The sequence below is a fragment of the Kogia breviceps genome, chromosome X (genome assembly GCF_026419965.1).
Source record: "Kogia breviceps isolate mKogBre1 chromosome X, mKogBre1 haplotype 1, whole genome shotgun sequence".
Taxonomy (NCBI): domain Eukaryota; kingdom Metazoa; phylum Chordata; class Mammalia; order Artiodactyla; family Physeteridae; genus Kogia; species Kogia breviceps.
Window position 1 is genome coordinate 88,237,507 of NC_081330.1, and position 472,888 is coordinate 88,710,394.

Below are 472,888 nucleotides of genomic sequence, written 5' to 3' on the forward strand. Positions count from 1 at the left end.
CTCAGCGACTACTCCCGCCTCCCCACCCCCCTTCCCCGGGCTCCTTCCCGCCCGCCGCCGCGGAGACCCAGGCCGAGGCTGGGGAGGACGGCGGAGCCGGGCCCAGGCTGTTCCCCTGGCCCCGCCGCTGGAGCATCGTCCGGAGGCATTGGCTGAGGGGGAAACCCCCAGCCCGAGCGCGCGGCGCACACGCGCGCCCCCCTCCACCGCCATCCTCTCCTCCCTCCTTCCCTCCCCTTCCCTCTCCTCTCCTCCCCTCCGCCCCCCAGCCTCCGCTGCGGCGGGAGGAAGAACGTTTTCCGACCAGCCAGGAGAGCCCAGATCGATTCCCATCTGGGGAGAAAGAAGAGAACACGCACTCGGAACAGACCGGCCGCTCGCCCCGGGGCCACGGAAGTGGCTCGCCGCTCACGAGAGAGCCCGCGCCGAGCGCTACCCCCCGACCCTCACCCAGCCGCTGCCGCATAGACAGCGCTCCCCAGCGGGCCCCCGGCCCCGCCGAGCCCACTCCCCGCGCGGGGCCCGGGCCGGCGATGCCTGGCACCGCAGCGGCGGTGGCCGCGGCTGCTGCTGGTACTGCCACCGCTGCCACGGCTGCTGGCCCGGGCCCGGGCCGGGGGCTCGAGTCTCCGCAGTGGGGCTGAGCCCGCAGCCCCGCCCCCCGAGCCTGAGGCCGCTGCTCCGCCGGGCGCCGGGCCTCCTCCGCCCGCGCCTACGCCCCAGGAGCTGGAGCCAAGCGGGGAGCCCGGGCCCCGCGCCCAGGCCCGGACCATGCACGGCCACCGAGCCCCGGGGGGCGCCGGGCCTTCCGAGCCCGAACACCCAACCGCGAACTCCCCCAGCGCCGCCCCACCGGCCTATGCCGACTCGGACCCTGGAGCCTCAGAGCCTGGACTGCCGGTGCCCAGGGGATCAGGCTCGGCTCTCGGAAGCCTCTTGGATCCCCAGTTTGCTGGACCCTCGGACGCCAGTCTGGGCGTCGCTCCAGGCCCCCGGGTCTTGCCCTGCGGCCCCAGTCCACAGCACCACCGGGCCCTGCGCTTCTCCTACCACCTGGAGGGCTCGCAACCCCGGCCTGGTGAGTGATCAAGAAAGCATGGGAGCCTGAGCCATGGGCCTGGGAGCGGGTTCTTGTTCTCGGGCCCTTTAAGCCCCACCTCTGGGCCGGCCCGCTTACCCCAGCCCTTCGTCTCTTCTCAACCCGCAACCCCTTCCCTCGTTCCTCGGCCTTCGTCTAATTCTTTCAACCCCTGTCCCCCCCCACCTCCCTCCTCCTCTCTGTCCCCTGTGCCCCCTCAACCCTTCCGACCCTCTTCTCTTCTATCTGCTGAGGCTAATGGGAGAGGGAGCACTCTAAGAAAAAGGGGCTGGATTGCAAGGCAATAAGGGGGGTTTGTTTGGGGAATGGGAGGAAAGAAGGAGTCTCCCATTTGCCAAGCGCCTACATTGTGCCAGGCACTGGGTGCTTTACATGGGTTTTCATTTCATCTTCAGGAACCTCCTGTGAAGTAAGTATCATTAGATCCATTTTGTACTGGAGGAAACTGAGGCTCAAAGAAATTAAGTAACTTGCCCAAGGTCACACAGCTAGTATAGAGACAGGATTCCAAACCAGATCTATTTGAGTCCAAAGTCTATGGTCTTTCTGCTTCCCAAACTGAGGTTGGAGACCATGAAAGTAAAGCCAAGCCTTCTGCTTATGTGATTTTCTCCTGTACTGTTCAGCAGCTCTGGAGTATGAGTGGAAAAAAAAAAGAGGGATGGTGGATTGATCCAAGGTTGGGGTTTTGCCAGGTGTATGTGGCAGGAGGACAAGGGAAGGAGGGAGTAGAAGGTGCTGATGAGAGAGAAAGGTGGAAGAGGTGGGCCTTGGGGGTCAAGTTGGAGGGAAGGGCTGGAGGGGCTGGTAGGTAAGGAGACAGCAAAAAGGTGGTGATGGGGGGAGGCAGAAGCCAGTTGTAGCAGAGCTGCAGAGGTGCAGGGCTATAAGGTTGTTTGTGAGGCGAAGTCAGGATCCTTGAACTTGGATTTGCAGAGGTCGAGCAGCTCTATGTCAGGCTGGGGCCACAGACCACTGCCTGGAGAGACCTTTGCACTTCACAGAAGTGAGTGTCTGAGGAGTCCAGCAGGGCATCCCTGTCTGGGGACTTCCCATGTGGACCTGAGCCCGGGAGCCATGGAGGAAGAGCAGTACCTTCCACTGGGCAACACTTGAATTAGCTGTTGAGCCTTTGGGACCTCCCAGGGCCCACATCCCAGGCTTCTCAGGTTTGGGGGGACTGTGGCCCAGTACCAGGTAGCATTAGTAAAGCATAAAAGTATGGGCAACATGTGCCACTTGCTGCTCTTGTGACCTTGGGCTAGTTGTGGAACCTCTGGGAGTTCTCAGGGGCTCCCTCGGTGTGGGCTGGAGATAACCAGCTGACAACAGGCCTTTAACGCCCTGCCCTGCATGTTGCTCCTGCTGACTTTCCAAACTCCCCTTGACAGACACTATGTGGAGCAGTTACTCACCCACTTTAGTGCAGCACCTTCTTTCAGATCCCAAAACATGCCACAAGCACTCCCACCTCAGGGCTTTTGCATCTGCTTTTCCCTCTGCCTGGCAGCTCTTCCCCCTGCTCTCTACCTGGCTTGTTTCTTATCTTTCAGGTCTCAGATCAGATGTCACCTCCTCTGAGAGACCTTCCCTGATCACTTTAGGTAGGGACCCTTGTGGGTCTCCATCAAAATTGCCACCACACTTCCATCCTTGTGCTTAGTACATATGCAGTTATCTTATTCTATGTGTCTACTTATTTATTGCCTGTCTTCCTCAACTAGAATGTGAGCTCCGTGAGGGCAAGGGGATTATATCTGTTTTGTTCACCGTTGTATCCCCAGCAACTAGCATAGTGCCTAGCACACAGTAGGTGCTCAATAAATCCTTGAACAAATGCCTGAACAGATACGAAGGGACCACATAGTAGGCCCTCAGTAACCATTGTCTAAGAGAAGGACAACTGAGCTCCTGCCCTCCAGATACTCTTGGTATGGGAATCAGTAGCTGGGCAGCATCTAGGCCCCTGGTCTCTGGCCTCTGATCAATACACAGCAGTGATTCTTCCCACTCCATCAGTCCTTCCAAATTACAATCAAAATACCCATCCTGAACCACTCCCCTCCTCCCCCCCAAAAGCAGCACAAAGTTCCTACAATCCTTTTTCCCAATGAAGTCCCTGCCTCTCTAATTGGCGGGTGTCTTTTTCTTTCTTTCACTTCAAGTTAAGGAGTGGGAATAAGGGTGTCAGGGAAGGACCTGGCCTCCCATCCATCCATTCCTAACTGACTCACTGTGGAACGCTGGGGGAGTGACTTCCCTTCTCTGAGCCTCAATTTCCTCATCTAGAGAATGCCATGAGAAGTCTATGAGATACTGGTTGCAAAGCCTGCAGAATGAAATAAAATTTAAAAATAAAATAAGAGAAAAAGCTTCTGAAGAAGAGGCGGAGGAATTACTCAGGCCCTGGCAAGACAAGTGCTGGGCCATGTGATTCACAGCAGCATGGGGTGTGAGAGCCCGCCTCCCCCACTGCCCAGCCAGCCCAGGGGTAGGCACAAGTGACTTGCTTCTCTCTCCACAAGACTTGCCTATAATTGGCCCAAAGAGGGCAGGGTTGGTAGTTGTAGGGTGTGTGTGTGTGTGTGTGTGTGTGTGTGTGTGTGTGTGTGTGTGAGAGAGAGAGAGAGAGAGAGAGAGAGAGAGAGAGTCAATTAAAGGGTTGAAACATTTTAGTCCACATGTTAAGATTTCCGTGTGCCTCCCCGCTTCCTCCCTCAGACAGCTGAGGCCTTTACAGAATCACCATCCTTAGGGGCAGTGGCCCATCCTGGTGGGGGGGATGGTTTTTAAAATAATATATCTTATCCATGTGAAAGCTTTGAATTGCTTCAAAGTGCTTTCTCTTTTAGTTACCCTGATTCCTAGTGGGGGGTTGGTTGATTGTTTTTATGCCCATTTCCCGGTTTGATAAAACCTAAGGCCTTATTGGGTTACTGAGATAACTAAACTTCTCTGAGATACCAGAGAGGGCTTTGAGAGAGTCAGAAAGGAGTTCCCAAGCGTAGGTTTGCTCACAGAGATTTGGGGGGAGCCCTGCCCTCTTCCTCAGCTTTGGGAATATCTTTCCAGATGCTGATTGGGGGATAGCTTGGGGCTTGACCCTAGCTCAGTCAAAGGAGTTGCACCTGCTGTTAAAGCCTTTTCATGGGTAGTGGAAGGACTCAGCCTGTTGAGGGGGGCAGCAAGAGGGGCTGGCTCCTTCTGATTTGGAGCCTGGGCCATCATCTGACACTCTGAGAGTAAGAATTGGAGCTGGAAAGGCCCCTAGTCACCGTCTGGTCCTGGGTTTCCTATACTGGATGAACATCAGAATCCCCCTTGTCGACTTTGAAAAAATAAATGTGATTCCCAGACTCTACCTCAAAGCTCCAGGATCTTAGGGTTGCAACCTGGGAATCTATTTTGAAAGCTCCTCAGGTCATTCTGATGTATAGCCTAGAGTGGGAACCATCCTTGAGCTGGAACAGTGGAGTCTCTGAGAGGCAGTTTAGCTGCGGTCCTACAGTGAGTCAGCATCATTAGGATACCACATCAGCCTCCACTCTGAGGCCTTCTCCCCGGGGCCTTGTGTGGGCCTCCCACCATAACTCCCAAAACCTGAAGGGAGGCATGGGATCTAAGCTAAAGGAGTGAGTCAATCTCTCACCCACATACACACAAACACTGGCAGCCTCAGTTTACCCTTTATGCCTAACTCTTATGTATGGCTGCCACTTGGCAATTTAAGCTAGAAGGCAGTTACAGTTCTGGGACTCTAGGCAGAGGAAATGCTGGCATCAGTAGCACCCAGCACAGGGCCTGGCCCAAAGGAAGGGCTCTAGAGGGGTGCCAGCAAGGTTTGCAGAGCCAGGAGGAACATAGAGAGCAGTTCAGGTAGGAAGTTCAGTGGGAGCAAAGGCACTGAGACATGAGGCATCCTCGGACAGGGGCTGGTATTGGGAGAAGTAGAGAGATAAGGCTGGCGAAGGGACTTTATCCTGAGGGCAAAGGGGAACCTTTGAAGGGGAATGATGTGCTCAGATATGGGTGTTTGAGAAATCCTCACGGCTGTATGTGGAGAGTGGATGGTAGGGGCACAAGAGTGGAGTCAGAGACCGACAGGTAGGGGTCGCAGTCATCCCAGCAAGAGGTGATAGTAGCTTGGGTTAGAGTGATGGCAGGTGAGGAAGGTAAGATCTGAGAGATATTTTGGTGCTAACATGGACAGATCTTGGTGGTGTCTTGGACGTAGAGGCTGAGGAAGAAGGAAAAGTCCAGGATGAGTCTGGGTTGTTTTCTGAAACCAACTACGGTGACCTGGTGGATGGTGGTGTGGCCACCTACTTCAAGAGAAGGAGCAGGTTTGGGGGGAGACACTGATGTACGTTTGAAACCTGTTGCATTTGAGAGGCCTGGGAGGACATCTGGGTGGCGAGCGGGGGCTATTCTTCGTTGTGGTGCGCAGGCTTCTCATTGCTCTGTCTTCTCTTGTTGCAGAGCACAGGCTCTAGGGCGCATGGGCTTCAGTAATTGTGGCTCGCTGGCTCAGTAGTTGTGGCTCGCGGGCTCTAGAGTACAGGCTCAGTAGTTGTGGCTCACGGGCTCAGTTGCTCTGAGGCATGTGGGATCTTCCTGGGCCAGGGCTCGAACCTGTGTCCCTTGCATTGGCAGGTGGATTCTTAACCACTGCACCACCAGGGAAGCCCCAATCCCATCCTTGAAGACATAGATAGTGAGGTCAGCAGAGTCACCCAAACTTTGCCTTAGAAATGTCATTTGGGGGTGGTGTAGGGGGAGGAGCCGTTTTTAAAGTATATTTGCATAAAGCTGAGACCCATTTCACATATACCCAGGGTAGTGGCTGCTGCAAAGAACAGAGGGAGTACTCCTGAAAAGCAAATCAAACATTGGTGAAGTAAATTCCTGTGGCTCCTTCCGTGTTTTCCCTGTTGAGGGCATCCTGAGAGGCCATAGAGGGAGGTTGCTCATGGAAAGGAGAAGAGGGGACTCATGACAGGAGGGGGTGGTGGGCTCTGCTGGTGATTTTTGGAGAGCAGCAGTTTGAGATTCCAGGGGAGTGTCTGGGAAAAGACCCAGATTTGGTTTCTAGTCAGCTGGGGCTTCCCAAACAAACACAACAAAGTGTAAAGACTGGGTAGCTGCAAAAAGGACTTCTCCAGACAGGACTAAAAGAATTGAAGTTTTCAGTTGCAGATGGTTGGCACCCCCGTTCCTCGGGCGCTTTCACGTGCCTCTGCCCCTAGGGGACAGCCTGGGTGGGGCTACTTGCTTCTTCAAGGGTGAGCGGCAGCTACCAGTGCCCCAGACAGATGCCAACCATGGCATTCTGGGGACCAGTTAGCTAAATGCCTTAGGCAGATGTGGAGCTGGCCAGACACTGGCTGGGTGGGGCTAGGACCTGTCTGGAATGAGGACAGGAAGTGCACTCTGCCGTTGCCCAGCCCGGAAGTGTTAAGTGCCCTCATGTGGAGAGAGCAGATATCCTTGGAGCAGTGAGTCCAGCCTCTCCAGGCTCCAGTACCCAGTTCCTTGGACCTGGAAGGCATCATACCTCCAAAAGGTACCTCAAAACACAGAGGGCTGGAGACAAGGATGAGGGCAATAGCAGAAGGCACCTCTGCACTCCTGACTCAGCCCTTGGTTCACTGTGCCCTCAGGCTTCCCTTCCCACCTCAAGGCCTTCGTTTCCCCATTTGTAACATCAAGGACCTGTTCATCGCATTTGTCTGGCATATAGTAGGGCATCCATAAGTATTTGGTGAGCAGATAAGGGAGAGTGAAAGAGGGGAAGAAGGAGGACATTTCTTCATTTTACAAATGTTTATTGAGTACCTACTTTGTGCTTGGCCATGTGTGAATTGCTGGGTGGGCAACAAAAGGCAGGCTCAGTCCCTGTCCTCGTGAAGCTCCTTTCTAGCAGGGAAGACATACATGACAGGTAATTCTAAGCACAGATGCTGAAGGAACAGATGAGGAGGGGGCAGGCAGGGAAAAGAGGACACTTGAGCTGAGATCCGACGGATAAATAGTCCAGAGGTAAGGAGAAGCAGAAAAGCTGTTCAGGCCCATGAGAATGACATGTGCCAAAGCCCCAGGCAGAGGAGAACACTTTCGAGGAACAGACAAGAGGCCTTTGTGGCTGGAGGGTGGGGGTGGGGGTGGGGGTGGGGAAGTGTTTTCAAGCTGGGCTTTACTTGTCCCTGTGCTCAGGAGTTTGGAGTTCACCCCGGAGGCAAGGGGAGCCCTTCACCGGGCTACAGAAATTGAAGGGGATTGTGTTTTCATAACCTGGTTGTGGTGTGGAGAATACCTTGTAGAGGGCCCTGAGGATGGGAGGGAGACCAGTTAGGAGGCTGGAGTGGGAAAAATAGTCTATGGATTCCTGCCTTCCTAAGAATTTGAGTCTGTAGGACTTGGGGTCTGGCTGGACGTGTGAGTTAAGGGAACAGGGGGAGTCCTGGAGAAAGCCCAGCCTCTGGCTTAGGGAACTGGGTGGCTGGAGGTGCCATTCCTGGGGAGGGGAAACAGGAGGAAGAGCCACTAGGGGCTGGGATAGAGCTGGGTTTTAAGATGCACTGAGTCTGAGGAGCCTGAAAAAGGGGTAGTGCCCAGTAGTTGTCAAGTGTGTCCATCTGGGCCCCAGACTAAGGACAGGAGGGTGAGGGGCACAGGTGTGTGGCTGAGGCCCAGAGAGGGAACTGAAGGCTTTTCCTGTTGCTGGAGGCTTTCAGCCCTCCGCAGCACCTCCCCGTGGCCCATGCAGAGAAGGGGTTAAGTCAGGGAGGGAAGGCGCCTGTAGAAAGCGGGAAAGGCAGGACTGGCAGTGCTGGCCCCAAGGAGCTCAAGCTGGCATAGAAGCCCTTCTGCCTGGGCCTGCTAGGCCCTCACCGCCGCCCACGCCGCTGCCTTCAACTTCACCTTCACCTTCTCTGCACCCCTTCCAGCTTCTTCCCTGCTCCCCAGGCGGGGCCTCCCTGCCTAATGCATTCCAGGTGTAGCTGCGGGCCCCCTCCCCCACCGGGGCGCAGGGGAGGGGGCAGGGAAGGTGCTGGGCTCTTTCACTCTGCATCTCTTAGGGGCTCCAAGTCTCCAGATACCTCCGACAGCTTCTGTCTCCGGAGAATTCCTTCAGGGATCTCTGTTTGGGCCCCATGTCCCTGTCAGGGGCAGGCAGTGGTGAGAGCCCCCCAGACCCAGCTCTGCCACTTTCTAGTTTCATGTGATCCTGAGCGAATCACCTCACCCCTCTGAGCCTCGGTTTTCTCATCTACAAAATGGGGTTAGCATCCCCACCTCCTAGGGTTGTGAGGATTAAATGCCACAGGTAGAGCAGAACACTCGGCGTGGCACATTGTAGCCATGTTCAACAAGTGGCCCTGGTCTGCTCTTTTTGTCCCCTTTGCCTCTCTGGGCCTGCATCCCTCACTGTCTCTGTCTCCCTTCTGACTCACCCCCGCCCATTTTTTCCTGTCTCCCTCTCTAGCTGTCCGATTTTCTGGGTCTCTGTAGTTTTCCTGTCTTCTTCCTCCTTGTTTTTGTCCCAGTCTCTCTCTGTCCTTTTCCTTCATGATCTTTCTATGTTGCCAACTCTCAGTTTTGACCAGGCCTCGGTGGGGGTGGGGATGGGTGGGTGTTGGGGGCTCTGGAGTCACACACAGCAGGGGTCAGAGGGGCCATCCCCTAGCGGCTTTGTCCTCAAGGGGAGGGAAATCACAGCCAGCGTGGCAGCCCCAGCACTGGGTAATTACTGCCCCCAGTGCTCCCAGCTGCAGCTCCACTCCCTTCCCTTCCTGTCCTCTGAAGTCTCCAGCCCCTCCCTGGGGGTGGAGCTACCACCCCCAGCCTTCTCTGGCCTCAGGTCCAGAGATGCTGGGAGGAGGTGGCCAGGCCCTCACAGCAATCAAGCAACTGGAAGAGAGATGGGCTGTCTATGCTCCCATGTGGCTGTGGGGTGTGTGTGTGTGTGTGTGTGTGTGTGTGCGCGCGCATGCATGCACATGTGCCTGGCTGCCTCGCTGTCTTTGTCCCCATGGGTCTGTTTTGTGTATATCTTAATGTTCTTGTTTCTGTATATCCATGTGTATGTTTGAGTGTGTGTCATTATATATCCATGTGTGTCTATGTGTGTCTTTGGGTCTGTATATGTTATGTGTTCCTGTGTTATGACACCTTGGCTTTAAGCCCCTGGGGCATTTCCAGATGTTTCTGCGTGTGGGTCTCTGTATGTAGACTCTGTGTGTGTTTGTGTTTCTGTGCCAGTGCCTGCCTCTGCATGGCCCCTATGGGTCTGTATCTTGGTGGTAGTGGTTGATGGAGAAGGAGGGTGCCTGCCTGTCTTTTGGCTTTTACTGCCCCTTCCTCTTGTTCTTACAAACCCAAGACTCTGGTCACTGTGCCCTTCAAACACACTCTTCACCTCCCCACCCCTAGTATCCACACCTTTGCTCACTTTTCTTCCCTTGCCTGCAGGACTGTGCCCAGTCTATCTGCACCTGAAAAAACACAACCTGGATGGCCAAACTCAAAAACCATTTCCTTTAGAAAGTTCTCTGACCTCCCCCCAACCACCCCCAATGTGATTTCTTTCGCAATTCAGCAAACATTGACTGAGGATGTGCTCTGTGACTCTGGACACAGACACACTTGGGATCCAGTCTCAGTTCAACCACTTCTAGCCGTGTATCCTCAGGCAAGTTATTTTGTTTCTCTGTGCCTCCATTTCCTCATCTGTAAAATGGAGCTAATAGCATACAGGGTTATTAGGAGGATGCCCTGCAGGAAAGCATCAACAAAATGCCTCGTGCAGAGTAGGAGCTCAACAAAGAGTTGACACCTCATAACTTATATCCTCCACAAAAAACTGAACACCTTGAGTTCCAGAGAGTTCTAAAAGTTCTTGCAGTCTCCTGCTTTTTTCAACAGGCATCCTGCACAAAGCAGAAGGCCAGACAGAACGAAAGGCAGATTCCAGTTCAGGGAACTGCTGACAATTATTGCACGCGCCAGCTCCCTGAGTGTCTTCAGGCCCAGAAGAGACTGGGCCCTTCCAGGGGGTAGAGGAGGGACTCGAAAGCTGCTGCCCTAGGGCCAGAGCATATCAGATAGAGCAGGAGGTAAATGGCAGAGGTGGAAGTGACCTTAAGGACCATCTAACTCAGGTATTGCAAACTGGTGGCCCAAAAGTTTAATTTGACTCACAAGTTTCATTTGGCCTACTCACTGTTTTTAAAATTAGGGGATTTCACATAAAACCTGGATTTCTGATTCTCTTGAAATATTGGAAGACCTGAAAATGCAGGGCCCCCATTACTGCAAGGTGACAATTAGATAGAGGGGAGAAGCTGCCATCCCTACTTTAAGTGAGGCATGTGCTCTCCAGTTTACCCCCGTCATCACCATCCCCTAATTGCATTGTATTGTCCCATTTTACAAAAAGGTCCTCACTTTACACAAGGGTCCACACTTCACAAAAACGTTCTTCACTTTACACAAGGGTCCACACTTAACAAAAACGTTCTTCACTTTACAGAGGAGCCTCATTTTACAAGAGTTCCTCCGTTTTACAGAACAGTCTTGTATTTTGTCAGAGTCCTTCATTTACAGACATCATCCATTTTACAAAAGGGTCTTTATAGAACTCTCCTCACTTTACAGAATGTCCCTCCACTTTGAAGAAAGCACCTCCATATTGCAGAAACTTCTTCCCTTTGCAGAAGGAGCCTTCTTTTTATCAAAAAGACCTTCATTTTACAGAAAGTTTCTCCAGTTTTCAAGAGGGAACACTCTAGGAAGCTCCTTACTTGCCAGAATGGCTCCCACTTTCCAAAAATGCCTTCACTCTGCAAAAGGTGCCTCCATTTTTCTGCAGAGTCCTTATGTTCACAAGACCAGTCCACTTCAAGGAAGGGATCTTCGGGCTAGCCACAGGGTTCCTATAGACAGCTCCCCCTGCACTTCTCATACTTGACAGAGCTTTGTGTTTAAATATTCAGAAAGAACATCTGCCAGGCCAAGCAAGTTTGGCTGCAAAGGTGGAGCAGGGCAGCTGGGCTGGACCTCACATTCAAGGGGCAGGTGGGAAGAGGTGGGGCAACTACTCCACCTTTATCCTCTGTTTTTTTCTCAAGCTAAGGGATTCCCCTTCCCCCCGCCCCCCCACGGAGCTGGCTGCCCAAAGGACACTTTCTTATTTGCTCTTCTTTCTTCTCCACCCCCTCTGCTCCCTTTCCCCACCCCACCCCACCCCCAGGAATTCAGTTGTCCCTGGGGCCTACCTCTCAGCCTGGAAGCTGAGGGCTGCTGGGAGAACCATGCACTGGGGGTCAGGAGGCCTGAGTGCTAGTGCTGGCTTCTGCCCACAATAGCATCTCACCAGTCCTCACAATGAGAAGCACACACATATTCTCCCCATTTTGCAGATGGGGGAAATCCAGAGTTGTGAAGCGATTCCCCACATCACCAGGGCATTAGTGGCTGAGGTCCAGTCTGGGGTCCTATTAGCTGTCTTGAGATTAAGCAAAGACTAAAGCTGGGAGAAGGGAGAGGGGGTGCTGCTGGCCAGGGGTGGGGAGAGCTGGGAGCTGAAATTCCCAGAAAGAGGTAAGGGCCCAGTTCCAGTGGTAAAGTCATTGTCCTCAAACTCAGGTAGACGGTAGACCTACTCTGCCAGTAAGCCCAGAAGCACATGCTCAGGGCACCTGCCAAGCAGGGGCATGAAGCTACCAGAAACAATTTTTGGAATGAGTTTGCTATTTCACTAACAGTAAGTTGTCATGGGAAAATTCCAAACTCTGTTATACTTCTTGACACTTATGGTTTTGTTTGGTTTCTATATTTGAACTGAATTTGAATGGGGGATGGGGTACCATTGTCTTTTCTCTGCCATTCTGCCTCTAGGAGGAATCCCGCCCTGATTTGAGAAGCTGCCAAGGAGAGTGGGGCTGGATTCTGTGTCCATCTCTGGCTGGGTTTGCACACGTTTCTCAGTGTGTTGATAGCTTTGTGTTGGGTTGCAGCCTGTGGTCTGTGGGTTTATGTATCTGTGTGTGTAGTTTTGTGTCTTTGTGGATGTGCGGTTCTGTTGGCTTTCAAGTTCAAGCCACATTGCTCTGTGGGTGGGGGAGCACTATGCTCTTTCCCTTCTTTGTCTCATGGACTCCTCAAAACCAGGGAGCTGTGATTATTACCCTATTTTCCACACAAGGAAACTGAGGCTCAGATAGATGGAGAGGCTTGCCCAGGGTCACACAGCTAGTAAGTGAGGGTGTTGGGATTTAACTGAGGTCTGTGTTACTCCTGAGCCAGATGTTCCTGGTGAAGGAAGGCTTCACACCCTTAACCCATGCAATCTGGTCAGCAAGTGTGATCATGCCACCCTTCTTTGGAATGCTCAAGTACCACAGGTTTTTCATTATTGACTTTGTTTTTTTTAATAAATAAGACCAGATTCAAGGTAATCCCTGAAATAATGTCACTGTCATAAGCATTAAGGTGCCCATTGCAGGAAATTGGGTAGAGCCCACAGCTTGCCTGGTGCCACCTCGGAGGCCTGGCTCCACCTCATTCACTAGAATCCCTTCTTGACTAGGACTTCTGGAGTTCACCCCCAAAAAAGTACGGTTAAATTTTGTTTGTTTGTTTGTTTGTTTGTTTGCGGTACGCGGGCCTCCCACTGCTGTGGCCCCTCCCATTGCGGAGCACAGGCTCCGGACATGCAGGCTCAGCGGCCATGGCTCACAGGCCCAGCCGCTCTGCGGCACGTGGGATCTTCCCGGACAGGGGCAAGAACCCGTGTCCCCCACATCGGCAGGCGGACTCCCAACCACTGCGCCACCAGGGAAGCCCAGATTTTAATTTCAGATGAACAACAAAAAAATTTTAGTATAGCATAATACATTTTTAGTATGCATGAGGCATGCTTATACTAAGAAATTATTCATTGCTTATCTGAAAGTCAAACATAACTGAGCATCCTGTATTTTATCTGGCCATCCTGTCCCTGGACTGTCCCTCCCCTGAGCTTCCCCAGTCCCGACAGGCTGACCCCCTTGCACTTCCTGAGCCGCACTTAGCTTTTCCTGAATGAGAGTTTCTTGTCTTTGAGATTGGGAGCTCCCTCAGGGTCAGGATCAAGATTGCCCTTCAGCCTGCTGAGGGGCCTGTGGGAGGGCGCACCCCATGCCCACAGCAGAGCCAGGGCCACACCCAGGCATCCTGGGGTGCCCAGGGCGTGTTTCCCATCAGTGACAAGAGACGCCTGAGTATGGCTGTGTAGGCACACCCTGTGCCAAGCGTGTTGCATGTGGACATGTGAGCAGCTTTGTGGTTCTCACCAGGTCTTTGTGGTTTTCTCCACCTCCCCCCGCACACCAGGGATCAAACCCGTGCCCCCTGCATTGGAAGCATTTGGTGGTGTGACTTTCGTGGCGGAGGATGGGGATGCCCTTTGTGGCCTCTGTTCTAATGCCAGTGGTCAAGGGGGCAGTGCTGGTGGAGGACCTTGTCAGGTGTGTGGGTATGAGTGTGGATGTGCGTGCATGTGTAAGAGAGAATGTTGTGGATTATCAACCATAAAAAATGGACTGGAGGACTTCCCTGGTGGTCCAGTGGTTAAGACTCCACACTTCCACTGCCGGGGGCACAGGTTCCATCCCTGGTCAGGGAACTAAGATCCCACATGCTTGGCCAAAAAAATTAAATTAAATGTAAAAGAATGGACTGGAGAAAATCAGTGCAGGACTTAAGGGGGGTGGGGATGGGATGGGCAAGTGGGAAGCACTGTGATATCTAGGGGAGGGGAAGGACCTCCCTTCGGATCTCCCTGAGGGCAGAGATAGGAGTTGAAAATCCTATCAGGCTCAGAGCAGAGCTCAGAAGTATTGGGGTGACTAAACTAAGCTGAGGGAAGCCAGGGAGTTCAGCAGGGTCTTGAGGGGCCATAGAGAACTAGCTGGGAAGCTTCTATTTTCCCCATGGGCAATGGGGAGTCATGGAAGGTTCTTGCACAGATAAGTGGCATGACCTGAGCTGGAGGTCCATCTAGCCACCTGAAGGGAGCAAGACCTGGGGCCAAGGGGGCCACTAAGGGGAAACATAGGAGGAAACAGGGAAATGTAGGCAGAGGGACAGGGAGGGGCAGCATTGCAATAGGAGAGAGATGGATCTTGAATCTTCTTTCCTCAGTGGAGCCCTGCCTGGTTCTTGGCCAGGCCTAGGCTCCTGAACTGAAGCCCTGTTGTCATAATCTGTGGGCAGGCTTGGGAGTGTTGCTCTTACTAGCCGCACTAGCTCATGACTTTCGGAAGCACTGATGCGCCCCTCTGCCCCTCTAGATTTCCCTCTTTCCGAGCTTCCTCTTGGAGAACAGGGTTAAGAAGTCCAGTCTCAGATCAGTCTGCTACAAGTCTGTCACTGACTTGCTGTGTGACCTTGGGCAAGTCACTGCCCCTCTCACTGCCTTCATCTCTTCATTAGAAACTGGGCTGACAGTCCCTGCCCCTCTCACCTGGGAATCCAGGGTGTCCCCGAATATTTGAATCCCATTCTGCATGGCTGCCTGCAAGGAGGCAGAGAGAAAGGAGGGGCAGGCCCATCTGTGTGCTCCCAGGTGAGGTGGGTGAAGAGGGAGCAGAGAGTGGGCCAGAGCAAGGCCACAGAGGATGGCATGGTCACCCTATCCCTGTGACAAGCAGTGGAGAGAGGGAGAGGCCCCAACTAGGAGCCCCACTGCCCTGTACTGACTGGATGGGAGGGCTTGCCCAGTTAGGCCTGCCTGCTTTGAGGTGTGGAGACAGGGCCAGGTGGGTACCGCCAGGTCCAAGGAGGCAGACAAGGGGCACCTGGGACCCTGGCATCTATGTGTGTAACTCTGAGAGGGGGTCTCTGCATGGTGGGGTGCCTGGCTTTGCTCTCTACATCTCTGGTCCTTTCAGCTGTTCTCTGTGTCTCTCACTTTCTCTAGCCATATTGTCTCTTGATCTATGTCTCTGCATGTGCTGCCCTCCAGGTGATTCATCCCCCTCAACCCCAAGCCCAGGGCGGGGGCAGGGCAGGACCAGGCCAGGATGTGCTGAGCAAGGAAGGCAGGGTAAGCAGCCCAGCTGAGCTGAGAGGAGCACCTTCTCCCTCCTAGCCAGGGCCCTGCCTGCTCAGGTGGGAAAGGAAGTAAGGAAACTGCACCCAAAGCCAGGTACAGAATGGGGGTGGGGGCCTCAGCCTGTGGCCTGGGGCACCTTGTTCCTTCAGGGCTGGGAGGGGACCATGGCCTGAGGCCCCTGGGGCCTTTGCGACTAGATTGTGGCCTGGATGGAGTCAGAGACCCTGGGAAGCTGCTGTAACCCTGTGGGTTGGGCTACTCCCTTCCCTCCAGGACTGGGAGAGCTAAAATTCCCTGCTGCTCTTTCTGCCTGTGACCTGGTAGGGTATCTCTGTGTTGTAGCTGCATGTTTTTGCAACAGAGGCCACATGTGAAACCATGATTATTTAGACCACAAGGCAAGTGTCATGTGGGTGTCTATACCTGAGCCCCTAAGACCCAGGGACTCCATGGACATGTTTGTTTCATGAGTATGACATAGTAAATTATGCTATGTGTCTGTGATTGTGTGTCTGTGTTTCTGAGTGGGTACATGGTGGCATGTGACTTTGTGCTGTTTTGCCACTGTGCACGGTTGTGTCTAACATGGTATAATGACCCTGTGTGGCTGTAGTCTTGTCACTGTGTGAACCGTTTGCAGGTGTGTGAACCTGCAACACCATATCCTAGTGTTTATGATACCCTGTGGCCCTGCAATTGTGAGGTACAGCATAAATGGCACTGTATATCTTTGTGACTCAGTGGAACCAAATTTGAAGAGTATGTAAGTGGGTATATGATGGTAAGTGGTTGGGTGATTGTTGTATGAGGCTATGTGTGAAATTGTAGATTTGCCACTGTGTGACTTGCATCTTTGTGACTGTGCATGGCCACGTTTGCCGGTGCATGTGATACCATGAGGCTGTGTGATAATATGTGAAGTTGTGACTGTGGGTCTTTGTGACTATGTGTGACCAGGCTTTCAGAAGCGTGATGGCACGTGATTGGATGTTTGACTTTGTGCGGCCCCAAAGTTAAGTGAAACACTGTAAATAACCCCATGTGTCTCTGTGACTGAGTGGGCCCACTTGTGACTGGTCATGTATGACACTGTGTGACACAGGTTAACAGACGCTCTGTGGCTATGAGAGGCCACGTGGCTGTGGCACAGCAAAACTGGCACCATATGTGGGTGGGAGCTCTGGGGGCTCTTGGCTGCCACTCACCCTCTCGTCCTCACACCTGTTTGCCTGCATCCTTCCCTACAACAGCTTTTCATGGCTCCCTTCTGTCCACAGGATGGTCACCCAGCTCCTCAGACTGCCATCCAGGGCTTGCCCTCTCTACTCTTCTGCCTCCCCTTCTTCTCTATCATCTGAGACCCACCACAGCTCCCTGCCCATCCAGGCCACACTCCTTCCCTTAGGACATGCCATCCCTTGGTGGGGGGGGTGTCCCTCACACCTCCCAGACTGAATCTTCTCTCCCCAGTGTGACCATCATCTCCCCCAGGCCCAAAGACAAAGGTAGGTAGGGAGCCCACAGTGAAAGAAGAGAGACAGTGCAAAAAGGCCTCCCTTTTCTGAATTTTTTTGCCTGTTTAAAGCTGTTCCCGTGACCTGAACTCTGGGTGCTGGCTGTGTGTTTGTGTGTGTAGGTGTGGAAATAGAGGATAGTACAGATTAGTGAGAAGCTGGCATTTTAAGAAGCAAAACTTTTGTTCATGAAATATAATTTCATCATTTTCAGCTATATAAAACCATAGAAAAGGAAGTCCAGAGATCCTCAGGACCTTAAGAAAAAAGGTGAAGAATGGTTTAGGCTCAACATCTCACTGTGGCTAAATAAACAAGAGTGCAAAGCATGTACACAAACCATAGGCTGCTCGTGCTCCCCCCAGCCTGGTTAAACTCCTTAATAATACCTGCTGACATACAAGAAATCAGTGTACTAATCACAAAGAACTCTCGTCTCTTACTGAAAACAGCCAGCCACAACCCTGGGCCTGGCTCCCCGTCTGACAGCTGAGGTAAAGGCTTCCCAGAAAGGCAGTGTGGCCAGGAAAGGGGCTCAGGAAAACCCAATACCACAGGTACCTGCTAAGACGTACAACTTCCCAGTCTCCTTTGGGGTAATCAGTTGCTTCACACCCAGTTTCTCCCTTTCTGCAGGGCTGCACCAGGGAAACCGTATCCTGGTTAAAAGTTTGTCCCTTGACCCTGGCCAGAGCCTTGAGCCTCATCCAGAAGGTCCACAGCGACTTCGCTCAGACCCAGGCCCCCCCACTGAAACCCCTAGCCAGCGTCCTTCACCACTGAAGCGGGCACCGGGCCCAAAGCCACAGGGTAAGTGGGTCCAGAGAGGGGCAGAGGCATGGCCCATGAGAGGGGACAGAGGAGGGAAAAGGTTGGCCAGTGGGAGAGGAGAGGGCTTGTTAGAAGGACAGGAAGCACTGTGGTCTAGGGGCAAAGGGCTGTGACCTGGGGCTAACATGTGCATACTGGCATCTCACCTCAGGCCTGCTCTGTGCCTACCTCAGGCAAAGGTACAGACTGGGGGTTTGTGGAGGGGCCTGTGGTCTGGCTATGACAGCCAACTCCAAACTCAGCCCATTGGGATCTCCCCTCTTTTTCCCATCCATCTCTTTAGTCCCCCCAAAGCCCAGCTACCTGCAGATGCCCCGGATGCCCCCACCACCTGAGCCCATCCCACCACCGCCATCACGCCCACTGCCTGCAGACCCCCGAGTAGCCAAGGGCCTGGCCTCCAGGGCAGAGGCCAGCCTCAGTTCTGCAGCAGTATCCTCACTGATTGAGAAGTTTGAAAGGTGAGTCTGGTCCCCGGGGGACCCTGTGGGGGTAGGGTGGGCCTGGGATAGAAAGGACAGTTGTAAGACAGGCCTCTCAGTCAAGCTCATACCCTGCCTTCATGTGTGTCCACCACCCACCTCAGAGAGCCTGTGATTGTCGCCTCGGATAGGCCAGCCCCTGGCCCCAGCCCAGGTCCCGCAGAGCCAGCCATGTTGCCACAGCCACCCCTGCAGCCACCAGTGCCCCAGCTCCCCGAGGGCGAGGCCTCCCGCTGCCTGTTCCTGCTGGCTCCTGGGCCCCGGGACGGTGAGAAGGTGCCCAATCGGGACAGCGGTATTGACAGCATCAGCTCACCATCCAACAGCGAGGAGACCTGCTTCATCAGTGATGATGGGCCCCCCAGCCACAGCCTCTGTCCCGGGCTCCCTGCCCTGGCCAGTGTCCCTGTTGCTTTGGCCGACCCCCACCGACCGAGCTCCCAGGAGGTTGATAGTGACCTGGAGGAGGAGGATGACGAGGAGGAAGATGAGAAGGACAGAGAAATCCCAGTGCCCCCGATGGAGAGACAAGAGTCTGTGGAGGTACTGACCCACGTTCACCGAGAGGCAGGACTGTGTGGAGAAATCAGGAGCCTGGCTTTTACACTTGATTCTTCCCCCAGCTAAGTATTTCTTGAAACAGGGCATTGTTTCCACTTGGAATGTTTGGCTTCCCTGGTCTCCTGGTACTAAATATCAGTAGCAGACCTGTATGCTGTCCCCCATCACTGTAAATACAAAAATGACCATGAACAGTTCCAAATGCCCACTAGGAAAATTGTTCTACCCTCATCCAAGAACTACTAGCTGGACCTCAGTTTTTCCATCTTAAAGATTGGCATCATGGTTGGGGATCTTTAAAGTCCTATTCCAACTGGAAAATCCCCAGATTCAGTAGCTGTGTGACGTTGGGCAAGTCTCTGCTGCCCCACCACAGCCTCAGTTTCCTTATTTGTAAAATGGAAAGTCTCACATCCAGAGAGACTTCCAGACAGCTGGCCTCTGGAGGGCCACAAGAGCTTAGAGCCCCCTAGGAACCTGAGGCTGTGGGACAAAGGCTCTCGGCAGCAGGAATCCCTTTCTGTGCCCCAGCAGCCTAACACTGCTTCCAAAGGCATCCTTGCACTTAATTAGGTCGCAGCCAGAATACCTGCTCCACCAGAACCTGGCTCAAATGTGAGGGCCGAGATCTGGGATTCAGCAAATATGTGTCCAGTGAACAGGCAAGTGGGCCAACAGGCAATGAGTTTTATACATTTTTATACTTTTGGGTTTTCCTCACACCCCAGGTACTCAGTAAGCCTTTGCTGACAGTGAACTGAGTGGGTGAATAAATAACATGTATAGTCTACTTAATCCATAGTCTAATATGTTTTATTTATATTAAATCATTTTGTTGTCTCAATTACAAATGGACTTAGGTCCTATGATTATCTGTATATGTAGATGAAGAGACTTAAATACAGAGCATTTATACAACTTATGCAGGCTAGTATATGTCAGAGCTAGGATTTGAACCCAGGAAGTCTGACTTCCCAGCCCACACCTTAACCACTACACTATACTGAGTGAATAGAGGGAGCACATGGCTGAGTGAATTAGTGACCGAATGAGGAGTGCATGGCATCAGAATTGAGGGGTGACCTTTACGAAACACGGGGGAGTTAGGGGTGAACCTGTGGGGCTTATGGGTTCAGGGATGGGAGGTAGGGTTATCTCGGGGTGGCATTAGGCTTAGAGTAGCATTTGCACTATCTGAGAATTCTGGGGGTTTGGTGAAGATTAGGGTACAGGATGATGGACCAGCAGTTGCCTCTTCTCTCTCCAGTTGACTGTGCAGCAGAAGGTGTTCCACATTGCCAATGAGCTCCTGCAAACCGAGAAAGCCTATGTTTCCAGGCTCCACCTCCTGGATCAGGTGAATGGTCCCTCAGGGGTGCCAGGGCACCAGGACCTGGTAGGTGGGTGCCAAGGAGGAAGTGATAGGACCTGAGCCCAACCCTACCATTGGGGCCAGAATCTAGAGTTTGGTAAGGCTCCCCTCTGACCTTGACCCCCATCCTATCCCAGAAGCCAACTCTGATTCATGACCCCAAGCTTGATCTTTGTATCAGCCCTCATTCCTAAACCTGGGTAGGTATACCAGCCCTGACTGCAACTCTGACCCAGATCCTGAATTAACCCCTGGCTGTGAACCACACTCTGAACCTCATTCTAACCCTGGACCTATTCCTGACCCCCAAACCCACTAGAATCCCTAAGGGTAGGAATTTTTATCTGCTTTGTTCACTGCCTGGCACACAGTAGACACTCAAAAATATTTGTTAAATGAATGGATCTAATTACAAACTTCTCTCTGACCCTGACCCTTATCCTGACTTCTCATTGTTCTAATGCCTACCTTCAGATCCTAACCTTGACAACCTGAAATCCAACCCCACATTATAAGCCTAACTCCATTCCCTCACTCCTCAGTCTCAAGATCAGTGCTGATCCCAAAACTCCACAGAGCTGCCCACAAACACTGCCCTCACCTGCCAGTTGCCCCTTCACCAGCCAAGCCCCAGGCCCCACTGGGCTGATCTCTCCTGCCCTGCCCCATAGGTGTTCTGCGCCCGGCTGCTGGAAGAAGCTCGGAACCGCAGTTCCTTCCCGGCTGACGTCGTCCATGGCATCTTCTCTAACATCTGCTCCATCTATTGCTTCCACCAGCAGTTCCTGCTGCCTGAGCTAGAGAAGCGCATGGAGGAATGGTGAGGGGCCCCACACCTAGGCTGCCCGCCTTCCTGTCCACTTGCCTGCCGAGCCCAGGCCAGATGTGTGCACGAGAGTTCGTTCCTGCCTGCCCTCTCCCCTCACCACCTATCACAGAAAGAATCAGGCCTAAGCTCTGCTTTCTAGGCCCTCCCAATCTATAATGAAAGACACATCAGGACTCAGAAAATTACAACAGAATAATAGCAAAGCTCTAAAGAGTATGAGGTTAGGAGCCAAATTGGCTGGGGTCAAATTCCAGTTCTGCCTCTTGCTAGCTTTATGATGTTAAGCGAGTTTCTTAAATTACTCTGCTTCAGTTTCCTCAGCTGTGAAATGAGGGTAATAGTAATAGCCTACCTTATAGGGTTACTTTAAGGATTAAATGAGTTGATACATGTAGAGAGCTTAAAACAGTACCTGGTATGTAATAAGTGCTAAATGAATGTGAGCTATTGTTTTTTTGTTGTTGTTTTGTTTGTTTTTATCAGTGCTATGATAGAGCTGAGAATGGGAGGCTGTGGGAATCCAGATAAAGGGACCAAAACTAGCCTGGGGGTTAAAGAAGGATTCTGGGAGGAGGTGAGATCTGAGCTGAGTCCTGAGGTAGAAGGGCAAGGTTCATAGGCAGTCTCCTGGCTTCCAAGCTCTCCTCTTCCAGTTCATCCTTTTGCATCTATACCACCTGCCATAATGGTCTTTCTGAACAATAATCAGACCATGTCACTTCCTGATTAAATCATCTCCATGCTCCCCACACCCACAGGATAAAGCGTGTCTGTGTGACCACAGACGGCTGGCATGAAGTCACTTCCTACATCTCCCCAACTACTATAACCCCTGAGGGCTGAAGCAGGGCTGGTTCTTGTGTCTCCCCCAGCAGACTGTGACTGGGACCAGGCTGGGAATGAAGACTGGGACCTTCACAGAGGACCAGGTTTGGTCCTCTGTGTCCTTCAGTAGACTGTGATTCCTGAGGAGTGCAACCAGGCCTGGTTACTTTGTCCTCCCCTACCTGACAGTGACCCTCTCAGGGCTCAGCTAAGTGTGACTCATTTGTGTCCCCAGAATCACCCAGCACAAGGCTGGACACAGAATCAAAAAGCAGTGTATGAAGTGGCCCTTGCAGTAAGGTCAGAGCGGGTATTCCAGGACATGTCATCCCTTGTGCTCAAGGCAGGGCAGAGTTGGGGTGGGTGGCAGCCCAGGCCGTGGTCTCAGGCCAAACTGAGCCTTTTGGCCTACTTTGTGTATAATATAAGCAGCATTTCCAAAGGAGCAGACTGGCTGAGAGGTAGATTTCCAGGACTGAGATAAGACCAGCCTACAGAGTGGGGGCATTGTGGGGGCCAAGGATCAGCAGGACCACATCAGCCCCTGTTTCCCCCTAGGGACCGCTACCCACGCATTGGAGACATCCTGCAGAAGCTGGCACCCTTCCTCAAGATGTATGGCGAGTATGTGAAGAACTTCGACCGGGCCGTGGAGCTGGTCAACACCTGGACAGAGCGCTCTACCCAGTTTAAAGTGATCATCCATGAGGTGCAGGTAAGCAGTGAAGCTGGATGGGGCTGACTGGGGTGGACAGGTCTGCAGGGACCCAGTCAGGGGTCTTTGGCCAGACCTGAACCCTCCTGCTTCTGCCTGTCACAGAAGGAGGAAGCCTGTGGCAACCTGACCTTGCAGCACCACATGTTGGAGCCTGTGCAGCGCATCCCCCGTTATGAGCTGCTTCTCAAGGACTATCTGTTAAAGCTGCCCCATGGCTCCCCGGACAGCAAGGATGCCCAAAGTGAGTGCACACAACGGGCCCTGCCCCCCGACCCCAAGACTTAACTCACAGGGTCAGCCTTCCATTGCCACTTAATTGAGATCTCAGAACAGGACCGCCAAACTGAAAGGCCCACCTTGAGGGTCTGGAATGAGACCCCAGGATGAACCTCAGGTTGAGATCTCTACCTGAGCACCCAGACAGAACATTCAGGAGTCCCCGCCAGTCTGAATTTCCCAACTGGAACTCCAGAGTTTGAGGAGCATACCCAGAAAGATCCCCTAAAGGGAGCCATCTGTTTCCTAGGTTGAGACCCCAAGGCTGACCCCTTGACTTATCCTCAAATGAAGTTGTCCCAAGTCCAAAATGAAACTGAGTCTAAACCCCCAGGGACTGAGCCACCAGGCTAAGAGCTCAGACTGACCCTCTCAGGCCAAGTCCTCTTTACTGAATCTCCACAGCTGAACTCCCCAGAAAGAGGCTTGTTTCATCAAGCCCCTGACTTTCCATCCTCCACATTAGAGCTTCACTCCGTATCCACCAGCCACTACCCAGAATGACCCTCCCAAAAGAACCCCCATGTCTGATCAGAGCCCCACAGAATCACCTTTCCAGAACTGAGAACCTCAGACTGGACTCCATATTTTCTGCCTCCCAGATTTGGATCTCTAGGCTGAGATACCACCTCCTTAGACAAGCACTCACACATTGAACCACTAGAAACGTGTTTCATTCTTATTTCTTCAGTATGAGACCCACTCCTCAGGGTCACAACCCAAAGAGTGCTGCCCAGAGTCTCCCCAACTTTCTCTCCCCAGACTGTTACTTCCATTCATTCCTTCATTAATATAACAGCTATTTACTGAGCACCTCGGTGTTCTGTGCATTGTCCTAGGCACAGGGGACATGGAGGTGAACAAGACAGACAAGGTCCTTGATCTCAGGGAGTGTGTATTATACTCGAGGAGATAGACAGTAGACAAAAGTCATAAATACGCTGGAGAACATTAGATAGGTGCTATGTGTGATTCAGAGAATAAGAGGGTAATGTGACAGTGACTGGGGGGTCAACTTTAGATTGGGTGGCCTCTCAAAATAGAGGATATTTGAGTCAAATCTGAATAAGAAGAAGGGAGACACGTGCTGAGTAGGGAGGAGCACGTTCCAGGCAGAGGCAACAGCAGGTGCAGAGTTCCTAAGGCGGAGGGGGGGCAGCTTGCATATCTCTGGACCAACAAGAGGACCAGTGTGACCTGAGCATGACCAGTGAAGGTAGAATGGTGGAAGAAATAGGGCTGGAGACAGGAGCAAGACTTTGAAGGCCAAGATGAGGAGATGGATTTTATTCTGAGTGCAGTGGGTAGCCATGGCAAGGTTTTGATTAGGATCACTTGAGAAGCTAGAAAGGGAGCCGAGAGACAAGTTAGAAGCCTTTTGCAATAATCTAAGTGGGAAAGGTTGGCTTGATGAGAATGTTAGCAGTGGAAGTAGTGAGAAATGGTTGGATTCAGAATATATTATATTTGAAAGTAGCACTGAAAGAACTAGGGTGAATGGGTGTGGGGCTTGGGAGAAAGAGTCAAGAATGACTTGCATGCATATTTTTGGCTGGTGGTGATGGTTCCTGAGATGAGTTTAGGACTTTGATTTGGAGTTAGATGAGCCTAGAATCCCAGGGAGAGAGATTTGGATGTCACTAACACAGGGATAGTATGCAAAGCCATGAGGCTGGCCATAGTCACCAAGGGATTGAGTGTAAATGCAGAAGAAAAGGGGGCCAAGGACAAAGCTGAGGGAGGTGGAATCAGCAAAGGAGACTTAGAAGGAATAGCCCTAAAGGTAGGAGGAAAACCAAGAAAATGTGGGGTCCTAGAAGCCACAAGGGTCGGGAGCAGACAGTTGTGTCCACTGCTGTGTCCACTTCCTAAACTGAGCCCCTTCCACCCCACCAGATGGGGCACTTTGCTACCGAGCCTGGACTTCTAGAAAGAGCTAGAATACTAGAAAATTTGATAGCTGAACTCTACAAACAGACCTCTGCAGACTAAGTGCCTTAGTCCTTTCCCCGAATGAGAATCCCCACTGAGGTATCAGGTTGAACTATAAAACCTAAACCTCTAGAAAAAGCCTTCCAGACTGACTACCTGGGATGAGCCCCATAGACTGACATCTCCAACCTGAGCCCTCAGGCTGAACCCAGTTTGAGGTCCCAGTTATAGATCCCCCACACTGGTTTCCCCAAACTAACATCCTCAGACTAAGTGTCCAAAATGCTCTCCCCACCCGGGGTGCTGAGAGTGGGTTCCCAGTCACAGCCCTCAGCCTGAGGTCCCAGAGGGAGATTCCCCCAAAAGAGCTTCCCAGTCTCATCTCCTTAGCCACCATTTTATAGACAGGTATTGCCAAACTGAGCACCTTAGATTACCCCCCCATTTACTGTCGCTCAGACTGAGACTTCTAGCTTGACCCCAAAAGAATGACTCTCCAGATGATGATGATACCTACCTCATAGAATTGTTTTGAGGATAAATGAGATGATCCAGGTGAAGCTATTAGCACAGTACCTGGCACATGGTAAAGACTCAATAAATGTTAAGTTGTTTTTATTACTGAATGCCCTGACTGATGCCCTCCATACTGAACGCCCCTAAAATCAGCCCCCAGATTGAGTTCACCTAACTTAGGTTCCTGTTTTATACCAATCTCAGCCCTATCTGAGTCCCTAGAATGAACCTCAGAGCTTGAGCTTGGCCAGCTGAGCTCCCCACATTGAGCCCAAAGATGAACCCCCCAGAAAGAACTTCCCAGTCCATTTTTCTGAGCTGCTCAAAATGAAAATCTCTGCATGAGAGCCAGCCTGAGATGTGCTCACTAAGCTCCCCAGCCCAAGATCTTAAGCTGACCTCCCTATTTTTTTTTACCCCTCAAGACTAAAATCCCCAGGTGGAGCCCCAGAAAGTACCTCCAGGTCTGAGCCCCCACTGAATCCTGGTTCCCCAGACTGACTCCTCCACTTTCTACTTCCCAGACTGAACTCTGGAGCCTGGACCCTAGACTCCCCAAACCAGGCCAGCTGGAACTCCTGGCCTGAGCAGCCTACCCTGAGCCCAAGACTGAACTCAAACCAAGATCCCAGACTGCCAAGCCCAGACCAGGCCCACCAGAGCTTCCAGACCAAGCTCCTACACAAAGCTCCCCAAAGCACACGCCCTAGCCTGAACCCCCAAATGAAATCCTCGACTGAAGTCCTCACACTGAATCCCCAGACAGAGCCTACATACACTGGACCCCTGGAAATGCCAGTCTGTACCTCACACAATACACTCTGATAGCAAAGCGATCTGAGCCCAGCAGCCTCCACAGGCCTGAACTTATATGCCCACAGTTTGCCAGAGTCTTCTTCCTGTCCCCTTTCCTGGGCACTGCCTACCTCCACGACCCAGCATGCCTCTTGTCCTGGGGTGGGGGAGATGCAGAATGTGTGAGAGAAAGGGCAGCTCTGATGTCAGCTCTGCTGCCTCCCAGGCAGATAGCCTAGGGCCAGCACCTCTTTTCTCTGAGTCTCAATTTCCTCATTGAACAAACAGGGCACATAGGGTTGTTGTGACAATTAAATGATGGCATGCATAGCATCTGTTCAGGAGCCCAGGAGAGGACGGTAGGACCTTGGCCCCATCCTAGGGAGCTCCTAGTCTGCTGAGGGATGCAGATATATAAATACACAATGAATACGTAGTGTGACTGGTGGGACAGAGAGGAGCAAAGGGGAAGATGGAAACCCAGACAGTATCCTAATCCAGCCTGGGAACTCAGGGCAGGCTTATTGGAGGAGGTGAGCTGAATTCAGAAGACTGGGTTGGCCAGGTGAAGCAAGACAGGACATGTTTAGAGAGGTGCAAGTGGAGAAAGCTGGAGAGGTCAACAGAAGCCAGATCACCAAGGGCCTTGAATGCCAGGCTAAAGGACTGGGTCTTTACCCTGCAGGCAAAGGGAAACCACCAACAGATTTGAACAGAGGAGTGACAGCAAGCTGTGTGTGAGAACGCTCCCTCTGGCAGCTAGGATGGAAAAGGGATGGGAGCTTGGAGACTGGCACCTGAAAGGCCTGAACTGGGTTAGGGGCCACAGATCTTGAACACCAAGACTTGGTCATGGAGGTCATTTTCCATGGTCATTTTCCTTGGTCATTTTCCCCTAGGAAAATAACACTTGGTTTGCCAACCATGTGGACCCTCTTCAGAAGCACCTGTGCTCCTCCATTACAGGCATATTTTCTGAGTGGGAAAATACAGCACCATGCAGACAAGAGAGGGGTGCAGTGCAGCTGGGCCTCAAGCATGGGCAAGATTTGTTAGTGTGTGGAGATGCATAGGGACTTATTTCGTTTTTTTTCTGATACCTGGTCACAATAGGAAATATGGAAATACAGGAAAGCTGAAAGAGGCAGGGAAGAAAATCACCTATGATACGAGACTCCAGAGAATAAGCGTGAGGAACATTTTGACATATTTTCTTCCTGGTGTTTTTTTATACACGTATATTTGTGAAATTGAGATCATTCGGTATATACAAGTTTGTATCCTTTCCTTTTCTTAAAATATCCTGAGCATTTCACAGATTATGAAAAACCCTACCAAAGCATCATTTGCAAAGGCTGTTTAGTATTGCATTATATGAATGCACATTTATTTAACTGGGTTGTTTCTGGTTTGACACTGTTGTAAACACCACTGCAATGAAAGTGTATTTGTACATAAAACGTGTATTTTCTTAGTATAGATTCCTATATTCAGAATTATTGAGACAAAGAATAGGATCATCTCTTTGCTTCTTTATCTGACTTTTTTCTGATTATAAAAGTAATACATGTTCTCTGTCAAAAATATGGAAAAAGAAGACAATAAAAATCACTCATAGTCCCATCATCCAGAGACAACTTGTTAAACATGGGTATATTTCCTTCCAGTTACATGTGTAACTATTGTTGCTTTTTTAATGGTAATAATAATCTTAAGCTTGCATTTTATTGGCTGCCAGCTATTTCATGTCCTATGATTCTATTGTGGCATTAGTTTCTGATTTTAAGTGATGTTGCTATGGACATCGTTGAGGCTGGCACTTTCTGGAATGGGGAGGGTGTGGTCAGGCCAGGAGGAGGTATTCAGGGAGCAAAGAAGCTCCCAAGAGCCTTTTCTCTGCTAGCCCCCCCATCTGACCTCCCACTCTGCCCACAGAGTCTCTGGAGCTGATAGCCACAGCAGCAGAGCACTCTAATGCTGCCATCCGCAAAATGGTGAGTGGTCCTTCTAACCCCTGCCCTTCCTTGGTCTTGATCTCCGTTCTGGGGTGGGGGTCTTGCAACTTGTGGACATCTGAGGGGAGGCCAGTACCCCAAACCCTGCCTTTTATTCACTGTCTCCTGCCAGGAGCGAATGCACAAGCTGCTGAAGGTATATGAGCTGCTAGGGGGTGAGGAAGACATTGTCAGCCCCACTAAAGAGCTCATAAAAGAAGGCCACATCCTTAAGCTGTCAGCAAAGAACGGGACCACTCAAGACCGATACCTCATACTAGTAAGTGCCACGGGTAGGGGTGCATGCCCCCACCCCCGCCCACCACATTGACCTGGTACTCACTCAAAGCTATACTTCCTGCTCTCCATTCTTTCCTCTACTAACTCATTGTATTTTCACTGCCTTTACTGGGAATTTTTTCTCTCTACTTTACAGATAATGTAACTAAGACTTAGAGAGAAGTGACTTGCCCAAGGCCACCCAACTAGGAAGGGACTCCCATGCCTAGGCTCTTTCCTTGCAACCTTTGTGCCCAGTCTGGACTGTGTTTTCTCCACCTGTTGCCTTGAGTCCCTAGCAGTAAAGCTTCGGGAGTAATAACGGAAGGGAGCTGGGCCACACCCCTTGTGGGTCCTTCACACATACATCTGAAACCTTTTCCTTCCTAGTTCAACGACCGCCTCCTTTACTGTGTGCCCAGGCTGCGGCTCCTTGGCCAGAAGTTTAGCGTGCGGGCACGCATCGATGTAGATGGCATGGAGGTGAGCACCAGGAGGTGGGAAATGGGGACCTGGAGTGGGGCCTTGGTGCTGGGAGGAACAAAGACATTCTGACTTTGACCCCAAGTGTGTGCATATGTGCAGAGGTCAAGGGCCCTGTAGAGCTCAGTAGGCCTCACCAAGCCCCTTTCTCTTTCCATTCAGCTAAAGGAAAGCTCCAACCTCAATCTGCCTCGGACCTTCCTGGTGTCAGGAAAGCAGCGCTCCCTGGAGCTCCAGGCCAGGTATTTGCCCTTGCCTGTATCTTCCCTCCAGCCCCCTCTTCCCTTCAGATATGCTGAGGCATTCTAGGCCTAGTGCCAGGGCAGAGGCTACCTCCCTAGAGGAGAGATTGTTCCAGAGAAAGGGTGGGTACCTTTCCCCAAAGATGCTTGCTCTTCTGATGGGTTTTGTTAGAGGAGAGGGAAGAATGAGATAGTAAACCAAACATAAATAACAACAGCACAAATAGTTTATTGTAGATTCAGAGATGTAAGAGAAATAACAACCAATGCTTGGTCCATGATAGGAGTCTGGTTTGAGAAAAACAGCCCTAAAAGATATTTTCAAGACAATAGGGAAAATCCTAACTGTGAACTGGGCATCAGCTATCAGGTCATTATTGCTAACTTTCTCAGGTGTGATAATGGTATAGGAGGATATAGGAGAATGGCCTTGTTTTTTGGTGATGCATGCTGATGATTTAGTATCATGATATCTGTAACTTATTTTTATTTTTTTTTAATTTATTTGTTTTGTTTGTTTTTGTGGTGCACGGGCCTCTCACTGTTGTGGCCTCTCCCTTTGCGGAGCACAGGCTCCGGATGCACAGGCTCAGCGGCCATGGCTCATGGGCCCAGCCGCTCTGCAGCATGTGGGATCTTCCTGGACCAGGGCACGAACCCGTGTCCCCTGCTTCGGCAGGCGGATTCTCAACCACTGCGCCACCAGGGAAGCCCTGTAACTTATTTTTAAATGATTTATCAACCAAAAAATATATACATATACATACATATTATATCTACATATATAAATATATATTAATATATATATGAAATAAATATAGCAAAATACTTTCAAAATTTGCATCTATTTAGTGGATATATATTTATATATTTAATGTACTTGTGTTATCCTATTTACTTTTCTGTATGCTTGAAACTTTTCATAATAAAAAAAATTTTAATAACAAATTTTAAAATAATGCCTAGCTATTTAACAAAGGGGGCTTCATATCCATTCTCTACTTGAATGATTATAATAATAGTTCACATTTAATGAAGACTTGCTCTTATGCCAGGCACAGTTTTTGTTTTGTTTTAAGTTTTATTTATTTATGTCTGTGTTGGGTCTTTGTTGCAGTGCACGGGCTTCTCATTGCTGTGGCTTCTCTTGTTGCAGAGCACGGGCTCTAGGTGCACGGGCTTCAGTAGTTGTGGCACACGGGCTCAGTAGTTGTGGCTCACAGGCTGTAGAGAGCAGGCTCAGTAGTTGTGGCACACGGGCTTAGTTGCTCCGTGGCATGTGGGATCTTCCCGGACCAGGGCTTGAACCCGTGTCCTCTGCATTGGCAGGCAGATTCTTAACCACTGCGCCCCAGGGAAATCCCTGCCAGGCACAGTTTTAAGTTAATTTTAACTTAAACAATTTAAGTTTAAATTGACTAGTCAAATTCTTAAAACAACCCTTGAAGTAGCCACTGTTACCATCAACCTCACTTTACAGATGGGGAAACTGAGGCACAGAAGAGTTATGCACCTTGCCCAAGATCCCACAGCTAAAAAGAAGCAGAGCAGGAATTGGAGCTCATGCTGCCTTCTGAGGGCCCAGGTGATAGGGTATCGAGGCCACAGTCAGGGCCAGCAAGTGGATGCACATGGGTAGATGATCTGCTTCTGACAGGCTGTAAGGAATTAAGAAATGAGAGTCAGAACCCTCATTGCTGGAACTGTGTGGAGGCAGGAGAGAGAGATGAACGTAGGCTACAGGGTGTCCTCCTGGAAGATGAGAGAAGGGAGTTAGGTTTGATGCTCTGAGAGTCTGAGAGAGCATCTCAGAGGCCTGTGGCCAGGAAAGTGAGAACAAAGGCGACAACAGGCACTTCCAGGGGAGGGCAGGTGTGGGGCCCAGTCAGGCCTCAGCAGAGCCTAAGTGATAAGCCACGTGACTGGGATGAGTCCTCTGCTGGGAGGCTGGGAAAAGGAGGGGGCTGCAGAGTGATGCTGGGCCCAGAAGGGTGCACCGAGCAGTGTAGGGTTTCCTCCTAGTGGCAGAGGGAAGGCATGGAGCATTTGCTTTGCAGTTGCTTTTACTGCCCTTTAAAACGTTGTTTTTAATGAAAAATTTCAAATATCCAGAAAAGTAGAAATACAACAAATACCCATATGCCCACCATTTAGACAACTGATTCTCAACTTTGGTGACATAGGAATCAGCTGAGGAGCTTTTAAAAAATACTGATGTCTGGGACCCACCCCTGGAGACTGGTTTAATATGTCTGGGGTGTAGCCTGAACATGGGGAGTTTTAAAAGCTCCCCAGATGATTTTAATGTGTACACCAGGGTTTAGAACCACTGACTTAGGAATCAGTATATATTTTTGCCTTCCTTCCCCAACTCTCTGGTCTGCCCTGCAGTCTCCAAGGCCTCTACCCTGGTGCAGGCCCATCAACTGCTCACTAGGAGTAGGACCAGCTTCTTGGCTGACTCCTGCCTGGCCTCTTCTAATTTTTAGTTGCTCCGTGGCATGTAGGAGCCTGCCTTCTTTATTTTTTAAACCCAAACAAATTTATTAAGTACCATATCTAATGACTTTACCAAGATCACCAGATATATGGTTGATATAAAAAGTTATATTTCTACATACTAGCAACAACTAGAAAATAAAATTAGAAAAATGTTCTTTACAATCATATCAAAAGTATCAAATACCTAGAAACAAATTTAATGAAATAGTTTCAAGACCTCTACCCTGAAAGCCATAAAATTTTGCTGAGAGATATTTAAAAGGAAGTAAATAAATGAGAGATTTATCATTTCATGTACTGAAATATTCAATATTGCTAGGACTATGATGATCTCAAATTGATCTACAGATTCAGTTCCAATCAAAATCTCAGTAGATTTTTTTTGTGTAAAAGTTGACATACTGATTCTAAATATATATGGAAATGCAACGAACCTAGCACAGCCGGACCAATCTTGATGACAAAGTTTGAAGATTTACATTACCAGATTTCAAGACTTAGCAAAAAACTACTAAAAAGTGTTTTATGGCAGAAAGGTATAAATTAGACAGACTGAACAGAATAGAGTCCAAAAATAGATGCATACATATATGGACACTTTAAGACAAAAGCAGTAAATACAGTTCATGAGGGAAATTATGTAGAGAAATTAGATATCTCTATGGAACAATATGAAGCAGCCATATAAACTTTGATGGATAATAACATACTATTTAAAGCTTAAACAAAAAGCAACTCACACTGATGGAGCACCTAGTGTATCAAGGATTGTGCTGGGCACTTTACAGATCACCTCAGTTACTTCCTAGAACAACCCAGACTGATAATTATCATATCCATTTTACAGGTGAAGAAAAATAAACTGCCCTGCTTTCTCAAACTTGACATTCCAGCAAAAATAGGGAACTATTTATGGTTTCTCGTATGTTCCATACTCTCACTCACACACTTCACCCTTACCCCTGTACTTGAGGGCTAGCACCTCTTTGAGGAAACCTTCTTTAGCAGCCCCCACCCAAACTCTAGGATGGGACAGGTCTTCTGGGCTCCTCAGCCCCATTTTCCTTCTGTCAGAGCACTGATCCCCCTGTATTGTCCCTTTCTCCCCCTCTAGACTGTGAGCTCCTTCCTTGATGGTAGGGTCCTCTCTGAGGCCCAAGTTCCTAGCACAGGGTCTGGAGAGTATTAATAACTGTTGAATAAATAAACTCAGATAGGTTATATGACTTGCCTAAGGTCACATAAGTGATAAGTGAAGGAGCAGAGGGTCAAACTCAGGTCTTTCCAACTCCAAAACACCTGCTCTTTACCAGTACAGTTGCTTTTGGTTGGCCTGCCTAACCAAACATCTTTCTTTCCCCCTGCCCCCACCACCTTCCCTACCCAAGGACTGAGGAGGAGAAGAAAGACTGGGTCCAGGTAACTTCCAAGAAGGCTTTGTGGTAGGGGGCTGGAAGAGTATTAACAGGTCTTCAAGGGGGTGGTGGGCTCTCCCCTAAAATTCACATCTGACCAGAATGGGCCTGGACACCTGCCTTCCAATAAACTTTACCATCCCCATTTTACAGATACGCAAACTGAGGTCCAGAGGTTAAGCAGAAAGTAACCAGTTCTTCCTTTAGAAAGCTGGCTCCTCTGAGGGTGTAACCCCAGTGAGTTAAGCCCTGTAAAACCTTAATCCCAGATAGTAATAGCCAGGAAGGCCTTCTGTGGTTTTTCAGCCACTGATCCCCCTCCCTCACTTCACAAATATAAGAACTGAGACCTGGATTTGGGAAGGGACTTGCCCAAGGTCATATACCTAGCAAGGGGTAGAGCTGGGCCTAGAACCCAACTTTTCTGACTCCAAGCTAGGTTATAGGAAGGTAAGGTAAGGGTGGAAATGGGTGGGTTTTGAGGTGTTCTGACCTCTTATTTCTTACACCTCCTCCCAGGCCATCAACTCTACCCTCCTGAAGCATGAACAGACGCTGGAGACCTTCAAACTGTTGAACTCCACAAACAGGGAAGATGAAGACACACCCCCCAACTCTCCGGTAAGAGTCCCCACCCCCCCCTCCTGCACCGGGACCCCCTCCGGGCCTCCAGGTGCCCACCTTACCTTGTGATGCTCCTCTTCCCTTCCCAGAGGGTAAAGACCAGAGAGGCAGTACATGACCTCAGAAGCACAGTCTTCTTTTGGTAGGCCACAGAGAAATCATTGGGCAAACAATGCTCAGAAAGTAGACGTGACTGGTCATGAGTTGCACAGTGAGGTAGAGCAGAGCCAGGACTCAAAGGCAGGTCTTCTGAATGTATCTGCTGCCTCCCAGTGATGATCCAAGCCTTGGGGCAGGGGCAAGGGCTGGATGGACTGGACTGGGGAGTAGCTGTCTCTGACCTGAGACCTGGCCCTCTCTCCAGAATGTGGATCTTGGGAAGCGGGCGCCTACGCCCATCCGGGAAAAGGAAGTCACCATGTGCATGCGCTGCCAGGAGCCCTTCAATTCCATCACCAAACGCAGGCACCACTGCAAGGCCTGCGGGCATGTGAGTGTTGGGAGGCAAGGGCAGAGCTAGGGAGGAGACAGGCTGGCAGCCCAAAGGCCCACTTCTAAATGGGCACTAAGTGGGGGAAGGCTGTGAGTCTGCTGTGGGAGTTGGTACACTGAAGGGGAAGGCCCGCTGGAATCAGGCTGTTCTTACCCACTTGCCACCCCAGGTGGTTTGTGGGAAGTGCTCCGAGTTCCGGGCCCGCCTTGTCTATGACAACAACCGCTCCAACCGTGTGTGCACTGACTGCTACGTGGCCTTGCATGGGGTGCCTGGGAGCAGCCCAGCCTGCAGCCAGCATACACCCCAGCGCCGGAGGTCCATCCTGGAGGTAAGAGCCAAGCCCCCCAAGTAACCCACCCTGACCACATGGGCCCCAGCCACCCACGCAGTGGTGGCTGAGGCCTGGGCATCTCTGAAATCATAGTACCATGTGTATCCACTGAACAAGTGACCCAGGCTTGGAGTGAGTAAAATGAGTATGAGTGAATTAAAGAGTAATTTTTATTTAAGTGCATTATTCTTCACAGTAACTTAACCTATCAATGCTATTCCTATTCCTGTTTTACAACTGAGGAGACTGAGGCCCTGGGAGGTTATTTGCCCATGTTACATAGTGAGTGACAGCTTTCTTATTACAAAGTAGGATATATACACTGAATGAAGAAAGTTAGACAATATAAACAAAAATAACAAAAAAACCGTATTCCTTTGACCCAGAGATTACCACCATTAACGCTTATGCTTCCTATCTTTCTAGATGTGTGCACATACACACACTTTTGCTTGTTTTTTAAATTGAGGTATTTATTTTATTTAACGTTTAAAGAAAGCTAACTCTGTGCCAGGCACTCTTCTAAGTGCTTTGCATGTATTAATTCATTTAATCCTTACAACAGCCCTATATGCTCTCCTTCCAAGTCAATATATTTCCATCTAGGGCTGGGATTCTGGGACTGACTGCCTTACCCACCCACCCAACCCCTTAACCACAATGCTAGGTTGCTTCTCGCTGAGTGTAGGGAATGCATGTGATGAAAGATGAAAAAAAAAAGATGAAGTGTAAATGCATAAATGACTTGAGGAATAAATGGACTAATGGAAGAATGCCTGACTGGCATTAAGGTGCCCCCACTGAGAGCTACACACCCCTCCCACCAACTCTTAGAGGCGGCAGCCATGGCCCAAATCTGGCAGACAAGCCTGGCTTTGAATCGTGATTCTGACTCACTGAGTGACAACGGGCAAATCACTCCCACCACCTGAGCTTCAGCATCCTCCTCTGAGACATGGAAATAGCAATCCCTATGCTGAGGGGATGTTGAAGCCAAGAGGAGCCAGGCTAGGCCTCCTATCAACATTGATACCCCCCATGTCTCTGGCCACAGAAACAGGCCTCAGTGGCTGCGGAGAACAGCGTCATCTGCAGCTTCCTGCACTACATGGAGAAGGGCGGGAAAGGCTGGCACAAGGCATGGTTTGTGGTCCCTGAGAACGAACCCTTGGTGCTGTACATCTACGGAGCCCCTCAGGTGTGCATCCTACTCCTTTGGGTCCTTTCAGCCACCTGGCAAAACCAGGCTGCCCTCCTTTCACCTGAGTCCTTCACCTCTCCTTGACCTTGGAGGATAGGGTGACCCTAAGGAGAAATCAGAAGCCCCCACCCTTGTGAGACAAAGACTGGCTAGAGACAAGGAGTAACTGTGGGTCAACTTATGTAGAGAAAAGTCGGTGACTTGTTGGGGGGCTAGCTTCTTGGAGGAAGCTGTAGTGGAGACAAGGCACTGCTTAATCCAATTTGGAGTGGGGAAGATGCAGATGGGGGGCAACAGCCCAAAGCCCGGAAAACATATGCTAGAGAGACTAGCCCACCTGGTTTGGGGTGTGGAAGGAAAGAGGTATTTGAACCAGCCTGTGTTCTAACCCCAGTTCAGACATTTTCCTGTTGCTCAGTGAAGCCATGTAAGGTTCTTGAGCAGGGGAAGGAAAAGAGGGGTTTAGCAGATACAAAACCAGTGAGAAGCCCAGCCCCTAGGTGACCCCTGGCTTTGTCCCTGTTCCCCAGGATGTGAAAGCCCAGCGCAGCCTGCCCCTCATTGGCTTTGAGGTGGGGCCTCCTGAGGCTGGTGAACGGCCTGACAGACGGCATGTCTTCAAGATCACCCAGAGCCACCTGAGCTGGTACTTCAGTCCTGAGACAGAGGAGCTGCAGCGGCGCTGGATGGCTGTGCTCGGCCGGGCAGGCCGTGGGGACACGTTCTGCCCAGGGCCCACACTGTCTGAGGACAGAGAGATGGAGGAGGCACCAGTGGCAGCTTCAGGAGCCACAGCGGAACCCTCCGAAGCCCCCCAGACCCGAGACAAGACCTAGAGGGTTTGTGGGTAACTGGGGCCCCCTGCCCCACACTTTAGCTGCCCATGTCCAATTGAGGGCCCCAGCCTGCTCTCTCCCAGCTCAGTCAATACTTGAACTCCCATCATGGGCACTTTCAATCCTGAATGCTGGGTCTTGGGTTTTTTAATTCATCTTTTCACAAAACCTGGGCTTTTAAAAAATATTCCTACAGTGATGTTAATTTTTTTTAAACCCTGTCCTCCAGGGAGGGTGGGAGCTGTTGCTAGACCTGCCTGAATTAGGCCATTTCCCCCCAACCCCTCAATACCCTAGAGATCCTGCCTCCACCCAATTCCCCCCAAAACACCAGAGGCAGGAGATCTGGATTCAAGTGCCAGCTCTGCCACTGATCCCATGGTCCTGGCCCACCCCTGCCCCCTCAACCAGTGTCTTCACATGTATGATGCTACATGGGGTGGTGACCTCCTGCCTCCCCCACAGCTTACAGCTTCTACCTGGCCCCAGGCTACCCAGTATTTTATCGTCCAGACCCATGGCAGGGCCACCGGGCAGGACAGGGGAACAGTGGGGGAGGACAATGAATACTCTTTGTTTTGTTTTTTAAAGAAAAATACAGTTTATTTCAGGCTTACGGAAATGTTCAGAGCGCTGCTGTGCTCCATTCGTCCATCTGTTTGTTTGTCCAAAGTACCAGGCTGCTGGGGTGGGCCCAGAAACTGCTCTCTTGCTGAACTCTGAAGCTCAGCTCCCAGAAGGCTGATTCCAAGACTACTCACAGGTCAAGCCACAAATTAAACAATAAGGTATTATTTATTGAGGTCTTAAGCCTCATCCCCAGACTTCAATGGGATGAAGAGTTTGAAAAGAGGTTGAAGGAGACAGAAAATAAAGCCCAGGTCTCCCGAGCTCACTGCCTAGACAAGGTCTTAGACATCCTGAAGGAACCCAGAGCTGGACACTAGGCTGCAGGAAGGAAGCATTCCTGGGAGGTTCCAATTTCTGGGCAGGGGCATAGAGCTGCTCTGTGTGGGGGCAGGGGGAAGCGAGGGAGAGGAACCACAGCTACTTCCGTTCACATCATCAACTAACCTCTCTTCCATTAGCAAGCTCATCTCAACATTCCTTACCCAGCAGGAATACTGGTTCTCCTGTTGGTCCTCTCCCTTCACACATGCACCTGCCTACTACCAGCCAGCGTTTAGATTTTCCTCTAGTCACTCCCATACCCACTCATCCCTCCCTCTTCACATTGACTGCACCCAAGTGGCACTTCGCTGGGAAACCAGGCCTCATCATTCAGACTACCCCAAGACCAAAGACCCTTGGGCTCTTCTTCCCCTGGAAGGAGCTGGACAGGGGAATGGGAGAGGGTGGAGATGGGGTAACCAGTCCAGAGGTCCATGACCCTCCAAAAAATCCCCTACAAACAAGCCCCCAACAACTAGCAAACAAGGACCCAGACTATTTCCAGCCCCACTCATTTCTTTCTCCGGACAATGGTCCAGCCATCCTCCACTATATCCTCTTCCTTAATAGTCTGGGAGTCTGGACCAGGCTGGGGGCAGACCCCATCTGTAGCTGCCTCATCATTCGTAGCTGCGACCTGGAGGAGAAATACAAGAGAGAGCTAAATACAACATCTCCCAACTGTGGCCAATGGAGACCCAGCCTCTCCCAGCTTTGCCAGGACTGGCTGTGTGACCTCAGGAAAGTTTCCTGCCCTCTCTGGATAATACAGCCACCACCACCATCACCACCACCCCCATCACTTCCTTGTGAAACTAGCTGATCTTCCAGAAGATTGAAAATATCTGCATCTCCACACCCAAGAGGCACCCCCTTCACCTCCATTTCCTCCACGCTGTTTGCATCATCATCCTCATCAGTCTCTTTGGCTGTCGTCAGTGCGGTGGCTCTGACCTTGCACTTTCTTTGGGTGATGAGAGAGGCCATCTCCTTCAGGGCAGCCCTATCACCCCTCTGGAAGTGGTGGAACATGGTCTGTAGCTGCTGGCTCACCTACCAAGAAAACATTCAACCAGCTTGGATTTTCTAGAGAACCTACAATACAACCAGCCCGTGTTTGCAGCAAGAGTGGGGAGGGGTCTGGAATTTTCCAGAAGAGAATGGGGCTCTTTCCTCCCCAAGGAGTTCACTAATGAAGCAACTACATATGAAGGGCTCAGTAAGGGTCTGAAGCATTGAAGGAGGGCCCTTCCTAGCAGGGAAGGCACTAGAACTGGGTTTGAAAAATGTAAAAAGGGAAGGCAATCCCAGCGGGGGCAGTAATGTTAACCAGAGCAGGGGTGGAAATGTACCTGGCCTGATGTGCCCTTGAGATGGGGGTGACGAACAGACCTAGCTGAGAATGATGTATAGAGAGAAATAAAAGAGGCAAGATTTGAAAAGCCTGAGAAGACTAGACTCAGGCAATAGGGAGTCATAGAAAGTTCTTGCACAGGACTCAAGAAAAGAAAGGTTACAGCCAAGAGTATTTGTCTAAAACAGACAGGGAGAAGAAAGGCTGCAGGCAGGGAGACAACAGTTGTTTCCACAATATGCTCACCTGGGGCAGACTCCCATCCTCCACAACCGTATCAAACTCGTTTGTCATTAGCTCCCCGAGGAAGTCCTCCACCTCATCTAGCTCCAAGTCAGCTGAGTAGGAAAGGATAGGGTCCTCTGATCAAAGACCAGCCAACTTCATCACCCCTGCCCACTACTCTTCAATACCTACTTAGTGGATCCACATCTGGTTGGTGGGTAAAGGTTCAGTGAGCCTTTTATTTGCTAAAGTGCTCTACTTTCTAGGTTTTAACATGATTTTTAAAAAGAAAAAACCAAACACTAAATAAAATACCGAATTTCCAATCTCCTGCATTCTACTAAGCCCTCTATTCCTGCAGCATTCCATCCACACTTGCCCTCTTTCATCTGGCCTATTTTAACCGGCCTCCTCTTTGTGTGACCTTGAGCATGTAACTTACTCATCTCCAAGCCTCAGTCTTCTCATCTGCAAAGTGATGTTAATAGTAACCTCCTTGAAGGTCTGTTATGAGAAGGCACCCAAACAATGCCTACCACAGGGGAGACCCATAATCCATGTTCACTTCCATCACTCAAGGGCTGAAGTTTTTGAAATGTAGAGACTCTTCCCAACTGTGGTTCCACCGACACAGGAGGCCACAGACCAATGGCATAGGTAAGAAGAAATGGATGTAAGTGCTTGCCACGATGAAATCATCACAGCCTTGACCTAACATCCTATTGTGTTACTTTGGCTAGGACTCAGGGCTTCAGTTACCTTATAGGTCCATGCTCTACTTTTTCTGAATTAGAGAATAACTCAAGAAAGTCTTCCACAAAGCTCCTTGCTCTCTCTTCCCTCTGGGAGAGCTCATTCACCCCCTCGGCTTTCCCTAACACTCTAATATCCCCCAAATCTGTCTCCAACCCAGACTACTCTCCACCCGTTTCACAGGTGCCTCAGACCTTCCATATCCAAAGCCAGATTCATCCCCTTACCCTGCAAACCTACTTCTCATTCCCCAGCGTTCTTCTATTCCATGAAAGGCACCTAAGCCACCCAGCGACTCAAACCTGAAACCTGCCTCCCTTCCCCTCCCCCTACAGCCAAACAATTTCCTTAGGGCCACCCCTTCTTTTCCATGACTATTGCCACTGCCCTAGTTCAGACCTCATCATTTTCTAGACAGAAACAGCTTTCTCATCAGTCTTTCCCTCTCCAGTCCATGCTCCACACTGACTACTTTCTAGCCAGAAAACCCCATCGTTTTAGATCCTGCTCATGAATTTTTAATCACCTACTGCAGTGTTTTATGTTCTGCTTCTGAGAAATAACTGTCCTGCTGTGTTTTAAGGGAAGCTATTCACAGAAAACTAATGGGAACCAAAGGTAAACAGGTTTCTTTTTGGTGATTCTTAACCTTATCCAAGCCTTTAATATGTTAATGATTACTGTGACTCTCAAGTAAGAACTGAAGAAAAGAGCTTTTCTTATATAATTTGACTAGAGAAGCTTTTTCTTTGCCGAACATCTAACAGAACTAGTCTTCCAAAGCATGCATTTTGGCAAACACACTTAAAGGACAAAAATCAAAGGCCCATAAGGCCTTCCATGTCTGACCCCTTTCCAGGGTCCTCTCCAACCCCCATTCTCCACCACTCCTCCCTTCCACACACCCACAAGCACACACACACTGTTATTCTAACACTGAGATCCCCACCACTTTCCAAATATAACACATAATCTCCTCATACCACAGGACTTATTTTTGAGTGCTGCTCTCTCTGCCTCCCCCACCTAGTTAACTCCTTCTCATCCCTTAAGATTCAGCACAGGGCTTCCCTGGTGGCGCAGTGGTTGACAGTCTGCCTGCCAATGCAGGGGACGCGGGTTCGTGCCCCGGTCCGGGAAGATCCCACATGCCACGGAGCGGCTGGGCCCGTGAGCCTTGGCCGCTGAGCCTGTGCGTCCGGAGCGTGCGCTCCGCAACGGGAGAGGCCACAACAGTGAGAAGCCCGCGTACTGCAAAAAACAAAAACAAAAACAAAAACAAACAAAAAAAGATTCAGCTCAATCACCACCACCCCCTAAAGATCTCCAAAAGACGCTTCCTTCCCAGTCTCACATTACCCAAGCACCGAGCTCCTGTTTACTAGAACACCTATCACCCTATGTGTAAACGCCTATTTACTTATCTGGATCCCTCACTAGATGATAAACTTGCTTAAGAGAAAGAACACTGCCTAATGTCATCTCCAAGACTAAAAAACTATATGAAAATTTTGTAAAAATCATACTTCGCAAAAGACTCCCTGCAGGGCCCCTTATTCTTAACGACCCTCAAGACGCACCAAAGATGTAGGTCGCTGCTGTCCAAATAGTCAAATGTGATTACTGAGCACTTAAAGTGGCTAGGCCAAATAAATGAGATGTGCTAAATAAAACACATTTTTCAAATACCCACCAGATTTTGAAAACATAATGCTAAAAAATGTAAAACATCTCATTAATAGTGTTTTATACTGACTACATGTTGATGTACTTTAGATATGTTGAGTTGAATAATATTAATTTCATCTTCTTTTTACTTTATTAAAGTGGCTGCTGAAAAATTTTAAATTACGTGATGCGACTAGCATTGTATTTCTATTGGACTGCGCTGGTGGATACTTTTATATCCATTTTACAAATTATGAAACTGAGTCTCAGGGGTGTAAACCAACTTGTCCAGCCTGATACCCTGAGTCAATGGCACGGCCCGTAAGGCATTCGAACTCAGGATTCTGACTCCAAAGCCTGCATTCATTCCATCTCGCCCTCAGGTACCAACCGACAATTGCTCAAGAGAAAGTGCGGACTCACTAGGATCAGCTTCCTCCTTCCCCCGCCCCCACAGAGACACGTCCTAGCGCCTCACATTCACTCACCATTGCGGAAGAAGTACTCCTCCACTGCACCCCCCAGCCACTGAGCCTTCTCCTGGCTGTGCACACCCCCGAAGCCGTTCTCCACAGCGATCTGCGAACACAGGCCCAAGCCCAGCACGTCAACCCGGGAGCCGGCCTACGGGGGCGCAGGAGGCCGCTGCTTACACCGCCCAACCAAGCCTCGGGCGGCTTGCCGGGCCAACTCCTCTTCTGCCCCGCTCTTTAACCTTTGTCCCAGCCGTGGCCCCGCTCACCTGCAAGGCGGGCCAGGCCTCCAGCGCCGCGCGGACAGCAACCCCAAAGAGCGTTCCCGAATCTTCAGCAGCGCCCGCCATCATCCGGCCGCGGAGCATGTGATGTCCAGGCGGGCCAATACCTGTGCAGCACCGCCCAGGCAGAAGGAGTCGGAAGCCGAGCCTGAGAATGCCGATTCGCCTTTCCGCAGACCTGGCAGCAAGACTAGAGCAATAGCAAAGTCTGTCGAGCAATCGATGACACCACCGCAGTCACTCACATGTAATAATTAAATCTAAGGAAGCCAGGAGGGGAGGGCGGCTGAGGCCATGAGTTCCGGACCCATGGGTACTGCGCAGAAAAGATGTGGGGAACTTATTAAAGATGCACATTTCAGGCCCTAGGACAGAAGAAACAACCTCACATAGCATTGCCTAAAAATCTGCATTTAATAATGCATCCTGACATCTATAGAACACTCCACCCAATAACAGCAGAATACACATTTTTCTAAAGTGCACGTGGAGCATTTTCCAGGACAGACCATATGTTAAGTCTAAAGCAGGCCTCAATAGATTTAAAAAAATTGAAATCATACAAAGTACATTCTCTGACCACAATGGAGGAAAATTAGAAGTCAATAATGGAAAGACATTTGTGAAATTCACAAATATGTGGATATTAACACACTTCTAAATAACAAACGGGTCAAAGAAAAAAATCACAAGAGAAATAAGAAGACATCTTGAAATGACTTGAAAGCTAAAGCAGAGCACACCAAAATTTATGAGGTGCAGCCAAAGCAATGCTTAAATGGAATTTTATAGCTGTAAATGTCCCTATTAAAAAAGAAGAAAGATCTCAAATGAATAACCTGACCTTCCCCCTTAGGAAACTAGAAAAAGAAGAACAGAGTAACCCCAAAGCAAGCAGAAGGAAGGAAATGATAAAAATTGGAGAGGAAATAAATGTAACAGGAAATAGAAAAACAACAGAGAAAATCAGTAAAACCAAAACTCAGTCTTTTTAAGAAAGATCAACAAAATTGACAAACTTTTTGCTACATTAACTAAGTAAAAAATAGAGAAGATCCAAATAACTGAAATCAGGAAAGAAAGAGGTGACATCACTACCAAATAGTCAAAAAAGCCCATATATTGCATGGTGTCGTTTATATGAAATGTACAGAACACGCAAATCTATGGAGACAGAAAATAGGTTAATGGTTGCCTAGGATAGAGGAAGGGGGAAAATGTGGCCTGACTCCTAATGAGTATAGGGTTTCTTTTAGGGGCAATGAAAATGTTCGAAAATTAGATGTGGTGACACCTGCTGTTAGGGCCGGAGTTGTGTCCCGCCCCCAACCCCCATTCATACGCTGAAGCCCAAACCCCCAGAATGTGGTTGTATTTGGAGGCAGAGCCTTTAAAGAGGTAATTAAGGTAAAATGAGGCCATGTGGGTGCACCCTAGTCCGATATGATTGGTGTCCTTACAAGAAGAGGAGATTACAGCCCAGCGGTTAGGACTCCGTGCTTCCACACAGGAGACACAGGGGGTTCAATCCCTGGTCGTGGAACTAAGATCCCACAAGACGCGTGGCGTGGCCAAGAAAAAAGAGGAGATTAGGACAGAGAAACCAGACGCATGCACAGAGAGATGACCATGTGAACACACATCTGCAAGACGAGGAAAAAGGCCTCAGAAGAAAGCAAACCTGCCAACACCTTGATCTCAAACTTCTAGCTTCTAGAGCGTTGAGAAAATAAAGTTTTGTTGTTAAAGCCACCAGTCTGTAGTATTTTGTTATGGCAGCCCTAGCAAACTAATATAGTTGCACAACTCTGAAAATATACTAAAAACCATTTAATTGTACATTTTAAATGGGTGAAGCTTATGGTATATAAATAATATCTCAATAAAGCTGTTTTTAGAAAAGTATTATAGGTGATTCCCTCTCACAGCGAAGGTTGCAAAGTTTGGACAAGTCCATGTTAACAAACAGTACTGATACTTCTGTGTCTGGCCCTGTGCTTAGTACTGCTGGGTCATGGGGTTTGGTCAGATGCTCAAGGAGCTTACAGTCTGGCATGCAAGATTTTCCAAGGACCATAGAGTATGATCAGTGCTCAGGGTGAATGCAGATTTTTGAAAGGCCTGAGGCAGATAGAATTTTGCAAGCTGTTTTTAAGAAAAACAGTACAAATTTAGGAATGAAAGTGAGTATTGCTTTAGATTCATAAAATAAATTTTAAAATTTTCAAATTCCAATTTTTAAAAAAACTGACAAATGCCACAAACATCCTCAAAACTAGAGAAAAAAAATATTTTTATTAATTGCCTGACTCTACTAATTTTTCCCCTTTTTTTGGCTGCAAACACTTTGATATCCTCCTGTAAGTAAATGACAATTATTTTATAACAACATTTTCAAGAGAGAATAAAAAGAATTCAATTGAATTCAACTCCATTCGGTTGATCAAAATATTTTGTTATTGGTAGTTTAGAAAAATGTCAACTTCACAGCTTGTTATTAGTAACACAAAATTTAAGATTGTTGTTAAATTTGGGAAAACTTCTATTTAGTTTCTTTTACGTGTGAGCTGTAAAATTTCATGGTATTTTGACTGTTCTTGTGCAGTGACAAATCTTAAGTACTTCTCAAATTGACAATGCTCAACACCCAGAGTCTTGGAAGTGGTCTGTGTAAGTGTGAGGTGTGAAGGCTTAAACTTTATTAGTTCTATGATAAATCCATCTCTGTGCAATGCTAGAGGAGAAAGGACCACAGGAGCCCATGGGAGTCCAGCAGAGGGTGTTCCTGATCCAGCCTTGGGGATTATGGCAAACCTCTGAGAGATAATGCCTCAGACTTAAAGTTTGAGAGGAATTTTGCCAGGTGATGGGGAGTTTGTGTAGATTAGGGTGAGGGTGTGTTTCTAAAGAAAGAAAGAGACTTTCATGCTGAGGAAACAATTTATACAAAGAAACAGAAGCAGGGAACAACATGATGTGTGATGACAATCATGAGCATTCCCAGACTGATAATCTCAGGAGGCATTAACTCCTATGGGGCTCTAGAGACTCATTCCTGCAGACTTAGCAATTTAAATTGAGTTCAAAGAAGCCCAGCCGAAGAAACTGAGATTAAGCACTTCTGCGTGAGTTCCCAGGGCCTCAAAGTTACGTACGTACGTGGAGAGAGTAGGTAAGATTCCGGTTACCAGTTGCAGTGTGTGTGGCTTGAGTTTTCCCACACCACCAAGCAATTCTTCAATATCAGCTGGATGTCCTACAATTCAACTCAGTTCTGATACTGTCTACCTGGAGATAGTGTCAGATTCCACAGGTTAAGGGCTCAGTCACACAAGACTGCCCGTCACCTGTGCTTCTGACCCACAGGCCCACAGGTCAGAGTTCCAACTTACCCCCTGTCGCTAGAGAGGCTCACAGAGCTCAAAGAAATTTTACTTACTAGATTATCAGTTTATTATAAAAGGATATAACACAGCAACAGCCAGATGGAAGAGATTCATAGGACAAGCTATGTGGGAAGGGTCAATGAGCTTCCAAGCTCTCTGAGCCTGCCACTCTCCTGGCATCTCGGCGTGTTCATCAACTCTGAAGCTCCCAGAATCTGTTCTTTTGGGGTTTTATGGAGGCTTCAGTACAGAGGCACGATTGACTAGATTATTGCTCGTTGATGACTGAACTCAAACTCCAGCACCTCTCCATTCCTAGAGGTGGAGGGGAAGGACTGAAAGTGCCAACCCTCTAACCCTGTGGTTGGCGCCACAGAGAACCAGCCTTCATCCTTAGTTACCTAGGGGCTTTCCAAATGTCTCTTCATTAATGTAACAAAAGACACTTTTTATCACTCTCATCTCAGAGGAAATTCCAAAGGTTGTAGGAGCTCTGTGTCAGGAATGGGTTGAAGACCCAATTTGTATTTCTTATTATAAATCACAATATCACAGTAGACCTGCTGGAAATTCCCACACAAGGAGCCCAATTCTGGGCTCCAACAAACCAAGGCCACTGAATGAACCCTGAGATTTCGTCTTGAGACTGAAGTGCAAAGCTGAGTATACTAAGATTTCACCTTTTCTGTGACTTGAACCCATCTAGCAATCTGGTGAAGACAATATACCTCTTGCCAGAATAATGTTTTTAAGTGCATAAACTAAAATATAGAATTACAAAGGAAACCAATTATATTAAAATAGCAAAATAATATAAAAATTAATCGTAATATACATTTTTGGGGGCCATGCTGTGCATCTTGTGGGATCCTAGTTCCCCAACCAGGGATTGAACCCAGGACCTGGCATTGAAAGCACTGAGTCCTAACCACTGGACTGCCACGGAATTCCCAGTATACATATTTCTTTATTAATGCATTAAATACCATGATCTACTAATGAAACAGGAGGGAAGAGGGAAGGGCACAACCTTTAAAAGAATGACAGCAGTTGAGGACATAACATAAACTGGTTAGAACCAATTAGGTCCAAGATGGCAGAATAGTCAACTTCCAGTAGACCTTGAGTCTCATTATACACTCATTGTAATACAGTGCCATGACAGTTCTGAGGCCAACACTAAAAGGCCAAAAAGTGGGCGGTGACCCAATTCCTGGAAATCTCCGCCCCCCCTTCCCCCCAAAATAGTTAGAATAATCCTCCTGCTCATTAGCCTATGAAATTACCCAGCCCATAAAAACTAACCACGCGGGGGACTTCCCCGGTGGTCCAGTGGGTAAGATTCCGTGCTCCCTGTGCAGGGGGCCTGGGTTTGACCCCTGGTCATGGAACTAGATCCCATACACGTGCTGCAGCTAAGAGCCTGCATGCCACAGCGAAGATCCCACGTGCCGCAACTAAGACCCAAAACAAAACAAAATAAATAAATAGATAAATATTTTTTTAAAAAACTAACCACCCCATATTTCAGGGCCTCTCGCCTTCTGAAATGGCCTACACTCTGTCTGTGGAGTGTGTTTCTCCCAAGGCCATTCCCCCTTTTGAGACAGACTGCATTCTGTCTATGGAATGTGTACCTCTAAATAAATCTACTTCTTACCTATCACTTTGTCTCTCACTGAATTCTTTCTGCGATGAGACATAAAGAACCTGAGCTTCAATAAGTCCTGAGACCAGGTGTGTGATCTCAATTAAAAGACTGTAGGTTTTGTCTGGGTTCAAGTCCTGGCACGAGGGTTCAAGTCCCAACCTGAGTTGCACAGTTTCACTAACAGGTTAAATGACTACTGTGATTTCAAATTAATGATGAATGTAAACAATATTTTAAGAGATCTGCTATGAGAAATATCTGTGTATTGGTGACAAAGTCATATGTACTGCTAATACTACAGTGGTTGGTTGCCTACTTTCATTATTGAAAGAAATGTCAAGTTTCAGCGGAGGTTGGTGAAAATAAGATGTATTTTTCTAGCATCCAAATACACAGACACTCCAAATTCTATGCATGACACTTTATAAATCCATGAATCCCAGGTTACATACTCCTAGACCCTACTCTAGAGGGAATATTTCAGGCTAGCTTAGACCTTCAGATGAAGATGATCAGATTGATGTGTCAAAGACTGAACTCCCAAAACCTAAACCAAAATCCAATCCCCAGCATGAGACCTCAGGCAGAGCTCCAAGATTGAAATGCAGGTTGAACTGCCAAACTGAACTGCTAGGGTGTAAATGGAGAAGGTGCTTCCAGATGAAACTTTTCAGACTAGGACCCCTCTTAGGATTCCAAGACAGAGCCCACCAGACAGAAATCCCCAGGTAAGGTCATCACATTGAGATACCCTAGGCATGACTCCTCAGGCTAAAATACCCTAGACTGAGCCCCCAGTATCTGAGCCTCCCAAAGTTGGCCAGACCTGCCACCCAGATGGAGCCTTGAGCCTAGCAGTCGCTTGGTGAGAGACTCAGTCATATCTTAGACCAAAAATCAGGCTCCCATATTGAATCCTCAGGTGTCTCAAGAGTGAACTGTCAACATTTAAACACTCAAAGTCAGGTTCCCCATAATGAACCTCTAGGCAGAGCCATAGGACTAAGACCTCAAGCTTAACTCCTTGAAGGAGAATGGGGGTGGTATCTTGGAAGTGAGCCCAAACTGAGTTCCCAGAAGGACCCCTCACACACTGAGGCCACAGATATGCCCCCACTGAAAATACAGCCTGAGCCCACGTTCTGAAACAGATTCCCTCAGACTGAAAACCTACTGTCTGAGGTCCCAAATAACACGCCCAGAATGAGCCCTAGAGGGAATTCCCAGAGAGAACAACCAGTATGTATCCCATGGTAACCATGAGAATGCATCTCATAGACTTTAAACTTCAGGATACATTATTGATCAAGAGTCCCAGCTGTTGTGTTCTGAATTCCCCTCATTTGTGCAGAGACCATACTTCCCACCAGCTACTCCCAGCCAATGACTGAGTGTGGCAGGGATACTTGGGTGACTTTGGTTCAAGGAATCCCACACAGCCTTGCCAAACCTCCCTTGTACTGCACAGCAGTCTAGGACACTTTCACTCAACCTTCCCTCTTTCTCTCCTTAGTCTGGGTCAGACTGCATTATGTTCCAATGGCTCTCCCAGCCTTCCATGGCACCCACCCCATTTTCTCTCATTGGCATTTCCCCTGATAAAATTGTTGCTCACTTTTGTGACACTAATCCTATCGTAGTGTCTGCTTCTCAGAACTAACACAAGCTCCCAGGCATGAGACTGTGAGGTTAATTGCTCCAGACTGAGCTGCCAATGTCTGAGACCCACAACTCCCATTTTCAGAATAAGTCTACAGATTGAGATCAGAAGCCAGCATGCTCCCAGATGAGCTTCCAAGGTCTCAGCCTCAAAATAATAACCCAGTCTGAGTCCTCAGGTTTGGATGGAAGAGGGAGCAACCCAGGTGGACCCCAAAGGCTGCCAGATGGAACTCCCACTCTGAAAACTTTAGGCTTATGTTCACAGAATTAGCTGCCAAGACGGAGCGCCCAGTCTAAGTGCCCCAGAATGAGCTCCTCTTAACTGACCCCCAGAGAAAACTCCCCCACAGCCCCCAGACTGAGCTACCAATGTCTGAGCTTTCAAGACATATGCCAAAAAATGAATCCTCAGACAAGTATCCAGAGAGGGGGTCCTAACAATCCAGAGTGAGGACCCTACCCTGAATCTGAAAAGTGATGACTGAAGGCTAATCCCCAAAACTGAGCTGGTTTCCTTAGATTGAACCTCCAACCTCTGGGCCCACAAAACAAACCCAAAGCCCAGAATGAAGCACCAGACTGGTGATACAGAAGCTCAGACAGACCCTGGACTGAGTCCCCAGGTAGAACCCCAAGAATCAGACTCCTAGACTGAACTTTATTTTTTCTTTTTTTTTGGCCATACAGCGTGGCATGCCAGATCTTAGTTCCCCAACCAGGGATCAAACCCACGCCCACTGCAGTGGAAGTATGGAATCTTAACCACTGGACCACCAGGGAAGACCCTGAGCTCTCATATTGAAATACTAGAATGACCCCCAGTCTGAGCACCCCCAGACTAAGCCCCTTATAAAATGAAAACCAAGAATGGGATTCTATAGACTGAATCTATCATATTGTCTACAGACTCAGAAATTGAACGGAAGCCTTTAGAGTAAGTTTCTAGACCAAGGTCCCCCAACTGTGATCATGAAACTGATTCACCAGAATGAACTTCCAATCGCTTAGACTCTAAATTCATACCCCCAGAATTTGTACCCAAAACTGTATCCACAGAACCAGGGGCTCAGACTGAGAAACCCAGGATGAGACACCTGTGTAGCAAGACTGCTAGCTTAACACTCCAATTTACATTCTCCCTTTCCTCCTTTGGAACAGAATCCATGTTTTTAGCTGAGTGGGCAAAAGTCCAGATAAAAGACTACATTTCCTAGTCTTCCTTGCAACTGGGTACAGCCATGTGATACACGCTTTGGCCAATGAGATTTAAATGGAATAGAGGAGCAGGTCCTTGGGACTGTTTTTACCTGAGAGAAATAAAGGCTTTTGTCTTGTTCAAGCCATCCTTATATGGTGGTTTTCTGTTGCTTGCAATCACATCTTTGATGAGATGCTGAGCCCTCCTGGGCGGGGGTGGAGGGGTGATGTCTGAGCCACAGTGAGTCAGCACTCTAAACCCAAATCCTCATGCTGATCACCCAACAGTGAATGATCCAGATAGAGCTCCTGAGTGACCAGTACCGTGAGACTGATCCCTGATACTAAGTTAGCAGTGCCTGAGCCCCTAGACAGGCAACCATAAGGTAGGTGACCAAACAGTTTCTAGGTCAAACCCCCAAAATGATGTCCCCAGAACAAATATCCTGCCTGAGCTCCCTGAAGAAGTTCCCCAGGTTGTGTACAAGAGATTTAGTTTGAAGAATGAAGTTTCAGATCCCCATACTGAGGCCACACTGACCCCCCCCCACCAAAATGAATCTCAGAATACATCAGAGTAACATCAGAATAAACTGCTAGATGGGGCACCCGTCTCTCACACCAGTCTCTCACCATCACTCTCACAGAGTGAGCCCCTTGACTGTGCCTGGTAGCCAGAGTACCCCAGTTGATGAGTCCAAATTGAGTTCTCCAGAGCATAATTCCCAGATAGAGCTCCCTGAAACTGATCTGCCAAACTGAGGTCCCAACTTTGAGTCCCTCAGGCTAAGACTCCAGATTGACTTATATGCAATGATAGCCCTAGGTGGTCCACTCGGATTGTTCAGATTGAACCCAAATATAGGTGTGCAGAGTGACTGCCTGGACTAGACCCCTGAACTGAGTTTTTCAGATTGAAATCTTCAGACTAAACCCCTATACTAAAACTGAGACAACCAGTGACAATATTGAAACTTACCTGAGCCCTATGTTCCTGTAAAGCAACATGACCCCAAAATTCTCCCTCTCTTTTGTGCTCTGAGAAAGGGCAAAGGACTTCCCTGCTCCAGTGTAGTCCAAGATAAAGCTCAGCTCTACCTTTCTTCAGTGACTCAGATAAGACCTGTCTCTCTCATTCCTCATCGCTCCATAAGGCTCCCAGACCATCTACCCTTGTCTACTTGCCTCCATAGAATCCCAGTCTCCCTTCATATTCTTTGAGACATTTCTCCATAGTGTACAGTTTCTCTATTGTACTATCCTGCATAAAATCATCTCCTTAATTGTCCAGTGCATTTTGTCCTTCACACCAATCTCAGTCCCCACACTGAGGTACTCAGATCCTCAGAGAAACTGCCTTCATTCATTAACCAAATATTGATTGAGTGCTGAATGTATCCCAGGCACTGCACGAAGCACTGGTGAGCTAACATGACAGACAAAGGTTCTGCTTTCACAGGGCTTACAATGTGAATGAGGATAACGGGAGAGGGAGGAAGAGTTTTTAATAGGATGGTCATGGAAAGCACCTCTGTGGATATAACATTTAAGCTGTGCTCTTAAGGAGGAGATGGAGGACAAGGAAAATGGTTCCAAGAAAAGGAACAACAGGCACAAAGGCCAGGGAAACAGAACTTAGTATGAGATGGAGAGAGCTACAGGAGACGAGGTGGGTAACACCAGCAAGGGCCTTGTTAGTCATGGCAAGAAGTTTGAATTTTATTTGAAATGCAGTGGAAAATGTTCTATGCAGGGTGATAAAATGATGTGATTTACTTTTTTTGAAAGATGACTCTACCTACTTCTGTGGAGAAGGAATTATAAAGGGGCAAAAGTGGAAGCAGAGAGACGATTGGGAAACTATTATAATAATTCAGACAAGACACAATGGTGGTTTGGCGTAGGTTAGTGATAGTGGAGACAGAGAGATGTGGACAAATTCAAGATAAATTTAGAGATAAAACCAATAGTACTCCATAATAAGTACTATTGAGTGTGGAGGAGGTGAGGGAAAGGGATGATTCTCAGCTTTTTTGTTTTTGGCTGCGCCCTGCAGCTTGCAGGATTTTGAACCCACGCACTCAGCAGTGAAAGCACGGACTTTCCACTGGACCACCAGGGAATTCCTGATTCTCAGCTTTCTGAGTAGCTGGTAATTGTGTTGTAGGGAAAATGGGGCACAAGAGGACGGTCATGTCCCAGGTCTCTGGTGAGTCCCTGGGATGGGCTGCCAAGTGAGGGTCCTTGGCTTCGTGTAGGAAAGAATACAAGAGCAAGCCATAGCAAAGTGAAAGCAGGTTTATTTAGAGAGATGCACACTCCACAGACAGAGTGTGGGCCATCTGAGAAGCCAAGAGCGACCTGAAGTGTGGGGGGTGGTTAGTTTTTATGGTCTGGGTAATTTCATAGGCTAACAAGTGGGAGGAATATTCTAACTAACTTGGAGAAGGGGTGAGGATTTCCAGGAGTTAGGGTACCACCCACTTTTTGGCCTTTTATGGTTGGCCTCATAACTGTCATGGCACCAGTGGGTGTGTCATTTAACATATGCTGATGTATTACAATGAGAATACAGTGAGGCTCAAGGTCCACTGGAAGTCAAATCTTCCACCATCTTGAGCCTAGTTAGTTCTAACCAGTTTATATCATATCCTCAACGGCTATGTCGTTCCTTTAAAAGTTGTGTTCTGCCCCCATTCTCTCTTGTCTCAGTTGTACTGAGATAGGGAAAGGAAGCAGGAAGAACAGACTTGGGGGAAATATCAAGATTTCTGTTTTAGACACGGTCAATTTGAGGTGCCTGTGAGATATTCAAGTGCAGATGATAAGGGGGCAATTGGGTCTACAAGCTCAGAGAATGTCAACATTTAGAAGTCAGCAAAGGAGAATGAGAAGAAATAGACATGTTTCAAGAAGGAGGAATTGGTTGACAGTGTCAGATGCCACTGGAAGACAAGTAGTATGAGAAAAGGAAAGTATCTGTCAGATTTGATGACACAAAGTCTTTCATGACTTTGACAAGAGCAGATTTCACGGAGTGGTACACAACTAGACTGGAGTTGGTTGAAGAGTGAAAGGGAGGTGAAGTGGAGAAATCAGTGTGTAATGCATGTCTTGGGAAGTTTTGCTGTGAAAGAAACAGAGAACTATGCATAACAGGAAGAGCTTGTGGAATTCAAGGGGGACTCTTAAAATGGTAGATGATAGAGCACGTGCATGCACTGATGGGAATAGCCCAAAAGAGGAGAAACTGGTGATGCAAGAGAGATGGGAGTGACTGAAAGAGTGAAGTCCTTGAGAGGGTGGGCGGAGTCTAAAGCAGAGGTAGAAGGACCAGTCTTTGACTTGAGGAGGGACAGTTTCTCCATGTGACAAGACAGAAGAGGAAGTTGTGTATCCAGAGGATTGTAGATCTGGTGGTGAGATAAGGAAATTCCCATTTGAATACATCTGTCTTCTTAATAAAGGGTGATGTGAGGCCATCAGCTAAAGGTGAGGACAGAGGCTGGCATGTGGGAGGTTTGGGAGGAGAGGATAAAGTATGAACTAGTTCTGAGAGTGGGAAAGTGAGCAGAGCAGGATTGCTATGCTATTAATGCCCATTTGAGGTCCACAACCAATAATTTAGGACTTCCCTGGTGGCACAGTTGTTAAGAATCTGCCTGCCAATGCAGGGTACATGGGTTCAAGCCCTGGTCTGGGAAGATCCCACACACCACAGAAGATCCCACATGCCGCGGAGCAACTAAGCCCGTGAACCACAACTACTTAGCCTGCACTCTAGAGCCCGTGAGCCACAACTACTGAGCCCGTGCACCACAACTACTGAAGCCTGCGTGCCTAGAGCCTGAGCTCCGCAACAAGAGAAGCCACTGCAATGAGAAGCCCATGCACAGCAATGAAGAGTAGCCCCCGCTGTCTGCAACTAAGAAAGCCCACACGCAGCAAGAAGACCCAACACAGCCAAAAATAAATAAATTAAAATAAATAATTTTTTTAAAAACACAGTAATTTAGAGTGAAATCAATTGACTTGTGTGGTTTTTGTTTTTCTCTAATAACATTCAGCTGCTCTGATACAGATGCAGAGTAGGTGGGGCATTGTGACTAACCTGGGTTACGTGTGCCCAAGTCAGTATAAAGATGGGATAGGGGAGCTGTATTAGTTTTCTTCACTGCATAACAAATTACCACAAACTTAGAGGCTTAAAACAACATGCATTTATCATCTCACAGTTTCTATGTGTCAGGAGTCTGGGAATAAATTAGCTGGGTCTTCTCCTTCAGGGTCTCATTAGGCTCCAGTACAGTCAACTGGAGCTGCAGTCCCATCAGAGGCTTGCTAGGTAAAATATCCACTTCCATGCTCCCTCAGGTTGTTGGAAGAATTCATCTCCTTGAAGCTCTAGGACTGAAGTCTTCATTTTCTTTTTCTTTTTTTTTTTTGTTTGTTTTTTTGTTGTTCTTTTTAATTTCTTTTTAATTTTTTCTATTTTTTCTGTTTTTAATTTCTCTTTTCCTTTTTTGTTTCTAGTTTGTTTTATTTTTATTATTTTTTGTTTGTTTTTTGTCTTTTGAAGTCCTCATTTTCTTGTTAGCTTTCAGACAGTGATGGCTCTCTCAGCTACTAGAAGCCAAGTTCCTCGCCATTTGGTCCTTTCCATTGGCCCTCTCACAACATGACAGCTTACTCCTGCAAAGCTAGCAAGAGAGAGTCTCTCTAACTCCCGTCTGACAAGATGGAGTCTTAGGGGAGTGACATCCTATCACTTTTGTCATACTCTATTGGCTAGAAGCAAGTCACAGGTTCTGTTCAACTCACAGGTTCTGCTCAAAGGGAAGGAATTGCACACAGCATGAACACCAGGTGGTGAGGATTACTAGGGGTCACTTTAGGGTCTGTCAGCCACAAGGGCTAGCATAGTAAGGATGTTTGCAAGGGAGTGATTATAATGATGGATAATGAAACCTAAGCTGGGTGTATTAGTTTTCTATTGCTACAGAACATATTGCCACAAACTTAGCAACTTAAAACAACACATGTTTATTATCTCACAGTTTCCCTGTGTTAGAAGTCCAGACACAGCTTATCGGGATTCTTTGTTCAGGGTCTCACAAGCTGCACTCAAGATATTGGCCAAGGCCATGGTCTCATATGAGGCCACGTATTATTTCATATTCTCTTCCAAGCTCACATGGTTGTTGTTAGAATTTAGTTTTTTTGTGGTTGTAAAACCGAGGACCTCAGATCCTCGGGTCTGCCTGAAATTACCTGCCATAAAGTCCTCTCAACAGGAAGTTCACAGCTTAGCAACTTATCTCTTCAAGGCCAGCAGCTGAGTTCCTTGCACGGTAACAAGATGAAGCCATAATATGCATACAGATAGATAGATAGATAGATAGATATTCTCCCACCACATTTGCCATACTCTATTGGTTAGAAGCAAGTCACAAGTCCTGCTCATACTTTAGGGAGGGGATTATATAGGGCAAGATACCAGGGGGTAGAGATCATGGGGGTCATCTCAAAATTCTGCCTATCACACTAGTTAAGGAAGTAAGCGAGGACGTGAGAAGAGTGAGGGGCAGTGAAAAGGTGATGGAGTGAAAGAATCAGAGGTTGAAATGAGATTGAAGAATTTTTATGCAGGGCAAGTACGAGAGTAAATCAGCTAGAGGACCAGGAAATGATGATTAGAGTGGTATGTTTGAAAATGAGATTTGGGGAGGAGTTTCCTTTTTTGCTGAGGACAAGGGCTAGGCTGTGACCATGGAAGTATGAGGCTGAGGTGGCTGAAGGACAAGGTTAGAAATGAGGTCAGAACACTGAGAGGCCAGGATGCTGGATGGGTCATCTACATCTAAGACCTAGCCTGCCATAAGAGCCTTATAAACTGAGCCCTGCCCCCCAAATGGAGCCCTCAAACTGAGATCCTAGAGTCCCACAGATTCCATGCCCCTCAGATAAAGCCCCCAGATTATACTGAGAAGCTCACATAGGCCTGAGTAAATTCCCATGGAGAGGCAATGCCCTTTGTTTGTCCTTTTCCCTACGTAAAAGCTCCTGCCCTGAGTACCCACCTGGGTTTCACACAATGTTTTATCTGTTTCCCTCCACCTCTGTCAAGCTAACAGCCTCTCATCCTATGCTGTCTCATCCTTATCCAGCCATCCCTACTCACCCCCTCCGCAAACCTACTCCAGGGAGATGCAGCAGATAAGGCTGCTACTAGCCCATACAGTGCTGTTCTCTGAATAGAGTGAAAAAGACACTCCCCTGGGTGGACAAATTAGAAACATGAGCCCCTTCTTCCAGATAGGCACAGGTTTACAAAGGGGCAGTAGGCCTTGTTGAGTGGATCACAGGCTAGATTTCAGCTCAGCCCCAATCCTCTGGACTGGGCACCTTTGTACAATGCATAAAATGCACAACAATATACAGCAGCCAAGGCAGCATGTGTAGGGAAAAAGACCAGTGTAAGGTCAACCTCAGCTCTGCCACCTCCTAGCTAGGCAACCTAGGTCCAGCCACCTCCATTGTCTGAGCATGTTTCCTTGTTGGACAAATGGGACATAATCATACCTATTCTACAGGGTTGTTGTGAGGACTAAAGGAGCTAATTTATGCAAAGCATCTGATGAGGAGTCCTGGAGAGGGCTGTGGGACCTGGGCCCTGCCCTAGGGAGCACTCAGTTTAATAGTGTATGTGACCCCTTGTGGGCAGGGACCACTTCTGTTCATATAGTCTAACACTCATTCCTCCACTGTACTTCCTTTTCTGCAAATGATCTGTTCATATCCCTTGCTTATTCTTCTACTGGAATGTCAGGGTTTTGTACCCAGGGATGCAAAGATAGAAGAAATGATTGGTGCTTACTCATTCACTCTAGGAATGGTATCTGGGGGAAACTGTTAATATTTTTTTGCTATTATCAGGTTCCCTTGGTAGCTGAATGGCTTCTGTCTGTGTAGGCTTGCTTTCAATCCAGTGAGTTCTCCCCCAGCCTTGAAATAATTCCCTTTTTGCTTAAGGTAGCCAGGGCCACTTTCTGTTACTTGCAAGCAAAGACTTCTGATCAAAACTCACAGTTATAAGAGAGGAGATGAGGTTGGGCTGGACTTCTGCCAACCTTAAAAGAATGATTTTGAGAGGAAACCCTTACATATACCATTCTGATACTAATGAATGAAGTCTTACAGATTCAAGTTTTGCTCCCTATGAGTGAACTCTAATAAATTACTATGTGATATGGGATAATAAGCTTATTATAAACAAAAGTTCAAGTGGACATAATACCTCATATTATTTGCTCTCAGAACATTTCTGGAGCCTTGGAAACAGAGTCATTTCGGCAAAATGTTGCGCAGGCAGGAACCACTGATTGTGAAAACAGTGTGGAGAAGCAAAACTCATCCGCTTTTTTTGCTTCATCCACTATGGAATCTGCTCTATTCCAAATATGGCCCTAGATGGAAATCCCATAAGAGTATTCCATTACTTGCCTGGGAGAAACCAGAGCTGAACAGTTCCTGGAATTCCCAGCTGCTGGGCCTCATCCACAATAATGCTTATGTTCTCAGACATTCATTCCATCTCTGGGAACCAGGGCTTTCATATGAGGGCTTTACTCAAAGATTAACCCTCACAGAGATGTTAAGTCTGGTTTTATTTTTATTTTTATTTTAAGGAGGAACTTTCTGAATTGTTCTTATCAGCTGGCAACAATCTCTCAGGTACACGCTGAGAAACTCATATTTTGTCTTGCAGCTTTGTACCTGAGTTGTGAGAACAGTGAGTTTGGGATATCAAGCTCAGATCACCCCTTAACCATGTCTCCTTCCCACCACATAGCCTTCAATAAGCTATAGCATTTGTAATGCCAATTCCTTCAAACATGACCTTCCAGCAACTTGATGAACCAGAACAATTATTAATGGAGATTTTGATGTCGATGCAAAGAATCACAGTGATGTGCAGACCTTTTTTCTTTATCAAAGCAGGAAAACTAGATGAACAGTCAAGCATCTCTGCACATAGTTCCCCAAAGTTTTCCTCCAGTTGCTACTGGACAAAGAAACTTTCTACTACTTTGAAGATGCCCAAGAGCCTTAATAGTCTCCCAAAGGGGTTCACAAAATAGAATGTCTTTGATGACATCAGCAGAACATAAAGGCTGAAAACTAGGTGCTGGCTGTACAGAGAGACAATGGTACTTTGACCCAGTTACATGCTGGAGGGAAATTGCTCTCTCTCACCCTCCCTCCCTCGCTCTCCTCCTTCCTTCCTCTGGCTGCAAATATCAGAAATAAATTCTGTCACCTTGAATATGAAATATAATTTATTGTAAGGATATAGGGAGCTTGTAGAAATGGAAGGAAAGGCTGAAGATTCAGGTCAGAGGGGACAGGATCTGGATCCAGTCTAGCAACTCTATAGACTGATGATCTTTCAAGGTTGCTCCATCTGGGTGAAGCTATTCCACCCAGTTCTGGATGAAAGTACTGTTTGCTCACTCCACTCCCTTTCTACTCAAAAGGTGGTCTGTGGACCAACAGCACTGGCATCATCTGGGAGTTTTTTAGAAATTCAGGATTTCAGGCCCCACTGACCCAGAATCTGCATTGTAACAAGGCTCTCAGGTGATTCATATGCACGTTATAGTTCAGAGAAGCGCTGATCTCTTCAAGATCCAGCTGGTCTGGTTCAGGTCACATGCCACTCCCTTGACTAGAGGAAAGCATGATATTGTGGTTCACAGTCCTGCCAGACTATATCCAATAGAAGAGTAATCATTCAAATCTCCCAAATAAGGGTGCTGTTACCAAAGTAGTGGGGAATGAACGCTGGGTGGCTAAGAACCAATTAAATATCCATTTCACCCTTGTTCTTGGGGAGGGTGAGGTTTGGAAGGTGTTTTCTCCTAGGAAGGGTTAACAAAACTTTGTGTATTCATTAGATCTGGGCCCTCCTTGGAGGCAATGAAGTTATTTTGCCCAAGAAAGGGAATTTCAGGGGCTTAAAAAGGAAAGCCTCTCAGCTCCAGGGATTAATCCCTAGAGAATGGAAAGTAGGAGGGTCTGTGATGGGAAGTCCCACGGCAGCTCCAGCAGGAGGTAAGCGCCCGGAGGGGCGGGGGCAAAGTTGCCGCGAGTGCGGGGCGGCTGGGGGTCCTGCCTGACCCAGAAGACTCGCTCCACATCTGCCGGGATGCGAAGCGGGGGCGGTTGCCCAAATTCGGGACTAGGAACCGCGTCCCCTTGGCCCGGGCTGATGGAAGTATGGAGGCGGGGATGTGTCTGAAGGACTCGGGCGCTTTCCTGTTTCGGCTGCGGGCTCGCTTTCTGCCTTCCCGGCTGTGGGGCTGACTCCCCTGTTCAGCCCCAGAGAATCTCCTTGGAGTGGGGTCGCCTCCAAACTCCAGATTGCCGGAGCTCTCTGCAACCGCACCCGGGGCTGGGTGCCAGATAATTCTCACCCTTTCGGGGAGAGGACGAGAAGGGGGGCAGCTGACCGCCATGCAACTGAGGACTAGATTCAAACTGTGCGTCTCGGGGTCCTTACAGTGCCGCGCTCTCTCACTCTAGGACCCCTTGCTTCCTTTTGGTTCAAGCTGCCCCGAGGGACCGGGTCCCTGGACCGATCCCAACCAAGTGTCTGGAAGCCGAACTTGAGTGGCCTTCGCCTGGAGGCTGGTGGAGGGGGCCCCGGGGTCTCAAAACTTAGCGGGGGAGGTAGAGGAGATCTTAGGTCACAGGCGGGAACCTGAGCGAACTCCCCCCTTTTTTCTTAGTTCCCTGACCAGGGATCAAACTCCTGCCGCCTGCAGTGGAAGCGCAGAGTCCTAACCACTGGACTGACAGGAAATTCCCCCAGAGATGAAGAGTCTTGAGTGATTATTTGTCCGATGAAAGAAAATGAAATAGAGAGCACCTCTTAGTGACTAGTATATTCCTGTCTCTGACCCTCCCTGCATCTCCCTTAAGGTTGTTGGTTGTGAACAACAGAAATCAACTCTGTGCTTGTAGAATCTATGCATGACTGGAGGACCAGGTTGAGAAAAGGGCAGGAAATAAGAGAGCTGTAGGAGGGCTCTGGAGAGTGAACAACTTCATCCTCTTCCCTCCATCCTTGTATTCTTTGCTCATAATTCTAAAAGAGCATCTAGCTGACTAAGCTTAGGTTATAAGCCCACTTCCCTCAACACACTAGGGAGCAAAGAGGTAATATCTAGCCTATTCAGGTTTTCACAGTGGATTTTACTATCCCACCAAGACTACATACAATGGGTATATCAATTAATTAATTAAGATGCAAGTAACTTCAAACCCTACTCGACTGGGTTAAAAAAAAAAAGTGTATTATTTCACAAAAAGGAAGTCCTCAGGTAGGGAGGCTTCTGGGTTGGTTACTTCCGTAACTCTAGCACCCAGTCCTTCCTACCTGGCCATTCTGTGAAACTCAGTGCATTGACTTTGTCTTTTCGTTTTGTTTTGGTTTTTAAGCTTTTTTTTTTTTTTTTAAATTGGGGTACAGTTGTTTTACAATGTTGTGTTAGTTTCTACTGTACAGCGAAGTGAATCAGCCATATGTATACATATATCCCCTCTTTTTTGGATTTCCTTCAGTGCATTGACTTTGTTCTTAGGCTACCTTGCATTGCTGGCTGCTGAGTCTCTGCATCACTTCCAGACTGGACAATATCAAAAGACAAGCCAAGGAATGGTTGCTTCTTTGTGTGTTTCCCTTTCAGGTCAAGAAAACCTTTTTCACAGTTCTACCCCACAGCAGACCTCCTTTTCTGTTTCATGAGTCAGGACAGTGACACATTCTCCTTCTTTAACCAATTGCTGGAAAAAGGAATGGGACCGCTTATGATTGGCTTCAGCCAATCATAAGTTCTCAAACTTCTTGGCCTCAGGACATCTTTACACTCTTAAAAATTATTGAGGATCTCAAAGAATGTTTGTTTATATGAGTGATAGCTGCCAGTTTATATAATATTAGAAATTAAGACTGAGAAATTTTAAAAACATGATTGTAAGACAAAACAACAAAATACAACAAAACACACTTCTTGTGTGTTTCCATGTAGATGCAAGGAAAACTTTGTGATTTAAAAGTAATAATATATTGAAAGATAATATGGTTACAGAGATTATAGCAGGTACCACAGAAAATAGTTAATAACAGCACATTGAGATTAAACTAAGTTAATCTGTAAAAACACATATATTTATATGCTAAACCTTAGAAAATTCTAAGAAATACAAGAATACACAAACACACATTCTATTAACTGTCAGGGTGATGACATCATGATGTCATGTAATCTCTGGAAAACTCCATCGTATACCTGTGAAATAATGAGGGTGAAAAAGGAAAATAACATCACAAAAAGAGTTTTGATCTTGTAGTCTGAAGGGGTCTTGGGGACCCCCTGAGAATCTTAGACCACACTTTGAGAACCACTGGCTCAAATCAGTCAGGACTTTAGTCCTGAATCATATAGGAGAAGAGTGGGCCCTGGAACCAAGGCAGGACCCTGACAGCCTGGAAGAAGGGGGCAACTGACAGTTCCTGTTACAATGGATCAGAGAGAATTCTCCACAGACAACAAAGGAAGGGGGAGAAGTGGGTCTGGGCAACCATAAATCAACAAGCAATATCCCCAAATCTCTCTCCCCTGGACAGGACTAGCCACACTCTTCCAATTCTGCATCTCTCCTTTATAAGGCTGGGCACACTTGTTTGTGGAACCGTTCTTTCTTCAGATGTGGTCATAGCCCTGATTAATTTGTGTAGGCATTTGGCCGCCTCCCATTATATATTGATTTCATTAGATCATTGTTTCCTAAACAACAGCCACTGCAGAACCACCTCAGAAAGTTTGCCAAGACCAAGTACCATCTTGTCTATTATTTACTTAATCTTCATCTTTAAATCAACTCAATTTATTTCAAAAAGAACATTTTATTCACTATCCACTCCATTGATTGAAAGGCTCTTTAAGCTTCTCCAAGGAATCGCAGGAAAAATGATCCACCAGACTATTGATCCTTCATTAGAATTACATTTTTGTGTGGATTAAATTGGTTTTAAAAGCCTTTTCTGTTTTCATTGTCTTATCAGATGCCATGGTCCAGGCAAACCTAGTGTTTAAACAGTGTGGTTTCTTAGAGGAGTTTTCTTTCCTAGAAAGTCAAACCTAGCTCTTAGGGCATCATTGATTGAATCTGGAGCAAGATAAAAGAGGAAGTTTTAAATTCCTCATTTGTTTCATTTTTCCCCTCCAAAATGAATGGCAAAAAAAGGAGACTACAAGTGTAACAACACCCTTTTTTCCTGTTACCGTTTCCCCTCTGCCCCTCCTGAGGGTCAGCCTTATTCAGGTCTGGAAGGTGAGAGGCCCCAGTGGCTCAGAACAGCTGCAGTAGCTCCAGACTCTCAGACATTACTCATCCTTAAACCTGGGAGGAGGGAGGAAGGGTAGGGTGGGGGCTGGGCGGACACAAGAGACAGAGAGAGCTGGGGTAAGTGGTGAAGGGGGCGTGGAGACCATTGAAGGGAAGGAGAAGAGTGAGACAGAAAAACAGAAAAGCAGAATTTGAATCACAGAAAAGAGAAAGGGGCAGCACAGAGGGAGGACAGGAAGCAGAAAATTTCTCAGAAAGACAAAGGGAAAGAAAGACAGAAATACAGGAAGACCAGAAAGCATAAAGAAAAGTGGTGGACCGGCTCCTCTAAGCCCCTCTGGAGGATTTATCACCATTTTCTGGGTACCATTCTACTAAGCTTTCTTAGGGAAATCTCATTTCTGTCATGTTCACATTCAGGGTTTCAGTCTATCTGCTCCATCAACCTTTTCTTTGCGGGAATATCATATCCATTGTAAAAATGAAGAGCTAAGCCTCAGAAAGGAAAAGCAACTTGTCTAAGATCCCTCAGCGAGTCTTCGGAGGAACCAGGACTAGGGCCAAGGTCTTCGGAATGCCTCCTAAGTGCCAGGCCCAGTCTAGTTGCTTTGAACGTATATTTGATCCTCACAAAGACCTTGTAACATTAAATAGGGATTAATATCCTTATTTCTCACAATTTGCATAAATATACAACTGCTCCTGGACTCCCTTGGGAGGGCAGCCTATTGGCTGTCATCCTTCTTGGGAGGCCAAAGCTTTCTGGGGACTATGGATTCTCTCCAGGGGAAGAGAAACCTACCCCCCACTACTTCTACCTCCCTTGTAACCATCCCCCACTTCTCCCTTGAGGGAATTGTTTAGGGCTGGAATGAGTCTGAGCTGACAGGTTTGGTGGACATTAGAGCTGCTCTTAGAGAAGCAATAACAATCCATTCTTCTCAGCGCTAGGGCTGGACCCAGGACAAAGGACTTCCTTGGCATATGCCTTGTGCATTTTCCTCCCTCCACCCTGTTGCCACCTAGATCCAAGCCATCATCATCTCTCTTCTGGATTATTGCAACAGGCTCCACCAGTCTCTTTGAGCAGGGCTATAGACAGTTGTGTGGTTTGTGCACTGCACAAGGATATCTGGCTAGGGGCCCAGTAGGGGCTCAAGTCCAGTTTGAATTCTGGTGCTAAGTCTTGCACCCGGGTGTGGGGCTGCACCTGCAGGAAGAGGCATATTTCTCTTTAGATAAAGGCCCTTTTCTCCAAGCCAGGTGCCATGGGGCTATGTCCACCTGGAGGAGGCACTTCTTTTGAAGTCACACAATGATAGGCAAATAGCACCTAAACAGCAACCTTGTTCTTGTTTCCATCCTTGCCTCCATCTCCATATCCTTGCAGCAGCCAAAGGGTCCTGTGAAAACCTAAGTCAATGACATCCCTCCTCTGTTCAAAATCCTCCTATGGCTCTCACTTCACTCAGAGTGAAAACCAAAGTCCTTGTAGTAGCCTACAAGGCCCTGCATGATCTGGCTTCTCGATACCCCTATAATCTTAACTCCTACCTCTCTCCCCATCAACCACTCTATCCTAGCCACACTAGATGTCTTTTTGTTTCTTAAACATACCAAACCCATCTCATCTCAGGGTCTTTGTACTTGCTTTTCCCTCTGCCTGGAATTCTTTTCGTCCAGCTATCTATATCATTGACTTCCCATCCTTCAGGTCTCAGTTCAAATGTCATATCCTTAAAGAGGCTTTCCCTGACGAGCTTATCTGACAAAGACCTCTCCACTCCAACCCCAGGTCCCACTTGATTACATTTTCCTGTTTTATTTTCTTCATATAACTTTTACTATCTGAATTTACCTTGTTTATTTATGATTTGCTTATGAGAGCCAAGCCCATGTCTGCCTTGTACTTCATTGTATCGCCAGCATTTAGAGCAGTGCTGGCCCAAAGCAGATGCTGAAGAAATTTTTGTTGCATGAGTTAATTTATGACTTTTCTCTGATAACCAGAAGTACAGCCTTAGGTAGAGGGTCTCATATAATATACTCACCCTCATGACGGAACAAAACTGATATCTAGGGAACCCTCAGTTCTATAAGTCCCACATTAGTGCACAGAGCACAAGTTTTTTTGATTATTGATCCTGAGGAGTAGGAAGAAAAAAAGGTTCGTGACATCATTGGAATTGCAGCTAACATTCTCATTTCCTAAGTTTCCTCCATCATTGCATCATTCATTCAGGATTCAAAGTCCTAAAAGAGACCCAAATTTGGGTCAAATGCCCACACAGTGCCTATACCAGAGGAGAGGTAAAAAAAGGATCTGGTCCCATTGGCTTTTGTAATAAGAGCCAGCAGTGGGAAGCAGGTGTTGGGAATTCCCCTCCTGCCTAGACTATACACAGTGGAAAGAATGAAACTGGATAGCCCAAAAAACAACAACTGTCAGGTTTTTGGGCAATGAAGTAGGAGCCTCAGTCTGAAACAATCTCTTAACAATTGCCAGGAATAAGTGGAATGGAGGTCGTGAAGTCCTTAAAGGACTACCTGGTATGGTCATCTTGGGAGGAAATGCAAAGCCAAAGCCAGAGCAAGTGTCAAAACTAGTTAAGGAAGCAAGAGGCCTACAGAGTCCTCCAGCCACCAAGTTGAAGATGGATCTCTTCTGGGGAATTTTTCTTTTCTTTAAAAATATTCAATTTTTAAAATCCTTTAAAATTGTTTTAAATTCTGGCTCTCTGGGTCCCAGAGTTGGATTGATTTGCTCAACCATTGTGGCAGATAAGACCCTAGGATGACCCCCAAAGAATCCCACTTCCTGATGTCCGTGCATGCATGCAGACAGAACTTGTAACTTGCTTCTTACCAATAGGACATGGCAAAGGGGATGGGTTGTCACTCCTGTGTTGACATTACATTATACATGACACCGTCTTAGAAGACTGGAGTCAGAGAGACTGCCCTTGCTGGGTCTGAAGAAGCCAGCACCTGTAGTGCAGACTGGCGAGACTCTGAAGCACAGAACCCAGCTTATCTGTGCCAAGACTCTCGACACACAGCAATTGGTAGATAATAAATGTGTGTGTTGTTTTAAGCTACTAAATTTGTGGTAGTTTGTTACACAGCAATAGAAAAGTAATGCACTCATACTCCTTAGTGGTATCATCAATCCAAACATGGTACCACATAGAGTTAATAATAACACCTTCCTCATAAGGTTGTTATAAGGATACCATGAGTTTAATATTGTAAAGGGCTTAAAACAGTTCCTGGCACATATATGAGTGCTTTTAGTTATTTTTTTAAGGGGGAGTGGTCTCATCTTCATCTCAATAACTTCCACATTTACACTATTGAGATTTGTTTATGCTGGTAATTTTACCATCTCTGCAGAGATCTCACAGGTTTCTGGACCATTCCTTAATCTATTTGGTATGTCATGGAGCATCTTGTATCATAGCTTGGAGGACAATGATATTTAATTTGGCTGTTTTGGTAAGATCTCTTTATTTTTTCTTTCCTTTTTTTTCCATTTTGTATTGTGGTAAAATATACAAACATGAAACCTACCATTTTAACCATTTAAAAGTGTATGATACAGGGACATTAAGTACAACCATCACCACTATCTATTTCTAGAACATTTTCATTATTCCAAATGGAAACCCCATGTCCATTAATCAGTGACTCCCAGTTTTCCCCTCCCCCAATCTGCTGAAACCACAAACATGTTTTCTGTCTCTATGAATTTACCTATTCTGGATATTATCCAGAATATGAGTCACATATGGAGTCACACAATATGTGGCCTTTTGTGTCTGGTTTCTTTTGCTTAGCATCTTTTCAAAGTTCATCCATGTTGTAGCATGTATCAGTACTTCATTCCTTTTTAATGGCTGAATAACATTCTATTGTATGGATACTACATTTGTTTATCTACTTATCAGTTTGTGGACATTTGGAATGTTTCCACCATTTGGCTTCTGTGAATAGTGTTGCTCTAAATATATATATATATAAGATTTTGTTTGAAAACCTGTTTTCAATTCTTTTGGGTATATAAAGGGTGGAATTTCTGGATCATGTGGTAATTCTGTGTTTAACTTGTTGATGAGCCACCGAACTGTTTTCCACAGTGGCTGCACCATTTTACATTGCCACCAGAAATGTATGACAGTGGGACTTCCCTGACGGTCCAGTGGTTAAGGCTCCACACTCCCAATGCAGGGGGCACAGGTTCGATCCCTGGTCGGGGAACTAAGATTCCACATGCTGCACAACGCAGCCTAAAAAAAAAAAAGAAAGAAAAAAAAGAAATGTATGATGGTTCCAATTTCTCCATATCCTTAACACGTTAATTTCTGTTAATTTTTTTTTTATTAAGGCCATCCCAGTAGGTGTGAAGTGGTATATCACTGTGGTTTTGATTTGCATTTGTATATCTTCTTTGGATATGTGTCTATTCAAGTCCTTTGCCCATTTTGTGGTTTTTTTGGCCGCACCATGTGGCACGTGGGATCTTAGTCCCCTGACCAGGGATCAAATCCGTGCCCCCTGTAGTGGAAGCACAGAATCTTAACCACTGGACCACCAGGGAAGCCCCCCTTTGCCCATTTTAAATTGAGTTGTCTTTTTGTTTTTGAGCTATAGGAGTTTGTTATATAACCTAGATACTAGTCCTTTATCAAATGTATGTTTTGCAAATACATTCTCTTTTAAATTTTGATGAAGTCTGATCTATCAATTTTTTCTTTAGTTGCTTATGCTTTTGGTGTCATATCTAAGAAACCGTTGTTGTATCCAAGGTTATGATGATTTACTCCTATGTTTTCTTCAAAGTGTATTATAGTTTTAATTCTTATATTGGTTCTTACTTAGGCCTTTGATCCATTTTGAGTTCATTTTTGCATATGGTGTGAGGTAATAGTGCAACTTCATCCTTTTGCATGTAAATATCCAGTTTTCTCAGCACTATTTGTTGAAAAGACTGTTTTTTCCCCATTGCATGGTCTTGGCAGCCTTGTTGAAAATCAAGTGACCATAAATGTATGGGCTTATTTCTGGATTCTCAATTCTATTCCATTAATCTCAATATCTATCCTTATGTCATTACCATACTTTTGATTACTGTAGTTTTGTAGTAAGATTTGAAATCAGGAAGTGTGAGTCCTTTGTTCTTTTTCAAGATTGTTTGAACTTTTCGTAAGACCCTTTTAATCTTTAATATCCATTACCTACATCACTTTCTGTAGCCTACATTTAGTTTGGGCTTTCAAGAAGAACCACACCGCTCCCTTAGTTGTAAAGTAGATTGAAATATATAATCCCACTAACTTTCTAGTGCTGATGAGTATTTATAAACCGGAATTAAAAGTAACAATGTCCTGTTGATTTCTCTGAGCACAAAAATCTACAGTTAACCGGAAATGCTACATAAATGTTTTTGAAGGTTACTTCTTCCAGATAGCCTGAACAATTGAAACATGGAGTTGCAATCATTTTGTTGCTGATGTAAGCAGGATCAGGGATTCAGCCTTCATTTACTTGAACAAGACAGGAGGTGATGCAACCTGAATTCAACCCCAGGGGATTGAAGAAAACTGCTTTCTCTTTATATATATATATATAAAATTTATGTTAACCCTCTTATTCATTTATTTATTTTTTTTGGCTGTGTTGGGTCTTCGTTGCTGTGCACGGGCTTTCTTTAGTTGCTGCGAGCAGGGGCTACTCTTCGTTGTGGTGCGCGGGCATCTCATTGCGGTGGCTTCTCTTGTTGAGGAGCATGGGCTCTAGGTGCGCGGGCTTCAGTAGTTGTGGCACGCAGCTCAGTAGTTGTGGCTCGCGGGCTCTAGAGTGCAGGCTCCGAAGCTGTGATGCACGGGCTTAGTTCCTCCGCGGCATATGGGATCTTCCCAGACCAGGGCTCGAACCCATGTCCCCTGCGTTGGCAGGCGGATTCTTAACCACTGCACCACCAGGGAAGCCCCGAAACTGCTTTCTCTTGACATAGGATTCTCATCTAGCAAAGTGAGCTGTGGGAGCTCTAATCTGTTTGTTACATATGCAGCTAGGCTTATATTTTTCTTCTCGTTTTCATGAAAAAAAATGTTGGAATTGATTGCCATGTTGAAGGTCACTCCATAATTCATGGCAAACAACAACAGTAGCATTCTTATTAAATTTAAACATTTTTTAATTGAGAAATGTTTTTATGTAACTGTGATTCACATGCAGTTGTAAGAAGTAATATAGAGAGATCCCTTGTACACTTTACCTAGTCTCCCCCAATGGTAGCATTCTGCAAAACTATAGCATAATATCACATTTAGGATATTGAGAATGATACAAGCCACCGATCTTATTCAGATTTTCTCAGTTTTGTGAATACTCATTTTCGTGTGTGTGCGTGTGTGTTTGTAACAAATTCTGTACAATCTTATTACCTATGTAGGTTTGTGTGTCCGTCACCATAGTCAAGATACAGAACAGTTCCATCATCACAGGATCCCTCATATTCCTCTTTTATAACCACCCCCGCCACCTCCCTCCTGTGCCCCCTCTCTACCAACAGCCTACCACTACCAACACCCTAGCAACCACTAATCTGTCTTCCAATTATAAAATGTTGTCATTTCAAAAATGTTATACTGATCAAATCATACAATATGTAACCTTTGGAGATTTGCCTTTTTCCACTCACCATAATTCCCTGGAGATTCACCTAAGTTATCAATAGTTCATTCCTTTTTATTGCTCAGTAACATTCAAGGATATAGATGTCCCACAGATAGTGTAACCATTGTCCTATTGAAAGGCATCCAGACTGGTTCTAGTTTTTGGCTATTACAAATAAAGTTACTATGAACATTCATGTACAGGTTTTAGTGTGAACATAAACTGTCAGTTCTCTGGGATAAATGCCCAGAAGCGCAATCGCCAGGTCATATGGTAATTGCATATTTAGGTTTTTGTTGTTGTTGGTTTTGATTTTTTTAATTGAGGTATAGTTGATATGTAATATTATAATATTTTCAGGTATACAAATACTGGTTCAAAGTTTTTATAAATTATACCCCCCCTTTTTTTGTGGTATGTGGGCCTCTAACTGTTGTGGCCTCTCCCGTTGCGGAGCACAGGCTCCAGACACACAGGCTCAGCAGCCATGGCTCATGGGCCCAGCCGCTCCGCAGCATGTGGGATCTTCCCAGACCGGGGCACGAACCCATGTCCCCTGCATCGGCAGGCGGATTCTCAACCACTGTGCCACCAAGGAAGCCCATACCCCATTTTAAGTTATAAAATATTGGCTATATTCCCTGTGCTGTACAATATATTCTTTTGTTTTTTGGCCACACAGCATGTGGGATCTTCCCCGACCAGGGATCAAACCCATGTCCCCTGCATTGGGAGCACAGAGTCTTAACCACTGGACCACCAGTGAAGTCTGTACAATATATTCTTGTAGCTTATTTATTTTATAATGTAGTTTGTACCTCTTAATTCGCTAATCTTTCCCCTCCCTCTGCCTCCTCATTGGTAACCACTAGTTTGCTCTCTATATCTGTGAATCTGTTACTGTTTTGTTATATTCACTAGTTTGTTTTATTTTTTAGATTTCACATATAAGTGATAACATACAGTGTTTGTCTATCTCATCTTACTTATTTCACTAAGCATAATACTCTCCAGGTCCAGCCATGTAGTTGCAAACAGCAAAATTTCATTCTTTTTTATGGCTTCGTAGTACTCCATTGTATATGGGATGTAACCATATCTTCCTTATCCATTCATCTGTTAATGGACACATAGGTTGCATTCACATATAGGTTATTGTAACTAATGCTGATATAAATATCAAGGTGCCTGTATCTTTTCAAAAGAGAGTTTTTGTTTTCTTCAGACATATAGCCAAGAGTGGAATTGCTGAATCATATGGTAGTTTTATTTTTAGTTTTTTGAGGAACCTCTATACCGTTTTCACAGTGGCTGCACCAATTTATATTCCCACCAACAGTGTACAAGGGTTTTCCACATCCTCACCATTTGTGGTCTCTTGATGATAGCCATTCTGACAGGTGTGAGGTGATATTTCATTGTGGTTTTGATTTGCATTTCTCTGATGATTAGCAATGTTGAGCATCCTTTCATGTGCCTGTTGGCCATCTGTAAGTTTTCTTTGGAAAAATGTCTATTCAGGTCTTCTGCCCATTTTTTTTTTTTTTTTCGCTGTATGCAGGCCTCTCACTGGTGTGGCCTCTCCCGTTGCGGAGCACAGGCTCCAGACACGCAGGCTCAGCAGCCATGGCTCACGGGCCCAGCTGCTCTGCGGCATCTGGGATCTTCCTGGACTGGAGCACAAACCCGTGTCCCCTGCGGACTCTCAACCACTGCACCACCAGGGAAGCCCTGCCCATTTCTTTTTAATCATTATTATCCTCATTTAAATTTTTTAACATCTTTATTGGAGAATAATTGCTTTACAATACTGTGTCAGTTTCTGCTGCATAACAAAGTGAATCAACTATACGTATACATACATCTCCATACCCCCTGCCTCTTGCGCCTCACTCCCACCATCCCTATCTCACCCCCTAGGTGGTCATAAAGCACGGAGCTGATCTCCCTGTGCTATGCAGCATCTTCCCACTAGCTATTTTACATTTGGTAGTGTTTATATGTCAATGCTACTCTTTCACTTTGCCCCAGCTTGCCCTTCCCCCTCCCCATGTCCTCAATTCCATTCTCTATGTCTGTGTCTTTATTCCTGTCATGCCCCTAGGTCCTTCAGAACCATTTTTTGTTGTTGTTTTAGATTCCATGTACATGTGTTAGCATACAGTATTTGTCTCGCTCTTTCTGACTTACTTCACTCTGTATGACAGACTCTAGATCAATCCACCTCACTACAAATAACTCAATTTCATTACTTTTTATGGCCAAGTAATATTCCATTGTATATATGTGCCACATCTTCTTTATCGATTCATCTGTTGATGGACACTTAGGTTGCTTCCATGTCCTGGCTATTGTAAATAGAGCTGCGATGAACATTTTGGTACATGACTCTTATTGAATTATGGTTTTCTCAGGGTATATGCCTGGTAGTGGGATTGCTGGGTCGTATGGTAGTTCTATTTGTAGTTTTTTAAGGAACCTCCATACTGTTTTCCATAGTGGTTGTATCAATTTACATTCCCACCAGCAGTGCAAGAGTGTTCCCTTTTTCTCCACATCCTCTCCAGCATTTATTGTTTCTAGATATTTTGATGATGGCCATTCTGATTGGTGTGAGGTGATACCACATTTGATTTGCATTTCTCTAATGATTAGTGGTGTTGAGTATCCTTTCATGTGTTTGTTGGCAATCTGTATATCTTTTTTGGAGAAATTTCTACTTAAGTCTTTCACCCATTTTTGGATTGGGTTGTTCGTTTTTTGATATTGAGCTGCATGTGATGCTTGTATATTTTTCAGATTAATCCTTTGTCAGTTACTTCATTTGCAAATATTTTCCCCCATTCAGAGGGTTGTCTCTTCATCTTGTTTATGTTTTCCTTTGCTGTGTAAAAGCTTTTAAGTTTCATTAGGTCCCATTTGTTTATTTTTGTTTTTATTTCCGTTTCTCTAGGAAGTGGATCAAAAAGGATCTTACTGTGATTTATCTCATAGAGTGTTCTGCCTATGTTTTCCTCTAAGAGTTTTATAGTGTCTGGCTTTACATTTAGATCTTTAATCCACTTTGAGTTTATTTTTGTGTATGGTGTTAGGAAGTGTTCTAATTTCATTCTTTTCCATATAGCTGTCCAGTTTTCCCAGCACCACGTATTGAAGAGGCTGTCTTTTGTCCATTGTATATTCTTGCCTCCTTTGTCAAAGATAAGCTGACCATATGTGTGGGGGTTTATCTCTGGGGTTTCTATCCTGTTCCATTGATTTATATTTCTGTTTTTGTGCCAGTATAATACTGTCTTGATTAATGTAGTAGTATAGGAGTATAGTGTGAAGTCAGGGAGCCTGATTCCTCCAGCTCCTTTTTTCTTTCTCAAAATTGTTTGCCTATTCAGGGTCTTTGTGTTTCCATACAAATTGTAATTTTTTTTTGCTCTAGTTCTGTGAAAAATACCTTTGATAGCTTGATAGGAATTCCATTGAATCTGTAGATTGCTTTGGGTAGTATAGTCATTTTCACAATGTTGATTCTCCAATCCAAGAACCTGGTATATCTCGCCATCTGTTTGTATCATTTTTAATTTCTTTCATCAGTGTCTTATAGTTTGCTGCATACACATCTTTTGTACCCTTAGGAAGGTTTATTCCTAGGTATTTTGTTCTTTTTGTTGCAATGGTAAATGGGATTGTTTCCTTAATTTCTCTTTCAGATTTTTCATCATTTGTGTAGAGGAAAACAAGAGTTTTCTGTGCATTCATTTTGTATCCTGCTACTTTCCCAAATTCATTGATTAGTTCTAGTACTTTTCTGGTAGCGTCTTTAGGATTCTCTATGTATAGTATCATGTCATCTGCAAACAGTGACAGTTTTATTCTATCTTTTCCAATTTGGATTCCTTTTATTTACTATTCTTCTCTGACTGCTGGGGCTAAAACTTCCAAAACTATGTTGAATAATGGCCGTGAGAGTGGGTAACCTTCTCTTGTTCCTGATCTTATAGGAAATTCTTTCAGTTTTTCAACATTGAGAATGATGTTGGCTGTGGGTTTGTCATATATACCCTTTATTATGTTGAGGTATGTTCCCTCTATGCCTACTTTCTGGAGAGCTTTTATCATAAATGAGTGTTGAATATGTTGAAAGCTTTTTCTGAATCTGTTGAGATGATCATATGGTTTTTCTGCTTCAGTTTGTTAATATGGTGTATCACATTGACTGGTTTGCATATATTGAAGAATCCTTGCATTCCCGGAATAAACCCCACTTGATCATGGTATATAATCCTTTTAAGGTGCTGTTGGATTCTGTTTCCTAGTAGTTTGTTGAGGATTTTTGCATCTATGTTCATCAGTGATATTGGCCTGTAGTTTTCTTTCTTTGTGACATCTTTGCTGGTTTTTGTATCAGGGTGATAGTGGCCTTGTAGAATGAGTTTGGGAGTGTTCCTCCCTCTGTTATATTTTGGAGGCATTTGAGAAGGATAGGTGTTAGCTCTTCTCTAAATGTTTGATAGAATTCGCCTGTGAAGCCATCTGGTCCCGGGCTTTTGTTTGTTGGGATATTTTAAATCACAGTTTCAATTTCAGTGCTTGTGATTTTTCTGTTCATATTTTCTATTTCATCCTAGTTCAGTCTTGGAACGTTGTACTTTTCTAAGAATTTGTCCATTTCTTCCAGGTTGCCCATTTCATTGGCATAGAGTTGCTTGTAGTAATCTCTCATGATCCTTTGTATTTCTCAGTGTTAGTTATTACGTCTTCTTTTCATTTCTAATTCTGTTGATTTGAGTCTCCTCCCTATTTTCCTTGATAAGTCTGGCTAATGGTTTAACCATTTTATTTATATTCTCACAGTACCCGTTTTTCAATTTATTGATCTTTGCTATTATGTCCTTCCTTTCTTTTTCATTTCTTTCTCATCTAATCTTTATGATTTCTTTCCTTCTGCTAAATTTGGATTTTTTTGTTCTTCTTTCTGTAATTGCTTTAGGTGTAAGGTTAAGTTGTTTATTTGAGTTTTTTTGTCTCTTGAGGTAGGATTGTATTGCTGTAAACTTCCCTCTTAGAACTGCTTTTGCTGCATCCCATAAGTTTTGGGTCATCGTATTTTGGGTTGTCGTGTTTTCATTGTCATTTGTTTCTAGGTAGTTTTTGATTTCCTTTTTGATTTCTTCAGTGATCTCTTGGTTATTTAGTAATGTATTGTTTAGCCTATATGTGTTTGTATTATTTACAGATTTCTTCCTGTAATTGATATCTGGTCTCATAGCGTTGTGGTCGGAAAACATACTTGAAACGATTTCAATTTTCTTAAATTTACCAAGGCTTGATTTGTGACCCAAGGTATGATCTATCCTGGAGAATGTTCCATGAGCACTTGAGAAGAAAGTGTATTCTGTTGTTTGTGAATGGAAAGTCCTGTAAATATCAATTAAGTCCATCTTGTTTAATGTATCATTTAAAGCTTGTGTTTCCTTATTGATTTTCATTTTGGATGATCTGTCCATTGGTGAAGGTGGGGTGTTAAAGTCCCCTACTATGATTGTGTTACTGTAAATTTCCCCTTTTATGGCTGTTAGCAGTTGCCTTATATATTGAGGTGCTCCTATGTTGGATGCATAAATATTTACAACTGTTATATCTTCTTCTTGGATTGATCCTTTGATCATTATGTAGTGTCCTTCTTTGTCTCTTGTAATAGTCTTTATTTTAAAGTCTATTTTGTCTGATATGAGAATTGCTACTCCAGCTTTCTTTTAATTTCCATTTGCATGGAATATCTTTTTCCATCCCCTTACTTTCAGTCTGTATGTGTCCCTAGGTCTGAAGTTGGTCTCTTGTAGACAGCATATATATGGGTATTGTTTTTGTAACCATTCAGCCAGTCTATATCTTTTGGTTGGAGCATTTAATCCATTTACATTTAAGGTAGTTATCAATATGTATGCTCCTATTACCATTTTCTTCATTGTTTTTGGTTTGTTATTGTAGGTCTTTTTTCCATCTCTTGTGTTTCCTGCCTAGAGAAGTTCCTTTAACATTTCTTCTAGAGCTCATTTGGTGGTGCTGAATTCTCTTAGCTTTTGCTTGTCTGTGAAGTTTTTAATTTCTCCGTCGAACCTGAATGAGATACTTGCTGGGTAAGGTAATCTTGGCTGTAGGTTTTTCTCCCTCATCACTTTAACTATGTGCCACTCCCTTCTGGCTTACAGAGTTTCTGCTGAAAGATCAGCTGTTAACTTTATGGCGATTCCCTTGTGTGTTATTTGTTGTTTTTCCCTTGCTGCTTTTAATATGGTTTTTTTGTAGTTTATTTCTGATAGTTTGATTAATATGTGTTTTGGCATGTTTCTCCTTGGATTTATCATGTATTGGACTCTCTGTGCTTCCTGGACTTGATTGACTATTTCCTTTCCCATGTTAAGGATGTTTTCAACTATAATAGCTTCAAATATTTTCTCAGTCACTTTCTTTTTCTCTTCTTCTTCTGGGACCCCTTTAATTCGAATGTTGGTGCATTTAATGCTGTCCCAGAGGTCTCTGAGACTGTCCTCAATTCTTTTCATTCTTTTTTCTTTATTCTGCTCTGAGGCAGTTATTTCCACTATTTTATCTTCCACGTCAATTATCCTTTCTTCTTTCTCAGTTATTCTGCTCCTGATTCCTTCTAGAGAATTTTTAATTTCATTTATTGTGTTGTTCATCATTGTTTGTTTGTTCTTTACTTCTTCTTGGTCCTTGTTAAATGTTTCTTGTATTTTCTCCATTCAATTTCCAAGATTTTGGATCACCTTTAGTATCATTACTCTGAATTCTTTTTTGGGTAGACTGCCTATTTCCTGTTCATTTGTTAGGTCTGGTGGGTTTTTACCTTGCTCTTTCAACTGCTGTGTGTCTCTCTGTCTTCTCATTTTGGTTAACTTACTGTTTTGGGGGTCTCCTTTATGCAGGCTGTAGGTTCATAGTTCCCGTTGTTTTTGGTGACTGCCCCCAGTGGCTAAGGTTGGGTCATTGGGTTGTGTAGGCTTCCTGGTGGAGGGGCCTGGTGCCTGTGTTCTGGTGGATGAGGCTGGATCTTGTCTTTCTGGTGGGCAGATCCACGTGTGGTGGTGTGTTTTGGGATGTGTGTGACCTTATTATGATTTTAGGCAGCCTCTCTGCTAATGGGTGGGGTTATGTTCCTGTCTTGCTAGTTGTTTGGCATGGTGTGTCCAGCACTGCAGCTTGCTGGTCATCAAGTGGAACTGGGTCTTAGCATTGAGATGGAGATCTCTGGAAGAGCTTTCACTATTTGATATTACATGGAGCAGGGAGGTCTCTGGTGTACCAATGTACTGAACTCGGCTCTCCAACCTCAGAGGCACAAGCCTGACACCTGGCCTGAGCATGAATACCCTGTCAGCCATGAGGCTAAGAAGAAAATGGAGAAAAGAAAGAAAGAAAGAAAGAAAGAAAGAAAGAAAGAAAGAAAGAAAGAAAGAAAGAAAGAAAGAAAGAAAGAAAGAAAGAAAGAAAGAAAGGAAGGAAGGAAGGAAGGAAGGAAGGAAGGAAGGAAGGAAGGAAGGGAGGAAGGAAGGAAGGGAGGAAGAAAGAAAGAAAGAAAGAAAGAAAGAAAGAAAGAAAGAAAGAAAGAAAGAAAGAAAGAAAGAAAGAAAGAAAGAAAGAAAGAAAGAAAGAAAAGAAATGAACACACAGAAACCTAGGAAAAATGGTAAAAAGCAAACCTATCCAGGCAAAACCACACAAAGAACCATACACATACACACTCGCAAAAAGAGAAAAAGGAAATATATATATATATATACAGAGAGAAATGCAAAACAAAATTACAATGAGATATCATCTCACACCAGTCAGAATGGCCATCATCAAAAAATCTAGAAACAATAAATGCTGGAGAGGATGTGGAGAAAAGGGAACACTATTGCACTGTTGGTGGGAATGTAAATTAATACATCCACTATGGAGAAAAGTATTGAGATTCCTTAAAAAACTAAAAATAGAACTACTATACAACCCAGCAATCCCACTACTGGGCATATACCCTGAGAAAACCATAATTCAAAAAGAGTCATGTACCAAAATGTTCATTGAAGCTCTACTTACAATAGCCAGGACATGAAAGCAACCTAAGTGCCCATCAACAGATGAATGGGTAAAGAAGATGTGGCACATACAGGGAGCTGGGATTCCACATACCTCGCAGCCAAAAAAACCAAAACATTAAAAAAAAGAAAAACAGAAGCACTATTGTCGCAAGTTCAATAAAGCCTTTAAAAACTGGTCCACATCAAAAAAAATCCTTGAAAAATAATCTATGATCCATTTTTATTTAATTTTCATATAAGGTGTGATGTTTAAGTCAAGATTCATATTTTTGTGTATGGATGACTAATTGCTCCAGCACCACTTGTTGAAAGAGTGTCCTTCCTCCACTGAATTTCTTTTGCTCCATTTTCAAAAATCAGTTTGGCATATTTATGTGGGTCTATTTCTGGGTTCTCTATTCTGTTTCTTGATTCATGTCCCTATCCCTTTACTAATACCACAGAGTCTTGATTACATAGCTATATAATAAGTCTTGAGATTGAGTAGACTGGTTCTTCTCACTTTATTATTCATTTTCCAGATTGCTTAACTATTCTAGGTCTTGCACCTTTTCATATACATTTTATTGATTTATTTATTCATTTTGTTTTTTAAATTGAAGTATAGTTGATTTACAGTATTGTGTTAGTTTCTGGTGTACAGCAAATTTATTCAGTTATACATATATATTCTTTTCATATTCCTTTTCATTATAGGTTATTACAAGATATTGAATATAATTTCCTGTGCACTACAGTAGATCCTTGTTGTTTATCTATTTTATTTTATTTTAACATCTTTATTGGAGTATAATTGCTTTACAATGGTGTGTTAGTTTCTGCTTTACAACAAAGTGAATCAGTTATACATATACATATGTTCCCATATCTCTTCCCTCTTGCATATCCCTCCCCCCCAAACCCCTGTCCCACCCCTCTGGTGGTCACAAACCACCTAGCTGATCTCCCCGTGCCATGCAGCTGCTTCCCACTAGCTATACACCCTACGTTTGGTAGTACATATATGTCCATGCCACTCTCTCACTTCGTCACTGCTTACCCTTCCCCATCCCCATATCCTCAAGTCCATACTCTAGTAGGTCTGTGTTTTATTCCAGTCCTACCCCTAGTCTCTTCATGGCATTTTTTTTCTTAGATTCCATATATATGTGTTAGCATACGGTATTTGTTTTTCTCCTTCTGACTTACTTCACTCTGTATGACAGACTCCAGGTCTATCCACCTCATTACAAATAACTCAGTTTCATTTCTTTTTATGGCTGAGTAATATTCAAATGTATGTATGTGCCACATCTTCTTTATCCATTCATCTGTTGATGGACACTTAGGTTGCTTTCATGTCCTGGCTATTGTAAATAGAGCTGCGATGAACATTTTGGTACATGACTCTTTTTGAATTATGGTTTTCTCAGGGTATATGCCCAGTAGTGGGATTGCGGGGTCGTATGGTAGTTCTATTTGTAATTTGTTAAGGAACATCATACTGTTCTCCATACTGGCTGTATCAATTTACATTCCTACCAGCAGTGAAAGAGTGTTCCCTTTTCTCCACACCCTCTCCAGCATTTATTGTTTCTAGAGTTTTTGATCATGGCCATTCTGACAGGTGTGAGATGATATCTCATTGTAGTTTTGATTCGCATTTCTCTAATGATTAATGATGTTGAACATTCTTTCGTGTGTTTGTTGCCAATCTGTATATCTTTTTTGGTGAAATGTCTATTTAGGTCTTCTGCCCAGTTTTGGATTGGGTTTTTCATTTTTTTATTACTGAGCTTCATGAGTTGCTTATAAATTTTAGAAATTAATCCTTTGTCAGTTGCTTCATTTGCAACTATTTTCTCCCATTCTGAGGGTTGTCTTTTTTTTTTTTTTTTTTTTTTTTTTTTGCGGTATGCAGGCCTCTCACTGTTGTGGCCTCTCCCATTGCGGAGCACAGGCTCCGGATGCGCAGGCTCAGCGGCCATGGCTCATGGGCCCAGCTGCTCCGCGGCATGTGGGATCCTCCCGGACCAGGGCACGAACCCGTGTCTCCTGCATCGGCAGGCGGATTCCCAACCACTGCGCCACCAGGGAAGCCCATGAGGGTTGTCTTTTGGTCTCGTTTATGGTATCCTTTGCTGTGCAAAAGCTTTTAAGTTTCATTAGATCCCATTTGTTTATTTTTGTTTTTATTTCCATTTCTCTAGGAGGTGGATCCAAAAGAATCTTTCTGTGATTTATGTCATAGAGTGTTCTGCCTATGTTTTCCTCTAAGAGTTTGATAGTGCCTGGCCTTACATTTAGGTCTTTAACCCATTTTGAGTTTATTTTTGTGTATGGTGTTAGGGAGTGTTCTAATTTCATACTTTTACATGTAGCTGTCCAGTTTTCCCAGCACCACTTATTGAAGAGGCTGTCTTTTCTCCACTGTATATTCTTGCCTCCTTTATCAAAGATAAGGTGACCATATGTGTGGGGGTTTATCTCTGGGCTTTCTATCCTGTTCCATTGATCTATATTTCTGTTTTTGTGCCAGTACCATACTGTCTTGATTACTGGAGCTTTGTAGTATAGTCTGAAGTCAGGGAGCCTGATTCCTCCAGCTCCATTTTTCATTCTCCAGATTGCTTTGGCTATTCGGGGTCTTTTGTGTTTCCATACAAATTGTGAAAATTTTTGTTCTAGTTCTGTAAAAAATGCCAGTGGTAGTTTGATAGGGATTGCATTGAATCTGTAGATTGCTTTCGGTAGTGTAGTCATTTTCACAGTATTAATTCTTCCAATCCAAGAACATGGTATATCTCACCATCTGTTGGTATCATCTTTAATTTCTTTCATCAGTGTCTTATAGTTTTCTGCATACAGGTCTTTGTTATCCTTAGGTAGGTTTACTCCTAGGTATTTTATTCTTTTTGTTGCAATGGTAAATGGGAGTGTTTCCTTAATTTCTCTTTCAGATTTTTCATTATTAGTGTATAGGAATGCAAGAGATTTCTGTGCATTAATTTTGTATCCTGCTACTTTCCCAAATTCATTGATTAGCTCTAGTAGTTTTCTGGTAGCATCCTTAGGATTCTCTATGTATAGTATAATGTCATCTGCAAACAGTGACAACTTTACTTCTTCTTTTCCCATTTGGATTCCTTTTATTTTTTTCTTCTCTGATTGCTGTGGCTAGAACTTGCAAAACGATGTTGAATAAGAGTGGTGAGAGTGGGCATCCTTGTCTTGTTCCTGATCTTAGTGGAAATGGTTCCATTTTTTCACCATTGAGAACTATGCTGGCTGTGGGTTTGTCATATATGGCCTTTATTTTGTTGAGGAAAGTTCCCTCTATGCCTACTTTCTGCAGGGTTTTTATCATAAATGGGTGTTGAATTTTGTCAAAAGCTTTCTCTGCATCTACTGAGATGTACATATGGTTTTTCTCCTTCAGTTTGTTGATATGATGTATCACGTTGATTGATTTGCCTATATTGAAGAATCCTTGCATTCCTGAAATAAACCCCACTTGATCATGGTGTATGATCCTTTTAATGTGCTGTTGGATTCTGTTTGTTTGTATTTTGTTGAGGATTTTTGCATCTATGTTCATCAGTGATATTGGCCTGTAGTTTTCTTTCTTTGTGATGTCTTTGTCTGTTCTTGGTATCAGGGTTATGGTGGCCTCATAGAATGAGTTTGGGAGTGTTCCTCCCTCTGCTATCTTTTGGAAGAGTTTGAGAAGTATCGGTGTTAGCTCTTCTCTAAATGTTTGATAGAATTCGCCTGTGAAGCCATCTGGTCCTGGGCTTTTGTTTGTTGGAAGATTTTTAATCACAGTTTCAATTTCAGTGCTTGTGATTGGTCTGTTCATATGTTCTATTTCTTCATGGTTCAGTCTAGGCAGGTTGTGCATTTCTTTTTTTTTTTTTTTTTTGCGGTATGCGGGCCTCTCACTGTCGTGGCCTTTCCCATTGCGGAGCACAGGCTCCGGACGCGCAGGCCCAGCGGCCATGGCTCACGGGCCCAGCCGCTCCGCGGCACGTGGGATCCTCCCGGACCAGGGCACGAACCCGCGTCCCCCGCATCGGCAGGCGGACTCTCAACCGCTGCGCCACCAGGGAAGCCCAGGTTGTGCATTTCTAAGAATTTGTCCATTTCTTCCAGGTTGTCCATTTTATTGGCATACAGTTGCTTGTAGTAATCTCTAATAATCTTTTCTATTTCTGCAGTGTCAGTTGTTACATCTCCTTTTTCATTTCTACTTCTATTGATTTGAGTCTTCTCCCTTTTTTTTCTTGATGAGTCTGGCTAATGGTTTTATCATTTTTTTTATCTTCTCAAAGAACCAACCTTTAGTGTTATTGATCTTTGCTATTGTATATATAGTAATGTGTATCTGTTCATCCTAAACTCCTAATTTATCCTTCCTCCTCCCTCTTCACCTTTCCCCTTTGGTAACCATACGTTTGTTTTCTATGTCTATGATTCTGTTTCTGTTTTGTAAATAATTTCATTTTTATATTTTAGATTCCACATGTAAGCAATATCATATATTTTTCTGTCTTATTTCACCATTATGATAATATCTAGGGCCATCCACGTTGCTGCAAATGACATTATTTCATTCCTTTTTATGGCTAAGTAATATTCCATTGTGTATATATATACCACATCTTCTTTATCCATTCATCTGTCAGTGTACTTTTAGGTTGCTTCCATGTCTTGGCTACTGTAAATAGTGATGCTATGAGCAGTGGGGTGCATATATCTTTTCTAACTAGAGTTTTTCTGAATATATGCTCAGGAGTGGGATTGCTGGATCATATGGTAACTCTATTTTTAGTTTTTTAAGGAATAAAACTCCATACTGTTTTCCATAGTAGCTGCACCAATTTACATTCTCACCAACAGTATAGGAGGGTTCCCTTTTCTCCATACCCTCTCCAGCATTTATTGTTTCTAGAGTTTTTGATCATGGCCATTCTGACTGGTGTGAGGTGATACCTCATTTTGGTTTTGATTTTCATTTCTTTGATAATTGGCAATGTTGAGCATCCTTTAATGTGCTTTTTGGCCATCTGGATGTCTTCTTTGGAAAAATGTCTATTTAGGTCTTCTGCCCACTTTTTGACTGGGTTTTTTGTTTTTGTGTTATTGAGTTGTATGAGCTGTTTGTATATTTTGGAAATTAATCCCTTGCTGGTCACATTGTTTGCATATATTTTCTGCCAGTCTGTAGGTTGTCATTTTTAGTATGCATTTTAAAGTAAGCTCGTTATATCTACAAAACTGTTGCTGGGGACTTCCCTGGGTGGCGCAGTGGTTAAGAATCTGCCTGCCAATGCAGGGGACATGAGTTCGAGCCCTGGTCTGGGAATATCCAGATCAGCAGCACCAGTATCACCCTAACGGTAGACCAAACTTTCACAGGGCGTCACAGCAAATACACAGGGGCTCCAGTATGTGACATTTGTCAGGCTCTAGGCAAATGACAAGCTTGATGCAGTTCAGTTTCAACAGGACTTCTCTACATTCTTTTAATGACATCATATCTTTGCAAAGCTGAGTTCTGGGGTAGTTGCATGATAAAAAGCAAGTACCATGTTAAAATGAATGTGAAAATGAGGGTAATAGTGTCCAACAGGAGTCAAAGGTTTGAGGAGTTACATGAAGCCAGAAAAACTATCCTGAGCCACACTTCTTTCTAAAAACTTAGAAAAACCTTCACATGAAGTGAATAAGGAACAGATTAATGTCTGTTCAGACAATAAAAGTGTGCCAGAAAGATATGGTGAGAAAGCCAGTCAAAATTATATCCTATTGCAAAATGAGCTAAAAGATAAGACAATGACAGAATAGCCTAAATTAGAAAACTCAGAAGTGAAGCAACACAAAGAATTAGTAACAAAAATATAACAAAAAGAAATGAGGAGCTAAAGCATTTAAGAGACAGTGGCAAACATTATGTACTAATTTTAAGCAAAGATGCAACATATGGATAAACAGGGGTTCTTGTAACAGGAAAACCAATGCCAGGAAATGAAACAAATACTAAAATGTATAAATCGAGAAAACTTTTAGGAGTACAAAGTTTCAATCATGCAGGATGAATTAAGTTCTGGAGGTTTAATGTACAGCATGGTGACTACAGTTAACAACAGTGTATTCCATACTTGAAATCCTCTAAGAGAGGAAATCTAAAGTGATCTCACATCCCCACTTCCTCACACAGGGTAACTATGTGAGTGAGATATGTTAATTAGCTTGACTGAGGTAATTATTTCACAATGTATACAAATATCAAAATATCATGTCGTATACCTTAAACACATACATATGTGTTCTCAAGTCCATTCTCTAGTAGGTCTGTGTCTTTAATCCCATCTTGCCCCTAGGTTCTGCATTACCTTTTTTTTCTTAGATTCCATATATATGTGTTAGCATATGGTATTTGTTTTTCTCTTTCTGACTTACTTCACTCTGTATGACAGACTCTAGGTCCATCCATCTCACTACAAATAACTCAATTTCATTTCTTTTTATGGCTGAGTAATATTCCATTGTACATATGTGCCACATGCTGTGGAGCAACTAAGCCCATGTGCCACAACTACTGAGCCTGTGCTCTAGACCCCGTGAGCCACAACTACTGAAGCCCGTGCACCTAGAGTCCATGCTCTGCAACAAGAGAAGTCACCACAGTAAGAAGCCCGTGCACCATAATGAAGAGTAGCCCCCACTCGCCACAATTGGAGGAAGTCTGCACACAGCAGCGAAGACCCAACGCAGCCAAAATGAATAAATAAATTTTACAAAATGTTGCTGGGAGTTTGATAGCAATTGCATTAATCCTATAGATTAATTTAGGGAGAAATTTACATCTGTATTATGTTGAGTCTTCCACTCCATGAGCATGGTATGTCTTTCCTTTTTTATTTAGGTCTTCTTTGACTTCTTTCATAAGCATTTTACAATTTCCCATGTACAAATCTTGTACATCTTATTAAGTGTATCCCTATTTCATTTTCTTAGAAGTTACTATAAATGAGTTTTTTTCTTTTAAATATTGGTTTCTGCACGGTCATTGTTAGTGTATAGAAATTATTGATTTCTGTTGATGTTATATCCTGCAACCTTCCTGAACTCACCTATTAGTTCTAGGGTTTTTAAAAAATATTTCTTGTGATTTTCTACATAGGCAATTATGTCATCCATAAAATAGGTTTTTTTTGGTAGGCACTCTTTATCAAGTAGAGACAATTCCCCTCTATTCCTAAGTTACTGAGGGTTTTTTCATGAATACATGCTGGATTTTGTCAAATGCTTTTTCTGTGCCAATAGCTATGATCATTTGAGTTTTCTTCTTTAGTTTGTTGATATGATGGATAATACTGATTGATTTCCTTATATTTAACCAGTCTTGCATAACTGGAATAAATTCCACTGGGTCATGGTTATAATTCTTTTTATACATCATTAGTTTAAACTTACCTTTGAGCAGAATTGGAGGATTTTGGTATCTGTTTTAATTTCACAATTTTGATATTTTCTTTTTACTTTACATCCCCCTCCCCCCCAAGGATACTGGCCCTTATATTTTGCATAACAAATGAGAGTGACAGAGATATGTATTTGAAATGATTAATTTTATTTGCTATTCTCAGTGCAATTAAATACATAAAAAAAATAGGGTTAATGTGCATTTTCCTATGGTCCAGAGCTGGCATGAGATTCTTAAAGAAGTCAATGAACCAAACAAAGGCAATGGGTCATGGCTGTTCATGTGGATGATGCCCAGTCTTTATTCCCAGCCCAGGTTTCTTCCCTGAGCTCTAGACCCATATCTCCAATGGCTTACTGGACATATCCCTGTGATGTTCCATAAATACTGCAAATTCAACAAGTCTCACTGAACTCACAATATTCTTACACAAACTTGTTTCTTCTACTATGTTTCCTACATTAACTGGTGGCATTACCATGCACACAATGACCTAAGCCAAGAACTTTGCAATTGTCTCTGTTGCTCCCTGCCCAACTCCACCAATTAAAGCCTGCTGACCCTGCTACTAAAGGTCTGTCAAATCAGTCCCCTTTTCTGCATTCCCATAGCCTCCTCCCTACCTTTGGTCACAACACCTCTCTTCTTGATTATTGCATTTGCTCCTCTCACTCAAATTTTCTTCCTCCAGTCCACTTGCTGCAATGGCCACTGCCAATTGTGCCCTGGTAAATATTTAACAAGAGGCTCTCTTAAAAAAAGCTCTGATTTGTAACGTTTTCTGATTTCTATGATGTAAACATGACTGAGCTCAAGCTACTAACATGTTGGTTGGCTTGCAAAATTCCTGAAATTTTAAGAGTTGTCTCTCATCGGAGCTGGTAGGAGCCAGTTCCAGAAAAACCACTAGTACAACCGAATCTTTGTAAAATGGAAATCTAACCACGTCACTGCCTTGGTTAAAACTTTAATGACTCTCCCTTACCCACAGGATAAAACTCAGGTTCTTCAGCTTAGCTTTCACATTTCTTCATGATTTAGCCACTGCAGACCTCACCAGATTCATCTGTCAGACCACCCAAATTGCCACCCTAATGTCCTAATTCGGAATGGCTTGACATTCTTGAATTCACCAAACTGTTACACACCTTTGTATCTTTTCTCTTGCTTCTCTCTGTACCTGATGAGCACCTATTTATTTTTCCAGATGTAGCTGATGCCTTCAGGTAGAACTGGACATGCCCGTATTGAAATCCATTCAGATGTCTGTCATAGCACCTACTGAAATCCATTCAGATGTCTTGTTGTTCCTGTTTCTTTATGTTTCTTTCTCTGATACCAACGTGTGACGCTACTTGAAAATGCAGAGTTTCATTTATCTTTATCTTTCTAACACCTAAGGCCATAGCCTGGTCTATCGATACCATTTAATTAATAGTTATAAGCAGAAAAATATGTTTGGACTGACTTGAAGGAGGAGTTAAGAGTCAGCTAGACAGATAAGTATGAAGAGGAAATTGCAGGTGAGAGAACACTCTTCAACTCCTTAGAGAACAAGATGTGATGCGCCTAAGGAGTTTTAAAAAATATTCCTTTGAATAAATGGATAAAGAGCCTAATAGTGATCCTATCTCACTATGGACTTCAATTATGATTAATGACAGCAAGGCACTATGATGCTCTTCACTCCTCACCCTCGGCTTATTTGTCATGGGTACAAAAAATGTGCATTCTCTGATTAGAGAAGGTACAAATGCTCCTTCTCTTACTTTTTAAAAACAGTGATTCCCAAGATTTCTCAGTGTAGATGGTGAGAAGTGGACAGATATATTTTGGAGATGGGACTAAGAGGACTTGATGATGGATTTGATGTAAAGTGTGAAGGGAAGGGAGTTATCAAGAATGACCCTTAGGTTTTTAGTCTAAGCAAATGGAAAGATGTAGTTGTCATTAACCAAGATGGGGAAGATTGCAGGAGAAGCAGGTTTGTGCTGGTGGGAAGATCAAGATTTTATTTTGGACATGCCTATGACATATCCAAGTGGAAAGTTCAAATAGGCAGTTGAATATACAAGTGCGGAGTTCAGGATATAAGTCAAAACTAGGGATGTCTATTTGGGAGTAATTAGTATATAAATGGTAGTTAAATTGTGAGGACTGGATGATATTATCTGGAGAAATGTCTGAAGATTGAGCCCTAAACATTGCAGAGTTTGGAGTCTGGAAGAAAAAAAAAAACTGGAGACAGCATAAGGACAGTGAAGGAGCAGTCAGTAGATAAGAACACTATGAGGTTTCTGTGTCATGAAGACTAAGAGAAGAAAGTATTATAAGAATGGAATGATTAACTCTGTTGAATGCTGGTGTCTTAGTCAGTTCAGGCTGCTATAATAGAATATCATAGGACTTCCCTGGCAGTCCAGTTGTTAAGACTCCATGTTTCCACTGAAGGGGGTGTGGGTTTGATCCCTGTTCGGGGAATTAAGAGCCTGCATGGTTACATAGAGTAACGAAGCATTTCACAGCAACCTACTATGGTCAAGTACGATACCCATTTCACAGGTGAGAAAACGGAGGCTCAGAGAGGGTAAGTAATTAGACCATGGTGGTACACTAACTATGTAAAATTATCAGAATTTCAACTCTGCTATTCTGACTCAGAAGTATCTGCTTTTTCTACCACTAAGGTAGCCACAGTGCTCCATGATCTATAGTATAGGTTTTGGAGGGAGAATGCCTAGATTTGATTGTGACTTTTGCCATTTACCAGCTGTGTGACCCTGGGCAAGCCACTCCATCTCTCTGAGCTTGTCTTTCTCCATTAATATAACAGTGATAATAATAGTATCTAATTTTCACAGGGCTGTTGTGAGGATTATACACAGTAATATGTGAAGCACTTAGCACATAGCAAGTGGTACATAAATGGTAGCTCATAATAATGCCATATTATACTACTCAAGGTCTAGATTCAGTTTCAGCAACCAATGTTCCCAGATAAGTTACTTTACCTCCCTGAGTTCCATTTTTTACCTCATCTCTAAGGTCTCTTTATGTTCATTAAAAACAACAACCAATCTGTATTGAGCTCTTGGCTTTCTCCAGTATTAATTTTAAGCATTTTATGTGAACACTGACTACTTCCCATGCGATTGAGATCACAGAGGTTTTCCTTATATTTGACGTATTTCTGTCTGGAACTGTTCTTATTATAACCCTTTTTGTGATGTTCTGTCCCTATTTAGTCCTTCATTAGTTAAAAGTACTACATAAATATCTATTATGGAACCAAATATCTACAGAATACAACTATTCTCCTGTTGCTTTCATTTCTCCTTATTAAACACCTTCCAGTTGACTAACCTCAGTAGATTCTTGCAGTTATTTCTTCCAGAGATCCTCTCTAAGGAAAACTCAAAGGTATGAGGAGTTTATATCAATAGAGTTCCTCAAAGAATCAAATAAAGCCTTTTCTTCTCTGAGAAACACCACATCAGCCCACAAAAATTTGTTTAAAGAGAAAGAGAAAGGGTAAATACACACCACACTGAATATATCCTTAACATATCACACTCTCAAGTATTAGTAGAATAATAAACTCATAACAACATTTACTAAAAGCTCTCAAAACAGGAAGTTAAAGATCAGAGATCTGGCGGCAAATGATAGTAAAACAATTGATTATATATAAGAAAAAAATGAAATTAGAGCCTTATACTATACCATCTACGAAATCCAACTTCAGGCTTATTAGTCACACTTAGAAATAAAGGCAAAACTTTGAGAAAGAAAAAAATAAGAGTAGCCCCTGACATTCAGAAGCTGGCTTGGTGCTCATAGCTAGGCCATGTTATTCTCCTATTTAGACACAAACACAGAATATCAACCTCAGACAAGGTTACTCTAAGACCATAATAAATTGAGACAAAGCAAGGTCACTTCATAATTTTGTCTAAGCACTGCCACTCACAAAGTACCAAACACCCCCCTCTCTTCGCCAAAATGAGTGACTTCTACTTCTTTATCAATTATAGCTTTAGCCTTATGCTATTCTCCCCTTCCCGTAGTTAAAATGTATTGACATACCCAATCATAGAATCACACCTCACCACTTTCTGATGGCATCCAATCTAGACCAAACTCCCACTTTCTTAGATTCAACTCCAATAAAAGTTTTTTTTCTAATAAAATCTTACTGAGACACCCCTTGATCCCTCATGGTGTGTGTTCTCCCTCACTTCAATGAGTAATAAACCCAACTTGTTCAATTAAAAGTGTATTGCTGGGGGTCTTTGGCTGGAGGGCATTGACAACTTAAAAACCTTTAGAAGAAAATATTGGAGAATATATTTTTGCTTTGTGGTAGGGAAGTATTTCTTAAACAAGACGCAAAAGCACTAACAATATAAGAAAAAATTGATAAATTTGAGTGTGTGGTAGCAGCCTCTGAGATGGTCCCAGTGATCCCTTCCTGGTTTTCACACTCGTATAATCCCCATCCTTGTGGGTGTAATGACTTACTTTTAACAAATACAATAGTGATGGGATGTCACTTCCAAGATTAGGTCATAAAAACACTGTTGCTTCTGTCTTGGATTGTCTCTCACACTCACTCTCTCTCGGATTGCTTGCCCTGAGAGAAGCCAGGTGCTATTTCTTGAGAAAGCTTTGTGGAGAGGCACCCACAGTAAGGCACCGAGGTCCATTAAGCACCACATAAGTGAGTTTGGAAGTGGGTCCTCCCTCAGTCAAGACTTCCAATGAAACCATAGCCCCAACTGACAGACTGACTGCAACCTCATGATAGAACTTGAGCTAGAGGCTAAACAGTGTTTGGATTCCTGACCCACAGAAAATGTGAGATAAAATTTGTTAATTTAAGATGCTGAGTTTTGAGGTAATTTATGACATTGATAAATAGCTAATATAGACCACATTGAAATTAAGAAACTGGTTCATCAAAAGACATGTAATTAAAGTGAAATCCCAAAGCTGTAAATTGTGAAGACAATGTTTGCAAAACATACGCTTGACAAAGGACTGGTATCCAGAATATAAATCAAAAACTCACACATATCAAAATGAAAAAAAAAAAAACTCAATGAAAAATGGGCAAAAGACACAGACAAGCATTTCACAGAGTGGGAAACAGGAATGTCAAATAAACATATGAAAGGACACACAACCTCATTGGTAATCAGAACAAGGCAAATGAAGATCTCAATGAGGTACTATTTTTACTCATTAGATTGCCAAAAGTTAAGAAATCCACCAATGTAAAGTGATAGGAAGGGGAATGCTTATACACTGCTGATGGGAATGTAAATTGGGACAACAACTTCAGAAGCATTTTGGTATTACCTAACTAATAATGTTGAGAATACCCATATTTTACAACCTGGACATTCAAATCTTAGGTATATGCTGTGGAAAAAGTTTTTCATGTGTGTACTATGAGACATGTTCATATTGGTAATAGCAAAAACATGGAAACAGCTCAAATGTTCATTGAGAAAAAAATTAATTGTGATATGTGCACACAATGGGATATTATATAGCTTTGGGAATTAATGAACTACAGCTATGTTTAATAAAATGGATAAATGTTAGACACATAATGTTGAGTGGAAACAGCAAGATGCAGAAGACTACATAGAGCATAATATTATATATATATATTTTAACATCTTTATTGGCATATAATTGCTTAACAATGGTGTGTTAGTTTATAATATTATATCTATAAAGTTAAAAATAAGGAAAAATTAAGCAATATACTGTTTATGAACACAGGCAATAAAACTTTTAAAAAACAAATATAAAATTTAAATATAGTGGGTAGCTATGTGGAGAGGTAGGGAATAGGATAGCGAGAAACATTCAGACAAATGCAAGTTATTGGTAATGTTCTAGTTTTTCACTTGGATGGTAGCTTCATGGGTGTTTATTTTATTTTTATTTATTTATTTTTTAAAATTTAATTTTGGCTGCATTGGGTCTTCGTCTCTGCATGCAGGCTTTCTCTAGTTGTGTCGATGGGCTTCTCATTGTGGTGGCTTCTTTTGTTGCGGAGCACGGGCTCTAGGCATGCAGGCTTCAATAGTTGTGGCACGTGGGCTCAGTAGCTGTGGCTCCGGGTCTCTAGAGCACAGGCTCAGTAGTTGTGGCTCACAGGCTTAGTTGCTCTGCAGCATGTGGGATCTTCCCAGACCAGGGCTCAAACCTGTGTCCCCTGCATTGGTAGGCAGATTCTTAACCACTGTGCACCAGGGAAGCCCATGGGTGTTTATTTTATTTTTAAGCTTTATAACTTAAACATAACTTGCAAATATTATTTTGTATGTATCAAATATTACTTTATATATTTTAAAATAAATTAGGAGTATTTTTATTTTTTATTATGGAAAATTAAAAGCTTTTTTTTACATGTAAAAAAGTAGCAAAGTTCATTTTTTAAATGGAAAGGAAAAATACAGGAGGAAGAAAAGTTTGGTGAGCTCCTAAGAGGATAAAGAAAAGGAATACAATTCAGGGAAAAGAAAAAAAACTTCCATTTTAAACCATGTTATTATTTTAATCCTAGATCATTCAGGAAGCTATGCTGGCTGAAACTGGAATTTATTAAGAAGATTATACTTTTACCTGCAGTTCACATCAAGTAATTTTCATCCACGTTCTGTTTCTACATCTTTAAATAGTTTTAAATGCTCTCCTTTCTCAAATCAACCTCAAGCTTCAGAAACTACCACATAAAGAAGTAGATAGGGGCTTCCTTGGTGGTGATAGTGGTTAAGAATCCAGCTGCCAATGCAGGGGACATGGGTTTGAGTCCTGACCCAGGAAGATCCCACATGCCACAGAGCAACTAAGCCCGTGTGCCACAACTACTGAGCCTGTGCTCTAGAGCCCACAAGCCACAACTACTGAACCTATGTGCCACAACTAGTGAAACCTGTGCGCCTAGAGCTCATGCTCCGCAACAAGAGAAGCCACGACAATGAGAAGCCCACGCACCATAATGAAGAGTAGCCCCTGCTCGCCAAAACTAGAGAAAGCCAGTGCACAACAATGAAGACCCAACACAGCCAAAAATTTTAAAAAACAAATTTAAAAAAAAAGAATAAAAAATTTTTTTTCTAAAAAAAAATGTAGAATGAACTACTTCTGTTGGGGCTAGAAGGGGGTCAGTCTCAGTTATACTCTTGGGGCTTCCCTAACTGGTTCTGGGGTTTTATGCAATGCCAAACCTTGGGTAGGTATTGAGGAGGATCATTTGTCCTAACAGGTTATTGTGACATTGTCCACTTGGCATCTTTAGATTGGCAGTATCTCTGTGGCTTCTTGTGCCAGCCTTGGGACACAGAAATCTTTTTTAATATTTATAACCCCAGGCCTTGCATTCCTGTCCCTCAAGTTCATTAAAGCAGCCATTCTTCTCTGAGGCTTCTCCAAGAGGCCACCAGAAGCAGGGCCCAGGTTCTTCCTGACTTCTCCCACCTTCTCTAACCTCAGCCCAAGGGGTACTCCTTGTGAATCTGATGGAAGTCCCATTCTCCCTCAAACCCAATTCTCCTTAATGTGCTTGAGTTTTTAGAAAAGAAAGCTCAAATATCTTGCAAGCTAATCTGCTTTCAGCTTGGCCACATACTTTCTGTAAGGCAATGAACCAGAGTCTGCTATCTGCAAGAAAGGGAGAAAAGGAAAGGGTGAAATACAGGGAGAAAATAACTCTAGTATTTCAAAATATCTGGAGATAGATAGGCAAAGGTTTTTAAAATAGGGTTCAAAGGGTACTAACCATAGAGGGAAAAAATTGAATTTCTTAAAATAAAGAACTGTTGTTTATCAAAAGACACTGTTAACAGAGTGAAAAGGCAAGACAAAAACAGGAAGAAGATATTTGAAATATATATATCCACAAAGGATTCATGTTAATAGTACATAACAGGGACTTCCCTGGTAGCCCAGCAGCTAAGACTCTGCACTCCCAACACAGGAGACCCGGGTTTGATCCCTGGTTAGGGAACTAGATCCCACATGCCGCAGCTAAGAGTTATCATGCTGCAACTAAAGATCCTTCATGCTTCAACTAAAAGATCCCGCATGCCCGCCCCAACTATTGGGTTGGCCAAAAAGTGCCTTCGGTTTTTAAGTAAAAATAAAAGACACATTTTTCATTTTCACCAAGAACTTTGTTGAACAACATATTCATCCATTTGTTCCACTACCTTCTGCCATTTTTCAGGCAACTTCATAATTCCATCTTCCCAAAACTTTTTATCTTTTTGAGCAAAGAACTCTTCCAGGTGCCTTTTACAGTCTTCCAGGGAATGGAAATTTTTTCCATTAAGACAATTTTGTAAAGACCGAAATAAATGGAAATCCGAGGGTGCAATGTCTGGTGAATATGGCGGATGAATCAGAACTTCCCAGCCAAGCTGTAACAGTTTTTGCCTGGTCATCAAAGAAACATGTGGTCTCGTGTTATCCTGATGGAAGATTATGCGTTTTCTGTTGACTAATTCCAGACGCTTTTCGTCTAGTGCTGCTTTCAGTTGGTCTAATTGGGAGCAGTACTTGTTGGAATTAATCATTTGGTTTCACAGGAGGAGCTCATAATAGAGGACTCCCTTCCAATCCTACCATATACACAACATCACCTTCTTTGGATGAAGACCAGCCTTAGATGTGGTTGGTGGTGGTTCATTTCTCTTGCCCCACGATCTCTTCCACTCCACATTATTGTACAGTATCCACTTTTCATCGCCCATCACACTTTGTTTTAAAAACGGAACGCTTTCATTACGTTTCAGTAGAGAATCTAAAGTGGAAATACGGTCAAGAAGGTTTTTTCGCTTAACTTATGTAGAACCCAAACATCAAAGAGGTGAACATAACCAAGCTGGTGCAAATGATTTTCAACGCTTGATTTGGATATTTTGAGTATGTCGGCTGTCTCCCGTGTGATATAACGTTGATTGTTCTCAATGAATGTCTCGATTTGATCGCTATCAACTTCAACTGGTTTACCCAACTGTGGAGCATGGTCCAGAGAGAAATTTCCAGCACGAAACTTCGCAAACCACTTTTGACATGTTCCATCAGTCACAGCACCTTCTCCATACACTGCACAAATCTTTTTTTGTGTTTCAGTTGCGTTTTTACCTTTTTTGAAATAATAAAGCATAATATGCCAAAAATGTTGCTTTTTTTCTTCCATCTTCAATATTAAAATGGCTACACAAAAATTCGCCAATTTTGGTAAGTCTCTTTTTAATGCATGCTGATATAACGGCTGTCACATACAATCTAACAAAATTGTTTCAAATGACGTTAAAGACAACTAAGTGCTACCAGAGCCATCTTACTGGGAAAACCAAATGAACCTTTTTGGCCAACCCAATAAAAAAAAAAAAAAAAAAAGATTCTGCATGCCACAACGAAGATCCTGCATGCAACAACTATGACCCAGTGCAGCCTAAATTAATTTGAATATATATATATATATATATATATATATATAAGTTCTACAAATCTACAATAAGAAAAATGCAGACAGGGCTTCCCTGGTGGCGCAGTGGTTGAGAATCCGCCTGCCGATGCAGGGGACACGGGTTCGTGCCCCGGTCCGGGAAGATCCCATATGCCGCGGAGCGGCTAGGCCCGTGAGCCATGGCCACTGAGCCTGTGCGTCCGGAGCCTGTGCTCCGCAATGGGAGAGGCCACAACAGTGAGAGGCCCGCGTACCGAAAAATTTAAAAAAAGAAAGAAAAAAAAAGAAAAATGCAGACAATCCAATTGAAAACTGACTTAAAACCACATTTCACAAAAGAGGACATCCAAATGGCCAATAAACATATGAACAAATGTTCAACTTCATAAGTCATCATGAAAATGCAAATTAAAATCATAATGTAACACCACTACACACCTACTAGTATGGTTAAAATGGAAAAGACTAACAATACCACATGTTGGCAAAGATGTGGAACATCTTGATGGGAAACATAAAATGGTACAACCACTTTGGAAAACTGGCAATAACTGCTAAAGCTAAACATACACATACCCAATGGCCCGGCAATTCTACTTCTTGATATATACCCAGGAGAAATACATACACATGTTCACCAATAGACATATATAAGAATATTTGTGGCAGCACTACTTATTTTTTAACAACTTTATTGGAGTATAATTGCTTTACAATGATGTGTTAGTTTCTGCTTTATAACGAAGTGAATCAGTTATACATATACATATGTTCCCATATCTCTTCCCTCTTGCATCTCCCTCCCTCCCTCCCACCCTCCCTATCCCACCCCTCTAGGTGGTCACAGAGCACCGAGCTGATCTCCCAGTGCTATGCAGCTGCTTCCCCCTAGCTATCTATTTTACGTTTGGTAGTGTATATATGTCCATGCCACTCTCTCACTTTGTCACAGTTTACCCTTCCCCCTCTCCATATCCTCAAGTCCATTCTTTAGTAGGTCTGTGTCTTTATTCCTGTCTTATCCCTAGGTTCTTCATGACCATTTTTTCTTTTCTTAGATTCCATATATATGTGTTAGCATACGGTATTTGTTTTTCTCTTTCTGACTTACTTCACTCTGTATGACAGACTCTAGGTCCATCCAACTCACTACAAATAACTCAATTTCGTTTCTTTTTATGGCTGAGTAATATTCCATTGTATATATGTGTGGTAGCACTACTTATAATAGACCCAAATGGAAATGACCCAAATTCTCATCAACAGTAAAATGGATAAACTGTAGTGTATTAATACAGTGGAATAACATACAGAAATGAGAATGAATATAAACTATTCCTACATGAAACATGGAAGACTCTCACCCATACAACATTAAGTGAAATAAGCCAGACATTAGAGTATATACAGTATGATTCAATTTATATAAAGCTCTAAAAGAGGCAAAATTAATCTTTGATCTTAGAAATCAGAAAAGTGGTTATCTTTGAGATGAGTAGTGACTGGGAAGGCATATGAGGAGGGTTTCTGGGGGACTGGGAATATTTTGGGATCTGGACGGTGGCTACACAGCTGTGTTCTCTTTATGAAAATTCACTGAACTCTACTCTTAAGATCTGGGTACTTTTCTATATGTATGTAATACTTCAATAAAACGTCTACCTAAAACACTTTTACCTAAAATACATCCAGCTACATTGAACCTGTAAGTCTGAGGGCAAGACTCTGAAATTTGATTCACCAAGGTAACCAATGCCACCCTGAAGCTTCTTTAAATACTGCCCTTCCACTTTTCCTGGTGATATCCTTATACAGCTTTTCTTGGAAAAGAGAAGACTCAGCAAAATTTCTTCTATAGGTCCTCTTACTGGAATTTTGAACAAAGTAATCTGAGTATATATGTAGGCTTTCATTAAATATGGTGGGCAGTCACCCATTGGGAAACTTACTCCACATTTACCTCAGCTGGAAGTGAGGGACATCAATTCATTTGACATTACTTGCCCAACTTCACTTGATGTCAAGCCTCACCCCCCAAGCAAATTACAAATATCTTTCTTCTTTTTCTTCTTTTTCCGTCTCCAGATTCTCATCTCACACCTTCAACTAAACAGGAGATGCAAAATTTATTGCTTTTATAAATATCACATATGCTTTTTATGTTAAGCAATAGAGAAAAGAACAAAGAAGGCAACAAGTACCCCCCAACTCCCACCACCCAGGAATAGCTAGAGTTAACAATTGGCGAGGTCTCTCTGTAGAATGTATTCAAACAGGAAGAAGGATACATAGATGAGTAGAGGGATGGTGGATGTATAGAGACATAATTTTATGAAAATTTAAGCCACAAATTGGGAGAAAATAAATTGCCATAAATATTGCAGCAAAGGATTAATATCTAGTATATATAAAGAACTCCTATAAATAAAAAAAGATTAAAAAATCAGTTAAAAAGTGGGAAAATCATATGAAGACCATTCACAGAAAATGAACTACAAAAGAGCCAATAAAAATATGAAAACATGGGGCTTCCCTGGTGGCGCAGTGGTTGAGAATCCGCCTGCCGATGCAGGGGACGCGGGTTTGTGCCCCGGTCTGGGAAGATCCCACATGCCGCAGAGTAGCTGGGCCCGTGAGCCATGGCTGCTGAGCCTGCGCGTCCGGAGCCTGTGCTTCGCAACGGGAGAGGCCACAACAGTGAGAGGCCCGCATATCACACACACACAAAAAAATATGAAAAGATGGTAAATCTTAATAGTAGTCAGGAAAATTAAAAGTAGAATGACATAGAGTGAAAGAGATGGGACTTATTCCCACATCTATGCAATCTGATTGGTAATATTTCACATCCATCTGATTGGCAACATTTAATTAAATTTAAAAAATTAATTAGGTCTGGTAATATCAAGTATTGGTAAGAATGTGAAGAAAAAGGATCTCAGACATTAATGGTTGGAATATAAATCAGTACAGATACTTTGGAGATTAATTCAGAAATACCTAGTAAAATTAGATATTAAGGTCTGAGAGAAATGAAAACACATGTTTGCAAAAAGACTTTTGCAAGAATGTTCACAGCCACTGTATTAGTTATCTATTGCCACATAAAAAATTAACTCAAAATTTAATGTCTTAAAACAACAAATATTTATTTTCTCAGTTTCTGTGGATCCAGGCATGGCTTAGTTGAATGCTTCTGCCTCAAGGTCTCTCAGAGGGCTGCAGTCGAGGCAAATTTGGGGCTGTGGTCTTATCTGAAGGCTGAACTGAAGGAGGCAGATTACACAAGGTCATGCGTACCAGGAGGCAGGGATCATTGGGGGGCCATTTTAGAGGTTGCCTACCACAGCAGCTTTATTCATAACAGCCTCAAATTGGAAACAGCTTGGATGTTCATTGATAGGAAAATGGATAAACAAAGTGTGGTGCATTCTATTGTACGAATGATGCATTCATACAATAGAATACTATTCAGTAATAAAAAGGCTGAGTGAAAGAAGACTTACACAAAATAATACATAGTGCATGATTCAATTTATATGAATTTCTATAACAGACAGAACTGCTAATCTATGGCAGAGAAGCAGTGATTGCCTGGGGTGGAGGTAATTGATTGGGAAGAGGTGTGAAGGAACGTTCTGGGTTGATGCTAATTTTCTGTGTCTTGAAAGGCATTTCAACAATACAAGTACATGCATTCGTCAAAACTCATTGAATCACCACTTAAGATTTGTGTACTTTATTACATACAAATTTTACCTCAAAAGAAAAAAAGAACCATAAACAAATATTGACTTCTATTTATTGATGTGTGTGCTGAAGTATTTAGGAGTGAAGTTACTGATGTTTGCAATTTTGAAAAGCATCAAAAAGTAAGATTGATGGATTAATAGAGGAATGGGTAGATGGATAGTTATGTATCATAAAACAAGTATAGCAAAATGTTAATTGTAGGGACTTCCCTGGTGTGCAGTGGTTAAGACTCCACGCTCCCAATGCAGGGGGCCCAGGTTCAATTCCCTGCTCAGGGAACTAAATCTCACATGCATGCTGCAACAAAGAGTTTGCACACCACAACTAAAGAGCCCACAAGCCACAACTAAAGAGCCCTCCTGCCACAACTAAGAGCTGGCACAACCAAATAAATAAATAAAATATTTTTAAAATGTTAATTGTAGAATCTAGGTGGTGAGTACATGTGAACTCTGTATAATTCTTTCAATTTTTATGTATGTTTGAAAATTTTCATAATAAAATGTTGGAGAAAAATTAAAGATGAATATTCCCTATTACCCAGTAATCCAATTCTAGGCATTTATCCTAGAAAAAAATATCAAACATGAATATAGGTAGACATGTACAAGGATGTTTACTGCAGCACTGTACGTAATAGTAAAAAAGTGGAACCAACTCAACCGTCCTTCAGTAAAGGAATGGATAAATCAACTGTGATTTAGTCATATAATGGAATATAATATATAATGAATCAACTTGGAAAAACCTGGAAAACAATGTTAAGTTTAAAAGGCAAGCTGCAAAATCATACATACACTATGAGCCCATTTGTGCAAAAGCAATGGTAAATATTGTTTATGGCTACTGACATATGAAGTAAAAGTGTAAGAACATTTATTGAAATAATATATATCCTCTTCAGGATGATGGCTACCTCTGAGGAGGACAAAGGGGAAAGGGATGTGGGGTGGGGCTCGAGAAGTATCTATAATGTTTTATTTCTTTCAAAAGTAAAAATATCTCGGGACTTCCTTGGTGATCCAGTGGTTGAGACTCCATGCTTCCACTCCAGGGGGCACGGGTTTGATCACTGGTTGGGGAACTAAGATCCTGCATGCTGCATGGCATGGCCAGTAAATAAATAAATTAAGAAAATAAAATAAAATCAGCCATGGAAAGAATTGGCATTAAAAAATCTGTAGCAATTGTGAAATATATTAATATGTTTAATCTTAGTGGTAGGTTCATTCTCATTTAAACAATTACCATGTGCCAGGAACTTTGCTAAATGTTTTATATATATGTCTGATATCTCATTTAATCCTCAAATGAGGTAGATCATCATTCATACCCACTCTCCAAATTAGGAGCCTAAGGCTTAAGGAGATTAAATAATTTAACCAATATCACACATACTAGTAGATCCAGAAAGTCTAACTGCAGAGCCCACATGCTTGATCACTCTGCTACATATATTGTCTGCCTCCTGACTAACACTGTGGGCTGGTTTCTGAATGCTGTGTAGAAAGAGATTTTGGGCAGAATACAAGGAGTTGATTTTACAGGGGTTCCCATGAGACACAGGGATAAAAGGTGACACAGAGTGGAGAAGATGGAACTTATCCCTACTGTTATGCAGAACACAGCATATCTCTAGCACCTCAAAGATTGGAAGCAGCAAGGGACTTCCCTGGTGGCACAGTGGTTAAGAATCTGCCTGCCAATGCAGGGGACACGGGTTCGAGCCCTGGTCCGGGAAGATCCCACATGCCTCAGAGCAACTAAGCCCGTAAGCCACAACTACTGAGCCTGCGCTCTAGAGCCCGGGAGCCAAAACTACTGAAGCCCACGTGCTTAGAGCCCATGCTCCACAACAAGAGAAGCCACCACAATGAGAAGCCCGCGCACTGCAAGGAAGAGTAGCCCCCGCTCACCACAACTAGAGAAAGCCCACACACAGCAACGAAGACCCAACGCAGCCATAATATATATATATATATATATATATATATATATATATATATATATATATATATATATATATATATATATATATAAAGATTGGAAGCAGCAAGAGACACAACTCTTAACAGATTGGAAGCAGCAAGAGACACAACTCTTAACAGAGATGTTGGTGTCCTCATGGGGGGTATTAGCCTCTCTTGTGAGCTGAATTGTGCTCTCCTTAAAGATGTTTAAGTCCCAATTCCCAGTACCTGTAAATGTGACCTTATTTGGAAATAGGGTCTTTGCAGATGTAAACAAGTTGAGATGACGTAATACTGGATACTCCACTCTCTTGCCCTTGCATGTTGTTAGGTACTTCAGAGGACAGTCAAAACTGTAATGACCCAATCCTTGGTCTACTACCTCTACATATTCCTGAAAGTTATGCTGAAAGCACATTCCAAGTAACTGCATGTTTGTTTGTTATTTTATAGCTAGGTACCTAGTAAAGTGGAATTAAAAAAAATTATCCCACTCTCTTTGATGTCATGAAGACTGTGACTCACTCTGGGCAGATATTTTATTATAGAAAAAAAAAGATTTGCCTAGTACCCTAAGTCATGTAAATGGAAGGGAGAAAAGCACTCTTAACCAAGAAATAACAAGACCTTTTCTCATGTGTTTTAGCAATGTTATTCAGAGTTCTGGAGAGTCTTGGGGGAAGGAGTAGACCAATTTGCATAAGAAGGCAAGGGGCTTTCTGAGAGGCAAAGGGCCAAGAATCCAAATCCTTCTTCCCTAGATTTAAAGTTTTAGAGATCTGTTGGATTGGCAAGAAAGGATGCCAGTGGTCCCAAAGGAGAAATTACCTTGAAGGCAGCAATAATCTGGGCTGCATATCTGGGATCAACACCAGAGCCTAAGGGTTCTTGGGGGTTGGGCTGGTTCTAAGATTTAAAGCCCGAGGACTGAATCTAGAAAATGCAGTGATATGCTTTGAGGGTCAACAGCTGAACATGAAGAATTAACTCAAAGACCTGTGACCTTGGCACTCTAAACTCTTACACTGTGCAGGACCAGGGCAGATGGCAAGAGAAATAATGGTGCTAGTGCACTGACTAGGCTTTTTAGTTCTTTCTCCCTCTGCCTAGAATTTAGAAACAGGACTCATCATCTTGAATTGCATAGGTACTTAGTTTCTTTACCAAGTTAGGGGGGCCAGAGGTCTCAAAAGGGAGATGGTGACTTCCTACAAAAGGCAGACGAATGCTTAAACAGTTAATCAGAGAAAGAAGACAAATAGCCATTATTTATACTCTTAAGTGGTAAAGCTGATCATAACTTCATTCAATGAACATTTATTGTGTCTATTATGCATCAGGCACTGTACCAGACTTTGGGAATACTATGGTGTGCAAAAGAGACATGGTTCCAGTGCTCTTTGACCTTATAACCTTTCAGGGGAGACAGAAAATAAACATACTGAATGAAGACTCAATTCTCTGCCAGCTCATCAGTTCTTGTAGCCCAGACATGGCCTCCAGAACTCCAAATTTATTTCTGTGTCATTCCAGCACCTGCAGCTAGCTAACTGGAGTGACTGAGTCCCCTTCCAAATTCTTAGGGATCAGCTTAGGTTAAGTGTTTACCCTGTTCCAATCAGCTGCAGCCCAGGAATGAGGTGACAGTGGCCCATTGCCCACTCAGTGAGGCTGTGGGAAGGCTCTGTGAGAAGTGAGTTTGTGCGGGGGTGGGGGGGAATTTAGAACAATGTACCTGCTATGCAACCCAGCTCTACATATTGAATTTCACAGTGTGTATCGGGTAACTATAATGACTTATATAATGCCAATAAAATTTAATAATATCAAGTCCTTTCTGTGAGCAAATGAATCTTTTCTTCCTAAGGAAAAATTAAAGCCCCCAATATATCCAAAGCACCGTACCTGTCATTTTTTTCAGTTAGAGGTATCTCACATGGGTGCTTGGTGGAGGCCTGAATTCCTAATTTATAAGGCTTAGAGCAGTGGTTCTCAACCATGGGTGACTTTGTCCCCTCCTCCCCATGCCCAGAAGACATTTGGCAATGCCTGGAGACATTTTTTGGTTGTCACAACTGTGTGTGGAGGAGGTGCTACAGGCATCTACTTGGGACTCTGCTAAACATCCTACAATGCACATAACAGCCCCCACAACAAAGAATATCAACAGTACTAAAGCTGAGAAACCCTGGCTTGGAGGGCTTAGAATAGAACATGCCTCACTCCCACCCCCCATTTCCAGACTCCATCCGAGTTCCCATTTAGCCTGCTCAGTAAAGGATGGTGGTCTAGGAATGGACATTTCTATTCTGCCACCTGCACTGGAGAAAAGACACAATCCAACAGGTTAACTAGAGAGATAAAGATATCCAAGCAAGGGGAAGGTCAAGATAGAGATATGCCAAAGTAGAGATCCCATAGCAATAGCTTTTTAAAATTAATTAATTAATTAATTTTGGCTGTGCCCTGTCTTAGTTGAGGCACACGGGATCTTCGTTGCGGCATGTTTAGTTGCGGCATGCGGGCTTCTTAGTTGCGGCATGCAAACTCTTAGTTGCAGCATGCATGTGGGATCTAGTTCCCTGACCAGGGATCGAACCCAGGCCCCCTGCATTGGGAGTGTGAAGTGTTACCCACTGGACCACCAGAGAAGTCCCAGCAATAGCTTTTAACCTCTCAGTTCTTACCTCATAAAGTTCCACTCCTGAGAGAGTGATTCAATTATGTGTTCCTAAACCTTATCACAAGACCTCCATTTGGGGAGTAGGTAGGAATAAGGGAAGCTTGAACTCTTCCCACCAACCCAAGGAAGTTGCAAACTTCAAAGATGCAAGCGAGCCTTTGCTTCCACCTAGAATGTCCTTTCCCATCATCTTGTCCTGTCTAGATCTTACCAGTCTTTCAAGGCCCACATCAGTGTTGCTTCTACCTGATCTCCCATAACTCCTCATAGCTCTTTCTAAGTTGGATATCTGTTTATAGCACACATAACTTTCTACTTTGTATTAGGGTTATTTGGTTTCACAGGAGGTTTTCAGCTTTTACACATTTGACTTTCATAAAATCTGCAGTCATATATAACATACATAAACCATCTTCTTTGGGCTGAATTTGGACTTGAATACATCAGAAAAACATTTCAAGCTATTGCCTGCCAGCCAACCCTCCAGTTCTGACAATGAAGCCATCATGGTAGAGCAGAGTTTGCACAGTGATTCAAATATTTTATTACATTTTCTCTTATTATTTTATATAAAATACAAATGGAAAGCCAAAAAAGTAAAAAAGCTAATACCACAATTTATACAAAGACTAATAACACTAAACACATCAAAAGCAATGACTCCTGAGATAAGTATATTAGAGCAGTTGGTCAACAGGGGATTCAATTGTGAAGGAAAAGAACAAGATAAAAGATATATGTACAGATGACTGAAAATACATCATTGAAAATTGAGTCCAAAAGGTACAATGTAATGAAGAAGGAAAAGGAGAAAATTTTTAGGTTTTGGACTGAGAATCAGTATAGATTACTACTGATGTATACGGGCTTCCAGAATAAGAGAAGTTCACAGCTCCACAGAGCTATCGATCAGGATACAACTTATCAATACTATATACAGTGCTATCAGATGAAAAAAGAAGGCTGGTTTTCCAATTCCATTGGATTTTTCAAGAGGGTTGAAAAGACACCTCAAGATCCACATGAAAATTCCCTGCTCAATCGTTTGAAAGCCGTTATCAACAAGTCATTCTTCCCAACATTAAAACCAAAAATGTTTAAAGAACTAATGGCCAAATATTTAAAAAACGAATGGATAAAAAAGATGTGGTACATATATACAATGGAGTATTACTCAGCCATAAAAAGGAACGAAATTGGGTCATTTGTAGAGACATGGATGGATCTAGAGACTGTCATACACAGTGAAGTAAGTCAGAAGGAGAAAAACAAATATCATATATTAACGCATATATGTGGAACCTAGAAAAATGGTACAGATTAACCAGTTTGCGGGGCAGAAATAGAGACACAGATGTAGAGAACAAATGTATGGACACCAAGGGGGGAAAGTGGTGGGTGGGGGGTGGTGGTGGTGGTGAAAAAAAAATTTGTTGGAGATTATAAAACCACAGATCTTTCTTGGGGCCTCTGACTAAACTGTAAGTTCAAATGCTGGGACTTGGCCTTCTGTCCTGGGTTCTTACCTTAAGATGAGCACAGAGTGTATTAAACTAATGTATGTAATAAATAAATGAGCCTCATTATTTTCCAACAAATATTTGCTGGGGTCCATAGAAGAGATAACACAGTTCTTGAAAGCAGAATGCTTTCAAATGTAAGGCTTACTTGTGAAGGGAGCTTCTGTTCCCAATAGGTTATATTGTTTCCAACAGGAAGTCTGCTATCATTCTTACCATTGTTCTGTACATAAAGCATCTTTTTTTTTAACGAGCTGCTGTAAGATTTTTCTCTTTATCATTGGTTTTAAGCAATTTGGTTATGACATACTTTAGTGTAGTTTTCTGCATGTTTCTTCTGCCTGTTTTTTTTTAAGCTTCTTGGATCTATGGTTTTCTAATTTTCAACAAAATGAGAAACATTTCAGCCAATAGTTCTTCAAATATTTTTTCTCACCCTTCCTCTCTTTTTGGAACTTCAATTACACGTATATTAAGGCACTTGAAGTTGTCTCACAGCTCACTAAAGCTCTGTTCATTTTTTTTTTCAATCTTTTTTCCCTCTGTGTCTTTAATTTTGGATCGTTTCTATAGTTATATTTTCAAGTTCATTAATATTTTCTTCTGCAATATCCAATGTCCAATATCCAAGAAAATCTTAAAACCACTTGTTATGGGACTTCCCTGGTGGCCCAGTGGTTAAGACTCCGGGCTCCCAATGCAGAGGGCCCAGGTTTGATCCCTGGTCAGGGAACTAGATCCTGAATGCTGCAACTAAAGATCCCGCACGTGGCAACGAAGATCCCACACATGGCAATGAAGATCCTGCGTGCCGCAACTGAGACCCTCCGCAGTCAAATAAGTAAATCAATAAATATTTTTTAAGAACTTGTTTTTAAAAAGATACTTTATGTGCAGAACAATGATAAAAATGATAACAGACTTCTTGTTGGAAACAATATAACCTATTGGGAACAGATGCTGCCTTCACAAGTAAGCCTTATGCTTATAAGCATTTTGCTTTCAAGAACTGTGTTATCTCTTTTGTGGACCTCAGAAAATATTTGTTGGAAAATAATGAGGCTATTTATCCCTTCATTGTATTTTTCATCTCAGACAATGAATTTTTCATCTCTAGAAGTTCAATTTGGGTCCTTTAAAAAATTCTTCCATCTTTCTCCTTAACATGCTCACTCTTCCCTCTACCTTCTTCAACATATAGAGTATATTTATAATAGCTGTTTTAATGTCCTTTTAAATTAATTTTATCATTGTATCATTTCTGGGTTTCTTTCTGTTAATTGATTTCTCCTTATTGGTTGCATTTTTCTGCTATGGTGCATGTCTGATCATTTTTTTTTTTTTTTTTTTTTTTTTTTTTTTTTTTTTTTTTTTTTTTGCGGTATGCGGGCCTCTCACTGCTGTGGTCTCTCCCGTTGCGGAGCACAGGCTCCGGACGCACAGGCTCAGCAGCCATGGCTCACGGGCTTAGTTGCTCCGCGGCATGTGGGATCTTCCCGGACCAGGGCACGAACCCGTGTCTCCTGCATCGGCAGGCGGATTCTCAACCACTGCGCCACCAGGGAAGCCCTGATCATTTTTTTAATTGAACTCCAGACATTGTGAATTTTACGATGTTGGGTTCTGGATTTTATTTTTATTCCTTTAAAAGATTTTGAGCTTGGTCTTCCCTGGTGGCACAGTGGTTGAGAGTCCGCCTGCCAATGCAGGGGACACGGGTTCGTGCTCCGGTCTGGGAAGATCCCACATGCCGCGGAGCGGCTGGGCCCGTGAGCCATGGCCGCTGAGCCTGCGCGACCGGAGCCTGTGCTCCGCAATGGGAGAGGCCCGCGTACCAAAAAAAAAAAAAAAAAGATTTTGAGCTTTGTTTTAGGACACAGATACATTACTTGGAAACAATTTTATCCCTTTGAGGCTTGCTTTCAAGCATTGTAGATGGGAACAGAGTAGTCTTTAGTGCTAATTTAGCCTTACTAATGAGGCAACATGCCTCTGAGTACTTTTCCTGATGTCCCATGTGTTTCAAGTTTTCTCCACTCTGACTGTTGGAAATGTAAATGATCCCAGCTCTACGTGAGCCCCAAGAATTCCCCCCCCCGCTGCTCCTTTCAGGTGATTCTTTTCTCAGCCTTGGATAATTTCTTCACATGCATGTGTTGACCAGTTTTCAGCTGAAGATTCAAGAGGAACGCTCTGCAGGTCTCTGGAGTTCTTCCTCTGTGCAGTTCTATACTCTCCATGCAGCTCTTCTCTCTCTGGTATTTTGCTTTATGAATTCTAGCTATCCTGGCTTCCCTGAATCCTCAGCTCCACCTCTTCAACTTAGGGAGAACATCAAGCTCTATTTGAATCCCCTATCCCTGTCTCTCTTCAGGAGTCGGCTGGGGCAATTGCAGAACTCATTTCATTTGTTTCCCATCTCTCAGGGTTTACTTTTCTGTACTGCTTGATGTCCAATGTCTGAAAGTCATTTTTTCCATATATTTTGTCTACCTTTAAGTTGTTTTAGGCAGAGGGTAAATCTGGTCCCTGTTATTCCATCATGGCTGGAAGCCCATTGAAGGTTTTTAAGTAGATAAATGATAGGATGGATCTGTGGGTTAGAAAGATCATTGATGGCTAATGTGAGAGGTGGACTGGTGGTACTGAAACATAGGTAGAGAGATTGGCAAGGAGGCTGGTGCAGTTTAGATCCATGTACGCAGCATCAAGGAAATCTGGCGATAAGAAGCACAAACTCAGCCATTCCCAGGACAGATTTCAGGACTGGTCTCTGGGAAGGAGGTGGACAAGGGAGAGCAAAGCTGGGCCCCAGACCCAACGCACAGGGCAGATTGTTAGATGATAACAAGCAGGAGATCCATCACCAAAACTGGGAAACCAGATGAGAAATGAATCTTAGACACCAATTTTGAGAAAGGGGAGAATGCAGAGGTAGCTACCCAGGCAAGATCTGATATATTAGCTTATGTATTGTACTAAAATCCTATGAATGAATGCCTGACTACTTGTAGCACTTATTATAAGCAACATGCACATGCCAATTAGTTGTTCAGTACCCTGTAACAATTCTTGAATTATTATTTTCCTTTTCACTTGTTTATGTCTTATCTCTTCATCTGCATTCTACGGATGCATTCTAAGGACGGTGGAGTAGAAGGACAGAAAAAGCTTAGGTTCTTGATTACCTTGTTGAGCAGCCTAGAATCTGTGTCCCTTCAGATTTCTTGTTATGCGACAAAGAAAAACAAACCTCTATTTGTTTAAGCCACTATTAGTCATATTTTCTATCACTTGCAGCCCAAACCATTCTGAACTGATACTATAGATTTTTAATTTATTAGATTCTTGCAGATTACTTTGCAAAAAAGGTAGTAGTGAGTCATGCTTCCATCAGCAATGGATGGAAGCAGAGAAATGAACATTCAACTGGATTTTTTTTTTGGTATATGGCATAAGGTAGGGATCTTTGCTTTCTTCTAGTTGGATGACCAAATTTGAAAGCACCATTTATTAAATAAACTATCTTTTTTGCACAGAATTGAAACAGATATTGGTTTGTTGTTGTTGTTGTTGTTGTTTTGGCTATGCTGTGCAGCATGTGGGACCTTACTTAGTTCCCCAACCAGGGGACGAACCCATGCCCCCTGCACTGGAAGCGTGGCGTCTTAACCACTGGACTGCCAGGGAAGTCCCGAAACAGATATTTTTATGTTTTCTGTAGTTACTGCTTTTCCTTCTTATATCTCCCTCTCCCCGACCCTGCCTCCCACCCAAGTTTTATTGTCTCAAGGGAAGGGATACACAAGACTAAAAGCAGATTTCACTTCCCAATCTCTTTGGTTTTGTGTTTCAAAAGCCCACATCCTTAGGGGAAGAGGATTAGAGATGTAGACAAAGTGTCTTGGCCAGAAAATATGAAGTGAGAAGGATTTTATCCGGCCTAGAGATAGCTTTTCCTGCCTAGGGCTGATGATAATGTAATGCTATGAGGGAGACCCATGGGTCCCAGATAGAGGGGACCTGTGTCCTGCTTATTGGCACAACCCCTAGTAGACAGGAAAACATGAGAGAAGAGAGACTGTCCTAGGCAGCCCTTAACAAAATTTCCCAAGTCACTAGCAGGGTCCCAGCGCAACTAAGGCCTGCCAGACCATAAAGGAACACTGTGGGCAGAGGCAGTGGACTGCTAAGTTATGTTGCCTGATGACCAGGGACTTAATGGACCTCTGCTCACAAGCCTCAGCACTGTGTAATAGCCCAGGATTGTGGCATGAGCTTGGCGTTGAGGAATATCAAGATGAATTGAGGTTATTTTACCGGCCCCATGGAACGGGGAGCTTGGAGTCTAAAGTTAAATCATAGACAATAAAGAAAGATACAACAAAATGATTAAAGGGCATGGACTCTGAACTAAACTAACTGGGGTTAAACCTCACTCTGCCATTTACTCGCTGTGATACCATGGGCGAGTTCTTTAACCTCTTTGTGCCCTGGTTTACTAATCTGAAAAATGGTGTTAATCACTTACCCCATAGGATTCAGTGGGTTTGTATAAAGTACATAGTAAATGTTATCTTAGTAGTAGTAGTAGCAATGATGGTGGTAATAATAGTAGTAGTAGTGGTGGTGGTGGTGGTAGACTCTGATTCATTCCTGCTACAGGAAAGATTTGTAACAAGACTGATTTGAAAGACTATTATGGAATGTTGGAACATATACAGAAGGGGCAGTGGAAGGGAAGGAGGGAGGGAAGGAGAGAGAAAGGAAAGGCAGGCGGGTAAATGCAGCCTTGTTTGTTAGCCCAGAAGACTGAATTATCTGATTCTCAGAAAAATATACCATACTGTACGTTTCTAGCAGAACTGATCCTCTTCTGGAGAAGGAAAGGTCTATTCCAGCCACCCCAACTCAGGCTCTGTATCCTGCCCACACGGGGTCTTTGTAGAGGAGTTACAATTTCGGACACCTAGCAAGTTTTAGAGAGTGATGTGAGCTTACTCTTTTTTTAGGCTCTCCAAGAGTTAGTTGCCAAGGCAAAGGCACTTACCTTAAATTTGCTCCCTGATATATGGCCTAGGGCACATGAGGGAAGATTGTGTCTAGGAAGAGGAGATCAGACTCCATAGTAAGGCTCAAGAAATTACATTGACCAATCTAAAAGGTGGAGTGTTTCTAAGTCAGTCACTATGCAGAAGATAGCTGCTCATTTATGAGGTAGGTGATGCTTATTCTTACTCAGGGGACACTCAACTCGTGCTGGGAGGAAGGAGAACCTCCTGGGAGGACATTAACATCCCCTAGATGATCCAGGTGAGAAATTCCCCCAGTGCCAAGGCTTGCCTGGAGAAAAGATCACCCAGGCATCCAAGCCCTGGGAGTTACTATCTTAAGGAGGGGGCATCTGGATGACAAATAAATTTTCTTTGCTGAGATGCTAAGATTTAATAGAGGGAGAATGTGGCTGCAATATTATTTTGAGATATAAATGGATTTTTTTCTTTCCTGTATTTTCTCCCCTCTTTTCTCCCCCGTCCCTCAAAGTAGTCAGCTTTGTGGTGTATCTCAGGGGAGGGAGGTGGCAAGGCAGGAAAACAAATATTCTGCCAGTCTCTATGGCTTTCATGTTCCAAAAGTGTAAGCCCTAGGGAAGGGGTACTTGGGTGCAGGCACAGTGATGAAGTATCTGGGCTAGGAAACTAGAAGGAAGAAAGATTTGCATAAGCTTAAAAAGATTCTTCTTTTCCTCACTCCCCTCTTCATGGGGGGGAAGATGCAGAGAGAGAGCTCGGTGGGAGCTCAAGCAGCATATACTTCCAGAAGCAACACTTGGTTGGCATGAAGACTCAAAAGAGGAAGGGCCGTGTGGAATGTCTAGATAGATGGACCAACAAGTAACCTTGGCAATGATTTCTGTGCCCCACGACTGGTAGAGATGTTGGAGATGACATAGCACCTGCAAAAGGCCATGTGGGCAGAGGGCTTAACAGTAACTGACAGGATCTAAGGACTTGGAAGTAGACACCTTTATCTACCTCCATGCCTGGGTACTATGTAAGACCCCCAAACTGTGGTGTCACCTGGGATAAGGGAAAAGAACAAGAACGACATATTGTTTTCCCAAAAACCTGGTCAAAGGAGGGCTCATGGTCAGAAACTGAGTTCCAGAAATAGTCACTACTCTACCCATGGCTGTAGTAGTCAGCTAACTGTAAACTTTGATGTTCATCCCAGTTCCATCTTGTTCATTGAAGGAGTCATCATCTGTGTGGTAAGGAGGAGATGAACAGCTAGTAGGGCGATGAAACTAACCCCCATTCATACCCCTGTGGGATGCTGGGGTCAAAAAATAGGTCCAGTGAAGCCTTTGCTAATTTCTTGGCACCAGAGCCCTCAGATAAGATTAACTAGATTATTGGAAGGATGTTTTCCCGGAATAATGTAAAGCCAAATTACAAATCGTTAATATGAATCAAAGTTTCTATCTGGTGAATAGAAATATCACAAATGACATTTGAGAGTCAGTGGAAACCAGCAGGTCAGAAGGGAGTGTTCCCTGCCGTACACTGTTGACTAGCTATAATTGCCCATTCCCCTTTCTGCCTACAGTGGCATTTGCGCTGAGTTATGGACAGGTTGTTTTCAAATAGAAGAGCACATCTGTCAGTAAAAGGTCTAAATTGAGAAGGGTCTGTATTTGGATGGGGAGCAGACTTACTTGATTTTCTAACTTCTGAGGTTTGTAAAAGTCATACTACTTCGTAGTTATTTAGCAAATGTTTGACTGTTGAAGAGGACCTTCTCAGAAGGCTTCACATGTGAGCAGGTTGAAGGGCTAACATCACAAGGCTCAGAAACAAATGAAGAAGAGCAGGCCACAACTGAGGGAAGTACCTGTTGATTTTCCTAAAGGTGGATATATGTGTGTGGTGGTGGTGGCAGTAGGGTGACACTGAGAAATAAAAAATGGTTGGGCAAAAGTTTCTAGTTTCCATTTCAGTGGGAGTTAGGACCTACTAAAGCTTGGAGTAACTTTGTAACCTTTGCACTGCCGTTTGGTGGTTATTTGGCTATGCTTCCTGTTTTCCCCATAGTAGTCAACAATTCAGCAGGGAAAAGGGACTATCTTCAGGGACAGTGAGGAAAGAAGGAGTTTGGGAGACCCCATACATTCTACAGCTAATTTGGAATGCAGAGAACTTTCAGGTTAGGTGGTTGCACTCTTTGGAGAAATCACACCTTGCTCTTACGAATTTAGCCAGGAAGGAAGATCTCCATAGGTGGAATAGCTGGACCTCATAGTCCTGAATTTCGTTCCCCAAGTCTCCTTCCATTGTCAAAAATGGAAGTGGGTGTTGGATTTATTAACGGCACGCATGGTCTGGTTTCCTTATATGTTCTGAAAATACTGGGATTAATAAGTGACCTTCAAGATGAAAGATGCAGAGACAAGAAACAGGGCTACAAGGTCTCAGACCATTCCACTCCATTTGGACTTAAGAAACTCCACAGTTAAATTTATTGTTTTTTGTTTGTTTGTTTGTTTGTTTGTTTTTGCGGTATGCGGGCCTCTCACTGTTGTGGCCTCTCCCGTTGCGGAGCACAGACTCCGGACACGCAGGCTCAGTGGCCATGGCTCACGGGCCTAGCCACTTTGTGGCATGTGGGATCTTCATGGACCGGGGCACGAACCCATATCCCCTGCATCGGCAGGCGGATTCTCAACCACTGCATCACCAGGGATGCCCAATTGGTTTTTTTAAAGCTGAAAAAGGCTGAGGTTCTAAGGTGTACAGTAGGAAAAAGAAAATGGGAAGATGGAAGAAGGGCTGGAAGAAGTTGCTGCTGCAGGCGGCCTGGCTTTAGGAAGACCATCTTTAACTACATATTGAAAATTTTATACCATAAAACAAAAACCTAGGTCTGAGGGAGCTAATGGTGGATGCTGGGAGGGCTCACGCCAAGGAGTACTTCCCAGAACTTCTGCTGCCAGTGTCTTTGTCCCCTTGGTAAGCCACAGCCACCCCCCACCTCTGCAGGAGACCCTCCAGCACTGGCAGCCAAGTCGCTGACAGGGTCTTGGTGCTCCGGCCGGGTGTCAGGCCTGTGACTCCGAGGTGGGAGAGCGAAGTTCAGGACATTGCTCCACCAGAGACCTCCTGGCTCCACATAACATCAAATGGTGAAAACTCTCTCAGAGATCTCCATCTCAATGTTAAGACCCAGCTCCACTCAATGACCAGCAAGCTACATTGCTGGACACCCTACGCCAAACAACTAGCAAGACAGGAACACAACCCCACCCATTAGCAGAGAGGCTGCCTAAAATCATAATAAGGTCACACACACCCCAAAACACACCACCACACGTGGATCTGCCCACCAGAAAGACAAGATCCAGCCTCATCCACCAGAACACAGGCACTAGTCCCCTCCACAGGAAGCCTCCACAAACCCCTGAAATAACCTTAGCCACTGGAGGAAGACAAACAAAAAAACGGGAATTATGAACATGAAGACTACAAGAAGGAGACCCCGAACACAGTAAGTTAACCAAAATGAGAAGACAGAGAAACACACAGCAGATGAAGGAGCAAGGTAAAAATCCACCAGACCAAACAAATGAAGAAGAAACAGGCAGTCTACCCGAAAAAGAATTCAGAGTAATGATAGAAAAGATGATCCAAAATCTTGGAAATGGAATAGAGAAAATACAAGAAACGTTTCACCAGGATCTAGAAGAACTAAAGAGCAAACAACCAATGATGAACAACACAATAAATGAAACTAAAAATTCTCTAGAAGGAATCAGTAGCAGAATAACTGAGGCAGACGAATGGATAAGTAACCTGGAAGATAAAATAGTGGAAATAGCTACCACAGAGCAAAATAAAGAAAAAAGACTGAAAAGAATTGAGGACAGTCTCAGAGACCTCTGGGACAACATTAAATGCACCAACAGTCAAATTATAGGGGTCCCAGAAGAAGAAGAGAAAAAGAAAGGGACTGAGAAAATATTGAAAAAGATTATAGTTGAAAACGTCCCTAACATGGGAAAGGAAATAGTCAATCAAGTCCAGGAAACACACAGAGAACAATACAGGATAAATCCAAAGAGAAACACACCAAAACACATATTAATCAAACTATCAAAAATGAAATACAAAGAAAAAATATTAAAAGCAGCAAGGGAAAAACAGCAAATAACATACAAGGGAATCCTCAAAAGGTTAACAGCTGATCTCTCAGCAGAAACTCTACAAGCCAGAGGGAGTGATAGGACATATTTAAAGTGATGAAAGGGAGAAACCTACAACCAAGATTACTCTACCCAGCAAGGATCCATTCAGATTCGATGGAGAAATCAAAACCTTTACAGACAAGCAAAAGCTAAGAAAATTCAGCACCACCAAACCAGCTTTACAACAAATGTTAAAGGAATTTCTCTAGGCAGGAAACACAAGAGAAGGAAAAGACCTACAGTAAGAAACCCAAAACAATTTAGAAAATGGTAATAGGAACATATATATCCATAATTACCTTAAATGTAAATGGATTAAATGCTCCAACCAAAAGATATAGACTGGCTGAACAGATACAAAAACAAGACCCATATATATGCTGTCTACAAGAGACCCACTTCAGACCTAGGGACACATACGGACTGAAAATAAGGGGATGGAAAAAGATATTCCATGCAAATGGAAATTAAAAGATAGCTGGAGTAGCAATTCTCATATCAGACAAAATTGACTTTAAAATAAAGACTATAACAAGAGACAAAGAAGGATACTACATAATGATCAAGGGATCAATCCAAGAAGAAGATATAACAGTTGTAAATATTTATGCACCCAACATAGGAACACCTCAATACATAAGGCAAATGCTAAAAGCTATAAAAGGGGATATCCACAGTAACACAATTATAGTAGGGGACTTTAACACCCCACTTTCACCAATGGACAGATCATTCAAAATGAAAATCAATAAGGAAACACAAGCTTTAAATGATACATTAAACGAGATGGACTTAATTGATATTTACAGGACATTCCATCCAGAAACAACAGAATACACTTTCTTCTCAAGTACTCATGGAATATTCTCCAGGATAGATCATATCTTGGATCACAAATCAACCCTTGATATATTTAAGAAAATTGAAATCGTATCAAGTATCTTTTCTGACCACAATGCTATGAGACTAGATATCAATTACAGGAAAAAATGTTCAAAAACTACAGACATATGGAGGCTAAACAATGCACTATTAAATAACCAAGAGATCACTGAAGAAATCAATGAGGAAATTAAAAAAAATACCTAGAAACAAATGAGAATGAAGACATGATGACCCAAAACCTATGGGATGCAGCACAAGCAGTTCTAAGAGGGATGTTTGTAGCAATACAATCATACCACAAGAAAGAAGAAACATCTAAAATAAACAACCTAAAGTTACACGTAAAGCAAGTAGAGAAAGAAGAAGAACAACAACAAAAAAACAAAGTTAGAAGAAGGAAAGAAATCATAATGATCACATCAGAAATAAATAAAAAAGAAATGAAGGAAACAATAGCAAAAATTAATAAAATGAAAAGCTGGTTCTTTGAGAAGATAAAGAAAAATGAAAAACCATTAGCCAGACTCACCTAGAAAAAAAGGGAGAAGACTCAAATCAATAAAATTACAAATGTAAAAACAGAAATAACAACTGACACTGCAAAAATACAAAGGAGAGATTACTACAAGAAACTATATGCCAATAAAATGGACAACCTGGAAGAAATAGACAAACTCTTAGAAAATCACAACCTTCTGAAACTGAACCAGGAAGAAATAGAAAATATAAACAGAACAATCATAAGCACTGAAATTGAGACTGTGATTAAAAATCTTCCAACAAACGAAAGCCCAGGATCAGATGGCTTCACAGGCAAATTCTATCAAACATTTAGAGAAGAGCTAGCACCTATCCTTCTCAAACTCTTCCAAAAGATAGCAGAGGGAGGAACACTCCCAAACTCATTCTATGAGGCCACCATCACCCTGATACCAAAACCAGACAAAGACGTCACAAAGAAAGAAAACTACAGGCCAATATCACTGATGAACATAGATGCAAAAATCCTCAACAAAATACTAGCAAACAGAATCCAACAGAACATTAAAAGGATCATACACCATGATCAAGTGGGGTTTATCCCAGGAATGCAAGGATTCTTCAATATACACAAATCAATCAATGTGATACACCATACTAACAAACTGAAGGAGAAAAACCATATGATCATCTCAGTATATGCAGAAAAAGATTTTGACAGAATTTAACACCCATTTATGACAAAACCCCTCCAGTTAGTAGGCATAGCAGGAACTTACCTCAACAAAATAAAGGCCAAATATGACAAACCCACAGTCAACATTGGTCTTAATGGTGAAGAACTGAAACCATTTCTTCTAAGACTAGGAACTAGACAAGGTTTTCCACTCTCACCACTATTATTCAACATAGTTTTGGAAGCTTTAGCCACAGCAATCAGAGAAGAAAAAGAAATTCAAATTGGAAAAGAAGAAGTAAAGCTGTTACTGTTTGCAGATGACATGATACTATACATAGAGAATCCTAAAGATGCTGCCAGAAAACTACTAGAGCTAATCAATGAATTTGGGAAAGTAGCAGGATACAAAATTAATGCACAGAATTCTCTTGCATTCCTATACACTAATTATGAAAAATCTGAAAGAGAAATTAAGGAAACACTTCCATTTACCATTGCAACAAAAAGAATAAAATACCTAGGAGTAAACCTACCTAAGGATAACAAAGACCTGTATGCAGAAAACTATAAGACACTGATGAAAGAAATTAAAGATGATACAAACAGATGGTGAGATATACCATGTTCTTGGATTGGAAGAATCAACATTGTGTAAATGTCTATACTACCCAAAGCAATCTATAGATTCAGTGCAATCCCTATCAAACTACCAATGGCATTTTTACAGAACCAGAAAAAAAGACTTCACAATTTGTATGGAAACACAAAAGACCCTGAATAGCCAAAGCAATCTTGAGAAAGGAAAACGGAGCTGGAGCAATCAGGCTCCCAGACTTCAGACTGTACTACAAAGCTACAGTAAAGAAGACTGTACGGTACCGGCACAAAAACAGAAATATAGATTAATGGAACAGGACAGTCAGCCCAGAGATAAACCCACACACATATGGTCACCTTATTTTTTGATAAAAGAGATAAGAATATACAATGGAGAAAAGACATCCTCTTCAATAATTGGACAGCTACATGTAAAATGGACAGCTATATGTAAAATAATGTAATTACAACACTCCCTAACACCATACACAAAAATAAACTCAAAATGGATTAAAGACTTAAATGTAACGCCAGACACTATAAAACTCTTAGAGGAAAACATAGGCAGAACACTCTATGATGTAAATCACAGCAAGATCCTTTCGACACACCTTCTAGATAAATGGAAATAAAAACAAAAATAAACAATGGGACCTAATGAAACTTAAAAGCTTTTGCACAGCAAAGGAAAACATAAACAAGATGAAAAGATAACTGTCAGAATGGGAGAAAATATTTGCAAATGAAGCAACTGACAAAGGATTAATCTCCAAAATTTACAAGCAGCTCATGCAGCTCAATATCCAAAAAGAAAGAACCCAATCCAAAAATGGCCAGAAGACCTAAATAGAGATTTCTCCAGAGAAGATGTACAGATTGCCAACAAACACATGAAAGGATGCTCAACATAACTAACCATTAGAGAAATGCAAATCAAAACTACAATGAGGGCTTCCCTGGTGGCGCAGTGGTTGAGAGTCCACCTGCCAATGCAGGGGACACGGGTTCGTGCCCCGATCCTGGAAGATCCCACATGCCACAGAGCGGCTAGGCCTGTGAGCCATGGCCGCTGAGCCTACGCGTCCAGAGCCTGTGCTCTACAACAGGAGAGACCACAACAGTGAGAGGCCTGTGTACCACTAAAAAACAAAAATAAAAACAAAAAACTACAATAAGGTATCACCTCACACCGGTCAGAATGGCCATCATCAAAAAGTCTAGAAATAATAAATGCTGGAGAGGGTGTGGAGAAAAGGGAACACTCTTGTACTGCTGGTGGGAATGTAAATTGATACAGCCACTATGGCGAACAGTATGGAGGTTCCTTAAAAAAGTAAAAATGGAACTACCATACGACCCCGCAATCCCACTACTGGGCATATACCCCGAGAAAACCATAATTCAACAAGAGTCATGTACCACAATGTTCATTGCAGCTCTATTTACAATAGCCAGGACATGGAAGCAACCTAAGTGTCCATGGACAGATTAATGGATCGAGAAGATGTGGCACATATATACAATGGAATATTACTCAGCCACAGAAAGAAACGAAATTGAGTTATTTGTAGTGAGGTGGATGGACCTAGAGTCTGTCATACAGAGTCAAGTTAAATAAGAAAGAGAAAAATACCATATGGTAACACATATATATGGAATCTAAATAGAAAAAAATGGTTCTGAAGAACCTAGGGGCAGGACAGGAATAAAGACGCAGACGTAGAGAATGGACTTGAGGACATGGGGAGGGGGAAGCATAAGCTGGGATGAAGTGAGACACTCGCATGGACTTATATACACTATCAAATGTAAAATAGCTTGCTAGTGGGAAGCAGCTGCATAGCACAAGATCAGTCCAGTGCTTTGTGACCACCTAGAGGGGTGGGAGGGAGACACAGGAGGGAGGAGATATGGGGATATACGTATATGTATAGCTGACTCAGTTTTGTTATAAAGCAGAAACTAACACACCATTGTAAAGCAATTATACTCCAATAAAGATGTTTTAAAAAAAGAAAATGGTGGGAAGAGGAGAGATTAGTATAGCTCAGTGATAGGGCCCTTAGGCTGGGCATTTGAAAATATTAGCCTGGCATTTTCCACTTAGCCTCCTACCCTCAAGGCATCCTGCTGAGGCTTGAGGGGCAATTCAGCCCTTTAGGAGCTTTTGTTCAGGGTCTCTGACACCAGATGCAACCTGAGGGATTGTAAAATTCATGGGCTCTGGAGTGAACACACCTGGGTTCAAGTTCTGACTCCTCCATACATAGTTGTGTGAACTTGTCCATTTTCCCCTCCTGAGCCTCAGTTTCCTCCTCTGTGGAGCCAGGATCGCTCTTGGGAGAATGACAGAAAGGACTCTGTACTGCACCTGACAGTGCAGGAAGCAGTTCTTAAATAAAGCCACTGCGCGGAGGTTAACATGTAGTGAAAGCTCCAAGAAGTTAGCAGTCACTACCAACTAGAGAATCTGGGAGGTGGACGATAGGTGACGGTGAAAGGCAGCTTCAGGGGGAGGTGGCCTTTCCGCATGCGCTCAGTCTTGGAGCCCGGAGGAGCTGCGAGGGGGCGTGGCCAGGTTTTTGAGGGGTTGCTATGGTACCGAGGGGCCAGGGAAGGTTAACCTAACCCTTAAAACATTATTCCCTCCCCCACCCCACCCGCCACCGCTTGGGCCGAGGGCCATTGTTCCTGGCAATATGGCGTCAGTAATCCCCCTCTCGGACGGAGGCCTAAGTAAGGTTGAGGTGGGAGTGGGTCTGGAGGTGGGAACAAAAACTACAATTCCCAGAGTACATCGCACCCGCCCGCGAAGCGCAGGGCACGTGCCCAGGCCTAGCGGTTACATGCCGTCAAAAATCCGTTTCATAGCTTTCCTTTCCCATCCCCGCTTTCGTCGTTGCCCAGCCCCCGCGCGCGCGCACTGCGGTCCTGGGGGGTAGGGGGGACATGCCATGGCCGTTGCCCTCGCAACGTAATCGGGAGACAGGTATTTGTAAATCTGTGCTTCGATTTCTAATCCCGAAGCCGGCAGGTATGAGTCTCGCGAGAGAAGCCGAGAGTTGGAAAAATGGAGTTAGGGGTAGCGGGTGAAAAGGTGCTGGGGGTACCACATCGCGGTAGAGCGACAGCATTTAGCGGCTTGTGGAGAACTGAGAGTGGGCAGTGGGTAGCTAGGAACAAGTGTGTGCTTGGACTCTTTTTTTGGAGGGGAAGAGGGTAAAGCAGCTGTGGAGAGAGAGCTTTTGAACACACAGGAGGTGTCACGCGTGGCTCCTTACAGATTTTCTTTTCGGAAGGGAGAGAATCCTTTCTCTCGACGCGCATCCCTCTCTCCCGCTGTGCTGAGGAGGGCGGGGGAAGAGTGCGCACGCTCTAGTTGGCTAGCCACTCGGCACCTCGCAGCGATAGGGGCCGTTCGGAGTTGGGGCTGCTCAGTCGGCTTTCTCCGCCCCTCCCCCCTCCTTTCGTCCCCTCCCTTCCCCGCCCCCTCCGTCCCCCTCTCCTCTCCATCTGAATTCCCTGACTGGTGTACGCGTGCGCCTGCCCAGCTCTCGGGCGAGCGCGAGCTTGCGATCGTACCCCACTCCCCTAACCCCGCCCGCTCTTTACCTACTGTCCGTAGCTGGCCCGGTGGGCTAGCGCGGAGACGCTCGCGCGCGCACGCGCACACGACGCGGAGCGGAGCGCGAGACATCGAGGAGGGGAGTAAACGGCATCAGAGGAGGCGGTGTGTGTATCTGTGTGTTCTACGGTGTGGCTAGTCGAGGGGCGAGCGGAGGCTTGAAGGAGTGCGAGGGAGAACCGAAAAGAGAGTCCCCCTCCGCGAGAGCCTCTAATCTGGTGAGGGTCCCGGGCCGGCCAGGAAGCTGGGAGTGAGGGAGGAGGCCGGGGGGGGCGTGTCTGGGATTGGGTTGAGAGATGAATGGGCCGGGGATGAATGGAGGGAGGCAGCGGCGGCCAAGAGTCTGTTCAGAGTAAGCGCCCTAGTGGGGGGCGGCATGACCGAGGCAGGGTGATTGCCGACACCAAGACGTGTGGGACGAGGCCGGGCTCGGGTCTTCAGGGTTGTCGGAGCTGCTTTCGGTGTGAGCCAACAGGCGGAGAGGAAAATCAGAGGGGGAAAGTGGGGAAGGGCAGGTTTAAGGTTGAGTTACGTTTTTTGTCTTTTTCGTTGGCGGGGGGTGGCAACTTTGGGAGTTCATGGGAGACTAGGGGACGGAGAAGGTGAGGAGGTTACGTGAGGGGGCCGGGTGACGGTTGACAAAGGACTGAGTGATCATTTAAGTGAGGTGAGGCTACTGAAAGGGAAGATCGCTTCGGGTTTTCGAAGTTGAGTTTCAGGATATAATGGGGTGAGGGAAAGATTTAATTTAGAGATTCAGTTGATGTGTGAAGGTCGATAGGACTGTATCTTGTGAGGGATACTGCTGCCTGGTTGTGTAAATGGGTTAGGTTCAAGGAGATTGAGAGGTATTATTTGGGAACGGTGTGTTTTGTGATTGACAGGTTGGGGATGGGGAGGAGATGGTATGATGGGGTTAGGATAAAAGTGCTGAGGTGGCTTCACTGTACTGAAAGAGGTTTTGTTTGACTAGTTAAGAATGGTGAAACATTTATGTAGTGGGGTGTAGGTGGAAATCCTGCACGTGTGTATCTCTCTATCTTGCGAGTTGGTAGATCTTGTTAAAATGAAATTGAACCCTCAAAACAGATGCAAGTGGTATGGCTATTCCTTCCTAAGAGTTACTGTGGACTGAAGCAATTGTATGATAAATAGCCTTTAAGTTGTGAAAATCTTCTGTATGGTGGTTGATTGCATTCAATTTTGGGAGGCATTGTTACCTGTTTTTCATCTATAGTAAGTTGTAATACCAAGAGAACTTTGAAAGAGGTCTCTGTATATTACACAGAGCAGCAGGTGTTTTCTAGACAGTCTCTATCCTTTGAATTGATGAATTTAAAAATTGTCAACAGTCCAAAGGAAAGATACCTTGCATTAAAGGATAAGTAAAATGCTGATTTTGAATGCTAAAATAATTCTACCTGATTTTTTTCGTTAATCTGAATTTATCTTGTTTGAAAATTGACACTTGCTTTTTGGTGTGAGTTTAAATTACAGCAGATTACTTGGACGTGCTGTTCTCTAAATTCGTATCTTCTGTTAAGGATGTCTTGTGATGGTCTCATTCTTTTCTGGGTCAAGATTAATAGTTTATGGATTTTTAACTTTTCATGGTTACTTTTTACAAACTTTACTGACATATATTCATTTATCTTGGAAATATTGCAGATTTGAGAACATTCCCATGCCCTTTTTCTTTTATTCTGCTTTGATGTTGGAAAGAGTGTAATCCTTGTTTTGGCTACCCAGAGTTTAAATATAAAAGTTGATACAATGTTCACATTCTCTTAGATTAAATGAATACTTAGTGTATTAAGCAGTAGAGTAGCAGTATAAAAGCACCATGAAACCCTGGAAATGTTGCATCAACTCTGGCAGGCAAGCTGGTCTCCCAGTTTCGAACTAGATGTTCCTGGAGTGGAAGAACATTCAAGTATTGAGGCAGGAAAGTGTAGGCATGGTATATTTGGGGAGTGGAATGAGATAAGGCTGGAATCTTAGATTGAGGCTGGGATGAAGGACTATCCTGCAGAGTTAGGAGCCCTTGACTATTTACCAAGGAGGGAATAGCATAAGCAGATTTGTGGTGTTCGTCTCTCTGGCTTTGCTTCTGATCTCTCCCCCTCCCTTTGAATTTGAATTCATTCCTTTTATACTAACCTCTGTCATAAGCTATTCCTGAAAGCCTTTCCTGCTCCCCCTTTTTTCCTTTTCCCAGCATCCTCCACCAGGCTAGGTTAGGTGCCCCTCTTTAGTGGTCCTATCACACCTTGTACATATTTTTATTACTGTACTTCTTTTGGGAAGCAGGCAGGAAAGTTATTTTCCTTTTTATACCTGAGAGAGAAAATAAAGCTCAGAAAAATAAGACTTGCCCTAGTAAGTAAGTGGTCAACCCTGGAGTTCTGACTTCTAGACTAATGTTGATCCTCACCCATATCCCAAGTCTACATTTATTGATGTAATTATTCTGTAGTGTTTTAGGAGTTAAATTTCTGTAATGTGGACTTTAACTTTCTTCCCTAGGGGAATTTCTTTTCATTAACATGTCCATCACTTAGCCAGGAAATGATAAAGCCAATGGTTGCACAGAACCAGAGTAGTCAGAAGTTAAGATGAGAACTGTTTTATTGCTATCAAATTTCTAGTCAGATAACTAACTTAAAAATAATTAATGGAGGGCCTGCATTTTTGTGTATATGTTTGTGTGTGGGGGGGTGTGTGCAAGAAAAAACTCTTCCTTTCTTAGTCTCCCATCTTATTATAAGTAGACCAGCTCTATTTGCAGATATACCTGATTATGTCTCTTGGCTAAAAGCCAGAATACTTTCAGAGGGGTGGGTCTTTTCCATTTTTGTTTGAGATCATAAAATTTATGGCACTGTTAGGACATATTTGATAGCTGTAAAGGACATCTATAAAGGCATTCATACAGAAATTCCCAAAGCTTCAAAAGTAGAATTTGATGCCAGTTTTAATTGTTTTGGTAGAGCTTGTCATGAGATATTTGGTTTGGAAAATGTTGAGATTAACTTACTGCAAAAGTGAGCCTTTAATGCCCCTTTCTTCAAGGAATATATTATTTTTTTCATTAACTTTTTAAAAATTAGAAATGAAGAAATTGTTTTCTGTGTTTTAACCTTGTAACTTTTTATTGTGATAAAATTCACATAACATAAAATTTACCATTTTAGAGTGTACAATTCAGTAGCATTAAGTACCTTCATGATGTTGCACATCTAGTTCCAAAACATTTTCATCACCCCAAAAGGAAACCCTTTACCCATTAAGCAGTCACTCCCCATTCTTCTTTTCCCCCAGCCACTGGCAACCACTGATCTCCTGTCTCTATTGATTTGTCTATTCTGGATATTTCATATAAAAGGAATCATATAATACGTGGTCTTTTGTGTCTGGGTTCTTTTACTTTACATGTTTTTGAGGTTCACTCACATTGTGGCATGTATCAGGTACTTCATTCCTTTTTATGGTTGAATAATATTCCATTGTACGGATATACTGCATTTTATCTATTCAAAATGGTCATTTGGGATCTTTCCACCTTTTGGCTTTTGTGAACAATGATGGTATGAATATTTGTGTACAAGTTTTTGTTTGAACACCTGTTTTCAATTCTTTTGGGTATGTACTGGGTTACATGGTAATTCTGTGTTTAACTTGTTGAGGAACCACCGAACTGTTTTCCACAGTGGCTGCACCATTTTACTTCCCCAGCGTATAAGGATTCCAATTTTTTCACATCTTTCCCAACGTTTGTTACTTTGGGGGTTTTTGTTTGTGTGTGTGTGTTTTATGGCCATCTAGTAAGTGTGAAGTGATATCTCATTGTGGTTTTGATTCCCATTTCACATCTTTTCATGTGCTCTTGGCTATTTGAATTTCTTCTTTAGAGAAATGTTTACGTAAGTCCTTTGCCCATTTTTAAATTTGGTTGTCTATCTGTTTATTGTTGAGTTGTAGGAGTTTTTAAAAATTAAATATTTATTTTTGGCTGCGTTGGGTCTTCGATGCTGCGTGCGGGCTTTCTCTATTTGCAGTGAGCGGGGCCTACTCTTCCTTGTGGTGCATGGCCTTCTCATTGTCGTGGCTTCTCTTGTTGCGGAGCACAGGCTCTAGGTGCCCAGGCTTCAGTAGTTGTGGTTCGCGGGCTCTAGAGTGCAGGCTTAGTAGTTGTGGCATCCGGGCTTAGTTGCATCGCGGCATGTGGGATCTTCCCGGACCAGGGCTCAAACCCATGTCTCCTGCATTGGCAGGCGGATTCTTAACCACTACGCCACCAGGGAAGTCCCGTAAGAGTTTTTTAAAAATATATTCTAGATACTAGGGCCTGATCAGACATATGATTTGCAAATATTTTCCCATTCTGTGAGTTGTCTTTTTACTTTATTTATTTTTCAGTTTTATTGAGATAAAATTGGCATACAGCACTGTATAAGTTTAAGGTGTACAGCATAATGATTTGACTTAATCATCATGAAATGATTACTACAGTAGGTTTAGTGAACATCTGTAATCCCATATAGATACAATATTAAAGAAATAGAAAAAAAATTTTTCCTTGTAACGAGAACTTTACCCTCTTAACAACTTTCATGGGGATTTCCCTGGCAGTCCAGTGGTTAAGACTCTGCGCTCTCAATGCAGGAGGCACGAGTTAGATCCCTGTTCGGGGAACTAAGATCCTGCATGCCACACAATGCGGCCAAAAATCAAAACAGAACAAAAAGTTTCATGTATAACATACAGTTATGTAAGTATTATTGTCATGTTATACATTATATCCCTAGTACTTATTTGTCTTATAACTGGAAATTTGTACCTTTTGACTACCTTCATCTAATTCCCCATCCCCCTCCCCCCACCTCTGGTAGCCACAAATTTGATCTCTTTTTCTATGTTTGTTTGTTTTTGAAGTATAATTGACCTACAGCACTATGTTAATTCCTGGTTCATAACATAGTGATTCAATATTTCTGTACATTTCAAAGTGATCACCATGATAAGTCTAGTTATCATCTGTCACTATACAAAGATATTACATAATTATTGACTATATTCCCCACACTGTATATTTCATACCTGTGACTCATTTACTTTGCAACTGGGAGTTTATACCTCTTAATCTTTCTCACTTATTTCTCTCCTCCCCACAACCTCCTCCCCTCTGGCAACCACCTCGTTGTTTTCTGTATCTGTGGCTCTGTTTCTGTTTACTTGTGTTTGTTCATTTGTTTTGCTTTTTAGATTCCAAATATAAGTGAAATCACACAGTATTTGTCCTTTTGTGTCTGACTTATTTCACTTATTATAATACCCTCTGGGTCCATCCATGTTGTTGAAATGGCAAGATTTCAGTATTTTTATGGCTGAGTAATATTCTGTTGTGTATATATATACCACATCTTCTTTACCCATTCATCTGTTGATGGGCACTTAGGTTGCTTCCATATCTTGGCTATTGTATATAATGCTGCCATGAATATAGTCATGCACATATCTTTGAGAATTAATGTTTTTGTTTTTTTCAGATAAATACCCAGAAGTGGAATTGCTGGATCATATGGTAGTTCTATTTTTAATTTTATGAGGAATCTCCATACTGTTTTCCATAGAGGCTATACCAGTTTACATTTTTGTGCATGAGGGTTCCCTTTTCTCCACATCCTCACCAACACTTGTTATCTTTTTGATAATAGCCATTCTGACAGGTGTGAGGTGATATCTCATGGTTTTAATTTGTATTTGCCTGATGATTAGTGATGTTGAGCATATTTTTGTGTGCCTGTTGGCCATCTGTATGTCTCTTTTTACTTTCTTGATAGTGTTTCTTGGTGCACAAAAGTTTTAAAATTTGATGAAGTCCAATTTATCTTTTTCTTTTGTTGCTTGTGTTTTTGGTGTTATATTTAAGAAACCACTGCCAAATCCAAGATCATGAAGATTTATATTTTCTTTGAAGAATTTTATAGTTTTGGCTTTAATATTTAGGTCTTTGATCCATTTTGAGTTAATTTTTGTATCTGGAACAAGGTAACGGTGCAGCTTCATTCTTTTGCATGTAGACTAACTTGAAGATTTTTAAACTATAAAATAGATAATAAATAATACTATACATGTATGTTAGTTAAGTAAAGCTATTTGTGGCGATATCTAATCACTCTTTGGGTAGTTGTGGGGAAGAAATGTTTCTAAATGCATTTTTGAAAGCCTTATATTTGAAGTGTGGGGATTCTAAAGCTCTTTATGAGTCAATGAGACTTTTATGATCAGGAAACTTCAATATGGCAAGCTAGATGATCCTTATGCTAAAGTTACATAAGTGATTTTTTTTTGGCTGTCCCTCACGGCTTGTGGGATCTTAGTTCCCTGACCAGGGATTGAACCTGCCCACTCGCCAGTGAAAGCACAGTGTCCTAACCACTGGACTGCCCCATAAGTGATTTTTTGGTAAAGTGATCTTTACTTTTTTGTAAAGTGATTTTTTTGTAAAGAATATTAGTGTTCCTTATGAGAAGAGACAGTGTTCCCAAGTGGAAATGTCCCTGGAGTAGGAGTCAGCCTGGGTTCTGGTCTTGCCTTAGTATAATCTTATGCAAGTCTATATATATTTTTGGCGTCAACATTTCTCAATTGAGACATGTTTTCCCACCAATGTAAAGCATTTATGTCTCTCCCCATCTGGTAATTTTTAGCACCAAACGTCTAAACTCATTGGTTAGTCAGAAGGGGTTGGGTTCTTAGAAAGTGGTAGTGTGGTAGAAAGTATGTTGGATTCGGAGCTGGAAAACTGGGCTTCCAGAATTCTCCCTTTTACTTACTAGCTCTGTGATGGGCAAGACACTAAACTTCTCTGAGCCTTCTTAATTTTCAGAATTCAGGCAAATACCAAGTAGCTCTCAGGGTTGTTGTTAGGAGTAATTGAGCTAAATAGATGAAGTTCTTTTGAAAACTATAAAGCAAGGTTTGATAAGCTTTCTCCGTAAAGGACCAGATAGTAAATACAGTGCTTTAGGCTTTGTGGACCATGGAGTCTCTGTTGCCACAACTCAGCTCTGCTGTGTAGCAGTCATAGACAATATGTAAATGAATGAGCATGGCTGTGTCCCAATAACACTTATGTATGAACACTGAAATAATGAATTTTGAGTAATTTCATGTGTCATGAATACTATTCTTCTTTTGATTTTTTTCAACCATTTAAAAATGTAAAATTCTTTCTCAGCTCACCTGCTGCACAAAAACAGGCTGGGAGGTAAGGTAGGTTTGGCCTGAGGGCTGTATGTAGTTTGGCTACCACTGTTATAAAGGGTTAGGCAGAGTAAAGTGTTAATTAGGGATTCCAGGATAGGTGATTGGTAGATAGAAATTGTTTAATTTTGATGATGAAAGAAGATGGAGATGATTTCAGTTCTTTTCCTAATATGGATTCAGAAATTTTTTCACATAAAATGGGCATCTTTAATGTGATGTGGTTGTGCAGTGTATGTAGCTATGCAATTCAGGATTGTGTATAGTGTGTGCATGTGGCTCCAAGTCATATGTGACCCTGTATTATGAGTAGTTAAGAGTGGACTTGGGAGTCAGTTGCCTGGGTTGAATTTTGTCCCTGGATTTTACTAGCTGTGTAATCTTAGGGAAGTTTAACTTAATTTTTTGAGCCTAGTTTCTTCATTTGTAAAATGGGAATAATTTTACCTCAAGATTCTTATGATTACATGAGAAAATGCATGGAAGGGCTTAGAGTGCTTAGCACAAAGCACTCAATAAGTGTTAAGTGATAATATTCATTTGGATATAAGTTGTACATACCTTATTTGTTTTATCCTTCCTTCAGTTATTTTAAGAAATTATAATATCTTTAACTGGTTCTTGGTACAGGTTATTGATGGACAATTCTTCTTTAACGAATTAAAATAATATAGAGGTAGATTAAAACCAAGTCCCCCTTTACCCAATTTCCTGCCCTCCCAGTGGTAATCATTGTTAAGAGTTGACTGTGAACTTGTACAGTCCTTTTTCTCTGTATTTACATGCATATGTATGTGCCTATACAAATAAAAATATGTATTTTATTTATTTATTTATTTTCCTGGACAATGATGATTCCCTTTATTTTTTTAACATCTTTATTGGAGTATAATTGCTTTACAATGGTGTGTTAGTTTCTGCTTTACAACAAAATGAATCAGTTATACATATACATATGTTCCCATATCTCTTCCCTCTTGCGTCTCTCTCCCTCCCACCCTCCCTATCCCACCCCTCTAGGTGGTCACAGAGCACCCAGCTGATCTCCCTGTGCTATGCGGCTGCTTCTCACTAGCTATCCACCCTACGTTTGGCAGTGTATATATGTCCATGCCACTCTCTCACTTCGTCACAGCTTACCCTTCCCCCTCCCCATATCCTCAAGTCCATGCTCTAGTAGGTCTGTGTTTTATTCCCATCCTACCACTAATCTCTTCATGACATTTCTTTTCTTAGATTCCATATATATGTGTTAGCATATGGTATTTGTTTTTCTCCTTCTGACTTACTTCACTCTGTATGACAGACTCCAGGTCTATACACCTCACTACAAATAATTCAGTTTCATTTCTTTTTATGGCTGAGTAATATTCCATTGTATATCTGTGACACATCTTCTTTATCCTAAAAATATGTATTTTATGACTTACTTTTTTCCCAAATAATATGTCTTAAGGCTCTCTCTTTTTTTAAAAAAGAAATTGCTTCAAAATATTTTTAAAAATTAATTTATTTGATTTATTTATTTTTGGCTGTGTTGGGTCTTCGTTGCTGCATGTGGGCTTTCTCTAGATGCGATGAGCAGGGGCTACTTTTCGTTGTGGTGCGCAGGCTTCACTTTTTGCAGAGCATGGGCTATAGGGCACAGGCTTCAGTAGTTGTGGCTCGCGGGCTCTAGAGCACAGGCTCAGTAGTTGTGGCACACAGGCTTAGTTGCTCTGCGGCATGTGGGATCTTCACGGACCAGGGCTCAAACCCGTGTCCCCTGCATTCAGGCGGATTCTTAACCATTGTGCCACCAGGGAAGCCCTTAAGGCTCTTTTAGTGTCAGTATGTATATGTTCACTTTATCCTTTTTAATGGATACATAGTATTTCATACTACATGCTTCTTTAACCACTGGGATCAGTTTAGAGCATATCCTTCCAGTCTTTTTTATATGCATTTACACATATATGAGTACATTTAGAAACATAAAGTTTTGTCTTTTATATATGTATTTATATATAATATTTAATTATATAAATGACATATAGGTATGATGTACGTTTTGTACTACAACTCACTTTTCTCAATAGTATATATGTGTGGGAGATTTTTTTTTTTTTTTTTTTTTTTTTTTTTTTTTTGCGGTATGTGGGCCTCTCACTGTGTGGCCTCTCCCGTTGCGGAGCACAGGCCAGGCTCCAGATGCACAGGCTCAGCGGCCATGGCTCACGGGCCCAGCTCTTCCACAGCATGTGGGATCCTCCCGGACTGGGGCACGAACCCCTGTCCCCCGCATTGGCAGGCGGACTCCCAACCACTGCGCCACCAGGGAAGCCCCCTATGTGTGGGAGGTTTTTATACATCAGTGTATAACCATCTCTCAGTTTTTAAACAGATGCATATTATTACACAGTACAGATGCACCACTTTTTATTTCACCATTCTCTTATAGATGAATATGTAAGTTCTTTTCAGTTTTTTTGCTGTTGCAAACAATAAAAAATCCTTCAGTAAAAAATCCTTGTACATACGTATTTGTACACATACAGGAATATTTCTCAGGTAGATACTAAGAAGTGGAATTGCTGGGTGACAGGTATGCACTAGATATTTGGAATTTGCCATATGAAGAGGCTATTCCAGTTTATCTGCCAACAGTGCATGGAGTGCTGAATTTCTCACACTCAAAATGTGATATTAACAGATATATAATTTCGCTCATCTGATAGACAAAAAATGATATTGAATTATTTGAATTTGCATCTCCTTGCTTACTAAGGAGTTTGAGCCATCCCCCTACCATGCATGTATTGTCCATTTGTGTTTCTTCTTACTGATTTTTTTTTACCTCTTTATATATTCTGGATATTAATGCTTTGCTATACAAGTTACAGATGTTTGCTCCCAGTCTGTTGCCTATCTTTTCACCTTGTTCATGGTCAAATGGCCAAATGTATTTTGTTGTTGTTGTTGTTGTTATTAATGGTCTTTGTATTTTATCTTTTTAAGGGAGCCTTTCTTCAGGTTAGAAATATATTCTGCCACATTTTCTTTTCATAGTTATATAGTTTTGTTTTTTATGTTTAGCCCTTTTATCTACCTGGAATTTATTTTTGTGACTAGTTTTAAGTAGGGCTTTAACTTTTTTCCCCAAAAATGGATAGCCAGTTATTCTGACACCATTTATTATGCTATCTGTTCCTCATAAATTTGAAATGCCATCTTTACCATGGACTGCATTGCCATACATACATGTGTCTCTTTCTCTACTGATTGTTCTCCATTAGTCCAGTTGTATATTTCTCTGATGAAACCACATTGTTTAACTTACTATAGCTATAAGTAATATTTGTTAAAGCAAACTCTCATTGTTCTTTTTCAAGATTTTCTTGGCTTTCCTTGTACTCTTTTCAAATCAGTTAGTCAGTTTGGGACAAAAACATCTCTTTGGGATTTTTATTGAACTTGCATTGACTTTGGAATAATCTCAGAGGGGGGTTTGTGAAGATCCTAATATTTGGTCTTTCTACCAAAGAAAGGTGTATTTTATGTACTTCAGTAAAATTTTAGTCTTCTTTATATAGGTGTTGCATACTTCTTCTTGAGTTTATTCCTAGATGATTATTTTATAGCTCTGTTGCTCTTATGAGCAGGATAGTATCTATATCTATAGATATATATCTATATCTATATAGTAATTGCAGTGACCTGCCCTCCTTGCAGAGCACCCAGCCCTTCCTGCCCCCTCCTGGTGCCACCTGACTCTGGAACCCTCACCTTAGGATAGGTTTTTTAAAAAAATTCATTCATTTATTTATTTAGGCTGCACCGGGTCTTAGTTGCGGCATATGGGATTTTCATTGTGGTGTGTGGGATAGTTTTTTTTTTTTTTTTTTTTTTTGTGGTATGTGGGCCTCTCACCACTGTGGCCTCTCCCGTTGCGGCGCACAGGCTCCAGATGCACAGACTCAGTGGCCATGGCTCACAGGCCCAGCCGCTCCGCAGCATGTGGGACCCTCCCGGACCAGGGCATGAACCCGTGTCCTCTGCATCGGCAGGCGGACTCTTAACCACTGCGCCACCAGGGAAACTCTATGTGGGATCTTTTAGTTGCAGCATGTGGACTTCTTAGTTGTGGCATGCATGTGGGATCTAGTTCCCTGACCAGGGATCGAACCCAGGTCCCCTGCATTGGGAGTGTGGAGTCTTACCCACTGGACCATCAGGGAAGTCCCTGATAGTTGCTTTTTTAAATTACATTTTCTAATTGATTATTGCTGATGATTTGATTATTGCAAAGCTTTTGATTTGTTTGTTGATTTTGCATTTAGCCTTTCTGCTGAGCTCTCTCGTTACTTTCTATCGTAGTTTTTTTAGTTGAATTTGCTTGGATTTTCTAGATAAGTAATCATATAATCTGCAAGTTTTGAGTTCTGTCTTCTACTTTCCAATATTCTTAGATCTTATTTTATTTCCGTAAGTGGTAGCAATGATAATAGCAATTCTTGGCTTATTCCTGACTTTAATTATTGTTTATGTGAAAGATGCTTAATCTCACTCATGAGATAATTGCTAATTGAAACCACACTGTGATTCCTTTTTTAAACCTATCAGAGTGTTAAAAATAAAAATGTTTGATAACACCTTTTTTTGTTGTCAAGGCTGTGGGGTAAAAGACACCTTGCACATTGCAGGTGGGAGTTTAAATTGGTACAATGCCTGTGGATGGCAGTTTGGCAGCATTATATAAAGGTACACATGAATTATGTGTACTCTTATGGGTATATTAGTATACTTCATTAAAAGTTAAATATGCAAATTTCCTTTGATCCAGCAATCCCACTTCAGGGAATTTACATATATATATATATATATATATATATATATATACACGTATATACACACAGACATACATATATGCAAAATGAAATATGCAGTTTTATCTGTCATAAGGAAATAAATACTATTACTATATAGGTATTAAAAAATAAGAATGAGGGAATCTCATGTACTGACAGGGAAAACAGTATCTTAAATTATTGTGACTATAAAAAAAAGCTTGGTATATACTATGCTACTTTTCGTGTAGAAAGGGAGAGAAAGAACATATATTTATATTTGCTTATTTGCTGTAAGAAACTCTGGAGGGCTACACAGAATCTAATGAGTGGTTACTTGTGGGCGAGTGGGGGGGAACTGAATGGATAGGAAACAGATTTGGGAGTGAACCTGTCCATTATATACCTCTTTCTTTGATTTTTGAATCTTATGATTATATTTTAAAAATTAAATTAAAAATGGTTTCTTGAATTATTTCAGCTCTTCCAAGGACATTTTTTTCTTGTTCTTTTTCTTTCTGTGTTACATGTTTTCTTCAAAATGGCTGTCTCCTGGTTCTGTTCGTATTAAAGAATGACCTAGTAGAAGGGCTGACTGGGAGTTCTGTGTACCTAGGCAGATTGTCAACTGGTTTTGGGGGGAGTGGGTGGGCAGCTGGCTTTTACATTTGGAGGGCCCAAATGCCAGAGCGCAGAGGGCTTTGTACTGGGGTGCTCTTATTCTTCCTAGTTTGTTGAATTTGGTATTCTATCTGCAGGAATTTCTTTATTTTGAGGGGAGAGTTCATCAACTGTGTCATAATTCAGACCTTCAGTTAACTCCTGGTTTTAGCCCTTTTCTCACTCTGGCTCTCTTTAGGATCAGTCTTCTTTGAATGTGGAACCCCTCTGGGGTTTTGCCCTGTAAATCAGCTCCCTCCCGGGTTGGAACCCTTTCTATTACATATTTCAGGTTGTAGCATTCCTTTGATTTGTGTTATCAGCTAGTTCTTTCCTGTTTGCTCTCTGTCAGAAATTGTTGAAATCTTGTATTTGCTGTGCCATTTTCCATTCCTGTCTTTGACTTGTGATTTATACTTCTGTACTATTTTACCATCACTTTTTCAGGGTCTTGGAAAGTACAGGAGATATAGGTGTTCAGTTCACCTTCTTGAACTAGAAGGCAGCAGTAGTATATCTTAAGCTTGGATAAACTGTAGGGTCCTTGAGGACAAAGACTGACTTTTGTTCTTTTATCCCCAGACCCTGACACAGTGCTTGGCACTTGGTAAATGTTTATTGGTATGAACACACATGTATGAGGGAGAGAGAGGATTGTCAGTGGAAAATTTACTGTGTAATTCTGACTATTTAGATACGCATTCTTTCAATTGCTGGTTCCAAAAGTTGAAGAAATTATTGAGTCATTGACAAAGTACTGATTGTATGCTGGATTTCCCATGGATAGAACCATGATAAGCTACAGGGGTAAATTTATCTTGAGCTTTTAACTCAAATGCTCCAAGATTATATATCAAGTATATTGAAGGAGTACATATGGGACACAGATTTGTGAGATTTTCCCTATAATTTCAATCTCTATAGAAGTGCTTTTGCAATTGTCTTTATACGTATTCCTAAGGCTTAAATCAATGTGTTATCATTTTATGAAGGAAATAATGGTCACACATGGGTTATGATACATAGCCGTTGAACTCAGTAAGAGACTTCAGGTTTGAGGCCTGATTTTTGTGGGCTATTTTACTGAGCTATGTTTCTGCACTGCTGAGTATAGAAGAGATACCCTGGTCACTGAAGCATACCCCTTTAGCAATGCCACCATGGTTTCTTACTGGAAAACTTTAAAATGATGTATTATATACTTTTCAGCTTTACTAAATAGCCTCCTGAAAAATCATTTAATGTTTTCTTGAGTATTGTTGTATAGCGCTTTAGTATAGTGCTGCCCTTAGGGGTTATTAAGAGGTAGGAAATAAAAGCTTCCATTTATTGATTATTATATTGTTCCAGGCACTGTGCTAAGTACTTTACATGTATATTACCATTTTATTTTCATATTATTCCTGTGAGATTTCACAAATGAAATAAAAAATGAATGAGGTTAAGTAATTTGCCCCAAATCTCTGAGGAGTGAGAAGCAGAACCATGATTGATTCCAGGTTTCTCCCACTCCAAAGCCTGAGTTTTGTGAAACTCTGTTTTATGGTCAAGAAGCTATTGGATCCATGATGAAAAGGCCACAGATATACTATGCTTAGTGAAGTTCTTTGCCTGTTTTGTTAAAATTTGTTTTTCTTATTCATTGTTTACCCTTAGGCCACCAGCTATTGCATTTTATTGATGTCAGGTCTTTTCTCTTCATACCAATGATTCTCAACCCAGGAATCCAGGCAGAAGATAAGGAGAGTGGACAGAATGGGGTGGTGGTGGTGGTGAGGGAGGTAGAGAGTATAGTTTTAAAAAGGCATATTTGATATTATGATGGCTTTGATTTTATTCACAATATTTTAAGATTCTTAAAGATCATATTTTATTGAGATATAATTTATATATCATAAAATTCACTAATATAAATGTCAGTGATTTTTAGCAAATTTATAGAGTTGTATAACCTTGATAAAAATCTAATTTTAGAACATTTCATCACCCCCAAAATATTTCTTGTGCCAGTTTGCAGTCAGTCCTATTCCTATACCCCAGCCCAAGGCAATAAATAATCTATTTTCTGTCTCTATAGATTTGCATATTCTAGACATTTCATATAAATGTAACCATACAGTACGTGGTCTTTCCTTTGGCTTCTTTCACGTAGCATAATGTTATCAAGGTTCAGCCTTATTGTAGCATGTATCAATACCTCATTTCTTTTTATTGCTGAATAATATTGTATTGCATGGATATAACACATTTTGTTTATCCAGCTGTTGTTAGACATTTGGATTGTTTCCACCTTTTGGCTATTGTGACTAGTGCTTCTATGAACACTTGTGTATAAGTTTTTGTGTGGACATAAGTTTTCATTTCTCCTGGGTAGATGGTATTCATATGGTAACTCTATGTTTAACTTGTTGAGGAACTGCCAGACTGTGTTCTATTGTACATTCCCACCAGCAATGTATTAGGGGTCTATTTTCTTCATATTCTCACCATCACTTGTTACTGTCTTATCTTTTTTATTGTAACCATCCTCATTGGTATGGAGTAGTATTTGTGATTATGATTTGTATTTCTCTAATGAGTAACGATGTGGAACATCTTTTCATGTGTTTATTGGCCACTTATATATGTTCTTTAGAGAAATGCCTATTCAGATCTTTAGCCCATTGGATTATTTATCTTTTCATTATTGAATTGTTGGAATTCTTTATATATTCTGAATACCAGTCCCTTATTAGGTATATGATTTGCACATATTTTCTCCCAGCCTTTTCACTTTTCACTTCCTTGATGGCATCCTTTGAAGCACAAAAGTTTTAAATTTTGTTGAGGTCCAGCTTCTCAATTTTCTATCACTTGTACTTTTGCTATTGTACTTAGGAAACCGTTGTATAACCGAGAGGCACTATAATTCACTTTAATGTTTTCTTCCAAGAGTTTTATAGTTTTAGTCCATGTTCCACTTTGAGTTCCATTTCTTGTATGGTGTGAGGTAGGAGTCCAACTTCATTCTTTTGTATGTGGATATCCAGTTGTCCCAGTACCTTTTGTTGAAAGACTGTTCTTTTCCCATTGAATTGTCTTGGCCTCTCTGTTGAAAATCAGTTGACCATAAATGTTAAGGTTTACATCTAGACTCTCAATTCTATTTCATTGATCTATATACCCTTACCTTATTCTGTTCATTTCTAATTTAATTTTTTTTGTGGTAGGAGAGCATACTTTGATTTCAATCCTTTTAAATTTATTGAGATTTATTTTATTGCATAGTACATGATCTATTCTTGAGACTTTTCCACATGTGCTTGAAAAGACTGTATATTTTGTTCTTGCTGGGTGGAGTGTTCTATAGATGGCATTTAGGTCAAGTTGATTGATAGTGTTGGTCAAGTTTTCCAGATTCTTGCTCGTTTTCTGTCTCATTTTTCTCCCCATTATTGAGAATGGGGTATTAACATCTTCTGCTGTTATTACTGAATTGTTTATTTCTCTCTTCAGTTTTGTCAGTTTTTATTTAATGTATTTGGGGCTCTGTTGTTAGATGTGTATATGTTTATAATTATTATAGTGTCCTGGTGAATTAATCTCTCCATGCTTATAAAATGTCCTTCTTTGTCTCTAGTAATATTTTTTGTCTTAGGGTTGGTTTTTATTTTTTTATTATTTATTTATTTATTGCGGTACATGGGCCTCTCACTGTTGTGGCCTCTCCCGTTGCGGAGCACAGGCTCCGGACATGCATGCTCAGCGACCATGGCTCATGGGCCCAGCCACTCTGCGGCACGTGGGATCTTCCCGGACCGGGGCACGAACCCGTGTCCCCTGCATCGGCAGGCGGACTCCCAACCACTGTGCCACCAGGGAAGCCCAGGGTTGGTTTTTAAAAGACTGAAGGAACACTCATTTCCCCATTTCTCTACTTTGCTGCTTCTTATTCTATAGTTTGGGAAACCAGGTAACCAGACATTATTAAAATTATTATACCAAAGCAACACTACTTTACCCTCTATTTTTATATTAGGATTCTGAGTAAGATTTCATTTTTTAAAAGAGGTTCTGCATTTTAAAAATTTGGGGCTTCCCTGGTGGCACAGTGGTTGAGAGTCCGCCTGGCGATGCAGGGGATACAGGTTCGTGTCCCGGCCTGGGAGGATCCCACATGCCGTGGAGCGGCTGGGCCCGTGAGCCATGGCTGATGAGCCTGTGCGTCCGGAGTCTGTGCTCTGCAGCGGGAGAGGCCACAGCAGTGAGAGGCCCGCGTATCGGAAAAAAAATTTTTGAAGGCTTTTTCCTACTTAAATTCTCTGATTTTTACCTATTTTTGTCTGCTTAGCAATCCTTTTGTCTTACTTATGGATCTTTGCTTTTGAGGTTTCTGGATAAGTTACCTTTAGTTAAGTGAATAGAATTACTCTTTTTTTGAATAGAGTTATTCTTACTTAAAAATGTTCAACCTAAAATGTTGACATTTGGGGATGTGAGTGAAGGGTATACTAAATTCTATGTATATTCTTGCAGGTCTTTTTCCAAGTCCAAAATTATGTCAAAATAAGTTAAAGAAAAAATTCTCTACCTAAGTGAGGCATTGTTAATTACCTTTTCCCACTTGCAGATAATACTAGTCTTATTGACTTTCAATGATTTGGCAGTGTAGAGTACTGATGAAGATATGGAGGAACTGGAATTCTTCTGTACTGCTCCTGGGAATGCAAAATGATACAACCACCTTGAAAAACAGATGGCAGTTTCTTTAAAGGTTAAGCATACATTTTCTGATACAGCCATTCCACTCTTAGGTACTTTCTCAAGATAAATGAGAGTATATGTCCATATAAAGATTTGTACACAGATCTTCATAGCAACCTTATTCATAATAGTCCATAAGTGAAATTCAACCCAAATGTCATCAAGAGGTGAATAAATAAACAAATTATGATATATCCAGATAATGGACTACTTAGAGGAATTACAAAGGGACAGGAGTAAGAGCTCTTGGTGGAGAAGCATATGTTCATTGTCTTGATTTTGGAGATGGTTTCAGAGGTGTACATCTGTGTCAAAATTTATCAAATTGTACATTTTAAACACATGTAATTTACTGTATGACAGTTATACCCGAGAAAGTTGATTAAAATAATTTTAAGCCCCTTGGGGAAAAAATATGATGGATTGATAGAAGGATCTGAGAACTAGATTGCTAACCAACGTTCATGCAATATGAAGACTTATTGAGCTATATGCCAAGTAGTCTGCTAAGCACTGAGGACTACAGTGGTAAACAAGATAAGACACAGTCCCTGGAGTCTGCTGGTTGCTAAGATTGGACAGAAAAAAGAGCAAATTTCTTATTAAGGAAAAAGGGATTAAACAGGTGACTTTTCTCCTTAATGATTTCCTTTGTGGGGTGATTTTAATATATCCTTTTTTCCCCTTCAGGTTGCTATGGAAACATATGACCACATAAAAGGAAGTCTATTCTGATAATTCTGATACCTGAGATGCAAGTGGACTGAAGAGTGGAACAGGAAAAATTTTAGTGCCAACCTTAATTACAATGGATACTGATTCAGGGGAGCCAGCTAGCACAGAAGATTCTGAGAAACCTGATGGAGTTTCATTGGAAAACAGAGTTCGTCAGGTTGACGCAACTTTGACAGTGGAAGCTAGACTAAAGGAGAAAAACAGTACCTTCTGTGCTCCTGGAGAAACTATAGAAAGGAAGAGATTCTTTCGAAAGAGTGTTGAGATGACAGAAGATGACAAAGTTGCTGAATCTTCCTCCAAAGATGAGAGAATAAAGACTGCAACAAATATTCCAAGAGTAGAAAAGCTTCCTACAAATGTGCTAAGAGGCAGACAAGAAGTTAAATATGAGCAATGTTCAAAGGGAATGTCAGAATCCTCAAAAGATTGTTTCAAGGAGAAAAATGAAAAGGAAATGGAAGAAGAAGCAGAAATGAAGGCTGTAGCTACTTCTCCTAGTGGCAGGTTCCTGAAATTTGACATAGAGCTGGGAAGAGGAGCATTTAAAACAGTATATAAAGGACTGGACACTGAAACGTGGGTTGAGGTTGCTTGGTGTGAGCTGCAGGTGCGTATACAATCTTCTTGGTTTTAATAAATTCCAGTTTTAGCTGGCCTGGGCTTCTGAGTGATCCAGTATTAAAATGTATCATGGATTAAAATAAAACGAAGGACTTGTCCCCACATCCCTGAAATTATGCTCCTTTCTTAGATCCTCTTAGGAGCTCATACCAAACTTTTTTTTCCTGTTGTTTTTCCCTCTGCTTTAAAGGGAAAAAGTCTATTCTGCCTTTCTTTGGGGAAATCTCCTAATTCATTACCCTTAGGAAATTCCCCAAACTCTTAATGTCTCATTTTGAAAACTTTTAGTAAGTGTATGCCTTATGAGTTGATTGTTATACTAAATATTTGAGAGTGTGATATGTTAGGGATATATGCAGTATGATATTTCCCATCTCTCTTTATCTTTCAACAAACTTTTGGGGGTTCATGTGTTGTTTTTCAGAACAGGAAATGGTTTTCTTGTTTCTTTGAGGGCTTCTAGTAATATAAACTCCTCTCCATGCCTTTGAGTTTACCTCAGAGAGGATCTCTGGAAGAAATAATCACCAGAACCTACTGAGCTTAGTCAACTGGAATGTTGTTTAGGAAGGAGAAGTGAAAGCATCAGAAGAATAGTTGAATTACCTAGATATTTGTTTCCATAATAAAGGTTTATATGGTACTTGTAATTAATGAAGGACTAAATGGAGACAGAACATCATAGAAAGGGTTATAATAGGAATAGTTTCAGACAGATGTAGGTTAAACATAAGGAAAACCTTTGTGACTTCAGCCAGCTCATGGGAAATGGTCAGTGTTCACAAGAGATGCTTAAAATTAAGATTAAATAAAGCCAATCACTAAGTACAGGTTTTTATTGTTGTTCAAATTCTAGTGGTCTCTGTGTGTGGGTGTGTATGTATGTACCATGATTTCACGCCTTCTGAATTTGCTATAGATTGCCATTTAGATAGGTTGAAATTTAGTCTTGGTCCCTCTATTTCTAGGAAGCCTTTTGTTTCAAAACTTTACTCTGTTTTTTTTCTTTTTTTTTTTTTTTAAAAAAAACTTTACTCTCCTTTTGTTTCAAAACACTGTCAGTGTTTGCTTTGTATGCAGATTCAGGAGACTATTGTCAGAGACTGAGATTCTGTAGGTCTGGGGTGGGATGCAAGACTGCAATTTTAACAAGTTTTCAAAGTGCTTTGAGTGCAGGAAGTCCCTTGACGACTCTTTGGAATGCAAGTTACCTAGCAGTCAAGCCATTCTAGTAGTTCTTGAAAGATGTGTGCATGTGCTGTGTGGGGTTTGCTTGGTTTTCTTCTTATCCCCTTTTAACCCTTTAAGAATTTTATTTTAAGGTCTGTGTCACAGTAGGAATATTAGATACTGTGAGTAAACAAACATTAAGATCGCCTGAAATTATACTACTTTGAGGATGCTTTAAACATTTCAGTATATATCTTTATGGACTCTTTCTTTTGCATAAATGCATATATGACTGTATGCCACCCCCATGGAATCGTACTATAAGGTTTGAACAAAACTTTTTTTTTAACTTATCATGAACATCTTTTCATTACTGGTAATTGTACATTTACATCATTATTTTTAATAGATGCCCTTATAAGTTATTTAATCAGTCCTCTATTGTTGGACTTCTAGATTTTTCTCCAATATTTCACTATTATAACCATGGTTGTGATTAATATCCTTGCATATATATATTGAAAATTATGTAAATTTTAATTTAATCTCTGCATTGTGATTTCAGTAACACTCATATTTTTTTGGAGTAGGGGCCACAAAATGTAAAATATTTACTATCTGGTCCTTTGTTGTTGTTGCTATTGTCATTTGCTTTTTTTCTTCCAGTTTTATTGAGATATAATTGACAGACAACACTGTGTAAGTTTAAGGTATACAGCATAATGATTTGACTTAAATACATCATGAAATGATTATCACAGTAAGTTTAGTGAACATCGTCTCAAATAGGTACAAAATTAAATAGAAAAAAATATTTTTCCCTGTGATGAGAACCCTTAGGATTTACTCCCTTAACAATTTTCATAGATAACATACAGTAGTAGTGTTATCTTTAGCATGTTGTACATTACATCTCTAGTACTTATTTATCTTATAAATCTTTTGACTGCAGTAACGCTCATCTTTTTTTTTTTTTTTTTTGCGGTACGCGAGCCTCTCACTGTCGTGGCCTCTCCCGTTGCAGACCACAGGCTCTGGACGCACAGGCTCAGTGGCCATGGCTCACAGGCCTAGCCGCTCAGTGGCATGTGGGATCTTCCCGGACCTGGGCACAAACCGATGTCCCTTGCATCGGCAGGCAGACTCTCAACCACTGTGCCACCAGGGAAGCGCAACACTCATCTTTTAGTGATACTCTGTTTGTAAATGGGGGAGATAATTTCCATTCACTTGGTAGTAGGACACATAGTGAAGATATGTCAAGTATTTTGCAAATTGTGTACTCTAGCTATGCTAAAGAATGTTTAGGTAAAACTTGAAAATATTTTAGTGGTAGGAACTGCCTAGGGGAATACCTTCTATTATTCACCTGTGGAAAGGTTGAAAGATCCCATAAGGTCTTACTACTCCAAGTGTAGTCTCTGGACCAGTAGCATGGACGTCACCTGGGAACTTGGAGCAGCAGGTTCCTAGGCCTCTTCCCAGACTATTGAATCAGAGTCTACCTCTTAGTAACATCTGCAGGTGATTTGTATGCACAGTAGAGCTTGAAAAGCACTGAAATAAGGAACTAATTCCAAGAGCTAGCTGAATCAGAGGAGGAATTCCCTTAATACACCAACATGAGCTTTATATTATATCATATATACTGATTCCTGGCATCCACTCCAGACTTTCTAAATTAGAATCTTCAGGAGGTGAGGCCCAGGAACTTACTTTTTAAAAGAAATCAATTAATTAATTAATTAATTTTGGCTGTGCTGGGTCTTCATTGCTGCACGCGGGCTTTAGTTGCGGTGAGCAGGGGGGCTACTCTTCCTTGTGGTGTGCGGGCTTCTCATTGCAGTGGCTTCTCGTTGCAGAGCACGGGCTCTAGGTGCGCAGGCTTCAGGAGTTGTGGCTCGCGGGCTCTAGAGCGCAGGCTTAGTAGTTATGGCACATGGGCTTAGTTGCTCCGTGGCATGTGGTGTCTTCCCGGACTAGGGCTCAAACCCGTGTCCCCTGCATTGGCAAGTGGATTCTTAACCACTGTGCCACCAGGGAAGCCCCAGGAGCTTACTATTATTATTTATATTTTTTATGAAGTTTTATTTTATTATTATTATTTTTTGGTCACACTGTGCAGCTTGAGGGATCTTAGTTCCCCAACCAGGGATCAAACCTGTGGCCCCTGCCCGTGGAAGCTCAGAGTTTTAACCACTGGACCGCCAGGGAATTCCCCACAGGAACTTACTTTTCTTTTTTTTTAACATCTTTATTGGAGTATAATTGCTTTACAATGGTGTGTTAGTTTCTGCTTTATAACAAAGTGAATCAGTTATACATATACAAAAGTTCTCCAGGTAATTGGATATGTAGCCAGATTTGGGGATCTCTCATGTGGAGCAAATGTTGTAAATTTTAATTTACAAAACTAAAGTACATTTTAATTTATACAAAGAACAACAATTGCAATCTTCTATTCCGAAAGGAATGTCAGAATTAGTGGACTTAGTTGATACAATTTTTGGATCTCATTTCACCTTCTGCATATTTGGAATTAGGAAAAACTAACTTATTTAGAATCCCAAAAGGATAAGGGCATCATCTTTTAATTACTTTCCTGTGAGTAGTATGCAGTTTGTAATGTATAATTTTTCATATTTTTCTGTAAAGTCTTACTCTTTATTATATAATTAAACAATTTTGTTGAAAAATGTCCCAGTGAGCAGTTTAAATGTTTAAATTATTCTTGATTCTTTCCCAACCTTTGTTTATATATATGTGTGTGTATAATATATAAAATTGGTGTGTCTATACTTTTGTTATCAATTTGACATATATTTTCTATTTATTAACATCATTAAAATATGTAAACTATGTTTTATTGCATACATACCACCTCTTAATCTTCTCCCCTGAAATTTGGCAGTTCTTTTCTTTCTTAAAATTTTATTTTTGCATGTTTGATTTGAAATTCACAGCTCAGAAAAAGGTTTTTATACCTTTTTCTCTTGATGGCATTTCCCCCTATTGTAGATATTTGAGCCTTGTGAAACAATTCTTAAAAGCCTCATATCCATTTATTTAGAATACATAGACTTTAGGGCAGTGCAAAGAACCAGGAGAGACAGATTTTACTGCTGATATTTGACTTTGAGATGTTAAAAACAAACAAACAAATCCATTGATGATGTGGGTCAGATTTAGGATTTGGCCATAAACATTTGCATTTCAACAGTTTGTCATATTTTATGGTTTCTATAATTTGATTTTTAATGCAATATTGGGAAGAACCTGTTGTTCTTTGTAAAGAACTTGTAGATTACTTGGTAATTGCTTGGTAAATTGGTAATTTATTGTGAGTGAGGGCTGTCGTTTTATTTAGAAGACTTTTAGTTCATGATGTTGAAAGACCTGGTCACATGTTACTAAAAGACCTGTTTAGTAACTTTTAGAAGGAGTCAATCACAAGAGTTTGTAATAGTTTTCTCCTACACGAACAACATGAAAATCAACAACACCTTGCTTTTACATATGGAAACACAACCACTTTTAGCTTTACTTCCGCTAGCATGCTTTTCATTTGTTTTCTTGATGGAACTGAGTTTTCATAGAACGCTATTTTCCAATTGAAGGAACATCATAGATATGTAAAATTTTTTGTTATTTGACTGTTTCTAAAATATATTTGAGTGTGCTTGTAATAAGCTTCACTGTGGGGTCAATTCTGTGATTATGTGCTTTTCAAGGTAATTAATTAAACAGGCCTTACTTAAGTAACATCTAACAACTAGACCTCTAACAAGTCAGCTATAGTCTCTGAACTGAACCAAAAATGGCACTGAAAAGAAAGATTTAAAAAAAGACATAGTTGACTGTAGCAAGTTGATGTGTTGAGTGAGCATTCTAAAACACTTTGTTTATAGTAGTGAATTTATTCCAAGCAATGCAGTAGAAGTAACAGTTTAAAGATCTATACTTCCATGCCTAAAGTATCTTATCAAAATTGTGGAGGAACTTGTTTCTGTTTTATTTTCATGTATCAGATAAAAACACTTTGGGGAGAAGTATATTTTAGGCAGACCTACATTTAATTGTGAAATTAGAATTAGATAATAATGTGAAAATAGCTGAATTTCCAATAAAGGAAAAAGTAATTAAAATATATGCTAGAATTTCTGTTTCTGAATAAATATTGTTGTCTAAAGTATTCACTCTGGGATATTTTTGCTCTTAAAATATTTTTATTATGACCCTCTTGGAAGTGATTCCAGATTCTGTTAGAGCTACACAAGAAAATGCTTCATTACATATAAGCACACCCTAAGTAGTGTTATTCAGTTTTAATTTCCCACTGTCTTCATCAGACCCAGCCCTCAAAGTGCAATACTCTCATAGGCAAAGAATGATTACATCGAAGGGAGGAGGGATAAAACTTGCTTAACTATATATGTTCTAGTTTCTTTGTTTAAAAGCTAGTCACATAACTTTATTAAGTATAAACCAAAGACAGATGTTTTCATAAAATGACAAAGGGTGAGAGTGGCAGGAGACAGACTTGGTCTGGGAAATACCATTAATTTCCCCAGTTAGTTCAATGAGTTAGTTTTGAGCTCACTATCTGCTTGATAGATAACAAATTGATACATCTAGCTGGCTGAATGAATAATTGCACCCCAAAGATGTTCATGTCCTAATCCCTGGAACCTATAAATATGTTACGTAACATTGCAAAATGGATTTTGCAGCTACGATTAAACTAAAGATCTTGTGATAGGTAGATTATCCTGGATTATCTGGGTGGGCCCAGTGTAATCACAAGGATTCTTTTTTAAAAAATATATTTATTTATTTGGCTGCTTTGGGTCTTAGTTGAGGCACGCGGGATCTTTCATTGTGCCCTGTGGGCTTCTCTCTAGTTGTGATGTGTGGGTTTTTCTTTCTCTAGTTGTGGCGCGTGGGCTCCTGGGTGTGTGGGTTCTGTAGTTTGTGGCATGCGGGATCTCTCGACGTGCACGAGCTCAGTAGTTGTGCTGCACAGGCTTAGTTGTCCTGCAGCATGTGGGATCATCTTAGTTCCCCGATCAGGGATCGAACCCACGTCCCCTGCATTGGAAAGCAGATTCTTTACCACTGGACCACCAGGGAAGTCCCACAAGGGTCATTTTGAGAGGAAGGATGGCCATTAGTCAGAAGGAGATCTGACAATGGAAGCTGAGGTTGGAGTGATAGGAATGTGGGCAACCTCTCAAAGTTGGGAAAGGCAAGGAAACAGATTCTTCCCTAGAGCGTACAGGAACACAGCCTTGCCAACACCTTGATTTTAGTTGAGAGAGACTCATTTGGATTTTTGATCTCTACAATTGGAAGATAATAAATTAGTGTTGTTTTAAGCCACTAAATTTGTGGTAATTTGTTATAGCAGCAATAGGAAATGAATACAGTACACATAGCTATCATTCATTCATTTGTTCATTCATTCAACAAATAAATATTCAGTACCTACAGTGTACCAGAACTGTGCTAAGTGCTAGGGACGTAATGGGGATAAAAAGCAGACACAGGCACCATTTTCATAAAGCTTACAGTGGAGGGAGTTTATAGTCAGTAAGAAGAAGGCTTGGAGATTGGAATTAGTGAAAAGATGAAAGGGCTGTTAAATATAGATTTGTTTCAAAGAAATGGTAGGGTTGGGAATAGCAAGCAACATGGATACTACTCCTTTACTACTTAGTTTTCTTTTTTATTTTGAGATAATTTGCTACTAACAGAATAATTGCAAAGATAGTATAGAGAAGTTCCTGTATGTCCTTCACTCAATTTTCCCTTATGCTAATATTTTAGTCAGAGAACATTTATCAAAACTTAAGAAATTAGTATTACTACAGTACTATGAACTAAAGTACAGAACTTGTTCGAATTTCACCAGTTTTCCTACTGATGTTCTTTTTTCAATGGTATGATCCAGTTCAGGATCCCACATTGCATGTAGTTATGTCCCTTTAGTCTCTTCTAATCTGTGACAGTTCTTCAACCATTGTTTTTCATGATCTTGAACTTTTTTTCTTTTTTTTCATGATCTTGAACTTTTAATGAGTACTGCTCAGTTAGTTTGTAGAGTGTTCCTTAATTTGGGTTTGTCTTATGTTTTCACATGATTAGATTTAGGCTATGAATTTTGGCAAGAATACCATAGAAATGATGTACCCTTCTCAGTGCATCATAACAGGGGGTACATGATGTCGATATGGATTACTGGTTATGATAACCTTTATCATTTGGTTAGGGTGGTGTCTGATAGGTATTCTTTATTGTAAATTAATATTTTCCCTTTGTAGATTAATAAATATCTTGGGAATAGATACTTTGAGACTATGCAAATATCCATTTCTCCTCAAACTTTCCCTTATTATTTTAGCATCCATTAGTGTATTTTTCTTATAATAAGTATTACTCTGGTGTTCTAATGGTTATTTCCTATTTCCCACATTCCTTTTACATTTATTAATTGGAATTACCTCTTAGTTTTATGTGGTATCTTTTAAGTGTGACCGTTAAGTTTCTGAAAACCCAAAAATCAGGGAAATTTGTCATTGAGGAACTTTAATATATCTTAAGTTATTAATGTGTCATACACTTTTGCATTTATCAAAATTAGTATTAATTGAGTACTTATGTAGGTACTTAATTTGAATATTTTATTTAATCTTGCAATAGTTATATGAAGTAGGGATGATTAGTTTTCAGGTGGTAGAAGTGAGGTTTAGATACATCAAGTAACTTTCCCAAAGGGGTAGAGTAAGGATTTATAGTCCATCAATTGTATATATAAAACACTTACATAGATGATTTAAGAATTTCCTCCTCATTACTTATTTGAGCAGATCACTCTTTCATGTTTTTAACCATTTTACAACAAATGATTTCTTAAATGGACACTGTTTAAAATAAGATTCTTTTTTCCCCCCAAATGAGTTAGAACTTAATTTTGGGCTTCAGGATCAGCATCAGAGACTCTAGTCTGAGAAATCATCATTCCTGTAAAATAAGGTTCTTAACATTAAACTAACTGCTGAAGCTCAAAGGGTACTAGTTAATGGTGTCATTTAAGGCCACTCTCTGGCTTGGGGGCTCTGAGGAACAGTTTCATGGTTGGGTTACCATGGTTCAATGTCTGGCCTTCACCTTTTATCAGTGTCCAGAGGTGGTTGGACATGTTGGGGAGACTGACTTGTGCTAACTCAAATGCCTAGGTTTAGGACAGAAATTTATTAATTTAGAATGAATTAATGAATTAATTTTATCTGATATAGTTGTTAGGTCATATGGTCTAATTGGTCTGTAGGTTAAATACATGGGAAGCTAAATTATAATCAGAAGCTGGCTTAGTAAGTACAGAGTCAGAACAAAGGTACTAGATGTCCCTGTGTGTCCTGCTAAGATGGTATACTGACTAAATGAACTGGATGCTCAGGTTCTAACTGGATGAGGATATCCTCTTTGTTCAACAGTACTGGAAGACAAGTGAACCTGGTTATGTCTGTGGTTCATCCCCCTTTCCATATGTTATCTTTACCACCATCGATGAACACTTTTCTTTAGGTATTTTTTTTAACATCTTTATTTGAGTATAACTGTTTTACAATAGTGTGTTAGTTTCTCCTTTACAACAAAGTGAATCAGTTATACATATACATATGTTCCCATAACTCTTCCCTCTTGTGTCACCCTCCCTCCCACCCTCCCTATCCCACCCCTCTAGGTGGTCACAAAGCACAGAGGTGAACTCCCTGTGCTATGCTGCAGCTTCCCACTAGCTAGCTAATTTACATTTGGTAGTGTGTATATGTCACTGCCACTCTGTCACATCGTCACAGCTTACCCTTCCCCCTCCCCATATCGTCAAGTCCATGCTCTAGTAGGTCTGTGTTTTATTCCCATCCTACCACTAATCTCTTCATGACTTTTTTTTTTTAGATTCCATATATATGTGTTAGCATACGGTATTTGTTTTTGTCCTTCTGACTTACTTCACTCTGTATGACAGATTCCAGGTCTATCCACCTCATTACAAATAACTCAGTTTCATTTCTTTTTATGGCTGAGTAATATTCCATTGTATATATGTGTCACATCTTCCTTATCCATTCATCTGTTGATGGACACTTAGGTTGCTTCCATGTCCTGGCTATTGTAAATAGAGCTGCAATAAACATTTTGGTACATGACTCTTTTTGAATTATGGTTTTCTCAGGGTATATGCCCAGTAGTGGGATTGCTGGGTCATATGGTAGTTCTATTTGTAGCTTTTTAAGGAACCTCCATACTGTTCTCCATAGCGGCTGTATCAATTTACATTCCCACCAGCAGTGCAAGAGGGTTCCCTTTTCTCCACACCCTCTCCAGCATTTATTGTTTCTAGAGTTTTTGATGATGGCCAATCTGACCGGTGTGAGATGATATCTCATTGTAGTTTTGATTTGCATTTCTCTAATGATTAATGATGTTGAGCATTCTTTCATGTGTTTGTTGGCTATCTGTATATCTTCTTTGGAGAAATGTCTATTTAGTTCTTCTGCCCATTTTTGGATTGGGTTGTTTGTTTTTTTGTTATTGAGCTGCATGAGTTGCTTATAAATTTTGGATATTAATCCTTTGTCAGTTGCTTCATTTGCAACTATTTTCTCCCATTCTGAGGGTTGTCTTTTGGTCTTGTTTATGGTATCCTTTGCTGTGCAAAAGCTTTGAAGTTTCATTAGATCCCATTTGTTTATTTTTTTATTTTTTTTATTTTTTATTTTTATTTTTTTTAACATCTTTATTTGAGTATAACTGTTTTACAATAGTGGGTTAGTTTCTCCTTTACAACAAAGTGAATCAGTTATACATACACATATGTTCCCATAACTCTTCCCTCTTTTGTCACCCTCCCTCCCACCCTCCCTATCCCACCCCTCTAGGTGGTCACTAAGTACAGAGGTGAACTCCCTGTGCTATGCTGTAGCTTCCCACTAGCTATCTAATTTACATTTGGTAGTGTGTATATGTCCCTGCCACTCTCTCACATCGTCACAGCTTACCCTTCCCCCTCCCCATATCCTCAAGTCCATGCTCTAGTAGGTCTGTGTTTTATTCCCTCCTACCACTAATCTCTTCATGACATTTTTTTTTTTTAGATTCCATATATATGTGTTAGCATACGGTATTTGTTTTTGTCCTTCTGACTTACTTCACTCTGTATGACAGATTCCAGGTCTATCCACCTCATTACAAATAACTCAGTTTCATTTCTTTTTATGGCTGAGTAATATTCCATTGTATATATGTGCCACATCTTCCTTATCCATTCATCTGTTGATGGACACTTAGGTTGCTTCCATGTCCTGGCTATCGTAAATAGAGCTGCAATAAACATTTTGGTACATGACTCTTTTTGAATTATGGTTTTCTCAGGGTATATGCCCAGTAGTGGGATTGCTGGGTCATATGGTAGTTCCATTTGTAGCTTTTTAAGGAACCTCCATACTGTTCTCCATAGCGGCTGTATCAATTTACATTCCCACCAGCAGTGTAAGAGGGTTCCCTTTTCTCCACACCCTCTCCAGCATTTATTGTTTCTAGAGTTTTTGATGATGGCCAATCTGGCCGGTGTGAGATGATATCTCATTGTAGTTTTTTTTTTTTTTTTTTTTTTTTTTTTTTTATTTTATTTTATTTTTTTTTTATTTATTTTTTTAACATCTTTATTGGAGTATAATTGTTTTACAATAGTGTGTTAGTTTTCCCTCTACAACAAACTAAATCAGTTATACATACACACATGCTCCCACATCTCCTCCCTCTTGCATCACCCTCTCTCCCACCCTCCCTATCCCACCCCCCCAGGCGGTCACACAGCACAGAGGTGATCTCCCTGTGCTATGCAGCAGCTTCCCACCAGCTATCTAATTTACATTTGATAGTATATATATGTCCCTGCCACTCCCCCACTTCGTCACAGCCCACCCCTCCCCCTCCCCATATCCTCAAGTCCATGCTCGAGTGAGTCTGTGTTTTATTCCCGTCCTACCACTAACCTCTTCATGACATTTTTTTCCCTTAGAGTCCATATATATGTGTTAGCATACGGTATTTGTTTTTCTCCTTCTGACTTACTTCACTCTGTATGACAGACTCCAGGTCCATCCACCTCATTATAAATAACTCAGTTTCATTTCTTTTTATGGCTGAGTAATATTCCATTGTATATATGTGCCACATCTTCTTTATCCATTCATCTGTTGATGGACACTTAGGTTGCTTCCATGTCCTGGCTATTGTAAATAGAGCTGCAATGAACATTTTGGTACATGAGTCTTTCTGAATTATGGTTTTCTCAGGGTATATGCCCAGTAGTGGGATTGCGGGGTCATATGGTAGTTCTATTTGTAGTTTTTTAAGGAACCTCCATACTGTTCTCCATAGCGGCTGTATCAATTTACATTCCCACCAGCAGTGCAAGAGGGTTCCCTTTTCTCCACACCCTCTCCAGCATTTATTGTTTCTAGAGTTTTTGATGATGGCCAATCTGACCGGTGTGAGATGATATCTCATTGTAGTTTTGATTTGCATTTCTCTAATGATTAATGATGTTGAGCATTCTTTCATGTGTTTGTTGGCTATCTGTATATCTTCTTTGGAGAAATGTCTATTTAGTTCTTCTGCCCATTTTTGGATTGGGCTGTTTGTTTTTTTGTTATTGAGCTGCATGAGTTGCTTATAAATTTTGGATATTAATCCTTTGTCAGTTGCTTCATTTGCAAATATTTTCTCCCATTCTGAGGGTTGTCTTTTGGTCTTGTTTATGGTATCCTTTGCTGTGCAAAAGCTTTTAAGTTTCATTAGATCCCATTTGTTTATTTTTGTTTTTATTTCCATTTCTCTAGGAGATGGGTCAAAAAGGATCTTGCTGTGATTTATGTCATAGAGTGTTCTGCCTATGTTTTCCTCTAAGAGTTTGATAGTGTCTGGCCTTACATTTAGGTCTTTAACCCATTTTGAGTTTATTTTTGTGTATGGTGTTAGGGAGTGTTCTAATTTCATACTTCTACAGGTAGCTGTCCAGTTTTCCCAGCACCACTTTTTGAAGAGGCTGTCTTTTCTCCACTGTGTTTCCTTCCCTCCTTTATCAAAGATAAAGTGACCATATGTGTGTGGGTTTATCTCTGGGCTTTCTATCCTGTTCCATTGATCTATATTTCTGTTTTTGTGCCAGTACCATACTGTCTTGATTATTGTGGCCTTGTAGTATAGTCTGAAGTCAGGGAGCCTGATTCCTCCAGCTCCATTTTCGGTTCTCAAGATTGCTTTGGCTATTCGGGGTCTTTTGTGTTTCCATACAAATTGTGAAATTCTTTGTTCTAGTTCTGTAAAAAATGCCAGTGGTGATTTGATAGGGATTGCATTGAATCTGTAGATTGCTTTGGGTAATAGAGTCATTTTCACTATGTTGATTCTTCCAATCCAAGAACATGGTATATTTCTCCACCTATTTGTATCATCTTTAATTTCTTTCATCAGTGTCATATAGTTTTCTGCATACAAGTCTTTTGTCTCCTTAGGTAGGTTTATTCCTAGATATTTTATTCTTTTTGTTGCAATGGTAAATGGGAGTGTTTTCTTAATTTCATTGTCAGCTTTTTCATCATTAGTGTATAAGAATGCCAGAGATTTCTGTGCATTAATTTTGTATCCTGCTACTTCTCCAAATTCATTGATTAGCTCTAGTAGTTTTCTGGTAGCATCCTTAGTATTCTCTATGTATAGTATCATGTCATCTGCAAACAGTGACAGCTTTACTTCTTCTTTTCCTATTTGGATTCCTTTTATTTCTTTATTTTCTCTGATTGCTGTGGCTAGAACTTCCAAAACTATGTTGAATAAGAGTGGTGAGAGTGGGCAACCTTGTCTTGTTCCCGATCTTAGTGGAAATGGTTTCAGTTTTTCACCATTGAGAACAATGCTGGCTGTGGGTTTGTCATATATGGCCTTTATTATGTTGAGGAAAGTTCCCTCTATGCCTACTTTCTGCAGGGTTTTTATCATAAATAGGTGTTGAATTTTGTCAAAAGATTTCTCTGCATCAATTGAGATGATCATATGGTTTTTCTCCTTCAGTTTGTTGATATGGTGTATCACGTTCATTGATTTGCGTATATTGAAGAATCCTTGCATTCCTGGAATAAACCCCACTTGATCACGGTGTATGATCCTTTTAATGTGCTGTTGGATTCTGTTTGCTAGTATTTTGTTGAGGATTTTTGCATCTATGTTCATCAGTGATATTGGCCTGTAGTTTTCTTTCTTTGTGACATCTTTGTCTGGTTTTGGTATCAGGGTGATGGTGGCCTCATAGAATGAGTTTGGGAGTGTTCCTCCCTCTGCTATCTTTTGGAAGAGTTTGAGAAGGATAGGTGTTAGCTCTTGTCTAAATGTTTGATAGAATTTGCCTGTGAAGCCATGTGGTCCTGGGATTTTGATGGTTGGAAGATTTTTAATCACAGTTTCAATTTCAGTGCTTGAGATTGGTCTGTTCATATTTTCTCTTTCTTCCTGGTTCAGTCTTGGCAGGTTGTGCATTTCTAAGAATTTGTCCATTTCTTCCAGGTTGTCCATTTTATTGGCATAGTGTTGCTTGTAGTAATCTCTAATAATCTTTTGTATTTCTGCAGAGTCAGTTGTTACATCTCCTTTTTCATTTCTAATTCTATTGATTTGAGTCTTCTCCCTTTTTTTCTTGATGATTCTGGCTAATGGTTTATCAATTTTATTTATCTTCTCAAAGAACCAGCTTTTAGTTTTATTGATCTTTGCTATTGTTTCCTTCATTTCTTTTTAATTTATTTCTGATATGATCTTTATGATTTCTTTCCTTCTGCTAAATTTGGGGGTTTTTTTGTTCTTCCTTCTCTAATTGCTTTAGGTGCAAAGTTAAGTTGTTTATTCGAGATGTTTCCTGTTTCTTAAGGTATGATTGTATTGCTATAAACTTCCCTCTTAGAACTGCTTTTGCTGTATCCCATAGGTTTTGGGTCGTCGTGTCTCCATTGTCATTTGTTTCTAAGTACTTTTTGATTTCCTCTTTGATTTCTTCAGTGATCACTTTGTTATTAAGTAGTGTATTGTTTAGCCTCCATGTGTTTGTATTTTTTACAGATCTTTTCCTGTAATTGATATCTAGTCTCATAGCGTTGTGGTCAGAAAAGATACTTGATACGATTTCAATTTTCTTAAATTTGCCAAGGCCAGATTTGTGACCCAAGATGTGATCTATCCTGGAGAATGTTCCATGGGCACTTGAGAAAAATGTGTATTCTGTTGTTTTTGGATGGAATGTCCTATAAATATCAAGTAAGTGCATCTTGTATAATGTATCATTTAAAGCTTGTGTTTCCTTATTTATTTTCATTTTGGATGATCTGTCCATTGGTGACAGTGGGGTGTTAAAGTCCCCTACTATGATTGTGTTACTGTCGATTTCCCCTTTTATGGCTGTTAGTATTTGCCTTATGTATTGAGGTGCGCCTATGTTGGGTGCATAAATATTTACAATTGTTATATCTTCTTCATGGATCGATCCCTTGATCATTTTGTAGTGTCCTTCTTTGTCTCTTGTAATAGTTTTTATTTTAAAGTCTATTTTGTCTGATATGAGAATTGCTACTCCAGCTTTCTTCTGATTTCCATTTGCATGGAATATCTTTTTCCATCCCCTCACTTTCAGCCTGTAAGTGTCCCTAGGTCTGAAGTGGGTCTCTTGTAGACAGCATATATATGGGTCCTGTTTTTGTATCCATTCAGCCAGTCTGTGTCTTTTGGTGGGAGCATTTAATCCATTTACATTTAAGGTAATTATTGATATGTGCGTTCCTATTACCATTTACTTAATTGTTTCGGGTTGTTCTTGTAGGTCTTTTCCTTCTCTTATGTTTCTTGCTTAGAGAATTTCCTTTAGCATTTGTTGTAAAGCTGGTTTGGTGGTGCTGAACTCTCTCAGCTTTTGCTTGTCTGTAAAGGTTTTAATTTCTCCATCAAATCTGAATGAGATCCTTGCTGGGTAGAGTAGTCTTGGTTGTAGGTTTTTTTCCTTCATCACTTTAAATATGTCCTGCCACTCCATTCTGGCTTGTAGAGTTTCTGCTGAAAGGTCAGATGTTAGCCTTATGGGGATTCCCTTGTGTGTTATATGTTGTTTTTCCCTTGCTGCTTTTAATATGTTTTCTTTGTATTTAATTTTTGACAGTTTGATTATTATGTGTCTCAGCGTGTTTATCCTTGGGTTTATCCTGTATGGGACTCTCTGTGCTTCCTGGACTTGGTTGACTATTTCCTTTCCTATATTAGGGAAGTTTTCAAGTATAATCTCTTCAAATATTTTCTCAGTCCCTTTCTTTTTCTCTTCTTCTTCTGGGACCCCTATGATTCGAATGTTGGTACGTTTAATGTTGTCCCAGAGATCTCTGAGACTGTCCTCAGTTCTTTTCATTCTTTATTCTTTCTTCTGCTCTGCAGTAGTTATTTCCACTATTTTATCTTCCAGGTCACTTATCCGTCCTTCTGCCTCAGTTATTCTGCTACTGATCCCGTCTAGAGTATTTTTCATTTCATTTATTGTGTTGCTCATCGTTACTTGCTTCCTCTTTATTTCTTCTAGGTCCTTGTTAACTGTTCCTTGCAATTTGTCTATTCTATTTCCAAGATTTTGCATCATCTTCACCATCATTATTCTAAATTCTCTTTCAGATAGATTGGCTATTACCTCTTCATTTGTTAGGTCTGGTGTGTTTTTATCTTGTTCCTTCATCTGCTGTGTGTTTTTCTGTCTTCTCATTTTGATTATCTTACTGTGCTTGGGGTCTCCCTTTTGCAGGCTGCATGTTCGTATTTCTATCTATTTTTGGTGTCTGTCCCCAGTGGCTGAGGTTGGTTCAGTGGGTTGAGCAGGTTTCCTGGTTGGGAGGACCAGTTCCCCTGTTCTGGTGGATGAGGCTGGATCCCATCTCCCTGGTGGGCAGGTCCACGTCTGGTGGCATGTATGGGGATGTCGGTAGCCTTACTGTGATTCTAGGCAGCCTCTCTGCTAATGGATGGGGCTGTAGACCTGTCTTGCTCTTTGTTGGGTATGGGTTGTCCAGCACTGTTCGTTGCTGGTCCTTGAGTGAATCTGGGTCTTGGTGTTGAGATGGAGATCTCTGGGAGATTTTCACCGTTTGATATTATGTGGAGCTGAGGGGTCTCTTGTGGACCAGTGTCCTGCGGTTAGTTCTCCCACCTCAGAGACACAGCCTTGACACCTGGCTGGAGTGCCAAGAGCCTTTTGGGAGGTCTGAGGTCTTCTGCCAGCGTTCGGTGGGTGTTCTATAGGAGAAGTACCACGTGTAGATGTATTTCTGATGTATATCAATCAGATCTTGGTGGACCACATTCCTGCTTGCCATGGCACCAGAGTAGAAATCTCAGCCAGTGGCTCTGCCCATCTGCAGAGCCAACTTGGTGGCCCTGTCTGGTCAGGGAGCTCATCCAACATGCAAAGGGACTTCAATCTCTCCAGGTTCCTACCCCAGCTATACTGAATTCCTTGCAGCTCCCTTGAATCATTCGCCAATTCACGCCACCCCCTTTTTAGGTATTAATACATACTATTGCTGTCTAAAAGCTTTAACATGCTCATATGGCCAAACTGTGATTATTATATGCTGATTTCTTGATTAATACTTTGATGTTACCATTTATAAATTATAATTATCCTAGTGTGTGTTTATTTCATTTAGTTTTACACATATCTCTCCATGGAAGTGGTTTGTGAATGAGGTATCTGTAGTCATTACTGTGAATATTGTTTCTGAGAGGCAGAGCTTTGAACTAGGAAGTACTTGGAATTCATAATACAGCAGACCTAAGTTCCAGTTTGCCTGTGCCAGTTAGGTACCTTGGGCAAGCTAAGCAGTTTAGCATTTTGGAGCATTACTTTTTCACTTTTTTAAAACAGAAAAATATAATAATTATTTCTGATATCCAAAAAAATAAAGAATAACATAATGGAAATTATGTACCTACTGTTCAGCTTGATAAATAAAACGTTGAGAATTAGAGATAATGCTTATAAAGCACATGGTACTTGTTTGAGTATTCAGTAAATGTTAGTGATAAAATACTGAGTAACCTCATATTTATCCAGAATATTCATTGATATTTAAGAACCATTTTGAAGCCTTCATAGCATTCATCTTTACTTGAACAAGTTATTTTATAATACAGCTTTTATAACAATGTTGATGATTTCTTCCTTTTTTCACGTTTGCAGAAACAGATCCACATAGCCTCTGACCTGGTTCTGTAGTGTTCATTGTTGGTGTTTGCATTAAGAGACATAGCTGACAACTCCATAGTTTACCTTTTGGAAACTAAATGCTTCTTATCTTGAGTAAATACATATGCAGGTTAGTCATGTTGGTATTGTGCCTTGTCTCAGGAAAGATTTTGCCTACATTTTTAGCATTCCCTATATTATAATAGATTAAGTGTTTAGTTAACATGAGGACAGTATTTCTTTTTAAATAAGTGTGGAGTAGTTAAAATCTGTTTGGTAAATTTGTATTTGACCTCTATTATATTTATCAGCCATATAAATTAATATTTGTAACACTGAAAAATTGATATTTGATACTATTTTTTGGTGACCTTACTACTGGAGACAGTAGATTTAGGGATCATTTTTGTAGACTATAATTTTCCTACTCTGTCAGCTCCATTAGCTGTCACTGCTCTCTAGTTTGCCTTTTGTGGTTCATCACTCCTTTCTTGAGTACGAACTCTACTCATTGGCAACGTGTGAAAATTACCTTATCAGAGTGGTTATCATTAGTACAATAGAGTGTATGTGTGTGTGTCTGTGTGTCAATTTGTCTGTGTTTAAAGGAGGATTACTATAGTAGCTGAAAACTTTCCTCTGATTTTGGTGCTAGTTTGACAGGTTTACTTTCCTCTCACTGAATTAGAAGTGGACCTTTGAAGATCTTGGCCATACCTTTTTAGTGGACTTACCTCCAGCATTATGTCTGGGACAGCAGTTGTAATTTTGTAAAGCTGTTTACTCTTAATGCTGACTACTTTTGATCCATAGGATCAAAGGAGAAAGTGTAGTCATTTAGTTTGGTACATGAAAGACTTGTGTTCTGTTAATTTAATCAGAAGGCATCAAAATTTATTCATTATTCTTCAGAGTAGATCTGCTGATCTATCATGAGAGGATGACTCCTAGCTAATTACAGGGACATTTAGGATTTATTAGTCATTTTAGGTTAGCTAGGAAAGCATAAACACTTTACTTGTTTCCAGCTCTCTTCTAAGGTTGTTGTTCCTTGCTTTTGTTCTTTGAGTTCCTTAACTCTTCTTTTTCAGGCTTTAAAAAAAATTGAGATACACTGTGTAAGTTTAAGGTGTACAACTGTTGGTTTGATACATTTATATATTGCAATATGATCACTATAGTAACATTAGTTAATACCTTTGTCATGCATGTCACATATTTATCATTTCTTTTTTGTGTTGAGAACAGCCAAGATTTACTCTATTAGGAAGTTTGAAGTTTGCCATACAGTATTGTTGACTATAATCATTATGCTGTATATTAGATCTCTAGAACTTATTTCTCTACTAGTTGTAAGTTTGTACCCTGAAATAATATTCCCCTACCCCTCAGCCCCTGGTAACCACTATTCTACTCTGATTTTGCAAGTTCAGATTTTTAGACTCCACATATAAATGTATGATATTTGTAATTTGAAGGGATATCTGCATACCCATGTTCATTGCAGCATTCACAGTAGCCAAGATATGGCAACAACCTAAGTGTCTGTCAACAGAAGAATGGGTAAAGTAGATGTGATGTGTACATGTATACAATGGAATATTATTCAGCCATGAGAAAGAAGGAAATCCAGCCATTTGTGACAACATAGAAAGACAAGGCATTGTGCTCAGTGAGATGTCAGAGAAAGACAAATACTATAAGTTCCTTAACAGTTTTTTGAAATAAATTTTTATTGTGAAAAAATGTACATAACATAAAATTTACCATTTTAACCATTTTAAGTATACATTTCAGTGGCATTAAGTACGTTCACCGTCACTACCATCCATTTCCAGAACATTTTCATCATCACAAACTGAAACTCTGTACCCATTAAACAATAACTCAGGTGTCCATCAACAGATGAATGGATAAAGATGTGGCACATATATAAAATGAATATTACTTAGCCATCAAAAGAAACAAAACTGAGTTATTTGTAGTGAGGTGCATGGACCTAGAGTCTGTCATACAGACTGAAGTAAGTCAGAAACTTACTAACACATATATATGGAATCTAAAAAAAAAAGGTTCTGATGAACTTAGGGGCAGGACAGAAATAAAGATGCAGATGTAGAGAATGGACTTGAGGACACAGGGAGGGGGAAGGGTAAGCTGGGATGAAGTAAGAGAGTAGCATTGACATATATACACTATCAAATATAAAATAGATAGCTAGCGGGAAGCAACTGCATAGCACAGGGAGATCATCTCAGTGCTTTGTGACCACCTAGAGGGGTGTGCTAGGCAGGGTGGAAAGGAGACGCAAAAGGGAGGGGATATGAGGATATATGTATACATATAGCTGATTCAGTTTGTTATACAGCAGAAACTAACACAACATTGTAAAGTAATTGTACTCCAATGAATATGTTAAAAAAAACCCAAACAACTCCCCATTCCCCACTCTTCCCATCCCCTGGTAACCACTTTCTGTCTCTATGAATTTGTCTATTCTAGGTATCTCATATAAATGGAATCATACAATATTTGTTCTTTTGTATCTGGGTTATCTCACTTAGCATAATGTTTTCAAGATTCATCCGTGCTGTAACATGTATAAGAATTTCATTCCTTTTAAGACTGAACTTGGGGCTTCCCTGGTGGTGCAGTGGTTGAGAGTCTGCCTGCCGATGCAGGGAACATGGGTTTGTGCCCCGGTCCGGGAGGATCCCACATGCTGCGGAGTGGCTGGGCACGTGAGCCATGGCCGCTGAGCCTGTGCATCCGGAGCCTGTGCTCCGCAACGGGAGAGGCCTCAGCAGTGAGAGGCCTGCGTACCACACACACACAAAAAAAGACTGAACTTGTATGTATATACCACACTTGTTCTGTCCATTCATCCATTGATGGACATTTGTATTGTGTCCACCTTTTGGCTCTTATGAATAACACTGCTATGATATTAGTGTACAAATATCTGCTCAAGTCCCTGCTTTCAATTCTTTTTGGTATATACCTAGAAAGTGGGATTGCTGGATCATATTTCAGTATTTTAGGAACTGCCATACTGTTTTCCATAGCGTTCATTTTACATTCCCGCCAGCAATGAACAAGGGTTCAATTTACTCCACGTTTGCCAATATTTGTTATTTTCTGTGTGTGTGTGTGTGTGTGTGTGTGTGTGTGTGTGTGTGTTAATAGCCATCCTAATGGGTGTGAAGTGGCATCTCATTCTGGATTTGATTTGCATTTCTCCAATGACTAGAGAGGTTGAGCCTCTTTTTGTGTGCTTATTCACCATTTGTATTTCTATTTTGGAAAAATGTCTGTTCAATTCCTTTGCCAAATTTTGAATTGGGTTGTTGCTGTTGTTGAGTAGCAGGAATTCTTTTATGTATTCTGAGTATTAATCCCTTATTTGATATAGAGTTGCAAATACTTTCTCCCATTCTATAGATTGCTTTTTCACTGTCTTATAGTGCCTTTAATGCACAAGTTTTTAATTTTGATTAAGTTCAATTTATATATTTTATCTTTTGTTGCCTATGTGCTTTCACTTAAAAATTTATTGCTAAACCCAGTGTCATGAAGATTTTTGCCCTATGTTTTCTTATAAAAGTTTTATAATTTTACCCCTTATGTTTATTAGGTCTTTGATGCATTTTGAGTTAATTTTTGTATATGGTGTAAGGTAAGGGTAACCACTATTCTGCTCTCTGTTTTTACAAGTTCTTCATTCTTTTGCACATGGATACTCAGTTTCTCCAAACTTTTGTAAAGAGACAATCCTTTCTCCATTGAATGATCTTGACACCCTAGTTGAAAATCATCTATTTGACTATTTCTACGAGGGATTATTTCTAGCTCTATAGTATGTTCCATTGACTTTTATGACAGTATCACAGTGTTTTGATTACTATAACTTTGTAGTAAGTTTTGAAGTCCAGAACTCCAACTTTGTTCTTTTTTCAACATTGTTTTCGTTATTTGAGGTCCCTTGAAATTCCGTATGAATTTTAGGATGTTTTTTTTTTAATTTCTAGGTTATATAGGATAATTTTTTTATTTCTGAAAAAAAAATGGGATTTTGATAGAATCTGCATATCTCTTTTGGCAATGACATCATAACAGTATTAAGGTATTCAATCTATAAACATGGGATGTGTTTCTATTTATTTATGTCTTCTATAATTTTAGCAATGTTTTGTAGTTTTAAGTGTTATAAGTCTTTTGCCTCCTTAGATAAGTTTCTTCCTAGATATTTTAGTTTTGATGCTATTATAAATGGAATTATATTCTTTTTTTATTTTTTATTTTTTTATTTTTATTTTTTTAACATCTTCATTAGAGCACAACTGTGCTACAATGGTGTGTTAGTTTCTGCTTTACAACAAAGTGAATCAGTTATACATATACATATGTTCCTATATCTCTTTCCTCTTGCATCTCCCTCCTGCCCAGCCTCCCTACCCAACCCCTCTAGGTGGTCACAAAGCACCCAGCTGATCTCCCTGTGCTATGCGGCTGCTTCCCACTAGCTATGTATTTTACATTAGGTAAAATTTTACATTAGGTCCATGCCACTCTCTCACTTTGTCACAGCTTAAACTTCCCCCTACCCACATCCTCAAGTCCATGCTCTAGTAGGTTTGTGTTTTATTCACCTCCTACCCCTAGTCCCTTCATTGCATTTTTTTTCTTAGATTCCATATATATATGTCAGCATATGGTATTTGTTTTTCTCCTTCTGACTTACTTCACTCTGTATGACAGATTCCAGGTCTATCCACCTCACTACAAATAACTCAGTTTCATTTATTTTTATGGCTGAGCAATATTCCATTGCATATATGTGCCACATCTTCTCTATCCAGTCATCTGTTGATGGACTCTTAGGTTGCTTCCATGTCCTGGCTATTGTAAATAGAGCTGCAGTGAACATTTTGGTACATGAGTCTTTTTGAATCATGGTTTTCTCAGGGTGTATGCCCAGTAGTGGGATTGCGGGGTCATATGGTAGTTCTATTTGTAGTTTTAAGGAACCTCCATACTGTTCTCCATAGTGGCTGTATCAATTTACATTCCAACCAGCAGTGCAAGAGTGTTCCCTTTTCTCCACAACCTCTCCAGCATTTATTGTTTCTAGATTTTTTGATGATGGCCAATCTGACTGGTGTGATATGATATCTCATTGTAGTTTTGATTTGCATTTCTCTAATGATTAATGATGTTGAGCATTCTTTCATGTGTTTGATGGCAATCTGTATATCTTCTTTGGAGAAATGTCTATTTAGTTCTTCTGCCCATTTTTGGATTGGGTTGTTTGTTTTTTTGTTATTGAGCTGCATGAGTTGCTTATAAATTTTGGATATTAATCCTTTGTCAGTTGCTTCATTTGCAACTATTTTCTCCCATTCTGAGGGTTGTCTTTTGGTCTTGTTTATGGTATCCTTTGCTGTGCAAAAGCTTTGAAGTTTCATTAGGTCTGTTTGTTTATTTTTGTTTTCATTTCCAATTTCTCTAGGAGGCGGGTCAAAAAGGATCTTGCTGTAATTTATGTCATAGAGTGTTCTACCTCTGTTTTCCTCTAAGAGTTTGATAGTTTCTGGCCTTACATTTAGGTCTTTAACCCATTTTGAGTATATTTTTGTATATAGTGTTAGGGAGTGTTGTAATTTCATACTTTTACATGTACCTGTCCAGTTTTCCTAGCACCGCTTACTGAAGGGGCTGTCTTATCTCCACTGTATGTTCTTGCCTCCTTTATCAAAGATAAGGTGACAATATGTGTGTGGGTTTATCTCTGGGCTTTCTATCCTGTTCCATTGATCTATATTTCTGTTTTTGTGCCAGTACCATACTGTCTTGATTACTGTGGCTTTGTAGTATAGTCTGAACTCAGGGAGCCTTATTCCTCCAGCTCCATTTTTCGTTCTCAAGATTACTTTGGCTATTCGGGATCTTTTGTGTTTCCATACAAATTGTGAAATTTTAGGTTCTACTTCTGTAAAAAATGCCAGTGGTAGTTTGATAGGGTTTGCATTGAATCTGTAGATTGCTTTGGGTAGTAGAGTCATTTTCACAATGTTGATTCTTCCAATCTAAGAACATGACATATCTCTCCATCTGTTTGTGTCATCTTTAATTTCTTTCATCAGTGTCTTATAATTTTCTGCATACAGGTCTTTTGTCTCCTTAGGTAGGTTTTTTCCTAGATATTTTATTAGTTTTGTTGCAGTGGTAAATGGGAGTGCTTTCTTAATTTCACTCTCAGATTTTTCATCTTTAGTGTATAAGAATGCCAGAGATTTCTGTGCATTAATTTTGTATCCTGCTACTTCTCCAAATTCATTGGTTAGCTCTAGTAGTTTTCTGGTAGCATCCTTAGGATTCTCTATGTATAGTATCATGTCATCTGCAAACAGTGACAGCTTTACTTCTTCTTTTCCTATTTGGATTCCTTTTATTTCTTTATTTTCTCTGATTGCTGTGGCTAGAACTTCCAAAACTATGTTGAATAAGAGTGGTGAGAGTGGGCATCCTTGTCTTGTTCCTGATCTTAGTGGAAATGGTTTCAGTTTTTCACCATTGAGAACAATGCTGGCTGTGGGTTTGTCATATATAGCCTTTATTATGTTGAGGAAAGTACCCTCTTTGCCTACTTTCTGCAGGATTTTTATCATAAATGGGTGTTGAGTTCTGTCAAAAGCTTTCTCTGCATCTATTGAGATGATCATATGGTTTTTCTCCTTCAGTTTGTTGATATGGTGTATCATGTTGATTGATTTGCGTATATTGAAGAATCCTTGCATTCCTGGAATAAACCCCACTAGATCATGGTGTATGATCCTTTTAATGTGCTGTTGGATTCTCTTTGCTATTATTTTGTTGAGGATTTTTGCATCTATGTTAATCAGTGATATTGACCTATAGTTTTCTTTCTTTGTGACGTCTTCGTCTGGTTTTGGTATCAGGGTGATGGTGGCCTCATAGAATGAGTTTGGGAGTGTTCCTCCCTCTGCTATCTTTTGGAAGAGTTTGAGAAGGATAGGTGTTAGCTCTTGTCTAAATGTTTGATAGAATTTGCCTGTGAAGCCATGTGGTCCTGGGATTTTGTTTGTTGGAAGATTTTTAATCACAGTTTCAATTACAGTGCTTGTGATTGGTCTGTTCATATTTTCTCTTTCTTCCTGGTTCAGTCTTGGCAGGTTGTGCATTTCTAAGAATTTGTCCATTTATTCCAGGTTGTCCATTTTATTGGCATAGAGTTGCTTGTAGTAATCTCTAATAATCTTTTGTATTTCTGCGGTATCCGTTGTTACCTCTCCTTTTTCATTTCTAATTCTATTGATTTGAGTCTTCTCCCTTTTTTTCTTGATGATTCTGGCTAATGGTTTGTCAATTTTGTTTATCTTCTCAAAGAACCAGCTTTTAGTTTTATTGATCTTTGCTATTGTTTCCTTCATTTCTTTTTCATTTATTTCTGATCTGATCTTTATGATGTATTTCCTTCTGCTAAATTTGGGGTTTTTTTTTTTGTTCTTCTTTCTCTAATTGCTTTAAGTGCAAAGTTAAGTTGTTTATTCGAGATGCTTCCTGTTTCTTAAGGTAGGATTGTATTGCTATAAACTTCCCTCTTAGAACTGCTTTTGCTGCATCCCATAGGTTTTGGGTCGTTGTGTCTCCATTGTCATTTGTTTCTAAGTACTTTTTGATTTCTTCTTTGATTTCTTCAGTGATCACTTCGTTATTAAGTAGTGTATTGTTTAGCCTCCATGTGTATGTATTTTTTCCAGATCTTTTCCTGTAATTGATATCTAGTCTCATAGCGTTGTGGTCAGAAAAGATACTTGATACGATTTCAATTTTCTTAAATTTACCAAGGCTAGATTTGTGACCCAAGATATGATCTATCCGGGAGAATGTTCCATGAGCAGTTGAGAAAAATGTGTATTCTGATGTTTTTGGATGGGATGTCCTATAAATATCAATTAAGTCCATCTTGTGTAATGTATCATTTAAAGCTTGTGTTTCCTTATTTATTTTCATTTCGGATGATCTGTCCATTGGTGAAAGTGGGGTGTTAAAATCCCCTACTATGAATCTGTTACTGTCAATATCCCCTTTTATGGCTGTTAGTATTTGCTTTATGTAGTGAGGTGCTCCTATGTTGGGTACATAAATACTTACAATTGTTATATCTTCTGCATGGATCGATCCCTTCATCATTATGTAGTGTCCTTCTTTGTCTCTTGTAATAGTTTTTATTTTAAAGTCTATTTTGTCTGATATGAGAATTGCTACTCCAGCATTCTTCTGATTTCCATTTGCATGGAATATCTTTTTTCATCCCCTCACTTTCAATCTGTATGTGTCCCTACGTCTGAAGTGGGTCTCTTGTAGACAGCATATATATGGGTCCTGTTTTTGTATCCATTCAGCCAGTCTGTGTCTTTTGGTGGGAGCATTTAATCCATTTACATTTAAGGTAATTATTGATATGTGCGTTCCTATTACCATTTACTTAATTGTTTCGGGTTGTTCTTGTAGGTCTTTTCCTTCTCTTATGTTTCTTGCTTAGAGAATTTCCTTTAGCATTTGTTGTAAAGCTGGTTTGGTGGTGCTGAACTCTCTCAGCTTTTGCTTGTCTGTAAAGGTTTTAATTTCTCCATCAAATCTGAATGAGATCCTTGCTGGGTAGAGTAATCTTGGTTGTAGGTTTTTCTCCTTCATCACTTTAAATATGTCCTGCCACTCCCTTCTGGCTTGCACAGTTTCTGCAGAAAGATCAGATGTTAACCTTATGGGGATTCCCTTGTGTGTTATTTGTTGTTTTGCCCTTGCTGCTTTTAATATATTTTCTTTGTAGTTATTTTTGATAGTTTGATTAATATGTGTCTTGGCGTGTTTCTCCTCGAATTTATTCTGTATGGGACTCTCTGTGCTTCCTGGACTTGATTGAACATTTCCTTTCCCATATTAGGGAAGTTTTCAACTATAATCTCTTCAAATATTTTCTCAGTCCCTTTCTTTTTCTCTTCTTCTTCTGGGACCCCTATAATTCGAATGTTGGTGAGTTTAATGTTGTCGCAGAGGTCTCTGAGACTGTCCTCAGTTCTTTTCATTCTTTTTTCTTTATTCTGCTCTGCAGTAGTTATTTCCACTATTTTATCTTCCAGGTCACTTATCCGTTCTTCTGCCTCAGTTATTCTGCTGTTGATCCCATATAGACTATTTTTAATTTCATTTATTGTGTTGCTCATCGTTGCTTGCTTCCTCTTTATTTCTTCTACGTCCTTGTTAAATGTTTCTTGAATTTTGTGTATTCTATTTCCAAGATTTTGGATCATCTTTACTATCATTTTTCTGAATTCTTTTTCAGGTAGACTGCCTATTTCCTCTTCATTGTTTAGGTCTGGTGGGGTTTTACCTTGCTTCTTCATCTGATGTGTGTTTTTCTGTCTTTTATTTTGGTTACTGTGTTTGGGGTCTCCTTTTTGCAGGCTGCAGGTTCATAGTTCCCGTTGTTTTGGATGTCTGTCCCCAGTGGCTAAGGTTGGTTCAGTGGGTTGAGTAGGTTTCCTGGTTGGGGGGACTAGTGCCTATGTTCTGGTGGATGAGGCTAGATCTTGTCTTTCTGGTGGGCAGGTCCACGTCTGGTGGTGTGTTTTGGGATGTCAGTAGCCTTATTATGATTTTAGGCAGCCTTTCTGCTAATGGATGGGGATGTAGTCCTGTCTTGCTATTTGTTGAACATAGGGTGTCCAGCACTGTAGGTTGCTGGTCGTTGAGTGAAGCTGGGTCTTGGTGTTGAGATGGAGATCTCTGCAAGATTTTTGCCATTTGATATTATGTGGAGCTGGGAGGTCTCTTGTGGACCAGGGTTGTGAAGTTGGTTCTCCCACCTCAGAGACACAGCCCTGACGCCTGGCTGGGGCACCAAGAGCCTTTAATCAGCACGGCTCAGAATAAATGGGAGGAAAAATAGAAAGTAAAGAAAGAAAGGAAGGAAGGAAGGAAGGAAGGAAGCAAGCAAGCAAGAAAGGAAGGAAGGAAGGAAGAAATGAAGGAAGAAAGGAAGAAAGGAAGGAATGAAGGACGGTAGAAAGGAAGGGAGGAAGAAAGGAAGGAAGGAACGGAGGGAGGATGGGAAGAAGGAAGGAAGGAAGAGGAAGGAAGGAAGGAATGAAGAAGGAAGGAAGCAAGGAAGGAAGGAAGGTAGAAAGAAGGAAGGAAGAGAGGAAGAAAGGGAGGAACGAAGGGAGGAAGAAAGAAAGTAAGATAAAATAAAGTATGAGAAAATAAATTTATTAAGTTAAAAATAATTATTAAGAAGAAAAATTTTATAAAATAAGAAAGAACAAAATAGTTCAGTCAGAACCCTAGGAGAAAGTGTGAAAGCAAAGCTATACAGAAAAAATCTCACACAGTGGCACATACATACACACTCACAAAAAGAGATAAAGGGGAAAATAATAATATATCTTGCTCCCAAAGTCCACCTCCTCTACTTGGGATGATTCCCTGTCTATTCAGGTATTCCACAGATGCAGGGCACTTCAGGCTGATTGTGGATCTTTTATCCGCTGCTTCTAAGGCTGCTGGGAGAGACCTCCCCCTCTCCTCTTTGTTCGCACAGCTCCCGGGGTTCAGCTTTGGACTTGGCGCCGCTTCTGCGTGTAGGTCTTCTGAGGGCATCTGCTCTTCACTCAGACAGGACGGGGTTAAAGGAGCAGCTGATTCGGGGACTCTGGCTCACTCAGGCCCGGGGAAGGGAGGGGCACAGATGCAGGGCAAGCCCGGGGCGGTGTAGCCGGCCTGACCCTGCACCAGCCCGAGGCGCAACGCGCGTTATCCTGGGGAAGCTGTCCCTGGATCCCAGGACCCCGGCAGTGGCGGGCTGCACAGGCTCCTAGGAGGGGAGGTGTGGAGAGTGACCTGTGCTCGCACACAGGCTTCTTGGAGGCGGCAGCAGCAGCCCTAACGTCCCACGCCCATCTTTGGTGTCTGAGCTGACAGCCGCAGCTTGTGCCTGTTTCTGGAGCTCCTTTATGGCGCGCTTAATCCCCTCTCCTCCCACACCAGGAAACAAAGAGGCAAGAAAAAGTCTCTTGTCTCTTTGGCAGCTCTGCATCTGTCTCTGGATCTCCTTTAAGTGGCGCACTTAATCCCCTCTCCTCAAGCTCCAGGAAGCAAAGAGGGAAGAAAAGGTCTCTTGCCTCTTCAGCAGCTCCAGACTTCTCCTGGACTCCCTCCCTGCTAGCCGTGGTGCACTGACCCCTTTAGGCTGTGATCACGCCACCAACCCCAGTCCTCTCCCGGCTTCCGACCGAAGCCCAAGCCTCAGCTCCCAGCCCCCGCCCTTCCCGGTTGGTGAGCAGACAAGCCTCTTGGGCTGGTGCGTGCTGGTCGGCACCGGTCCTCTGTGAGAATGTCTCCACTTTGCCCTCCGCACCCTGTTGCTGCGCTCTCCTCCACGGCTTCGAAGCTTCCCCTGTCTGCCACCCGCAGTCTCTGCCCGCAAACGGGCTCCTAGTGTGTGGAAACCTTTCCTCCTTCACAGCTCCCTCCCACTGGTGTAGGTCCCGTCCCTATTTTTTTGTCTCTGTTTATTCTTTTTTCTTTTGCCCTACCCAGGTACGTGGGGTGTTTCTTGCCTTTTGGGATGTCTGAGGTCTTCTGCCAGCGTTCAGTGGGTGTTCTATAGGAGAAGTTCCACGTGTAGATGTATTTCTGATGTATTTGTGGGGAGGGAGGTGATCTCCATGTCTTACTCTTCCACCATCTTCTCTCCGGTCTGGAATTATTTTAATTCCCTGTTTGGATTATTTATTTTAGTGTATAGAAGCACAACTTTTCCCCCTGTATTCATTAGGGTAATTTATTTATAATTTTTCATTACATCAGTGCTATCCCCCTTGCGGTTCCCAACTTTATGCTGGATATCCCTTTATATTCTAGAAACAGAACTTATTTTTGAGTGTTGATTTTATATCCTGCAACTTTGCTGAAGTTTAGTAGTGATTGATATATATATATATATATGTATATATACATATATATCTTTTTTGTAATTTTTTAACATCTTTATTAGAGTATAATTGCTTTACAATGGTTTGTTAGTTTCTGTTTTATAAAAAGTGAATCAGTTATACATATACATATGTTCCCATATCTCTTCCCTCTTGTGTCTCCGTCCCTCCCACCCTCCCTATCCCACCCCTCTAGGTGATCACAAACCATCTAGCTGATCTCCCTGTGCCATGTGGCTGCTTCCCACTAGCTATCCACACTACGTTTGGTAGTGTATATATGTCCATGCAAGCCACTTTTGACACGTTCGATCAGTCACAGCACCTTCTCCATACACTGCACCAATCGTTTTTTGCATTTTGGTTGCATTTTTACCTTTCTGGAAATAATAAAGTATATGCCAAATATGCCAAAAATGTTGCTTTTTTCCTTCCATCTTCAATATTAAAATTACTACACAGTAATTCACCAATTTTGATAAATCTTTTTTTAAACGCACGCTGATATGACAGCTGTCACATACAGTCTAACAAAATTGTTTTGAATGAGGTTAAAGACTACTAAGTGCTACTGAGCCATCTTATGGAAAAAGCTGGACAAACCTGTGGCCAGCCCGATAGAAGGAATTTAGTACCTGTCTTAAGACATTTGGGAAATAACAGTAAAAGAAAGCAAAATAAAGGCAGAGGGAATTAATAAAGATAACTGAAATTAATCAAAAATTATAAATATAAAGATATGAAATTCTAATATTTTGGGCTCTCTGAAAAATGTTTAATAAGCCTGATGAAAGAAAATATGAGGGCAAAAAATACATGAGAGAAGATATGAGAAATGCAACATAGCTAGCTCTGGAAGAGTAAAAGAATTATAAGAGAATATGATGTGCACATTTGACAACAAATTTTCCTAACATTTTTGTATGAAACATTTCAAATATAGAACAAAGTTGAAAATCTTAGTGAGAACATTCGTAATACCTGCTGTCTATATTCTACCTTTAACATTGATAACAGAGTTTAAATCTTAAGTAATGGATTACTCCTAATCAAAATATAAACCTAAAATATACAGGAGAAAAAGAAGAAAAGTTACATAGGGCAGTTATTAAGACGATGTAGAAAGGGGATTTAAGCTCTTTTCCCCCCCTCTTAATACCAGGACAAGGAAGCATCCCAAGAATTTGCAATGCAAAATTGTTTATAATAAAACTTGGATCAGTCCAAATGCCCATCAGTGGGTGAATGGCTAAATTGTGGTAGAGCTATCTAATGAGATCCTATATGATAGTTAAACTAGAACTATACATATCAAAATACATAAATATAAAAAATGTAATATTGAGCAAATAATTTGCAAATGGACACATACCATTTGCTAACCAATTATATCTCCTACAGTAGCAAGGAATAATTGGAAATTGCAATCTTTAAAAAGTACCATTTACAGTAGCACCAAAAAATGAAACACTTAAGTATAAATAACAAAGTATGTGTAGAATCTGTATGCTGATAACTAAAAAACACTGTTAAAAGAAATTGAAGATCTAAATAAATGGATTGGGTGGTTGGAAGACTCATTGTTGTTAAGATGTTCATTCTCTCCATATGACCTAGAAATTCAAAACAATTATGTCAGAATCCCAGCAGGAATTTTTTTACATGTTGACAAGCTGATTCTAAAAGTAATATGGAAAGGCAAGGAACTAGAATAGCTGAAACAATTTTTTTTTTTTCGGTACGTGGGCCTCTCACCTTTGTGGCCTCTCCCGTTGCAGAGCACAGGCTCTGGATGCACAGGCTCAGCAGCCATGGCTCACGGGCCCAGCCTCTCCACGGCATGTGGGACCTTCCCAGACCGGGACACAAACCCATGTCCCCTGCATCGGCAGGCGGACTCTCAACTAATGCACCACGAGGGAAGCCCTGCTGAAACAATTTTGATAAAGAAAAACAAGTTTGAAGAATTCATGTTAACTGATTTCTAGACTTACTCTAAAGGTATAGTAATACATGTATGGTATTGGCAAAAAGGTAGACACACAGAAAAGTGGAACAGAATAGAGTTCAGAAATAGACCCAAACACATATAGTCAAGTGATTTTAAAAAGGAAAATGGTGCAATGTTAATTTGGCATAGAAAGGATGGTCTTTTCAACAAAAGGTGCCAGAACAATTGGACATACATATTCAAAAAAATGAACCTTGACCTAACTCTCATACATTATACAAAATTTAACTCAAAATAAATTATAGACCTAAAAAGTAAAACAAGAAACTAAAACTTCTAGAAGAAAACATATGAGAAAATCTTTTTGAAATTTTGGTTAGGCGGAGAGTTCTTGGGTATAACAACAAAATCATGATCCAAAGAAAAAAAAATCAATAAATTGGACTTCATCAAAATTAAAATATTTTGCTGTATGAAAGACACGTTAAGAGAATGAAAAGACAGTCCACAGACTGGCAGAGAATATTTTCTTTTTAAAAAAATTTTATTTATTTATTTTTGGCTGCATTGGGTTTTCATCGCTGCACGCGGGCTTCCTCTAGTTGCAGCAAGAGGGGGCTATTCTTCATTGTGGTGTGTGGGCTTCTCATTGTGGTGGCTTCTCTTGTTGCAGAGCACAGGCTGTAGGCGCACAGGCTTCAGTAGTTGTGGCTCATGGACTCTAGAGTGCAGGCTCAGTAGTTGTGGTGCACCGGCTTAGTTGCTCCACGGCATGTAGAATCTTCCCAGAACAGGGATTGAACCTGTGTCCCCTGCATTGGCAGGCAGATTCATAACCACTGCACCACCAGGGAAGTCCCCTGGCAGAGAATGTTTTCAAATCACATATGTCACAAAGGACTTGTGTCCAGAATCTGTAAAGAACTCTCAAAACTTAACAAGGTAAAACAACCCAATTTTAAAATGGGCTAAAGATTTGAACAGACATATTACCAAAGAAGACAGATATATGGCAAGTAAGTGTGTGAGAATATGCTTTAAATAAGGAAATTACATTGTTAGGGAAAAAGAAATTAAAACCATAATCTCATACTCCAGTACAACTATTAGAATGGCTAAAACCAACCAAACCAGAAAAGCCACCCGACAGTACCAGCTCTTGGTGAGGATGAAGAATGCAGAGAAACTCTCATATATTGCTGTCTTTTTCTTATAAAGTTAAGCATACCTTATGACCAATCAATCCTACATGAGATAGTTACCCAAGAAAACCTATGTTCACACAAAGACGTGTACATGAATATATTTATAGTAGCTTTATTTGTAATTACTCAAAACTGAAATCACCCAAATGCTCCTCATCTGGGGAATGGATAAGCCGCCTATGGTTCATCCATAGGTGGAATACTATTCAACAATTAAAAGCAACAAACTATTGATACTTGCAAAATAAGGATAAATCTAAAAGACATTACGCTAAGTGAAAGATGCCAGGCTCAAAGGCTTTCTTCTCATTTATAAGAGTTTCTAGAAAAGACAAAATTATAGGAATAATAGATAGTGGTTTCTAGAATTTAAGGGTGAGGTGAGAGTTTGATTATAAAGGGATGGTGCAAGGGAGTTTTTCGGGGAGAGTGATGGAACTGTTCTGTATTTTAATTGTGGCAGTGGTTACATGACTTTATGCATTTGTTGAAACTCAAGAAACTGTACAGCAAAAAGAGTCAATTTTACTAGATATAAAATTTAAAATAAAATGTAATATGTGGCTCAGGAGAAAGAAGCTGAGAGATTATCAGCTCTTTCTCCCAACCCCCACCCTGCACACAAAAACATCTTACTGAAACTCTGGACAAATGGAAAGCCATGTTCTTAGATGGTTTTTAGATGCCAGTTTTATCCAAAATTTTATATATATGTTTCCAATTAAGATTCCAGGGGATTCTGTTTTATTTTATTTTGTATTTTATTGATTTATTTACTTTTAAACTTTTTATTTTATATTGGAGTATAGTTGATTAACAATATTGTGCCAGTTTCAGCTGCACAGCAAAGTGATTCAGTTACACATATACATGTATCTATTCTTTTTCAAATTCCTTTCCCAATTAGGCCACCACGTAATATTGAGCAGAGTTCCCTGTGCTATACAGCAGGTCCCCGTTGGCCATTCTTTTTAAGTATAGTACTGTGTACACATCAATCCCAAACTCTCTAATCATCCCTCCCCCGCATCCTTCCCTCCTGGCAACCACAAGTTCTCTAAGTCCGTGAATCTGTTTCCGCTTTGCAAATAAGTTCATTTGTATCATTTTTTTAAGATTCTGCATATAAGCGACATCATACGCTATTTCTCCCTCTCTGTCTGACCCACTTCACTCAGCATGACAATCTCCAGGTCCATCCATGTTGCCACAGATGGTGTTACTTCATTCTTTTTAATGGCCAAGTAACATTCCATTGTATATATGTACCACATCTTCTTTATCCATTCATCTGTTGATGGACATTTAGGTTGCTTCCATGGCTTGGCTATTGTAAACAGTGCTGCTATTGTAAAGCTACACTGAGCAGCTTATGGGATTTTAGTTCCACCACCAGGGATCAAACCCGGGCCCTTGGCAATGAGTGCACAGAGTCCTAACCAGTGGACCACCAGGGAATTCCTGATTCTCTTTTATTTTAATTGAAAAAAATTATCTTAATTTTTTTATGGACTATAAATAGATTAGCCAAGAAAATAATGAAGAATAGGAAAGTGACTTAGTCTTACCAGTTATTAAACATACTGAAAGCTACTGCCATAGGAATAGACAGATTGGTGGAAGGAAGCAGAACCCATTGTAGCTGGAAATTTAATATACACAAACGTTCTTCAAATCAGTAAGAAACAAATAGTTTAAGTGGTGCTAGCAAAACTGATTAACCATCTAGATGAAAATACTGCATGTACAGAAATGGATTCCAGATGGATTAAGAAGTTAAATATAAAAAGTCTTAGAAGACTAAAATTTAGATATTTCCATAAGAGATATTCAATAAAGTAAAAGATATTACTGAGTGACTATGGGGTGTACTAAATGGTCATTATCTGAAGAAAAGGCTCTTCTGTGCCAGTCTTCTCCCCCTAGTTTGCCAGATATAACTTCAGTTATCCATTTGTATATCTGTCTAGTTCTTTTTCAATACATTTAAATATATACTAGAAAGCATAGCATTGTTCGGGATGGTTCTTCTTTTATGTACAAAGTATCATATTATAAATTTTCTTTCAGGTCAGTTTTTTTCACTCAACAGTAGGTCTTTGAGATCTATCCACATTAGTACACGTAGATCTAGCCCATTCGTTTAACTGTTACTTGTTTATAACCAAGTTTAGCATACTGTGACCCATTTGATCCTGGGCAGGTTACTTAACCACCTTAACCTCAGTTTTTTTTGTTTTTCAAAATGGTGATGACAATAGTAGTGACTATCTCAAAGGCTTGTTGTAGGGACTAAATGTGTTAATATACAAAAAAATTTTAGGATAGTGCTTGGCATATAATAAACTTTGTTATTGACATTTTGATTATTTCTAATTTTTCACAATTACAGACCATGCTGCAACTGACTATCCTTTTACATATTTTCTTATACACATCAAGGAATAATGTAAATAACCAAAAATTAAATTGCCAGAGCTCTGGTGTTCTGTTTAACTAGGGTTACTATGAAGTCTTAAAAAACCCTCTTTTAACAGAAGTCTTTTCCTTTTATCAAGTTACCATTTCTTTTACTCTCTTGAGTTTGATAAAAATACATTCTAGGGGCATCCCTGGTGGCGCAGTGGTTAAGAATCCACCTGCCAATGCAGGGAACATGGGTTTGATCCCTGGTCTGGGAAGATCCCACATGCCTCAGAGCAACTAAGTCCACGGGCCCTAGAGCCCATGCTCCATGACAAGAGAAGCCACCTCAGTGAGAAGTCCGCACACCGCAAAGAAGACCCAACACAGCCAAAAATAATTAAATAAAAAACCATTCTATCAAGATATATATACACATATATTATTTATTTATTTATTTATTTTGCGGTGCACGGTCCTCTCACTGTTGGGGCCTCTCCCGTTGCGGAGCACAGGCTCCGGATGTGCAGGCTCAGCGGCCATGGCTCACGGGCCCAGCCGCTCGGCAGCATGTGGGATCTTCCCAGACCGGAGCACAAACCCATGTCCCCTGCATCAGCAGACGGACTCTCAACCACTGTGCCACCAGGGAAGACAAGGTATATATTTTTTTATCTTAAAAATATATCTTCGAGTAGGAGAAGATGGCAGAAGAGGAAATCGCAGAGATCACCTTCCTCCCCACAAATACATCAGAAATACATCTACACGTGGAACTTCTCCTATAGAACACCCACTGAACGCTGGCAGAAGACCTCAGACCTCCCAAAAGGCAAGAAACACCCCACGTACCTGGGTAGGGCAAAAGAAAAAAGAATAAACAGAGACAAAAAAATAGGGACGAGACCTACACCAGTGGGAGGGAGCTGTGAAGGAGGAAAGGTTTCCACACACTAGAAGCCCCTTCGCGGGCAGAGACTGCAGGTGGCAGACAGGGGGAGCTTCAAAGCTGCGGAGTAGAGCACAGGGACAGGGTGTGGAGGGCAAAGCGGAGACATTCTCGCAGAGGACCGGTGAGGACCAGCCCTCACCAGCCCGAGAGGCTTGTCTGCTCACCAACCGGGAAGGGCGGGGGCTGGGAGCTGAGGCTTGGGCTTCGGTCGGAAGCCGGGAGAGGACTGGGGTTGGTGGTGTGATCACAGCCTGAAGGGGTTAGTGCACCACGGCTAGCCGGGAGGGAGTCAGGGAGAAGCCTGGAGCTGCTGAACAGGCAAGAGACCTTTTCTTCCCTCTTTGCTTCCTGGAGCTCGAGGAGAGGGGATTAAGTGTGCCACTTAAAGGAGATCCAGAGACGGATGCAGAGCTGCCAGAGAGACAAGAGACTTTTTCTTGCCTCTTTGTTTCCTGGTGTGGGAGGAGAGGGGATTAAGCGTGCCATAAAGGAGCTCCAGTAAAGGGCGCAAGCCGCGGCTGTAGGCGCAGATACCAAAGATGGGCGTGGGACGCTAGGACTGCTGCTGCCGCCTCCAAGAAGCCTGTGTGCGAGCACAGGTCACTCTCTACACCTCCCCTCCTGGGAGCCTGTGCAGCCCACCACTGCTGGGGTCCAGGGATCCAGGGACAGCTTCCCCAGGTTAGCGCACAGTGTGCCCGGGCTGGTGCAGCATCAGGCTGGACTCTTCCACCGCTGCAGGCTTGCCTCGCATCTGTGCCCCTCCCTTCCCCCAGCCTGAGTGAGCCAGAGTCCCCGAATCAGCTGCTCCTTTAACCCCGTCCTGTCTGAGTGAAGAGCAGACGCCCTCGGACAACCTACGCGCAGAAGTGGGGACAAGTCCAAAGCTGAACCCCGGGAGCTGTGTGAACAAAGAGGAGAGGGGGACGTTTCTCCCAGCAGCCTCAGAAGCAGCAGATTAAAGCTCCACAATCAGCCTGAAGTGCTCTGCATCTGGAATACCTGAATAAACAGGGAATCATCCCAAGTAGAGGAGGTGTACTTTGGGAGCAAGATATATTATTATTTTCCCCTTTTTCACTTTTTGTGAGTATGTATGTGTGTGCTGCTGTGTGAGATTTTGTCTGTATAGCTTTGCTTTCACAGTTTGTCCTATGGTTCTGACTGAACTGCTTTGTTCTTTTTTTGAAATAAAATTTTTCTTAATAATTTTTTTTATTTTAGTGACTATCATACTTTATTTTATCTTCCTTCTTTCTTTCTTTCTTCCTTTCTTCCCTCCTTTCGTCCTGTCTTCATCCCTTTCTTCCTTCCTTACTTCCTCTCTTCCTTCCTCCCTTCCTCCTTCCTTCCTTTCTTCCTCCCTTCCATCCTCCCTTTCTTCCTCCCTTCCATCCTCCCTTTCTTCCTCTCTTCCTTCCTTTCTTCCTTCCTTGCTTCCTTTCTTCCTTTCTTCCTTCCTCCTTCCTTTCTACCTTCCTCCCTTTCTTGCTTCCTTCTTTCCTTCATCACTTTCTTCCTCCCTTCCTCCCTCCCTTCCTCTCTCCCTTCCTTCCTTCCTTTCTTCCTCCCTTCCTTCCTCCCTTGCATCCTTCCTTCCTTTCTTTCTTTCTTCCTTCCTTCCTTCCTTACTTTCTTTTTTCCTTCCTTTCTTCCTTCCATTATTTCTTTCCTTGCTATTTTACCTCCCTTTTATTCTGAGCCATGTTGATTAAAGGCTCTTGGTGCCCCAGCCAGGCATCAGGGCTGTGTCTCTGAGGTGGGAGAACCAACTTCACAACACTGGTCCACAAGAGACCTCCCAGCTCCATGTAATATCAAATGGCGAAAATCTCGCAGAGATCTCCATCTCAACACCAAGACCCAGCTTCACTCAACGACCAGCAACCTACAGTGCTGGACACCCTATGTTCAACAAATAGCAAGACAGGACTACATCCCCATCCATTAGCAGAAAGGCTGCCTAAAGTCATAATAAGGCTACTGACATCCCAAAACACACCACCAGATGTGGACCTGCCCACCAGAAAGACAAGATCCAGCCTCATCCACCAGAACATAGGCACTAGTCCCCCCAACCAGGAAACCTACTCAATCCACTGAACCAACCTTAGCCACTGGGGACAGACACCAAAAACAACGGGAGCAACGAACCTGCAGCCTGCAAAAAGGAGACCCCAAACACAGTAAGCAAAATGAAAAGACAGAAAAACACACAGCAGATGAAGGAGCAAGGTAAAACCCCACCAGACCTAAACAATGAAGAGGAAATAGGCAGTCTACCTGAAAAAGAATTCAGAAAAATGATAATAAAGATGATCCAAAATCTTGGAAATAGAATACACAAAATTCAAGAAACATTTAACAAGGACGTAGAAGAAATAAAGAGGAAGCAAGCAACGATGAGCAACACAATAAATGAAATTAAAAATAGTCTATATGGGATCAATAGCAGAATAACTGAGGCAGAAGAACGGATAAGTGACCTGGAAGATAAAATAGTGGAAATAACTACTGCAGAGCAGAATAAAGAAAAAAGAATGAAAAAAACTGAGGACAGTCTCAGAGACCTCTGGGACAACATTAAACTCACCAACATTCGAATTATAGGGGTCCCAGAAGAAGAAGAGAAAAAGAAAGGGACTGAGAAAATATTTGAAGAGATTATAGTTGAAAACTTCCCTAATATGGGAAAGGAAATGTTCAATCAAGTCCAGGAAGCACAGAGAGTCCCATACAGAATAAATTCGAGGAGAAACACGCCAAGACACATATTAATCAAACTATCAAAAATAACTACAAAGAAAATATATTAAAAGCAGCAAGGGCAAAACAACAAATAACATACAAGGGAATCCCCATAAGGTTAACATCTGATCTTTCTGCAGAAACTGTGCAAGCCAGAAGGGAGTGGCAGGACATATTTAAAGTGATGAAGGAGAAAAACCTACAACCAAGATTACTCTACCCAGCAAGGATCTCATTCAGATTTGATGGAGAAATTAAAACCTTTACAGACAAGCAAAAGCTGAGAGAGTTCAGCACCACCAAACCAGCTTTACAACTAATGTTAAAGGAACTTCTCTAGGCAAGAAACACAAGAGAAGGAAAAGACCTACAAGAACAAACTCGAAACAATTAAGTAAATGGTAATAGGAACATACATATAGATAATTACCTTAAGTGTAAATGGATTAAATGCTCCCACCAAAAGACACAACTGGCTGAATGGATACAGAAACAAGACCCATATATATGCTATCTACAAGAGACCCACTTCAGACGTAGGGACACATACAGACTGAAAGTGAGGGGATGAAAAAAGATATTCCATGCAAATGGAAATCAGAAGAATGCTGGAGTAGCAATTCTCATATCAGACAAAATAGACTTTAAAATAAAAACTATTACAAGAGACAAAGAAGGACACTACATAATGATGAAGGGATCGATCCATGCAGAAGATATAACAATTGTAAGTATTTATGTACCCAACATAGGAGCACCTCACTACATAAAGCAAATACTAACAGCCATAAAAGGGGATATTGACAGTAACAGATTCATAGTAGGGGATTTTAACACCCCACTTTCACCAATGGACAGATCATCCGAAATGAAAATAAATAAGGAAACACAAGCTTTAAATGATACATTACACAAGATGGACTTAATTGATATTTATAGGACATCCCATCCAAAAACATCAGAATACACATTTTTCTCAACTGCTCATGGAACATTCTCCCGGATAGATCATATCTTGGGTCACAAATCTAGCCTTGGTAAATTTAAGAAAATTGAAATCGTATCAAGTATCTTTTCTGACCACAACGCTATGAGACTAGATATCAATTACAGGAAAAGATCTGGAAAAAATACATACACATGGAGGCTAAACAATACACTACTTAATAACGAAGTGATCACTGAAGAAATCAAAGAAGAAATCAAAAATATTTAGAAACAAATGACCATGGAGACATGACGACCCAAAACCTATGGGGTGCAGCAAAAGCAGTCTAAGAGGGAAGTTTATAGCAATACAATCCTACCTTTAGAAACAGGAAACATCTCTTATAAAGAACCTAACTTTGCACTTAAAGCAATTAGGGAAAGAAGAACAAAAAACCCCCCAAATTTAGTAGAAGGAAAGAAATCATAAAAATCAGATCAGAAATAAATGAAAAAAGAAATGAAGGTAATGATAGCAAATGTCAATAAAACTAAATGCTGGTTCTCTGAGAAGATAAACAAAATTGATAAACCATTAGCTAGACTCATGAAGAAAAAAAGGGAGAAGACTCAAATCAATAGAAATAGAAATGAAAAAGGAGACGTGGGCTTCCCTGGTGGCTCAGTGGTTGAGAATCCGCCTGCCGATGCAGGGGATACGGGTTCGTGCCCCGGTCCGGGAAGATCCCACATGCCGCGGAGCGGCTGGGCCCGTGAGCCATGGCCGCTGAGCCTGCACATCCGGAGACTGTGCCCTGCAACGGGAGAGGCCACAACAGTGAGAGGCCCGCATACCACAAAAAAAAAAAAAAAAAAAGGAGACATAACAATGGATACTGCAGAAATACAAAAGATTATTAGAGGTTACTACAAGCAACTCTATGGCAATAAAATGGACAACATGGAAGAAATGGACAAATCCTTAGAAATGCACCACCTTCCAAGACTGAATGAGGAAGAAATAGAAAATATGAACAGACCAATCACAAGCACTGTAATTGAAACTGTGATTAAAAATCTTCCAACAAACAAAAGCCCAGGACCAGATGGCTTCACAGCTGAATGCTGTCAAACATTTAGAGAAGAGCTAACGCCTATCCTTTTCAAACTCTTCCAAAAGATAGCAGAGGAAGGAACACTCCGAAACTCATTCTATGAGGCCACCATAACCCCGATACCAAAACCAAAGACATCACAAAGACAGAAAACTACAGGCAAATAATACTGATGAACATAGATGCAAAAATCCTCAACAAAATAGTAGCAAACAGAATCCAACAACACATTTAAAGCATCATACACCATTATGAAGTGGGGTTTATCCCAGGAATGCAAGGATTCTTCAATATACACAAATCAATCAATGAAATACACCATATCAACAAACTGAAGGAGAAAAACCATATGATCATCTCAATAGATGCAGAGAAAGCTTTTGACAAAATTCAACACCCATTTATGATAAAACCCTCCAGAAAGTAGGCATAGTGGGAATTTTCCTCAACATAATAAAGGCCATGTATGACAAGCCCACAGCCAGCATTGTTCTCAATGGTGAAAAACTGAAACCATTTCCACTAAGATCAGGAACAAGACAAGGTTGCGCACTCTCACCACTCTTACTCATAGTTTTGGAAGTTCCAGCCACAGCAGAGAAGAAAAAGAACTAAAAGAAATCCAAATGGGAAAAGAAGAAGTAAAGCTGTCACTGTTTGCAGATGACATGATATTATACATAGAGAATCCTAAGGAAGCTACCAGAAAACAACTAGAGCTAATCAATGAATTTGGTAAAGTGGCAGGATACAAAATTAATGCACAGAAATCTCTGGCATTCTTATACACTAATGATGAAAAATCTGAGAGTGAAATTAAGAAAACACTCCCATTTACCACTGCAACAAAAAGAATAAAATATCTAGGAATAAACCTATCTAAGGAGACAAAAGACCTGTATGCAAAAAACTATAAGACACTGATGAAAGAAATTAAAGATGATACAAATAGATTGAGAGATATACCATGTTCTTGGACTGGAAGAATCAACATTGTGAAAATGACTCTACTACCCAAAGCAATCTACAGATTCAATGCAATCCCTATCAAACTACCACTGGCATTTTTTACAGAACTAGAACCTAAAATTTCACAATTTGTATGGAAACACAAAAGATCCCGAATAGCCAAAGTAATCTTGAGAACAAAAATTGGAGCTGGAGGAATCAGGCTCCCTGACTTCAGACTATACTACAAGGCCACAGTAATCAAGACAGTATGGTCCTGGCACAAAAACAGAAATATAGATCAATGGAACAGGATAGAAAGCCCAGAGATAAACCCACACACATTTTGTCACCTTATCTTTGATAAAGGAGGCAAGAATATAAGGTGGAGAAAAGACAGCCTCTTCAATAAGTGGTGCTGGGAAAACTGGACAGGCACATGTAAAAGTATGAAATTAGAACACTCCCTAACACCATACACAAAAATAAACTCAAAATGGGTTAAAGACCTACATGTAAGGCCAGACACTATCAAACTCTTAGAGGAAAACATAGGCAGAACACTCTATGACATAAATCACAGCAAGATCCTTTTTGACCCGCCTCCTAGAGAAATTGGAAATGAAAACAAAAATAAACAAACAGACCTAATGAAACTTCAAAGCTTTTGCACAGCAAAGGATACCATAAACAAGACCAAAATACAACCCTCAGAATGGGAGAAAATATTTGCAAATGAAGCAACTGACAAAGGATTAATTTCCAAAATTTATAAGCAACTCAGGCAGCTCAATAACAAAAAAAGAAACAACGCAATCCAAAAATGGGCAGAAGAACTAAACAGACATTTCTCCAAAGAAGATATACAGATAGCCAACAAACACATGAAAGAATGCTCAACATCATTAATCATTAGAGAAATGCAAATCAAAACCACAATGACATATCATATCACACCAGTCAGAATGGCCATCATCAAAAAATCTAGAAACAATAAATGCTGGAGAGGGTGTGGAGAAAAGGGAACACTCTTGCACTGCTGGTGGGAATGTAAATTGATACAGCCACTATGGGGAACAGTATGGAGGTTCCTTAAAAAGTAAAAATAGAACTACCATACAACCCAGCAATCCCACTACTGGGCATATACCCTGAGAAGACCATGATTCAAAAAGAGTCATGTTCCAAAATGTTCATTGCAGCTCTATTTACAATAGCCAGGACGTGGAAGCAACCTAAGTGCCCATCAACAGATGACTGGATAAAGAAGATGTGGCACATATATACAATGGAATATTGCTCAGCCATAAAAATAAATGAAACTGAGTTATTTGTAGTGAGGTGTATAGACCTGGAGTCTGTCATACAGAGTGAAGTAAGTCAGAAGGAGAAAATCAAATACCATATGCTAACACATTTATATGGAATCTAAGAAAAAAAATGTCATGACGAGACTACGGGTAGGAGGGGAATAAAACACAGACCTACTAGAGCATGGACTTGAGGATATGGGGAGGGGGGAACGGTAAGCTGTGACAAAGTGAGAGAGTGGCATGGACGTATATACACTACCAAATGTAAAATATATAGCTAGTGGGAAGCAGCCGCATAGCACAGGGAGATCAGCTTGGTGGTTTGTGACCACGTAGAGGGGTGGGATAAGGAGGGTGGGAGGGAGGGTGACACAAGAGGGAAGAAATATGGGAACATATGTATATGTATTACTGATTCACTTTGTTGTAAAGCAGAAACTAACACACCATTGTAAAACAGTTATGCTCCAATAAAGATGTTCAAAAAAATGTTTTGTGTGAACGCTTCTGATATTTCAAACACTCCTGTGGATTTATTTATATATTTCTTTTTTCATTTTGGTGGGGTTTAGGAAGTGATGGGAATTCATTTAATACGTTGTCAACCATCTTGAAATGGAAAGCATAGCTAAATTTTTAACTAGCATATTTGATTATTTCTCTATCAACATCAAAGCTTAAAATAGTTCTGCCACTCCTTTCTCTCCTTCTCCCCCTTGCAGAAGACAGAAATTGTTTTTATTCTTTTTTCTGTTTTAGATTTTAAGGAAAGGATCTGGAATTTTAATTCCAGACTTACCTTTTTGCATTACAGTTGACCTTTGAACAACGTGGGGGTTACGGGTGCTGACCCTGAGCAGTTGAAAATTCATGATAACTTTATAAGCGGCTTTCCATATCTGCAGTTCCACATCCAACGATTCAGCCAACCACCTATCACGTAGCAGTGTAGTATTTATTGAAAAAAAATCCATGTGTAAGTGGGTCTGTGGAGTTCAAACTTGTGTTATTCAAAGGTCAACTGCAGATATCTTCTTTTTGAATTACAGTTTAAAAATTTTACCAACCATATTAGCCACAATTACTTAGGCTTCATTTTAAATAAGCATTATTGGAAGTTTCTTACTATTTATTGTATGCTACATCCTCCTTTTCTAATGACTTTATTTGGCCGTATTTTAATTGAAATTCTTTGAGTACTATTTTCAGGAATTGTAGATGGTGTGGTATACTTTCTTTGTCCCTGTTTTCATGGAAATGTGTGCACTTTTCCCTTATAAACTTGATTGATAGCTTGTCCGGGTTCAGAATTTTAGGGTCACAGTCCTCCCTCAGAATTCTATAAGCATTGCTCCTTTGACTTCTAGTATTTAAGGTAGCAAATTAGAGGTTCATTGCCAGGTCTTTCACTGGTTGGTAACCTTATACTTCTGTCTGGAAATATGTTGGCAATTCAGATATTTAACCAGAATAAACGTCTAGGTGTCTAACATTTTAATTATTTCTGTCCTGACATTATAGATCCTTTAGATGTGGAAATTCAGAGATTTCTTAGGGAAACTTTCTTATTGTTTTGATTTTTTATTTTTTCTCACTTTGAGATACTGTTTTTCTCTTCCAGCAAAGGAAATTTTATTTACTATTTATTATTTATTTTTCTAGCTTTATTGAGATATAATTGACATATAATAATGTAGAAGTTTAAGGTATACAACATAATGTTTTGATTTATATATATGTATATATAGTGAAATGATTATCACAAAAGTTAACATCAAAGATATTGTTTTTCAAGGCATTGTTTTATTATGCAGGTAGGTTTGTAACATAGTTATGAATCAAAGTAACTACCTAACAAGGAATATCAGTGATTATATAGGTACTGAGAAAAGAATTGACAGGTGAAAATAGATACATACATACACACATACATACAATAAAATAAAGCATTCATTTGAGTGGTGTTAGAAATGTGCAAGAGAATTTCTAGACTTTAATTTGGAACTTGATCTTCCATTTTAGGACCGGAAATTAACCAAAGCTGAGCAACAAAGGTTCAAGGAAGAAGCAGAGATGTTAAAGGGTCTCCAACATCCCAATATAGTTCGATTCTATGATTCCTGGGAGTCTATATTAAAAGGAAAGAAATGTATTGTATTAGTGACTGAACTTATGACATCAGGAACCTTAAAGACGTAAGTTGACCCTGATAGTCCCAATGGAGTTTTATTTGGAAATAATTTTCAGGAGTCACAAATGTTGTTTGTAACGTAACACTACCTGATTAAAGTTTGTAGAATCTGAATCTAGTGACTATGTTTCAGGGCAGGTTAAAATATTTGGATGTTAATGAAGTTTGTTAGAAAATACAATGTTGAGAAATTCATATTTGTGGGATATCATAGAATTTTAGAATTAGAAATCATTATAGAGATAATATAATGTCATTTTGTAGAAGATGATGAAAGGTTGGGGACGTGGCCAGATTCACATATCTAGTGAGCAGTACTATGTAATTATAGGCTATCATTTTGTTTCTGACTACAGTATTTAATTTTATGGTATAACCACTTATTTGTGATTATTAAATGTGTGATGTACTTTTTCTGTTTCCTAGCATCTTTGCACTAAAATTTTACATAGGTAAACCCTCTGATGACTCTATTTAAGCAGTTATTAGGAAGTAGAGAGGACATTGTTTTTAAAATTTTGATGCCATTCCACAAAAGGTCACTCTGATTGGAATGATTCTTGTTTTGAATTAAAAAATGCTAAACTTAGTAGGATGTCTTCTCTAAGGATAAGACATTAGATTTAATAATTTTTTGTCATAACAGATAATAGAAGATAACTCAGTGATGTCAATCATAATATATACAGTATCAGCTAGCTTACATGATTTACCCTAATGTGCCCATACAGTAAGCTAGGTATGTTTGTTTACATGTGGTTTTTATTTCTTTGTGTAGGTACTTAAAACGATTTAAAGTCATGAAACCAAAGGTCTTAAGGAGCTGGTGCAGGCAAATTTTAAAGGGATTGCAGTTCTTGCACACTAGGACTCCTCCTATTATTCACCGGGATCTGAAGTGTGACAATATTTTCATCACGGGACCCACTGGATCTGTGAAGATTGGTGATCTAGGACTAGCCACCTTAATGCGCACATCATTTGCTAAAAGTGTCATTGGTGATTAACATTTTATAGTTTGTTGGTTGTGTAAAGAACAGATTTTTAAAATTGTATATGTCTAGAACGGGGATCAGCAAACCACAGCCTATGGGCCAAATTTGGCTTCACTGCCTATTTTTGTAAATAAAGTTTTGTTGGAACACAGCCACATATACTCATTTACATATTGTCTATGGTTGCTTTTTCACTACAGTGTCAGAGTTAATTAGTTGTGATAGAGCCCATGTGGACTACAAAGCCTGAAATATTTACTGTTTGGCCCTTTACAGAGAAATTTGCTGGCCCCTGGTCTAGAATGTGAATTTGCTTTGAAATATCTATTATATATTGACTGATTTTAGAGACTTCCCAGTGTATTTCTTTTGTGATGTATTTAATATTATTGAAAGGTTCTGAGGACTTAAGAAAGAGGATTTATTACTTCAGAAAAATTTAAATAACTAAAAACAAGGATAGAAATAAAAACAGATTTTGGTAATCATTACCTAATTTTGAACATTGCAAATTGTACTTCATCAGTATGGAAAGTTAAGGAAATTAAGTTAAGGAAACTATATGTGTATATATATGTATATTATATGTATAAATATATATATATGTATAAATATATATATATATATATATATATGCTTTTAGGGAGCAGAACTTAACTCAGGTAATCCTTATGGCAAAGGGAATGTGATCTTGATGGATACTTTTTTTTTTTTGGTCACACTGCGTGGCTTGTGGGATCTTAGTTCCATGACCAGGGACTGAACCCTGGCCCTTGACAGTGAGAGTGCAGAGTCCTAACCACTGGACCGCCAGGGAATTCTCTACATTTTTCTTTTTTAAAAAAAATGTGGTTGTGGTATTTTGTAGGCACTCCTGAGTTTATGGCCCCAGAGATGTATGAAGAGCACTACGATGAATCTGTGGACGTCTATGCTTTTGGAATGTGTATGCTAGAAATGGCTACTTCGGAGTACCCTTATTCTGAGTGCCAGAATGCAGCTCAAATATACCGTAAAGTAACTAGTGTAGGTATAACTTTATTCTTTTTACTTCACAGATTGCCACATTTCATGGTAAAGTCAACTTAGAAGTCGACTTAGTCAAACCTAATTTTGGGGTAAAGCAACTATATTCCAATAAAAATTAATTTAAAAAAACCTAATTTGGGGGCTTCCCTGGTGGCTCAGTGGTTAAGAATCTGCCTGCCAATGCGGGGGACACGGGTTCGATCCCTGGCCCGGGAAGATCTCACATGCCACGGAGCAGCTAAGCCCGTGCGCCACAACTACTGAGCCTGCGCTCTAGAGCCCACGTGCCACAACTACTGAAGCCCGTGTGCCTAGAGCCTGTGTTCCTCAACAAGAGAAGCCACTGCAATGAGAAACCTGCGAACTGCAATGAAGAGTAGCCCCTGCTCACCGCAACTAGAGAAAGCCCACCTACAGCAACGAAGACCCAATACAACCAAAAATAAAAACAGAAAAACCAAATTAAAACAAACAAACAAAAACCTAATTTTGGTTTAGTTCCCTATAACAGTGTTAAATTTACCATAATTGTAATGAAACAAGCTTTAGATTTATGCTATATACCTATACTCAAATGGGGTCACATAAAATGCTCTATTAGTATCTTTGGGGAAAATGTACAGATATATCATCTATATCCATTTGTTTGTAAAGAATTTTTTAGGTATTTATTAGAGGGATCTTATTTTCCAAAGCTACATAATAAAGATTGGCTAAATGGTTTTGAAGATTTCTTCTAGTTCTAAAAACCTGATTATGAAGTGGCATTCAATGGATACAGTATTTGGTTCCCTGCTATGAGTAATTTTTTGCATTAGAAATGACAAGGAATGCAAAGATGAGTAAGAAGTGTTTGCTACCTACAAAGAGCTTACATTTTTAGTAGGGCAATAATATAAACTCACAAATAACTATAAAAATAAGAGGATAGGAGTATAGTAAGGGAGGTAGAAGCAAAGTGTTAAGATTGCTGAAAATATGTCCTTTCATATCCAGTAGGGTGGCTCAAGGTAGGCCACAAAAGAGATCGTTAGAGTGTTTCAGGTAACATACTAATAGGTACCATTTTTAAATACATAATATATGCCACATGCTTTTATCTTTATATTCCTACAAGATGGCACTGTTTTCAGTTTAGAAATGATGAAACTGAGAATCAGAGGTTGTGACCTGCCCAAGTTCACACAGCTACTAGTAATGGTGGATTTTGACCTCAAGTCTGACGCTAGAGGTTTGTTTAGGGAGACAATAAGAAATCCAGAATTCTATATGACAAATGACCTAGTTTCTCCAACAAATCAATTTCCTCAAAGAAAAAAGGGGAAGGGACTGTTACAGAATACAAGAGACTTAAAGTAGTGATGAGCTGGTAAATGTTTAACAACTGATTCTCTGAAAAAGAAAAAGCACTGATTTCTAGCATTTGCTAATTTCCTTGGTAAGTGCTCCCACCATGACTGATTTCAAGTTACCATTGTGACCTCACTTGAATGCAGGGTTAAGAAAGGGTGCAGAGTGGCACTCATACAGTATTTCCACCCTACGGATACAAAAGATGTAAACAACTGCAAGAGCATAAATAATAGTAAAATGTAGTAAAACAGTCGAGTCGTGTTTTCAGTATTTATTGCCTTGGCTCAATATACTTTAATCGTAAGTTTATATAATTTAAATTTTATAAATGGATGTATTTAACAATCAGCTTGCACAATTCCTGAAAATATAATAGTTGGCTCTTGTGAGCTGGTATGAGCTGGTTCTATTGCACCATACATGTAATGTATGGACCTTGTTTGGCTCCTGATTTGAACAGACCAACTTGTAAGAACACCTCATTTAGACAATTTGGAAAATTTGAGTATGGATTGGGTTTTAGATGATATTGAGCAATTATTGATAATTATTTTAGGTGGGATGATGACATAATACCTGTTAGAGATAGAAACTGGAGACTTTATGGGTGAAATGACATGATGCCTAGTATTTGCTTTAAAATATTCCAGGATAAAAGTGGTGTGGGAGTAGATAGCTGAAATGAGGTTAAGGAATGATGCTTGTTGTTGAAACTGGTGATGATTACATGGGACTTCTACTTTTGAGTATGTTTGAAAATTTCTATAATAAACAGCTGAGAAAAAGAAATGGGGCTAGAATGCCCTTTTAGTTTGGGCGCATATGTTGTATGACCACAAATAGAAGAGTCTGTACTTGATTTTGTAAGTTGCAGCTCCCCAATTATTTTCACCTAGGAGCAGAGAAAGGCAGTAATTATCCAGGGCTGGGGAATGGGTAAGAGATCAGTGGAAAGGTCAAAGAGGGCTTTTTCTATAAGTAGAATAAAAAATTCGATTTTTTTTTTTTTGTGGTATGCGGGCCTCTCACTGTTGTGGCCTCTCCTTTGCGGAGCGCAGGCTCCGGACGTGCAGGCTCAGTGGCCACGGCTCATGGGCCTAGCCGCTCCGTGGCCTGTGGGATCTTCCCGGACCGGGGCACGAATCCGTGTGCCCTGCATCGGCAGGCGGACTCTCAACCACTGCGCCACCAGGGAAGCCCCAAAATTCTATTTTTTGTATGGTGATTTTATTCTTTTATATTCAGGTCACAAAAATGCCATATCACAATTCAGATTTCCATCTCTACTAAAGCTTCTTGAATTTGAGGCCCAAATTAACTCCTAATCTCACCAGATTTATCTAGGATATGGTACTTGGCTTTCTGATTCTGTATTCTGGTAGTGTGAAGACCCAGAACTAAATCTTAGATTGCCTCATTCCATGATAATTTTTCTATTATACCTTTCTGCTTATAGCTTAATTTTGAATTTTCTATTAAATAATGGCAATGTTCTTGTATTATTTTTTAAATCTAAAACCCATAAATTAAGGGTAACAGAATGTAAAATAAGTAGATTTAGGCAGCTAACAGTTATTATAAGAACGTGTTGAATTATCTGGACCTCATTAATTTGATATTGAATTCCTAGAACCTGATAATTAGCTTGAGGTTCTCTCAATATTTTGGTATTGTTTAAGGATAAATATAATATAGATTTCTCAAAAGTTTATATATATATAACAATATATATATTTTATATATATATTTACTGATTGCTCATTGTGTCTAGCCATTCTAGAAGACTTTGAAATATTGATTTGAAATGTTTGCAATAGAGAAGCCCTTATTTGGAATTTCTAAAAGTGTTTTTTAATAACTGATTTTTCTGATTTCAGAAAAATACTTGTTTATTAATTGGGGTTATACTGTATGTACATTTTGGGATCCTATTTTTTTCCTACTTAATGTTGCAGCATGAGAATTCTCCATGTTATTAATTACTATGAGAACATGTTTAGTTTCCGTGTATTAGCATATGCATATATATGTATATCACATAATTTATGTAATATTACCTCTGTTATTAGAGATTTAGATCGTTTACAATTTTTCACTGTTATTTGTAGAGCTATGACAAAATCCTTGTTAAAAAGTTGTTAAACGTATACTGTGTGTATATATTTATCTCATTTAAAATTTGAATATGGTTTAGTGGTAAAAAATCATTATTTTAGTAATGATGTTGGCTTGGGCTTTCAGTTGCTTAATTTGTGACTAGAAACCGTTTTTCTTCTTCCAGGGTATAAAACCAGCCAGTTTCAATAAAGTCACTGATCCTGAAGTGAAAGAAATTATCGAGGGATGTATTCGTCAAAATAAATCTGAAAGGTGGGTGCATATGTAGTGAAATGACATAACTGATGGATGAATTTTTCTCTTATCTTGAACTGGGTCTTTTTCTGACCTTTGAATCATGCTGGGTATGACTTTTGAGTGGAATCCAAACCATACTGACTGGAGTGAAGTGTATCAGTGCATCTTGTTTGCCATTTTAAACTGATATCATGTGCTTAATTTTCCTTGAACTGAAATTTGGATCGTGTTTGTCTGTGTGTGTTGTGACAAGATCACCTTCAGCCATCAGTTTAACAGTCAGTGGGCCCCCCTCCCAGGTTAACTTGCTTCTAACAGTACATAGTAGAGAGTTTCCTGCATTGTCACCTTCACATAAGTACTTAAATAGTTTTTTATGATAGTTTAAGAAAAAATTTAACCATCAATTCACCAGATGTTTTTTATTTGTCCATAATGTCCTGTGTCATGATAACGGTAAAGCTGATAGGGCTATTTTTGTTCAAGAAATAGTATTCTAGATTTATTTGTATCACAATTTGTATTTTTCTTATGGACAATTCCTTTTAGTTTTAGCTTTTCTCTTTAATTTGAGCTTTGGACAGTTGCTGACTCAAATTGCCTGGTTAGTATTTTGATTTTTACCTCCTTATTGATTATGATTAATAAGGTGACAGATCCTTTATAGAAATTATTTCCACCAGCATTTCACTGTCTCCCATTTTTATTAGTTATCTATCTAAGTTTAGTGTTGCATATCTGAAAATATAAAAAGTCACTAAGATAAATCCTGTTTAATTATAGCTTTATTACACAACATTCTTGGTGTTTGTGCTAACAGGCTATATCTATATATCTCTATATTTTAATTATGGTAAAATATAAATAACCTAAGAGTTACCATTTTAATCATTTTAAAATGTACAATTCAGTGGCATTATGTACATTTACATTGTTGTACAACCATCACCACTATTTCCAGAACTTTCTCATCATCCCAAACAGAAACTCTATGCTCATTAAACAGTAACTCCCCACTCCCTTTCCCCTCAATCCCTGCCAACCTCTATTCTACTTTGTCTCTACTTCTATGTAGGTGTCTCATATAAGTAGAATCATAAAATATTTGTCCTTTTGCATCTGGCTTATTTCACATAGCATAGTCTTTAAACATTGACCCATGTTATAGCATGTATCAGAATTTCCTTTGTTTTTATGGTTGAATACTATTCCTTTGTGTGTGCGTGTGTGTGTGTGTGTGTGTGTGTATGTATACACACACACACACACACACACACACCACATTTTGTTTACCCATTCATCTGTTAATGGACACTTGGGTTATTTCTGCCTCTTGGCTATTGTGAATAATGCGGCATGAACATTGGTGAACAAGTATCTTCTTGAATCTCTGCTTGTAATTCTTTTTGGTATATACCTAAGAGTAGAATTACTGAATCATATGGTAATAATATATTTAATTTTGAAGAACCACTATATCTTTTCCATAGTGGCTGCATCATTTTGCATTCCTTCCAGCAACATATGATGGTTCCAATTTCTCAGCGTCCTCACGAACACTTATTTTCCATTTTTTGTTAATAGACATCCTAATGGGTATAAAGTGGTATCTTATTGTGGTTTTGATTTGCATTTCCCTAAGGACTAATAATGTTGAGTATCTTTCCATGTGCTTATTGGCCATTTGTATATCTTCTTTGGAGAAATGTCTATTCAAGTCCTTTGCCTTTTAAAAAAATTGAGTTGTTTATTTTGTTGTTGTTTTTGAGTTGTAGTAATTTAGGCATGCTTTTTTTTAAGCTATGCTAAAACTACTGTGTTGAAGTAGCCATTTTAGTTTGGTTTCTGATTGTTGTTTGTACAGCATTTTAATTATGATCTATTACCAAAGAACACTGGAATATTCAAAAGGATTTATGGCACATTAGTGTTTTGGAAAGAGCACAGGCTTCCACAGCAGAATAAGATTCAAATTTGGACTCACACTTAGCCAGTGTGATCTTGAGAAACTTACTTTAGCTGTTCCTCAAAATAGGTATTATTTTGATAGTTAAAAAGATAATGAATGCATATAAAATACCTAACAGAGTAATAAGTATTTAATGAATGATATTGTCTGCTTCTATTGCAGTGGTTATTCCTTAGTAAAAATATCTAGGCAAAACTTTCATTGAGAAGCAGAGTGCTTAACTTGGTTGTACCTTCTTAAACACATCTCACCTTAGCCTTAAGACTAATTAGTCTGAGCGAGCTTGTTCTTTTTTATAAAACTGTCTTAGTTAAGTGTTTGTCTCTTGATCACTAAAAATGTAGAAGGTTGAAAATCCTCAACTTACAGGATACTGTGCAGTCAATATGCTTTATCTGTTTCAAATAGTGCAGGAGGGGCTTTCTACATACAAACTATGGAATACATCAGTTATAGCTCTCACTGGCCTGTAATATGGATAGATATTGTTTATCTATTTTAGAATTTGGTCAAATAAAAGGAAATTAACTCTCCCAGCTTATAAAAGAATCTTTTGAACCTCTGTGCTTTTTTCTCTTCAGAGATGGTTAATCCCTAATATTAGGCTAGAGTTTTATCCATTATATGTATATGTTGGCCTAGGATACTGGACTTAAATACTTAAAGAAAACTGTGTGACTTTGCTGAACCGAATTAGCTTCACCCATGGCATTCTCTAAAGAGTGAAGTACATTGACTAGATTATTGTTAATAGAGTTAATGACTTCTATTTATAACATTTGTAAAAGTGTTTGAATTCCTAATTTACTTTAGAGTTTATATACCTCGAAGAGTTTTTAGTTTCCTTTGCCAACAATCTGTTGTGTGAGTTTTAGTAACTTAAACCAGTGGTTTAGGGAAAATACTCAGTCCATCTAATGTATACTGCAGCACTTCTCTAATGATCTCTAGGCATACCTTTAGGTATGTTAAACTTCAGTATCTAGATATGTTACTGTTAATAATCCTTAATTAAGATCACTTCAAATGCATGTTAGTTGGGATTTCTTTGCATCCTTGGTAATAATAAATTGGATATAAGATTTGGCTTTTGTAAAAGGGCAGATTAACGGTTTAGTTAATAGAAAATTTTAAATCAGGTTGTTACTTTGACACAATTTTTACTAATTAAGTGCTCTATATCTTGTTTATGATTGGAAGAATTGATAACAGATTTGTATTTTGTTTTTTAGGTTGTCTGTCAGAGACTTACTAAACCACGCATTTTTTGCTGAGGATACAGGACTAAGGGTGGAGTTAGCGGAGGAAGATGATTGCTCAAATTCATCTCTGGCTTTAAGGCTCTGGGTTGAAGACCCTAAGAAATTGAAAGGCAAGCACAAAGACAATGAAGCTATTGAATTCAGTTTCAATTTAGAAACAGATACACCCGAGGAAGTAGCATATGAAATGGTAAGTGAATCCTACCACTGGCTTCCCCTCCCCTTATAGTATCAGGGTTGATTCCTTTCTCCTTCTGATTGCTTTCTTTCCTCTCATTTTCTTTATTTAAATTATAATTTTATTGTGAAATATATCTCTACAACAGAGTATATTAAATTTGTATGTACAGTATAAAGAATAGTAAAACTCTACTTTTGTTAAGAAATAGAACACTACTGGAACTTTAAAAGCTACCTGTGTGCCCCCCACCCCCACTTGCATTCCTCTCCCTCATCACCACAGGTAATATCTACCCTGACTTTTGTGTTACTCATTCCTTTGATTTTCATTACAGTTTATCTAAATAATATATATTATTTTGTTTTGAAAACTGGAGTGGCAAACACACACCTAGCTGGTTACTGAAGTTACTGTTAGGTGAAGATGCCCAGGAGGGGATAGGCTGAACAGTCTCTCGGTCATAGTTTGGCTCCAGCTTCCCTAAGAGTTTATGAGAGCTGAGTCTAGGGAGGTCATCGGGGTGAGGTCACATGTGAGTCCAGGGAAACACACATGGCTCACCACAGTCAGGGCACCAGAGGGCTGTTGTGCAGATCAGAAAAATTAGTTGTCTGGTAACAATATGCTTTGACAGGGAGTTGGCCCCTCTGACTTCTCTACTTCTCATCTCCCCATGTCCCGCTCCCCCCACAAGAGTAGAAGACAGCAGATAACTTCTGTCGGGTGGAATGTATGTCCATGCCCGATCCAGGCTGTGCAGTACTTGGAGGGAGGGTGTGCAGGAGCTTCAACAGCATGTGGTCAAATTAGCAAAGTCCAGATACTTTGAGCCAGGCTCACCTGGGCATTCTGTCCTCAGGTTTAAAAGGAGTATGGGGGCTTCCCTGGTGGCGTGGTGGTTAAGAATCCGCCTGCCAATGCAGGGGACACGGGTTTGAGCCCTGGTCTGGGAAGATTCCACATGCCGCAAGGCAACTAAGCCCGTGTGCCACCACTACTGAACCTGCGCTCTAGACCCTACGAGCCACAACAACTGAAGCCCACGTGCCTAGAGCCTATGCTCCTCAACAAGAGAAGCCACTGCAATGAGAAGCCCTCACACTGCAACGAAGATCCAATGCAGCCAAAAACAAATAAATTAAAATAAATAAATAAAAGGAGTATGGGACATTGACAGTGGGTATCTTGGAGATGATAGCCTTTAACATGCCTATCTTTCTAGTCACATGGTTCTAATCTAGAATGATTGTCTTGGACATCTGCTACATAACTATCATACTGATCTTTCTTTTTACTATCATTCTAGACTTCTCTGCCTCTCTCCTGTATTGGAATTCATGTGTCCTAAGTCCCATGTCTTTCTCTTTCTTTGCTTACCTTTTGTTTTAGTGGCCCACTTCCTCTGCCACCTTCTTAAGAAAGGGTATATGGGAGGTAAATTCTTTGAGACTTGCATGTATTAAAAACATCTTTATTCTGTCTTCATATTTAATCGATTATTTGGCTGGCTAAGTCATTTTAGGTTGGCAATTAAAAAAATTTTAAAGTCATTGCTCCATGATTTTCTAGCTTTCAGTATTGATATTGAGAAATACAAAGATGTTCTGTTTTCTGGATCTTTTGCATGTGATCCATTTTTCCCTCTCTGGAATCTTGTAATATCTTCTCTTTCTTCTCAGTATTATAAAATTTCACAGTGGTTGGGGTCTGTTTTCATACACTGTGTTGGATACTCAGTGAACTCATATCCTTTAGTTTCTGGGAAATTTCTTAAAAGTATTTTATTGTTGAGTTCTTTCCCTTTGTTTTCTCTTTCTGGAACTGCTATTATTTGGATGTTTGGCCTCTTGGACTGTTTCTCCAATGTTCTTTTCTATTTTCTATCTTTTTGTCTTTTTATTCTCCTTTCTGGAAGATATTGTCAACTTTATTTTCTAACTCTTCCATTGAGTTTTTTGTTTCTACTATCTTGTTAATTTCAAGAGTTCCTTTTCATTTTTTTTTATCTGTTCCTTTTTTAGAGTAAATGTCTTGTTCTTTGTTTTATGGATGTGATATTATGGCACCACTCTGTAATTTTAGTGAAGAGAGTGTTTTTGACACTTTTTTTCTTCCTGCATAGTATATTTTCTCCAAGTTGCTAGGGGTTTTTTTGGTTGGTTTTGTGCTCCATCTTCTTGTTAGAGGCTTTTCTCATATTTCTGGTTATTCTTGGCTGGCTGCTCATGATCAATAGTAGGAGACTATTAGTTTTCTCTTGCTGTATAGCAAGTTACCACAGATTTAGTGGGTTTAAAACAACACCCTTTTATTATTTCAGTTCTGTGGGTCAGAAGTCCTAGTAGGCTTTACTGGATTCTCTGCTTAGAGTCTCACAGGCTGAAATCAAGGTTTGGTGGCCTGGACTCTTAGCTGGAGGCTCTGGGAGAGAATCTGCTTTTGGGCTCAACCAGGTTGTTGACAGAGAGTTCAGTTCCATGCAGTTGTAAGACTAAGGTCTTCATTTCCTTTCTGGCTGTTAGCCGGGGGTCACTCTCAGCTCCTAGGGACTGTTCTTCAGTCCTTTCACATGCCCCCACTCCATCTTCAAAGTCAGGAATGGCAAGTTTAATCCTTCACTAGCTGGTAAAAGGCTCACCCAGATCTTTCTGTCTTAAGGTCAATTGTGTATAGGTCAATAATGGGAGTGATATCACATCATATTCACAGGTTTGAGGATTAGGATGGGACATCTTTGAGGGGCCATGGTTTTGCCTACGACAGGGACTAACAAGCTGATTGGATGGTATGATCACTTATGTCAGACTTGTTAACCTCTACTCTCAAGTATCTGGGTGGGCCAATAATTGGGGAATCTTTGACATAAATATTTGTGGGTCTTTCTTTTTGGATTGGCCAGATTCTCCAGAGAAGCATCTTTCAATATCCTGTCTGGAGGGTAAGGATCTGGTTACTGGTATTTTGGTAGCCAAGTGGGGAAGAGGTCTGGGGGTTTCTGAGCATGGCATTCAGCATGCATATGGTCATTTAACCTTCTTGTTTTTGTTATGGTAGTCATACCCTCAACTGTGCCTGGTGTTCCCTAGTCCAGATATGATCCTCTTTTACCCTCTCCAGAGAACAAAATTACAGACTTCTTGGGTAGGGAAGAAGCAATCACCCAAAGGTGTGGACTGGAGGGTGGAGCACAGGGACCTAACTACTTCTCAAAACCCTTTCACTTAGTCTTCCTTATTTTAGTCATCTCTTTTGACTTTACCCAGTTCTGTAAGTACCTGGTACTGCCAGTTCCTGTGTGTTATGAATATTATTCAGTATAAATGGGAATGATTTTCAGCTTTCCCTGGTTCACTTTTTCAGGTCCACTAGGTCAGTTATTATCTATTTGTTTTCCACATCCCCAAATTCCAAAACATTGTCTGTTGTTGCTGTTGCCTTTCTTCTTTCTATCCTTGTGAGTTTATGACTTAAAAATCCATTTACTCTGGGAGTGTTTTTTGAACTTTGGGAGGGAGTGAAATTAAATATATGGATTCCATCTAACATTTTAATCATTTTTCAACTATGATGAAGTTTCCCCGAGTCTGCAGACCCCCAAGATACGCTTTAAAAAACAGATTGTAAAACTGAGAATAATATGCCATGGCACCTCCTCAAGTCATTATCTCTGCCACTCAGCCCTGTTCCTTTCAGACGATAAGCCCTTAACTTCTCTTCTGTCACTCTTCTAACACCTAGTAAGATATAGCACTTTGCCATAAGCATACTTCCTCTGCCTAGAGTGTTGATCTTTGAACTTCATCTACCTCTCCCTCAATAGCCTGCAAGTTCCTTGTTTTGTTTTAATCCAGGTCAGATTTTACCTTCCTCTGTGATACTTTCTCTGCTTTCACCAGAGAGGCTTGTGCTCCTTTAGGGCTTTTGCAGCAGCTCATTTCTACCTTTTATTTCATTTCATGTGTTTTTTAAAATTTTTATTTACTTTATTTATTTATTTTTGGCTGTGTTGGGTCTTCATTGCTGTGCACGGGCTTTCTCTAGTTGCGGCAAGTGGGGGCTACTCTTCATTGCGGTGGCTTCTCTTGTTGCGGAGCACGGGCTCTAGGTGCTCAGGCTTCAGTAGTTGTGGCACGTGGGCTCAGTAGTTGTGGCTCACGGGCTCTAGAGTGCAGGCTCAGTAGTTGTGGCGCACAGGCTTAGTTGCTCCGTGGCATGTGGGATCTTCCCGGACCAGGGCTCAAACCCATGTCCCCTGCCTTGGCAGGAAGATTCTTAACCACTGCACCACCAGGGAAGCCCCTTATCTTGTTTTCATCCTTCTCTCACCACCAGCTTGTGTGTGCATATAGGACAAAGGACCAGCTTAGGCACTTATATGTCTCCAGAGCCCAATACTGGGCACATTGTAGACACTTACTGTTGTTGAATGAGGAAACCTTTTTAATGTTTCACAAAACTTAATGGCAGTCATAAATTACCTGTAATAAGACTGCATGTACTGAAATATCAAGCTATTTGTTTGTTTTTGTTTAAAGCCAGAATTATTTCAACAATGCTTGGTAATAGTGTTGTTTTTCTTACTAAAGGCTCTGGCATTTATTCATGTCTGATTAAGAAAGAACATAGAAACAAATTAACTGTTATTTGATAGCATTTGGAATTTGGGGGCAGAAAATAACTCTGCTAGTAAAAAGTAAAACTCTTAAAGATGTGGTTTGCTTATTATGTTTTGTTTATAGGTCAAGTCAGGATTCTTCCATGAAAGTGATTCCAAAGCTGTTGCTAAGTCCATTAGAGACCGGGTGACCCTGATAAAGAAGACAAGGGAGAAGAAGCCAGCTGGCTGTTTGGAAGAACGCAGAGATTCCCAGTGCAAGACTGTGGGCATTGTGCTCCCTCAGCCCCAAAATACAGCTTTGCCCCCTCCTCCTGCTCAGCACAGCGGGGCTGAATGTGAAGAAACTGAAGTTGATCAACACGTGCGACAACAGCTTCTGCAAAGAAAACCACAACAGCATTGCTCCTCTGTTACAGGTAACACAGTTATAATTCATAAAAGGAAATGTGTAATTGTATTCCCTTATCTTTAAATAGTACTTTTGTATGTTTAAAGCATTTTGTTATCTATCATTTCATTAATCCTTTTACAAAATCCCTGAAATAGGCAAGCCAGATAGTTTCCTTATTTTAAAATTAAGAAACTGTTCTGTTAAGTGACTTGTCCAAGGTACTAGTTGAATAAGGATTATAATCTTTTTAGCATTTTTAAGGGTCTAATGTAAATCCTTTAGTAAAGAAGATATGCAACTAAAGATAGAATTTATTCTTCAAGAGGGAATTTTCTAGACTCTAAGAAATTTTGTATTTTAGACCCAAGTATAAAATTAACACAGTTTCTCTAATATTTCTGCTGTAATGCATTCTCTTCTCTAGAAGGACACAGTATTCTCGTAGTAATAACCAGTTGTTCCATAAAGGCAGTATTATTTTCTAGCCAGGTTCTAGGAGAATGAGAATATGCTACTTAGATTTTACTGAAATCCTAATGGCAAACAAAGATTAGTTAGGATATGGATGAAATGGCCAGGAAATCGAGTTGACTTTTATGTGATTCTTTGTTTGTAGGTTTGCTTTACTAAGAATATTTTAGTTATAACACAGTATCAACATGGAGAGTTTACATGATGGTTTTTTATTAATTCTGCAGTGTACATATTTTATTTGAAGCTGTTTCAGGTTGTCAGAGTAAAAAAGAAAAAAATTAAAGAAACACTTACCATTCCTATGCTATTTGGACCTTGTGTTTCAAGTTTTTCCCTTCTACCTATCACTTGTTTTCTTTGCCATAGGTGACAGTTTGTCTGAGGCAGGAGCTGGATCAGTTATACATTCAGGTACTTCAAGTCAGCCCAGTATAGCCTATTCCTCAGACCAGATGATGGGCTCTCAAATGGTTTCTAACAACCCACAGGCGGAAAAAAATGTTCCAGGGAAAATTTATCCATCCCAGCAGCTAGTGGGACATTACCAGCAGATTTCAGGGGTGAGGTGAACTGTTAAATATATTTTAAATATATAATCAGTATATTTACTGTAAATGGGAGAGTTTATCTTTAATCTTTTTCTTTTTTTAACAGTTGCAGAAGCAGCCAAAGCTGACTCAGCCCCACATTTTGCCTTTGCTTCAAGGTCAGTCCACTGTTCTGCCTGTACATGTCCTTGGACCTCCACTTGTTTCACAACTCCAGTTTTTGCCATTAAGTGTCCCAAAGGTCTCACAGGTAAAGGTAAGATACATTTTAGAGGCTCCATATTCAGTTAAACTTATTTAACACTGCCTAGGTTTTCTGACAGGCAAAGGCTCTCTTTCATAAATTCATCCTAGTTTATATAAAAGTCACTGAAAGCTAAAAGTTGTTTATACTTTCCTTCACTTAAGACATTCTTCTTGAGGATGTGTCTAACATTGTGTAACTAGAATCTTGACACATTGCTTGTATAATTGGAAGAGAAACTGAGAACTCCATATATGGATAAAAAGTTTATTTAGGGGACTTTCCTGGTGGCGCAGTGGTTAAGAATCCTCCTGCCAATGCAGGGGACACAGGTTCGAGCCCTGGTCCAGGAAGATCCCACATGCCGTGGAGCAACTAAGCTCATGCGCCACAACTACCGAGCCTGTGCTCTAGAGCCGCATACCACAACGAAGAGTAGCCCCCGCTTGCCACAACTAGAGAAAAGCCTGCATGCAGCAACAAAGACCCGACACAGCCAAACATAAATAAATAAATTTTAAAAATTTATTTAGGACTCAGATCCCTTTTTATGGTTTGTTTTTTGTATTGGACTTTTCCAGCTTGGTTTGAATGTAGAGGGATGTCCTTGGTAGTTAAGGAGAAATAGTATGTCATAGACTCTTATAATTTTAAGCACTTTCATCTAAATTCTTGACTCTTTTGGTTCACGTTTATTTTTGTAGGAGAAATAAGTGTTTTTGTCATTTAGACTCTCAAAGTCAGTGGTACTAATTTTTGACAACGAGTACACAGTCTTTGTGAGAGTTCATATATCAAGCCTATATCCTGGTTTCCTAGGCTATGGACTGTGGATACATGGTTGGGCTTTTCTTTGCCATCCCATTTTCTTTCCTCAACCCTACCATCCCCTGCGTGTGTCTTCTCTCTTTGGGAATGAGGCGGTCTGAGCTCCTAGGCATTCTCTGTATATGATTTAGTTAGCAGCTGGTGATCTGTTGCTTTTAAGAGATTGGTATATAGTCAGTCATAGTTCATTAACAAACTTTTAATGACTATCATCTCTGGGGATATAAATGAGATAAAATATGGTCCTTGCCTTGAAGAACTCACAGACTTGTAGGGGAAAACATACATGTACTTGACAAATGCCAGATGCATTTAAAATCTGCTGGGGGTATATTTAATCTGATATGGTTGACAGTGCATGGTGGATTCTATATATTAGGTGACAAAGGCAGGCTACAAAATAGTATGTATGTGATATACATATGTATGTATAAACAAAGTTATATATGTATATATAGAAAAAAAGACAAATCTAGAGTCTCTATCACCAAATGTAAGCAATAATTTATTTCTAGCTGGAGAGATAGTAGGTGATTTTCACTGTCTTCTTTATAACTTTATAGGCTTTATTTATTTTATTTTATTTAAAAAAATTTTTTTAACATCTTTATTTGAGTATAACTGTTTAACAATAGTGTGTTAGTTTCTCCTTTACAACAAAGTGAATCAGTTATACATATACATATATTCCCATAACTCTTCCCTCTTGTGTCACCCTCCCTCCCACCCTCCCTATCCCACCCCTCTAGGTGGTCACAAAGCACAGAGGTGAACTCCCTGTGCTAGCTGCAGCTTCCCACTAGCTATCTAATTTACATTTGGTAGTGTGAGAGTGGCAGGGACATATAGGCTTTATTTTAAATAGGTAAATAACACTCATAAATTTTTTAAACTTCTTTTAAAATTTTTGGAAACACATTTCAAAATACACATACATATTTAAAATAAAACCTATAAAGTTATAAAGAAGACAGTGAAAATCACCTACTATCTCTCCAGCTAGAAATAAATTATTGCTTACATTTGGTGGTAGAGACTCTAGATTTGTCTTTTTTTCTATATATACATATATAACTTTGTTTATACATACATATGTATATCACATACATACTATTTTGTAGCCTGCCTTTTTCACCTAATATATAGAATCCACATAAACAAGCACTTTAACCAGTCTGGGTCTTTTTATGAATGTGGTGGTTCAAGTTCTAGGAATTGTTACAGCCAGCCTGTATGTATTCAGCCAACTCACTCCTCTCCTCTTGAGAGCTTCTCTGTTCCCTTTAACTATGATATTGAAATCCTTTTGAACTTCCACTGTCTGGTGTGTGAAGGTGTCAGATTCAATTACACTGAATTTCTGCCAGGGTTTGAATGAGTTATGTGGCAAGTGCAATAAGTGAGAAGCCATGAGCAATATGTTGCCTGGGGACTGGTCTCAGCCCCTTAGTGTATTCAATTAGCATTTACTCATGGTATTAGGATTTTTATAGGACTAATGCTATACCCAGCACCGTTTTGATAACTTTCTGAAATTTTTTTAAAATTTATTTTTGGCTGCTTTGGGTCTTCATTGCTGTGCATGGGCTTTTGCTAGTTGGGGTGAGTGGGGGCTACTCTTTGTTATTGTGAGTGGGCTTCTCAATAAGGTGGCTTCTCTTGTTGTGGAGCATGGGCTCTGGGTATGCGGGATTCAGTAGTTGTGGCACACAGGCTGTAGAGTGCAGGCTCAGTAGTTGTGGCACACGGGCTTAGTTGCTCCGTGGCATGTGGGATCTTCCCGGACCAGGGATTGAACCCGTGTCTCCTGCATTGGCAGGTGTATTCTTAACCACTGCACCACCAGGGAAGTCCCTGAAAGTTTTACAACATAGCATTATTTTATCTATCATTCTGTCTGGGACCATTAAAATGAGCATGGTATATGTATTTATTTTATTTTTTAATAAAAAAAAATTTTTGGCCACACCATGCAGCTTGCAGGATCTTATTTCCCCAACCAGGGATCGAACCTGGGCGCCTGGCAGTGAGAGCACCAAGCCCTAACCAGTGGATGCCAGGGAATTTCCATGGTATATGCATTTATAATTTGAATTTTCCTTGCACCGGCATTAGGAACTATAGCTGACCTTTGGAGCAGATGGACAAATTTCAGCTCAACCTATGACTTTAGACTTGTCAGTTACTGGAGTTCCACAACCAGTCTTTCTGTAGTTTCTCCTCAGATATTGCTTGCTTCACAAATGACTTCCCAGGATCCAACAGTTGGTCTTCAACTTGAGCCTGACCCTGCAAATGGGAATCAGGCATTAACCAAATTACCAAATGCGAATCAAACTCATAGTTTCTTGTCAGTTAATCACCCTAAAGCTTTGTTGAATCATTCTTTTGCCCAACATGTGAGCAGTGCACAGAATGCTGCTGGTACAGCTCAGCTCCCTTCTAATTCCATTGGGGGGCATTTGGGGGCCCATCACCCTTCACAAAAGATACATTCAGTATCCCAGCCATACTCAGTGATACATCAGGAGTCTATAATTCCCGGTTCTTCAGTGCCACAAAGCCAGACTCTGCATTTGAAGAAGCCTTGTTTCCAAGCCTCTATTCAGCAGTAGCCATTAATTTTACAACCTAAGATTATGGCATCACCACAGAAAAATGTTCAGCAGGATTGTACTCTGAAAATCTGAAACTCATGTTAAGTCAGCAGCAGTCAAAGGGTAGTATTGAAAGTGTGATTCAGTCCCTGGAACAGCCATTTTATTCTGTTCAACACACTTATTCAGGACCACCTGCAAAACTGCCATCCTTCCCATTGAAGGCTCCTGAGTAGCTGCCCTTTGTGATACTTCCCCAGGAATAAGCTTCTTATCCATCACAGCCACTTACCCAGTGAAGGCTCCAGCACAGCCTGTTTATTCACTGCCAGCCCCAGAGCATCCTCTTTACACTGTACAACCACTGATATCACAGCCAACCTATTCTATACATGCTTCTTCTTATCTAGTCCCACCTGTGGCACAGCTCTCTTATTTGGTCCCGGCCTAGGGGCAGCCTGTTTATACAGTGCAACCTCTGGTTCAGTCACCTTTTCCAGACCAGCCAGGATGTATAATCCAAGCAGCTTACCCTGTGCAACCTGTGGAACAGCCTGCTTACGAGGCACTTGAGCATGTCCCTTATTCAGGACACTCTGTTTACACCACCCAGACAACTGAACAGGCAACCTTCATAACCCAGCAAGTATACACAGTAAACCCTTCTGATAGCAGGCAAGTACATATTACAAACTCTGCAGATCAGGACTTATACTTAGTACCACTTTATGTAGCACAGACTTCTGAGCAACAAGCCTATTTAACACAACTCCAAGGTTCTTCAACCTTGGAACAAAAGACATAAGATATTTAACATTATTTAACATTAACCTTACATACACAAACACATTCTATTGAGCCTTTATTTTATGTGCAAAATTCAGCATTTCCATCCTAAGCAGATGTCAGTTTTGGGTACCAGTAGCTAAAAGCCCAATCAGCATTACATCTCAGATGGCTGTGGAAGGACAGCTTCAACACCCTGCACAAATGTCCTTCATTCAGCAGGCCTCCTCAAAGGCCCAGATCCAGCCCTCACACTTCTCTGCACAGCTTTCCCAATCACATGTAACACCAAACCAGGTTTCTCACTCAGCTTTCATTCATCATCAGCAGATGACCCATTCATCTCATAGGCAAGCACAGAAAAGCCATCAGTTGTCTACTCAAGAAGGTCCCATAAATCAACAGCAGTCTTTATATAGCCAACATTCTGCTTTCCAGCAGCAGGTACCTCATTCACAGGCAACTAACCACATTCAGCCATTACAGGTATTCCAAAGGCCATTATAAGCATGGTCCAGATTACACCTCCTTTGCAAGAACAGTTGCAACGAGCAGCAATGGAACAACAATATGTAATACAGCCTTTAGAGCAGCCTCAAGTGCTTCAGGCATTAGACAGCAGTCAAACCTTTCCCCTGCAAAGGAACCTAGCACAGCACCAGTCAGCATGCATTCAGCAGCAGTCTGCTGTCCAGCCACAGTGGCAGTCATCTTCTAGCTTAGTGCTTGTTTGTGGGTCATCAGAAACAATTACAACACCAGACCCTCATCCAAGCTCTGGGATAGCCCTTACAAATCAGCCATCTTCTTCTGTACATCTGTTGCCACTTAGTATTCCAGTACAGGCTTCTACTGCTTCTCAGAGCATTTCTGTATTACAGACACAGCAGTATTTGCAAGGCCAAGAAATTCCAAAGGTAAATCCTCCTGAGGGAAAAATATAGATGATTGTAATTTTCTGTACAGAAAGGAGATAGTGAGCTATAGTAGAAATGGCACCAGACTAGAAGTCACAGTCCTTGTTCCTGCCTTTTTTCCTTACTCACTGGGTAGCTTTGATTCGAGTCTTTTTGGAGTTTCCTCATCTGTAAAGTGAAGGGGTAGACTAGATGATGCTGACAAAAAAATATTTGAGCACCTACTTGGGATATATCAGTGAATAAAAGACAAAAATCCCTTCTGTCATTGAGTTTTGTTGCCTAATGTGGGTAGACTGTCATTAACCATAATAGTATAAAGAGTAAATTATATAATACAGTACAGGGAGATTGGGGGAAATGTGGAGCAGGGTAAGGAGGAAAGTGGGTTGCAATTCTAAATAAGGTGGAGATCAGGGTAGGCCTCATTGAGAAGGTTGACAATTGAGCACACACTTGAAGGAGATGAGAGTCCATAGCGTACATTTCAGGCAGAGGGAATAACCAGTGCAAGGGCTTTGAGAGAGGAGTGGTTCTGCCATGTTCGAAGAACAGCAAGAAGGCTTGTTAGTCCTAGTATGTTACAATCCTATGGCTATCTTATTGTTCTACATTTATAATAAAGCATTTGCCTTCATGAGATGATAATAATGAAAACTATTGAGTGATTCTTAGGTGCTAAATATTATTCTAATGGCTTTATGTGTACTATCCTCACAACAACCCTATGAATAGTAGCTGTCATTAGGGGTAACTGAGGTTCAGAGAGGTTAAATAACTTTCCCAGTGTCATACAGGAGGGCCAGGATTTGAACCCAGACTGCCTGGCTGCAGAGGTTGTGTCCTTAATCATTACACCATTCATCCTCTTTGTAAGATAGCTATCCTCCCTGCCAAAATTTGAGAAACAGAGCATGATGACTTCAGTGAGATGTAGTTAACTCAGGGGATTGATTGAATTAATTAAAGGAAGGAACTGAGAATCCAGTTTATTTTTTTTCTCTTCTGTTCTGCTTCAGGTATCTCTAAAGATTCTGAATTTATTGAGTTTGGCTAATAAAATGTATGAGGTCCTTAGATAATAGGTGTGCTATGCAGGAAGAGTATTTTAGTGGTGATATTACTATTCCAAACAGCTATGATCTCAATATTGTGTTTTATAAAATTCCCTCTTCATCAAGGGCATAAATTATAATGAATTCTGATGTGTGCACACTGACTCCTAACAGGAATGATCAAGGATTAATAAAGATCTTTAGAGTTGAAGTTTCTTCAGAGGAAGCATGCTATTCTGGGATTTATCTCTTTTTTTTTTAAACATCTTTATTTGAGTATAACTGTTTTACAATAGTGTGTTAGTTTCTCCTTTACAACAAAGTGAATCAGTTATACATATACATATGTTCCCATAGCTCTTCCCTCTTGTGTCACCCTCCCTCCCACCCTCCCTATCCCACCCCTCTAGGTGGTCACAAAGCACTGAGCTGATCTCCCTGTGCTATGCGGCTGCTTCCCACTAGCTACCTATTTTACATTTGGTAGTGTATATATGTCCATGTCACTCTCTCACTTCGTCCCAGCTAACTCTTCCCCCTCCCCGTGTCCTCAAGTCCATTCTCTAGTAGGTCTGTGTTTTATTCCTGTCCTACCCCTAGTCTCTTCATGACATTTCTTTTTATTTTATTTTATTTTTTTAAAATTTTTTTAACATCTTTATTTGAGTATAACTGTTTTACAATAGTGTGTTAGTTTCTCTTTTACAACAAAGTGAATCAGTTATACATATACATATGTTCCCATAACTCTTCCCTCTTTTGTCACCCTCCCTCCCACCCTCCCTATCCCACCCCTCTAGGTGGTCACTAAGTACAGAGGTGAACTCCCTGTGCTATGCTGTAGCTTCCCACTAGCTATCTAATTTACATTTGGTAGTGTGTATATGTCCCTGCCACTCTCTCACATCGTCACAGCTTACCCTTCCCCCTCCCCATATCCTCAAGTCCATGCTCTAGTAGGTCTGTGTTTTATTCCCATCCTACCACTAATCTCTTCATGACATTTTTTTTTTTTAGATTCCATATATATGTGTTAGCATACGGTATTTGTTTTTATCCTTCTGACTTACTTCACTCTGTATGACAGACTCCAGGTCTATCCACCTCACTACAAATAACTCAGTTTCATTTCTTTTTATGGCTGAGTAATATGCCATTGTATATATGTGCCACATCTTCTTTATCCATTCATCTGTTGATGGACACTTAGGTTGCTTCCATGTCCTGGCTATTGTAAATAGAGCTGCAGTGAACATTGTGGTACATGACTCTTTCTGAATTATGGTTTTCTCAGGGGATATGCCCAGTAGTTTCCCCCAACATTTTATTAAGAAAAATTTCAAAGTTACAGAAAAGTTGGTAAAAAATAAGTGAACACCCATATACCTACCAACTAGATTCTGCAGTTAACTTTTGCTGTATTTGCTCTATAACATATCTATCCACCCCTTTATCCATTTATTAGTCCATCTTATTTTTCTGGTCGTTTCAAAATTAAAGTTGCTGACATTAGTATACTTCATCCATTAACACTTAAGCATGCATATCATTGACTAGAACTCAGTGTTTATTTATATTTTTTTAGTTTAAATTTATGTTCTGTAAAATGCACAGATCATAATTCAGTGAGTTTTGACAAATGCTTACACCTGTGTAACCCAACCATTATCAAAATATGAAACAGATGTTGGCAAAGGTCTAGATAGTAACTATTTTAGGCTTTGTGGGCTCTGTAGTCTCTGTTGCATTTACTCAACTCTGCTATTGCATGCATGAAAACAGCCATAGACAATATGTAAAATATTTGGCATGGCTGTGTTCCAGTACAACTTTATTCACAAAAATGGTTGGCGCACCAGATTTGGCCTGTAGGCTCTAGCTTGTCCACATAATAAAGAATATTGCCATTACTGCAGAAAGTTCCTTCATGCCCCTTCCCAGTCAGTGCCTCCCCCACCCCACCAGAGTTGACCACCGTTGATTTTTTTTCACCATAGATTAATTTATCCTGTTCTATGTTTTTTAAATTTTTATTTGTTTATTTTTGGCTGCATGCTGTACAGCTTGTGGGATCTTAGTTCCCCAACCAGGGATTGAACCCAGGCCCTTGGCAGTGAAAGCTTGGAGTCCTAACCACTGGACAACCAGGGATAAACATAGAGAAAGAGAGAGAGAGCAACCACTAAGTAAACTACAGCCCAATATACTCAAAACAGTATAAATAAAACAAGAAGGAATCCTAAAAAATTTGCAAGTAACCCACACGAAGGCAAGAAAAGAGAAACAGAGGAAAGACAACCATAGGGAAAAAGCAAATACTAAAATGGCGGACTCAGGACTTCCCTGGTGGTCCAGTGGTTATGAATCTGCCTTCCAATGCAGGGGACACAGGTTCGATCCCTGGTCAGGGAACTAAGATCCCACATGTGGCAGGGCAAGTAGAGGGCCCACGCACTCTGGAGCCAGCACACCATAGCTAGAGAAGCCCGCACACAACAAAAGATCCTGCGTGCCGCAACTAAGACCCAACACAACCAAAAATAAAATAAATAAATATTTTAAAAAAGTAAAATGGCAGACTTAAGTCCTAAGGCTTAGGTGCTATGCTGCTGCTTCCCACCAGCCAACTATTTTACATTCGGTAGTATATATATGTTGTCTTGATCATATTTAAATCTTCTATTTTAGTAGGCACTTGCCCTGTTAAGTTTAGCCTGTAGATTCTATCCTACTTTTGTGGGCTGTATGTAGTTCCAATGATAATTTAGTTTTCTGAGCTCTTATAATGCTATTCTGGTCTGCTTGGTCTTCTGGCTCTGGTTGAGCTCTTGCTGGGTTTCCATCAGTGCTACCTGCAGGAATGGAAGGTGCTTCTTTGGGCTGCCAAGTGTTAGATTTGGGGAGTGGAGGATACTGGACCCATAGGACAGAAAGCATTTTCCCTGGCCTCTTTCCTGGCCACCTGATGCTGGTACCCTTAATGCTTGATCTCTGCCAGTGCCTCTGGGGTACAGAAGTACTTACCTGGCCACTGTTTACTGCTGAGTAGAAGGTCAGGAGTTGTGGGGTCTGCATGGCTCTCTGCCACTGGGTAGAGGGCTGAGACATAATGCCCTTAGTTGCCTTCTGCCATTGGGTCAGGAGACTCATGGCCTGGATCTTTTTCTGTTGTGTGGTGAAGCACCAGGAGCTTCTTGGGTCTTGAAGGCTCTATACTACCAGTCACCTTCCTCTGTCTCTTCAGTATTGTAAGAATGTGGGTTTTCTTCTGAGTTTTAGCTGCTCTGGGGCTTGCCCCCAGACGAAAAGCCATAAAAATAGCAAACTCATCCACTATCCTTCCTTTCTTCCAAGTGTTGCCTTCCTACCAGTTTCTACCTGCTTTTGATTGCTGTCTTATTCTTTCAGACAGTTGTTTTTTTACATTTGTCCAGCACTTTTTGTTGATATCTCTGTGTGTGGGGTTTGGTCTGATGGGACCATTACCAGAAGTATAACCTCTCTTTCCTAATTTTTTATCACTGCAAAACATCACCTCTCACTTAATTGAGGTAACCACTATATGCCCATCCATAAACCTCTAAGAGTTGATGACAAAGGGATGGAGTGAATTTCTGATGTTTGGGTTTTTTTATTGCCAAGGCAGTGGGGAGAGGGATCTTCATCCTGGTCAAATAGCAAGCTGTACTTATATTTTGTGTCTTTCTCCCCAATAAAACTGAAATTCTTTGTGGCAGAGATCTGTACCCAATTTATCTCTGTATTCCTAGCACCTAGCACAGTGTTTGTTACAATTGTTGCTTGTTATATGTTTGTTGAATAATCAATACGAATGACTGTAGATATCTCTATCAGCCTGCTCTCAATGGGAGAGGATTCTTTGTTGATCTTTATCATTCTTGTTGCCTAATCAGGACTTACAAATTGATAATGAACTTGTGTTTGTTGGTGGACAACCTAAGATCTGTTTTCTATTTTCTATATTAATTTTTAAAATTGTGATATTTGAACAAATAAGACTGTGATATGTTTCACAATATCCATAGCTGGTTAAATCTACTTTGTCTTCTTTTTAACATTGAAGTATAGTTGGTTTACAATATTAGTTTCAGGTGTACAACATAGTGATTCAATATTTTTATAGATTATATTCTGTTTACCAAAGATTTGTTCCTATTTCTCCATTTTATTTCCCCATGTATCAATGAACAAGGGTATATAAGAGACAGGAAGTGAATCATGAGTTCAGATATGCCAATTGTGGTTTTGATTCTTTTATCAAATAATATGGAAAACCACTTATTCCAATTTTTATCTACTGCTGAGGTTAGCGTATCTTACCTCTTGTAGTATAATGTGTTAGTACTAGTGCATTAGTACTTTTGGTGGTTGAGATTGGTTCCTTTTCAGTTGACATTGTGGTCTGATCAAACATCTGTTTAGATGGTTTCAATTTTCAGCTCCTGGAGATAAATGTGAAGCCTCAGCATTTTGTATGCAGTTGCATCCCTATTCATCACAGTGTTTGAATATCACTTTGATTCTCAACCACAATATTTGCATTATATTTTCTTAAAATTTTTTCTACTTACTTTAATTACATAACTAGTATGCCAATATAAATTCCTGGTAAAAAATTTTAAACAATGCAGAGAAGTCTCATTTAACCCCTCCCCTCTCCTTGTCCTTGTCCTTTCTGTGATTAGTTTGGTGTGTGTCATTCTAGATCTTTTTCGGTGTAATTACATGCATAGATATGTACCCTTAGCCCAAATATAGCACTGTTTTCTGGTTTATTACTTTAAGCACATAAAAGAGATTCTACCGTATGTGTCACTTTGTAAATTTATTATTTATTTATTTATTTATTTATTAAAATCTTTATTTGAGTATAACTGTTTTACAATAGTGTGTTAGTTTCTCCTTTACAACAAAGTGAATCAGTTATACATATACATATGTCCCCATATCTCTTCCCTCTTGCATCACCCTCCCTCCCACCCTCCTATCCCACCCCTCTAGGTGGTCACAAAGCACAGAGGTGAACTCCCTGTGCTATGTGGCAGCTTCCCACTAGCTATCTAATTTACATTTGGTAGTGTGTATATGTCCCTGCCACTCTCTCACATCGTCACTGCTTACCCTTCCCCCTCCCCATGTCCTTAAGTCCATGCTCTAGTAGGTCTGTGTTTTATTCCCATCCTACCACTAATCTCTTCATGACATTTTTTTTCTTAGATTCCATATATATGTGTTAGCATACAGTATTTGTTTTTCTCCTTCTGACTTACTTCACTCTGTATGACAGACTCCAGGTCTATCCACCTCATTACAAATAACTCAGTTTCATTTCTTTTTATGGCTGAGTAATATTCTATTGTATATATGTGCCACATCTTCTTTATCCATTCATCTGTTGATGGAAATTTAGGTTGCTTCCATGTCCTGTCTATCGTAAATAGAGCTGCAATAAACATTTTGGTACATGGCTCTTTTTGAATTATGGTTTTCTCAGGGTATATGCCTAGTAGTGGGATTGTGGGGTCATATGGTAGTTCTATTTGTAGTTTTTTAAGGAACCTCCATACTGTTCTCCATAGTGGCTGTATCAATTTACATTCCCACCAGCAGTGCAAGAGTGTTTCCTTTTCTCCACACACTCTCCAGCACTTATTGTTTCTAGAGTTTTTGATGATGGCCAATCTGACCGGTGTGAGATGATATCTCATTGTAGTTTTAATTTGCATTTCTCTAATGATTAATGATGTTGAGCATTCTTTCATGTGTTTGTTGGCAATCTGTATATCTTCTTTGGAGAAATGTCTATTTAGTTCTTCTGCCCAGTTTTGGATTGGGGTTTTGTTTTTTTGTTATTGAGCTGCCTGAGTTGCTTATATATTTTGGATATTAATCCTTTGTCAGTTGCTTCATTTGCAAATATGTTCTCCCATTCTGAGGGCTGTCTTTTGGTCTTGTTTATGGTATCCTTTGCTGTGCAAAAGCTTTTAAGTTTCATTAGATCCCATTTGTTTATTTTTGTTTTTATTTCCATTTCTCTAGGAGATGGGTCAAAAAGGATCTTGCTGTGATTGATGTCATAGAGTGTTCTGCCTATGTTTTCCTCTAAGAGTTTGATAGTGTCTGGCCTTACATGTAGGTCTTTAACCCATTTTGAGTTTATTTTTGTGTATGGTGTTAGGGAGTGTTCTAATTTCATACTTTTACAGGTAGCTGTCCAGTTTTCCCAGCACCGCTATTTTGTAAATTTTTTACTCAGTTATGTGTTCTCAAAATATGTCTATGTTATTACATATAGATATACTTGATTTTATTTAATTGCCCCATAGTATTCCATAGTAAGACTACACTGCAGTTTATTTAGCTATTCCTCCTACCACTGGACATTTTGGCTGTTTCCAGTTTTTCACTGTTTTAACTAGTGTTAAAATGAACAAAGTGGATCATGCTAGAGGAGACACTGGGGCAAAATTACTGGACCATAAGTTCTACACATTTTTTACTTTAATATATATTGCCACATTACTTTCCCAAGGGACTGGACCAATTTAAATTCTCATCAGCCAGTGGTACAGTCTTACTGTCAATATTTGATAATACCAGATATTTTTTGCTAGGCTTGTAAGTGAAAAATAATATATTATTTTAATTTCTATTTCCTTGATTACTAGAAATGTTGAGCATGTTTTCATATGTTTATTTATTTTTAAATTTTTATCTTGCAATGATTTTAGATTCACGTAGAGGTTGCCAAAATTGTACAGAGAGTTCCTGCGTACCCTTCTCTCAGCTTTCCCCAATATTAACATCTTATATTACCATAGTACAATCATCAAAACCAGGAAATTGACAGTGGTGTGATACTGTTAACTAAACTACAAACCTTGTTTGGATTTCACCAGTTTTCATATGCCCTCACTTATTTTGTGTGTATCTGTAGTTCTATGAATTTATTTCATGTATAGATTTGTATATAACAATCACCACCATCAGGATGCAGAACAGATCCATCACCTAAAAAACTGCTTTGAGCTGTGCATTTATAGTCACACCGTCCCCCTACCTCTAAACCCTGGCAATCACTGATCTGTTCTCCATCACCATCATTTCAAGAATGTTATATAAATAGAATCATACTATATGTAACCTTTTGAGATTAACATGAGATTCATTTATGTTGTTACATGTATCATTAGTTGCTTATTTTTATTATTGAATAGTATTCAGTTGTATGGATATACAATAGTTGTTTATGTCTTCATTTGTTTATTGAATACTCATTTTTCTTCTTTGCAAATACCATTTATATTCTTTGCCCATTTGCCTTTTGAGGTCTTCCTCTTTCTTTCTTTGTTTTCTTTATACATTCTGATACTAATCCTTTGTTAAGTGTATTGCAATTACTTTCTACCAGTGTGTCCTAATTAGCTTATAGTGTCCTTTGTGACACAGAAAGTTTTTATTCTTTATAAGGTCAAATGTGTTTTTGATTTCTTTTTTGTTTTAGATGTTGTGTCTTGCTTAGCAAGGCTCATGAGCATAAAATATTCTGTATTTTCTTCTGATACTTAAAAAAATTTGGTCTTTGTCTAGTTCTGTATTCCGTTTGGATTTTATTTTATTGTGGACAGTGTGAGGTAGAGATCTAATTGTATTTTCTCAAAATGAATAGACATTAGTCCAAACACATTTATTAATAAACAGTCCATCATTGCCATGCTGATCTGAAATGGTGTCTTTATCATATCTGAAGTTATTATACATACTTGAATCATTTCTCAACTCTGTTTTCTTCCTTTGATCTGTATCTATTTTTATACAATACTTGTGTTTTGATTAATTTATCTTTTTAATAAGAAGTTTAAAATTATTACATTGATTTCATCTTAAATAAACATATTTAAAATGATTATTGATTTTGAATTGGATAGATTTTTTGTTAATTTCTATATTTATGGCATTATAATCAGACTATGGCTATTTTTTGGAATTTGAAGTTTCTGTGCTTTATTTGCTAAAGATTTATATTTTCTATTCTGGGAGGAGCATTCCAAGTCCTCTATATGTTTGTTATATCATGGTTCTTAATTATAATATTCAAATTCAATGTATTCTTTCTTTTTTTTAAACATCTTTATTGGAGTATAATTGCTTCACAAGGGTGTGTTAGTTTCTGCTTTACAACAAAGTGAATCAGTTATACATATACATATGTTCCCATATCTCTTCCCTCTTGCATCTCCCTCCCTCCCACACTCCCTGTCCCACCCCTCTAGGTGGTCACAAACCACCTAGCTGATCTCCCTGTGCCATGCAGCTGCTTCCCACTAGCTATCCACACTACATTTGGCAGTGTATATATGACCATGCCACTCTCCCACTTCGTTACAGCTTATCCTTCCCCCTCCCCATATCCTCAAGTCCATTCTCTTGTAGGTCTGTGTTTTATTCCCATCCTACCACTAATCTCTTCATGACATTTTTTTTCTTAGATTCCATATATATGTGTTAGCATACGGTATTTGTTTTTCTCCTTCTGACTTACTTCACTCTGTATGACAGACTCCAGGTCTATCCACCTCACTACAAATAACTCAGTTTCATTTCTTTTTATGGCTGAGTAATATTCCATTGTATATATGTGCCACATCTTCTTTATCCATTCATCTGTTGATGGACACTTAGGTTGCTTCCATGTCCTGGCTATTGTAAATAGAGCTGCAATGAACATTTTGGTACATGACTCTTTTTGAATTATGGTTTTCTCAGGGTATATGCCCAATAGTGGGATTGCTAGGTCGTATGGTAGTTCTATTTGTAGTTTTTAAAGGAACCTCCATACTATTCTCCATAGTGGCTGTATCAATTTACATTCCCACCAACAGTGCAAGAGTGTTCACTTTTCTTCACACCCTCTCCAGCATTTATTGTTTCTACATTTTTTGATGATGGCCAATCTGACCGGTGTGAGATGATATCTCATTGTAGTTTTGATTTGCATTTCTCTAATGATTAGTGATGTTGAGCATTCTTTCAGGTGTTTGTTGGCAATCTGTATACCTTCTTTGGAGAAATGTCTATTTAGGTCTTCTGCCCATTTTTGGATTGGGTTGTTTGTTTTATTGTTATTGAGCTGCATGAGTTGCTTGTAAATTTTGGAGATTAATCCTTTGTCAGTTACTTCATTTGAAACTGTTTTCTCCCATTCTGAGGGTTGTCTTTTGGTCTTGTTTATGGTATCCTTTGCTGTGCAAAAGCTTTTAGGTTTCACGAGGTCCCATTTGTTTATTTTTGTTTTTATTTCCATTTCTCTAGGATGTGGGTCAAAAAGGATCTTGCTGTGATTTATGTCATAGAGTGTTCTGCCTATGTTTTCCTCTAAGAGTTTGATAGTGTCTGGCCTTACATGTAGCTCTTTAACCCAGTTTGAGTTTATTTTTGTGTAAGGTTTTAGGGAGTGTTCTAATTTCATACTTTTACATGTATTTCTCCAATTTTCCAAGCACCACTCATTGAAGAGGCTGTCTTTTCTCCACCTTATATTCTTGCCTCCTTTATCAAAGATAAGGTGACCATAAGTGTGTGAGTTTATCTCTGGGCTTTCTATCATGTTCCATTTATCTATATTTCTGTTTTTGTGCCAGTACCATACTGTCTTGATTACTGTGGCCTTGTAGTATAGTCTGAAGTCAAGGAGCCTGATTCCTCCAGCTCCATTTTTCGTTCTCAAGATTGCTTTGGCTATTTGGGGTCTTTTGTGTTTCCATAGAAATTGTGAAATTTTAGGTTCTAGTTCTGTAAAAAATGCCAGTGGTAGTTTGATAGGGATTGCATTGAATCTGTAGATTGCTTTGGGTAGTAGAGTCATTTTCACAATTTTGATTCTTCCAGTCCAGGAACATGGTAGATCTCTCCATCTATTTGTATCATCTTTAATTTCTTTCATCAGTGTCTTATAATTTTCTGCATACAGTATTTTGTCTCCTTAGGTAGGTTTATTCCTAGATATTTTATTCTTTTTGTTGCAATGGTAAATGGGAATGTTTTATTAATTTCACTCTCAGATTTTTCATCATTAGTGTATAAGAATGCCAGAGATTTCTGTGCATTAATTTTGTATCCTGCTACTTTACCAAATTCATTGATTAGCTCTAGTAGTTTTCTGGTAGCATCCTTAGGATTCTCTATGTATAGTATCATGTCATTTGCAAACAGTGACAGCTTTACTTCTTCTTTTCCCATTTGGATTTCTTTTAAGTCTTTTTCTTCTCTGATTGCTGTGGCTGGGACTTCCAAAACTATGTTGAGTAAGAGTGGTGAGAGTGGGCAACCTTGTCTTGTTCCTGATCTTAGTGGAAATGGTTTCAGTTTTTCACCATTGAGGACAGTGTTGGCTGTGGGTTTGTCATATGTCATATATGGCCTTTATTATGTTGAGGGAAGTTCCCTCTATTCCTACTTTCTGCAGGGTTTTTATCATAAATGGGTGTTGGATTTTTTCAGAAGCTTTCTCTGCATCTATTGAGATGATCAAATGGTTTTTCTTCTTTAATTTGTTGATATGGTGTATCACATTGAATGATTTGCGTGTATTGAAGAATCCTTGCATTTCTGGGATAAACCCCACTTGATCATGGTGTATGATCCTTTTAATGTGCTGTTGGACTCTGTTTGCTAGTTTTTTGTTGAGGATTTTTCCATCTATGTTCATCAGTGATATTGGCCTGTAGTTTTCTTTCTTTGTGACGTCTTTGTCTGCTTTTGGTATCAGGGTGATGGTGGCCTCATAGAATGAGTTTGGGAGTGTTCCTCCCTCTGCTATCTTTTGGAGGAGTTTGAGAAGGATAGGTGTTAGCTCTTGTCTAAATGTTTGATAGAATTCGCCTGTGAAGCCATGTGGTCCTGGGCTTTTGTTTGTTGGAAGATTTTTAATCACAGTTTCAATTACAGTGCTTGTGATTGGTCTGTTCATATTTTCTCTTTCTTCCTGGTTTCGTCTTGGCAGGTTGTGCATTTCTAAGAATTTGTCCATTTCTTCCAGGTTGTCCATTTTATTGGCATAGAGTTGCTTGTAGTAATCTCTAATAATCTTTTGTATTTCTGCAGTATCCGTTGTTACGTCTCCTTTTTCATTTCTAATTCTATTGATTTGAGTCTTCTCCCTTTTTTTCTTGATGAGTGTGGCTAAAGGATTATCAATTTTGTTTATCTTCTCAAGGATCCACCTTTCAGTTTTATTGATCTTTGCTATCGTTTCCTTCATTTCTTTTTCATTTATTTCTGATCTGATCTTTTTAATTTCTTCTCCTAAATTGGGGTTTTTTTGTTCTTCTTTCTCTAATTGCATTAACTGCAAGGTTAGGTTGTTTATTCGAGGTGTTTCCTGTTTCTTAAGGCAGGCTTGTATTGCTATAAAATTCCCTCTTAGAACTGCTTTTGCTGCATCCCATAGTTTTTGGGTTCTCGTGTCTCCATTGTCATTTGTTTCTAGGTATGTTTTGATTTCCTCTTTGATTTCTTCAGTGATCACTTTGTTATTAAGTAATGTATTGTTTACCCTCCATGTGTTTGTATTTTTAACAGATCTTTTCATGTAATTGATATCTAGTCTCATAGCGTTGTGGTTGGAAAAGATACTTGATACGATTTCAATTTTCTTAAATGTCGCAAAGCTAGATTTGGGGCCCAATATATGATCTATCCTGGAGAATGTTCCATGAGCACTTGAGAAAAATGTGTATTCTGTTGTTTTTGGATGGAATGTCCTATAAATACCAATTAAGTTCATCTTGTTTAATGTATCATATAAAACTTGTGTTTCATTATTTATTTTCATTTTGGATGATCTGTCCATTGGTGATAGTGGGATGTTAAAGTCCCCTACTATGATTGTGTTACTGTCGATTTCCCCTTTTATGGCTGTTAGTATTTGCCTTATGTATTGAGGTGCTCCTAGGTTGGGTGCATAAATATTTACAATTGTTATATCTTCTTCATGGATCGATCCCTTGATCATTATGTAGTGTCCTTCTTTGTCTCTTGTAATAGTCTTTATTTTAACATCTATTTTGTCTGATATAAGAATTGCTTCTCCAGCTTTCTTTTGATTTCCATTTGCATGGAATGTCTTTTTCCATGCCCTCACTTTCTGTCTGTATGTGTCCCTAGGTCTGAAGTGGGTCTCTTGTAGACAGCATATATATGGGTCTTGTTTTTGTATCCATTCAGCCAGTCTGTGTCTTTTGATGGGGGCATTTAATCCATTTACATTTAAGGTAATTATTGATATGTGTGTTCCTATTACCATTTACTTAATTCGTTTGGGTTTGTTCTCGTAGGTCTTTTCTTCTCTTGTGTTTCTTGCCTAGAAAAGTTCCATTAGCATTTGTTGTAAAGCTGGTTTGGTGGTGCTGAACTCTCTCAGTTTTGCTTGTTTGTAAAGGTTTTAATTTTTCTATTGAATCTGAATGAGATCCTTGCTGGGTTGAGTAATCTTGCTTGTAGGTTTTTCTCCTTCATCACTTTAAATATGTCCTGCCACTCCCTTCTGGCTTGCAGAGTTTCTGCTGAAAGATCAGATGTTAACCTTATGGGGATTCCCTTGTGTGTTATTTGTTTTTTCCTTTGCTGCTTTTAATATGTTTTCTTTGTATTTAATTTTTGATAGTTTGATTAATATGTGTCTTGGTGTGATTCTCCTTGGATTTATCCTGTATGGGACTCGCTGTGCTTCCTGGGCTTGATTGCCTATTTCCTTTCCCATATTAGGGAAGTTTTCAACTATAATCTCTTCAAATATTTTCTCAGTCCCTTTCTTTTTCTCTTCTTCTTCTGGAACCTCTATAATTCGAATGTTGGTGCGTTTTATGTTGTCCCAGAGGTCGCTGAGACTGTCCTCAGTTGTTTTCTTTATTTTTTCTTTATTCTGCTCTGCAGTAGTTATTTCCACTATTTTATCTTCTAGGTCACTTATCCGTTCTTCTGCCTCAGTTATTCTTCTATTGATCCCATGTAGACTATTTTTAATTTCATTTATTGTGTTGTTCATCATTGCTTGCTTCCTCTTTAATTCTCCTAGGTCCTTGTTAAATGTTTCTTGAATTTTGTGTATTCTATTTCCAAGATTTTGGATCATCTTTACTATCATTATTCTGAATTTTTTTCAGGTTGACTGCCTACCTCTTCATTTGTTAGGTCTACTGGGTTTTTACATTGCTCCTTCATCTGCTGTGTTTTTCTGTCTTTTCATTTTGCTTATATTACTGTGTTTGGGGTCTCCTTTTCGCAGGCTGCAGGTTCATAGTTCCCGTTATTTTTGGTGTCTGTCCTCAGTGGCTAAGGTTGGTTCAGTGGGTTGAGTAGGTTTTCTGGTTGAGGGGACTAGTTACTGTATTCTGGTGGACGAGGCTGGATCTTGACTTTCTGATGGGCAGGTCCGCGTCTGATGGTGTGTTTCGGGGTGTCGGTAGCCTTATTATGATTTTAGGCAGCCTCTTTGCTAATGGATGGGGCTGTGTTCCTGTCTTGCTAGTTGTTTCACATAGGGTGTCCAGCACTGTAGCTTGCTGGTCGTTGAGTGAAGCTGGGTCTTGTTGTTGAGATGGAGATCTCTGGGAGATTTTCGCCATTTGATACTACGTGGAGCTGGGAGGTCTCTTGTGGGCCAGTGTCCTGAATTTAGTTCTCCCACCTCAGAGGTACAGCCCTGAGGCCTGGCTGGAGCAACAAGAGCCTTTAATACACACAGCTCAGAATAAAAGGGAGAAAAAATAAGAAAGAAAGAGAGAGAGAGAGAGAGGGAGGGAGGAAGGGAGGGAGGGAGGGAGGGAGGGAGAGAGAGAGAGAGAGAGAGAGAGAGAAAGAAAGAAAGAAAGAAAGAAAGAAAATAAAGTAGGATAAAATAAAATAAAGTTATTAAAATAAAAAAATAATTATTAAGAAGAAAAGTTTTTAAAAGTAAAAAAAAAAAACCAAAAAAGTGACAGTCAGAACCCTAGGACAAATGGTGAAAGCAAAGCTATACAGACCAAATCTTACACAGAAGCATACACTTACACACTCACAAAAAGAGAAAAAGGGGAAAAAATAATATATCTTGCTCCCAAAGTCCACCTCTTCAATTTGGGATGATTCTTTGTCTATTTGGGTATTCCACAGATTCAGGGTACATCAAGTTGATTGTGGAGCTTTAATCCACTTTCTGAGGCTGCTGGGAGATATTTCCCTTTCTCTTCTTTGTTCGCACTGCTCCTGGGGTTCAGTTTTGGATTTAGCTCTGCCTGTGCGTTTAGGTTGCCTTAGGGCATCTGCTCTTCATGCGGACAGGATGGGGTTAAAGGAGCAGCTGATTCGGGGGCTCTGGCTCACTCAGGCTAGGGGGAAGGAGGGCTATGGATGCAGGGAGAGCCTTCGGCGGCGGCAGAGGCCAGGATGACGTTGCAGCAGCCTGAGGCGTACCGTGCATTCTCCCAGGGAAGTTGTCCCTGGATCCCGGGACCCTGGAAGTGGCGGGCTGCACAGGCTCCTGGGAGGGGAAGTGTTGAGAGTGACCTGTGCTCACACACAGGCTTCTTGGTGGCGGCAGCAGCAGCCTTATCGTCTCATGCCCGTCTCTGGTGTCTGTGCTGATAACCGTGGCTCGCGCCCGTTTTTGGAGGTCCTTTAAGCGGCGCGCTTACTCCCCTCTCCTCGCACACCAGGAAAGACAGAGGCAAGAAAAAGTCTCTTGTCTCTTCGGCAGCTCTGCTGCCCGTCTCTGGAGCTCCTTTAAGCGGCACGCTTAATCCCCTCTCCTTGCGCACCAGGAAGCAAAGAGGAGGAAAAAGTCTCTTGCTTCTTCGGCAGCTCCAGACCCCTTCCTGGACTCCCTCCCGGCTAGCCGTGGTGGACTAACCCCTTCAGGCTGTGTTCATGCAGCCATTCCCAGTCCTCTCCTGGCATCTGACCGAAGTCCATGCCTCACCTCCCAGCCCCTTCCCGTCCCAGCAGGTGAGCAGACAAGCCTCTCGGGCTGGTGAGTGCTGGTCGGCACCGACCCTCCATGCGGGAATCTCTCCTCTTTGCCCTCCACACCTTGTTACTGTGCTCTCTTCCATGGCTCTGAGGCTTCCCCCTCTGCCACCCACAGTCTCCGCTCGTGAAGGGGCTTCTAGTGTGTGGAAACTTTTCCTCCTTCACAGCTCCCTCCCACTGGTGCAGGTCCCGTCCCTATTCTTTTGTCTCTGTTTATTCTTTTTTCTTTTGCCCTACCCAGGTACGTGGGGAGTTTCTTGCCTTTTGGGAGGTCTGAGGTCTTCTGCCAGTGTTCAGTCAGTGTTCTATAGGAGCAGTTCCATGTGTAGATGTATTTCTGATGTATTTGTTGGGAGGAAGGTGATCTCCGTGTCTTACTCTTCTGCCATCTTCTCTCCTCTCCCCTGTATTCTTACTTGTTTTGGTCCAGTTTTTCTTTCACTTTTTGAGAAAAATGTGTTTAAGTATCCTACTATAATTGAGACTTTCTCCATTTCTTCTTATTTTAGGTCCTTAATGCCTTAATTCTATGTTCTTGTATACTGACTGAATGAAGTTTCTTCTGTTTTTTGCCAAAATTCATTTGATGGCAAACCTGACCTGAATTGATGCCTACTGATACATATTTTTTTCTTTTTAAAGCAGGTGCATTCTTTTATATTAAGGATTACAAAATTGGTATGTGTAAGAACTCCCTGTGGAACAAGATTAATATTGCTAAAATATTTCAATAGTTAATCTGCATTCTTGACTTAAAATATTTATAATGCAATATTTATATTGAAAAACAATTATAAAAATATTTATAATGCAAAAATATTTATAATACAAGGAAGACCCATATACCCATCACCCAACTTAAGAAATAAAAAAATATCAGTCCATTTGCAGTCTCCTGGAAACCTGTATTTTTTGACAAGACTTAAAACGTCATGTAAACGGTATCCTAGCATATGCATTCTTCTGCAATTTTTTAAAAAAATCAACATTGTTTGTAAGATTAATTAAGCTACATATTGATATATATAGCTCTAGTTCACTCATTTTCCCTTTTTCCTGTTGATGCACAATTGAGTTCTTTCCATTAATTTGCTTATTCCCACATTCCTGGCACATTCCTTTGGGGTAGAGTATGTATTATTAATTTTAATGGTTGCTAAATCTGCTCCCATGTTTAGCCTTTTTTTTTCCTCATTGTTACCTTACATTTAAAAATTAAGATCTGATCGATCAACTTTGGTAGCTGATTTGGGCTTCCTTTCCTTAATTAAAGTGTGTAAACTTTGTGACTTCTAGGTTATTAATGCCTCACCTAACATCTCAAGAGTGCCTGCAGTAGCAGTGATATCTTTTGTAGTCAGCTGTTCTGTGTGGGATGTTTAAAGGGGTGTTCCTGAAGCCTCTCAGGTTCTTCATTTTTAACTACTCTCCAAAGAAGATTTCTTCTAAATACACGAATCCTCTACATAATAGCAAAAGAAAAATAATCTGGTTCAGGATCTAATGCAGGATAACTGGTTACATTTTATTGTTATGCTTCTTTAATAATTTCTTCTAATCTGGAACAATTTTTTACTCTGTCTTTCGTGACCTTGACACTTTTGATGAGTATAGGTCAGTTATTTGGTAGAATTTCATTAAAAATGGGTTGGTCTGATGTTTCCCTGTGATTGGATTCAGGTTAATGCATTTGTGGCAGGAATACTGTAACAGTGATGTTGGGTCCTTTTCATTGTATCTTATCAGGAGGCACATGGTGTCCATTGTTTTATTATTGGTGATGTTAATTTTGATCACTGGGCTAAGGCAGTATCTACCACGGTTTTCCACTGAGAAGTTATCATTTATTACTTTGTAATTAGGTAATTTTCGGGAAGTTAATTTGAGACTCTATTTATCGTAAGACTTTTACTCATGGTTTCGGCAGCCATTGAAGAATTTCTTACCAGTAGCAATCACTATGGTGATTGCCAAATGGTGATTTTTGGATTTTGAATATATTATTTGGATTACAGCTTACCATTCTTACCCATTTACCTATTAGTTCATTTATTTAAATATAACAGTATGGAGTTTAATTTTCTTCTATGGGTTATAATCAAATAGTATCATTATTTTTAAATTTTTTACTCTATTTCTTAAACATTTTTATTGAAGTATATTTGCTTTACAATGGTGTGTTAGTTTCTGCTTTATAACAAAGTGAATCAGTTATACATATATGTATGTTCCCATATCTCTTCCCTCTTGCGTCTCCCTCCCTCCCACCCTCCCTATCCCACCCCTCTAGGTGGTCACACACCACCTAGCTGATCTCCCTGTGCCATGCAGCTGCTTCCCACTAGCTATCCACCCTACGTGTGGTAGTGTATATATGTCCATGCCACTCTCTCACTTTGTCACAGCTTACCCTTCCCCATCCCTATATCCTCAAGGCCGTGCTCTAATAGGTCTGTATTTTATTCCCATCCTAACCATAGTCTCTTCATGACATTTCTTTTTAGATTCCATATATATGTGTTAGCATACAGTATTTGTTTTTCTCTTTCTGACTTACTTCAGTCTGTATGACAGACTTCAGGTCTATCCACCACATTACAAATATCTCAGTTTCATTTCTTTTTATGGCTGAGTAATATTCCATTGTATATATATGCCACATCTTCATCCATTCATCTGTTGATGGACACTTAGATTGATTCCGTGTCCTGGCTACTGTAGATAGAGTTGCAATGAACATTGTTATACATGCCTCTATTTGAATTATGGTTTTCTCAGGGTATATTCCCAGTAGTGGCATTGGTGGGTCATATGGCAGTTCTACTTTTAGTTTTTTAAGGAACCACCATACTGTTCTCCATAGTGGCTGTATCAATTTACATTCTCACCAACATTGCAAGAGGGTTCCCTTTTCTCCACACCCTCTGCAGCATTTACTGTTTGTAGATTTTTGATGATGGCCATTCTGACTGGTGTGAGGTGGTACTTCACTGTAGTTTTGATTTGCATTTCTCTAATGATTAGTGATATTGAGCATCCTTTTATGTGTTTGTTGGCAATGTGTATATCTTCTTTGGAGAAATGTCTATTTAGGTCTTTGGCCCATATTTGGATTGGGTTGTTTGTTTTTTTTGATATTGAGCTGCATGAGCTGCTTATACATTTTGGAGATTAATCCTTTGTCAGTGGCTTCGTTTATAAATATTTTCTCCCATTCTGAGGGTTGTCTTTTCATCTTGTTTATGTTTTCCTTTTTTGTGCAAAGCTTATAAGTTTCACGAGGTCCCATTTGTTTATTTTTGGTTTTATTTCTGTTTCTCTAGGAGGTGGGTCAAAAAGGATCTTGCTGTGATTTATGTCATAGACTGTTCTGCCTATGTTTTCCTCTAAGAGTTCTAAACTATCTGGCCTTTCATTTAGCTCTTGAATCCATTTTGAGTTTATTTTTGTGTATGGTGTTAGGGAGCGTTCTGATTTCATTCTTTTACATGTAGCTGTCCAGTTTTCCCAGCACCACTTACTGAAGAGGCTGTCTTTTCTCCACTGTATATTCTTGCCTCCTTTATCAAAGATAAGGTGACCATTTTTGTGTGAGTTTATCTCTGGGCTTTCTATCCTGTTCCATTGATCTATATTTCTGTTTATGTGCCAGTACCATCCTGTCTTGATTACTGTAGCTTTGTAGTATATTCTGAAGTCCAGGAGCCTGATTCCTCCCGCCCCATTTTTCTTTCTCAAGATTGCTTTGGCTATTCGGGGTCTTTTGTGTTTCCATGCAAATTGTTCTAGTTCTGTGAAAAATGCCATTGGTAGTTTGTTAGGGATTGCCTTGAATCCGTAGATTTCTTTGGGTAGTAGAGTTATTTTCACAATGTTGATTCTTCCAATCCAAGAACATGGTATATCTCTCCATCTGTTTGTATCATCTTTAATTTCTATCATCAGTGTCTTATAACTTTCTGCATACAGGTGTTTTGTCTCCTTAGGTAGGTTTATTCCTAGTCATTTCATTCTTTTTGTTGCAGTGGTAAATGGGAGTAATTCCTTAATTTCTCCTTCAGATTTCATCATTAGTGTATAGGAATGCAAGAGATTTCTGTGCATTAAATTTGTATCCTGCTACGTTACCAAATCATTGATCATCTCTAGTAGTTTTCTGGTAGCATCTTTAGGATTCTCTATGTATAGTATCATGTTACTTGCAAACAGTGACAGCTTTACTTCTTCTTTTCCAGTTTGAAATCCTTTTATTTCTTTTTCTTCTCTGATTGCTGTGGCTAAAACTTCTAAAACTATGTTGAATAATAGTGGTGAGAGTGGACAACCTTGTCTTGTTCCTGACCTTGGAGGAAATGTTTTCAGTTTTTCACCATTGAGAATGTTGTTGGCTGTGGGTTTTTCATATATGGGCTTTATTATGCTGAGGTAAGTTCTCTCTATGCCTACTTTCTGGAGGGTTTTTGTCATAAATGGGTGTTGAATTCTGTCAGAAGCTTTTTCAGTGTCTGTTGAGATGATCATATGGTTTTTCTCCTTCAATTTGTTAATATGGTATATCACGTTGATTTATGTGTGTATACTGAAGAATCCTTGAATTCCTAGGATAAACCCCACTTGATCATGGTGTATGATCCTTTTAATGTGCTGTTGGATTCTGTTTGCTAACATTTTGTTGAGGATTTTTGCATCTATGTTCATCAGTGATATTGGCCTGTAGTTTTCTTTTGTGGTTACATCTTTGTCTGGTTTTGGTATCAGGGTGGTGGTGGCCTCATAGAATGAGCTTGGGAGTGTTCCTCCCTCTGCTCTCTTTTGGAAGAGTTTGAGAAGGATAGGTGTTAGCTCTTCTCTAAATGTTGACAGAATTCGCCTGTGAAGCCATCTGGTCCTGGGCTTTTGTTTCTTGGAAGATTTTAAATCACACTTTCAATTTCAGTGCTTATGATTGGTCTGTTTATATTTTCTATTTCTTCCTGGTTCTGTCTTGGAAGGTTGTGCCTTTCTAAAATTTTGTCTATTTCTTCTAGGTTGTGCCTTGTGTTGACATATAGTTGGTTGTACTAATCTCTCATCATCCTTTTTATTTCTTAAGTGTCAGTTGTTACTTCTCCTTTTGCATTTCTAATTTTATTGATTTGAGTCTTCTCCCTTTTTTCTTGATGAGTCTAGCTAACGGTTTATCAATTTTGTTTATCTTCTCAAAGAACCAGCTTTTAGTTTTATTGATCTTTGCTATTGTTTCCTTCATTTCTTTTTCATTTCTGTCTGATCTGATCTTTATGATTTCTTTCCTTCTGCTAACTTCAGGGTTTTTTGTTCTTCTTTCTCTGATTGCTTTAGGTATAAGGTTAACTTGTTTATTTGCAGTGTTTCTTGAGGTAGGATTGTATTGCTGTAAACTTCCCTCTTAGAACTGCTTTTGCTGCATCCCATAGGTTTTGGGTCATCATGTTTTCATTGTCATTTGTTTGTAGGTATTTTTTTATTTCCTCTTTGATTTCTTCAGTGATTTCTTCGTTATTTAGTAGTGTACTGTTAAGCCTCCATCTGTTTGTATTTTTTACAGAGTTTTTCCTGTAATTGATATCTAGTCTCATAGCATTGTGGTCGGAAGTGATACTTGATACGATTCCAATTTTCTTAAGTTTACCAAGGCTTGATTTGTGACCCAAGATATGATCTATCCTGGAAAATGTTCCATGAGCACTTGAGAAGAAAGTGTATTCTGTTGTTTTTGGATGGAATGTACTATAAATATCAATTAAATCCATCTTGTTGAATGTGTCATTTAAAACTTGTGTTTCCTTATTTATTTTCATTTTGGATGATCTGTTCATTGGTGAAAGTGGGGTGTTACAGTCCCCTACTATGATTGTGTTACTGTCGATTTCCCCTTTTATGGCTGTTAGTATTTGCCTTATGTACTGAGATGCTCCTATGTTGGGTGCATAAATATTTACAGTTGTTATATCTTCTTCATGGATCAATCCCTTGATCATTATGTAGTGTCCTTCTTTGTCTCTTGTAATAGTCTTTATTTTAAAGTCTATTTTGTCTGATATGAGAATTGCTACTCCAGCTTTCTTCTGATTTCCATTTGCATGGAATATCTTTTTCCATCCCCTCACTTTCAGTCTGTATGTGTCCCTAGGTCTGAATTGGGTCTCTTGTAGACAGCATATATATGGTTGTTGTTTTTGTATCCATTCATCCAGTCTGTTTCTTTTGGTTGGAGCATTTAAACCATTTACATTTAAGGCAGTTATCGATATGTATGGTCCTATTATCATTTTCTTAATTGTTTTCGGTTTGTTATTATAGGTCTTTTCCTTCTCTTGTGTTTCCTGCCTAGAGAAGTTCCTTTAGCATTTGTTGTAAAACTGTTTTGCTGGTGCTGAATTCTCTTAGATTTTGCTTATCTGTAAAGGTTTTAATTTCTCTGTCGAATCTGAATGAGATCCTTGCTGGGTAGAGTAATCTTGGTTTTATATTTTTCCCTTTATCACTTTAAATATGTCCTGCTACTCTCTTCTGGCTTGCAGATTTTCTGTTGAAAGATCAGCTGTTAACCTTATGGGGATTCTCTTGTAAGTTATTTGTTGTTTTTCCCTTTCTGCTTTTAATATTTTTTCTTTGCAGTTAATTTTTGATAGTTTGATTAATATGTGTCTTGGCATGTTTCTCCTTGGTTTTATCCTGTATGGGACTCTCTGCACTTTCTGGACTTGATTGACTATTTCCTTTCCCATATTAGGGAAGTTTTCAACTATAATCTCTTCAAATATTTTGTCAGTACCTTTCTCTTTCTCTTCTTCTTCTGGTACCCCTATAATTTGAATGTTCATGTGTTTAGTGTTGTCCCAGAGTTCTCTGAGAGTGTCCTCAATTCTTTTCATTCTTTTTTCTTTATTCTGCTCTTTGATAGTTTTTTTCCACTCTTTTATCTTCCTGGTCACTTATCTGTTCTTTTGCCTCAGTTATTCTGCTATTGATTCCTTCTAGAGAGTTTTTAATTTCATTTATTATGTTGTTCATCATTGTTTGTTTGCTCTTTAGTTCTTCTTGGTCCTTGTTAAACGTTTCTTGTATTTTCTCCATTCCATTTCCACAATTTTGGATCATCTTTAGTATCATTACTCTGAATTCTTTTTTGGGTAGACTGCCTATTTCCTGTTCATTTGTTTGAACTCATGGGTTTTTACCTTGCTCCTTCATCTGCTGTGTGTTTCTCTGTCTTCTCATTTTTCTTAACTTACTGTGTTTGGGGTCTCCTTTTTGCAGGCTGCCGGTTCAGTGTTCCTGTTGTGTTTGGTGTCTGCCCCCAGTGGTTAAGGTTGGTTCATTGGGTTGTGTAAGCTTCCCAGTGGAGGTGGGTGGTGCCTGTGTTCTGGTGAATTAGGCTGGATCTTGTCTTTCTGGTAGGCAGGACCGTGTCTGGTGTTTTGTTTTGGGGGTGTGTGTGACCTTATTATGATTTTAGGCAGCCTCTTTGCTAATGGGTGTGGTTGTGTTCCTGTCTTGCTAGTTGTTTCGCATGGTGTGTCCAGCACTGGAGCTTGCTGGTCATTGAGTGGATCTGGGTTTTAGCATTGAGGTGGAGCTCTTTGGAAGAGCTTTCACGGTCTGATATTATGTGGAGCCGGGAGGTCTCTGGTGTGCCAGTGTCCTGAATTTGGCTGTCCCATCTGAGAGGCACAGTCCTGACACCTGGCTGGAACACCAAAATCCTGTCAGCCACAAGGCTTAGAAGGAAAGGGAGAAAAACAGAAAGAAAAAAACTTAAAAAAAATAAAATAACGTTATTAAAATTAAAAAAAATTTAAAGTTATTAAAAATTTATAAAAAAATTTAAAGTAATAAAAGAAAAAAAAGGAGAGAGCAAACAAACCAGAACACACATCCAGCAGTGATAACAAGTGGTAAACACTATGCTAAAACTAGCAAACAAACAAACAGAAAAACAGACAGAACCCTAGGACAAATGGTAAAAGGAAAGCTATACAGACAAAATCACACAAAGAACACCTATACACACTCACAAAAAGAGAAAAAGAAAAAAATATATATGTATCTATATATTAAATAAAGGAAGAGAGCAACCAAATTAATAAACAAATCTACCAATGATAATAAACTGTAAATACTAAACTAAGGTAAACATAAAAGCAGGAACAAAGTAGATGCAGAAAGCAAACCCCAAGTCTACAGTTCCTTCCAAAGTCCACTGCCTTAGTTTTGGTTTGATTCATTGTCTATTCAGGTATTCCAGAGATACAGTGTACATCAAGTTGATTGTGTAGATTTAATCTGCTGCTCCTGAATCTGCTGGGAGAGATTTCCCTTCCTCTTCTTTGTTTGCACAGTTCCTGGGGTTTTGCTTTGGACTTGGCCCTGCCTCTGCATGTAGGTTGCCTGAGGGCATCTGCTCTTCTCTCAGAGAGGACCCGGTGAAAGTAGTAGCTGATTAGGGAGCTCTGGCTCACTCAGACCTGGGGAGAGGGAGGTGTACAGAATGCGGGACGAGCCTGCGGTGGCAGAAGCCGTGTACTGTTGTAACATCCTGAGGCGTGCCATATGTTCTCCCAGGGAAATTGTCCCTGGATCACGGGACCCTGGCAGTCATTCTTTATTTTGATGCACCACCTATCTCAGATTTGGCTAGTGCAATCCTCTTCAAGCTGGTTGATTTGTACTTTTGTCAGGTCCCCATCATTCTTTGAACTTATCTTTATACAAGAAGATGTTCCAGGCCCATTCTATTATTTTCTGCCCCAGTTTCATAATTGGTTGTGCTCGGTGAGCTCTGGTTGAGAGGGTTTGTAATAGGAATGATTCAGGTGTGAGGGAAAAATTGGTGAGATAGGAGAGAGAAAGGAGAATTACTGGAGTGATATCCTTGAGAAGGTGGGAGGAGATAAAGTTTAGTTTCTAAATAAAGGGGCTAGCCTTAACATAGGAGCCCAGACAGGTTGTCCATAATAATATGGGTAAAGGCAGAGAGTATGGGCACAAATGCTATTGGGTGAGTAGATGTGGTAGTGGGAGCTTATGGCAATTTTATCCTTGTTGCTTTTTAAATTTTCTCAGTGAAGTAGAAGCAAGGTCATCTGAGCATGAGATTGGGAAGGGAGTGTGTGTTAAAAGTTTGAGGATAGAGGAGAAGGTATAGTTTTCTAGGAGAATGGTAGAATGAAAGGAAGTAAGATTGCCAGGCAACATTAAGTACCTACTTGAAGTTAATTGTTTTAAAGTTCTTAATCTCTGTTGAATTTGGTGCTTCTCTTCTTCTAGGCCTTGGTGTTTCTCAGGGGTTTGGGTTTTCTTGATTTTCTGGTCCTTTGTATTTAAGGATCCTGCTCACCTTCCTGATTTGTTTACAGTAGTGTGCCTCCCTCCAGTCTTGGCAGAGAAGGGGCAGGTTATAGAGGGAGCATATTTTCTTCAGTTGTTACCTGTAGATCTGTCCTTCCTCCCAGGCTACAGCTTGAGATTTTTGGGCAGATTTCATTGCTGCTCACCACTTAGCACAACAGGGGGTTGGGGGTGGATAGAATTTCCCAGTTGCTCTTCATTTACCTTCCCATTTAATGAATTGATGAATTCCTCAAGGCCACCTCATGCTTCTGGTGTCTGTTGAGTAGGTTTGGTGCTTCCCAAATCATTCCTAACTTTGTAGTAGTTTTCTCCTATATATGTGTTTGAAGCTTTGGTTTCTGTAGATTCTGTTTCCCTATGGATGTGATCTATTGGTTTCTGTTCCCTTGGAGATTCTCCACCATTTACAATCTGTGGATGGCATTCTTTTTTAGTTTTTCTGAGATGTTATGACTTTATTCTAGTTTATTAAAAACATAATTTCTGTTGCTTTTCAGAGTGGATGTATGTGTTCATTGTTACTGTATTGAATCTGTCTCTTAGAATTTTTTATCTGCATGAATAATGTGGATTAACATCTTAAGGGAAAGGTCACTTTGTGATTTTTGTTGTTGCAAACATTTATCATTGACAACTACTAGCAGGGGTTTCATTCAGGTTTTTGTTGATTTTTTTTAAAAAAAGCAGTGACAGGATTGGCCAGATTTCAGACATTGAATGCATCAGGAGTCATTGAAATGATACCATGTAGTAATTGTTTTCACAGATAAATCTACGTGTTAGCATATCTGAGTTGTATATTTGTAAGATTACTCTGGAAATTGTGATTCTTATTAGCATTTCCTCTTTTACTACTGTTTCATAGCTGATCTTACTGGAGTCATTATAATTTTCAGCTCTGGTTACTTAATCAGTGAAATAATATATTTGTTTCAGTCTTCAGTCAGGTGATTTTAATTCTAACCATAGTATGTTTAAGACCCATAAAGATAGTTACTGAAGGTATCAGTGCCTTTGAGATGTTTACTTTCTCTCTTGTTATATTTCTATTCTTCTAGTGCTTTCAGGACAGTATAGAAACTATATGAGGAATGGATTCTGTTAATGTGTATGATGCTGATGTTAATTGACAAAAGATTCTCCAGTGTTCAGTTTGTTCAGAAACATCCATGGACCTACTGTGTATGAATATGATTAAAATAATCAACAAATTTATTCTGGTAGAGACAGTTTTAATATGTTATGTAATCAGTTTCTAAGGTATTCGAAAGAATAAATCATATAGTTAGGGAGCTGACATTGAGGACCTACTATGTATCAAGCAGTGTCATCTCATTAAAACTATTCATTGTAACTTCTTCTATAAAGAAGTTAATTCCATTAAATAAAAATGTTTGTGTAAAAATTGATAATTAAAGTTATGTCTTTCCCTGGAGAGAGAGATTGTGGCTTCCAGGGTATCAGACCATTTATATAAAAATGGTATTTAGTGCAATGTTGTATTTATGTGAAATTACTTACCTCTAATTGAAAGGAAATTGGTCTAAACAGTGGGTGTATTTGCTGAACATTGTCAAAAAAATGTTCCTAAAAGGCACATATTGCTTAGTATATCTTCATAATGTTGAAACTGGTAATGTTGAGGACATTAGTCATTTGGATTGATTTACAGCCACATTATTCAGCCTTTGCTCTTTTGTAATGTAAATTAGTTGGAAATATTGAGGATTCTGAAGAGATGAGAACCTTTCAGGTTGATCTCATTCTCCAGGAAGGAACCGTCCTACAAAATAGCAGCACCATCGAAATCTTTGATTTCAGAGGTTGGTGGAAAGAGCTGAGAGGCTGATTATCTGTAGATTACTATTATATAAGGTATTTAAGGAAAAGACAGACTACTGTTTTGGGGAGATAGCAATTATGAAAGTTTATCATACTATGCATGTCATGTTTTCAGTTTTTATGTGTACATCCAATTTTAAAACACAGTTTTAACTATTTGAACTTAATACTGATTATTGGTTTTAGTATACAACACCAGTATTTATACCACAAGTTCCCTATTTTTGATTCTTAATTTTGCTAAGTACCTCTATAGTTTGAAGAATGGCTTTGTGTAATTTTTCAAGGTTACTGGGTGTACAATTTTTAATTCTTTGGGTATCTGAAACTGACCCTTTGTTTACATTCATACATGAAATATAACTTGGATGAGTACACAAAAAATCAGTTAACAACCTTTTCTTTATATCTACAAGATATTTTGTTCGTTGACTTTGAGTTAATGCGGCACAAGAGAAACCTAAAGCCAGTCAGATTTTTGCTTCCTTTTTCCTAAGTGCTTATAGGTGGCATTTTTTACTCTCATAAGTGAAAAATTTGGTGTACATCTTTTATATGTCTTGGTATGGATATTTTATTTCCTCACATGAAAATAGCTTTTTATTTATTTATTTAAATAATTTTATTTATTTATTGGCTGTGCTGGGTTTCATTGCTGTGCGCAGGCATTCTCTAGTTGTGGCGAGCAGGGGCTACTCTTCGTTGCAGTGCACGGGCTTCTCATTGCGGTGGTTTCTCTTGTTGTGGAGCATGGGCTCTAGGCACGCCAGTTTCAATAGTTGTGGTGCATGAGCTCAGTAGTTGTGATGCATGGGCTTAGTTTTTCCGTGGCATGTGGGATCTTCCTGGACCAGGGATCAAACCCGTGTCCCCTGCATTGGCAAGTGGATTCTTAACCACTGGACCACCAGGGAAGTCTGAAAATAGCTTTTCAAAAGAAACTTTTATTCTTATAAATACTCTTGAAAAATACAGAAAAGTATAAAGAAAGTAAAATTACCTGTTATCCCACCTCTGAGAAATTAAAACCTTTGAAATTTTTCAGACATTTCTCTATGCATACACATTTTGTAGTATTTATTTTATCAGAATTGGATCATACCAGCTTTTTAAAAGATTTCTGTTTTTTAAATTGAATTATATAAGGCATATATACATTGAAGCATCCAAATCTCAAATGTGCAGCTTGATGAGTTTTTACATATGTATTCCTCTGTGAAATGCAAATGAAGATACAGAGCATTTCCACCTCCCTAGAAGGTTCACTGACATTCATCCACATTTTTGCATGTGTCAGTAGTTCGTTTCATTATTTTTGCTATGAGTTGTTCAGTTGTAGAATATACCACAGTTCAGTTATCCATTCTGTTGATGTATATTAAGATTGGGATTGACATATATATACTAATATGTATAAAATGGATAACTAATAAGAACCTGCTGTATAAAAAAATAAAATTAAATTTTAAAAAAAGATTTGTTCTAGATTTTGGTTCTTATAAAATAAAGCTACTGTGAATGCTCCTGTATGTTTGTAGACACACCTGTAGACACATGCATTCATTTCTCTTGTGTATGTACATAGGAGTGGAATGGCTGAGTCATATGTTTAGCTATACTAAATAATGCCAGACAGTTTTCCAAAGTAGTGGTCCAAAATGCATTCTCAGCAGCAATGTTAGAGAGTTCCAGTTATTCCACTTCCTTATCAACACTTAGTATTGTGTGTCCTTTAAATTTTAGCTGTTCTGGTGGATGTGATGTGGTATATATTGTGGTTTTAACTTGTGTTTCCCTGATAAGTAATGATATTGTGCATCTTTTCATGTAATTATTAGAGATTCAAATATCTTCTTTTGTGAAGTGTGCCTAGTCAACTTTTTTTTTTGAGTTGTTTATCTTTTTCTTTAGTCTGCTTTAATCTCAACCAGTTCTTCAGCCTTTGTTGTTCTTTACAGTGTTGAAATGCAGAAGCCAGTTTTTTATAGAATGCCTGTCATTTTAGGTTTGACTAAAGTTTCCTCATGGTTAGAGTCAAATCATGCATTTTTGGCAGGAATACCATGTAAGTGACATTGTATTCTTCTTAGGACATCTTATTAGGAGGCATATTGGTGATGCCAATATTGGTGATGTTAACTTTTATTACATGTTTTAAGTAGCGCCTGCCAGGTTTCTCCACCATAAAGTTGCCATTTTTTCCTTTATAATTTATGAATTATTTGTAAGGAGATAATTTTGAGACTCTGTAAATATCCCTTTCCTCATCAAAACTTTCACCCATTAGTTTTAGTATCTGTTGATGATTTTCTAAGTTCATCATTCCTCCTTATATTTATTAGTTGGCCTTTCTCCTTCCTTTACTCATTCAGTCATTCCGTCGTTTGTTCATGTCAGTATGGATTCATGAGTCTTTATTTTATTTAATAGGGTGTGATACAATATTATCATTATTTATTTTGATGGTTAAGGTGCCCCAGATTTGGTTAATGGGGGACCATTCAGGGTGGCTCTTGTGTATTTTTGTCATATCCCCATTATTCTTTGAGCACTTCCTTACTTTCTGGCATAGCAAGATATTCCAGGTTCATTTTGTGCATTCCCTTCCCTAGCCCTGGAATCAGTTATTTCTCCATGGGGCCCTGACTCCTTTTAGTGAGGAAGGTAATTTAGGAACCAGAATTTGGATGTTGGGTGTGTTTGATGGTACATGGGAGTCATAGCTTCTAAGGTTCTCAGTGGACAGATTAGAGTGTGTGCGTGCATGCGTGTGTGTGTATTTCATACTGATACCTCCAGCCCACTTTGCTTTTGACTTTGTGTTCTAGGAAAAAAAAAATTTTTGCTATGTTTCTCCAGTATACACCCAACATCTCCACTTTATTGTATAATAGGCATTTCAAATTTAATATGTCCAAAATTAAACACTTTTTTGCACTCCCCTCCCACCACCACCCGAAGCCTGTTCTTTCCACAGTTGTCTTCATCTCAGCAAATAGGAACTCTGTCTTTCTTGTTACTCAAGCCATATATCTGTGGTCATCTTTTATTCCTCTCTTTCTCTCATATCTGACTTCAGATCATCAGAGAGTCTTTTGTCTTTTCCTTTAAAATACATCTACAACCTGACTACTTCTCACCACCTCCACCATAATCACTAGCATAATGATAATCATGCTAGTCTAATTTCTTTCTTGAATCATTGCATTAGACTTCTAACTGTTGTTCTTCCTTCTGCTTTTGCTCTTTTATACCCTTTTTCTCATTATAGGAAGCAGAGTGATACTTTCAAAAAATGCAAGTCAGATCATATCTGAACCCTACCCCAAACCTCACATTGCCATATCACTCACAGTAAAAGTCATAATACTGTACTTAGTGGCCTGAAAGCTCTATAGGATCTGGACTTCCCTGCCCAACCCTCTGACTTCATGTAGATTTTCTTTGAATTCTGTTGTCCTCTTGAGTGATAATTAAATCCTTTCACAGATCTATAGCTTGAGGACAAGGAGATGTACACTTTCTGTCTATTAGTAGGTATTGATCTATTGTAGTTCCTCTGTGCTGAGGTGTGGTTTACTTTTACCCCCATAATGAGTTCTCTAATGCTTTTAATAATCAAATATATTAAAGACTACATTCTCCAGCATGTATGGATACCAGAATTTTTCCTTTCTGTATCCTTGCTGAGTTGGCTTTACTTGTGAGGACTCTTCCTCCTAGAAAGCCAGATGGCTCAGTTAGTCTTCTCCTTTTTATCTCCAATATGCATTCTCACTCCTACCATTAAAACAAATAAACAAACAAACAAAAAACAATGTTAGTTGCTCTCTCCAAATAGCGGTAGAAATCTTGGAGGGGCTGAGACAAGAGTAGTGCATGATCAATTTGCTGGTTGATACAGACTCTCGATAACTCAACTAACAACAGATATCAGGGGGAAAGTATGAAGTATAAGTCTCTTTTGAGTTAGGTTCCCTTTCATGAGGTGATCTCTAGAGAGGTCTGGGAGCAAAACCCGGGAAATGTTGTCTTCAATCCAGTTCTACATGCCTTGTAATTAATGAAATTTCTTCCTAGTTTCTGTTACTCTTGTCTGTCAGTATTTGTGGTGCTGGTGTGTTTTCATCTTTTTTTATTCCTGCCTGTTTAATAGCCTGGGTGTCATTGTGTGAGTTTATCCAAGGAACTGTGCTGTGTGTGGATCAGTTATTTCTTAGGGTAAATTTCATTATTCGGAATCTTGGCTTGGCCAAAAATTGGGCTTAGATAAGCAATGACTTTATAGGTGCAGGGTTCTTTATAAATATAAAAATATGGAAGTGGGCGTCATATACAGCGATAATTTTCTTTAATTAAATAAGCAAAAATTTCACTGTTAAACAGGTATATACAACATACATATAGGCTTGAGCTACTTTATGTCTTTAGTTAGACCTGAATTTGAACTCTGTCTCTTTGAATTATTTATTGTGTGATTTCAGGCAAGTTATTTAATTTCTGTTAGTTTAGGTTCTTTTTATCTGTAAAACAAAGTTTTAAAATGCCTCTCTTGCATTTGCAACTTACTTTGAAATGCATAAAAATAAGATGGATTGATGGATATACATGTGATAATGCAAATATAATAAAATGCAATAGACTGTGGGTGGTGGATGTATAGGTTTTCACTGAACAATTATTCAGCTTTTCTCTATGTCAGAAATTTTTCATAATATCAGAAAAAATGCCTATTTTGTAGGCTTTTTAGGAGTAGATGAGGTACATGTGAGAAGTGCCTGCAATGTAATAAGTGCTCAAGAAATAATGGTTGTTAAAAGCACTTCGTGGAAGAGACATGTTTTGTAATATCAGTAATACAATAAGGCAGTTTATAACATGTTTTAAAATACTTCCCACTTTTACTGCTCTCCTTCACTCCAGAATAACTGAGTAAGAATTTCTGGAATGTGCTTGAGCTTGCATTTTCTTTCCTTCTATTTTCTTTTTTCCCCTTTTTCCTCCCCTCTTCCTTTGCTTCCCTTAAGATTATAAAGTGCATCCAAGGGCTAAGAATCACTGATGGGAGGAGGGCAAGTAATAGTGAAGTAAGTAAAGGAGAGAGAAGGGCTAGGAACTAACAGAAAAGCTTCTGTGGTATGCACGAGGCATCTCTGCTCTTCAGTATTCTTTGGGGTCATTTGTCTATTCATTCATTTTCTTTCTTTCAATTTTTGCCTCCATCACTTATAGCCTCAGCTTCCTCATTGGTAAAATGAAAGTAATAATACCTACTGCTTAGAGTTGTCCTAAGGGTTGAATTTAGTTAAATAATGTATATAAAGTGCTTAGCATTTAATAAATGCTCAATAAATAGTGGTTGTTTTGTTGCTATAATAAAAATAAAAACAATAATAAAATGAGAACATTATAATAGTGAAAGGCATTATTGAGCAGCTGTTCCTATTTCAGGTATTGGTTAGGCATTGGGGATATTGTGATAAATCTTGAAGATACAGTCTCTTCCCTCAAAGAGCTCACAGTATCATGGGTGAGAAAGATCAAGAAACAAGTTCAATCACTTTGTTGTACAGCAGAAATTAACACACCATTGTAAAGCAATTATACTCCAATAAAGATGTTAAAAAAAAAAGAAATGAAACAAGTTCAAGAGAGCATTTTTAAATGCCAAGATAGAGAGGAGAAAATGGTGTGGCCCATGGAATTCAGGCCTAGTTTTGCTTCTTATTTTGGCCTTGTCCTCATTCTGCAAGTGAGTATAGGTACTTTAGTTTTATTGAACTTTTCTAGCTAGTTATCAAGGTCTCAGATATCCAGATATCAAGGTCTCATTAGGAAAAGGGATTGGTACCTGTCTTTCATTTGGATTTGAAGGTGAGGGTTGGGGAGAAATGAGCATAATATACCATTTCCTGCCTTCCCCTTCCCCCTCTAACCTGGTCAGTTCATACTGAGGGTTTTTTTCCTGGACAAATTAGACTAGCTTCTAATTATAGATTAGATAATTAGCTCTTTAATATAATCACTGTTTAAACATTGAGAGCAAATACTTTGGCAAAGAGATTTCTTTTTTTTGTACACAGAAGATTCAACAAATGTATCCAACTTTAACAAATGTTTGTCTTAAAGAAACAAAAAAATTATGGTGAGTCCCAGAAAGATGGAGCAGTGCCATGGTGTCCTGATGCATAAATCTGGAGGCAAAGTAAACAAAAGATAGTTACTATGGCAACAATCTGGAATTATATTTTATAACCACTTATAATTATTAACAGGATTATTAATGATACTTTCTGTTGGTCCTCAGAATCATGGCTAATAGTTGGTTCATCTGCTTTTTTTTATATGCCAGCTTCAAACCAAGTTCTGTCATAATATTTCTAGGAGTTTCAAAATTAATATTTGCAAATAGATGCTGGATCATTTGTAGATGTTTTTCAAATTTAGTGAAATGTTTCATTCTTACTTTTGTCTCAAATAACTATAAAGTTGTGCATTGAAATAATGGGGACCTGCACTGAGATTATCAGATTTCAGGGTTGATAAATCTGTACATAGTTGAATTAATTTTTTCTTATTACCAAAGCAAGATGAATATAGTTAATCTTGCTTAACACCAGGTGTATATTCTTCCAGACCATTTTATATGCTTATGCATACATGCAATTTTAATGTAACCATAATGTATATATACTCTTTTATAATATTTTTCACTTGTAACATCTTATATGTTTAAGCACATTTTTAAAGGGCTGCATAATATCCTTTAGTATGGATGTACCATTATTTATTTAATGGGGCAGATAAAGGAAACAAGTGACTATTTTTTTGCTGTTTGTAATTATATTCCATGTTGTGAGGAACATTCTTGTAGTTAAATCTTTCTGTGCACTCTTAATTATTTCATTGGGATAGATTTCTAGAAATAAAATTGCTAGACCTTTTAAAAATGATACATATTGTCAAATTACCCTTCAGAAAGGTCTAAGCAGTTTAAAATCCCATAAATCCCAGTGGTTTATGAAAGTGCCTATTTTCCTCTACACTTAGTATTTGCTATCCTTTGAAGGTTTTAAATAATCAAATGTAAGTAGTAACATTATAAAAAGTAGTAAAATGGGGAAAAAAATCACCAAAGAATGCTATTTTCTTAACATGGTAGTGATTTTGATATTTGTTATTGTATTCCAAGCTTTTGTCATATGCATAAGTGGTTGTAATTATATGTACAGTTTTGTTTTCTGCTTTTTTCATTCATTGTTAAGTAATTTTCCCTGCCTTTACTTGGACTCCACAATTCTAGTTTTCAGTGGCCACACAGTAGTGAAATAAGTATTCATATTTACCTCTTTCCCTATTCCTGGACAACAACTTGATGCCAGTTTTCATTTTGCATAATACCACAATAAAAACAGAGTTAGCTACCATTTATTGAACATATACTATGAAACAAACTTTATACTATGTACTTTTTTCTTCCTTTTTATTATTTCCTTAGAATTGATGTCCAGGATTAGTAATATGGGATCACAAACATGTGTATGGTACAGCCTTTTTTATATCATTGTTTTCTTTCTTATTTTTTTCTATCAATACCTTCAAACGTTTATTGGAAGCCTAAAATGTTCCAGGCACTGTGCTAAGAGGCACTGAGAATACAAAGATGAATCATTCAGAGTCCTTAAAGTCAGGCATTAAACATATATGACAAAGAAGGATATGATAAAAGACATTAGAGGATGACAGTCCATTGATCTGTTGGTCAGTTGGTCGGTCCATCCATCCATCCATCCATTCATCCACACATGATTTTCCCTCTGATGTGTAGAGCTGGTTGCAGACATAATGTCCTTTTACCCTTAAATATATCATTGCTATAAGAACAAGGATATTTTCTTAACCACAATACAACAACTAAATTCAGGGAATTTAACATGATTGTAATACTATTATTTAATCTATTGTCCATATTAAAATTTCACCAGTTGTCCAAGTAATGTCCTTTATGGCAGTTTCCCCCCCTTGATCCAGGATCTAATTGAAGATCATGCATTGCCTTGTACTGTTTGTCTCTTTTATCTCCTTTAATCTGGAACAGTTCCTCAGCCTTCATTTGTCTTTTATAGCATTGATATTTTTGAAGAATAAAGGTCGGTTATTTTGTATTGGATTGGCCAAAAAGTGCCTTTGGTTTTTAAGTAAAAATAAAAGAAACATTTTTCATTTTCACCAAGAACTTTATTGAACAACGTATTCACTCTTTTGTTCCAATACCTTCTGCCATTTTCCAGGCAACTTCATAATTCCATCTTCCCAAAACGTTTTATCTTTTTGAGCAAAGAACTCTTCCAGGTGCCTTTTACAGTCTTCCAGGGAATGGAAATTTTTTCCATTAAGAGAATTTTGTAAAGACCGAAATAAATTGAAATCCGAAGGTGCAATGTCTGGTGAATATGGCGGATGAATCAGAACTTCCCAACCAAGCTGTAACAGTTTTTGCCTGGTCATCAAAGAAACATGCGGTCTTGCGTTATCCTGGTGGAAGATAATGCGTTTTCTGTTGACTGATTCCAGACACTTTTTGTTGAGTGCTGCTTTCAGTTGGTCTAATTTGGAGCAGTATTTGTTGGAATTAATCATTTGGTTTTCCAGAAGGAGCTCATAATAGAGGACTCCCAACCTCACCATATACACAACATCACCTTCTTTGGATGAAGACCAGCCTTAGGTGTGGTTGGTGGTGGTTCATTTCACTTGGCCCACGACCTCTTCTGTTCCGCATTATTGTACAGTATCCACTTTTCATCTCCCGTCACACTTTAAAAAAAATTTTCTTTATTAATTTTATTTTTTGGCTGCGTTGGGTCTTCTTTGCTGCGCACGGGCTTTCTCTAGTTGCGGAGAGTGGGGTCTACCCTTTGTTGTGGTACACGGGCTTCTCATTGCAGTGGCTTCTCATTGCGGAGCACAGGCTCTAGGTGCACAGGCTTCAGTAGTTGTGGCTCGCGGGCTCTAGAGTGCAGGCTCAGTAGCTGTGATGCACGGGTGTTGTTGCTCCACAGCATGTGGGATCTTCCCAGACCAGGGCTTGAACCCGTATCCCCTGCATTGGCAGGTGGATTCTTAACCACTGTGCCACCAGGGAAGCCCCACACTTTGTTTTAAAACGGAACGTTTTCATTACGTTTCAGTAGGGAATCGCATGAGGAAATATGGTCAAGAAGGTTTTTTTTCCCTAACTTATGTGGAACCCAAACATCAAAGCAATTCACATAACCAAGCTGGTGCAAATGATTTTCAACACTTGATTTGGATATTTTGAGTATGTCGGCTGTCTCCCGCGTGGTATAATGTTGACTGTTCTCAATGAATGTCTCGATTTGATGGCTATCAACTTCAACTGGTCTACCCAACTGCGGAGCAGTGTCCAGCAAGAAATCTCCATCACAAAACTTCGCAAACCACCTTTGACACATTTGATCAGTCACAGCACCTTCTCCATATACTACACAATTCTTTTTTTGCATTTCAGTTATGTTTTTACCTTTCTTGAAATAATAAAGCATAATATGCGGAAAATGTTACATTTTTTCTTCCATTTTCAGTATTAAAATGGCTACACAAAAATTCACCAGATTTTGTTAAGTCTTTTTTTAAAATGCGGGCTGATATGACACCTGTCACATACAATCTAAGAAAATTGTTTCGAATGAAGTTAAAGACAACTAAGTGCTACTAGAGCCATCTTACGGAAATACCGATCAAACCTTTTGGCCAACCAAATAGAATGCCCTTCAATTTGAGTGTGTTTGAAGTTTCCTTTTTTTCCCCACATTCAGATCATGCATTTTTGTCAGGAATACCATGCAAACAATGTTGTAACCTTTGTGCGTTGTATCATATTAGGAGCCATGTAATGTCAGTTTGTCCCAATACTGCTGAGGTTAAATTTGATTACTTGGTTAAGGTGGAGGCTGCCAAGTACTTCCACTGTAAAGTGACCATGTTTTGCTTTTGTAATGAATAAGTGATTTGTGGGGAGATATTTTGAAACTATGTAGATATCTTGTTCCTCATCCAACTTTCACCCACTAGTTTTATCATTCATTTATGATCTTCTTTGTTTTTTTAAATAAATTTATTTATTTATTCATTTATTTAGTTTTTGGCTGCATTGTGTCTTCACTGCTGCACACAGGTTTTCTCTAGTTGCTGAGAGCAGGGGCTACTCTTTGTTGCGGTGCACAGGCTTCTCATTGTGGTGGCTTCTCTTGTTGCGGAGCACAGGCTCTAGGCGCGCGGGCTTCAGTAGTTGTGGCTCTCGGGCTCTAGAGTGCAGGCTCAGTAGTTGTGGTGCATGGGCTTAGTTGCTCCGCGGCATGTGGTATCTTCCCAGACCAGGGCTTGAACCCGTGTCCCCTGCGTTGGCAGGCGGATTCTTAACCACTGTGCCACCAGGGAAGCCCTGATGATTTTCTAACTTTGTCATTCCTTATATTTATTTGGCTTTGTATTGTAAGAGCTTTCTTTTGTTTGCATCAGTATGAACTCTTGGATTTTTTAAATTTTATTAAATGCATTATATTATGTTACTCATTATTTATTTTCATGCCCAATTGTTCCATATTTGGGTAGTGGGAACCCTTCAAGGTGGCTCAAGTGTGCTTTTGATATGTTCCCATCATTCTTTGAGCATCGTTCTTTACTTTGGGGGATAGCAAGATGATCCAAGCTCATCTTATATTTTCCTTGCCCCAGTGCTAGAATCAGCCATTTCTCCAAGGAACCTTTATCCCTTTTAGTTTAGAAACCAAGATATGAGATAAGGTATATGTGTTTTTTAAAGAGACTCCAAGGTGATTTTGCTGGTCTTTCTGGAACCCATTGTAATAGAGCCTTCTTGTATACAGGAGTTCCATTCAGATATTTGCTAAATGGACAGGACTCAGGAGTAGTTGAAATAGTCCAGGGAGATGAAGGGATATAAGTAGAGTCACTGTATATGAAAAAGCCCAACTCATTCAGAGGAGCTTGAGTTCATTGTGGCTTCAAGAAGAGAAGAGCTAGAGAATGAGGCAGGGACCAGTTCATTGAGGACTTTATTTGCCATCCAAAGGAACTTAACCTTATAGAAGATGAGGGGCCATAATAGAGGGTTTAAACTAGGTAGGTAAGTGATTGATTTTGGTAGATTTGCATTTTAAAGTCACTGTAGTGTCACCAGCGGCAATGCATAGGATGGATTAGATAAATGTTTAACATTATTTTTCAGCAGGGTTGGCATTTGCCTTTATAAACTTTTCTCCTAGATGCCAGTATTGCAGCTGCTCGATACTAACATCTCAAAGGAATTGTTGGCAGTAGTTTAGTGAAAAGGGAATGAGAGAGAGAGACCATACAATACGTTAAAGCTTGAATCATTGATTTATCTGTTTCTGGAATGGCAGCAACTCTTCCTTTTATTAGTAGTTTTACAATCAGGACTGGAAGCCATTGAAAAATAACACAAACAAAAGTATAAAAAACAATGCTGTCTTTTTTAATGAAAATGTCTTGATGAATATCAATACTGCTACATTTTATTTTTCTTTATCTTTGGTAGTAATATCAATAATAGGATTGATATAGACATTCAGTAATGTAGACATTTTACCTGGTTTGTGTGGTAACCAAAGTATGAAATGTAACAAACACATTTTCTGCAATAATAGCAAATTGCACCTTCAGCTTAAAGTTTGCTATTATCATACTAAGTTTTATTTCTGTGCTATTTACAGCCTGTATCCCAAGCAGTTGGAGCTGAACAACCAGCAACTCTTCTAAAACCAGATTTAGTTCGAAGGTGAGTATCTTCAAATTAATACCATGAAAGCAATGAGGGTATGTTGAAGTATTGCATTCATTAGGTGCTTAGTGTGTCTTGACTGAAGAAGTTTCTGTGTTCTAGTATTTGTGTGTATGTTCAATAACAATAGTAGATATTATTTTTACTTTTTATGTTAATAAAGATCATATGGACTATGAAATTATTGACCATTTTCTTGTTCACATTATTATAATATTGTGGGGTTTTTTTGGTTTTTTTTTTTGCTGCACCACCGTGGCTTGTGAGATCTTAGTTCCTTGACCAGGGATTGAACCCATGCCCTTGGCAGTGAGAGTGCAGAGTCCTAGCCACTGGACTGCCAGGGAATTCCCATCATATTCTGTTCTTAGGAAAATATTATAAGAATTTAAAAAGGAAATAAGAAATAATGTAATTCAAAGTTCCAGCTAATCTAAAGAAATAAATTTTAACCAGATATATAATTATATTGTTTTTTGGTAGTTGTAAACTAATATTTTTCTCTATCTTGTTCAGATTGGGTTAGTTTCTCTTGTTCTGTCTTCAGGTTCACTGATTGTTTCCTTTGTTCTATTCATTCTGCTATTGTGCCCACTCAGTGCATTTTTTATTTCTATGATTGTACTCTTTCTATAATTTCCATTTGTTTCTTTCTTAATATCTTCTATTATTATGAGATTTTCTGGCTTTTCATTTGCTTCAAAAGTATTTGTAATTGCTCATTGAAACAGTTTGATAATGGCTGCTTTAAAATCCTTGTCAAGTAATTCCAGTATCTGATTCATCCTGGTGTTGGCATCTGTTGATTGTCTTTTCACATTCAAGTTGTGATTTTCCTGGTTTTTGGTATGACATAGAATTTTCATTTGTCTCCTGGACATTTTGGACATTATGTTAGGATACTCTGGATCCTATTTAAATACTCTATTTTAGCAGTCAGTCACTGTATTTAGGTGCAGAGGTCCTGGTCTACTTTTGTGGACTATGGTTCTAATGACAATTTAGTTTTCAGAGTCTTTGTATTATTATTCTGATCTGCTTGGTTCACCTGACACCATTGGGACCCACTGCTGGACCAAGGGGTCTAGGACCGCTGCCCTAAGCCAGCTCTCCAGACCACATGCTACTGGTAGGGTTCCCACCAGCATCACCAAGGGAGGAAAGGGCCCACCTGAACCATCTTCTGTTGCTAGGTTGGGGTTCAGCAGACCACTGGGCTTGGGCTACCTTTGCCTTTTGGCCCAGGAGTCAGGAGATGCTGAGCTTGGATTGCTTTCTGTCACTGGGTGGGTAATCAGGAGATGCCAAGCTGCTATATTTTTCCTCAAGTCCTGGGAGTCCCTAGCTACTCTGCCTTCATCTTTTTACTCTTCAGTGCCCTCCTGTGATATTCTACTGTATTATTTCCAGATTTTTTAGTTATACTTAGTGGGGAAGAAAGGGGAGAGTTGAGTTTCTGTCATCTTGTCCCAAACCCTAAACTAGTGTTTTAAGATAACTTTGCAAAGTGAATGATACAGCTGCATTGACTAGAATTATGTCCCTTTTATCCTCTGAAGGTGTTATTTATTACTGCTATTTCTCTGTCTATTAAAAAACTAAGAGGGCTTCCCTGGTGGCGCAGTGGTTGAGAGTCTGCCTGCCGATGCAGGGGACATGGGTTCGTGCCCCGGTCCGGGGGGATCCCACATGCCGCGGAGCGGCTGGGCCCGTGAGCCGTGGCCGCTGGGCTGGCGCATCCGGAGCCTGTGCTCCCCAACGGGAGAGGCCACAACAGTGAGAGGCCCGCGTACCACAAAAAAAAAAACAACTAAGAGCAGTATTAATGTATTTTCTTCCTCCACTTGTATTTATGAAAATCTTTTTCACAGGGACATAGAAAAAATTTTAGGAGTTAGTTTTATTTTTTCTTGTATATCTTTATATAGATACTTCCTGAGTTGTTTTTAGGAGAAAGGACTTAACCTAAATATTAATTTAAAAAAGTATCTGCTGCTTACAGATCTCATTTAACTTTCAAATGTATTTATTGGAATTTTTGTTATTTATTGAAATATCTTCAAATTTATTAAAGAAAAATCTGAAAAATACCTTTGACACAGATCAGCTGAAAGTTAGTCTGCCCTGTCATAATCATATTGACTTGAACCTGCAAAATATAACTAGTTAGAATTAATCATGTTGAATCATTTTCACATCATTCATTTTCAGTTTTTTTAACCAAAATTATGGTGTATTTTTCTTCTTCGCTCCTTCCCACTTCCTTCCTTCCTTCCTTCCTTCCTTCCTTCCTTCCTTTCATTCTCTTGAGGTGAAACTCATGTATACCCTTATATTAGTTTTGGATATACAATAGAGTGATTCAACATTTGTATATATTATGAAATGATCATCACAATAAGTCTAGTTTAAACATCCATCACCATACATAGTTACAAAATTTTTTTCTTGTGATGAGAACTTTTAAAATCTACTCTCTTAGCAACTTTGAAATATGCAATACAGCATTATTAACTATAGTTGCCATGCTATACATTACATTACTTATTTATTTTATAACTGGTAGTTTGTACCTTTCAAATCCCTTTACCCATTTCACCCACTCTCCACCCCCTCCCCCAACCCCTGCCTCTGGCAACCACCAATCTGTTCTCTGTATCTATGAGCTTGGGAGATTTTTCATTTTTTTAGATTGCACATATACGTGAGATCATAAGGTATTTGTCTTTCTCTTTCTGACTTACTTTACTTAGCATAATGCCCTCAAGTTCCATCTATGTTGTTACAAATGGCAAGATATTTCATTCTTTTTTATGGCAGAATAATATTCCATTGTATATACATACTACATTTTCTTTATCTCATTTTCATTTCTTTTTCTGTTTCCTGCACTATTCCTGTCTTCCACACCTCATGTATCCCCTGTTGAGTTTGTTACATAAACAGCTGTATTTTGGGTGAGAATTGGTTTTTAGAAGTTTTATTTGAACATATTAATAAGAAAAACCCCAAAACAAACAAAATAAAATTGATCAGGAACATCCCCTGATGAAAGGTTCCACAGAGGTCCATTACTAGCAGTGTTTTTCTTTCATTCCCACTACTGTGAGATGTTTGCTTAATACATACAATATAATCTCAGTGTTTCATAACTTTTAAAAACAGCTTTATTGAGATATAATTCACATACCATTAGATTTTCACCCATTTAAAGTGTACAATTCAATGGCATTTAGTATATTTGCAGAGTTGTGCGGTCATAACTTTTTGAGAGATATTGTACTACTTATATATTTTATTTAAACATTATTTATGATTTTATAATTGAGGGTTTTTCTTAGAATTTTACCATCAAGATGGAATGATGCTATCCACAAAGGAATTTCAGATGTTAACTCTGATTTGGGTTAAATATTGGACTTTGAGAATCATGGAATAATGTCTTCTCTGAGAAATTGAATTGGAGTTGCTTTTGTTTTTTTAAAAAATAATAGTTTGAATAATGATGTGGCAGCTGTGAAGGAAAACACCAATACCCCTGATAACCCAAGTGGAAATGGCAAACAAGATCGGATCAAACAGAGAAGAGCTTCCTGTCCTCGATCAGAGAAGGGGACTAAATTTCAGCTTACTGTCCTTCAGGTCAGTGTATAAATATGATTTGGTTAAGAGTGCATGTTGAGATCTGGGGGGTCAGGGAGGGGCGATGCTGCTGTGGAGGTGAGTATAGAGTATTATGAAACTCTGCGGCAAACACTCTTGAACACAAATCTTTGTATATATACCTGATTATTTCCTTATGATAGATTCCTATAAGTAGAATTAGTGGGTCAAAGGGTATGAAGATTTTTTTTTAAGTTTCTGAATACGTATTTCTAGGTTGCTGTCCATAAAGTTTGGACCAGTTTACATTTCCATTAGCAGTGCATATTCTTTAGCTTAAAGGGTCAACTTGTGGGAGAATTTTGGAAATGAATGATCAGATTTAGATCTTTGCATTGCAGATAGCTATAGTGACCATTGTAACTTTTTTTTTGCCTTTTCATAAAAGTTGCATTCCTTTTCTTTCCCACAGGTTCACATTTCTAACTTATTTTTTGCTGAATAATTTGAGCCTTAGATTTGTCATACAACGACAAATCTTTAGATTCTGAATGGTTTAAACCATTTTTTCATATATTGTATGTGAGCTCATCGAAATGTTTCCTGCACCATTTACAAAGAGAAGACAATAACTGACTCTTAAACTAGTGACATGTTTTTGCCCAGGTGTCAACCTCTGGAGACAACATGGTGGAGTGTCAACTGGAGACACACAATAACAAGATGGTCACCTTCAAGTTTGATGTTGATGGTGATGCACCAGAGGATATTGCAGACTATATGGTAAGTACAGTAAAACCAAATTATTTTCCCTTCAGCATTCTGTCTCTTTTTCCTCTCTAACTCTCCCCCTGTTTAGTCAGAGCCATCTCTTTTTAGGGTACTGCTAGTTTTTAAAATTTGTACAGAGCTAAATTGGTTATGATCAAGAGTAAGTCACTATACCTCCTCTGGTTTCTGTATATTTATGTGTAAAATATGTGGGAGTTTCATTAAGAGAGGATCTAGGTCACTGCTTCTTATCCCTAGCTGCATGTCAAAATCACTGGAAGAGCTTTTTAAAAACAATTCTGTTGGGAATTCCCTGGTGATCCAGTGGTTAGGACTTGGTGCTTTCACTGCCGTTGTCTGGATTCAATCCCTGGTTGGGGAACTAAGATCCTGCAAGCCACGTGGAGCCACCCCCAAAAAAACAAAAAACCCAAACAAAAACTAAAACAAAAACAATTCTGTTGCCTGGGTCCCTAATTAAATCAGAATATTTGGAGATGAGGCCTAAGCATTAACAGTTTGTAAAGTTCCCCAGGTAATTCTAATGTATTAGCTACTGATATAACATCTTACATATAGGTGTTCAAGTAATGTTCATTTCATTTAGTTTTTGTATTTTCTTTGAATTGTTAGGCTTAAGTTAGTATTCCCCTCCTCTTTTTTTTAATGGGAATGAGCTAGGGTGGCACAAAGAGTACATAATGCTTTTGTTTCTGCCAGTTGTATTTGTATATATATATTCCTGGCCAAGCAGAATTTAACATTTTAAAGGTTAATAATTTTGTCAGTCTGCCTCTTATTCAATGTAGTATTTTCTGAACTGTCTCTAGGCCATTCTTTATCATCTTTAGAGATGCTTCATTTTGTGATTTTTTTTTTATTTAAAAGCTTTTGCATTTGGACATCCTAGTTTTAAATGTAAACATTACCTCAGTTATGTTCTTCAAATGGCAATCAATTTATAGAATGCCAGATTTTTTTTAAATGCTGGCTTCTGGTAGGTAGTGCCAATCTGACAAATGTCAGTGGTCTCAAAATAGAATAATTTAATGTATTATGTGGCATTTTATTGCTGGTCTTTGTTAATTCTGTTGTGCCATTTAGATCTAAATACCTAATTTATTTTTCTTTATGGTAGTCACCATATTATAATTTTGAAGAAACTAAATTCATTCTTGTGAATAGACTTATTTTTACTTTTGGATAGGTCGAAGATAACTTTGTCCTGGAAAGTGAAAAAGAAAAATTTGTAGAAGAATTGAGGGCTATCGTAGGTCAAGCCCAGGAGATCCTTCATGTCCACTCTGCTGCAGAAAGAGCCGTTGGAGTTGACTCCGTTACTGTGGAATCCAGCAGTAACCAAGTAAGAGCAATTGCTTAGCAAATAGGTCTTCTCGGATATGTATCAGGAACTTCTTTATTTATCTATTCATTTTTAATTCAGACAGGATCATCTGAACAAGTACAGATAAATTCTGCATCCACTCAAACCAGCAGTAAGTATACTTAATAAACTTTACCATTTGGCTTTTGAAGCAAGACATTTGGAAACTTTTAATGTACACACCTTAGGAAAGATGTTAGCCAATAAAGGAATTTGCTAAATTGTTAATGTAGGTTTTCCCATACTTTGAAAGGACTTTATAGCCCAGAAGTAAGAAGTAAAAAAAGTGAGAAGTAAAGCCATTCTCCAAATTTCCTCCAAGTATTGGTTCTTTACCTGATTAATTTATTTCTGAGTTGTTGCATGGTATGTTACCAGAAAAGCAGTCACAGTACTGCTGACCTTTAATGGCTTTATTGTTTGAACTTAACTGGTAAGTTTTTTTCCCCTATATGAGATGGACAACTTTCTTAACTAAAATCATTATGTTCTAAGTTTGCCTCATGTTTTAATAGCATTAATATCTTGATTTCATTCTACCAATGATATGCTTCTACCTTCTCTGATCACTGATAAGTTTTTGTAAATCAGATACCAGATAAACTGCCAGGGACTAAAAATGGGGTCTTCTATTTTCTTTTCTCATAACCTTATCTCTCCATTCTTCTCAGCTCTGGTCATGGGTATATTTAGAGTGTCTGGGAGGGGGAGAAGAGCCACAGACAAATGAGGACATCTGAAGGAATTATAACAGCATGAAGAAGCAACAGGTGGTGTGGGAGTCATGGAACCAGATACCATTACCCTCAAATGTAGTTTGTGTTAGGATGCCAGGGTTCTCCTCTGTCTTCTTTTTCTCATTAGCAGGAGTCTGAGTAGATTTCTTTTTATTTTTTTATTTATGGATGTGTTGGGTCTTCGTTATTGCACGCGGGCTTTCTCTATTTGCAGCGAGTGGGGTCTGCTCTTTGTTGCAGTGTACGGGCTTCTCACTGTGGTGTCTTCTCTTGTTGTGGAGCACGGGCTCGAGGCGTGCAGGCATCAGTAGTTGTGGTACACAGGCTCAGTAGTTGTGCACGGGCTCAGTAGCTCCGTGGCATGTGGGATCTTCCCGGACCAGGGCTCGAACCCGTGTCCCCTGCATTGGCAGGAGGATTCTTAACCACTGCACCACCAGGGAAGTCCCTGAGTATATTTCTGACTGGCAAAGTAGGGTAAAGTTTAAAAGAGAATAACTTATTTGAATAAGTTAACAAAATAGGAGTACAGATGAAGGGGCTTATTTTACTTTAGTTTTTAAGTTGTCATACAGTAAAATAGACTTTTTTTTCTTTTGGTGTAGGGTTCTGTAAATTTTCATCCTCTTATAGATTTGTGTAAGCACCACCATAATCAGGATACAGAACAGAAGATGTAGGTTTTAGTGGAAAAAGTGCTGTTTTGTTTTTTTCCCAAAAGTGCCCTACTTTTAATTGCTATTGATACAATGTTTGTTTCCGTAGAATCCAAAATCCTTCCCTAAAAGTATCTTGTGCTTAGTTGTTAGAGTATTTGTCAGTCAGTGTTGGGAGGTCTGGTCTTATAAGTTACATATATACTAGTGCCGTTGGAAATGGAGATAAAAGACAAATCGGTGTTTTAACCTGGTTTCCTTAGTCAATAGGTAAGTATATTGACAATTGCTTAGCATATTAATTTTTGCCAATTCTTTCTACAGATGAATCTGCTCCTCAGTCATCCCCAGTTGGTCGATGGCGATTTTGTATCAATCAGACAATAAGAAACCGTGAGGCTCAATCTCCTCCTTCTCTTCAGCAGTCCATGTCTACAGTTCCTGGGCTAAATCTGCTTTCTAGTAAGTGTTTGTTCTCTGCCACCTATATCCAGACCTGGAAGATGGGGATGCAAAATATATACTGTATCTTTAACTTGTTTCCATGGGTATTTTATGCTTATGAGAATTTTCATAAGCATTTTTGAAGATGTTAATGTTAGGAGGTAACTTAAGCCTTTTAAATTTTAATATTTATGAAAAAAAAGGAAAAGGTTTTTCTCCTTGTTAGGTTGAATTCTGTGTAGTTTGAGTCTTATTTACAAGGGTACTTTCACACAGGTTCTAATTTGACCCTAGCTCCTCCTGTTCCTTTTGAGTTTGGGTACTAGTCCATGCTTTGTAATTACCAATACATGCTTAGCCATTCTTTGTTATTGTTCCAGGTCCAAGAAACATAAGTAATAAGGAAATATCACAGGACACGCTGCTCACTCTAGAAAATAATCCATGCCAGCGTGCACTTTACACCTCCACATCAGAACACAAGGATGTAGTTGATGGTAAGATTTCTGAATATGCCAGTGTAGAAACTAAGCAGCCAGCTATACTTTATCAAGTGGAAGATGACAAGCAGATAATGGCACCAGTTGCTAGTAGTTCCAGTCATACGGCTACTTCAGTTCGTGCAGTTCCACTTGAATGTGAGGGACTCACCAGCCAAGCAGGCATATTCCTACCTGTGTATCCAGGTCACCAAGCTGCCAGTCAGGCAGCTCCTGGTGAGTCAACTCAGATTGCTCCTAACTCTCTTACAACTCCGGTATTTATGTCTGATCAAAAGCCTCAGTCCTTACCAGTACAGCAGCCAACTATGGATGCAGAATTTATTTCCCAAGAAGGAGAAACCTCAGTGATTGTGGAAGCAAGTTCTCCTAAGATGGTCATTCCCACTCAGACCCCTGGCCTTGAACCAACTAGCCTGCTGTCCTCTACTGTCCTGGAATCAGATGGGGAAGGACCTCCAAAAATGGAGTTTGCAGACAACCGAATTAAAACTCTGGATGAAAAATTAAGAAATTTGCTCTATCAGGAGCATAGCATATCTAGCATCTATCCTGAGAGTCAGAAGGATACCCAAAGCATAGACTCTCCATTTTCTTCCTCTGCTGAAGACACAGTCTCATGTCCAGTGCCAGAAGTCATAGGCATCAGTCACGGTGGAATTCAAGATAGTCCTGCACAGTCCCCTAATTTTCAGCAGACAGGCTCTAAGATTCTGTCCAATGTGACTGTGAGTCAGCCTGCTAACATATCAGTGTTCAAAAGGGACCTGAATGTGATAACTTCTATACCCAGCGAATTATGTTTACATGTAAGTATCATTCTTTCTAACCAATTCCTTATCCTATGCTTTTAAAGAAATGCCTTCTTTTCTAAAGTTCTGTCCTTTGAAATGAAGTTATCTATGTCACAAGATTCTGAGGTCACAGGTATTTAAGAAGGCCATAGCTTAGGCTGCAGGGGCCCAGAACTTAATAGAGACAGTAGAACTTTCTTGGTGAGAGAGCCCTCTGGTGAATTAGCTAGGAACTTGTGAGCAATGTTTATTTTTATATTAATGACAGAACAGGACTGATTTATAGATTGTTTTAGTGGGTAGGAAGAACTTGCTTTTAGATTTCCACTTAAAAATGCCTGTTATCAGTTTCACTTTTAAAAATATTATGGTTTTAATTTAATCATGTTTGTGGGTTTTTATTTATTTGAAAAAATATTTTAAAAGAAAATTTTAAAAACCCATAATCTCATGACTTGTGTTTTTTTAACTTATGTAATGTAGGAATTTAATTTCTCTTTTCTGTTCTTTCAACTCATAGGGATAACCACTATCTGGTACTTATCCACTATAACGTACTAATCCTTCTTAAGCTTACACAGATCTACTTACAAACCTACAACTTCTTATTCACAAAAATAGTATTGTGCTATAAACATATTGGTCTACAACTTATTTTTTTAATTTTACAGTATATCATAGACATTTTAAAATATTTATCACTGTATCTATTATTATTATTATTATATAAGTAGTATATGCATGTATATGAAGTAAAATCCACCCCACTTCTAAACCTATAGACACAGCTGTTGATAAATCTTTCCAGACATGGTTTTCACTAATATACAAATATTTATATAGCACTTCTTTATATGTATTATTTACAAAGACACAGATACATACTATATATTTATATACACATACTTCCTTACATACATGTGCGTTCTAAATTTTTTTCCCACTTATGGACATCTATCCATGTCAGTATACATAGTTCCACCTCACCTAACTTTAAAAAATATATATTTATTTATTTATTTGGCTGCATTGAGTCTTAGTTGCAGTGCGCAGGCTTCTCTCTAGTTGTGGCTCTTGGGCTCAATAGCGCACAGGCTTGGTAGTTGCAGCACACGGGCTTAGTTGCCCCGCGGCATGTGGGATCTTAGTTCCCCAACCAGGTATCAAACCTGCATCCCCTGCATTGGAAGGTGGATTCTTAACCACTGGACCACCAGGGAAGTCCCCTCACCTAACTTTTTTAGAACAACAGCATAATATTCCATCAAGTAAATATAATTTAAGTACTTATTTTTTGGTAAACTAGTAATTTAAAATTATGCAATTAATGCATAAATGCAAAAGAAATTCAGAAGGATAGAAATTTAAAAGGAATTGTTGTGTTAACACTCCCACTTCCCAAACACTATTAAGTTCCTGGTTTTAATTCTTGTGGTCATTGCTATTAATAACTTATAAATAACATACTTATCGATTTTTTGATTTAGTAATTTGTTTTTAAATTAATTTATTTATTTTTGCTGTGTTGGGTCTTCGTTTCTGTGTGAGGGATTTCTCTAGTTGTGGCAAGCGGGGGCCACTCTTCATCATGGTGCACGGGCCTCTCACTACTGCAGCCTCTCTTGCTGCGGAGCACAGGCTCCAGACGCACAGGCTCAGTAGTTGTGGCTCATGGGTCTAGTTGCTCCGTGGCATGTGGGATCGTCCCAGACCAGGGCTTGAACCCGTGTCCCCTGCATTAGCAGGCAGATTCTCAACCACTCCCCACCAGGGAAGCCCCCTGATTTAGTAATTTTATACAATAAATTTTGACTCACTTCTATGAAGGGTAGAGAAATTATATTTTCCCTTTCCTCTACTTTTCTTCCCCATACACCTCCCAATTTTTATTACTTAAATTACTTTTTAACATTGGCAAAGTTTATAACATCTACATTTTTTTCTTTATCGGTTGTGTTTTGTTTGTAGGTTGATTGGAAGAACTGAAAATCAGTAAACACCATTTATATTATGATTATTTGTGTTATCTGATAATCATGTAACGTGATTAGAACCATAAAAAATGAAATGTAATTCTCTGTCATTCAAACTTTGTTGCTCAAGAGCCTCTTCCAAGTGTCAAGGTTAAATGGATTCTTTTGTTTGTTTCATGTGTCCATTGCTACATCTAGATCAAACTTATTACCTGCCACTGTTTCTGGTGTCCTAGAATTCCTTTTTGTTTCCCCCCTGAAATGCTTCTATGAGTAATATTTTTAAATATGTTGCATGGGTGACCAATTTGCTTTTTTTAATGTCCATAAGTATCTTTATTTTGCTTCACACTTAAGTACAGATGGTAGGATCATTTTGAGTTAATTTTTGTATATGTTGTGAGATAAAGGTCCAGCTTCATTCTTTTGCATGTGACTATCCAGTTGTTCCAGCACTGTTTGTTATTTTATTCTTTGTTGTAATTATAAATGAAATTGTTTTCTTAATTTACTTTTCAGACTTTTCATTGCTAGTGTATAGAAATATGATTGATTTTTGATTGTTGATGTTGTATTCTTCAACTTCGCTGAGTTTTTTTATTAGCTGTGATAGCTTTTGGTGGATTTTCTATATAATATCAGTATATAAGATCTTATCATCTGTGAATAGAGACAGTTTTATTTCTTCATTTCCTGTTTTTATTATCTATTAACTTTTCATTTCATGCTTTTTAAAAAAATTTTTGGCTGCATGTGGTCTTCATTGCTGCGCATGGGCTTTCTCTAGTTGCTGCGAGTGGGGGCTACTCTTCGTCACAGTGTGCAGGCTTCTCATTGTGGTGGCTTCTGTTGTTGTGGAGCCCAGGCTCTAGGCACACAGGCTTCAGTAGTTGTGGCATGCGGGCTCTAGAGCGCAGGCTCCATAGTTGTGGTGCACGGGCTTAGTTGCTCCGCGGCATGTGGCATCCTCTTGGACCAGGAATTGAACCTATGTTCCTTCCCCTGGCAGGCAGATTCTTAACCACTGCACCACCAGGGAAATCCCTCATTTCATGCTTTACATCTCTTTGTCCTTTGCTTTTTGTACTAGGAGAATGTCTCAACTTTTAGGCTGTTTATAATCTCCTATTCAGATATTTTTTTATGTCAAGGATTGTATTTTTAATTTCTAGTAACTATAGTTCATTCTTTTTCTTATGGATATAGTATATTCACATATCTCTTTCAACATATTAAAGTCTTATTCTGTGTTATTAATGATGATTCCTTGGGTATTCTGTTTGTTGAGTTTAGTGTTTTCTTAAACTGCTGATTTCCCAAAAGTGTTGGTGATTCTTCGTTGTGTACTCAGTTTTTCTTTTTCCCCCATAAGATTCCCTGTTTGTCTGTTTGTAAATGCTATATATAATTACTATAGCCTTACTCCAGTAATTGTGGGAAAAGCATGGGACATGCTTCCTGGCACTGGGCATTGCAACTTGTCTTTAATGCTGCCCAGAGGGAGGTCCAATAGCTAGTCTTCAAAGGTAGCAGGGCTTCCCCTTACTCCTGGATCTTGTCTCTTCCCTACATTACTGACCTTTTTCTTGGCAATAAACATTTTCCTCCTTACCACTCTTATTTGGGAGCAGATGCCTCTGCTGTCTTTTGTTCATTGTGGAGATGAGGTGGGAAGGTGCCCCAACCAGTTCACTCGTCCATTCAGTGAATATCTGCTGAGCAGTGAATAAGTCAAGATCTCTGTTTTTGTGGAGCTCACATTCTAGTGGGGGAAGATAGATCCTAAACAAATAAATAAAGGGCTATGATAGGAAGACTAAGGAATTACTTTATATAGGGTGGTCAGGGAAGGATTTGTATGTCATGGTGACATTCATAGGTGGAGACCTGTTCCAGGAAACAAAAGAAGGCCAGTAAGTAGGAGAGTGTTATAAGATGATGCTGAAGTGACAGATAGGAGACAGATACATTGTTATAGCTTTGTAAGCGTTCTATCCAACCACCCATCCTTTTGGTTGGCCAGGGTGCTCTCTCCTGCTGCCCATGTCTACCACCTGAATTCACTGCATTTTGAAAGAGTTCCTGCATATGTCATTATGCATTAAAGGAGGCTGCTTTTTCCTCCTTTAATCTTATATGCAGGGCTTCTCTGGTGGTGCAGTGGTTAAGAATCCGCCTGCCAATGCAGGGGACATGGGTTTGAGCCCTGGTCTGGGAAGATCCCACATGCCACGGAGCAACGAAGCCCGTGTGCCACAACTACTGAACCTGTGTTCTAGAGTTTGTGAGCCACAATTACTGAGCCTGAGTGCCACAACTACTGAAGCCCATGTGCCTAGAGCCCGTGCTCTGCAACAAGAGAAGCCACCACAATGAGAAGCCCACGCACCACAACGAAGTGTAGCCCCCACTCGCTGCAACTAGAGAAAGCCCACACACAGCAACAAAGATCCAATGCAGCTAAAAAAATTAATTAATTAATTTAAAAAATCTTATATGCATGTGTCTACATCTGTTTTTCCTGTTGTACCTGTGGATTTGGGTTGGTAAGGGAGGCTAGAACTTGTATTTAATTTATCATCTTGATCCAGTTATTGCTTAATAAAAATCTTTTCTGTAATTTCAGTGGGACCAATGCAACACTTTCTAAATCATAATATTATTGAGAGTTTTTTCCTCTGTATGAAAGTAGTATTACTAGTCCAAAATGGGACTTTGGAAAATAAAAACTGTTCAGAATTTTACTTTTAATAACTGCTGACTTAAGTGTTAATTATGCTTACCCCAAACTGCAGTTTACTTAGTGCCGCTTAGGCTGTCTTCCTTCAGACAAATGCTGAATCCCTTTCTTTGAACTTTTACTCTTTTAATTTTCTAAATTAGTAGGGGCCATTCTCATGTTTCCCAAAGTATTTCTGGCTGTGTATATTAATTTTTTCTATTAGTTATTATAAGAAATTTATTTTTAGAATACTCAGAATACAGCAGCAGTTAATTCTGATTTTTGAGGGGAGGGATGGGAGGACAAGAAGAGGGAAGAATGATTTTATAGCCAGCTGTGGCCTGATGTTAACAATTTTTAGAGTTTGAAATAATTTTGAGGTCCATTGTAAATTTCTGTGTGCTTACATAATGTAAGAAACTTGATTTGGTAATATATTTCTGTAAATGTAAATGCCTAGATATCTTGTTTTTCTATGTTTATCATGCGTGTCAGGCATCTTTCTTAGATAATATAAGGATAAATGAAAATTTCCATTTTAAGATTAATAGGGTTTAAGTAACCTTTTTTAGTGAATTGGTGCATATGAGGGTTATGTCTTCATATTTTAATTTTCAGTTTTCAAAGTTGCTATAATAAAAAATATTCTAGGGTGGAAATTTAATATTCTGCTGTTTTATTTATCTGAAGTTTAAATAGTATTTTTAAAGAAAGGGGAAGGCTTAATTCCTATAAGTTGAATACTTCATGTTTAGTCTGATATGATACTATAAATAGAAGTATACATAGCATTATATTTTTTTACATTTTTATTGGAGTACAATTGCTTTACAATGGTGTGTTAGTTTCTGCTTTATAACAAAATGAATCAGTTATACATATACATATATCCCCATATCTCTTCCCCCTTGCATCTCCCTCCCTCCCACCCTCCATATCCCACCCTTCTACATGGTCACAAAGCACCGAGCTGACCTCCCTGTGCTACGTGACTGCTTCCCACTAGCTATCTATTTTACATTTGGTAGTGTATATATGTCCATATACACACAACCACTCTCTCACATCGTCACAGCTTACCCTTCCCCCTCCCCATATCGTCAAGTCCATTCTCTTGTAGGTCTGTGTTTTATTCCCATCCGACCACTAATCTCTTCATGACATTTTTTTTTTAGATTCCATATATATGTGTTAGCATACGGTATTTGTTTTTCTCTTTCTGACTTACTTCACTCTGTATGACAGACTCCAGGTCTATCCACCTCATTACAAATAACTCAGTTTCATTTCTTTTTATGGCTGAGTAATATTCCATTGTATATATGTGCCACATCTTCTTTATCCATTCATCTGTTGATGGACACTTAGGTTGCTTCCATGTCCCGGCTATTGAAATAGTGCTGCAGTGAACATTTCGGTACATGACTCTTTTTGAATTATGGTTTTCTAAGGGTATATGCCCAGTAGTGGGATTGCTGGATCGTATGGTAGTTCTATTTGTAGTTTTTTTTTTTTTTTTTTTTGTGGTACGCGGGCCTCTCACTGCTGTGGCCTCTCCCATTGTGGAGCACAGGCTCCGGACGTGCACGCTCACCGGCCATGGCTCCCAGGCACAGCCGGTCCGCAGCATGTGGGATCTTCCCAGACCGGGGCACGAACCTGTGTCCCCTGCATGAGCAGGCAGACTCTCAACCACTGCGCCACCAGGGAAGCCCTATTTGTAGTTTTTTAAGGAACCTCCATACTGTTCTCCATAGTGGCTGTATCAATTTACATTCCCACCAACAGTGCAAGAGTGGTCCCTTTTCTCCACACCCTCTCCAGCATTTATTGTTTGTAGATTTTTTGATAATGGCCATTCTGACTGGTGTGAGATGATACAGCATTGTAGTTTTGATTTGCATTGCTCTAATGATTAGTGGTGTTGAGCATTCTTTCATGTGTTTGATGGCAATCTGTATATCTTCCTTGGAGAAATGTTTATTTAGGTCTTCTGCCCGTTTTTGGATTTGGTTGTTTGTTTTTTTGATATTGAGCTGCAAGAGCTGCTTGTAAATTTTGGAGATTAATCCTTTGTCAGTTGCTTCATTTGCAAATATTTTTTCCCATTCTGAGGGGTGTCTTTTGGTCTTGTTTATGATTTCCTTTGCTGTGCAAAAGCTTTTAAGTTTCATTAGGTCCCATTTGTTTATTTTTGTTTTTATTTCCATTTCTCTAGGAGATGGGTCAAAAAGGATCTTGCTGTGATTGATGTCATAGAGTGTTCTGCCTATGTTTTCCTCTAAGAGTTTGATAGTGTCTGGCCTTACATTTAGGTCTTTAATCCATTTTGAGTTTATTTTTGTGTATGGTTAGGGAGTGTTCTACTTTCATTCTTTTACATGTAGCTGTCCAGTTTTCCCAGCACCACTTATTGAAGAGACTGTCTTTTCTCCACTGTATATTCTTGCCTCCTTTATCAAAGGTAAGGTGACCATATGTGTGTGGGTTTATCGCTGGGCTTTCTATCCTGTTCCATTGACCTATATTTCTGTTTTTCTGCCAGTACCATACTGTCTTTATTACTGTAGCTTTGTATTATAGTCTGAAGTCAGGGCGCTTGACTGCTCCAGCTCCATTTTTCTTTCTCAAGATTGCTTTGGCTGTTCACGGTCTTTTGTGTTTCCATACAAATTGTGAAAGTTTTTGTTCTAGTTCTGTAAAAAATGCCAGTGGTAATTTGATAGAGATTGCATTGAATCTGTAGATTGCTTTGGGTAGTAGAGTCATTTTCACAATGTTGATTCTTCCAATCCAAGAACATGGTATATCTCTCCATCTGTTTGTATCATCTTTAATTTCTCTCATCAGTGTCTTATAATTTTCTGCATACAGGTCTTTTGTCTCCATAGGTACATTTATTCCTAGGTATTTTATTCTTTTTGTTGCAATGGAAAATGGGATTTAATGTAATTTCACTTTCAGATTTTTCATCATTAGTGTATAGGAATGCAAGAGATTTCTGTGTATTAATTTTGTATCCTGCTACTTTCCCAAATCCATTGATTAGCTCCAGTAGTTCTGGTAGCATCTTTAGGATTCTCTGTGTAGAGTATCATGTCATCTGCAAACAGTGACAGCTTTACTTCTTCTTTTCCAATTTGGATTCCCTTTATTTCTTTTTCTTCTCTGATTGCTGTGGCTAAAACTTCTGAAACTATGTTGAATAAGAGTGGTGAGAGTGGGCAACCTTGTCTTGTTCATGATCTTATTGGAAATGGTTTCAGTTTTTCACCATTGAGGACAGTGTTGGCTGTGGGTTTGTCATATATGGCTTTTATTATGTTGAGGTAAGTTCCTCCTATGCCTACTTTCTGGAGGGTTTTTATCATAAATCAGTGTTGATATTTGTCAAAACCTTTCTCTGCATCTATTGAGATGATCATATGGTTTTTATTCTTCAATTTGTTAATATGGTGTATCACATTGATTGCTTTGTGTATATTGAAGAATCAATGCGTTCCTTGGATAAACCCCACTTGATCATGGTGTATGATCCTTTCAATATTCTGTTGGATTCTGTTTGCTAGTATTTTGTTGAGGATTTTTGCATCTATGTTCATCAGTGATATTGGCCTGTAGCTTTCTTTCTTTGTGACGTCTTTGGTTTTGGTATCAGGGTGATGGTGGCCTCGTAGAATGAGTTTGGGAGTGTTCCTCCCTCTGCTATCTTTTGGAAGAGTTTGAGAAGGATAGGTGTTAGCTCTTTTCTAAATGTTTGATAGAATTCGCCTGTGAAGCCATCTGGTCCTGTGCTTTTGTTTGTTGGAAGATTTTTAATCACAGTCTCAATTTCAGTGCTTGTGATTAGCCTGTTCATATTTTCTATTTCTTCCTGGTTCAGTCTCGGAAGGTGGTGCATTTCTAAGGATTTGTCCATTTCTTCCACGTTGTCCATTTTATTGTCATAGAGTTGCTTGTAGTAATCTCTCTTGATCCTTTGTATTTCTGCAGTGTCAGTTGTTACTTCTCCTTTTTCATTTCTAATTCTATTGATTTGAGTCTTCTCCCTTTTTTTCTTGATGAGTCTGGCTCATGTTTTATCAATTTTGTTTATCTTCTCAAAGAACCAGCTTTTAGTTTTTTTGATCTTTGCTATCGTTTCCTTCATTTCTTTCTGATTTGAGCATTATGATTTCTTTCCTTCTGCTAACTTGTGTTTTTTTTTTGTTCTTCTTTCTCTAATTGCTTAGCTGTAAGTTTAGGTTGTTTATTTGAGATGTTTCTTGTTTCTTAAGGTAGGCTTGTATAGCTATAAACTTCCCTCTTAGAACTGCTTTTGCTGCATCCCATAGGTTTTGGCTCATCGTTGTTTCATTGTCATTTATTTCTAGGTATTTTTTTATTTCTTCTTTGATATCTTCAGTGATCTCCTGGTTATTTAGTAGTGTATTGTTTAGCATCCATATGTTTGTATTTTTTACAGATTTTTTCCTGTAATTGATATCTAGTCTCATAGCGTTGTGGTCAGAAAAGATACTTGATACGATTTCAATTTTCTTAAAGTTACCAAGGCTAGATTTGTGACCCAAGATATGATCTATCCTGGAGAATGTTCCATGAGCATATGAGAAGAAAGTGTATTCTGTTGTTTTTGGATGTAATGTCCTATAAATATCAATTAAGTCCATGTAATTTAATGTATCATTTAAAAGCTTGTATTTCCTTATTGATTTTCATTTTGGATGATCTGTCCATTGGTGAAAGTGGGGTGTTAAATTCCCCTACTATGATTGTGTTACTGTCGATTTCCCCTTTTATGGCTGTTAGTATTTGCCTTATGTATTGAGGTACTCCTATGCTGGGTGCATAAATATTTAAAATTGTTATATCTTCTTCTTGGATTGATCCCTTGATCATTATGTAGTGTCCTTCTTTGTCTCTTGTAATAGTGTTTGTTTTAAAGTCTATTTTGTTTGATATGAGAATTGCTACTCCAGCTTTCTTTTGATTTCCTTTTGCATGGAATATATTTTTCCATCCCGTCACTTTCAGTCTGTATGTCTCCCAGGTCTGAAGAGAGTCTCTTGTAGGCAGCATATATATGGGTGTTGTTTTTGTATCCATTCAGCCAGTCTCTGTCTTTTGGTTGGAGCATTTAATCCATTTACATTTAAGGTAATTATCGGTATGTATGTTCCTATTACCATTTTCTTAATTGTTTTGGGTTTGTTATTGTAGGCCTTTTCCTTCTCTTGTGTTTCTTGCCTAGAGAAGTTCCTTTAGCATATAGCATTCTGGTTTTGATTACTGATTAGTCCATGCAAGAAACTCCAATGGTAGAAACAATTGCTCCACCTCACCTAAATTACTATCATTTTGGTTTTCCTCTTTTTGTCTCCATTAGGAGATGTCCTCAGATGCTTCACTTCCAGGGGATCCAGAGGCCTATCCTGCTGCTGTGTCAAGCGGTGGAGCCATTCATCTGCAGACAGGAGGTGGATATTTTGGCCTAAGCTTTTCTTGTCCTAGTCTCAAAAATCCTATTAGCAAGAAATCCTGGACTCGCAAATTAAAAAGCTGGGCATACAGGCTACGGCAGTCAACCAGCTTTTTCAAGAGATCAAAAGTCCGTCAAGGTAGTGTGCTTACAGTCAGGGACATAGACTAGGTAACATCATTTTTCATTTACTTCTGTTTCTTTTTGTTGTTGTACATACACAAATCTTGCCACTTTTTCCATGTAGCCCATGTATGTGACACGTCCCATTAATGTCATTGCCATTTTATTTTTCCTTTTGTAACTAATTTGGTTTTAAAGTATTCATTTCATATAGATACTAAGTCTCGGGAAAAATCTTGCAATGTCTGATTCAGAATTAGGGACTTCTACAATGTTGCTTATTACATTAACACTTTTTAAATTGTCTAGCAGGAGTTAAGTTTTTCTACTTTTCTTCATTTTTGGTAATGTAAACAAATGTAGTCTTAACAAGCAATTTTCTCCTTTCTGCTTACAATTTGGCAAAACTTGCAGTGGATACAGAAGATACGACATCAGCAGTTGCTCCTGACCCCATTCCTCTGACAGGAGAGTCCACAGCTGATGCTAGGGCTTTGAGTAGATGTAAAGCAATCAGTGGATCATTTCAGCGGGGTCGGTTCCAGGTTTGTGTCTTTGGTTAAATCATTATCTACAAAGGCATTATAAAAGGTAACAGCATTGAAGATCTAAGTCTGTAGATGGTAATTATTTTAAATGTAGATTATTATCATATTTAATTTTTCCCCTTATATGCATTCTGTCACCTTCTGTAGCCATCCACTAAAGGCAAGTCTAAAGAAATGAAGATTTTAGTAGCTGGAAGGGAGCACAGAAATGGGTCATCATTTTTTGGTGGGTGGTTGGGTCATCTTTTTTATAAATCTAATTTCATGTCCTTTAGAATCTTGGCAATTGAATTCTTTTTCATTGTATTGTTTAATTGAAGTATAGATGATTTACAATATTGTGTTAGTTTTAGGTGTACATATGGAATGTTTTTTAATTGCAGAATTTTATTTGAGCAATATGAAGCCAATTCTCTTTGCAAAGGGCCCAATTGCAAAGCTTTGAATATGGCAAGTATAGATGGGATTTTTTAGTTTTGGTATTATCAGTGTTTGTACAATATCAATATATATTGATATTGAATTGCTTTATGGGTTTACTCTTTGGTTAGGCAGAGCCAGCCACCTTTGCCTTTTTGTATTTCAGGTGATTACAGTTCCTCAGCAGCAGTCAGTGAAAGTGACATCTTTTGGAATAGAACACATACCAGCATTCAATAAAATGACAAGCCAGCCTAGTGAAGAAGCTTTAGCCTTTACTGAAACAGCAAAGTCTCAATTGGTAGAAATGGAACCTGCCACACACAATCCAAAAACTTCACTTTCTTCTCAGAAGTTACAAGCTCTTCAGGAAACCTTCAAAGAAGATAAAAGAATTCCTAAACAAGCTGACAACTTCTCATCTTTCAGTACGGCTTGTGAGACTGATGTATCTTTGATGACTCCAGAAAAGGAGTTGGAAGAAAATTCAGCCACAGGAAGTAGCATGCAGTCTGGATCTGAACTGTTGCTTAAAGAGAGAGAGATACTTACTGCTGGGATACAGCCTACCTCTGATAGTGAATTTTCAGCCACTCTTTGTGGCAGAGGGAAATCAGTGGCAAAGACTGGTCCAGAGAGAGAAAAGTGCTTACCACTCCGTGAAGAAAAAGCCTATGTTCAAACACAGAGCTCACTCTTCTATTCACCGTCTTCCCCAATGAGCAGTGATGATGAGTCAGAAGTAGAGGATGAGGACTTAAAGGTGGAGCTTCAAAGATTACGAGAAAAGTAAGGACTGCTTCTCTTTTGTCACAAATTTGATTGCCTTGGGTTTTATAGAACTAAGTTTTTGATTGGTAACTAATTTTGGGTTGGTGACATTTTAATGATGGAAAAAAATTTATGGTTGAAAACTACAAAGATAGCATCAGATCCCACAGGCTAAGGGCTCAGTCCCACAAGACCACCCCCTTTCAGATGCCCATCACGAGTCCAGGTAGTGTTACCTGTGCTTCTTACCAACCTGTTATAAATCAGAGGTTCCCACAAACCCCTCCTCAGGTTTGATTACCTTGCTAGAGTGGCTTACAGAGCTCAGGAAAAGTTTCCTTACTAGATTATTGGTTTATTATAAAAGGGTACAACTCAAGAACAGCCAGATGGCAAGGTATAGGGGAAGAGGCATGGAAATTCATGGCCTCACAGAAGTGCCACTCTCCCAGCACCTTCATGTCTTCAACCGACCTAGAAGCTCTTAGAACCCCTGTAGTTCATGGATTTTTATGGAAGCTTCATTACATAGGCATGATTGAGTAAATCGTTAGCCATTGGTGATTAATTCAACTTCCATCCTTGTTCCCCTCCTTAGAGGTGCCCATCCTTTGGGGCCATCCAAAAGTCACTTCGTGATCAGAGGGGCTTGTTTTGAATAATGAGACACTCCTTTTACCTTTATCACTCTGGAACTATTTCAGGAACTGGAGCTATTTGAGGACAAAAGACCAAATATTATAACAAAAGATTTTCCCATTGCTCTTATCACTTAGGAAGTTACAAGGGTTTTAGGAGCTGTGTGCCAAGAACAGGGACAAAGACCAAATATATCTTTTTTATTATAAAACATAATATCACAACAGTAAAAATGCACACAAACCAGTCTCCTATTTCTCATGCCCTAATCTCATTTCTCAGAGGCGACCACTATGAACTATTTGGTATATATCTTGCCTGTCATTTTTCTTGCATTTACAAATATATAGTTTTTGAGTTGTATAAAAGTGGGATCATAATATACGTTACTCTACAATTTTTTTGACTTAACATTGTCTCCTCTTCATGTTCATGTTTGCACAAATAATCTTTATTCCATACATTGGAATAGCATATAGCCGTTTGAAGTTTATTTAATCTCTCCTTAATGGGCATTTCAGTTTTATCCCATATTTTGCTTATGTAAAAAAATGTTGAAGTCAACATCCTTATATTTTTTCATACTTATGTTAGTATTTTTGTAGGATAGATACCTAAAAGTGGAATTGCTGGGTTAAAAGGTTTGTACATTTCAAATTGTCATCCAATGTAGATATACCATTTTATACACCAAACAGAAATATATGAAAGTGCCTGTTTTCCCACTCCTTAACAAGATTAGACTGGATATTGATTCTTTTCATTTTATTCCAATCATATGAATAAAAAATACTTTAAAAAATCTGTGTTCTGTGTATGCTAACACATATATATGGAATCTAAAAGAAAAAAAATGATTCTGAAGAACCTAGGGGCAGGACAGGAATAAAGATGCAGACATAGAGAATGGATTTGAGGACACGGGGAGGGGGAAGGGTAAGCTGGGACGAACTGAGAGAGTGGCATGGACATATATACACTACCAAATGTAAAATAGATAGCTAGTGGGAAGCAGCCACATAGCACAGGGAGATCAGCTTGGTGCTTTGTGACCACCTAGAGGGGTGGGATAGGGAGGGTGGGAGAGAGACACAAGAGGGAGGAGATATGGGGATGCATGTATATGTATAGCTGATTCACTTTGTTATACAGCAGAAACTAACATACCATTGTAAAGCAATTATACTGTAATAAAGATGTTAAAAAATTTGTGTTCTAATTAATACTAAGGATGTGCATCATCTCATATTTATTGGCTACTTGTATTTCCTCTTCTTTGGAGTCACCTTTTCATATTCTTTCCCCCTTTTTCTATAAAGTTGTTTCTTTTTTTCTTATTGATTTTTAGGAGCTATTTATATATTCTGAATATTAACCTTTTACTATATGTTACAATTTTTTTCCTGTTTATACTTGCAACATATAATAAAGAAAAGGTTAATATTATCAGTACTGTGAGACTTTAATTTTTTAAATTATCTTTTACTGTATTGAAGTTTTAGAAATTCGTTCTTATCAATTTATTGAGCTTTTTCTTTATGTCTGATTAGTTTAATGTCACACTTAGGAAGGCATTGAAAATCTTAAAATTGTGAAAATATTCTGTATTTACACATTCTTAATCTAAATTCCTTGTTAAACTTTGATTGTACTGGTAGAGTTCCTTGGCTCATCTGTATGGTGCCTGTGCCATTAAAATGCTTTCTGCATGATTTTCCTTCAGACACATTCAGGAGGTGGTAAATCTTCAAACCCAGCAGAATAAGGAGCTACAGGAGCTCTATGCACGCCTTCGGGCAATTAAAGACAGCAAAGTCCAATCATCAGAGATTCCTCTACCACCTGCATCACCACGTAGACCAAGATCTTTCAAAAGCAAACTTCGAAGCCGTCCCCAGTCCTTGACACATGTGGACAGTGGCACAGTTACAACAGGTAAATCAATCTTAAAAGTGATTGAAAAAAACTGGTCAAAGATAAGCAAAATTAGAAAAATAACAATAATTAACTTATTTTTTATTAAACTAAGGTGATTTAAAGAAGTATCTTTTCCACTTTGTTGGTGCTGAATGTTCTTTTCTGAAATAATGATGAGGATAGGTGATCGATTTTGGAGAGGAGATGAGTGTTATGTTTTCATTTGGAAAACAAATACCTGGGAACCCAGTTTCAATCCCCAAAATAAGTTTTTGAAATGTTGGTAGTCAATGGGAACTGCTGGTCGAGGATTTGGTGTTTTTTAAGGAGTTTATTGCTTAACAAAGATAATCTTAAAAGTAAATTCATATTCTATCTGATGTAAGAGATCTGTATTTATTACAAGACTATTAGAAAAACTGTATGTCTTTGAATTTGTAAAAAGAGAGGATCGGTCTCAACTTAATAAAGAAGTTGTTAATCCGGTCAGACTTACTTGGTTACTTGTGCATAGTCAAGGTGGGGTTGAGGGTGAACTGTAAGGGTATATGTGCAATCTCAACAGAATTTGCGGTAGGCAGAATGGTCCCCCCCAAACACATCCATGTACAAATGCCTGCAACCTGTGACTATGTTCAGTTATATGGCAAAGGGTAATTGAGGTTGTAGATGGAATTTAAGATGCTAATCAACATTTTAAATAGGGAGATATACTGGATTATCTGAGTGGGCCCAGTGTAATCACAAGGGTCCTCTAAAGTAGGAGAGGCAAAAGAAAGGATCAGAGAGAAGATATGAGGAAGGAAGCAGTGTCAGAGAGATGCAGCATTGCTGGCTTTGAAGATGGAGGAAAAGGGCCATAAGCCAAGGAATGCAGGCAACCCGTAGAAGCCGGAAAAGGCTGGGAAAGTTTCAAAAAACAAGGTTTATTATTCACAGGTCCTGGGGGGTACACATCGTGTGGGCGACATAACAAGAGGTTTGGTCAGGAGGTGGGAAACAGGAGTACATACTAGAGAGCAAGAGCGCGCCCTAGCAGATCTGGGGTTTTTCCTTCATCCTGGTTGAGGGTGGGGTACTTAGGGTTTCGTAGGTTCACTGTTTATTGAGAGTGAGAGAGGGAATTAAAGCACAGGGAGGGAAAAACAGGGACACTCAAATGATCAGTTATCTAGGTCAACCAGGGCTTTCTAAAAGGGAAACTTAATGGGTGGGGTGGGCTGGCTCTTTATATAGTTGTATAGCTGGCAATGGATTTATTTGAGATGGACTTCTTTGAAATGTATATCTCAGCAATCAAAAGCTTAACATCAGGCACTTTCTTATTACAATAAAAAAGCTAATTGTCAGGCACTTAAACCACACTGATTCTTTCTAATCAACCGTGGGATCCCATGGTAAAAACATGCCATTTGAGATTGGCTTTTTTGACTCATAACATTGTCTTTGGGATTATTTAAGTTATTTTGTGTTATAATAGTTTGTTCGTTTTAGTTGCTGAGTAATATTCCATGCTATGGATGTACCACAGCTTGTTTTTTTTTGCTTTTTTAACATCTTTATTGGATTATAATTGCTTTACAATGGTGTGTTAGTTTCTGCTTTATAACAAAGTGAATCAGTTATACATATACATATGTCCCCATATCTCTTCCCTCTTGCATCTCCCTCCCTCCCACCCTCCCTATCCACCCCTCTAGGTGGTCACAAAGCACTGAGCTGATCTCCTTATGCTATGCAGCTGCTTCCCACTAGTTATCTATTTTACGTTTGGTAGTGTATATATGTCCATGCCACTGTCTCACTTTGTCCCAGCTTACCCTTCCCCCACCCCGTATCCTCAAGTCCATTCTCTAGTAGGTCTGCATCTTTATTCCTGTCTTGCCCCTAGGTTCTTCTGATCATTGTTTTTCTTTTTTTTTTTAGATTCCATATATATGTATTAGCATATGGCATTTGTTTTTCTCTTTCTGACTTACTTCACTCTGTATAACAGTCTCTAGGTCCATCTACCTCACTACAAATAACTCAGTTTTGTTTCTTTTTATGGCTGAGTAATATGCCATTGTATATATGTGCCACATCTTCTTTATCCATTCATCTGTTGATGGACACTTAGGTTGCTTCCATGTCCTGGCTATTGTAAATAGAGCTGCAATGAACATTTTGGTACATAACTCTTTTTGAATTATAGTTTTCTCAGAGTATATGCCCAGTAGTGGGATTGCTGGGTCGTTGGTAGTTCTATTTGTAGTTTTTTAAGGAACCTCCATACTGTTCTCCATAGTGGCTGTATCAATTTACATTCCCACCAACAGTGCAAGAGTGTTCACTTTTCTCCACACCCTCTCCAGCATTTATTGTTTCTAGAGTTTTTGATGATGGCCAATCTGGCTGGTGTGAGATGATATCTCATTGTAGTTTTGATTTGCATTTCTCTAATGATTAATGATGTTGAGCATTCTTTAATGTGTTTGTTGGCTATCTGTATATCTTCTTTGGAGAAATGTCTATTTAATTCTTCTGCTCATTTTTGGATTGGGTTGTTTGTTTGTTTGTTATTGAGCTGCATGAGTTGCTTATAAATTTTGGAGATTAATCCTTTGTTAGTTGCTTCATTTGCAACTATTTTCTCCCATTCTGAGGGTTGTCTTTTGGTCTTATTTATGGTATCCTTTGCTGTGCAAAAGCTTTTAAGTTTCATTAGATCCCATTTGTTTATTTTTGTTTTTATTTCCATTTCTCTAGGAGATGGGTCAAAAAGGATCTTGCTGTGATTGATGTCATAGAGTGTTCTGCCTATGTTTTCCTCTAACAGTTTGATAGTGTCTGGCCTTACATTTAGGTCCTTAATCCATTTTGAGTTTATTTTTGTTTATGGTGTTAGCGAGTGTTCTGATTTCATTCTTTTACATGTAGCTGTCCAGTTTTCCCAGCACCACTTATTGAAGAGGCTGTCTTTTCTCCACTGTATATTCTTACCTCCTTTGAAAAAGATAAGGTGACCATATGTGCATGGGTTTACCTCTGGGCTTTCTATCATATTCCATTAATCTATATTTCTGTTTTTGAGCCAGTACCATACTGTCTTGCTTACTGTATCTTTGTATTATAGTCTGAATTCAGGGAGCCTGATTCCCCCAGCTCCGTTTTTTTTTCTCAAGATTGCTTTGGCTATTCTGGGTCTTTTGTGTTTCCACAAAAATTGTGAACTTTTTTGTTCTAGTTCTGTGAAAAATGCCATTGGTAGTTTGTTAGGGATTGCATTGAAACTGTTGATTGCTTTGGGTAGTAGAGTCATTTTCCCAATGTTGATTCTTCCAATCCAAGAACATGGTATATCTCTCCATCTATTTTATCATCTTTAATTTCTTTCATAAGTGCCTTATAGTTTTCTGCATCCAGGTCTTTTGTCTCCTTAGGTAGGGTGATTCCTAGGTATTTTATTCTTTTGTTGCAATGGTAAATGGGAGTGTTTCCTTAATTTCTCTTTCATTCTTCATCATTAGTGTATAGGATTGGAAGAGATTTCTGTGTATTAATTTTGCATCCTGCCACTTTACCAAATTCATTGATTAGCTTTAGTAATTTTCTGGTAGCATCTTTAGGATTCTCTTTATATGGTGTCATGTCACCTGCAATCAGTAACAATTTTACTTGTTTTCCAATTTGGATTCCTTTTATTTATTTTTCTTCTCTGATTGCTGTGGCTAAATCTTCCAAAACTATGTTGAATAATAATCGTGAGAGTGGGCAACCTTGTCTTGTTCCTGATCTTACTGGAAATGGTTTCAGTTTTTCACCATTGAGCACAACGTTAGCTGTAGGTTTGTCATACATGGCCTTTGTTATGTTGAGGTAAGTTCCCTCTATGCCTACTTTCTGGAGGGCTTGTACCATATATGGGTGTTGAATTTTGCCAAAAGCTTTTTCTGCATCTATTCAGATAATCATATGGTTTTTATCCTTCATTTTGTTAAAATGGTGTATCACATTGATTGATTTGCGTATACTGAAGAATCCTTGCATTCCGGGGATAAACCCCACTTGATCACGGTGTATGATCCTTTTAATGTGCTGCTGGAATCTGTTTGCTAGTATTTTGTTGAGGATTTTTGCATCTATGTTCATCAGTGATATTGGCCTGTAGCTTTCTTTCTTTGTGACATCTCTGTCTGATTTTGGTATCAGGGTGATGGTGGCCTCATAGAATGAGTTTGGGAGTGTTCCTCCCTCTGCTATATTTTGGAAGAGTTTGAGAAGGATAGGTATTTGCTCTTCTCTAAATGTTTGATCAAATTCTCCTGTGAAGCCATATAGTCCTCCTGGGCTTTTGTTTGTGGGAAGATCATTTAACCACAGTCTCAATTTCAGTGCTTTTGATTGGTCTGTTTATATTTTCTGTTTCTTTCTGGTTCAGTCTCAGAAGATTATGCTTTTCTAGGAATTTGTCCATTTCTTCCAGATTGTCCATTTATTGGCATATAGGTGCTTGTAGTAATCTCTCTTGATTCTTTGTATGTCTGCAATGTCAGTTGTTACTTCTCCTTTTTCTTTTCTAATTCTACTGATTTGAGTCTTCTCCCTTTTTTTGTTGATGAGTCTGGCTCATGGTTTATCAATTTTGTTTATCTTCTCAAAGAACCAGATTTTAGTTTTATTGATCTTTGCTATTGATTCCTTCATTTCTTTTTCATTTCTGTCTGATCTGATCTTTATGATTTCCTTCCTTCTGCTAACTTTGGGGTTTTTTTCTTCTTTCTCTACTTGCTTTAGGTATAAGATTAAGTTGTTTATTTGAAATGTTTCTTGAGGTAGGATTTTATTGGTATAAACTTCCATCTTAGAACTGCTTTTGCTGCATCCTATAGGTTTTAGGTCATTATGTTTTCATTGTCATTTGTATCTACGTATTTTTTGATTTCCTCTTTGATTTCTTCAGTGATCTCTTGGTTCTTTAGTAGTGTATCATTTAGACTCCATGTGTTTGTATTTTTCACAGATTTTTCCTGTAATTTATTTCTAGTATCATAGTGTTGTGGTCTGAAATAATACTTGATATGATTTCAATCTTCTTAAATTTACCAAGGCTTGATTTATGACCCAAGATGTGATCTATCCTGGAGAATGTTCCATGAGCATTTGAGAAGAAAGTGTATTCTGTTGTTTTTGGATGGAATGTCCTATAAATATCAGTTAAGTCCATCTTGTGTAATGTATCATTTAAAGCTTGTGTTTCCTTATTGATTTTCATTTTGGATGATCTGTCCATTGGTGAAAGTGGGGTGTTAAAGTCCCCTGCTGTGATTGTGTTACTGTTGATTTCCCCTTTTATGGCTGTTAGCATTTGCCTTATGTATTGAGGTTCCTATGTTGGATGCATAAATATATACAAGTGTTATATCTTCTTCTTGGATTGATGCTTTGATCATGATGTAATATCATTCTGTGTCTCTTGTAATAGTCTTTATTTTAAAGTCAATTTTGTCTGATATGAGAATTGCTACTCCAGCTTTCTTTTGATTTCCATTTGCATGGAATATCTTTTTCCATCCCCTCACTTTCAGTCTGTATGTGTCCCTAGGTCTGAAGAGGGTTTCTTGTAGGCAGCATATATATAGGTCTTGTTTCTGTATCCATTCAGCCAGTCTCTGTCTTTTGGTTGGAGCACTTAATCCATTTACATTTAAGGTAATTATCGGTATGTATGTTCCTATTACCATTTTCTTAATGTTTTCGGTTTGTTATTGTAGGTCTTTTCCTTCTCTTGTGTTTCCTGCCTAGAGAAATTTGTTTAGCATTTGTTGTAAAGCTGGTTTGCTGGTGCTGAATTCTCTTAGATTTTACTTGTCTGTAAAGGTTTTAATTTCTCCATTGAATCTGAATGAGATCCTTGCTGGGTAGAGTAATCTTGGTTGTAGGTTTTTCCCTTTCATCACTTTAAATATGCCCTGCCACTCTCTTGTGGCTTGCAGCGTTTCTCTGAAATATCAGCTGTTAACATTATGGGGATTCCCTTGTGTGTTATTTGTTGTTTCTCCCTTGCTGCTTTTAGTATTTTTTCCACTTAATATTTTTACCTTGGTCCTTCATCTGCTGTGTGTTTCTCTGTCTTCTCATTTTGCTTAACTTACTGTTTGGTGTCTCCTTTTCACAGGCTGCAGGTTCATAGTTCCTGTTGTTTTTTGGTGTCTGCCCCCAGTGGCTAAGGTTGGTTCAGTGGGTTGTGTAGGCTTCCCAATAGAGGGGACTGGTGCCAGCGTTCTGGTGGATGAGGCTGGATCTTGTCTTTCTGGTGGGCAGGACCACCTCTTGTGGTGTGTTTTTGGGTGTCTGTGACCTTAGTATGATTTTAGGCAGCCTCTCTGCTAATGGGTGGGGTTGCCTTCCTGTCTTGCTAGTTGTTTGGCATAGGGTGTCCAGCACTATAGCTTGCTGGTTATTGAGTGGAGCTGGGTCTTAGCGTTGGGATGTAGTTCTCTGTGAGAACTTTCGCCGTTTGATATTATGTGGAGCTGGGAGGTCTTTGGTGGACCAACGTCCTGAACTCTGCTCTCGCATCTCAGAGGCACAGGCCTGACACCCGGCCGGAGCACCAAGACCCTGTCAGCCACATGGCTTAGAGGATAAGGGAGGACAAAAAAGGAAGAAAGAAAAAAATAATAAAATAAAATAAAGGTATTAAAACAAAAATATATATTATTAAAAATAAATAATTTAAAAGTCATAAAAAAGGAAAGAAAGAAAGAGCAACCAAACCATTAAACAAATCCACCAATGATAACAAGCGTTAAAAACTATGCAAAAAAAAAGGACAGACAGAACCCTAGGACAAATGGTAAAAGCAAAGCTATACAGACAAAATCAAAGAAGTATATACATACACACTCACAAAAAGAGAAAAAGGAAAACTATATATTTCTATATATTGAAAAATAAAAAAGGAAGAGAGCAACCAAATCAATAAACAAATCTACCAATGGTAATAAACTCTAAATACTAAACTAAGGTAAACGTAAAACCAGAAACATATTACATGCAGAAAGGAAACCCGAAGTCTACAGTTGATTCCAAAGTCCCCCGCCTCAATTTTGGGATGATTCGTTGTCCATTCAGGTATTCCAGAGATGCAGGGTAAATCGAGTTGATTGTGGAGATTTAATCTGCTGCTCCTGAGGCTACTGGGAGTAATTTCCCTTTCCCTTCTGTGTTATCACAGCTTGGGGTTTCAGCTTTGGATGTGGACCCGCCTCTCTGTGTAGGTCTCCTGAGGGCATCTGTTCTTCACTGAGATAGGACGGGGTTAAAGTAGCAGCTGATTCGGGGGCTCTGGCTCACTCAGGCCAGGGGGAGGGAGGGGTATGGAACATGGGGCGATCGTGATGTTGTGACAGCCTGAGGCGCTGTGTGTTCTCCCGGGGAAGTTGTCCCTGGATCACGGGACCCTGGCAGTGGTGGGCTGCACAGTCTTTTGGGAGAGGAGGTGTGGATAGTGACCTGTGCTTGCATACAGGCTTCTTGGTGACTGCAGCAGCAGCCTTAGTGTTTCATGCCCATCTGTGGTGTCCATGCTGATAGCCTTGGCTTGTGTCCACCTCTGGAGCTCTTTTAGGTGGTGCTTTGAATCCCCTCTCCTCACACACCCCAAAACAATGGTCTCTTGCCTCTTAGGCAATTCCAGACTTTTTTCTAGACTCCGTGCCAGCTAGCTGTGGCACACTAGTCCCCTTCAGGCTGTTCATGCAGCCAACCCCAGTTCTCTCCCTGGGATCTGACCTCCGAAGCCAGAGTCTCAGCTCCCAGCCCCCCCCACCCGCACCCCAGTGGGTGAGCAGAGAAGCCTGTCAGGCTGGTGACTGCTGGTCGGCACTGATCCTCTGTGTGGGAATCTCTCCGCTTTGCCCTCTGCACCCCTGTTGCTGTGCTCTCCTCCCTGGCTCTGAAGCTTCCCCCCCCACCACCCCCCATCTCCACCAGTGAAGGGGCTTCCTAGTCTGTGGAAACTTTTCCTCCTTCACAGCTCCCTCCCACTGGTGCAGGTCCTGTCCCTACTCTTTTGTCTCTGTTTTTTCTTTATTCTTTTGCCCTACCCAGGTATGTGGGGGAGTTTCTTGCCTTTTGGGAAGTCTGAGGTCTTCTGCCAGTGTTCAGTAGGTGTTCTATAGGAGTTGTTCCACATGTAGATGTATTTCTGATGTATTTGTGGGGAAGAAGGTGATCTCCACATCTTACTCCTCTGCCATCTTGAAGGTCTCTCTGTTTATTTGTTTAGTGATTTTCCTTCAGTAATTCTGTATTCCCTTAGTTCTTTAGTAGCCATTGATTTCTTTGCTAGGTAAAAAATTTCTAAACAAAATTTTTAAAGCCTGGTATGCTAGGGTTCACATCTGGGCCAGTACATTTAGTGGTGAGCCAATAATTGGTCAGAAGATTTTATTAAATGCCTTGTCTGGTTGTCGTTATGAAGAATATCTCTGTGAGAATTCACACCTTCATGCTTCAGTTTGCAAGATATCCTTTGAATTTACTTCCTGCTTGCCCAGGAACTCAAATCCAGCCAGAATTGAATGACTAGTCTATTCTCCTTTTTTCAGGTCTTTCCTGGCATGGCAGAGATTTATATTCCCAGGAATATATCAGAGGGTTTCAAAATTTCCTATAGTCATTTCATTGTCCTAACATTGTTTTTAAATTCTAGACAAGGATCTTATTTGCCCAAACTGAAATCATAGCTTTAAGCATCTGATTTGTTGCCAGCACTTTCCTATTTTTCAGTAATGCTCTGGAGGTAGCCCCCTACCTCTCCCCATCCCTCATACCCATGCCTGGCTGGGCTGAGCTGAACTCTGAGTGAAATCAAATATCCACCACACTAAGAATAGAGGTTTTCCCAGGTTGTTTCGAGTTCAGACAAAATATTGACTGTGCTCTGGAGATAGTGCTTTTAATGGAGCTCAAAAAGAGGTCTGTTTTCTCCATTGGCTGTAGTGTTCCTGGCTTTTGGCTACCACAACACTGAGCTGGGGCAAAAGCGGTATGGGAATTACGACAAGTTAAAAATGTCACAGAACTCAGTAGTTTGTCCTGGGTTAATGATTTTCATTTTGTTCTTTGCCTTTGGATAATTGTCAGAGTTCTGAAATGATTGGTTTTAGTTGTTTTGCCCATATTTCCATTCTCTTAAGAACAAGTTCACCTAGGTTCTTTTGCTGCATTTTTTGAAATGCATCTCCTCCCTCTTTTTCTATTTTCTGAAAAAGTTTGTGTTGAATTAGTATAATTTCTTCTTTAAATGTCTAGAAGAATTTTGCAGTGAAACCATGTGGCCTCAGATTTATTTTTTAGAGGTTTTAACTGCAAATTCAAATTCTTGAATAGTAGTTATAGGATTATGCAGGTTTTAAATTTCCTGTTGGGTGAGTTTTGGTAGCTTGTGGATTTTGAGAACTTGGTTCATTTCATCTACGTTGCTGAATCTTTGTGTTTAGAGTTATTCATTATTATCTTCTTAATATCTTGGATATCTGTAGTATTATCACCTAATTCCTGATATCTGTAATTTGCATCTTTTTTTTCTTTGTCAGTCTTGTAGATGTTTCTCAATTTTATTGATCTTTTCAAAGATCCATTTGTATTTTTGATTTTCTCTGTTGTTTTCCAATTTTAAATTTCATTGATTTCTGCTCTTATCTTTATTATTTCCTTCCTTCTACATGCCTTGTTTTTATTTTGCTCTTTTTCTACTGTCTTAAAATGGAAGCTTAGAGTTTTGATGTGAGACCTTTCTTTTGGTAATACAAGCATTTAATGCTATAAATTTTCCTTATGAGCACTACTTTGGCTGCATCTACTAAGGTTTTTAAAAATTAAGCTTTATTTTGGGGTGATATTTTTAGATTTACACAAAAATTATTAAAATAGTACAGAAGGTTTCCATATATCTCACACCCAGTTTCCCCAATTATTAACATCTTATACATTAGTATGCTACATTTATCACAGCTAATAAACCAATCTAGATACATGATTGTTAAAATCCATACTTTACTCTGATTTCCTTAGTTTTTACTTTATCTCCTTTTTCTGTCCCAGGATCACATCCAGGACACCACATTATATTTAGCTGTCATGTCTCCTAGGCTCCTTTTGGCTTCAACAGTTTCTCACAATTTCCCTGTTTTTGATGATCCTGACAGTTTTGAGGCATACTGGTCAGTTATTTTGAAGAATTTTGTTTTTGAACACATCTTTACTTAATGGTGTTGGGCAGGAAGACATTTTCCTCTGTCCTTCTAGGCTCCTCTGGCTGGTCAAAGAATTAAATTAACATGAAACAAATTAATAGGAGAAAATCAAAAGTTTAATAACATGTATACGTGGGAGACATTAACAGAAAGATAGACAAGATGAAATGGCAGACGGCTATGTACCAGATGAAGGAACGAGATAAAACCCAAGAAAAACAACTAAATGAAGTGGAGATAGGCAACCTTCCAGAAAAAGAATTCAGAATAATGACAGTGAAGATGATCCAGGACCTCGGAAAAAGAATGGAGGCAAAGATCGAAAAGATGCAAGAAATGTCTAACAAAGACCTAGAAGAATTAAAGAACAAGCAAACAGAGATGAACAATACAATAACTGAAATGAAAACTACACTAGAATGAATCAAGAGCAGAATAACTGAGGCAGAAGAATGGATAAGTGATCTGGAAGACAGAATGGTGGAATTCACTGCTGCAGAACAGAATAAAGAAAAAAGAATGAAAAGAAATGAAGACAGCCTAAGAGATCTCTGGGACAACATTAAACACAACAACATTCGCATTATAGGGGTCCCAGAAGGAGAAGAGAGAGACAAAGGACCAGAGAAAATATTTGAAGAGATTATACTCGAAACCTTCCGTAACATGGGAAAGGAAATAGCCACCCAAGTCCAGGAAGCACAGTGAGTCCCATACAGGATAAACCCAAGGAGAAACACACCAAGACACATAGTAATCAAATTGGCAAAAATTAAAGATGAAGAAAAATTATTGAAATCAGCAAGGGAAAAATGACAAATAACATACAGGGAACTCCCATAAGGTTAACAGCTGATTTCTCAGCAGAAACTCTACAAGCCAGAAGGGAGTAGCATGATATACTTAAAGGGATGAAAGGAAAGAACCTACAACCAAGATTACTCTACACAGCAAGGATCTCATTCATATTCGATGGAGAAATCAAAAGCTTTACAGACAAGCAAAAGCTAAGAGAATTCAGCACCACCAAACCAGCTCTACAACAAATGCTAAAGGAACTTCTCTAAGTAGGAAACACAAGAGAAGAAAAGGACCCACAAAAACAAACCCCAAAAATGGTCACAGGAACATACATATTGACAATTACCTTAAATGTGACTGGATTAAATGCTCCAACCAAAAGACACAGGCTTCCTGAAGGGTTATAAAAATAAGACCCATATATACGCTGTCTACAAGAGACCCACTTCAGACCTAGAGACACATACAGACTGAAAGTGATGGAATGGAAAAATATATTCCATGCAAATGTAAATCAAAAGAAAGCTGGAGTAGAAATACTCATATCAGATAAAATAGACTTTAAAATAAACAATGTTACAGGAGACAAAGAAGGACAATACATAATGATCCAAGGGATCAATCCAAGAAGAAGATATAACATTTATAAATACATATGCACCCAACATAGGAGCACCTCAAAACATGAGGCAACTGCTAACAGCTATAAAAGAGGAAATTGACGGTAACACAATAATAGTGTGGGACTTTAACACCTAATTTACACCAATGGACAGATCATCCAAAGTGAAATAAATAAGGAAACAGAAGGTTTAAATGACACAATAGACCAGATAGATTTAATTGATATTTATAGGACATTCCATCCAAAAACAGCAGATTACACTTTCTTCTCAAGTGTGCACGAAACATTCCCCAGGATAGATCATATCTTGGGTCACAAATCAAGCCTCAGTAAATTTAAGAAAATTGAAATCATATCAAGCATCTTTTCTGACCACAGTGGTATGAGATTAGAAATGAATTACAGGGAAAAAAACGTAAAAAACACAAACACATGGAAGCTAAACAATACGTTACTAAATAACCAAGAGATCACTGATGAAATCAAAGAGGAAATTAAAAAAATACCTAGAAACAAATGACAACGAAAACACGATAATCCAAAACCTATGGGATGCAGCAAAAGCAGTTCTAAGAAGGAAGTTTATAGCTATACAAGCCTACCTCAAGAAACAAGAAAAATCTCAAATAAACAATCTAACCTTACACCTAGAGGAACTAGAGAAAGAAAAACAAAAAAAAACCCAAAGTTAACAGAAGGAAAGAAATCATAAAGATCAGAGCAGAAATAAATGAAATAGAAACAAAGAAAACAATAGCAAAGATCAATAAAACTAAAAGCTGCTTCTTTGAGAAGAGAAACAAAATGATAATCCATTAGCCAGACTCATCAGGAAAGAGAGGGAGAGGACTCAAATCAATAAAATTAGAAATCAAAAAGGAAAAGTTACACCAGACACAGCAGAAATACAAAGCATCCTAAGAGACTACTACAAGCAACTCTATACCAATAAAATGGACAACCTCGAAGAAATGGACAAATTCTTAGAAAGGTATAACCTTCCAAGGCTAAACCAGGAAGAAATAGAAAATATGAGCAGATCAATCACAAGTAATGGAATTGAAACTATGATTAAAAATCTTCCAACAAACAAAAGCCCAGGACCAGATGGCTTCACAGGAGAATTCGATCAAACATTTAGAGAAGAGCTAACACCCATCCTTCTCAAACTCTTCCAAAACATTGCAGAAGAAGGAACACTTCCAAACTCATTCTATGAGGCCACCATTACCCTGATACCAAAACCAGATCAATATACCAGAAAAACAGAAAATTACAGACCAATATAACTGATGAATATAGATGCAAAAAGCCTCAACAAAATACTAGGAAACAGAATCCAACAACACATTAAAAGGATCATACACCATGATCAGCTGGGATTTAGCCCAGGGATGCAAGGATTCTTCAATATACACCATATTAACAAATTGAAGAATAAAAACCATATGGTCATCTCAATAGACGCAGAAAAAACTTTTGACAAAATTCAACACCCATTTATGATAAAAACTCTCAGAAAGTGGGCATAGAGGGAACCTACCTCAACATAATAAAGGCCATATATGACAAACCCACAGCAAACATCATTCTCAATGGTGAAAAACTGAAAGCATTTCCTCTAAGATCAGGAAGAAGACAAGGATATCCACTCTCACCACTATTATTCAACATAGTTTTGGAAGTCCTAGCCACGGCAATCAGAGAAGAAAAAGAAATAAAAGTAATACAAATTGGAAAAGAAGAAGTAAAACTGTCACTGTTTGCAGATGAGATGATACTACATATAGAGAATCCTAAAAATGCCACCAGAAAATTACTAGAGGTAATCAATGAATTTGGTAAAGTTGCAGGATACAAAATTAATGCACAGAAATCTCTTGCATTCCTATACCCTAATAATGAAATATCTGAAAGAGAAATTAAGGAAACACTCCCATTTACCACTGCAACACACCTAGGAATAAACCTACCTAGGGAGACAAAAGACTTGTATGCAGAAAACTATAAGACACTGATGAAAGAAATTAAAGATGATACAAACAGATGGAGAGATATACCATGTTCTTGGATTGGAAGAATCAACATTGTGAAAATGACTCTACTACCCAAAGCAACCTACAGATTCAATGCAATCCCTATCAAATTGCCAGTGGCATTTTTTACGGAAGTAGAACAAATCATCTTAAAATTTGTATGGAGACACAAAAGACACCGAATAACCAAAGCAGTCTTGAGGGAAGAAAATAAAGCGGGAGGAATCAGACTCCCTGACTTCAGACTATACTACAAAGCTACAGTAATCAAGACAATATGGTACTGGCACAAAAACAGAAACTTAGATCAATGGAACAAGATATAAAGCCCAGAGATAAACCCAGGCACCTATGGTCAACTACTCTATGAGAAAGGAGGCAAGGATATACAATGGAGAAAAGACAGTCTCTTCAACAAGTGGTGCTGGGAAAACTGGACAGCTACATGTAAAACAATGAAATTAGAACACTCCCTAACACCATACACAAAAATAAACTCAAAATGGATTTGAAACCTAAATGTAATACCGGATGCTATCAAACTCTTAGAGGAAAACATAGGCAGAACACTCTATGACATAAATCACAGCAAGATCCTTTTTGACCCACCTCCTAGAGAAATGGAAATAAAAACAAAAATAAACAAATGGGACCTAATGAAACTTCAGCAAAGGATACCATAAACAAGACCAAAAGACAGCCTTCAGAATGGGAGAAAATAGTTGCAAATGAAGCAACTGACAAAGGATTAATCTCCAAAATTTATAAGCAACCCATGCAGCTCAATAACAAAAAAACAAACAACCCAATCCAAAAATGGGCAGAAGACCTAAATAGACATTTCTCCAAAGAGGATATACAGATTGCCAACAAACACGTGAAAGAATGCTCAACATCATTAATCATTAGAGAAATGCAAATCAAAACTACAATAAGATATCATCTCACACCAGTAGAATGGCCATCATCAAAAAATCTAGAAACAATAAATGCTGGAGAGGGTGTGGAGAAAAGGGAACACTCTTGCATTGCTGGTGGGAATGTAAATTGATACAGCTACTATGGAGAACAGTATGGAAGTTCCTTAAAAAACTAAAAATAGAAGTGCCATACAACCCAGCAATCCCACTACTGGGCATATACCCTGAGAAAACCATAATTCAAAAAGAGTCATGTACCAAAATGTTCATTGCAACTCTATTTACAGTAGCCAGGACATGGAATCAACCTAAGTGTCCATCAACAGATGAATGGATAAAGAAGATGTGGCACATATATACAATGGCATATTACTCAGCCATAAAAAGAAATGAAACTGAGTTATTTGTAGTGAGGTGGATAGACCTGGAGTCTGTCATACAGAGTGAAGTAAGTCAGAAGGTGAAAAACAAATACTGTATGCTAACACATATATATGGAATCTAAGAAAAAAATGTCATGATGAGACTGTGGGTAGGAGGGGAATAAAACACAGACGTACTAGAGCATGGACTTGAGGATAAGGAGAGGGAACGGTAAGCTGTGATGAAGTGAGAGAGTGGCATGGACATATATACACTACCAAATGTAGGGTGGATAGCTAGTGGGAAGCAGCCGCATGGCACAGGGAGATCAGCTAGGTGGTTTGTGGCCACCTAGAGGGGTGGGATAGGGAGGGTGGGAGGGAGGGAGGCACAAGAGCAAAGAGATATGGGAACATATGTATATGTATAAGTGATTCACTTTGTTGTAAAGCAGAAACTAACACACCATTGTAAAGCAATTATACTCCAATAAAGATGTTAAAAAATAAGAACCTGCTGTATAAAAAAATACATAAAATAAAATTCAAAAATTTTAAAAAATACACGTTTACATGGGAGAGACCCAGGAAAACTGAGTAACTCACCAAAATGCCTGAAGCCCTCACCTTAAATAACTTAAATACCATCTGTAGCTAACAACAAAAGATGTTGGGGGACTTTAAAGGGGAGGAATGTAATTCACATGAAGAAAGAAAAGCAAATATTTGCTGGGCCATGCAGAGACAGTAGAACAGAGTGGACTCTGATCTTTAGCTCTGACTAGAATTTACCCCACCACACCTAGCCCTGTTCTTTGTAGATATCTCTGGTGATAGCTCTAATAGAAACAGGTCCTCTATCTAAATTATTTTAGGCAATGAGAGGGAAGTCAAAGTTTCTTCCCAAGTCATTTGGGCCTTGATTATTTTTAGCTTGAAATAATCCACTAGCCAAAGAGATATTTCGGGGTGGCAAGTTTTGCTTCCCTACACAGGCAGTGGAAAATTCTTCAAGCTTATCTTGTATACTTCCTGCTCCTAGAAGCCACCATTTCCACAAGGAATCATAATTCATTTTATTGGAGATTAGGTTGGAAACCAAGATCTGGGTGCTTGGTGTGCTCATTGCTACTGGAGTGTCATTGCTTCTAGGCCCTTTTAGCTGACAGATAAGGAAATATATCTATGCATACTGACTGATATATATCCATGTCTATGAATATTTCTATATGTAACCATCTGTGTCTATATTAAGGTAAATATGCATTCATATTGGTATCTCCAACTCTAATCCATTACCCTATGGATTATATAGCCTTCTTCCCTTGTTTATCTGTAAACTCCCAGTCCAACAGTGAGAGCCTCTCACCATCCCCTATCTATTTATTTAATTGTTCAATTCCAGTATAAGGTATAGTGGTTCCAGATTTGTTAATTTATGTCCCAGTGGGAAATACCTTTATCAACTAGAATGCAGTGCTTATGAATAGTTTCTTTTGCCTTTAATGTTATAGGTGCCACTCATTTCCCAAGTTATGGAGGTCAGCACTTGTTCCTGTACTCTTTTATGTGATATTTCTTCATACATTTGTAATATGATTAGATTCTTTTGTCACATTCTGCATTCCATCCTGGGATCCTCTGACCTCCTAAATGATTTTTTTAAATTTCATACATTAAAGTTGACTCTTTTTGCTGTAAAGGTCTGTACTTTTTGACAAATGCATTCCATCATGGGATCTTTATTACCTCCTAAATGATTTCAAGTTTTTTCACACATTAAGGTTTATTCTTTGTTCTCTAGGATCCTCTGTGTTTTGATATGTTGTATTGTAGGGGTTTTTTCAGTTCCAAATATTTTCTTATTTCCCTTGAGACTTCCTCTTTGTTCCATGGTTTATTTGGTAAATTGTGCGTTGTTTAATTTCCAAGTGTTTCAAGATTTTTCTTATTATCTCTGTTACTAATTTGTACTTCAATTTCATTATGATCAGAGGATATATTTTCAATGGCTTTGATTACTTTCAGTTTGTTCAGGTTTGTTTTATGACCCAGGATATGGTTTATTTAGGTGAATGTTTCATGTGCACTTGAAAATAAAGTACACCCTATTGTTGTTTAGTAGAGTTTTCTATAAATGTCAGTTAGATCTAAATGTTTGAATGGTATTGTTCAATTATTTTATATCCTTGCTCATTTGCTGTGCACTGCTTCTATTGTTGAGTGAGAGAACAGTGTAGAAGACTCCAGCTGTAATTATGGATTTGTCTTTCTCTTTTCAATTCTGTCAGTTTTTGCCTCATGTATTTTGAGGGTATTTTGTTAGTTACAGACACAGCATTGTTATGTCTTATTGGTGAATTGACTTTTATCATTATGTAATACCCCTCTTTATTCTTGGTTATATTTGCTTGCTTTGATGTCTCCTTTGATATTAAATACCCATTCCATCTTTATTTTGGTTATTGTTTGCATGGTGTATCTTTTTCATTCTTTTAGTTTTAACCTGCCAATATTATTATATTTGAAGTGAGTTTCTTGCAGACAGCTTATGGTCACATTAAAAAAAATCCATTCTGGCAATCTCAATTATTTTTAAACCATTTATAGTGAATGTAATGATCAGTATGTTTGGATTTTGGTCTGCCATATTTTAAATCTGTTTTCTGTTTGTTTTTTATTCCTTCTCCTTTCCTACCTTCATTTGGTTTATTTGAATGTACTTTTAGTATTCCATTTTAATTTATCTATTATGTTTTTTCTTTATTTGTTTGTACATTTTTAAGTGGTTGTTCTAGGGATTATAACTTTTCAGTCTACTTTAAATCAATCTTTTACTACTTCAAGAGGAATGTAGAAACCTTACATCCATATAGATTTCTTCCTTCTATAAATTGTCTTAAGCATTCCATCTACATATATGAACAACTATATCACACGGTGTTATAATTTTCATTTTGCTTGAGTTTCAGAACTGAAAAGAATACGTTTACCCTGATATCTACCATTTCTGTAGGTCTTCCTTCATTTCTGCTCTTTCATGTTTCCTACTCTTATAATTTCCCTCTGTTTGAAGATCTTCCTTTAGTGTCTCTTTTAGAACAGATCTGCTGGTGACAAATTCTCTTAACTTTTTTTCCATCGGAGAATGTCTTTTTTCACACCTTCATTCCTAAAGGATAATTTTGCTGTATACAAAATTTGGGGTTGACAATGTCTTTTAGCATTTTGAAAATATTATGCCACTTCTTTCTAGCTTCCATGTTTTGTGATGAGAAATCCCTAGAAATTTGAATCATTGTTTTCCTGTATAAAATGCATTGTTTTTCTCTGGTTGCTTTCAGAATTTTTCTTCTCTTTAATTTTCAGCAATTTTTCTGTTTCAGTTTCAGCAATTACATATGTAGGCATGTGTTTCTTTGTGTATATTTGTTTTGAGTTCACTGACCTTCTTGAATATGTGGGTTTATGTCCTTTGTCAAATTTAGCAAGTTTTCAGCTAGTAGTTCTTCAGATATTTTTTTCTTATCATGCTCTTTTTTTCACCCTCCTTCTGGGACTCTGATGACACAGATTTTAGACTTTTTGCTGTTGTCCTATAGGTCCCTTAGTTTCTGTACATGTTTGTTTTTCGTCTTATTTCTCTGTTGTTTAAATTGAATTTTCTGGGGGTGGGGTGGGAATGAGTGAACTAGGTGAGGGAAATTAAGAAGTACAAACTTCCAGTTAGAAAATAAATGAGTCACAGGGATGAAATGTACAGCATGAGAAATATAGTCCAAAAAAATACAAAAATATAGTATCTTTGTGTGGTGACGAAGGTGGTCAAAAGGTACATACTTCCAGTTATAAGATAAATAAGTACTAGGGATGTACTGTACAACATGATTAGTACAATTAACACTGCTGTATGTTATATATGAAAGTTTTTAAGAGAGTAAATCTGAGTTCTTGTCACAAGGAACAAAATGATGGATGTTCACTAAACTTATTGTGGTAATTGTTTCATGATGTATGTAATTCAAATCATTATGCTGTACAACTTAAACTTATACAGTACTGTATGTCACTTATATTTCAATAAAACTGGGAAAAATTGAATTTTCTTTTGTCATCTCCCTTCTGATATTGAGTTCATCCAAGGAGGTTTTTTGAAGGGTTTTTTTGGTTGTTGTATATTTTTTGGTTCTAAAATTTCGTATATGTTCTTCTCTATTTCTTTGTTGAGATTTTCAATTTTGTCATTGGGTTCAGTAGTTTTTGTGATTACTTATTTGAGCATTTTAATAATAGCTGCTTTAGAGTCTTTGTCAGATAATTCCAACATCTGTATTGTCCTTGAATTAGTATCTATTGGTTATCTTTTCCCATATGAGTTGAAATTGTCCTGGTTCTGTGTATGCCAAGTCATACTGAATTTTATCCTGGACATTTTGAATATTCTAGGACTCTGTTGTCTTTTTAAAATCCTATGTAGAATGTTGACATTTTTGTTATAGGAGGTAACTGACCCAGTTATTTTTACCTTTTGAGTTCCAACCTGTCTTCTGTGTTCTGTTGTTCTAATGTCAGTTCATTTGTTTTGCCTCTGTGGTGCTCTTTGGACCTGCCCCATGTGTGGGTCTCCTATGGGTCTCAGTCTTGGGAAGTTGTCTGTTAGTTCAGTTTTAATGTCTTTGGTATGCTGAATAGGATTGGATTCATGTATGCACAGCTCAGTAGTAAATCCAGGAATTCAAAAATAACTTTCCTCAGTTCTTCCCTCCCTGCAGTACCTCCAGTACTTTCTTATTCCCAGTGACTCCTTTTTTTGTTCCTCAGCCAGAAATCTGGGACTTTAGTAACTCTGCTCTCTTGTGCACACCTACCACTGTGCACATGTTTAGGGCCAGGCTTTGGGAAATTAGAGACAGCAGTAAAGCAACAGTGATTGTCTTCACTCTCATGGAACCATAACTCACGCCACTGATCAGAAGGGAGGGGTCCCCTTCCTCAGAGTTTGGCTTCCATGAGCTTCCAGGGACTCTCCCACCACAGGATTGCTTGGGGGTAGGGGAGAGAGTACAGAGAAAAGAAGAAAAAAAATAGGAATTTCTATACATTTTGAGAATGTTGGAAGTTCCCTTTCCCATTTCTCATGACAAAAGTAGAGGATTTCTTCTGGAGATTTCTCTTTGAATACCCCAGTGCCTGCTTCTAGATTAACCATGGATACCAGATAGGAAAAATTGGTAAACTCACTTCCATTTTAATGGTACTTTGAATTTTGGTCTTATTCCCTAGTCACCTGCTACTATTAACTCTTCACAATCCTCAGATAGCTGCTCCATGTATTCTGTCCAGCTTTTATGGAGTGACTAAATATGTTAAGCCCGTTTTCCCCGCAGTGTATAGCTGCTGATGTCCCTGCTCAGTTTCTCCCCCTAGTTTTTATTTTTAAGCTTGACTTCCTGGGAGTGACCCCTATATCTGCATTACTTAGTGTTCAGCCAGAGATTGATCAGAGGTTGCACTTTTAAACACCTCAAGCCTGAAGGGCTTCCACTTTCTGTTGCTGGATTTATGTGTGGCCTGGGAAACTCATTTAAACTTGAGGCCATTTTCTAGCTTTCATTTTCCTCTAGGATTTCTCATGCCTCCTCCTTGCATGTTCAGGCTCTGTCAGCCAGTGATGTGTGTATGGTTTGGGCCCTCGAGTTTATGCTGTGCATGTGATGATATTCCAGTCAACCTGAGATATGTGGAGAATTGATCAAGCCTGCGATGGTTGTCTCACTTCCCAGGTCTCCCTGTTAACCTCAGGTTAATGGAGATACTGCTTCTAAAGCTCCAAACCAAGCGAGTTGCCTATGGCAGCAGTAGCAAAGCTTATTGTTTTCTCAGCCTGTCCTGCTGTGGTTGAATTGCTGGGCAAAAAGAGCTGGTGCAGAGGTAACAGAAACAGCCATGGGCAAAAACGCCACAGATTACACAGTTCTTAAAAGTTGGGTAGTTTTCATGAGTAACACTTTTGATTTTGTTGTATGACTTTGGGAAAATTCCAGATTGCTGAAATGGTTGTTTTTTAGAGTTCTGTCCAGTTTTATTACTGCTTTTGAGGGAGAGGATTTGAAAACCTCCTCACTCTGTCATGCTAGAAGCCAGAAATTATTTTTTAGCAGATAGGAATGACAGTATCTAACTATTAAACTTCCATTAAATTAACTTATTTATTTAAATGTTTAGATTGATTCTTAAGCAGACCTAATATGAAAATATTATTTCCCTAAATGGGAACTAAATTATCTTCATTTTCTCTTTCTTTTAAGAATTCATTGAAGCCAAGTTTGCAAAGATAGGGTGTTCCACACATACCTTCTAGTGGTTTTATTACTTCATTGACTATCACAGAACCAAGTGATTTCATATTTCTAGTTCTAATAGCTCTCTTTCAAAGCTTGCTGACATTTCATAGTTTCCCCATTTGGCTAAGATTGGTGGACACATTTGTTGGCCTTAGCGCAGCATTTTGTAAGCTGTCAGCAAGGAGTTAATAGGTGTTGCATGGTCAGATAGGAAATGTTGGAGTCAATCATATAAAAACTATTTTTTTACTGTAGACTCTCTTAGATCCTTTAATGTGCTAATATGAATTGAGAATTTTCAAGACAGGAAATAACTGTATATGTCCCAAAACGGTTTTACCAGACAACCCACTTTTCACAGAACACATTTTAAGAAGCACTGCCTTAACATATATGCAAAGATCCACGTCCATCTTTCCCTACACACAGGTATACCTATTTTGTGAGAAACATGAACTGATGCAGGATATTGCATGTAATGGTATCTACAATGTAGGTATGACAGTTAACTTATGAGCACTGTGCTAAACTATGAAGAAAAGAGTTAACATAGCAGGCACAAGACTGCTATTATAGAAAGGCCTGTTTCCAAGGTTGGACCTTGGCTGGTGTGCAGGAACTTGGTTTCCCTTTCTTCCCTAACTGGTAAGTATAGCTCACGTTGCCTAGATTGTTGGTACAAATAATGTGATTTATGCCAAATACCTGTTTTCCTTCTTAGAGTCTGGTATTTTGATAAATGCTAGGCAAAAGGTGCCTACATGACCAGTCACCAATAAAAACCTTGGGCACTGAGTCTCTATTGGGCTTCCCTGACCAGAAACTTACCATTTTTTGTTGCTGAGAGAAAGGAGCATACTCAAGAATGCTCCCTCACCATAGGAAGAGAGCATAGGGAAGTCTGTGCATGAATTTCTCTAGAATACTGTGTATTTTTCCCTTGCTGATCCTATGTGCATCCTTTTGCTGTAACAAACTTGGCTATGAACACAACTATATGCTCCGTTCTGTAAGACCGTCTGTTGAATCAATAAATCTGTGAGTGGTCTTGGGATCCCTGAAACATAAACGCATTACATAATCTCAATCCTCAAAACATCTCTAAAGTAGGTAGAAGTTAGTCTGTCCTTATAGGCAAGGAGTCTACAGTTAGTGGGGTTAAGCAAATCTGTCTGACTCCAAAGTGTTGGTGCTTCACTGTTATACTGCATTGCCTCCCAATACCAGACATCCTGTCTTCAGTGGATTGAAAGAAGGCAATGGGAGATCATCAAAGGCGATAGTGGTCTGAGACTGTTTCATTCAGGAAGTAGGATTTGAGTTGGTGTTGAAAGGTAAATGGACCGGATTAAAATTGATGAAGTGGAGTGTGAAGAGTATTGTCAGTAGGTAGAATTGCATGTTATAAAGGCATGCAAATCATAAAATGTAAGATGTATTTGGGAGAAAAAGCATATAACAGTTGGGTGAAATGGAGAGTTTACATTAGAAGGATTTTTTTCCCCACACTTTTTTTTTTAATTTTTGGCAACTGCCACAGCTTATCTATGCTATAGTTTGATATAAGATAATATATTTAATCTAACACATTATTATGTATTTAAGCTTAATAAATGATAAAATGTTCAAGGATAATAAATAAGATAATCTATGTTTGCATGTTCTGCAAAGACAACCATGACTACCAAGGACTTTGCCACAGAAACAAGTTGAAAACCCACTATTGTTAGTACTAAGAAACTGTTAAAGTTTGGGTTTTGGGGGGCTTTTTGGAGCAGAGGAATGAAATGCTGAAAACAGCATTTAACTGGTACTAATCTGGTGGCAATGTGAAGAATGTATTGGCTAGAACCAGGGAGTGAATCTATTTAGATCATTGCCATCATGGCAGTCCATATATGAGATGATTAAGAGTTTAGAGAAGTATGGAAGTGAAAACAGACAGGAGATGCTGTATAGGATGATTTGCCATGATATGGTAATAAACTGGATATGTGTGTGTTTGTTGAGAGATCCAAAGAGTCTGAGTCTGGGTGGCTTGTAGAAAATATGGTATCTTTAACAGAAATATAAGATATAGGCAAACTGTCATGCTTAGACCATGACAGGCTTGACTCTAGGTGTATTTAATTGAAGAATTTATTGACATTGAATTGGAGAAACACATTTGGGAGTTGGTTGTGAGGTTGGACTGAAGAGACATCAAGATTTGAGATAAGAGATGGAAACATTTGCAGTTGGGTGATTGCTGGAACTATCTGAATGTAGGAATCACCTTGGGGGAAAACAAAAAAGAACACCAAGGACTGAACTCTGATTTTACTCATTTCATCAATAAGAAATGAATATTAAAGAGCACCTTTGAAGTTATGTCACTACCTATCATAAAACACATTTGAAGAGTACTTCTTTTAATGTGCATTTGTCAGGTAATTTCTGGTTTGTGAACTTTAATATGATATGAATAACTTTCAAGTGAAATCAATCAATAAATGTTCCTAACATTTATCAATCAATAAATGTGCCTAACTGAATAGTTAGGCACTGAATAACATTCAGTAGGTTATACAGAAGTAGACATACAGTGTTGTACACATGAAACTTATATAATGTTATAGATCAATGTTACTTCAATAAAAGAAAAATAAACACTTGTTTGGGTTTGTTATTTCTTCCTCTACTTGTTGGCAATTGTATCACTAGTGCAGCAGCCATCATTGCCCGCCAATTGAGTGATAAGATCACTTGTTCCACCAGATTTGTATACAAGAAGAATCCTGACATTGGGTTTTCTATTAGTACAGAAATGTTCTTAAATGAATGACGTTCAAACTTAGCTCTAAAGAAACTAAAGGGGAATGAGCACAAAAATAATCCTTCAGATTAGTTGGGTGGGTAAAAATGCTGGCACTAATATGTATATGTTTCTGGCTATCTGGCTATCGTCTGCTTTTTATTCCTACCTGCTGACATTTTTCCAGGTTAAGAACACAATCTATAAAGGCTTCAGCTCCAAAGTCTTCCCCAACATTGTTGTGCTATTTGTTTGCTCACTGGAGTTGGCAGAGAATCACATGAATGTGCAGAGGGATAACAGGAAAAAATGATACTTTTATTATAGGCTGACTTGTGTGTCCTTGGGTTTTAAATCTTAAAAAAGTAGGAATTCAAAAAAATAGTAGGAATTCCAACAAGATCGGTACGTCCTTTTAGTACATCATGGTTACCCGAAATTAGTAAAAATTACTTTTGTAAAACTCTTTTGTATATGAGAATATGTTCCACTTAATTCATTAAACTCTTCTTAAGCAATTTTCACTACTATGTTTCCATTTAATTTTTATTAACAAAATTCCACACTTTATTTTGATTTCCTTAGTTTTTGCATAAATTCTTTTTCTGTTCTAGGATCCCATCCAGGATACCACCTGATATTTACGTGTCATGTCTCTAAGCTCCTCTTGGCAGTTTTTCTCAGACTTCCCTTGTTTTTTTGTTTTTCTTTCCTGTTTGTTTTTTAATTTTATAGAAGTATAGTTAATTTACAATGTTATGTTCATTTCTTTTGTACAGCAAAGTAACTCAGTCATGTGTGTATGTGTGTGTGTGTGTGTGTGTGTGTGTGTGTATTCTTTTTCATATTCTTTCCATTATGGTTTGTCACAGGACATTGAGTGTAGTTCCCTATGTCCATTTAACTTTTAATCTCCTTGACTCTAAGCCTTCAGTAGCGCAAGGGTCACAGAGAATGACAGACTATGCATAAGCAATCATTGAGATTATCATGTTCCTCCTTATTAAGCAATTTTCTTATCCTTTTCCAAGTTTGTTGCATGGGTTGGCGTGGTACAATGGAAAGCACACTGACCAAATAGTCAGGATACTTGGGTTCTAACCCCAGCATATAACCTCAGCTGTTTACTTTCTGGATTCCAGTCTTCCCATCCCCAAAATAGAATGATACTTGCTGAACCTATATCACGGGCCTGTTATGAGTTTCAAAGAATATAAAGAAAAGTACCTTGAAAGTGTTTATATGTAGGCTTCTTGCATTGTCTTTTACATTTTTATAGTTTATCACAATTTAAAAAGTACCATAACAATTGTACAAGATATTTTCACATGTTTATTTCATTAAATCTGTGGAAGTGTTACTGTTTTTAAATTTCAAAACTGCATTTACTAAAATTCATTTTAGACCCACTCTGTAAGTTTTGACTTGTAAATCAGTCAGAGGAACTTTATGAATCTTTTCTATGAGAATGATTTAGTTAGCCTGTGTAATAGTACTAAGTAATTTAAAGACAGTGTGATGTACAGATTAGGAAACTTTTCACTGATGAAGACATCTGAAATTGATTTATTTCATCTATTTGGACATCTTGTGCTCCAGAACTCATGAAGCTAACAAAACCGTCTGCCTTCTTATTTCTGCTATTCTAGATAGACATTCTTTTTATCAATAATAAACAGAAATATCAGTAAACAAAAAATTAAATGAGATTCTAGTTTTCTGAAGATTGTTGAAAGTCAGTATGGTATATTAAAAGAAGGAGTTCTTCTCTAGGCTTTAGAATTCTGGGTCTGGCTCTGCTGGTATCTAATTGCAAGAACTCAGGCATGGGGCTTCCATGGTGGCGCAATAGTTAAGAATCCGCCTGCCAATCTACAGATTTAGTGCAATCCCTATCAAACTACCAATGGCATTTTTCACAGAACTAGAACAAAAAATATCACAATTTGTATGGAAACACAAAAGACCCCAAATAGCCAATGCAATCTTGAGAAAGAAAAACGGAGCTGGAGGAATCAGGCTCCCTGACTTTGGACTATACTACAAAGCTACAGTAATCAAGACAGTATGGTACTGGCACAAAAACAGAAATATAGATCAATGGAACACGATAGAAAGCCCAGAGATAAACCCATGCACATGTGGTCACCTTATCTTTGATAAAGGAGGCAAGAATATACAGTGGAGAAAAGACAGCCTCTTCAATAAGCAGAGCTGGGAAAACTGGACAGCTACATGTAACAGTATGAAATTAGAACACTCCCTAACACCGTATACAAAAATAAACTCAAAATAGATTAAAGACCTAAATGTAAGGCCAGACACTGTAAAACTCTTAGAGGAAAACATAGGCAGAACCACTCTATGACATAAATCACAGCAAGATCCTGTTTTACCCACTTCCTAGAGAAATGGAAATAAAAACAAAAATAAATAAATGGGACCTAATGAAACTTGAAAGCTTTTGCACAGCAAAGGAAACCATAAACAAGACAAAAAGACAACCCTTAGAATGGGAGAAAATATTTGCAAATGAAGCCACTGACAAAGGATTAATCTCCAAAATATGTAAGCAGCGCATGTAGCTCAATATGAAAAAACAAACAACCCAATCCAAAAATGGGCAGAAGACCTAAATAGACATTTCTCCAAAAAAGATAAACAGATTGCCAACAAACACATGAAAGAATGCTCAACATCATTAATCATTAGAGAAATGCAAATCAAAGCTGTAATGAGGTATCACCTCACACTAGTCAGAATGGCCATCATCCAAAAATCTACAAACAATAAATGCTGGAGAGGGTGTGGAGAAAAGGGAACCCTCTTGCACTGTTGGTGGGAATGTAAATTGATACAGCCACTATGGAGAACAGTATGGAGGTTCCTTAAAAACTAAAAATAGAACCACCATATGACCCAGCAATCCCACTACTAGGCATATACCCTGAGAAAACCATAATTCAAAAAGAGTCATGTACCCCAATGTTCATTGCAGCTCTATTTACAATAGCCAGGACATGGAAGCAACCTAAGTGTCCATTGACAAATGAATGGATAAAGATGTGGCACATATACACATTGGAATATTACTCAGCCATAAAAAGAAGTGAAATTGAGTTATTTGTAGTGAGGTGGATGGACCTAGAGTCTGTCATACAGAGTGAAGTAAGTCAGAAAGAGAAAAACAAATACCATATGCTAACACATATATATGGAATCTAAATTTTTTTTTTTTTTTTTTTTTTTTTTTTTTTTTTTTTTGCGGTACGTGAGCCTCTCACTGTTATGGCCTCTCCTGTTGCGGAGCACAGGCTCCGGACACGCAGGCTCAGTGGCCATGGCTCACAGGCCTAGCCGCTCTGCGGCATATGGGATCTTCCCGTACCGGGACATGAACGCGTGTCCCCTACATCAGCCGGCAGACTCTCAACCACTGCACCACCAGGGAAGCCCTAAAAAAATTTTTTAATGGTTCGGAAGAACCTTGGGGCAGGGCAGGAATAAAGACGCAGACGTTGAGAATGGATTTGAGGACATGGGGAGGGGGAAGGGTAATCTGGAACGAAGTGAGAGAGTGGCATGGACATATATACACTACCAAATGTAAAATAGCTAGTGGGAAGCAGCCACATAGCACAGGGAGATCAGCTAGGTGCTTTGTGACCACCTAGAGGGTTGGGATAGGGAGGGTGGGAGGGAGACGCAAGAGGGAGGGGATATGGGGATATATGTAGAAGTATAGCTGACTCACTTTGTTATACAGCAGAAACTAGCACACCATTGTAAAGCAATTATACTCCAATAAAGATGTTTAAAAAAAAAAGAATCTGCCTGCCAATGCAGGGGACACGGGTTCGATCCCTGGTCTGGGAAGATCCCACATGCCGTGGAACAACTAAGCCCGTGCAGCACAACTGAGCCTGCACTCTAGAGCCCATGGGCCACAACTCCTGAGCCCGCATGCTACAACTACTGAAGCCCGCACACCTGGAGCCCGTGCTCCTCAACAAGAGAAGCCACCGCAATGAGAAGCTTGCGCACCGCAACGAAGAGTAGCCCCCGTTTGCCGCAACTAGAGAAAGCCCACGCAGAGCAACGAAGACCCAACACAGCCAAAAATAAAAACAAATAAATAAATTTATTTTTTTAAAAAAGGAACTCAGGCATGTCAATTTACCTTTTCTGGGCCTCATTTCCCCATTATAAAACAAGTGGTTTGGATTAGACTTCTAAGGTTCTTTCCATTTTTAACATTCTGTCATTGTTTTTTTAACTCTTCTAAGTATCTGTCTGAGTAACCTGATGATAAGATTAGGGTTGATACTAATATTTTTGAGATACTATTTACTATATTTGACTTATACCTAAGGTGACCATATAATTTGCCATCCAAACAAGAAGAAACTTTTGAGAGTGAAAGGGATACTGTTAGTAATTACACAAGGACCATAGCTTTAAGCCAGAACTAGAATGTCTGGTTACCCTATCTATACCCAATATGTAGTTCTGCATTACTGGTCGAAAGAGAATATTTGTTTAACAGTTTTAATTCCTTTTCCTGGTTTCTCTGTTTTTTTTTCTTCTTATAGATGCACTGTTTGTGGAAAGTAGTGCAGCATCATGCCAGCAGTCTCCAGCTAGTAAAAAAGGGATGTTCACAGATGACTTACACAAACTGGTGGATGACTGGACAAAGGAAACAGTAGGAAATTCTCTTATTAAGCCAAGTTTAAACCAACTTAAACAGAGTCAACAGAAACTAGAAACAGACAACTGGAACAAAGTATATGAAGTAAGTTGTTTATACCTGACCTTCTTTATTTATGAGAACTAAAACCATAAAAATTGATTCACTAAGACCTATAGTTATAGTCACTATGATAGAGTGGTGTGATTTGACAACATAGAGACTTTTATCCTTGTCTAGATTCATTATGTCTTTGAGCAAATTATGTTTTAGGCCAGGGGCCAGCAAACTATTTCTGGGAAGGGGCCAGTTAGTAAATATTTTCAAGCCATGTGGTTGTAACTAATCAACACAGCCATAGACAAGACATAAACAAGTGGGCATGGCTTTGTTCCATTAAAACTTGATTTGCAAAAAGAGGTGGCAGGCTGTTGATTGCTAACCCTTGTTTTAGGCTATTATACCTGAAGAAAAAAAAAACCATCAAGTATCAAAAAAGAAAGCATCTGGAGTGAGGGTTAATTCAATCTTGTGGTGCAAGAAGAATTTTGGTTTTGAGGAAAAGTTATCTTATGTTAATTGTACATAAGTATTCTCAGAGCCAATAAGTTATCTTACGTATTCAATATGAAAAAGAATTTTAAAGATATTTAAACTAGAAAATTATAAAAGATGTCTTAAGTTTATGGACGGGATGTCTACTTAATTGCATATGGCCTTAGTCAGGTGTACAAGCAATTGAAATGTAAAAAGATGTCCACAATGCATTCTGGAGTGGGAAGAAGACAGGTTCACAGAATAGTATATATAGTATTTGTGTAAAATTATATGAGATACATGTATATATGCATAGAAATAAGAAAAGCCATTAAAATATGGTGGATGGTGGAATTTGGGCCTGTTTTACTTTGTACTTTTCTGTATTTGAATTTTTAAAGTATTATTTTTTCAATATGAGTAAATCTATTAAAATGTGAATCAGGGCTTAGAATCTGAACCCATATAATTGAAAGATATATCTGAGTATATGTGTGTGTTATTTTTGTGTACATATGTGTGTGTATGTATAGTCATTGCATGTAGTTTGGTAAAGAGTCAGAAAATACATTTAGTGTTAACATTGAATAAAATTTTTCAAAAGCCTAGATTTTCCAAACTAGTAAGCAGTGTATCTGCTTAAGGGCTCTGTGTATTTATATTATTCCTGGCACTGATTTATACACAGATAGTATCACCATTGTAAAAATTGGAAGCCTTTAGAGGCAAATTTTAAGGCATAAATGTGTTTGTGCTGCCAGTGAGAGATCCTCTGAGCACTATGTGAATGGAGGCCTTTGTTGATGAGTTGGAGGGTGGTTTATTGCGGTATAATGAGGGATGTTTGGAAGAAGAGTGAGTAGAAAATGGAGTATGAATAAAAGTGGTGAAGGTCTTTATACGGACTGGGGTTCCAGCGTCAGCTCAGTCATTTACTAGTTGTGTGACTTTAGACAAGTCACTTGTGCGTCAGTTTTCATGTCTTTAAAACAGGGATAATACCTTCCTACTTTGCAGGATTGCTGTGAGGATTAAATGAGGTAACATCTATAAAGTGCCTAGCACATAGTATTATCCTATATATGGTAACTATTTTTGTATTTTTAGGTTCAGTTGATTATATCTTTGTGTGGAGAGCCCATCTCACTATCTAATGTTCTTGCATGTCACTGTTCTGTGCCTTGGAAAATTTTGTCACAATTATGTGCCAAGCCCTCTGCTAGGCACTGGGTTTGATTAGCAAAAACAAGTATGTTCCCTGTTCTCATGGGACTTATATGCTGGTGGGACAGTTAGATATGAACAGACTTGTATAAATAAACATAAAATTGCAGCTGTAATAAGGACTACAAAGGAGAGATATAGGATACCATACAGTAAGGGAAATTTGACCTAGTAAAGGGAAGTCAAGAAAAGCTTCTCTGAGAAAGTGATGATTGAGCAGAGATCTGCAGGATGAGTAAGTGTTAACTAGGTGAAAAGGGGAGGGAATATGATTCTAAGCAGAACAGCATATGCAAAACCCCTGTATGGGGAAACAGAGAATGAAAGGACTGAAAGTAGGTCCATTAGGCTGAAGTGAAGAGAGCAGAGAGGAATTGGTGCACAGTAAATCTAAGGAGGGTCTTAAAAGTGGTGATGACAAGGAACTTTGTCTTTATTTTAAGACAGATGGATAGCCATTGAAGCCCTAGGGTTGACATGATCAGATTTGCTTTTTGAAAAGATCACTCTGGCTTGAAGCAAGAAGAAAGATTATTGAAGATAAGGGTAGATGTTGGTAGACCAATTAAGAGTTAGTCACAGTAGGCCTGATAAAGAGAAGTTGAACAACTTTTTAAATAACTATATTTCAATTTTTAAAAAGAGAGAAGCTGAGATGAAAAGAAGTGAACAGATTACAAGAAATGTTTAAGAGATAAAATGGACCAGATTTAGTGATGGAACTGATGTTTGGCAGAGGGGAGGTGTCAAGGCAAGGTTTCTGGCTGGTATAACTGGCTATCATTCCAGCATACCAATCATCAAGAAGGGGAACATGAGCAGGCAGTGTGTTTTGGTAGAAGAAAGATCATACATTTGGTTTTGGTCATTTGAATCTGAGATTCCTTTTAAATATCCAAGAGAAGATTAAGTATAACATGTCATCTCCAATTTTTATTTTTTTTAAATAAAAATCACATTGTTACTGTTTGTAAAATAATGGTGTTTGTTATAGAATTTAATCAATGCAGAAAAGTACAAAATTTTAAAATACCACCTTCAAATCCTAGCACCCAGAAATAATTGTCACTAACTTTAGATAAACATCATTTCAGATATCTTTCTGTCTGTATATGAATACATAGAAATAGCTTTACAAAAATGTGATCATACTATATGTGCTATTTTAAAATCAGAAGTATTTAGTTTTACTTTAACAGAACAAAAATACTGATATAAAAAAGGGATTGCTGGACTTTAAATGTTTTTTTTCCACCTCAAGAGATCTTGTCATTCATTCTTGAGTCAAGCTAAAAACCTTTATCCTAACTGTAGTTTGAAACTTTAGTTGAAAGTGTTTTAGCTTGACCATCAATTTAGAAGAACTAAGAATTTGGGACTGATACCAAGCTCTCCTTTAAGTAAGAATTATTTACTTCCATTTAGACTTATTATTCCCATGTGCATAAGATTTCAGTAATCTCTATACATACACATAATCACAATACAATACAATAAGAAGAGTCAGGCAGGAATATGTTTTCTTAGTACTGCCCAAAACAGAATTATCGAGTTTAAATTTCCAAAAATATAACAGAAATGTCAGACTTTAAATAGTGAGTAGGAGGAGGTAGGGAGGTGACATTTATTGAGCACCTACTATATGCCAGGCTTTCCCCTATGCCACTCTAAATCATGCTCCTCTTTCTCCAAAGAATTATGTAGTAAGATGGACTACTGTTGTCTGTGGCCCTGAATGAGAGACTGCCTGGGACTGGCAGAAGGAAGTAAATATAGAAAAGTAGTGCTATTATGAGGAAAGGAGACACTAAACTGTGAACAGAAATTTAGCAGGGGTCTTGGAGTTAGCTGGAACTGTGTTCAAATCCTCACCTTGCTATTAACTTGCTAAGTGGTGATGGGTGTTATCAATTTTGAGCTTCTGTTTCCTCATCTAAAAATGCCTGCCTTGCAGGGAAGTTACAAAGATGAAATGAAATAAGGTATATAACTATGCTTAGCACACAGAAAGTTACTCCAAAAATGGTAGACACTCAGAATAATAATGGGAGAGTAGGGCTTCCCTGGTGGCGCAGTGGTTGAGAATCCGCCTGCCAATGCAGGGGACACGGGTTCGTGCCCCGGTCTGGGAAGATCCCACATGCCGCAGAGCAGCTGGGCCCGTGAGCCATGGCCGCTGAGCCTGCACGTCTGGAGCCTGTGCTCCGCAACGGGAGAGGCCCCAACAGTGAGGCCCGCATACCACAAAGGAAAAAAATAATAATAATAATGGGAGAGTAGTAAGCCAAAAAGAATACAGATGAGTAAAAGTATCTACCAAATAAACTGATCTTTTGTTTTTATTTTTTGTTAGAATACTCCATCTACTATGGGCTACACATCAACATGGATTTCTTCTCTGTCCCAAATCCGTGGAGCTGTCCCAACCTCCTTGCCACAAGGACTCTCACGCCCTTCATTTCCTGGGCCACTATCATCATATGGAATACCCCATGTTTGTCAATATAATGCTGTGGGGGGGCCAGGGTATCCAGTACAGTGGGTAGGAATTTCAGGACCACAACAGTCTGTAGTAATTCCTACCCAATCTGGGGGACCGTTCCAGCCAGGGATGAATTTGCAGGCATTTCCAGCTTCATCAGTGCAGAATCCGTCCATGACCCCTCCTGGTCCCAAGTGAATCAGAGTAGAAGATGAAGAAAAAGGAGATGTTTTTCAGAATTATTTCCGGGACACCTAAGATATTAAACTTTCTTCTTCTTGAGTTCTGCCATATTTTCCATCATTTTGAGTTTACTTTCCACTATATTTTTTTGTTCCAATGTAGTATTTGATATAGCTCATCATCCTGTAGAACTGTGCAGTTTGTACATAGAACACTGCACACAGAAATGTTTTTTCACTTCAAATCCTATCCTCTTTGATACTTGATTTTTTAAAAATACTGTTCAGAATGCTTTAATAAGCTCAGCTTGAGCATTTCCATTTCCAGGACACTTTCCATTATTGCTGCTCTCTGCAGCTGGATGATACTTTTCTTTAAAAGGTATAAAAACTATTTATATTCCCCTAACATGGGCAAAGTGAGACCCTCCAACAGCTGGAGTCTTATGGGATTCTTCACATGTTTATCTTAGGTTTACCTTTCGCAGAAGGCAGGGTAACTTGCTGCAGGAAATGTTTTGGTGTATAAAATTAGAATAACTTTGTCAACCAATATAGAACATGAGCCCTTTTTAATGTGATTTTCTTCCCGTCTTCACAGCAGTAGGAGTGAAGCCTTGTTTTAGGTGAGGCGGAGAGAAAGGAAAAAACAGAACTGTAACAGTTCCTTGATTCTGCAGACACTGTAGCTGCTTTAGGATTTCCATAGTAATTCAAAGCAGCTATCTCTTTGTTTCTCATGTGCACACTACATTGTTTTTGAGCATCTGAGAGGCATTGGTTTGGCTTGCATTCTTTTGCGAGGGATGTATTGCAGCTGATATGAATCTCATTTGGGGGGAATCTTTGTGTTCCTAACAAAGAGGATTCAAGTCACACCTCTATTAGTCCATTCTTCTGAAGTGAAATTTACTTGACACAGTAGGTTTTGTAGGTTTTGAGACTTACACATGAAACACTGGCTTTACAGGGTTCTAAGAGATGTGGGGTATACATTGTCCTGCAGTAGATAGGAGACCCTCAAACAATACTATTTAAGTTGCCCTTAGCTTTTTTGGGGGGATTACCTTTTTTTTTCAGTTGTTATAGTTTTCTTGTTAGTATCTAGCATCTTAGATTATTTTAGATCTCAGATGATTTTGGCAGCCTCTTTAGAATCTAAGAGAGATCACTGTCAAGTTGCACTTTACTGGGTTTTATCCAGTTTTAGGAGGAGGGGAGGCAATGTCAAAATATACACTTTTGGTTTTCAAGAAGGTTAACTGTAATAATCTTAAAAGGCTGGTCACAGAGTTACCTAATGCTCAGTCTGTGAAACCCAAATAGAATTCTAAAATGGTATTTATCAACTACCACATATAAAGATGTTTAAAACAGTTTTTGCTCTGAAGATTTCAAGGTCATTTCTAGTACACATTTACATAATAATGAGTTCTGTCTACTGGTCAACATTCCAGATGATCACCCAACATTTCTGTTGACAGATTTTCCTCCATATTCCTCTAAAAATTTTACCCCATGATCTTGCCAGGTAATGAGGAAAACTTAATGGGTGTACTTTTTTTTGCACAGTCTACTTTGTGACATTCAATACTCTTTTTTTAAAAAAAAATGTGTCTTATGTTACTTACCTGAGGATCACACTCAGCACCATGAAGATTCTGTTGCTATCATTTGGGGGCATCCAGGGCAGCATTTTGAGAATTGCTGTTGATAAGAGCCACAGTTTTCTTTTCATAAAACATACTCTGGTTTGGATGAGTCTTTCTAAATCTTATGTACAGATTCTTCAAATTTCTTCTACAGTATTGGTTTGCAAGTTGAAGTGGTTTTAGGACATTAGTGTAATGCAAATTCTTGCATTGCAATTTTCCACGTGTACAAAAACAATGTGCCTAAAATCCGTAATTCTTTAAAACTGCTTGTGTTTCATTATTAGAGTCGGCTTTGTGTGATTACATTGAGACTTACAACCTATAAAGTGAAAATACTGCAGGTTTTATGATCCCTTCTTCTCAAGTTGCAATCCTTTTAAACAGTGTACCCCAGGATGAAAAAAGCTCCATGGATGACATGCACAATTACATTTATTAATGGCTGCTCTACATCATATGTCCCACATTTTGCCACCACCTCTGTTTTATGTATAATTCATCATTCTTTTGCCTGCAGAATTTTGCAGTGCCTTGTAATATTTAGAATCTTTTCAGATTTTTTGCTGGAAAGAAAAGTAGTCTTCTAAAGTTTGAAGATGGTGAGTAGTGTACTGCTGTCTCCATGCTGACTGCAGTAGTTGGGTTAACATATTATGTTATGTATACATGATGTATATGTAACGTGTATAAGTTTAAAAATACAGAAAAAAGTGAGTTTGTGCAGAAATGAAAACAGTGTTATTCACATCACTGTGGGTTTTTAAGTTATTTTTTCCCATTACTTAAATGTTTGATTCCAATTATAGTCACTTTGACTGTAAATATTAGCTAGTTTTCTATCTAGGGGTTTTGCATTATTTCATAATTTTGCTAAATCATACGATAGTGCTGTTTTCATCCTTGCTGAGGTACTTCCCCCTCCCCCCAGAAATAATTAACTCTTGAGGTAAAGCTCAGAAATTCCCTTCTTACTTAACAAAGAGCCTACTATGTAACAAGGGCCTTCTTCCCATTTCCACCACACACACACACACAAACCTGTCCTTTCCATTTTCCTTCTTGTAGAAGAAAAAAAGGTTATACTAAACCATCCCGCTTGTAAAGTTTATTTGGGTGTAGTCTGTGTGTCCAACCACCATGTTTACTTCTCAAAGTGCAAGTCTGATGAATAGTACTGTAACTCCATATGTGGCAATGTGAGCATTTCATCATGAATTACCTGCTGCTATGTTTGTGAAGTTGGGTATAACATCATAAGAATATGAAACCAGTATTGGTGTAAATCTAATGAAAATAACCCTATGTATATTTGTAGCAGTCTTGAATCTCTAAGGCAATTTGCTGTAGTATAACAAATATCCATTTCGTTTTTCATATTTTTCTTGCCAGTTTTATATCAAGCATGAATTCTAATGGTTTGACAGCAAAATTATCTGTGAAAGTTTAAAAGGCACTTTTCTGCTGTGATTTTTGGATTGAGTGTGGAGTGTTATGTACAGTATGATGGGATGTATCATTTTAGAACCGCAGATTTAATTCTAGTCCAATTACATTTGTTTATCTACCTCTTTTTCAGTGCTGTTTTGGGGTACACATGTAAACACTGCCTGTGAAACTTGCTTTTTTGCCTTGATTCTCAGTATTCTTTCAGGTTATAAATCTGGCCTGCTAACTATGAGTTTGAAATGAGAGGGACCATCACTCTGGCACCAATCTATGTTTAAGTGACGAGAGCCACATGCTTCTGTGAAATAAGCTTTGGGGATTTAGGGATGGAGAACTGAGAAATAAATCCAGCTGGTGGCAATATAGGACTTAGTTGTAGAAGTTAGTTGTAAAATAAACAAATGGTAAGAAAGTACCAAAATTAGACAGTCTGGTGCCTATAACTTCGTATCTTTTATTAGAGATGCGTTTCTTGTCTGTGTGCCTAAAGGGCTATGGGTTGAAACTGCTTTAACTATCACAATGAAATATTTGACAAATATTACAGCAGTAGCCTGTCATTCAGCATATTAGCATACTGCTAGGTATTTGCAGTGATATTTTATTACCTTAAAATGGCCATATGCTTTCAGTTGAATTGTAATTAGTCGTAACTGTTTATCCAATCTCTAAAGTTTATTGGAGGCATTGACTTTCTTCTTTGCTGTCTTTTCTGAGTGATGAAAATGATGCATTCTCTGTTTTTTTCCAGAAAACTGAGCAAATATTTGTAAACCACATGTTATTTGTTTCACATGTTTACTGTGTGTAACACTACAGCATGTTTAATATTAGTAAATACTGTATTTCAGGCTTCATGTACAAGTAGATTCCTGAGGTATACTTGCCATCAGTTTGGGAATCAGTTATTTAATCTTCTGTTTGGTTTAGAAGAATCTTGAGATATTTGAGGTGGTGTGCAGGCCATTTTCTAGAACAGATTGTTCATTTTTCATCCTGTAGTTTACTGGGGACTTGTTTTTTCCCCCTTTATTTAGAAGATGAACCAGTAAGGGAGCAGGGCATAGGAAAGGTCATTGATTTGGTAAATGTAATTTCTGGGATTGAAATCAAAAACACACAAACAATCCAAATTGTAAAATGGTGACACTCAAACTTGGTAAAATCCTTTGAAGTGAAGTTAGTATGAAATTTTTATGGAGCCAGATGCTTTCATGTCACCCTGGAAATAGTCTTTGTATGTGAAGGATGAACACAAACATTGGTCAGGGACCTTGACAGCCACCATTGGCAGGGGCCTGGGATAGTAACTAGGTTACACTGAAGTTATTTTCAACTGAGATAGCTGGAAGATTATATAAACCAACAGTCCCATTCTGGAAGGTCTTCTTTTAATTAAAAAAAAAAACCTCTAACAAAAAGGCTAAAAGTCAAGCAAGAAGGGGAGAAACTGGGCTCTTGAGAAAAAAAAAGTGCCAGTGAAAAATAAAATTCCTAAATGTGTGCTTGTCATCCTTCCAGGTTTTTTTTTTAAGTTGCTTTTCTTCTCCATTATAATTTAAGATTTCAGATTGAGGTTTGTGGTCCAGAACATACCCTCAGCAGAAACAGTGACTGATTGGAAAGTGCAGTTGTTCAAGGTCTGTCATGCTCAATCACTTAAAGTTGTAATTTGTTTGATATGAATATTAAGCATGTAGACCTAGTGCAGCATGGGAGCCACTCAGGAAGTTTATGCAATTAATAAACTTTCATGCATAATTAATTTACTATGAAGTATGCAGAATTTCAGCCACTTCTCTACACTTAACATTTAGTTGTATATGTGAACTCTCCTTTCTTAATTGGGGAATGTAGCATTATATGAAATGTTGTTAAACCTAATTTTAATCCTTCTTGACATTAACTTTTATTATTTTTTTTGGTAAACCAAGTGATCTGCCTTTAAGCAGTTGTCTGATTTTGGTTCTTTGAAACTGTGATTTTTATTTCATTTCTACCCAACCACTTGTTTTGTTTCCTGGAAATTTTGTTTTGAAACAGAAAATAAAGGCTGTGTTAAAATGAGTATGTTATCTTATTAAAACGCTGTCATAGTCACTGCAATCATCTGGCTTAAACTGGTTCTTCATTTACCAAATCTAATTTAGCAGATTTAAAAACTTTAGTCCTATAGATACGTTGGCTGAACAAACTAAGCTGTGTGTTACCTCTTGATTTATAGCTCCAACAAATTTTGAGTTGGACCCCTTCTCCTCACTTGTCAATGAGCCATAATTGGAACAGTCACTATGATTTACTGAGTACCTACTGTGTTAGTTAGGCTTGTGATAAAATTCATAAAACAATCCTATAAGCTAGATCTGTTACTGTCTCTACAGAGAAAATTTGAGAATCAGAGAGATTAAAGAATTTACCAAGGTACCATAGCTAGTAAATAATGAAGCCTGGATCCAAACCCAGGTCTGACTCCAAAATTAATGGGAAAAACCTCAGGCCATACTGACTCTCAGATGTACTGTAATAATAATAATCAAAATACATTTAGACTATGTTTTCAACTAATTATTATGATTAGTATATATGCTTTTCATATATCTTTCATGAGGTTATATCCAGTGCTTCTTTTATAATTTCAGGAGAAGTATATGTTTATGGTACAAGCAAGAATTCAAAATGTGCCCTTTGCATAAACTTATTAAGGAGTATTTCCTTTCATATTGACAGTGTTTATGGTCCACCTTCAGAAAAAAAGTGCATTTGGAAATCTCCATTGCACATCTTTCATTTACCACACTACAGTGACTTGGGAAACTGTCAAATGAGGTCAGATCCCTTGTTCATTTGATAATTTAGGTAGAAGAATCATGCATATGTTTATGCAAACAGCCCTGGAGGAAGAATAAGAGGCCTATCAGAAATATTCAAGATTAGATGAGGATTTGTAAAGTGTTTTAAAAAATCTATTACCTTGATTTAATGACAATGACTCCAAGGTATTCTCTCCTAGGTGATCCCTAAAGGGAGGATACAAGGTACACAGTTGAACAAACACAGGTTTTTTGACTCACAGACCTCACAAACCTCTATTTTCTCACTTGTAAAATGAGGTGGTTGTATTAAATGAGATATGTCCCAAATTTGCTAATTGTGCTTATTGTTAGACATCTCTAGTGACTTCCACAATAAACTTGCACTTGGGAAACCAGACTGGTTTGGAAATGGGCCCTGGTTCTTATTATAGTTGATACAGATACCACTTGGAGTCCAGCAGACCTGGATTTGTATTCTAGCTTTGTGAACCTGGAAAATTACTTAACTTTTTAGCTTCAATTTCCTTATCTGTAAAAAGGATAACTGCTTCACTGGTGGTATTTTGAGACTAAATGAAAAAACATAAAGGGCTTAGCACTGTGCCTGACACATAGTAGGTCTAGTAGGTCTGCTCAAATAATAGTAACAACTACTGAAGGGACCTTACATATCACTAAAGAGAAGAGGAAACAGTCATAGAGATGTGACAAAACTGAACCCAACCGGCGAGTCAACATGAGGTGTGTTGGTGAAAGATTGGGTATTGGCCCCAGTGGTGCCAGATGATGTAAAGTGAGGTTCAGAGATGAAAGTGTTTAAGGTGGGGGATAAAACACCATAAAACCCATTTAAAATGTGCCATCATTAATGAGCACTAGATTAAAAGAATTAGATGACAGAATTAAGTCTGTGGCTAAAGAATTTAGAAGGAGCTAAAGTAGTAGGAGTTGGGGAAAAGACGGTGGGTCTTAAGACAGGAGCTCAAGACAGAAATGAAGTACAGCATAGATGATGGTCTGCATAGGAGCAGGACCTTGGGATAAACAGATGAAGAATTGGAAAAGACTAGTTCACATGCATGTTACAAAATTGTAAGATTTCTCCATTCCAGTTCAGAGGTTCTCATCCCTGACTGCTTATTAAAATCACCTGGGGAGGTATTTTTAAAAATTAGTGTCCCGGTTGCACAACAATGCGAATATACTTAACACTACTGAACTGTATACTTAAAAATGGTTAAGATAGTAATTTTTCTGTTATATGTATTTTACCACAATTTAAAATAAAAATAATTAGTGTCTGGGCCCCATCCCTATAATTAGTGTTGTTTTAAAAAGCTCCCCAGGTGATATACTTATATCATATTAACCTAGCTAGGGTTGAGAACCACAGTCCTTGTTTCCTTTACTAATCAAATGACCTCCCTGCTATTATTGCTGGTTCAAGAAACACAAGCTATATAGCAGCCTTATTAGACCTTCTAATGAATTATTTACTATTACCATATAAGCTTACAGCCTCTCAAACAGCCCCCAAGGATTTGGGCAATAGAGAAAGCTAAGTGGGCCCCTTGCAGAAACTGAACAGCTAGTTACTACTTAGGTGGAAGATATCAGAAGATTGAATCCAATATGAATTTTCGATGCAACTTCTTTATGCTTCTCTCCAAACTTCATTTTAATAATTAAGATTTATTAGGTGCTTACTGTGCCAGTTACTGTGCTAAGCACTTTAATATACCATTTAATCTTCAAAAGCTTCTGAGGTAAGTACCATTATCATCTCCCTTCTAAGCTCCTTGATTGCCTTGAAAACTGTTTTCTCCTAGCCCAGTGTTATTCCTGGCATGTAGTAGGTACCAAATAAATCTGTTGAATAAATTAATGAGTCCCTATTTCATAGATACAATAAGGGCTCAAGAGGTTAAATAACTTTTTAGTTATATAGCAAATAAGGAGTTGAACTGGTATTGGAGCCCAGATCTTAGCTCCAAAGCACACACTTTAACCACTATTCTGTGACATCTACTGTCCCTTTCTACTTTCAGGGCTTTGGCCTGTTATCTCTTCCCTCTCTATGGCCTATGCCTCGCATAACGTTTCTCTTGTACTATATATGTTAAGATTCTTGTTTGTAAGTAATAGAAACCCAATTTGAACAAGCTTAAACAAAAAAGAGGGATTTATTATAAAGATGGTGGTGGTGTCTCAAAACACCCAAGGATAATGCAGATGGGCCTTAGGAACATAAATCAGGTGCTTGAGTGAAGCCAGGATTTTACATCTCTCCTCCTCCAGCTCAATCCCACATTCTCTAGGAACGTACATAAAGAATAAGCTCCTGGTGCAACCATGAGGGTAAGGTAGAGAAAGTGGTAGAAAAGGGGTACTGGGGAGACAAAACAGACGTTTACCTATAGTCCTCCGTTTGATTGCCCCGTAAACACATATGCCATTTTCCCCATACCTACAATTCCACAAATGTCCACACCTAACAATCTATGGACAATTGCAAGTCACATGCAACTACTGCATCCAGAGCAACGGCACGGCATGGACATGCCCCTTCCTCATCTAGTTCAGTGACAATCTAAATGTGGATCATCTTGATCCTGCCACTTCCTGATAAACTTAACTGCCATCAATAGATCTAACACGCAATAGTAGAGAAATATTTAGATTAACCACTAAGTTCCCTTTTAGGAAAGGAGAGGGGCACACCTTTATCAGCCACCGGTCCAAGTATGCACCATTTCCACCTGGATAGGAAGGAAGGAAATAAATTACTGGTATAGAAAAACTTATGGAAGTCAGTTTATTGATGCTTCTTTTTGCTTTACCAGTCTGTACTTGGGCCTGCTCTAGAAGAGCAGTGATTCTCAAACGTAAGGGTGCATTAGAATCACTTGGAGAACTAGTGCGACCTGCAAAACCTCTCGACACAAACACTCCATTCAAACACCCGCACTAAGAGACTAGACCGAACCTGGCTTCTAGCCTCCTAAGTCGGAGTCTCTGGGATGACCCAATTTCCATCTGGAAAAGGTCGGGATGTAAAAAGAATTTATAGCTTGCTCTAGCTGACACCTGACAATAGACCCCTGACCTCCCTTTCTTAGAGCATTTACCAAAAAGGGCTTAAAACTATGAATTCTTCCCCTGTCCCTTTGAGATGTATATGTATCTCCTAAAATTTCAGAGTGTGTGTCTCAAGGACCATTCCTTTGAAATGTAGTCATCAGGAAGGCTAGGGCCTCTGCCTCCCAGTAACTGCAGGAGGATATAATCCTAACTTAAATAATTGCCAGCTAGCAGACACAGCTAGCCTAACTGCATTTACACTGGCCAACCCTTTGTAAGTTTTCACTTCCCTGACTCTACTTGAGCCTCTCCTCGCTCCTCCTCCCTCCTTTTCTCTTTAAAATGCTCAGTCACCTCTGCACAAATGGGAATGGAGCTCTGCTCTTTCCCCTACTGTCAGTAACTGAATAAAATCTGTCCTCACTGCTTTAACTAATGTCAGACTTTATCTTTGACACCATTTAAACCACACATTGCTAGCCCCACCCCCAGAGTTTCTGATTCAGGAGATCTGGGGTGAGGCCTGAGAATTTACATTTCTAACAGTTCCTAGGTGCTGATATGCCGGTCCAGGGACCATACTTTGAGAATCACTGCTGGCTCATGGTCCCTGTTCACTAGATAGGATTTTCTAGTGATACAACTTCCTCAAAACCTCATATGACTGCCTGTTAATTTCATTTGAGGGGACTCACAATGCTAATAACAAGTGCCAAGAATCTTGTCAACTTATGCTCTTTGAATCTTCAGATTTGCTAAAGGGAATAATCACCCTGTTGCAGAGTTTCTATTTCTTAGCTCTCTACCTAAAGACTTGGCTCCTTCTCCCTAGCATTATGCTCAAGGTCTCCAGTTCAGAGCGTGGATAGGAAACAGTAGGTTGAGTTCAACGATGTGAAGCCTCTCTTTTCCGACCTGCTCTGGGAATGTTACACTTACCCTCCCTTCCTTGCATTCCAGCTGAATGCATGTACAGAGGAAGAGATCATCACATTTGGGGGAGCTGGAGAACAAGGAATACTATTGTGGCTTATAAAGATAACCTCGTTCCAGTTTGTTGGAAACTAGATGCCAGTTTCCTAATTAGTGGGACATCTAAAATGAGACAATAAATCAGCAAAGCGCATGAATATCTAACCATTAGCAACTGCTAAACTCTTGATATAGGCAGAAGGGCTGCTCTGCTTTTGAGTCTCAAGAGCAATAAGCAACTGCTTCGCTGCCAAATAACACAATGTCAACTTCCAATTAACGATACGGGAGATCTCCAATCTTTGTCAGTTCCATAGTTTAGGGTCTATAATTTGCCACACCCCATTTCTGGTACCAGTTCTTGAATTAATAATTTTTTGGTCATGAGTAGTTTCTAACCCAACTCTATCTTAAAAATAGTAAGGATATGAGGTTGCCTCAGAGAAACCAAGGGCAAGAATGCCTGAGGAATGATCTAGAACCTGGGTCTTAAACACGATGAAGACTCCCTATCTCCCATCTCTGCTCTGAGAGTCTGCGTTTTTTTCTCTTCCTGCAGACCAGCATCTTTTACTTTTGTCCCTCTGATAGGAAAATTGACTACTGACAGCTTCCAAGTTTTACACTTAGAGAAAAACTGATCTCTCTGGTCCAATTCCAAATGTCTAGGGAATGAGATTCTGATCGACCCAGCTTGTGTTTGTTATCTACCTTTGACACAGTCAGCGATGGTTATGGTTAACATGACAGTTTTTGTTATAACTCTGTAAATGGGGAGAAAGTTAATTCCTAGAAAAGGAGGGCTGAGTAGACAATCCAATAGGTGTCCATTATACTAGAAAACCTCTATTCCTTCCATCCACCATCCCTTCAAGCCACTATTCCCTCCTTTCACTGCTTGTTTTCACAGGAGTTATTTATGTGCATTGCTTCAACATCTACTTATTCTTTGCCAATCTGGCTTGTTCTATCTCCACTAGTCTTTTATGATAATTTATGGAGCTTGAAGATTTTTCAGTTTTTGTATCTTAATACACTGTTCTCAGATTTCATTCACCTTGATTACTCTTGGGTTCTAAACCTTTGCGTTCTTACTCGGCCTGCCATTATCTCCCACCTTCTACTAAGTTCCAAGCCAGATCTGACTGCTACGCACTGTTACAGGACAGAACAGATCCTGTTTTCTACCCTCCTCCGGTTGAAACAGTGTGCCCTAAACGCCAGTCAGCCAGAAGACTGGTGCTATATCTGAATCAAACAAGGAGAATGCTGAAAATATTGAATAGATTTTCAAAAGATGATTCTGTACGTCTGGAATTGGAGCCCTTACCGCTATTTTTCTAGAGCTCCCCGACAGATCGATTCACAATGTTTGCAAACAAAGGTCCTAACCATAGGACATTGTAGCTCAGTGAGTACCAGAAAGGTACAACTTGTAGTTTAATTTGTGTTGGTGCTTATCTCCCTGACCAAAGAGCTCCTGAGTACAATGGATATTCGATTTCACTTCGTCTCTGCATTGCCTTGGGCAAATAAATTATACAATTTTCACCATTCATAAACTGGGGCCAAGAACTCTTCCTCAAAGAATTACAGTAGCTAAAAGTCGATTGTTACAGAAATGGTGGTCGTTATTTTTACGTTTCATATGTGTCCTTTCTCATTCATTAAAAGCTCCGCACATTATTCCCTCCCCCCAAAGGAAAATTCTTCCTCCTGGGGAATTTTAGCATACTTTAGATGAATTCAATTAATCCACTCTACTTCCTTTCCCATGATGCATCACTCCCCTCCCAACTCCTTTTCCTGGGAAAGACGGTAAATAGCCTGAAGCAACTCGGTGGATGCAAAGAGTTGGAGTGCAAATCCTAAACGCGTATCACGCCCCGCCCCTTGAGACCCAGCGAATGCAAGGACTGACAGGGGTGGTAATCTTGTTCCAACACTGTATCCCGAGGCCGTACAGGAGACTACAACTCCCAGAATGCCCCGCCCCGCTCCCCCTCCTCCAGCTAGAAAGCGTGTACCATAGAGAAGACGAGGTAACATGGCTCCTGGAGGTAGAAGTAAGAAGCTTCACCCCTTTTGAAGCGGTGAAGAGCGGCCATAGAGGGATATGAGAGAAGTGACTAGAGCCCGTCATCGCTTTTATCCTCCCAGCGTCTCCTAAGTCCGGTCGGCCTCACCACTCCTCTCCACCCAAATCCAGTCTGTGGTCTCCTCCCCACCCCTCCCTCATTCCCTCGCTAGCTCACCCCGCCCCTCGGGAATCCTTTGCCCGCCCCCTCGCCCCCCGCGGAGTGCGCACGCGCCCGCCCCCAGCTTCGCGCCCAGATCGCCGCCTAGCCTGCTCGCGCAGCCGCCGTCTCGTCTGCCCACCGACGAAGCATGGGCGTCCAGGGCTTCCAAGAGTTCCTGGAGAAGCGCTGTCCCGGGGCTGTTGTGCCCGTGGACCTCCTCAAACTCGCGCGTACGGTCTCGCGCCAGCAGCAGCAGCAGCAGCATCGCCCGCTGCCGCCTACGGCAGCCCTAGCGCCCGGGGCTCCACGCGCCGCCAGGGGCTCCGCGCCTCTGCAACCGCCGCTCCCGCCCGCTGCCTTGGGTGCCTACTCCGGGGGCTCGGGGCCGACTCGGCACCATCACCCCGCTCACCACTTCCACCATCACGGCCAGGCGCACCCCGGGCTGCACCCGCCGCCGCCGCCCCCTCCGCTGCCCGGGGCCCGGGTGCTGGTGGACGCGGGCTCAGCGCTGCCTCGGCTTTATGGCGGCTACCAGACGGATTGGGTGTGTGGCGGCCAATGGAACGCCATGCTGGGCTACTTGTCAGCGCTATGTCAGGCTTGTGCCTATCCCGGCGGCGACGGCTTGGAGCTGGTGGTCATGTTCCCCGGGGGCCTGGGCAAGGACCGGCTGGCCGAGTGGGGCCGTCGGTGCCAGGCCGAGCGGCAGACAGCGCAACTGATCGTGGGACACGTGGGCAACAAGGGCACCCCTCCTCCACGGGCCTGGTTCCTGCCACCGGCCTGCCTGAGCCACTGCGTGAGGCTAGCGCTCATCCGCTTCCGGGTCAAGGTGAGGGAGGGGCCGGATCTTAAATAATACGCCCCACACCTATTCCCTCCCAACTAAACACCTAACCACCCACCCACTTACCTGTCTCCCATCCACCCACTCAGCGCCCAGTCAGCTAACCCACTTGCCTAACTACCCTCGATCATTTTATCCATCTACCCAACCCTTCATACCACGCCCTACCGGTTCGCTCACCTGCATAACCACATCTCTACCCATGTCATCCCAATAACCCCCTTTATCCAACTGGCCTATCCCTAGGCTTTAGCAGAATTTCTTCTGTAGCCCCATCTTTCTCCTGCTGTCTTCTGCCTCAAGCTGCATTTTCCAAATTTTTCCAGCTGACATCTCTCTTCTTTTTCCAACCTTGCAGCAAGTCAGTTAAACGTGTTAATTGAACACCTTTCTTCTACAGCTTTTCCCTGAATTTTGAACCAGTGCTTCTTTTGCACCCATCTGTTCATTCAGCCTTTTTCATTTCAACATGTTTCTACCTCATCCTTCCTTAGCTTAAACAAACGAACAAACAAACCCACTGGTTCAGTCACTTTTCAACAAGTATTAACCTACTAAGAGTAAGGGGTTTAAAAGACATGTGAGACATGGTTCCTGCCCTTGGAAAATCAAATATATCAAATATATACACAGGAAACATTTATTTAATGGTATAAATGTGTATGTGATTATGATTTATGGTACAGATTGGTACCTGTTTTGTGGGGGGGATATCTGGGCTAAAATGGTCAGAGGAGGCTTCCTTGAAGAAGTTGGACCTCACCTGAGTCTTCAAGGATGAATTGGATTTGAATTGGTTCCAGGTTTGGGAAGAGGCTTATTTAAGCAGGAGAAAGAAAATGAACAGAAGCAAACGGGAATATCAAGCATGTGAGGCCCCATGGACAGTTCAGTCTAATCTCTGCATGTAGTTGGTCACTGCATATGGGGCCTGGAGAACAGCTTGGCAGCAACCCCAGTTCTTGGCGCAACTGCTATTGCTCTGTTGCTTTTCCATACTCTTGGGTTTCAAGTTCCTACGTGTAGGGAATAGCAAGGCTTGAGAAGTAAAGGAGGTGGGCAGGAAGAAGAAAAAGAAAAGCAGTACAGGGTTGGGTAGGACAAAACCACAAACCCATTCCCCAACCAAGGCTTTTGGGGATGTGTGCACAGTCAGAAGATAGGATATGGAATTGTGGGAATCATAAACTAAAGAAATGGTGCTGGGTGGAGTAATGAGGAAAACAGTCTCAGTTGAGAGACTGAAAGACCTGCATAAAGAAACTCACAGTGGTCATAGAAGCTTGTGGCTAGAGTCCAGTCATATTAGACTCCTTGTGCGCAGCATCTAATCTGTGCCTAGGCTGGGTAATTATAGCTGTTTTTAATAATTTTTTTAAAAAATTCAATCACGAGCTATCTCAGACATACAAAGTAGGAGAAAAAATATGTCAGACACTCATTTGCTTGCCTTCCTAACTGAGCATATTTCAGTAGATTCTTCTTTTATGGCCATTCTTTCCACTTTGTTTTCACTGCTACCACTTGAGCTTTAAGGACTTTTTACCTCATTGTCATTATTAACTTGGTTGCCGGCAACAGTGACTAACATTGATGGAATGCTTACTATGTGCCAGCTGCTAATCTGTGTGCTTTAACAACAACAACAAAAATTATCTCATTTGATCCTCACGATAACCTGTGAAGCAGTATTACCCGTTTTTCAAATGAGGAAACTGAGGCACAGGAGGTTTTGAAACTTGCCCAAAGTCACCCGGCAATAAATGGCAGAGCTGGGATTCTGGGAGTCATGCCCAGGCAATCTGGCTCCAAAGCTCATGCTCTTAACAACGGTACTCTAAGATGAATCTTTCTAAAGTGCCAGTGTGATTAAATCATTCCCACACTGGACTAAAATCTTCCTTGGCTCCTGGGTAAAGACAGGTCTGGGCTATTCATTTATATTATTTATTGAGTGCCTGCTATAGGCTAGGTACTGTACTGGTTGCTGAGGATTCAGAGTGAAGTAAAGGGATCCCTCCCCTCACAGAGGTCAGAGTTTATTAAAAGAGACAGACTGAAAACCAGAGTTGCAGGTACCGTGAGCTAATTGCTAATGATAAAAAAATGTGGTCCCTGTAGGGGGCATTGGTTAATTCTGGGTGAGGGTGTGAATGTTGGGGGAGGTTTCACAGATGGGTACTGAGCCTTGAGGAGGGCTGGGAAAGATGGTTCAGAATGGACAAGGATGTGGAGATGTAAAATGGCCTACTGTGAGCTCTGAATAGATTTTGATTGGAGGTTGGCAGGAATTGAACACTGAGTATGGGTTTGGGTTTTTCCAGCTTTTTTGTTCATACACCTCATCAGTGAAAATTTTTGAGAAGCAACCCTAATATGGCCTACTAAGATTCTTCATTACACATAGTCTCATTTTTAAAATCCCAGCAGTTCATAAAAAAATAAGATGGATTGATAGGTGATAAAGCAAATGTAGTAAAAATGGTAGAATCTCAGTCGTGACTTTTCTAATGTTCAATGTAAAATTATTTCAACTTTGCTATATGTTTAAAGTTTTTCTTTATAAAATGTTGGGGGGAAAATTTCCCAGCAGCCCTCTTCAGTCATGAGTACAACCGTTTGTGAAATACATGTCTTGTTCCCCATGCTAGATTATAAACAAACTCTTTAATCTTTTCATAGTCTCCATAATAACTTGTATATTTTAGGTGCAGGATACATTTTTCCCCCTGAATGAAAAGGTTAGTGATCTTAGAATGCATTGTAGGAGTGACTTTTTAAAAGTGTGTAGTGTGGCTCTTAACATAGTGGATTTAAGACTGGCTCCAAAAGTGCATATGTAAAGTATCTGTAGATGTTATCAGTGAGTGAAGTTTTCTCTCCGGGTTCTGGTCAGTGATTGTTGTTGTTGCTGTTGGAGTGATGGAGAACTTCCTGGTGTGTAACACAGACTTGAAAGGTTTTGGTTAATAACTCATTGTGGTTTGCCTTTTCAAAGGAGTGTTCCACTATCTTGAAGATAGCAGGTTTTCACTTGAATGATCTGCTTGCCTACCATATCTTTTGATTGAAATGCTAGTGCTTCAGAGCAAAACCCACTAGTGTTTTTCTCCTCCCCTTGGTTCTGTTCTTGAGACTAGGTCACAGGATGGGCCTTTATTCCCAATCTTATTTTCATTTGTGATAGAGAAATAGAGATGGAGGGATTACATAAAAAGATAAATTGCTGGGCTGTCTCTTTAGCTTTAGACAATTTAGGACTTCCCATGAAAATATTCAGGGTATATAACTGGATGAATTTTGTCATTTGGTTTGTTTCATTTGTATGTTCTGCAAACTTTTGTAAGTTATCATTGCCAGTAGCAGAAAAATTAAGTAAAACCACAAATTGCTACCTGATCTCTTCCGAAGGGTCTCACAGCAACCTTAAAGCAGTTTTAGAATGTGGTTTGAAAGATGATGTGGGGTGGTTAATAGGATGAATACTTTGTATTAATGGTTAAATATATATATTAGAAAAAAAGATAATCAACGCATGAAACCCGCAGTTTCACAGCTATAACTCTTTAGAACGAGGCCAATTAAAGAAGTAAGTTGATTTAAAGAAAAGTGTTAAGGTCCAGTACTTGGATGTAGCAGAAATCATGTTGATGGTAAATGAATAAGCAAAGTTTGAGAAGGCTGACCAACAGCTGATGCCATTTTGTGCTTTCGTTCTCTAGAATACAGTATAGCAGTGGCTGCTGTGCCTCCTGATTATTTACTTATCCTCAATCGTTGACACATCCTGAAACGTTAGTGACTCTTCTAGATGCTCCAGTGGTAGGAAAAATTATCATAATAGTAATTAGGTCTTCTTGAGCACCAAGTTGTATATAAAGTGCTTTTTAAATAGCTTGTTTAATCATAAGCTTGCAAGAATGCGTGATATTCTTCCCATTTAATAGTTGAATAACAGGTGCAAAGAAGTGAAATGATTTTTCTTTGGTCTGGACACTAGTAAATGGTGGGTAAAAATCTGTTCTGGATCTGTATTGCTCAAAGTCTCTTTCCACAGTTTCACCACACAGTTTCCTTTCTGTACATTCTTGTGTAAGATGTATACTTTTACTGGCCAGATAATATGCATAGATGCATGAAGAAAAATAATAATAAGTAGATTTATTGAGCACTTAGTTTGTGCCAGCATTGCTAAATGTACAATACTGCCAGTACAAGGCAAATGTGTAAGCTCAGTGCCAAGTGAGTGAGTCATATGGTGATATTATAGGAATTCAAGAGTAGCAGTCTCTTTCTTCTCTGCATTTTAAGTCTCTCCCTCTCTGGTTTCTTTCACTTATAAGTACGTAAGCGTATACAAATAACCTTTAAAAAACAAAAACTTGGGCTTCCCTGGTGGCGCAGTGGTTGAGAATCCGCCTGCCGATGCAGGGGACACGGGTTCGTGCCCCGGTCCGGGAGGATCCCACATGCCGCGGAGCGGCTGGGCCCGTGGGCCATGGCCGCTGAGCCTGCGCTCCGCAACGGGAGAGGCCACAACAGTGAGAGGCCCGCGTACCACAAAAAAAAAAAAAAAAAAAAACAACTTCCCCTTTACTTTGTAATTTCCTTAAGCCATTATCCTTATCCCTGTTCTTCCCTTTTAACCATTATTCTTGAAAAAAGAAGACTGTATTAATTCCTATTCCCTAGCCTATTGCCACTTGATATGTGATGTCACCATTCTGAAGGCACCAAAACCATTTCCATTCTTACCCTTTATTGGTCCTCTATGAGGTAATTGACATGAGCTATCGTTTCCTTGAATTTCCTTTCTTGGATTCCATAATGCAGCTCACTTCTGATTCTCCTTATAAGTCTCTAGTTCTTTCTCCTCCTCTTACTGCTTCCCTAAGCATTGGTGCTCTCAAGACTTCTGTCCTAGTTATATTCTTATACATTCATTTCCTGAGCAATCCCATCCATTATTATGGCTTTAAATATTAACTGTATTCTGATTATTCCTATAGCTCTTTCTCTACCCCTAACCTCTCTCATGAGCTTTTGACACATCTTTTCAGTTTTCTACTACTTGATGTCTTATAGGTCACTCATACTTAAAAATATCCAGGATGGAATTCATTATTTTCCCCCCAAACTTGTTCTATTTTTGGTGTTCTCTTTTTCTATGGATGTCGTCTTTCATCCATTTCAAGCCAGAAACCATGGAGTTCTTCTCAGTTTTTCACTCTCCTGTCACTTCCCATATCCACTCGGTCACTAGACGCTGTCACCTCTACCTCAGAAATGTCTACTGAGTCCAGCTACTTCCACCCCCATTGCTCTAGTTCAGGCTGCCATCATTTCTTATCTGAGCCGTGAAAATTGCCTCAACTTGTTCCTTTACCACTCTCTGGACCATAGTCCATCTTCTACATTGCTGTCAGAGAGACTTTGAAAACCAAAGTTAACTTTTGTCTGTGCCTAAAGATACCCACTGGCTACTTTTTGCCTACCCTACCTACTAAGCCCAGACTTGTCAGCATGGCAGACAATGCCATTCACAGTCTGATACCAAACTCTCTCCAGCCTTGCTTTGTGCTTACCTTTGCCCACACCTGTTTCAACCATTGGAATGTCCCAACCATTCTGAACTTTTCTGGCTTCCTAGACATACCATGTCCTCTCACATAGTGCTTTTCTTATTTTACTCTCACCATTGTGTAGCCAATTCCTACTTATTCTTGCTCAAAAGTTATCACTATGAAATCTTTCCCAGCCAAGGTAAATTATGCCTTCCCTTGTGCTACCAGAGTGTTCTTTTTATTTTTACCTCTCATATTTTTTTCTCTCATAGTATTTTCATATCACATTATAATTCTCTTTTTTCCCCCATGCTATGTATTACATCCCCAGACTTACTTATCTGTGACTGGAAGTTTGTTTGTAATTATCTTTTAATTGAGTTCCAAGAGGGCAGAGATTTTGCTCTAGGGCTTGACACATTATATACAATAATGGTTGTTGAAAGAGAAAGGCAGATAAGGAAGAATTTAGACAGTGTTTTATAATGTTATAGTTTCATTCCATGTAAATTAAATTGATTCCAAATGGAATTGCCAAACTCTGTTAAGTAAAAGTAAGTGTTGTAGCTGCTTAGCAATGCATTTATAGAATAAATTCCCCCTTGGTGGTAGTAATAATAGCTACCACATGGGCTAGGTACCTCACATAGATTCATTATGTCATTTAATCATCACAACCACCCTTTAGGATATGTATTAATCTACGTTTTTTATAGCTATAATAAAAACAGGCTCAGCATAGTCACTGGCCCAAGGTTGCACTGCTGGAATGTGGTTGAGCCAAGATATGAGCCTAAATATATTTGACATCAAAATTCTTCATCTTTAACATCTCTCAAAACAGTATAGTTGCATTTTAATAACATTTTCCAGAACACTTTTCTTATATTTAGTTTGTGTAGCATAATGGCTAAGAACAGACCTTGGAGCCAGACTGCCTGGGTTTAAATCCTTGTTCTTTTACTTACTAGTTATATAAATGTGGGCAAGTTAACCTCTCTCTGCTTCAGTTTTCTCATGTAGAAGAGGAGGATAGTAATAATAGCTACATCACAGACTTTATTGTGAGTATTAAATGATTTAATATAAGTACAGTGCTTAGAACATTATATACCACATAGTAAATGCCATATAAATGTCAGCTACAGTTACTTTGACCAAAATATCTTGTGTGCCAAGTAGATTGGACATGGACATTTCACTCTCATGCCTTAAGCTTGGCATGGCATGTAGGGTACTTCTTGATCTGCCTACCATTCTCTTATCAGGACAATGAATGCTTTTCAGCATTTTTTGAACACCTACTCTTGCCAGACCCTATGCTAAGTACTATGAACAATGGAATTCATTCATTAAACAAATGTTTAATGAGTTCGTACTGTGCACTAGGCACAGTTCAATATTGAGAAGATAAAGCAGTGACCAAAACAGACAGGTTTCTGACCTCATGAAGTTTATATTCTAGTGGGAAAGACAGACAATAAACAAGATAAAAAGACAAAATATATAGTATTTTAGGTAGTATAGTAAGTGCTGTACAGAAGAATGAAGTAGGAAAGTGAGATAAGGGAGTGTTGTGGTCAGGTGGGTACTCTAACCCTCCAGCAGCTCATAGTCTAGTAGGGTAGACAAGTAAGAAAATACTAACAATAATAGCCCGGAGTATCTTTTCTCTGGCTCTTGTCATAGGCCCAAGGACATAGTGGAAGTGGCAGAACCACAGTTTCAGACACCAAAACCTTTGCCCTTTCATCTATACCACAAAGAAAATCCCAAAGGTTATGGCAGGGATGGCAAACTGACAGCCCATAGCCCCACACATTTTTTAAAAAGAACTTCATTGATTTTCATTGATCAATAGTGTTCATCAGAATCTAAAGTCAAGTAGTGGGTTTGGGTTGAATATTAAGGCATCATCTAGTTGAATGATTTTTCATTTCCTTCTATCATTTAACTTGCATTTTACAAACGCATTTCTTTTTTAACAAATATGAATTTGTTGCCAACATTTTAAAAATTGTGAAACGTTACCAAGAATTCTGACTTTCCAACCACTCTTGAAATATCAGATCCTCTCACAACACTGGTTGCCCCCTTTTGCCGAGCCACATGGTTTTCATTTATTGGAGTCTCTACCGATCCATGGTGTCTCCCTGACACAGTGACCAAGTGCCACTTGCTTTTCATGATAACCATCTTCTACATGGCTCCAAGTGATTCCCGCCTCCTGGTATTCACACTCTTGTTTAATCTACCCCCACCCCCTGTGTGTGGGCTGAACTTTGTGACATGTAGTGAACAGACTACAGCAAAAGTGATGAGATGTCACTTCCAAGATTAGGTTATAAGAAACTGAGACTTCCATCTTGTTTGTTCTCTCTCTCTCTCTCTCTGGCATTTCTTGCTTGATCACTCTGATGAAGCAAGCTGCCATGTTGTGGGCTGCCCTCTGGAGAGGCCCATGTGACAAGTAACTGAGGGAAGCCTCTGACCAACAACCAGTGAGGAACTGAGGCCCTCAGTCCAACAGCCCACAAGGAACTCAATCCTGCCAACAGCCACGTGAGTGAGCTTGGAAGTAGATCCTTCCCCAGCCAAGCCTTGAGATGACTGCAGCCCCAACTGACACCTTGATTGCAGCCTGTGAGAAACCCTGAGCCAAAGAACCCCGTTAAGCCATGCTCACAGATAGTATGAGAAAATAAATGCTTTTTAAACCACTAAGTTTTGGGGGTAATTTGTTATACAGAACTAGTAACTAAGACACCATTGATTGTTGTGCTTGTACTTTTTATAGTAGCTTTGAAGAATATGAAATATTTCTTGTGCCCATATCTGTGAAAAGTGAAAAAAAGAAAAAATATCTATACGGGAATGTCATATATTTAAAGGAAAATCAAAGGGAGCCTATTTCCTAGTGGAAGTGATGAGTATTCCTCTATATCTAAATAAAATGTGTTTGTTGAAAGACTACAATTTAAGACACCATTTAAAAATAAACCATTGTAAGAAATATGACCAGTATACAAGAATGATGAGTGCTGAAACAAAAATAACTTTAAAAAGGGCTTGGAATTTCAATAGGTTGTTTTTGAATACAGACAGAAATAAGTAATAACTGCCATGAAATGGAATTATATATTACATGAAAAAATTGCCAGGGCTTGAAAGCCTTTTGTAGGTAGTCGTTTAAGAAAAGAGTGTTGGGGGCTTCCCTGGTGGCGCAGTGGTTGAGAGTCCGCCTGCCGATGCAGGGGACACGGGTTCATGTCCTGGTCCGGGAAGATCCCACATGCCACGGAGCGGCTGGGCCCGTGAGCCATGGCCGCTGAGCCTGTGCGTCCGGAGCCTGTGCTCCTCAACGGGAGAGGCCACAGCAAAAAAAAAAAAAAAAAAAAAGGAGTGTTGAGTACAGCAGAATTTACATTATAAACAAGCATTTGCAAAGGTAGTAGATACTGTTGCTCAGGATGTTAAAGATTGGTGGCTGGACATTTTTGTGACATTGTGTCAAGAAGTTAAATTGTGAAGTTTTAGATTACAACTGGTTACAGCAGATATAAACACTATGCATTTAAAGCTACACTTAGCTATGTGTCTAGCCAGTAGTTCTCAAAGTAAGGTCCCTAATCAACAGCACTGTACCACCTGGAAACTTGTTATAAATGCAGATTCTCAGGTTTTACCCCAGACCTGGAGATGAGGCTTGTTAATTTGTTTTAATAAGCCCTCCAACTGATTCTAATACACCCTAAAGTTTAAGAACCTCCGCACCTAGAATTTTGATGCAGTCTAACTCTTTTGGACTTGCCTCTGACGAGTACATCTAGAAATACCTGGAGTTTGTATGTTGAGAAAAGTCTTGAAATTTTTAGTATAGATTGGTCAAAATTAGTGAATATGACTACAGATGGTGCTTCTGCAAGAGTGTTACTGTTGGACTTAGGAAACTTCAATTTTTTTCAGAAACACTTTACAAAGACTTAAAGCTGTTCATTGTATCACTCCTTAGGATTCCACTTTTTGTGCAAAAATGTTCAAAATGAATCATGTCAAGAACTGGTAATTAACATTGTGGTTTGCACCAAACATAGTTGAATACTTTGCTTGGTGAATTATTGGATTCATGTCATGGAAATCTTTCCTATTATGGAGATTAATTGACTTAGTTGAGGTATGGTATTGAAGATACTGGAAAAATTACTTATTTGGCATCCAAAAGGCATCCAGCACACCATAAAAGACTGAAATAATATATTTGACCTGTTTGGTTGACATTACAATTCACTTTGAATAAAACCAAGGTTGTTCAGAAGTACCTTCCAAATGTGTGGTTGTACTTGCTCATTCCTAGCAAAAATATGCCTTTGGGAAGCTAATTTGGCAGGAGATAGACTGGCTGACTTTGCTGAAATTGGTTTCCAAGAAATGAATGTGATGGCCTGAATTACATTTCCCCAATTGTGGAGTTGTCTATTGAATTCCAGAAAAGGTTTTCTGACATTATATTCTGTGAAGATGAATTAATGTAATAGTTCAGTTAACCTTTCTCAATTGATGTTCATGGTGTGAAAGAATAGCTACAGTGGAGATACTGAATTGCCGTGCTATGGTACTGAAAGTGAAGCATGATGTCACTGAAATACCAGAATTCTGCAAATATCTCAGGAGTAGTAACCCTAAATATAAAAAACACTGTGCAAGACATCTATGTGTTTGGAAATTCCTACATTTCTAAGCAGCTGTTTTCCATTATGAAATAGGATAAAATTAATCATTCCCAGTAAAAGGATTCAAGGCTAAATTCTTTAGTGCACATTGTAACACAAAAATATAAGACCTAACATTGACCTCTTGGTACATAAGAAAAGCATCAGACGTCCTGTTCCAAGTCAAAGGGGAATAAATCAGACTCACTGGATGCTGAAGTTCCTGCTGTATCTGCTGATTACAAAAGTTATGCTCAGAGTCTCCAGCCCCTAAATGAGCCACAACAGATTAAATAAATCTAAGTCTTCTTTCTTACATGTGACAAGCAGTTTCACCTACAGAAATGGGCTGGCTCTTGGCAGCCTGAGAGCAATTTAAGGGTACTAAAATTGAGTATTCACAAAATTAACACTTTTAATAGCCTTTACTGAACACTGGATCAGTATTCTACCACCTCTAGCTTGATTGCAGTATTCAATGGCAAAGACTACCATGCGTGTGTATATAGATAACTGAAGCTCCTGCAGCTGAGAGGGAAGGCCACTTTGTCAGTGTTGCCCTGAATTGACTGTGGTTTTCGATTGCTGCTATTCTTATGTTTGTTTGTTTATTTATAGGAGTTTATTAATTAATTTATTTATTTTTGCTGTGTTGGGTCTGTTTCTGTGTGAGGGGTTTCTCTAGTTGTGGCAAGTGGCGGCCACTCTTCATTGCTGTGCACGGGCCTCTCACTATTACGACCTCTCTTGTTGTGGAGTACAGGCTGCAGATGCACAGGCTCAGTAGTTGTGGCTCACGGGCCTAGTTGCTCCGCGGCATGTGGGATCCTCCCAGACCAGGGCTCGAACCCGTGTCCCCTTCATTAACAGGCAGATTCTCAACCACTGTACCACCAGGGAAGCCCTCTTTATTTGTTTTTAAAAATATTTATTTATTTATTTTTGGCTGCATCGGGTCTTAGTTGTGGCACGCGGGATCTTTTGTTGTGGCACGCAGTCTCTGTTGCGGTATGCATGCTTCTCTCTAGATGTGGCGTGCAGGCACCAGAGCACATGGGCTCTGTAGTTGTGATACACGGGCTCTCTAGTTTTGCATGTGGGATCTTAGTTCCCCGATCAGGGATGGAACCCACGTCCCCAGCTTTGGAAGGTGGATTCTTACCCACTGGACCACCAGGGAAGTCCCTATTCTTACTTTTTAATTTGACATTATTCATAGCTTTGTGGTTATCAGTTTAATTTCTTAATGGTTGTTGAACTCCACAGAGTGTTGATGCAAATTTGCATCAACAGTAGTTTTGGTCTGTAATTTTAAGGTAATTAGACTTCAAGGCACCTAGGCCTTGCAGTTGAAATATAAACCATCCATATTTCTATTGCTAAAGCAGACTTACACATCCTCCCCTTGACTTTTCTTATAAAGTGATGCTTCCTTGTCATCTCTGATTTCTTTTTCTTTGGAATTGAGAACAGGTGGAGAAAGTGGACCACAGAGCCCTGCCTGAGTCAGACACCAGTTTGATGTATTTAACATGGTAGATGAGAGCAAGGCTAGCATCCCAATGGCATTTGGGATGACCTGGAGGAAGTTGTATTGCAGAGGTCAGAAAGTGGTGTTGCCTCTGGATTAAGCTCTCTATGGTCAGGCAGGATTCTAGAGACCCAGATGGGTATAATACCATCACTGCAACTAGCAGGCTTACAATCTAGATATTCTTTATGGCCCTGTGCCTATCGTGAAATATTAATCACTAGAATGTCTGCTCCATGAGGACAGGAATTTTGGGCTCTTGTTCACTATTGTATCTTCACATCTAGATCAGTGCCTGGAATATATCAGTGCCTGACTCATTAAATATTGGTTGAAAGTCTAAATGGTTCATTGATTCCCTATGTTCTATGCACTGGAGGTATAGCAGTAAACAAAACAGACCAAGAAATCCTGGGCTTCTTGGAGCTACATTCTAGTGATAAATACTTATAGTGGTTTTTAATAGAAGATGTTCTTTAATAAAATATTTTCTGAAAGACCCAAAATATAAAATAGATAAAATGGAGAATATGAGCTCAGGTTGAAGAGAAAATAGGAGTACCTATCCTGTCTGGTTATTTGGTCCAATTGTCCATAATCCTGGTTTGGGAAGCACAGTTTGAAAGCCACTGCTGTAGACTACTACATGTGATTGGAAATGAGACATTAAACTTTTCTCAGGGAGCTGTTTTCCCTTGAGTTTTATAAATAGGTGTTGCTTCTTCTAGAAAGCATTACCTCACTGACTGGTTAGATGCCTTTCCTCTGTGTTCCCATGGTACACAGTGGTGCTTATAGCTTCTCATGTTTAAGTGGCCTACTCTGTGCTGTCCGCATCCTGGCATTTAGTAGTCCCTCAATTCATATTTGTTGGACTGAACAGTAAGCCAGCAGTTAAAAGCTATAGGTAGTTCAGAATCTCAACTCCTACTTTCTTTAAAGCTCAAATGTGCTCCTTTCCTGATTTGTTGTTTGCATATGTTGCTGTTTAATCTCTCCTAAATAATTTTAGTCTCCTGGAAAATTGCAAGGTTAACAACTGAACTGGACCAATTACGGCCAGGAACTCATTCTGCTTCACAGGGTAGCAGTCATCATAGATGTGGAAATGGAGCCAGGGTGCTCAGCTATTCCAAGGGGCATTGTGGCTGGAAGGCTTTTTCCTTGCCTTGGTCAGGATTTAATTGCCATCAGTCATTCTAGATTGTATTTTGCTAGGAATAAATTGTCATGCTGTGTGATCTGACTAGAGAGCAGTGTTTCTTAAACTTGCCTCCCATCATGACAATCACCTGGGGTTCTTGGAAGCAACCTAAGTATCTCTTGTTGGATGAGTGGGTAAAGAAAATGTGGTATATTCATACAATGGATTATCAAAGAAATCCTGCCATTTGGGACAACATGGATGAACCTGGAGAACTTTATGCTGAGTGAAACGAGCCAGACTCCAAAGGACAAACACTTCATGATACTCTTATGTGAGGAATCTAAAATTGTCAAACTCTTAGAAGCAGAGAGTAGAATGGTCCTTGCCAGGAGCTGGTGGGAGGGGGAAATGGGGAGGTTTTAGTAAAAGAGTATAAAATTTTGGTTATACAAGATAAATAAGTCCTAGAGATCTACTGCACAGCATAGTGCCTATATTGTATTGTATACTGAAAAATTTGCTAAGGGAGTAGATCTTGTGTTCTTACTTATCACAAGAAATGATAATAGGGGCAGGAGGAAACTTTTGGAGGTAATAGATATGTTTCTGGTATAGACTGGTAATGATATTTATCTCTAAACTCATCAAATTGTATACATTAATTATGTGCAGCTTTTTGTATGTCAATAAACCTCAATAAATTGGTTTAAAAAACCACATTCCCAGCCTAGCCTTAGACATGCGAATCAGACTCTTCAGGGGAGAGGCCTGGAATAGCAGTTACCTCCAGGGAATGGGGATAAGAGAGCTGTTACTTCTCACTGTACACCCTTCTGTATTGTTTAATTTTTTTTAACCTGGAATATGTTCTGCTTTTATTCAGTAGTAATTCCTCTTTTAAATAAGTATTACAGTTCATGGTACAAAAATTCAAAATATACAAAAAGATATATGGGCAAAAAAAAAAAAGCCAACTCTCTTCCACTCTTGACCCTAGCCACCAGTTTCTCCTCCTCAGAGATGATCAATATTATCAGTTTGTTGTGTATTCTTCCAGAGAGAGACTATGCATATAAAGCAAATATATATAACTATACATACTATATACATACAAATACCTTTAAAAACAAATGATAGTATACTATTTACATAATATTCTATACTTTGCTATTATCATTTAATATATCATGCTGATTTTTCCATATGAGTATGCAGAGGTTTGTCCTTATTTTTCACAGTTCCATCCTATTCCATTGCATGCATATGTTATAATTTATATAATTAGTCCTTTAATTAGATTGTTTCCAGTTTTCAGCTAGAACAAATAATGCTGCAGTGAATACTTTGTACGATTGCAATGCCACTGCTTATATTTCAGCACTGGCTTTGTTGTTCCAAGTGCTTTAAATATCTAAAATAAATCCCTAGAAGCAAAATTGCTGAGTCAAAAAGTATGTGCATTTGAACTTTAAAAGATCTCGCCAAAATGTTCTCCCTAGAGATTATACCGTTTATACCCCTGCCTTCATTATTTGCAAGCGTGTGTTTCCCTCACCAGTACAGTAATTGCTAATCCTATAGGCAAAATACCATGTTTCTGTATTGTTTTAATTTTTGTTTTTCTTATCACAAGTGAATTTGATTATCTTTTTATATGCTTAAGATCTATATTTTTAACTTTTCATTTTATATTGGAGTATAGTCGATTAACAATGTTGTGATAGTTTCAGGCATACAGCAACGTGATTCAGTTATACATATACATGTATCTACTCTTTTCCCATTTACGTAGTTACATAATATTGAGCAAAGGTCCCTGTGCTATACAGTAGCTCCTTTTTTGTTATCCTTTTTTTTTGGGGGGGGGCCATGCAGCGTGTGGGATCTTAGTTCCCCGAACATGGATTGAACCTGTGACCCCTGCAGTGGAAGCGGGGAGTCTTAACCTCTGGATTGCCAGGGATGTCCCCAGTCTTCTTTTATAAGGACACTTGTCATTAGATCAGAATGATCTTATCTCAAGATCTTTACCTTAATTGCATCAGCAAAGAATCTAATTTCAAATAAATTAACATTCTGAGGTTCTAGATGGATATATCTTTTAAATTTATTTATTTATTTATTTATTTATGGCTGTGTTCGGTCTTCGTTGCTACACACGAGCTTTCTCTAGTTGCAGTGAGCAGGGGCTTCTCTTCATTGTGGTGCGCAGGCTTCTCACTGTGGTAGCTTCTCGTTGCAGAGCATGGACTCTAGGCACACAGGCTTCAGTAGTTGTGGCACATGGGTTCAGTAGTTGTGGCTCACAGGCTTAGTTGCTCCACGGCATGTGGGATCTTTCCAGACCAGGGCTAGAACCCGTGTCCCCTGCATTGGCAAACAGACTCTTAACCACTGTGCCACCAGGGAAGTCCCTCCATTTTAAATATAGCCGTGTGTACATGTCAATCCCAAATTCCCTAACTATACCTTCCCCCCACCATTTCCCCCTGGTAACCGTAAATTTGTTCTCTAAGTCTGTGAATCTGTTTCTGTTTTGTAAGTAAGTACATTTGTATCATTTCATTTTAGATTCTGCTTATAAGTGATATATGATATTTCTCTTTCTCTTTCTCTGTCTGGCTTACTTCACTCATTATGACAATCCCTAGGTCTGTCCATGTTGCTGCAAATGGCATTATTTCATTCATATTAATGGATGAGTAATATTCCCTTGTGTATATGTACCACATCTTCTTTATCCATTCCTCTGTTGATGGACATTTAGGTTGCTTCCATGTCTTGGCTATTGTAAACAGTGCTGCAATGGACACTGGGGTACATGTATCCTTTTGACCCACGTTTTTCTCTGGATATTTGCCCAGGAGTGGGATTGCTGGATCATATGGTAGCTCTATTTTTAGTTTTTAAAGGAACCTCCATACTGTTTTCCATAGTGGCTGCACCAATTTACATTCCCACCAACAGTGTAGGAGGGTTCCCGTCTCTGCACACCTGCTCCAGCATTTATTGTTTGTGGATTTTTGGATCATAGCCAGTTTGACTGGTGATATCTCATTGTAGTTTTGATTTGCATTTCTCTAATAATTAGCGATGTTAAACATCTTTTCATGTGCCTCTTGGCCATCTGTATGTCTTCTTTGGAGAAATGTCTATTTAGGTCTTCTGCCCATTTTTCGATTGGGTTGTTTGTTTTGATGATATTAAGCCACTGTTTGTAAATTTTGGAGACTAATCCCTTGTTGGTCACATCATTTGCAAATATTTTCTCCCCATCTGTGGGTGGTCTTTTCATTTTGTTTATGGTTTCCTTTGCTGTACAAAAGCTTTGAAGTTTAATTAGGTCCCATTTGTTTATTTTTGTTTTTATTTCCATCATTGTGGGAGACGGATTGAAAAAAATATTGCTGTGATTTATGTCAGAGTGTTCTGCCTATGTTTTCATCCAAGAGTTTTATAGTGGCCAGTCTCACATTTAGGTCTTTAACCCATTTTGAGTTTATTTTTGTGTATGGTGTTAGGGAGTGTTCTAAAGTCATTTTTTTAAGTGTAGCTGTCCAGTTTTCACAACACCATTTGTTGAAGAGACTGTCTTTCCACCATTGTATACTTTGAACTCCTTTGTCATAGATTAATTGACCATAGGTGCGTGGGTTTATTTCTGGGTTTATCCTGTTCTTTTGATCTGTATGTCTGTTTTTGTGCCCGTACCATACTGTTTTGATGACTGTAGCTTTGTAGTATAGTCTGAAGTCAGGGAGCCTGATTCCTCCAGCTCCATTTTTCTTTCTCAAGATTGCTTTGGTTATTCGGGGTCTTTTGTGTCTCCATACAGATTTTAATGCTTTTTGTTCTAGTTCTGTGAAAAATGCCACTGGAAATTTGACAGGGATTGCATTGAATCTGTAGATTGCCTTGGTAGTATAGTCATTTTGACAATATTGATTCTTCCAATTCAAGAACATGGTATATCTTTTCATCTGTTTGTGTTGTCTTCAATTTCCTTCATCAGCTTCTTACAGTTTTTGGAGTACTGGTCTTTTGTTTCCTTAGGTAGGTTTACTCCTAGGTATTTTATTCTTTTTGATTTGATGATAAATGGGGTTGTTTCTTGAATTTTTCTTCCTGATCTTTCATTGTTAGTGTATAGGAGTGCAACAGATTTCTGTGTATTAATTTTGTAACCTGCAACTTTACTTAATTCATTGATGACCTCTAGTAGTTTTCTGGTAGCATCTTTAGGATTTTCTATGTATAGTATCATGTCATCTACAAACAGTAACAATCTAACTTCTTGAAAATTCTTGCATCCCTGGGATAAATCCCACTTGATCATGGTGTATGATCCTTTTCATGTACTGTTGGATTCGGATTGCTATTATTTTGTTGAGGATTTTTGCATCTATGTTCATCAGTGATACTAACCTATAATTTTCTTTCTTTATGGTACCTTTGTCTGTTTTTGGTATCAGGGTGATGGTAGCCTCGCAGGATGAGTTTGGGAGTTTTCCTTCCACTGCAGGTATTTGGAACAGTTTCAAAAGGATAGGTGTTCGATCTCCTCTAAATGTTTGGTAGAATTCGCCTGTGAAGCCATCAGGTCCTGGACTTTTGTTTGTTGGGAGTTTTTTTTGGTTATTTTTTTGGTTTTTTTTCGGTACGCGGGCCTCTCACTGTTGTGACCTCTCCCGTTGCGGAGCAGAGGCTCCAGACACGTAGGCTCAGAAGCCATGGCTCACGGGCCCAGCCACTCCATGGCATGTGGGATCTTCCTGGACCAGAGCACAAACCCATGTCCCCTGCATCGTCAAGCAGATTGTCAACCACTGCGCCACCAGGGAAGCCCTGTTGGGAGTTTTTTAACCACAGTTTCAATTTCAGTGCTTGTGATTTGTCTGTTCATATTTTCTATTTCTTCCTGGTTTAGTCTTGGGAGATTGTACCTTTTTAAGAATTTGTCCATTTGTTCCAGGTTGTCTATTTTATTGGCATACAGTTGTTTGTAGTAGTCACTTATGATCCTTTGTATTTCTGTGGTGTCAGTTGTAACTCCTCCTTTTTCATTTCTAATTTTATTGATCTTTGTCATTTTCCTTTCTTTTTTCTTTTTTTTCTTTTATTTGGTTGTGCGGGATCTTAGTTGCGGCAGGCAGGCTCCTTAGTTACAGCACATGGACTCCTTTAGTTGAGGCACGTGGGCTCCTTAGTTGTGGATTGCCAGCTCCTTAGTTGCAGCACACAGGCTACTTAGTTTTGGCATGTGAATTCTTAGTTGTGACATACATGTGGGATCTAGTTCCCTGGCCAGGGATCGAACCCGGGCCTCCTGCATTGGGAGCATGGAGTCTTAATCACAGCGCCACCAGGGAAGTCCCTCCCTGTTTTTCTTGATGAGTCTGGCTAAAGGTTTATCAATTTTCTTTATCTTTTCAAATAACCATCTTTTAGTTTCATTGAACTTTGCCATTGTTTTCTTTGTGTCTATTTCATTTATTTCTGCTCTGATCTTTATAATTTCTTTCCTTCTACTAACGTCAGGTTTGTTTGTTTTTCTTTCTCTAGCTGCTTTAGGTGTAAGGTTAGGTTGTTTATTTGAGATTTTTCTCGTTTCCTGAGGTAAGATTGTATTGCTGTAAACTTCCTTCTTAGAACTGCTTTTGTTGTATCCCATAGGATTGGATCTTTGTGCTTTCATTTTCATTTGTCTCTAGGTATTTTTTTATTTCCTCTTTGATTTCTTCAGTGATCCGTTGGTTGTTGTTTTTTAAATTTTTAAAATATCTTTATTGGAGAGTACTTGCTTTACAATGTTGTGTTAGTTGCTGCTGTATAACAAAGTTAATCAGCTATATGTATAAGTATATCCCCACATCGCCTCCCTCTTGTGTCTCCCTCCCACCCTCCCTATCCCACCCCTCTAGGTGGTCACAAAGCATGTAGCTGATCTCCCTGTGCTATGCAGCTGCTTCCCACTAGCTATCTATTTTACATTTGGTAGTGTACATATGTCAACTGCACTCTCTCACTTCTTTCCAGATTAACCTTCCCCCTCCCCATGTCCTCAGGTCCATTCTGTACGTCTGCATCTTTATTCCTTTCCTGCCACTAGGTTCTTCAGAACCATTTTTTTTAAGATTCCATATATATGTGTTAGCATATGGTATTTGTTTTTCTTTTTCTGACTTCTTACACTCTGTATGACAGACTCTAGGTCCATCCACCTCCTACAAATAACTCAAGTTCATTTCCTTTTATGGCTGAGTAATATTCCACTGTATATATGTGCCACATCTTCTTTATTCATTCATCTGTCAGTGAACACTTACATTGCTTACATGTCCTGGCTGTTGTAAATAGTGCTGCAATGAACATTTTGGTCCATGACTCTTTTTGAATTATGGTTTTCTCAGGGTGTATGCCCAGTAGTGGGCTTGCTGGGTCATATGATAGCTCTCTTTTTAGTTTTTTAAGGAACCTCCGTACTGTTCTCCATAGTGGCTGTATCAGTTTACATTCCCACCAGCAGTGCAGGAGGGTTCCCTTTTCTCCACACTCTCTCCAGCATTTATTGTTACTAGAGTTTTTGATGATGGCCATTCTGACCACTGTGAGGTGATACCTCATTGTGGCTTTGATTTGCATTTCTCTAATGATTAATGATGTTGAGCATTCCTTCATGTGTTTGTTGGCAATCTGTTTATCTTTGGAGAAATGTCTATTTAGGTCTTCTGACCATTTTTGGATTGGGTTGTTTGTTTTTTTGATATTGAGCTGCATGAGCTGCTTGTAAATTTTTTTTTTTTTTTTTTTTTTTTGCGATACGTGGGCTTCTCACTGTTGTGCTCCTCCCGTTGGGGAGCGCAGGCTCCGGACGCGCTGGCTCAGTGGCCCTGGCTCACAAGCCCAGCTACTCCATGGCATGTGGGATCTTCCCGGACTGGGGCATGAACCTGTGTCCCCTGCATCGGCAGGCGGGTTCTCAACCACTGCGCCACCAGGGAAGCCCATGCTTGTAAATTTTGAAGATTAATCCTTTGTCAGTGGCTTTGTTTGCAAATATTTTTCCCATTCTAAGTGTTCTCATTTCTTCTTGTTTATGGTTTCCTTTCCTGTGAAAAAGATTTTAAGTTTCATTAGGTCCCATTTGTTTATTTTTGTTTTTATTTCCATTTCTCTGAGAGGTGGCTCAAAGAGGATCTTGCTGTGATTTATGTCATAGAGTGTTCTGCCTATGTTTTCCTCAAAGAGTTTTATAGTGTCTGGCCTTACATTTAGGTCTTTAATCTATTTTGAGTTTATTTTTGTGTATGGTTTTAGGGAGTGTTGTTATTTCGTTCTTCTATATGTAGCTGTGCAGTTTTCCCAGCACCACCTATTAAAGAGGCTGTCTTTTCTCCATTGTACATTCTTGCCTCCTTTATCAAAGATAAGGTGACCATATGTGCCTGGGTTTATCTCTGGGCTTTCCATCCTGTTCCATTGATCTATAGTTCCATTTTTGTGTCAGTACCATACTGTCTTGATTACTGTAGCTTTGTAATATAGTCTGAAGTCAGGGAGCCTGATTCCTCCAGCTCCGTTTTTCTTTCTCAAGATTGCTTTGGCTGTTCGGGGTCTTTTGTGTTTCCATACAAATTGTGAATTCTTTTGTTCTAGTTCCGTGAAAAAATGCCATTGGTAGTTTGATAAGGATTGCATTGAATCTGTAGATTGCTTTGGGTAGTATAGTCATTTTCACAATATTGATTCTTCCAATCCAAGAACATGGTATATCTCTCCATCTGTTTGTATCATCTTTAATTTCTTTCATCAGTGTCTTATCGTTTTCTGCATACAGGTCTTTTGTCTCCAGAGGTAGGTTTATTCCCAGGTATTTTATTCTTTTTGTTGCAGTGGTAAATGGGAGTGTTTCCTTAATTTCACTTTCAGATTTTTCATCATTAATTTATAGGAATGCACGAGATTTCTGTGCATTAATTTTGTATCCTCCTACTTTACCAAATTCATTGATTAGCTCTAGTAGTTTTCTGGTAGCATCCTTAGGATTCTCTATGTATAGTATCATGTCATCTGCAAACAGTGACAGCTTTACTTCTTCTTTTCCTATTTGGATTTCTTTTATTTCTTTTTCTTCTTTGATTACTGTGGCTAAAACTTCCAAATCTATGTTGAATAATAGTGGTTTTAGTGGGCAACCTTGTCTTGTTCCTGATCTTATAGGAAATGGTTTCAGTTTTTCACCATTGAGAATGATGTTGGCTGTGGGTTTGTCATATATGGGCTTTATTTTGTTGAGCTAAGTTCCCTCTATGCCTACTTTCTGGAGGGTTTTTATCATAAATGGGTGTTGAATTTTGTCAACAGCTTTTTCTTCATCTATTGAGATGATCATATGGTTTTTCTCCTTAAACTTGTCAATATGGTGTATCATATTGATTGATTTGCATATATTGAAGAATCCTTGCATTCCTGGGATAAACCCCACTTGATCAATGTGTATGATCATTTCATTGTGCTGTTGGATTCTGTTTGCTATTATTTTGATGAGGATTTTTGCATCTATGTTCATCAGTGATATTGGCCTTTAGTTTTCCTTTTTTTGACATCTTTTTCTGATTTTGGTATCAGGGTGATGGTGACCTTGTAGAATGAGTTTGGGAGTGTTCCTCCCTCTGCTATATTTTAGAAGAGTTTGAGAAGGATAGGTGTTAGCTCTTCTCTTAATGTTTGATAGAATTCGCCTGTGAAGCCATCTGGTCCTGGGCTTTCGTTTGTTGGAAGATTTTAAATCATCATTTCGATTTCAGAAAGTAGAATGGTGGTTGCTAGGGCCTGAGGGAGGGGGAAATGGGAATTGTTTAATGGGTATAAAGTTTCGGATTTTAAGATGGAAAAGTTCTGGAGATCAGTCTCAAAGTGTGTATCCTTAACACTACTGAACTGTACACTTTCAAAAGTGGTTAACGTGGTAAATTTTATGTTATGTTATTTTTATCACAGTAAAAATCTTATATTAAAAAAAGCTAAAATAAAGTAGATGAAACAAGAATGACAACGTTGATATATGAAAGTGGATACTGTTATCATGAAGGTTCCTTATGCTCTTCTCTTTACCTTTCTATTTTACAATTTTCCATAATCAAAAGTTTTTAAAGCGAGTTAGTGAGCATGGGCTTTATGGGCAGAATTTGAATCCTAACTCCAGTTTTTAAAAATTGAGATATAATTCCGATACCATAAAGTTTGCCATTTTAAAGTATACAATTCAGTGGTATTTAGTCTGTTCCACAGAGTTGTGAAACTATTACCACTATCAAATTCCAGAACATTTTTATCACCACAAAAGGAAACCCAGTACCTGCTAGCAATCATTCTCCAATCCTTCTTCCTCCCAGTCCCTGGCTGTTTCCCATCTCTGTGTATTTTCCTGTTCTGGACAGTTCATTTAAAAGTGTGTTTGGCTGCTTTCACTTTATAATTTTTTCAAGATTAATTCATGTTGTAGCGTGAATCAGTACTTCATTCCTTTTTATGGTTGAATAACATTCCCTTGTATGAATATAACATCTTTTGTTTATCTGTTTGTTAGTTGATGGACATTTGGGTTTTTTCCACTTTTGACTGTTACGAATAATCCTGCTATGAACATTCATGTATAAGTTTTTATGTGAACATATGTTTTCAGTCCTCTTGGGTGTATACCTATTAGTGGAATTACTGGATCATATAATAACCCTATGTTAACCACTTGAAGACCTCCCAGACTGTTTTCCAAAGTGGCTGCACAATTTTACATTTCCACCAGCAATGTATGGAGGATTCCAGTTCCTCCATACCCTCGTTATTTTACATTTTAAAAATTATAGCCATCCTAGTATGTGTTAATTGGTTTTCTCAGTGTGGTTTTTTGATTGGCATTTCTCTAATAACTAATGATGTTGAACATCTTTTCACGTGCTTATTGGCTAGCTTCACTTTTTAACTGTGTGACATTGGTCAAGTTCTTCAACCTCTGAGCCTCATTGTTTCATCATCTGTAAAAGGGAGGTAATAATGCTTCATGATGTTATTGCAAGGTTAATGGACATGAGGTGTACTTGGAACAGTGCCTGGTTATATAGTAGGTACTTCGTTGATACCTAATATTACTTTGCTACTTGAGCTCTAAGTAACCTACAATCCAGGCAGACTTTTCCCAGTAACTTTTGTACATCAGTTGTTGAAGTCAAATACTGAGATGATGGTGCCCTTTCATTTGCCAGGGCTGCTTTCCTTTTTTACAGCCTCTGTAGGCCTTTCTATGCTATTCTGTCAATTCCAGCTCTGTGTCCTTTCTCGTGCTGGTTAGGACCATGGAAGATACACACGAGAGGCAGAAGGAATCTATGGCCTTAAAACTTGCAGATGATGGTATTGTCAAATTACTTCCTTGACTGTGTCAGCTGTCTCAGTGCTATAAGAGTTAAGAGGAGAGAAATAATGAAAGAATTTATGTAAGAGGTGGTAGCCCTATGGAAAGTATTTGGAACGTTGGGAAAGATAGGCAATATGGCAGTCTAGGCAGGGAAACCAAGTGAGCAAAGGAAAGGAAACAGTGATCTTGGCTAAGGGTAGTTAGGAAACTAGCCTGGTAGGAGTAGGGTATTGGGGAATTGTGAGGGATTATTTGGGAGATTCTTATTCTATTGTTTTCCATTACTTACCCCAGAATATGTAGTGAAAGAAGTTTTATATCTGGAATCATGAGATTTTTGTTCTAATCTTGGTTCTGCTGCAGATTAGATAACCATCTCAAGTCATCTATCATTTCTAGGGGGCTAGTTGCTTAAGCAGTAAAATGAGTAATTGGGCATCTGTATATCAAATCACCTTGTACACTTTAAATCTCTTATAATTCTATATGTCAGTTATATCTCAATAAAACTAAAACTATTTTTAAATGAGTAATTGGGATAGGTCAATGGTTCTTAATTGGGAGTGTGCATCAGAACCTACTGGAAGCTATTTTGGAATATAGGCATTTGGATCACACTCAGGAAATTGTTTCAGCAGATCTGAGGTGAGGCACAGGTTTTTATATTTTGAAAATGCTTTCCAGGTGATTGTGATTTATATTCCTAGTGTTATAAGAGCCATTCGATTTGTTAAAGATCACTAGTCCTTGGCTTTCTGGAGTTGAAATCACTTGGATGGTGGCATAATCAGCTTCAGACCAGCTAAAGGTAATGTGTTGTAGCAGAAAGAGCATGGACTTTGGTGTCAGTCTGACCTAGGTTCCTGTTTCCCAGCTCTGTAGCCCTAAACATGCCACATCACTTCTCTGAGCCTCAGTTTCCTCATCAGAACAATGGGGCTTATAATGCCCACATGGTTAGACTGTGATGATGAGAGAGAACATATCACACTTAGCACTATGCCTGGTACAAGGTAGATGGATGCCCAATCAGTGACTGGTATGAGAGCTATATGCTGGAAGAAACTGTCACCAGGGGACAACATAAAACTGTACTCCTACCCTGACCTATCTGGAGTTAATCATAACTCTAGACATAAATATGTTACAGTGCAAAATAAGGATTTTTGCTTCCTTTGCCTGGATATCAAATAAATACAGACCTTACTTTGCTATCTGCTTACCAGTGTCCCTCCCCCTGTTGTGACTTAATGTGTGACATGGCTATCTACTGTGACTAGACTCTCTTTCCATAGCTTTGAAAAAGCTTAATGTGTTGAAACTCCTGTCAGACTCCAGAAAAGTACCATTCCTTTAAAACTTAAATGAAAAATAATAGGTCAGTTGAGTTCAACAAAATTATCAAGGTCTGCAGGCTGTAGAGACAAAAATCCAAACTTTGCTCCTTCCAGCTACGTAACCTAGGGATGTAATGTAAAATGGGGATAATAATAATAGTTATGGCCTCATAAAATTGTTTTGAGTATTAAATGAGTTAATGCATGTAAAGTAATTGGAACCTTGCTTAGCACATAGTACATGTTCAGTATCTGTTAGTAATTATTATTCATATTACTATGCACCAGCTCTTATGTGGGAGCCAGGAATACAAAGATTATAAATAAAGTTTCTGCAGTCAAGGAACTTACTGTGGCAGAACCAGTATGCAGATCATTTCGGTATGCTTTATGTACAGCAATAGACACGTGCACAGGAGGGGCACTTAACAGTCTGCCTCTATTACATTAAAAATAGTGCTCTCTAGGAAGAAGTTTGGTACAACGGAAAGTGTGCACTCTGGAGTCAGATCAGCTTGGGTTTGAATCCTGTATATACTTAGTCAGTATGCAACTTTGGGGGCAGACAACCTCTCGCAGCCTTAGTTTTTCCATTTCTAAAATAGGGTGAAGTTTCTGACTTCTAACTTTTAGAAATGCCCTCCCTATTTGGGTGCCCTGCAGTCTAAGGTGCTCCTAAGAGAGAAAGCAGGAATTTTTTTTTAAAGAGATGAACTTAAATTCAGATTCTAGCTATACGTCATTTAATCTTCCTATGTCTATTTCCACTTGTAAGTTTTTTAAAAAATTATTATTATTATTTTATATTTATTTATTTATTGGCTGCTTTGGGACTTCATTGCTGTGCACTGGCTTTCTCTAGTTGCGGTGAGTGGGTGTACTCTTCGTTGTGGTGCGTGGGCTTCTCATTGTGGTGGCTTCTCTTGTGTGGAGCACGGGCTCTAGGCGTGTGGGCTTCAGTAGTTGTGGCACACTGGTTCTAGAGCACAGCCTCAGTAGTTGTGGCACACGGGCTCAGTTGCTCCACGGCATGTGGGATCTTCGCGGACCAGGGCTCGAACCTGGGTCCCCTGCATTGGCAGGCGGACTCTCAACCACTGCACCACCAGGGAAGTCCCTCCATTTGTAAGTTTTTTCATCCATATCTATCTTGTCCATGGTTGTTCTGATGATGAGATAATGTATGTAAAGCACATATGGTGCTGAGCAATATATAATAGCTTTATTATCTTTCTAACAAAGTTCTCCTGTTATTGTTTAAAGTAAAAACTTAAATAATATAAACCATGTTAATTTCAGTATTCTTTTAAAGAACCTCAGGCCATAGTTTCATGCAAGGAGTCAAAAAAGACTGGACATTTGAATGAATGCATGGATAATGCTGCCTGTGTTTACAGGAATAATCAAGTTCTCTGGTAGGAGAGGCTTTTTTTTTAAGAGTATTTTGTTCAGCCTCATATAATCTTAAATTTCAACAAACTATAAAATTCAGTTACTAACCTTCCTGATTTCTAACCAAATACAGGTCAGCTTCTGTTGCATGATGTGTTCTTCTCTTCTTCCCTCCTAGGTCTTTCAGAGCCTTGAAGACCACCATTTGGAAGTGGTGGCTTTTTTCAGGGAAAATGGCTTCCATGGCCTTCTTGCCCATGACTCCGAGTATGCTCTCTACAATATTCCCTCTTACTATAGTTCCCATGCTCTGAAGCTGAGCTGGAATGGGAAGAACCTTACTACCAACCAGTTCCTGATGCAGGAGGTGGCCAAGCAGCTGGGCCTGAAGCGGATGAATTTTCCCATATTTGCTGCATTGCTAGGTAGGTGGTCCAAAGAACAGACTCCAGTGATTGTTAAAGTTTCCTCTTGCAGTGTTAAGAGATGAAGATTAGAGTGATTTAGGTTATCATTGTTGGATTTATCTTCTGAAAGTCTGCATGCCATACACTGTGCTTTGGGGCTTCTTACTAGAAACTCAGCATGTTTGTCTTATAAATTAATACAGCATATTCCAGAACATTATTTTGGTTCTTATAAAACTTTTTCTTTAGTTACATTCTATAAGTATTTTATGCAGAGTACCATCTTAGGCCAGATATCTTACTAGCCCTAGACAACTTTGGTTTCCCACTCGGAGCATTAGCATTTCTTACCCACTGTCTAAATTTAGGTCAAGAACACAAATCATTCTTTATCTTTTTCTTTTTTTTCCTGTTGTGCTAACATTTTATTATGAAAATTCCCAAAAGTACAGCAAAATTGAAAGAATTTTGCTGTGAAAATCCTATATGTACCACCTCTATTCTGCCATTAACATTTTACTATAGTTGCTTTATCATATATCTGTCCATTCTATCCATCATCAATCTTTCTTTTAAAGGAGTATGTCAAAGTAAATTTCAGAGTGTTGATTATGTTTCGAGTTGGTTTTCTAAGTACTGACAGCGTGAAGGTTATATCTTGTCTCAGGTGTGACCTCTGTTATAATCCCAAAGGATTTGAGCTTGGATAATCTAGTGGAGTCAGCACAAGTTTTGGAATTAGGCTTTGGACAAATCACTGAAGTTACACCTTCATGGTTTCAGTTTCCTCATCTGTGAAATGGAATAATAATACCTCACAGTGCTATTGATAAGGTTAAATGACATAAGATATATAAAATGCCCAGCACTTAGGAGGCAGTCAGTAATTGGTGGCTGTTATTATAAAAGGCAGCATGACTAGGTGATAGAAAATAGCATGGACTTTGGAGTCAAACATTCCTAGCTTCTTATCCTGGTGTGGGCACTTATTAGATGTGGCACCTTGGACAAAGTCACCAGACTTGCTCAAACCTCAGTTTCCTTATCTATAAACTGGAGGTAATAATAAATACACAGTTATTATAAAGATGATACACATAATGCATGTGAAACATAGTAGGTAATCAAACATAGTTACATTAAGTAGTTGTTACATTAAGAATATAGACCTATGTGAATTATTTGATTGTTTTCTCTCCCAGAAGTCCTTTCATGTCCTGGAGGTTCTAAGAAAACATTTGTACAGTCAATAAATGACAAATATACTTTATAGGTAACCACATTCTCCCAGATGAGGACCTGGCCGCTTTTCACTGGAGCCTCTTGGGACCAGAACATCCCCTTGCGTCACTTAAGGTAATGTCACCCATTTCCTGCCTGTACATCCATGCCTAGAGGACATCAGGTTTTGATTGGAGTTTTGGTAGAATGAATATCTTTCATTAGGCTTAAAATATCTCAGACACTTACAGACAAAAACTTTATTATTATGATCAATACCCTTAAAAAGGAAAAACTCAGTTTTCTACCTAATGTGTAAGGAAAAATCCAGTTATTCCCTCCTATGTCTTTCTTTCCTGTGTGTCTCCTTTACTCCCATACTACTACCGCACTCACACAGAACACTTCACTTCTGACAGTTCTGGTCATTAAACATGTGGGGTTTTTTCCCTGCACCAAACAGTTTTCTGTGACACCAGCTGGGTGTCCTACAATTTAACTCAATTCTAACACTATCTACCTGAAGATAGTGTCAGATTGCACAAGTTAAGGGCTCAGTTCCACAAGGCTGCCCCCCAACTTCAGACACCAGTCGCAAGCCCAGGTTATCACCTGTGCTTCCGACCAACCAACTAACTATAGGTCATTCCAATGACCCCCTTCTCAGGTTCAATTAATTTGTTAAAGCACCTCATAGAACTCAGGGAAATACTTACTTACATATATCACTTTATTAAAGGATATGATAAAGGATGGAGATAAACAGCTAGATGAAGAGATACATAGGGTGAGGTCTGGGAGGATCCCAAGCACAGGAGCCTATGTCCACATGGAGTTGGGGTACATCACCCTCCTGGTACATGGATGTGTTCACCAACCTGGAAGCTCTCCAAAACCTGTACTTTTAGGATTTTATGGAGGCTTCATCATGTAGGCATGATTGATCATTGACTCCATTTTTAGCCCTTCTCCCTTCTCTAGACAATGGGGGTGGGGCTGAAAATTCCAATCTTCTAATCATGGGTTGGTCTTACCAGTAACCAGCCCTCATCCAGAAGCCCACCCAGAGTCACCTCATTAGAGGAAGAGATGCTCCTAGTGCTCTTACCACTTAGGAAATTACAAGGCTTTTAGGTGCTCTATGCCAGGAACTGGGGGCAGAGAACAATGTATTATTATCTCACACCCTTATTATCTTAAGGATTCATACGAACCTATGAAGAAAAATACTAATACCCCAATAAATGAAGTAAGGAGCAAAGGACAGAAGCAGACAATTCACAAAAGAGGAAATAGAGTGCAAATTAAATGAGCAGTGCAATTTTTTTTAACCTAAGGGTTTAGCAAATGTTGAAAAATTAGTCTACCCACTCCTATTGGGGCTGTGTTGAGACTGGTGCTCTCATACACTTCTGGAGGTAGTGTAAGTTGTTGGTGGTATTATATTTCCCTAGTCCTTTTAGTCTCCTAGACGACTATTTCACACCTTTTCCTCTCTCCTTAAGCCTCTAATGCTCCCTCCTTCCTGCTCACTCTCAGCTCATGACTTGGCTTCCTGTTTCATTGAGAAAATTGAAGCAATGGGAAGAGAACTTACACCAGTTCCCACCCTTTCATTTTCTCACCTGCATGCTTTGCCCGCCTCGGATGACCTCTCCATGTTCCTGTCTAAGGCCAACACCTCTACTCTTACGGATCCATCCCCCATTGCTAACTTTTTTAAAAATATAAATTTATTTATTTATTTTTGGGTCTTCGTTGCTGTGCACGGGCTTTCTCTGGTTGTGGCGAGCGGGGGCTACTCTTAGTTTCGGTGTGCAGGCTTCTCATCGTGGTGGCTTCTCTTGTTGCGGAGCATGGGCTCTAGGCACACGGGTTTCAGTAGGTGTGTCACACAGGCTCAGTAGTTGTGGCTTGCGGACTGTAGAGCACAGGCTCAGTAGTTGTGGCTCATGGGCTTAGTTGCTCTGCGGCATGTGGGATCTTCCCAGACCAGGGCTTGAACCCGTGTCCCCTGCATTGGCAGGTGGATTCTTAACCACTGCACTACCAGGGAAGTACCCCCCATTGCTAACTTACGGGCATTACTTCAGCAGTTCTCCCCTCTTTCTCCCACATCATCAGTTTCCCTCTCTTATTGGCTCTTTCCTATCAGATGCATAAACATGCAGCCATCTTAAAAAATAAAACAAAACCTGCTCTTGACTTCACTCCCTCCATCCAAGCTACTGCTCCATATTTCTTCTTCCCTTATAGCAGACTCTTCTAGAAAGTTGTCTAGGCTCGAGCTGTTTACTCTCCCCTTTCCGTGTTCTGTCTTCAATTTACTTTGCTGAAATTGCTCTCAACAAAGTCACCATGACCATGATGTTAATAAATCCAATGGCCAGGTCTCAGTTTTCATCTTACTTCACCAGTCAACAGCATATGACCCAGTTGCTCACTCTGTCTTTCTTAGAACATGTTCTTCACTTGGCTTTAAGGACACCACTCTCTTGTAGTTTCCTACCTACTTCACTGGCTGCTGCTTCTGTCTCCTTTGCTGCTTCCTTGTCTTGTCTATTCCTTAACTTTGCAGTGTCCCAGAGTTCTATCCTCAGTCCCTTCTCTTTTCTATCCACACGAGCTGCCTTCGTGATTGATCTCATCTAGTCTCATGACTTTAAATACCATCTGTCCATTGATGAGTCCTAAATGTTTGTCTCCAGCTTTGACCTCCCCTTTGAACTCCAGCTTCTAATATCTAATGGCCTACTAAATATCTCAAAGAAACATGTCCAAATGGAAACTCCTGATCTTTCCCCTAAACCTCTTCCTTTCACAGCCTTCACTAATTTTCATTAATGGCAAACTCATCCTTCCAGTTGCTCAACCTAAAAGCCTTGGAGTCATACTTGACTTCTCTCTTTCTCATGCTCCATATCTCCTCTTGTCAGCAAATACCATCAGTTCTTCCTTCAGAATATATCCACTTCTCACCATTTTCACAGCTACTACCTTGGTCAAGCCACCATTCTTGCCTGGATTATTATAACACTTTACTAACTGTTGGTCTTCTGCTAGCACTCTTTCTTGCTCCACCCGCGGCCCCAAATCTATTCCTAATACAACAGCCAAAGTCATTTTAAAACCTGACTCCGATCATGTCACTTCTCTTTTCAAAATTCTCCAATGGCTCTTTATGTCACTCACCTAATCTTTACCATGGCCTACAAAGCCCTGTACTGTCTGGCCCTCTGGTACAGCTCTATCTCATCTTCCCTTTTCTTTTGCTCATAGAACCTTTGCACTCACCATTCCCTCTACTTGGAATGCCTTTTCCTCCCACATAGATATTTCCTCACTCCTATAGGTTCTCTCAAATGTTCTTTTCTCAGAGTGACCTTTCCTGACACCCTATTTAAAATTACCTGCCCTGCCCCCCACACAGTTGCATTCCCTATGCCCTTCTCTACCGAGATTTTCTCCACAGCACTTATCTACATCTAGCACACTATACATTTTACTTATTCTGTTTGTTTGACTCCCCTTACCCCATCCCGACACACCTACACTAGAATTTAAGCTCCCTTGAGGGCAGGGAGTTTTGTCTGTCTTGTTCACTGCTGTATCCCTGATGCCTAGGACAGTGCCTGGCACACAGTAGGCAGTAAATATTTGTTGAAGGAAGGAATGATTATTTGGCTAAATAATTTATATAAAAAGCCTTTAAGAAGTTTATAGCCTTTACTCAGTAATTACCATTCTAGGAAGCTAGTAATTAAATAATTGGAAGGTGGACAACAAATCATACCTACATTTCATCACAGCATTTAAATAAACCCTTATTTAAAAAATTTCGGGCTTCCCTGGTGGCGCAGTGGTTGAGAATCCGCCTGCCGATGCAGGGGTCACGGGTTCGTGCCCTGGTCCGGGAAGATCCCACATGCCGCGGAGCAACTAAGCCCGTGAGCCATGGCCGCTGAGCCTGCGCGTCCGGAGCCTGTGCTCCGCAACGGGAGAGGCCACAGCAGTGAGAGGCCCGCATACAGAAAAAAAAAAAAAAAAAAATTTCAAGCATCACAAAAGTAGAAAAAATAATATAATAATATAGTCAACCGTCACTATAACATCTTCCAGATCCAACAGTTATTAAGATGTGGCCACACTTGCTGGGTTATTTTTGTTGTTGTTGCTGTTACTAATGTATTTTAAAACAAATGCCAGACCTTAAGTCATTTCACTCTCACGTTCTTTGATATGCATCTCTAAAACATATAGACATTTTCTTACATAAGCACAATGCCATTATTACTCCTAACAAAATTAATGATAATTTCTTGGTATCATCTTAATATCTAGTCCATTTTTAGATTTTCCTGATTGTCTCACAAAGGCCTTTTTGTGGTTACTTCAAATCAGGATCCAAACATGGTCCACACATTACAACATTACCTTTAATAGCAAAAATTTGGAGGCAGCCAAAATGTATCATGAAAGAAAACTGATTAATTATGGCAGTGTCATAAAACAGTGGTTATCTTTGTAGTGGGATCATTGCCGCTATGGTTTTGTCTTTATTTATACTTTTTGATCTTGGTTCCAAGTGTTCTGTACTGAAAATTTAGGGGGAAGACTAAAGAAAAGATTTTAACTGTCTCTCAGTGAATTAACTGAATTTGAATTCTGTATCTCACCCTTTTTCTTAGTGACCCATCTTTGATATCAGTGTGCCTGGCTTATCTTCCTTCTTCTAGGTCAGAGCTCATCAGCTGGTTCTTCCTCCCTGTGATGTGGTAATCAAGGCTGTTTCTGAGTATGTTAGTTCCATCAAAGACCCCTCAAACCTGGATGTGGTTGGGAAGGATGTTTTCAAACAGTCTCAGGTGAGCTAGCCTCCCCCTTCCTAAGAATGTCCAGTTTTCTTACCTTCACAAATACCACCAGTAGATCTGATCTTTTTTGTGCTGCCTACCTTCTCTCCTCCTAGCTGCTTATCTTCTCTCTGCTTATAGACTGGAGCCCCAAAGTTTCTTTTAGAAAACATCACTAGGCCTGGATTTAAAGGATCTTTACCTTTTTTCCACTGATTATTAAAGTTATATAAGCTCATCCTAGAATATTTAGAAAATGTCACTTATGATCTCATTAACCAGAAACAACTTGCTATAGTTATCACTCTGGCATATATCCTTCCCTTTTTTCTTTTTTTGTTTCAGTGTATATTTTAATGTAAAGGAGGGCTTGCTTATTGGAGGATAATGGATACTGAAAAAGACTACCTAAGTAGGTCCACTTAAAACAAGAATCAATGTTTCATCGTTAATAGTGAAAAAGGGGCTCAACTGGGATTTTGTCTTGTGAAATGAAACTAAAAGTTAGGAAAATAAGTTAGTTTTATTTTTTAAAATGTCATTTATATTTATACTCTGAGTTTTTCCGTTTTATTTTTTAAATTAACATATAGTAAAACTCACTTTTGCATCTGTGTGTAGTAGTTATACAAATTTTTAACACATGTATAGATTTATGTAGCCAACATCACAATCAGGATCAGAACAGTTGAACCACCCCCAAAATTTCTCATGCTTTCCCTTTGCAATCACATCCAAACTCATCCCTAATCCATGGAAACTACCAGTCTATTCTCTGTCATAGTTATATCTTTTAGAGAATAGCATGTAAACGGAATCATAGAGTATGTAATCATTTGAGAATGGCATTTTGCATTCAACATAACGCCTTTGAGATTGTTCTAAATCGTTGCATTTTGCATGTATGGATAATTCATTCCTTTTTATTGCCAAGTAGTATACATTGTGTGGCTATACCACAGTTTGTTTATGCATTCACCCTTAGAGGATATTTGAGTTGTTTCCAATTTTTTGGTGGTTTGAATAGAGCTTCTATAAACATTTCTGTACAGGTTTTTGTATGAACATAAGTTTTCATTTCCCTACTATAAATACCTAGCAATGGGATTTCTGGGTCATATGGTAAGTATATGTTTAACTGTAACTTTATAAGACTCTGCCAAACCGTTTTCCAGAGTGGCTATTCCATTCCTGACCAGCACTTGTTATTGTTGGTATTGTTACTATTGTCATTCTAACAGCTATGTAGTGGTAGTTCATCATAATTTTAATTTGCATTTCTCAAGTGACTAATGACGAACATTTTTTTCTTGTTCTTATTTACGATATCCTTTTTGGTGAATGGTCTGTTCATGAACAGTCTTTTTTTGCCCATTTTTTAACTGGGTTGTTTGATTACTTACTCTTGAGTTTCGAGAGTTCTTTATATATTCTGCATACTAGACCTTTTGTCAGATATGTGGTTTGCAAATAGTTTCTCCCAGTCTGTAGTTTGTCTTTACATTCTTTTAACAGTGTCTTTTGCAAAGTGAAAGTTTTCAATTTTTAGCAATTTTTAACTTTTATGGATCATGCTTTTGGTGTCATGTCTAAGAACTCTTTGCCTAACTGCAGGCATAACAATATTGTCCTGTTTTCTTCTAAGAATTATATAGTTTTACATTTAGAACAAATCATCCATTTTGAGTTCATATTTTTAGAAGTGTGAGGTGTTTTGTTTTGCATATGGATGTTCAATTGTTTCAACAGAGTTTGGTGAAAAGACTCTTCTTTCTCCATTGAATTGCCTTTGTCAAAAATCAGTTGTCTGTATTTGTGTGGATGTATTTCTGGACTGTATTCTGTTCAGCTGTCCTATGTATCTATCTCTTTTGAAATAGCACACTGTTTTGAATCCTGTAGCTCTGTGGTAAGTCTTAAGATTGGGTAGTGATTCCTCTAATTTTATTCTTCTTTTTCAAAATTATTTTGTCTATTTAAGTTCATTTTTCTTTCCATATACATTTTAGAATAATATTGTCTATATCTACAAAAAATCCTGGTGGGTTTTAATTGGAGTTCCTTTAAATATATACATGAATTTGGTGAGTCTTCAAGTCCATGAATATGATGTGCCTCTGTATTTATTTAGGTTGTCTTTGATTTAGTTCATCAGTGCTTTATAGTTTTCAACTTATGTCTTAATGAAAAAAAAATCCTTTATAATAGGTGCCTGCAATATGAAATACTTAAGTATAAATATAAAACAATATTGTTTTATATTTATACTTAAGTATTTCATATTGCAGGCACCTATTATAATGGATGTTGTTTTTTTATTTCAGTTTCTAATTGTTCGATGCTAATATATAGAAATATGATTGATTTTTGTTTGTTGGCCTTGTATGCTGCAACCTTTCTAAATTCACTAGGAACTTTTGGGTAGGTTTCTTGGTATTTTCTGTATAGGTGATCACGTTGTCAGTGAATAGGGACAATTTTAGTTCTTTCTTTTCCAGTCTGTATGCCCTTTTTTTTTCTTGACTTACTGCACTATCTAGGATTTCTAAACAGTGTTGAATAGGACTACTGAGAGAGGATATCCTTGTCTTGTTTCTGATATTTGGGGAAAGCATTCAGTCAGCATTAAGTATAATGATAGGTTTTGTAGATGCATGTTATTAGGTTGAGGAAGATCTCTTCTATTCCTAGTTTACTGAAAGTTCTTATCATTAATGGATGCTGTATTTTGTCAAATGTATTTTTGTACGTCTATTGATAGGATCATGTGCTTTTTCTTCTTTAGTCCATTGATTTTTGACTATTGAGCCATCCTTGCATTCCCAAGATATGGTAAAAATGTATTCTTTTTTTACATTGTTGGATATAAATTACTAGTATTTCATTGAGTATTTTACATGTATTTTCATGAGAAATATTGGACTGTAGTTTTTATGTGTGTGTGTTTTCTTTGTTTAATTTTGATATCAGGGTAATGCAGGACTCATAAAATGTATTGGCAAGTATTCCTTCCTCTTCCATTTTTTGGAAGAGATTGTGTAGAATTGGTGTTTTTCTTCTTTAATTGTTTGGTAGAATTTTCCAGTGATGTATCAGGCATGGATTTCTTTGAATTTATCTTGTTTAGAGTTTGCTGAGCTTCTTTAATTTCTAAGTATATCTTTCACTAAATTTGAGAAGTTTTCAGCTATTATTCTTCAAACAGATTTTCTGTTCCACATTCTCCTTTCCTCCTGTGACTACAATGGCACCAGTGTTTGACCTTTTGTTATTACCCCATAGATACTTGAGACTCTGTTTTTTTTTTTTTTTTTTTTTTGTGGTACGCGGGCCTCTCACTGTTGTGGCCTCTCCCATTGCAGAGCACAGGCTCCGGACGCACAGGCTCAGTGGCCATGGCTCACGGGCCCAGCTGCTCCACGGCACGTGGGATCTTCCCGGACCGGGGCACGAACCCGTGTCCCCTGCATCGGCAGGCGGACTCTCAACCGCTGCGCCACCAGGGAAGCCCGAGACTCTGTTTTTTAAAAAATTATTTTCCTCTCTGTTTTTCACACTGGATAATTTCTGTGGATTCATCATTAACTTTGTTGATTCTTTCCTTGGCCATCTCTTTTCTATTTCTTTAATTTTTTTTATTGGAGTATAGTTGCTTTACAATGTTGTGTTAGTTTTAGGTGAACAGCAAAGTGAATCAGTTATACATATACATATACCCACACTTTTTTAGATTATTTTCCTATATAAGCCATTACAGAGTATTGAGTAGAGTTCCCTGTGCTATACAGTAGATCCTTATTAGTTATCTATTTTATATATAGTAGTGTGTATATGTCAGTCCCAATCTCCTAATTTATCCCTCCCTACCTTTCACCTTTGGTAACCATAAGTTTTTCTACATCTGTGACTTGGTTTCTGTTTTTTAAATAAGTTCATTTGTACCATTTTTTTAAGATTCCACATGTAAACAATATTATATGATATTTGTCTTTCTCTGTCTTACTTCACTTAGTATGATAATCTCTAGGTCCATCCATGTTGCTGCAAATGGCATTATTTCATTCTTTTTTATGGCTGAGTAATATTCCATTGAATATATGTACCACATCTTCTTTATCCATTCCTCTGTTGATGGACATTTAGGTTGCTTCTATGTCTTAGCTATTGTAAATAGTGCTGCAGTGAACATTGGGGTGCATGTATCTTTTTGAATTATGGTTTTCTCTGGATATATGCCCAGGAGTGGGATTACTGGATCGTATGGTAGTTCTATTTTTAGTTTTTTAAAGAACCTCCATACTGTTCTCCATAATGGTTGTACCAATTTACATCTCCACCAACAGTGTAGGAGGGTTCATTTTCCCCCACACCCTCTACAGCATTTATTATTTGTAGATTTTTTGATGATGGCCATTCTGCCCAGTGTGAGGTGATACCTCATTGTAGTTTTGATTTGCATTTCTCTGATAATTAGTGATGTTGAGCATCTTTTACATGCTTTTTGGCCATCTGTATATCTTCTTTGGAGAAATGTCTATTTAGATATTCCACCCATTTTTTGACTGGGTTGTTTGTTTTTTGATATTGAGCCGCATGTGCTGCTTATATTGGGTTGGCAAAAAGTTTGCTTGGGTTTTACTGTAACATCTTATGGAAAAACCTGAGTGAACTTTTTGCCAACACAGTATACTTTGGAGATTGATCCCTTCTTGGTTGCTTCTTTTGCAAATATTTTCTCCCATTCTGTGGGTTGTTTTTTGTTTTGTTTATGGTTTCCTTTTCTGTGCAAAAGCTTTTAAGTTTCATTAGGTCCCATTTGTTTATTTTGGTTTTTATTTTCATTACTTCAGGAGGTGGATCAAAAAAGATGGCTGCAGTTTATGTCAGAGAGTGTTCTGCCTGTGTTTTCCTCTAAGAGTTTTTTAGTATCCTGTCTTAATTTAGGTATTTAATCCATTTTGAGTTTATTTTTGTGTATGGTGTTAGGGAGTGTTCTAATTTCATTCTTTCACATGCAGCTGTCCAGTTTTCCCAGCACCACTTATTGAAGTTGGTCATCTCTTTTCTGCTGTAGAACCCATCCAATGAGTTTTTTTTTAAATTCTGACTATTGTATTTTATTTATTTATTTATTTATTTATTTGAGGTTATTTTTTTAAAATATTTATTTATTTATTTTATTTTTAGCTGTGTTGGGTCTTAGTTGTGGTGCACGGGCTTCTCTCTAGTTGTGGTGTGCAGGCTCAATAGTTGCAGCACGTGGGCTTAGCTGCCCCACAACATGTGTGGGATCTTAGTTCCCCAACCAGGGATTGAACCCATGTCCCCTTAGCCACTGGACCACCAGAGAAGTCCCTGAGTTTGTTTCTTTTTGTTTGTTTTGTTTTCTTTTGTTTTGTAATTTTTATTTTATAGTGGAGTATAGATATTTATTTTTATTTTTTTAACTTTTTATTTTATATTGGAGTATAGATGATTAACAATGTTGTATTAGTTTCAGATGTACAGTAAAGTGATTCAGTTATATATATACATGTAGCTATTCTTTTTCAAATTCTTTTCCCATTTAGGTTGTTACATAACATTGAGCAGAGCTCCCTGTGCTATACAGTAAGAGTATTGTATTTTAAATTCTAAAGTTTCCATTTGGTTCTTCTTTATGTATTATCTTTCTTTGCTGAGATTTTCTTTTTTTGAGTTTTAAATTATTTATTCTTATTTTAAACCTACTCAAAGAATGTTTTTCTCTGGGTAAAAGAGAAACAGTGAGGATAAACACAAGCAAAGTTTTGTTCTTAGCAATTACAGAATTTAAACAGTGGAATGACAGTATTTTCAGGGTCCTGACATTTAGGTCAAATTGATTTTGATTTTATGTCTGCTAAATATCACCTACTACGTATACATGTTTTTAAAGTTGAGTTGAGAATTAAAGTGAATAGAGAAAAAGTGTGATCTAGGAGAAAGGTCCTAAGGTCTACTTATTTTTGCTGAGATTTTCTATCTTTCTGTTTCAAAAGTGTTTCTCCTACCTTCAAGCATTTTTATAAAGCTGCATAATGTCTTTGTCAGATAAGTTCAACATGTGTGTCATCTCAGTGTTGGCATATATTGATTATTTCCATGCAATTTAAGATTTTCCTGGTTATCCCCAGGCCAAGTAAATTTGGATTGGACATTTTGAATATTATGTTTTGAGGTTCCTAGTCTTATTTCAATATAGTGGGGAATGTTGACAGTTTTGTTTTAAGAGGCAATTGACCCATTTAAGTTCAGACCACAAGTTCTCACCATCCTACTGTGGGCCTTGGTTTCAATGTCAGTGCAGTTTTCAAAGCCTTTGCAAACCTATTTGGATCAGTCCCATGAATGCCACCCAGTTGCTAGTCAGGGACTTGGGCAGTGGTTTATCTGTTCATTTCTCAGAGTCTGTGGTCTGCTGTTTTAAGTGTCAGATCCACACATGTGTTGCTCCCTCTTTGCAATCCCTTCAGTACTTCCTGGTTCATTGGGACACCCTTTTTCAGCATCTAGGGCCAAGCAGCAGGAGGACAGAGAAAAAGCATTGAAGGCTAATTCCACCCTGTTGAGACCACTGCTTCTCTGATCAGAGAGGAAGTTTCCTCATTCAGAGATTTAGCTTCCTGCTATTCCCCTGTTGCCACTGCTGTCACCACAGGTTTGCTTCAGGCTGGCACACATGAGAACAGAAAAAAAAGAAAGAAAAATGGGGGGTATTTCCATACATCTTGAGTTTTCAGAGACCCCTTTCCCACTCTTCAAGCCAGAACTGGACTAGGGTTTCTTCTGGAGCTCTCTCCACATCAGTGGACACTTCCAGATTTCAGGCTGCATGGTGTCCACACCAGGGGACATTGGAGAAAAAAAGAAATGCTAAACTCACCTTTGGTTTGGTGGTACTTTGAATTCTGGTCTTCTTCCCAGAGTCTTCAAATAGTGGCTCCTTGTTTCTGTAACTACCTTCAGTGGGAACAAAGTGGAGGGTACTTACCCCATCTTATCCAGAATGGAAACCTCTCTGTAGATGTTTTTAAATGAATAAAGAATGAAATCAGTGTTTGATTTTGGGAGCATAAGTTTTCCTAACAAAATTTTGTGATAGCACTGTCTAGCACCCACTAGTTCACGTTTAACTTTCTGGCACAATCATAAAGAGTGTTGGGGTTTTTTTTTTAATAAAAAGTATACTTGGGCTTTATTTTCCCAAAAGGCTTACATTCTGTTGATATTCAAATCATTCTCTTTTCAAGTGTCTTACCTGCCATCATCTTTCATAACTCTCTTCCACCATTGATGAACACTAACTGCAACAGATCCTCATTGGTCCATGGCTTCTACTATGATGTGAGCAGTCCTCCATCATGTCCCTTGACTATAGGAAATCCTGACCTTTATGACAAATTTGCTCATTCACTTTGTTACTTTGCATTGCACTCTCAGCTGTTTTCATGAGATGATTAGGAAGAGATTGACTCACAAAAAGAGAAATTGACATGTTGGGTAGGGAGAGATCCTAGTGTTAAGTAGGGGATACTGTTTAGATGGAGAATAAATTTTCCTTCCAATTTTTTATTGTGGTAAAATACACGTAAAATTTACCATCTTAACCATTATAAATATACAGTTCAGTGGTATTAATTACGTTCATAATATTGTGCAACCATCACCATCATTCATCCCCATAATTTATCTTGTACAACTGAAACTCTGTACCCATTAAATGATAACTCCCCATTCTCTCCTTCCTCCCAGCCCCGGCAACCACCATTCTACTTTTGGCCTCTGATTTTGACTACTTTACATACTTCATATAAGTGGAATTATATAATATATATTTTTGTAACAGGCTTATTTCACTTAGCATAATGTCCTCAAGGTTCTTCCATGTTGTAGCATGTATAAGAATTTCCTTCTTTTTTAAGACTGAATACTATTCCATTGTATATAAACGGAGGAAAAGTTTTGTAAGTGCTTAATTGAGTGTTGAATATTTTTAATGTTATAGCTTTTGCTTCCCTTTGTAGCTTCATGAGTTTTGGAACTTGGATAATGACTATTCTTAATAACATGAATCCACTTTTCACTAAACAAAAGAAAACAAAACAAAATTTTTTAATAGAGACTTTGCTTCTAATTCCACCCTAAATGTTTCACAGTATTTCCTAGTCCTCTTTATATGTATGTTTTGATGTGGTAGTCATCTCAGTGTAGTCATTTTTAGCCTGCTTTTTTCACTTAACATTATGTTTTAAACCATTTTTCATTGTTGTATAATTTTCACAAACATTTTTAACAGTTACAGAATTATGAGAGCTCTTTTAACAAACATACAAAAACTGCTAGGTAATAGTGTCAAAGTATGGGGTTCTACTCTGCTACTTCTGGCCTCTGTGGATCTTTAAAAGAAAAGGGCAGGACTTAATTAAATATGATCATATATAAAATACTGAATGAACTTCTATAGATAAGGTCCCATATTAGACAGTAGGATATAAATGTGAATAAAACATTCTTTGTCCTCACAGAACTTGAGGTTAAATGGGGAGGTAGAAGCAAATATATAAGTACAACAAAGAAAAAAAACCACAATAAAGTTTTCACAGAAGGAAAGATTTCATAGAATTGGTGCCTCTTTAAGGAAGAGTAAATGTTTGCCTTTCAAGGCACAGAACAGAGTGGTACACTGAGGGAAGTACACATAATTCAGTATTTCAGGGTATTGGGCCATAGATCTATACTCACTGACATATAATAGTTTATAAGACATGCTGTTAAGTGCAAAAGCAATTTGAAAAACAATATGATAAGATTCCACTTATGTGAAAAAAGCAAAACCATATTGGTGTACATATATGTGTGTGTGTATAAACACAGCAGAAGTTATGACAGGACATATACCAAACTGGTAACAGTGGTCACTTTTGGGAAGGGGAGTGGGTACAGAGGTAGAGATATTAAGGAAGATTCTGTGTATGGCTTGTATGTCTTAGGAGATTGTTTTTAGTTATTATTATATATTATTAAATATAATAGGGAAATAATAATGAATATATAAATAATGGAACCTTGATGCAATGGAATGTTATTCACATGTCATTCTTTAAGTCAGTAATTTGCAAACATTCTTTAGATTTGAAACCCTTTTTCAAACAATTATGTCCAATTTTTGAAAAAGGAGAGTGATATTTTCTTTCTAAGTGAGGCTGGAGGACCTGGAGATCTTGATATCTATTTGTGTGCCTGCATGCATGCAAGTAAAGAGATCTGGAATGCTGTGCAGATCTTAGAGTGTTAACAATTACAAACTCTGAGAGATAAGATTATAACTGTTTAAAATTTTTCCTTTTTATTATATCTTTTAATTTTCCTATAAAAATGTATTATAGTTAGGAGATGACTTTTTTGTAGAAAATATTCAACACTGGAGCTATAGGGTGAATTGGGCACTCTCATGCACTGATGATGAGAGTGTAACTTGAGACATCTGCTTTGGAAAGAGATTTAGTATCATATGTCAAGAGTCTATGAAAATGACCATATCCTTTGACCTAGTAATTCCACTTCTAAGAATATGCCCTATGAAATAACCCAAAAAACTTATATAAAATATGCTAATCAGAGCATTATTTATAATGAGAAATTAAAAATGACTTTAATATCTTATATTCTACTTGATGAAATATTATGAAGGTCATAAGTTATACTCAAGAGGACTTTAAAATTACATTGGAAAAAGCTTGATAAGGAAAAGCCCCTTCTCAATCAGCCCCAACCCCGCAGAGGTAAACAGTATTTTCTATCACTGTGGATAAGTTTCGCTTCTACTTGAACTTTATTATGTACTCTTTTGTGTATCTCTTCTTTCATTCATTATTATGTCTGAGATTAGTCCATGTTGTTACATATATCAGTCCTTTGTTCTTTATTACTGCAGTTTTTTATCATATGAATATACCATAATTTATCCATTCTTCTGTTGATATACAGTTGAGTTATTTCCAGTTTGGAGCTATTAAATAAAGCTGTTTTTATATTCTTGTTCATATTCTTTGGTGGACATATGTACTCATTTCTCCTGGATAAATACTTAGGAGTAGGATTGCTGTGCCATATGGCAAATATATGTTTAACATTATAAGAAACTGCCAAATGTTTTCTCAACTCTACCAATATACATTCTTACAAACAGTGTATTGGGATTCCAGTCACTCCATATCCTTGCCAGTGCTAGATATTTATAGTCTTTAATTTTAGCCATTCTGGTGGATATGTAGTGATTTCACATTGTGGATTTTGTATATGTTTAAGTGGTTCTGGTTATAATATTCATACCTTTTGAACCAATAATTCCACTTTGGGGACATTTTCATATGGACATAATCTGAAATCCAGAAAAACTTATACGTAATATATGTTCTTTTCTGTGTAAGTTATAATAGCCAAATATGAGAAATAACCTAAATGTCAGGTATTAGAGAAGTAGTTAAATAATTTATGATATATGATGGTACACTATTCAGCCATTCAAAATTATCTTGTATTGTAATAAAAGCAAGATATGAAATTGTACACAGAGTATGGTATCAACTATAGAAAAAATATGTGTATTAAAATAGACTAGCTATACTTCAAAAAAAAATGTAGTTTAAAAATTAGTGGGGGGCTTCCCTGGCGGCGCAGTGGTTGAGAATCCGCCTGCCGATGCAGGGGACACGGGTTCGTGCCCCGGTCTGGGAAGATCCCACATGCCATGGAGCGGCTGGGCCTGTGAGCCATGGCCACTGAGCCTGCACGTCCGGAGCCTGTGTTCCGCAACGGGAGAGGCCACAACAGTGAGAGGTCCGCGTACCACAAAAAATAAATAAATAAATAAATAAAATATTTAAAAAAAAAAAAATTAGTGGGGCTTTCCTGGTGGCGCAGTGGTTGCGAGTCCACCTGCCGATGCAGGGGACACGGGTTCGTTCCCCGGTCCGGGAAGATCCCACATGCCATGGAGCGGCTGGGCCCATGAGCCATGGCCGCTGAGCCTGCGCATCCGGAGCCTGTGCTCCACAACAGGAGAGGCCACAACAGTGAGAGGCCTGCGTACCACACACACACAAAAAAAATAGTGGAGGGCTTCCCTGGTGGTTCAGTGGTTAAGAATCCACCTGCCAATGCAGGGGACACGGCTTCGAGCCCTGGTCCGGGAAGATCCCACATGTTGTGGAGCAAGTAAGCCTACGCACCACAACTACTGAGCCTGCACTCTAGAGCCAGAGAGCCACAACTACTGAGCCCGCGTGCCACAACTACTGAAGCCCACACTCCTACAGCCTGTGCTCCGCACAAGAGAAGCCACCGCAATGAGAAGCCCACACACCGCAACAAAGAGTAGCCGCTGCTCACCGCAACTAGAGAAAGCCTGCACGCAGCAATGAAGACCCAACACAGCCCCCCCAAAAAAATTAGTGGAAGGAAGCACACCAAAATATCTTTGGGTGATGGTACTGTGTAGTTTTTTTCTCCTATCTTTATGTATTTTTTCTAATGATCATGTGACCATTTTAGAATAGCACAAAATGTAAGTAAACTTTGTTTATTTATTTTTAAACTTAATTTTTTAAGTATTCCAGCTTTTATGTTCTATAATGCTCTCTCCCTACCTAATCTTTTCTGCAGCATGAAAAATTGCTCCCTTGGGTTTCTTTAAACATTTGATTTCTACTACTGTTTTGACTCTCAGATTATAAATTGCATGACAAAGACACTCTCATGTTATTTCTTCTTCTGAACATTTGATGTTCCAACATCCAGTCCAGGACAGAAGATAAAATAGAACGATTCAAGAAAGCAGTTGAGTACTATTCAGTCACAACCAAACTCTCTTCGCTGCCAGTGGGTCCCTCCTCCTTTCTAGGTAAGGCTTCCATTTGACCCCGAGCTGCTCTGTCTATAGAGGAAACTGAGTTAGTCCCTCAGGAACTCCTGGGACATCTATTGCACCCTCCTAGAAGTCATTCCTATTTGATAGACATCCTTTTGATTTCCATGTAATAAGAGAGGTGACATGAAACAGGGCCCTCATTTCTTGAATTTATAGATGGGATCCAACGCTATTTCCTTAGCTTGGGCTTCTTCTGGTGCTAATCTCGGTTGTGGCCTGGTATATGTAAAATTGCCCTGTCTGTGGGGTCAGGCCTGAGTTTGAATTCTACCTCTGCTATGTACTAGCTGTGTGATCTTTGCAAGTCACATCTGTATGAAATGTGGCTCAGGATACCTCCTTAATAGGGTTGTTATCAGAAGAAATAATTTATGTAAGGTTCTTGGCATGGCACATAGTAGCTGATCAATAAATTGTTAACTTATTTATTAATAATAATTTCTCATGTGATTTGAGGTTAGCAGAATATAACAGGGTACAGTTATTAGGATTGACTAAAGGATAGCCCTTTCTCTTTGCTCCAGGTTTTCGGAATAATCGACTTGGAAATCCTCCCATTCCACGAAATCAAATGGGCACTATCTCTGCTGGAAAGCCAATGGTAAATATCTTTTAAGAAGCTTGACACCATTTGATAGCATTAGACTTGGGTTGCTTCCTGATTTTTATAATCTGAGTTAAGGAGTTAGGGTGATTCAGTATTATCAGAATGTCAGTATTATCAGAATGTCATGTTCTCAACTTGAGGCTGGCAGACTCTGTAAAGAAAACATCCAGATCAGTAACCACTAGGGCATTGTGAAGGTAAATTAGATAATGTTGGAAGAATGGTTCTAGGAGACATAGATTGGTCCACTGTCCTGCCTTTGGAGGATTCTGTCCATACATCACTGTTAGAATTATTTCTTGTTATTCTCAGTAGGTTCTTTGTATCCAAACAATTCCAGCTACTGGCATCATCTACTGTCACAACTTCTGGGGAAACCATCTTGGAGCCTGGTAAAATGTTAAATAAAGAGCTTTTCTGTCTGTTTTGTCCTTTAGTTTTCTCACCACGTGCCCCAGAAAATGAAATATCCACCACCATTCCCAGTGGGACCCAACTCCTCTCTTCTCTTCTCCCCCCATGCTTTGGGGGAATCCCATGCTTTTTCTGAGGATCCCATGCTGCAGGACAGCCCCTTTGCCAGTTGGGCTGTCTCTTATGATTCCTCTGCATCCCAGTTTTCCAATTACCTGACTTCCAAAGCCTCACCTCCTTTGGGACCAGACTCTTCCCACTCCTCTTCCTCTGATGCTGATGAGCCAAATGGAGCCAGCTCTGAGTAAGTATCTGTACAGGCACCCCAGGGAACAGAATTCTGAAGCATCTGTATTCTTTTGCAGTAACCTAGGCAGGGAATGTGGGAAAGTATATGTTCCTGGCTTTTCTCTGTGACTCTTTGCTCTTAAGTGAAGTAGGAAAATTCTCTCTATGCTTGGCTACTTCATGCTCATCTGGACCCTGTACAGGTGGTAATTTTCAGATACCCAGGCCACTGAAGTAGAAGGCAGCATAGCAGCTGGTTAGGGAAGCCCTGGGAGGGGTGTGCTATGTATCATGTCTGTCATCTCTCAATTTGTGAAGGGGAGTAGGTTGAATGGAAAAAAAATTAAAAGACTTTATAGAGTTGAGGTATAGGAACAGTTGAGTATGCAGTTATATTGCTTGGTAACTAAGGGTTCTGAGGATTAAAACAGTGAGATTTTATATAAACTCCTTTGTTCTTAGATTATTCCTCCAAGCAGATTATTCCTGGGAGACAGAGCTGCTTTGAGGGTTTTTTGGGTTTTTGTTTGTTTTTATATTTATGTATTCATTCATTTATTTTGGCTGCACTGTGTCTTAGTTGTGGCATGCGAGCTTCTTAGTTGCAGCATGTGGGCTCTTAGTTGCATCATGCAAACCCTTAGTTGCAGCTTGCATGCAGGATCTAGTTCCCCAACCAGGGACTGAACCTGGGCCCCCGGTATTGGGAGCATGGAATCTTACTCACTGGACAACCAGGGAAGTTCCTGAGGTTTTAAATTGTAGTCATTTCCGTAGAACATGAGTGGACTCTAAACATGGCCTCTTATAAGGTATAAAGGATTCAGAATGGTTCCCATGACTTTTAAAAAAATTTTTGGCTCTATTGGGTCTTTGTTGCTGTGCGTGGGCTTTCTCTAGTTGTGGCGAGTGGGGAGTACTCTTTGTTGTGGTGAGTGGGCTTCTCATTGCGGTGGCTTCTCTTGTTGCAGAGCACAGGCTCTAGACATGCAGGCTTCAGTAGCTGTGGTGTGTGGGCTCAGTAGTTGTGGCTCGTGGGCTCTAGAGCACAGGCTCAGTAGTTGTGGCACACGGGCTTAGTTGCTCTGCAGCATGTGGGATCTTCCTGGACCAGGGCTTGAACCCGTGTCCCCTGTATTGGCCGGCGGATTCTTAACCACAGTGCCACCAGGGAAGCCTGGTTCCCATGGCTTTTGATTGCTTTTGTTTATATCACATGAAAGAAGCCAGGAGGATAGTGATGGCCACTGAGAGGAAAGGTATCAGGTCCAGTGCTAACCCAGTATCCTGGCTTCCAGAGGGTTTCTTAAGATTCCTTGGAATCAGAGCAGACATCTTGAGTTGGAATGTCTTTATCAACCCCCCTTCTCTCTTCTACACTATCTTTTAAAACCTTTTAGTCACATCACAGAAACACTTCAGCAGCAGCCTGGATGGGAGGATCCAAATGGTGATAGAGGGTCTTGGGTACAGCCCATCGATGCTGGAGTTTCAGATGCCAGCCTGGGTGATGGTGAGCCCCACATCCCATCTCTGCTGTCTATGTCTACAAGGAACCATATGGACATCACCATTCCGCCCTTACCTCCAGTAGCTCCAGAAGTCTTGCGAGTTGCTGAACACAGACATCGAAGGGGTCTTATGTACCCATATATCTACCATGTCCTCACTAAGGTGAGAGAACACCTCAACACCTACCTCCCTGCTCTTAACACTGTACTTCACACTTCCTGGGACTGTAGGTTACCAGAGAAAATTCTGATGATTGTATCTGAAAGGAGATCAAGTGTGCTGGGGCCCCTCATTGTATCAAGGGTCTCTAGTGAGGTGAGACCAGCGAAAGATGGGACTGTGCAGTAAATGAGGCCTAGAAGAGAAGTATAATTGTGAGATTTTGAAGAAGATAATGCACCAGTTTGTGGGCTCTGATCTAGGGATGGACACACTCTAAGAAGAGGCATTATGCCCTTGTTCTTTATCTCTCCGTCTACTTCTCCAGAGCTATTCCCTTCCTCCAGTCTTACCATACAAATCTATCCCTCAGCAAAATGTCTAAGATGAATTTTCTCCATTTAGTCAGCTGTAGTCAGTCATAGCAGAGACTTTAAAAATGGAATTTAGCTTTTAAGCTGCCTATGGTCAGCTTGGCTTGTTACAACTTCTTTTTAGTCTGAAATTCTGTCTAAACACAAGTAGAAAATTTAATAGCAAGGCTACAGTTCATTACTGGTTCTTCTCAGCTCAATTCCAAACCTTGGGGTAAGTCATTTTCTCCTTTCTCCTGTACCATTTTCTCATTAGGGTGAGATTAAGATCCCTGTATGTATTGAGGATGAGTGTAACATGGAGCTGCCTCCAGCTGCTCTCCTGTTCCGGTCAGCTCGTCAATATGTATATGGGGTCCTTTTCAGTCTGGCAGAGACACAGAGGAAAATGGAACGCCTGGCCATACGGCGGCGGTTGCCTGTAGAAGGTATGTGTGGTTCTAGCTTTGACAGTTCTCTCAATGCTTTGACTCAGGGCAAAAATGTCTATGCAAGTACATCATACTTTTGGCTATGGAATAGTCTTTAAGAAAGTGCTGCATAATTCACCAGAACATATACTGGTATGGGAAATGCATTAACTTAAGCCCAAATTCTTTAATCTTTAGGCATTCAGAGTGACTTTTACTTACAAGAGCCATGCTGGACTTTGGGAATGTAGAAGTGTATCTGACACAGTCTCTCTTCCTCAGTGAGGTTTTTGTTTTGGGATTTGATCCTGTAGGTAATTGGAGCCATTGAGATGTTTTAAGCTGCAGAGTGATATGGTCAAATTAGCATGTTCAAAAGAACCAACTAGATTTCTGCTTCTGGGAAGATGGACTAGATATACTTTTCCCTATTCCTCCTGCTAAATAAAACTAAAAGCTCAGGATATTATATATAAAACAAGCAGAAGATAATCTAGAAGGTGAACAGAAGGTGACAGATTGGCTAAGGGCCTTGGGATCCCAGGAATGCTGCAGTAGTGAGTTCCCTGGGTTTTCTTTGTGCCTTATATATCCCAGACTGTGTGCAGGACAAGCTGGCAGCCCAGAAACACCAACAGGTGCAGACCAAGAAAAGCCTACTCTCTCTAGCCAAAGTAAACAGAAGGAACAACCTAGTGATACAGAAATCTTTTAGATAATAACTACTCTATTCCAGCCAAACACTAGAGAAAAACTGTAGCCCACTCTTAACCCCTACCAGCAAAGGCCAAATGAAGAACCTAGACTTCTACCATTGCCAGACTGTAAGCAGCTATGCCACCTGCTCCTGCTGTGGAAGTGGCAGACAAGGGCACATGGGGAGTTAGGACTTCTACTCCCAATTGGCAGTAACAAGACAGCATCCTCCTTCACCCACCAGAGTGGTGTCAGAAAAGACCTGCTAAAACACAAAATTTAAATGAGATTCAGAGTCTCATAAAATAATACCCGAAATATTAAGGTTTGAATTGAAAATCCCTCATCATACCAAGAACCAGAAAGATATCAAACTGAGATCTCAAACTGACTGAGGAAAGACAATCAATAGATTTGTGTTATCCATAGAAAATCAAATCACTGTAACACAAATGACTGAATTACCTGAAAAGGATTTCAAAGCAGCCATGAGAGAGAAATGCTTTGACAAACAATTCTGAACATTCTTTTTTTGGGGCCGTGCTGTGTGGCTTGTGCAGTAAAAGCGCCAAGTCCTAACCACTGGACAGCCAGGGAATTCGCTGAACATTCTTTTTTTTTAACATCTTCATTGGAGTATAACTGTTTTACAATGGTGTGTCAGTTTCTGCTTTACAACAAAGTGAATCAGTTATACATATACATATGTTTCCATATCTCTTCCCTCTTGCGTCTCCCTCCCTCCCACCCCTCTAGGTGGTCACAAAGCACTGAGCTGATCTCCCTGTGCTATGCGGCTGCTTCCCACTAGCTATCTATTTTACATTTGGTAGTGTACAAATTAAAAATAGAAAGTCTTAGCAAAGAGATATAATATACAAAAGAACAAATGGAAATTAAGAACTAAAAGATACAATAACTGAAATAAAATACACAAAAGATGGATTAAACTGCAGATTGGAGATAACAGAGAAAATAATCAGTGAACTTGGAGAAAGAACAATAGAAATTATCTAATCTGAATAACAAAGAGAAAATAGACTGAAAAATGAACAGAGATCGGTGGAACTATAACAAAAGATCCAATATTTTTGCCAATCAGAGTCTCAGAAGGAGAGGTGAAAGAGGGTAAGGCTGCAAAAGTACTCAAAGAAATGATATTTATATTTAATAACTTAAATAAATATTCCCAAATTTGGCAGAAACATATGCCCACACATTCAAGAAGCTGAGTGAATTGTAAATTGTATAAAATCATGCCAAGATACATTACAGTCAAACCTTTGAAATCTAAGGACAGAAAAAAAATTTTTTTATTGAAGTATACTTGATTTATAATGTATGTTAGTTTCAGGTGTACAGTAATATGGTTCAGTTATACAAATACATATATATATTCTTTTCCATTATAGGTTATTACAAGATATTGAATGTAGTTCCCTGTGCTATACAGTAGGTCCTTGTTGGTTATCTATTTTATATATAGTACTGTGTATCTGTTAATCCCAAACTCCTAATTTATACCCCCACCCTTTACCCTTTGGTAACCATAAACTTGTTTTCAATGTCTGTGAGTCTGTTTCTGTTTTTTAAATAAGTTCATTTGCATCATTTTTTAGATTCCACATATAAGTGATATTGTATATTTATCTTTCTCTATCTGACTTATTTCACTAAGCATAATGTTATCTGGGTCCATCCATGTTGCTGCAAATTGCAGAATTTCATTCTTTTTTATGGCTGAGTAATATTCCTCTGTGTGTGTGTGTGCACGCGCGCGTGTGTGTGTATCGCACATCTACTTTATCCATTCATCTGTCAGTAGATATTTAGGTTGCTTCCGTGTCTTGGCTATTGTAAATAGTGCTGCTATGACCACTGGGGTGCATGTATCTTTTTAAATTAGAGTTTTTGTCTTTTCCGGATATATGCTGAGGAGTGGGATTGCTGGATCATATGGCAACTCTATTTTTAGTTTTTTAAGGAACCTCAATACTGTTTTCCATGGTGGTTGCACCAATTTACATTCGCATCAACAGTGTAGGAGGGTTCTCTTTTCTCCACACCCTCTCCAGCATTTATTATTTGTAGACTTTTTGATGATGGCCCTTCCGACTGATGTGAGGTGATAACTCATTGCAGTTTTGACTTGCATTTCTCTAATAATTAGGGATGCTGAGGATGTTTTTATGTGCCTTTTGGCCATCTGTATGTCTTCCTGGAGAAATGTATATTTAGATCTTCTGCTCACTTTTTGATTGGGTTGTTTGTTTTTTCTATATTGAGTTGTATGACCTGTTTGTATATTTTGGAAATTAAGCCCTTGTCAGTCTAAAGACAGAAAAATTATTGAAAGCAGCCAGAGAGAAATGATGCTTTACATATAGGGGAAAATAATACATATAAAGGCTGATCTTTCATCACTAGCCATGGAGTCCCTTCTGCCACAACATTTTCAAGGGCCAAAATAAAATTGTCAAGGGCCAAGATGGTGGAGTAGGAAGACCCTGAGCTCACCTCCTCCCATGGGCACAACAAAATTGAAACTATTATGGAGGAACTATCCATGATAAAGACCTAAAGACTAGCAGAAAGGATATTCTACAGCTGAAGGTATAAATAGGGAACCACAATGAGACAGGTAGGAGGGGTGGAGTTGCAGTATATTCAAGACCCAGCCCCTGTGTGGGTGAGCAACAAATGGAAGGATAATTACAACTGTAGAGGTTCTCCCCAAAGAGCAACAGGTCTGAGCCCCACATTGGGCTCCCCAACCTTGGGTACTGACCAGAAAGATAAGACTCCAGAACATTTGGCTTTGAAGGCTGGTGGAACTTACTTTGGGGAGAGCCAGAGGGCTGTGAAAAATGGAGGCTCCACTTTTAAAGGGTATGCACAAAATCTCACACACTCCAAGACCCAGGACAGAAGCAGTAATTTGAAAGGAGCCTGGGTCAAACGAAGAGCTGATTTGCAGAGCCTCTCAGAGAGGCAGGGGGCAATTGAAACTCATCATGGGGACATCAAGCTGGCAGCAGCCATTTCTTGGAGCTCATCCTATCACAGGTATATTGGTGCTGGTAAGCACCATGTTGGAACCTTCCCTTTAGTTTATTACTGCCTGGACCTGGCCCCACCCACCAGCCAATCAGCACCAGTCCTGGGACATTCAGGCTAGACAGCTAGCTGGGCAGGTACATGGACCCACCCACCAGTAGGCTGGCTGCTGTACTGAGCTCCCAGCCACACCAGGACCCAGCCCCGTCCACCTGCAGGCCAACATCAACTCCAACACACTGGGACCTGGCTCCACCCCACAGGTGGGCCGGCACTAGCCCCAGGACCCGACCTCATCCGCTAGTGGGTGAACACCAGGCCCTGGACCCTCTGGGTCCCATCCCCACCCATTAGCCTTCCAACACTAGCTCCAGGACTAGAGACAAAGAAGGACATTACATTATGATCAAAGGGTCAATCTGAGAAGATATAAAAATTAGAAATATTTATGCAGCCAACATAAGAGCAACTAAATACTTAAGGCAAATGCTGACAGCCATAAAGGGAGAAATTGACAGTAACACAGTATTATTAGGGGACTTTAACACCCCACTTACATCAATGGACAGATCATCCAGACAGAAAATCAATGAAACGCTGGCCTTAAATGATACATTAGTCCAAATGGACTTAGTAGATATATAGGAGTTCCATCCAAAAGTAGCAGAATACACATTCTTTTCAAGTGCGCATGGAAGATTCTCCAGGATAGATCACATACTGGGCCACAAAACAAGTCATAGTAAATTTAAGAAGATTGAAGTCATATCAAGCATCATTTCCAACCACAACAATATGAAACTAGAAATCAACTACAAGGGAAAAAAACCTGCAAAAAAACCCAAACACATGGAGGCTAAACAATATGCTACTAAACAACCAATGAGTCACTGAAGAATTCAAGAGGAAATCAGATAAAACTAGGAGACAAATGCAAATAGAAATATAATGATCCAGAGTCTGTGGTGGGATGCAGCAAAAGCAGTTCTAAGAGGGAAATTTATAGTGATGCAAGCTAACCTCACCTCTAGAAACAAAAAAAATCTCAATCAACATAACCTTATGCCTAAAGAAAGTAGAAAAAGAAGAGAAAAAATCCCAAAGGTAATAGAAGGAAAGAAATAATATAGATCAGAACATAAATAAATGCCATGGAGACTAAAAAAAAAAACTAGAAAAGATCAATGAACTTACGACCTTATTCTTTGAAATGATAAAATTGGCAAATCTTTAGTCAGACTCATCAAGAAAAAAAGAGAGGGCCCAAATCAATAAAATCAGAAATGAAAAAGGAGAGATTACAACCAACACCACAGAAATGCAAAAGATCATAAGAAATTCCTGTGGAAAATTATGCACCAATAAAATGGACAGCCTATACCAGGGGGGAAGGCTGGCGGGGGAGGGTTAGATTGGGAATTTGGGATTGACATGTACACACTGCTATATTTAAAATGGATAACCAGCAAGGACCTACTGTATAGCACAGGGAACTCTGTAATAAACTAAATGGGAAAAGAATTTGAGAAAGAATAGATACATGTATATGTATAACTGAATCACTTTGCTGTACACCGGAAACTAACACAACATTGTTAATCAACTATACTCCAATATACAATAAAATTTTTTAAATAAATAAATAAAATGGACAACCTAGAAGAAGTATATAAATTCCTAGACATGTACAATCTCTGAAGACTGAATCAGGAAGAAATAGAAGATATGAACAGGCCAATTACCAGTAATAAAATTGAATCTAATCAAATACTCCCAATAAGCAATCACATCCAAAAGATTAAAATACCCGGGAATAAATCTAATCATGGTGATAAAAGACATGTATTCAGAAAATTATAAGACTTTGATGCAAGAGGTTGAAGATGACACAAACAGATAGAAAGATATACAGTGCTCATGGAATGGACGAATTAATAGAATTAATATTGTCAAAAAGACCATACTACCCAAGGTAATATACAGGTTCAATGCAATCACTATCAAAATACCAACAACATTTTCCACAGAATTAGAACAAACAATGCTAAAATTTATATGGAAACACAGAAGACCCCAAATAGCCAAAACAATCTTAAAAAATAACATGGATAACAGTATGGAGATTTTTTCCTTAAAAAACTAAAAATAGAACTACCATATGATCCAGCAATCCCACTCCTGGGCATATACCTGGAAAAGATGAAAACTCTAATTCAAAAAGATACATGCATCCCAATGGTCATAGCAACACTGTTTACAATAGCCAAGACATGGAAGCAACCTAAATGTCCATCAACAGAGGAATGTATAAAGAAGATATGGTATATATATATACATATATATATGTATACACATACACACAGTATGGAATATTACTCAGCCATAAAAAAGAATGAAATAATGCCATTTGCAGCAATATAGATGGACCTAGAGATAAGTGAAGTAAGTCAGACAGAGAAAGACAAATATGTGATACTGCTTATATGTGGAATCTAAAAAAATGGTACAAATGAACTTATTTACAAAACAGAAACAAACTCACAGACTTTGAAAACAAACTTATGGTTACCAAAGGGGAAATGTTGGGGGAGAGGGATAAATTAGGTTGTTGGGATTAACATATACACAGTACTGTATATAAAACAGATAATCAACAAGGATCTACTGTGTAGCACAAGGAACTCTACTCATTACTCTGTAATAACCTATGTGGGAAAAGAATCTGAAAAAGAACATATTTTTGCATATATTATGTATGTTACATATAGTTATATATTATACATTATATATAGTATATTATAATAGTTATATATATATATATAGTGTATATATGTATATAAATGAATCACTTTGCTATACATCTGAAACTAACACAACATTGTAAATTTTTTAAAAAAGAACAAAACAGGAGGCATCACAGTCCCTAATTTCAAACTATACTATAAAGCTTCAATAATCAAAATAGTATGATACTGGCACAAAAAAACAGATATGTGGATTAATGGAACCAAATGGAGAGCCCATAAATGAGCCCATAGTTATACCAGCAATTTATCTATGAGAAAGGAGGCAAGAATATTCAATGAGGAAGAAGACAGCCTCTTCAGTAAATGGTGTTGGGAAAACTAGATAACTACATGGCAGTGGATTAAAGAGTTAAATGTAATACCTGAAACCATAAAACTCCTAGAAGAAAACCTAGGCCCTACGCTCTTTGACATCAGTCTTAGCAATGCTATTTTTTTGGATATGTCTCCTCATGCACGGAAAGCTAAAGCAAAAATAAACAAATGGGACTACATCAAACTAAAAACTGTGCACAGCATATAAAACTATCAACAAAACAAAAAGGCTGTCTACTGAATTGGGAAAGATATTTGCAAATGATATATCCAACAATGGGTTAATATCCAAAATATACAAAGAATTCATACAATTCCACATCAAGAAAACAAACAACCCAATTAAATAATGGGCATAGGATCTGAATAGACATTTTTCTAAAGAAGACATACAGATGCCATCTTTTCACAGGCATGTGAAAAAATGCTCAACTTCTCTAATCATCAGGGAAATACAAATCAAAACCACAATGAGATATCACCTCACACCTTTCAGAATGGCTATTATCAAAAAGACAACAAATAACAAATATTGGCAAGGATGTGGAGGAAAGGGAACCCTTTCTAAAAGTTTAATTTAATTTTTATTTTATATTGGGGTATAGTTGATTTACAATGTTGTGTTAGTTTCAGGTGTACAGCAAAGTGGTTCAGTTATACATTATACTTTTCTCCATTCTTTTTCAGATTCTTTTCCCATATAGGTTATTACAGAATATTGAGTAGAGTTCCCTGTGCTATTCAATAGGTCCCTGTTGATTGTCAATTTTATATATAGTAGTGTGTATATTTTAATCCCAACCTCCTAGTTTATTCCTCCCCCACAACCCTTCCCTTTCCGCTTTGGTAACCATAAGTTTGTTTTCAAAGTCTGTGAGTCTGTTTGTCTGTTTCTGTTTTGTAAGTCAGTTCATTTGTGTCATCCTTTTTTTTTTTTTTTGACCACACTGCACAGATTGTGGGATCTTAGTTGCCTGACCAGGGATTGAACCTGGGCCCCAGCAGTGAAAGCACTGAGTCCTAACCATTGGACCACCAGGGAATTCCCTTGTGTCATCTTTTTAAATTCCACATATAAGTGATATATGATATTTGTCTTTCTCTGACTCACTTCACTTACTATGATAATCTGTAGGTCCATCCATGTTGCTGCAAATGGCATTATTTCATTCTTCTTTATGGCTGAGTAGTATTTTGTTGCATATATGTTCCATATCTTTATACATTCCTCTGATGATGGACACTTAGGTTGCTTCCATATCTTGGCTATTGTAAATAATGCTGCAGGGAACATTGGGTTGCCTGTATCTTTTTGAATTATGGTTTTCTCCAGATATATGCCCAGGAGTGAGGTTGCTGTATCATATGGTAGTTCTATTTTTAGTTTTTTAAGGAACCTCCATCTGTTCTCCATAATGGTTGTACCAATTTACATTCCAACCAATAGTGTAAGAAGATTGGAGGAAAGGGAACCCTTGTTGGTGAGAATAAATTGGTACAGCCACTATGGAAAACAGTGTGGAGATTCCTCAAAAAAATAAAAATAGAACCACCATATGATCCAGCAATTCCATATCTGAGTATTTATCTGAAGAAAACAAAAACATTAATTTGAAAAGATATATGCACGCCTGTGTTCATTGCAGCATTTTTTACAATAGCGAAGATGTGGAAGCAACCTAAGCTTTCATCGACAGATGAGTGGATAAAGAAGAAATGGTATATATATGCAGTGGAATATTATTTGACCATAAAATAGGAATTAAATCTTGCCACTTGCGACAGTGTGGGTGAACCTAGAAGGTATTATGCTAAGTGAAATAAGTCAGGCAGAGAAAGACAAATACTGTATGATTTCAGTTATACGTGGAATCTAAAAAATAAGTGATTGAATATAATAAACCAGAAACAGACTCACAGATATAGAGAACAAGCAGGTGGTTGCCAGAGGGAGGGGTACAGGGAGATGAGTGAAATAGGTGAGGGAAATTAAGAGGTACAGACTTCCAGTTATAAAATAAATAAGTCATGGGAACATAGTATATAGCATATGGAATATAGTCAATAAATAATATTGGAATAACTTTGTATTGTGATAGATGGTAACTAGACTTATTGGAGTGATCATTTTGTAATATATAAAAATATCAACACTATGTTGTACAACTGAAACTAATATAATATTTTAAGTCAAATTTTACTACAATAAAAAATGAAATACAATTAATTTCTGTATGTTTATTTTGTATCCTGTAGTCTTCAGCTCACTTATTATTTCTAGGAGTTTTGCTGTAGATTTCTGGTGATTTTCTGCATGGAATATATGTCATCTGCAGTTAGGGTTAGTTTTATTTCTTCCTTTCTGATCTGTATGCCTTCTATTTCATTTTCTTGCCTTCCTACACTGGCTAGAACTTCCAGTAATATGTTGAAGAGCAGTGGTAATGGCAGACATCCTAGCCCTGTTTCTGATTTTAAGAGAAAAACATACAGTCTTAAACCATTAAGTACAATGTTAGTAGGAGGTTTTTTGTAGATGTTCTTTATCAAGTTGAAGAAATTCCCTTCTATTCCTAGTTTCCAGAGAGTTTTTTAAAAATATTTATTTATTTATTTGTCTGCGCTGGGTCTTAGTTGCAGCACGTGGGATCTTCACTGTGGTATGCAGGATCTTTAGTTGAGATAAGGGATCTTTTAGTTGCAGCATGTGAACTCTTAGTTGCAGCATGTGGGATCTAGTTCCCTGACCAGGGATTGAATCCAGGCCCCCTGCATTGGGAGCACAGAGCCTTAGCCACTGGACCACCAGGGAAGTTTCCAGAGAGATTTTTTTAAATCATGAGCAATTGTCAAATTTTGTCAAATGTTTTTCTGCATCCACTGAGATGATAATATTATTTTTCTTCTTTAGCCTGTTTGTATGGTGGATTAAATTGATTTTTCAAGTATTGAACCAGCCTTGCAAACGTGGAATAAACCCTACTTGGCCACGGTGTATAATTCATTTTATATATTGCTGAATTCTATTGACTAATATTTTGTTAAGAATTTATACATCAATATTGATGAGGAATATCAGTCTGAAATATTTTTATGTACTGTCTTTATCTGGCTTTTGCATCAGCATAATACTGGCTTTATAAAAATAGTTCAGAAGGGTTCACTCCTATTTTCTAAAAGGATTGTCTACACAATCCTTGATTGTGACAGTTGTGACAATTGATGTTAATTTTTTGTCAAACATTTAGTAGAATTCTCCAGTGAAACAAGTTGAGCTAGGTTTGTGTGTGTGTGTGTGTGTGTGTGAAGTTTTAAATTAAATTTCATTAAAATTTATAGGACTAATCAAATTATCTACATGATATTAGTTGTGTTCTGGTAGCTTGCATATTTTGAGAAATTGGTCTATTTTGCGTAAGTTGTCAAATTTTTGTGTGCAGTTATTTACAGTATTCCCATACAATTCTGATATCTGCAGGTTTTGTGGTGATATCCTGTCTCATTCTTGATATTAGCAATTTGTGTCTTCTGTCTCTTTTTCTTTGCAGTCTTGCTATAATATTGTCAATTTTCTTGTTCTTTTCAAAGAACTGGGGTTTTGTTTCATTGATTTTTTTCTCTATTTTTCTGTTTTCAGTTTCATTGATTTTTGATTTTATCCTTTTTCTTTCTTTCCTTGGTTTGCTGAAGGTTTGGCTTTCTGCTCCTCTTCTTGTTAGATGATCAATTAAAGACTTTTCCTCTTTTCTAAATATGAGCATTTAATGCTATAAATTTCCCTCTTGGCAGTTATTTAGTTCCATCTCACAAATTTTAATATTCTGTATTTTTAGTTTCATTTAGTTCCATTATTTCTTTCTTTTCCTTGAGATTTCCTCTTTAACCCATTAATTATATACAAGTGTTTTGTTATTTTCCAAGTATTTATAAATTTTCCTGTTATCTTTCTGTTAATTTCTTGTTTGATTCCATAGTGGCCTGAGAATATACTCTGTATGATTTCAATTCTTTTAAATTTATTGAAGTTTGTTTTATGGCCCAGGATATGATCTATCATGGCATATGTTCTGTGGGCATGTGAAAAGAACATGTATTGTGCTCTTGTTGTATGTTCTGTAAGAGTCAATTAGATTCTGTTCATTGATGGTGTTGTTGAGTTCTGTATTCTTGCTGATTTTCTGTATAGTTGATCTACCCATTATTGAGAGGTAGGTTGAAGTCTCTAATTATAATTGTGGATTTGTCTATTTCCCATTTCATTTCTGTCAGTTGTTGCATCCTGTATTTTGTGGCTCTGTTATTTGGTGACACACATTTAGGATTGCTATATCTTCTTGGTGGATTGACCCATTTAGCATTTTGAAATGTCCTTCTCTGTCCCTGGCAGTTTTTTTGCTCTGAAGTGTACTTAATGTGGTGTTAATATAGCCTTTCCTTCTGTCTTTTGATTAATATTCTCATGGTATATTACTTTCCATTCTTTTCCTTTCAACCTACCAATATCATTTATATTTGAAGTGAATGTTTTGTAGACAGCATATATTTGGGTCATTTAAAAAAATTATTTATTTATTTATTTTTGGCTGTGTTGGGTCTTCATTTCTGTGTGAGGGCTTTCTCTAGTTGCAGCAAGCGGGGGCCAGTCTTCATCATGGTGCGCAGGCCTCTCACTATCACAGCCTCTCTTGTTGCGGAGCACAGGCTCCAGATGCGCAGTCTCAGTAGTTGTGGCTCATGGGCCTAGTTGCTCCGCGGCATGTGGGATCTTCCCAGACCAGGGCTCAAACCCGTGTCCCCTGCATTGGCAGGCAGATTCTCAACCACTGTGCTACCAGGGAAGCCCTGGGTCATGTTTTTTTATCCAGTCTGTCAATCTCTGTATTTAATTGGTGTTGTCAGACCACTTACATTTAATGTAATTATTGACATGTTAGGACTTAAGTCTGTCATTTTATTTTTGCTTCTGTTTGTTTTCTCTGGTTTTCATATCTCTGTTTTCTTATTCTTCCCTTCTATGGACTACATGAACTTATTTTAGAATTCCATTTTTATTTATATATATGTTTTTGGTATATCTCTTTGTATAGCTATTTCAGTATATTTACTAGGTATTACATTGTATATACATAACTTATTGCAGTCTACTGGTGTTGACATTTTACCAGTTCAGGTGAAGTGAACCTGACCTCTGTTGCATCTCTTTACCTTCCTCCATTAATAATTGTCTTAAATATTTTCTCTACAGACATTCAGAGCCACATTAAACAGTATTATAGTTTTTGCTTAACGTGAAGCGTAATTTAGAAAACTCAAGAGAAGAAGGAAAATCTATTGTATTTATCCACATTTTTGTTCTTTCCATTGTTTTTTCTTCCTTTCTGATATTCCAAGATTCCTTCTTTTATCATTTCTATGTAGAGAAGTACCTTTAGTCAGTTTTTAGGGTAGGTCTGCTTTTAAAAAAGTATCCTAGTTTTTCTTCATCTGGAATGTCTTTATTTCCCCTTTATTCCTGGAGGATATTTTTGTTTTATATAGAATGAGTTTGGAGGCATTCCTTGCTCTTCAATTTTTTTGGAATCATTTGAGAAGGATAGGTATTAGCTCTCCTTTAAATTTTTGGTGCAATTCACTATCAAGTTGTCTGGTCCTGGACTTTCGTTTGTTGGGAATTTTTTTTACTACTGATTCAACAGAATTAATTGTATACAGGTTTGACACAATTTCTACATAATGCCAGCAGGATTCTGTGTGTATGTAGACAAGATTATTCTAATATTTATATGGAAAAACAAAGGAACTAGAATAGTTAAAGCATTTTTAAGATGGAATAATAATTTGGAAGCAATCACCTTACCTGATTACAAGACATATTATGTCACTACAGTAATTAAGAATGTGTGGTACTGGCAGTGATATATAGACAAATGGAACAGAATAGGGAACCCAGAAATAGCCTCACACAAGTACAGCCAACTGATTTTTGACAAAGCCGCAGAAGCACTTTGGTGGAAGAGAGGTTGTCTTTTTAACAAGTGGTACTGGATCAATTGGAAATCCATAGGTGAATGAATACCACATATCTAGACTAGTATCTGAAATACTCTGAAACCAAGTATCTGAAAGAACTCAAAACTGAACAATATGTATACCTATAGCTGATTCACTTTGCTATACAACAGAAACTAAGACAACATTGTAAAGCAATTATACTACAATAAAGATGTTTAAAAAAACCCACTATTTAACTCGTCTTATGACAATTATTTGTACAAAATAATTATGGACTTTTTCTTAATCCTCATTTTAAAATTATCAATAAAGTCTTAGGAGCCTTAGATTATCTATATATGTATCTATATCTGTATTTATCTATTCTCCTTAATGTCATTTCAGATATCATATAAGCTTCTACTCAAGAATAATAAAGAGGAAATTCACTTAAAAAAACTGAACAATATAAAAATAATCCAGTTAGAAAATCAGCAAAAGACATGCACAAACATTTCACTGAAGAAGATATACATATGGAATATAAAGACGTGAAAAGATGTTCAACATCATTAGCCATTAGAAAAATGCAAATTAAAACCACAATGAAGTGTCACGACATACCTATCAGAATGGCTAAAATGAATAATGGTGATAATACAACATGCTGGATTGGATGTGGAAAAACTGGATCACTCATAATTTGATGGTGGGAATGTAACATGGTACTGCCACTCTGGAAAATAATTTGGCGGTTACTTAAAACTAAAAATAGACTAAAAATAAGTGTGTAGCACTCACACTTTTGGGCATTTATCCCAGAGAATGAAGACTTATTTTCATGCAGGAACTTACACACAAATATTCATACCACCTTTATTCATAATAGCCCCATACTGGACACAACCTAGATATCCTTGTACATCTATACCATGGAATATTACTCAGCAAAAAAGGAATGAGCTATTGATATATGCATCAACATGGATAGCTCTCATGGGCATTATGCTGAGTGAAAATGCCAATCTCAAAAGGTTGAATACTGATTCAATTTATGTAACATTCTCAAGTTGACAAAACTGTACTGATAGAGAACAGATTGGTAGTCGCCAGGGATTAAGGATGGTGCTGGAGAGCATTGGGTGTGACCATAAAAGTGGTAGCACAGGGGAGAACTTTGTGGTGATGGAATAGTTCTGCATCTTGATTGTGGTGGTAGTTATATGAATCTACACATGACACAGAACTATACACATAGTTGTGCCAATGTCAATTTCCTAGCTTTAATATTGTATTATAATCATTTTATTTTATTTTACTTTATTTTATTTGTTTTTTGGCCACACTGCATGGCAGAATATTAATTCCCTGATCAGGGATCAAACCCGTGCCACCTGGGCTTCCCTGGTGGCGCAGTGGTTGAGAATCCGCCTGCCGATGCAAGGGACACGGGTTCGTGCCCCAGTCTGGGAAGATCCCACAAGCCACGGAGCGGCTGGGCCTGTGAGCCATGGCCGCTGAGCCTGCGTGTCCGGAGCCTGTGCTCCACAACGGGAGAGGCCACAACAGTGAGAGGCCCACGTACCACAAAAAAAAAAAAAAAACCCGTGCCACCTGCAGTGGAAGTGTGGAGTCTCAACCACTGTACTGCCAGGGAAGTCCTTATAATCATTTTAGATATAGCCATTGTGGGAAACTAGATAAAAGGTGCATAGGACTTCTGTCTACTATCTTCACAACTCCCTGTGAATCTATAATTATTTGAAACTAAAAGGTTTTTTTAAAAGATCATTCTAGTGGTTGTAGAATATGGGTGTGAGGGGAACTGGACAGGATGAAAACAGGGACAACAGTCTGGAGACTCTTGCAAGGTGAAAGATGATGAGATCTGAACCTCAACAATATTTCTTGTGATGAAGAAAAGGGACAGATATAGGGATGATAAGACAGTAGAATCAGCAGGACCTTTGAAATAACCAGCTGTGGGAAGTGAAGGACAGCAAGGAGTCTGGGATGACTTCCAGGTTTCTAGCATTGGTAACTGAGTAGATACTAGAAGACTTAAGTAAAAGAAGACATAGCTTAGGAGCCTGAGGTACACTAGAAATAGACAGAAGCCATGTTGTCCTTGTCGGTTACACCTTCATAACTCTAAAAGATGTTGTTTTCTTGAGAATTTTGTAGTATTCTTTTAAGTCTTTTGGGGTGTCCTATAGTCTGTTATGCAGCCAGGTATTCATGTGATTCTACCTTGGACTTCTTTCCTTGCCTAGCCTGGTACATCTACTTAAGAAATGAGTTTCAAAATACAGTACAGAGTCCCTTATCCTTGGTTTCTCTTTCACGGTTTCAATTACCCAAGGTCAACCATGATTCAAAAATATTAAATCAAAAATTCCAGAAGTAAACAATTCATGAGTTTTCTGGGTTTTTTAGCATCTTTATTGGAGTATAATTGCTTTACAATGGTGTGTTAGTTTCTGCTGTATAACAATGTGAATAAGCTATATATATACATACATCCCCATATATCTTCCCTCTTGTGTCTCACTCCCACCCTCCCTATCCCACCCGTCTAGCTGGACACAAAGCACCAAGCTGATCTCCCTGTGCTATGTGGCTGCTTCTGACTAGCTATCTATTTTACATTTTGTAGTGTATATATGTTCATACCACTTTCTCACTTCATCCCAGCTTACCCTTCCCCCTCCCCGTGTCCTCAACTCCATTCTCTATGTCTTTATCTTTATACCTGTCCTGCCCCTAGGTTCATCAGAACCTTTTAATTTTTTTTACATTCCATACATATGTATTAGCATATGGCATTTCTTTTTCTCTTTCTGACATATTTCACTCTGTATGACACTCTCTAGGTCCATCCACCTCACTACAAACAACTCAGTTTCGTTCCTTTTTATGGCTGAGTAATATTCCATTGTATATATGTGCCACATCTTCTTTATCCATTCATCTGTTGATGGACACTTAGGTTGCTTCCATGTCCTGGCTATTGTAAATACAGCTGCAATTAACATTTTGGTACATGACTCTTTTTGAATTATGGTTTTTCAGGGTATATGCCCAGTAGTGAGATTGCTGGGTCGTATGGTAGTTCTATTTTTAGTTTTTAAAGGGACCTCCATACTGTTCTCCATAGTGGTTGTATCAATTTACATTCCCCTCAGCAGTGCAACAGGGTTCCCTTTTCTCCACACCCTCTCCAGAATTTATTGTTTGTAGATATTTTCATGATGCCCATTCTGACCATTGTGAGGTGATACCTCATTGTAGTTTTGATTTGCATTTCTCTAATGATTAGTCATGTCAAGCATCCTTTCATGTGTTTGTTGGCAATCTGTATCGCTTCTTTGGAGAAATGTCTATTTAGGCCTTCTGCCCATTTTTTAATTGGGTTGGTTTTTTTTGGATATTGACCTGTATGAGTTGCTTGTATATTTTGGAGATTAATCCTTTGTCAGTTGCTGAGTATGCAAATATTCTATCCCATTCTGAGGGTTATCGTTCATCTTCTTTATGTTTTCCTTTGTTGTGCAAAAGCTTTTAAGTTTCATTAGCTCTCATTTGTGTTTTTGTTATTATTTCCATTTCACTAGGAGGTGGATCAAAAAGGATCTTGCTGTGATTTATGTCATAGAGTGTTCTGCCTATGTTTTCCTCAAAGAGTTTTATAATGCCTGGTCTTACATTTAGGTCTCTAATCCATTTTCAGTTTATTTTTGTGTATGGTGTTAGGGAGTATTCTAATTTAATTCTTTTCTGTGTAGATGTCCAGTTCTCCCAGCACCACTTATTGAAGAGGCTGTCTTTTCTCCATTGTATATTCTTGCCTTCTTTATCATAGATAAGGTTACCATATGTGCATGGGTTTATGTCTGGGTTTCTATCCTGTTCCATTCATCTATATTTCAATTTTTGTGCTAGTACCATACTGTCTTGATTACTGTAGCTTTGTAATATACTCTGAAGTCTGGGCGCTTGATTCCTCCAGCTCCGTTTTTCTTTCTCAAGAATGCTTTGGCTATTCGGCGTCGTTTGTGTTTCCATACAAATTGTGAAATTTTTTGTTCTAGTTCTGTGAAAAATGCCATTGGTAGTTTGATAGGGATTGCACTGAATCTGTAGATTGCTTTGGGTAGTAGAGTCATTTTCTCAATGTTGATTCTTCCAATCCAAGAACATGGTATATCTCTCCATCTATTTGTATCATCTTTAATTTCTTTCATCAGTGTCTTATAATTTCCTGCAGACAAGTCTTTTGTCTCCTTAGGTAGGTTTATTCCTAGATATTTTATTCTTTTTGTTGCAGTGTTAATGGGAGTGTTTTCTTAATTTCACTTTCTGATTGTTCATCATTTGTGTATAGGAGTGCAACAGATTTCTGTGCATTTATTTTGTGTACTGCTACTTTACCAAATTCATTGATTAGCTCTAGTAGTTTTCTGGTAGTATCTTTAGGATTCTCTATGTATAGTATCATGTCATCTGCAAACAGTGGCAGTATTACTTCTTCCTTTCTGATTTGGATTCCTTTTGTTTCTTTTTCTTCTCTGATGGCTGTGGCTAGAACTTCCAAAACGATGTTGAATAAGAGTGGTGAAAGTGGGAAACCTTGTATTGTTCCTGATCTTTTAGGAAATGGTTTCATTTTTTTGCCATTGAGAATGATGTTAGCTGTTGGTTTGTCATATATGGCCTTTATTATTTTGAGGTAAGTTCCCTCTATGCCTACTTTCAGGAGGGTTTTTATCATAAATAGGTGTTGAATGCTGTCAAAAGCATTTTCTGCATCTACTGAGATGATCATATGGTTTTTCTCCCTCAATATCGTGTATCAAATTGATTCATTGCATATATTGACGAATCCTTGCATTCCTGGGGTAAACCCCACTTGATCATAGTGTATGATCCTTTTAATGTGCTGTTGGATTCTGTTTGCTAATATTTTGTTGAGGATTTTTGCATCTATGTTCGTCAGTGATATTGGCCTCTAGTTTTCTTTCTTTGTGGTGTCTTTCTGGTTTTGGTATCAGGGTGATGGTGGCCTCGTAGAATGAGTTTGGGAGTGTTCCTCCCTCTGCTATATTGTGGAAGAGTTTGAGAACGATAGGTGTTAGCTCTTCTCTAAATGTTTGATGGAATTCGCCTGTGAAGCCATCTGATCCTGGACTTTAGTTTCTTGGAAGATTTTTAATCACAGTTTCAATTTCAGTGCTTGTGATTGGTCTGTTTATATTTTCTATTTCTTCCTAGTTCAGTCTCGGAAGGTTGTGCTTTTCTATTAATTTGTCCATTTTTTCCAGGTTGTCCATTTTATTGGCATATAGTTGCTTGTAGTAATCTCTCTTGATTCTTTGTATTTCTGCAGTGTCACTTGTTACTTCCCCTTTTTCCTTTTTAATTCTATTCATTTGAGTCTTCTCTCCTTTTTTCTTGTTGAGTCTGGCTAACAGTTTATCAAGTTTGTATATCTTCTCAAAGAACCAGCTTTTACTTTTATTGGTCTTTGCTATTGTTTCCTTCATTTCTTTTTCATTTATTTCTGATCTGATCTTTATGATTTCTTTGCTTCTGCTACCTTTTGGGTTTTTTTGTTCTTCTTTCTCTAATTGCTTTAGGTTTAAGGTTAGGTTGTTTATTTGAGATGTTTCGTGTTTCTTGAGGTAGGCTTGTATTGCTTTAAACTTCCCTCTTAGAACTACTTTTGCTGCATCCCATAGGTTTTGCATCATCGTGTTTTCATTGTCATTTGTTTCTGCATATTTTTTGATATCCTCTTTGATTTCTTCAGTGATCTCTTCGTTATTTACTAGTGTGTTGTTTAGCCTCCATGTGTTTGTATTTTTTACAGATTTTTTTCCTGTAATTGATATCTAGTCTCATAGCATTGTGGTCAGAAAAGGTACTTGATATTATTTCAATATTCTTAAATTTGCCAAATCTTGATTTGTGACCCAAGGTATGACCTATCCTATGGAATGTTCCATGAGCACTTGAGAAGAAAGTCTGATCTGTTTTTAGATGGAATGTCCTATAAATATCAATTAAGTCCATCTTGTTTAATGTATCATTTAAAGCTTGTGTTTCCTTATTTATTTTCATTTTGGGTCATCTGTCCATTGGTGAAAGTGGAGTGATAAAGTCCTATACTATGATTGTGTTACTGTCAATTTCCCCTTTATGGCTGTTAGCATTTGCCTTATGTTTTGAGGTGCTCCTATTTTGGGTGAATAACTATTTACAATTGTTATATCTTCTTCTTGTATTGATGCATTGATTATTATATAGTGTCCTTCTTTGTCTCTTGTAATAGTCTTTATTTTGAAGTCTATTTTGTCTGATATGAGAATTGCTACTCTAGCTTTCTTTTGATTTCCATTTGCATGGAATATCTTCTTCCATCCCCTCACTTTCAGTCTGTATATGTCCCTAGGTCTGAAATGGGTCTCTTTTACACAGCATATATACGGGTCTTGTTTTTGTATCCATTCAGCCAGTCTTTGTCTTTAGGTTGCAGCATTTAATCCATTTACATTTAAGATAGTTATCGATATGTATGTGCCTATTACCGTTTTCTTAATTGTTTTGGGTTTGTTACTGTAAGTCTCTTCCTTCTGTTGTGTTTCCTGCCTAGAGAAGTTCCTTTAGCATTTGTTGGAGAGCTGGTTTGGTGGTTCTAAATTCTCTTAGTTTTAGCTTATCTGTAAAGGTTTTAATTTCTCTGTCAAATCCGAATGAGATCCTTGCTGTTTACAGTAATCTTTGTTGTAGGTTTTTCCCTTTCATCACTTTAAATATGTCCTGCCACCACTCCCTTCTGTCTTGCAGAGTCTCTGCTGAAAGATCAGCTGTTAACCTTATGGGGATTCCCTTCTATGTTATTTGTTGTTTTTCCCATGCTACTTTTAATATTTTTTCTTTATATTTAATATTTAATCATTTGATTAATATGTGTCTTGGCCATGTTTCTCTTTGGATTTATACTGTATGGGACTCTCTGCACTTCCTGGACTTGATTGACCATTTCCTTTTCCATATTAGGAAAGTTTTCAACTATAATCTCTTCAAATACTTTCTCAGTCCCTTTGTCTCTTCTTCTGGGACCCCTATAATTTCACTGTTGGTGCATTTAATGTTGTCCCAGAAGTATCTGAGACTGTCCTCAATTCTTTTCATTCTTTTTTTTTTTATTCTGCTCTGTGGTAGTTATTTCCACTATTTAATCTTCCAGGTCACTTATGCTTTCCTCTGCCTCACTTATTCTGCTATGGATTCCTTGTAGAGAATTTTTAATTCCATTTATTGTGTTGTTCATCATGGTTTGTTTGCTCTTTAGTTCTCCTAGTTCCTTTTTAAACGTTTCTTCTATTTTCTCCATTCTATTTCCAAGATTTTGCATCATCTTTACTATCATTACTCTGAATTCTTTTTCTGGTAAACTGCCTATTTCCTCTTCATTTCTTTGGTCTGGTGGGTTTTTACCTTGCTCCTTCATCTGCTGTGTGTTTCTCTGTCTTCTCATTTTGCTTAACTTACTGTGTTTGGGGTCTCCTTTTCGCACCCTGCAGGTTCGTAGTTCCCGTTATTGTTGGTGTCTGTCCCCAGTGGCTAAGGTTGGTTCAGTGGGTTGTATAGGCTTCCTGGTGGAGGGGACTAGTGCCTGTGTTATGGTGGTTGAAGTTGTATCTTGTCTTTCTCGTGGGCATGACCACGTCCAGTGGTGTGTTTTGAGGTGTCTGTGAACTTAGTATGATTTTAGGCAGCCTCTGTGCTGATGGGTGGGTTTGTGTGCCTTTCTTGCTAGTTGTTTGGCATGGGGTGTCCAGTACTGTAGCTTACTGGTCGTTGAGTGGAGATGGGTCTTACCATTGAGATGGAGATCTCTGGCAGAGCTTTTGCTGTTTGATATTACATGGGGCTTGGAGGTCTCTGATGAACCTGTGTCCTGCACTCAGCTCGCCCACCTCAGAGGCTCAGGCCTGACACCTGGGCAGAGCACCAAGACCCTGTCAACCACATGGCTCCGAAGAAAAAAAAAGCAAGAAAGATTGAAAAATAAATAAATAAAATAATGTTATTAAAATACAAAAAAGTATTAAAAATAAAAATTTAATTAAAAAAAGAAAGAAAGAAGAGAGCAAGCAAACCTTAAAACAAATCCTCCAATGCTAACAAGTGCTAAAAACTATACTAAAAAAACCCGGACAGTCAGAACGCTAGGACAAATGGCAAAAGCAAAGCTATACAGACAAAATCACACAAAGCAGCATACAGATACACATTCACAAAAAGAGAAAAATAAATAAATATATATATGTATACATAAAAGTAAAAAAAGGAAGGGTGCAACCGAATCAATAAACAAATATACCAATGATAATAAACTCTAAATACTAAACTAAGATAAATATAGAACCAGAAGCAAATTACATGCAGAAAGAAAATCCCTAGTCTACAGTTGCTCCCAAAGTCTAATGCCTCAGTTTTGGGACAGTTCGCTGTCTATTCAGGTATTCCACAGATACAGAGTATATCAGGCTGATTGTGGAGATTTAATCCACTGCTCCTGAGGCTGCTGGGAGAAATTTCCCTTTCTCTTCTTTGTTCACACAGCTCCTCGGGTACAGCTTTGGATTTGGCCCTGCCTCTGCGTGTAAGTACCCTGAGGTGTCTTTTGGGAAGTCTGAGGTCTTCTGCCAGTGTTCATTAGGTGTTCTGTATGAGTTGTTCCACATATAGATGTAGTTGTTATGTATTTGTAGGGAGGAAGGTGATCTCCTTGTCTTACTCCTCTGCCATCTTGAAGGCGCCCCCTGGGCTCCAAAGGATCATCTCCGAGCCTCTGAAAAGCCTCAAAGCCACTTCTGAGACGTCTGTGATGTTTCTGCCAGGGGGCAGGCAGCGTTTAGGGCCCTCCATTGAGGACCTCACTTGGAAAGAAAGTTGCTGACCCTGGTTTAGATTTCACTGTGTCTGTTTGCTGTCTTACATTCGGGGCCTTTCCTGACGTCTAATTTTCCTTCTTCTCTTTCTATGTCACGGTATAGCACATGGATCTATATTCAATATATTGTAATATCCTATAATGGCCAAGTATCTCAGTCCTCCTGGCTGGAGTATCAATCCATCCATGTGGTGAAATATTCATTCGGACGAGGGCCATGTCCCAGGGATGGTGGAGCAACAAGACAGGAACTGGAGTCTCTGGCAGCTCGGAACCCTTACTGATCTTAGAATGCTCACCTCCAGTCCTGGGCACAGTCTCCCCCTGCTTGTACCAGGCTTGGTCTTTGTGACCACTGGGATACTGCAAAAGGGACATCAGGGTATAGAGGAGACTTCCATTTTAGTCTTGCGTTCTTTATCTCGGACTATAATAGGGGTAGTGTGGGCATGCAGCCAATTCATAAATTTTAAATTGCACACTGTTTTGAGTAGTGTGATGAAATCTCGCATAGTCCTGCTCCCTCCCACCCAGGACGTGAAACATTCCTCTGTTCAGCATATGCTGCCTGTTAGTCACTTAGTAGCTGTCTGGGTTATCAAATCAACTGTCCCAGTATCTCAGTGCTTGTGTTCAATTAACCCTTATTTTACTTAATAATGGCCCCAAAGTGCAAGAGTAGTGATTCTGGCAATTCAAATATGCCAAAAGGAAGCTGTAAAGTGCTTCCTTTAAGTGAAAAGGTGAAACTCCTTAACTTAATAAGGGAAGAAGAAAAATCATATGCTGACGTTGCTAAGATCTGTAGTAAGAACAAAAAGATCTATGGTAAGAACGAGTCTTCTGTATGTGAAATTGTGAAGAAGGAAAAAGAGATTTGTGCTAGTTTTGCTATTGCATCTCGAACTGCAAAAGTTATGGACACAGTACATTATAAGTGCTTAGTTAAGATGGAAATGGCATTAAATTTGTACAATAAGATATTTTGAGAGAGAGACCACTTTCACGTAACTTTTATTACAGTATATTGTTATAACTGTTCTATTTTATTATTAGTTATTGTTAATCTCTTACATATCTTTATCATAGGTACATAGGTATAAGAAAAAACAGTATATGCAGGATTCGGTACTGTCCATGGTTTTGGGCATCCACTGGGGTCTTGGAACTTATTCCCTGCAAATAAGTGGGGGACTGCTGTGTGACTCTAGAGCTGTGTGACCACTGAGCTTTGATTCCTTTTTTCACCTGCAAAATGAGCACTGTATTTTGTGATAATATAGTCATAATGCTTCTCTCTCAGGTTTGTTCTGAAGAGTAAGTAATAATTACATTTATATGTAAAATACTTAATACATACCAAGCATCTAATAAATGCTTACTACTCCTGCTGTTACTACTGCTAACAATAAAAATTATAGTGACAGAAAATACAAAGATGTTGAAGTGTGATGGTTTCTGTCAATTGTGACCAGCTGCAGAAATGCTCAGAGTCTCTATAGTCAGTTTTTCCCCAATTTCTGTTTTATAGTTCCTTCAGTGATCCTTAAAGAGTGGTCTGCCTATAAAGGGAAGTCACCTCAAACCCCTGAGCTGGTGTCTGCACTGACATTTCGGGAATGGACTTGCCCAAACCTCAAGAAGCTCTGGCTAGGCAAAGCAGTTGAGGACAAGAACAGAAGGATGCGTGCCTTCCTGGCCTGTATGAAGTCAGACACACCCAGTATGCTGAATCCAGCTAACGTCCCGACCCATCTGCTGCTCATGTGCTGTGTACTCCGGTAAGCCATGTGACCAGGAAGTGGTCAGTTCATTTCTATTTTAGTTTTTTTGACATTTCCTTTAAACACATGGTTTTTATGGTATTTTGAGGTGGGGAGGTTTTATGTTTACGTCAGACTTCAGAAACATTGGAAATCAATTGCTATGATAGTCTCCTCAGTTTATGATCTTCTGTCATCATCAGCCCATGCATAAACACTCTTTTATTTTTGGTTTTATATTTGGTTTTTGTCCCCTTCAGCCTTTCTTCCTGATTCAGTCCCCTTCTCTCTACCCATAGTTATCCACTCTTGGGTATTTGGTGTGTGTCTCTCCAAGCCATCATTCATATATTTATATATATACATATATATATATATATATATATACATATATATATATATATCCATGTACAATGTACAATCTATAGTGATGTTTATATGTGTAGATTTTTTTCCTTTTTTAACATGAAAGATACTGTGTTGTACATATTCTATTTCTTATTTTTTCACTCGGTGTTATTTTGTAGATCTTTCTGTATTCGTATATGGTTCGTTCCTGATGACTGCTGAATTATATTCCAACAATTACTTATATCATAGTACTTTATTTTTTGTTTGATAGTTGTTTCCAATTCTGGGGTATTGCAAACAGTGCTTCAGGGAATATCTTCATAGATGTCTCTGTATCTTTGTGTTCCTGTGTCAGTTTATCTGAAGTATGTATTCAGGAGTTGAAGTCCTGGATCCTTTAAATATGCATATAGATTTTTCACCAAATATGGCCAAATTGCTCTAGATTATATTTGTTGTAAATTTATAGTTCTATGAAGAATGCATAAGGGTTTCTATTTCTTCATATTATTGCCAGGGCTGATATCTTATCACTTCTTAATTTTTGCTAATCCAGTGGGTTTCAAGTAGTATCTTTTATTTTAATTTGTATTTATTTGGCTACAGATGAGGTTGATCTTCTTTTTTTATATACATTAGCCATTTGTTTTCACATTCTCTGAAGTGCCTATTTATTTATCTTGCAAATTTTATTTTAGATTACTTGTCTTTTTTCTTTCTGATTACAAAAGTTTCTTGTGAGATTGGGATTGACATACATTCACTACTATGTATAAAATAGATAAACTAATGAGAACCTGCTGTATAGCACAGGGAACTCTACTCAGTGCTCTGTGGTGACCTAAATGGGAAGGAAATCCAAAAAATAGGGGATATATGTATACATATAGCTGATTCACTTGGGTGTACAGCAGAAACTAACACAACATTGTAAAGCAACTATACCCCAATTAAAAAAAGAACAAAAAAGAATACCCAAGAAGTGACAATGGTGATGGCAGCTGGCTATCTTTATGCAAATGAAAATTTGGTTCAACTTTCTTTAGGGCAATTTAGCAATCTGTATATAAATGACAATTTAGCAAGACTGTATGTTAAACCTTAAATACATAATATACCCTAAAAAAATAGACATACAAATGAAGCAAATATCTTTTCTATTTCTGTGTGTGTATGTGTCAAATATCTTTTCCAGTCAACCACAATTTTTTAGAAATTTATGTACAATATCCTTTTTAGAACAAAAGTATTTCATTCTCACTGACCTTTCGTTATTATGATTTCATACATACAGAAAAGTGGGACTTCCCTGGTGGTCCAGTGGTTAAGACTCCACACTTCCACTGCAGGGGGCGTGGGTTCCATCCCTGCTCAGGGAACTAAGATCCCGCATGCCACACCATGTGGCATGGCCAAAAATAAAAACATACAGAAAAGTTGCAAGGATAGGATGGCAAACATTCATATGATCACCACTTAGATTCTGTAATTAACAGCTTTATACCATATAAACACTCATATGACCACCACTTAGGTTCTATAATTAACAGCTTTATACCATATAACCATATAACTATCCCTCTCTCCATCTCTAGCCATCCATTTATCCATCCTTTTTGATGAATTTCCAAGTAATTTGCAGATATCAGTACACTTTACCCCTAACCAATAAGTATTTAAGTTGATTTTGTCAAACCCATCAATCTGTACGTTTATGGTGTGTGCTTTAGGGATCTTATTTAATAAATTCTTCCCTACCCCTGGGTGATAAAGATGTGTCTCCTTTCTCTGTAACTATAATGTAACTGTTTACATTATAGTTTTATAATGTTGCCTTCCATGTCTTTAATATAGTAGGTATTTATTCTGTATATGCTGTATAAAAGGATCTAATTTTATTTTCTTTACATGATAAGCCAGTTTTCCCAACCCCATTTATTAAATGACCTGTTCACTCCCGATTGATTTGTGTTACCACCATTACTAGGTATCAAGTTCCTGTATATACTTGAGCCCATTCCTGGATTCTATTTTGTTCCATTGCCTACTTGCTCCCTTGCCAGTATCACGTTCTGTCAATTATTAAGGATTTGTCCCACAGCCAGCATCGTTCTCAATGCTGAAAAACTGAAACCATTTCCACTAAGATCAGGAACAAGACAAGGTTTCCCACTCTCACCACTCTTATTCAACGTAGTTTTGGAAGTTCTAGCCACAGCAATCAGAGAAGAAAAAGAAATAAAAGGAATCCAAATGGGAAAAGAAGAAGTAAGGTTGTCACTGTTTGCAGATGACATGATACTATACATAGAGAATCCTAAAGATGTTACCAGAAAACTACTAGAGCTAATCAATGAATTTGGTAAAGTAGCAGGATACAAAATTAATGCACAGAAATCTCTGGCATTTTTATACACTAATGATGAAAAATCTGAGAGTGAAATTAAGAAAACACTCCCATTTACCATTGCAACAAAAAGAATAAAACATCTAGGAATAAACCTACCTAAGGAGACAAAAGACTTGTATGCAGAAAACTATAAGACACTGATGAGAGAAATTAAAGATGATAAAAATAGGTAGAGAAATATACCATGTTCTTGGATTGGAAGAATCAACATTGTGAAAATGACTCTACTACCCAAAGCAATCTACAGATTCAATGCTATCCCTATCAAATTACCACTGGCATTTTTTACAGAACTGGAACAAAAAATCTCACAATTTGTATGGAAACAAAAAGACGTCAAATAGCCAAAGCAATCTTGAGAACGAAAAATGTAGCTGGAGGAATCAGGCTCCCTGACTTCAGACTCTACTACAAGGCTACAGTAATCAAGACAGTACGGTACTGGCACAAAAACAGAAATATAGATCAATGGAACAGGATAGAAAGCCCAGAGATAAACCCACACACATATGGTCACCTTATCTTTGATAAAGGAGGGAAGGATATACAGTGGAGAAAAGACAGCCTCTTCAATAAGTGGTGCTGGGAAAACTGGACATGTAAAAGTATGAAATTAGAACACTCCCTAACACCATACACAAAAATAAACTCAAAATGGGTTAAAGACCTAAATGTAAGGCCAGACACTATCAAACTCTTAGAGGAAAACATAGGCAGAACACTCTATGACATCAATCACAGCAAGATCCTTTTTGACCCACCTCCTAGAGAAATGGAAATAAAAACAAAAATAAACAAATGGGACCTAATGAAACTTAAAAGCTTTTGCACAGCCAAGGATACCATAAACAAGACCAAAAGACAACCCTCAGAATGGGAGAACATATTTGCAAACGAAGCAACTGACCAAAGATTAATCTCCAAAATTTATAAGCAGCTCAATAACAAAAAACAAACAACTCAATCCAAAAATGGGCAGAAGAACTAAATAGACATTTCTCCAAAGAACATATACAGATTGCCAACAAACACATGAAAGAATGCTCAACATCATTAATCATTAGAGAAATGCAAATCAAAACTACAATGAGATATCATCTCACACCGGTCAGATTGGCCATCATCAAACACTCTAGAAACAGTAAATGCTGGAGAGGGTGTGCAGAAAAGGGAACACTCTTGCACTCTTGGTGGTAATGTAAATTGATACAGCCACTATGGAGAACAGTATGGAAGTTCCTTAAAAAACTACAAATAGAACTACCATACGACCCAGCAATCCCACTACTGGGCATATACCCTGAGAAAACCATAATTCAAAAAGAGTCATGTACCAAAATGTTCATTGCAGCTCTATTTATGATAGCCAGGACATGGAAACAACCTAAGTGTCCATCAACCGATGAATGGATAAAGAAGATGTGGCACATATATACAATGGAATATTACTCAGTCATAAAAAGAAATGAAACTGAGTTATTTGTAATGAGGTGGATAGACCTGGAGTCTGTCATACAGAGTGAAGTAAGTCAGAAGGAGAAAAACAAATACCATATGCTAACACATATATATGGACTCTAAGGGAAAAAAAATGTCATGAAGAGATTAGTGGTAGGACGGGAATAAAACACAGACCTACTAGAGCATGGACTTGAGGATATGGGGAGGGGGAAGGGCAAACTGTGACGATGTGAGAGAGTGGCAGGGACATATATACACTAACAAATGTAAATTAGATAGCTAGTGGGAAGCTGCCGCATAGCACAGGGAGATCACCTCTGTGCTTTGTGACCACCTAGAGGGGTGGGATAGGGACGGTGGGAGGGAGGGTGACGCAAGAGGGAAGAGATATGGGAACATATGTATATGTATAACTGATTCATTTTGTTGTAAAGGAGAAACTAACACACTATTGTAAAACAGTTATACTCCAATAAAGATGTTTAAAAAAAAAAAAAGATACATGCACCCCTATGTTCACAGCAGCACTATTCACGATAGCCAAGACCTGGAAACAACTTAAATGTCCATCGACAGATAAATGGATAAAGAAGATATGGTACATATATACAATGGAATACTACTCAGCCATAAAAAGAATGAAATAATGTCATTTGCAGCAACATGGATGCAACTAGAGATTATCATACTAAGTGAAGTAACTCAAAGAGAAAGATGAATATCATAAGATATCACTTATATGTGGAATCTAAAATATGGCACAAATGTACCTATCTATGAAACAGAAACAGAATCACAGACATAGAGAACAGACTGGTGGTTGCCAACGGGGAGGGATGGAGTGGGAGGTTGGGGTTAGCATATGTAAGCTTTTCTATATAGAATGGATGAACAACAAGGTCCTACTGTATAGCACAGGGAACTATATTCAATATCCTGTGATAAACCATAATGGAAAAGAATACCAAAAAAATGTATATATATGCATAACTGAATCACTTTGCTGTACAGCAGTAATTAACACATCATTGTAAAGTAACTATACTTCAATAAAAAATATGATTTGATGACGAAAAAAATTATTAAGGGTTTGTAATTTGCCTTAATATCAGGTCAGGTAAATCTCCACTCTGCTTTTCTTGTTGCAGACTTTTACTAACGATTCCTGAACCACATAAGTCTTTTATTTTTTAATATCTTTATTGGAGTATAATTGCTTTACAATGTTGTTAGTTTCTGCTGTACAACAAAGTGAATCAGCTATACATATACATATATCCCCACATGCCCTCCCTCTTGCATCTCCCTCCCACCTTCCCTATCCCACCCTTCTAGGTCATCACAAAACATGGAGCTGAACTCCCTGTGCTATGCAGCAGCTTCCCACTAGCCATCCATTTTACATTTGATAGTGTATATATGTCAATGCTACTCTCTAACTTCATCCCAGCTTCCCTGTCCCCCGCTGTGTCCTCAAGTCCGTTCTCTAAATCTGCGTCTTTATTTCTGCCCTGCCACTAGGTTCATCAGTACCACTTTTTTACTTTCCATATATATGTGTTAACATACAGTATTTGTTTTTATCTTTCTGACTTATTTCACTCTGTATGACAGACTCTAGGTCCATCCAACTCACTACAAATAACTCAATTTCATTCCTTTCTCTGGCTGAGTAATATTCCATTGTATATATGTGCCACATCTTCTTTATCCATTCATCTGTCTATGGACACTTAGGTTGCTTCCATGTCCTGGTTATCGTAAATACTGCTGCAATGAACATTGGGGTACATGACTCTTTTTTTATCACACCACCATCCCCACACCCCCACAGCTTTCCCCCCTTGGTGTCCATACATTTGTTCTCTACATCTGTGTCTCAACTTCTGCCCTGAAAACCGGTTAATCTGTACCATTTTTCTAGGTTCCACATACATGCGTTAATATACTATATTTGACTCTTTTTGACTTATGGTTTTCTCAGAGTATATGCCAAGTAGTGGGATTGCTGGGTCATATGGTAGCTCTATTTTTAGTTTTTTAAGGAACCTCCATCTGTTTTCCATAGTGGCTGTATCAACTTGCATTCCCACCAACAGTGCAGGAGAGTTCCCTTTTCTCCATGCCCTCTCCAGCATTTATTCTTTCTAGATTTTTTGATGATGGCCATTGTGACTAGTGTGAGGTGATACCTCATTGTGGTTGTGACTAGTATGAGGTGATACCTCTAATGATTAGCAATGTTGAAAATGTTCTCTTGTGTTTGTTGGCAACCTGTATATCTTCTTTGGAGTAATATCTATTTAGGTTTTCTGCCCATTTTTGGATTTGGTTTTTCTTCATTTTTTTTTTTTTTTTGATATTGAGCTGCTTGTATATTTGGGGGATTAATCCTTTGTCAGTTGCTTTGTTTGCAGATATTTTCTCGCATTCTGAGGGTTGTCTTTCCATCTTGTTTATGGTTTCCTTTGCTGTGCAAAAGCTGTTAAGTTTCAGTATGTCCCACTTGTTTATTTTTAATTTTATTTCCATTGCTCTAGGAGGTGGGTTAAAAAGGATCTTGCTTTGATTTATGTCATAGGTGTCCTGCCTATGATTTCCTCTAAGAGTTTGATAGTGTCTGGCCTTACATTTAGGTCTTCAGTTCATTTTGAGTTTATTTTTGTGTATGGTGTTAGGGAGTTTTCTTTTTTTCATATTCATATTCTTTCTAGGAAGTGATCAAATAGCATTCTTTTACATGTAGCTATCCAGTTTCCACAGCAGCACTTATTGAAGAGGCTGTCTTTTCCCCATTGTGTATTCTTGCCTCCTTTGTCAAAGATAAGGTGACCATATGTGAGTGGGTTTATCTGTGGGCTTTCTATCTTATTCCATTGATCTATATTTCTGTTTCTGTGCCAGTACCATACTGTCTTGATTACAGTAGCTTTGTAGTATAGTATAAAGTCAGGGAGCCTGATTCAGCTAGCTCCATTTTTCTTTCTCAAGATTGCTTTGGCTATAGGGGGTCTTTCTGTGCATTAATTTTGTATTCTGCTACTTTACAAAATTCATTGATTACCTCTAGTATTTTCCTGGTGGCATCTTTAGGATTTGCTGTGTATAGTATCATGTCATCTGCAAACAGTGACAGTTTTATTTCTTATTTTCCAATTTGGATTCCTTTTATTTGTTTTTCTTCTCTGATTGCCATGGCTGGGACTTCCAAAACTATATTGAATAATAGTGGCAAGAGTGGACACCCTTGTCTTTTTCCTGATATTAGAGGAAATGCTTTCAGTTTTTCACCATTGAGAATGACGTTGGCTGTGGGTTTGTTATATATTGCTTTTATTACGTTGAGGCAGATTACCTCTATGATCACTTTCTGGAGAGTTTTCATCATAAATGGATGTTGAATTTTGTCAAAAGCTTTTTCTGCATCTATTGAGATGATCATATGATCTTTCTCCTTTAATTTGTTAATATGGTGTGTCACATTAATTGATTTCAATATATTGAAGAATCCTTGCATTCCTGGGATAATCACCACTTGATCATGGTGTATGATCCTTTTAATGTGCTATTAGATTCTGTTTGCTAGTAGTTTGTTGACGATTTTTGCATGTATGTTCATCAGTGATATTAGCCTGTAATCTTTTTTGTGACGTCTTTGTTTGGTTTCGATATCTGTGATGGTGGCCTCATAGAATGAGTTTGGGAGTGTTCCTCCCTCTGCTATATTTTGAAAGAGTTTGAGAAGGATAGGTGTTAGCTCTTCTCTAAATGTTTGATAGAATTTACCTGTTAAGCGATCTGGCCCTGGGCTTTTGTTTGTTGGAAGACTTTTTTTTCTTTTTTTAATGTCTTACTAAACTTTTATGGGGATTTACTTTTTTAACATCTTTATTGGAGTATAATTGTTCTATAATGGTGTGTTAGTTTCTGATTTATAACAAAATGAATCAGCTATACATATACATATATCCCCATATCTCCTCCCTCTTGCGTCTCCTTCCCACCACCCCATCCCACCTGTCTAGGTGGTCACAAAGCACCGAGCTGATCTCCCTGTGCTATGTAGCTGCTTGCTGGAAGACTTTTAGTCACACTTTCAATTTCAGTGCTTGTGATTGTTCTGTTTATATTTTCTGTTTCTTTCCAGTTCAATCTCAGAAGGTTGTACTTTTCTAAGAATTTGTCCGTTTCTTCCAGGTTGTACATGTTATTGGCATTTAGTTCCTTGTAGTAGTCTCTCATGATCCTTTGTATTTCTGCAGTGTCAGTTGTTACTGCTCCATTTTCATTGCTAATTCTGTTGATTTAAGTCTTCTCCCTTTTTTCCTGATGAGTCTGGCTATTGGTTTATCAATTTTATTTATGTTCTGAAAGAACCAACTTTTAGTTTTATTGATGTTTGCTATTGTTTCCTTCCTTTCTTTTTCATTTTTTTCTGATCTGATCTTTATGATTTCTTCTGCTAACTTTGGGGATTTTGTTTGTTTGTTTGTTTGCTGTTGTTCATCTTTCTCCAATTGCTTTAGATTTAAGGTTAGGTTGTTTATTTGAGATGTTTCTTGTTTCTTCAGGTAGGATTGTATTGCTATATAAACTTCCCTCTTAGAACTGCTTTTGCTGCGTCCCATGGATTTTGGATCATCGTGTTTTCATTGTCATTTGTTTCTAGGTATTTTTTGATTTCTTCAGTGATCTCTTGGTTGTTTAGTAGTATCTTCTTTAGACTCCATGTGTTTGTATTTTTTACAGTTTTTTTCTTGAAATTTATGTCTAGTCTCATAGCGTTGTGGTCAGAAAAGATGCTTGATACAATTTCAGTTTCTTAAATTTACTGTGGCTTGATTAGTGACCCAAGATGTGATCTATCCTGGAGAATGTTCTGTGTGCACATGAGAAGAAAGTGTATTGTGTTGTTTTTGGATGGAATATCCTATAAATATCAGTTAAGTCCATGTGATCTAATGTGTCATTTAAAGCTTGTGCTTCCTTATTGATTTTCTGTTTGATTCATCTGTCCATTGGTGTAAGTGGGGTGTTAAAGTCCCCTACTATGATTGTGTTACTGTCGATTTCCCCTTTTAAGGCTGTTAGTATTTGCCTTATGTATTGAGGAGCTCCTATGTTGGGTGCACAAATATTTACAATTGTTATATCTTCTTCATGGATCGATCCCTTGATCATTTTGTAGTGTCCTTCTTTGTCTCTTGTAATAGTTTTTATTTTAAAGTCTATTTTGTCTGATATGAGAATTGCTACTCCAGCTTTCTTCTGATTTCCATTTGCATGGAATATCTTTTTCCATCCCCTTACTTTCAGTCTGTATGTGTCCCTAGGTTTGAAGTGGGTCTCTTGTAGACAGCATATATATGGGTCTTGTTTTTGTATCCATTCAGCCAGTCTGTGTCTTTTGGTGGGAGCATTTAATCCATTTACATTTAAGGTAATTATCGATATGTATGTTCCTATTACCATTTACTTAATTGTTTCAGGTTGTTCTTGTAGGTCTTTTCCTTCTCTTGTGTTTCTTGCCTAGAGAAGTTCCTTTAGTATTTGTTGTAGAGCTGGTTTGGTGGTGCTGAACTCTCTCAGCTTTTGCTTGTCTGTAAAGGTTTTAATTTCTTCATCAAATCTGAATGAGATCCTTGCTGGGTAGAGTAATCTTGGTTGTAGGTTTTTCCCTTTCATCACTTTAAATATGTCCTGCCACTCCCTTTTGGCTTGCAGAGTTTCTGCTGAAAGATCAGCTGTTATCCTTATGGGGATTCCCTTGTATGTTATTTGTTGCTTTTCCCTTGCTGCTTTTAATATTTTTTCTTTGTGTTTAATTTTAGTTAGTTTGATTAATACATATCTCGGCCTGTTTCTCCTGTATGGGACTCTCTGTGCTTCCTGGACTTGATTGTCTTATTTTGTTTCCCATGTTGGGGAAGTTTTTGACTATAATCTATTCAAATATTTTTCAGACCATTTCTTTATTTTTTCTCCTTCTGGGATGCCTCTAATTTGAATGTTAGTGTGCTTAATGTTGTCCCAGAGGTCTCTGAGACTGTCCTCAATTCTTTTCATTCTTTTTTCTTTATTCTGCTCTGCAGCAATTTTTTCCACCATTCTGTCTTCCAGCTCACTTTCCATTCTTCTGCCTCAGTTATTCTGCTATTGATTCCTTCTAGAGTATTTTTATTTTCAGTTTTTGTGTTGTTCATCATTGTTCGTTTGCTCTTTAGTTCTTCTAGGTCTTTGTTAAACATTTCTCATATTTTCTCCATTCTATTTCCATGATTTTGTATCATCTTTGCTATCATTACTCTGAATTCTTTTTCAGGTAGACTGCCTATTTCCTCTTCATTTGTTTAGTCTGGTGGCTTTTTACCTTGCTCCTTCATCTGCCGCATATTTCTCTTCTCATTTTTTCTTCTCATTTTTTCTTCTCATTTTGTCTAATTTACAGTACTTGAGGTCTCCTTTCCCCGGGCTGCAGGGTTGTAGTTCCTTTTGTTTCTCTCCTCTGCCTCTGGTGGTGAGGTTGGTCCAGTGGCTTGCATAGGCTTCCTGATGGGAGGGATTGGTGCCTGTGTCCTGAGGGGGTGGAGCTGAGTCTTTTCCCTTTATGAGCAGGGCCATTTCAGGTGGTGTGTTTTGGGGTGTCTGTGATCTTAGTGTGACTTTAGATAGTCTGTGTGCTAATGGGTGGGTTTGTGTTCATGTCTTGTTTGTTGTTTTTTGTGAGGTGTCCAGCACTGGGATCTTATGACAGCTGGGTAGAGTCAGGTCTTGGATTTAGATAGAGGCCTCCGTGGGAACTCTCAGTGATTAATGTTCCCTGGGGCTGGGAATTCTCTAGTGGTCCAGGACCCTGGACTCAGTGCTCCCACCCCAGAGCTTCAGGCCCAATGTCTGGTCGAGGGACCAAGGTATCACAAGTCACTCGTCCCAGCAGTAAAACGGATTTTTTAAAAAGACTAAGAAAACCCCAGACAAGTGATAAAAAGTAAAATCACAGAAACAAGGAAACACGCACACACAGAAGAAACAAAAATGGACCCAAATAAATCATAAAGCAAGAGAACAAACAGGCAAACGAAACAATCCAAGAACGAAATCAGACAATTAAAAAGAAAACTGAGAAAAAACACAGAACCGAAAAACAAAAAAAAGCAGAATGCTAACTGAACAATGAAGCAAAGAAACAAAACAAACTGAGGAAGATGATAAAAAAGGAAAAGAGAAAGGGTAAAGAAGGCTGAACAGAAAAGCAATGTAGATATAGAAATATTTTAAAAATAAAGTAGAAAATACCTTAAGGAAGAAGAAAAAGACAAATAAAATCACAGAGAAATGGTAAAATCAAACAAAAACAGAAACAAGGAAACATACACACACATAAAAGAAACAGAAACAGAGCCAAATAAAACAAAAAGCAAAAAAACCACAACCAGACAAATAGAAGAACTCAAAAACGAAATCAAACAATTACGATTAAAACTAACAGAAGCACATAACCTAAAAACCATACCAAAGTTGTGTGCCACCTGAAGAATAAAGCAAGGAAACAGAACAAACTGATAAAAATGATTTTAAAAAATAATAACAAAAGAAAAAGGGAAAAAACACAGGACAACAGAAAAGCAAAGTAGAAATGGAAATATATATAAAAATAAAAATATATTAAAGATAAAGAAGAAAAAAATAAGGAAAAAGAACACAGAACAGAAAAGCAAAGTAAAAATAGAAATATATTTTTTAAAAGATAAAAATAAAAAGTGACTTTGTTATAAAACATGGAGATCCCAAAAAACTAAATTTAAGAAAATACACTAAAGAAAAAAAAGGAAAAACGAAACAAAAAACCAGAACCAACAACAGAATGAATCAAAGCATAGTAAAATTAATAGTAATAATTATGTTTCCCTGGGGTCTCTGCTGTAAGTGTCCGCGCATACACCGTGAGCCACAGCCCACCTCCGCCTCCCCAAGAGGCCCTCCTTTGCCTCTTGGCTGGTGTCTGGAACTTCTTTGGGCCCTGGGGGGACAACTCAGACTCTGATCTGACCCATTCCTGTGTGTGCTTGCCCTCAAAGTCCACAGCTCCCAGAGCTAGACCATTTTCTTTTGTGGGAACACTCATTGTTTACTCAGATATTCCGTAGATGCAGGGTCTACCTAGCTGATCATGGGGATGTTATCTGCAGCTTGTACAGCTGATGGAAAGATTTTCAATCTTATTCCTTGGTCACCCTGTCCCTGGGGTTCAGCTTTCGTTTTATCCCCACCTCTGTGTGTGGTCCACCCACAGGAGTCTGGTCCTGAGGCTGCCTTCTAGTTCTCGGGTCTGCCTGTGAGCACTGGACACAGAGGTGGTATGACTGCTTGGAACGTGGGTGCCCCAGTGGCACCAAATGCCCACGTGAATCTTTATTGTTCCATATGTAATTTAGAATTAGTCCAGTTTCCACAAAATCTTTTTGGGTTTTTTTGATCAATGAATTGGATTTATAGATTAATTTAGGGAGAATTCACATCTTTATAATGTTGTCTTCCCATCCAAAGATCATAGTTTACTTCTCCCTTTATTCAGGTCTCTTTCTTTATCTCTTTTTTTATTTTTTGAAGTATAGTTGATTTACAGTATTATTTTAGTTTCAAGTATACAGAAGTTTATGTCCTAAATAGAGTTAATTTTCTTTCATAGACATCTTCTGCATTTTAAATTAATTCCTAGGTATTGATATATATTATTGTGATTGTCGATGGTATTTTTTACACGTTTTTTACACATTGTTTATTTGCTGATGTAGAGTAAGTTTTTGAGCAAACAGGAAGTTAGTCCCTACAAGTCACTAGAGGGTTACAGAGCTTTGAGCTTTGAAACTGGACAAACCTTAGTTTGAATTCTGGCTCTGGAACTTTTCAGCTTGGATAAGTCACTTTAACCTTTTAGAGCCACGGTCCCCAATTGTTTTGGCACCAGAGACCAGTTTCGTGGAAGACAGTTTTTCCACGGATGGGGTGTGTGGTTCAGGTGGTAATGCAAGCGATGGGGGGGGGATGGTTCAGGCAGTAATGTGAGTGATGGGGAGCAGCCAATGAAGCTTCACTCGGTTGCCCACCACTCACCTCCTGCTGTGCAACCCAGTTCCTAACCAGTCCACAGCCCGGGTGTTAGGGACCCCTGTTTTAGACTATCCATTTCCTCACCATAATTGCGTGTAATAATTCTTAATTCTCAGAGCTGTTTGAGGATTGAGATAATGTATGCAGGGGCCCTATCACATAATAGATCCTTAATATATGTTAATATTCTAACTGCCTTGACATTAAGATTGGTGACTTAAGAAGTCTTGCCTGGTGGTGCAGTGGTTGAGAGTCCACCTGCTGATACAGGGGACACGGGTTCGTGCCCCGGTCTGGGAAGATCCCACATGCCGTGGAGCGGCTAGGCCCGTGAGCCATGGCTGCTGAGCCTGCGCGTCCGGAGCCTCCTGTTTTCTGCGAAGGGAGAGCCCACAGCAGTGAGAGGCCCGTGTACCACCAAAAAAAAAAAAGAAGTCTTCCCAATAGGAATAATGGATAGGATTCATTCTTCCTAGCTCCTTAACACATTCCTGGGCCACATCCCTACATTATCCCATATTAACTCTTGAATTACGTGTTTTACCTTTTTTCTCAAAAGTATAGTAATAGCTCATTTTCCCATTTATTTGATTATCTGGGTTTTTTGGAACACATCCAGAACATGAAAGTAAGTTAAAATGGCTTATTAATAGCTCTAATAGCTATCACAAGGACTATGCTCTAATAGATTCTATATGCTTCCCCTGAAGAGAACCCCTTAGTCTTCTGCTCAACCTATTTATCCTTAATTTAGACACATTTCTGACAATTTGGTCATCTGATTTCTCAGTGTACAATAGATCAGTAGTAGAAAATTTTAAGGGAGGTGAGACAGGGAGTAAGAGCTATTCTTAGAACCAGCCCCAGTGATACCAATGATAAGTGATAAGCTACTTCCTAAAAGCAGGGGAAAAGATATAAAGATTACTCTTAAAAAGACCTAAACACCCAAAAAGAAGAAGCACCATCTGAAGTCTTTTAGTGTAGGGGGAAACTGCCCTGTAAAAGGCAGTAACTCACATATAAGATCATTATTACAGCATAAGGCAATTATCATTGTCTACATAATCATCAAGAACACGTTCTACAATATTACATGTTACATACCTGGCATTGTGCTAAGTCAGCCCTTTGTATACGATGGTATTAATCCTCATAATAGTGCTGAAAAGTATTATTTATCTCCATTTATAGAAGAGGAGACAAAAGCTCAAAGAGAAGTGACTTCTAAAGGTTACATAACTAATAAGGGGTTGTGCAAGAGTTTGAACCCAATTCTCTCCAACTTCCAATTCCTATGTTTTTTTAACATCTTTATTGGAGTATAACTGCTTTACAATGGTGTGTTAGTTTCTGCTTTATAACAAAGTGAATCAGTTATACATATACATATGTTCCAATATCTCTTCCCTCTTACGTCTCCCTCCCTCCCACCCTCCCTTTCCCACCACTCTAGGTGGTCAAAAACCACCAAGATGATCTCCCTGTGCTATGCGGCTGCTTCCCACTATCTATTTTACGTTTGGTAGTGTATATATGTCCATACCACTCTCTCACTTTCTCACAGCTTACCCTTCCCCCTCCCCATATCCTCAAGTCCATTATCCAGTAGGTCTGTGTCTTTATTCGCATCTTACCCCTAGGTTCTTCATGACCTTTTTTTTCCCTTAGATTCCATATATATGTGTTACCATATAGTATTTGTTTTTCTCGTTCTGACTTAATTCACTCTGTATGACAGACTCTAGGTCCATCCACCTCACTACAAATATCTCAATTTTGTTTCTTTTTATGGCTGAGTAATATTCCATTGTATATGTGTGCCACTTCTTCTTTAACTATTCATCTTTTGATGGACACTTAGGTTGCTTCCATGTCCTGGCTATTGTAAATAGAGCTGCAATAAACATTTTGGTACATGACTCTTTTTGAATTATGGTTTTCTCAGAGTATATGCCCAGTAGTGGGATTGCTGGGTCGTATGGTAGTTATATTTCTAGTTTTTTAAGGAACCCCCATACTGTTCTCCGTAGTGGCTGTATCAATTTACATTTCCACCAACAGTGCAAGAGTGTTCCCTTTTCTCCACACCCTCCCCAGCATTTATTTTTTCTAGATTTTTTGATGATGGCCATTCTGACCAGTGTAAGATGATATATCATTGTAGTTTTGATTTGCATTTCTCTAATGATTAATGATGTTGAGCATTCTTTCATGTGTTTGTTGGCAATCTGTATATCTTCTTTGGAGAAATGTCTATTTAGGTCTTCTGCCCATTTTTGGATTGGGTTGTTTGTTTTTTTGTTATTGAGCTGCATGGGTTGCTTATAAATTTTGGAGATTAATCCTTTGTCAGTTGCTTCATTTGCAACTATTTTCTCCCATTCTGAGGATTGTCTTTTGGTCTTGTTTATGGTTTCCTTTGCTGTGCAAAAGCTTTTAAGTTTCATTAGGTCCCATTGTTTATTTTTGTTTTTATTTCCATTTCTCTAGGAGGTGAGTCAAAAAGGATCTTGCTGGGATTTATGTCATAGAGTGTTCTGCCTATGTTTGCCTCTAAGAGTATGATAGTGTCTGGCCTTACATTTAGGTCTTTAATCCATTTTGAGTTTATTTTTGTGTGTGGTGTTAGGGAGTGTTCTAATTTCATACTTTTACATGTAGCTGTCCAATTTTCCCAGCACCATTTATTGAAGAGGCTGTCTTTTCTCCAATGTATATTCTTGCCTCCTTTATCAAAGGTAAGGTGACCATATGTATATGGGTTTATCTCTGGGCTTTCTATCCTGTTCCATTGATCTATATTTCTGTTTATGTGCCAGTACCATACTGTCTTGATTACTGTAGCTTTGTAGTATAGTCTGAATTCAGGGAGCCTGATTCCTCCAGCTCCATTTTTCATTCTCAAGATTGCTTTGGCTATTCGGGTTCTTTTGTGTTTCCATACAAATTGTGAAAATTTTTTGTTATAGTTCTGTGAAAAATGCCAATGGTAGTTTGATAGGGATTGCATTTCCTATGATTTTTAGAAGGCAAAATGGTAGAAAAATGCAGTTTTAAAGATTAATATAAAATCTTATTGGAAATTTAAAATTCAACTTTAAATGAAAATTAACTTATCCTAAGTACTGCATTGCCCATCAATGTAAAGACTGGGTAGTGTACTTCAGTTGTGACACAGTGGTTAAGAATCCGCCTGACAGTACCGGGGACACAGGTTTGATCCCTCATCTGGGAAAATCCCACATGCCATGGAGCAAGTAAGCCCGTGCACCACAGCTACTCAGCCTGTGCTCTAGAGCTCGTAAGCCACAACTGCTAAGCCTGCATGCCACAGCTACTGAAGCCCGCATGCCAGAACCCATGCTCTGCAAAAAGAGAAGCCACCACAATGAGAAGCCCATGCACTGCAACAAAGAATAGCCCCCACTTTCCGCAACTAGAGAAAGCTCGTGCACACAACAAAGACCCAACACAGCCAAAATAATAATAATAATTTTTTTTTTAAAAAGACTGAATAGGAACACTGAACTATGCCCTGATTGACTAATAGGAATCTAAACTCCTCAATTGCTTCTAGTAACTATAGTTAAGGGATACCTTTTATGAAAGTAAAGTAATACTGAGCAATTTGTGGCTAAAACTTAAGCTGGTGCAGCTCTTGGACAGTTGGCCTAGAGAAATGAGAATCTACTAGGAAAGCTTGATATAGTTTGAGGAAGGCAGAAACCTTATACATATAATAGTCACCACTGAGGAGGGTAGGATAATGAGGAACTCTGTCAGGCTTCTAGAGGTGGGATTCAGCCCTGTTGAATGAGGAGAACCATGTACCAAGGCCCTACCATTTCTAGCCCAGGCTCTTTCCAATCTCAACATTTTTCCGGAAATAGAACATGAAATTGAACAAAGTTGTTTCTCTAGATTCATGGCTGAAGTTAAAGAGTCTCTTCAGAGAATTAGTTCTATTAAGAAGCAGCAGATTCATTCCCAGCTGTACATAATAGGATATTTGAGTTAACCATGTGCTATCCTGATATATAAAGAGTAAAGGTATATAAAAACTAGTCTGTTCACCTGACAAAATAATTCTTAAGTTCGTTGGGAAAAGCAAATGAGTAGGAATAGATTGGAATTTTTTTTAAAGATCAGTAAGAGGAATCTTGGCTCAAATAACATCAAGAAAAAGCCAGAATGTATTATAAATGTATACTAAGATGATATGATACTGGCACAAAAATTGACTGGTCCTTGTTTTAGAGCAGCTAATACTAAGACCCTAGACACATAATAACTTAAAATGTGCTAAAGAAAGCTTCACAAATCAATGAGGAATAGATGAAATTTTTAATAATTGTTGAGAAAATTGGGTTGGTATCTGGGGAGAAAACATCAAGTTAGAGCCTTACCACACATAAATTCTAGATAAATTGATTATAGAGATAAATTTAAAGAAAAAAAGATAACAGGTAGAATAAAAACCAAGCAATGATTTACCTGATCTCGAGACAAGAAAGCAGTTTTTTTAAATGAAAATAAATAAAGAAGCTTCAAGCTCAGGACATTGTCAAAAACAATAGCAAAATCAATGGCAAACAATCGGGGGGACAAATATCTCAGTTACCTGTGGCTGCAATACACCATGCCAAAAATTTAACTGGGAGATCTGAGCAATAAAACAACCATAAAGGGCTTGGATAAGCTCTCATATAGTCCTGGGAATCTGGAAGATTGTGTACATGTACAAGTCTGCATACAGACTCAGGAGAGACTTAGAGCCCCAATTACATATTCATACCTGGCTGAACATGATACCTACATAAGAAAAAAATAAAAGCCAGACATAAACTGCTTGAATTTTTAATGCATGCCCCAACCTACATATAGATCCACTTTGCAAAAATGGAAGCTTTATTGGCCCAAGATGTTTATGCGCAACCTTTGACTAATCATTGGATGGCTAATAAGCTATGATGATCCAAGGGAGCCTCCTAGGAAGCTATCCTTAAAAATGAAGCAAATTAAAAGTAAAAATAAAAATCTGAGCAAGGACATCAGAGTACACACTGCAGGAAAGACAGACTCTCCAGAATTGGTTCAGACATGTCACTAAACAAATATAAAAGCAGCAACTACATTGCTTTGGGAGGGAGTCAGAAGTCCAGAGTTGCTCAATATATTATCAAAACTGTCCAGTGTCAAATAAAAAATTAGACAAAAAGCAGTCAATAGAAACTGTCTCCAAGGGCATATGGATATAGGACATAGTAAACAAAGACTTTTAATCAGCACCTGTAAATATATTCAAAGAACTAAAGGAAACCATGTTTAAAGAATTAAAGTATGATAACAAAGACCCATCAAATAAAGAATAACAATAAATAAATAGAAGAAATCTATCAAGGTGGTGGAGCAGAAGGAGGTGTGGAACTCACCTTTCCCCATGAACACATAAATACTTCTATATATGGAGCAATTCTCACTGAAAACTAACTGGAAACCGACAGAAAGACTTCTGTACAACCAAGGCAACAAGAAAGATTCACCCATAATTGGGTAGGAAGGGAAGAGAAGCAATCAGGTCAGGCCCTGTGCCCCTGGGAGGGAACTCAGAGGAACAGGGAGATTACACGGGTGGAGATTTGCCCTGGGGAGTAAGCTATTTGAGCCACAGATTGGGCGCCCCAGAATCCAACACAGGGAAGACAAGCCCTCTTGACTGATTGGAGGACCACAGGAGGGCTGTGGGAAGCCTGGATTGAGCTTGAGGAGCATGTGCGTGCTGGCTTACCCTCAAGGCAGGGCAGAGAGGACAGAGTGAGGACTGCTCCAGAGGCTGCCAGGTTTCCCACAACTGCCCTGGCCCCAACCCCAGCCGAGCAACTGCTCCAGACCCACTTGTCCATGATACAGCGTGGCACTGGATCCAGGGCTGCCACAACCAGGGAGAAAGCTCAGATGTGGGACAGAGGCTACTGAGTCCCAGGGGGGTGTCTGGTTGGGTCTGTGTCATCCATTGTTGGTGCATCAGAAGCAGCCCAAAATTCTGACAGTGGCCACTCTACCACAGCTCACCCACCCCCATACACACTGAGAATCAATGCAGGCCCCACCTACCTTGTGGTGTGGCTCCACCACAGGACTGGGGCAATGGAGGCTGAGGGCAGTGATTGAATGTGAGGGACAAAGGGGACTTGGACCTGAGGCTGCATCTGAGCAGAGCAAGGGAAACAGTTGCTGTTGCCTGCAGAGACAGTGCGTTGGAGACAACTTGGACCTCTGTCTACAGCTGACATGAGCCCAGAGCCCACACGGGCACCCCTTGCTTCAGCACTAGCCCCCTCTTGGGCAAAGGTCCCAGTGCAGGGAGAGGGGAAAGCACATACTTAAAGGGAACAGAGCCAACTCGGCTGGATCCTAAGGGCTTCTGCTTCAGCGTCTTGGGACCTGACCCCACCTCTGACAAAGTGGTGATGGCTACTGAGCAGAGGGGAAGCCCTGCCTCACACCAGGCTCCTCCCCTAACACCTTCATCTCCAGCCCCACCTCCCAACAAGGTGATAGCTGCCAGCACACCCTGAGGAAAGAGTTGACTTGCATCCACGTCAAATCCAGCCCTCCCACCAAAGGCACTGGGCACACACACTTTACATGAGGGCACTCCCACATAAGGACATCCCTTCAACACCACAATAGGTAACTGTTTCACCTAATTTCATAGACACAGAGAAAGTTTAGCAAAATAAAAAGGCAGAGGAACTGGTCTCAGTTGAAACAGCAAGAGAAAACCCCTGAAAAAATAAATAATGAAAAGGAATAAACAATAAAGATTAAAGAATTCAAAGCATTAGTAATAAGAATGTTAATTGAATTAGAGAAAAGAACAGATGAGCACAGTGAGAATTTTAACAAGGAACTCGAAAATATAAGAAAGACCCAATCAGAAATGAAGAATTCAATAACTTAAATAAAAAACACACTAGAAGGAATGAATAGCAGACTAAGTGATTTAGAAGAAAGCATAAGTGACCTGGAAGATAGAATAATGGAAATCACCCAATCAGAACAGCATAAAGAAAAACAAATTTTAAAAAATGACAACAGTTTGAGATCTCTGAGATAACATTAAGCATACCAACATTCACTTTAAGGGGTCCCAGAAGGAAACGAGAGAGAGGGGGATCAAAAATATATTTGATGAGATTATGTCTGGAAACTTCCCAAACCTGAAGAAGGAAACAGATATCCATGTATAGGAAGCAGAGAGGGTCTCAAACAAGATGAACCCAAACAGACCCATACCAAGACATATTATAATTAAAATGGCAATCTACAGATGAATGGATAAACAAAACATATCGTGTGTGTGTGTGTGTGTGTGTGTGTGTGTGTGTGTGTAATGGAGTATTGTATAATGTATAATGTATAATGAAGTATTGTATAATGTATAATGGAGTACTCAAACATAAAAACAAGTAAAAAAAGAGTGAAATTCTTCCATTTGTAACAATGTGGATAGACCTAGAGAATATTATGTATAGTGAAATAATTCAGAGAAAGACAAATTACTGTATGATATCCCTTATTTGTGGAATCTAAAAAGTAAAACAAATGAATGTATATAGCAAAACAGAAACAGTCTCACAGATATAGAAAATAATCCAGTGGTTACCAGTGAGGAGATGGAAGAGGGGAGGGGCAAGATATGTTTATGCAATTAAGAGATATGAACTACTATGTATAAAGTAGATAAGCAATAAGGATATACTGTATAGAATAGGGACTTATAGTCATCATTTTGTAATAACTCTTAATGGAGTATAATCTATAAAAGTAATGGATCATTATCCTGTACACCTGAAACTAATATTATAAAGCAACTATACTTCAATTTAAAAAAGAGATAGAAATTACAAAAAGAAATCAAATAGGTATTCTGGAGTTGAAAAGTATATTCATAGAAGCAAAAAATTAACTTGAGGAGCTCAACAGCAGGTTTGAGCTGAGAGAAGAAAAAAAGTCAGAGAACTTGAAGGTAGATAAATAGAAATTATCCAGTCTGAAGAACAGAATGTAAAAAGAATGCATAAAAATGAAAAGAGGCTAACAGACCTTAGGAAAGTATCCAGCATACCAACATATGCATAATAGGTGACCCAGGAGAGAGGGGGCATAGTTAGAAAAAATATATGAAGAAATTGAAAGAAGAATTGAAAAGTTCACAAATTTGATGAAAAACATAAATCTACACATCTAAGATCAAAACCTCCATGTAGTACAACTTAAAGATCCACACTTTAGCACTGTTAAAAAGAGAAAGACAGTTTTGAAAGAAGCAAGAGAGAAACAACTTGCTACATACAAGGGAACCAGAAGAAGATGAACAATAGTCAAAAGGTAGAAGCAACCTGTTTCCATTGGTGGATGAAGTGAGGAACAAAAAGTGGTATACACATAGAATAGAATATTATTCAACCTTAAAAAGGAAGGAAATTCTGATACATGGTACAACATGACTGACCTTTAAAGATATACTAAGTGAAGTATGCCAGTCACAAAAGGACAAACATTGTATGATTCCACTTATATGAGGTATCTAGAATAGTCAGTTTTAGAGATAGAAAGTAAAATGGTGGTTTCCAGGGGCTGAGGGGAGGGAGGAATGGGGAATTAGTGTTTAGTAGGTACAAGATTCAAGTTGGGAAGAAGAAGAAGTTCTGGAGATAGGTAGTGGTGATGATGCAGCATAATGTGAATGTACTTAATGCTGCTGAACTGTACACTTAAAAATTATTAAAGTGGTAAATATTATGTTATATATTGCTTACCACAAGAAAAACAAAAAGGAAGACAAGGAGTGGGACTTCCAGAGTAAAGAGGTGGGCAAACCCTGCCCTGAGCAAAATTATAACTTAACTACTGAAAATTCTTTTTAAAGTCATTTAACCCTCAGGCATACATAGCCAAGAAGACAAGGACTCCTTCTCCTCCCAGCTCCCATTCTTGGGTTATAGTTTCACCCTGGGAGCAGAATACTGACAGTTCTTGTCAACCCCAGCCCTGTGTCCAGGTAGGTGTGGTAAAGAGGCTCACTTACCTAGCCTCCACTCATGGCAGAAGCTCTAATCCAGGGGCAGCATGCCAACAGTACTTGGGTCCCCAGTCAGTCCCACCAAGCTCATATGTCAGAAGGAGTTTCCACACTGGGAGGATCAAGCCAAAAAAGACTAGGGGCTGCCAACCCATCCCCCCCATCCTCAGTACCCACTTGTAGAGCAGGATGTCACTTGTCACTGGAAAAAGCAGCCCCAGATCTGGTACAGTGACTAGGAGCTCTTCTTAGGGGAAAAAGCAGGCCATAAGAATGGGGAGCTCTATACCTCTACCTGAAGTGACTGTCTTTATTTGGAACACAGCATGGAAAATTCCATGCCTAAGAGCATGTCAAGAACAATAAGGATCTTGATGGTGAGGAATTAAGAGGAGGCTGGTAGCTCCATGATACAAGCAAAATGGCTGAGCATTCAGAAGTTTTATAGAGAGAACCAGGGAAAGAAACAACCAAGAAGAGCCCTGCTGGGATCACAGTCAACTCTGGGGATCAGGAAGGGTGTGTGCATGCACTAGATGGCACTCACTGAGGAGCACCCAGAACAGGACATGAGGCAGACTTCAAAGCATTCTCCAAATCACATAAAGACCTATCAATAGAGACTTCCCCTGTGGTGCAGTGGATAAGAATCCACCTGCCAGTGCAAGAGACATGGGTTCAGTCCCTGGTCCGGGAAGATTCCACATGCTGTGGAGCAGCTAAGCCCGTGTGCCGCAACTACGGAGCCTGCGCTCTAGAGCCCGCGAGCCACAACTACTGAGCCCGCCTGCTGCAATTACTGAAGCCCATGCACCTAGAGCCCATGCTCTGCAACAAGAGCAGCCACCGCAAGGAGAAGCCCGCACACAGAAACGAAGGCCCAACACAGCCAAAAATAAATATTTTTTTTTTTAAAAAAAGACCCATCAGTACAGAGCAGATGCCTCACTGGCACAAGGGACTGAAACACCACCTTTGACCCAGAGACAACTCCTAGAAAGCCAGGCTTAAAACTAAAACTTATTAGTGCCAGACTGGAAGACTGAATACCCAAAGCTATGCCTTCTCAGAAATGATCAGAGAAGGAACTGAAACCATGCACCTCAGATTGGGACTTGAACCCACACGGCTGGGACTCACTCGGCCAAAACCCAGATTGGGACTTGAACGCACGTGGCTATGTCATTCTGTTATAAGTTTGTGCCCTGCCCCCTTCCTTCCTGTTTCATTCCCCTCTCAGAGATTTTACTCCCATATTCTTATGGGAAGGAGAAGGGCAATGGTCTGTCTTCTGTAACTGCTGCAAGGCTGAGTAGGGGCATTGACCCTGCCTATCAGGGAGTAAAAATCTCTGGATGCCTGATCTAGGGGCGCCAGGGGCAGGACAACTCCTTGTTTTAAGTCAGTATGGGCTGGAATCCTCACATAGCCATCATCTTGATGTGGAACTGTTGTAACTGCTTCCATAGCCTTTCTATGAATCTCCTTGATGATGAAGCACTTTTTGTAACATCATCAGAGTACAAAATTATCTATAAATGACAGAAGACTTAAAAGGCATGGTTAAACATCTGATTACAGTGTAATTGATAAAGAAACATGGTCACAATAACCAGAATTATGAATGATTACATTTAACTTAACATACCAAATAATCCTAGTTAAGTAATTCCTGTTTGAGGTACCTCAGGGGCCCTCTAAAGCATCCTAAAGTTAGCTGGAAATCAAAAGAAATTTAATTAAAATTTGGTATTTTGGAAGTTTGTCAAAAAATTTTTAAATTTGGTCAAATAAGATCATAGGTCACTCTGAAACAATACTTATTCCTTAACCAGTTACAAACGATCTCAAAAGCAAATACAGATCACTTAAAGGCAAAGAAACTCATACTATATGTTATTAAAAGCAGGATTTCAGGAAAACTTTGGGAGGGAGACACCAAGTCCAGTCTTGTCCCAGCCCACTTCCAAAAAAATCCATTTACCCAACTGTATTTAATCCAATCATAGTAAGTTCTGATCATGCACAACTCTTTTCTTAGTATTTTTCTCATTCCTCACACCTTCTTTTACTGAAAACATACATCTTACTTTCCTTAAAAGTTTTTTTTCCACATTGTTACTTTTCTTGTTGACAAATTTGTAGCAGATAGAATGAGGTCTTATTTGACCTTTAGTAAACCTAGGTACAACAGAAGTATTACACTTAACATTGATGACTCTAAAGACATGTCTATATTAATCAAACCAACAAGCTTAAGCCACCTTCAATACCAGATATCAGTTTAGTACTGAATAATTTCCATGACATGAACCTGAAATTTATTCTGGCCAGATTATTTTCTGAGTATTTATATAAGTGCTTAATTTCCTTTAATTAAGTATAGCTCTTTTATGAATTAATTTTTTGGCAATATCATACAGCTACAACACACATATAGATACATACAAACACACAAACACACAGGCCTCATAGTTCCCATTCCAAAATTTCAGCCATGAGTCAGGTACAGCAATATGTAAAACCCATCAGTCTACAAAAGAGGTTGGATTAAAATTGGGTTTCTGGCAGATGGAACAAATCAAGCTCCCTTGTCTAGATGGCTAAACTCTTTTTACTAATGTTTACAGAAAAAACACTTAGGATTTCTTTTTGTCCTTGAGAACTTCCAAATTACTTACCCTGTTTTTCAAAATTTGCATTTTAAAAATAGGGTGGAGATAAGGGTTCCTGAAAAGACCAGGTAGGACATTTACATCTCAAAGGCACAGGCAACTTTCTCCTAGGATGACTTTGTTTCCCCTTTGTTTAATACTTACAAGCCTCTTAAGGTAAATAGAAGGGTAAAATGATTGGTAGGTTTTGGATTATTTTTGGAGCTACAGCTCTGGTCCTATAAAGCCTAGATTTGTAAAACAGGGACAGGTTTTTTTTTTTCAAAGAATTGGGTGGCTACCTCAATGCTATCAAAGGACTGATACACCCATTCACCTATGTTGTAAGGTTTTTTGTTTTTGTTTTTTTGCAGTACACAGGCCTCTCACTATTGTGGCTTCTCCTGTTGCAGAGCACAGGCTCCGGACGCACAGGCTCAGCGGCCATGGTTCAGGGGCCCAGCCGCTCCGCGGCATATGGGATCTTCCTGGACCAGGGCACGAACCCGTGTCCCCTGCATCGGCAGGCGGACTCCCAGCCACTGCACCACCAGGGAAGCCCCTCTTGTAAGGTTTTACTATCCCTCACTTAGCTTATGGGAGAAGGCCTCTTCCAAAATTCCTATCAGGCTCTGAATATCAGCTACAGTTAGTTTAGTCAGACCAGTGGCCTCCCTTTTTTGTAATCTATTTACAGACACTTTTGAGGATCTTCCCTAGGTTTAAAAAATTTGTACCTTATATTTAGACACTCTATAACCCTTTTTACTTAATAATCATTGGCTGGATATCTTCAGCGAAGCCCAGAACCTCCGTATTCCTCATTCCAGGGTCTACTAAGCCTTCTATTTTAGCTTTAAATTTTATCTGTTCCTTTCCACTTTCTGTTAGAACCATTTGGTGATGAGGGTGGTTCCCTTGCCCCTGAAGAAACAGAGTGGCCCCAAACTTAGTTAACAAATCTCTTCCCTTTAAAGGGATGGGACAGTCAGGCACAAACGGGACAGTCAGGCACAAACAGAAAGAAATGTAAGAACAACCAGCCATTGATGCTGCACAAAAGGGGTTCCAGGAAATTGTGCCCTTGCCTCTTCCCTGACACCCCCATTTCATGCTCCTTATGGTTACTATGGTTTCCAATCCTTTGGGTTAAGACTGAAAAGGTTGTACCAGTATCTATAAGAATTCTATCAAGTGGCCCACCACATCAGTGACCACCCGAGGGTCGACATTAATTACGTAGATGGTATCTCTAGGCAGAGCCACTTTTGGACTTGGGCCCCTTCAGTCTTCTGACTGCAAAACCATCAATGGCTGAGGGGCCTCCATTGCTCTCTGTCATCTGAGCATTCCTTCTTCCAATGCCCTGGATCTTTGCAAAGGGCACATCAATCGCAATCCTCCCTCCAGTGTCCCTTTTGTCCACACAGGGTACACTGCATCTGTCTGGGTACCCATGGGCCTAGTAGGCCACCAGGGCCAGATTGGCCTGGAAAAGCCAACTTTCCCTTTGGTGGTCTCTGAGTGGACAAAGCCACTTCCATCATTTCAGCCTTTTGCATATTTCTCTGGGTGCGTTCAGCCTTTTCAGCCATATCCCTATTATTGAAAACCAAATAAGCCAATTGGAACAAATCATTCAGTGGAGTCTGAGGACCAGCAGTTGCTTTCTGAATTTTGCGCCTGATGTTTGTGGCAGACTGGGCTATGGAATGCATAGCCAAAAGGGCCTGTCCCTCGAGGGAGGAGGGATCCAGGTTTGTATACTACCTAAAAGCCTCTACTAGTCTTCCTTGGAAGACTGCAGGATTTTCGTCCTGTCCCTGTTGGACCTCTTTCACCGTTTTATTATTAACAGGTTTTACTGTAAGTTTCTTCATACCCTCTATTAAGCAGTTAATCATATGGTCCCATCTATCTTTATCAGTAGAATTCACCTGGTAATTCCATTGTTGGTTTGCCTTAGGGATGACCTCATTCCCCACCCATTGTACTGCATGGTCCCATAGGGTGGGTCAGTTAAAATGTCCTCTGTGTCCTTCCTAGAGTTATCCCTCCAAGCTACACATGCCTTAGATTCCTTTTGGGTTCCATTGTCTAAATACAAGGCCATGAAAACTTGAACATAGCGTACTTCACTCCATTTTAAATTTCCTAACTCATTGTGGCCAAACCTGAAGTTTTTTGCTTTTTAATCCCTGTTGTCTGAATTTTTCCTGGAGTATATGACCCAGAGAGGTATCAGCCTGGATTGATGCAGCCTGACCCATTTTAGACCCAAGCCTGAGGTGATGCCTCTAGCCACGCAATGTGGTCAAGATTTGCACATATAATTTTAGGTGTTATCCCTTCCAAGGCAGTCTCCCAACCAGACGATAGTGCCCAAAAGGTTGTTGCAAAGAAACAGCACAGAAGACATCCCCAGTGGTGTTGATGATGAGCAGGAGTAGCTGTAAGTTGGAAATAAAGGATCAGCACTTGTCAATAAGAAGTACATCTTGGTAGCCACACAGGTCTTCTGGGGTTAAGAGAAGAAAGAGAGAGAGAGAGAGGGAGAGAGAGAGAGAGAAAGAACTGAAACAGGAATGAACATAGAATGTAGGAGAAAAACCTCAGAGTTGAGAAGAGTCTAGATTACCAAATCCTGCAGCAACAATTCTGTCCTGGACCTGCTGATGGTTGTGCCTCAGCATAGCCATTCCACACCATCTTTCTTTAACACACCACGTTGATTGCCATCATTCCTCTGGTCTGGACCTAGGTTCCTGATCAGACCCCTGAAGCATTCAGGGTTAACCAGCCCAATAAAAATGGGCAGACATCGGTGGAGCACAAGCCCGTCTAGGATGAAGACCTAACTCTCAACATTTTCTTACCTTGTCACTGCCCCTTCGTGGTTGCCAGCTGAAACCATGCACCCCAGATTGGGACTTGAACCCACATGCTGGGACTATAACCCATCCTAAACCCAGACTGGGACTTGAACCCACATGGCCAGGACTCGAACCCAGCCAAAACCCACAGTCTTTTAACTGAAATCACACACCTGGTTTCAGGATTTAATGAAGCTCAGATTCTTGATGTCACATCACAGAAAGAATTCAGTGAGAGACAAAGTGATAGTTAAGAAGCAGATTTATTTACAGAGAAACACACTCCACAGACAGAGTGTGGGCCATCTCAGAGGTGAGAAAGGCACCAGGGTATGGGGTTGTCAGTTTTTATAGGGGTGGGTAATTTCATAGGCTAATGAGTGGGAGGAGTAGTCCAGCTATTTCAGGAAGGGGCTGGGATTTCCAGGAATTGGGCCACACCCACTTTTTAAAGCATCTTTATTAGAGTATAATTGCTTTACAATGGTGTGTCAGTTTCTGCTTTATAACAAAATGAATCAGTTATACATATGCATGTCCCCATATCTCTTCCCTCTTACGTCTCCCTCCCTCCCACCCTCCCTTTCCCACCCCTCTAGGTGGTCACAAAGCACCGAGCTGATCTCCCAGTGCTATGCGACTGCTTCCCATTAGCTATTTATTTTACATTTGGTAGTGTATATATGTCCATGCCACTCTCTCACTTTGTCACAGCTCACCACCCACTTTTTGATCTTTGATGTTTGACCTCAGAACTGTCATGATGCTGGTAGGTATGTCAGTTAGATTGCTGATATGTTACAATGAGAGTATACTGAGGCTCCAGGTCTAGTGGAAGTTGACTTGTCCACCATCTTGGACCTATTAGATTCTAATCAGTTTATATCGGGTCCTTGGGCTATGTCATTCTTTTAAAGTTTGTGACCTGCCCCCTTCCCTCCTGTTTCAGAACCTACAAACTACTAGTCCCTTGCTTAATGTGAGGCAGAAAAAGTGTAAACTCTCTGAACTACTATAGAAGCCTTGCTGCACACATATTTCAATGGTGAAGGGTAAAAGTCTAACTGGCTAAGAGGACTTATGAATAATCTTTGACCGATTTGTGGCTTATGGTCACCCAGGGGTGACATCTATGTTGCCAGGATATAGATAAAAACAAGGAGGAAGGGATGCACTGTGGAGCAGTTAAGCCCATGTGCCACAACTACTGAGCCTGTGCTCTAGAGCCTGTGAGCCACAACTACTGAGCCCACGTGCCACAACTACTGAAGCCCGCGTGCCTAGAGCCTGTGCGCTGCAACAAAAGAAGCCACTGCAATGAGAAGCCCATGCACTGCAACAGAGTAGCCCCCACTTGCCGCAACTAGAGAAAGCCCATGCACAGCAATAAGACCCAATGGAGCCAAAAATAAAATAAATAAATAAATAAAAATTTTTAAAAGATTATTTATGGTCATAATTATAACTATTCCTGGGTTTGTGTAGACATAACATGTATAGCAGTAATACCACAAAAAACGGGGAGGGAATAGAGCTATATAAGAATAAAGTTTTGATATGTCACTGGAATGAAGTTAGTATATGTCTGAGTTAGATACTGTTACGATGTATATTATAAACCCTAGAGAAAATGACCCAAAAATATAATTTAAAAATTATTAAAGGAATTAAAATGTTGCATTAGAAAATGTCCACTAAAAAAAAAAAAAAAAAAAAAAAGACAGGGAGGAACCAAGATGGCGGAATAGAAGGATGTGATCTCACTCCCTCTTGCGAGAACACCAGAATCACAACTAGCTGCTGGACAGTCATCGACAGGAAGACACTGGAACTCACCAAAAAGTTACCCCACATCCAAAGACAAAGGAGAGGCCACAATGAGACAGTAGGAGGGGCGCAATCACAGTAAAATCAAATCCCATAACTGGTGGGTGGGTGACTCACAGACTGGCGAACACTTATACCACAGAAGTCCACCCACTGGAGTGAAGGTTCTGAGCCCCACGTGAGGCTTCCCAACCTGGGGGTCCGGCAACAGGAAGTGGAATTCCTAGAGAATCAGATTTTGAAGCCTAGTGGGAATTGATTGCAGGACTTTGACAAGACTGGGGGAAACAGACTCCACTCTTGGAGGGCAGACACAAAGTAGTGTGCACATCGGGACCCAGGGGAAGGAGCAGTGACCCCATAGAAGACTGAACCAGACCTACCTGCTAGTGTTGGATGGTCTCCTGCAGAGGCAGGGAGTAGCTCTGTTTCACCATGGGGACAAGGACACTGGCAGCAAAAGTTCTGGGAAGTACTCCTTGGCATGAGCCCTCCCAGAGTCTGTCATTAGCCCCACCAAAGAGCACAGGTAGGCTCCAGTGTTGGGTTGCTTCAGCCCAAACAACCAACAGGGAGGGAACCCAGCCCCACACATCAACAGTCAAGTTGATTAAAGTTTTACTGAGCTCTGCCCACCAGAACAACAGTCAACTATACCCACCACCAGTCCCTCCCATCAAGCCTCTTAGATAGCCTCATACTCCAGAGGGCAGATGCAGAAGCAAGAAGAACTGCAATCCTGCAGCCTGTGGAAGAAAAAACACATTCACAGAAAGATAGACAAGATGAAAAGGCAGAGGGCTACATGCCAGATGCAGGAACAAGATAAAACCCCAGAAAAACAACTAAATGAAGTGGAGATAGGCAACCTTCCAGAAAAAGAATTCAGAATAATGATAGGGAAGATGATCCAGGACCTCAGAAAAAGAATAGAGGCAAAGACCAAGAAGATGCAAGAAATGTTTAACAAGACCTAGAAGAATTAAAGAACAAAGAAACAGAGATGAACAATGCAATAACTGAAATGAAGACTCCACTAGAAGGAATCAATAGCAGAATAACTGAGGCAGAACAACAGATAAGTGACCTGGAAGACAGAATGGTGGAATTCACGGATGTGGAGCAGACTAAAGAGAAAACAATGAAAAGAAATGAAGACAGCCTAAGAGACCCCTGGGACAATATTAAATGCAACAACATTCGCATTATAGGGGTCCCAGAAGGAAAAGAGAGAGAGAAAGGACCAGAGAAAATATTTGAAGAGATTATAGTCAAAAACTTCCCTAACATGGGAAAGGAAATAGCCACCCAAATCCAGGAAGTGCAGTGAGTCCCATACAGGATAAGCCCAAGTAGAAACATGCCAAGACACATAGTAATCAAATTGGCAAAAATTAAAGACAAAGAAACATTATTGAAAGCAGCCAGGGAAAAATGACAAATACCATACAAGGGAACTCCCATAAGGTTAACAGCTGATTTCTCAGCAGAAACTCTACAGGCCAGAAGGGAGTGGCATGGTATACTTAAAGTGATGAAAGGGAAGAACCTACAAACAAGATTACTCTACCCAGCAAGGATTTCATTCAGATAGGATGGAGAAATCAAAAGCTTTACAGACAAGCAAAAGCTAAGAGAATTCAGCACCACCAAACCAGCTCTACAACAAAGGCTAAAGGAACTTCTCTAAGTGGGAATCACAAGAGAAGAAAAGGACCTACAAAAACAAACCCAAAACAATTAAGAAAATGGTCATAGGAACATACATATTGATAATTACCTTGAACATGACTGGATTAAATGCTCCAACCAAAAGACACAAGCTTGCTGAATGGATACAAAAATAAGACTCATATATATGCTGTCTACAAGAGACCCACTTCAGACCTAAGAACACATACAGACTGAAAGTGAGGGGATGGAAAAACATATTCCATGCAAATGGAAATCGAAAGAAAGCTGGAGTAGCTATACTCATATCAGATAAAATATACTTTAAAATAAAGAATGTTACAAGAGACAAGGAAGGACACTACATAATGATCAATGGATCAATCCAAGAAGATATAACAATTATACATATATATGTACCCAACATAGTAGCATCTCAATACATAAGGCAACTGCTAACAGCTATAAAAGAGGAAATCGACAGTAACACAATAATAGTGGGGGACTTTAACACCTCTCTTACACCATTGAACAGATGATCCAAAATGAAAATAAGGAAAGAGAAGCTTTAAATGACACAATAGACCAGATGGATTTAATTGATATTTATAGGACATTCCATCCCAAAACAGCAGTTTACACTTTCTTCTCAGCTGTGCACAGAACACTCTCCATGATAGATCACATCTTGGGTCACAAATCAAGCCTCAGTAAACTTAAGAAAACTGAAATCATATCAAGCATCTTTTCTGACCACAATACTATGAGATTATAAATGAATTACAGGGAGAATAACGTAAAAAAAAACAAACACATGGAGGCTAAACAATACGTTGCTAAATAACCAAGAGATCACTGGAGAAATCAAAAAGGAAATCAAAAAATACCTACAGAAAAATGACAATGAAAACACGACGATCCAAAATGTCTGGGATGCAGCAAAAGCAGTTCTAAGAGGGAAGTTTATAGCTATACAAGCCTACCTCAAGAAAGAAGAAAAATCTCAAATAAAGAATCTAACCTTACACCTCAAGGAACTAGAGAAGGAAGAACAAAACACAAAGTTAGCAGAAGGAAAGAAATCATAAAGATCAGAGCAGAAATAAATGAAATAGAAACAAAGAACAAAACAGCAAAGATCAATAAAAGTAAAAGCTCGTTCTTTGAGAAGATAAACAAAATTGATAAACCAATAGCCAGACTCATCAAGAAAAAGGAGAGGACTCAAATCAATAAAATTAGAAATGTAAATGGACAAGTTACAACAGACGCCGCAGAAATATAAAGCATCCTAAGAGAATAGTACAAGCAACTCTATGCGAATAAAATGGACAACCTGGAAGAAATGGACAAATTCTTAGAAAGGTGTAACCTTCGAAGACTGAACCAGGAAGAAACAGAAAATATGAACAGACCAGTCACAAGTAATGAAATTGAAACTGTGATTAAAAATCTTCCAACAAACAAAAGTCCAGGATCAGATGGCTTTACATGTGAATTCTATCAAACATTTAGAGAAGAGCTAATACCCATCCTTTTAAAACTCTTCCAAAACATTGCAGAGGAAGGAACACTATGAAACTCATTCTGTGAGACCACCATCAACCTGATAGCAAATCCAGACAAACATACTACAGAAAAAGAAAATTACAGACCAATATCACTGGTGAATATAGATGAAAAAATCCTCAACAAAATACTAGCAAACAGAATCCAACAACACAATAAAAGGATCATATACCACGTTCAAGTGGGATTTATCCTAGGGATTTATCCTAGGGATGCAAGGATTCTTCAATATATGCAAATCTATCAATGTTATACAGCATATTAACAAATTGAAAAATAAAAACCATATGATCATCTAAATAGATGCAGAAAAAGCTTTTGACAAAATTCAACACCCATTTATGTTAGAAACTCTCCAGAAACTGGGCAAAGAGGGAATCTACCTCAACATAATAAAGGCCATATATGACAAACCCACAGCAAACATCATTCTCAATGGTGAAAAATTGAAAGCATTTCCTCTAAGATCACGAATGAGACAAGGATGTCCACTTTCACCACTGTTCTTCAACATAGTTTTGGAAGTCGTAGCCTTGGCAATCAGAGAAGAAAAAGAAATAAATGGAATATAAATTGGAAAAGAAGAAATAAAACTGTCACTATTTGCATATGACATGATACTATACATAGAGTATCCTAAAAATGCCACCAGAAAAGTACTAGTGCTAATCAATGAATTTGGTAAACTTGCAGGATACAAAATTAATGCACAGAAGTCTCTTGCATTCCTTTACACTAATGAAATATCTGAAAGAGAAATTATGGAAACACTCCCATTTACCATTGCCACAAAAAGAATAAAATACCTAGGAATGAACCTACCTAGGGAGACAAAATACCTGTATGCAGAAAACTATAAGACACTGATTAAAGAAATTAAAGATGATACCAACAGATGGAGAGATATACCATGTTCTTGGATTGGATGAATCAACATTGTGAAAATGACTATACTGCCCAAAGCAATCTACAGATTCAGTGGAATCCCTATCAAATTACCAATGGCATTTTTTATGGAACTAGAACAAATCATCTTAAAATTTGTATGGAAACACAAAGGACCCCGAATAACCAAAGCAGTCTTGAGGGGAAAAAACGGAGCTGGGGGAATCAGACTCCCTGACTTCAGACTATACTACAAAGCTACAGTAATCAAGACAATATGGTGCTGGCACAAAAACAGAAACATAAATCAGTGGAACAAGATAGAAAGCCCAGAGATGAACCCACGCACCTATGGTCCACTAATCTATGACAAAGGAGGCAAAGATATACAGTGGAGAAAAGACAGTCTCTTCAATAAGTGGTGCTGGGAAAACTGGACAGCTACATGTAAAAGAATGAAATTAGAACACTCCCTAACACCATACACAAAAATAAACTGAAAATGGATTCGAGACCTAAATGTAAGACCGGACACTATAAAACTCTTAGAGGAAAACATTGGAAGAACAAAACTCTCTGACATAAATCACAGCAAGAACTTTTTTGATCCACCTCCTAGAGCAATGGAAATAAAAACAAAAATAAACAAATGGGGCCTAATGAAACTTCAGATCTTTTGCACATCAAAGGAAACCATAAACAAGACGAAAAGACAACCCTCAGAATGGGAGAAAATATTTGCAAATGAATCAACGGACAAAGGATTAATCTCCAAAATATATAAAGATCTCATGCAGCTCAATATTAAAGAAACAAACCAAATCCTAAAATAGGCAGAAGACCTAAATAGACATTTCTCCGAAGAAGACATACAGATGTCCAAGAAGCACATGAAAAGCTGCTCAACATCACTAATTATTAGAGAAATGCAAATCGAAACTACAGTGAGGTATCACCTCACACCCGTTAGAATGGACATCATCAGAAAATCTACAAACAACAAATGTGGAGAGGGCGTGGAGAAAAGGGAACCCTCTTGCACTGTTGGTGGGAATGTAAGTCGATACAGCCACTGTGGCAACAGTATGGAGGTTCCTTTAAAAACTAAAAATAGGGCTTCCCTGGTGGTGCAGTGGTTGAGAGTCCACCTGCCAATGCAGGGGACATGGGTTCGTGCCCCGGTCCGGGAAGATCCCACATGCCACGGAGTGGCTAGGCCCGTGAGCCATCGCCGGTGAGCCTGTGCGTCCAGAGCCTCTGCTCCCCAACGGGAGAGGCCACAACAATGAGAGGCCCGTGTACCACACACACAAAAAAAAGTCTAAAAGTAGAATTACCATATGATCCAGTAATCCCACTACTGGGCATATACCCAGTGAAAACCATAATTCATAATGACACATGCACCCCAGTGTTCATTGCAGCACTATTTACAATAGCCTGGTCATGGAAACAACCTAAATGCCCATTGATAGATGAATGGATAAAGAAGTTGTGGTACATATATACAATGGAATATTACTCAGCCATCAAAAGGAATGAAATTGAGTCATTTGTTGAGACATGGATGGATCTAGAGACTGTCATACAGAATGAAGTAAGTCAAAAAGAGAAAAACAAATATCGTATATTAACGCATGTATGTGGAACCTAGAATAATGGTACAGATGAATCGGTTTGCAGGGCAAAAGTTGAGACACAGATGTAGAGAGCAAACGTACGGACCCCAAGGGGGGAAAACCGCGGTGGGGTGGGGATGGTGGTATGCTGAATTGGTCAATTGGGATTGACATGTATACACTGATGTGTATGAAATTGATAACTAATAAGAACCTGCAGTATAAAAAAACAAACAAAACAACTAATACTAAACTTTCTTTTGGTTATTTATATGGAAATATGTTAATATAAATGTTTCAGACATTACATAAAATTTCTAAAAATCTTATATGTTCTGGTATAATGTTATAAGTCATAATTCTGGTTTTTACTTTAAAATGTATATCTCAGAAATAACTAAATTTCCTTGTCAATTGCATTATTATGACCTTACAAAAAAATAAAGAAGACAATAAAGAAGAAGTAAAGTAGCAACACGTGAGCATGGAAACAGGAAAATGACAGATTCAAATCTACCATGTCAATAATAACATTAAACTTTAGTGGATTAAAATCCAATCAAAAGGCAGAGATTGCCAGATATAAGAAAATAAAATCTAACTATATGCTATCTGCAAGAGGCACACTTTTTAAATTTTTTTAAACGTCCATCTCCTTTAAACAACATAAACCATTTATCTCTAAATATATGTACTTTATTTTTTCTATTTTTTATTGAAATATAGTTGATTTATAATGTTTCATGTGTACAGCAAATTGATTCAGTTATATGTATTATATATATATGTTCAGTTTTATATATATATTTCTTTTTGTTTTTCAGATTATTTTCCATTAAGGAGACACACTTAGATCAAAAATATAAATAGGTTGAAAGTAAAAGGATGGAGAAAGATATATGTACAAACAACAACCATAAGATTGCTGGAGTGACTATACTAATAATCATTAATAACCAGACAAAATAAACATTAAGACAATAAAATGTTACTAGAGACAAGAGAGACATTTTATAATGATAAAAGCATCAATTCTTCAGGGAGCTATAGCAATTATAAATACATGCACTTAACAAAAGGGCCCAAAAATACGTGAAGTGAAAACTGACTGAAATGAAAGGAGAGACAATTCAACAATAAAAATTAGAGACTTTAATACCCCACTTTCAAAAATGGATACAACGACTATGCAGAAGATCAACAAGGAAATAAAAGATATGGTCTTGTATGTATAAAACCCTAAAGACCCCAGGAAAACTGTCAGAACTGATAACTGAATTTAGTGAAGTAGCCTAGCGTTCCCCACCCTTTTTGGCACCAGGGACTGGTTCCGTGGAAGATGATTTTTCCTTGGACCGGTGTGGGGGGCAGTGATAGTTCAGGTGGTAATGCAAGTGATGGGGAGCCACAAATGAAGCTTTGCTCGCTTGCCCATCACTCACCTCCTTTTGTGCGGCCTAGTTCCTAACAGGCCACGGACCGGGACCCCTGATGTAGCAGGATACAAAGTCAGCACACAAAAATCAGTTGCTTTTCTATACAGAAACAATAGACAATTTTAAAAGCAATTCCATTTAAAAAGCATCAAAAAGAATAAATTAATTAGGAATTAACTTCACCAAGGAGGTAAAAGACTTGTACAGTGAAAACTACAAGGTGTTGCTAAAGAAATTAAAGACATAAATACATGGAAACACATCACATCCTCATGGATTGGAAGACTTATATAGTTAAAATGTCAATGCCACCCAAAGTGATCTACAGATTTAATGCAGTCCTTATCAAAATTCCAATGATTTTTTTGGCAAAAATAGAGAAACTCATCCCAGAATTCATCTGGAATCTCAAAGGGCCCCATGTAGCCAAAACAGTCTTGAAAAAAGTAAAACAAAACAGGAAGACTCACACTTCTGATTTCAAAACTTACTACAAAGCTACAATAATTAAAACAGTGTGGTATTGACAAAAAGACATATGTAGACCTATGGAACAGAATAGAGAGCTCAGAAGTAAATCTTCACATATATTGTCAAATGATTTTTGACAGGGATGCCAAGACCAATTAATGGGGATAGGACAGTCTTTTCAACAAATGGTGCTGGGAAAACCGGATATCCATATGCAAAAGAGTGAAGTTGGACTCTCACCTCACACCAAAATACAAGATTTAACTCAAAATGGATCAAGGAACTAAACATAAGACTTAAAACAATAAAATTCTTAGAAGAAAATATAGGACAAAAGCTTCACAATATTGGATTTGGCAATGATTTCTTGGATATACCACCAAAGGCACAGGTAACCAAAGAACAAATAGACAAATTGGACTTCATGAAAACTTTAAAAATTTGTGCATCAAAGAAACTATCCACAGAGTAAAAAGGCAACTCACAGAATGGGAGAAAATGTCTGCAAATCATTTATCTCATAAGGGATTAATATACAGAATATATAGAAAACTTCTAAAACTGAACAAGAAAAAAAAACAATTCAAAAAGGGGCAAAGGACTTGAATAGAAATTTCTCCAGAGAAGACATAGGAATGACAGATAAGCATATGAAAAATGCTCAACATCACTAATCATTAGGGAAATGCAAATCAAAACTGCAATGAGATCCCACTTCATATCCACTAGGATGGTAAAGGTCAAAAAATAGAAAATAACAAATGTTGTCAAAGATGTGGAGAAATTGGAACACTTGTGCACTGTTGGTGTGAATATAAAATGGTACAGCTACTGTGGAAAATAGTATGGTGGTTCCTCAAAAAATTAAAAATAGAATTGCCATATGATCCAGCAATTCCACTTCCAGCTATATATAGCCAAAAGAATTGAAAGCAGGGTCTCGAAGAAATATGTGTATATTCATGTTCATAGTAGCATTATTCACAGTAACTAAAATGTGGAAGCAACACAAGTGTCCATCAAATGATGAATGAATACACAAAATGTGGTATATGCATACAATGGAATATTATACAGCCTTTAAAAGGAAGGAAATTCTACAATACACTAAACATGGATGAATCTTGAGGACATTATGTTAAGTGAAATAAGCCAGTCACGAAAAGACAGATACTGTATGATTCCACTTATATGAGCTACAGAATTGGGGTGGGGAAGAATGGGTAGCTATTGTTTAATAGGTATAGAGTTTCAGTTTAACAAGATGAAAAGAGTTACGGGGATGGATGGTGGTGATGGATGCACGATGTGACTGTTTAATACCACTGAACTGTATACTTACAAATGGTTAAGATAGTAAATTTTATGTTATGTGTATTTTACCACAATTTTTTTAGATTATGACAAAATAGACAATTAAAACCAATAAATGAGGGCTTCCCTGGTGGCACAGTGGTTAAGAATCCACCTGCCAATGCAGGGAACACAGGTTTGATCCCTGGTCCGGGAAGATCCCACATGCCGCGGAGCAACTAAGCCCGTGTGCCACAGCTACTGAGCTTGCACTCTAGAGCCCGCGAGCTGCAGCTACTGAGCCTGTGCACCTAGAGCTTGTGCTCTGCAACAGGAGAAGCCACCGCAATGAGAAGCACGTGCACCGCAACAAAGAGTAGCACTCACTCTCCACAAGTAGAGAAAGCCCACATGCAGCAACGAACACCCAACACAGCCAAAAATAAATAAATAAATTAATTTAAAAAAAACAATAAATGAATTCAACAAAGTCACAGGATATAAGATCAATATACAAGTATCAATTGTAATTGATACACTAGTAATCAATATTCCAAAATAAAATTAAGAGAATAACTTTTATAATAACCTCCAAAAGAATGAAATACTTGGTATAAATTTGAGAAAAGAAGTTAAAGACTTGTAAATTGAAAACTACAGTTAAAGAAGATTTAAATAAATGGAAAAACATCCCTTGTTCATATATAAGAAGATATAAGATTGTTATGATGGCAGTAGTCCCCAAGTTTGATCTACATATTTAACATAATCCAAAATCCCAGATGGCTTCTTTGCAGAAGTTAACACGCTGACACTAAAATTAATGTGTAAATGCAATGGGCTCAGAGTAGCCAAAACATTCTTGAAAAAAAGAACAAATTTGTAGATTCACACTTCCCAATTTTAACGTTTACTACAAAGCTACAGTAATTGAGATAGTGGCATATGGATAGGCATTTAAATGAATGGAATACAGTTGAGTTCCCAGAAATAAACCCCTCCATTTATGGTCAATTGATTTTTGGCAAGAGTACCAAGGTAATTTAATGGGAAAAAATAGTCATTTCAGCAAATAGTTTTGTGATAACGATATTCATATGCGAAAGAATGAAGTTGGACCTCTACCTTACATCATACACAAAAATTAACTCAAAATGCATAGGTGTAAATGCAAGAGCCCAAATTATAAAACCCTTAGAAGACAACATGTGTAAATCTTCATGATCTCAGGTTAAGCAATGGTTTCTTAGATATGATGCTAAAAGCATAAGTAGCAAAAAGAAATTATATAAATTGTACTAGATCAAAATTAAAAGCTTGTGTGCTGGAGACAATGCCATGAAGAAAGTGAGAACACAACTCACAGAATGGGAGAAAATATTTGCAAATCATATATCTGATAAGGGTATAGTATCCAGGATGTATAAAGAATTCTTACAACTCAATAATAAAGGAGAGATAATATAATTTTTACAATGGACAAAAAAATTCAGTTGACATTTCTCCAAAGAAGATATGTAAATGGCCAATAAGCATATGAAAAGATACTCAACATCACTAATCTTTAGGGAACTGCAGATCAAAAATACAATGAAATACCCATTGACACCCATTAGGGTGGCTATAATCAAACAGACAGACAACAGGTGTTGGTGAGGATGTGGAGAAATTGGAACACTGCTGGTAAGAACATAAAATGAAGACACATATTCACACAGAAACATGTTCATGAATATTCATATAACATTACTCATAATATCCAAAAAGTAGAAACAACTCAAATGTCCATCAACTGATGAACGGGTTAACAAAATGTGGTATATTTGTACAATAGAATATTATTCAACTATAAAAAGGAATTAACTATGATTTATGCTATAACATGGATGAACCCTGAAAAACATTAGGCTAAGTGAAATACACCAGTCACAAAATGACATATATTATATAGTTCTAGTTATATGAAATGTTCAGAATAGGCAAATCTGTAGACGTGTGGTTGCCAGGGACCTGGGGGAGGGGCAAATGTAGAGTGATTGCTAATGGATATGAGGTTTCTTTTTGGGTGATTTAAATGTTGTGGAATTATTTAGTGGTGATGGTTACACAGCCCTGTGAATATACTAAAAACCAGTGACTTATACACTTTTAATACATGAATTGTATACTATAATAATTTTATCTCAATAAAGCTGTAAAGTAGAAAAGAAAGTGAAATAGATCCCCAGATAACCAAAGATTAAGATAATTTATTGCTACCAACTTGCCATACAAGAAGTATTAAAAGATGCCCTTCAGATTGAAAGGAAATGGCATCAAATGAATGAATAATAACCATCTCTAAAGGTAATTACATAGATATATATAAAGAGTGGTATAAATATATTTTTCTCATTTATTCACTTAACTGATTTAAAAGACAACTTCATAAATCAATAATTATAAAATTGTGTGTTGGCTTTAGAATAATGGTATAATATACATGAAAATAATAATGCAATGGAGGGAGGAAAGACGCGAACTCTTTGGAGCAATGTTTCTACCTTCTACTAGAATTACTTAGTACTAATTTGATGTGGTTTGTCAGTTAAGATGTATTTCAGGTTTTTTTAATATAAATTTATTTATTTATTTTTGGCAGCATTGGGTCTTCGTTGTTGCGTGCGGGCTTTCTCAAGTTGTGGCAAGCAGGGGCTACTCTTTGTTGCGGTGCACAGGGTCAGTAGTTGTGGCGCACAGGCTTAGTTGCTCCGCGGCATGTGGGATCTTCCCGGACCAGGGATCAAACCCGTGTCCCCTGCATTGGCAGGCAGATTCTTAACCATGCGCCACTAGGGAAGCCCAGTTAAGATATATTTTGTAATCTACACAGCAACCATTATGAAAATAACTAAAAATATATAAAAAACCAACAAAAATAATTAAAATGCTACACTGGAGAGTATTTAATGCAGTAGAAGGCAGTAAAAGTATAACAAACAAAAAAGCAAAAGAGTTATGAAACCTACAAATCTAAACATATCAACAACTACATCAAATGTAAATGAACTGAACATTCCAGTCAAAAGGCAGAGATTGTGAGATTGTGAGATTGGATACAAAGCATGGACTATCTACAGGAGATATACTTTATTTTTATTTTTATTTTTTTTTTCTTTGTGGTACGCGGGCCTCTCACTGCTGTGGCCTCTCCCTTTGCGGAGCACAGGCTCCGGATGCGCAGGCTCAGCGGCCATGGTTCACGGGTCCAGCCGCTCCACGGCATGTGGGATCTTCCCGGACCGGGTCACGAACCCGTGTCCCCTGCATCCGCAGGTGGATTCTCAACCACTGCGCCACCAGGGAAGCCCAGGAGATATACTTTAGATTCAAAGACACAAATAGGTTGAAAGACAAAGAATAGAAAAAATATACCATGCAAACAATAACCATATGAGAATTATAATAGCTATACCAATATCAGACAAAATAGACTTTAAGACAAGTAATGTTACTGTAGACAAATAAGATTTTGTAGTGATAAAAGGGTCTGTTCATCAGGAAGATATAATATATAAACATGTATTCCTAACAACAGTGCCCCTAAATACATGAAGCAAAAACTGGTAGAATTTATGAATGAAATAGACACTTCAACAATGATAGCTGAAAGCTTCAATACCCTACTCTCAATATGGCTGGAACAACTAGTCAGCAAAAATATGGAAGACTCGTGTAACCATCTTGACCTGACCTGATAAAAATGATGAGTTTAGATCCTTCACACTATACACAAAAATTACTCAAAGTGGATCATAGACCAAAATGGGGTAGTTAAAACTATCAAACTTACAGGAGAATATTTTCATGATTTTGGGTTTGATGAAGATTTCTTAGATACAACAGCCAAAGCAAAAGCCACCTAAAAAAATAGATTTCATCCAAATATGAAACTTATGCTTCAAAAGCTACCATTAAAAAACTGAAAAGACAAACCACAGACTGGAGAAAATATTTACAAATCATATATCTGATAAAGGACATATCAATATATAAAGAACTCTTGAAATGTATAAGAAAACAAACAACTCAATCTAAAAATGACTAAAAGGGATTTCCCTGGTGGCACAGTGGTTAAGAATCCGCCTGCCAATGCAGGGCACATGGGTTCGATCCATGGTCCGGGAAGATCCCACATGCTGCTGATCAACTAAGCCTGCGCACCACAATTACTGAGCCTGCACTCTAGAGCCTGCAAGCCACAACTACTGAGCCTGTGTGCCACAGTTAATGAAGCCCATGCGTCCAGAGCCCGTGCTCTACAACAAGAGAAGCCACCACAATGAGAAGCCCACGCACTGCAATGAAGAGTAGCCCGCACTCACTGCAGCTAAAGAAAACCCGCGCAGCAACAAAGACCCAACACAGCCATAAATAAATAAATAAATAAAAATTAAAATGAGTAAAAGATGTGAATAGACATACTTCACTCAGCTGGAATAATTTAATAAAAAAGACAGACAATGACAAATGTAGGCCTGGCTGCAGAGAATTGGGAATTCTCATACGTTGCTGGTGGGAATTTAAAGTGGAGATTAGTTTGGCATTTTCTTAGAAGGTTAAACATAAATTATCATATGACTCATTTATTTCACTCCTAGGTATCTACCCAAGAGCATTGAAAAGATAGGTCCACACTAAGACTTGCACATGAATGTTCAAAGAAACATTATTCATAATAGTCAAAAAGTAGAAATAACTCAAATATCTATTAACTGGTAGATCGATAAACGTGTGATATGTCCATCAATAAAATATTACTCAGCAGTAAAATCAAACTACTGGTACATGTCAGAGCATGAATCAACCTCAAAATCATTATGCTTCATGATGATGAAAGAAATCAAAGAAAGTTCATACACTTACCACTGAAAAACTCAGTTCTCAAATTGATCTGTAGGTTTATTACAATACCTGTGCACTTAATGCAAGGTTTTTAATGGATGTAGACAAACTTATTCTAAAATTTATATAGAAAGGCATAGGCCCTTACAATAGCTAAAACAATCTTGCAAAAGAAGAAAGAAGTATAGGAATCACTCTACCCAATATTGAGGCTTAATATTGTAGCTAAAGTAGTCAAGACAATGGAGGTATTTGCTAAGGGATAAACACATAGGTCAATGGAACAAAATTAAGAAACTAGAAATAAAAAAACACAAATATGCTCAACTGATTTTTTACAGAAGTGCAAAAACAATTCAGTGGAGAAAGGATAGCCTTTTCAACAAATGGTGCTGGAACAATTGGGCATCCATAGGCCAACAAACAACCCTTCGACCTAAACCTCACAATTATACAAAAATTAACTCAACTTTGTTTAAGGAAGGCATCCTAGGAACTTGCTTAAAAAACTGGGAATTTTTGAAGCATTCTGTCTCTAGACTGCTGTTCTAATCTACAGGTCCTGGACTTGAGTTGCCTCATTTCCTGCCTCCAGCCAGCCCTACTCGCTTCAGACTGGCCTCCACAATCTTGATTGGCAAGAGCCAATTCCTCAGTACCTATTCTGTTGCTCCTGTTTGTCCTGAATTCAGTGGTTTTTGTGTACTGACAGACTCCTTGGTTTGTCTCGAGGCTGAAGTCAAGGGGAGATTCTCTCAGCAACCAAGGACCTCTCTGTTCAGTCCTGAACAGGTTTTTCCTCCAGTTGCAGGGCTTGTCCCTCTACTTGTGCTACTAAATGTATAAAAGTATATAGTTATACCATCCCCTAGATTCTCTAACTGTTGAATATATTGTGCAGTGTTAAATACATTGCACCCTTAAAGCTGTCTCTCCATTTAAAAACTCTGAACAAAGGGCCAGCATATACTTGAGCTCAGTGTTTGGTGAAGTTTAAATGTAAATAAAATAAAAATAATAGCATATCCTCCACCAAAATTAACTCAAAATAGATCATAGACTTAAATGTAAATATAAAAGTATACAAATATTAGAAAATGGAAATATTTTCAGGTTCTAGAGCTAGGCAAAGTGTTCTTAGACTTGTCGCCAAAAGCATGATCCATAAAAGGAAAAATTTATAAATTGGACCTCATCAGAATTAAAAACGTTTGCCAGTTGAATGCCCATGTAAGGAGGATGAAAAGACAAGCTACAAAGTGGGAGAAAATATTTGCAAACCACATATTCAACAAAAGCCTTGTATCTAGAATATATACAGAGCTCTCAAAATGCATCAAGAAAAAAAGACAAACAAATAATTTAATTAGAAAATGGCAAAATACATGACATTTCACTGAAGAGGGTATATAATGACCAAAAAACACATGAAAAGATGTTCAATATTATTAGCCATTAGGGAAATGCAAATTTAAACCACAATGAGATATTACACACCTCTCAGAATGGCTCATTTAAGAAATAATGATACTACCACATGATGGGGAAAACACAAAGAAACTATCATTCATACATTGGTGTTGGAAATGTAGAATGGTACAGTCACTTTGAAAAACAATTTGGCAGTTTCTTTAAAAACCACTGTAGAACTCAGCAATTGCACTGTTGGGCATTTACCCCACAGAAATGAACATTTACATCCCCACAGAAACCTGTACACTAAGGTCACTAATGTTTATAGCACCTTTATTCTTTTATTTATTTATTTATTCTTTTATTTATTTATTCATTTATTCATTCATTCATTATTTTATTTATTTATTCTTTTATTCATTCATTCATTTATGGCTGCATTGGGTCTTCATTGCTGCTCGTGGGCTTTCTCTAGTTGCAGAGAGTGGAGGCTACTCTTCATTGTGGTGCAAGGGCTTCTCATTGTGGTGGCTTCTCTTGTTGTGGAGCACGGGCTCTAGGTGTGCGGGCTTCAGTGGTTGTGGCTCGAGGGCTCTAGAGTGCAGGCTCAGTAGTTGTGGTGCATGGGCTTAGTTGCTCCACAGCATGTGGGATCTTCCCGGACCAGGGTTCGAACCCGTGTCCCCTGCATTGGCAGGCGGATTCTTAACCACTGCACCACCAGGGAAATCCCAGGACCTCTATTTGTAATACTCCAAAGTTGGAAACAACCCAGATTTCTCTCAGTGGATGAATTATTCAACTATTGTACACACAGTTGATGGAATTCTACTCAGCAATGAAAAGCAACAAACTTTTTTGTTTTGTACACACCAAGCGGCTTGCAGGGTCTTAGTTCCCAGACCAGGGATTGAACCCAGGCCCTCGGCAGTGAAAGCGTGTAGTCCTAACCACTGGACTGCCAGGGAATTCCCCCAAAGCAACAAACTTTTAATAACACACAACAACTTAGATGAATCTTAAGGGAATTGTCTTAGGTAAAAAAGCCAATCCCCAAAGATTACCTACTGTGTGATTCCATTTATATAACATTGCTGAAATGACAAAATTAGGGAAATGCAGAACAGATTAGTGATTGCCAGGGGTTAAGTACATCAGTGGGGGAAGAAGAGAGGTGTGGTTATAAAAGGTAATATGAGGGATCCTTGTGGTGGTAAAATTGTTCTATATCTTCTTTTTTTAACATCTTTATTGGAGTACAATTGCTTTACAATGGTGTGTTAAGTTTCTGCTGTATAACAAAGTGAATCAGCTATACATAAACATATATCCCCATATCTCCTCCGTCTTGCGTCTCCCTCCCATCCTCCCTTTCCCACCCCTCTAGGTGGTCACAAAGCACCGAGCTGATCTCCCTGTGCTATGTGGCTGCTTCCCACTAGCTATCTATTTTGCATTTAGTACCATATATCTTTAAGCCCTTTAAAAATTACTTTTATCAGAGAAGATATACATGGAACACTTACTGTGTATAAAGTACTGTTAGATTACAAGGTTAAAATAAAACTCAGTTAATACCCTCAAGTTCCCCCAAGCTGTCCAACAAACATCTACTAAGCACCCATAGGTGCTGGGGAAACAGATATGAGAAAGACCTAGTCTTTGTCTTCGAGGGGTTCCCAGTAGAGCAGAGGAGACAGACCCATAAACACAACTTCAGTACAATGTGGTAAGTGCGTGGAACAGTAGAAGTGAGTGTAGAGAGCTCTGGGAGTATATAGGAGTTACCTATCCAGGCTACACAGGGAAGGGATAGGAGTAGTGTTGGGAGCTTATAAAGCAATAAGAAGGTAAGAAAAGAACCATCTGGCATAGATACATATATAACAATGCCCCCAAACAGCCTTCTTACTTTATACTTGAGGAGCAAACTAAGGAGTAGAGTCTGTAGAAAACAATGAGTAAACAATGGGGTGACGAATTCTTTCCTCCCTCGTCTCCATATGTTGTGGTAAACCCACCACATATGCTCCCTAGAGGTTCCAATCCACATCTACAGTCTGAAACCTAAGCATCTCCATGCATAATGGGGCCTCAAAAAATGTCATGGAACACTGACTCTCATTGACAGAACAATATCCTCCTAAGTCGCTTCATGATCTGCTATAGCATATCCTCTGGGGGTTGCAGAAGATTGGACCTCTAATAACTGGTTGGGGCATGTGTATCAGCTTTTTCAGAAAAGATTATTTGGCTGAAGAGCCTCACATATCCTATCATTAAAAGTTACAATTCTCTATCCTATGTTGCTGTCTTAACATACCTTAAACTAAAACTGTATTCATAAAGGGTTTATATACATTTTTAAAACAACAAAATATTCTTTAAATATAAGGCAATCTTTTAGTTTTTTTTTTCACATGCTGTTTTCATCATGCTTATCAGTTCCCTGAACCTGCTGGTTGTGCTGTGGAGAGAGGGTATATAAGGCCTGCAGAATCTAATCCTTGTCTTTCTGTGTCTGACTTATTACACTTGGTATGGTAATCTATAGGTACATCCATGTTGCTGCAAATGGCATTATTTCATTCTTTTTTATGAGAAAGACAAATGTCATATGATATCGCTTATATGTGAAATCTAAAAAAATGATACAAAGGAACTTATTTACAAAACAGAAACAGACACAGACAGAAAACAAACTTATGGTTACCAAAGGGGAGAGGGGGGGAGGGATAAATTAGGAGTATGGGATTAAGAGATACACACTACTATATATAAAATAAATAAACAACAAAGACCTACTGTATAGTACAGGGAACTATATTTAGTATCTTTTAATAACCTATAATGGAAAAGAATCTGAAAAAGGTGTATATACAGATATGTATATATATGAATCGCCTTGCTGTACACCTGAAACTAACACAACATTGTAAATGAACTATACTTCAATAAAAATAAAAGTTAAGGGCTTCCCTGGTGGCGCAGTGGTTGAGAATCCGCCTGCCGATGCAGGAGACACGGGTTCGTGCCCTGGTCCGGGAAGATCCCACATGCCGCGGAGCAACTAAGCCCGTGAGCCATGGCCGCTAGGCCTGTGCGTCCGGAGCCTGTGCCCCGCAACGGGAGAGGCCACAACAGTGAGAGGCCCGCATACCGCAAAAAAATAAATAAATAAATAAATAAATAAAAGTTAAAAAAAGAATCTAGGGCTTCCCTGGTGGTGCAGTGGTTGAGAATCCGCCTGCCAATGCAGGGGACGCAGGTTCATGACCCGGTCCGGGAAGATCCCACATGCCGCGGAGCGGCTGGGCCCGTGAGCCATGGCCGCTGGGCCTGCGCGTCCGGAGCCTGTGCTCCGCAACGGGAGAGGCCACAGCAGTGAGAGGCCCCCCAACCGCAAAAAAAATAAAAATTAAAAAAAAAAGAATCTAATCCTTGAACCAGACTTCAGGGTTAGATGTTGAGTCTCAGTGACAAAGCTTTATTTACATGTCACCAATTTCTTGTGTAGAGATATTTGCTGCCCAAGGCTTTTGCCTCCTAAAACGCCTTAATTAGAGGCTGATTGGACTTGACCACTAGAAAGCCTGCTGCACTTTTGGTGCATGGTTTCCTGTGCTCCAGAGAAATCTGCTGTTCAGAGGCTCATAAAGCACCCTCCTGGACAGCTTCTCAGGCCCGGATTTCTGTTCCTTGGCCAGCTCTGTGCTTTATTACCTCCTGAGGTACTTACCCACTTGCCTGTTCTCATTACTTCCCCAGGCCCACAGTTTGACAATGCTTTCCTAGGGGACACAGCCAGCCTCCCTGTTGCTCCAAACCAGCTGGAGGGCTCGCAAAAACCAGAAGCAACCACTTGCATGGACCTGGCCTTGAAAATGGAATGCCTCACCTTTCTCACTCCAGTTAGTGAAGGATGGGATCTGTATTAAGGGGAAGAATGCTAAGCGAATCTTTCCAGAAAATGAACGGAAAAGACAAGCAAGAAGGGGTGGGCATGTTCTCCAAATGGTAGGGCTCATTGTTCTGTTGGGAATCATCCCAGAGCTGGAAAAGATGCCAGATCTGTGGGAGAGGGTGAGCAAGTGAGCTAATGATCAAGCATTCTGACCTGGGTTCAAGTGGATATGGCAGAACTACCTTAGACCATGTTCCAACTTCACTCTTTTCCTTAAATTTTATTTTATGCTCCTTTCCAAAAATGTTGCTTTCTAGTTTTTGTTTGTTTCCTTGTTTGTTCATTTGCAAAAGGGAGTTTACAAACCCAAAACATGGTTGAATGTCAAAGGAGTTGGTTAGAACATTTGAGTCCTATACAAACACCATAATCTAAGGTCTTGGCCCAAGCTACAAACAATTTTCAAGAAACAAAAAGCGCACAGTGATTAAGTTGAAGCTAACATAAAAGGATTTCCAAGGTTGAGACCCTATGGATCCCACAGGGGAGAGGAATAAGAAGCACTTCATTGAGAGTTCCCTACTCAGTATAGCTCTCATTAAGTGCTCACCAATTTAAATGTAATTCCACCAATAACAACTCTGTGAGGAAGGTGTTGTTATTCTCCCTATTGAACAGATAAGAAGGCAAGTTTCAGAGAGGTGAAGTGACTTGCCCGAGTTCAAACCTTTACTAAATGGCAGAGCCAGGATGTGAACTCATGCCTAACACACAGTAGAGTCTCAGGTCATGCATATCATTTATGGAATGAATAAATGAATGAACAGTCTTTTTGAGTAGAACTGTTCTGTATCTTGATTGGGTCAGTATCAATACCTGGTTGTGATGTTGTACTATAGTTTTGTAAGATATTACCATTAGAAGAACTGGATAAAGTGTTCAAGGAATCCCTCATTTTTATTCCTTACAACTACATGTGAATCTACCATAATATCAAAATTAAAAATTTAATTAAAGCAAAAACTATGCTAAGGAAAGAAGCCAGACACAAAAGGCCACATATTATATTCATTTATATGAAATATCCAGAAAGGCAAATCTATAGAGATAGAAAGTTGTTAGAGATAGTAAAGTTGATAGAAAGTGATTGCCCAGGGGTGGGAATGGGGAGTGACTGCGCATGGGCCTGAGGGGGTCTTTTGGGGGCAATGCAAATGTTCTAAAACTCAACTGTGGTGATAGTTGCCCAACTCTGTAAGTTTACTAAAAATCATTAAATTCTACACTTCATTGGATGAATTGTATGGTGTGTAAATTATGCCTCAATAAAGCATTTTTAGGCAAGTTTCTGTATATGTAAAATTACTGCAAAATAAAAGGTTTATTTTGAAAAAATGAAGTAATGTTAAAGAAAAAAATAAAAACTTGAGACCCTCCCCACAAAAAAGGAAAGATATAAAAAGATCAATAACTATGACTACATCTATATGCCAAAATACATAAAATTAAATGACAAACTGGGAAAATATTTGCGACAGTTATAACAGACAGTGTCTCAGTATTCTCAATATAAAAGCTTTTTAAATACTAGCATCCCCAAACAAAAATGGGTAAATGACACTCTCTTTGGATTCATTTGTTTACAAGAAAGAAAAGCCACTCTAGCTATCTTATTGTAAAGATATAACAGGTAGTCTCATAGTCATCTAAGGACCAGAAAAGTGGTGTACACAGGGAATAGTACTGGAAAGGCAGGAACAGACTGCCCACTCTCTCATGGACCTGTGTAGCTCTTCTTTCTGCTTGCCTGTTTCATCAACTTCTGAATCTTAGCTCAAATTCTCAAGACTCTGGCAAGCCATGGATTGATTGATTTGACGTGGATCAGCTGTCCATTGTGTTTCCAAATAGCTGTCACTGTTACAAAGATAAGGCTTTAGATTATCTGAGACAGAGCAATAGACAGAAAAAGCAAATTCACTGACATGTCTATGATAGACATAGACCAGCCATAGTAGTAAATACGTGTTTGGGAAAAATATGCAACCTCATCATTAGCAATCAAAGAGACAGAAATTTAAATAGCAAGAGACTTTTTTTGCCCATAAAAACATAAAACATTAATGATAATTCATGCTGACACACTACTGGGAGATAGGACAAATGGGTCTGGAAAATACTTTTTTTTTTTTTTTTTTTTTTTTTTTTTTTTTTTTTGCGGTACGTGGGCCTCTCACTGTTGTGGCCTCTCCCGTTGTGGGGCACGGGCCCCGGACGTGCAGGCCTTGTGGCCATGGCTTACGGGCCCAGGCGCTCGGCGGCATATGGGATCTTCCCGGACCTGGGCATGAACCCATGTCCCCTGTACTGGCAGGCGGACTCCCAACCACTGCGCCACCAGGGAAACCTTGGAAAACAGGTGTGCAATATGTATTGAGAACCTTTAAAATGGACATACCCTTTTTTTTTAACATCTGTATTGGAGTATAATTGCTTTACAATGGTGTGTTAGTTTCTGCTTTACAACAAAGTGAATCAGTTATACATATACATATGTTCCCATATCTCTTCCCAATTGCGTCTCCCTTCCTCCCACCCTCCCTTTCCCACCACTCTAAGTGGTCACAAACCACCTAGCTGATCTCCCTGTGCCATGCAGCTGCTTCCCACTAGCTATCCACCCTACGTTTGGTAGTGTATATATGTCCATGCCACTCTCTCACTTCGTCACAGCTTACCCTTCCCCCTCCCCATATCCTCAAGGCCATGCTCTAGTAGGTCTGTGTTTTATTCCCGTCCTACCCCTAGTCTCTTCATGACATATTTTCCCTTAGATTCCATATATATGTGTTAGCATACGGTATTTGTTTTTCTCCTCCTGACTTACTTCACTCTGTATAACAGACTCCAGGTCCATCCACCTCACTACAAATAACTCAGTTTCGTTTCTTTTTATGGCTGCGTAACATTCCATTGTATATATGTACCACATCTTCTTTACCCATTCATCTGTTGATGGACACTTAGGTTGCTTCTATGTCCTGGCTATTGTAAATAGAGCTGCAATGAACATTTTGGTACATGACTTTTAGAATTATGGTTTTCTCAGGGTATATGCCCAGTAGTGGGATTGCTAGATCATATGGTAGTTCTATTGTTAGTTTTTTAAGGAACCTCCATACTGTTCTCCATAGTGGCTGTATCAATTTACATTCCCACCAACAGTGCAGGAGGGTTCCCTTTTCTCCATACCCTCTCCAGCATTTATTGTTTCTAGATTTTTTGATGATGGCCATACTGACCGGTGTAAGATGATATCTCATTGTAGTTTTGATTTGCATTTCTCTAATGATTAATGATGTTGAGCATTCTTTCATGTGTGTGTTGGCAATCTGTATATCTTCTTTGGAGAAATGTCTATTTAGGTCTTCTGCCCATTTTTGGATTGGGTTGTTTGTTTTATTATTATTGAGCTGCATGAGTTGCTTATAAATTTTGGACATTAATCCTTTGTCAGTTGCTTCATTTGCAACTGTTTTCTCCCATTCTGAGGGTTGTCTTTTGGTCTTCTTTATGGTATTCTTTGCTGTGCAAAAGTTTTTAAGTTTCATTAGGTCCCATTTGTTTATTTTTGTTTTTATTTCCATTTCTCTAGGAGGTGGGTCAAAAAGGATCTTGCTGTGATTGATGTCATAGAGTGTTCTGCCTATGTTTGCCTCTAAGAGTATGATAGTGTCTGGCCTTACATTTAGGTCTTTAATCCATTTTGAGTTTATTTTTGTGTATGGTGTTAGGGAGTGTTCTAATTTCATACTTTTACATGTACCTGTCCAGTTCTCCTAGCACCAATTATTGAAGAGGCTGTCTTTTCTCCACTGTATATTCTTGCCTCCTTTATCAAAGGTAAGGTGACCATATGTGTGTGGGTTTATCTCTGGGCTTTCTATCCTGTTCCATTGATCTGTATTTCTGTTTTTGTGCCAGTACCATACTGTCTTATTACTGTAGCTTTGTAGTGTAGTCCGAAGTCAAGGAGCCTGATTCCTCCAACTCCTTTTTTCGTTCTCAAGATTGCTTTGGCTATTCGGGGTCTTTTGAGTTTTCATACAAATTGTGAAATTTTTTGTTCTGGTCCTGTGAAAAATAACAGTGGTAGTTTGATAAGGATTGCATTGAATCTATAGATTGCTTTGGGTAGTAGAGTCATTTTCACAATGTTGATTCTTCCAATCTAAGAACATGGTATATCTCTCCATCTATTTGTATCATCTTTAATTTCTTTCATCAGTGTCTTATAATTTTCTGCATACAGGTCTTTTGTCTCCTTAGGTAGGTTTATTCCTAGATATTTTATTCTTTTTGTTGCAATGGTAAATGGGAGTGTTTTCTTAATTTCACTCTCAGATTTTTCACCATTAGTGTATAAGAATGCCAGAGATTTCTGTGCATTAATTTTGTATCCTGCTACTTTACCAAATTCATTGATTAGCTCTAGTAGTTTTCTGGTAGCATCCTTAGGATTCTCTATGTATAGTATCATGCCATCTGCAAACAGTGACAGCTTTACTTCTTCTTTTCTGATTTGGATTCCTTTTATGCCGTTTTCTTCTCTGATTGCTGTGGCTAAAGCTTCCAAAACTATGTTGAATAAGAGTGGTGAGAGTGGGCAACCTTGTCTTGTTCCTGATCTTAGTGGAAATGGTTTCAGTTTTTCATCATTGAGGATGATGTTGGCTGTGGATTTGTCATATATGGTCTTTATTATGTTGAGAAAAATTCCCTCTATGCCTACTTTCTGCAGGGTTTTTATCATAAATCGGTGTTGAATTTTGTCAAAAGCTTTCTCTGCATCTATTGAGATGATCATATGGTTTTTCTCCTTCCGTTTGTTGATCTGGTGTATCACGTTGATTGATTTGTGTATATGGAAGAATCCTTGCATTCCTGGAATAAATCCCACTTGATCCTTTCAATGTGCTGTTGGATTGTTTGCTAGTATTTTGTTGAGGATTTTTGCATCTGTGTTCATCAGTGATATTGGCCTGTAGTTTTCTTTCTTTGTGACGTCTTTGTCTGCTTTTGGTATCAGGGTGATGGTGGCCTCATAGAATGAGTTTGGGAGTGTTCCTCCCTCTGCTATCTTTTGGAAGAGTTTGAGAAGGATAGGTGTTAGCTCTTCTGTAAATGTTTGATAGAATTCGCCTGTGAAGCCTTCTGGTCCTGGGCTTTTGTTTGTTGGAAGATTTTTAATCACAGTTTCAATTTCTGCTTGTGATTGGTCTGTTCATATTTTCTATTTCTTCCTGGTTCAGTCTTGGCTGGTTGTGCATTTCTAAGAATTTGTCCATTTCTTCCAGGTTGTCCATTTTATTGGCATAGAATTGCTTGTAGTAATCTCTCATAATCTTTTATATTTCTGCAGTGTCAGTTGTTACTTCTCCTTTTTCATTTCTAATTCTATTGATTTGAGTCTTGTCCCTTTTTTTCTTGATGAGTCTGGCTAATGGTTTATCAATTTTGTTTGTCTTTGCAAAGAAGCAGCTTTTAGTTTTATTGATCTTTGCTATTGTTTCCTTCATTTCTTTTTCATTTATTTCTGATCTGATCTTTATGATTTCTTTCCTTCTGCTAAATTTGGGGGGTTTTTTGTTCTTTCTCTAATTGCTTTAGGTGCAAGGTTAGGTTGTTTTTTCGAGATGTTTCCTGTTTCTTAAGGTAGGATTGTATTGCTATAAACTTCCCTCTTCGGATTGCTTTTGCTGCATCCCATAGTTTTTGGGTCGTCGTGTCTCCATTGTCTGGGCATAACCTTTGACATAGTAATTCCACTTCTAGAAATCTATGTTAAGGGAATGAATAATCAGAGATACAGAGAGATTTATATATGTGAATATCTTTGTAGTAGTTTTTATAATAAAAGAAAAAGAATGAACAGTATAAGTGTCCAATATTATAGCATATTTAAGTAAATTGATAAACATATGAGGAACATACAGTCATTTAAAATCGTGTTTTTGAAAAGTATTTAATGAATGAAAGGTTCTTATAGTATTATGTTGAGTGGAAAAAAGCAAGGTATAATATTCTATATATAGTGTGAAAGAGAGCGAAAAAAAATTGAAATTTGAGATGCTAGGAAGAAAGAAGCCAAAATCGTGAACTTAAGAATGGTTATATCTAAATGGTAAGATTACAAATTATTTCCGTTTTTACTTTTCATTTTCTTCATACTTTTTTTGGCTTTTTAAATGTTTTCTGAATGAGAATGAACTTTAACTTTTGTAATCAGAATAACATCATAAATGTTGCTTACAATTCAAAGACTTGGAGGGAAGACATGGAGTAAAATTAGAGACCAGTAAATATTAACACATATTTAAAATTTAAGTCAGTATGGTACTGGCATGAGAAATAAAACACAGAATAAATTGGGTAGAAACAGATTCTTGTATGTGTGAGAATTTAATATAAGATATGGGAGGCTTCACCAAATAGTAGAAGAAGGATTATACCATGATTGAATTAGTTACAAATAGTAACCAAGAGTTCTGCTATGCCATATGCTAAGTGCTTTTACATTCATTTTCTCCTTTACTTATTACAACCTTTGAGATTTAGATAGTATTATCCCCATTTTAGAGATGAGTGAACTCAATCCCCTAGAGGTTTAGGCATTTGCCCAGCGTCACATAGAAAAGTAGTGGAACCTAGATTGGAACCAAGTATGTCAGATTCCAAGTCTCTATTCTGTGCTACCACATTCTATGTATATAAAGTTCCTGGCACGGTATCTAGAATCCAAGAGGCATGTAGTAAGTGTTATTCCTATGACTAACTTATACTTTTCTGCATATATTATAATGTAATATGTAATGCTTTATATAGTATATATAATAATGTAAATACTAGTAATAGTAATATGGTAAATATATCATCTTAATAACTCTTGTCTTTGTCCCCTGGCCTTCTCTATGCCCTCATCCAGTGCCTTTGTTCAGACCTCTTTGGCCACAGGTTGCTTCCGCTGCCTCCTAACTGGTATCCATACCTCTTGTCCCTTACCCTCTGAGCCAGTCAATATCAAACCAATCTCCTGCTGACAATCCTTAACTGTCTTCGTATATTTTCAGGGTGAAGGTCCAAATTTCTTAACATTGTTTCTGAGACCCTTCACAATCTGGCCTACTTTCTTTTTTTTTTCCAGTTTTATTGAAAAATAATTGACTTACATCACTGTATAATTTTAAGGTCTACAGCATGATGGTTTGATTTACATACATTGTGAAATAATTACCACAATAGCTTTAGTTAACATCCATCATCTCATATAGATACAATAAAAATAAAAGAGAAAAAATTTCTCCTTATGATGAGAACTCTTAAGTTCTACTCTCGTAATAACTTTCCTATATACCATGCATTGTTGTTAGCTATAGTCACCATGTTGTACTTTACTTCCCTAGTACTTACTTATCTTTTAACTGTAAGTTTGTACCTTTTGACCACCTTCCTCTAATTCCTCCTCCCCCACCTCCCCCATCCCCTGTCTCTGATAACCACAAATCTAATCTCCTTTTCAATGAGTTTGGTGGGTTTTTTAAATTATTATATTCCACATAAAAGTGAGATCATACAATATTTTTCTGTCTCTGACTTATGTCGCTTAGCATAGTGCCTTCAGTGTCTATCCATTGTTGTTGTAAGTGGTAAGATTTCCTCATTTTTGTATGGCTGAATAATATTCCATGGTATATATAAACACCACAACTTCTTTAACCATTTGTTCATTGATGGATACCTAGGTTGTTTCCATGTCTTAGCTATATAATACTGCAATGAATATGGGGGTGCAGGTATCTTTTCGAGTGCATATTTTTGTTTCCTTCGGATATAGCATTCCAGGAGGTAGAATTGCTGGATGATGTGGTCGTTCTAGTTTTAATTTTTTGAGGAACCTCCATACTGTTTTCCATAGTTTGGCCTACTTTCTAATCTCGCCTCCTGTCACTGCAAACCTGCTTAGCTCCAGCACTATGGGCCCTGGTATATCATACTGAACTCCACACCTCCATGCCTTTACACATGCTGTTCCCTCAGTCTAGAGCATCCTTTCTCCACCATTTGTCTCACTGATTTCTATAGCCCTTTGTAACAGCTCCTATTGACTTTTTCTTCAGGATGCCTTCCTTACTCTTCCAGTAGTAGCCCTCTTCTATGCTCCTATAGCACCCTGTGCATTCTTCTATCTTGGTCCTTAACACACTGTCCTGTCTTTGTTGACATACGTGCCTGTCTCCTCTACTACCTAGATTGTAAGTAACCAAAGGCAGAGATTCTTTTACCTTATTTCATTGGAATTATCAGAGCCTAGCTAGGGTCTGGCTCATGATAGGTTCTTAGCTTAATAAGTGTTTGTGAAATGAATAAATGAGCTTTTGTCACTTAATGATGCTTTTATCTTCTAGATATATGGTTCAGTGGCCTGGTGGCCGAATCCTGCATCGCCATGAGCTAGACACCTTCCTTGCACAGGCAGTATCTACTCAGCTTTATGAACCAGATCAGCTTCAAGAACTCAAGGTGATTTGATCGATCCTCATTTAAATTCTTTCTTTATAAGCTCATAGCTTTATTTTAGGTCTTTTTTTTCCCCTGGAGCTAGGGAGAAGAGTAAGTTCTGCAGGTAAATGTTTGATTTACTTTAGCCAAATATTTATGTCTATTAATAAAGCCAACACTGTTCACATAGTGATAGGTGAGAATGGGTAGAAAAAATGGATATTGTGTAAGACAAATAAGTTGTGGCCCATAGACCACAGTAAGGTTTCCAACTCTTACAAAAGATGCTACAGGGGACTTATCCTGGTGTTCCCTGTTTGTCTCTGAGTAAATGTCCACCCTCCCTTTTTTATTGAAGTATAGTTGATTTACAATATTGTGTTAGTTTCAAGTGTAAGCACAGTGATTTAGTACTTTTGCAGATTATATTCCGTTGTAGGTTATTATAAGATAATGGGTATAATTCCCTGTGCTACCCTCCCTTTTAAAATAATATTTATTGGGTGTTAGAGGAAAGTCTAGAAAAGCATAAGGAAGGAAGTAAATCTACCATATAACTGAAGGCAGTAGAATATAGTAGGTTAGAGGGCAGGCTCTGAAGCCAGGCTGCCTTGACTTTGAATCTTAGCTTCATTACCTTCTAGCTGTGTGTCCTTGGGCAGGTTGCTTAACCCCTGTAGCCTCAGTTTCCTTACTTGTAGGGTTATGAAGATATTAAATAAAATAATCCATGCAAAACACTTAGAACAGTGTCTAGCACATTTTAAGTACACAGTACTCAATAAATATTAGGTACTAATGCAGGACATTCCTCTTCTGACTTCAGTAGCCATGGTCCTTTCAGGCCCTAGTATAAACTAGAAGATAAAGTCTAGTAAGTCTTACAAAATCTTGATTTCAGTGGGGTCAACTAAGAAAAAGATGAAAACAGTCTTAGACAGTGTTGGTTCCTTTTTACAGTAAATGTGATACTGCTTGGTGCTAGAGCAGGTACTGACAACTCCACACCACACCTAGGAGGGGGCCTGCAAGTACTTCCCCTTTTCCTGGTAAAGCCATCTAACAGACCAACTTGAGATAACCACTGTGAACATTTTGATGGTTTCTTCCAGCCTTTTGTCATGTATTTTCTACATAGTTGAAATATTATTTATGTAATTATATACTGTATTTTTAAACTTAATATAGCACATATTTTCATAGCACATATTTTCTATGTCTTAAAAATTTTTGCTAAATATTTTATCATATGGATGTATCATTTAATTATTTTAATGTTGGCCATTTGGTTTCCAGTTTTCACGTATTATATGTAATTATTAACATCTTTTTTTTGGCTACATTGGGTCTTTGTTGCTGTGCGCACGCTTTCTCTAGGTGTGGCGAGTGGGGGCTACTCTTTGTTTCGGTGCGCGTGCTTCTCATTGCAGTGGCTTCTCTTGTTGCGGAGCTTGGGCACTAGGCATGTGGGCTTTGGGAGTTGTGGCACATGGACTCAGTAGTTGTGGCTCGCAGGCTCTAGAGCACAGGTTCAGTAGTTGTGGCGCATGGGCTTAATTGCTCTGTGGCATGTGGGAGCCTCCTGGACCCGGGTTTGAACCCGTGTCTCCTGCATTGGCAGGCGGATTCTTAACCACTGTGCCACCAGGGAAGTCCTGTAATTAACATCTTTATGCATAAAGCTTTATTCACATCTCTACTTCCTTAGAATAGATTCCTAAAAGTAGAATTTCTGAGTCAACAAATGTGAACATTTTTAAGGTTCTTGATATATATTGCTTAATTGTAATATACATTACTCATTAGTTTTATTTGAGTGTGCCCATTTATTTCACCATATCCTCATCAGCATTGGGTGTTCTTTTGGTCTTTAGTTTTGTTTTAATTTTTTTCTAATTTGACAGGCAGAAAAAATCATTTCTCAAGTGGGGGTCTTTTTAAGGTTTCTTTTTTTTAAAACATCTTTATTTGAGTATAACTGTTTTACAATAGTGTGTTAGTTTCTACTTTACAACAAAGTGAATCAGTTATACATATACATATGTTCCCATATCTCTTCCCTCTTGTGTCACCCTCCCTCTCACCCTCCCTATCCCACCCCTCTAGGTGGTCACAAAGCACAGAGGTGAACTCCCTGTACTATGCGGCAGCTTCCCACTAGCTATCTAATTTACTTTTGGTAGTGTATATATGTCCCTGCCACTCTCTCACATCGTCACAGCTTACCCTTCCCCCTCCCCATATCCTCAAGTCCATGCTCTAGTAGGTCTGTGTTTTATTCCAGTCCTACCACTAATCTCTTCATGACATTTTTTTCTTAGATTCCATATATATGTGTTAGCATACGGTATTTGTTTTTCTCCTTCTGACTTACTTCACTCTGTATGACAGACTCCAGGTCTATCCACCTCATTACAAATAACTCAGTTTCATTTCTTTTTATGGCTGAGTAATATTCCATTGTATATATGTGCCACATCCAGTCATCTGTTGATGAACACTTAGGTTGCTTCCATGTCCTGGCTATCGTAAATAGAGCTGCAATAAACATTTTGGTACATGACTCTTTTTGAATTATGGTTTTCTCAGGGTATATGCCTAGTAGTGGGATTGTGGGGTCATATGGTAGTTCTATTTGTAGTTTTTTAAGGAACCTCCATACTGTTCTCCATAATGGCTGTATCAAAGCTGATTTTTTTTTTGTAATGAGTATCATCCAAACCATCTCAGGGAAGCAAATGGATAGAGGCTGCTTATACACTCAAATGTCTGTATTGAAAGGCAACATGTTCTAATTTAACTGGAATAATCAGCAAAACAGGAATAAGCAAATGTAACCAATAACACTAATTTCTTTTTTTAACACCTTTATTGGAGTATAATTACTTTACAATGGTGTGTTAGTTTCTGCTTTATAACAAAGTGAATCAGCTATATATATATCACCATATCTCTTCCCTCTTGTGTCTCCCTCCCTCCCACCCTCCCTATCCCACCCCTCTAAGTGGTCACAAAGCACCGAGCTGATCTCCCTGTGCTACGTGGCTGCTTCCCACTAGCTATCTATTTTACGTTTGGTAGTGTATATATGTCCATGCCACTCTCTCACTTTGTCACAGCTTACCCTTCCCCCTCCCCATATCCTCAAGTCCATTCTCTCGTAGGTCTGTGTCTTTATTCCCGTCTTGCCCCTAGGTTCTTCATGACCTTTTTTTTTCTTAGATTCCATATATATGTGTTAGCATAAGGTATTTGCTTTTCTCTTTCTGACTTACTTCACTCTGTATGACACACTCTAGGTCCATACACCTCACTACAAATAACTCAATTTCGTTCCTTTTTATGGCTGAGTAATATTCCATTGTATATATGTGCCACATCTTCTTTATGCATTCATCTGTTGATGGACACTTAGGTTGTTTCCATGTCCTGGCTATTGTAAATAAAAATCTGGAACGCTTCACGAATTTGTGTGTCATCCTTGCACAGGGGCCATGCTAATCTTCTCTGTATCATTCCAATTTTAGTATATGTGCTGCCAAAGCAAGCACTAACAGTAATTTCTTAATGGTAGTTTTTCCTCTGTGGTGGTTTCAGATTGAGAAACTGGATGCTCGAGGGATCCAGCTTGCTGCCCTCTTCATGAGTGGGGTCGACACAGCTCTGTTTGCTAATGATGCCTGTGGCCAGCCAGTCCCTTGGGAACACTGCTGCCCCTGGATTTACTTCGATGGCAAGTTGTTCCAGAGCAAGCTAATTAAAGCAGGCCGGGAGCGAGTATCCCTGGTTGAGCTCTGCGATGGCCAGGTACCACATGTTGGGCAGCTGCTAAGACCGTCTCTGATCTGCTGTGGGGATGAATGACAGAAAGCGGAAAATGAGCAGAGACATTGGGGAAGGAGGTAGCTGAAGTGGGAGAATGTGTCTGACCTTAACCTAACTTGGTCAAGGATGATCCCAAAGGCCCAGAGTCTGATATGTACATGTTACAAAATCATGTTGGGAAGGGTTATTTTTTTAAATGAGCTTCAAGTTTTCATATTCCTTTTTTTGCTCCAAGTTATTTCTTCCCCATGGAATACTCAGATATACTCTATGCCTTTCCCCCAATTCTTAGAATTTCATTTCCCTTATTTAAAAAAAACTGTAAGTCATTTTTGCAAGTGATGATATTTTTTATAAAGGAACTATTTTGGAAATAGAAGAGGGTAGTAAAGTAGATGACAGAGTAAAAGCAGGGGATATTTTTTGCAGTAAAACCTTGGGAAAGATGAGAGAAGTCAAGGGAAAGGAGCCCTTACTTACTTCTTTGTCCATTTGTGGGTTATAAGCTGAGAGAAGAGCAGGGGGTCAGCAAACTATTAAAATTTTTTTAAATTTGAATTTTTATTCCAATAAAGCTTTTTGGAATATAGCCACATTCATTCATTTACATATTGTCCATGACTGCTCTCACACTACAGTGGCAGTGTCAAATAGTTGTGACAGGAACAATATGGCCTACAAAACCTATCTGGCCCTTTTCAGATCAAGTTTCCTGACCTCTGGACTAGAGGCATGGACTTATCCTGGACAGAGGTCATGGTCTCTGATCCTGGGTATGGGGGGGAAGGTTAAAAGGGTTTGTATATGTCAAGTTTTGTTCTCTCTTTTACCTCATTCTGTTACCTCCCCCTTAAAAAACAACCTAGCCTATTGCTGGCTGTGTAATAGACAATTAGTAAATATTTCTTGTTATATTTGTCTTCCTTGACCTAGTCAAGGTGCCTCACAAGCCCTCAGTCAGAACTAGTATGATGGTAGTTTGGTGTCATGCAAAGAGTGGGGGCTTTGGTGCCAGACAGGCTTCCCTGAGTATGTCAACTTGAGCCATTTAACTCCAGGCCTCGATTCCTTTAGTGGGAATAGACTTGTGAGACTGTACCTAGACTGCCCAATACTGTGCCTGAAACATAGGAGAAGTTCAAAAAATGGCAGCTGTTATTATTATTCCGTCCCTCATTTGAAGGCTGACCTGGCAATCAAAGTGGAGAAGATGAGACAGAGCATCCTTGAAGGAGTCAACATGAACCATCCACCGCCTTCTGCTCTACTTCCATCACCTACTTTTGTGCCTCCCATGGTGCCCTCTCTCTACCCTGTTTCACTTTACCCCCGAGCCATGGGCCCAATGCCACCTCCCCCTCAAGGAAGGAGCCGGGGGTTCGCAGGTCAGTACCTAAGAATGAGGTGTTTGCCAAACTCAATCTATTTCATAGTAACCCATCCAGTAATTATTGCAGTTACAGAATCAGCAGTTTCACATATATTTTACCTTCTGTGCTATGGTGTCGTTTGAAGAGGAGCTTACTGAGATGGAGGGGTGTAGCCTGTGGAGGAGAGCCCACTGTCTTCCCAGACCACTCTCCATAGAGGTGATTGATCCCTAGGAATTTGACTCTCACCAAACCACTCATGAAGTAACTGATGCAGAAACCAAGAGTCACTTTATTACTTTTTTTTATCAATTTATTACTTTTGAGAACTATAATTCATTTGAACTGGGTCTTCATGGTTGCTGGTTAGCTCACTCTTTCCCCATAGGCAGATGTACACAGGAGCTTGCAGGAAGAGCAATGGTAGGTAAGTAAATGACCAGTGTCAGCAAACAGCCATAGCTTGATGTACCCATTTCCACTCTGAGGGTAGATCTAACACATTTCCAGAAGCATGGAGAGAAATAAGTCATAGTCTGTACCCTCCAGGGGATTGCAGTTTAGTGAAGAAAACAAATACATACACACTCACATGGATCCACACACATCTGTATATACACACACATCTGTATACATTATGGTGATATCTGAGCTGTGGCTTAATGATGAACAGACATTCTTGCTTAGGTAGGTCAGATACTGACCCTGATAATTCAAACAACCTGTCCCCTGGTGAAACAGGGTATTTTAATGGGGACTTTTTTTCTTTTGCGGTACGCGGGCCTCTCACTGTTGTGGCCTCTCCCGTTGTGGAGCACAGGCTCCGGACGTGCAGGCTCAGCGGCCATGGCTCATGCGCCCAGCCGCTCCACGGCATGTGGGATCTTCCCAAACTGGGGCACGAACCCGTGTTCCCTGCATCGGCAGGCGGACTCCCAACCACTGCACCACCAGGGAAGCCCTAATGGGGACATTTTAACATGAAATACCAAGTTTCTGTGATCGGGTGAGAGTGCTATGGTTGAAGTGTTTGTTGTGTATTGCTCGTCACTTTAAAAATAATAAAGCTGGGGGCTTCCCTGGTGGCGCAGTGGTTGAGAGTCCGCCTGCCGATGCAGGGGACATGGGTTCGTGCCCCGGTCCGGGAAGATCCCACATGCCGTGGAGCGGCTGGGCCCGTGAGCCGTGGCCGCTGAGCCTGCGCGTCCGGAGCCTGTGCTCCGCAACGGGAGAGGCCGCGGCAGTGAGAGGCTCGCGTACAGAAAAAAAAAAAAAAAAAAAAAAAAAAAAAAAAAATAAAGCTGGAAGTTGAAATTTGTCTTAAATTTAGGGTCACAAAATTCAGCATGGATGTTTAGCTCAAGGCTCTGCTTAGAGGAGCAGTGTGAATGTCTGCTCTGTTCAATCAAGTAACGATTAAGTCTCACAAACCAGGGAGCCAGCCATTCATTCCATCCTTTGAAGGTGTCTTTATAGATGCCTGCTCTCATTCTTTGCATGTTGACTTTACTGTGTCTCAGAAGACAGCCTTAATTAAGGCCAAGTTCTTGGGAGGTCCTCACCATTGCCCCAGCTCTCACTGATGCCTAGTCTCCAGTTACTGGTGGTTCATAAGGAGCCTTCTGACTCCTTAAAGGTCACAGTAAGATCCCCAAATGCAAGTCTTTCTTGCCCTCTTAGGATTAGCTAGTCACCTAGTTCCTTAGACTCCCGCTTTTATATAAATGAAGGGCTCTTTGCTAACAATCTGCTAAGTGAGTGAAGAGTTATTAATATTTGGTTTTTTTCCACAAACTAAAATGAAAGGTTTACTACTAGAATTCTATATTCTATGAAGTCTTCCTTTTGTGCCAGATTACAGAGCTATACTGTGCTTGTGAGCTCACACACAGAGTTGGAGTTTCCTGTTTTAAGGAGATCTGCTATCTTGTATTGAATCGGTTCTGGTTTTCAACTGTTGCTATTCTTTTTAATCATAAATTACTGTTACTTTGGTTTCATTTTTTTTGTTTGGTTTGGTTGTTTGGCTAATCCTCCAGTGTGTAGTGACATGTATTTGAATCAAAAGTGGTTTTGGCCTATAATTTTCCAATAGCTAGATCTTAAGACCTCATTCTCTCTCCACAAATATTGACTGCCTACTGTGTGCAGGCTCTGTAGTTGGAAAATGAATCAGGCACACCCCACTTGCTAAAGTGGATATGTACGGATCTTCAACACCCTCTTCCAAAATTTGCTTCCACCATGACCCTTTGTTGTTATCACAGAGTCTTTTTATCATAGAGAAATGGAAATACAGAGTAGGTGCGCTGTAGATCTTTTGTTCCACCTCTTATCCTACCTTGCACTTACCATTCTTCCCCTCTTCCCAGGTCTCCATCCAATCCCACCCCAAGGAGGAAAACTAGAGATTGCCGGGATGGTTGTGGGCCAGTGGGCTGGCAGCAGATCCTCCAGGGGTCATGGCTCCCTTGGCATGCAAGTGGTTTCTGTCGGTGGGCCGGGAAAGGGGTATGTATTTGAATAGGTTGGTATAAGCTAGTGTCAATCAAGGTGCTCTTGGGAAAATGCCCAGCTATCCAACCCTTCTATTAAGGTAAGAGGCATTAACTAACTTTGCGTTTTTAAAGTCAGTTTTCAGTTGAGTTCAGCAAACATATAAAAATGCCCTGCCTTGATGAAAAAGTTTTTGCCCTAGAGGAGGACTTGGGACACAGGACAATTCGGTATGACATAGAAATGAAAGAGATAGAGGTTTACAGTGGTAACACAGAGGAGAGGCATCTAACTTAAGAGGGTCAGACTTCCTAGAGGAGGTGAGTAGTTAACTAACTGAAAATGGAGGTACAGGCTTTATGTGTTCCTCATGATCACTTTTCCCCCCACTTTCTAAAGGCATGGAAAAGAACAGACTGGTAGAGGATCCAAAGGACATAAAAAAGGAAATAAACAAGTAAGTACCTTTTTGAGATGATCTAGCTTCTGTTTGATACCTCTTTTGTCATTGTTTTTTTGCAAGAGATCAGGCATGGAAACCTGGGAGCTTTCATAGCTGCTCCCAGCATTTGATTTCATCCACCTGCTCTCTAGCAGTCTAGTGAGGGTTAACCTGCTCAGGCTCTTCCTACAGGGCTACAGTGTCATCCTTTTCCCTGAGTGAGGCCACAAGATAGAAACCAGGTACTGTGTCCTAAACACCTACATTTAGCATAGCATGCACTACATGCAGCCATAAAGGGACCAAAGTGAAGTTAACAGTGGGACTCCACCAGCATGCCTGAACTTCTGAGGGGCTACCAGAGATGCTTAGAAAATTCGACTTTTGCCTTTGCTGATGATGGGAGGGGAGGAGGCATCGCCATTCTCCTTACTCTTAATGGTTCAGAATGGTCTTAAACTCACTGGTCTTCAAATAGGCATCCCCCCTTCCCCCTGTAGTTATCCAAAATCTTGTAATGGCCTTAGACTGCTAGGCTCCTCATAGTATAGTAGCTACCATTTCTTGAGTGCTTACTTTCTTCCAAGCCATCTACTAGACATTTTATATGCGGTTTCTAATCCTCACAAGGGTCACTGACTAGACCATACTGCAAGGCAATTTTATTGTCAGCCCTCAATCCCAGCTCAGCTCTCATGTATACAACCAGCCCTCATTGCATCCATGTTAACTCCCATTGTCTAACGTTTTCTCAAGGAATACAAATTTGCTTTAATGTTATTTTGAGCCCCAAATGGAACTACAATGGTAAGTCCCCCACACAAAGCATTTTGTAATGTACTCCAAAGCCAGAAAGCAGTGACTTTGGATTTTTCCAAAGCTTTTCGGCTTTTTCCAGAGACTTCTCAGTAAGGGAAAAGGGATTGCACCAGACAGGAAATCTAGTCACTAAAATAGTCTCCCATAAGATAGTACAGCCTTGATGAATTCACCATGATTCAGAGACTGATCAATAGGCATACAGTCTGAAAAACCTGATATTTTTGGTACAATAATAGTGGATCTATCTGTAAGTGGTTGACACACATTAACCAAGATCACAGAAATAGCTATGTGGATATGGCTAAAGGAGTGGAGGAAGGGAGGGGGTGAAAGATAAAGTACTGATTTACAGTGAGAAGAAATAATTATTGCAATATATTGTACACTTTTTCCAGTCACTCATAAATACATGTATTTATTATTGCCATTTTAAACAGGAAAAAACTGAGGCTCAGAGAGATGAAGCACCTTGCCCAAAATTACCCATCAAGTTAGTATTAGAGTTGACATTCCAGCATGAGCTGACTGATTCCAAAGCCCTGTGCTGTGCTAATTCTGAAATGGGATAACAACTCTAATTGTTAGAGATAAGATTCAGACCTAGGCCTGGCTGACTCTTGTATGCATTCTCTTAACCATGTCTACCAGAGCTTTCTCTCTCTAAGAGAAAGCTGAAAGGGAGGCCATAGTATCAGAAGTTTGCCTGGGGGCATGGAATCAGAAGAGTAACATTAGCTGGCATTGAGCTCTTACAGTGTGCCAGGCACAACATGTTCTAAGTGCTTTACATGGAGTGTGTCATTGAATCCTTATAGGAACCTATGAAATAGATACTGTCATTCTCTCTATTTTACAGATGGGGAAACTGAGGGAAAACAAGGGATGGTAGATGATCTTAAGTTTCTCTTAGCTAAGATTTCTGGGGGTACTGTTATCTACTCTAGAGGTAGCCTGGCCAAGGAAAGCCTCACGTTGACTTTGTTTTTAGCTAAGGCATCTTCCCTGGACAGAGCTGCTGCTGATTGCCTTGCTGACTCTCCTTTTTCTGTTCAGTTGCCCTTTCTCCAAAATCTGAGATAATTAATTGCTGCAGCTTATTAAATCTTCTGACATTACAGTTCTGTCTTCTTGAGACTATTCCTAGGTCAGTGGAGTTTTGTGTGTTCTCAAATTCTTCAGTCACTTACTTGTTACATTTTTATTTCTTTGTTGACTACCTCACATGGCTAATTCCATCCATTACTAGTTTCATCTTATTTCCAGGTTCTTGAGAAACACTTCACAGTAACGCCCATGTTGTGTAGGTTTTGGAGCCAAACGAGCTTTGAATCTGGCTCTGCCACTTACCAGTTCTGTGACTTTGGGCAAGTTACTTAACCTCTCTGTGCCCTAATTTCCTCATCTGTAAAAATGGAAGAATTGGTATCTACCTCATAGAGTTATTTTGAGTATTAAATGAGATGATATATGTAGTGTTTAACACAGAACCTGGAACATGGGAAGTGCTCAATAAATATTAATAGTTATTATTTATAATTGACCACAAATTCAACAGGTATTAGACTTCCATTATGTGTTGTGTCTTAGTGGAAAGAACAATGTCTTTGGAGTCAAACAGACTTGGATGCAAGTCTAGGCATGCCAGTGACCTTGAGCAAGTTATTTTACTTTTTCGAGCCTCATTTGTATCCTCATTTGTCTTTCTTATCTGTGAAACCAACATCAGAGTACCTGGCATGCCCAACCACTGTTATTATTCCTAATAATATTCATTGAGAGCCAGTACTGCACTTTCAAGGTAATACAGTTCATGGCATTAGCATTTCAAGAGCAGTTACATTTCTGAAATTAAAAGAAAACCAGATGATTGTTTTTACTTATGAAAAATTCTATGGAATATTCACATAGATCTTATCATATGTTTTCTTTTCCTTTCATTTACATGTCCAATTGTCAGTATTGGACAGCATTGCATGGAAGTTAAGAGAGTAAACTTTAGAGGCTGACCAACCTGGAGTGCAATCCTGGCCCCACCACTTTCTACCTGTGTCTCCTTGAGCAAGTTACTTTAATCTTTCTGAGCCTCAGCTTCCTCATCTGTAAATGGGGCATCATAATATCTACCATTTAGGGTCCCTTTTGGCATTTGAAAAAAGTATACTGTAAAGCTTTGTAAACAGTAGCTGTGTCATTATTGTGTTGTCATTGCCATTGGATTTGAGTCAGATCCATTTGTTGTCACCCTAAGTTCTCCAGACAGTGTCAGAGTGTACTAGGTGTTAACAAGCTTTGGGCTTTCTGGTGTTTTTAAAGAACTGAAGCAGTTTCTACAGGCTAGCTTATAAACATGCTTGGAAAGGATCAACCAGTTTGGGATTACCATTTCTACTGAATATCTGTTTTTGACAGAGCACTTCAGATGGAGTTTCTAAATCCCTGGAGCCTCATCAAGGTCGGTCTCGCTCACAGGTAAATGGAAACAATGGCACATTGATCAAGGAAGAGAAGAATGATCATCTTCCAGCTCCATCACAGTGTGCCTTAACCAGAGACAGCAGTGTGTGTAATAATGGTAACCGCTACTTCCCCGTGAAGAATGGTGAGAAGAGCCGCTTACGAGAGCAAAAGCTGGGAACTGTGGCACAACAGAAAGAGGAATAACAAGCAGAAGATGGCTTCAGCAGATCAGGAAGAGGGGAAAACCTATACTTTTCTGATTTTAGGCCCAAGTTAGAGGAGGACATAAAATGCTTACCCTAGTTTCATCCAGAATTTGTATGGGGTGTTCTATTGTATCCATCTTTTCCCCTTCCCTGTCTTTTTCTGGGCTTCCAGACTCAGTGGTCTGCTTCTAGGGAAGCTCTGATCAAATATGAATGGCAACAAGCATAGTTCCTGTTCTCAAATTGAACATATAGTGCCAATATTCTCTTTACGTCCCCTGGAAGCCTTTTAAGGCAGTGACTATCGGGTGTCATCATGTAAGGCCCTATAGAAAAGTTCCAGCTTTGGTTTTCTGAGTATATGGCTTCCTAACTTGCGTTTTTCTTTCTGAAATAGTAGGGCCTTCATATATAATCAGTATCCACATCTTCTAACTCTTTCTCCCCATTGACCTATGCCAGGAGTTTATACTACCACCTCTAGCTCTGACCTGACAATCAGATAGGTAGATGTTTTCAGGGAAGTGAGGTAGTATTGGTTATTTTATTTTTTTTATTTTTTTTAATTTTATACACTTAAAATAACTACCAATGGCCTTTGTACTGGGGGATTCAAGTGAATCAGAAAAGTACTGGGCAGATTTTTCCTGCCTCTGAACTAATGAACTGTTTGTAAAATAGAAGATGTGGTGCAGTTCACCCACTCCCTGCTGCCCACACCCTGAAAGGGTGGAATCAATATAATGAAATTGAGTACAAAAGGGAACTCAAAAGACTGTGTGTGCTTGTGTGTGTGTGTGTGTGTGTGTGTGTGTGTGTGTGTGTGTGTGTATGGATGTTTGGATAGATATATATATGAATGCGTGTATCTATATGCATACACATACCCTTTATATAAAGAGACAAATCTATTTATCTATACATATTTTATATATATAAATATATGTGTATGTGTGTATGTATATATAAATATAAATATATATTTTTTGTATATATATATTTATATACATGCACACACATACATACATGATGATGTCCCAGAAGATTTACTGAGTTTCCCAGAAATGCTTCCACTGCTATGGAGTGGTAGGTTTCAAAAGACCATATTTTAAAATCCTTACTAAGTCGTAGCCCATCACAATTATGAGAAGATGGGCTTCTCTAAATCAGACAAAAAGTACTTTCCAGAGATTGCCTGTTCAGAACAACAAACAGTTGGGTTGTCACAAGCCTAATCTTGAACAGAGTCCTCACATCCCGTATGGTAAAAACAGGAGGTTGGGATAGGATTGGGAAGAATTGGGCATTTCCTTATGAAGGAGCAGCCTGGTTGGGAGAGAGAAAGGGGATTGGAGGTAATTACCGGGGCTTGCGGCCAGTTTGGAGGAAATCTCATCTGAAACTCCGGGATCAAACTGGCCTCAGGCTAGAATTTATTGCCATGAATCCCTGAAGGAGAGAGGACTAACATTGGAAAGATGGGGTAGGGAAATGTGAGGAAATCGGCAATTTGATTTTACATACCTAGATTGTTTTGTTTGTTCATTGACATTTTGACTACTGGATCTTTTCATTTGCTTTGCAAGGAAGACTTCAGAGGACTCTGGCCCGGGCCTATAGGGGTATTCTGTAAAAGGTTCCCGGCCCCCAAGTAAGGTCAGAATCTGTCCAGGACAAAGAGGCTGTTCCCCCTTTCTGGAGATACTCTTGAGACAACCTTGCACTTCCAGTTTCCCTCCTCAGCAGTATGAGGGATGGGAACATGGCTTGCAACAGATTAGCATTGTGTCTTCGTTCAGGAGTTGAGGCTTCCAGCCTCATACACTTCCTTTTGGGCTTTGTGATATTTTTGCCCAAGAAGTACCATTTCTACAGGAATACAACTGACTAGACTTCTAGCAGGGTTCTCTCTCTTTTTGAAAAACCCCATGTACCTTAACCCAGAGTAGGTCCTTGGTGATTTTTTTCCAGACAACCAGAAGGCTGTTTGCTCACTACCCACTTGCAATGAGTGTATCATCATGAGAGACTGAAGACAGTCTCAGACTGTTTTATCCTAGTCTGGCCCAATTTAAGAGAACCCACAACTTGCAGGGGGAGGGAGGTCTAGAATGCCTTTCCCCCTGCCCAGACACTTCTTACATAAACTAGAGCAGGATGACAAGAATGCATACCCAGCCAGATATAACCAAGAACAAAGTGTACAAAAACCACCTCTATGGAATTGGCTCCCCTAATTTGGTTCCCGCTCTTCTCCTAACCTGCCCAACCTTTCACAACATCTTGAAGGTTAGGACTTCTGTATCCAGCAAGAGAAGGACTTAGTAGCGAACTTAGATGGCTTGGAAATTTCTTTCTGGAGCCACAGAGGGAGGAGTCCTTTGGAGCTCTAAAAGTAACCAGAGTCACTGAGCTGTGTTAAATTAAATAGCTAGCTAGCTCCAATTTCTAATAGGAAGTACTTGGAGTTATATGGAAAGGCATTTTCTTCAGTTGCTGTTTCTGTGAATCTTGAATCTATTTGACACAATCAAGTGACAGTATTGTTAACTCTCACAGCATTAAGAAGATTTATTATTTTGTAGGCATCCACTGTGAGAAGTAAAATTGCTGCTTTGACAGGGATGATTCCAGTTTGCCAAATGGCTTGCTTTTCTCCCTTCCACACACCTCTACGTTCCCTAGCCTGGCCCAGGATGAAACAAGTATCTTACTTCCACCTTTGATTTTTATTTGGATTCAGCATTTTGAGTTTGTAAGGTTACAAGAAAGAACCATAAAGGGCCATGTTTTAATTTATCTGCCAAAACATACAATTTAGAAGCCAGAAAGACTAAGGTTTATTACTGGAAGATTAACTTTTTCTAATTGCAAGATTAACTTTTTCTAATTTCTTTCAAATTAGGGAACATGAGTCTGCTTTTTGCTGTGAGTACCACTTGAAGAGACTGTCATCCTTCACTTGAGGTTCAATTTCTGACTATGATGTGGCCTTTCTTGAACAAAGTCATGCATCATATGGGAACCCCCAGAAATGACCCCTTTACCTTGTAGGGCCACAAGCAAAAGCACCCTGGATGTATATAGCCACTGATCCCCAAGGACTTTCAGTTCTTGATTTCTGCTGGTGTGTATTGGGGTCAGCCTATAACTCCCACCCTTATTCAGTAGCCAGTCTAGTCTGGACCAGGCCTGATAAACTTCTGCTCACTTGTATCATTTTCATTCTGAGCCAGTAGGACTTTGGGTAGACTTTATAGCCCAAGAAATGGCACTTGCTTTGGCTAGTGATATTTGATTTTTGTCTCCATCTTGATTTCCTGGCATCGTTGGCCAAGTCACATTAACTTGTTTTTAATCACTGAGAAAAACAGCCAGGTAAGGCATTAGGGAGGGTGGTTAAGGAGGGGTGGGGGGAGGAATGCTTATGTAGGGTAGAAAGAATGTGGAAGTAACTGTTTGGTTATAGTGATCCAGTCCACTGGAACCTTAGAAGGCTCCTGTGGGGCTGTCCGTGCTACCCTTTCAGCGTCTAAGACTCCCCCACCCCACTTTGAAATGACAGTACAAGTAGACCACAGTTTAAAGTAGTTAGTATAATTCTACTAAGGTTTAATCATTATACTTGTTTACTTCCTGATGCATATTTCCTAAATATGCTTGGGGTTTCGGGGGGGTGAGTTTTCACTGTTCCATTGTGTGTCACCTATATTTTTCTCCCTCTTGTGACTTTGGCATCTTCTTTTATTTGACTTTCCATTTTCTTTTCCCTTGGCTTATTGCAGTAGTCTGCTGGAGCAGGTATTCCCCTATTCCCCTGTTACTGCTAATTATCTTCAGTATTGTCAGAGGTTATTTTGATGTTCTAAGAAAATAACTTCATATATTTTTTTTTGCAAAATCATCCTTTCCAAGGTAAAAGCAAAATAAAAAAACCTCTATGCTAGGGTGCCCACTGCAGCTTTTGACATTGCCCTTGTACTTTTATAGATGCTCTTTTTGTCCGTGTTGGTAGTAACTAATGACTAGTGAATTTTCATGTAAATGAAACAAATTAAATATTTCAGATTTTATTAATCTCTCATAACCCTGCCAAATCTGATGACTTCATTTTAGTTACTCCCCAGAAGACACTTCCCCATCCACCTTTTATTTTATTCTATTCTATTCTATTTTTAGAATAACATACTAGGTAAAGAAACTTTAACTCAAGGAGTCATTGATTTTTAGTGCTCCCTGATAAATGATGTTATTGACAAAAGTAAAATCTTTCATTGTTTTTTCCTGTGGTAGTATCTCTTCTCCTGTGCTCTTGACAGTGTGTTTAGTGGATGGATAATATGTATTTCTCTTCCAAATTCCCTGCCTTTTTGGCCCACCTTACCACAAAAGCTCCATAGTTTATTAATGTAAGTTTGAATGGATGCTTCTTAGGGGAAACTGCAAGAGTTAAGGAAAGTGTTTCAGAAAGGAATGAAAATGTCTCAGGAGTTGTTCTGTGATGGAAATTGGTCTGTTGTTCTGTAAATGCTGATGGAAAGAAACTTACAGTGCTTAATAAAAGTCTATTCTTTTAGTAAAAAAAAATGTGAAATAATTTTGGGTGTGCGAAGTTTAATTTCTTCTCCCATTTCTGGACTCCTTTCGGCAAATGGGGAATATACTTGTCTCAATTCAAAAGTGTTGCACAGAGATTTAGGAGCCTATTTTTAGTTGAATATCAGGGCTAGAGAGCCACTACAAGAAAAGGAAGGGCATATTTAGCTTCCTGCTGAACTTCTTTATTTGGATGTTCTAAAGGCACCTTTGACTTGACATTTCCCAAACTGAACCCATCTTCTCTTCCGAAGCCTGCTCCTCTCCATGAGTGACGCTACCTTCTACTCAATTGTCTACACCACAAACCAACCTGGGAGTTATCCTAGATGCATGTCTTTCTTTCCATCATTTCTCAAATCCAATTTGTGACAAGATCTGTTGGTAACACTCAACTATCTCTTTCTCACATCTATCTCTTTTCTCTCCCCACTTGCTGTGGCTTAGTTCAGGCCTCCTCATGTCTCACCTAAATTGTTGCAGTTGCTCCTCTGTCTTACTCCTAACCAAGCAACTGTGAGCAAATTTTGTGTCTACGTGTATGTACCTTTTCCCAGTGAAAGGGACCATACCTTTGTTGGTTATTTAAAGAAGTCTATGACCTAAGAGACGTTAAGAACCACTGCTTTAATCCACCATGCTTATCAGCTTCCAGAGGAATCTGTCCTTCTAACATGCTGCATGCCCATTTCCATGGTCCCTTCATGATCTGGCTCCTAACCACTTCTCCAGCCTCATTTCCTGCTACCCCAACTCATTCCAGCAACACTAAAGCACATCCTACATACATTAAGCTATTAATATCCATTTCTTCTCATTTGCTTATACGATTGCCTAGAATACCTCTCTCCCCTTGTCTCTGGTGCAGCCTCAACTTTTCCCCCTAAGATTCAGCTCATATCTTTGTGATTCTTTTCCTGATCTCTTACTAGGGACCCCTGTACGGACTCCCCACAGCTAGTCCCTGTAGCACTTCACTGCATCTCTGCTAGTAGATTAAACTTGACCATCTTTGTCTTCTTGGCATCTACCACTGAGCATGCACTTAGAAATGTTTGACGACTAAATCAAGGACAGCTAAAACACCTGTGAAAATGTTCCCTGGTGCAAAACAGATTGTAGATTTCTGAGGCAGAGGATGTGTTGGTGGCAAAAACACAAGAAGATTGAATATGAAGGTTCATCACTGAATGGTATGCATTTAAATGTGCTTTTAAATGGGGCTCTCAAAAAAAAAGTTCTGAGTCACCTTTGAGCAATAGACTGATGCTTGGAGCAGAGTCTGAAGCCAGGACTCTAGGGCATTCTTCTTAACTTACTGCTTCTGCTGAGTGTTGCTAGCTGGGCTTGGCCTCCCTGGCTGCTCTGTGCCTTGTGTGTACAGATTACAAAAGGAAACAGCTGAACCTAAAGGCGAGCATTAGAGGTTACTGAAGCTTGTAAATACTTACCCTTAAATGAAAACTATCATTTGTAAAAATTTGTTTTGTATTTGGTTCATTATGGCTATAGATGTCTTTTCCTAACCTTTGATCTTTGAGTGTTGGGACTCAGAACTTAATAGTGGGAAATCCTTAGCATTTGGCTTTTAAAAGTTACTGTTTGCCGAGGACCTGTTAGGTACCAAGCATAGTACTAAGCTATTGTACACTGTTTCTAAGCTTCAAACAACTCTGCAAAGTAAGTACTATCCTCACTTTACACACGAGCAAACTGGTTCAGTGGTGCCCAAGTTCACACACAGCTAATAAGTGATAAAAACCAGGGTTCTAAACCTATGTTTTGACTAAGTAGATAACTCTTATTTCTGCCTCCTCAGCATTCCTTCCTCTTTCTGGCAGCAGTTAAGTGCAGTTTTTTGTTTTTCTTTTTCCTTTGGGGAACTGCTCTTTCCAGTCTTGGGGTAGGGATGGGTTGACCATCAGTCACATGGCTTCACCTCCCCCACCGCAGGGATGGGTATATGACCCAAGCAGTGTCAACTGTGTTTTTTCATGGACTTGAGGGATAAAGTGACCAAGAATGAAATATCTCTTCTAAAATCACAAGTATTAGGAATAATGTGAGCCTGGAACATTGTCTTCTATTTATATCTTCTACAACTAGTCTTTTATTTGTGTGTGAGAAATATGAAAATTCTGTGCTCATTTATTAGGAGCAAATGCAGAAAGTCATCTATTGGGGTATTACTATGTGCCAGAGAGAGTTCTAGGCAGTTTAATTTTATATATTTTAAAACATTTTCATCTTATTATTCAGTGCTTACACATTTATAATCTTCAACTCTAGAAAAGGGGAGTGTATCCGTTGGGATAGGCTAGGTTTTGCTGCTATAATAACCCCCAAATCTCACATAATAAAGGTATACTTCTTGCTCATTATGTCCAACATGTGTTGTCAGGGGAGCTCTGTTCATCCAAAGCCACTTGATAGCTCAGACCAACAGAAGCCATATCACTGAGTTGGGAAGGAATGTGACCAAAATACACACTGACTCTTAAAGCTTAAAATGTCACACATCACTTCTCTCTTTTTATTGCCCAAAGAGATGGCCCACATGGTTGCACCTAATTTCCTAGAGATGGAAAAGTACAATTCTACTATGTCCCTGGAAGAAGGGAGAGGTAAGTTTGGTGAGTCGCAATAATAGCATCACAGGGAGAAATGACCCATTTCTGGGTAGATTTGACTGATTGCCTTTTGGCTGGTTGCCATTATCTAACCACTTGAGTCAGTATACCTAAAATTTGTAATGGAATAGTGAAACATTCATTCCCATTCCAGTGTCATAAGGATTCTCTGCATGTGGGCTGAAGTGGATATAATCTTGTGGTAACACAAGCATTGAGTTTAGCTCCCCTAGGCCACCCTGTGGGGGTGGTTATGAGGATTAAATGACATAGTGTATGTAAAATGCCTGGCATATAATTCAGCCTCAATAAATGTTAGCTGTTATGGGTTTGGTGGGGGTGGGAGGGTTGGTAGTAGATGAAAGACTTGTTTACGCTCCCAGTCCTGATTTCCTCATAACACATTACTTCCTAGCCTATAATCTGGTATCAGCCCTTCCCATTTGAATATGGCTGCTTCCAAAGGTGACTAGTGTGCTCCCAGTCACAAAGTCCAGGGTTTTCATACAGGCATCTTGCTGAGGACGTCCACAGTAATTGACACTGAAACACAACCCATTTTCTTAAATTCTCTGGCTTCCCTGACATTTCTCTGCTATTTCTCTTTCCTTTTTTGACTACTTAAAAAAATTATTATGTATTATTTGATAAACACAAAAGGATACATGTAACATATGTTAATGAAATTCAATAATAAAATGAACACTCATGAGCCCATTGCCCAACCTAAAAACTATCCCATCTCTCTGCCTTCCCCAGAGGTAACTGGTATCTTGACTTTTAGTTTTCATTCCCTTGGTTTCTTTTTAAATAGTTACATCACATATGTAATTATTCCTAAACAATATATTGTTAGGTTGTACTTGCTTTATAATTTTATAAAAACGTTATTCTTATGTACTGTTCTGCAAATTCCTTTTCTCACCCAACTTTTTTTTTTCTCTAAGACTCAAACACGTTACTGCTGTAGCTGTAGTTAATTTGTTTTCACTTCTGTATAGTATTCCATTGTGTGAATATACCACAATTTATCTACCCATTCTCTGTCCAATGGAAATACGGCTTATTTCCATTAATGTTGCCATGTATGCTTGTACACATGTCTCCTGCTGGGACCTAAGGCATGCAAATGCTCACTTTTATAAGATAGTGACAAAATTATTTTTAGAAGTAGTATTAAATGGGAATAATAATGCCTGCTTTACCTCCCTTATAGGTAGTTGTGAGAGTTACACAGCTAGTAGATGTGAAAACACTTTCAATACCTTAAGAAGACACAGTTGACATGCTGGTTTTGAGTCCAAGCTCAAACTCCTAAAAGTTGCCTCATGTGCGTACTGGTTTCAAGAACCAAAAAGACAAGGCTGTTCCATGTCAATTTAAAGTATTCCTAGAATTTTCTCATGACAAAGACTAGACTCTTGGATTCTGAGGCAGATGTCTATTTGTTTTCCTACATGACCAGCAGCCTTTCCTCATTTCTTCCAGTAACAGCACCTCAATTTTCCAAGGAACTACCTCTATTCCATTTTTGGAAGTGTCCTCTAGTGCCCTGCTCTCCCTAGACAGCTCACTGGGGTTTATTACTATTGTCATGGCTTTGTTTGTTTGCTTGCTTGCTGTATTTTGCTTGCTCTTTAAAGACTCCTTTTACTTCTGATAAGTCCAGCATGATAAATTGATTACAAAAATGGCCACAGTTGTTCACATCTCCCTGTATCTACACCTTTTGCAGCTCTTCCCATTAAGAGATGGCATCTGTTTCTCCACCCTTCAAATCTATACCAGTCTTGTGTTTTGCTTTGATCAATAGACTGTTGCAGAAGTGATATTATGTCAGTTCTAAGCCTTGTGTGCTTCTGCTCACTCTCTTGGACGCCTGGAATTACCATGGGAATGAGCCTAGGCTAGCCTTCTGGAGGATGAGAGACCTATTTGTCTAGCTATATCCAGCCAGACCAGCTTAGACCTGTCAGCCACCAACCAACCCACCAGCAGACCACAGATACATGAGTGAGCCCAGCCAAGATCAGCCTAGCCTAGTGCAGATCAATAGAGCACCAACACATAGACTCATGAGCAACAATAAATGGTTTGGTTTCAAGCTACTGAGTTGTCGGTTGGTTTATTATGCAGCAGTTGCTAACTCACACATCCAGCAATATAATAAAAATTATGTTTATGCAGGATCTAGTTGTTCTTTAGTAGGAAAGCCCTTCAGGATATTTAGTCTTCTGTACTGCCTCTCCAACTACTTCTTCATTTCCTTCTTAGCATGTCTCTTAAGATTAGCATTTCTCAGAGTTTCTGTTTTCAGCCATCTTCTCACTATTCTTTCTCCCTGGTCACTTTCATCCTATCCCATGGTCTCAGCTCTTACCTTTATACAGATGAGTCTCAAATCTACCTTTATGTGAACTCTACTGAGCAGAGTCAGAGTTCAAATGGTCTGCTGGACAAGTCCACATAATACTCTCCCAGAAAAATCATAACTCAATATGTTTAAATGTGAAGTCTTACTCACACTCCTTCATTGTTTCCTATACTTCCTCCTCCACCAGCTTGATTCCTCTATCTCTGGTTAATGTCACTACTATCCTCATATCACCCAGGCCAAAAACCTCATCACCTCAGACTCTCCTCTATCCATATGCCCAATCATTCTGCAGTGTCTCATATCTGTCCCTTCCTCTCCATCTTCATGGTCCCTCCTCTTCATCCTTCTTTTTCCTCTTTTTCTCTTTCTTTGTTCTTGCTATCAAAGTGTGATCAGTAGTCCAGCAACATTAGCATCACTGGAGAGCCTATTAGAAATGCAGAATATTGGGCCCCACCTAAGATCTATTCAATCAGAATCTGCATTTTAACAAGATCCCTAGGTAACTCATATGCACATTAAAGTATAATTAGCAGCTCCCCAGTTAAGTCTCAATCTGGATAGGTATAAGTCCTCACCAGTTTATAATCTATGCACCATGTTAGTGGCACTCAAGCCTGGCTGCACATCAGAATACCTGAGAAGTCTTTAATTTTCCATTCACCTTTTCATGACTTAATCTTTTAAACAGTAACATAACGTTTATTAGTTATTTCTTCAATACAGAAACACAAAGAAGGAAATTAAAACTGGCCTATGCCTTGCCCAGATAACTCCAAATGACATTTTCTTTTTTGAAAAAAGGAAAGTTTACCTAAGGTTAGGCAACTCAAACAGAATAAAAATATACAAAATGAAGACTGAAGACCCTCTAGCACCACCTCAATTTCAACTCCTTTCCTCAAATATAGCCATTCTTAATCAGAATTAGCCTTCCAGGAAACAATTAAGCATATACCTGCATACCTGCTTATTTATTCTTTTGTTTAAAAAGTATAAATTACTCCCTTTTAATCATCATGATTTTTATACTTAATATATCTTAGAGATATTTTTCTATGAGCATGTACAGAGTATTTCATAAGTTTTAACACTACATAGTGTCCATTAGATGGATGATTCCATCAGATGGATCAATTCCCTATTGACAACTACTTTGAGGTCCAGATTTTTTAAAAACATCTTTATTGGAGTATAATTGCTTTACAATGTTGTGTTAGTTTCTGCTGTATTAGTGAGGTGGATGGACCTCTGTCTGGTCTGTCATACAGCATGAAGTAAGTCAGAAAGAGCAAAATAAATACCATATGCTAACACATATATATGGAATCTAAAAAAAAGGTTCTAATGAACCTAGGGGCAGGACAGGAATAAAGACGCAGAGGTAGAGGATGGACTTGAGGACACGGGGAAGGAGAAGGGTAAGCTGGGACGAAGTGAGAGAATAGCATTGACAAGTACTTTGATTGCTTCCAGTTTTAGCTATTACAAACGGTGCTACAATGATCATACCTGGGCATATATTTTGGTAAACTTCTGCAAGTATATCCATAGGGTAAATTTTTAGTCTGAGATTGCTGAGTATATTGGTTAGAGTGCTTTTGGTTACAAGTAACAAAACACAACTCCAGCGGTAGGGTGAGCTAGAGCTACCCAGTTTCTTTAAGTCTCTCTGCTGTGCAGTCCCTACTTTATCCAAGTGGTTTTCCAAGTGTGGTCCCTGGACCAGCAGCATCAATATCACCTGGGAACTTCTTGGAAAAGGAAATTCTTCGTCCCTACTGCAGACCTGCAGAATCTGAAACTCTGGGAGTAGAGATCAGCAATCTATGTTTTAATAGATTAGGTGATTATGATGCACACTAAAGGCTGAGAACCAGTGCTTTAGCCAAGGTGGCCACGAGATGGCTGCAGTGGCAATGGAGGCTTTGAATCTCTTCCTTTAAGTCCAGCAGAGAAGAGAAAACTCTGACCCAACATTCCCAGTGAGCAGGACTACCAAGGTTCTCCCTCATTGGCTTGCTTAGGTCACAAGTCCTCCCCTGAACTAATGATGTCTGTGGTCAGAAGAACTGGGAGTAAGATCTGTTTACTCCAAAATACATGGTCTATGAGTGGGAACAAGAGATATACAAATAAAAATCTACAAATTGTTGGGAAGGAAAAAGTGGGAAATGATAGCTGAGGAGGCACTAGCAAAGCCCACAACATTCAAAGAATATGTGCGTGTTCTATTTTAATATATATTGCCAGATTATAAATGAAAAAAGTTGTACCAACTTCAGTCCCACCAACAGCATATGAAAGTATCTAGTATTTCTTCATACCCTCACTTGCTCTACATACAATCAAACTTTAAACATTTCCCAATCTGATAGATGAAGACGGTATTTTATTGTTTTGATTTATATGCCTTTACTCACAGATGAGATTGAACATCTTTTCAAATCTCTATTGATATGTGTATGTCTTTCTCTGTAAATTATTTGCTTATTCTTTAGCTCATTTTACTATTGGGTTTTGTCTCTTTCATGTTAATTCTTCTGAACTCATTATAAATTAAAGAAATTAGCCTTTTATCATATATGATGCAAATGTTTTCCCAGCTTTGATGATCTTTTGAATTTGTTTATGTTTTTTTGTTTGTTTTTTTGCGGTATGCGGGCCTCTCACTGTTGTGGCCTCTCCCGTTGTGGAGCACAGGCTCCGGACACGCAGGCTCAGTGGCCACGGCTCAAGAGCCCAGCCGCTCTGCGGCACATGGGATCTTCCTGGACCGGGGCACGAACCCATGTCCCCTGCATGGCAGGCGGACGCTCAACCACTGTGCCACCAGGGAAGCCCTACGGTATTTTTTTACCTCACAAAGTTTTAACTTTTATGCAGTGAAATTCATCAGTATTTTCTTTACTGGCATCTGGGATTGAGATTCTGCTTCAAAAGGGCCTTCCCCCATGTCCACCTTTCCAGGTGAACATTGATATCATTTGTCAAGTCTGTAAAACTTTTAAAAATTAAGGATGCTGGGCCTCCACTCCAGACCTAATAAAGCAGAGTTTGTAAATGTGACACTCTGTACTGGGTTGAATAGTGTCCCCCCCAAAATCCATGTCCACCCAGAGCCTGTGATTGTGACCTTACTTGGAAATATGGTATTTGTATGTTAAAGTGAAGTCATATTACATTAGGGTGGACCTTAGCCCAATGACTGTGGTCCTTATAAATATAGAGAAATTCAGGCACACACATGTGATGATGGAGGCAGAGTGATACACCTACAAGTCAAGGAATGTCAAGGATTGCAACCACCAGAAGCTAGAAAGAGACAAAGAAGGATGCTTTGCTAGGGCTTTCAGAGTGAGCGTGGCCTGCCAATACCACTTCTAGCCTCCAGAACTGTGAGACAATACCTTTCTGTTTTAAGTACCACAGTTTGTGGTACTTTGTTATCTATATCTGAATTAAAATTAAATATAAATTTAAAAAAAATCTCCAAGTGTGATTCCAATACACCACAGGTTGAGAACCACTGGACTGAATGATAATCATAACCATCCTCGACTCAGTAATAATTCTCCTTTAGAAAAGCAAGTCCTGGTGTTGAGAAAATCAGCTATCCTTTTGGAAAAAAATAAAGTTATCCTTACATCATATCAAATTCACTATAATAAACTCTAAATGTATTCTAGAAGCTGGGGACAAGACAAAATTCCTACTTTCATGGAGTTTCCAATCTAAGAAGAGACAGACCATGAACATATAAACAAATAAGTTGGGTAACTTCAGTAAGAGGTGATCTATGAAGAAAATAAGTCAAGGTAATGAACTGGGGCACATCTTTTTTTGTTTTTGTTTGTTTTATTTTGGCTGTGTTGGGTCTCAGTTGCAGCATGTGGGATCTTTTTAGTTGTGGCATGCATGTGGTATCTAGTTCCCTAACCAGGGATTGAACCTGGGCCCTCTGCATTGGGAGTGCAGAGTCTTACCCACTGGACCACCAGGGAAGTCCCAAAGTAGGGCACATCTTAATGTAGAGAGGGTGGTTAATTTAGTTAAGGAGGTCAGGGAAGGCCTTTTGGAAGAAGTAATATTTGAGCAGACTCTGAAAGTGTCAACCATAGGAAGATCTGGGGGAAAAGAGTTCCAGATAGGAGAAATGCAAAAGTTGAGAAGGAAATGAATTTAAGGTAGGTTAAAGACCTAAATGGAAAGCACTATAACAGAATGAGAAAAAAAGATAATATGGTTGTTGCCTTGTATAAAAAAGGTCTTCCAAAACAATAAATAAAAAAGAAACGCCATAGAAGAAAAGATTGATGTAAATATATCAAATGCCTATACAAACATTCTGTATGATAACTCCTGTATGCTAACACAAACCATAAACATATTACATACTGTTGGAAAATATCAGCTATATGATAGACAAAGGGTTAATATCCAGAAATATAAATGACTCCTACAACTTAATATGGAGAAAACAAACAAAACTGTAAGAAAAACTAGGCAAAGGTTACAAAAAGTTCACAGAGGATGGGCCAATAAACATCATATAAAAAGACGTTCAACTGCACTAGTGAGGGAAAATGCAGAGTTAAAAACAAACATGAGTTACTATTTTTTTTCTCCATCAGATTGGCAAACAGGTTAAAGGTCAGAGTCTTAGGAAATGTGAAAATACACTGCTGATGGGAATGAAAACTGGCACAATGCTTTTAAAGGGCAATTTGGTAGTATGTAATTAAGATTGAAAGTGGCCCAGCAACTCACTTGTGAGTGTCCGCCTACAGAAACATGCCTGTACACAAGGAGGCCCCTACTGGTATGTTCACTGAAGCTCTGTATTACTGAAAAATAAAACCACTTTAAATATCCATCAGGGGAGTGGAGAAATAAATCAAGACCCATCCAAATTATGGAATTCCCTGAACAGGAATTCAAAAAAGAACAAGCTTGATTTTCCTTGCAGAAGGATCTCCAAGATGTTGCCAAGTGAAAAGTAATTGGCCAAATGATATGGACAGTATGATCCTGTTCACGTGAAAATGATAGATAGCCACACTAACCTCCATTTTTCTGTGTTGACATCTTGTCTCCACCCACCCTCATCCCTTACTCCCAGTGGAAAGGAGTTTGTTTAAAGCAGTAAGGCTGTTTGAGTGGCTACAATCCCTTCAAATCATCTCACAATTATCATCCAGCAGGAGTGGGAGCCTGCTACATAATTTGTAGGGCCCAGTGCAAAAAATGAAAATGGAAGGTTCCTTGTTCAAAAACCAGGGGAGAGGTGGGAAATGTAGTTAAAGGCACTAAAATAAAATGTTTTTTTCTTTATAAATATTTTATTACTTATAAAACATAATAGGGATAATAGTGATAAATGAATAACAACATAAACCTACAAATTTCAGAACAATATTTTTATCATATTTTATATAATAAAATAAATAATAATGTTATTAATATGATATCTTGATTGATCATAAGATTTTTCTGGCTCACTTTTCTGCAAATTCAATTATTTAATCATCAAATCTATATTTTTAGCAACCTCGTTTTGAACCAGTATTATTGAAGGTAACATCAGTCAAGATTGCAAATGTTTGATGACTTCATTTTGAGAAAGAGCTTTCTACTGATGCAACTGTTACTGGCACTGTTTGTTGTAGGCTGTGACAACATTGGGATAGATTCCTGATAAATTATTTCAAAATACAAATTTTCATACATCTAGATCTGATGATTCTTGCAGAACAATGTTTCTAAAAAGATTTAACTCTTCATACAGATCAGTTTTGTCTAAGTCTGAATCTAATTTTAAATATAAATTTATACAATGGCATTTAACGTTTCCTCTGACATTTCCTATAACTTGTGGAGGTATGCTATAGACTGAATGCTTGTGTCCCTGCCCCCCAAAGTCATTTTGAAATCCTAACCCCCACAATGTGATGGTACTAGGAGGTGGGGCCTTTGGTAGGTGATTAGGTCTTGAGGGTGGGGCTCTCATAAATGAGATTAGTGCCCTTATGAAAGAGCCCCCAAATAGCTCCTTCACCCTTTCCCCCATATAGCAAGAAGATCACCATCTATGAACCAGAAAGTGGGCTCTCACCAGACACTGAAAGTGCCAGCACCTTGATTTTGAACCTCCCAGCCTCCAGAACCTTAAGAAATAAATCTGTTCATTAGCCACCCAGTCTATAGCAATTTTGTTATAGCAGCCTGAACAGACTAAGACAAGGTCATACAAGGAATGAAAATGGCTTCATTATTTATTTATAATTCAAAACACCTTTTTATGCATTCTACCACTATATCTTCAATTATAAGGAAAACACTTTTAAATTGTCTTCCTCATTAATAATTGGTTCATCCAAAGCCTTCATCTGTGTCTACTTTGATGATCTTTAAATTTAATTTCCATTTCCTAGCCTGTGGATATTTGCTTTGCAATTTTGCACTAGTTTTCAAAATGAGCTATTCTAAACCAGGGGTCCCCAACCACAGGGCCTCACAGCAGGAGATGAGCTGCAGACGAGAGAGCGAAGCTTCATCTGCTGTTCCTCATCACTCACATTACCACCTGAACCATTCCCGCCCCCCCGCCCCCCTCCATGGAAAAATTGTTTTCCACGAAAGTGGTCCCTGGTGCCAAAAAGTTTGGGGACTGTTGTAAAACTCCTCAAAGAATTCTAATAACCTCCCGTGATGTACTTTACTTCAATGTCCATGAGTACTTTTTTATTTTGTAATAATTTACTGACAAAGTTTACTGCCTAAGTGCCAGCAGTTCATGTCCCAGTGCTCAGGCCAGAGTTAATATTTGTGCACATGCTGCAGGGACAGGCTCTGTTGACAGAAGGGCAAGATTGCCTCTCATCACAGGTCCCATCACTGCCCCCATGAAGAGGCTGTCCTTTTTCTCAGGGCTATGGCTACTGCCACCCCCTGCTGCTGCTTACGCTACTCCTGCCACTATTGTCACTGGCCCAATGTTCCCCAACTCCCCCGCTCTGGGTCCCATGGTGCCCCAGACTGCCCCAGATGTGCTTGTATATGCCAGGCGGCCTGGCCAACTGCTCAGCATGTACATCACCTGCCGTGCCCACAGGCTCTGCTCACTGCCACCCAGTGTATCTCTTCTGCTCATGTGTATGCTCCATTGTCACACTGGACTATACTTACAAGACACAGGTTCAAAGATAAAATTATTAAGAATGTCAAGACAATGACAGGAGAGCATTAAATCAAGCCTGAAATCCTTTCTGGGAGCAGAGCTCTGTACAGGTGGCACACCCATAAAGCTGGCCCTGGAGGAGTGGGTTGGTGTTCTCAGCTACCTAGTTTGGCACCTGGGGGACCATCCTGCTAGTTTTTATTCCAAGTGAGTGTAAACCATATTTTGCTTCTGTGATTCAAATTATGCAAAGAACTGTCAATCACCTTTCCCTATGACATGGATCTTAGAGCTACCAGTTGCTGTTAGATTCACATAAGGAGTGGTGAAGAGCCTGGAGTCTGGCCCTGTATTGCCAGGAACCCCAGCTTGCATACATACTAGCTATGTGGCCTCGAGCAGGTGGTTTAAAGTCTCTACACTCAGCTTCCTCATCCATAAAATGGGGATAGTACTAGTACTTACCTCATAGGGTTGCTGTAAGGATTGAGTGAGTTAATGCATGTAAAGAGGTTAGAACAGTGCTTAGCACACAGTAACTTCTCAGACAATGTTATTTGTCATTATTTTGTCTTTTGTTTTCACCGTCTTTGTACTTTCAAGTCCGTTTTGGAGCAAGTCTATTCTTCCTCATGTAATGTTCTCCCATTTTTCACCATTTTTCTTCATGTATTTTATAGTCGACTTTGGCCCTCATCATTTTTCCTCTCAACAGTTATATGTACTTATATGCAGAGAGATGAATCGGAAAAGAGCTCACTGAGGTTCCCTCTAGGAAAGTAAGCAGGGATTGAGTGGTGGTCAGGGGCATCTTCAGCCTGTTTGGATGTTTATTTACAATGGAAATGCATATACGATTGCCTATGTAATTAAAAGTAAATGTTTACAGCTATTAAGTGGAGGTGGGGTAGAGGAAGAAAGTTTCCAGGGCAGCCTTGTACTATGGCGGCCAGTTCAGATCATGCACTGATGTGAGACACAACTAGAGCACATATTTCCACGGCAACAGCTGGCTGCCTCCCATCCATGGCAGTGTGAGTTCCTTTGTCAGCAAATCTAACTGCCTCGGATTCAGCCCCCTGACAGCTTTGCCTTCCTTGTTATCCTTTACCACCCAACTCTACTACCCAATATCACTGGGGAAGAACTTTTAGGGGTAGGTACCACTGTACCTGGGTCAAATGCCACCTCCTGTGAAGCCTTTCCTGACACACTCACTGAATATGTCTGAACTAATTGTGGCTACCTTTTTGTTCCTACACATGTTGTTCATACCTCTAGGTAGCACTGAGGGTTTGACCTTTTTCAGCCTGTTATTGTTCATTGAACCTTGCTTCCCTCATTAGATTGTATACTCCTTAAGGGTATACACAGGGTCTCTTACTCATGTCTGGAGATGCCACCCCCAAACCCCACCAATACCCCACCCAGTCCACCATAAATAAATGCTCAGGAAGTATTACTGAGAGAGTGCCCTGAACTGGCCCCCACCACCAAATTAGGGACTTTGTACTTTTATTCCTCCTACCCTGTCCCCGGCCAGCTCTTCCTGTTATTCAGGTCTTCCACTCATATGCCAGCTTCTCTAAGAGGCCTTCCTTGAATGTCTAAAATAGACTAGCATCTATTCAAATATTTCTCTGTCTCATAACTTGTTTTATTTTCATCATAGCACTCACTGCAGTTTGAAATTCTCTTATTTGACTCACTTTATTGTCTGTCTCCCTCTCTGGAAAGTGAATCACAGGAGGGCAGGGACCTTGTCTGAATCCCCAGTGCCTAGAACAGTACCTTGTATATAGTAGGTGCTCAATAAATATATTAATGAAATTGTATTTGTTTTGATTATTGACTGATCCCCATGAAAAATATTAGCACCATGAAGGCCAGGACCTTATCTGGGTTACTGCTACATCCTCACACCTAGTGCCTCTGGGTTACTGCTACATCCTCACTGTAGTGCCTAGTGCATAGTAGATGCTCAACAAAGAATTGTTGGGTGAGTGAATTAATGTTCCACATACACCTTAACTCAACATACTCCACACTGAACTTAGTCTCTTCTTCCCCACAAAACCTGCT

The 472,888-nt window shown here is 39.6% G+C and overlaps 4 protein-coding genes, 1 long non-coding RNA gene and 3 other non-coding genes across 14 annotated transcripts; 3 read left to right on the top strand and 5 right to left on the bottom strand.

The window, feature by feature from the left end:
• Positions 1 to 692: 692 nt before the first annotated feature.
• On the top strand, positions 693 to 36,873 carry FGD1 (FYVE, RhoGEF and PH domain containing 1). The gene is made up of 18 exons (XM_059049752.2): positions 693 to 1,078; positions 17,348 to 17,521; positions 17,826 to 18,003; positions 18,129 to 18,567; positions 19,853 to 19,942; positions 20,629 to 20,777; positions 22,170 to 22,326; positions 22,432 to 22,570; positions 27,784 to 27,842; positions 27,976 to 28,122; positions 28,512 to 28,604; positions 28,767 to 28,846; positions 32,737 to 32,767; positions 33,283 to 33,384; positions 33,752 to 33,877; positions 34,050 to 34,211; positions 35,269 to 35,412; positions 35,946 to 36,873. The coding sequence occupies exons 1-18, from the start codon at positions 772 to 774 to the stop codon at positions 36,249 to 36,251; spliced, it is 2,883 nt and encodes a 960-aa protein (XP_058905735.1). The 5' UTR covers positions 693 to 771; the 3' UTR covers positions 36,252 to 36,873.
• Positions 36,874 to 37,027: 154 nt separating this feature from the next.
• TSR2 (TSR2 ribosome maturation factor) lies at positions 37,028 to 42,083 on the bottom strand. The gene is made up of 5 exons (XM_059049807.2): positions 41,945 to 42,083; positions 41,691 to 41,781; positions 38,803 to 38,894; positions 38,082 to 38,255; positions 37,028 to 37,839 (listed from the first exon to the last, which is right to left on the bottom strand). The coding sequence occupies exons 1-5, from the start codon at positions 42,041 to 42,043 to the stop codon at positions 37,714 to 37,716; spliced, it is 582 nt and encodes a 193-aa protein (XP_058905790.1). The 5' UTR covers positions 42,044 to 42,083; the 3' UTR covers positions 37,028 to 37,713.
• Positions 42,084 to 118,790: 76,707 nt separating this feature from the next.
• Positions 118,791 to 304,988, top strand: WNK3 (WNK lysine deficient protein kinase 3). 4 transcript variants are annotated; one of them, XM_067023028.1, is made up of 23 exons: positions 118,791 to 118,807; positions 137,632 to 138,286; positions 183,402 to 183,574; positions 184,349 to 184,569; positions 185,434 to 185,591; positions 189,229 to 189,317; positions 192,504 to 192,723; positions 197,454 to 197,748; positions 198,564 to 198,757; positions 198,852 to 199,001; positions 243,197 to 243,261; positions 246,759 to 246,906; positions 247,534 to 247,650; positions 248,846 to 249,001; positions 249,083 to 249,134; positions 250,740 to 250,877; positions 251,240 to 252,168; positions 262,235 to 262,466; positions 262,865 to 262,995; positions 263,585 to 264,207; positions 266,552 to 266,763; positions 295,464 to 295,666; positions 299,676 to 304,988. In XM_067023028.1, exons 2-23 carry the CDS (start codon positions 137,750 to 137,752, stop codon positions 300,000 to 300,002), a joined length of 5,370 nt encoding a protein of 1,789 aa, XP_066879129.1. In that variant the 5' UTR covers positions 118,791 to 118,807; positions 137,632 to 137,749; the 3' UTR covers positions 300,003 to 304,988. The 4 variants fall into 4 exon arrangements, with proteins under 4 accessions (XP_066879129.1, XP_066879128.1, XP_058905718.1 ...); XM_067023027.1 differs by lacking the exon at positions 118,791 to 118,807 and adding an exon at positions 119,519 to 119,661; XM_059049735.2 differs by lacking the exon at positions 118,791 to 118,807 and adding an exon at positions 119,519 to 119,661 and having other exon boundaries at positions 262,235 to 262,325.
• On the bottom strand, positions 146,425 to 146,492 carry LOC131749067 (small nucleolar RNA SNORD52). The gene has a single exon (XR_009333180.1). It is a non-coding gene; the product is annotated as a small nucleolar RNA SNORD52 (small nucleolar RNA).
• LOC131747798 (uncharacterized) lies at positions 299,651 to 313,015 on the bottom strand. Its single transcript, XR_009332997.2, has 5 exons — positions 312,606 to 313,015; positions 308,622 to 308,659; positions 306,058 to 306,104; positions 301,618 to 301,693; positions 299,651 to 299,988 (listed from the first exon to the last, which is right to left on the bottom strand). It is a non-coding gene; the product is annotated as an uncharacterized lncRNA (long non-coding RNA).
• FAM120C (family with sequence similarity 120 member C) lies at positions 311,982 to 458,610 on the top strand. Of its 4 annotated transcripts, none has more exons than XM_059049739.2 (16): positions 311,982 to 313,028; positions 339,316 to 339,562; positions 340,818 to 340,900; positions 345,502 to 345,630; positions 357,439 to 357,541; positions 358,093 to 358,169; positions 358,613 to 358,893; positions 360,278 to 360,551; positions 361,179 to 361,350; positions 384,692 to 384,941; positions 442,312 to 442,426; positions 446,003 to 446,212; positions 447,414 to 447,615; positions 449,973 to 450,111; positions 450,496 to 450,553; positions 453,770 to 458,610. In XM_059049739.2, the coding sequence occupies exons 1-16, from the start codon at positions 312,342 to 312,344 to the stop codon at positions 454,019 to 454,021; spliced, it is 3,279 nt and encodes a 1,092-aa protein (XP_058905722.1). In that variant the 5' UTR covers positions 311,982 to 312,341; the 3' UTR covers positions 454,022 to 458,610. The 4 variants fall into 4 exon arrangements, with proteins under 4 accessions (XP_058905722.1, XP_058905724.1, XP_058905727.1 ...); XM_059049741.2 differs by having other exon boundaries at positions 453,830 to 458,610; XM_059049740.2 differs by having other exon boundaries at positions 312,018 to 313,028; positions 449,973 to 450,078.
• On the bottom strand, positions 445,850 to 445,956 carry LOC131749101 (U6 spliceosomal RNA). The gene has a single exon (XR_009333209.1). It is a non-coding gene; the product is annotated as a U6 spliceosomal RNA (small nuclear RNA).
• An 8,947-nt stretch (positions 458,611 to 467,557) lies between the features above and the next one.
• TRNAG-CCC (transfer RNA glycine (anticodon CCC)) lies at positions 467,558 to 467,630 on the bottom strand. Its single transcript has one exon. It is a non-coding gene; the product is annotated as a tRNA-Gly (tRNA).
• Positions 467,631 to 472,888: the final 5,258 nt, after the last annotated feature.

Coding starts and splice junctions, on each gene's coding strand:
- FGD1 (XM_059049752.2), top strand. CDS start 772: ATGCACGGCCACCGAGCCCCGGGGGGCGCCGGGCCTTCCGAGCCCGAA. Junction 17,522..17,825: donor ACCGGGCCCAAAGCCACAGG/GTAAGTGGGTCC, acceptor CCATCTCTTTAG/TCCCCCCAAAGCCCAGCTAC. Junction 28,847..32,736: donor TCCCTGGAGCTCCAGGCCAG/GTATTTGCCCTT, acceptor TCCCTACCCAAG/GACTGAGGAGGAGAAGAAAG.
- WNK3 (XM_067023028.1), top strand. CDS start 137,750: ATGGATACTGATTCAGGGGAGCCAGCTAGCACAGAAGATTCTGAGAAA. Junction 185,592..189,228: donor TATACCGTAAAGTAACTAGT/GTAGGTATAACT, acceptor TTCTTCTTCCAG/GGTATAAAACCAGCCAGTTT. Junction 189,318..192,503: donor CGTCAAAATAAATCTGAAAG/GTGGGTGCATAT, acceptor TTTGTTTTTTAG/GTTGTCTGTCAGAGACTTAC.
- FAM120C (XM_059049739.2), top strand. CDS start 312,342: ATGGGCGTCCAGGGCTTCCAAGAGTTCCTGGAGAAGCGCTGTCCCGGG. Junction 345,631..357,438: donor ATGTTTTCAAACAGTCTCAG/GTGAGCTAGCCT, acceptor TCCAACATCCAG/TCCAGGACAGAAGATAAAAT. Junction 361,351..384,691: donor GCGGCGGTTGCCTGTAGAAG/GTATGTGTGGTT, acceptor TCTGTTTTATAG/TTCCTTCAGTGATCCTTAAA.
- TSR2 (XM_059049807.2), bottom strand. CDS start 42,043: ATGCTCCGCGGCCGGATGATGGCGGGCGCTGCTGAAGATTCGGGAACG. Junction 41,782..41,944: donor AGGCCTGGCCCGCCTTGCAG/GTGAGCGGGGCC, acceptor CTGTGTTCGCAG/ATCGCTGTGGAGAACGGCTT. Junction 37,840..38,081: donor ACAGCGTGGAGGAAATGGAG/GTGAAGGGGGTG, acceptor TTTCTCCTCCAG/GTCGCAGCTACGAATGATGA.